At 36.9% G+C, this 576,716-nt stretch overlaps 7 protein-coding genes, 4 long non-coding RNA genes and 1 other non-coding gene across 23 annotated transcripts; 6 read left to right on the top strand and 6 right to left on the bottom strand.

The window, feature by feature from the left end:
- Window positions 1–5,389: 5,389 nt before the first annotated feature.
- Window positions 5,390–280,420, bottom strand: LOC134805523 (uncharacterized). The gene is made up of 2 exons (XR_010146310.1): window positions 280,279–280,420; window positions 5,390–5,490 (listed from the first exon to the last, which is right to left on the bottom strand). It is a non-coding gene; the product is annotated as an uncharacterized LOC134805523 (long non-coding RNA).
- Window positions 25,604–28,298, bottom strand: LOC134805514 (uncharacterized). The gene is made up of 3 exons (XR_010146305.1): window positions 28,024–28,298; window positions 27,009–27,098; window positions 25,604–25,885 (listed from the first exon to the last, which is right to left on the bottom strand). It is a non-coding gene; the product is annotated as an uncharacterized LOC134805514 (long non-coding RNA).
- LOC134799564 (uncharacterized) lies at window positions 28,509–30,213 on the top strand. Its single transcript, XR_010145426.1, has 3 exons — window positions 28,509–28,745; window positions 29,140–29,226; window positions 30,051–30,213. It is a non-coding gene; the product is annotated as an uncharacterized LOC134799564 (long non-coding RNA).
- LOC134799572 (uncharacterized) lies at window positions 32,322–34,242 on the top strand. The gene is made up of 3 exons (XR_010145428.1): window positions 32,322–32,434; window positions 33,291–33,380; window positions 33,829–34,242. It is a non-coding gene; the product is annotated as an uncharacterized LOC134799572 (long non-coding RNA).
- LOC134804884 (roundabout homolog 2-like) lies at window positions 51,704–63,560 on the bottom strand. 2 transcript variants are annotated; one of them, XM_063778203.1, is made up of 17 exons: window positions 63,134–63,560; window positions 61,557–61,749; window positions 60,972–61,075; window positions 60,495–60,648; window positions 58,704–58,908; window positions 58,160–58,346; window positions 57,755–57,879; window positions 57,503–57,637; window positions 57,187–57,384; window positions 56,788–57,085; window positions 56,569–56,684; window positions 54,090–54,301; window positions 53,659–53,819; window positions 53,439–53,570; window positions 53,187–53,338; window positions 52,659–53,104; window positions 51,704–52,538 (listed from the first exon to the last, which is right to left on the bottom strand). In XM_063778203.1, the coding sequence occupies exons 1-17, from the start codon at window positions 63,228–63,230 to the stop codon at window positions 52,457–52,459; spliced, it is 2,997 nt and encodes a 998-aa protein (XP_063634273.1). In that variant the 5' UTR covers window positions 63,231–63,560; the 3' UTR covers window positions 51,704–52,456. The 2 variants fall into 2 exon arrangements, with proteins under 2 accessions (XP_063634273.1, XP_063634265.1); XM_063778195.1 differs by having other exon boundaries at window positions 51,705–52,538; window positions 53,439–53,582; window positions 63,134–63,558.
- On the bottom strand, window positions 130,829–210,784 carry LOC134805234 (protein held out wings). 9 transcript variants are annotated; one of them, XR_010146260.1, is made up of 8 exons: window positions 210,469–210,782; window positions 156,581–156,714; window positions 140,659–140,787; window positions 139,829–139,969; window positions 139,452–139,572; window positions 138,282–138,629; window positions 135,648–137,499; window positions 130,829–133,478 (listed from the first exon to the last, which is right to left on the bottom strand). XR_010146260.1 is itself a non-coding variant. In XM_063778574.1 (8 exons), the coding sequence occupies exons 1-7, from the start codon at window positions 210,593–210,595 to the stop codon at window positions 135,689–135,691; spliced, it is 1,050 nt and encodes a 349-aa protein (XP_063634644.1). In that variant the 5' UTR covers window positions 210,596–210,784; the 3' UTR covers window positions 130,829–133,478; window positions 135,648–135,688. The 9 variants fall into 9 exon arrangements, 8 of the variants coding, with proteins under 8 accessions (XP_063634644.1, XP_063634634.1, XP_063634627.1 ...); XM_063778574.1 differs by having other exon boundaries at window positions 135,648–135,765; window positions 138,282–138,617; window positions 139,467–139,572; window positions 210,469–210,784; XM_063778564.1 differs by having other exon boundaries at window positions 135,648–135,765; window positions 139,467–139,572; window positions 210,469–210,784.
- Window positions 222,855–245,423, top strand: LOC134804789 (uncharacterized). Of its 2 annotated transcripts, none has more exons than XM_063778033.1 (32): window positions 222,855–222,941; window positions 223,342–224,401; window positions 225,187–225,427; window positions 226,100–226,217; window positions 227,682–227,936; window positions 228,306–228,889; window positions 228,984–229,138; window positions 229,217–229,402; window positions 229,804–229,927; window positions 230,090–230,243; window positions 230,321–230,544; window positions 230,775–230,982; window positions 232,680–232,876; window positions 233,579–233,743; window positions 234,009–234,215; window positions 234,768–234,972; window positions 235,162–235,351; window positions 235,729–235,906; window positions 236,396–236,617; window positions 236,854–237,021; window positions 237,468–237,566; window positions 238,064–238,135; window positions 238,852–238,955; window positions 239,189–239,238; window positions 239,879–240,077; window positions 240,405–240,620; window positions 241,240–241,381; window positions 241,560–241,704; window positions 242,252–242,430; window positions 242,611–242,832; window positions 245,034–245,117; window positions 245,190–245,423. In XM_063778033.1, the coding sequence occupies exons 1-32, from the start codon at window positions 222,929–222,931 to the stop codon at window positions 245,349–245,351; spliced, it is 6,528 nt and encodes a 2,175-aa protein (XP_063634103.1). In that variant the 5' UTR covers window positions 222,855–222,928; the 3' UTR covers window positions 245,352–245,423. The 2 variants fall into 2 exon arrangements, with proteins under 2 accessions (XP_063634103.1, XP_063634112.1); XM_063778042.1 differs by having other exon boundaries at window positions 234,009–234,146.
- LOC134805306 (non-structural maintenance of chromosomes element 1 homolog) lies at window positions 245,559–251,145 on the bottom strand. Of its 2 annotated transcripts, none has more exons than XM_063778634.1 (5): window positions 251,012–251,145; window positions 250,036–250,334; window positions 249,165–249,329; window positions 247,894–248,033; window positions 245,559–245,846 (listed from the first exon to the last, which is right to left on the bottom strand). In XM_063778634.1, the coding sequence occupies exons 1-5, from the start codon at window positions 251,109–251,111 to the stop codon at window positions 245,621–245,623; spliced, it is 930 nt and encodes a 309-aa protein (XP_063634704.1). In that variant the 5' UTR covers window positions 251,112–251,145; the 3' UTR covers window positions 245,559–245,620. The 2 variants fall into 2 exon arrangements, with proteins under 2 accessions (XP_063634704.1, XP_063634697.1); XM_063778627.1 differs by having other exon boundaries at window positions 245,559–245,852; window positions 251,012–251,144.
- Window positions 280,421–329,334: 48,914 nt separating the features above from the next.
- On the top strand, window positions 329,335–403,458 carry LOC134805195 (lachesin-like). The gene is made up of 9 exons (XM_063778508.1): window positions 329,335–330,098; window positions 373,252–373,336; window positions 376,338–376,459; window positions 377,466–377,651; window positions 378,215–378,404; window positions 400,495–400,626; window positions 401,489–401,608; window positions 402,351–402,530; window positions 403,207–403,458. Exons 1-9 carry the CDS (start codon window positions 330,060–330,062, stop codon window positions 403,389–403,391), a joined length of 1,239 nt encoding a protein of 412 aa, XP_063634578.1. The 5' UTR covers window positions 329,335–330,059; the 3' UTR covers window positions 403,392–403,458.
- An 896-nt stretch (window positions 403,459–404,354) lies between these two features.
- On the top strand, window positions 404,355–404,426 carry Trnat-agu (transfer RNA threonine (anticodon AGU)). Its single transcript has one exon. It is a non-coding gene; the product is annotated as a tRNA-Thr (tRNA).
- A 43,292-nt stretch (window positions 404,427–447,718) lies between these two features.
- On the bottom strand, window positions 447,719–532,209 carry LOC134805132 (lachesin-like). Its single transcript, XM_063778434.1, has 9 exons — window positions 531,967–532,209; window positions 502,996–503,301; window positions 485,564–485,691; window positions 477,857–478,042; window positions 462,581–462,770; window positions 458,515–458,646; window positions 455,727–455,855; window positions 454,002–454,172; window positions 447,719–448,239 (listed from the first exon to the last, which is right to left on the bottom strand). The coding sequence occupies exons 2-9, from the start codon at window positions 503,117–503,119 to the stop codon at window positions 447,893–447,895; spliced, it is 1,407 nt and encodes a 468-aa protein (XP_063634504.1). The 5' UTR covers window positions 503,120–503,301; window positions 531,967–532,209; the 3' UTR covers window positions 447,719–447,892.
- Window positions 507,836–509,637, top strand: LOC134800450 (uncharacterized). Its single transcript, XM_063772914.1, has 2 exons — window positions 507,836–507,862; window positions 508,438–509,637. The coding sequence occupies exons 1-2, from the start codon at window positions 507,836–507,838 to the stop codon at window positions 509,635–509,637; spliced, it is 1,227 nt and encodes a 408-aa protein (XP_063628984.1).
- Window positions 532,210–576,716: the final 44,507 nt, after the last annotated feature.

A 576,716-nucleotide genomic window follows, 5' to 3' on the forward strand; every position in this document is an offset into this window, starting at 1 on the left:
TCTTTGTACCCCACCCTCTCCCCCACCCCAGGCTAGAAATGCTTAGAATTACTCAAATATCAGATGTGATGAAGCTCATAGCTTAATAAAAAAATTTTGGGTCATGTATGGCAGCGTTACATAACTGATTCCAGTATATGTGCAGTGTGCATCTCTCTGTCATTCGTACTGCCCGTTTGCCCTAAATCTTATTATATTAGGTAATTACTTTCTTATCTACTTATTGTTACGTAGGTACTTGGATAAGTTACGTGTTGTTGAGCTGCTTAAATATAATTATAATGCACACATGTAACCCTGGTGAATTTCATTACGGAAATTCCAATAAAAAAAGCGAGCACGTTAAAAAAGATAACGATTTCTGTCATTACACTTCGAATGTTATTGCATTGAGCAGGTAAGTAATTTATTTGTCATCATTGCTCATAAAAAATAAGATTTACGATTTGCGAAGCTTATTAAGGATGTAATCCCTTTCGGCTTTAACGCGATAAAAAATCAAGACGACGTGAATATTTACTACATGAAATGCAATATCATTTCAATGCGATACTTATCTCCTCATAAGTTTAGTAACGTTAAGCCCAAATTTAAACATAATGAAGCAATGCGTGTCGCATCAAAACCGTATTAAAGTCTTAATTAATGTATTACCGCGTATAGGTATGTAGGCCCTTTTTAGGCGGGAACGGTTATAATTGAGTGTACTTATTTTGCAATGTCCGTGTCGCAGAAAGGCAATCGATTAATTGCATCGAGTAGGTACGACAGTATAAATCAGTAGCATGGCTCACTGCCGGAATTTCACTTCAAAATCATTATTATGTATTTTTTTATCATTATTTATTTACATACAATATATATACAGTGGTACTACTAAACGAAATTAATAACTAGCTTAAATCTAAAATAGGCCCTTGAGGCATTGTACCAAGGATGCTGGCGGCATTTCCATGTATTGTAATTAAAAAAATATCCAAAACCGAATACAGAACCTCCTTCTTCTTGCAATTGAAGTAGGATAAAAATTAATTAGGTACCTATCGTCTATATGTATATTTTGAAATCCACTCGGTGTACAGTTCTCTTCCAGGTGCATGAACGACGGGCGGTCTAGAGGGAGCCAGCGTGTAGCCATATCGGCATTTACAAAAGTTCATCTTATTAATTACCTACTCAAATCAATTATAAATCACTTTACCTTTAGGCGTATGAAGAATTACGGGTGCATATACATTTAGATCGTCTTTAGCCAATAAGAACTTATTAAGCGTTATAAGTGTTATAACTATAAAAGAAGATCCCAAGATAGCGTGGTGTGGCAAGGTTTACTTCCATTTTATTTTTCATTAAATTTTATTACCACAAATAAAATAAATTTTGAAAGTACTTGCATAATTTTACTAGATTGCCAACAATGTTTCGCGTGAAGCCCTTAAAATGTATCCAGCTTACCTCTGGCAGGAATTTGCACTAGCTTTCTTTGAAACACCTTTCGGGGGTGCTTCATAAATCAGCATAACGAGCCAGCCTTCCGTAAGGTGCGCCCTCGTAACATTAAGCTGCTGTAATATTTCCTCACTTGGGATGAAATTTTCTGTCTCCATGTTTATGTTGAAAGTTTTGTGTGCCAGATGTCGTCTGGAGCGGAATATTTTGTCTGAAAGAACAGAGTTATTATAGCATTACCTTCTTAGGTATGTTTTAAACGAAACATTTAAGATTCCTTTTTTCTTGTGTACCTACCTAAAAATGACAGTTGAAATTGAACGGCAAGTTCAATGTCCGCTTCCATTTATTTCTCTTGTGTAGAGAAATTAGCAATTCATACCAATTTTACTAATGCACCATACAAGCAACTGTCACAAATTTCTAAAAATAATATTATATATAATGAATACTAGAGCTGTACAAGATATTTCTTCGATCATTAGCAGTACTCTACGATGTGAATGTGTACTCCATAACCTTCACTATGGAACCAACTCATAAATCTAATTAGCATCAAATTATCAATTTATCAAAATATTCAAACCTGAGTATACCTACATTATAAAATGGTCCTCTTAGTAAAAATCTTTTTTTTTTCGTAAATGAAAAATCATTGCCCCGTAGATCATGACTTTGGATTTCGAGTTTAGTCCCAATGTTGTTCAATATTCACTTGACAGAGTATTTTTAAATATTTAATGGCTGAGTGTTTAAAAAACTCCCCGTATAATTTGGGCAATTCTCCATGCAGTATCTAGAAAACTACAGTATACAGTCAGACGTCCTTCCTACAGGCTATTGTTATCTTGTATTCAATTGTTTCGCGAAATGTGACAACATTTCTGTAAGACGGAAAACTCTGTTACATTTGGCGTCTTAAACAGCCTGGAACTGATTCACGATTCAAATGAGCTTTTTCTTTAGTGACGGCCAAGTTTGAACACTAAGTTTTTAAAAGGCAACTTGGCCACTTTAGGCGGTCTTTGTTGTCGGCTCATTTAAAATCAATCGCTGCCATTCCGCCCGAGGGTGGCCGAGGCGAGATTTCGGAGAGAATTCTTAATTAAGCTGGCCGGAGATCCTCTTTAGTTAATGGAGACCCGTCTGAAAGACTTAGAAGGAAAGTAAACGAGAGGCGACATCAAAAATACCATCCATTAGGTTTCGTAATATTGCAATTCTTAATGAGTAAGTTAAGTAACAGTCCTGCATTATCTGGAATGCTCTAAGAATAAGCGAAAGAAAAAGCCTTTAATATACGTGGGTCTTTATGAGGCGAGTCATTAAAAGTAACTGCGGCTGTTACCTGGACCCCGGTTAGTATTAGTTAGTAAATATTTGGGTCCCGGATTGCAATACATACATAACTGGAGAATATAAATTAAAGTAGCTTGCCTAAACACTTCAATTACGAAATCGTGGAAAGGACACGTTAGAAGATATACAATTACTTTTTAACAGTAGACATTCAAATATTTCTCGGCCATCATGTTAATCGTGTAGCGGTAAACCGAGTTTCATTAGTCACTATGTTATACAGGTGTGCCGGATGACACGTGCTGCCTTCACAATCAAAGTCCGATCCCTTCCGCCCTCCTCACAAACTTCTTTCACTGGAAAGCAATTTAAACAGCTATTAAACATTCAATTATATTGATTAAGTATGGTTGATAAATTGAGCATTGGAATCACCGCCGTCTGTTTAAAAGGAAATAGATTCGTCTGTAGGCTGATCATTAATCTCGAAGTCTTCAATGGGCAAGTCAGACTAATAACTAGAAGCAAGAAGACTAATTCTGTCAGTGAAGCTAAATTTAAACAGTGAATTATATTCATGAATGAACTAGTTGCAAGTAACCGAAGCAGATATTAGTAATATGTCGGAATAATTGAGAAACAATCTGTTTCCGTTCACGAGGTAAAGGATTCTCTTTATGGTTGTGCCCAATACAAATGTGCGGTTGACACTGTTAAATGGGCCCGGTACCCCTGACTAATGCCGCTCGTTGTCTAACTTGTCTTAAACTATTGCAAACAGAACGTTCATATGCCACAGATTAGTCAATGGTTACCTAGGAAAAACGGAATTTTCAATATGTTTGGCAAACAATTTATTTAAAATTAGACACATTTTAAGACGAAGAAGGAAAGTGGGTATTGAAAATTGTAGGTACAACTTTTTGATACCGATCAGCTCATTTTACAAATGAACAAATGATCCTCGAAGTTTGGAATTTTTAATTAAAGATAATTACTTTTACGCGAAAATACGAACGTACAAAATAACTGGATATAGTTAATATGTTCGTATGAAGTTAATGCGGCGTAAATATCAATTACGCTGCGTATATTGGGAAATTTGGTAACCAGTCGGTGATTGTCCGCGCACTCTGCTCCCCTTGTCGGTTGCATTTTGGCGAATATTGCTAATTTACTTTTATTATACACTAAACATAAATATAGGGGCCAGTCCTTTTGAATAGATGTCGTAAATCTTTGTTGTTATTGTTGTTCTATCAAGAGCTGTATTTTCATCAATTACCTAATTAAATAATCTAAAAGCCAATATGAAAATTGCCCTCTGTCTCTCTGCAAAGTTCAAAAAATAAAAAGATTGTTCACAAAAAAGTTATTTTGATATTAAAAATATATTTCAAGAACACAATTTTTTTACGCACAATAATTAGAGTCAAACGTATGGTTTGATCGATAAATGCCGCAGATAATTATACAGTTAATGACAATGATTTCAATATTAGTCACATCATTATGTAATGGCATTATAGTTTATCATGAAAATGCATTGTCATTAGCATAGGCCGCAGTGTTATTAAAATGATTATGTTGTTTTGTTTCGATTTCAATTAGGGTTGGTATTTTGCTTTGTTTAAAATAGTTATTTTGTTCCCGCTGATTGTTTATCGCTTTATACGAGCCCAAATGTTTTATTGATCACATTGTCATACTATTCAGCAATTTAATATACCTGGAGCGCCGTTCAAACTTATCGAAGAAGTTAGTTTACAGCCTACAGTGCATATCGCTTGCACCAAGCGAGATGAACGAGCGACTGATGTCAAAGTGAGGTCAAATTGACATCAATATGTAAATTCGATTTGGGCTTATTTTCTTAATATCCAATAGGGTCAATTCATAACTGTCAAAATTGACTTCTTAATTTACACCGACTATAAACTAATAAAATTACCCAGTCCTGTCGAAAGTACATTAGAACTCCAAATAAAATTAAAAAATGCGAGAATAACAAGAAAAAGTTACAAAAAACTTTTAAATGTTTACTTATTCGAAAAAATAAACTGGTGGGAGTGTGACCTCGCTAAGTTTATTGTTAGGTACTTGATAAATTATTTGGCAAGATTAAGGTGAATTAAATACGAGTATCTATTTATAGGTATACAAAAGTATCCAAATAGGTTAATCATACCTGCGCCCGCCGTAATCAAATTTTCCTAGTTTCCTAATTTCTTCTTAAAGGTACATATTATGAACATCAAATTATAACCCACCTTTTACCACAAAGCTGAATATCCACACGGCAAAGGCACGGAGCATTCTATTCATATCCCATTATACGGGAAACTCGCCCCTTATGCGGTGCGTCTACTGACATGCATTGTGCTCCTGATTAATGGTTTACAAAAGCCAATCTTTTACTTGAGGAAAATTGTAAGGCTTCGTGGCTTTAAGTAGATGAATGTTTTAAAAATTTATTCAGGTGTTTTCACGTTTATTGTGTAAAAAATGTCGAGAGCATGATCTTTGAAAACTTCGGTGCTTTGTTGAAAGCATAATGAGACTGTAATTTGAATAAGAAGAAGAAGAAATACATTTATTTAACATCTGGGTATAGAATAACACACAATACAAATTACACAAACTACTTACAAGGAAGGGTACCCAACTGTCCGACTCCGATTTGATTTATTTTGATATATGTTATAGAGTAGTCTAAAATAACGGACACGTATTTTTTTTTAGCTGCCCAAACTCAACCTGTTAGGAGAAAATGGCCTTCAAAGTACTGAAAATTGACCAAACCTTCTAATTTCTGAGAAGAGGCATGTTCAAAAAAAAATATAATAAATAAATATAATAAATATATTTTTATATAAAAAATGAGTTTGTGGTGAAATGACAAAACACGTCCGCATTCTTTATTCATGTTCTCAAACATATAACGAAACCAGTAATTAATTATCAATTTTTTTGAACATGTCTCTTCTCAGAAATTAGGTTTGGTCAATTTTCAGTACTTTGAAGGCCATTTTCTCCTAACAGGTTGAGTTTGGGCAGCTAAAAAAAATACGTGTCCGTTATTTTAGACTACTCTATAACATATATCAAAAAAATCAAATCGGAGTCGGACAGTTGGGTGCCCTTCCTTGTTAGATGCTAAACAGGATCCCCACTCAGCATAATGCCACGGCAAGCCATGACGCTGATTTTCAGTGGGTACCTGACTTAAAAACTAGTCTACACCTATACTAAAACTAAATGAGTGACAACAGGCACTTCAGACACAGATTACAATATACAGTCATACAATAAAAGAGGGAAACTAAAACAAAGAACTTTAATTTGAATTTGGTTACTTGCTTTGTGAAAAAAAATCTTAGCCTTAAAACATGTATCTACATGTGTTTCATTTAATATATCTGTTACCCTAAAACCCGGTTTTATTGAAACCATGTTTTCCGTTCAACTATTTTTACTAGTTTTCCGAAACACCTTGGTGAAAACTAGGTAACCATAATGAATAATGATATTAATGATATACGCAATGCATACTAAAACGGCCGTCTCCGAATCTAGTTGTCAGCATCAAAGCTAAGATAATGGAGGCAAAACAACGGTCTAATGCGCCATATTGGGTTTCAGAGCAAACAGTGTCGACGCCAACGCCGCCTAGTGTCACATTACCACACATGCTGCTGCCAAAAGGTCATGAATAGAACTGATTTGTTTGTACAGCTATCGGGATATTAAAACAGGAGGAAGTTGTGTTCTGTACTTTATAATTACCTAATTAAATGTACACTAGTAGATCAGAATAAAAACATCGGTGCCAAGCGAGACAATGACATTGAAATTTATTGATTTATAAGATAAAAATTATAGTACACTACATTTCAGGTTATCGCCGTAGTTACCATTGTTTGATGTTCGTTTTTCACAGTGACCAAACGTCAGTAATGGACGAAAAAAGTTTCTTCGTATGACAAGTCAATCAAAACACACAGCCGTATTCGAACAATGAGATGCGTCAAATACTAGATATCGAAACGATATGGATTGGATATAATCAAGTGTCAAAATTGACGTTTCTTCAAACAAAAACGTCACTTTTGATACTTGTTTGACACTGACATATCCAATCCATATCGTTTCAATATCTAGTATTTGACGTATCTCATTGTTCGGATACGGCTGCCAATCATATATCCCTCAAGTTGTTTCCAGGCACAAAAGGAAAACTGTAATCAAATTCCAGTTAGTGCTACAAATCATCTCATTTCTTTCACGGTAATCATGTACTTTTTCTCTGTCGTTTCTTTGGCGCTTTTCGGCTTTTTCTTGGAATCCAACAAAAACTGGCACAACTTGGCGACCGGAAGGGCTATCTTTGCGCTTCTCTGAAAGCCTCAGAGGCGTCGTGCTGATGCCGGATTGTAATAGATCATTTCTTAGACGCGACATAATATTAGTTTCAATGTTTTTGTGCATTTGACAGATAAGTATACAGAAATATTTAAACCTAGACTAATATCGACTGCTAATAAAAAGTCCCTACATCAGTGTAGGGACCTTAACGTTTACCTAAGAAAGTAAATGAAATATTTTTTTCCCAGGTCTCAATTCCAGGTTTCCAATATTTGCATAAGCTATCATGAAATTGAAGTCGGTTAAAATTATACTTTGTAACAAAATTAAAAGTCTTGATATGATCATCTTGGTAATGTTTACGTTTTTTAAGGATTAAATATTTGTCATAAGTTTGACTGTTTTAACTTTGGTTTGTACGCATCATGACAATAACATATTGATCGTGATATCGTGAATCAATAAAATGATTACCTACATAATTTTTCCTAAAAGTGCTTTACGCACTATACTATATAAAAAGTAAACAGAATAAACATGGAAGAAACGTAACATTAAATAGTTCCTTTATTAAAAGATCCTGAATACACATTTAGAGAAAGTAACAATCTGGTAATAATAGGGATTGCGACAGTAAATACCTACTCTGATTCTCGACAAAAACTCGCGGAACGCGGACTAACTGCAAAGATAACTCTGCAGTTTTGCACAAAAGGCGTGCATCTGCATAATCGATGGCTTATTGGCGTTCCCCTTTACTTCTAAATTGCAAATTTTCCACACGATTTCGCTCCACAGAATAAATTTTCAAGTCGCGAATACGAGTAAAACGCCGGAGCCCCTGTTATTTACATTTTCTTTTGGTACATTTTAGTTTAGGGTGTCGGGCTCATGTAGGAAAGTTTTCAAGAAAAGACCTATTAGGTGTACCTACGTACGTATTTTTTAAAGATCAAAGTTAGGTACTTGATATTCTCGAAGCTTAATTATATTATATTATAAATTGTTCCAATATAATAATGAAAATAATGCTTAGGGGAGAGTGGGGTTAAACGTGCCGATTTTCATAAAATACAAATTTAATCTATGAAAACAGTATGAATAAGGTATGTTGCTTGCGCTATATTAAATAATGATTATTTGCGCTTCTGAATAGTGATATTGTTTTGTGCATCGTTAAACTGTTTTTTTACCAGAATTTTTTTCATGAGATAGGTCGGAACGGAACAACTAAGCCCGCTATGGGGCTGGTTGTTCCGTTGCTTAAAATTCTAACTTATTCGTCAAATATTTTAATCTCGGTTCACACACGCTAAAATAGTACTTTGCAGTTCGTCGAAATGTGATTATTTTTTTGTGTTAGTATCAACAATGGGATTTTCCGTGGGGTTAGTTGTGCCCTCGTTTTTGATTTATTTTCCATAACTACTATTCTACTGTAATGGAAGGAACGAAAACTGCTCCTCCGATCGCATAGTGGTCTGACTTTTCGCGACAAACATCATACGACTCGCTTCATGGTTTACTTGCGTTCCTATTCCCATCGGAACAACTTACCCCCGGCACGTTGAACCCCGCTCTCCCCTACCTAATTAAAGTGTGAAAAGGACCTCTACGTGTTGGCTTCGGCTCCGCCTGTTAAATCTCTAACAGCCTATTTAGTCTCCCACTGCTGGGCAAAGGCCACCCATCTCTGTACACACGCTCATAACACATACAATTTTAAAATTCATGTTTTCATTCCATTAACTGGAACGCTTTCCTTTGCCACATGAAATAACGCAACGGCTTTAAAAAACATTTTCATATACATATAATGACTTAATTCACCTCACGAATGCTTATTAGTTCTATTATGTTTCCAGTGAGCGATAAATAAAAGTAATTGCCTAATTATTTAGGGCCGGGGTAAGACTTGCTAATACCCGCCTGCTTTGCAAAGCCTTGTTGAATTTATCGTTCCTTGTTCCTATGAGCGCAGAACCTAGCAGTCATGACTTAAGAGTTACCTTGGGACTGTAAAGTTTTATTTCTCAAATAATTCACTTTGGCATCTTAAGTAATTGAAAATGTTATACTTATGTATGTATTAATATCTAAGGAAAATTTAAATTTTCTCACAATTCGTTTTTATTTAGTACAAAACCTTATTCCCTGTGTTTTGCAAAAGGCTTGTTTGGTTTAGGCTTTGGTACCTTTCAATTTGAATGTTTTTGGTACTTTAGTTTAAATAAAAAAAATGTAAATAAAAATGTAAATAAATAAGTATCTAAATAAATTGTCAGTGAAGATAAAGTGAATGAATTTGTGTGTGGTTTTAGCAGCCTACGGTTTAAAAAATAAGTGCAGTTTAGAGTTATAAAAATACGTCATAAAGACAAGTTTACAGCAGCAACCAAAACAGAAATAAAACATAGCAATAAATATTTACATAGCACACGCGTCAGTTTCCACTCAACTTTAGTGCCCTGGTTTAACGACTAACAACATATTTTTATATTCATTCATCATTTATTATTTGATTGAGTTTGAACAACGGAAAACATAAAATTGTGGAATACGTAGATTGTACGAGTACTACCAAAATGTATGTGGCTCCAACTTAGAATTGTGGCAATAATGATGAATAAATCTCACAATTTTTAAGTGATTTTCTGTAGTCTGTAAAATTAAAGTGCAATGAAACCTTCAAGCTATCTTAAAAACCTGACAAAGTAAGCATAGTGAAGCGGGTAGGTAGGTAAAGTTCGCGCACGAAGTCCGGGGAAGGAAAATGAATCCCGCTTGCCCCTCGCGCCCCCCAGTCAGGTGCCCGTGCGCAGCGCACAATCGCACATCCTCCCACTTCCTCAGCCTATGAAAGTATGAATCCTTGGGCTTCGTGTGCGAAATATAAATGACAATTCTTTATTTTTTAACTAACCTGTATCAAAAAACAGTTGACTATAAAATGTATAAACCAATATATTAGAATGGATATGCGTGGATAATCTAGAATTTTAATGTGTTAGACGGTATTTGGAACTGGAATTAATGTTTAAATCAGTAGATAATTTACTTATTCATTTCATTTATACGTATATACCACTCAATATTGGTCCTGGTATGCAATGTAATTTTGCCTCATAAATGAAACAAAATAATTCTTCTCCAATAGATAGCGTTCCAAACGTTCCCATAAAACCCGCGGCGGTAATTGCGGTCTATTAATAATAATTATCTCGCGAGCTAAAAGCCCTATCAAAACACATAGCAGCATGTAGCGGTACATAAAGGCATAACAGTAAGCTATTACTATTAATATTTCCACTAAAGCGCTCATCCCCAATACCGCAATTACGCCTAACGTGTCCGAAGTGAAGATGTCATTTCACTCGTCCCGTCCAAATTCAGAGTCATTCGATTTGCATATAAAGCGGCCAGAGGCGTCAATGGGACGAGAGGGCTCGACGGCGCAATACCGGCCCTGGAACCTGATGACCATTGTCGAATTTTTGAGTTGGGAATTCAGTAATGTGAAAAGCAAAGGGTGAGCGACTGCGTTGAGAACGACATATTGCTTGACGTTAGCTTTACTGAAATATTTTTGCCGTGATCGCATTATATCTGTTTTAAGTGTTTGTAGGAAACAAAATAAATGTAGGTAAATATGTACATCATTAACAAAGTACGCTAAAACTATATAATTAGAATAATTTGGTGTGGCCTAACAGCCTGGTTATTTAACAGACGGTATAATATAGATTTTCGGTAAAAAATACTTTGGTGTCAGTAAAAAATGTTTTGTAAGCACAATGCTTACAAAACATGTCAATGTAAAACCTCTAAAGTTTTTTTTACCGAATATTTCATACTGACAATATTTCATAAGTTACCTACGTAGGTATAAAAAGAGCAAATGAGAATTCTTTTTTTTTTACCAAACCGTCGACTTTATTAATAATTTAGTATTTGATGGCATTAATCTAAAACCGACTACCTTTTATTAGAGAAAATAACTAACATTAGTTACCAGCGGCGACTTCCTGGAAATAATGGAGGATTGTTCCAATCCGCGATAAGGCACTGGCAGTAAATTAAAAGTTAATTGTAACAAAGGCTCCTGTTTGCCTAACCGCATGATAAGGACGGTCTTAAAATAAAGCCTGATTTACAATGAGTAATAAAACTGAACTTTAAAAATGAACGTAATAATTATGTGTCACTTTAGGTCATATAATACATTTAGGAATTAATAAAATGTATAAGTAGCAGGATGGCCTAAAAATAAGGTAACAATAGTACATTACTACAGAGGCCGGGACGAAAGGGGTTGCCGGCCGAAGACATATAGACGGCCGAGCGAAGCGAGGCCGGATAGGTCTGAGCGCGGGCAACCCCATTTCCCGCCGAGGTATGTATAGATTGTATAGTGCTTTTCTCAAACATGCAATGAAATAAAGAAAATAAAAAATCCACGAAACCCAAGTTTTATTTATACAAAAAACTAAAAGTAAACTACACCCAAAATATAACCAACACGTACCTATATCATTATCACGCGTATGTTTTACACGAGTCGTGTATTTTTACTACCCGTATATTTTCATGTATCTTGGATTTTTTCGCTTTGTATCCGTCTGACTGTCGTTTTCGTCACATAAGTTTACATAGTCTTTCATGTTGATATCATGTTTCACGTACATCGTTGCTTTATGCATGGAGTAAATAAGTATAATTTCCACAGTGTTGACGAATTTGTAGTTACATTCATTTAAAATATGCCACAAAACTGTTTCTAATAAACTGTAAGCCATTTTTCTTAGTTTCTCAAATAATAAAATTGCCATAAGCAACCATATACATACTTCGTCTTTGACTTGGCGGCAGAGGCAGCAAGTTATTAAAATCAATTCTGCTTACGCTGCCAATTCCAACACCTACGATTACAATTAATATTAATTTCATTATTTCGTCGGAACTCATATTAAAGTCAAAAAATCAACAACGCACCATAAATCCAATAAAACAGAATGAATATTTTTCAACTTTACCTCCATAACAATTTAAAAAATATAACTACGCGTGTTTGAGTAGACCTTTTTACCGCTAACGTTTAGATGAAATAATTTAAATGTTTTTATTTGTGTAGTGAAATTTATAATTTAAAATTATAAAATTATAGAATGTATTATTTATTAAGTTCATGTTGATTTTATACAAATAAAACTGCAAATTATAGCAAACATTATTTAGTTTTTTTTTATAGGCGTAGTGGCAGAGTGTCATTACGAACCATAAAGCAAATACTGCCTCTAGTTTTTTTTAATGGATGAATGCCACGATGCTGTGTCACAAATATCTGTGAAATGAAAATTAAAAAAAGAGGACTTTGCCGGCCTAGGCCTGCAAGATGTGTATGAAATTCCATTAACGACCTTTTGTCCTAGCCGCACCTGAAACGTCATACTTCACAGCCTAGTATAAGGAACATAACATCAATATTTCATTGCATGTTTGAGAAAATAATTTTACTGCTGCATATTGTTGATAATTTTATTTACCGATTGTCGTCGCCCATGGACACCCGCACACCAAAGGGGTTTCCTCGCATATTTGGAGAAAAGCATTAAATACCTATGCCTCGGCATATATAAGTAGTGCTTCTTTGTCGGACTCAGCTTCACATAGAATTGCCATTTCCCGACCTCTGAAATAATGTATAATCTTCGTTTCTTAAGTACGTAATAGAATCATAATTTCTTTAAACCTATTCAAACAATTTATGGCCTTCACCCCTGCTTCCAAGCATTCAATACACATTGTTTAGTACCAAGTCAAACAGTTATTCAACATTGAATTCCAAGTTGCAAAGTAAACAGACGTTACTATCATTTTAACAGTCAGTTTGAAACCAGACATGAAACGCGGCGATGCGACAGCAATGGCGGAACGTCAACTTTTCCGCGCTTCGCGTAAATTCAAAGTGTCGTAAAATATGAAAAATATCCAGACGTTCGCGAATGCAGTAATAAAACTCACAGAAGAACAATTTGTAGGTACTAGAAAGGCTGCACGGCACACAATGAACTGACATGTTTGCACTTGAGAATCATACCAGGTGACGCAAGAATTGTTTTATAAATGCCAGATCGTAATCCTTGGTCTACTCGAAAGTATATGGTTTCCAGATCATGACCGGCGTTAATTCAAGAAAAAGTCATGGTTCATTGGTCAGAAGTTAAGGTATTGTAAATTGATATTAAGGAATACGATTGAATTACATAGTAGCAAGTATTAGAAGTAGGTTTTAAAGTTTCGCTTTACAAAAGTAATTAAGGATTAACCCGATTGATTTTAGCCATATAATTAAAAAGTTTAGCTATAAAATAAACAAAATTACACAATGGGATAGTATAAACGATTTGTTTTAAAAGTCTTAAATCACTTTCTACGTTACCTACATTAAAAAAAAGCATTTTTTATAAAAAAAAATAAGTTGCAATTAATGTAATCAACGAAAGGTACATTACCACAATACAAACATTGAAAATTATTAAAAATGGTTCCTTAAAACGGGAGGTAACGTTGTTGTAATTTTAATTATACAGTTCTATCTTCGTTGGCGGGTAGTGTTGATGGATGGCTGGTTTAAACAAAGAAACCGCCATTATTCACTCTGACCCACTTAATGATTCTATTGGTGTAAGTAGATAGGTTTACTAATAGTAATAAGTAGGTACCTACTAATTAACCTACATTATACATTAATAATTTTAATGATATTTGTTTAGGTATATGTACATATACGTTATTTTTATGAAAGTTTATGGGAACGTCTAATCTAGCTAAATAAATTTCAATGAGTACCTACGCGTTTGTCAATTACTATTTTAGCAAGCCAATTCATATTGTGTAAAGTTCATATCTGAATATAGATTGTTATATTAAGTAACCTATATTTATATATATTTTTCTTTTTTTGTGTGTATGTACTATGTATGTAGGTACGAATAAAGCGGGTCTATTTCATTTTCATTTCAAAATTGAAATAAGTAGATTAGGTTATTTATTACAACACAACGTACAATATACACCAGCTTCTAAATATGACGAAGAAATTCCTTTCAAATTACAAACAAGGATATCTAATATTGTACATTTAAAAACAAATTCAAAATATACCTAAATTGAAGTTAGGTATTTCCATGGCACGACACATCAGCCTTGTTCAGACGCCATTGTCTTAGTTACCCTAGAATTCAAGTTTCATAGGTCTTGGTAGGTAAGTTTATTCTTAGCTCATTCTGTGCAATTTCCTATGCAAATTTAATTGTGCCCGGGGTTCACGTAAATCTCTGCTCTCTCTGGCTGCAAAGTTAATTACGCGCCCGGGCTACTCTGTGCGATTAACGAGCCAGCTGCTTTTATTGTGTCTACATCGACAAAGAAAAACATGGAAATATTAGATACCCGAGGAAATGGAACAAAGATCCGCTTTGTTTGTTGGGTGCTTCAGCCGTCTAAGGACTACGGGCGGAGCGGGAGTATTCAAAACGGCTCTTCGGTCGTCCTTGGGCTCTTGAGGATGTTTTACTGAAAAAACAGCTTTTTATTGCCTGTATTCATTTTGTTTATTTTCCGAGATATTTTTAAAGATGAATTTTATAATAGACGATGGAGACAAGTAACGTAGTGAATTCTGAACTTATCTTGAAACAATGCTATACTTATAGAATAGTCTATTAAGGTTTTTTATTAACTATATACTTGGAGTTTTCGGTGTGCATGCATCAAAATTCGCTATGGAGTAAATTCCGCAAAGGTTTCAGACCTAGACCAGAGATCGCTTTAATTTCTCATGTCTTATTACTTTATCAAATTAACAAATTAGATGATTTTAGACCATCATGCAGCACGACTGTAGTTAAAATAAACAGTTAAGTAAGTACTTTAATTTACACCTCCCATTCACGACAATTCATACTTGCTGTTTGTTTCTCTGGCAGCTCCCCGGGGGAAGAAAACTGTGAACATAAATATTGTTATTTTATTACCGGTAATGTTTTAGGCCGGTGTTTCAATAAAAGTAATTAATTCTACTTTATCCAACGTAATGAACTAATTACAAGGAGGTCGAAATTAATTAGATACACGTTATCCTATGACAAATTAAGGTTTAAAATCATATTAGTAAACATAACTAAATAGCTAGGAGAAAAATGTAAGGTTGACTTTGAATTTTAGGTAGGTATATTGTAGTAAGTATTTGAATTAAGTATTTACGTGATGCCATCATTAGTAATCTGATTGATAGGTAAATATGTTACACCTGCCTATTTTTATAAATAAAAGATAATTGGGGACAGTATCACGCCTAGATCTACCTAAAGAAACACGGTTTCTACTCGTAGAGAGGTATTACTTCATTAGGTATTTTCGGGTTATTATTTGACTGAATTTTGTTCCGTGTTAAGAATTGTATAGGAAATGGGTCATATACTCTGTGATTGTCGACTGAGATTGCCAATGACTTCTTGATTAATGATCCTTACAATCGAGCCCCAAGATAAGTTATTGATGATCGAACAACAAAATGTAGCGCTCTGATCCACTTTGTGTCTATTATAAACTGAATCAAACATTTGTGGGTCAATAAGGTGATGTTCTAATACATTTGTGTATATAATCGATAAATCTGGTACCTACATGGTTCCTAAACGTAAGTATGAGACAAATAAATAAAGTAACTAAGTAATACTGAAAGGGTTATTATCCCTTAATGATCATGTGTGATAATTAGTGATCGTTATCAGCGTGCAGTTTTCGTAGCAGACGGTATGGTTGGCAGAAAAAAACAAATACATTTGAATATTCACTTTAGTTCTTAACTATAAAATAAATACTTATCTTAGGATTACACCTCTAGATATAACTCTTTACGGTACAAAACCTTTTCCGCCCTAATATATTTTTAAAACAAGGTACGTCAAATGACATTAAATGTCATAAAAATACAACTATAGTTGCGTGCAATATTTTAGAGACTTAAATTAACCTTCCTGTGACTTCTGTTAACGTAGAAAGTTCATTTAGCTATTTAAATTGGATTTTTTCCAATCGACATGAACTACTGACAGCCAAATCTGTTAAGCAAATTTTAGTCGTTTATTCAGCATAATTTGGATAAGTGATTATAAATATGTATATAAATCTCATAATTTGTGAAATATATAATGTTTAAAATACTTGCGTATTTGTTACCATATTTTGCTACCAATACAGCACGTTGATAACGATCACTAATGATAATGATGGCATAAAATTAACAAGTACAGGATCGCGATACGAAAACCCTTATTTTCTCATTTTGAAATTGATATAATACAGTTTGATATATTTAAAACATACATACATAGCTTACTAGAAACTTTTACATTCAGAACTAGTGCATTAACTTTTGATAATGACTCAATGGAGAATAGGTAGGTACATGTAAAATTCTGTAGTACATAGTTTAGTAGTTTACTCGTATTAAATGATTTAGTTTGCAAATAATAAAATGTTCCTCAAGAGCCTATCCTGTTTCTACGACCAATATCCATTTACGTAGTTAGTGATGTAATAGGCTTGCTTAGCCTATAGGACATTAATAAGCTCAATCATAATGCTAAATAAGTCTCATAATAATAAAAGTAAGTATGTAACCCGCAATGCGTCTTTACATATTTGGCGTAATTCCAACGTCACCAATGACATCGTCAACTTGTGAACTTCCAAACTTTTGTCATAACAGAGTTCAGTTCTGGCTATTTACGAGATGGTTGAACCTGAACATGGAAATGTAACGTTTATAGTATTGCATCAAGAGTGAATTTTGCATGTCATCGCTTTATTACTTGTCCTACTCCATTTGATTATATTGAAGATTGAGATTAGGTATTTACACGAAAAGGAAACATAATATTTATTTTGCTCGAGTAATTACGTTTAAACTATAAGTATACGTTCATACGTACAAAAATAATTACTTCCTTATGAAATAAGAGGTCAAAAATAAGCGATTTCAATGCAAGGGAAGTTTTGACTGTGTTCTCATAACAAAACTGATCGTGCAAAGTGCAAAAGAACATTTAGAAAATCTATCTGCGAGCTCTGAAATAGAAGTAGGTAATTTACATATATTCGCTCATATTCTGCATAGGTAGGTATAATAAATAATAATAAAAATGTATAATAGTGAACTACATTTTGACATAATGATACCGTTCTATTGACAAATATGACTGACTGGTACTTTATATATGAGACCCATAGACATAAGTTGCATGCCAGTCAGATAAAATAATATATGTATTGTAATCTATCGGACTCTGGATTGCGACTCGCAATATATTATACACATATTCATTATAACATACGTAATAGCTTCGCACTATATCTTTATAGCCACAAGTTCTCGGCACAATTACGCCTCACTTCCAACCATCAGAAGCACCAAGTCTATCACAAAGAAACAAGTTTATTCTATCATCCAGATTGTTCTCGCCTCGAATGCCAAAATTCGCTACATTGTAGATGCCAAAGGGATGTTTTGCTCCGTCTAACTTTATGAAATATTTGTTTGTTTTAGCACGCTTTTGTACACCATATCTGCTATGAGCTTGAATTATAGCCACTTCGTTGCTTTTTGTTGTCAGTGTTAACAATAAGATGCCAAGAAAAATATTATTATGCTTAAGTATTCCAGCAACATTTGTCCTAAAAGAAAGCAGCAATTTTTCTCAGTAATTTACTGTAAGAAACCGCAAATGCCAGAAAATGTTTATTTATCTGGGAATATAATATTAAAATCAGTTTGTCAATGTATTTATCTTTAAACAGTGCCAATAAAAATGTTAAAACTAATTGACAGATGCTTTTAATCCGCTGAATTTTCTAACTTGATATGAAAAAAAAAACAATAATTAGAACAAGCTGACTAATTATAATTAAACTATAACTAATTAAACTTTATTATAACAATTACTTTCAACAAGGTAGAAAATTAATAGTACTTATAAAAAAACATCTGTCAATCACAAAATAAAGGAACACGTAATTACTATTATCTTACAAATAAATTCACGTTTGATAAGTTTTATAATGTAAAAAGTATGATTAATTAAGCTCCTTTATTATCTTATAGCAGTACCTCTTCTGTATAGCAAGCAGGTTTTATGCAAGTAATATGATCGGTTTCAGTGTAATCTTAGTCCATGTCATTACACAGAACAGTAGTTTCCACTTAAATTTATGGGCATATTTTATCGAGTGAAACGTGGCCGCCTTATTGGTGCATTAATGAAGACGTTTTGTTCCTTCTTTACTCGATTCGGACTGCATCTTTAATTATAGAACTCTTAATAAGGCCCACTACACACGGCTCCGTTTCATCACAGCGATGATGGCGCGTCTAATTGGTACAGTAAATTTAAATAACACTGACAGTTCACGTTCGTAGCTAGTCCTAATTATTAAGAGAGAGTGAATCGTAAAAATAATTCAACTCGGCTCATTTGTACAGAACGTATTTTATTTTATTTTATTACTTTAATGGCGAGTAGGCTGATTACATTGATTGTATTTATAAACTACGTTTTTTATAGTGGTTTTATTAAGTCCTGGATCTTGTTGTACTACATGAGTGAATTGCAAAAAAATTGTACATCATTAAAATAAATAAGTTAGTAAAGCACCTGTAATTAGTCTAAAGTTAATTGATTCCATTGTGTTACCACAGTTAAGCCATTTCTATTTAAGTTAGATGCATGAAAGTGTGCTGGCGTATGACATAGACTTACCTATATGTGTACGAATTAAGTACAATAAATACAATACAATTATTGTATTGTACTTTACTATTTTATACGAAAATTTACTATTTAAATCTATCTTATATTTCGTAACAAAATGAATCAATTAAGTTAAGACTAATCACAGCTTCTTAACTGCGCTTAATTACGTACAATTTTTTTGCAATTCACTCACATGTTGTTTAAGTTTGTTGTTTATATTTTACTAACTGCATTACATTTTTAACAGTAGTCAATATTTTATTTTGTAACATATTTGTATAAATGTACTTACCTATATCCCGGCTGGTTTGTAGATCTAGAAGCAAGCTACGCTGATGATTTTTTTAAGTTCGGTAGGAAGATATCTGCCAATGTGAGGTATACAGGTAGAAACCCTCATTAGTTAAGCTTCAAGGTTTTTGCATCTACTAAATAAAACATTAAACGGGAATTCAAGAAAGAAGAATAAAAATATTGTTCAAAGCATAAAGAAGGCTAAATACCTATACGTACATTGTATAAGTGCTTACTCTAAATGAATGTTCTAACGAATTTTCCTAATACGAGTAAGTACATAACCCAATTAACCCAAATTAGTAGGTATATAAAAATCATTATCATCGCAGGTTTTATTATTATTTTAATTTAAACTGATTTCTTATACTGAATATAAAGTATTTGCTTAACTGTTGTAATTTACAAACAATAAACATAACACAGTGTTATGAAAATGGGTACCATATTTTTAAGCAAAGCAAGGAAAGACCGTAACCGTTAATGGCTAATTTCCCTTGGGAGCTTAATTTTCCTGGCTATCCTAAAGAAACTGAATAGGTACATTTTTTCAATTTATCATTTCATTTTATTAATTTTTCATCATTATTAATATCATTTTTGATTTGAAGTAGTGGTGAAGGTTCTTTAGATATGCAGTGTGTTACATATAATTAGTTTTATTTAAAACGATTCTCTCTTTTTTCAAATTAAACTGTTTAATCAAAAGTTACGTAGTGTATCCAAAACGAATAATAATATAATATAATACATATATACTTTATCAGTGTGCAAAGTAAATATGTAACAAAAATTGTTACAACACCTATTGCTAAGTAAGCAATAATTTTTCCCGCAGACATGAAATTATATCTTCTTTTATTTTGGCGCTAAACAAGCTAACTAGAAACGCAAAAGCTTTAAGAGATCGATATCGTGAAAAGCTTACATTAATTTTCCAGTCCCGTGGTCAGTGCAAGGGAAACATCGAATATTTCCTAAAAGGAAAACAAGAGTTGTAAAGTCGCTGCTCCTAAATTTATAAGGGATTTAGGTACGAAAAGAAAACGAGAAGAAAACAATAATGTGTTGTTTTGAAATATGACCGGCGGAAAACCGCCTTCCCTTTGCCATAATGGCACGATTTTTCACTGCAAGGAAAACCACTGAAACGCTTAGGGCTCTTAGGGTTCCTTGACAATGTAAGAATTATAAATACCTACTGTAATCATCTAAAACAATTTGTTCCAGGTTTAGGACTTTGAGGATACAATCATAACTTTTTCAAAATACATAATTTTAATAAATTTTGCCATTTAGGGTTTTTAGACTAGCAACCAAGTATGAAAGTTAGTAGTAGGTTAAAACATTTATGAAACAAAACACCATCCAATAAATTATTACGATAATTATATTGATATTTTTAATCACACAACCAAAGTTTAAACTATAGGTAACATTGTCGTAAGTGCAAATACTTGCGGGTTATGTAACTATTTATGACACGAAGTAAGATAATTTTCAATGTTATCCAATGAACAAGTTTGCATCGAGATCGTCGCTACAGCAGAGCCTTCGCTTTAAATCGTGATTCTAACTTTTCCACCTTTTCTAGGAAATTGCAGTTGTTATTAGACACTTAAGGTATACTTACATTCTAAATCGTGCCTTAACGACTGTCGTTTTAGTGCCACTTATACATAAATTGCAATCATTTATCTATTTTCTTCTTAAAATGTTCCGATTAATGTTCCGCTAGGTAATTTTATTTCAATGCAACAAAGATAATATTGTCTATAAGCCACAATCTAAATAGGGTTAAACTATACACAAATAAAACATAATAATTACCAATACGAACATTAAATCTTGCTCAGAGACAAAGTAGCTGACATTTTACGACTTTGGCGTACTCGTACGTATAAAACACTGAATAATTAATAGAAGCAAAGAGTATTTTAATACTATCTTCGAACATAACATTTAATATCGTTTCCTATTAAAGTTAAGTTATCGTTCAAGTGCTTTAAAACTGACATATTTACGAACCTAAAAGGAATAATTCAGTACAATGTTACCATACAGGGAGATAACAAATAAATGACTAATAAGGATGACATAATTATGTTATTAATAGGCGATGACACTTGACTTCGTGCGGCCACCGGATGAATACAATGAAAGTATTCTTCACTTACGTACAAAGCTTTGTGTTTATTTGACTTTGTTTGACATGATTCATAGCAAGATCTATATGGAGTAAATATTTAATTAAATAACAAATTTTTACATGAGATAAGATTGGATAAAGGGAAAATGAATCCAACTTTATTAATTTAAGTAAACTCGAGCAATTAAAAAATGCTCTTTACATCTACGAATTCTATGGAGATATGGATTCTATCTACAGAATGATACTGTGTGCACAAGTTCTACGTTCTACAAGTTTTTTGTTATGTACCTACGTAAGTTATTAAATGCCTATCTACTGAGCAATTTAAATACTCCGCCGTCGGGATATTTATTTTGTTTATTTTTTCTTGTTTTAGGTTTAAGGTTTTAAGGTCTCGAAAATGGCTCAAAAAATCTGGGATAGTATTACATCAGGATTCTAACTAAATGATCCAGGAGAAATCGAGCAAACTCTTTAAAATTAAAAGCGTAAGTAAATTTTATTTATCAAGTTATTCAAGTATAAGTTAAAAGTTGTGTTGTAGCTAACGGTGGTAACCTCTACAAATTGGCTACCATTGCTAATGTGTACGGATACGTCCGGTCTGTATTCCCTAATCCCGAACTCCCGGGTCGATCCACTCATTATTTTGCATTAATGTTCCAAGCTTCCGCCTAGTAATTCCTGCTGATAAGGAAACTTTAGTTATATCCAGTAATTAGAAAAATTGGTCCGGATTGGTAGTAATTAGTTCTCAGTTGTTCATCACAGACAAGTGGCCGTCCCTACAACGTAGTATCAGGATTTTTTTAAACTCTACCTATGTTATTTAATATCAGATTCTTTTTTTTATCTCTATGTAACTTAGTAATACATAATATGTATGTTCAATTATAAAGATAAGTGTGTAATACAATAAGTGTACCTACTAATTTTATGATACTGACTGATACTGACAACATATGAACCTAATTAACAGTATAAGTGCCTTGGCTGGAGCTGTAAACTTATACATAGTGTTTGAATAAAGAATAAAGAATAAAGAATCACGATAAAAGCCGTAGGTATTCCACTTTTTAAATGATATATTTTATCACTATTAACTCGCTATTGGGAAAAGTAATAATGTTACAAGCTGTGGAATTCCGGTTCGGGCTAAAATTAGTAATGAAATGAATAAGGGTACACTGAAAAATCTATAAATAACTTATACAAGTACCCAGCCTTAAGAATTTGTCACACAGCCTCAAGTATTTCATGACCATAGAGACCAATTCGAACTTACTTTTCGATATCAAAATGATTTAATTTTGTTATCATTCGCCCGTGCGACTCGTTCACACCAATACATGAACAAGCAAGTACAAGTGATTTTCACAAGCGAATGATAACAAAATTACTTCATTTTGATATCCGAATGTGAGTTCGAATTGCCGCCTGCCTTGGAGTGATATTACGTTCATATTTTATTAACACTGTAAAGAAATGGATTGTGAATACTACTAAAAGAACCTACTGCTACTTCAAAATGTTTAAATGATTTTCTGAAAGGCAAAAACTACATCGTAAAATAACAATTTCTTCCAGAAAACCGGATAACCAACAGACTGAAATGCTTCAGTCCGTGAGTTGATGAGATACGTCAATAAAAATCTTTGTAGCAATCCATAAAAGCAAACCGCTCAAAGTCCATAAGCCACAGACAACGAGGGCCCCTTCTATTCACTAAAATGGACTTGAGACCTCGTCGATTCCTTTAAAACTCAGTCTTGGGGAAATCGCTTTTTCATCCCCGGTAATGGCCGTCCTTTCCGGAACGTTTTAATTAACTCCGACTAGAGTGCTTTTTTAGTTTCGGTTTGAATTATTGCTAAAACTCTGTCCATGAGTTTGACGACAATTTGGACAATTTACTGTCTGTCCCTAGATAAATTCGGAAAATTAATAATGTATTAACCTATGATACCTAACTTGCACTGTTACACAACATTAATTACTACTTTATTATCTTATTAATCATTTGGGTTTAATTTAATTTTAGAAAAAGTTAATGGAATGTAAAAAGAATACTATGTTTTTGATTTAATCAATACTATTTCACCTACTAGGTACATGCTGTGATAGATACCCAATAAATAAATTGAATTTTGGATGAAGATTTACACTAAATTAAACTATTATTGCTATTAAAATATTGTTTCTGCTCTCTACAACTACACTATTTCAATTAGAGAGGTAATAAGTAAGACTCGTTTCAATAATAGAGGTCATAAGAAGAGCTAAAATAACTGTTTATTTTAGCACAGTAGCAATTATAGAGGTCTTAGTTATGATGTGGTCAATTACAGAGGCAAAATTACGAAAAGCACTAAAATCTAAATTGCAATTATAGAGGTTCCCAAATTTCAATTATAGAGGCCTTTTGGTCTGAAGGGACCGGGACCTTTCGTTGCAATTATTGAGGTTTCCCATTTTTGGCTGTAGTAGTGTTACTCAAAATAGTTCAAATGTATTACTAGCTTTATAAGCCTAATTTGCATAAAACCAGCCTTGATATTACATAATTATTTTTTAATATGGGTAGCGTTGCATATTTGAATGTTGACAGACGTTAATATATTTTTCCTCAATCCTCGGTTGACCACAAATGCTGTAAAGGATTCGAAACGTCGCGATGTATTTTAAATTCATTATATTTAATATACCTACCTGTTATTATTAGTTAAAATACATACTTTTATTTGATGAACTTATTTGGTCCGTAAAACCCCACCTTGCTGAAACCCTAATAAGGAAGCCTCAATTTTGACTCCCTTCATAAAGTGCGCAGGTATAAAATAATCTTAAGGTGGAAAGCTTAAGGTGTTATTTATACCTTGTTTTACTCGTTGTTTATCGTTCAACCGGGCTTGCCGCCACTGGCGACATATTTGAGACGGTTACACTAGGAGTGTAACCCTTGAGTGATATTTATCATGCGATCTAACTCAAGTGAGCTACGCACAAATAGTACTTTACTAGGTAATTTATGTTTTTATTATAGAGCTCAACTTTTCATTTCGTACACGATGCGTACCTAAACATAAAGATTGTTAAGTAGGATTTTGAGAATGTCTCCGGATTCGGTACTATATCTGCATACAGGTATTGATAAATTAGGTTACAAACAATAAATACTTATGGTCCTAATACTCCTAATTATCAGTTTCTTCTTTTTCTTCCCTTCATCCTTACGTGGTTTGCCGATACTGGCAATTATACTTGTTTAAAGTCCCATTTATCTTATATATACTACTTACCAGATCGATGGTTTGCGGCTTTTCTCTCTTTTTGAAGTTTACCGTTCGCCATAAATACTTTGGTATAGGTACCACCTTCATTATGTCTATAAACAGAATATTTATAACCGTTATCCGTAATACATCAAATCATTATTGTCTCTGAATATGACGTATGTCGTCACAAATGACGGAAAGCTATGACAAAATATGTGCATAAGTTCCAAAAACCTCATTCTACCCGTCAAGAGTGGCACGGCGAGGTCACCTCAAACAGCAATTACTTACCTCATTCATATTTATAAACACTATTTTAAGCTTTAGTGGTTCCTATTAGCATAATTCCCTTGTGTTCATGCGCATGCGTCATTTATCCCTTCATCTCGACGTCTCAGCGGGCAACGAAAGTGTTATTATGAAGCCTTTAACCTTTTAAACTGGTTTGAATTTTAATAAGTTAATATGTCGATGCATCATCGACTAATAGCGAGTGCTTCAATAGTAATACTTGCAGGTTTTTCGCTTAAAGTCTCAGCGGGGTGCCGATGGGCTTAAAGTACAGTCCAGGTAATGTAGCGTAGGTAGGTCGATGTAGTAATTTTAGTATTGTTGAAAAGAGTATTTCAGTTTATAATTTATATATTAGTGTGACTACTTAGAGACACAAATCAAAATATTTGATAAAAAATAATTAGATTTTGTTCTCAAAGTTGTGAAGGGTATCAAGTTTCAGAAAGGCAACAGCAGGTACATAAAAATAACTGACTACCTTTTACCTTTACCTGGATGTTGCGGTTGCGACTGTTCTTACGAGTCGGTCATATCAGAATTAATTAATATGTTAAGGTGCGGGTTATGATTTGTCTCAAAATGTATAATACAGGATGTCCCTAACACCGACGCCAAGGCTTATTGAATAACTGATGGGCTACAAGATTAAGCAAATTCACCCTTAATGAAACTCTGATTTATTTTAGATATCGACACTTTTATAAGAATATAGCATCCTGACGTAAACGACTAATAATTATAATCATAATCAGGAGTGTCAGGGTATTCGTAAGCAGGTGGCTTCTTGGGTGCGGTCGAAGGATCTATTTCTCTTCTACTACATTCATTCAACTGTTGTTCCATTCTCGCAAATTCTCGTGTGAATGATAACCTTATTGATTGCAGGTCTTGTTTTACTCTTCCAAGTACATACTTAGAAGTCTCTAGGTCTCGCTTCATTTCTGAAAAGTAGTTTTCTCATAATATACTTAGTAAAAAAAAAAATTTAAAATTACGAAAAACATTCTTAGGTATGGTAGCTTAAAATCAAAGCTTTGGTTGCTTTTAAAAGTCACCTTATTTCGTAACATCAAAGACATGTAACTTCGTATAAGACGAATAAAGTCTAAGGAAAAAACGTGCCTCGGAATTCAAGCAAAAGTCATTCTCGAATAGATGGCGCACACACCTTTAGCCTATCCTCGGCTAGATGGCGTGACGACACCGTTTCATATTTAACAATTTTAACACATAGATATCAGTGAATGAACAGGGATCAAAATGATATAAAAATAATAAAATCATTTATCCATATATATAAATTTTTTGATAACTTTATACGTTTTCATTTTGAGTTTTAGTCGTGTGTCGATAGATGGCAGTAAATTTACAGTGACTACAAAATTTACAATGACAGGACCCCTCTATACTATCTATTCTTTTTGGTAACATGTACTTAATACATTTTAGTACCTCGTTCTTTCTACCTCTTCATCTTCATATATTTAGCATCATGTCAATTTATATTTATGTGTAAGCTAGTGCTTGGTTCAGGAAATCTTCAGAGACCAATATAAGAATGTCAGAAAATTCAATTTGTCGCCCAAAATACATTTATTATAGTGCCCTGGTGCCAAAATATCCAGATGTCACGTTACAGGCATTAAACAGTACTTTAAATATTATAAATAAGCCTGAGGTCAAATGCAATTTCTTCAAACAATATGGATGTATTAAAAAACATAGAATAAATATATAGGTATTTAATAATACAAATAGATAACCTATCATAACTTCTGGAATAGGTAACTCATGGAAACAAATTCGTTTGTTATTTCTTAGGTTTTTTACAAATAATTACATAATTACATGAAGTAACTATTAGTCAAACCCGTTCGTTATGGCGGCCGGTGCAAAAGTGCCCAAAATGCTCACGGCGTTACCCCGCTGGATGGCTATGGACAGCCTCTGCACCAAAAACGATTCGGAGCGGGGATCCTCTCCCTTTTGCCTAAGTCGACGGCCTATGTCACGCACAAATTTTTCATAGGTACTTATAAATATAGATTATTTATTCTTACTTACCACGTTTTGCACGACTACGCTTTTGAAATGAGTTACGATCACCTTGGTTATCCGTACGTAGGATTGCAACAGGATAGACAATTAAGAATTCTGTAAAAAACATGATACTAAAAGAGTCTGACTTAAGGATGACTCACGTAAGACCGGGCCGTGTCCGGGCCGGAACTTACTCATACTCACATATTTTATTGCATTTCATGTGTACAGAGGATCTTAGGGCTAAGTACAGTTTCAACATTAACCCTGCGAGGGTATAGCAACGTAAGTCTAATTAAAACTAAACTAAAACATCTAGTTCTCATTTAAAAACTCTTGGATACAGTAATATGCTTTGCTAATTAAATGTCGCTTTAATTGCACTTTAAATCTATTTATGTTTGTTTCTACCTGTATTGACTTTGGAATTTTATTATAAATATTGACTGACATGGCAAATGGACCAGAGTGGATCATTTTCATGTTGGAGTTAGGGCAGGCTAATCTAGTATTGTTCCGGCGTATCGTTTTCTATGGAGCATCACGTGATCACCTGCCATCTGTCATAAAAAAGTAAGCGCCGGAAGCTCCGGCCCGGACACGGCCCGGTCTAACGTGAGTCATCCTTTACACGATAACTTAAAAACTTACATCAATTTACTTCTTCATTTGACAACTCAATTTTTTTAACTAAGATAGTGTACCTAATCTATTTACTTTATTCTTAATTCAATTAAATTGTGTTATATTTGTTTGTTACGTTGTATTGAATTTTGATATTAACGACATCATCAACCAGATAGTGGTAGGTAAAGAACAAAAACCAAAGTTCCAAAATTGAACTTCCCACCATATTAAAAAACCATTGACACGCAAGGCATCCAATAACCATTAGGACCTTGGCGACATATAGCTAAGTACAACAATCTATGTATGTATATGAAGTGGAAATTCTAAACAAAAATGTTTATTTTTATATTTTTTAACGTACTTATATATACTTATTCAAATATTGTATTTTACTGAATAACGTAATTACCTGAATCCCACCAGGAGTACGTACAATTGATGATTGTAACGGCTAATAAAATTGTTAATGTATGGACCTTCATGTTCAGCTTATTCACGAGAAATAAAGGAAAACAAGTTAATTAACCACTAATCAATTACTGTCCGAGTAAATGATGCAATTAATTCATTAAAAAATACATGCCTATATTTCATTTTTTTCATAAAGCATTTAATGAGATTAATAATGGTTGAATGTAGATTTGATGTACCTATTTGTTTTACAGAGATGTAGATAATAGTTCTCTATGGAATTAAGCCCTTGCTACACGGTCGCCGACAAGCCCCCAGACCGCGTGGCCTTGGTCCGTCCCGGACCGTGTAGACGGTTGTTTCCAACAAAATTTGACCAAAACTGACCAAGGACAGACCAAGGTCAGACGGTTAGAAGGCTTGTCGGCGACCGTGTAGCAGGGGCTGCTAAGTGCAATTGGTATACAAATGAAATGCAATAACTATTTAGATGTACAGGCGTGCAGCGGCACTTCTTCACTTTTTCTAACAACGCGCAGGGTGAGCAGGAAATCAGCCGTAGCCATATCAAAATTTCAATTATGAGGTGCTTAATCAACGTTCTTGCTCAATATTTTCATACACTTTACATTTACAATAAAGTCACCATGAGGATATGTACATTAACTATTTTGTCAATTTTCACAGTCAGCAATTGTGTCAATACATTGTGGAATCGCGGTAATTAGTACATTCAATACATCTTTTTACAGTAAAAGAAGGTCAGAGACTGTATTAACGACAGAAAAATAAGTCTGGGAATTATTTTATTAATTATTGAGGTAAAATAAAATGCCACGATTAACTCTTTTCTTTTATCGAATTGACTAGTCAGTTTTTCAAGAGGGTTTAAATATTCTATACATTTCCTATGTCATCTGCCAGTTATTTTCAGTTTCAGTTTTCTTTAAACCTCTTGCAGGCGTATTCGAATTTTTGTTATTCAATCTGTTTCCGATATCATACTGATCTGTCAGTGTCAAAAGTAGCATTTCTTCAGCCTTTTAAACATACCCATTTTAAAATAACATATTTTTGCATGGTTTTTAGTTTTTACCATTTTTTAATTTGACAGATCCAAAGATACTTAGAACAAATACATGCGTGGGAACAGAGGGTATTCATACAAAACTGCGTTTTCAAAAGCTTTGCGTTAAAGATGGTAAGTTAAATATCAGTAGCGCAAGAGCAACTTCAATTGATTTTTCAGTTTATGCAGAGTTATCTTCATCCGAATAGCAAATGTATTTTTTGTTTTTACAGTTGTTAACTTTTTTTTGGCTAGTATATAGGTACCATTTCCGCACCTAAAATATGCTTCCAAAGGGCTGTGAAAACTGACTAGATATCTAATAAAATTAATATTACTTTCAACTTGCTACCACATTCAGAATGAAGGAGTAGTCTAGAGTTCGTTTTAACCTCTAGCCGCCCAGAGACCTATAAAAAGGTCTCCTGTTCCATTCTAATTTGAACTTTGTGCTGACAAAATAAATATTTAATTTTGCTTGGCAAGGTTTGACGTATGGGTGGTTAGAGGTTAAATGTCAATAAGTATTTTTAGAATAATTTATGTTCCTACATAGTTTGGAAGCATGTATGAAAACCTACCTATCTAAATCTAACAAAGTTGCCACGTGCAATCATACCACAGTAAGGATGGCGACTTTCAATTTTTTCTGAATGAATGTGAACCTTCTGTCATAGTGACTGTGGTCTCATAAAACAGTTGAATTAGTCAGGTTATATTGGGATTTAAAACGTCACACTTATAGATGTTTTTGCCATATTATAAGTCCTTGCTAGTTAATATGTTCACTCTGTATAAACAACAAACGAAGCCATGAAAACCACTTGGCATTAATAATATTAATATGCAATGTTTTATTTGTACAATTAAGTTAAACAGAAATATAAACCCAATTTTATGTATAATTGTTATTTGGCATTACTTAAGAAACTAATTATGAAATCATATTTTTTCAGATATGGCAAAAGATCTGACGAAGGCTGTGGTTACTCTCCATAAACTAAAAATTGATATAAATTATTTAAAAGATTACATACCCGCGATACGAAGTTTTAGAAAGATGTTAAACAGGTGTATTACTAGAATACCTATAACAACGACTACCACGACTACAACCACAACAACCACTACAACACGACCTACAACTACTATAACTACCACAACACGACCAACAACAACAACTACTACTACACGTCCCACAACACGAAAAACAACAACTACCACAACGCGTCCCACAACACGAAAAACAACAACAACTACTACTACGACACGACCGACAACTAGTACAACGACACGTCCTACAACTCAAAAAACAACAACGACTACCACGACACGACCGACAACAACAACACGAAAAACTACAACTACTACTACGACACGACCGACAACTACTACAACGACGCGTCCCACAACTCGAAAAACAACAATTACTACTACAACCCGACCAACAACTACTACGACAGCAAGTCTTACAACTCGAAAAACAACAACTACGACTACAACACGACCAACAACGAAAACAACAACCACAACACGACCAACCACCACGAAATGGCCGACAACAACAACCACAAAACAAGATTCAACTACCACGCCTACCACATTATCAACGGAACAACCAATAACAACCACTAACCGAACTCGTAAAACAAAATCAACGACACTTGATCCTATATGGGGTGAATATTATTAGAGATAATGAAAATTCTCAATTCTCGCCTTCGGACAAAATAAATGTAAATATGATACCTACACTTGGAATACCTACTTGTTAGTGCTTTATATACCTAGGTATAAATGTTGACTAAAATTGATCCTGTTTTTGTGAGGATAAAACTTATGTATCACTTCAAAACGATACAAATAATGCCTTCTGAGCGAAACGAATGCGCGAATGATAACGGAAATCATTTAGACATGATTCATCATTTAGAAAATTAATATTATTACTGTGAAAATTTGCATAATGTAACCGTAAATTTTATTTTCATTGAAATGTAGGTATGGAATCTAATAGTATTTTGCATTCTGTTCCGATTTATTTATTTATTTTGTAGTTAAGAAAAATTAAATATCTATAAGTATTGAAGCTGCGTAGTTTTTTATTTCAATTATTTTTATTTTTTCCACTTCATTTTGATAGATTGATAATTTGTATGGATTAAACTTTACTTTACCGTATTGAACTTATAATAAAATAACATTATTAAATAAATAAATTGAGTTTTTTTTACATCACTCACATTCCGTAAGTTTAGATTAAATTAATATAGGACATCCGTTAAGTCCGCTTAAAGCTGTACAGTGTACGTACAATGAAGAAGCGACTTTCAAACTTTAAAAAATGATCTTGTTTTGATATCACCCTCAGCGTGTCTCGCTCGCACCACTTTATACTTGCGAGAGCTGAAATTAAATGAATGTAGAAATACTCAAATGCTGTAGTTTTCTTACGTTGCAATATTTAATCTAGATTACTACGAGTACGTACATAAGTCGTGTCTTACTCTCATGTGAGAATTGTTTCGTTGAATATTTAGTAGCAACAATATAAAGAAAGTCAGGAACATAAAAATACGGCACGGCAACTTATTTTAAGCGGGAATATTTAAATCACAACTAGTTACTTGGTCATAAATCGCAAATCCGTCATTTTGACATTTTCGTTTCTTAGGAAGAGACAAAACTAAATAGAGATTTGTAAGAGGTTGCTAAGTTTTATGAAGAATCAATTCTCTATGCCTATATAAATTATATTAACCCCTAAGTCTTACCAAAGGCATAATAGCCAAAAATCACTCAATCGCGTTCAGTCTCACATTATCACTTCTATACTCACGTGATTGTGAAAAAATCTTCGACACGTGCGCGCATTGAATTTGTGATGTCAACATTTGTGAAAACCATGGCTGACATAATTATCTAGCATAGAGAAACAAATTAATAAAAATATGGAACTTTACACCCTTTTAATTAGTTTCATGTGATGTGAGTGTAATTAAGAAACAAAGATTTAAAATCAATGCAACACCTAACGACTGCGCGAATCTCTCCCACAAATGTGCGAACACACGAATCGAGCAAGCGAGCTCACGAAACAAATACAATGTCGGTATCATTTCCACGTGTCTGAATTAACATTCACGAGTAAGGCCCGAGGTGTTATTTGCAAATCAGCCGTATACCTGCCAAAAATCAATTATGTGGTGCTTAATTAATATTCTGGTAAGTGAGGTTTTTTTCTACATTGCCTATGGTAAACCCAGCATGAGAGCCCATGCATTAGTTTTTTTTGCCATTATTATAATTGTAAATAATGTTAACGCTGGGTGGGATGCTGGTAAGGCTAAGAGCTTAGATACTATGTTAAAAATATTCAAATGTAATCTACGGATTTTTCTATCAAATTTGTATTTTTTATTAATAAGTAAATTACTTAACCTAGATTTGTTCATTCTGTAAATACTTTATACTACATCTTAACTATGTAAGTAAGAAAATTTAAATTTTGTAAATAAACTGTTTCTTTAATTTATGTTTTTGCAAACGAGAATGAATTGCTACTTATTGGTTATTTTCTTTAACGTATTCAATTCAGTTAATAAGAATTAGCTTCAAACGCGCCGCTCATTACTTAGTCTTGTATTACCCTGACAAGATTTTATTTGCACTTCGCCTAGTTGGGGATTTCCAGTTATTTATTTAACTGCCAAGGAGATTCTTTGACAACACGTACGTTGAAAGTCATCGAATTTCACATTATGTATAATACGTGAAATCTATGAAACAACTATTTTCTCTATGTTTTCGGGGATGGCTTCATAATAAAAGTGGATTAATATGACATTCTCATTCACATCTCAAGAGTATCGAGGTACAACAATATTAATTACCCTACATAGCCGCGAACATAAACAAAAACTACCATTGCTCTTTTTTTTGGGTATTTTATAGAGCTATGAGCCTATTTGAGTTAATGACAAGTTACGACATTGCTAGCACTTTAATAAATGTATGACTAGACATATTATACTTAGTGGTTATGTTCAGATGGGTGGAATAACTTCCGACTTGCAAAAACATGGATGGTATAAAAACAAATACCTATCTTGTCGCGTATGCCCCGTGATCGCTACATTCTGGAAATTCTCCAAGCCTCATCTTGTAAAGTTAACCACTAGTTTTCTATGTGATAGAATCATCGATCCGCGTTAAAAGGAATCGGCGTTTGGGTTACGTTGGTGTCCCAACAAAACACCGGCTGTCACTTCGTTCTGTCAAGGATGGTAATTACTTTTCAGTATTCTGTACACAACTGACGATTCAAAAACTTTTTAAAACTAATGGGTATCTTATGGGCTTTTTAATTTCCGGGAAATTGATTTAAATATTCCGAGTTTTCTCCTATCTAATCACAGAAATATTAAAAACTCGTAAGTATATTTTTTTATCACATTGAGGATAAGCCCTAAAAGTAAATTTACTTACCCCTGAGGCCTACCGCGAACATCGAAAATGGATGTGTGTGTACTGGTTTAAATGTTAATGGACTAAAAAATACCTTACCATTCAGATTATTAAAAAAATAAAATATATCCATTAAGAACATGTGTGCTATTAAATATATAAAATCAATCAGCGTAGGGTTTTTATTAGAAACGACAAAGGAAAAAGTAAATTCTGAGAAAAACCTTTGCAACGAAACACTAATACCATGGCATTATGTACTTTCAGAAATACGACAAAATATGGAATATATGCACTCGTCTATTCTGCAATTTAAAAGTGATGTCAATAAATTGAAGTCTTACATACCCGAAATACAAACGTTTGAACGGCTTTTGGCCGATTGCGAAGCTATGGAGAAACTTTGGTACTTACCAACAACCCCAACACCGTCAATTGTAAATGGACCGACGTATCCTACAGAACCTCCAGGATACAAAGTTAAGCACATCAGGCACCACCATAAAAACCACAGCAGTCACCACCGACACAACAGTCACCACCGACATGATCATAAAGAACATTCCAAGTATCAATACAGTCGGTCCTCTGAAGATCAGACCAGATAAAAATTAATAATTTACCGTTCAATCTCGCAGAATAATCAATTGAACCATGGCAATCCAAAAAAACTTGTGGTTTTATTTATTTATTACTATCTTCTCCATATACATACCTTTAGCCTTACCACGACTGCCTTAGCGGTGTCAAACTGACATATTCGATAACGTCTGCATAACTTACTTTCTATACATCTCGCTCCCACTAATATGCGAGTACGAGCGAGATTTATAGAAAGTAAGTTACGTACACGCTAGAGTATATATTGTGTCAGTGTCAAACTGGTGGTAGCCACACGTAACTTCAAACAGTGTCCACGCACCATTACCCGCCAAAGTATTTGTAAAATAGGAAGGTAATCAAGTATTCGTATATAAATGTTTATTTGGACCTCGTTGGGATTTCATTTTACGCCACATGTCCATCGTATCCGTGTTTTAATAACTTTTCAAGCTTCAAGGAGTCATCAAGTAAGCAAGCTTTCCCAAATTGTTTGGACAGTTGTGTATATGTCCTAAATAACCTCATAGTTATTAAAGAAAACAAATAACTGTTTTATTACAATTAGATAAAAAGAAAGACACAAAGAAAATACATTTATTAAATTTATTTAGTTAAGTACTAGTAATTACTAGTAAATGATCAAATCTTACACACAATTTCCCATGGATATGGGAATCATGACCCATTAATCTGTTTTTATAACAAAAAAATTGTTACTTAATTTCAGAACTTTAAGTACCTATTTTAGCAGCGCCTTTTAGGTCATTCCGGACCGTCGGAGACAAAAAAGAAAGTGTAATAACAGTTTATTTTTAGTTTTTTTTACATACAATATATATACAGTGGTACTATTAAACGAAATTAATAACTAGCTTAAATCTAAAATAGGCCCTTTTTAGTTTTTAATTAATAATACCCGATAATCCATTTTACTTGCCTTTAGAAATAAAAGTTCAATTTGTTTATAAGTTCTAGTTTTCGTGTGTCCCGAAACTAATCAATAGGTGCATATAAAAAAAAAACAAATTCATAAGACTCGTTATTATAATATGTACCTATATTTAGAGATTTGCCAAGCTTTTAATATAAAAAAACAATTACTTACCAATTCTCTCAACTGCCGCTTATGACGACATCTCTAAACAATTTTAAGTGCATAAAGCGATGTCAAAAGTAATGTTTATTTTCGATATAATAATATATATTATGCAGTGTTTGCTTTATGTATGATAGAGACCACCCGCTAGCTGCGCATTCGAAAGATCTTTGTGCTAACAGTTGGCTTGCCTCAAACAAACATAACAAAACAAACAGACTGGCAATTGAGGAAAGCGGTCGCATTTGATTTTTTATTTCTTTGCTCTCGGGAGGTGGTTTACAATTTAACACAAAAAGAGAAAGCTTTTCCAATATTCTACGTTATTTTGCGCTTTTTATGCTTCTTTGTAACAAATATTTCTTTTTAATTCAAGCTCACTTTCTCTTACCATAAATGAGCAAATATTAATTTATGCAATCGTTACTTTTTTGTATGTCTTTCCCATCACGGAAAAATGGTGTTCCGAACCTTTGGGAGGCGTGCGCGGAGCCGAAGCTAACACGTAGAGTCCCTTATGACACCTTAATGAAATGTAAGGGGTACACCGATCGTTACTTATTAAATACTTTCAGTGTTGTTATGACATATCATCATCGTGATCCGGTAACATGGTCAAAATACGTCAACTACCCAGGCTTCTTCCAAACATCACAGGGCCTACTGCAAATTTCGTTATCTGTCTCTCTGTCATCCTTGTATATTTGAGCGATAGAGAGGCAAATAACGAAATTTCGATTTCCGTTTTTCGGGGTAGGCTCTCTGAATCTTCACAACGAATGGTCGTCAGCTGTTATCCAACGACTCTGCGATCTGGACCGGATCGACGGCGCATCACGGAGACGTCAGCGCATAATAAAAAGTATTTGTATTTTGATCGGATCGAGGCATAAACATAACACTTAAATCTAACTGTCGCTTCAGAATTCACATAAAGCGTCACTAACGACGTTATCTTTGTGAAGGGGTCGAGCTGCTCCGACTACGGGGGAACTTAACCGAAAAAATAGTTTCCGACTGCATCTTGTACATACTATGTACGCTGGTGAAGTGTGCCAAAGATGAAGATAATTGGATTCCTGTTTGATTTTATTTTAGTCTTTATATTAAGAACTGTAGATTATACAGTACAAAATTTGCTACATCTACATTCTACAACAATGAAGCAAGAGTTGACAATTTCCCACGACATAACAAACGTAGGTCAAAATATGTCAAACCTACGTTGCTTAGGTACAAATGCCCTCTACAAATATTACAAAAATGTCTAAAAGTAGATCTCAATAGCTTAAGATGATGTTGCCATTTTTATGGTCGGCGGCGCACCAACAACTGTTTAAAATATAAACAGTCAAAATTAATGCAAATCCAAGCAAACCCTATGCATAAAATTAGTAAATATTTTGCCTTTCGATAAAAACAAAGAAAACGAAATTGCTAATCGGTCCGTTCAGCGGGATAGGATAGAGGCCGCAACACGTCGTTAAACTTAACGTTAGAGCTCCAATCTTGTTCTGTGTTCGGCTACAGAACTCTGATTGCAGTGCACTACAAGTCTAGATTCTGCTTTGATCACGCGTGAAGTAAATAGTCATATAATATATGGTTTTACTGATCTAAGAGGCATTTTAACATTGAATTAAATTTCACGATATACAATAAATCAATCACCTACCGTCGGTGATTACAGCGGTACTTATATGAGTATAATTTTAGTCTATAGTTCTTGTCTTGTCTAACTCCGACTCGTGGAAACTCCTAGTACGTACGTTCGCGATTTGAGATCCCCTCGACGATAACACGCCGCACGGCAAGGGATGTCACCGACGCCGTCGGCCTATTTGTAATTTACTTAAAAATATCAACCAGATAAGTGCAGTTTTAGCACTTTGTGCCGAGACGTTAATTATCATAAGTATTCTTTATGTATTTTCATGTTAAGTTACTTCAGGGCTATATCTATAGGAGTGAAACTTGAAGTCCATATAAATATTTTGCAACACTCACGTAGCAACTACAGGATTCATAATGGTAACAATTACTTTTGAATAATTTAAATTGGGTTAGCTATAGGGTCAGCGCCGCACATCTATGTATGTAGTAGCAAGCACTTATATGTCATAAAGCGGTTTTTATTTTTATATCCCACACACACAAAATATAAAAATGTAGGTACCTACCCACCTAATGTCCACGTCATTAAATTGATAAGAAAACAGGATCCCCACTCCCATATGTGTTGTAAAAATGTAGGTAATCATTTTTAATTTTATTGTTGGATATGGTGCAAATACCTATTTGCTGTCAATAGGTATGTCTCGGTAGCTCAATTGGTAGAGCGGCGGACTGGTATCCAGGCCGCGTAGCCAACATGCCAATCGCTAACGCTCCGTAGCGATCGAAACTGTTACTGTCGCACTAATATGGAAGAATGATAGAGAGACTCAAAGCGTTTCGCTGTCGAAGCGATAGCGATTGTAACCTTGGCTAGGCCGGCAGGAGTCGCGAGTTCGAGTCTCGCCCGATATAGTGAGTTTTTCCACTTTTCCTGTATTTCTAAACATTGTAACCAATTAACGCCAAATATCAACTTTTAAGTAGATAAATTGTGTAGGTAATACTTATAGATCTCTGAGCGAACCCGCAGATAAATCGATAGACCAAAACGGTGAAACCGTAAGTGTAATACATTATTGACTACGGAAAACTAAAAAAATACAGAGATTTCTACTATTACCCCTAAGGAATACCTTCTCGTTAAGTCACCTGTATTAAATTGCATTGTTGCATGAATTAATATGATAGTCGCCTTGCTGCATAACACCATTCATTAGGGTTTTATCTCGCAGGAAGGCGTCGCGATGATATATTGCCCGCTCGAAATTGGTACTTCATTTCAATTTATGTAGGATACCTAGAAAGTCATAAATAATTTGGAAATACGATATTCGGTATCCGCTAGTTGAAATCTAGATTTAGCAATAGCAGAGACTACAGTAAATAAAGAAGACTGACAGCCCACATACCTACATTGCAGCGAGAATATTTAATAGTAGAATACAGCAAATAATGTTTATACATTTTAATTATTTGCGTATGAAAACTGCCACCCTACTGCTAATTATAATTTTTGAACGTTAAATTGGACATGACTGTCAGCAGTTACAGGCACCACAGTAGATTTAAAACATAAAAGCGTTTTGAGCCCATAGGTGACGCTATGAAATAAAAATATGCTTTTAAAATGATTTTATGTACTTTTATGCTTAGGGCAGCGACTAAGAAGGATTGTATGTTTAAGTCATAAAAACATTATGTGACAGATTTTGTACGTTTTTACGATTAAGCTAAAATGGAAAGGCACGTGAGGAACGCGGTGTTGTATGGAAGTTGTTCGTATTGAATATTTACTAGTCTCTGACAATTGCTACATCAACATTATTTTAGTAGTGGCTCTGTGAGCTGTAAATCTTGCAAATTCCCATGACTGAAAAATTTAATTAAAAAAACATAATTACCGTGCCGTCTCACAAAATTTCACGAGAATCGGATGAGAAATGTCACCTGTAGAGAAAAGCATCTGGACATACGAAAGCATTATAATATCCTGCGAAAAGGGTATAAAAATCCGTTCACTTTGTGATTCTGCTTCCTGAATTCTTAGTCCAATCAATTTTCAGCTATGTCGTCTTTCTTAAAGGACAGTTGACTTATTAACCATGGATCGCCTTATTAAAAATATAAGATCACAATAAAAATGGAACAAAGTAAATCTATGCAACGTTCTCCTAATCCAGATTAATTGACCGAAGCGAAGCGAAGGTCTACGTTTTGACTCGGGCATTTTGCTTTCGTATGTCCGGATGTTCTCCTCTACAGGTCGCAATTCTTAACCGATTCTCGTGAAATTTTGTGACCGAATTTTATGACTAAATAAAATTTTTTTGTCAATCCGGTTTTTGGAAATTTTTTAAAATGGCAGAGTCGTGATACCTGGCGCCTAAACAAATAGTCGTATCGATATCATAAGAGTTTTTTCTTTTTGATATATGTTTATAGATTAAATGGCCAAAAATTCAGAAAATTTGTATCGCTGGTTTCGGCGGTATTTAGATATTTAGTTTTTACTTGAGAATGAGTAGCTAAATTTCGTCAGCTTTAGTAAGAACTATCATGGCGCATTTTGCAAACGTTCGCTTTTTTGTTTGCATAGGGAGGTCCCTGGTTCCATCCCCAGTAATTGTATGCTGCTACATAACTTTTTGTATTTTTTTATACTTAAATTTCGTATCAATTGTTGTTTTTTATTTTTTTTTTAATTTTGAAAAAATGAAAAAATCGTATTTTTTATTTATCAAGCGCGGGCTAAGCGCATTCGTTTATTTTTTGCAAGAGATGATGGCTTTTTGCGCTTTAAAGAAAATTTGATTCTTGAATATACGGCGCCATACCTTTGGCCTATGCTCGTCTAGATGGCGACACCATTTAATATTTAACAATTTTTACTCATATCAGTAAAAGAACATGGGTCAAAATCATATGGCGTTCTAAAAATAAAAAAAATCATTTATCCATACATATATACATTTATTGATATTTTTTTTCATTTTCATTTTAATCCTGTATCGAAAGATGGCAGTAAATTTACTGTGACTACAAAATTTAGTATGACAATAACTCTCTACTACATATAGGGACCGTGCGCGTTGGAGGGTCTGCCATCTTGTGGCCTGAATCGGAAACATGTACATTGCCAAAACAAGTTCTACCATCTACCGTTCTTGTAGGTACGTTTCCTTATGCATAGTAGGTTCTGTCATCTTGTGGGCTACATCGGAAGCATAAACGTCACATTTACGCCTCACGCCAAAAATCTGACGGCTCCTATGCTACCCCCTATAGTTCATGCACGTCCCCTATACACTTTATTCTCTTTAGATTAGATATTTAAATTCTTACTCGAGAATAAGTAACCAAATTTCGTCAGCTCATCTAAATGCTATCATAGCGCAGTTGGAAAGACGCTTACAAGCAAGGATATGGGATAGGTACACGGTTCGATCCCCAGTAAATGCAATTTTTTTTATTTATTTTTTGCACTTAAACATCGTATTTCTGATTGATCAAGCGAGCGCGAAGCGCGAGGTAAGCGTATTCGTTTGAGTTTTTGTATGAACATTTTTTTAGCGGTTTTAGTTCAAGGGCATGGCTGTTACAGGAGTCAATTTCCACTTACGTTCTAGCATGGGCGGTCACCATCCATAAATCGCAGGGGTTAACATTGCCTAGGGTAGTGGTCGACCTTGGGCTCAGGGAACTAGCTGTAGGTTGCTCGTACGTTGCGCTTTCCCGGGCTCAAAGTCTAACTAACAATAAAGTTAGTTAGACTTTGAGCCTTTTAATTTGGATCGCCTCGCTAAAATGGCCCATAATTTCCGCAAATCATTTTTTCTTCGAGGCAATTACTCCGTTCTCATTTTTTCCCAGTGGAATTTCTTCGCTTTATTTAATTTTTCGTGTAATATTTTTCATAAACTAAACTATCCTTTTCTCAATTTATTCCCTTTTCTTTTTAATCCTAGTAGTTAAAATAACCAGTAGGTTTTTTTTTCACTAACTAAATATTCTCTATCTCCATATTTTGTCTTTTTTTTAATGCTAGTGGTAAAAATAACCAGGTTTTTTTCAAATAGGTAGGTTAGGGTTATTTTTTTTGATGACCCTAAAAACGAAACTGCTCCCAGAGATAGGTAGGTTAGGGTTATTTTTTTTTGATGACCCTAAAAACGAAACTGCTCCCAGAGATAGGTAGGTTAGGGTTATTTTTTTGATGACCCTAAAAACGAAACTGCTCCCAGAGATAGGTAGGTTAGGGTTATTTTTTTTTGATGACCCTAAAAACGAAACTGCTCCCAGAGATAGGTAGGTTAGGGTTAATTTTTTTGATGACCCTAAAAACGAATCTGCTCCCAGAGATAGGTAGGTTAGAGTTATTGGCTGACAGCGTTTGGTTTTTTACTTGTAGTTTTTTAGATTATGCTTTAATTTTAGTGTTTTTGATATTTGTTGTATGTGAAATACCTACAAGTAACAAATATAATTACTACACTATTAACATACAGTAACAAGAAAATATTATCCTAGATATTTAAAAGAACGAAAACTATAAGAAAAAGATTAATTTAAAAATATTAAAAATAGGCGATTGCGGAAGAAAACCATTAGGAAAATATGGGAACGGAGTAATTGCTACCGAGAATGAATGATTTCGGGAAATTATGGGCAACGCAAAATATGAGAACGGAGTAATTGCCTCGAAGAAAAAATGATTTTCGGAAATTATGGGCCACACTCGCGCACGAAGCTTCTTAGTTGCAGTTTACAGGTTAATTCAAAGGTAATGTTGGTTTCCTAACATAAGTAGAGTTAGACCAAGAAAAGTCTGCAGAGATTTTGACACTGGCACAAATAACATTGGCACTGCGTGTGCTGTCAAAATCTCTGCAGACTTTTCTTGGTCTAACTCTATCCACTTTTCTATACAATTAGTATGGCGACGTGTATACTTAAGGGGCATCGACCGTACACTGACATCGGGATGATATTTTTATCATATTATTTAGTAGTCATCGTGCGTCTCGCTTGCGCCAATACATGTACGGACAAGAACGAGTGAAATGCACGATAACTAAATGACATCAGTTAGATGTCTTTCTGATATCAGTGTAAGTTTGAATTGGCCTGTTAGCCAAAAATTGTTTCGTATGTCCATAATATGTTCTACTCTACAGGTCGCATATCTAAACCAATTCCCGAATTTTGTAAGCAATTGATAGTTAAGTTTTTATGGTCAAATTAGATTCTCTAAATTCTTCAAAACAACGGAACCATACATTTATTCAGTTTTAAACTCTGCTCGCGAGGTCTACAGCTCACAGAGCCACTAGTGTAAATTAAGGGGCTATTAGAACTAGAACCTCCATCCATCAATGCCCAAGGGATCTGTTAACGGGTTTTCCGAACTCCAATGTTTCCAAAATAAGTAAAACTTTTGGGTCTCACTCATATTACTGCTGGGATTAATTTTGAAAGCACTTGTTACTAAAACTGACATATTTCAAGCTATATAAATACTAATCTTGCTGGCAGTTAATAATTTACATTTCTAGTTTGTTTGACAGATAAATTAGTTCAAATATGAGATACCATATCTAGAATTGCGGCTTGGTTGATGATAAAATCAGATCTTAATAGATATGGCAGGTGTATTTGCTATCTAGAGTAATAAAATTTGCAATGAATATAGATTTAGTACAACCACGAAAAAGCTGCGGTAGGTAATAAGAGTTTTTCATTTAATGTTTAACCTTAAATGCTTATCACATACTACCTAAATCTCTCTTTTTATTCTTTGAATATCAAATTACAAGTGGCGGGAGCTCAATAGAACTTGATTCCCACCAGGTTGCCAATGCCTATTTTCTGACAGTAAATTCTATAATATTGTCAAGAAGAAAGGGACAGCAAGTACCTAAGTAATATGACTGCAGTCGCCATTCCTTTCAGGGTCACTTAAGGTACGGTCGAGTTCACAAACTTTTTACCAAGCCAACGTTCCAAAAACATATTACACGACTTTATTGTCGGTGTCTTAGAGGTAACATAGATTGGAACATTAGCTTGTAAAGATTTATTAGTGAATTTAAATGGTTGTTTTCTTAAACGCAACCATCCCAATCATGAACGGTTTATGAACTAATTTGGAGCCTGTATGACATTTCACTGATAATGTACCAGTTGACGGTCCTGTTTTTTACTTTATTTTTCTGGTTTGTGTTTAATGTCAGACACTGCAATTGATTTCAATATTTCTAATTGTCAATTCAAGAGTCAATCCTTTAAGGATGACTCACGTTAGACCGGGCCGTGTCCGGGCCGGAGCTTCCGGTGCTTACTTTTTTATGACATGACAGGCGACCACATGATGCTTTTAATAGAAAACGATGCGCTGGAAGCTCGGGTCAGGACACGGCCTGGTCTAACGTGAGTCATCCTTAACAACGCAGTGTTTTGTCGCCTGAATTCATGGTTAATTCGACAAAATACATTCTGGCTTCAATATAAGTATCAATTACAAATTAAGGCCAACTAAAGACTTACCTCGGTAAAAAGAAGTTTGAACTATAAAGTTTTTACCTGAGTTCTGCTGAAAATAGTGTGTCAGTCAAATTCAAAATAATATTCTAAAGATGGCCAGCGTTTTCTTCACTAAAACTTCAAACTTAAGGAACTCGTGGACTGGTATGTATGCTAAAATTTAGCCTATGCCTACTTGTTTAAAAACTATTTTATTAGGTACTTCAGTACAGTTAGTCGACGTTAAAGATATGTTTAATTTTTTCGTCTTATTATATAGCTCATCTATCTCTCAAATCGTGCCTAAGTATGTACAGGTGTACACCTGTCCTGTAACTTAACAAGGAGAAACTTTATTATTCTAGTAATAAATTCGAGACAATACAAAATTAAGGATAACAAAATGTCCGGGGAATATTACGTGATTATAGTCGTATTAGTCATGGTTTATTTGGTCTTATAAATCACCAAAAAACAGGCGTATATCGCGTGACCGCCCCGTCACGTTACCTACCAACGCCGATGCGATGTCATAATTCTGTGTCAATTTCGTTCACCCGTGACTAATGCCTACAAACTTAAAATAATTGTTTTAATATTATTGTTTAGATCTTTTTAATATGGGTATGTATATATTTTTGAAAGGAGAAAAATCGTGTTAAATATATTTACTGTATTGTTTCTTAGTTGTTTCTTCTTCTTGTAGAATTCATGAACAAGTTTAGTAACAAGTATAATGTAATAATATGTACAGTTGATTCTTAAAATAAAGGTTTTAAAGACTATAAAAACACAAGTTTATACTAGCAAGATTAATCGCTCCTCACTGGATCTCCTTTTTTCCCCAACATATTCGATCGCGTGAACCTTTTTCATAAAAATAACATCTTCCAGACACGATAAAATACTAGAAATCCGTCGATAGCCAACAATCCTTTGGGGAGCGCACCTGAAGTGCAGAACTGGAAATTGGAAACCGTAACTCAACAAGTATTAGGGGAAGGAAAACTCCGTAGCCGCCATCTGTAGGCCTTATCTAGAGCTATAAATACACGGAGCCCGGAACGAAGGAGCAGGAATTATGGCCGAAGGTACGTACGGTATAATGGATAATTCATGCACCCTCCTCGCCTCTAATTTTAAAGTATATTTCTTTGGTGTGTCATTATTTTAACCAATGTTACAAAATGTTTGTGGATAAAAATGATGCTTTCATATCTATCTAATTTTGAAATTCAGAGCTGGTTTAGTTCAGTAAGGCTTCAAGTTCGATTGATTCGTTTTTTAGAAGTAGGTGAAGGTAGTTAGACTAAATTCGAGAAATTACCTATTGAATATTGTTTGTTTGAAAAATACTCAATTACATATTTCTCTTATATATGTTACTGTAAAAGCCCGAAGTACGGCAAAACCTAGGTTGTACCGGTAAATCCTAGTTTTTACCGATGCCGATCGGTAAAAGCCCGAAATGTTAAATCTTACTAGTTTACTTCGGACTTTTACCAACACCGATATGGTAAATCCTAGGTCTTACCACGGCGATCGGTAAAGTTTGAATCATGCACTGATTCCTGAGATTATTAGATGATAATTTTTAAGAAAAAAAACCGACTTCTATGGGGCCCGATGAAAGATTATGGTAGATGGTGCACTATGTAGAAAAGGAGGTAAAACCACCCACTTTTCTAGTAGCATTTCGTTTCTGTAAGGCTCGCAGTTCTAACCTAACCTAACCCACTTTTGTTCGGTTCTGTGAGGATCGCAGTTCAAACCTAACCTAACCCATTAACGGCGCATGCGGTGCGGTGTACGGGGGTTTGAGCGGGAGGGGTTGAGAATCAGTGCATGATTCAAACTTTACCGGTCGCCGTGGTAAGACCTAGGATTTACCATATCGGTGTTGGTAAAAGCCCGAAGTAAACTAGTAAGATTTAACATTTCGGGCTTTTACCGATCGGCATCGGTAAATCCTAGGTTTTGCCATACTTCGGGCTTTTACAGTAACATATATATATCGTCTTTCCAAATATTAAATTACCTAATATAAAGTGACATGTACTTCCACCATACACTCAACGAAAGAAAGTTGCAACTTCTGTCATGCATAACTAATTGACCGAAGCGAAGCGAAGGTCTACGTTTTGACTCGGGCATTTTGCTTTCGTATGTCCGGATGTTCTCCTCTACAGGTCGCAATTCTTAACCGATTCTCGTGAAATTTTGTGACCGAATTTTATGACTAAATAAAATTTTTTTGTCAATCCGGTTTTTGGAAATTTTTAAAAATGGCAGAGTCGTGATACCTGGCGCCTAAACAAATAGTCGTATCGATATCATAAGAGTTTTTTCTTTTTGATATATGTTTATAGATTAAATGGCCAAAAATTCAGAAAATTTGTATCGCTGGTTTCGGCGGTATTTAGATATTTAGTTTTTACTTGAGAATGAGTAGCTAAATTTCGTCAGCTTTAGTAAGAACTATCATGGCGCATTTTGCAAACGTTCGCTTTTTTGTTTGCATAGGGAGGTCCCTGGTTCCATCCCCAGTAATTGTATGCTGCTACATAACTTTTGTATTTTTTTATACTTAAATTTCGTATCAATTGTTGTTTTTTATTTTTTTTTTTATTTTGAAAAAATGAAAAAATCGTATTTTTTATTTATCAAGCGCGGGCTAAGCGCATTCGTTTATTTTTTGCAAGAGATGATGGCTTTTTGCGCTTTAAAGAAAATTTGATTCTTGAATATACGGCGCCATACCTTTGGCCTATGCTCGTCTAGATGGCGACACCATTTAATATTTAACAATTTTTACTCATATCAGTAAAAGAACATGGGTCAAAATCATATGGCGTTCTAAAAATAAAAAAAAATCATTTATCCATACATATATACATTTATTGATATTTTTTTTCATTTTCATTTTAATCCTGTATCGAAAGATGGCAGTAAATTTACTGTGACTACAAAATTTAGTATGACAATAACTCTCTACTACATATAGGGACGGTGCGCGTTGGAGGGTCTGCCATCTTGTGGCCTGAATCGGAAACATGTACATTGCCAAAACAAGTTCTACCATCTACCGTTCTTGTAGGTACGTTTCCTTATGCATAGTAGGTTCTGTCATCTTGTGGGCTACATCGGAAGCATAAACGTCACATTTACGCCTCACGCCAAAAATCTGACGGCTCCTATGCTACCCCCTATAGTTCATGCACGTCCCCTATACACTTTATTCTCTTTAGATTAGATATTTAAATTCTTACTCGAGAATAAGTAACCAAATTTCGTCAGCTCATCTAAATGCTATCATAGCGCAGTTGGAAAGACGCTTACAAGCAAGGATATGGGATAGGTACACGGTTCGATCCCCAGTAAATGCAATTTTTTTTATTTATTTTTTGCACTTAAACATCGTATTTCTGATTGATCAAGCGAGCGCGAAGCGCGAGGTAAGCGTATTCGTTTGAGTTTTTGTATGAACATTTTTTTAGCGGTTTTAGTTCAAGGGCATGGCTGTTACAGGAGTCAATTTCCACTTACGTTCTAGCATGGGCGGTCACCATCCATAAATCGCAGGGGTTAACATTGCCTAGGGTAGTGGTCGACCTTGGGCTCAGGGAACTAGCTGTAGGTTGCTCGTACGTTGCGCTTTCCCGGGCTCAAAGTCTAACTAACAATAAAGTTAGTTAGACTTTGAGCCTTTTAATTTGGATCGCCTCGCTAAAATGGCCCATAATTTCCGCAAATCATTTTTTCTTCGAGGCAATTACTCCGTTCTCATTTTTTCCCAGTGGAATTTCTTCGCTTTATTTAATTTTTCGTGTAATATTTTTCATAAACTAAACTATCCTTTTCTCAATTTATTCCCTTTTCTTTTTAATCCTAGTAGTTAAAATAACCAGTAGGTTTTTTTTTCACTAACTAAATATTCTCTATCTCCATATTTTGTCTTTTTTTTAATGCTAGTGGTAAAAATAACCAGGTTTTTTTCAAATAGGTAGGTTAGGGTTATTTTTTTTGATGACCCTAAAAACGAAACTGCTCCCAGAGATAGGTAGGTTAGGGTTATTTTTTTTTGATGACCCTAAAAACGAAACTGCTCCCAGAGATAGGTAGGTTAGGGTTATTTTTTTGATGACCCTAAAAACGAAACTGCTCCCAGAGATAGGTAGGTTAGGGTTATTTTTTTTTGATGACCCTAAAAACGAAACTGCTCCCAGAGATAGGTAGGTTAGGGTTAATTTTTTTGATGACCCTAAAAACGAATCTGCTCCCAGAGATAGGTAGGTTAGAGTTATTGGCTGACAGCGTTTGGTTTTTTACTTGTAGTTTTTTAGATTATGCTTTAATTTTAGTGTTTTTGATATTTGTTGTATGTGAAATACCTACAAGTAACAAATATAATTACTACACTATTAACATACAGTAACAAGAAAATATTATCCTAGATATTTAAAAGAACGAAAACTATAAGAAAAAGATTAATTTAAAAATATTAAAAATAGGCGATTGCGGAAGAAAACCATTAGGAAAATATGGGAACGGAGTAATTGCTACCGAGAATGAATGATTTCGGGAAATTATGGGCAACGCAAAATATGAGAACGGAGTAATTGCCTCGAAGAAAAAATGATTTTCGGAAATTATGGGCCACACTCGCGCACGAAGCTTCTTAGTTGCAGTTTACAGGTTAATTCAAAGGTAATGTTGGTTTCCTAACATAAGTAGAGTTAGACCAAGAAAAGTCTGCAGAGATTTTGACACTGGCACAAATAACATTGGCACTGCGTGTGCTGTCAAAATCTCTGCAGACTTTTCTTGGTCTAACTCTATCCACTTTTCTATACAATTAGTATGGCGACGTGTATACTTAAGGGGCATCGACCGTACACTGACATCGGGATGATATTTTTATCATATTATTTAGTAGTCATCGTGCGTCTCGCTTGCGCCAATACATGTACGGACAAGAACGAGTGAAATGCACGATAACTAAATGACATCAGTTAGATGTCTTTCTGATATCAGTGTAAGTTTGAATTGGCCTGTTAGCCAAAAATTGTTTCGTATGTCCATAATATGTTCTACTCTACAGGTCGCATATCTAAACCAATTCCCGAATTTTGTAAGCAATTGATAGTTAAGTTTTTATGGTCAAATTAGATTCTCTAAATTCTTCAAAACAACGGAACCATACATTTATTCAGTTTTAAACTCTGCTCGCGAGGTCTACAGCTCACAGAGCCACTAGTTTAATATATAAGTAAGTGATAAAATAATAACCTGAACGGAAGAACATGGAATGTGTACTGATATATTATAATATAATGATATAATAGATTTATGTGGAAAGATTGATTCAACGTGGTCGTAGCCATCACCTCCTAGCGAGTGAAACCTCTCACTAACAGCACACCAGTTACTCTCCAATCGTCCGCTACTGGACACTTCTCAACAATTTCTTAGTTTTTGCACCTGATTGCGACTTATTTTCCGACAAACATCATAAATTTTATAAAGATTTTTTACATGTTTGTGAATCAACATAGTAATCATCACTATAGCTTAATTATTGTCATATTCATCATACAATTTTATTACTATAGCTTTACTATAACATTTTTAATTTTACAGCGCATTGGCACCCCTAGCTGTAATTCTGTAAAATTATTCCTGAATAAATATAAAATTGTATATACTTACGGCATATAATTTTAGTTAACAAAGTTACAAATAGAGTGTGTTTGTATTCAAATAAAAACAAGCAACAATAAAATGTATACTTCCTATTTAATATGTTTGTACAACTACAGTATATCATTAATCATACACACCATAGTATGTAATAATTACCGTTATTTCGACTAGGCAACAATATGAATTATTCAGGTCGAGGTTATTTAACTCCTGAAGGTGATATGAATTATAACGTCCTAATACCTGACCTAAATTTAACATCGGCAAACTAAATGATCCAAACGCAAACACTTAAGCTTGCTTAAGATGAGATATTTTTTATTTATTACCTGAGCCTAAGGACTTTCATCTAGGTTCCTTCTACGCCACATATGTATACCTATATACAATGTCATTTTGTAGCCGTATCCATAAATCTACATTTTACCGCACATATTAGCATTTGGTCTCTTTTCGAATTTAACAGGCCTTAATGAGACAGTAGACAGTAGGTAATTAAAGTATAGTCTTTTGATATACATTGACCGCCTTATATATTTTAAATTTTGTAATTTTTATGAGAAAAAGTGTCCCAAGATTTTAATTTTCATTCTGTTACCACTTTTCATAGACGGAGTAACGAAAAAGGCGTGGAAATTTTAGGACACTTTTTTTTCTCCTATTAGAATCGAAAGAGCTCGTGATTCTAAGTAGAAACACCATAAAAATTACCAAATATCTAAAATGAAAGTATAGTGTACTCAACTTTAAATAAAATGCCTCTCTAAAATTTTTATATTAAGTAGGTATGTTACTTGGCAAAACCTTCTGGACTTTGTGTTAAAGCCGGCTTGCCGTTTTAATAGTTCAACTAACATTTAGACCACGTACAGTCCAAACTCTACGTTCAAGTTTACAGTAATATAATTATACCTGCAACAACTAAGTTTGCAGACAACCACACCGCAACACCATTCTAATAAATGGATTACCTACCTAATTTTTCACTTCTACCCCCCAGAGACTGCGGCAAATAAAACAAAAACAATGCTACGTTCATTTGTTTCTTGTCACTGCACGCACGAGGATCGCAAAAGCGAGTTCGAGTTTACATTTTAGAAGTAGTAATTACCTAACCTATACGAATAATAACAGTTGGTACTGCGTTTAACAAATATGAATTCATTATATTTTCATAAAAGAGGTGTTAAAAAAAATTTGCTTGATTTCATGTTTTTGTTTTGGTGTCAGGGCGCGCTCATTATTTCTTCCGTGCAGAGCACATCGTCAGATATCTGTCAAGTTAGTCGGAAAATATATAAAACTAAAAAAAGACCGCAAAGTTGTAGGCACCTAAAGGTTAACCTGTTAATGCTTAATGCTTTTATATGTTACAATGGTGGTTGGTTGTTGGTTGTCTGGTGTGAACGTATATGACGACATTTGAATTAATCTCATCTTGACCAGACAAAAACACACACAAGAAACAAAAACATAGCGACATTCATTTGTTCCTTGTCACCACACACAAGAACTTTCACAATAATGACGTTTCTTACATCTCTCGCAATTTTTCTCCGCTGTCTCCGGCACTTGACTCCGACAGAGGGCTCTTTCAAAACCGCCCTAGGGGAGTGTTGATTAATAAAGGAAATAAAAAAAAACTCTGAAAACGCGGTATGATTGAAAGGAGTCACGTTCTACGTAGGGCTCCGAAATGAATTCTGATTTTCGGCGATATGGAACATGCATTAGCCGCGTTGTTGACTTTCTGAGTGCATGTTCTAGTGTTGATATGATGTCAAATGTCGTTTTCTTTTGATCCAACGTCACTTTATTCAAATGTAAAGTGAAGTGCTGTCTTTGATTTATTTTGCACGGTACAAATTGTCAATAACTTCGAGGTAGGTAATATGTATAATTTCTGTAAACTTATATTGCTTTTAGAGGTTATATTGTACATAACACACATATATTTTATGCGCATTGCACACTATATATTGAAACATACTAGAATTACTTGCTTAATATGGATTAGTACTCTTAACAATTCTAATCGTCTAACCTCTTGGCCTTAATTCTTACTGATAAGAGGCGTCATCCAACACCTGGTGTGAAATGCAATCAAGTTTAATTATTACGGGTATTAATAACAAGGGTGCACTTGGGGTTGAACGCGTCGCCATGGTAACACCCCTTCGAACGCAGCCTGCGAATGTAGCCTGCATTAATATGTGTTTAGTTATTTACGAGAAAAGCTGATTAGGGGTGTAATTGTTACGAGGCTTTCGGATGAACAGCCAACGATTCTGTGAATACTGTTGGATCAATGGAACTGTCATATAAATTTTATATGGAAGATTTTGGTGAAATTAATTTGTATCAAACTATATTTACGTGAAGATCCAAGAAAAGAGACCGTAGTCTACTGCAACTTGGACGATTTTGCATAACCATGCAAATATATTATTTCCCGTGCGACTAACATACAGTTAAGATGCAGGTCACCTTTTTTAATTCAACTTTAAGGATGACAATTAAGGATGAAAATACCTATACGTATCAAAATTTAAAGAGCATTTCGTTTTTGAAAAGGAAAATTGAATGTATTTTGTAGAAAATGGTTAAATAAAACTAAATTTATAATGTACTGTTTTAATAATACGAGCTGATTAACGACGTAACTAATTTGGTACAAGATCAAATGAATACGCATATAAAATTGCAAAGATAATAGTTAGCTTCTATCTTTATTACAAAATGTTTTGAAATTGCCGTCTAAAATGAATGATCCTCTAAATTTGCAATTTGTTCGCGTTGGTAATAATATTTCACTACACACAATATATAAGATAATGTTAAAATTGTATAAGAATATCAAACATTTTAAAATATGTACAAAACAAAAAAAGTCCAAAATTATACTATATCACAGTCACTAGAGAGATGAAAAACTATACCTACGTTACGTCACATGGCAGTCTATTTTGAAAACACGTTCACATATTTAAATTTAAGCTACACTCCTTAAACCAGTCAATTAATACAATAACAGAAATAACTCTCTATAGTTCTCCTGACAATTTTGGAGTTTTGTGTGAATCTTTAAGTTACTAATTTAAATATTTCAAGCTTATTTATTTTCAAATGTGCAATAATCAGTTAGGTACAACTCCTGTTTTTTTAATCGGTTGCTAAATTTGTTGCTATTGCAGACGTGGTTTCTTCAATCAAATCATACATTTCGCTCCTTGCTTTCAACCCATATATGCAGATATTTCATACAAATTATTATGTACATTTCTCTATAAATTAGTATTGCTTGAGTTACGTTTCTAGTGATATTTTGTTAACAGTATAATAAATACTTAACCAAAATTAGCTTCGATACGTATGTCCTGAACAACCTGATGCCCCTGAGTGATTGGTAAACGCGTGCATTTCTCGATAAGGAGACTCTCTGTAAACAAGGATTTTTTATACGATCAGAACATTTAATTTTGATACCCACAAGTTAAAATTAAAATTTAATGCTTATCAATACTATTTGTTAAATGATCATGTATAGGTAATAAATTACCTTTCATATGGCGGTGGAGGAAGGATATCACAAAGATTCATCCTACAATTTTGATCGTTTCTAACTTCTGTAGTGTATCTCGGACCTTCGCCATTGCTATGAAAACTGTTCTCTTTACCCAGCCAATGCCATTGAGGATAATCATATTCTACTTCTGCCATAGCCCATTCTTTATTTTCATCATGATGACTGGAGGATCTAGAATGATGTGTCTTACATGACGGGCAGTCATCTATGGACATATCTTGCATTTCATCAACATCGTTTCCACATTTAGTCATCTCGCTGTAGTCCTTTGTCAAAGTCGAACTGCTACTTCGACAACATGTGGAGCACTCTTCGTTGGAAAATTGATTGCTGTCTGCAAATGACCTGACCATACTGTTATCATAGGATCCCGGACTTACTGCACATTTCATACATGAATCTTCTGCGTCGGTGTGAACCTATGTAACAAGTTAAATGTTTATTTTAAATACAATTTTAAAATTTATTCAGGTCTTAATCCATTGCCATTAATGTACTTACAGGGTAGTTTAGTTCTGTATAAATAGCACTCGATGCGTACGGTTCTGGTGGGACTCTTCTTTGTTCTTCGTGAGGCATCATGCTAATATTATTTTGCTGTTGTGGGAGAGTATATTCAGCTTCCATTGTCATAGTACCCGTCGATCTGCCACCTAAAATATGATTTAAATATAATGAGCCTGCCATCCACGGAGCATGTACGTATGAGTAGATAGAACTTTGAGAATCAGTAAAATGTGTAACGGTTCTTACCATGAAGTAAGCTTTGATGACAGTTTAATATCTCTATTCTTGGTTCATTTGAGCCTTCAAATAGTGGTCTTTCTCGAAGCCATACAGCTTCTTTACCTAACAGACACTGTTGAGCGTTAGTAATGGCGCTTCCTGGAAGTAGAGCTAATTTTAGGCATTTAATGAAATTCCGCCTCTAACATAACTTTACACGTAATGTTTGTTGTTATTATTTACTCACCAGTAGAGTTTTGACTTTTCCTTTGCTTCGTATGACGACTCCTAATATATACAACAATCCCGGCAGTAGCCAGGATTAGCACTAATAAAGTTAAACAGAGCGCCAGCAGCCAAGTTTCTTGGAACATCGACAATATTGCTTTGTCTCTCGCCGGTTCCGTTCTGAAACAATAGACAAGTAGGTAACAAGTCGTTACCAACGATTTAAGTGATGAATCAAAAATGTGTTTAACATTTTATGTTTTCTTCGTAGTTACTTAGCTCATACTAATGAGTGACGGTATGTCAAAGTAATGTTACGGTAGTAAGTTGTACTGAAATGACCTTGATTGTACCTATTTGCTTGCATTAGTATCAAATATAACATTAACTACTCGTAGGCCAAAATTGATGTACCTATCGAATTTGCACTGGTGGGGAGTAAGTACTTACTGGACATATTGTCTTTGTGTATGCGTTGGTAACATATGTAGATGCGCGGGAGCGCTGAAAGGCCCGTGGCCGCGGCGCGTGACCGCAGCGGCGCGTGCGCTGTACCGGCCGCCCGCGCGCAGGGAGCTGGCGGCAGCCGCGCGCGTGCGCGCGCCTAGTGACATCTGACCCACCACGCGACCTCCGGCACTACCTCCAACGCGCACCTCAATCTAAAAAAAGTGAACATTATAAAATACATAATTAACACCCTTCACTAGTTAGGGGAGGTGCGTCTATAATGATCCCTCTAGGTAAAATGATTCCCCATTGTATCGGAGTAACTACTGGTGCCATCTATCTAAATATGCAATAAACGTCTGCCCTATAACCCCGCCAGTTGCCTCTAAAAGGGTCATGGAGGTACGAGCACGCAGAGAGATTTTATTAGGAAATAATTAAAAAATATATATGTCTACCCTATGGTAAGCCTATTTTCCGAATTCCATTACTTTTAGCATGTTACGTTTTATTCAAATTGTCTTTCACTGTCGGATCTTAATGATGTTTAGCTATACTTTAACGATGTTTATACTGACGCAAGTTATGTTTTTATCGATGTTTTCGAATTTGGTGTTTGAGGTAAAATGATCCCTTTTCGTAGGCGTAAAATGATCCCTGGAATCATTTTACCCCATTAGTAATTTACTATGTTCATTTCCTGTATAGGCCAAAGCTACCTATATAACATTATCATGTCGCGAATTTATGAACGCAAAGCCACTTTCTTCCAAAAAATTGACCTCCTGAAGATCCTGATATCACAAAGGCAACATCTGTGAACATTTTAACCCTACCCTACGGATCGTTTTACCCATACATAGGTGTAAAATAATCCTTTACTAGACTTTTAGAAAACATAACATAAATAATATACTACATGTAAAATATGAGAAATGAGTATGCAGTTACTTAGATAAGTAAATGGACTATTCATAAATATCTAAATCTTGTGTATATCTTTTCAACTTTGAACACGGTAAAGTTTCTTCCTTAAAGCTGGGATCAGACGGTTCACTCGGATGAATGTTAACTCGAGTGAATGTTTCATTTTCCTTTCATTTCAAGTTCACACGGATGCTGGAAAGATTATTCATTTTTTCTTTTCTTTCACTAAGCCTTCGAATGAAGTAGTACGTCTTGGTATAAGTTTAATTTGTGATCATTTAATAGTGATTTTTTTAACAAACAAGAAGCAAAGAAAATGTCGTCGATGGTGGCTGCGACCTTGGATCGCAAAAAGAAATTTATTTGGAGCCACGAATACATTGCTGAGAGAACTAGCCGATGAAAATGAGGAATCGTATTGCAATCATTTGTGGATGACTAAAAATAATTTTGAAGAACTTCTACTATTAGTAGGTCCGTTAATAGCGAAAGAAAACAAAGAAACAATTACCGAATGAGAGACAGTATACCTAGCCGAATAAAATTTGCTACTGGCGATTGTTTTGGAACTCAGGAATATTTATACAAAGTACCTAGAAATACCATATCCTACTTTGTTCGTTCCACTTAAACACCATTTTATTGCTTTTACGTTATCTTTGTCTAGCTAGATAGTAGTACAGTGGAATCCGTTTATTATGACTCCGCATATACTGACCCACCGCTTACTATGACGTAAATACTGTGCGCTGTTTGGTTTTCATATAAAATTGTTTGTGACAAATTCGGATAAGATGACTTCGCTTATAGTGACAAACCACTTACTATGACCTATAAATCCTATTTTCATGAAATTATGTCCGATTATACTGACACATTTGCTGGTTTTCGTGGCCGTCCCCACGTCTTTCCCTGCGAGGACGTTTGGTGCGCGCATGGCGTTTAAATTATTTTAGTTTATATTCTCCGTGACAAGTTAATAATTGATAAAAGGTTAATAAAACTCATCTCTCGCAAAGGAATTTGAGATTAATATGGAAAAATTAACAAAAATAAGAAGTTAATCAACTATGCTTTATATGACATCCGCTTAGTATGACGTATTTGTCACTTCCCTTCGATGTCATTATAAGCGGATTCTACTGTAGTATACCCACAGGATTCGAGAAAAATATGCAAAATCCGAATGAACGTTCATTTCTGTGTTCACACTGTTCATTTTTTGTTCATTCGGAGTGCGAGTGAAAGATGCCGAATGAAAATATCCAACATTGTTGGATTCTTTCACTAATGAATTCATTTTTCATTTTTGATTCATTTTGTGTTCAGACGTGTCACTTTGAGTGAAAGATGAATAATGAAACTAGAAAATGAACAAAAAATGAACCGTCTGATTCCACCTTAAGGGGATAATTATACACGCATCTCCCCTACATATGTATAAGTCTATCGACACATAGTTAAGATATACCTTCATATTTATGTACAGTTACATAAAAACTTTTAAGAACGTACAGACTTTACAAGACAAGGAATGTAAGAAACTACTTACTAGGTATCCCGACAGTTCACCATTCCAAGTATGCGGTGGAGGTGGATCCCAGCGAATCCAAGCAGACGTAGCATTAATCACTCCCGCAGTAACGCTCTGCGGCGGCGCTGACGGCACTGGAAACACGCGGAACTTTACCACTTAGCGGAGAAAACTTAATGACATTACGACCACCATATTCACAACTTGAAAACAAGAACTATGAATGAACTGTCTTACCGTCTTCATCGGTGAAGCCACTTTTTAAATTCGAAGGTTTGCCCAGCAACAGTTTGTAAAATGGCATTATGAACACGTCATAGTGAGAGTAAGGCATTAATCCAGTTAAAACATGGCTAGATGATCCGCTGTTATGGACTGTTGTCATTGAAAAATTTCCGAACCTTGATTGTATAACATTTTTTATAGATGTATTTGACGATGGATTTTGAAATTCCATCAAATGTTGTTGATTTAAAGAAGTTCCGTTGAACCAGATTTTAACTCCTTCTAAATATTCGTTGTAATCAGTCATAACCTAAAACATAGAACAGATTGTTACATCTATAAATAAAATGATTCTTCAAACTTCAAGAATAGGTAGGTAATCAATATTTAAGTATGTGACGTAGAACTCACTTCCCAAACAATTTTCAATGTATTTGCGGATATTCCTTCAACTCGTCTCAAAGTAAGAACATCTTGTTGTAAGTACCGACGTGCTTGAACTAACTCGTACTGCGTCATCGGTGGGACGTTTTGAGGTTTACTCAATTCTGTGTACGGAGTCGACGAATCTAGCTCAGTGTTAAATGAGTTTGCTTCTCTTCTTAATACCTAGTAACGTAAATGGATATAATTATGTAATTCTGACCTCAAGGTTTACCAAAAATATGAAAATGCATACTTACTTAAGTATAAAAACACACACACTTAAGTACGAGATAGCACACACCTGCAAAGTGGCAGTATGTAAGGAACTCCCTGCCTCACTGACGGCTACGCAAGTTAGTCTACCGGCATGTCGAATCAACACTTTATCTAAATACAACGTGCCAGAACCATGACTAGCTTTTGGGAACACCAATTCCTGCAAACACGTGATCACAACGTCTTATAGTATTCAAAGTAATTTAAACAAAACACAAGATTTAGGGTACAACCAATGAACCAATTATGCCTCAATTATTTTATTATTTACTTTTACCTGAGATCCTTCCATTGTCCAAAAAATTAAGGGCTTTGGGGTACCTTCAGCCTCACATGAGAAAGAAACCTCTTCTCCTTCCCACGCAGTTTGATCGGAAGGTACTCGAGTGAAATGAGGTAGGGCTAAAACAACATGGTTATTAGACTTTTTCCTGTGATTAATGTGGTTATTAAATAAATTTATTGCTACACAAAATTACTTCAACTGTCTATGTCTAAATATGTCAAGTTGAACATTTATCATGTCCTATTAGCCATATTGGACCGCAGCTATTAATTTTCACACAGTTGAGTGTAATGTGCTCTCAAGTTATTAAATTTATTTGTGATTACGAATAGCAGTGTGGTTGAATTGAACCAAAGTCCTGAGATTGGAAAAGTAATTATTAAAAATAATCCTTACAATGTACAGTAAGTATGGCACTAGCGCTGCTGGACCCAGCTTGGCTCTCCGCTCGGCATGTATAGGTGCCTCCGTCTGAGGACACGACCCTGTCTATCCTCAACGATCCTCGGCGTACTATAGCATATGGCGATAATGATCCGCTGTCTCGCGACCAAGTCACTGACACGTCGGATTCTGGTGATGCCTACAAAAAAGTCATATGAAAACAAATCGTCAGGTGACAAACAAAAGTCACTAATTACTAAAAAAAAATTAAACAAAAATCGACCTTCTTATAGTACTAATATGGTTCACTATGGCTATGAACTTGTGGTGGTACTTAGTAACTTTTGCTTGTCACCCGACGAAATAATAATGATAAACAAAAGAAGATGTGTTCAGTTCTGCATCTTGACAGTAGCTTTTATACCAGCTTATCAATTCAGTAACCAAACACCGATAACAATAGATCGACTCATAAAAGAAGCAATGCAGGATGCGATACCTGAATATGCTATTACGATTCAAAACAGTGACAATGTATTACACCTATGTGACTTACTTGACAATGGAATTCAATGTTCTGGCCTATCAGCGCCGTTATGTTATTGGGTTTCACTAGAAAATGCGGCCTGCGTAATACGAGTAACGTCGCGGGCCGCGACTGGCGTTCGCCCGCCACGTTCGACGCGACACACCGGTACACGCCACTATCTGATGGAAGACTTTCCAGGATCTTAAGATTACTCCCGTCTAGTAATGATATCCTGAAAATACAAAAATACTGAAAATACTTTAAAATAAGTACCTACAGATGATTCAGAAATATTGCTGTCCTTACAATAATTGTACATTGATATTATGATGTGTGCAAAAAAATTAAATAAAATAACCAGTATTGCCTTAAATATACAGTGAAACCTGGATAAGTGGGAACTCAAGGGACGAGCAAATTTGTCTCACTTAAAGAGATATTCCACTTACACAGGGTCTCAGTTAGCCAGGTATGAATAAATTTCTGTCTCATTTATAGAGTGTTCCATTAATAGAGGTGAAAAAAGAGGTTATTTCAGTTATAGAGGTGGTAAATAAGGTATTTTGTCAACATTGTGTATGAATTGTAATCATCAACAATAAATAAAGGTAAAATATTTTTTTTAATTGGAATTAACTTTGAATGCTTCTACTTCTACAAAGGATGGATTTTGTTAAATTAAATTTAAAACGGACTTCATTGCGTTTTAGAACTTTCATAAATGAAAATTAATTTTAGGTTTTTCGTTTGGATAGTTTTAACTACTTACCTACTCAAACTAACTAAATAAAACTTGAAGAATGCGGAATTTTCGGTTAGACTAAAGTCCAAGCTCTTCAATAAAGTCCAAGTTAGAGAGGTTATAGATTGACGTTATCTCAGATATAGAGGTCAGTTCCTATAACATTAAAAAAAAAAACAATGAATCAAATGTAATCTTTCAAATATAGTCTCAGTAAAAGAGGTAAAATACACTCTCTGTCTCAGTAATAGAGGTAAAGTTGACTATACAATCGAAACAACTAATCTCAGTTATAGAGGTCTGTTTTATCTCACTAACAGAGGTAATTCAGCGCCAAAGTGCCGGGACCGCACCATGAGTCCCAGCTATATAATAGAGGTTTCCCACTTATCCAGGTCCCACTTAACTAAGTTTCACTGTAATAATACCTAGGTATATGTCCTTCCATGCCTATTTTTATAGCACGTTTTTGTTAAAAATTACGGAATATTACTTTCCTTAACATCAAAAGGCGGAATTATTGGCAATCTTCAATTGTTTGTTTGAAATGTTGTTCTCGGAACGGCAACAACCATTCTTGGCTAATCCGTGATTTATAAATGTCGTATAAAACAGGTGATTTACGTTTGTTTACTAGCGCTTTTTATGGATTAATGCAATTTACGGAAAAGGTTTCACAAGCGGGGATTTTCTATGTAAAATGAAAGGCTTTCATTTGAATTTTGAAGCGACTCCAAATTTGGATTTACTTAAAGCTTCGTTTGTTTATTTTTTGCCTACTTGAATAAAGTAATAGTGTAATTAAATACCTATGTAATAAAATAGTTCCCTGCAAAACTGAATTTACAGTTATGCAGGGATGCATACAAAAATGTAATTACCAATCAATAATACCGTAACGTTTTGAGATTGTAATTTTCAACCGAACCTAATCAAAACGCTTCTATACCTACGATAACCTTTTTAAATACTTTTATCATAATAAAAAGTTAATTATACTTTCAGCAACAAGTAATTCGTGACTCAACAGTACCTATGTTTGTGTATAGGATAGGCATTGTGTTTTCTTTAACTACCTGCCATTAACATCTACATCGACCACGTGGCCATCTTTGGTCCAGTGCACAGACGGCTCAGGCGCTCCCCTGGGCGCCAGGCACTCCAGCAGCGCCGGCTCGCCTCCCGCCACTTTCACGTCTCGGGGTTCTGTTCTGAAGTCATCGCGGAGGACTGCAAAAAATTACTAGATAATTACGAACTAAAATGAGTGGGGTGTGGAATTTTCATTTCGAAAAAAGTCAGTAATGTAATATTAGGGTCCGTAAGAATCAAAAATGGACATCTCGGGAACAGAAGAAACGTTCTATGCGATTTTTTTTATGCTGCTGTGTATGATTTAGCGCACTTAGGACCACTTGCACAATCCCACTAACCCGGGGTTAGACGGTTAAACCGTTAACCCAGTGTCAAATTGTATGGGTAACCATGGTACGAGTACTCCAGGTTTACCCCGGGTTAGTGATTGGTGCAAGTAGCTTTACAAAATTACGTACCAGCTATTGTAAGTGTAGCGTTCTTGCTGACCGCCTCCCCGGCGGAGTTCCGTGCCACACACCAGTACACGCCCTCGTCGTTTTCCTTCTTGCCCCGCATAACCCTAAACGCAAACAAACACGTCACTGCTGTGGGGTGTTTCATTACTGACTAGTTCTTAGCTTGTACTTATTGATTTACATTGGACTTAAAACTTGTTTGAAGTGGTTAATAACGCGAATATGAAGGCTTACTTCTAATAATACGAAACGCTGACTAATATTATGTCAAGTAAAAGGGGGATTGTTTCTGAAATAACGGATTAAGATTGTTATGAGTTCGTATTTATTTATTTATATTTACTTCAACTGTCCGTTTACTTTAAAAATACGTAGAAAACGGTTATTCAATATTTTCTAAAATAACGACCAACGTGAAACAATTTAAAAACAGGAGCTCATAAAAAAATACTTCATGACCAAACTGGAAATACGGCTTCTAAAATACTTTAAACAATAGCTGAACATAATACTTACCAAACCATAAACCAATAACGTAATTCTTATTATATTAAAAAAAATGTTTGCCTAATAACTATAACTAACCTAAGAAACAGTAGTCCATCTTCAAGCAATACTCTGTGAGGGTGGTCCGTGGGCGCGAGCGGTACCCCATCCTTGTACCACTGGATGGTCGGTTTAGGCTTGCCCTCGGCCACGCACCGCAGCGTCGCGGGCTCGCTGCGGCCCACGATCGTGTCCGACGGGTGCTCCTTGATCCGCGGGGCTCGGCTTTGGGCTACGGAAAACGAGGGTTAGTCCCTATGCTCTTGAGCAATTAGTTAATAGGATTGTAAGTTGGAAATAATTGCTATGGGTTTGATAATAGTCTTGAGATAATAAAGTTTGTTTCAAAACATACGCAATGTAAATAGGTATTCCCCACTTGTATTACCTACAGAAGTAGGTACAATTATGCATGTTTAACGAATAATTTATTGTAACATTTGAAGTCATAATATACTTAATATATCATCATATAATACTGCATGTGTTTTCCGTAAATAGTTCTTTTTTATCTTCTTACCCCGATTTTTAATCAATATTTTTGGGATAACATGATGAGGGATTTTGAACATAATGGATAAGTTTCATTTCTGATGTTTTTTTTTTTATTTATTTATTTAATCCAAACAAAAAATACAGTGTAATTATTGCACTTATCTGCCAAACTGCAGAACAGTTTGTTGGCAGAAAAACTAAATCTACCCTCCACCATATTCGTAATCGTATACTAGTGTTATAAATATTAATACAGCAGTCTTTTTTTTTTTTTGGTATTATGTCTTGGACTACTTGGTCTTTTTCCCCTGGACTCTTAATATACTTAGGTCTTGATTAGGTCACCAAAGAACCTACCTACTTCTTTACCTACTCACGTGCCTAGTTGATATTTGATTTTATGAAAAACATAATTATTATACTGATAGCGCTTTTTTTATACAAAACAGTAAATGTTATTTCGACGGGTCGACGGGACTCGAGGGAAAAACGAGACAAACAAATACAGCAAAATTTTACACTTAATAAAACACCTTATTATTATGAATATCGTTATCAAAAAAAATATTTACCTGTCTAACACAGGTACTCATCAAGGTTCAGACTGCATCGGCAAAACATGTTGATACCTATTGAATTTTTATCCGAACGTGGAGACGCCTATTCGAATTGAAGTATAAAATCTCAATTTGTTAAATTTCATATCACGGATTGCGCGTAATGATAATGCACGATAATGCGAATGTAATTCACAAAGATCAAAATTAATAACGGTTCATTCCATCTTATAAGTATAAAAAGATATAATTATATACTTTCATTAACATATTTTATATCATACACATGATACAGACTTGATTTGATACAGTAGCAACTCATTAATTAGCCAAAATATCATCACCGGAGGTCGAATTAGAAAACAGGTTTACGTCATATCATTAAGAAATCACAAACATTTTTCTGAGAATTTTATACCTATTTGACTAAACTTTAATTAACTAGTCTGCATATCAGATCGGCGTTTTGTATATAATTATTTTACTTAATACAAACAAAACAAGCTATCTAAACACAAACAGTATTTCACTTTAAGGTACCTATACTAGCAATTTTTAACTTACCATTTGTAACACAAGGAAATACGAGTAAAAGATACAAAAGCACGATCCCGGACTGGTTGCATGTTCGTTTATCTGCCTTAATTGCACCCGCGACCATACTGATTACCGTCACCTCGCACTTCGTATTGACACTTAAACATAGTTATTTACGGTTTCATAGTCCATTGTCACTATAAAAGCACTCGTAAGAACTTTATTTCTTTAAAAAGTCTCAAATCATTTCATAGTTTCGTGATGTCGCGATGTGTTTAGGCCGAGAAGCGACACAACCTCCCCGCGCGCTGTGCCGGAGGTTACTGCCCCCCACTCTTGTTGTCATTTCGCGCCGACTCCGTAGCTAACCCGTGAGCTTTTCCGCGATTGTTAAGCTACGATTTCCCGAAAAAGCTTCGGCGACGCGAGTTTGCGTTCGAAGTAGACCGACGACAGCGTAATTACTTTAATTTAGCGATCAATGTGTCACTCAACTTCAGACTTTGAATTAAAACTTGTCTGGTGGCTTAATTACTGTTTTTTGTTAGCATTGTAATTTATACGTGGTATTAACTACATACTCGTAATTAATGCCTTAACTTAAACGATAAGAATTTTTGTGTTAATTTGTCGTACTAATTCAATATTTTGTTAGTGTCAATAAACAATTGATACAGAGAAAAAACTTTGCTGAGAAAGTTACACTTTATGGAATATATGGTTTATGTATCTTAAGGGTAATTTATATGTAGCTCAAGACCATGGAGAATTTCCATACTAATCACTTATTCAACAACCGTTCAGCAAACGGAGTAAGCCTACGCACCCATTTAACCATCTCAACCCAACCGCAAGCTCCAGATTAATATCGTAGAACAATTCCGTCCACGTGTCTGGTGGTACGTGTCAATTGACAGCGTATAGACATGCAAGTCACGTGCGTAGTTACCTAACAAGCACTGAAATATTTACACAGACTAGATGAAGCTGGGGGTGCGCCGTGACACAAAGGAGACGTGCAACGTAGGTACAGTGCTCTATTTTCACGTTCAACGAAATTGTTGCTTGGAAAATGGGTGACACAATTTTTTGATGAGGACTTTGGCTGGGGACGGATTAACACAGATCTCACACATGGGGATTTCATTGCGTTTTTAACAATAAAAATAAATAAAGTTTTAAATAAATAGTTTCATGGGGCTTCATGGTGACAATGTTATAAATTTAGAATAATCTTTACCGGGCGGTTGCGTGGCGTACCTACTCATAAGGTCCCAGGTATCCATATTGCCCCAGGTTACCCCGTATGTTTTTTCTTTTTTGGATCGAAAACATCAATGGCTTAAAAAGCAGTTTAGTAAGCAGTTTTAGTATTTTACTGGTGGCCTAGCGGTAAGAGCGTGCGACTTTCAATCCGGACCTCGCGAGTTCAAACCCCGGCTCATACCAATGAGTTTTTCGGAACTTATGTACGAAATATCATTTGATATTAACCAGTTGCTTTTCGGTGAAGGAAAACATCGTCAGAAAACCAGACTAATCACAATAAGGCCTAGTTTCCCTGGGTTGGAAGGTCAGATGGCAGTCACTTTTGTAAAAACTAGTGCCTACGTCAAATCATGGGATTAATTGTCAAGCGGACACCAGGGCCCAGGCTCCCATGAGCCGTGGCAAAATGCCGGGATAACGCGAGGATGAAGAAGACTGGTGGTTATATGTTAGTGTTATTATAATTTTATTCAAAATAAAATGGATTATTTACGCACTGGACTAACTTGGCAGTAGGATACTATTCACAATTCACATGCGCGTTGCGTGACTGCTTTCCCATACGATGAGAGGGGTCGACGTCGTAGGCGTTTTACTTATAAATCAATAAAAGTTGAGCTTTCAAAGCAGAGCTAAAGATTTTAATGCATAGGTAACAAATAGCTGAATGTGCCAATTTAAAAATTGACATTATTTAGATATCGTTTTGATGTCAGGTTTGAGTTTGAATTGGCCTCTAAATTTCATATAGGCACTAGCCTTTTTTTGCTTGCTGTAAGTTCTTAGTATTATTCTGAAAAAAATCGCCTGTTATCGTTACCTAATCGTTATTAATTTATTTTCTGTAGTCTTTTTTTTTTATGCAATATTGGTTCACCTAATTACTATTTTAATTACGTTTTATTGTGAAATAAAACGAGTTTTCCTTTTCTCTGACAACAAAAACCAAGTAGTCGCTGTTTGCTTACACGGACAGTAGGTAAATATTGGACTACCTAATAAGACATATAGGTATGTATTTTTTTGCCCAAATCTTCTCGTTGCGCGAATATTTAACAATCCAAATTGAATTGGCAAACAGGGATTATTTCGCGGTCACGTCGTGAAACGGCCATGTCATCTGTCAAAATCAATGTCAAGCGGGCCTAAACTTTAATCCTACGTCCATCAAAACTGAAATTCATCATTCATATCTACCTCACTCAACCCCACGTAATCTAGCGATATCCCCCGGGTGCTCGTAATCAACCTATCAGTCCGGACAAAGGAAGTTTCCTTCATTAACTCCATTCTACTAAAGTATTCATTGGCCCAGATTATTTCGGGATTGCTAGCATTAACTTGACATCTTAGTTTGTGTATTTTTGGCGGGTATTCTAGGTTCCGAAGAATGGTAAAGCTATGAATGTTAATTTTTTACAGTTTTTCATTATAATTCCACTTTTCAATGAACTAACGTGGATTCGTAAAACTGAAATTATGATTATACCTACTGATGTATTTTATTTTATTTACTATTTTGAGAACTTTTCTTAATAAGCAATCTATTTTCAATTAAATAAGCAATAAATAGCATAATAACAAATTCTGCATTTTAAACCTTCCTCAAGAATCACTAGGTATATTGATTGAGTGAAAACCGCATGAAAATCCGTTAAGAAGTTTTTGAGTTTATCGCGAGCATACAGACAGACTCGGCGGCGGCGGGGGGACTTTGATTTATAAGGTCTAGTGATTAAAATCAAAGCAAGAATAAAATTGGCAAAAGGACTTCTACAATTTTTAATAACTCTTATTTTACTTTATAAAGCCAGGATTTATTTAGTCGGTTTGGTCTTGAATGCAGCGCACGTAAGATGCTCGGACCGTGGTGTCAGGTGAAGCGAACTACGATACACATCATGGACGCGTGCCCAGACAGTCGGTAGTCGGTACCTTTGCAATGCGAGATTATGTATTGGCAGTCGTTTAAATTACAGAAATAGCAGCCATTCGAGGTTTACTTTTTATCGTTTCACGCGCTGGAATCACATCTAACAATTTATATAATACTTACCAGAAACGGAAAAATTATATCAACACTGATGTTAAAAATGTTTCCTTGATATAATAGCATTCTAAGGTGTTTTATGCAAAATGTTATTCATATATTATGATAACCCGTATATAGGTTGAATGGCTGTAAAGTGTAAAGTAACGTAATTATAATTATTGTATTACCCGTCCCATCCGTCCTATTATGATGGACGGGTAACTACAAAGCCCTACACTGAGAAAGGCCTGACATTCTCTTGGCCGGTTTTTTTAAGTGGTCACAATTTACTTGCATTTTAAAATACAAAGCACGTAAATCAAATAAAATCTCGAAATTTAATCAAAGACCTCGCTGATCCTTAAAGTTTATAGACTCCGATCAAACATTTTCTACACCGTGAAACTTTTTAAGCCGCCATAAAAAGCCAACGAGATGAACGATCGGCGCTAGCAGAATAAATTCTCATTTGTATGAAACAAGTCAGTATCGGGCCAGCGCCTGAGGGGCCACTAATTCAATCAATTGGCCGACCATAAATAAAATGGCGGACATTTCGCGATACGAGACACGAGTCCGCACGTAATTGAGAGGCAAGAAACAGACGGCTGCGAGCGACAAATCAATTAGACACGAAACTGATAAAAAGGATGCATTAATAATGTAAAAGAAGTCGAAAAAGAAGCTTCGCTTTCGACGCCAGATAAAAGCACGCACGGTAATGGTCATTACTGAGATATACGCGTTATTTCAAGATTATCACTCCTTTATCTTTAGACGATGTTTCTTACTTTATCTGCCGTAACAAGAGTATAATTCTAGACGCTGGATTATTTTCTTCTGCATAGCGCTCTGTTTAATAATTATCTGTATCGCTTTATTTAGCTTGGCAAGTCTGCATGTGGAGCTCATTAAACAACGCTGATACTGACATCTTTAACTAATTGGGGGTCCGTTATCAAAGTCCTACTTATGCCCTTTCATTATAAACGACTCCAGCTTTTTCTACTTGAGAAAACACAAACAAAGTCCCTCGACAAACAAACAGGAAATTAGACACCGATATCCGAGGGAGCTTAGGCACTAATCCCTATTTTTGTTAAGGGTGTCTGCCAACAAATGGAAGTGACAGTGCTTACTATCGAAATTAATCGTGAAAAATCTCTTGATGCGAAGAGGCCGGGGCTAAATGGAGCACCCGCTAAACCCCGCCACGTGCGCTGTCTGTTACCAGTTGACACTATTGGGATAAAGCCAAAGGGAGATTTAGTTAAACACGACAAATTTTCATGATAAATAGTTGAGGAAGTGGCATGTGTGAACGGCACATTTATCTTTTGAAGTTATATTTCCGCAGTAATAAGGAAATTCTTTGAGCAATTACGTGATAATTGAACATAAATTGCGGCTAGTTTAAATTTGTAAGGAAGTTTCTCGTTATAAGTGACTGAGTCTAATTAGCAATTTTTCTCGCTCCTTTTAATTTTTGCTAGATCTAATTTGCATTCATGTTACCTGGTTGTTTTAAAAATGAGGTGTTAGTTTGGATCACGCACGTACGTGACTAGTTATGCGTAAATATATGTACCTATCAAACTTAGGTATTTAATATTATGTATTAAATTGCGAGACTTCTGCTAGAACAATTACTTAAACATTACAATAATATTTTTGATCACCGCAAATGTATCATGGAAAAAGAAATAAAATCGGATATAGGTACACTTACAGAACATAAATAAAAAATATATTTAACAACTACTATCAAATACCTAAATAGTATAACAGTTTTGTCAAAACGCTCTTCGTTTACTACCTACTCATCATGTCATAAATATAGTTCTTATCATGGATGTCGATAAATGTGCCAGAAGTCAACAAAGCAAAGTCAATCTCGTTCCCCATCGATCGTGCGCTTGCTAAGATTTGGCTGCCTGTTATCGGACGTGGCAGTGTGCACAATGAGTAACAAATTACTGCACAAATCGCGGTGCTTATCTTTACGGAGCTTCGGAATCGTGTGCATTGTTCCTTTGTCATTTACTTAAAGTTACTGGGGTGCATTCATATATTTAATAGACACCTAGATGTTTAAATCCAAGTGTTCAACTTCTTTAGATACCTGAGAAATTTGGAAAAGACTAAATATGTACGTATAGTATGTACGTATATACCTAAGTCTTATTTAGAAACTGAAATTCGGTGCTCAATTATTAAAACAAAATCTTACAGTTACTTTTTATCTCAATCGCTGGTTGAAACCGCTCGGTTTGAAATATTGTAACAAAGATTCTAAAGAAGTTATACCCTCTTCGATTCCTGATGAGATAAGGGCCGAGGACGCCCCAGCATTTTGTCCTGTGCGTTATCTTGACAAACACTTTTTTGCAAATGTTGTTGCAGCCCCGTTCAAAATTGTCGTTTACCTTTTTCGCAGTTGTGTGAATGGCAGTTAAAATTGGTGCGGTTGCTTTGAAATACCTTTGTAGGTACACATATTTTTGTAGAGTAAAGACGCCGTATACCTACTAATTCGGTCAATCGATTAAACTAATTGTGCGTAAACTTATTTTTTTAATTAAGTCTTAATATTTTTTACCAAATTATACTTAGGTACCTGCATTGCTCAAAGCGTTAGACAAGTAAAGCGCGTGTAACAAATATCAAACTTATATTAACAAAAACAGCAAAGTACCCAGGTGAGAACATATCATCAATCCCTCTATTGTAGGACGCAAACTTTTATGAGGTTCGTCAAATAAATGAGCGCATTAGGCCGGGGCTTCCGAATATGTTCACCGTCGAGTGTGCTCGTTACCACGACGAGGGTCCTTTATCAAACCAGCTATGATACTTCAACGGCTTTTACACATCGCCTAGCAAAGTTTGATGGAACCGTCGTTATTTATTTAATTGTGCATGTAAATTTAACGGAGTTTATATAAAAGAATTTAGATAAGGCTATTTCCAAGAAATTGCCAGGTCTAGCATAATTTATTGCGATGACTGTTGTCACAGTACCCAAGCTGTGACAAATAATAAGAGCGCGTCTTGGTGTACTCCCGTTTGTAATAAATCGGAGCAGGATCATGAGGACAATTTATCAACTTCAAACAAAGCTGTATTTTTTAACATGCTGCATTCATTAATTTACACAAGAAACAAAATTAGGAATAAACAAAATACTGCTTACTCAAACAGTCCTCTCCTAATCCCTAAGTCCAATAAAGGGGTAGGGCAGGATTGTTTGGAACATTCTTCCGGAACACTCGGAATGGATTCAGACTAACGGACCCTTCGAACCCCGCATAAAATAGAAAACGGCTGGCTATTTCCGAAGGTATCCCATTGTCTGCCTCGGTGCATGCAACCCTTCCGAGTAATACAGAAATTTCATTCGACAAAGGTATCTAATTCCGCCTCGCGTTTAGTCTTTAGATTGTCTGTTTATTGTTGGTTTGGAAAGCTTTGTTTTGTGAAAATTGATTAGGGAACAATGATTAATCATCATTTCGAGATAATAATTACTTATAGGTATACATATAACAACAAACACTTAATAATTTGTAGGTAAATACTTAAATCCTGTTCTAAGAGACAAATCATCATTGGCACAGGGCCTAACATAAATAAAAGAGATACCAACAGTACCTGCTCACAAGAAATATTTCTTTCATTACTGCATTAAAAAAACAATGTTCTTAAATTCTCTTTTATCATTCAATATGTTGATTTGAAACATCTAACATGCTATGCATAACATTTCCTACTGATTCAAGCACACGACAAAACAAGTGCTATTGATAATTTACCTATTTCAACCTCATAAGTTTGAGCTATATTAATTTTAATTCATATTACTATTCCTGTAATACAAGTAATTCTGATAGGGCAGAAAATGTAATCCAACATAAACTAATTCACACGCTCGAAATCCTGTGTCACAATCACAATTTATGCCAATGCTCTAATGAAAATTGATTGCACGTCCAATAAATTCCAACCCGACAATCAGTTACATGTAGAATTGAACTACTGATATTCCAAATAATAACTAAACTAACAAATAAAATTTAATACAAATATGTATTAAATTTATACAAATCGTCATTTTGATTCACATTTATTTACTTTAAACTATTTTATGGCTTCGGAATTGCAGTTTTTATTTCTCCTCATATTGACTGAACCCGCAGGAAAATTGCGTATACTTAAGTGATAATTTAAGCAGTAATTCAATGTGTTTCAATTCTTTTGCTGCTAATTGTATGTGAGGTACGTGTCATTGTAGGTACTCGTAAACATTAAAACGGTCGAAAAGGCACTTCACAGGTTACAGTCATAATCTGTCTACTGCCGGTTTCATTTTTAGGGAATCCGGGTAAATACTATAATATTATTTACATGTGTATACACCAGCATGCATTTGTATCACCAGCAGGACCGACCGTAATCCCTAGTCTACTTTTGCTATTCAACATACAACTTTCCCTTACCATGATCGATGTTAGCCGAGTGAGTAACGCATTGGTTGATTTCGAAATTGCATACCGTTTAGAATTCGTTGCTTAAAGTTAATCAAATTCTACTATATAATAAGTGTTTTGACCTGTTTGGCATTCCTTGGTTTTTGTTACTTTTTTTTAGTTTTAATGAATGAATGAGGATATTAACAGTTACGGATAAAAAGTAATTTGTTTTTGAATCACTTAAATGCTAGTTAAAAATATTGCTATGTCCAAACATTCAATAAAACTTGTAACTGTTCCCTTGAATAAAAGGATCTCTTATTAAAAATGTATTCGCAGTACTAATACCCTTTTAGCAAACTTGTTTTAAACAACACAGCTTTGTAAGATTTTTTATTATATTTCAGAGGATCCTGATATACTACAACCTGTACTCGAAAGCCGAGGCATACCAACCTGCTGCTCAAGAGCGAACACGCCAAAGGCTTATATACTTCCCTACTGTGATATTAAAATTTATAAGCAAACATTATATGTGACAGTTTTTTATAACGTATCATACTTCCCAATTTAAGTCTTGTAATAGTATCATTTTATTTATTCATGACAAACTATAATTCATACAAACGTATATTATACGTAATACCCATTCACTTTCTTCTGTTTTAGATTCATACGAAAATACCCTTGCCTCTCAAAAATCAATATTCAGGACGGCAGTCATATAAATCCAAAAGCACCTAAACCACTTTACCACGCACATGTAACTTAAACATCTACTACTCGCACGTCTTTCTAATATTTCATAGAAAGGGCAAATTGTATCACCGCCGCCGTCGCGTTGAGACTGGAACCAGAATTGAAGGTGACAACATGCTTTTAGCGCACTCCTGGTGCAATGGGATCACAGGGTATTGGCTTGGTCCAAGATTCGTATAATATTTTTAATTTAGTCTCGATTCTCGGATGATTGCAGCTGATTCTTGAATAATTGAATGTGAATAAATGTGTTAAGTTGTTAAAATGAAGGGTACATGTATTCATAAAATCATGTTGGCAGTTGACAGTCATAAAAATGTTCAAGTAAGTTTCCCCTGAATAGGGTAGCAGGTAGGCGCCGATCTGTCGGCAGCCATCATTCCGCTGGCAACTGCACGAGGTCGTGCTCGTGTTCTAACCTATTGGCTCTTAATCCCATTTAATAATTTGGTCAATCGTACGTTATTTTGATTTCAGGTGTGTTAAACCAGTGATTATTAAGCCCTATTTAGATGGATCAAAAACTTGCATGCAATATTCGTTACATTGCGGTATTTAGGTAATCGACTGAATTCATTACCTACTCAGTAGTTAGCAATGTATCGAATATTGCATACAAGTTCTTGAACCATCTAAATAGGACTTTATAAATGTCGAACTTGGTTGTAATTCCTTGTTACCTGACATATTTACGCCACGATGTGTGATAATCAGGCTTCCAAACCTCCAGATGCTCCTGTAAATGGTGAATGTTCGCCAAGCCTCCTCCTCCTGATGTTTCAAATATATGTCGGAGAATGGCAAATTGTTCCATCTATCGTCTTCAAGAGGCGTTTTATCACGCAACATTTGACAAATACAGCAAACTAGGGTGTTATGTGACGCAGTTCCGCCAAGGCGTCATAGAGTGCGCTGTCAAAAAAATTGAAGTCCAGAACAATTGAAGTCATGCTGTCAATCAATCTTCAGATGAGAACGAACGGGAGAAGATGACGTCTGTGGCCTTCTGTGGCGGTTCCTGGGTCTAATCCACTGGTTTGCTTAAGATAAGAAACGTATCGCGTGCTGTGATTTGTAATGAGTCTTGTGCAGTAAAGATTGTGAGTTGAACATCGTATTTCATTGAAGGTCCTCGTCATCCACGATTGAAGGTTCTGATGTGCTGCCGATAGTATGATACGCCCACAATTCCCGACATCAGAAGTGGGATACACACGGAATTCGCTACTGGATTCCCTTTGGAAGCTTAAATTTGCCAAATGAAGGTAGACTGAAGGTCCCAAAATCTACCCTGATTTTGAAAATACCTGGCATTCCTTAAATCAAGAGTTTTAAAGGCCTTAGAAATGAAGAAATCTCATGCTGTTGCTGGTGGAAAATAAAGAAGTATCGTGATGGAAAATATTTGAAGTGAAATGACAGTTGACATATTTGATATTTTATAAATTGTGATCCAGTTTTTGCCTTACGTTTTATGTTATGTTCTGTGAAATTTTCGTGAAAATGTTATTGTTAATGTTGTAAATCTAAGTAAATAAGTTAACAATCATTTGCATCGTGAAGGATGAAAATAGTTGCTGCGAGATCTCCCGTCTCGCACGGGGTGGAGCTGTGGTTGCAAAAACGTGGGTGCCTCTTAGTTTGTTTACAGAAACTGAGATGAGCTGCATATTTACTGGTTGCCAGACTGTCAAGTGGAAGTTGGAAATCACGTGAGTTGTTTCCATTCTTTTATGATTTGTAACTGTATTGGTTGATAAGTGTTAAAATGGTGTGATTCTAGTTTTAGAACCTAAAAGGTGACTTTAACCCCACCGAAGCCGAAGGAATCCTTTTGTAGTATTTTTTGCTATCAAATTTTCATATTGCATGAATAATAATAGCTAAGTAAGCAGTTTGGGAAGGATATTGATCATAATATATTGTGTTATTAAAACACTATTTAAAAGAATACATTTTGGGAATAGATTTCTCTACGTACCTAGATATACTTACCTCTTTCCGCTTTTGGTTTTATGACATTGATGTAAGAAACAAAACGTGAAGTCCACGCCTCTTTCAAAATAACAGTAATGATACCATTGAGAATAGTTTATTTATAAGGTTCATCACATGAGTTGGTGGTCGCAACCGGAACCTGAGTTGTCCAGAGGGCGTTTGAGGGCTGGGTGCTAGAGGGCACAGTCCTATTCGTAACTGCAACTGCGGGGGTTCGGACCAGGCGATGAGGTTGGCTGTGTGTTGGAACCAAGATGTTGTAAAGTCTTGACTTGTTGTTGGTACTGTTATTGAGAAGGTGGTGCTGAACTTGTTCATTCACAACAATGACCTTTTCGTATTATTGAAAGAGTTGAGTTGAGTTGCCTGTCAGTATTCAAAAGTTATGGAAGAATTTAACTGACTTTGGTCAGGTAGGCCGAGCAATGAGCTTAGATACCTCAGATTGTTGTATTCTGTCCGCAGATGTATGCAGTGATGCATACAATGTCAGGATGCCGTGGTGGTGCAGATGATCTGCGCTCTACACTCTCTACAGTCTCTTTTGGAAGAAGAAGAAATTTGATCTTCGCTCTAGTCTACCAGTGAAAATCACAAAGGAGGATAGTGTATGGAGGGACCCGTATATACAATGTCAGGGTTGGCCGTGTCGGAGAATGGCAAATTGTGCCATCTATCGTCTTCAAGAGGCGTTTTATCACGCAACATTTGACAAATACAGCAAACTAGGGTGTTATGTGACGCAGTTCCGCCAAGGCGTCATAGAGTGCGCTGTCAAAACAATTGAAGTCCAGAACAATTGAAGTCATGCTGTCAATGAATCTTCAGATGAGAACGAACGGGAGAAGATGACGTCTATGGCCTTCTGTGGCGGTTCCTGGGTCTAATCCACTGGTTTGCTTAAGATAAGAAACGTATCGCGTGCTGTGATTTGTAATGAGTCTTGTAGTACTATTTATTATACTGTGCTTGTGCAGTAAAGATTGTGAGTTGAACATCGTATTTCATTGAAGGTCCTCGTCATCCACGATTGAAGGTTCTGATGTGCTGCCGATAGTATGATACGCCCACAATTCCCGACATATATATATATATATATATTATATATATATATATATATATATATATATATACCTAATATTCAGAGTGTTATTGTTATCTCTGACCATACTCTGAGGGGTGAATATGTAGTTCAGACTGAACTACGTTTACTATCGCCCTAACGCCTAACGCCTTGTATTACCGACCTATCTCAATTGCAATAAGGTAGCAAACATAATGAAACACCCGAATATGAACACACTTTTCTGAACAAATATTATATTTTGTAAAAAACGTTACATATCGCTTAAAAGAGTAATAATACCTTTCCTAAGAGCCGGGTGGCTCTGACAGGTTCAAAACAAGAGGGGAAAAGTTGTACTGATGCGTTAACTTAGAAAACAGTTGTGTTATTCTACTTGTGCGTATTTTATATGAATAAAAATATAAAGAGGAACCTGCACTTTAAGAAAGAAAAAATAATAGGCCTAAATCTGGTGAAAGCGATTTGATATGAATTAACCATAGTTGCTAGCTATGCTCCTTCGATTGTTTTATTTTTCGATTGTTTAATTATTATAAGAGTTAGGAACTCTCAAAATTTTGTTTGTAATACATATGTATGTGTTTCGCTCCTAACTTTAGTTATAATCGAAAAGAGTCAAACGAAGAGACACAGCTATGATTAATATACATACAATAAATTGTGTACAAATATTTTCCATAATGTCAATATCCAGGGAGGAAAATGGGGACTAGGTTTGTATGGAGAAGCGCTCGTCCACTATCCTCTTAATATCAAGCTTAAAATAAGGTATATACTTAAACTCGTTTAGCTTCCTAATTTTTATACTGGCAGTCTGTTTGTCAGTAGGTACTATAAGTCGAAGATTGGTCGACATGTTTCGCTTCGTAAAGAGAAATTCAACTGGAGCGCGCTTTGGCGGATCGACGCAGACCAAACATGCATGTCGAACAATCTTCGACTTAAAAATACGTGAGTAGGTATAACTTATTATTTAATATTGTCTGTGTCTCACGGAAGTTTTGTCATTAAAATTCAGGCAGTGTCGAACATTGGAGCATTTACAGGTAAGTTTTCTGGTAGAAACGACGAACAAAGTCTGGGTTGCACTGCACCACCCAAACTTTGTTAGAACACTTTAGAACGAATTATGCGATGGATTACACAATCCCGATTCTTCCTATTCGTGATTCTCATACAATATGGATTCCACACAACTACAGTTTACTACATTTGTGATTTCACCCTGCCGCTATTTTAACGCAATCGGGATTTTTCCTATTCGTAATTGTACACAATACTCGTATGGGTTCAACACAATTGCATTTTAGTATATTCGTAATTTCTCTCCGTTGTTATATTTGCATAATAATTAGCGTTTAATTCTTGGGATTATTTGTCAAGCGGACCCCAGGCTCCCATGAGCCGTGGCAAAATGCCGGTACAACGCGAGTAAGAAGAAGAAGAAGAATAAGAATAATTACTATAATTAGCGTTTCATCCTATTCAATACCCACATTCCCCATTGTTATTGACAAAACCGTCTGCATCCTAAATACATAAAAAAAACATTGAACACCAAATTCCATCGAACTTAATTCAGTCGTACGTTCACATCCACGGCGAGCCGGGCAATTAGCCGCCTACCCGGATATCCGTCTATCGATTTGCACGCAGCAATTATCCCCGCGTTACCCGGCCGGTCGTAGAGCAAGGATCAATTACCGCTACCGCCCTATATTATGCGGGAATGAATGAACAAAGAGATGCACTGTGACGTTACTGGATGTAAATTAGGCAATTGTTCCGAAATAATGATTGTATTAGCAAATTATACGGATATTCTGAATTTAGAGTACGCACAGAAACATACTCGTATATTTGGAGCAGGCTGCATCAATCTAATATACAGCCCGGTTAATAGTGGCTACTGCCATTGGCAGAAGAAAACTGTCAAGAACATAATTATGTAGTAATGACTATGAAAAATTGGAACCTAAGATAATAATATGGTGATAGTCTTTGGAAAGGCAAAACCACTGTGTTGATATTAACCTTTCAACACCCCGTCAGGTACATAACAAATGTTTTTGTTTACTCATATCAACTTGCACGAAGGAAATGATTGTTTTCCCGTCTTTTCGACAACACCCGTACATTTATTTGCCAGAAACGCTACATAAAGCACGTTAACGCAATCTATGACCCATAGTTTTGATAGTAATGGCTCTGTTTATACGGGCTCCCAGCGCCTCTCCACTCGCTATCGTATCTCTAAGAGATATACCTACTTATTTTCGCCTCTCTCATATCCTCCGCTCCATCGGAATTTCCCTCAGTAGCGAACTGGCGTAATCCCATTTCGTTGAGATTAAAAAGGGTCTCTCCTGACAAACTGATTCAATTATGTGATGTAATTTTTTGAAAAGTCGCTTGCTCTCTATTCATTTTTATCCGGCTTGGTATGATTTAAATAGAATTGCATTTGCTATTCACTTACGAGGTTTTGATAAAATTATATGGTTCAGGAAAGAATAGAAAATCGATTTGATTCCTCCGTGTTTTGGATGTGCAACGTAATACAACATTGTTAATTATTCTAACTGGAACTAAATTGAATATAAACCGCTTTACACTTGTACAGAAATAGAAAGTAACTACTTTCCCGCTCTGAAATCTATTGAATATGAATACATACTTTTTTCTAAAATATAATTTTCTTCTAAATCACGACAATATCAATATTAATTTAAAACCCAAGAAATATATAAAAAAAATTTGAAAGTTGAAACTACCTATCTTCATACAGAAATCCATCATACCCAGCGAACTTGAATTCCTTGTGACATCACGACTCCTTTCGCTTTGTCGGAAAATCAAATAATGTCTCTGATTCTATGAAAGATTGATAGAGCTAACATGGAAGATATTTGCGTTCGGAGGCACTGGTAATACAATTTAAAGTTTTGGAGCCCACATGAGCCTCCGTCTCGTCGTCATGGCAACGCCCTCTCTCAATGCGGATTTCTCGCTAAATTTCGGCAAACGCACGACGTGTATGGATAAAGGAAACGGTTTTCCGAGGAGGTGAATATCATTAGCTGATCGAATGATAGCGTTTGCTTACCATTTGTCGGTGCCATTAGCGAAGACGAAGATCCATGAGAATATATGAATGTGCGACTATGCGGAAAATGCGTCTACCAGATTTACTCGCAGATTGTACCTATATGCCAATTTACGAATCGAGTGCTAAACTACACTTCAAAGTAAAGCGTTTTTTTACATAAGTACTTACATGAAACATACCTATTTGACAAAAAATCGATGAGAACTAGAAAGTAGGTATTTAATTATACTTCCTAATATGAGTACATAATACTAAGTTACTTACTACACAATCGTAAATGATAGTAGATAAATTAAACATACACTGTTCAGACATTCATGGGGCTTCCTGAGAACAGTATACACAAAGGTCATAAAAGTAGGATCTGGTTAATACGTGTAGCGACTCTATAAAACTTTTTATAGTGTGTAAAAAAGAGGCAATGCACCCAGATTACAAAGGATGTCAAAGAAGGTATATTGCACCAACTAAAAATGAACTGCATTAAAACTTAACAATTATATTGTTGTAAAATTTGTTAGCCTCTAAAACCTATTTTCTCTTTCTCCCAATAATTTAACTATCGTGGAGAGTAAAAACAAATAAACATCGAAATCACTATATGGCCTATAAGTTATATAGCTGGTTTGTTACTGCACACCGTTGTATGGGGACCTTGCACTTTGAGACTATGCGCTGAAACTTGGCACAATTGATTCGTAGCTGGTCTTGAGCAGATACAGACCGGGAGCCGTCGAGAGCCACCTCTCATTTAGTGGGGGGGGGAGGGGGAAAGTTCGACGCTGCCGCGCTTCACTTGGAGCAACATTTCTCCAGATCTCCAAAGATCAATATTAAAAACGATATTAAAGAGAGAAAATAAATTCTAAGGTCCCCTTTTTAAATATTGATCCTAGCGAAAAAGTTTGAATAACCTTTTTTGTAGAAAATTTTATGCTAATTATTCATGTGTTAAAATATATTTTGCTATTGGCCATCCTTTACGAGTTATTTACGAATGACTAAAAAAGGGGACCTTAGTATTTATTTTCTCCCTTCAATATTTTTTTTTTATATTGATCTTAGCGAAAAAAAGTAGCACTTATTTTATAAGAAATCTGAAACAGATTATTTACGTAAAAGATATTTTTTTGCTGTGGGCTACCGTTTACGAGTTATTTATGAAAAACAAGAAAAATAAACGATTGTAGAACAAATTATAAGTAACTTTCCCACGTTCATAATATTTTGTATTGAGATCACTCTGACCCACGCTTAATATTATTTTTTATCTCCCATTTATCAACAGTTTTGTATATTAAACTATATATTTTCTTAAACGTAATAAGTGTAGCTTTACGACTGTATTTTATGTTTTCAGATTCCTGCTACACTTTAAAAAAAAAATTGGTAATTATGAAAAAATCAAAAATACGTTTTTTAGTCTTTTCTACTTTATGCTTTTTTTTTGTTAGAAAGTGCATTGTTTTTGTTCTAAAACTAGATCCCTCATCCTTAATTTATCCGAAAATGATATATCACATGCCCTAATAGGTACAGTTTTAGAGAAATGTTGCTCCAAGTGAAGCGCGGCGGCGTCGAACTTCCTCCCCTCCCCCCCCACTAAATGAGACGTGGCCCTCGAGGTCTTCCAGTCTTTATCTGCTCATGACCAGCTAAGAATCAACTGTGCCAAGTTTCAGCGCATAGTCACAAAGTGCAAGGTGTCGTGCACTAACAAACTAGCAAATAGGGTGGTTCACGTTTGTATGGGAAAAATTCAAACTCTAGTTAGAAGAAGCGGCACCCCCTCATTTTGTTACACTTGTTACGTTGACAAAATACGCCAAGTTTTGTAATCTTATCTCAACTACAAGGGGGTGCTACAACACTTTGAAATTTTTCAAAGTTGTATGAAATCCAAAAAAAAAAGTATTTATTATTCAGAATTTTATTTAAGTATCTGGTTTCACACTATTTGCACATGTGATTTATAAGTTTTTGAGTAGAAAAACATTTTTATTTCTATTTTTTATAATGTTTCAAAAGTAAGATTTTTATTTTTTTTAAGATTTTTATGTAAGTAGTGGTTTTCACATTATTTGAAAGTGTGATCTAAAAGTTATTAAGTAAAAAAATATTTTTATTTCTAGTTTTTATGATTTTTTTAGGTGAAATTCAAAAAATCTTACTTTTGAAAAATTATAAAAAATAGAAATAAAAATGTTTTTCTACTTAAAAACTTATAAATCACATGTGCAAATAGTGTGAAACCAGATACTCAAATAAAATTCTGAATAATAAAAACTTTTTTTTTTTGGATTTCATACAACTTTGAAAAATTTCAAAGTGTTGTAGCACCCCCTTGTAGTTGAGATAAAATTACGAAACTTGGTGTATTTTATCAGCATAATAAGTGTAACAAAATAAGGGGGTGCCCCGTAGGAAAATAAAAAAAAATGTTTTTTGAACCACCCTACTAGCTAATATTTGGAAATGGAAAATATTGATAGCAATCGGCAGGCATCAATATCAGTAGGTACATGCTGGTTTATATAAGACTAATTGTTATCCTACTTAAGATGGTCTCGTCTATGCCAACTTTTGTATTGTTTTAGTTAAAATAACTCTAATATTTAAAAATATCAGCATCCCAATCAAGTTACACGCCTACTCAATTTAAAAAAGCAATGGTGGGAGAGGAGAATATATCACTCGACGTGGCAATGAAAAAGGAATCCGTCCCAGGCAAACGTCGCTACGTTTATTCACCCCCTTTATTTACAGTGGGGATTTTCTGATTTTACTTCGGATTTGCCAATAGTAGTCGGATTGCGGGCTTCTAGTTCCTCTATCTTTCCTTATACGACAAAATAGTTTGCTTCATAGTATTTCCTTGTACTTATATAAGTATGGGTATGATTTTTTTTGGTATTCATGAAAAACTGTTTTCTAATTTCAAACAAATTGATAGATGATTGATATTCAATGCAGGAACTTACTGTATATATAACATACCTATACACTTAAAATATAAGTTATGTATAAGTTCCAATGAGATGTGACAGCATTGTTTATGCTGTTAATTTGGTCCATTGTTTTTCAATTAAGTAGCATTCCTTTAGTCATAATTGCGTTAAATAAAGAACAAAGTCCACTCCATACCAAACGACCAATAACATTAGCCGTCATAATAATGTTTAGCGATTATTTTACAGCATTTTTAACCACCACGTTATTAGTTACGACATTGTTTTTTTGGTTACGTAGCATAATTGCTAAAATAAAATTTCCTAAGTACGAAATTCCTAAAGACAGAACATCGAAAATCAAAAAAAAAATCCTAAAGATGAATGTCCTAATACACTTTAACCCTTAATCAAACGGAACACTTTTTATGAGATTTTTGAAAACTAAGAATGGTTTTTAGGTAATTTGGATGCGTAGACTACGAAAAAACATATTCAAAAAATTTAAGTGGGGGGGGAAGGGGGGTTTTGCGGTGGGGAATAATTTCCCGTTATCCGTTACGGAATAGAAAAATTGTGAATGAAGTGGGAAATAGTTTCCCAATGTCCGATACGGTTACGAACTTTTTACTAGTTAGTAGCTCCCCCCGGCTTTGCTTGGAATTCAAGTATGAATTTTTAACGTTATCTTCAAAAATCTAAGAAAAAGAAAACAAAAAGAAGGCACAGATTTTTTATGTAACAGACAAACGGGCATATATTTTTATTTATGGAAATAAATTAAAATTTAGGTGGAGAACAAACACTGGGAAATAATTTCCCACTTGATAAAACCTACCAATTTTTTTGTAAATTGTAAATTCAGGAACAAACAATGGGAAATAATTTCCCACTTATTAAAACCTTAAAATCTTGGTTGAATCATATCGTTATCACAATTATTTTGAAACAAAACACAGGGATAATAAGTCTAGTTTATGACAGTATTCAGTGTATGTACTTACCAGATTTTTTTTCGCACTTAACCTCAAAACACTAAGAAAATTGTCATTATTGCAAAAAAAAAAATTTCTTCGGACAGGTGCGTGGATATTGTGAGTGTTGCGTGTCGGACTATTGACAATAATTAACATTATGTGTAGTGGGTGGTTTGAAAATGTGATGTCTACCCCAAACTTCTCCATACACTTTTCGTCGGGTAGTTGCACAAATCTCTGTTTTGACCATGGTATAATAATATTAGACCATGGTTTTGACATTTTGCTGGGACATCAGTCAACCGCGACCACGACCAGTGAAACCTGTGTCGAAACGTCGGTAAATCAAGGTAATTGAATAAAATTCGCGTGAGACCCGTCTATAAATGTGAGTTAATATGTGTTCAAAACGCGAAAATTTAAAATATTGAATATATTGAAAATCTATATTTCCGATAACATTTCCTTCTTACCCTGAGTTGACGGAGCCCCGTCTCCTATTTCTGGGCGGTTTGCCCTTCGGGCATCTAAAGCTACCTAATGAACCTAACCTACCTACCTATTGATTTAGTTTAGTGTGACATCCGTGACAACAGTACACTTTGGGGGAAAAAGCGTAGGTAGGTAGGTAGGTAGGTTTGGTTTGTTTGGTAGCTTCAGATGCCCGAAGGGCAAACCACCCAGAAATAGGAGCTAGAGGAGCGGGGCTCCGTCTAGTTAAGTTATAAAGGAAATGTTTGTAGAAAAGAAAGTTTCGTAGGTACGTTAAACTCTTTAAGCTAAGGTCAGCTAAACGTAGGACAAATGTCGTTAGAAATTTCGCAATTTATACATTTTAAACGTAGGTCAACTGAACGTACTTTAGACATTTAAAAATAGATTGATTAACCGTAGAACATGCATCTTTAGGAATTTTGTATATTAGACATTTTGATTTTTGATGTTCGGTCTTTAGGAATTTCGTACTTAAGATATTTGATTTTAGAAATTATGCTACATAACAGTTTTTTTTTGTTTTGCTTTCTATTCCAAGTTAATACATAGTCCAGCCAACATTTACTATTTACATAGTTTTATTATGCTGTTTGTGTTTCCTATTGTTTAGATAACGTTATGCTGACGTAGTTTTCGCTATATTGTGTTTGGCAGTATGGCGAATGACAACTAAGCCTTCGGTTTTGAATATTTTAAACAAGGCACCAGTATTGGAATTTTCACGAGTATTGGATTAGCATTTCACACACAGGTTTTAACATACATTATAATTTTGCGTTTCGACCTTGTCAGAAGAAACTGACGAAAGTATATTTTACCACTTTACATTTTTTTTTAATTAGGTTCATTTTATATAATTATACCACTGCATATTATATCTATCCATCCACAGAAATCCACAAACGTAATACATATAATAATAAAACTATGTAAGTATTGTATAAAATTGCCTCAGCATACGAAAATCAACATACCTACTCGTAACGTGTATATATTGTAGGTATACTACTTATAAGTTTTAAATTGTATACACAATTTTTCTCGATATTGTTTTATTCAACATGTTTTACATTTTAGAGTCAGTCAATAGTGGAGTATATTGGCGTGCTATCCCATAAGATTCAGTTGTACAGGAGCTAGCCGGATAAATCCCTGCTTAGGAGATGTTCTTGGTTCCAGCAGACAGGTAGCTTTAGATATTCTTTGTAGTTTGCCCCTTACATTCACTTTATCGATTCTTACTTCGAACAATATATGGGAAGCTTGTCTCTTTCAGCTGCCTTACTTTAGATATGCTGGCACTGGAACTGGATGCAGTCAAATGTTAAATTCATGTTACTTAGAGAATGAGGTTGAGGGTAGCTTGGCCCAGTGACATAAAGACGTGTACATGGCTACTGCTCTTGATATTATTGTTTAAATATATAAAAACCTGTGTATCATCCTTAAAAGTGTTGGAAAATAAGTACACAACCACCGCATATTTGAAGACCACTTCAAGAACACTTTGGTGAGCTGTTTTTGTAGAGAAAATCAATGATTTGAAATGTAAATGACAACCGGTGGATTACAAACTGCACGCACACAGGGATACTTTCGAGATAACAGCCGAAAATTGCCAAATATTCTTAAAATTAAGGAGGTAATCAGCTGTTCGGCACAGCAACTTCAACTGTCTTGTTTGTTATGACTTTTGTCAGCTGTCAGTTCTATATATCGTTGAAGTTTGCGTTCCGTTTCACGGCAAGTTTCAACCGTTCGTTCGGGCAAAATAATAAAATAGACACACGGTTGGAGGCGGCGTGGAGGCGGCCGTTGCGTTTTTCATCTCGCTCTGTCATCGCTGCTCGCGGTCTTGGACGAGGGGTCCGAGCCTATAATTGCGTTGCAAGTTGGTGTTACAACGAGTGTTTGCGAGTGCGCCTGACTCTGCAGTCCAAGCGAAGTGTTTAGAGACTTTTAGATATTTTTTTTTTTTTAGAATACTATATTGTAGTGCGACTACAAGGTACGCTGGTACCCTTGGTATGTTTTATTATAACTTATAACTACCTATATATAGGTGTTTGAACAATTAAGCTTTAATTTACAGTCTTATTTTTGGTTTATTTGTGTTCCCTTTTATTTTTCGAAAAAAAATAAATAACGGAGCGCTCGTATTGTTTAATCGTGTATAATCAATTTAGTCCTTTGTATTTTTTTTTTAATTTTATTTATTTATTCTGAATTTGGTTTTTTACGAATGAATTGTAATTATTGAATTCTTAATTTTAATTGATCAGTGTGAATTTCGTGTTTTAATTGTATTGTAACAATTTTATCATTATTATTTATTTACAATTTTAATAATTATTGTTCAATGTACCGTGATATGATTTTATGACTGTTTAATTAGGCTTTTTTTGTAATTATATTGAGTATTTTTCTTTGTATCAAAGGAAGTTTGTCATAACTGTTAACGGGATGAGTTCCCCTTCCCGTACGTTGACGTGCCCCCATTGCCCGGTGCCGTCTCGCAGGTTTGCGCCGCACGGCCTTAAAGTTCACATTGGAATGAAACACAAGGACGTGGCTCTAGTACACCCGCAGCCAGCATCCGACCAGGTTTCTCCCAGCCTCGACCAGCCCGGCCGCACCGCTTCGCCGCCACGAAGCGTGCCACCACCCGGAGTCGCCCTCGAGAGCCTCGGGGCTCTTAAGAAATCGGTACGGGTGCTTAAACACATTCCAAGGGGGGCGAGGAACCTGGCAGCAGAAAAATTATGCACCGTTATAAGTAAGTGTATTGAGACCAACGATACCGCTGATTGGTATGCTTTACTTACATTCGCGTATTCGGCTCTAAAAGCACCAGAAGTGCAGGCCTGCGGCAACCTGACCACTAAGGTGAAATCCAACATAGTCGCGGCCGATTGTTGGTCTAGTACAGTTGAGCTAGGCAGTGTCGGAGAGCCCGCCCCTAGGTCGCCCTCTGTCTTAAAGACGATAGAGTCCAAAGTTTATGAGGGCGATTTGAGAGGGGCCGTTCGCGTGCTGATGTCAGATGACTCAATAGCACCTCCGAGCCCTGAGACGCTTGCTTCCTTGCAAACGAAGCACCCGCCCCCGTCCCGCACGTTAACTTTCCCTCGGGAGCCGGATCGGTCTTTTCAAGCCACGACAGTAAGCGTTGAAGACGTGGTCCGGGCACTAGGGACGTTCCATAGCGGGTCAGCCGCGGGCTTAGATGGAATTCGTCCAGCTCATCTAAAGGAGTTGACCTCGAGTTCTGCGGGTGACAGCGGGCAGCGGCTGCTCGGGTCTCTGGTCAAATTGTGCAATTTTTTACTTAGTGGGCAGTTAAACCGTGAAGTTTGTCCATATTTGTACGGAGCGTCCCTGTGCGCTTTGACAAAAAAAGAGGGGGGTATACGGCCTATTGCCGTGGGTAGCACGTTTCGCCGTTTGGTGGCCAAGCTGGGGTGCTATGAGGTGAAGGAGCGCATGGCAAAGTTTCTTCAGCCACATCAGTTGGGGTTTGGCACACAAAGGGGGTGTGAAGCCGCAATTCATGCGACACGCACTTTTGTCATGGATCCCGAGAATGCAAACTGCGTCGTTTTGAAATTAGACCTTAAGAACGCTTTCAATACTGTGGAGAGAGATGTTTTGTTGGGCGCAGTGGAAAAATATATTCCTACCTTGTACCCTTTCTTGCACCAGGTGTATCATTCTCCATCTAACCTGGTTTATGATGATTCCCTAATTCTTTCGCAGGTGGGTGCACAGCAGGGAGATCCACTTGGGCCGCTTGCCTTCAGTCTTGCTATCCATGAGGCGGTGTCGTCTCTGAAAGCTCCTCTTAATACTTGGTATTTGGATGACGGCACTTTAGGGGGGGAGCCTGAAGTTGTAGAGCAGGACCTAGCTTTTCTTATCCCCCGCCTTAGGGATATGGGTCTGGAGGTAAATGCGGGGAAGTGTGAGGTTTACTGCTGTGGACCAACCTCTTCTTCTTCTTTCTCTTCCTTGAGGTCTTTGCTTCCTGGTCTTAAAGAGCTTTCAGACGAAACGTTTACCCTTCTGGGTTCCCCTATATTCCCGGAAGCCATTTCTAACGCCATAGAGACCAGGAAGCGTCTTCTTTTACTCGCCCAAGAACGCCTTAAATATATTAATGCCCATGTCGCCCTGACTCTGCTGCGTATGTGTTTCGCGGTTCCCAAAATTACATACCTGTTGAGAACCGCTCCAACATGGTTGTGTCCGGGTGATGTGTCTTCATTTGACGGTGCGCTGAGGGTTACGGCAGAGACTATCTTAAATGTGTCTTTTTCAGACGAACAATGGACTCAAGCGTCTTTGCCGATACGTCATGGTGGCCTCGGTTTGCGGTGTGCGGGGGATGTGGGCTTGCCGGCCTTCCTAGCGTCGGCAAATGGAGTTGGTGACCTTGTCTTTAAAATTTTACATTGTCAGGGAGAGAGGGTTACCATTCCGTTTGTCGAGGATGCGCTGACAAGGTGGACGGCTCGTTACCCAACGGCGTCGCTGCCCGAGGCTCCGCAAGTACAGCGACTTTGGGACGATGTAGGAGCTGGGGATGCACTTGCACGGCTTATGGGGATGGCCACGGGGGTGAATTTGGCTAGGTTGAAGTCGGTGTCAAGAGTAGAAGCGGGAGCGTGGTTGCAAGCTTTGCCGGCTCCTCATCTGGGAAGACTCCTGGACAACGACTCATTGCGGGTGGCAGTAGCTCTCCGCCTGGGCTGCGATGTTTGTGTGCCTCATAAATGCATCTGCGGCTCAATGGTGGAGGCGAATGGCCATCACGCTTTGAGTTGTTGTCGTTGTTCAGGAAGGTTTCCGCGTCACCACGCTCTCAATGACATCGTGAGGAGGGCTTTAATATCCGCCAACATCCCCTGTGTCCTGGAGCCTCCGGGCCTCTGCCGCACCGATGGTAAAAGGCCAGACGGCTTGACTTTGGTGCCGTGGCAGAGGGGTAAATGCCTGCTATGGGACGCTACGTGCGTTAGCACTTTCGCGGCCTCACACCTCGGCCGAACTGTGCGGGCGGCTGGTGCCGCCGCGGATTTTGCCGCGGCCAAGAAGCTGGAGAAATATGCGAACCTGGCCGGAAATTATTATTTTGTGCCCCTTGCGTTTGAGACAACCGGGTGCTGGGGGTCGGAGGCTACTGCCTTTATTAGGGAAGTGGGACGTCGAATGAGGGAGAAGGGATCTGACGCCCGCGCGGGTTCGTACCTGGTGCAAAGGTTGTCCATCGCCATTCAACGCGGTAACGCGGCTAGTGTGATGGGTACCTTTGCGCCAGGGACAACTCGGGGGGGACTTTTTGACTAAAGCTAGTCTTAAGTTTTAGTTTTAGTTTTTTATATATATATATATATATATATATATTGTTGTATTGACGATTATTGAATAAAATTCTTTATTCCTTAGAGAATAGTCGGCAAATAGTTTCGTTTTGATAGGTGCTTCATATTTAAGTGCGTTAAATAATGTCTAATGAATTCGGGAAGTTATTCATTGAGGCTAAATTGTAAAATAATAGGGGACCTGCCGGTGCTTAGTAATAACAGCCATGCAAATGTCATTAAATCTTTTTTTAAATACACAGTAAGTTTTGTAATAAATACAGCCTACAGAGTATAGTTTTTATTGCTGTAACAAATGAGAATAAATGCGAGTTCTATTTAACTATAACAAACGATATTTTTTTCACTCACGTTACTGACTTATTAATATCACTATTATTTTTTTATTATTTATATCACTATGCCCCTGTTATTCAAAGTGTTGAATAAAAAAAATAAAAACCTTCAGTTGTCATGCCACACTATCAGCCACCTACAATTAAGTACCTATCTACATCAAGACACTTTACAACTTTGCCACTTATAGAGGCTTTGAACTTTTAAAATATTTCCAAATCGGACTGTTTAGTGAAGTTACGGAAATTTTCCTGTCAGTGCCTGAGTGAAAGGAGATTAATCATCCTGTCAGACGAAAAAGAAACGATAAAAACTTTTTGGAGGTATCCTCCTTCAGCTTTCATCGAGGATGTACAAATAATAGGCAAAGTTTTAAATTAGATTTCCAGTGAAAGCATAATCAATCAATATCTACTTACATACAGAAATAAAAAATATATTTGTACTAATCGTATTGACAAGTAGGTAACTAAGAAGAAGGTAATATATATCATAAAAACCGGCCAAGAGCATATCAGGCCATGTTCAGCGTAGGGTTCCTTGAACGGGGGCCAATAGTAAAATATCATTTTTTAGATTACAAGAAGGTACACATTTTTTTTCTTTTCTGTAATTTTTTCCGAAAATATTTACTTTGTCAAAAAATGGTAATGTAGACCCCTATTCGTTTCGAAAAACCTATCCAATGACAGTTGACACCATAGGTTTGCAGCGAAAGAAAAAAAATCATCTCCACTTTACGTGTAGGGGAGGTACCGACAAAAATTATTTTTCTAGTTATTATTTTACGACTTTGTGATTGATTTATATATGTCCATGCCAAATTGCAACTTTCTAGAACTAACGGTCACGGAGCAAAGCTCGGACGGACAGACAGATGGACATGGCGAAACTATAAGGGTTCCTATAGACGATCTAGGTACTCTTTCGTTTTTCGTCCTTTAACTTATTATCAGTACAGAATTCCAACAAAAAATCAATCAATTCTATTATTCCTACCCAGAACAGACAGATCACAGAAGTATTTACATAGAAGTATTAAACATTACGCAAAAGTATGTACCCACCAGCATGTTTATTTCTGTTTCCGCCGATTCGAATGGCAGCATTATCACAAGGAAAGGTTATCGGTTATTCATTAGTCATTCGTCGTCGGCCGACCGAGCGAGCAGCGCATCACCCGAGCCTGTTTTTGTGCAACTACTAGTATGTGAAATGCGCTCGAAATGCGTCTAGCGTTTGTGACATTGCTAGGTTTGTTTGGTGTGTGCGTGACATACGACATGATAGTCGGGGATACTGTGCACCGCAAGATGGTCTTCCACCAAAGGGTGAAGGAGTTTGCGATACCGTTCAAGAAGAGGATTCGGACTTTATCCTATACGGATCCCGAGAAAAGGACAATCAAAGTACGTATATGCATTGGAGAGTTATATCTCAATAACTTGTAATTTTCAATGTGCGTACCAAGTAATAATATTCAATAAAAATAATTAATTAATTTTATAAATTTAATATAAAACTTGAATTGCAATTACACTTTTTCAAGTAAGTAGTAGTAGTAGATATACTAGAAATAATATGAAAAGTAGTTAGTAAAAATAAAGGAATATATTGGCAAGTAATTTACTTTTACATTAATATTAGTGACGGACAACTAATGAATAATCGTAGGCAATGATTCAGGTCACGTTAAAATAATTCAGCACGCAAAACCACATATATCCTACCATAAGTATGTACAGTCAGCTGCAGAGATAGTTGACCCTCCTGCAAACAATTTTCTATGCAGGGGGGTTTCTATGCAGTTATCTCTGCAGCTGACTGTACAAGTTACGAAATTTTCAGCATAAAACGGTAATATTAGCAGAAAATTAAACAAATATAACAGACTTTTAGCATTCGACATAATATAAGTATAAATACAAAATAACATAATCTTATAATCTAAGATTATTTTTAATGAAAATTAAATATTTATAACAGTTAATTTATAAAAGAAAATAATAAGTTCAGAAGTACGTACGAGTATATTATTATGTTGTTGAGACCATCTCCGTTCTTAACCGTTGTTGATATTTTTACTGGAAATAATATGTTACAATATTCACTAAAGATGCAACGGATAGTTGTTTGTCCGGATACCGGATTATATATCGGATATTACATACATTTCGGTTATTCTGGTGCGCATAGGCTACTATCCGGTATACGGCCGGATGTTAAAGTAATGGCCGGATAGGCCGGATACCGGATAGTAACCGAATATCCGGTGCATCTCTAATATTCACGTTGTACGTTATACCCACTAAGTGGATAAACTCGTAGCGAATTAATTTAAATCCATCAGCAATGAGAATAAAATTTTCTACTCTTATGTTGTTTACTCTAAAACGATAAAAGTACCGTAATTGACGACTGTTAACGGCTTGCTAATGGTTAATTATATATCAGTTTCCCGTAAAAGGTTAAGAAATGTTAACATTCCTTAACCTTTTACGGGAAACTGACAAAATAAAAACTTGCAACAGTTGTATTTACAACAGCAGCTATTAAAAAAGGACTTTGTATCAAACATAGGTACGTACAAGATATTATACTACAGCTTAATTAATAGCTGCGACTCTTTCCTGTCTCCGGGCTTACTTTCTTTTAAGTCCGAAAAAAGGACCACTTAATCACAAAGTGTATGATAGGAAAGTTTTACTCCCCAAGTATGTTGTTGAGGAAGTCGTAATTTTATTTTAATAAACGTTTATTCATTTGAATTGCAGGGTATTGCAGCTATAGACAACGATTTCTCACATGCCAGCGCCAATATTACGGAAGGCGGAGTAGGCAACAATTTCGTCACAGTGAGAATGAAGAGTCAGAGGCACCATCCACTCAACTTCGAAGTTGAAATATATGTGTAGGAAGTAGGTAACTTTTGTATGGAAATGCTAAATTACATCCGATGGATTTGACAAACAAATAGGTCTGCTGTTGGTGAAGGATTCTTCTGTTTAGTTATTAAGTATGTTATCGGCTGAGCTGGAACATTAAATAAAATAAAGGTAAAATGCTTCAGTAAAAAAATATGTCTACCTATTCTAGTCTTTAAATTGTAACCTAGGTGTCGAAAACCTTTGATTTCCAAAGAAGGCACAATAGCTAATAAGCTGCCAAGTTATTGCAATGACAATGAATTGTTATAAAACCTTGACGTACCTACTACTAACGCTCGGTCGTATGAGTTGAGGCCATCGAATAAAAACTAAGTATTGCATGATATGAATTGTTCTTGTAAATAATTCACAATATTATTTAATGTACCTATATTATGAATGTTTTAAATAAAATAACGCTGTAATTCGATTGTCCGTGATTGACTAATCCATTGTCATAATTGTAAATAAAAGTGTTCAATTACGTTTTAAGCTAAATATATGTGATACTTAAGTGTAATTTATAAAACTTTCTTTAAACACCAAGTTAACCTATTATACTTACAATAATTTTGATGTATTCAATTAGCTTGTAATTATTTAATCAATACGTATTTTATGGCAATTAACTCCTTGTCCTGACCGAAGGTCAGTATTCTGTATAATACATTACAGATTTTTCTTTAGACACAAAATAACATAAACAGTTACGAAACTTATGAATAACGTTAATTAAATAATTATTAATTTACTTGAACTAATATCAACATTAAACCTTTTGACTTTAGTTAGGCTATTAGATACCTCTATAATTAAATGCCTTCATTTGATTATATTTAGAGGTTATGGAAGCAAAATTGATGAAAAGTCCATATCCAATTCCATAAGTTCAAATTATTGAGGACTTTTGGTGTCAAAGCACCGGCACCGGCCATAATTATTGAGATTTCCCATGTGTGCAGGTCTCAATTAACAAGGTTTTACTGTACTATAAAGTCTATAGACATGTAAATTCATACCTTCTATTCTGTTATCACATTAAGTATACATGTAAACGCGAAACTCAAACTGTGAATGACGTAAGTTAATCCAAGTATGATTTTAAACATTATAGTCTGTATTTTAAGGTATTTAAATAAAAGTAAACAAAATCTACCCTCAAATGGCTCCTTAAGCTACTTGAGGGTAGATGAAAACATTACATGATCAAATAACGTAGGTTAAAGTCAAGTCGTTCAGTGACAGATCCAGACGGTTTTGTATTTGTTGGTTAACCAATAAATGTTATAACTACCCGAAAATTTACAAATTATTAGTTTACTTTTATTTAAATACCTAAAGGTACAGAGTATAGGTGCAGGGTGCAGTACGGATCTATTATTACATATTTATGATATGAATCTCTTATTGTTAAGGATATGTTAAGTCTTTCAATATTACAATAAAGCATTGTACTCGTAAGTAAATAAACATTTATGATATATGATTTTTTTTTATATTGACATATTTAAACGTAAATACAACCAGGCTCACTTAAACATACAATAAAAAATATGCAGACCTTTGTAAAAATGTAAAATAACGGTCCTTGTACCTAGCTTAAATTCAATGTAGGTACACTACCAACTTGAATTCATATGTATGATTATTAAACATATATTTCGTTCTCCCGGGTTTTAACAGTCAGTTGTTTTAATCATTATAATATTAGTTTTTTTTACATATGTAATTATTTATTGAAACTAGGTATCACTTAAACAAGCATTCAGGCCAGATTTCACTATTAACAAGGTGTCAAAATAGCGTGGTAAAAAAGAACACATTTATTGGGAGTTTAATAAGTATTTGTTAGTTTGTTTTCGATTCTTAACCCAAATTAAATTGTAGTCCAATTTGACTGTAAAAAAAATATTCAGAAAAATAATTAGTTCCACTTTATCCCGTCCAATACCATAAGTTTGATATTATAACAGAATTTGATATTAATAAATAAACAGAATTACTTAAGATCTGCTTACGGAAATACTCATTTCCATGTACGACTGTTCCTGAGAGTCTATTTCACGGCCGTCAATCCCATACAGCGTCGGAGCTCGGAGGCTTGAACGTGAAGGCACAAACTTATGAATAGTTCGTGGATGTAGGGTAGGTAACTACTTACAGATGCCATTCAATATATCGTCAACTATATCAGTTATATCATCCCTAACCTCGGTAAGAAGGAATGTTAATATTATGAAATGAATCAAAGATAATAAAATGAATGTCAAATCAATTTAGCAAAGGAGACTAACGATTTTAGGTCCACCAAAAATCATTACAGAATACAGAATACAGATCTTTATTGGTAAAAGCAGATTTTACAGGTCACATTTTATACATATTTACAAAAAATATATGTTAGTAGGTACACACATATAATATGTTCTTTAATTAAATTAATTATTACATAACATTTTTTTAAACAAAAACATTAATTTACTTATTACGTTTAACATTAATACAATTTTAATTATGGTGCAGTAGTCAACGACCTCATCGAATATTTATAAATTCGTCAATGCTGTAGAATGCTTTTTCTATAAGCAGCAGTTTAAGTTTAGTTTTAAATACAAAATATTAAGTACATAAAATACGTACTTTATTACACACTATCTGTCACAGTCACTGCAAAGGAAAACGAGTATAACCTTCCATTACTTCCAATAGAACAAAAAACTTTAATCCCAACTCACGGCAAGGATCGCGTGTTCCATAAATCAATATAACAAAAACCTTTGTTAGATTAAAGAAGAGCAGAAAATATTTGGACATGGGGCACGGAAACAGCTTACGGGCTGGTTTTTGTGGACAGGCCAGCAATAAATCAGGGAAAGCGCCCAGACCCTGTATACTTATCGTTTACTAAGCACAAACGATTCTTCGACCGCGGACAGCCAGTATAAAATGACCTTTCAATCTGTAGCCACTATGAGTAATCGAAGTACATATGCAAATGTGTTTATTCACCTCACACATGCTCTCGCTCGCTGTGGAAATAAAACTGTCCAGGGGTCGATGATATCTACCGGGACTGGATGCGATAACCCTTTTTTACTTTGACAGGCATTGCTAAGAAGTAATTTGGATTTGGGCTTGAAACGAATTACTTTCCCCTACACTCAGATAATTGTGGTCCAATCTTTCAACTGTTCCAAATTCACGTATTTGTAGGTACCTAATAAATAAGGACGTAAATACGTAAGTAATTTTAAAAAGTTCCGAATATTGGCCATGGCCATGTGTGAAGTTGGTGGTGGAGGAAATATAAGCGACGCCAACGCAGGACGTGGTGAAAATCATGGTCTAATAAAACATGGTCTTCTATTCCCAGAGTGACACGGGCCTACGTCACAATAACATTGCCACTTTATTTCAACATAACATGTTACATGGGTACATTATACCTATGGTTAATAAGTTAAAATATTTCTTTATAATATTATAATTTTCATTTATATGTATTTTATCTTAAATTTTACAATAACACGTCATTTTTAATTATTCGTTAGCAATATCTTCCGATTCACGAAAGAAATTTCAGACGTTCGGGTAATTCTGTTTACATTACTGGCAACACAGGATAGCGCTGTTACATTTGACAATTCGGATCTAGATAACTTCATGCCCTGACCGTCATCCTTGTCGAACGCGTGTTAATTGTTATTTCCTTCTCGCTCAGTGTCAGCAGTCGCAGTGTTTTCCAAACTTTTCACGTCGTAAGCTTGGTAATTAATGTGTAACTGTGAATTAGTTTTTCAAACGTTTGTCTTGTATAGATAAATAAAGTTTAATTTAATACATTAGATTTGTTTTATTTTACTATGTTTCTACACGAATAACTTAAAATTAATGCCGTTAAAATAATTTTCACCGTTGGTTAAAATTCTCCCACATTTTAAAGTTTGAGAACCTGTAAACAGCATGATGACGTAGGCCCGTGTCAGTTAGGTCATACGCGAATCTCGGAATAGAGTACCAGGCGGAGTATATTATTATACCATGGTGAAAATATGAACTGTCGTGGAACGACATCTTAATACTATTTGGCAGCTGTCAAATCTCAATATTTTTTTATTATAATCGGTTTTGCGACTGTGATTCACTTTGATTTCCATTTTAACTAATTAAAAAAAAAATTGCAATAACTACTCAAAAACCATACCAAAATTTCGCCACACATTTACGTATGTTCCACTGCGTAGGAACAGCAAACTGCACGGGTGTCAGCTACAGCTACACACATTGTTCTAATTCACTGACTTGAAAGCACGCAGGCTTCTGATCTCTCTATACATTCTACAAAAAGATAAAAAATACATGACCTGCATTTTCTCAGTCAACAAAAAATAGCAAAGAGTAACACTTTCACAAGGCCTGCTATATTTATAACCAAAGCGAAACACATTCTCTATTCATAAATTTCCTGTGAAAGTACATCTACGCTTCCATCATAGAGGCGGAAGTTGCAGGCCCGAGGGATAAACAAAAAGGGTAGGGTTTTTGCGGGCCCTCCGTTATTAATGTAATAACTGACACTTTGTTTTATGAGAGTTCCTACTTTGCTAGTTGGTTCGTGCTGGGCAGCGATAACGTGCTGAAGCCAAAAATATGTTATTTGGAATTTAAATCAAGAATCGACAAGTTTAAATATTTTTTGGTTACTTATACATAAGTTATAGATTTGGTTATACATAAAATATAGGCTCACTTTGTTAAAACTTAAAGAATTTACACTACGAGTAGGTACGTTTCTCGTCACGGTAACTATAGTTGGTCAAGTAGATCTTGTCAGTAGAAAAAGGCGGCAAATTTGAAAAATGTAGGCGCGAAGGGATATCGTCTCATAGAAAATTTGAATTTCGCGCCTTTTTCTACTGACAAGATTTTCTTGACCATCTATATATAAGTATATACATAGGCCTTAGGATGACTCACGCTCACAGACCAACCCCTATAGACCGAGCTTATAGGACGACTCGCGGTCACCGCCCGTATGGTGTATAGGTCAAATCATGGTATAATAATATACTCCGCCTGGTACTCCATTCCGAGATTCGCGTATGACCTAACTGACACGCGCCTACGTCATCATGCTGTTTACAGGTTCTCAAACTTTGAAATGTGGGAGAATTTTAACCAACGGTGAAAATTATTTTAACGGCATTAATTTTAAGTTATTCATGTAGAAACATAGTAAAATAAAACAAATCTAATGTATTAAATTAAACTTTATTTATCTATACAAGACAAACGTTTGAAAAACTAATTCACAGTTACACATTAATTACCAAGCTTACGACGTGAAAAGTTTGGAAAACACTGCGACTGCTGACACTGAGCGAGAAGGAAATAACAATTAACACGCGTTCGACAAGGATGACGGTCAGGGCATGAAGTTATCAAGATCCGAATTGTCAAATGTGCACAGCGCTATCCTGTGTTGCCAGTAGTATAAACAGAATTACCCGAAAGTCTGAAATTTCTTTCGTGAATCGGAAGATATTGCTAACGAGTAATTAAAAATGACGTGTTATTGTAAAATGTAAGCTAAAATACATATAAATGAAAATTATAAAATTATAAAGAAATATTTTAACTTATTAACCATAGGTATAATGTACCCATGTAACATGTTATGTTGAAATAAAGTGGCAATGTTATTGTGACGTAGGCCCGTGTCACTCTGGGAATGGAAGACCATGTTTTATTAGACCATGGGTCAAATATAAGATTGTTCGCGCGCCGCTCCGATCAGTTGCGCCCAAGGTTACGACCTGTTAGCAGTGTGCACGAGTCTAAGAAAATAAATCGTAAAGTATTGAATTCATTGGGAAATCATGGGATATTGCAGCGTAAAATGGTGTGGCAAGTCATCTAAGACATCTACTTACGAAACAGATGGAATAACATCCCACAGGAAAGTCAAATTCATTATTTCATTGAATAATGTTTCTTGTCCGCGGGGTTCATTTTATACTGGTCGTAAGCAGAGGCGAAGTATGTCCGTCCCTTTTCGTCAACTTGAAAATGCAATGCGCTATCCCTTTCCCTTTCGACTAGTGATGTGACGATGATGGTTTTTCAGTTGCGGAAACTTCGTGCTTCGTCATACCGTATTGTACCATTTTAGACATAATATATAGGTAATATGTGGTGTAAGTTTTTTAGAATCCTCTAGGCCAGCGGAGCAGTTAGGCCGCATGTCACGAGATGGACCTGATGATGAACTTCAAAGAAGTGCGAGGGAACTCGGTGTTGGTTTGTGATAGACATATGTTGTATGGGTTTTTTAGAATCCTCTAGGTGAGCAGTTAGGTCTCATGTCACGAGATGGACCTGATGATGAACTCCAAAGAAGTGCGAGGGATCTCGGTGTTGGTTTGTGATAGACATTGTTGTATGGGTTTTTTAGAATCCTCTAGGTGAGCAGTTAGGTCTCATGTCACGAGATGGACCTGATGATGAACTTCAAAGAAGTGCGAGGGAACTCGGTGTTGGTATGTGATAGACATATGTTGTATGGGTTTTTTAGAATCCTCTAGGTGAGCAATTAGGTCTCATGTCACGAGATGGACCTGATGATGAACTTCAAAGAAGTGCGAGGGAACTCGGTGTTGGTATGTGATAGACATATGTTGTATGGGTTTTTTAGAATCCTCTAGGTGAGCAATTAGGTCTCATGTCACGAGATGGACCTGATGATGAACTTCAAAGAAGTGCGAGAGAACTCGGAGTTGATTTGTAATGTCACGAGATGGACCTGATGATGAACTTCAAAGAAGTGCGAGGGAACTCGGTGTTGGTATGTGATAGACATATGTTGTATGGGTTTTTTAGAATCCTCTAGGTGAGCAATTAGGTCTCATGTCACGAGATGGACCTGATGATGAACTTCAAAGAAGTGCGAGAGAACTCGGAGTTGATTTGTAATAGGCATATGTTATTGGTCCATTTGAATATGTTTTCAATACAACCTTCTATGACCTTAATAAAACGGACAAAAGAAAATAATTGTATGAGATTTTGGCGACACTTTTTTCTCGTATCGAAAGAGATTGCGATTCTGAGTGGAAATAATATAAAAATTCTAAACTTTAAACAGAAATGCCCTAATATGTTAAGTAAACATTTCAGTTACATTGTTAAATTACTTAATGAAATATTAAATTAATCAATATAATTATTAAGTAAGTTTACTCTAAGTATACCAAATTGGTAACAATTTTACTACAATAAATTTCGGTACCACTGGTAGCAGTACCCACTACCTGTAATGAACATGTCCCATCCCTACGCTTACACGTGTCAGCGCGCCGTGTTTGGAACGACCAATCGCAATGCCGTGAGCACCCCTCCCGCACCTCACAGTTTGGTGATTTGCGTCGGGAACAAAATGGCCAATACATATTAGGTTTCTAGAGGCGGTGTTCTGTGCTCACGCTAGACCAGGCCGTGCTCGGGCCAAGGCGTCCGACATGTCATTTTCAATGACAGCTGATCGGTGATCACGTGGTACTTTCCATAGAAAACGAAGCGCTGGAAGCCCCGGCCCGGCCCGGTCTAGCGTGAGTCAACCTTTATACATACTTAATTAGTACAAAAAAAGTATTTTAATAATTTAACTAAATGTGTAGCTTAAAAAAACAATGATATGATGACATGACATAATAATAATATTATATCGTACAAGAAACGAATAAAGGACTCACACTATAATTCTTAAGGAAAATTACTACAGTCGTTCTTTCTAAGTAATATATTTTAGTGGTACAGAAAAACCTTACCTAGCTAAAGGAAAATCTTGCACGTCCGAGGCGGGACTTTGCTCCAATCGCAGCTCAAACTATCGTTGGGCTCTGTACCCAGTCCGTTCGATATCGCGTACGTTTCCAACGTTCAGGAATTCCCAATAATGCACTAACACTGACTCAACTCTAAAGACAAAATAAAGTAAAGACTGTATTGCATAGGCAATAAGCGCCAAATTCGAATGTTATTTTCTATTCCATTCCGCAAAGTTAACATTGTATAGACACTTTTACGCTACTTAAAGGTAAATTTGAAAGAGTTTTCAGCTTCCAAGGAACGGGCCATCAGATAGTATCTCGAGTCGATGCTCAGTTTAAACTGAGTATTTTTGTAATAGAAACGGGAATCGACAAAAAAATTTAGATTCCAGAATGAAATGTAATTCTCGTTCTCTAAAATAGGTCAAGTTTTAAATCAGTCTGAAGTTTTTTCAAACAATTTTGCTAAGCAGTTACTAGTGTGATACAGTTCTTCCTCAAATGTGAGTATACAACCTTCAAATGTCCTACATTTCCTAAATGTCAATTTTCCGCTATCTGAAACAGGGTTGCCCACATTTCTAATAAATGGACCAATAGGTAAATCCTCCTTAATCCTAATGAATATATATACCCCTATTATCCTTGTTTGTAATTATTGGGGGGACACAAAAGTTGTTAGACTTTTTAGGATTGACGTAGTGGATTCGAAATAGACATTGTGACGTCTAGGTTCTGTTGTATTACAAGGTGATAAATAAAACTCAGTTGGTCAGTCAGGTGTGCTCCGCGACCCGCCTGTACGCCATGACAGTTGACAACAGAATGTCGACTTGCAGGTAGTTCGCATTGCACTTTTATTGTATAAACGTCACATCTCTTCCTTTTTATAATGATTTATTTATTTTATTTTATGCGTTAGCCATGCAACAATAGTTCAGTCATCTCACATCTGTTTATCTTATAACTGCTAGGTTAATTTAGATTCTAATTCCGACATACTACCACCGGTTCGGAAAACAGCGTTAACCTCAGACCCGAGAAGAACCGGCGGAAGAAACTCGGCGAGGTGTGGATATATTCATTTCTCAACAGTTCAACAATAAACATTTTTTAACAATATAACCTTGGAATATTTACACTATTCCTAGTATCTCTCTCAGTTGCTTAGCGGTCAGCTGGAAGAGATCCTTTAAAGGGATGAGTTCGCCTTTGTACACATTTATTCTATTCTCTTATTGTTATGTACTTGTTTAGCGTAATAAAGTGTTTTAATACAATTATGGTTTTACTTTTACAATGTCAGTCTCTCTCCTTCTCCTTTTTTCAGTTTTGAATTTCGAGTCTGCTTTCTTTTTTTCAAATTGATAATAGCTCGAGGTTTAAATATCTTACCAGTTTAACCTTAATTGATACATATTTTCTTTGGATGCTTACACTTTTCTAGGTATTTTCATTAGCGTTCAAGCTATATACACGTTTCACACAATTAATACCTATTTCGTGAATTTCCAATAAAATTGTAACATACAGGTCGCTTTCCAATAACATCTCGTACATGTACATTATTTATTGGCAACAACTGATTTCCTCAGTTTTACTTGGCTGTTTGATAGGTAATATAGTATAATATATAGATATAATGCAATTTATAATATACGTAAATGGTCCAATGTTAAGTAAGGTAAAAAGTCATCCCAGATATCACAACCTATTTAGTTTTACTTGTGTACTGGTATGTTATTTACGCAAACCATGATCTATACAAATAGATTTCTATTACTCGGGTAAAATGATGTAGGTACCTACATATTTGACCGTTATTATTATAAATTGCATTGGACACATTATTTAATTACCGTTTTTTAATTATACTACTTGCTGAATACAGTATTGACCTCAATTATATTCAAGTATGGTATATCGACTGTACTGTTGTTAATCTAGCAACTTAATGTTACTTATACAATGAATGATATTATTTATGTTATGAAAACAACTTTAATCCCTGCTTACAATTGGAAGTTGATTTTAGCCTTGACTATAGTCTACAATAGCCCTTGACTACAATATACACAGCCTTAATTTTACAGTTACAGTCACATTAATAATTTTTTTTATAGATATTTTGCTTCCCTTAGGTTCAATTACTTACAGATTTATTATAGAGCAAAACTAGCACCTGTGTATGTTCATTTTGATGGTGGCATATATTGTTTAACTCTAATTATGTATATTTTACAAGGAACCAATGGAATTTCATTACCATGAACACGGTTTCACCGACTACATTGTTCGAAGATTTACTTTATTATTATTCCGTTGCTTTAATAAAACCCTACGCCATTTTGGGTTTTAGTTCATACTTGGTACTTAGTACCTGTACGATAATTAAACAACGACTTAAGTAAATAACTCTTTGATAATATATATGTACTCTTGCAAATATAGAGGCTCGATCTGCAACCTCAATTTACAAGGTTTGTTTGATTTTGTTAGTTTCAACCTCAACTAGGCAAACTGCAATTTGGTGCAATCAAGATCACGTCTGGTCCTTACGTTTTTATACGTACACAGTATAAATTTCCCACTAACGTGCCTTTTTATTACACTTAATTAAAACTCATCTCTATCTGGGTAACTGTCCGATATTGACGCCATCGCTTGGCCGTCCATTTTACGGATTTGGTTACTATGTTCGTATGTGTATGTTTTCACTATTAGGAACAAGTCATATATAAAGTAGCGCAGTGGGAGTGCAAGGTTTCACGCATCGTCACTGATTGGTACTTTGTATTTTTTTCAGCATTTACTTTAGATACCTACACAATGTGTGGCATTGTGACGGACCCAGCGTCTATTTATTTACCTTAAATTGACCTTTGACCTGATTGTAAATTTATAGAATTACTATTGTGTTCTTTTGGCACTAAAATTAGTTGATTGGCTTTAGGTAATTTATTTATTTTTGGACTTTAATTTAGTCGGCCCGTCGACTTTTATCGGTACTCATTTAGTCCTAGTGCAGCTTTGCATTTTGAATTGGCCTTTGTAGGCACATTTATCACATGCCGGCACATTTTATCTTTTAGGGGGAAGGCGGCGCCATTATCGCAATCCTGTCTACCTGTTTGTTATGTTTGCCCAAAAACTCTTTCAGTTGCCTCCTAACATTTTATCAAATTTGTTCCCATAATCACTTGTTTATTGTAACTGAAACCCCTAGATTCAATATTTTCCTTTAGATCGGCGGAGGCTCAATTTTCCGCATTGAAATCACATTTAGAATCATTAGGAATAGATTAGATTAGAAATTTCCAAAGTACAATTCTTGTTGCATCAGTCGAAACACGAATCGTTCATACAAACTCTGTTTTTGCGAAAAGTATTCTTATAATTTGTCGACAGCAACTTTAAAAATGTCCATTACGCTAGCTTCTGAAACGTGCGTACTTGGAAGAGTGCTCGCAGATAGCAGGCACACGACACTCAGACACATTCTAAAGCAGACAATTAAGACGTCATTGTAATACTAACCGTAAGTAAGCACGGAACATGTGCGTTAGGTAAGTACCTTCTAACTACCGAGTTTCTGTACTTAAGGAGTTATCGAAGTAACCTAACGTGTAACAAACAGAACAGGTAGACACAGTCATATACATAGGATTGGACCCCAAGACATACATTAAAGTTCAACGAGTCTTTGTGACAATAACCTGAGTTTCACTCCTTAACGTTAATTATAGTCACATATTACTAACAATTTAAATTTTATGGAATTTTTCCTGAGCTATATTTATTTTTAATTCTGAAGAACTTATCATTTGCACTACATGGGCCGATATCCCATGCAGCACTCGCGGAGTTTTCACTCCAATGGTATTTCCTTATTCGGACTTAGGTTCCACTCACGGAGTCTGCACTCCAATTGTAGGTATTTATTTATACGGAACTCGTATCTTGCATAAACTATACATTAATACCATTGTCTTTTCAGCCTATGAAACTCGACTTCTCTAGTTTTCATATTTATAGGCAAGGTTGTGTCAATGTCTAGTTAATTATTTTAAATGCACCATAGTCGGCATCAGCAACCCCGCCCCACCACCATAACCGCGGTACTTGCATTTGAAAACTCGTTTAAATAATTAAATAAAGAACTTATTTAAGGAGGACAAGGTAAGCATTTCATGAGTTTCCAAATGTAATCGATCACCGCGCAATCATTGCTGGCGCGGCAGAATTATTAAGCATAGCCATACCTTCCCAAGGCCCACGGTCCTACCAGCTGTAGTAGGTACTTTCTAAGTTCGGTGGAAGAATTTTTTACATTTATTCGGAAAATGGTTTTTTTTTTATTATAATTATTTTCAACAAAATCTGTTTACTGCACACATGTACGACTAGATTCTTCAGACTCGCAAGACTCTTAGACCCTTTAGACTTCTTTAACAATCTGTAGACTCTAACTTAGATTCTGTAGTCTCCTTAGACTCTTTAGACTATTTAGACTATTAAGACTATTTAGACTCTTTACTTTTTAGACTATTTAGACTCTTTACTCTTTAATCTCTTGAGACTCTTTAGACTCTTTAGACTTTTTAGACTATTTAGACTCTTTAAACGCTTTAGTCTCTTTAGGCTCTTTAGACTCTTTCGACTCTTTAGACTCTTTAGACTCTTTAGACTCTTTAGACTCTTTAGACTCTTTAGACTCTTTAGACTCTTTAGACTCTTTAGACTCTTTAGACTCTTTAGACTCTTTAGACTCTTTAGACTCTTTAGACTCTTTACTCTTTAGACTTTTCAGACTCTTTAGGTTTAAACTCTTAAGACTTTAGGTTCTTTAATTTAACTTTTTTTTTATTTTTTATTTCCTTATACATATATTATGTGATGTGAAAAGCAGTATGGGTCACATGGTAGCAAAATTATTTTCACTTTGGGCGTTAACACTTGAATCCCTCACTACGCTCAGTATTCCATTTTAATACCTCGCTTCGTTCAGGATTCAATGTTCGCCGTCGCCGTAACCATGACATTTTGCTCCTTAGCGACACAACCTAATGTTTAATTGAAGCAGAGTTGCATCTGTTTTGCTTCGTTCCATTTTAAACAAAACAAAATCAACCCTGAATCCTACACTATAGATTCAAATTTCAATAGCAAATTTCAGACTTTTTCCTTGTATGGCTGGGCCCCAGGAGGGTGAGTGCAATATTAACACAACAACATTTACAACCATAAAAATATTCCATTTTTGGAGAATACTCGTATTAAGCTTAAGCTTTACGACAAATTTCACCGACAGTATCAGTTTGTTTACTTATTTTTCCTTTTGCATTATAGAAACAAGACCCAGATAATATTATGCTGATTTGGTTAAATAATTTAAATGCATATCTAACTAGCACACGTAAGCTAAGTAGCACCATGTTGTATAGCAGATGATCTGTTGATTTTTATTGAGTCTGACGCTAAATAAAGCGTACACTTATTATTTATTTAGGTAGATAACTTCTGGTTAAAAGTGTTAACCCTATTATGTGAACTATTATTAAGCATTTGTCGTTAATTTGATACATTTGTGAGCTAATAATAAACTACAGCGCACCCAGATATTGTTTCAACAACCGTTAACGCAGACAGCACCACGTTGGTATACTTAGTTACCTGTAGTAAATTACCGGTGAACAGACATATTCAGCACTACACAGCAATATGCGAGACAGTTTATTTATTATACGTATAACTTAATTATAGTTTTACACGCTTCCTTAAATACACAGTCGCTATAAAAGTTTTATTTCTATTTTATAATAACTTATTTTACTGTATTTGGCTTAATTTCTGTTCACCGACCCGTTTTTTGGAAAGGTAAAAGCATTAAATAGTATTTAAACTGAATAAGACGTTGAAATGTGCCCTATAGTAATAATATTAGCGTAAAAATAGTTCTTTTCTCGATCAAAATATAGTTTCAATACCAGAAGTGTACCTTATAAAGATGTTTATGTGCTCAGAATTATAAATTAAGTCCACAATGGGTCCATCATACCTGTGCTATTTGGGTCATTCGTCTCCCTCCCTTATATTGAAAAAATAATTTCAAACTGATAACTTTTTGTCGGTTATTTAGCAACTACATCGATTTTTTTTGTTTTTTCTTACGTTCTTTATCCTCGTCGCCATTGTGACGTCTAGGTTCTGTTGTATTACAAGGTGATAAATAAAACTCAGTTGGTCAGTCAGGTGTGCTCCGCGACCCGCCTGTACGCCATGACAGTTGACAACAGAATGTCGACTTGCAGGTAGTTCGCATTGCACTTTTATTGTATAAACGTCACAGACATATATGTTAATAAATTGTTAAGTGTGCTTGAATCGAAAGTTGAATAGGTTAGTTAGATATTATGTCAATATTATTATTATTCTTGAAGTATCGGTTTAATTCACACGGTTGAACACAGTAAATATGACAGATAAATTCATGGACTTGATACGACGTAGGCATAGTAACTTAATGACAAAAAGCACTAGTTAACGTCTGACTTTTATACGGAACGGAACACAAACAACTAGTATCAAATCACAACATTTTGAATGAAGATACCTACTTTAGCAGGGGTACAGCGGTTGATTGTATTGAAAGGGGAGTCATTAACCCATTTCTTTATCCATTTTAGCCGATTCATAGCTTTGTCAGCTTGCTATCGGGAGTCAATGAACTTTGATGTGGGTAGGCATACACAAAAGAATGCCGTAACAGTAACAACAAAGGCTTTGATGTTAATTGAACGACATGTATGCGATACCATATATATAGACGAAAAAGGGTATGTAACTTGCTTTAGGGGTTAATACTTATGATAAGAAGAAACATTAAATTAAAATTGGGTTTAAAAGTTATAGGATCAAGATCGTTATACATTTGTCTCTATGGAATATTGATTTAAGGTGCTGATTCCCGAATATCACCCATAATTCCGTCATATTATGAGAGACCATTTTTACATAAATACTTCTAAATGTTCTCAATGTTGAGCTATTTTGCTCATAATCTATCAATTGAATAAAATGTGAGGTTACTTAATATAAAGGGTAGGGTAATGACCCCTATACCACCAGTGCAATCAAAGACCAAAAGTAACTAATTTTCGATATAGTCAATCCTTAAATAAATTCATACAATTCTGTCTATTACTGTTTTCGCAGTAATAGGAAACAGTATCCAGCCACCAGACCTTTCCAAAAGCCCACGCGTCCCATATTAAGATTCGATTTCCCTATACATTTTAATTTAGCGGACGTCGTATATCTAAGGGATTTTGTTGAGAAGCTAATTGCGTAAGACTTGGTACCGCTGCGGGTTTGGCCCATCCATCAATCAGGATCTGTCGGGGAGCGCAGAGGCTAATTTCCCCGTTTGTTTCGCTATTAAGGCTTGCTACGTTGACGGGTATCATACATTGTATGGCTCTTTGTGTTGAGCGTACCGGCTTTGGAACAAAGCTTAGAGGTGATTTGTAGCTCTATGTCTTTGATTTAGAAGCTATTTTGCATATAATGAAATTGCACGACGTTTTATCTTTTTGAAAGTTGTGTGAGGGTGGATGAGCAATGACAGTTTTATTTGGATAAAGTTAGTCAGATGGATGGCTTACGGTGTCTGATCCATAAAAAAGCAATAATAATTATGATGTAGCACGTTATCTACCACGATTGACATAAAAATACATTGTATTTCATTGCGTTTTCTGACAAAACTCATCGAAGCTTAGTTTATAGTTTTGGGATCTCAAACACTCATTGACCTAAACTTGTTACTTAGGTACTTAAAGGAGCTTAAGCCGACAATAGGAAATCGAAAGGCATTTTTACCTAACATCAAAGTTAAGTAAAATGTAGTTGGCAAACATTAAAATAAACAATGAAACCGGAACCACAGGCTTTAATAAGTAAAAGGCCTCAAAGAGCTGAATACGGGATTTGAGGTCGTAAAGTAGTCCCACCGGGATCAAGGCATGGGAATATAAAATGTAGAATCACTTCCTTATAGCATTTGATAAAGAAGTCCAGAAGGTCTGCTCGGAAAGACTAAACTTGAACCACAGATAAGAGAGCAAGCTAGCATACTCGTAATTTTATGTTCGCAAAAGAAGAAAATGTTGTAAGGGTCAAAATGAATGGGTCGGTGCCAATAGCTATTCTTTCATTTAAATAGTTACAGATAGTGATATTACAGTAAATATATGTATGTATGTATGTATGTATGTTACTGCTTTTTTGAATGGTGATTTGGAAGAGGAAATTTATATGGAACAGCCTGAAGGTTTCTCTGCCGATTCGAAGAATAAAGTCTGTTTATTGAAGAAGTCGCTTTATGGCTTAAAGCAAGCTCCACGTCAGTGGAATAAGAAAGTGTGCGAAGCTATGGCCACTTTATCGCTTACACAAGCATCAACGGAACACTGCATGTACTACACGAGACATAACAACGATTTTTTAGTTGTAGCAGTATTCGTCGACGACTTTTTCATCCTGTCAAACAGCGAAAAATTGAAAACCAACTTTAAAAACGACCTCAAGAAATTGTTTACGGTCAAGGATCTGGGACCTGTCAAAGACTGCCTCGGAATGAGGGTTTCCCAGAACAAAGGTCGTATAACCCTTGATCAGTCACACTATATTGACAAACTTTTAGAAAAATATAATATGACGGATGCCATCACCGTCACTACACCGATGGAACCTGGCCTAAAGCTAACCCTTCCCACGCAGGAAGAAGAAATTGATGTTCCCTACAGAGAACTTATCGGCTCGCTAATGTATATAGCAATTGGAACTCGGCCCGATATTGCGCATACAGTCTCGTACCTATCCCAATTTAACACACATTACGGGGGAATACACTGGAAAGCCGCAAAAAGAGTTCTCAGATACCTAAAAGGTACAAAGGACACGAGGTTAGCTTACACGCGTAATGGCCATAACAACGTCGTGGGATATTCGGATGCCGACTTTGGAAACAGCATCATTGATCGTAGGTCCTATACTGGATATGTCTTTCTGGTGAGTGGAGGGCCAATCTCTTGGGAAGCTCGCAAGCAACGTACAGTCGCCCTTTCAACAACAGAGGCTGAGTACATGGCGTCAGCTGAAGCCTGCAAGGAGGCCATTTACCTAAAAACGCTCATACAGCCCATACAACCATTTCCAGTCGCCGTTACGACGCGGTGTTGACACATCTTGTGTCGACACCGTCTGTTTCGGTCACAATTCCAGTCGCAGAGTCGTCGCCGTGTCGACACAGTTACCAGAAATGGGGAAGGGTCGACACATGACACAAAGTGACATAAAGTGTGGTCGCCGTGTGCACACATTGTTTCGGGTTTGCGACTACTTTATGCCAAAATCATTCGTTCATTCGTTCATTTTGTTCCTGTCAAATGGAAACTGTCAGATGGAAAAATACTTAAATAAAAATAAGTGACATTAATACGCCATCTCTAAAACGGATTACAAGACGTAATTATATATTGTTTGCATTTATATTACAATAGGACTTAAATTATTATGGGGAATTAAACTGCTCGAGTGATTTGATAAACTGAGTGTAATATAATCAACGCGCCACCACATTGTTTTAGTTTAGCCGGAAATGAAATTGTTTACTTCTCAGTGCCTGTGTTCATAACTATATTATTTGAAGCATTTTTAGTACTTCGATGAGTATACTATACTTAAATAACAGAAATAACGCTTTACATACTACGAAACTTGTTAATTATGATGTATAAATATGGTTTAAGGCTGAGAAATATTGCAGTCACAAAGTAGTTGCAATGTTTCGACTTTGTGTCGACTCTGTGTTGACACATGACACGCGCTGTCAAAAGTAATAACAAAGTTACTGGTATGTTACTGGATTTGCAAAATGGCTCCTTGTGTTGATTTGTTTTCAGATATTCTCAAAGTGTAAAAATGCCGTGGTCAGAGATGGGCATTAATCGATTAACTGTTTATTCGACTAATTAATGGAATAAAAAAAGTTAATTCTCAAATTTTAATCGCGATTAGTTTAGTCGACCTAACATAGATTGAAATTGAATTAATCTGAATATTAATCGAATAAAATATCGATTAAATCTCGATTGAAAGTTGACAGGGGGCTATTTTTGTACGTAAAAATAATAGAAATGTCTTGCATGCAGATGGTAGCAAAACACTTTGTCATAAAAGTCGAGATGGGTGTCGTTTTATAGGTTTTAGGGGGCGCAGATTTCGAAAATGATAACATTTTCAATTTAAAAATGGCGGCAATGCACTATGTCATAAAAGTCGTCATGGATATCGTTTTATAGGTTTTAGGGGGCGCAGATTTCGAAAATTATGACTATTTTGGATTCCAAGATGGCGGCCATGCACTATGTCATAAAAGTCGTCATGGATGTCGTTTTATAGGTTTTAGGGGGCGCAGATTTCGAAAATGATAACATTTTCAATTTCAAAATGGCGGCAATGCACTATGTCATAAAAGTCGTCATGGATATCGTTTTATAGGTTTTAGGGGGCGCAGATTTCGAAAATGATGACTATTTTGGATTCCACTTTTATGACAAAATACGTTGCCGCCATCTTGGATTATAAAATGATCATCGTTTTCGAATTCTGCACTCCCTAAAACCTATAAATCGACATCCGTGACGACGCAAGTTATCTTTATTTTCAGATCTAACAAATTGCTACAGAATACAAAGGACAAAAAAGAAGCGAGGAGGTAATGAAACAAGCAAAAATACAGATGATTCCTCGACGCAATTGGGTGATTCTTAAATTGTGTCCAGATTTTTTTTGTCATAAAAGTTTTTATTTTTCACATATTACTCTCACAAGTTCCGTGACATTTCGACCTTGTAATTTTTTAAGTAAATGTTTTTGTTTATCTATGAGGATCTCACTAGAATAGTATAATCAAGGTATGTTTATATTTGATGAATGAAATAGTAACGCAAAAAAAAATATATTTGTGTCTTATATTCCTGCCGAAGACTTTTATTTTACCTTTTCCTTCTACACAAGTTTGGCCAAGTAATAAGAATTTAGGGCTCTCAATTTTATTTTGACTTCTACAACAGTAAAGCTACGAGGCCATGTTTGGTATCGTTTTCGTATAAATTCGCAGTACCAAATTTAGTTAAGGAAGTAAAAACATATAAACTTATTAAAATACTTTCTTTTAAACTCCTCTTCACGCTTAAACTGCTGAACAGTTTTAATTTAAATTTGGTACACATATATTTTGAGTCCCGAGACAGGATATAATAAGTTATCTCAAAAATCATCCTTTAAAGGTGTGAAATGAGGTGTAGGGGGGAATTCAGAATTGACTTCTTGAAGTTAATACTGTTTAAGTTTAGGTTTGAAGTCATGTTTTTTCATCATTTTTAACTAAATCAATGATGTAGACCATCCCAAATATCATATAAATCGGTTCAGCGGTTATTGATTTCCCGTACAAATTTCCACGCCACTTTTCAAGATGATTTTGGTTATAAGATCTATCCTATGTCCTGTTCCGGGACGCAAACTATTTCTGTACCAAATTTCAACGAAATCGGTTCAGCGGTTAAGCGTCAAGAAGAGTTTAAAAAAAACCGGCCAAGTGCGAGTCGGACTCGCGTATTAAGGGTTCCGTACATTAAGTCCGACTCGCGCTTGACTGCACATTTCTAATAGGTTTTCCTGTCATCTATAGGTAAAGAACTATTTTGTGTATTCAGACGGACATACATACAGACGCACGAGTGATCCTATAAGGGTTCCGTTTTTTCCTTTTGAGGTACGGAACCCTAAAAAGATTTATTTTTATTTTGTGGAATGGTGTCAATGTGATATCTTAAATGGATTCAGCACCCCAGATTTATACGAAAACGATACCAAACACGGCCTAGCACCTTCACTGATATAGATATATCAAGATAAAATTGAGAGCCCTAAATAAACTTTCAAGAGCGGATATCTCAAAAACTATTCAACATATCGAAAAAATTGACTGAATAAACTTGTAACAAATTAAATTAACTTTCATTTTGTATAAGTAGCCATGTCGCTGAGATGCATAGTTTCCGAGATATAATCGAAAAACGGGAAAATGGGACCTTCAAAGCCCCCTCTCTCCCCCCCCCCCCGCTCAAGGGCTACGGCCGGGGACTTTTGATATGTTCACCTCCTAACTTGTCAAACCGAGTTACGGAGTCAAAAATTGTGTTCCGAGCATTTCCCTCTACAACTTTTGGAGCATTCGTTGCCTGACCTAAGTAGCTTATTGAATTTCTTTAAAAACTTTTATGTAAAAGGTTGACGGGTGTTGGGTGTTTATATGGTTTCGGTCGATTATTATCGTTTGCATTGCCCATGATGACTTACTAGAATTACGAGCACACGAGACACTAATAATAGTTTGACAAACCTTGGTTTTCAAGAGGTATTTTATATTGACATTTGCTGTCACAAATTTGCTGTCAGATTTAGTCGCAAACCGCACGCAAAGTGCACACAAATGTGTCGACACCTTGTTACGGAAAAGTGTAGACACGGCGACGACACTTTGTTTCGAAACAATTCTAGACACATTGTGTGGACTCTGTTACGACACATCTGACATTTAGTTACCACTTTGTGATTCTGCGACTGGAATGGTTATATGGGAGGAGGTATTCAATTTCGCTCATCCCATGACCATTCATTCAGACAATCAGAGTTCCATTAAACTTGCACATAATAGCACTTATCACGCCCGCACCAAGCACATCGACATCAAACATCACTTCATCCGTGACGCACTATCACACCATAATCTGCACCTAAGGTTCATTCCTACTAATGATATGGTCGCCGACATTTTAACCAAACCTTTGGCTAAAATAAAACATTTTAAGTGTACAAATGCTTTAGGTTTAGGTTAGGTTTAGGTGTACACAGTAGGTATTAGTGTGTGTATAGTCGGTTCAGGCGGAGTATGTCACTTTCTTAGGACGTCACATTCTGAGGACGTCACATTCTGAGTTCGTCACTTTCTGAGTACGTCACTTTCTGAGAACGCCACTTTCTGAGGACGTCACTTTCTGAGTTCGTCACTTTCTTAGGACGTCACATTCTGAGAACGCCACTTTCTGAGTACGTCACTTTCTGAGTACGTCACTTTCTGAGAACGCCACTTTCTGAGTACGTCGCTTTCTGAGGACGCCACTTTCTGAGGACGTCACTTTCTGAGTACGTCGCGTTTTTTAGCATAGGTACGATTTAACAGTATAATATACCTGCACGAAAAATGTATACTGCCAGCAACCAGATTAGCTGTTCGACATGCGGTCGCTTTTATATCCTACATACCAATACCAATCTCTGTTTGCCTTACGCCTGACTGGTAGAGAATTCCATTTGGCAAAACGTCCTATGTTTCGTGCAATAAAGTGAAAAATAGAGAAATAAATATTAAAAAAACAATCTAATTATGTTTAAAACATTATTTAATTCAGAATACTTAGAAACTACAAGCAGCAAAACATTTAGCCACAGATTGGAGTTAGGCCGGCAACAGCTTCGATTGAATACACATAAATGTTTCGCACAGTAGGAACCATGATTTTATCATGATTAGCTGGTGAAGGTATCATGGCAAGCTCGCTGACACCAGTAGAAGGTCATTCCCACATATTTACATTTAAACGGACTGCCGCTCCTTTCGTGACAACATATTCTTCAACATACCGCGTCTTCTGTCATGTCTCCATAAACTCACGTCTTTTTTTCTGATGATAGTGTAAATTTTGGATATCTGCGTATAAAAATCAGCTCTTGCAGTTTTGGTTCAGACAATATTTCTTCTCGTGTAACCTGTGGAGAATAGGCGTCAAAGGAACATATTTAGAATATATGTTCAGCCATCAATCACTTCTGCGTATGAAGTGATCCATACTCTCATAGTTCTCATGTTCTGCATATATTTAATGTAATTTATTTGTTTGTTTTCTTCCTATATAGGTTACACGATGAATTTTTAGATTAATATAACATTGTACTTTTAGCCTGACAATAAAAATCTATCATGTCGCCGATTTGACATCGCTGATTTTTTTTCTATTTAAAATCCGAAACTACAAAAAGGTTATAAAGTTTGTCAAAGGACTGTCTCATTTCAAACATAGACAGAGATAAACATACTATCTTTGTCTTACACTAGTACTAGCACCCAAAAGAAAAGGATGAGTGTAGTTTTTATTGTTCTTATTTAATGAAAAAAATTGTTTGACCACTTACAGGCCGTTAACTCTCAGAATGAACTTCGTTTTTCGGGTAAAATCGGACGTATTCGCGTAATAGAAAATGACAGCGTCGTACTGATTTAGTTGCAACTTGCAATCCAACACTCAAAACTATACAGGGTGGTCTATACCACAACGTCCAAATTTTTTTTTAGATTCCTCAATTCAATTATAGAATATGTATGTTAGCCGGTTTGTCGTAGTTTTCGAGTTATGAATTTTTGAACTTTTAACTTTTGTTAAGAAATTCCGGCCCGAACCAATTAATTTATTTAAAAAAACTATTGAACTTTTTTGAATGTTTCTTTTTATAACATAATCCTTTACAAACGACGCAGTTGCTAAAAAAATCAGCATCCTCACTTGGCTGCGAGTTGGAAAAAAAGACAAAAGTCAAAGTTTTACGTACAAGCAGGTCAAGTTTAGATTTTACCTAATTAAAAAAAAACAAGCGAGTTCAACGACTTTTGGTTATTTTAGAAACTGCTAGTCCCTAAGTTTTTTTTAAAGGTAAAAAAAAGTGACAATAGTCATAATTTGACAGAGTCACCGGTCAAAGGAATCGAGGTGGAAAGTTCCCAAATTAGTAATCTGATAGCCCACGTAGTGAAGAATCTAAAAAAAACAACGGGATGCACTCCGGGAGTGCCGGCAGAAGTGAAAACTCAACCGTCACGTGTCCGTCTTACGTCTTACGAATCTTACGGTCACGTGACCTGTCGCGAGTTTAAAAGTTTTTCCCCATCACAAAAAGTGCACAGCGCCGCTAAAGAAGTTTTCACTTAAAAATTTTGGACATCGAGGTTTGTACCACCCTGTATAGATTAGTTAATACCACCATAACTAGTAGGTAAATATTTAGATTCATATTAAAATATGTGACTTTTAAGTACCTACTGTATAATTATTTACAAATTAAATTTAAAATTTTTGTTTTAATTTATTTTTTTATGTTAAAGTAAATTTTAATTAAAACTAGAGATTAAATAAAAAAAACACAAACTATAAAAAATATACTTACCTACAAAAAAATATGCCTGTTATTATTACCACTCTGTATAATTTCAGCGAGAAGTAGTAAATGACGGTGTGACGTTCTGCTTTCAAATTCTGATTCTATTTTATTTAGATTATGACAAAAAGTCAAATAGCAATATAGTCATTAACCAAATATTAAGCATAACGTCATTAAATTAGGGCTTGTTTTACATTGAGACAATAGGTATCCCTAACTTCTTGCGAGTGAGTAAGAAAGCAGAACAACAGTATCACCTTCGCGTGCTACCGCCGATACCCGATGTATCTTTCTAAAATCCGAAGGTCATTCTGAGAGTTAACGGACTGTAGATAATATGTTGCGCTAGCTTCGACCCGCGACTTCATCTGCTTGGAAATATGATGATGATGATGATATCGTACCTATGCTAAAAACGTGACGTACTCAGAAAGTGACGTCCTCAGAAAGTGGCGATCTCAGAAAGTGACGTCCTCAGAAAGTGACGTACTCAGAAAGTGGCGTTCTCAGAAAGTGACGTACTCAGAAAGTGACGAACTCAGAAAGTGACGTACTCAGAAAGTGACAAACTCAGAAAGTGACGTACTCAGAAAGTGACGAACTCAGAAAGTGACGTCCTCAGAAAGTGGCGTTCTCATAAAGTGACGTACTCAGAAAGTGACGAACTCAGAATGTGACGTCCTCAGAATGTGACGTCCTAAGAAAGTGACATACTCCGCCTGAACCGTATAGTCAGTGATAGTTAGATTGTATATACAGGGTGATTTTTTTGTGCTATATTTTATTATGTGTACAGTTTACTTTGTTCAGTATGAATATATACAGGGTGTTCATATTACGGGGGGGTGTTAAACCTTTTTATTACCTATTTGTAATAAGAACACTCATGGTTTTTGATATTTGTATTTTTTTATATTCATATGTTTTTTAAGTGTCATTCTAACGTATCTTCTCAGTGTGTAACGTATTACTCTGTACGCTCTTTATTAAATTATTTCAATATATTCCACGGATTTTACTCCTATTTTAATATGTATGTATGGTAGGTATGTATAATCTATTACCGAAAATATTGTTTTACCAGAAATGTCCCTGTTGCCTGCAACAACTCTGTCAGCAATTCTCAATATTTTCTAGTAAATATAAGCATTTTTCTCTTACGGGTATACTTACCTATACTTACAACTTCGCTGCAGACAAGCAAGCAAGCAGTTGACCTGCTGTAAAGCCTGTTCCCATTGAAGCACTACACAGTGACGGAGACATCGTAAAAGGAAGCTTAGGATTGATTAGAATTTCAGATACGCAACCAACTTACATTTGTAGAAATGAAAAATTTTCTTCAATGTACCTACATATTCTTCAGGGCCTTCTTCTATTCGTCACTATTGATTATTTTGGATTCTGAATGAAATAACACACACACACAAAAACGAATAAGATTTTTATCGATTTCCTCAATTAAAACATGTGTGCAAAGGAAAAACACTCATTTGAATTCATATTTACGACGTTACCTCTTCGGTTTCAAGAGTCGACCGAGTTCCACATAGGACAGTGTAGGAAATGTTTTTCAAGGACTTATTTACCGATATTTTAACGTGTTGTCGGGCATAGTAAAAACATTTTTTATTTCAATAAGCCAGTCTATAATTCGAAATTGATTAATTTTATTATAATCCCACAGCTGATCCAGATCAACACTTCCTAAAATTATTCAACTCCTTCCTCATCTTGTAAAACAATCACGAAACAATCTTTAGAACTGTCGAGGGCTGGCTAGGGGAAAGTTTCCTAGCAACGCAATATGTCCGCCACATACAAACGACTGCAAATGATACCGAGAATTATTTCGCCGCTGAACTGAAAAGTATCCCCGAGGCGAGACCGTTTTAGTACGTAATGTAGTAAGTATCTTGGGTAAATACAAATGCAAAAGAAGCGTCAGGAATAAAACGTGTCACATGAGAGTTTGTAAGCAGATAAAATGTTTTAAGTTTTTGTATGACATGTTTTGTCGCGACACATAAATAAACTGCTAATTTCTGTGCGAAATGTATCTTGACATTATTATGTTATGTAGATTTTAAACATAGGTACTTAAAAAGTTTTAAAGTTTTACTTCGCCTACGATAAATCACAATGTATTGAACAATTGAAGGCTTGCCAACGAGCTATTGAGCGCAGAATTTTAGGTGTAAAGAGGACTGATCGTATCCGGAACACCACGCTGCGCGCAAAAACCCATATTCCTGACGTCGGCGAGAAGACTGCTAAGCTCAAATGGGACTGGGCCGGTCACGTCTGCCGCATGCATCGACAGATGGGCTAGTGTAGCTACCAAGTGGATGCCAGAAGGAGAGCGCGGACGCGGCAGGCCCAGACGGAGATGGCGGGACGACCTAGACACCTTTCTCAGTAACTGGCCAGAGCAGGCGCTATGTCGGGAGTCGTGGAAGACAAGGGGAGAGGCCTTTGCCCAGCAGTGGAACACCTTAATAGGCTAGTATAAAAAATAATGAACAAATCTCTGACATAAAACAACAACAAGATTTAAAGAAAATAAAAATGCGTAAAATTGTGCGGAGATAACTCGCACATTATACGGTTCTGTTGTTACTCATCATATGATATTTATTTTGCATGCCGAGTAAAAGTTAAGCATCCGTATCCAACGACTACCTATGCCATTTCTTCAAACCATTTTTCACAAATATCGTCATCATTGTAACAAGCAAAGGCTTTCCGGAAGCATTTTCGCATTCTTTCCTCTCGCTGCCTACAAATGTGTCACACATTAAGAATGAGTTAGGTTTATGAACATCATTTTGTCGACAACCATTAGAGGGCTCGTAGGGGCTCTTCAAAGGAATTTTCTTAATAGTCTATTTATAAAATCAAAAAACGACTTGGCTGTCTGTCGCCGACCGCGAACTAAAACAATTTTAATTATATTTGACACTTCGTAATTACATAGAGGAAAGGAATACTATTCTGAGAGCCATTCGAGGTGAGAACATTAGAAGCTATTAAATATATTTTAATGTTTGTAGACGTCGGCCGTAATCCAGGAAAAATAATAAAGGCGAACGTGAGCGCGGAGCCGACGAGGGCCACAAATGTCAGAATGTTTTAATTTACGTTTACGATTCGGAATAGGTGTGTGCGATGTCTTTGTTGAATTTTGATTAGAACGCAAATAAAGTTAAATTAAAGGTATCATGTTCCGTTTTCATGTAAATAGGTAACATGACTTAGTCTATGTTATCTATGGGGTCAAACCGGTGGGTCTTACTGAGGTCTTACTTGTGTTCCTCTATGATCCTATATCAAGTCTTCGTTTGATCCGTACTGAACGCTACATAGTGTATAATAGTAAACTATTAAATTCGTGCATAATAGCAAATTCTTGACAACATTATTGAGTGAAATATTTTTATTATAGACTGCAACTTCACTTCGAGACCTTCCTACCTAAAATTGCCTTCTACTTCCTTAGCATCTTGTTTTATAGGTAATAATGATTCAAGCAATAAATTAAATTATAATGGTCAAAGGTAATCTGAACTTGTTATGAGTTCCCCATCAGTTTTATACTAACTAGTTATCACATAAAAAAAGTAGTTTCGTCATATAAAAGCAATTTTACCAAACGGGACTTAATTGCAATAAAATATATTTTAATTTACATTCATATTGCGGCAGTGTCGTACCGCCAACGGTCGCGAGCAGTTCATAATTATTTCAATGAGTTAAAGTCGTGAGTTCAAATCGACCAATATTCTTACCATGCCAGTGTTATGTTCTATGTAACAGGACTGTATCAAAATAGCGAAACATAATTTCTACTCACATACCTACTTACATAGTAAAGACTACAAAGGCGCCTTTTAAAAATTAAATCAGTAACAAGACATATTAAATAGGTAAATACCTAAGTATAGGAATTTCCAGTTTTTTTTTCTCTATTAAGACTATATCATGAAAAACTGCTAATTTGCTTCAAAAAGCATGAAAATAATTAAACTTTGCTTGTACTAAATCACAACTACGGTCTCCGGGGAAATTTTTCATTTAAATTGGAGCGGAAAAACTCGACTAGGTGTATTAATCAACCAGACAAGGCAAAAAGTATAATGAGAGGACTTTCTTACTCTTGTTTCGTTTCGGGGACGAACATTTTCCTAATAAGCCTACTTGGGTAAGTAGTATAAGTAGGTACAATCAGCATCAAAAGTTGCGAATCAGACTACACGTAACAATACCTAACATTCTCTGATAGCTTAACAAAAATACATATGACTAATAATGTAGAACATAAGGACTGTAAGAGATACTTTTGAACATGAACTGTAAAGATTTATCTCTAATTGGAAAAGTATTCCAGGGTACCTATATACTTTTGGTGCGTTGTCTCATCCGCTGTTGATGCCGACTTCATCTAAGAGCATATGAAATGTGATATTTACCCACCTAGGTTAACGACTTAACCTAGGTGGGTAAATATCACATTTCATATGCTCTTAGATGAAACGAGCTGTGCTCTGATGAATATAATATTTAAACGCTAGTTATCGTGATATTGCAAGTGACATATATAATTACTGAAATTATAAAAAGTATTTAGCTTTGTTTTTCAATCATTTATTTTTCATTAGTACCTAATTACCTATTGTTTACATTTTTAACTCGAGGGATAAATCATTACATGTGACGTTCCACGGAAAAAGGTACCTTATGAGGGTTTCTAGTTTCGGAGATATGAAATGTTTTGTAAAGAGGTGAAAAAATGCTCAATTTTTTTTTATTGTGTGATCTGAAACCTTAATGCGTAACGTTTGTTTACCTGTTTTTATTTTTGTTATAAGTTAGTTATAAGCCTAGTAATGTCGTCTCAGAGTTTAGTAGAAAAGGTACCTTATGGAAAAAAGATTGAAAATTCCCAAAAAAACTAGTCAATACGGGAAAAGAAGTTTGGTAGAGAACTGTATTAGCATTCTGCAAAACTAATTTGATAATTTCAGTTCTGGTTGGGGCGCCTCGCAAATATTATAACCGTACATCGACCGACATTACAAATCCAAGTAGCCTGCTATTATACCAAAGTTACTCTCGTCAAGTCTTTCTTAACTAGAATAATCTTCATTTGGTTTGGTCGCATGCAGTAAATCAGCCATTGGTTTGCTGAAAAATGCCAATACCCGACGCATTACCTTATGGAATATCTGAGGTCATTGAACCTCAATGCCGCTTATCTTCAATAGCAACCGAAATATATTATTGATAAGAAATAGACGATTTATACCATCTTAACCCCAAAATATTATTAGTTTATCCTAACTGTTCCATCATCATCATGCCTCATCATGTAACTTAATCACAAGGTACCTTTTCATTACATACAAATTATTGGTCTTTTTTAAGATTATTATGACGAAGAACTAATTAAATTTGGGGCAGTTTAATGTAAATTAATATTTTCTATTCATAAAAGATAAACTGTAATATGATTGATATTTTGTAGTGATGTATTATTAGATTTATTTCCATAAGGTACCTTTTCGTAAATGTATGGAGCAAATACTGTTATTGTTATGTAAGTTTAAAGTGGCATAAGGGGTTAAATATAGTATTTAGTTGGGGTTTTAGGATTTATTTAATTTGAATGACAGAATTTCTTTCATATGTGCTCAGAAAAATTGATTGTGTGTCACATTAAAAGTAAAAATATTCAATTTTGTGATTTTATATGAAAAAGTCAGAAAATACATTTTCACCTCTAAATCGGTATTGTTTTTTGCTTAAACTGTCTGTCAGTGTCGTTTTCTAATAGATAAAATTTAAATCTTGAGAGCTCATTGCAATCAATCGTGAAAATGAAATAAAACTTTATTTTCAAGAGATTGGCTAGTATACACATAAATCAGTCGATATCAAAAGTTTCTATTTGCATTACAGAACAAGTCGCAATATTTTTTTAATCTCACATATATAAGGTATTATTATTTGTAGTCAACTATGTAACTTACTTCAGGAACATAGTTTTTTAGGCGGCTAAACTTAAAACTTCTCTATCGTAAAGTTGCTAATTTCACAACATTATTTTCAAAAAATCATATCTCTGTAACTACGCAACCTAGAAGGTTGATCTTTTGTGTTATCGATAGCTTATTTATTGTAGATTACTGGGGTATGCATAACTCCATACCCGCCATAAGGTACCTTTGACCGTGGGACGTCACACATTATTGTTTAATGTTTATTCAATCGAAAAAAAAAACTATACGTAAATACAATATTGCGAGACTAGTATCTAGTATCACCTATCGATTGTATCCCTTTATTCAGTGGTAACAGTAAACGCGTAAGAAAGCGGGTAGGTGTCGCACTCCTCGCGTAGGGGAAGTAGTTTTATGACCCCGCCCTGGGCCCCTGACTGTTAGTCTGGACTGATTCCTTGATGACACAGTATTCGTCGGAATACCACATGCTGTTTCAGTTTCAACCTTTTGACGTGATAACGTCTTATAAATTGATGAACACCGGTAGCATGCACGAAAAAGTGTCACGGGACGGATATCCATAGGTAACATTACGTAATGTAATGGTAATGTTTTCTTATGACGTTATCACGCAAAATTATCGTCTGTAAACCGACTTTACAGACAACCATATTTTTTTAACAAGAATACATCGAATGCGTGCTCAACCAATAGAGAAAAATACTTACTTTTTAAGCTATGACAGTTTTATAAATCCCGCTGTCAAATATTTAGTATCTTCTTCAGAGTTTCAGAGTGTAATTGTTTAATTATTTATATTAAAACGGGTCACTTACGTTTTTAACTTTAACCTTTTGAACGCCAAACGGCGCATCCATTTGCCGTGCCACTGACGCCAGGGGGGTAAAATTTAGTTTTGTGAATAAATAACGCCAACCTAAAAGTGGGGTGTTTTTCAGTAGATTTTCATCAAAAAACGATCGACGTCAAATGCCGTCTTTGGCGTCGTTGTCACGATTTTGCGTTGACGTCAATTGCCGTCTGTGGCGTTCCAAAGGTTAATGTGATGGTAGTTTTGTTTTTAAAACAGAAAACGCTGGAAAACGCGAACAGTGGCGAACGTTCAGCGTCGCGTTCTGCGGAGCGCGTTGAGTTCCCAACACAGAAAACGTTGGTCTGTGGTTCCCAAGGGAATCGACCAGCGTGCACCGCGAGACCGCTCACATAGTCGCTCCGCTATGTGTTCTGTGGCTTCGCTCAAGCGTCCGCTCGGATTGCACTCCAGGATGCCTAGCCAAGATGACAATCGTTTGCGCCGTAGCGAACGAAACGGTAATCTCTCTTCCGATCACCCTTACATTTTAGTGCGACAGAGAGAAATTTGCGTATCTTTCGCTATGGAGCGAACGATTAGTACCTACCTATCTTGGCCTGGCACCCATGAGCCAGTGCTATGTGAGCCTGCTAAAAAATATGTTTTTCACGGCACTCTTCGGAAATGTGGCAAAAGATTGTCTAAAACCAAGCTGGAAAGTAGGCAATAGCTGTAGCACCTGAACCACCACTACTACAATGTTTCATTGTTATCATCATCTGTCATTGGTGATGGTTCGCTACAGCAATGAGTATCATTTAAAACATAAAAATCAATAAAAGGTCTTTTTTGGCGCAACTTTTTTCTTCAAAAATAAAATTAGGTTATTTATAGGACCAATTTCTTGTTTAAAAAAAAGAAATGTCAAAACTATTCATTCATTCAGTCAGTTCACGCTTAAGGCGTTTTTTACTTTTGTAGCTGTTTGTGGTTTTTTAGCAAAAACGCTTCTAAGTTTAAAGTCGGTTTGAAGCAAACAACAGAAAAAGGCCTCTTAAAAGTGATAAAAAAAGTAAAAAAGGCGGGATCTGAAAATACTTACTGAATTGGATAGTGTAAATTGTGTTTGACTAAAAAATACAAGAAACACGCATCTCCGCTCGCTATAAAAATGAGTTCTTCTAGTCAAGAAAATGATATTCTTACGCTGACGCCTACCGAAATTCAAGAGACAGCACAGGCAGTGGCTAGTTATTTGCTACCAGAGAAATCACGGGCTAGTACTTATAGTTATGCAAATGTTTTCTTATTTCCTCGCAGTAGTCGTGAAAAGCACTATGTAATGCCTCGGCCGGAAACGCTAAAGATGGACTCGTATTATTTGAGGGACAAACTCACTCATCCATCTTTTAGCGGTTTTCCATCCTCTCCTACAATGTACTATACCTATGCTATTCTCACTCCCCTATTAAGTCGATTCGCAATTTAATTGACTGTGAACAGGCATAACTTGATTTCGTACATGAGATGCCGAATGAATATGCTATACCTACCTACTCATAATTCGCTAAGCACGTACTATTTTTTTTATAATCCTTACTCTTATCGTATTTTATCTTCGTTTCGAGCAGTATCTGCAAACTACGGGTTGTCTACACGCATAAGAATGCACGGCCGTCTTGAGACGTCGCCCCCAAGGTTGGCTGCAATTTTACGAGCGGCCGCCCTAGCCTGCCCCTGCTGTGCAGCCCTAGCATTCTCGTACAATGCTACAAACACATGAAAATTGCTTTTCGTGTAAATCTCTTACGTACTTTTGGCTTTGTGCAGATAAAGTTATATTACGCATTCTTTACGCAAATGTGTAGTGGTATAATATATACCTACCTATCTAGTGAATTAACCTTTTTCCTTCAGGTCAAGGTAATGTGAAAAACCTTAGGCACAGTCGAAATCATATATGTACCACCGGCCAAGGTGGTCACAAATATCTGAACACGCCTCTATTGTCAAGGCGTTAGAGCTGTGTGTTTAAATTGTCAGCACCTTGGCCGCTTGGCGACGGCACCTGAGTTCACCTGACATAAAAATCGTTCCCCCATCAAATTTTTAAAAATTGATGGAAGAAAATTTATGAAACCGTATAAGTAAATAAAGTTTACTGTGGGTGGGGGTCACAAAAAAATCACGCAGATCACGTTGTGGAAGGGGGGTATAAGGAAACCTCACGTGTATTTTTCTACACTGAACGAAACTAAGAAAAAATGCCTACCACATGAGTAGATACATTTTCTCGGTTTCGTTAAACATAAATCTTCACTCCGTACTTCAAAATAGCGAGTCTATTTTACGTAATACCGTAATACCGCTCGGATAAAAAAAATCAAAAAAATACACGTTGTTGTATTTGTACTTTTGTGGATGGGTAATTAATTAATACGCCATCATGAAAAACACAAGAACTTTTATTTCGCAAGAAACATTAAACTAAACTGAAAACACTTCAAATATTGACAACTGTCACAAAAGGCCATAGACTAAACCTATTCATAAACAAATAGTATTTATTGTTACTACACTCTCCCCCACATAGTAAATAAATGTTTAAGTAAATATAACTATTCTAAAAGCTGACTATATTTTAGTAGCTGATTAGTATGCCGTTTCCAACTTTGCCCCTCAACTTCGATCTCATAAGTCACACCGGGTACAATAAAAATTGTAATAACACCAAGCAACCACTTCTTTTTATTTTTGCGGTAGTCCCTTGCCATAACCTTCTCCCCGGACAGAAATAGTTCACTATCATCACTATATTTCATTATTTCATCAGTAAGCGAACAAGGTATAATGACTCGATAACCCCACAATACACAGTCCTGGTCCGTGGTAATTTCGTTTTTTCTAGAAAAATAACAATCATATTCTCGTCTTAAATTATTCCTATCAGGCCATACATCTCTACAGAATTGAATGATGTTACACAATATGATATAGTAAAGATAAAGTTTAAATACAGAGAGCCATTTTTTTCCCATAATTTTTGGTAATCCATCCTTTACAATATAAAATATTTGTTTTTCTACATTAACAGTTTCATACGACAAACTTAAGTCTTCCAAAGCACCCAATGGCGTTGAGGTTGATTGGTCAAATTTTGTAGAAATTACATTCGGTTGCTTTATTTCTAAATTTGGGAAATATTGCTCCTTATTAGAACATGTAATGGTATTTACATCTGGTCTGGTATCAACCTCAAACTTCAATAAATTGCCACTTACTTGGATACTTAACTTTGCCGATGGAATCCTCTCTTGTTCTCTAATACAAAACATATCATAGAGCTCCGGTTCCGGAGTGTCATTTTTCTGCTCACACTTTTCCTCATTAACAGTTGAATTGTAAGTTGTCACCTGATCAGCCCTATTTAAGGTTTTCATCCTCCAATTACCTTTATTTCGGTTACACATTTTGAAAATGTGACCCTTCATACCACATTCACTACAGAATTTCCCTCGCAAAGTGCATTCAGCTCTCATGTGCCCCTGTTTTCCGCAACAAAAACAAATTCTAGCACTTTGTCTTGCCTGTGGTTTAAATTTAGTCTCCTCATGTTGCGGACCATAGCCTCCGTCCCTTTCTACCATGAACATTTGTTGTTGGGTCTCTTTTTCTTCACTCTTGTAGGTTAAATTATATGCGGTCTCCACAGTTTTTCCAATTTCCAATAATTTTTCCAATGGTAGGTCTGCCTGTTTAAGCAATTCAAACTTCACTGCTTCATACAAAGTGCCATTTAGAAGCCGTTCTTTGAGCTCTTCATTGAGATTTTTAAAATTACAATTTTTGGACAATTTCTTTAGTTCAAGTATGAATTTGTCTAAATTTTCGTCTTTTTTCTGGTTTCTCTTTCTGAATTCAGCTTGTTCCAGTGCATCATTTCTAACAGGATGGTAATGTTTCTCTAATTTTTCACAAATTTGCTCATATGTGAGAGCCACTGGTGAGTCTGGAGTGCATATAATTGTAAGAAGTTCGTAGACACTCGCCCCGAGCTTTGTGATAAGTAGTGGTACTTTCTTACTGGCATCAATGTCATTTAAAATGAAGAAACACTCTAGTTGTTGTTTGTATGCATTCCAGTTGCCTCCGGTAAAAACTTCCAGGTTCGAAATTAAGTACATCTTATAATTTGCGTGCTTTTCTGCAGCGCAATCTCGATATTCCTCTTGTTCTTCAATATCCCGAAGGAATCGTCGAATCTCCTCAACCGAATTATTATTAATTATTATTTATACTGAATATCTTCGTCATTCACTGAACCTATTCGCTATCGCAATTATTATTAGTTCCTCTTGATTTTAAAGTTCGCCTATTACCGTTTGGCGTTTGTTTTTTTTCATAAACTCAAAACTAAACACTCGAAATTCAACACATTCACTTTTCACTATTAGGTATTTATGTTATCACACGTTGTTCGTAGTCGTCTCGTCGCCAGATTGTTGTATTTGTACTTTTGTGGATGGGTAATTAATTAATACGCCATCATGAAAAACACAAGAACTTTTATTTCGCAAGAAACATTAAACTAAACTGAAAAACACTTCAAATATTGACAACTGTCACAAAAGGCCATAGACTAAACCTATTCATAAACAAATAGTATTTATTGTTACTACACACGTGAGGTCATGTAAGGGGAGGTAGCCAAAAATCTCTCCAAATATCACCAAGGGGGAGGGGGGGTCAAAAAGTAAGTCAAAAACACCTCGCGTGATTCGTGCATAACCCCCTACAGAGGATACACTATTACAGTGGAAACTGGATAAGTGGAACCTGGGTTAGTGGAAAACCTCTTTAAGTGGACCCAAGTTCTCGGTTCCAGTCCCTTGGCAACGAATTACCTCTATAAGTGGAATTTTGGGACCTCTATAAGCGGAATCCATATTTTCGAAAATTTCTTATTTTTTACCTCTGTAACTGGAAGCAGCCGTCTCCGAAACCTCTATGAGTGGAATAGCTCGGCGTTATAAAATTTGTATTTTTAATAAACCGTCACAAGGAGGGTAGTTTGTTTCGTTAACATTATGGTTCGTGTTTTAACTACGTATTTTGTATGAGATCACACATCGTTCAGTTTTTTTGCATTAAAGTACAATCGATACATTGATTTATTTAACCATACTGGTTTCTCTTGCATAAATAAATATTAGGAGTGATTTTGTTTTTGTAATTTTGAAAATTGTATACGAGTAGGTACTGTGGATTATTTACAGTATTATAAACTGAAATAAATGTCATATACTAAGAAAAAGTGACCAAGGCCTCCAGTGCCCCAGGCTGGAATCGAACCAGCGTCCTCTGCTATCGCGGCAGGTGCCTGAACCACTCGGCCACCTCATTCATCATCATTCATCATTCATCATCGGTCATTTTCTGAAAAATAATTTAATTTGTTCAAATACTTCATAGTATTTACAGTATTGCTTTTTTTAAAGTCAGGATTACATACCTATTTTTGTTAATACATACATATCTACATACATATTTAATAAAAGATGATTATTTCAGTCTTGATCATACCATACGTGACCTCTATAAGCGACATTACTAGCATCCACAACCTCTGTTAGCGAGAGCCTCTGTAAGTGAGAAAATGTTTTATTTGAACCTGGTTTAGTGGAAAACTGGATAAATGGAAAACCTGGATAAGCGGAACTAAACAGCCGGTCCCTTGCGATTCCACTTATCCAGTTTCCACTGTATTAATAAATATTAACTGGACTCATAATCTTAACACTGTCCCGGTTGAATCTTAAAGGAGCATTTTTTGCGTATATATAGGTAAAACAAATCTATTTAAGTTATAGTTAAACAAAACTATCAGTCATATTATGATAGTACTTATTATGAACAAAGATGTTATATTTGCCAAAACACGAGTACGGTATCGATTGACAGTGAATATAAAGAAACCTTCCAAAATAGATTACTAAGTATAGGAATTTAAAAATAATATTTAGTCCCGTCTACAATAATTACCTACTATTCACGCGGCGTTATACGGGAGATGTCGGTCTTCTCATTTGACTTGCCTCTAAGTACCATCACATAGATTTACCGTGGCTTTCCAATTTGGCTATATAAAAAAACTAGCGACCCGCCCCGGCTTCGCACGGGCTAACAAATTATACACCTAAACCTTCCTCAACCACTCTATTGATAGGTGAAAACCGCATGAAAATCCGTTCAATATTTATCGAGTTTATCGCGAACATACAAACACATAAACAGACAGACGCGGCGGGGGACTTTGTTTTATAAGGTGTAGTAGTAGTGAACAAAATGATCAGCCGTTGTACATTTAAGCGTAGGTTTGAATACGCGATCAATCCCTTCCCAATCACACTAATACTCGACTTACCCCTAAATCCTACATGGCCATAATTATCTATGAACAATCTCTACAACGTCCCCATTTATCATTATGTAGAAACAGTTTTATCGCTCATGTGACGATGATTTATTACCGCCAACTTAAACGGTAAAACAAAAAGGGGCCCAATTATGCATCATTTATAAGAGCCCATGCATATTAATCAATGTAATAACGCATGTCCTAATAACAGGCCACGGCACCGACGCCTATGCAACTGGCGTCTGCATACACTGCCTAGACTTGTTCGGAGAGTGGTTGAGTCAGGATGACATTCAATTAAGTGAAGCCTACGTACTGTAGTAGAATCTCTAGTTAAATTGGTTACAACAATTGACAGAATTGGTTACAACAATTGACAGAGATGCAGCTATAACTAAAAGAAATACTAAATATTTACCTTATTGTAACAGATGCCTTCCTAAATATCGATCGCTTGCAATACCTACGTTTTATAAGTGCAATCTTGCATCTTACAAGGAAAGGTACCCAACTGTCCGTCTCCGATTTAATTAATTTTGATATATATTATGTTAGAGAGTAATCTAAAATAATAGACATGTATTGTATTTTTTTAGCAGCCCGATCTCAATCTTTTGGGAGAAATTGTCCCCCAAAGTACTAAAAAGTGATTAACCCTGCTATCGAAAAGTGACTAGACACTACTAAACTTTTAAAATGTTTCTATTTTTCGATTGGAAATTGCTTTGTACGAGTATGATTTGAGTAGCCATTTATTACATAGGTATACCTAATGGACCGGCCAGTCTCACAAATTTCTGGACAAAGCGTCTATTAAGTATCAAGATGTTAAACTGCATATTCAGATATTTTTAGCACCTTGGCCGCTCCCATATATCTCATTGTGACTGTACTTGTTGGCAGCATCGCCAAACCTGTAGGTAATGCAAAATGGTCTTGTGGGCTGGTAATATTTGTCACAGAGCAAAAGCAATGCAACACACAAATGCGGCTGTTTATTCCCACGCGCCTCGCTGTGCTACGTTGCGAATTTAAAATTCCATTTCGGAGCTTTGCGAAAAGTTCAAATTGCCGGACAGTAGCTACCCATGGCATGAGAGTATTGAAAACAACTACAATTGTGAACATCGAAATAGACCGACTATTTCGATGAAATAAAATTTCATAGGTAATTTCATATTGATAGGATTGGGTGTAGCATTTAAAAAGGTGTAAATACTGCAGGTAATACTTAAGTAGGTACTTTTGCCGTATACTCGTACCTACCTATTATTCTCATCCTTAAGAGCCCATCAATGTGCACACTAGCGCCACTGCTAAATAATCGTGATTATTTAAATTTAACGACAGGTATTTAAAAAAGGGGGCTGCTACGTACTGTATTATGTATTTAAGTACCTTTTGAATACATCAAACTAGTTTTTATGTTGCTGGATTCGTCGAACTAGGATCTCAAAACAAAAACGGCCGTTTTAACTTTGGACGCATAGATTGACGAATCCGGCAACATTAAAACTGTAGTTTGATGTATTCAAAAGGTACTGAAATACACCATACAGTACGTAGCGGCCTCCTTTTTTAAATACCTGTCGTAAATTTTACATAATCACGATTAATTAGCAGTGGCGCTAGTGTGCACGTTGAGGGCTCTTAAGGTTATTTAAGGTCCTTGCTGTTTGTTTTCCGGCTTCATTGTCTGTATCAGCATGACAGGCTCCCGAAGAGAGTGTAGCAACGTACCGAAACCACGCTAGGGGGATGATGATGATGAATGAATGGAATCACACAGAGAGATACAGCTTTAGTATGGAGATAAAAAATCCAAATTTAAAATGGTGAAAAATTGTATACCTACATGGGATGTTTCCTCTTCTTAAAATAAATTATTTCACAGAGAACGAAATAAAGCACCAGATAATTACCTTATTAGAAAAAACATTTATTTTTAAACACATTTTCTATTTAATAAATCGGGTAGAAATATAAAAAGTAGGTGAGTTGACCGTGACGTCACTATACTTCTTTTTTATATAAATTCCACATTAGCAAATCGTTTTGACAGTTCTAAAAAAGAAGCTGATTTGAGTTTTGACTAGTAGGAAAGTAGCCTATTATTGGCCTAAGAATAAAAAAAACTAATGGAAAGAGAAACAAACAGCTCACTGAATGCTTCAATTTGAATTTAACGCCATCTAGTGAAAATGGTGGTTACAATCTCCTCCTTAGGCGCTGTGTGTGTTGTTATTCAATTTCAACTAATCTCTAGGAGCGTGTCTGGCGCTTTAATTAAGTAGTTTACAACGCGTTTGTTAGATGGCGCTGTTTATTTAATTAATTTGAAGCTGTAAATATATTTAAACGTTAATTAACTATCGAAGATAATATAATTTTATTACCTCCGGAAATGAGTATGAAATAATGAGAACAACAAAACTAGACAAGTTTGCTATCCTTATTACTGGATCCAGGCGTCTGTCAGCTGTTCATTGGTGGAGCTCAAAAAATGCATTTTACAAGACAACTTGAAGGGTACTTAATTACGTATTTGATTCGAAATTCGAATATAATATTGCTAGGTGTTTCTGTTAACCTTTTGGACGCCAATGACCGATATATCCGCACCATAGGTCCAACGCCAAAGACCCATTAATCCGTCACAGACCACAGAGCAACACAGACCTACGTGCATATGCATAAAGTTAAATTTTAGTTTTGACATTTCGGCGACGTGGCGTCCGAGTGAAAGCTTTTGTGTTTGACACTGCGTCGAAAAGGTTAATATTAAACAAGGGCCAGGGGCCGATTTTTTAATATCGACCGCTCGATTTCGTGTATTTCGTTCAATAATATCTCAAGTACCTGGCATTAAAATTCTACTATTGAAAACGAGTGGTCAATACCACTAGATTCCCAATTTCTATCGCTCGTATTTCAAAAATTAGCATTTCGTTGTTTTCCACCGATTTTCGAGTGACGAAATCGAGCGCTCGAAATTCAAAAATCGGCCCCCAGGTGACATGTTACCACTAACTTTCTATTACATCACCACACGAGTTGTTGCCTCCTACATAACTTGATAATTGCAACAGTTAGCAATAGTAGATGTTTCTGGTCTTGCCGCAATTTTTGTCACCTTCGAAGTAGGTACCTATGCATTTATTGCCAATGTTCTCCACATTTGCAACTCGACAAACTTTAGGTAGACGAGAACGGCTAGGCCTACTAAACCATATGGTACCTACTTAATGTTTTGTATGTCTATAGTATTTAAACTCAATAGGTAGGCTGATCTCATCTCAGTACAATTGCGAGATTTGGCGTATTTATGTTAAATACATTATATGGACATGACACTTGTCACCCTACCCATCGAGGTTGAAAAATACTATACTGCAAGTGCGTTAGAGATGTCTGTCTTTGAACTATGATGTTTTCCGTAGCCCCCAGGCGACGTGAAAGTCATCACTGCATGCGGTGAAAAATCAAGTCCTAAATCTATAGGGAAAGGAATCATATAAAAATTCAAGATGCATTATCCAAATATTTACTAATGCCAAATCAATATTACACACATCAAAACAGACATATGCACAATCTCACTTAACTAGAAGTAATAAAAGTATTCTTTATTTTGTTTTTAGAAAACAATTACATAAGTGTATAATAAGTATAAGATATTTATTATTTTTCGTTATAATATTTTATTGAAAAATAATTATTATATAAATATGTACAAAGTTCATCTAAGGCACTTGATTTGTGAATTGCCGTTAATGTGGGTAAAATAAGTACAAATTTAAACAAAAAAATAATAACATGTAGAAGCCCTTCGCCGACGTCTGATAATGGCACTAGACATGTTTCAAGAAACAAATTATATTGTTATCGCAATGAAACACAATAAATAACCTATAACTAACTATAAGCAGAACGATTATTTATACTTTGTACGATATTACCTACTTGATCAACAACGTTAGCTACTTTTCCTATTCCATGTTCCATCGGTTTATGGCATTGATTTATATAATTTCACGGTAAATGCGTCATTTGTATAAACTGTGGTATTTTGTACACATTATAAGGCACTCAGATACAATAAACTCTATCAAAAAGGTTAAGAACAAGAAAATGTAGTATGCTTAATTTGATTGTTTTAAAAATATAAGTTTGTATTTTTTTATTCTGTTTTTTTTTTTAATCTTAGGAAAGGAAATACCTATTTTATAATATACGTACGACTATTATTAAGAACAAGTGTTAACACAATTGTATGATCTCGAAACGCATTTACGGATCCGCTCTAAACTATTCACGAGACCAACGAATTAAGTACTTAAAATAATGTATTCATGGACGGAGTGTTAACAACTTCAAAAGGTAGGTATATTAATTGAGGTGAAGTGTTTTTTTATATCATAGTTTAGCAATTACAATTTATTGAAACCAAATTAGCCGTTTGAGATACTTTAACCATCAAGAAAGAATTTTGTCAGTGACGAATCCATTATTCGTAGTAATCTCAGTATCAGATCTCTATGAATTATTTTTAAAATAATATCTACTCAACATATTAATAATTGAGATTTTAATAATAAAATATTAAGAAGAAATAACATTTCTATTGCACTATTTTTTGAAAAATATTGCTACAGCAACTGCTAAGTTTTTTATAAGGTAAGAATAAACGTATTAACTGTATGATAAAATTGAGATTAATCCTTCAACGGGTAAATAAGAGATTCTTACCGGAGATGATTAGAAAAGCACTTACGATAATGTCGATAAGTTTATACATGCTTTCCAACACTAGTATGACGCTCAACTATATTTAAATAAATTCTAGATCCAAAACTGCAGATTAACGATAAACATAGCAAAGTTAACAATAATTTAATCTCCTCTAACTTAACTAAGTTATAGAATAACATTTTTATATATAACCCCAAAGAACATTATACATTTAACTAAGGCACTTGGGAGGCGCATATATAACGGGTTATCTTTAAATATTTAAGCACTACTCTTATAGAAAATACAATCCTATGCATATCTCTAAAGATAAATGTCATACCGTCGATTCATATACTTATTGACCAATAGGTTAATTATAACAAGGAAGACTTTTTTATATAGCTTTCACAATAAGAAAATATTTGTCAAAATCGCTACAAGTATAATATTAGTCTTTGGTTTTAAAGATAGATATAGTGTGGTTGCCAAAAATGTGATGTCAATAAGTATGTGAAAATCACCTTTATTAGACTATAAATCGAATATCAGTCCAAAATTTTAAATAATTATAATATTTATAATGCAAAGCAATAAAACGTATTAAAAGAAACGCTAGCGAGAGCATCATTTACCTTTAGAGTTTTGACGTAAAATATGAGTTCGTCCCGCCATGTAGTCACACCAAAAGTATTAGATATTTGATGCATTTTAAGCGGATGGTACTTACATTAGCTTTTGCATTAGCCAATTGAAACACATGTGTACACCAGATACATATCTGGTTTGATTGTGCCATCCCAACTGGACTGCAGAAAATGGCAATCTCAATTTATTTATTTCACTCCATTGGTAGATCCGTTGTTATTCCAAAGAATAATAATAATACTATTGCACCTAAGTAATTAGGTTCACTCAAATTACTTAATTGCAAGATACAAGTACCTTGATGTGATTCTAAGTCATAGTTTTGTTTCAATAGTAAAATATACGGTGCTAAATTAGTTTCAAAATACAAAATACGCGACAGTCTTCGAAAAGTAAGTGTATAGTAAAATGCATAGAAATAAGTCATTTAGTGACAATACCTGAGGCGTCTTCGGTCAACAAATTTAGCACCGCTAGTACTGGGCAGCCTAAAACAAATCGTGCTTAAACAACAATACATTCAAGCGACAACAAAAATACAATTAGGTAAGTTACAGAAACAGTAAATATAGTCGACGGCGTGTGCCATTTTAAAAATGTTAATAAAGTTCATCATGTTATAAACATAACAGGCAGATAAATGTTAATAGTTAGACTATTATAATACATAGTATATGTTAACGTGAAAGGCCCAACAACTATAGCTACATGGTGGTCGATGTTCCGATGATAATGTTACGCGGCGAGGGCGGCAGCACCGGCCGCGGCTCCGGTTAGTCCCTCTGCGCCGTTAGCACTCTCCTAGCCGGGTTAACGAGAAGAGAGAAAAACAGAATGTTAGTATCGATCGAAATGTCATGGTCCGACTACAAGAGTAGCCCCAATACCGAGTCCAACGGACGCTGACGTTGCACTGCGCAAACCGAATGGGGCGATGTTAGGTGAACTCGATAAATCATCTTTATAATTCCAATTTCCATGGTAGGTATTACAAGCTTGAAGGGATCGCCTCGACATGCAGATATGCAACAAAAGCGGTAAACCGTTAACTCGGATTGATAATGACTTGTGTAGGTACGGATTTTTTTTTAATAAAATTGTAGGTAATCTGATAAAAATGTCAAGGGGAGTCTATCAGGCATTCGCGCCGCGACATTCAGTTCCGATTATTGCCCAGTTAATAAAATTATATTACATCGGATAGGTACTATTAGTTTACGCAGTTAATGGTTGAAATGTTAAATTAATTTAGTATGATAATGATACGAGTAAATTCTACAATATAGGATTAAAATGCCCAATAGTTCCCAACAGAGTAATGTTTGAAACCGAACTATGAAATTAATTCAATCGCTGCATCAAACATTACTCTAACAAACAAGCATAAGTAATAAATTTTATCACTTAGGTATTATATAACCATAGCACCCAACTGCAAGTATGTAGTTATTTAAAACATCACTGTAACATCTCAATATATCGTATGTATGTAGCATTCACATAATGTTAATAATTTGCGATAACATATCAATCTCGTTACATATTTGCATGTTAGTTACTCATATAATATAAATACATAGTTACAAATAATCTGCAAGTAGTGGCGGTAGCAGTTATGAAAGTGCACTTTATTATTATTTCACAAACGGGAACTTGGCCTTGTGGAGTTGCATGTTAGTCGTGTGAGGCTACAACTGACCAAAATGATTGCACGTCATCAACTTTATTGACTTATCATCAAAAAACACGTTAAGACAATTTTACCGCGGACCTATATAAACTAATATAAAGAAAACGCTTATTTAAAATTTCAGACAATTTATTGCATGTATACGTTCTGAAAATGCATTTATTTACAATCAACAACTGGAACAAATATTTTACAAAGAAACACTACACTTCAATACAGAAAAATATGCTGATCTAAAATTCAATTTATGATAAAAGAAGCTTGTATACGTATTAACGGCATTTGTTTGCCTCATAGATCCACAAGGACACAAGTGCAATAATAACCACTTTCAAATAAGAAAGTAAATAAAATATATCCTAAAATACCTAGGCAAAATAGAAACAACTAGTTTAAAAATTTCATATAAAAATCTTAAATTGACTAAGAAAGTTGTGATGATTAAGAATCTGTCAAGTCAAAGGAGGGGCATTTTGCTAATACTGGACTGATGGCACGATTCTGAATATACCCTCTCCTTTGACTAATACTGGGCGAGATTGAGGAAAGAAGGATTTCACAACCCGGAGTAGCACCTCGTGACTTATATTTAGCAATCTACTCAGATTTCAAAAAGGCTACTAAAATATTATTCATTCAAATGAATACAAAATAAATTAAATCCTCCTTTCCTTCATTTATCTATATGAAATGTATAGACACGTGACTGTTTAGAAGCACATGTTGTGGTAGTCTGTTGCAACAACAGCATTCATAAACAACAACAAGAGTATAATAAATTTGGTAATACTGCTGTTTACAACATACATTAAAATAAAAGAAAATACATTATTATAATGCCTTGTGCATACTGATAATAATGTCGTACAACACAACATGTAACAGATCTAAAAATCTATAAAAAGAAATATAAAAATCACAGTTTCAAAATTATGCAGGGACTCTTCAACCCGGTGTGAAGCCGGTAAGATGGATAAAAGACCTAAACGAACTTAAACGTAATAAGAACGTACCTAATAAGTACACAACAAATATTATAAGAGACACAGAGAGACAACAAAGCAAATACACTCACGCATTCATTACTGAGAATATGATTGCTTGTCAAAGTTTTACTGAAAGAAAGAAAAAAAGATATTCCATCTAGAGCTACCTAAATAGTTGTAATAAAATTCACTATGGGCATGTAGGCAACAGCAATAGGTAAAGTCTACTATCAAAACAATTTTTAACAAGCAAGCATACTCGTCGTACACGGCATGCGTGAGTGCGCTTCTCACCTTGTGAACAAAATGGCGGCGTGAGAGCGTTTTGGCGGGAATTAAGGCGCCGGTAAGGCTGTGCGTTGGTAAGGGTGCTCCCTCACTTGCGCGAGCCGACCCGCCCGCCGCACGACACCTAGCGGCATATGGATATAAATCATCTGTGTCACCATACATCAGAGCTTGAAAACGTGATAATTTATTATGAAAACTATGTAAGTAGTAGGTACATTCATCTGTATAGGCACTTAAACAAAATCGCCAAGATCCATTTTTTATCACAAAAATAACATGAAGATATTTAAGGCAATTTTTGGCGATAATTAGATAATAGTCGATTTAAATTCAGTGGTTCAAGCTCTGCGTATTTTAAATGCTGAAAAGAAAATCTCATTATTCTATATTCAAATATTCCTATGCTAAACTTTTCTGATAGCTATCTATCACTGCCAAATACTCGTCATTGTCAACTACATAATACTATTTTTATCGAAGCTTTTGTTTGGCAGTAACCCTAATTTATTTATAATATTATGCCTAAGCCTATATATACCTATTATTTTAGTGCTTTGGAAGTAAAATAATAAAATCACGGGTAAAAGTATCCCGGTCAAGGTACAGGTAATGGCTGGCTTCGCAATTTCATTTTAAATAAAATAAATTGACTCTACAATCAACTGTATTACATATAAACCTACACAAAATACGGGTATAATATTTTCATAAAGCTCACTCTTTTCTATCCTATCTAAATCTTTAAAAGATAATAATACTTAACCTATGGTATGTTTATAAATATAAGTATGGCTAATAAATTAATAATTTACGACATCATTTATAACATTTAGAATCGCCTAGAATGTTGTTCATTTTTGATCGAAATGTTTATGTTCGTAGTATTAAATTGTAAGTGTGTTATAAAGTTAAAATTAAAATATTGTTTTGTAAATAAAATCAAGTAACATATTTTGGTCCCTTTTGCTTGTAATTAGCTGATGCTTATTTGTAACTTATTCTGAGTTCCAGAGATAAGAAGTGACGTGGTGAGAATGGCTCGAGCTGAGTGTAGACACGACAAAACAGCATGCATGACCGTGGCACTAGAGTGTGGCTTAAACGTGACAGCAAAACACGTATTAGTAGAAGTCTAAACACTCAAAGAAAATTGGATACGTATTAACATTACAGTACGTTAATATAATTAGTGGTGTTACAAGCAAGGGTTATCACAAGATGATACAATGACGGGTTTTATTATGACTATCATTATTAAAAAAAATAACGAAACAAACAAATAAATATAAAAAAACTCTACTTCTTTGTTAAGATACATCGGTAACTAATAAGATTTGTATTGGCAGTTCAACTTATCAGTAAAATTAGGTATTGTCTATTTTTAAAACAGTTACGTCATCTGCCATCCACCTATCCTAACAAGACGAGTATGTAAAAAACGTAAATATTAAATAATAAATAATTGAAATATATTAATGTGTAAATAGGTATTTTAAAAAACCTTTATAATGTATATAAATAAATATATCTCTGCTTTTTCAAATAGGTACGAAAAATACCTTTTGGTACAGTAAATAGCCGTCGAAGAAACAAAGCTTTCAAAACTTGACATAGTTATAACATCATCGTAGGTACAAAATGAGTGTGTTGTAGTGTTTTACTTAACAGATAGCTTAACCTAGATTGATCATGGCTTTTAAATGACTGTAAGAGTGCGTCCTGGGGGCAAGTGGTGTTTACAAAGGACGTCAATAATGATGCGGAGGTCGATACGTCGCGTGGCGGTCGTATCTTATGGCGGACTGATGATGCGTTTGCGGCCAATGTCAAAAGCCAGCAAGTAGGTATCTCGACGCTGTAAACCCCATTAAAATATATCACACACAGTTCACTGTAAGCTCAATACTGTGTTACGTATCGTATTAGTCGATTAGTGTTGTGTATTCACGAGCCCTCAATTTATTTGTTAATAAACGTCGCCAGTTCGCTGCCTTGGTGGGTTACCTAGTTACTTAATTTTTTAACCGCGGTGATTCATACCTAAGTTATTAGTTTGTTTAAGAAAGTTAGAAATTTGAAAAAGTAAGGTACCAAATAAAGTAAAATATGATATTACTAATATCATGCACGTAAATGAGTCATTCGAAAAGCAAGACTTATTTAACTTATTTGTATAGGGTGCCCACATGTTAGTATGTATAGGTATATTTATACTATTTAAGTACCTATTTATTACTAAGGCACTAAAACGCGTCCGTTGATTCACAATGATTTTATCAAACCAATTGGTTTACCTACATAAATACTAACACGATAGCACCTCTACGTTTTTATGGCATGCGGTTATTTCAAACACGATGATAGAATTCTTTATAATCGGCTTTAACGTCTTTTTGCATTAATTCTTCTAAATTGTTCTAACATCTAGCTATATACGTTATGAAAGTAATACGAGTACTAATATGACTGTTGTCTGTATCGAATTTACTGGATGATACGAACCCAGTACCGTGTGTTCCGCGTCTAGTTAGTAAGACAGCGTCATTCGATGACATTTAAATCGATTTGCTTACCTATTTAAATGTCATTAAACAAGACTAGTGTTCAAGTAAAGAGATCAACGGGCGAACAACCCACCCGTATGGTCAGTAGTGGCGTACTCCGCAGCGAGTAACGGGTTGGCGGCGGCGGCGGTGAGGGCCGCGTAGTTAGCGTAGTCGGCGTAGGGGGACGCGTAGATGAGCTGATGCGCCGGTTCACCCGGAGATAGCAGGCCGGCCGCGGCACCTGCGCCGGTGCCGTTGAGCAGGCCAGCCTGGCCGCCGTGGCCCGCGGACATCCTCGGGGACAGAATCAGGGGGGCCCCGAGCGGAGCCTGCGTGCGTAGGGCGACACCGCCCACGCCACCGCCTGGCGCCAACAGTCGTTGCGTCTCGGCCGCGGCGGCGGCAACGCGACGCCATTCCTCGTCCGCTGTGGAGTCACCTTCATTGTATCAATGCTAAGATACGTCGCTTTACGTATGTTAGTAACTTTACACCGGTTAGTCAAATTAACCAAATGGTTAGGATACAATTACAGTAACCTTCCTTGTTACATTCGTTTAATACCTATTCCTACGGCTTGTTGATAAAAATATAGAAAATTAGACTTGGAAAGCAGCCAAATTATGTGTAAACAAGACGTACTCGTAAGGTAATATATTGATGAAAAACTTCAAACTATCTTGACATTGATCTTAAAATTGAAACAGCCCAGTTAATGGAACAATCAAAACATGCTACAAATCACTTAAGTTGTCTTGCCCAGATAGTTAACGATTCATAAATTAAGACAATTTATGGTCATGTGTTAAACCATTAATAAAAACAAAGCCATTGAAGGGTGATAAAAATCGTGAAATAATATTACAGCCATGACAAACAGAAAATCCCCAAACACATAAACAGTGAATTCAATGGTCATCTGATCGTGAAAAGAATGCAGTTATAATACTTAATAACCCATTTAGTCAATCACATTAAAGCAAACTTGAGAAACAGTGTGATTCTATATCAAACACTTCAGCAGGTCTCGCACCAACATAAAAGACACAATACAAATAAAATTCTAGGTACTTGAAAATTACATGAACAGAGTTTGAAACCCGTTTTTTTGTTAGTATTTTTGACGGATTCCGTTAAGAAGCTGCAATAAAAGAAAATCGCCAGTTTACTTAATTTTATGATGCAATCATGGATAGACATAAATGCCGCTTGATAACAGAATCCCGGATTAGTTAGTGACAAAACATAAATGCGACCATACTTATGAGGCACTGACCGTTGACAGGCACGACGGCTTTCGCGCTGGAGTCGCGGTAGGTGCCGTTGATGATGGCCAATTCCATTAACTGACGTTTCTTCAATTCGTCTTCGCCGTCCGCTTGCTGTAAATAAAGATGTTCATTTTCAATTTATGTAGTGCTGCTGCAATTCTACATACTTATTTTACGTTCTTAATCAACCTAGCTACACAAATCAGTAATAATAGATACCCGTATATTTATTTACCTCTCAGAATTCATCTTACAACTGAATTCCGAATCTGAAAACGAAGATCCAAGAGTTTCATCTGATTACGGTGCACCTAACCGATTCGTATTTTAAATTACAGAGTAAAAGTAGTTCAATAAAGGTACTTACGGGAATAAGTAGACGCTTAACCTCCTCGACGGCCCTGGCGAGCTTCAGCTTGGCCCTGTTCTCGGTGTCCTCCACCGTCAGCAGCACGTGCAGATCGTCTGCCAGGTGCTCCCAGTTGGGCTTACCCCTGTTCGCGTCCTCCTGAAATTTTTACCAAATGCAATGAAGAACACAAAACTCCACAAATCACAAAACCACCACCACACTCCATAGGCTCGATATCGGCCTAACAAAAACGACCATGAAGATTTAAATTTAGAATCTAAAAAGCTAAGTCAGTAGATCCGATATAGTTTCGCTAGTATTCGAGAGGTTAAAATCGTCAGTCAGCAGTCTCCTGGTGTTAAAGATGTAATTTGCTCAAATAGAGCTATATAATCAAACTACACAACGGGATTCCCGGGTCCCGTTGTGTAGTTTGATAATGTTTAATAATCGTGAAAGTTTAAATTAGAGCTATATAGTTTCTTACCAGATTTTATGAAGGGAAGGGAAGGGATACATCTCTTCATAAATCTGGTAAAATATACAAACTATATTCTTAAAAAAGATAAACCAGTAGTAATAGAAATTCAGTTTTTCAAAAACCTTGCAATATAAATAAATAGATGAAATGATCACCAGCGTCGTTACTTTGTTTGCACTGAAACTATTACAAGAGTTTGACATGTTAGCTGTGTTTCTCTCAATTTCATGTTATACTCGTTATATTTAAGTAAATTGTAACCTGATCCTCCATTAGGGCTGCATGAAAAACAAAAGTAATTTGTGTAGGCGTAGGTATATAAGTAGAGTAGATATTATGCTATAAGACTGAATGATTAGCTTACAGTAATGCTCACCTTCTTCTTGTCTCTCATGGATCCCTTGCCTCTGACCATGATTTTGCAGCCTGTCTCCTGTTCTAGCTGCTTGGCTGTCATACCTCTGGGCCCCAGAATCCTTCCCACGAAGTTGAACTGTAACAAAATAAAAAGACGATTCATGAATACTTGTTTCAGTTCTTGGACATTTTTATATACATCCAGAGAGGTATTTCTTTATTGAAGTCATGCGCCAATCGCGAGATAAAGAGTTAATAATGTCAGACAGCAAAAATGTAGGTAAAGTCATAGTAGATATTTGAAAAGCTGTTATGAAATAAAATATACGTAAATTGTATTTCAACACCATTTTATTCGATCAATTATTAGTCATAGATAATTTTACATCTTAGCTCTGAGACACCCCAGTACAAGTACTGCTATTAGCCGTAGGACTAATTACGCGCTTCGCTACGCACACATCGTTTCCTGTGTGCCTACGCCGCAGACGTACGTTCACATGTACACTAATTTAACCTCAATTCCTTAGCTTCAAAGCGTCGGCCAGTAAGGTATATGAACTGTGAACCAGTATCACTCTGCAGTACGTTTGCACTAAGAAAATGGACCAACCCGCTTGGCACCTCGCCAGAACACACATCGGTATTTCACAATTTTTCTTAAAGATTCAACTACGTTAATTACTAAATGCTAGTTAAATTAAATGTGAAGCGTAAAATTGAATACTTGTCAAACTAACTAATTACCTGTGACAGCATAAAAATTGCTAACGGATGCTTTGAAAACTTGCACATATTTTGAAACATTGAATCCCGAAAAAGGTCGGCAGTCTTTTGTGATCATAGATCTGATTACCCGTGAAGTATATCTAGACGTTATTAGGTTGATTAGCTATTGTATCAATGCAACTGATGAAATATGAGACACGGAAACAGTCTTGGGACATTCAGTACCCATCGCGGTCGGGCAACCGTGACGTTCGATGACGGGCCACCAATCGTAAATCAATGGGAAAACAAACGAACCGAAGTTTGGCATATTGATTTGCATCTAATGAATCTGATCAAACCACAGTTTATCATAAATTAACATCTACATGCTATATAGATCTTGGCTTTGACGGATTAGAAATCGCATCACATACAAACATTACAAACTGTAACTTGCATTATATATTTTAGCGACTTGCTGTCAACCGTCGACATTGCTTTTATAATTAGTGCTGCACTAAAGTCCTGATTCCAAATTAAGCAGTAGCTACAAATTGCGAACTTGAGTATCTATATAATACACTATGGTTTACGTTAGAGTTGGAAAGAGTTAATTAGTAGGTATCATGTTTTTAAGGACCTTTGCATACCATAAAAGATAGGTAGAAAGAAAAATACACAAATTACAAGTTAAGTTACAAGTAATGTAGAACTCGCACACATAAATAGCAATTTATTTTGTAAAACTCCAGTTTATATTATCGCGGTTTCCAGCGCATAAAATCCTAGCTGTAATCGTAATAGTTATATTAAAGCGGAGGGCTTGACTGCTTAGCGGTACACCGCAAAACGGCCTGCGGGAGAAGACTTCCTCTTTGCATGTCAACTATTATTATACCCCCTTGTAAATAATGATGAACACTAAAAGCTCTATTTAATAGCATACTAACAGCACGCCACAGCGTATCTGTAGGTATGAGTATTTAGAGCTATATTTTATCCTGACATATCAAAATAATGGTCTAATATTTTTTTATTTAAAGTATTTTTGTATCTTTTCATATAGTAGCTCACTGACTACACAGACACCGCAATCGCATTATGAAGCGTTTACAAAGAGCACAAGGTCACTACAGATTTGTACAATTTTACTTGTAAAATGCTACGAATCCAGCAGCAAAATAGAGTTGTATTCTACCTACACTATTTTATACTATAATAACCCAAGAACATCCCTGAAGCTTAATATTTATAAATATTTTTTAAAGTGGTCCTGATGTGGTCGCAACTGAAATAAGCAGTCGCTCTGCGTTACTAAATCTGTATGGATTGACTTATTTGCTCCGTCTAGTAGTTGAGGTGGTCTGTTAGTCTAGCTCTGTCCATGTCATTAAGTTAAATAGGTACCCATCAGCGTACAATGCATTTCACAATCCTGTGCGAACCGTCGCCACTCGCCGGACATGTCACGCCGTTTTGAAACTCGCGCGCCAGTTGGCTTCGCGCCCGCGCTCGCATATCCCGTCATTTCAGGAAAAGCATCTTACTAACATCTCCGGCTGCTTGCGCAGCATTTTTTAAACTCGTGTTTTAGAAGTCCAGACTTTATAGTGACATAATGTAAACGTGCCAAAAGTCTTATTTTCATAGGAATTTAAGGTTAATGTGCAGAGTTAGCTTGATCTGACTCTGTATCTTCATCTTAATTATATTATAACATCGATTCGATCGTATAGCTCAAGACATTTTAGTTACTTAATCTACTCAACAAATTACTTGGTAAGAGTATTTTGTCATAACATTCAATAACGTTTATAAATAAAACGGAAACCTCACGGCATTTAAACTAAATTTGTGTCTCGATTGGTATTCCGGTAAAAATTTCAGACGTTTAATAATGTCCCACATTTAACTGTTACCCTCTACGTCTGAGGCAATATTTTATCTGGAATTAGAGGAAACTGTGGTCGTGACGTAATTTCGGAAGCCCGAAAACGAGCGAGCGACGACAGCTCTACGGCGTCGATTAGTCGCAGTCGCTAACCCAAGAAAAATAACGGGTCCATCTCTTTTCTTCGAAAGCGAATACAATATTTGACTGTTTTTTTCAACAATCCGTAAACTTCAAATTTATGCAAACTATAATTGTGTCTTCACAACTGACGAAGTTTAGTTTTTCCCTTCACTTCATAAGTTCATGTGTACAGCGCCACTTGCACCATCCCACTAACGCCGGGATTAACCGGGTAGACCCTTAACCCAGTGTCAAATTATACTGGTAACCATGGTAACTCCAGGTTTAACCGGTTAAGCCCGGGTTACTGGAATGGAGCAAGTGGCCCTAAAGATTCTTAATTCTGAACTTACATAGATTTTATTTTGAAAAAGTATTCAAACGTTATGGAAATGTAGATTCGCGTAATCATAGCTAGGTATGCCTTGTGTAAACAGTTTGTAAAAACAGTGCCTTTATAAACGTCAAGCTTGTCGTAAGTATCAAATAGTTTATTTTCATGAATTTCATGATGTATAAAGGTATAAAATAATAACCACGGGCAGTTTAAAATTATAAATTTATATTTAGGTAGGTATTTGCATCTTTGAACTGTTGCAGCTTAATATAGAGAAAGTAATTATGGGATGCATGCTCGTATCTATCTCGAGGCCTAAGGCATCTGGTATAATTTATCGCATGAAAACAACGTCCACTACGTAGGTACTACAAAATTTAATTTAATTCCGAACTTAATTGGGTTCAGTTAAGTAAATTAATATTTCAGCATGAAAATATTAGGTCAAATCATTTATTTACTCAGCAGTTACGCCATGTTCCCCGATGAAATCCCAACGATTCTCAATGTAAATCTGACGATGAACAGGTATCTTTAAATAATTATAATAGAAAATCTTTCTGAATGTATTTCGGTATTCTGTTCTGTAATGTGTTAAGTAACATACCAACTTCTGGACACAAGTCATTACAACGAATATAATGAAATAAACAATATAATAAGCTATTTTTACTCGACAAATGTATTGTTGTATCAATTTGATACCGTCACTAAATCTGGGTTAACGATACAAAACGAGTTGCGAAGATTGTCATTGGCATGAATATAGAAATTGCATTGCGCGGGCAAAATGCAGCCGTAACGCCTATCAAAAAGCCAAAGCCTTTCTCCCACGAACTACTTAATGATGACTTTTTGGTATCCTCGTGTTATACGGGTTCATCCAGTTATTGAATTCAATAACTTTTTTTAAGAACTAGCCAGTAAAATCAGAGATCGGCAAACATTTGTTTGATTGAAACGAAGATTAAAAATGGAAACGTTACCTACTCATATCAACTTTGCTACGAATTAAATCATGAGCTTACCAATTAGATTGAAATCGATTCATATGATTTTTAGTGACAATCAATCATGATTTGAAAAAGTGATTATATTATTCAAGCGGATGAGTTATTTAAAATTACGATTTAGTTGATTAAATCATATTTAGAATAAGGTTCGTTTTACCGTAGTTAATTCAGATAAAATTCATTAATATGTAGTATAAACCTTGTAAGTACACTTGAAAAAGATTAACTAATCAGAGATGTAGTTGATTTGCGATTATTTAGTTTCAATCCGTACTGTTGATAACGATTTATTTTCGAATAAATATGTTGATTGAATTTCATTTTGATTTCATCATGCATATTTTTGGTCAAATCACCATCTGCCACTCTGAATAAAATCATGCAGCCGATATGTTTGCTAATAGCTATTAAGGTGCGACACTGTATGATATAAACTACATATATAACAAAAGCACAGATCATTACTGGCTAACAATACAAATGCTGCAAATTTTATTGTCACTGTCAGCCACGGCGCGTGGCGAGAAGCCATCTAGTAAGCTGTGCCCGTTATCATTACGACCACCACTACCAATCAAGGTCCGAACAGGCAGTCCCCAACAACGGCAAAGGCAGTCGGATCTATTCGTTGGATGTTCTGTTACAAACGAATAGAACATCCTACCTTTAGGTTTTAAAGCACAAAATTGTGCTTACGCTAGACAGCAATCGCGACATTTCATATGTTCGACCATAGAGCAAGTATTACACTAATGTGGCTATTTTAACTGTTGCATTGTATGAATAAATAAAAATTATGTGGCATAGACCATGCGCATTGATGATACCGTACCGAGGTAAGTACATCCAATTTTGCACACTCGCTGACGTTTCATGCATTTGGGGTGCATGAATCTACAAGCAAACTTGGTACCGAGTTATTTTGATTTGATAGATACTTAATTACGCGTTGGCGTGTAATGCTTTTGTACTTATTTACGTAATCGAGTATGAAATTAGTATGAAACCTTCAATGCCTGCAAGAGCTATTTGAGCTCTCAACAATGCGTTCTTTAGGTAAGTACTACTTGCTAAGCGTTTCAGTCGTTGAGATTTAATTCGCACCTTATATGCACGATCTTCTTGCACTTCCACAAAAGACCACAAATCAGTAGGACTAATCCTAGTAATACTACTTGCTTATTACACGTCTTGGCTATTACTTAATAAATACAAAGTGAACTATTGACCGAGGCTGGCAATCACAAGTCATTAATACCAGATAGTTGCCAATCCCACATTGTGACTGATGGGTTAATACCTACATAATTGTCGTACAGCGATTGGTCACGACGAGATATCGTTGCTGCCTCCGGCGGTATGACGGTTTCAGAATGCACGACGAAGCTTCCTTGATCAAGGGTTTCGATTGCCGACTAGGTTTGTACTCTTAATATACTTATACACCCTGTGAGTAATGAGTGGGTAATTATTACCTACTGGCTTTTATCATTTTATGATCTTTACGACAAAAATGGCACCCGTATATATTTACGAAACGAATTTATGGTTGAAATTATTACATTTTTAGTTTTATTTGGGATATTTAGAATTATTTTTGTCGAATGACTACCAAAGGACACGAACAATATGGTATTTTTCGTAAGAAGCGGTAAAATGTCAGTTTTTGTTATCATACCTATATGATCAAATCCTGTACCGTAGAGTTTCGTATCTTTGCCTGCGCTACCTATTTTCGCCTAGTTTGACATAAGTTGCCATTAACAAAATGTTTCTAATCTAAGCCTTACATAAAACTGCTAAATACAAAGTATTTTTTACGGGTGTCAACATTCTTCGAACAATCTGCGGCTAACTTCACACAGTTGACCTTTATTGAGGTTTTTTCGTGACACCGACGACACGTTTTTTTGAACCAGTGTTTTAACTTCAGTTTTAAACGGTGATTTGGACCCGGTAAAGATAAACTCTTTACATGATTATATCCTATAACTATCTCTTTTTCATATGAAACTATTATTTAATGGCTAGCTTACGTTTAGATGTCACAATTGGATAAAACATTGGTGAGGGTACTTTGCGTCCATCTTGTTGCCAAATTTCGCCTACCCCTAGGGTTGACAAATTTATTGTACCACATTCATTGGTGGATGACATTACTTGTTTCCAAATTTAAATATTATCTTATGTTTGGTTATTTTAGTTTACGCTATATGCAAATGTTTATTTCTACTCTTACTGATGTTGAGTAGGTACCAAATAGGTATTTTTATGTCTCACTTTGTTTAAATAAGGTTGATTTGCTGTCAATTACGATAATAACAACAATTTTGCAACAATTATACAGTTTTGTTAATAATAATATTTTTTTAACTTATAAAATAAATAAATATTAGGGGACATCTTACACAGATCAAACCTAGCCCCAAACTAAGCAAAGCTTGTACTATGGGTACTAGGCGACGATAAACATACTTGTATAGATAAATACATACTTATATACATAGAAAACAACCATGACTCAGGAACAAATATTAGTGTTCATCACACAAATAAATGCCCTTACTGGGATTCGAACCCAGGACCATCGGCTTAGCAGACAGGGTCACTATCCACTAGACCAGACCGGTCGTCAAACCATTATAAACCATTACTCCCCTTTATTTGGCATGTTGGTTAATTTTTGACAGCCCTAGCTTCATTATAGAAAATGTATGAAAACAACTTCAGACTGTTACCAAACTTCGCCTACTACCCCGTTTTTTAAAAATATGCCTAGTCTGGTGTAATTAAGGTTCATAGTATATTAGCACATTCCAAGGAGATACGACTTAACATGTGTAAGTCACAGAAAAGTAAGTATTAGCGGCAAGGCATGCCATAGGCGAAGATTGGGAAAAATACCCAAACATCGCCTATTGCCTTTGGGGCCATTTATTATCAACTTAACCAATGAAATTCTAAGTTTTAGTGGTGTATACTGATAGTCGGGAGTACTAAAAAACATTTTTTCGTCTTAACGGATTAAAATGCTTTCAAATTTGAGAGATTTTTGGGTAAAGTGTCAAAATCCAGGTGAAGATACGAAACTCTACGGTATATCACACCTAAATAATGTCACAGAACCATGTCGGTAACCGTTCCCGGTGCATATTTATATGCCTGCGGCTCGTTTTAAACCGTTTTCTCCCCGCTAGTAAAACCCATAACGGCGGAGAGACAAAAGACAATTTATATCATAAACAAACAACCAATAAGATCAAATCGGGCTCACCATAATAGGCGCCAAGTTAACAATGTAAACGGTAACTTGCAGTTTATTATGCATTATTTTATAGCAGTAAATCATTTTTACTAATGACTTAACAAGCTGCGCCTGAGAATTAGTCACGATCGATCTCATGTTATTTTGACTTACTAATAAACTATAATATTTATAATAATTTCATACATCAAAGACGGTTTAGAATAGTAGGTAGGTAGGTACCTACGTAGTTAACGTATGTAAAAAATCAATACCGAGGGTTTGGTATACACAGCTTGGAATTTAAGTAGTGGTTAGGTATTTGGAACTACTAGTATAAGTACCTACCTACCCCAAGCTTTGACTCCGAATATTTAATTATGTATAATCGGCATCATCGTGATTGTTGGAACAATAGTTAACTTATTTGTATTTGTAGGTCCAGAGCGCAGTATGGGTTTGCGTGTACTGATTTTATATATCGAGGAAGCAAAATGCGGATTGTGATTTTGTAGTACGTTTGTTTAAGCTGCTGAGTAGACAGGTTAACTATATATCTATAAGTAGGTACATATATTTTTCAACCTAGCTTTAAAATGACCCTGCATGGCCAACAGATCAACGCGACTGTAATAAATAATTTAACTGTTAATTAGTTATTAGTCATTATAGGTGTGTCATCACGAAGCGTTTTAAATATTCAATTAATTAGTAATAATAATAATAAATACATTCTTTATTTCAGGCCAATTTGCCCATAAATTGTTAGTTATGTACAGACTTACATTACTAGTGTTAGTAGATCTTAACCTAGGTCTCACATATTTTAAATAATAGCCTCATTTGGGGTCCTGGTACACGGGACGATGAGCAGACGCCCAGTGACTAAGAAACGGACAGTCCCATCTCTCCGCTATATCTACCAGCAAGCTATTGGTGCTACCCCGCAGGCGATACATTTGAGAGGCGATCCTTTTCCTCATTATGGCATGAAAATCGTCCATTCGTGCTTGCGCAAACATGCCTGACGCACTGCAAAAGCGTGGTAGCCCCAACAGCATCCTGAAGCAGTTATTGAACTGGACACGCAGAGCACTGTAAGCGCGCTTCGTATAATTGATCCACAGGCTGCACGTGTAGAATGATTGGCAATACGACATGAACAATGTTTTCTTGACCTCCACTGTACAACGCGCAAACCTGCGAATCAACATATTAGCTCTTACTGCCAGTGCCCTGCGTTCCCTTTCAACATCCGCATCGTCCTTTAGAGTCTCGGTAATTACATGTCCCAGGTATTTAAAACTGGACACTCTGTTCAAGGCAACACCGCCGAGTGTCACCGGCTCAACTATAGGTAGGGTCTTATTACCAGCTCGAAAGATGAGTATCTCGCTTTTTTTAATATTATAGATGAGCCCGTGAGACTCCGCATACGTGTCACACACCTTTAACAATTTATTCATAGCACTGATCGACGGGCTCAACAGCACCATGTCGTCGGCGTAACTTATGTTGTTTACCATTTTGCCACCGATCGAGCAGCCGGCCATAATAGGAAATACATCGGTAGACTAATATACAAATATTGCAAATTAATTAACAACTGTACAGGTCCAGACCGCGCGAGGCTTTTGGCGGTCGGAGCCCGGGAAGCCGGTTACTGGCTACATGCCCATCCTTCGCCCAATACTGGTACTTTCTTGGATCCGGCCTCCCTTAGACTGGCGACTGGTTTGCGACTCATCATGTGTGTAGGTTTCGGTGTGTACGCCACACATATGCTCTTGTGGCACGGACGTGGACCGACTGGGACACCACGGATTATCTTGTCAAAAAAGTGCAGGCCGTTTTTCGAGACATGCGTCGCTTAATGACATAGTCCGTCGGTCTCTTGCCACCATCAATGTGCCTGCTCTTCTTGAGCCGACTGGCATTATCAGAGATGATGGCAAGAGGCCCGATGGAGTGTCCTTAGTTCCTTGGAGCTTGGGACGGATTTTGGTGTGGGATGCTACCTGCGTAGACACACTGGCACCGTCCCACCTCCAACGGACTACTAAAAGCGGGCGGAGCGGCGGAAAGCGCCGAAATTCTAAAACGTAACAAATATAAGAGCCTCGGTAGAGAGTACTATTTTGTACCATTTGGAGTTGAAACTCTAGGTCCATGGGGTCCCAGCGCGCATAAGTTGTTCGCAGAAATCGCGAAGCGTCTGGTTGACGTAACTGGTGACCGAAGAGCTGGCGGCTACCTCGCACAACGTATCAGCATTGCGATACAGCGAGGAAATGCCGCCAGCATCCTTGGTACAATGCCTCAAGGGCCTATTTTAGATTTAAGCTAGTTATTAATTTCGTTTAGTAGTACCACTGTATATATATTGTATGTAAATAAATGATTTTTACCATTTAATAAATACATAATACATCAAATGCCAGTTATATGTAGCTACAATATGGAAATAAAATAGTAGATGGATGATACAAAATATGATACATCCAAAATATGATCTCCATTTGAATGGATGGATCATATTTTGTATCATAAATTGATTAGTAATGATTTTCTCACTTCGAAATAGGTATAATTATACGAGTTGTTTGTCTTTGTAGCATGTGGTCGGGCTGCTAATACCCTATGGTACTTAAGACAAAATTACTTCACCCAAAAATTTTGTGACTATTGTCAACAAGTAGGTACCTAAATGCCGCACCCGAGAAACGAGTAAAAGACGCAAGATACAAAAGTGGAAACAGGGAGCCAACGAGAGCAGCGGTGCCCGTGACCCGTGACCACGCTGCGGAGCATGACCAATCCGATCGACCTCATTGCCGCCGGGCCAATTGCACTTATCACCGTTGATGTAGGTGATACATTATACTGAATAGTATCCTTGTTTCTAGACCGAGTTTTGTCACTGTTGAGTGAGTACAAAAGTTGGTACCTATGTTAAATAAAGATTAGGTAAAAGGTTTAAATACTTAAAGCAACAGACAGATATTTCTACTGATTTTCAACAACAGTTCTCAAATTGTTTTTTTTTTAATAACTGTTTGTCACCTCAGGGCTCATGGCTAAAACCACGAAGATCTTTGATCGTTTGATATATTTAATTATATACCTATCTATGTACATATTTTTTTCCTCTGTATTTCTTTTGCATATTCTAACGCTAGAGGAGCGAATAGCCAAAATGTCGAAGAGGTACGCAGTTACAGGACCTCTCTATTTCAAATAAATTTGGAAAATTCTTATTTAAATTTTAAAGTAGGTATACCTACTGCCAGATTGGTGCCATTTGTTGCCAGTACATTTCTGCCAACCCAATGACTGCCAACTGCCAACTACATAGACGACGTTTAATACTTGTAGGTACTCGTAAATAACAACCAACACTTTTATAAACTTCCTGAGTCTAGATGCAGGAAGATCTAAACGCAATGTAGATTTCTGTGGCAGCCGTAAACGTAAGTGCGAGTTTCCTTAGTGCACCGTGCAATGAGCAGTAGTAGAATACATACGTTAGTTTTAGGTAGCTGAAAGTGTTTAATGTTTGAAACACATTTGCGAGCTTTTACCGATGTTTGCACTCGCGAATGATAAACCGCATACCGTCTGCTGATATGTTTTATGAAAACAAGAATATCATATAAACATTCTAGGTATTCGATATCGAAAATCACTACAGGAATTATTAATTTATACTTGACATGCATCGTTTTTGAATAAATATTTAGCATTTAAAGAAAATGTAGAAAACAAACATAGGTCCCTGTTATCCAGATTGCCGATCTCAACAATCGTTTTAAACGATTCGTTTATTTTATTTGCAACATACAAATATGGCAAAGTATACTGACAATAATTATCTTTCTTTCCCGTCGTAATATTAAACTCATAAACATGCATTTAAACAAAATAATGACCAATAATTAGACAAAGCGGTTATTCGTTTATTGCTTCTTGCGATGACGGACAATTTTCATTATTCTTCGGCATTGCTTACAAGGAATCAGCTAGCACCGTAGGTTCGCGCATGCTGGCAGGTTTCTCATGATGGCCAGCAAAAAGTCGAAGTAACGGGCCCACCGATATGGTCGGATTTAATAAAGCGCCTTTCCCTATAAGGGGAGACGCAGTTTCCGCGCGGGGACACGCGCTACCTACATCGATATCGACAATCATATTAAGTGTGTGTGTATGTGTGTATTGTAGGCGTCGAGCATGATGACGTGAACAAGCGCGTACAGCAATAAATTCGAAATTTTATGAGAATGTTGCTTAATAGCCGATTACTAAAAGGTATTTAAGATGCCTATATCACAAAAATATTACGATACTGCAAGATGATATCTCCATTAGAATATCTGCTGAAGATGTGCCTTATTTTTTATGTGGGAGATTTGTACATTCTGCAATCCTGATGCTGATACAATGTGAATTTTCACCCAAATACTTGGTTAATATCAAATGATAATAAACACAGAAGCTAAAAGAAAACTTGGGTTTACTTCGGTAAATTGAAATTTAAAAGGGTCATTACATTAATTTTATACCTAAGATGCCTATATCACAAAGCGCCACTTGCACCATCCCACTAACCCGAACCGGTTAGACCGTTTACATAATGTCAAATTGTACTGGTAACCATGGTAACTTCAGGCTTAACCGGTTAACCCCGGGTTAGTGGAATGCTGCAAGTGGCCCTAAAAGTTAGGGCCACTTGTAATAACTTATTTAAATATATTTCATAAATAAATTTCAAACCATTACTTGAAGACATTTGAATTGTTTAAAAACGATGTAGATTTGAAATTGCATCGATATTAACATTATTGCAGTTTACTTTGCCTTGACTAGTTACCAGTGAAGCAAGTCCTGGAAACCAGGTCCCGTCAAGGCGATACAACTATGATTGAGCGTAGCTGCGTTCCGTCGTGTGTGCCCTGCATTACATTCACTACGTCGGCGTCGGCAGTAGACGAAATCGTAGGTTCCGCATTAAACCTTTTTAAGAGTTACTGGCAGTGTCTTAAACATTGAGATAAGAGCTCCCGCGATGTGATTTTAGTTAGTCTAAATGTAGTGCACGAATCATTAACATGAAACTGATGTTACGGTTTGGAATTTGTTTCCGAAAACTGAACACAAACGTGTGCGCGGCCGAGTATAAAAGCGTTAACTACCTATAAAGAGGAACGTTAAAGTCACAAAACTAAAAACATTTTCGAGATATTACTCATTGGAAGCAAGGTTTCAAAACTATTGTTTCTACGATATTTGTATGTGTTCAACATACGAAACAAATTTTCTTCGGTCTATTTCCGTGGACGAAAATGTTTACAGTTCAGTTTTTGCGACTAGGATAAGGTGAATCATGTTTTGGGGCAATTTTACAAAATGTCGATCAGGCTAAAAACAAGTAGTTTATTTTGAGAGCTTTATATTAAGCTGTTTAGTTTAGAGGACATAAAATGTTAAACGAATGTCATCGCTTATTTTGTAAATAAGCACTGAGAGGCCTGCCAACTAGACTCGCGACATCCACATCGTTAAGACCGATTCCATCATGATTTCAGTACGTGACCGATGTCTCGTACGGCCCTTTTGATCGACAATCAATATCATTCAACGTTCAATTTATCTTAAGATTTACGTTCACATTGTTAAATTCCTGACAATTATCTAGATGATCTACGAGATTATGGAATCAATAGTGACAGGTATAATACACATAGCGGATTTAGTTTAATTTTACAAAGAACCGCTGTGTTAATAGTTTACTCCATCGTATACACGTTTGAATTCATTGCATAAATTACTTACTATACTTATAAACCAGTACATATATACAGAGTGACTACAAAATAACTGCATTCCCGTTGCCAGGGAGGTTTTGGAATTATACTGAGCAACTTTTACTATGGGACCAACCCCAAATTCGCGAAAAAAAATTTTACGGTTTCATACATTTTTGCTAGTCTATTTTCTTTAATTTTAATTAATTAAAAATTAAAAGGCGAATTGCTATTACAAGATCTGCCATGGAGAAGTTGAAGAGGATATGGCAGGACAGAAATATCACCAAAGCCACCAAAGTCCAATTAATGCGGTCTCTCGTATTCCCTATATTACTGTATGGTGCTGAGACATGGACAGTGAAGGAGCCAGAGAGACAAAGAATCGACGCACTCGAAATGTGGTGTTGGAGACGAATGCTGCGAGTATCTTGGACACAACACCGTACAAACGTCTCCATACTTGAAGAACTTAAGGTGAAAGAGAGGCTCTCAGCTACGGTCAGAGCGCGTATCCTCAGATACTTCGGACATGTGACGCGACGTGGAGAGCAGGCCATGGAGAGACTTGTTGTCCAGGGACGGGTCAATGGCTGTAGGTCAAGAGGACGTTCCCCAATGCGTTGGACGGATCAGATAAAAGCCCTTACCAACACCCCACTTAACACATGTGCCAGAGAAGCATCTGCCAGGGAGAACTGGCGTAGAATCGTTCGTCGTTCAACGTGACCACGACTGCTCTGTCAAGAGTAATTCGACGGAGAAGAAGTCTAGTTTCGTCATTTATTATTTTATTATTTATTATTTATATTTATATTTTTTTTTTCGTCATTTCGGGGATGGTCCCTTAATAAAATTGCCCGCCCTGGCAACGGAATGCAGTTATTTTTTAGCCACCGTGTATATATTATTTTGGTAGAATTTGACTTTACTAGAACTAGAATTTCCAAAATATAATTAAGCTAAGAACAATTTAAATTAATGAGGAACAGCTTAATATCCATAGGTACATAGTCTTCTCTTAGACCTTTGTAGTTAGTCGAAGCTTGTGGACCTAAGTGATTGCTCCAAAGTGAGTAAAGACTCGAAACTTAAATATGGCACAAAATATACTATTTATAACGTTTGTTCACTTAATTTCTATAAATCATCGACATTGTTAGTACCAATACTAAGAACCGCCAAAGGATGTAATTGTCCCTGGTTCTCACCGCCATTAGCCATTCTCAGCCATGGTAACAAGAAACCATTACGTCGATCACGATTACCTCATGTGTGTGTATTTCTAGAAAATAGGTACTTCTCCTGTAATTTGAATTTTTGTGAAATCTTTACTGATGCATGCAATACTGTGCAATGTCCTTACTTTATTATGATTCGTATGTCTTTTCCGTATCTCGGGCAAAGGTCCGCGACCCAGTCCCGGACCTTGGGAGGTGTGCGTGTGGGCCGAAGCCAACAGCGCAGAGTCCCTTTTAAGACAAATTAATCTAAAAGCAAGATTATTGACATGATTTGTATATTATAGTGAAAGGATACGGAATTTTCCTTTCGAAAGTATTCAAGTTAATAATTAAAAAAGTATCGTGATACAAAAAACATAAAATATATACACATATTGTATTTACCATGCAACGTAGTTAAAATTTACATATTGGACATATTTTTACATATGTGCCTCTGGCACTACAACATCATCGTTATAGTTAATCCCTAGAATAAGAAGTAATTTAATTCAATAGTAACATGAACATGTGTCATCCGGTTCAACGAACTCTGAACACCGAATAAAGGTTTGTAGAAACGTGCTTTGCAAATGAGCCTGGAACGGTATGATGCGAATGAATGGACAACACACAATCATGGATGTCGGCCGAGTAGTCTGTGTGGCAGGGGACAACATATTTACTCTTGATAAAGATAGTATTGGACGTGTTTCACCAAACAAAAAACCGTTAAAGATTAAAATATGCTCTTGAATAAGCTTTCACAAGAACTTACGCATTAGAAACGGGAATCTATAACATATTCGCTTCGAAGCAATAGCGGGGCAGCCCTGACATCAGTCACCAAATGTAGCAAGTTGACTACCTTGTGTCGACATGCAGGTATGACTATCGCACTTAATTCTAGTAAGCCGTCGAAAGTCAAAACAATCTTTGCTATATACAAAATTAAAAATGTTGAGACAAATTTTACCGATAACCGTTTTTGGAATGCCTGCCCTAAAGCAGTCTTAATAGGTTTCATACTCGGAGCCACTCTTGTTAACAACAGGAATGAATAACAATATCTCATTTAATCTGTCCGAGACAAATTTATAGTACTAGAGGAATTTGTTAGCAACAATATTAAGACCGAACCGTATCCAGTTCTGTTTGATTTACGTTTAACTAGTACTAAAGTTATTAATTTGTTTCGACTAAAACATGGCTTTCATCATGCACAAACAGTTACTATAATCGCGGCTACAAGCTTTAGTCTAGTACTAACTGAAAATGAGTGAATATTTATGTAACATTAAGGGATTTTTATTTTCTAAAAAACAACTGAGATCTTTAAGTTACATCGGTATCACTTAAGTGTTGATCAGTGTAAAAGTAAATGCTTAGCTATATATGGCATAAAACTAGCGGCACGTTTAACCTACCGCACCTCCATTAACTTTCCACAGATACAGTTTTAATTGGACTTTCTCGAAAAACCAAGTGATATTATTTATTGTTATTGATATTTAGTATATGAAAAGTCTTTGATTTTATTTGAACGAATATTATACAAACTATTAGGTAATAAGTACTACACTTACATCTGGGTGTTCTTTGACCGGCACATATACTTTTTCTGTGAGTGTTGTGACCATTCCTTCTGCTTCTGGTAGAATAAGTGGTTCCTTCTTAACGCCATTTATTTGGAATAGACTCGCTCGTACTTTTGCTATTTCTGAAACAAAAATAATACAAAACACTGATTTAAACTTTCACGAATATTAAACATTATCAAACTGCACAACGGGACTTAATCGCGTATTTAAGTTTTAAGATTTACCTCCGACGTTTCGAGGACGGCGTTGTCCCCGTGGTCTCGGAGAAACTCGCGCGGCTAGAAGATGTTGATGTCAACTTGAGCCAGTCTTCTCCGAGACCACGGGGACAACGCCGTCCTCGAAACGTCGGAGGTAAATCTTAAAACTTAAATACGCGATTAAGTCCCGTTGTGCAGTTTGATAATAAAAATAATACAGCTATAGTATCGCGAATACTCCCGCTGTGCCTTCCTAAATTTCGTATAATAGATAAATGCCATTTAGGTCTGATAATTTTAGAACGTTTAGAACTAACGTTTGCTGTTTGCTGGTCTCGTGATGTTTATGTGGCGCGGAGAATTTAGTTTTACGAGACCTTATTACAAATCTAGGAATGCTAATACAACGTTTCCAATTATTATATTTATAGCAAATAGCTACGTAAAATAATCCATTTAAACTACAGTGAAACCTGGGTAATTGAAATCTCAAGGGACGAGCAGTTTTGTGTCAATTAACCATGCAACTATGTAATTAAAAACCCCATTTAAACTACATATTACTTAAAAGCCCAACTGTAGTTGCCTAATTACGACTATCTATGCGTTTGCGTATGAAAGTTTAAACGCTTTTTAAAGCTGGGTTTACCCAGGAATGGATATAGGCTAGGACCGTTCATTAGGTACATGCATAGTTAACTTTCAAGGTACCTACCTAAAGTATGACGACATTGTTATCATCATAAGGACCGCCCCTTTAACTTGATCAAGCCTTTGATCAGTCATCATGACATCATGTAATCAATGGACCAATGGGTGAACCTCATAATTATATTACACACTGCGATTCGCTGCTACAAATAACCTACGGTAATGCAATTGCTATAAAACATCATATCTAATCTATTGTTGAGAATTGAGATCCGCCTATTAACTAACCTAGCAGAATCTCCCTAAAGCCTTAGGTAGGTACATTCCTATTTTCAGAAAAAAAAAAGTATTTTCCCAAAATTTACACGATGAGAATTTAGAAAGAAATTGATAATTAAAGTAAGGTACGTACTTAAGTTAATATCTTAACTTTAAGTAGTGACCTCAATCATATATCTTATCTTTAAAAAATCTGTGTAAAGAGCTTCCTTAGTTTGTAACCGTAAAGTATTCAACGTTATCGCCCTTACCCGATAAGAATATCATGAGTCATCAGATGATTTCCGGCGTCCGAATAAAGAACGCCATATGCTTTTGCGATGTGCATAAAAAGTGTGTCAAATCTTGACACTCGCACAATGAGTGCGAGTAAATTGCATGTTGCTTTGCTTGTAGTTTTATTTTGGTACAGCAGAATTCGTGCTTATAACGGTATGATCTGAATGTAAGCGTTATAGCGAAATACTTAAAAGAGATTGCTATGGATCGGTTTTCGATCGTCGTTTATAAATACAAAATGAACTGATTTTTCTACTACAATGTTGAATCATTATTATACCTACAATCAATAATTTATTTGACATTATAAGTAAATACCTTCAGATTTCAAACAAAAATAGCGTATTTAAAAAGTAGTATATGTATTCAAGAAATTAAATATACATCGGTCTAGTAATACCTCTAATATCGAAAATGGTTTTGCTAATTTGTTAACTGTCTCATTGGTTATTTTTATTTTCTGATTTCCTCATGTATACAAGCAGGCATATAAAGATTCAAGATAAAAGACTGTATGGTAACCTTCTTCGTAAGTGCACATTGTAGCGTATATTTCCAGCCGTTACGACTGAAAACAAAACTCAGCTTTTGATAATTACGTGAAACCGGTTAGCATGCCACCTATGTTACTTTGTACATCCGATTCTCAGATAAGAGGCGTATGTCCAGCGCAGCGCGCGACAATGCGCCGCTTTCACACCATATAAGGGTCACGCCGGGTAGACAAGCCTTAACCCGTACGGCGACGTGTGATCGCCAACGGATTATATATTTAATTGCCACCCTCTCACGCATATAAATACATGCTTTTAGTTTCAAAGGGTTTATGACTTTTTCCAATACGTATCTTACGTAATGTGGCTTTAATGCAAAGTACTAGCAGAAGTGTGGTGTTCAATATATACGAGTATAACTCTGCTTGACTATTTTAATAATAATTAATACATCTTCTCTAACATTAAGTTGCCCAAATTAGCTCTGAGCTATGTATGTTTGACGGCCCGCCATCGCCACTAATATATCAAATGACGCAAGTAAGTACATTACTGCGCGATATTTAAAAAATTAATCATAAAACTCATCAAACTCGTTTAGGCACTTATCAAGTTCGATACAATAGATCAAACAATTATCGACAACAAAATCAATTTGACTCTGGCTGAATCACCTGATGGTCTACATAGCGAGGTCAGAGCATGTTAACAAAACTTTTCAAACTTGTCACAGAGTTGACGGGTGTCGAAACACTTGTAATGGACGTTCGAACAATACAGCTTTGTGTAGTAAATGAGGCTTCCAAACAAAAACAAAGGCTGAATTTAATAGGCTGGGTTTTGACGCAGGTGATATTGAGGGCTGTCCGTCTGTCACTTCTCGTATACATTTTTGGTTTGATTAATGTAGTCTCACTTGACGGGACCAGTTCAAGTCAGAAAGGTTGTCACCTCTGAGACTAGGAAACTTGCGCAAGCATTTGAAGTGCTGATGCTTGATGGGATAATGATTTATTTACTTTAGCCAACCACGCAGTTATTGCAGTGTTTATTATAAACAACGTATAAGGAGTACGAGTGGGGTTGGCCTGTTGCTGTATTGAAATTGCCACAGTAAATATGTGGTTTTACTGCAAATACAGTCGATTCTCAGTAGTGCGTTAAATAAAAGTATATATTATTATATCTACATGTAGGTAATTATCAATTAATGGATAATTTAACCGCTTCAACCTAATATCCTTTGAAATCAAATACCGTCTAACTGTTCTAAGAGGCACTTGTTACCAACCATGTCAGCCAATGTTGTTACTGCCTCAGATTACTACAACCGCAGCCTCGTCCATTGGTATTGGTAATTTGAAGCTATTAAAACACTATTATTAATACGAGTAGAAAATACTACTACTTACTAGGAGAACTTTATAATACAGAATACATCATCACTATCACTATCACTACACCTTATAAAACGTTCCCCGCCGCGTCTGTCTGTGTGTTTGTATGTTTGTTCGCGATAAACTCAAAAACTACTGAACGGAATTTCATGCGGTTTTCACCTATCAATAGAGTGATTCCTGAGGAAGGTTTAGGTGTATAATTCGTCAACCCGTGCGAAGGGCGGGTCGCTAGTTAATATTTATAAAGCTCGCTCCGTTAAAGGTACAAGACCTTTAATTGAAAGAAAGTTTTGCTTAGATTTTATCATACCATCTATATTTAAATAACATTAACAAAGTACAATTCCTCCCCGGAGTGCGCGTATGCTTTCTGGTTACAGATAATGCAATCTCCATTGTCACCATCCACAATGGCAGCCTGCGAGTCGCCTCTTTGCATCCGTAATCCCGACTCCCTCGTTCTATTATGTACGCTAATAAATGTAGCCAGTCGCTTTTAAGGCATATGATACCATCGGCACGCGGAATTGAAACCTTTGACTTACGTGATTGGATTTTTACGTCCAACTTAACGCCTACGCTTGCTTCATGATCCCCATTAAAATACTTTTATGGTCCACTGGCAAACTTCAGTGCAGTGAAATAACAGATTCATCCTTGCCCCTCCAACAAACCCACGCTTTAACTTGATATTTGTTATTCTAAACCGTTCACATAATTATATACCTACTCTAAAAAGGGATAGAAAAAATCATTGTTAGTTACAAAATGGATTTACTGACGCCGAAAGTAACTACCAGATGATTTGGAAAACTGCTCTCATTAATCAATCTGTAAATCATGTTAATTATTTTACTGCATTTCTAGTTCCAATGACTTCACCGACACGTTGTTGATTGCATATACAAGTAGCATAGACTCGGTGTCAAAATCACTTTCATTCTTAGTGCTACTCTATGGAAACTGCTATTTTTTCCACGACAACCATAACTAATGTTTGCGGATGTAAGTGTTCGGTGCATCGTAATAACAAAGTGAAGTTGTCGGTCGTAGTGTCTAGACGGAGAAATTACAGTGGGACGTTTTAATTAGCGTCGACAGCAAGTGGTGCATGCTTTACGTAGTTAGGGCCACGGTCTTATCAAGATGATGTTTTCAATTATTCGTGGAAATTAGTCCGCAAAAGCACTGCAGCGCTGCGTATGATTTATATAAATCACATACACTCATTTACAGAAATATCCGATATTGACGACTACCTTCCTTGCATCTTCGTCGACTATTCAATCTTTCAACATTATCATCACCATCAGACGGGCTTGATATTAAGTGGATTTATCTAAAAAAAACGTTCTCAGAGATTGTAATGTCACCAGATGACCAGACTCATGTACCTATGCCAAAAAATATGAGATCAAACGAACAGTACAAAAAGAAGGCTAAAATTAATTATGAGCATTGAATGGAGTCATATGTAATTGGAATGGAGGTTTCTCTCGATTAATGAAATACAGAAAAATATAGTTACGTAAAGTCGTATTTGTGTAATAGTTCAAAGATTCTAGTTAAATGTGATAATGGCAAAATTGGGATAGTGTGAGCGCAGTTTTCTCACGCGAAGCAGCCATGCGCGTACGCCGCTACGGTTAGTTTGCGCCTTCCTCGGCTGCCCCGGCGAAACACAGATCGCGCACGCTATCACGGCCATTAATTACTAATTTTAACAGAAATTACATCAGTTATACAATCAATGGAATGTGTTATTTCGCTTAGATACCAACTTCCAGTGTTATCTACCTTTCTATCCATTCGGTTCGGTTGTCCACAACGAAAACTAACATTAGCAGTACACCTCTGCCATAAGTATGGACAAGGAGGGAACAGTGACTCGGAAAAAATAGTCCGGTACAGTGGCTACTCAACATAATTCCAATATTAGAGAGGCTACTTGCTTCCCAGCTAATACAACAGAAACATTCAGTAATCGAACAAATTCAAATGGACAAGCAATGGTTATTCTAACACGTAAGGGCAAATTGTATAGCGATATTTGGGCCACTGAGCCACTGTTCTCGCCTTAACCCTACGTACCAAACTAAGTAGCAAACAAATAGGCAGGTACCTAAGAATAATTAAATTAAAGAATAAAGGTTAACAAATTACCGGATCACTTCAGGCATAAATCAAAACACATTGTTAGATTAATGTTGGATGAATAACAATAAAGTACAAATTGTATGCATCACACTTGAAATGATGAATGAAGGCTAGATAATCAAGCCGACATACGTCAGGGTGCCGGAACGGTAGTGAAAGATACTTGCCATCGATATGGTCGCCGTTGTACTTGTTTCATGGCGTTTTGTTTTTAAGAAAAACGTGTACAATTCGCGCACTAAAGCAATATGAGTACAACCTCAAGATTTTAAAGCTATCAACTTACCTTGAGGATTACTAGAATTAAGGCGAATACAGATACATGATTCTATGAACTGTGAGTTATTATTAATTTATTAAATAAACTCATTTCTCCATAATTTAAGTACTTACCTCGAGATGCCAACTTTAATAGAAGAGACTTCCTGTCCCGCAACGGATGAGCTGAGTATGTGTACGTACTACATGAATTTTATACACAGATCAGTTTCAGTTGTCAGTATCCAACTTCAAAGACATGACGTTACAATTTTGACTTATGAATAGTACAACAGCAAAAGCTACCCGAAGCGGTCGATGCAACAGTGACACGAGATTGATTGAAGTACTAAGACGTTCGCGTGGGCTTATTGTTAGTCTCCTGCATTCATAGAACGGTGACGAAATTTGCATTAACGATGACTCAAATATGAATGAATAAGTATATTATTATCCTCGTATAAGTCCCGACATAAGTAATGCAAATAGACGCAGGCATGTCAATGTATTTGCGGCTGATATGGGTTATGGCTGAAGTTTCTCAAAAGGAAACCAGTTTCAAAATGTCAGAGCAGGTTGGCCTATCCGTTGTGATTGAAATGCTTTTATCGTGATATCTTAATATATGCAAAGTCAAAGGGCGGGCTGATTATGTGTACAAAATACTGATGATACGGTATACTGATAAATTGTATGATATTTGAGAAAATTACTGTGTTAGCTTTGTGCGCTTCATCGATGAATAATTTCGACTAACGATATACGATATAGATAAGACCGACTAAGAAGCGACTGATTTTATCGTAGGTAATTCAAACGCAAGTGTCATATTCAAGTTTAGCGTTAATATTTATGAACGACAGTTCTCTGCCAACGAGTAGTGTGAAAGAAAACATGGGAAGTTGTTTATTCGTTGCAGTAGTTTGGTTAAGAAATTGTCCGGTTTCGTTTCGCAGAGGCGAACGCACTTAAACAGTTTACCTGTCTGTGTATTGATATAAGGCAAATAAGTACACGGAAGTAAAAAGTAAACGATAAATTAGAATCTTCAATTGGAGTTAGCAGTATGTTGCTGTCCTTAATGCTACATTAGAAATACATAACAAAGATTGAAAAATATGTTTCGATAGATTGCACATCTTTAATTTTTAGGGTTCCGTACCCAAAGGGTAAAACGGGACCCTATTACTAAGACTTCGCTGTCCGTCCGTCCGTCTGTCTGTCCGTCCGTCCGTCCGTCTGTCACCAGGCTGTATCTCACGAACCGTGATAGCTAGACAGTTGAAATTTTCACAGATGATGTATTTCTGTTGCCGCTATAACAACAAATACTAAAAACAGAATAAAATAAAGATTTAAGTGGGGCTCCCATACAATTACAAACGTGATTTTTGACCGAAGTTAAGCAACGTCGGGCGGGGTCAGTACTTGGATGGGTGACCGTTTTTTTTTTGCCGTTTTTTGCATTATGGTACGGAACCCTTTGTGCGCGAACCCGACTCGCACTTGCCCGGTTTTTTTTTTTTTTTAACATGACTTACACTGTTTGGCCGCGCCTGGGGCCAGTTACAGTTTGTGGTGTGAGTGGGATCAGTGTTGCGGCCTGAAGGGCCGCGACACTGCCAAGTATGAAAGGAGCGAGAAAGAGACAGAAGGAGTAAAAAGATGATGGAAGAGAATAGAGGATCGAGTTGCACATCTTTAAGAGCCCGTTTTGCACTCTATATAGCCCGCGCACACATCAGAGAGCTGTCTAGAATTCTGCGTTCCTTCTAACTATAACGCACATAGGAGGAGGCTGTGAACCGCCGTTAATACAAAAATAAAAAAACAGGACAATTGCGGGACGGACCGCGGGTTCCGTAAAAATAAAACTTTCTTTTTTTTTAGATTTTTCCCGGTACTTGTAGGTAGTGGAAGGTGTAAGACCATATTACTTGTCATTTTTCATAGTTCTAGGTTAGCGGGAAGTACCCTCTAAATTTTGATTCCCTTTGTCGAAATATAAGTTTTCTGCGGCAAAAACTGCCGTATCTTTTTTTAAAGGTAACTTAGAAGATTGTTTTTTTTTTTTACGTAGACCTGAATATATGGTTTTAATTTCAACTCGAAATCTCTACGTGTTCCCGAGATAAAGGCTCTTGACAGACAGACAGACGGACGGACGGACGGACAACAAAGTGATCATATAAAGGTTCCGTTTTTTCGTTTTGAGGTACGGAACCATAAAAATATCGAACTAGTCAGAAAAAGGCCTGTATGATTTTGTCATAATGACTACAAAGTCATTATACCTAATGACATCAATGACAAAATCATACAGGTCTTTTTACAAGAATTGGGGCAAGAAAGCTGAAGCTTGGCTGGAAATACAACAGTAAAAACAAAATAATTTAAATACATTTATATTAGACCATCCATCATTTTTTATTAATCTTAGCTCGTTGGACTGAAATAACGGATAGGAATGGGACGCCAGATTTTGCACGCCACTCTGTTTGCGTTAGAACGCTTTCGTATATCAAGCGGTCAGCGGTCAGCAGAACGCGACGCTCCAGACCGCTCTCTGTGTCAGCGAGCTCTAACTCCTTGTTACCCCTTTATACGAGTAATAAGACATTACCTTTAGAATGCATACAGACATTGTCAATAACTTTCTAGCGACGGTCATAAGACTTAGAACGTCTTTTCTTTATTGTCAGTTTCAAAAGAGAAAACACCGTTGAAGTGCAATTTCAAGTTAGCTAGTCAAGAGACAGTACGCGAACATGGGTAGCGTCATGGTATAAATGGGTAGCGTAATGATTTCAAGCTGAGAGCATAGCTAGGAACAGGAACACCTATAAGTGATCATTTTATTAAATACTGTATAAACAATTAAATATTATTTGTATTCATAGAAATTGTGCTTTTAGATTTACAACCTATTTGTAAGAATTTACGCGTCGACACGAATAAATAGGACGTTGGTCGAGCAGCTAAATGTGTCGAATTTAAAGCTGAACCAATGAACGCAGTTCCGCGCCTGCGCTTTAGAATGCAGGCCACGTTGTGTTATTATTTATTCTCCGAACACTGTCTGTAGTTGACGGTTCTTTTATTATAGCTATAAAAGCTCAGGCGCAAACTAACGATTTTGCGGATATATCGCTCAATATTTATTTTTCACGGTTTACTCGCTGGCCCAAACGCAAACAGGACGGGTTTACGGTTTGGAAACTAGATTTCTCTTTTAATGTGTTGTTTTAGAGTAAACGTCCGTAACGCAAGAAGCCAGTTACTTCTTAAAGTTCTTATAGACACAATCAAGGGTTTTATTATACAGGTAGGTAATACATAATAACAACGGGTTCTGTAAATATGGTGCCTGTGGATACTGTAAATTGGTGATTTGGATACTGTTAAAACGCCGTGATGTTTAACATCAACATCCTAATCCTAACCATCGACAGCCTAATCATTCACTGACCGACGTTTTGAAGATTATCAAATCGGCTTATTGAAATTCAGCGATTCAATGATGTCTCATGAACACTAATATGTTATACGACACCATTTTCATGCATTAAAAGAATTTTATTACAGAAAAAGTAACCAATAATAGGTATACCTACATACATATGCGATTTTTGACATGAGGACATGACTCGTAAAGTCGTTTGAAGATAAACAAAACTAGATAAAAGTCAATCCCGTGGAAAAAAAATTGGGGACAGCGGAAGCTGTATACTTAACCACGATGTTTTAGTTTGCAAGTTTTATGCGTCATATAGCACGTCCAATAGATAATAGAAAGTTTATTACCTCCGGTGCGTTCGACGTTAATAGGATCATGACAGTAGCGACCGTATAAAATAGTTAATGAACAGACCGATGGCAATAAACAGAATTAACAACATAAAGCTTCAAAAAAGATTTAAATGAAAAAAATTTAGGCCATGGAATAAGTAAAACCGACTAACAATACCTCTGTTGTCAATAGGGCGGTTCCAATATGCAATGAGGTCTAGTGGGCGTATCTAATATAGCATTCAACAGGTAGTTTCATATCGATGACAAATATTGACAACTTGACTTGAACTAGCAAAAAGCGTCAATCTTGTGTTTGTTGCTGACCCGAAATACCATAAATTATTTTGAAATGTGAAATGTGACAGTAAAATAGTGGAAAAATTGCGGCTGCGCTTATTTACGATTTTTGGCACATCTGATAATAATATATTCATAAAGAAAAGAAGATCAATACACAGTTATTTTTAGATGCATCGCAAATATCGCAATATACGTCTTAGCTGGGGTCTTGAAATATCAACTTTATGTGAATCACCCGTCACATAAGATGTCACCATACAAGTTTGCTTCGTGTCAGATGAAACAGAGTCGTTAACTTGGATGTTTCATCGTGACACAATTGATCTATTTTAACACAATTCTGTTAGATATAGTTTAAATAACTAGAATTTGCTAATCAAGGTTATACTGCATAGTGCATATACATTAAAATAGATTAGCAGGTACCTATCTAACTTCAGGAAGTAGGTAATTCTTTGTTTCATGTTGCTTTTGTATTTAAATATCTGCAGATGTTATTCAAACGCATGTCCAAATATTTGACAATAGAGACACGTGCCAATCCCGACAGCATTTGGCACCTTCGGACAATCCAATACCTGTCAATCGGCTCATTCATAACATGGGTCTATAAGGACCGCCCATTAGAACCACTAGATTTTGCCTTGCGTCACAACAAGCTGTTTTAATGTATGCAAAACCATTTATGTTTATATACCACCTAGACAGTAAATACAGGGATAATTGTGACATTAATGCTTGCATTGTCAGTCGTACTAATGGCTGAGCCAACTAGTTTATTGTTGCGTTTCATAGGAAAGACTAAACATCAACATTGAAGACATGATTTTCAACCAGCCAACATTTTTGTACGAAATCGCAAAATACCTATAGTATTTGTATATGAGTATGATGTACGATGACGTTGTTACTCTAATTTATAAGTGTACTATTTACAGTGAAACCGCGCTCCAGGTACATTTTAGTAATAGGTGACACACTCGCAATACATAATAGGTGGGTCGTTCTCTCATTTCGTGCAAATCGGTGATGTTCTCTCGATTTGTAAATTTTCTTTTAAATGGTAAATTTTTGGGTTTTCATGCATTGTGGATTCATTTATTGACACTTTTATGCTAAAGGCACCTTCGTAATCTTATTCCTTTTCATTTAATAAGACTGGTGGTAATGAACTGCGCGCTGGTAATGAAATGGGCATGGATGGTAATTTTATCAGTGGAGGGTAATGAAACAAACTTATGAAATCGCAATAAAAAAACTTTAGTTAACGAAAATTAACACCATTAATATAATGAACAACATTAAAATCACGTGTCTTAAGCGCTGTGCAGACGATCAAGCCGACTTAACAAATACTCCGGCTTGACAATCGCGACTTATGATTTACCACCTAGCTTGTAGCGATTGCCAAGCACAATTTACGTGATTGAAGACGTATTTTGTATTGTTTATTTATTTAATGATCACACAGCACTACATCAGTCTTGTCACCAACACACTGAGAAACTACATACTTTAATTTAAAATTAACATCCAAATACACTCGACAGCCAATCCATCCACCGTAGCTCCATAAACTCGCAAAATCTCAAGCACTCATGAGTCAACAGGAGATGCACCAGGAGAAGCCTAAGGGTTATATTTCTAATGTCCGGTACAAAAAGTCTTACAAGCCTCTCTACTAGTTCAAGGCAGCCAGAGTCTCCACGAAAAGCCCAACAAGCTAAAAGTAGTAGGCTTAAGTTGTGCCTCACCTCCAAAGAAATGAAGCCCAGGGTTCCTAAAATAAATATTTTTTGGTAATACACCCTAAGGAAATTCCTCTGGACCTTTTCCAATAGTAGAATGTACGTTGACTCGTAAGGGATCTGCTGACCTAATGCTGACGCCTCCGACTTGCTTCTGACCAGAACATTGTAAAAAACTTTTATGGGGCAAGGGTCACGGAATTCTCTGACGTTGCGAGTGACAAAGCCTAATCTACTGAAGCTACAGTACCAAGTGCTTTGATATGGTCGTGAAATGTTAGCCGCGTATCGAATATGACCGCAAGATCCTTTACTGAGACGACTCTTGTTATTACAAGAGTCTATTGATCTAAGAGTCTATTGGCTCAGGTCCAAGAAAAAATTGAGCATGTGTAGGAAATAGGGCTTGATTAAAACTACACACTTGACACTTAGCCGCATTGAAAGTCAGTTTGTTATCCCGACTCCATTGGAACAGAGATGAAACATCCTCCTGCAGCAACTTACAATCCTCCTCCTTCTCAACTCAATATACCAATTTAAGATCGTTGGCGTAGAGTAGACAACGAGCGTTATGGATAACCGAGGGCAGGTCATTGACCATTATTCCAAATAGGAAAGGCCCCAAGATTGAACCTTGGCTGTCACCAGAACGAGTATGGTACGGATCTGGTACGAAGTGGCCACGCTGGTCGTTGCGTACTGCGGTTGATCACGCAGATAACTGGCAAAAATGTTAAGCAAATGTGGATTGAACCCAATAGCGTCTAGTTTGTGTAGGAATACATCGTTACCCACACGATTGAAGGCTTTTCGGAAATCATAATACAGGACGTCTATCAGGATACCCATATCCAGATGCTCTGAGATGGTGTCAACCAAGGTCAGGTTAGTTTTCACAGACCGTTTCGCTCTGAAACCATGCTGAGTGTTGCACAGGAATAATGGTTATACTTGTTTCGACAACGTGCCATGGAGTATGGACTCAAACAGCTTTGCTGAAACTGAAAGAAAAGAATACCTTGACTTTGGGATCGGTCTTATCCGTGAAATCTTCCAATGGTGAGGATATGTACTTGTGGAGAGTAGGTTACCAGGGAGTAGGAGGAGACCAGATTAAGCATGGAGTGTATTGGACCATTCAAATGCTCTAAACACCCCTTTAAGATATATGCAGGTACCTAAGTAGTCTGGACCAACAGCATAGAAGCCCGAAAAACTTACTTTGGTGTTAAGACCCCTTATGCAGGTACCTAAGTAGTCTGGACCAACAGCATAGAAGCACGAAAAACTTACTTTGGTGTTAAGACCCCTTACATTTTGGTAAATTAGATCCAGTGAAGGTTTCAAATCAGGATTCCGAACTAAGTATTACTGGTTGGTTTTTGTCTGACTCCCATTGACGTTGGATTTACGAAATGACCACGATTATCGGGCTACATAGTTGGAAATAAACAGGATTCATAAATTGTCGAGGGTACTCCTATTTTGAAAGTCTTGGAGTCCCCTTTGAGCTTAAGTTCATCGACAGTGCACCATGAATAACAGCAGATATGCCCGTATGTCCTCCGATCCTCAAGCTATATTCCACAGATGGATGAACTTGCGATGGTCCACCGCCCTGAGAGGGATTTTACACCGCTTTTTACTGCTGGTATCAGTTTTCTGTGATTTATCACGCACGGATTGGGAATTGTCGCTTTTGACGGCGGAGGCACTATTATTGCTTATCGGCCTGTGTTTATATTTATGTAGTTTCTGCCCTTTATTCCAAACATGTGCCCCGTTCTCTACCTTATCGTCGACAGGTATCAGATGATTCCAACTCACTTAGTCTCTTAGTAACGTGTCAAATTTCTCAGCACAGTCCTTGAGTGCGGTCTGGTATTATATGTAGAGCGCCAGATTATGTTAATCTACTGCGCTCTAGTTAAATCCAAAAAATCACCAGTTGGGCTCCCGTATATATTATTACAGTTTACAGTTTTAAATGCTTATACCAACATTCTATTTATAATAACTTAACCCTCTTTCCATTAAATGCACCGCCTCAAATACATTATCATTACCTTCTAAATTCGTTCATTACCTTCCCTGGCAAAATTGGAAGGAAAAGAAATGAATGAAACAGATATGAATGAAGTTTTGGAAGTTTTCGTCGCCTAGGTCGGTTGATATCAGACCTTGATTTCGCAGAATAAGCCACACGAAAGGCAACCCTAAAACACATCAATTAGGTATAATTTTAATAATGTACAATTGGTACTTACTGTATATATCACTAGATGGCGATGACGATTTATCTGAACCACACTCCTTCCCGACACGAGAGAACGTAGGTATTTTCGTCAAAAGCAACATACGGACGACCGCTGTGGTAGCACGCGGCCAACTGACTGACGAACAATGTGTTGTATCCGCGGGAATTGCTATATACCCTTGCTATATAGCAAAATATAGCTAATCCATTTCTCGCGTCGGTAATGAAGAAATTGCTTGGACCATCACTTATAAAGCTGTATAGTTTTATTGTAAATTTCTTAGCGTATAATATTATAGGATATAAAACATAACTAAATTACTTGTTTACTGAACCAACAACAAGTTTTCTATTTTTAGTATCTTAAGGTTCAAATGGAGGTCAAAGTTTAACTTCACGCGTTACATGCAGAGAGGAATGAAAATAGTGGGGGTTAATTGTAAATATAAAGAAAATAACCACCTTTTTAGAATTGTTCATGGCGGGCCAATATACTTTAGGTCCTATGTTACAACCTTGCATTAACAGATATTCGAAAACACCATCACATTTTTGGTAAATTGCAAATAATACCGATTTGCACGAAATGCGAGAATGACCCAGGTACTAATTTGATTCCGGAAAGGTATTTTTAACGATTTGCGTTGGTACCCACTAGCTTCCCTTTACATTAGAAGCCATTCAAAAATGGCAATATGTATCAAATAAATAGAAATAGTATAGGTAGGTCTATTTTCTATTAGGCACACCTTATATTGTTGACACAGTGATGATTCTAATGCATCCAACGTCCCTAACCCGATACGATGTGGAATGCCGTTGCAATAATAAACGTGTAACATTTACATGCCATTCCTGACCACGGCGAGGCGTCGCGAAAGATGTACGAGCTCCTTTGTGAGGCCGCCTGAGCCGATCTGCTGAACTCATTTAAAAGGTCGTACATACACTCATAGTAAAGTAATTTACGTCCATCTAAACTAGTAAATCATCCAATGCAGGCGATGCAGCCAACCATGAATGCGGCTGATATAAAACAGATAAGAATTACGCGGAGCAAATTGGCTTCAAAATAATGAACATTACCGAAAAACGCCAAATGCTGACGTACCTATGATTTATGCATGCATGTACGACCCGGAACTTAATTCTTATTCTAATCTTGGAGATGGATGGATTAGGAATTCTCATTTGGTAAAATATTAGAACGTATGTAGTTAAATGTGGCAGCCTTGTTGTTAAATACGATGTGTTAAATATTAAGGAAAGCTACATTAAAGCTATATTATGAAGAAAGTCACACATTTACCAATTAAGGTGCAAGTTATGAGAACATGATTTTAAATTGAATCTCCTGAGTAACACCGCTTAGTAGAATTTCTCACCCATTGTGAATAGGACGGAGCTATGAATGTCTGAATGGCTTACCTGAAACAATAAAACCAAGATTAATAAATAAAACCCTTAACATACAAACTATTGGATTTTGATTAGGAAATTCTATCGTTTCAACTTGCAAATAAATGAATGCAGACTACAATCGTATGAAATCAGTGATAGTTGGCAGCAGTCACAACGAGTGTCCAATAAATTGGATGATAAATTCCACGTCCCGTTGCGATTGTCTGTACCGCCAGAAACCCAAGTCGTTAATTAGTTCGTGGCGAAGAAATGTACGTCGGTACAAAGGTACGCGGTGATTATGATTTGATCGATGTTTAGGATCAAACTCACAAGACAGTCTCATAGGCTATGTAAATCTAATAGGATATTTTCTGCGCTCGCAAACTTATTTTACGGTCTATTTTTAAAATTATTATCAAAATAATCCGTAACATAGAATTTGTAAATATAATTAAAAGGAAAATGGCAAAAAGATCTGTGCCACCAAATTTAGAACTTTTCATGATGGAACAAACTTTCACGGAATTCTTAATGTGTTTTGCACAAAATAAATGTATCTTGTCCTCAGTAATTCCCTGTCTCATATGTAACGAGTAGGTAGTGTATTTTGTTTCTTTAGCGCAAGTGACGCAATCACACTTTGAGGAAATATTTAGCATTTGTGTGGTGGCTACTGGGTGCGCCTCGGATTTCACTGGACCGGACCGTCAATTATTTTGTAACAATGACTATTGAATCAGTCGTTTTAAACATGAAATGTAATGTAATCAATTCATTAACCATAAAAGAGACCAAAATGCCAAACAAAAGGAACACGGGTGATATTGAAGTGTTTGTTTATTAACAATATCTGAATGAGAGCCATGTGGACGAGTTGAACTTGTTTTATGTTTCAAAGCAGGCAGGGATTTGGAGAACAATTATCAGTTTAGTATTAGTTTCTTCTGAAAGATGTGTCCCTATATCTTAGTAGAGCGTGCTAATGCGTCTGAATCTTTGGCACGGCGTCGAGTACACACGCACATACATAGGAACCGTCGAATAATAAAGCGAAGCTAAAGATACGTTCCGGTTAATCGCTCTGTTTGTGACGAACATTCCGCTTCGGACAGCGATGAGTTGAACATTTCGACACCTGGATCTGACGTGTGAACAGTTTAGAACCTATTCATATTTAGAAAGAAAGTAACAATATGAATGTTGTCACGAAAGGTTTATGAAATATATTTCCAGCATAGGTATGATAAATATTATGTACCTACTTGTCACTTGCCAGAAAACACAACAAATGTACAGTTTAACATACTTTTGGTTTATGTTTGTTTAAGTATTGAAAACTGAATGGAACATTTTAGAGAACTGGATAGTGGATACCTATGTATTTTTAATATTTTATTACAAAATGCATTATTTTATTAGCCGTTTTTACGTGATTTTAAAACAAGATCTTTAATCCCAATGAACAAACTTTCACATTTATCACAATTTTCAGTTAAGATGTTCGCGTTTTGTACCTGCACAATTTTTTAAAATAATATTAACCAACCAGGCAACCGCGATTAAAGTAATAAAAATTAATGGCGGTAGACCCGTTAATATCATTAAATATTTGTATGGTTTGAAATTACATATTATACAAAAATTTCATATTATGGGATCGGGTCGGATCACTTTTGCTCATGAGCCGCGGCTTTACTAAGGTCTTTATCAAAAGTCCATTAGACACTGCGGTTGGATTCGTTTGCACTACTCTTATTTCAATAACCACCTGTACATTTAATCTTCGGTTGTCGATCTTCAGTAATCACAATCAGAATGACATACCTACTCGTAAAAATCATTTCATCCGTTTTTTAGAAAGTACCTACCTATAGCTTACATTGGATATAGATATAGGAAATTGTGCTGAATAAGAACGGAAGGTTGTACTTTGCGTAGCGGCCACCGGGAGTCCTCTGTAAAAGAAGTGTTACGTGAGTTCTTACAACTCACTAAGAACAACTTGCTCTTTATTGTCTTAAACGGGACATGCGCATAATGTGATGTTAGTTAAACTTTCCTGAATAGATCTTTAAGAAGAATATTTAACAAACAGCAGTGTGTCATGCCAATGGCAAAGACAAAATTACAGAACTTAATGTTCATAACGTGCCAGTTTTATTACAGCATTGTCTGGGACCCATCCCAACTCGTTTACTTAATTACAAATGGGCTCCGGTAAATGTCAATAATTATGCGTTTTGAAACATAACCACTGGGTGCAGTACAACAGAAACTGTTGCTGGAAGTTTTCTAGGTATCTACTGACATACACAATCAGCATAGAGAAGTACAAGCCTGTAAAATATTTATAAATTAATAAAAATAGGCGGTCTTAAAGAGATTCGCCCGTTTTTACTTATTTATGTACTCTGTAACAAAATTAGTTTTTGGTGTAATAGAGAATATTTATTCTTAAATACTTCTTTTCCGTAAACGAGAAGATTGTCTGCCCGATTCGAACTTTAAGATACGTCAATTAATAGATCTAGAAACGATATGGATTAGATGTGTAAGTGTCAAAAATGACGTTTTTGTTTGAAGAAACGTCACATTTGACACTGGCATATCTATCCGGGTGTTTGGGAGACGTACGCGCAATATTATTATTATAACATATTCATGTTTTTTTGTATTTTTTAACAGTTCACTGCGCGTTGCGTTATATTATTTAGACCACCCACAGATGGTCTGCCTCTAATTGATCATGCCTATTGTGAACGAATTTAACAGTTCAGAGGTCTACCGATTACCTGCCAATCAAGTTCTTTTTGTAGAATCAAGTTCTTATTAAAGAAAAATACGTATATAATAAAGTATCAATCGAAACCTTCATCACAAACCTAAACAATAAGGTACAAGATTGAAGGATGACTCACGTTAGACCGGGCCGTGTCCGGACCGGAGCTTCTGGCGTGTCGTTTTCTATTTTTCTATGGAAAGCACCACGTGATCACCTGTCATCTCATAGATAAGTAAGCCCCAGAAGCTCTGGCCCGGACACGGCCCGGTCTACCGTGAGTCATCCTTAACAATACCTAGGTACTCACTCATCTAAAAGTAAGATTTCCTTTTCATCCACTTATGCATCCCAAATGCCTAATATAAGTCTCAGCACATACCTATATTTCTTTTTATGAAAGTATAAGTAAATATTAGGTATTTAACATATTTTCTGAGTACCAGCCAAAGAATTGCAGCTGAAATGAACATTTTTTTTAAATGCATCACACTTTAAAAATATTTCTACAACTATACAGCTATTTCTTAAGCTTTTAAACCAAGCCCTTGCAACACACAAAAAATAGAGATATTAAAGCAACTAAAAAAAAATATCGTATACCTACACGGTAGTGTTAGCCATAATTTATATGTAAGTATTTAATGATCCGGCATCAATCAAACTACGCTGACTAATGTTACCTTACGGTAGTATGTTTGCACTTTCATTATGTTAACAGGTTTGTTTGCGTTGTCTAGCTGCTACTTAGATAGGGTACAGGAATATATTCAATAATAACAGCAGAATTTTTCACGTCTACATGTAGTTATCTAAATCAAAATAGTGAAACTTTTCATTATTTTTGCTTTCATATTCGTTAAGAATACTCAGATACATTTAAAAAGATGAATTATACCAATCAAAAATACATTGCTATAAGTATTTTAAGTAGCCACGCGTAAAATATCCAAGCGGCCACTGAAGAAACGATAAATTAAAATAGCTCTGTAGGCTTCGGGTACTTGAATTCGTTCACATGGGTATCCATTACCAGTATCTACCGCGCGGTAGCCAGATGAAACAATTCGATGCCGCAGTTATGAGAAAATTACAGGTTGAGATCGCCATCAAGTTAATGCCATGTATTTACAAAGGATAAGGCTAAGCGGTGCAAACAAATGTTTATAAAATTAGGGTTTATTGCTTCGTTGCGTACCTTTATTTATTTTGGAGTATTAGGAATCATTGAGAGATTCGTGTAGAAACGAGTTAGGCATTTAAATATGATGGGGTCTAGTTAAGTAATAAAGTCATTCGGCGGGTGGTCGGGTAAACAGATGTTAACAACTATAATGCAGGGACCTAATGGGACGTAGGTAAGACTGAGGGAGGTATTTACAAAATATACTCGCAATTTATTTAAACAGAATCGTAATCACACAATCTAATTTTATTGCACTCAGGCATCCCACGTAGCAAAGTACAGGCTGTAATTACAAAATCGAAGCATAACATGTTATGACACTTCCTTCACACAAGAATAAGTGGCTGGTACCACCTACATGATCTGAGTATCGAAGGTGAATTGGCCGCCCACGTGAAGAGCAAAAACAGTCATCATCGTCTTCTAACAAAGGTAGCTGATTCGTCGGCGGCGTTACTCAGAACGCCCATAATGACGAATATGGACATTAGTTTAGAATACTGTGTAGGAAGAACCAAACTGCCGCGGCCCTTATAAGGTGGTTCAAAAGCTTTATCATTTGATCAACTTACATTTGGTTTTTATTGAGTCACATACTGCGTCTGTAGTGAAATATACCTATTGATTTAAATAGGTATCAATTTTCAATTATCTTGTAGCTTTAGTAGTATTTAACTTAAACTATAATTTGTTTGATAAAACATTATTTCAGCGTGGGTTTATGTGGTGGTATTGTCTTACGAAGCCATGATTGGTATAAGTAACTTTATATGAACATTCATCCGGGATCTGTCATAAAGAAAATCGAATTATGTTAACAATTAACGAAATACGCTTGCAGACATCTACAGTAAAAGATGACAGAGCTCTATTAGGAGTCAAACATCTTAGTTAACCAGAGAATAAATATTCATAAACAATGATGTCATTGTCTTTCAATACATTTTAACGCGCATGTACATACTACATTAGTATTTTTGTCTGTAGTCAGCAAAAGCATAATCGCAGAGCGCGCCAATACTCGTGCAAATGGCTACATCAAGAGAGTATTTCATATCACACAATGAAATTATAAACCCTATGACAAATTGTTATAGCACTTGTGGCACTCTACGAACTACATGAACCGTAATGCATGAAGCCCTTTCTAAATCATTATTCAGACACTAGAGGCTGGCTGTAAAACGAGTTGCGACTATTATTTTGTTATATTGCATACAATACGGATTAACGTTATAAAGTTATGTTTATGAAAATATGCACAAAGTCCACGATTACGAGTTATTGTTGCTGTAATTGCTAGATGCTCTATTAAAATAGCAACTAAGTACGCAGTATATCTAAGACCAATGAATAAATCAAATCAAATGGCTTAGTGATAATTTAATTTTTAATTGTTTTAACAAATTATTATTTCCCTGTTTTATATTATTAGGTATTTATATTATTGTTACTGACATACAGTTTGTTACTTGAATGACACATGCTACATGAAATATGAACAGCCTGGTTTATTTTAAGTCTTTGTAACCAATAAGCTTATGTTGGAAACAAAATAGCTCGCCCATGAAGTCAGAGCTGGTATCATGATGAAGATAAAACGATCAGTAGTTGTGTACTCGAGGCCGAGCATTGTCACCAGTGTTGATATTCACGAGTCACGAACGCAGCGACCACAGCTGATGTTTTAATTTCAATACCAATTCATATATGTAGTATATTAATTCTTATTTGTAAACATTTGTATTAAACACCTCCTATGAAATTAAGTCACAATGAAAATAATCTACACGAGTCACGCGTATAATCAGTCACGAAAAAAATTACAGATCTTTATCATCAGTTCGCGTTAACGATTTGCATATTATTATAAGTTTTACAGTTTGACCTCAAGATTGATTGTACATGTAGAAGAATGCCATTGAAAATAGATAGGCACTTTAACATTGATCAATAAAAATTTGAAACCTACATATATTAAATAATATTGTGACGCTCTGATAAAATCACAGTAAGTTGAATTATATTCACGTCAAGATCAATAATAACACAGGAATTATGGCTGTTTAACAATTATAAATTTAGGTAAACAATAAATAATAGTCAGTCGCTCAATAATTGAGCACAAAGGGCGGTTGATCTCTTGAAGCTGTACTCAACACCTACTGCGCTTGCTTGAAACATGATCTCTATAACTACTCCACCCGACGGCCGACACACTGTACAATAAACAATTCTCCTAAAATAGGTTTTATTGCAATTGAATTCAATGTCAGTAAAACAATCCCTTTTCAGGAAAAATCGAAAATATATCCTAAAATCAATGGGAGTAAGTTATAAATATATCGTGAGATCACAAATCTGTAGCAGTAGGCGATATTCTTACTCGGTCAAACTTGCGGTTACTCCACAATAGTACCGAGATCAGTTATTTTGTTATTGCGGATTTGTGCCCTGATTGTAATATTGCAGCTTGACCACAACATAGTCACGTTGAAAAGTACTTCAAGCATTCATTCTTAGTTGAAATCCAATCATTACTGAAATTTCCAACGAATACTTGAGAGGAAATTGTGAGTTTAAGTCGGCCAAAATTTGTAAGTCTTCAGCAACGGAGCCGAGCCGTGCCACAACAAACAAAAGACAACATTAGTACAGCATGTGGAATGGGAGGAAACAAGACCAACGTTGTAACAACGGCAGGAGAACAAAAAAGGGAAAAAGCAACTTAACGGTCATCCCTTTGTCTTACAGAGTACAAGAAACGTCTAGCCATTGTGCAATCTGACGATTGTTTGCAAGAAGCCTACGATAATTTGCTACGACGACGCTGTAGGTACATACATGGCATACAAAATACTGGCCTGGAACAATAGACGTGTAAATAATACTTACATCTTTAATGTACTCGTAATTATCAAATAATTATTAAATTAGATAAACAGCTTAATAATTTGAATGTATTGCAATAAATGTAATTGGCGCACTTTAATTAGCAAATCATAATTCTTGGAAGATAGTTTCTTGCAGCTGTTGATTTTGCGTCAATAGATCAGATGTTATCCTAGAAATAATGTTGCAAGTGATGGACAGCACAACGTACAACATATCGGCATTTTTTTTTGTTTGTTTCTTTACAAGAAATAATTGTTATAGTTTGTCTCTTGGAAATATTACTTTAGTTTTGATTCCAGCAAATCATCCTCAATTTTGTCATGCAACTGTGAAGTACCTAGTAGGTATGTAAGTAGGTAATATAATAGAACTAAGGGATTGAATTTGGTATTGATACAAACTTGACTCTGAAAATATATCTTATGAATAAAAACAAAACATTGCAAATTATATATTACTAAGAGTATAATATATATGATAGCCTACAACGCCGTGAGTTTTGTAAGTGTTCAAAACAGTGTGAATTTTAAATCAGCTAATTGTATTTAAATGCCAATATTTAAAAATGAATCACATTTTTGCTAACTACGACGGGTACTATTATTCAAAATCAATGAGTAATAAGGACTAGGCAAAAAAGGACCTAACACTTTTTTCTATCATTTTAAGATTACCTCATTCTTATGGCGCTCCCCACATGACGTCACGCAGTTATCCGAGACAGTTGATAATGGGGATCCTTCGGCATACAAATGGGAACCTGCACCTCAGCAGGTAGAAACGGTACAATATTACACCTGTGCTTTATTGTGTAAGCGATATGGGGGAAAAGTTTTTATGTAAGGTGCAGGGGGACAATTTCGACTAATCTAAATATCTTCCATGTTTTACATTATTAACTAACTAACTAACATATAGAATCAACTAGGTGATTAGGTGTGTCGAAAACACATATGTAATTGCATACCTACCTAAGGTATGCAATACAATATAAATGATTACAGTGTAAACTCTTTATAACGTCACTCGATTTAACGACAAACTCCTTAAAACGTCGAAATTGCTTGACTTTGGTTGGTTTACCTTGTTTTCTATACAGTAATACACTCTATATAGCGTCACGCTCACTCTACTTAACGACAACAATACGGCATAATACATCATTAAGAAGTACTTTCTAAGTTGCCGAAATTGATAAAAACTGCAGCTGTGTACATTTTTTTGTTTGCTGTTTTGTTGTTTTATTATCTAGCACGTGTTTACTTCGACTGACGTACCGGAGATTCTCAGAAAAATTGTCTTTTATTTTTGTATGATCAACTTGCACATGTTTACCTCGGGCACTAGACTTTTGACAAGATGTTACACGTTATAGATTAATAGGCGTTGTTATTTGTATGAAATGAATGTTCTTCTTGTGCAAAATGTGTCCTAAGTATATTATAAACAGATACATTAGAATATTTAGAATAGTAAGATGACCTTTTTATTTCACTCCATTTAACAACCACTCTCTATAACGTCGAAAAATGCGCAGTCCCTTCAGTGTCGTTATATAGAGTTTACACTGTATATCGTAATGTACCTACGAGGTACATGATGAATCAACTGATTGATTGAATAACTTTCGAAGAATACAATAAAAACGTCATCGTAGTGGAGCACTCTTTTCTACGTATATAAAATTGTTTCCTACTTTTTTGTCAGTGACCATTTTTTTGGTAACATGTCTACTTCAGAACAGAACAAACTAGCAGTATGTCAATTCATTACGCGTTAGCTTCATAGAATAAACAAGACGTGACGCCACTTACAAAACGTATAAAATTTACACAAGAGTGTTTACACTATTACTAATCTTTTTAACGTCTAAAAGTGATGTCATACTACTTAACACACGATTTCCTAATTTTTAATCGAAGATTTGATATAGTGAAATACAGTAAACTAAATAGTTTTTAAAACGTGGTATGATTTGAAAGGCGATGCTAAGATTTTTATGAAATTCTGCTCGGAAGTACCTAGATTAGACCACGCCACAGCACGGTGATAATTAAACGTGACCGTTGAAACCGAAATACCTACTTACATACCTAGGTACAGTAGGTACCTACGTAAGGCTGTTCAAAATGTTTGATTCTTGATGGTTCTCCTAATTTCGATTGTTGTTCTAAGACTGAAACTACTTTTTTTGACGAGTTAAAGAGACGACGAAGCTTTACTTGAGATCGCAAAAAAACAGAACACACCGCAACCGCACCAATTTACTCTCTGCCAAATTGCGCCTATCACGGCGTAATAAAGCTTGAATTCGGCCACGACAATTGAATCGAATTGTTACAGTAAACGTTTCCAAACTGCAATCATAGTGTTACGTGGCAGTGGACGGCAACAACCTGATTGTACCGTTACAAGAGTCGCGCTGAACTGACCTAGTGCGAGGAGGATATCAGGGACGGCCGTGTTCCGTCTTTACGACCATGATACATCAGGTTTACAAATGCGTAAATTTAACTGTGAAAATTAAAAATCTTTTAAACCACGCAACCTCGGTATGGAATCACGATGATGTCATACGGCAAAATAGAGAACTTAATGGAACAGGACATCCTGATGATCGTTTTACAAGATCAACATTGCACAGATCTTCTGAGCAGTTGTGCTAGTGGTGTAACTAGGTGGTCAGCCGTGTCACGTTGTACTCGTTTAATGAACATTAATTTGATGCAAGTGGAACTGATTCAATTGCTATCACCAATCTACAGATGGCATTGACCAGCAGCGCACATTATATACCAGAACAACAAGATTTAGAGTCAATATTTAGTGACTAATGTAGGTACTTATGTGGACTTAGCTACCTATTTTTGTGATTATAACATAAAATGTTACAATATCCTGTTTGACCTAAATTCGCATCGCTTTAATGAAATGCCTAAAAAGGATTAATTTGCATTAACATATCATTAGTTTCCATTCCTTATGATTATTACATGACGTTAAACTGATAAATTAGTAAATATTAACAGTTTAATCTGTAGACAACGAGGTTATTTTATTAAGATTGATTACTATCGTATCGTTTATAATTCAATTAACATACACCTAGATTAAAATAAAACCATTAACTATTACTTGGTGACTAATAAATCCGATTCACCTACTGGATACCTAAAGCTTTGATTTTTTAAATCAGACAATTGTCTTTTTTGATGTCACAAATCAAATCACAACCCTCAGTGTAAAAAGGAGATCAAGAAAATACGTAAATTAGCAACACGCGGCATATCTACATTTTTAAGCTTTCTCGGTGTTCTATATATACTTTCAAAAATACGGAGCTAGCCGCAAGGGAGTTTCCGACAATCTCGACGGGTGGATAAGCGACGCGAGTATTTATAGTCGCCCGCGGGGTCGACGTGCCACGTCTCCCACGCCGCGCGCACGGGACGCGAGGGGATCTAGAAAACAGTTACACGAATGTTTTATGAATTAAGTTACAACGAAACTGCAAGCGCCTGCTGAGATAATTAGTGCAACTGACCCGCTTTAAAGCGGCACGAAACCAGTTATTTAAGTAGTAAGCATTTGAACGCAAATCTAAATTCTACACAATTACACTACCACATTTTATAAATGCAACTAAATAGAAGATAAAGATGATGTTTCCCGGATTTTCTCGAGTACTTAATCGGGGTTTCATCTTTATTTTATGCTACATAGTTATTATATTATATATATCTTAAAAATAAGTGATACTAAAGAGGTCATAAACGCTGCTACTAAAGCTAAAGCATAAACCTAAAAAAGTAAAGTAACTTACTAAACCTGAAATTAGTAAAATTACTAAAGCTGGGTTTTCTACGTTTCAGCAAAACTAGGTTGTAACACGATTTATTCTAACAAGTCATTCGATAAGTGACATTAGAACAAGTAAAATGAAAATGAATTGTATTTTCTTGTGAATTCAGATATACATTGCAAACAACACGTGCAGAGAATTCTCCGTATTAATCTCATTTTTTTTATAAATTAAAAGCAACTCGCAACATTTGTTTATAGAAGACATCAAAAAACTCGTTGATTATTTTAAATTGTGTGCAGCGCACATTTTTTTACAGTTTACTTAGTAATAATTGGCCTACTCAAGTATGGGCTAGTGTTTACCATGTTAGTGGTGCGAAACTGGCAAACCGTAAGCGAGTAAGTAGGCTTGTTAATGCAACAACGACAATTCGTGCGTTGCCTATTACGGACACTGGGCACTTTACGACCCCTACATTCAATGGACAAAAACGTAGATTACATCACACGCTATGAAACCTGGTCATGTTGTCTTATAAGAGCGAGCGCAGGCGCGGCGCGGAGTGCTTGAAGCTTGAGCAAATCAGTGTAACGTGACCTCGAGGTCCAACAACTACGTGTAATAGGAAATGGCTTTTATACTGGTCCATCAGAACTATCAATTCGACCGTGCTGAGTATAAATGTTGGAATGACACCCCCTGGTCTATAATTCCTTTCGCGAAATGACACATGCTATAGCATATTTTTAAAGCAAACTATGTGGTACAAAGCGTGATGATCTCCGGTTTCCTTACTCGTTACATATTCTAAGGCTTCAGTTATACTGGTAAATATGAGTAGAATGCTAGCCTACGCTCGGCAAACAATGGAAATAAAGTTCCTGTGCTGGTTAAAGCTGACTCATAGGAGCAATAACAGATGGTGTATGAAACTGCCAATATAACGAACTTAGCAGAAGATGGTGGTCAAAGGCAATATGGCGATTTTTTAAAAGTATTAAGCCGCACTGTTACACATTTGGTTTCATGTTAGTGCATTTAAGCGCAGGGCCAGAATCCAACACGTACTATTCAATCCAGGCCGCGTAGCCAACATGCCAATCGTTTACGCTCCGTAGCAATCGAAACGCAACTGACACTGTGCACTGTCGCACTAATATGGAAGAGTGATAGAGAGACGAGAGAAAGCGTTTCGTTGTCGCAGCGATAGCGATTGTCACCTTGGCTAGACTGGCAGTTCTAATACGTCTAATTCTCATGCGAAAATTTAATGACTTAATTTTAATTATTTAATAAATAAGATTAACGGGCAGGTATCAAGTAGCAAGACATCGAAAAGTTATTTCTTATTAATGTTTCTGAATCAGAAGCAAGCTGATTAGAAATAATTATTTCTACGAGTTAACGAGGGCGTGCCGAGTCCGGTGTCACCCGTGTCCGTTGCCCGCTCATTCATAACAACATTAGTCTCGGAAATAAAAATAGAGATTGTCTACGACTACGACTATCGTGAAAAATGAAGCAGGTGGGATGACAAATAGATCGGTCGTTCAACTATATAAAAAAATTCTTCGCCTTGCGGTGTCAACTGTTATAACATAACATCACATTTATTTCAACGAGTCTAAAGGACTTTTCATATGAATTAATTCAGACAAACAACAATTTCATCACGCTGAGCGTTTCCATATGTCATTCCAGTGAAGTCAGTAGGCCAGATCGCCGGCGATTTTCACGCGATGTAGTCAGAGAACGAAAACAAGTTGAACATACCTACTAATTACTATTTGGACAGAGTCCCAAGAGATAAACACCTAAACCTCGGCCAAAAATACACAAGATGGCGTCGGTTCATAATAAAACAATTTAATGGGCCAGCGCGCTTTCCGCGGTGACGAAATCTGCGCCGACTCGTTGCGTAACCTGAAATGCGATCTTTGGAAGAGAAAACCGTTTAAGGTCGAAATAATTACGAATGCTTGCAATCTGAATTAAACAGAGAACCTACAGTTCGCGCCCGGTCTAATAAATTAGAGTCTGCCGTTACTAAAAACCTGTGACTCATTGCGTTTTTCCATGTCGTCTGCGAGCTTTTTTCGTGTAGGTACAGGACGTTGTCTAAATATTCTCTGTTTTTGTTAGGTATATCTATGGTTAATTAGTAGAAGAGTGAGAATACATTTTAAGGATGACACATCACACTAGTCCGGGCCGTGCCCGGGCCAAGCACTTCGACATGTCATTTTCTATGACGGCAGATCGCTGATCACGTGGTGGCGTGACAGAAGACTAAGCGCTGGAAGTTCCAGCCCGGCCCCGGCCCGGTCTAACGTGAGTCATCCTTTAAGCGTGGTTATGAAATTAAAGATCGTTAAAAACTGTCGTGGTATTATAAAACACGCCTGACATTAATACACTGGGTGCTTTCTTTAGAGAACAGCTCATTTGTTGTGGTTTACAAATTTGCGTCTGGCTGCCAACATCTACCGACAACGTGGTTTCCAAACTTTTGTTTTTCCTCAAAGCAACTTAAATGTTGGACACAAATAACTACTTTATTAAAAAAACCGGAAGTTCTGAGGAGTGCTTACACAAATTTTATGCAATGGGTTCCATTGATCAGATGTACATCGAGCTGTAAAATTGCATGGACATATCAAGAATGAAATTCATTCATAAAGTGGCCATGTACTTTTGCAGCTGGGTGTACATACGACACGCTAAGTGTCAGAGCAGATAACGCAGGTTTAAAAGTCAAATGCCAAAATCAATATTCTCAGACCTAAAATCCTTTACAATAGCGCATTATTATTCCTATTGTCTATTCACTGGAACCTTTCCCTTTTCCCCTAGAATGGATCTGTGCGATTGTTTACGCGTAGCTGCGCGGGCGCGGCGCCGGAAGCAGGATCCCCGCGCCATTGGCCCGCGACAGCCCGAAACTTGGCCGGGCAGACCCTGGATTCCCATCGTTTACCCTGGCTTTCGACTAAAAAACCATTGTAACGGTGACCTCTAGATTCATGTTAACTATGCGTAACCAAAGATTGGCCGTAGGTAACCGCCAGAAGGGAATACCATCCCTGAGCTCACTCCATTCATGCTTATAGACCATTGCGTCACTCAGTCATAGTCATCTCCTAGATTAAAATAACCAGAATCATCATTCAGCCTATATACGTCCGTGTACGTGCTGGGCACAGGCCTCCTCTCACTCGCAAGAGGGCTTGGGCTATAGTCCCCACGCTGGCCCAAAGCGGATTGGGGACTTCACATACACCTTTGAATTTCTTCGCGGATGTATGCAGGTTTCCTCACGATTTTTTCCTTCACCGAAAAGCAAGTGGTAAATATCAAATGATATTTCGTACATAAGTTCCGAAAAACTTATTGGTACGAGCCAGGATTTGAACCCGCGACCTCTGGATTGAAAGTCGGACGTCATATCCACTCGGCCACCACCGCTGTCACCAGAATATCGTCATTAAATGTATTCGATGACGGATTATTTGAAGCTTTTGATTGAAGGCCTGCATTATTGTAAGAGGATGTAGGTACTAAGATACTTGAAAGAAACGTGAGTAAATATTAAAAAATTGGCTTGATTTTATTTTGGATTCTTACAAAGTTTCAACTTTCAATCGTTGTTTGTCACCACTTGCGCATTTCTGATGTCGTTAGAATATCCACGTACGTACCTAGTTATTATTCCGACCGAACTATATTAGCTTACGACAATTAAGATCGGGTGTTAGATAATCGGCCGCTAAATTATAACAGTGACATTTACGTCCTGAGCTTCTTTGTGTCGACTAAGGTGTACTAAAACTACACAAACTATTTTTAAGAAATTGTAAGACGGCTCTAACTTCTCATCGTGATCCATCGAGCGACAAGTACGGAACCATTAGGCGCGCCCATCCCGGTCGTCTTGTAATTTTTATTGCGCTGACAACCCCGCCTTGCATTGTTTTAGGACTTAATGAGCGTGCACTGCCCGTGCCTTCGTGCGTCGCGATGCCGCACGCCCAATAATAATAAAACACTGGCTGGATGGATACGGCAAAAAACTTGATTACATTGAACGTTTAAAATGATGTGCGAACCCCAAGTAAATGGAAAAAGGACGAGATTGTAATTGCACCGAGAATTTCTAAGTATTGAGTTGCAGTTCGTTATACGGTACTCGTTATTAGTTGAATATAAGATGTAAATAATTCATGGCGAAGGAGTCAAACTGGTTGTTACTAATTACTAAACAATTATGAATGACAATAATATTATATTTAGACATCACTGTTTAATTTAGGGCTACAACCTTCTTTCAAATGATTAATTCAGGACATTGCCAGCTCGATTTGGTAATTTACAACGATTTCAATCATTATGGTAGAGCGGAAACAAAACATTTAGATAAACGTCGATTTCATTGTATCTTATACGTTAAAAATCTAGACAGGAAATGACTGTAAGTAGTTGCTAAGCGGTTATGTTTAGCGCAAGATCTCTATTAAATATTGCATGTGTTCAGTCTCGATAGGTAACAAAATTCCAACTGTAATGAGTTTTTTTACAGAAAGATATAACAAGACAGTTCTAATATAATATATTAATATGTATTCTCAGTTCCAGAAAGAAAGATAGCGATAACGATTAGCGACAGACAGCTCTTAAAATGCCTTTGTCACACAGACATACAGACGGACATATTAAACCAAGTACAAACTGTTTTGTTTTTAGCATTATGACCTAAGAACCCTCAATACATTACCAAGTCACTGTATTTGTTTTTTTTTTTAATATCAGCTTGGAAGATTAACCACAGAACTGCTACAAACCTGCAACAAAAAAAAAGCGTATAAGAATTTTATTAATCAACAGCTACTGTAAATTCAGTTATCTGTTATCATATCATACATTCTTTTATGAGATTTATTTCGCCCTTCGAATGTTTTAAAATAGTCCCTTGCGTTGCCTATTCCCAAATATCACATCCGTGAGGCCACCGCTCCAGATGCTTTATAAATAACCAACGGCATGTCATTAAAAATATCCAATTAATTCGTATTAAGACCTATTTGCGGATCATTACCATTCGAAATTAGATCTTAACCAAACGCAGGAAGATTCATTTCCGAGGGAGGAAGAGTAAAACTGTAGACGACGGCCCCTGTGCCTTTCAGACAAATTAAGAAGACGTCTGTATAAGTCGTTGTTGGGTTCCGGCAAATGTTTAATTATTAAAAAAAATATAAAAAAGAACACGTTACGTAAACATTTCGACACCTACTAACTTAGAAGACAGTTTATTCCATGTTTTCTTGAAATAAATAATTTTAAATGCGTGTTTCGGATCCTTTAATCTTTAGAAATGAGAGTTACGACTCCCGTTTTAGACTGCGACAATGCTGCTATTGTTAGCCGCTTAACCCGATAGCTCGCTGTGATTAAACATAATGTCAAATACGAAAATATGAACAGCTATTGGACCGGTAGTTTATCGGAGGGGACACTATCGCGTACTTTATCGGGGTATAATAGTGTTACCGTTAAATATTAAATGAAATGCAGGAGAGGTCGATGACGGCTTATGCGGGCCTGACGCCAATTCTATATAAATTATTTTCACTTACAGTATGATACACATTATACCCTTGAACAATATTTGGCACTTGGCAGAGTATTTGGTAGGTAGCTGAACGTACAAAATCTACAATATTTTTTGAGTTATTTAGAAAGTTTGCAACAGTCCTCAAATATTCTGAGGCTCAAGGATGAAATGTTTGTTTAAATGTAATAATAAGTTTGAAAGTATCAAACTGAGCTCTACCTACTTATAATACTTGGCGTGGTAAAAAGGGGACATCTCTAAAGTGTTCAAATTAATGAAAATTGGCTCATATCCAGATAGATCTAGATATTCTGAATCACATGAAATTGCTCTATTTAAATTATGAATGTGTGCTTTCAACCTTTCGTCTTTTTCCAGTCACACATATTTTCAGTACGAAATGCATTGAAAAATCGGACAACTGGATTTGATAATCACAAGTATTTTAATTACTTGTGATGCTTGCATAAGTATGCACAAAAGTATTTCCCATCAATCGCGCCCATACGGCCTTTTAAAGGTGAGCTTTAGTTGTAAATCAACATTGTTATTATCTAAATACAAATGACATTGCCTGCTAAACACTATCTTCATTAATGTTGTATTATGTAAGAAGCATAACGATAAAACATCAAATGCATGTGAGGATCCCACTGACCTCAGTACAGCTATTTATATTACGGTCATCAGTAGTCATCACCAGGACAGGTTCGGAGTAGATAAACATAATTACATTATGTATTTTGTAGCTTGGAATTCAAAGAGCCTTAGTTGTCTCTTGGTTAGGTGTTCTGCGGTTCCGTCGTATAGTTTAATTAAACTGTAATAAAATTAAATATAACCACATACTAAAGTGCATAATTAAATATAGATCAAAGCGTTATTAAAACACCTAATGACTTTACCCATAGTGTGTTTGCTAACATCTTTAGCATCGTATTGATAATCAAGCAGTATACCCTAACCATAAATGAGGTCAAGAATATTTGATTCCAATCCTGTAAATGACGTAATACAGAATGTTTATACTTACAGCTATGCTATGTAGATATACAATACATCGTTTCCATGTTTTATGACATCAATGCTGTCAGTCAGAATTACTAGCAAATTAAAACTTTTGAGTGACATGGTGACCATATGGCTACAGAAGCGTCACGTCATAGTGGCTTAATAGACTAGTGACTCTCTAGAGTGAATTTTTATATATGCATTCATATACAGCGATAATGGCTAATACGTGTCACATAAAAATATATGAACATAAATAAGTACCTACTTCCTACTTTTCTATTAACCTTTTTGATAAAATTATTAACTATTGTCCACCAGAGTGTCAACTTGTTTCAAAATTTGTATCCTACGACCCATTCGTATGTAGGTACCTAATATGGTATATTAATAGGTACATAGGTCTAACCAGTAGGTAGATAATATTACTCTCCACAGAGAGTTGAAACTTAAGTAATACAATAACAAACGTGAAGCAGGAGGCAGCTAACGTCAAGTCGCAGCGAATGATGGGAAAAACGTATGTCTTTGTAGATATGAGCGCCGATAGGCATTTAGCCGGCGGCGGCGCGCCGGTCAAAATCGGTCGGCGGCGGCGGCGAATCGGCGGCGTGGCCTTGAAACACCTTTGATTATTGAAAAAAGAATTAAAACCAAAATTTTACCGAATTTACACGTTTTTGCTGTAAGAAAGTTATAAAATAAGTGCATTTTTCAATTGCAAGCAAAATTTATTGAATAAAGGTACGAAAAAAGTTTTATATAGTATAAACGGTATCGAGCGGCATCAGAGGCGGTCTTAATCTTGGCGAGGCCCTGGCCGGAAGATCTTTGCGAGGCCCTTATCTATTGTGCTAAGTAAAAAGTAGCGGATTGACTGTATCAGGGAAACATCTGGTCGACTGTCCAAAGAGCCGAAGTGAGGAAAATCAAGCTCCATTATTAACCAATATCGACCCAACAAACCGGTTTATGTCAAAAAGTGAGGGCCAAGGCCGAGCTCCACCTAACACCGAAGACCAGATTCCGACGCCTTCCCATCCGAGGCCAGAGGCTGAGCTGCAGGTAAGCATACAGCTTAGAATCGAACGCCAAGTGTGAGCTTGGCTGACGGCCGAATGCGCGGAGTGCCGATTACGGCGCGCTTCTGTGCGAGGCCGAAGGCCAAGCTGCTAGAGGGCAGAGCTTGGAATTGGTCCAGTGTAAGCAAGACCGAAGGCCGATAAAGACCGTGGCCACAGTGTTAAAGATCTCTGGGGCTCTCCTGTAGGTGCATTCGTGCGAGGCCAAAGGCCGTGCTGCAGTGGAGCTAAGATTGGAGAAGAACCAAGCATTTTAAAAGCGAGGCCAAAAGTTACGCTCCAAACAGGGCCGAAAACTTGGAGGTTCAGATAGCGGCTTACTTCTATGCGAGCGATGCGAGGCCAAAGATTGGTCTGCGAGAGAGCAAAGCTTGAAATTTGAACAATGGCCAAGCTTAAAATGAGACCTGATTCCGTTTCCGATGCCTTCCGTGCAAAGCCAACGGCCGGACCTTTGGGCGTGAAAACGCTTAATATCTGAAATTAACCCCCTTTTACACCTTTTTAAGACATTTAAACCATGCTTGCAATAATTGAATTCGCGGTGAATGACGGATGAGCTAGCCAGCTGGCAAAATTAGTAATTTCGTTGCTCTAACACTAGTAGCGCGGTTACCAAACAGAAAAGTTTGAATTTACCATCGATATTTTAGATTTATATGGACCTAAAATACCTTTTGAATGTCTATAAGCTATTCAGACTGGCGCCGTTAAAGATCTAAACTAGATAAAATATATATTATCTGATTCTGAAAGTAGTAGTATCTAACAAGGTCACGCCGATGCCACGCCGATAGCGCAGCGTCGGCGGCGGCGGCGCGTAAATTTTGTCGGCGGCGGCGGCGCGCCGGCGCGGCGCTCATATCTATGTCTTTGTCTAATAGACGGGTTAGAGTGAAACAAAAACATATGTGCCGAGTTCTTGGATGAGTCACTGCATCTGTATTCTACGTTTCAATTACCTAAAGTCTTTATTACTATCAGTGTTATTTTGACGGTCATAAAGCTACGTATAGATAATTTGATGACGTATCTACACGAAAAGTGTCTTTTTAATTTTATCTTGATTTCATAACATAACAATACTGATGCCAACAAAAAGTTATCACTTCTCTTACAATGAATACAAATGACAGGTAGAAAATTAGCATTATAATTTAATAATTTAATAAAATTAAGAAGCACACAACACAATTCAAGATGACATTAACATCGTTATAAGTGAAGTTAAACCGGACATGGACAGTTACACAATCGCATGAATGAATCGGTAAACGTTCAGCCTTTAACAAATTGCTTGACGCGAAATGAATGGGGACCCTTAAGCCGTGTACGCACCGCGGAGGACGGCAGGGGAATTATTCCAATGACTTACTAGACACAAGGTGCGGTGCTACCAGTTTAAGGGTAATTTACGCAACGCTGTCGCCTGTCCGAGCCTTGTCCGACTTGTAATAGTCCTTACGCGTCGGTAGTTGTTATTAATTGTTGGGCCAAATCTGACTATGCAGTAAGGAATCGGTCGGATATTACCAGACACTACCTGATTGGCGCGGATGCCAGGGTGCGCCTCACTCTCGCATTAATCAGGAACAAATACTTATTAAGTGCTTCACACACCTTACTTAATTCAGTAACTGACGAGAGGGACGCAGAAATGCATAAAGTGAGATGCAGGTATCTCTACCCTTAACGTCACTAAGCGTCTATGTCGTCAGTTACTAGTAAGTAAGGTGTGTGCAACCGCTTTACTGTATGGATTTTGTAGCCCGACTTGGCAGTGTTAGATTAGGGCCTTACAATGATTTCTCTGGGCGTGCGACTCTATGGGAATTACACGGTCAAGTCGGCGCCAGCGCATCCCACACGTGGTGGCGTAAGAGAGGCACTTTCGACATTGTTTATGCAGCTTGTTAGTGTAGCGTTGCCTATCGATTATGCTCGAAGAGCGAATCTGAGATATCCGTGTGAAAAACAGGATTTTGGACCTTAATGCTGTCATAACCACTATCTAAATGCCACTAATTAGCACCCGATGTTGCACATAGATTGTTAAAAATGTGGGCAGAAAGGGTCAATCACACTACGCAATAGAAAACTTGCTAAACACTTGTGCTGATTAGCAGTATTCACGGGAAGAAACGAAACTTTGTACTCAGTGCTTTTTTACGCTTATAAGAATTTTTGTGTTCAGAAGATAAATATTATATACCTATACACAGGAAATGTCTGAACAACAGAGAGCCCAGTCTAAAAAGTATACGCGACGATTCGTGACACTATGATAACCAATAACTCACGTATCGGTAAAGGCAAATTGTGGCATCTATAAGAAAGAAACTGTCACTGCAAGTCCCACGAGCCCACGACGGCGCCTAGCCGCTCGCCACCTACATGCATCGTAGAAAGTTGAAGAACTAGACCGACCATGTTTGGACGAATTACGAAATGACTCACGCGGACTGTTTTGATTTTCACTCAACAGAAGCAAATACGAACACGCGTAGGCGAATGTCGCCAAATTTAGAAGTTCCCAGCAATCTGAATGTTGATATAGTCGCTAAAGAAATTGTACAATTGCGATATTTGCGATCGACTATTATGCTAATTGAACATACTCGTAAATTTATTGTATTGAGTATTAAATTGAGGTACTTAACTGATTTGAAAGAAAATAAAACTAGTAGTTCGCCCCGAACTGAGAACTCGCGGTTTGCCAAAAATTATATAGAGCGATTGACTTTGTTGCACCTACGTACTCGTATAATTCGACATAAAATAGTAGAAAATAATTTTCAAGAACAAAAAACCGAGATCTATGGGGCCGGTGAAAGATTATTGTACATAGACGGTGCACTATGTAGAAAAGGAGGTAAAACCACCCACTTTTGTAGTAGGTAGCATTTCGTTTCTGTAAGGGTTGCAGTTTTAGCCTCACGAACCCACTTCTCTGATAGCAGTTCGGTTCTGTGAGGATTGCAGTTCGAACCTAACCAAAACCACTTTTCTAGTAGCATTTCGTTTCTGTAAGGCTCGCAGTTCTAACCTAACCTAACCCATTTTTTTTCGGTTCTGTGAGGATCGCAGTTCAAACCTTACCTAACCCACTTAACGGCGCGTGCGGTGCGGTGTACGGGGGTTTGAGCGGGAGAGGCTAGTAAGTTTGGCATCATTATACTTTATACCTACATTTTATGGTAGGTAATCATAGTGGTTTATTTAGCTTAGGTATCAGTGGTTTTCCGGGTCAAGGTCCGAGTCCGGGTCCCGGTCCAGGTCCAAATCCAGGTCCAAGTCCGGGTCCAGGTCCGGGTTCAGGTCCAGATAAGAGCCCGGATCCAGGTCAGGTCTGGCTCCAGGGCCAGCTCCGTCAAAATCGAAATTCGAAATCGCCAAACGTGTAGTCATTGAAGAGTTCTGTTCTGACCATCATCAGCAGTTCCACTTCATCAAATGCGACAGTTTTTAATGTAAATTCTTGATTTTCTGATGAAAATACACAAATCTCTATACGCATGCCTTTAAGATTTGAGGAGTTCCCTCGATTCCACATGGATACCATCATCAGACCTCGAGCTTGGCAAAAATGTGGCTTAAAAACTTAACTTGCTTAACAACCATAACCAAGAGGACAAATCGCCAAACGTGAACTATGCGTCGTTGAAGAGTTCCGTTCTGATCATCATCAGCAGTTCCACTTCATCAAATGCGACAGTTTTTAATGAAAATGCTTGATTTTCTGATGAAAATACAAAAATCTCTATACGCATGCCTAAGATTTGAGGAGTTCCCTCGATTCCTCGTGGATCCCATCATCAGAACTCGAGCTTGACTAAAATGTGGCTTAAAAAGTTAACTTGCTTAACAAACATAATGAAGAGGACAAATCGCCAAACGTGAACTATGCGTCGTTGAAGAGCTCCGTTCTGATCATCATCAGCAGTTCCACTTCATCAAATGCGACAGTTTTTGATGAAAATGCTTGATTCTCTGATGAAAATACAAAAATCTCTATACGCATGCCTTTAATATTTGAGGAGTTCCCTCGATTCCTCATCAGAACTGGGTTTTGACAAAAACGGGACACAATCAAGAAAATAATTTTCAGAATCGGTCCAGTAATGACGGAGATATGGAGTAACAAGCATAAACCAAAATCACAATCGAATCTCCTCCTTTTGAGATTTGGAAGTCGGTTAATAAATGAGGGCGCCACTTTCTACGTAGCTGTCACATTTTTGACGTAAAATGCTTACACATGGCAACAATTTATAGTCTGTCAAGCCATTTCCATCAGTAGAAAAAAAGCGGCTAAAAAATGTAGGCGCGAAGGGTTGTCGTCCCATAGAAAATTTGAATATCGCGCCTTTTTCTACTTACAAACTTGTTTGGCCGACTATAGTATGGAAAGTTTAGAGTTCCATTTTATTTTATTCCTACTATTTTATGTCCCACTATAGGCGGCAATGGATCAAAAATCGCGTGGATATATTACAAGGTCTGTGGAGCCCTTAACTGATACTGTATCTGTGGTAAGCCGAAATATTTCCTGTCAAATGTCAAATACTTATATTATATTTATTTTTTATCTTGCTAATTATTTCAAAATGGTAAATTTAAAAAGGATATTATAAAAGAGCAAGCCGAGCACTTTCATTTGATACCAAACTCGACCATACTTTCTTGCAAAAAGATGACCAGAATAGCAAGACCCCTCACAAATAGCTTTTTAGCCTTCTAAGCTCTTCCAGCTCAATAACCCCTTGATCGTTCCTGCTCATAAAGTAATGACTAAAATATAATGCCCTCAACTACACGTTTACCCAATTTCATTTAAATTAGAACAAAGTTCTTGAGTATCAAACTATCCTCTGATAGTTCAGCTTAAAAACATCGAAATGCTGGGACGTGCCCCTAGCCAGCCGCGTGTCCCAAGTCGAATGTAAGAACTTCGTTCGCTTCGCTCGCTCGTTCGAAGAACTTCGTTCGCTTCGCTCGCTCGTTCGATTAGTGGGTCATTCTCGCATTTCGTGCAAATCGGTATTATTTGCAATTTACCAAAAATGTGATGGTGTTTTCGAATATCTGTTAATGCAAGGTTGTAACATAGGACCTAAAGTATATTGGCCCGCCATGAACAATTCTAAAAAGGTGGTTATTTTCTTTATATTTACAATTAACCCCCACTATTTTCATTCCTCTCTGCATGTAACGCGTGAAGTTAAACTTTGACCTCCATTTGAACCGTAAGATACTAAAAATAGAAAACTTGTTGTTGGTTCAGTAAACAAGTAATTTAGTTATGTTTTATATCCTATAATATTATACGCTAAGAAATTAACAATAAAACTATACAGCCTTATAAGTGATGGTCCAAGCAATTTCTTCATTACCGACGCGAGAAATGGATTAGCTATTTTTTGCTATATAGCAAGGGTATATAGCACTTCCCGCGGATACAACACATTGTTCGTCAGTCAGTTGGCCGCGTGCTACCACAGCGATCGTCCGTATGTTGCTTTTGACGAAAATACCTACGTTCTCTCGTGTCGGGAAGGAGTGTGGTTCAGTTAAATCTTCATCGCCATCTAGTGATTTATACAGTAAGTACCAATTGTACATTATTAAAATTATACCTAATTGATGTATTTTAGGGTTGCCTTTCGTGTGGCTTATTCTGCGAAATCAAGGTCTGATATCAACCGACCTAGGCGACGAAAACTTCCAAAACTTCATTCATATCTGTTTCATTCATTTCTTTTCCTTCCAATTTTGCCAGGGAAGGTAATGAACGAATTTAGAAGGTAATGAAGTATTTGAGGCAGTATACACTTAATGGATAGAGGGTTAAGTTATTATAAATATAATGTTGGTATAAGCATTTAAAACTGTATGTATTAATATATAGAGGAGCCCACTGGTGATTTTTTGGATTTAACTAGAGCGCAGTAGATTAACATAATCTGCCGCTCTACATATAATACCAGACCGCACTCAAGGACTGTGCTGAGAAATTTGACACGTTAATAAGAGACTAAGTGAGTTGGAATCATCTGATACCTGTCGACGATAAGGTAGAGAACGGGGCAAATGTTTGGAATAAAGGGCAGAAACTACAGAAACATAAACACAGGCCGATAAGCAATAATAGTGCCTCCGCCGTCAAAAGCGACAATTCCCAATCCGTGCGTGATAAATCTCAGAAAAATGATACCAGCAGTAAAAAGCGGTGTAAAATCCCTCTCAGGGCGGTGGACCATCGCAAGTTCATCCATCTGTGGAATATAGCTTGAGGATCAGAGGACATAGGGGTATATCTGCTGTTATTCATGGTGCACTGTCGATGAACTTAAGCTCAAAGGGGACTCCAAGACTTTTAAAATAGGAGTACCCTCGACAATGTATGAATCCTGTTTATTTCCAACTATGTAGCCCGATAATCGTGATCATTTCGTAAATCCAACGTCAATGGGAGTCAGACAAAAACCAACCAGTAATACTTAGTTCGGAATCCTGATTTGAAACCTTCACTGGATCTAATTTACCAAAATGTAAGGGGTCTTAACTCCAAAGTAAGTTTTTCGGGCTTCTATGCTGTTGATCCAGACTCCTTAGGTATCTGCATAAGGGGTCTTAACACCAAAGTAAGTTTTTCGGGCTTCTATGCTGTTGGTCCAGACTACTTAGCTACCTGCATATATCTTAAAGGGGTGCTTAGAGCATTTGAATGGTCCAATACACTCCATGCTTAATCTGGTACCTACTCTCCACAAGTACATATCCTCACCATTGGAAGATTTCACGGGTAAGAGCGATCCCAAAGTCAAGGTATTCTTTTCTTTCAGCTTTAGCAAAGCTGTTTGAGTCCATAATCCATGGCACGTTGTCGAAACAAGTGAAACCATTATTCCTGTGCAACACTCAGCATGGTTTCAGAGCGAAACGGTCTGTGAAAACTAACCTGACCTTGGTTGACACCATCTCAGAGCATCTGGACATTGATATCCTGATAGACGTCCTGTATTATGATTTCCGAAAAGCCTTCAATCGTGTGGGTAACGATGTATTCCTACACAAACTAGACGCTATTGGGTTCAATCCACATTTGCTTAACATTTTTGCCAGTTATCTGCGTGATCAACCGCAGTATGCAACGACCAGCATGACCACTTCGTACCAGATCCGTACCATACTCGTTCTGGTGACAGCCAAGATTCAATCTTGGGGCCTTTCCTATTTGGAATAATGGTCAATGACCTGCCCTCGGTTATCCATAAAGCTCGTTGTCTACTCTACGCCGACGATCTTAAATTGGTATATTGAGTTGAGAAGGAGGAGGATTGTAAGTTGCTGCACGAGGATGTTTCATCTCTGTTCCAATGGAGTCGGGATAACAAACTGACTTTCAATGCGGCTAAGTGTCAAGTGTGTAGTTTTAATCAAGCCCTATTTCCTACACATGCTCAATTTTTTCTTGGACCTGAGCCAATAGACTCTTAGATCAATAGACTCTTGTAATAACAAGAGTCGTCTCAGTAAAGGATCTTGCGGTCATATTCGATACGCGGCTAACATTTCACGACCATATCAAAGCACTTGGTACTGTAGCTTCAGTAGATTAGGCTTTGTCACTCGCAACGTCAAAGAATTCCATGACCCTTGCCCCATAAAAGTTTTTTACAATGTTCTGGTCAGAAGCAAGTCGGAGGCGTCAGCATTAGCCTGGATCCCTTACGAGTCAACGTACATTCTACTATTGGAAAAGGTCCAAAAGATCCTCCTTCCTTAGGAGGTCCTTAGGATGTATTACCAAAAAATATTTATTTTAGGAACCCTGGGCTTCATTTCTTTGGAGGTGAGGCACAACTTAAGCCTACTACTTTTAGCTTGTTGGGCTTTTCGTGGAGACTCTGGCTGCCTTGAACTAGTAGAGAGGCTTGTAAGACTTTTTGTACCGGACATTAGAAATATAACCCTTAGGCTTCTCCTGGTGCATCTCCTGTTGACTCATGAGTGCTTGAGGTTTTGCGAGTTTATGTAGCTACGGTGGATGGATTGGCAGTCGAGTGTATTTGGATGTTAATTTTAAATTAAAGTATGTAGTTTCTCAGTGTGTTGGTGACAAGACTGATGTAGTGCTGTGTAATCATTAAATAAATAAACAGTACAAGAAATACGTCTTCAATCACGTAAATTGTGCTTGACAATCGCTACAAGCTAGGTGGTAAATCATAAGTCGCGATTGTCAAGCCGGAGTATTTGTTAAGTCGGCTTGATCGTCTGCACAGCGCTTAAGACACGTGATTTCAATGTTGTTCATTATATTAATGGTGTTAATTTTCGTTAACTGAAGTTTTTTTATTGCGATTTCATAAGTTTGTTTCATTACCCTCCACTGATAAAATTACCATCCATGCCCATTTCATTACCAGCGCGTAGTTCATTACCACCAGTCTTATTAAAAGAAAAGGAATAAGGTTACGAAGGTGCCTTTAGCATAAAAGTGTCAATAAATGAATCCACAATGCATGAAAACCCAAAAATTTACCATTTAAAAGAAAATTTACAAATCGAGAGAACATCACCGATTTGCACGACATGAGAGAACGACCCTAGTAACTATCCGACCGTATTTAGAACTGCTGTTAGATTGATTTACACACTCTTGCGAGTGGCAAGCTTTTATTTCACTTGTAATGTACCTAGGTAATATGTAGGTATGCTTGTGAGGGTCAAATCTTGCAAGTTAAATTATACCCACTTCCCGGTTTCCGATGAAGCTGAAAAATTGCATACGTGTGTATACGTCGGGTATGTTTAGTATAAGTACATACTTTTTTACTTTTGATGTAGGTACCTATTGTAAGTATACGTAGTAGGCATAATAATAACATTTTAATTTCGGTAATCAGTGATCAAAAATCAAATACGCACGTTCTATACTTACTTGTAAATTTGTGGAATAAGTACAGCCTTTAATGGAGCTTCATTCATGAGATATCGATATTTTCATACCTATACGACTTAAATAGGTACTATTTATAATCGGCCATCTATCTACATATAGGTAAGTATATTTACTCGCCCAAAATGTCATGTGTCTGGGTGAGAAATATAATGTATGCTAATCTGCTAACGTATCAGCAATTTCTAATACTTTCTCACAATAAATAAACTAGTTTTAACGTAGTAGGTATTACCATTTCTTCGCAAGTGGTAAAAACAATGTGACATTGCAAAAACTAGAATATTCTGATTTTGTCACACAAGTCTAGCATGTTTTTTGTCGTTTTGACAGACATTTTGTCGTAGCTTTTATTGACAGAGGAAAAAATACAGAAACGGAAAGATTACTATGATTGATTACGATTTACGATAAGTTTATTACCTTGTTTAAAGAGATTACTATCATTATTGGGGATTATCGCTACACTACATTAGATAAAGGCGCCACAGATTTTAAAACATCTTAATCCTGTTAAAGTATTAGATATCACGGTACGTGAATTATCGTTCTTGATAAGTTTGTGGTCTTAAGTTTCTTAAATGTCTGTTTGTCCGTCCGCCCGGGGCTTAGCTTAGTTGTCATAATACGTTCTACAATGCAGTAGTTTAGGAAAGATGTACCCACCTACATACTTAACGCGGACAATGTAATCAAATAAATTAATAATTTACGGATTCGTTTATGAGATACGATTTAAGTGTTAATTTTTTGTAGTCCTTCGTTACCACAGTCACTCTGACGACTAACTTGACAGAAATAAGAAGGTTCGACATTTAGCTATTCATACTTATTTCCGGCATATTTACTATTACTATACCTACTTAACAGAAAATATTTTAAAATTCGGAAATTATTGATTTAATCTATGTATTAAGTAGGTAGGTACTTATAAATATTTTAAAAGAGGTCAAATATAACATAACAGTGAAACTTGACTATAGAATTTACTACCTATGGGAAATATTCTCGAGCGAGAAATTCCCCATGCAGATGGGAGAACATTCTCGAGAACGGCACAACTCTAATCTTGACAAAGTACTATGTTTTCGACATAATTTTATTCAAGTATCGACTCAAGTGGGTGCTGCGTAAAATATCAACAGTCACAACCATAGTAGCAGTGACGACCCACACCGTCATCAATAAAATAACGAAAACCTTTTTTGTCTAAACAAGCGAGATTTATTCGCCCATTGTACTATGTGGGTCAACAGTTTTCCAGCGAGCTGTGTTTACTTTGACTGCTAACAAACGTCCATTGTGACCACTGGTGTATTAAACCAGTGCATGTTTGTACATTACCACGCATTAGTAATGTAAATTCATCAAGATCAATACTCACTGGAGACTAGAACGTCGTTTGTCAAAACATAGCGAAGCGGACAAATAGAATGTGTATCTAATTGTCTTCCTGTTTACAAAATAGAGACTTACTGAAGCGGAATATGCTTTCTAGTTAGTTTACCCAAAGTTTACCCTTTATGCCAAACTGCCCTGACGATGGGAATGGGTTGTAAGTAAGAGAGATCATACCTACTCATACATCAAAAAATTATTCCCTTAACGAAATGCAAGGCACCCAGCTGTATGAGCACCAACTGGAAAACTGGTAGCGGAAATCTGAAACGGTCTAATTTCCTAATTTTTGATGCTTTTAAGCGGTTACCATTACCATGACCGTTATTTCGTTGCCTTCTTGTAGGTATCCTTTCATTTCACAGGCTCGCTCGTCCATAGTGTCCGTTTCACATAGCACTCCCACGGAATACCTTATTTAGTCGAGATAACGCATAGACTTCCGCCGGATTTTGTTAAGGTTCATCACTTGGAAATTACTTATCAGGATGGTCGGCGTACAAAAATGTTACGACAATACATCTTCTGAATTTAAGCCTGTATGCAGTGATAAGTAAGTATAGGATGCGGTCGCAGCTTATGTTTATCTAAAGTTGTTGATCTTAACTGAGAACCCTGGGAGAAATAGATAGGATACGCAGGTCGCAGGTACACAAACACATGTACCTACACTATACACATTCCACATTATTGGTACCTATTCAGAGTTTTTATGAATATCAGATCCTTTAGGTTCCAAATTCAAAAACAAAGCAACTGCTTCTGGGTCTCAGGAGGTTGTAGCATTATTATAAAGACAAGATAAAAAGTCTGCCTCTTACGATCAGGTATATACCTACAGGTGGGTATATTTTTAATTATATTTAATTGAAACTGATAGCAAGCATCTTAAAGGGGCTAGTAGTTGTAGGCGTCGTCGAAAGGCCTACAATTAATCTAACCCGGTCCACCCATCAAGTCACCTTCGTCGACTGTAGGCTGCCAGCTCCCACGCTTTGAATCAACCTTTTTGTTTGCTTCCCCACAAAGACTGACGACTAGTTGGCTGATCTCAGCTGGTTTGCTTAGTTGCTGAATATTCACATATGCTAAGCAATGTTTGCCTGGGAGGTGATAAAATTCAATCATGTTGTTTCTTAAGGCAATTATGATAAATTTGTTGATAATTATGCATTTCAATTAAATTATCCCGTTTCAGCATAACTCTGTAATGGAAAATGCGGAATTCTTAAGTGCGCTTCACAAACGCTATTGTGAATGGAAAAGGCTTTACACGTAAAACAACATTTTATGGGACAAAGGCGAATTTCTTCACAAAGAGCAAATAACCATTTTTCAAACTATCCAATTCAATAAATCATGTTAGCGCGTAGGAGGCTAAACTGTAAAATATTACGGAACCGAAAAGCTAAAAGCGTTTTAGGTTTGTTTGTGAGTACGCGTAGGCCTCGAGTAACACCCACAGGACAGGTTCGCTCTGCATTCTGAAGCGATTGATTTTCATTTCAAATTACAGTGCTCACGCGCACGCTGCCTACGCGCCCTTCCCGAACGCATTCTTGTTGCGTTCAAGTACACTAAGCACGATGGTCACCCGCTTTCATTAACATTCCAAGTATTTGTCGCTTGATTGTGGGTTGGCGGAACAAAAGGTAATGTTCCTGCCGTTCTTAAATTATAGACGCCATTATTTAGCTGAAGACACACGGGAACGGAATGATTGCTGGTATTGTTCTAAGCTTGCTTTGTAAGCGTATCATTACATTTTCTTGTTTGTATGCACTCACAACATAATTTTTCTCTACCTTAGAAAAATATTTATCATTAGTAAAGTGATCACGTCGCTTGAACGAGGCGGAGATACGTGTAGCGGCATTGTCGTGGGAACTATGAAGAATAGGCCTCAGTGTGATCCAGATTTCTAGAGATGCAATACGTAGCCTTATCGAGGTCGCGCCGACGAGATAATGAGTCGCGTGTCAATATTAAGTTTCTAGGGCATTTCTCAGATCGAAACTTGTCTAGGGTAGAGAGTGTCTATGTAAACTGCTTAGCTTTCCCCATTTTCAATCATTCAACGCCTGTTGAACCTGATTAACTTGAAATGGGAAGTGAACGAGATATAATTTTATGAAAGTACTTCGTCAAAGTCTTTTGACACATGCAATGTATTATTATATATCTAAATCAGTCTAAAGGAAAAACTATGTTCGTCGAACTTTAAAGCACACGCAGTACAGTTCTATACGAGACGGCAGCAAAATGTTCATAAAAACAGAGATCAGAGCCATCAGAAGACGCCCTTATAAGGTGCGTACGGCGACAGCGGCGGCGCTGTTGACCCATAAATAATTTAGTCCATAATAACAAAGCTATAATTCGAAGACCGTCAGACGTTTTAGACATTTTAATTATAAGCAGCCCACAGCCTGTTACAACCTGTTGGAGAGGGACTGGTACAACCTTGGCTTCTACACCTCCGCGCTACCCACGACTACCCTCATTTGGTCATCAGCGTAGGCGCAATCGCCTAATCACAAGCTAAGCAACTACATAATGAATGACCCAACTCACTTTTGCTACAGGGTTGCGGAATCGTCAACATCAAAGTGCGTTGCGCCTACGCAAACGCAATAATTACAATATTATTTACTGGCCTTAGATTAATAATGATAAAATAATTTGTTTGCAATAAGTATCAATGAGCTGCACTCAAATCAATGAGTAGATCTACATCTCTTCTTATTACTTTTATTTATTTATATAAATATCTGGGAGACCGAGCTTTGCTCGGTAAACATTAAAACTCAAAAATGCGCGTTTTCCCAGTGATAAGACCTCTGTCCCTCTTTACGCCCCGCTTAGAAGATCAGTTTCAGGCACTAACTCTCCAATAACTATGCAGGTTATGTAAAATTGCTAATGGTTGCTGTGACAAAGCGGATATATGCACTATGATCCACTAAATAAATTTATAACATCTGTCCGAAAATATTTCCTAAAACATAAATAATTAGAAAATAAGTTTAAATTTAGATATTTCTTTAGTTGTTTACTTAATATATGTTTTGCATGCGGTGTTTACCTGTAAGTGGTTGTGACATCACGCCCTACATGTATTAGCTTGTACGTTTTAAATGTATCGATGTCAACACTCGTCGGTGAACCTTAATAAAATAAATAATTAAATGTGTCGCCCCCGAAAACCCCCATATAGCAAATTTCATCGAAATCGTTAGAGCCGTTTCCGAGATCCCCGAAATATATATATTTAAATAAATAAATATACAAGAATTGCTCGTTTAAAGATAAATACATGCCGTAAGCATTTGTAAAAACCATAAATATCGCTTATTAGTAGGTATTACGTACCACACGCATTTGCCAAGTAGACAAACCTGTCAGCCACTTACTAAGGCTATTAAACTCCATTTTATCTCTTCTCTTATCTCAGTTTAATCTGCAAATGGAGCATGTGAAACATGACTGATAAACCTTATCTGTAAATCTGGTAAGTATATTAAAACTACATTCTTTTCTCTCTTATCCGTAATCGTACAATTGCTAACTGATTATTCATTGATGGCCCTTATCTTGTAGTGGATAGATACATAAAATATTACCGGTACAGGCATTGTTGCGACTGACAAATTGGTATATTTACTTTCGTGAACACATTGTTATCTAGCGGTGTTCACATTGGATGTAGTCGGAATGTAAACAGCCCAATTGCTCAGTTCGATATGTAAACATGATCAAATGAAATTGCTTGTGATGATTATGTACTGTATTGTTAAATGTCAAGGAACAACAATGTGGCAAGTGACATGCTAAATTCCTTGTTGAACTTCGAATGACATTTCAAAAATATTTAATTAGTAACTTCAAGTTCTCTGCTTGGTTTCCAGTGTTTGACATGCCGCAAGTCATTATAATAATGGTGTTTTCTTTTCCAGTGTAGGTAGTTCCTCAATTCGGTGTAACACGATACCCACCACGCCTGTCGTCTGTCAGCTTGCCGTCGATATTTTCGTCAACTCTTTGCGACTGGACCGGCGACGCGTCAAACAAACCATAAAACGATCTGCGCTCCTATTTATATTTGGACAGCAGCAAATAATTTAAAAACAATTTTAAACCGCCTATTTCTCAATCTACTTCAAGTTAGTCAACATCAAATGTCTACGTACCTACTTACTGCAAAGTTATCAAAGCTTAATTTAATAAAAAATTCTAGCCTTTTCGAAACACTTTGATCTTTATGGTTAATGTTAAGCCAACATGTTTTTTTAAGAGTTGTGTAATCAGAATATGGCCCATCGTGGTATTTTTCCACCTGTTTATTTTTTGGGAAATTCGTCTTATACGCATCAATTCATTTTTTAGGGTTCCGTACCCAATAGGTAAAAACGGGACCCTATTAGATACCTACCAAGACTCCGCTGTCCGTCTGTCTGTCACCAGGCCTCATGAACTGTGATAGCTAGACAGTTGAAATTTTCACAGATAGTGTATTTCTGTTGCCGCTATAACAACAAATACTAAAAACAGAATAAAATATTTTTTTAAGTGGGGCTGCCATACAACAAACGTGATTCTTTTGCCGTTTTTTGCGTAATGGTACGGAACCCTTCGTGCGCGAGTCCGACTCGCACTTGGCAGGTTTTTTTCTAGTAAGTATGAACATACGTGGCAATATAATTGTTACTCGTAATTTAATTCAAATTCATCTAAATATCGCGTATGTGCTAATCTCCAAACAATACTCCTGTCTTCTACGAGTAGTAGGTATAAATAGTTCAAGAAATATGGTATTGTACTTGTTTGTCCCTATTGAAATTTCCAATGCCTCTGAGCGAGACCAATCAATTTAGCAGTTTAGCACATTTCGTACATAACTCATTTAAATGTGTCTCAATATTAGTTGGGCTACTTAAATATGCGGCCAAATGCTTCTCTTTCTACTTACATACCTATCGTTGTCTCGTACCTCTTGAGTACCTACTTACAGTACTTAGGCAGGTATCGAACTCCTATGTTGTAGGTTGTAGGTCGGTACCCTTATATTTAGGTCACTGTGATGTACCTCATAAGGAAAAATCGGAACCCTTATAGGATCAACTTTGTTGTCCATCGTCCGTCCGTCAGTCGGTCTATCAAGTCAAGACCCTTTATATGGGGAATTCGTGGAGGTATCGAGTTGAAATTAAAAAAAAAACATAAGTATGAAATTTGGCAAGTACTTAATGTCTAACACTACAAGTACCTACAGGGAAAAATCTGCAAACTATGAATTTGTAAAAAAAAAGTTGAATTTGTATGGAACCCTCGGTGGGCAAGTCCGACTCGCACTTGGCCGGTTTTTTTGTATGCCGATGGCTACTGATGTAATTACTAAGTATTAAGAATGCAACTGTACCCGGTATATAGAAAACTTTAGAAACACACATAACACATAATACCTGCATGGTAAATAGGTACCTACCCCGTTTTTTTTTCATAGTAATTGAAATACCCTATTTTAGGGTTACGTAACTCAAAAGGAAAAAACGGAACCCTTATCACTCGTGCGTCTGTCTGTCTGTCCGTCTGTCACAGCCTATTTTCTCCGAAACTACTAGACCAATTAAGTTGAAATTTGGTACACATATGTAAGTTTGTGACCCAAAGACGGACATGTAACGTAAACAAATGAATTTTAAACATGGGGGCCACTTTTGGGGGGTAAATGAGAAAATTAAAAAAGAAAGTTTTTCAAACTATATCGTGTTACATATCAAATGAAAGAGCTCAATGAGAGAATCTCAAATGTATTTTTTTTCATAATTTTAGAATAAACAGTTTAGAAGTAATTCAAGAAAATAGGCAAAAAATGACCCCCCCCCCCTTTATCTCCGAAACTACTGGGTCTAAAATTTTGAAAAAAATACATTAATAGGTCTTTACCTATAGATCACAGGAAAACCTAGTAGAAATATGTAGTCAAGCGTGAGTCCGACTAATTACTTAGTCTATGATCCGACCCCTACGGGTTTTTTTAAAGGCAATTCACTCGCGTTTCACATATAAAAAATACATTGTTAAAAATTGAGTAATGTACGGAACCCTTGGAACGCGAGTCCGACTCGCACTTGACCGGTTTTTTTAAAGTTTATTACGTTTCTCATGGATCCATGAAGTATTTATTTTGTGGTAACAAAACTTTTTTTTTCTTATTAGGTTCAGAAGCATCTTGATTCTGGTAAGTGATAATAATTGTAATTACCTACTAACAAGACATTTTCAACATGCTAGCCAGCTGGTGCCAAATGTTACATACTTTTACCTAGGTACTTATTTTAAAACACTCCATATTTGTATGAAACTCGGGCTTATGACAAGAACCAACCATACTCGCAGTTTAGTAATCTTTGTAATTTAGTAAAAAAGGTAACTGTAAATCATACACGTGACGACAAATATGACAGTCGGCAATGTCGCCCCAATAGACCTTGCTTTGCCACTGGACGTGACTTGGATTATAATGATTTTTAAGTCGTTGGTTGGTCGTATAGGTATACTTAGTTACATATTTGTATAGTTTTTTTTCATTGAAATTTGCTTCAGTTGGCAACGAGCAAATTAACAGGTAAAAATTCTAAGCTTAACAAGCTCCGCAGATTGGCCAGAGCAGAGGAAGACCGAAAGATATGTGGCGGGAGGTCCAGTACGTCTACCATCAGTTTTAACATTGACATAACGCTCACGTCTACGTAATTTACTTTCTGTACATCTCGCTTGCACTAATATGCGAGTACGAGCGAGATGCATAGAAAGTAAGTTACGTAGACGTGAGCGTATATGTCAATGTCAAAACTGATGGTAGACGTACTGGACGCATTTTGAATGGACTGCCGATGAGTAGCGAAACAGGGATTGTTTGTTACTAGTAAAGGAGTGTATAGAGAGTTACTGTCATGGTAAATTATGTAGCCACAGTACATTTACTGCCATCTTTCGACAGAAGATTAAAACTGTTAGAACGCCATTTGACTTTGATCCTTATTCTTTCACTAATATGTGTTAATTTGTTAAATATTGAAATTAACGCCATCTACTCGACTGTAGGCCAAAGGTTATGGCGCCATCGCTCGAAAAGATTGCAGCATACCTTTGGCCTACTGTCAAGTAAAATTTAACAAATTAACACATATGTATCAGTGAAAGAATAAGGATCAAATTCAAATGGCGTTCTAACAGTTTTAATCTTGTGTCGAAAGATGGCAGTAAATTTACTTTGAAAATCCGTCTCTATTTCAAATTATCTTTGTTACCATTGACATACATATCTAGGGACTGGCTTTACGGACAATAATAATGAGGCATGACAGGGGCCAGTACAGCGGTGTGACACCGGTACAACGCGATTGGTTGATGAGTTCGCATCACGCGCGCTATTGGTCGCAACTAGTTGCGTTAGACTGTACGATTGGCTGGAATTCGTGAGTCACACCGCTAAACTAGTACCATTTTTAGTGCCCGTAAGGCCAGTCCATACGTTAATGTTTGTTACTAGTTTATGTATACCTTGTGTCTCTACTCATCCCGGATACTATGAAAAACCAGCTGAAAACTGTTTCAGTTTGTTTGTCGGCCACAGAACAGAATTCATAATTATGATTCACTCTTCATTTAATCTTAAATTGGTTCATGATTCATGGCATAGCAAGCAATAACTGAAACTAATATCCAAGCTAATAAACTTTTAAGTTTGAGACATGCACATGTTGCCTTTTTGTATTTTTTATTTTCCTAATTCTTAGTTATAGTCTGTATCTTTAGGTACCTACTTAAATAAAAGTAAACAAAATCTACCCTCAAATGACTCCTTAGTCCTTAAGCCGGTTGAGGGTAGATGAAAACATCACATGATCAAATAATGTAGGTTAAAGTCAGGTCGTTCAGTGACAGATCCAGGCGCTTTTTTATTTGGTTGGTTATTACTTTTATTTAAATACCTAAAGATACAGAGTAATAGCTGCAGCAGTGGATGAAACTCCCCACTGTAGTAAAATAGGTAAATACTTAGGTATGTAGGTTAAGATTAGTTTGTAATTTCACTAACACTATTTTATAAGTTGAGTGTAAATGTAACTAACCACTATTGGATTTATATCCGACATAAAATTATTTTATTTATTTATTTAAGCAACAGTAAAAATAGAACAAGTGAGGAGTCTTTTCAAAAGGGCTTATATCTCTATGAAAACCATACAAAAATAAGTCCTTACGCTAACACGTTACAAGTTGGTGCACCTTTTAGGGTTCATAGTTCGTACCAAAAAGGTAAAGAAGGAGCCCTTATGGTGCGACTCTGTCCGTCTATCTGTCTGTCACATTGCTAAATATCTCGAGAACGACTTACGCTATCCATTTGAAATTTAGAATAGATAGTTAGGCTAACCCAAACGCATTTAGTGTTTTTTTTAGGAATTATTTTTAATCGTCCCTAAAAAAAGTCCTTTTTTTGCTGTTCAATTAGGTTTATATAAGGTAATTTAGGCTAATCGTTTAAATATGTCCCATTTTTCATTTACTGCGGAAAATGCCCAATATGAAGGGAAAGGGGGCAAAAATTAAATAAGTCTAGTTATTAGGTCAAGTGGAGTAGGTAAGTATCATTTGAGAGAGCTCGAGTTGTACCTACATTGCAAAACATTTCTTTTTTAATTTTGTTTTTACAATGAAAAAAAAATTAAGTTAAGCAGTTTCCGGGGCTAGCTCTTAGTCTTTGAACTTTTATATGAACACGCTCATTTAATCTAAGTGCCGTATCCGTTTTTGGGTAAAATAAATAAATAGTAGGTATTTGGTGCACGTTTCCCGGAAACTAGGTGTGCAACAGGATAAAAGTACCTATTGTAATTGTTGAGATAGGAGTAAGTAATTAATAAACTGGAAAATCAGGTTGATAAACAATTGAATGAGTTTTCCAATGGTGGTTAGTGTCGTTACAGCTGTTATACGCGGCGAGTGGTTAGACACGGTTGAGATAGGTAGTTTACCTACACCCTTATGTCCCGTCCCTTGTAAAAATTTTCCTCATAAAATGAGACTGTAATTATTTTAAATTAATTTCAAATTACAAATTAATAATCACCTTCTTATTATCTTAAATTAGCTATCTTACCTATATTAATCAAAACAATAACCTAAGGAATTTATATCTAGGTAAGTACACACAGTTGTCACAACAAGTTGCCATTTACTTGTTTAATTGAAATCTAAACAGTGACACGCCTGTAAGGCGGCGTAAGTAGCCGAGATAAGGGCTACTACCGCAGGCTGGTTGCAATAAAACAAGGCTACGGCGTGCGCCGGCGCCGCGGCCGGCCGTACACATCTCGTGGAGACCGACCGTACGGTACCTACGCGCGGCGACATTCCGCCAGTCCCGCGGAATGCGCGGCCCTACAACAGGTTACAGGGCGACCAATATCCTTCGCCCTGCTTGCCCATAATATTATATAACGTATGGCCTCACATCTGTGTATCCACTGCGATAATTAACAGAGATTTATTTACAACAGCTGTCCTGTCAAATGAAGAATGTTTCGCTAAACCCGTTTAATACTTAGATACTATTTCATGTCTCTTCTCCGCGACAATCTAACTGACCGCAAATCGCCGACGGGACGGATAAAATTCACAGATTTATAATGCTTTTCGTATTAAAGGATCGCATTACAAACATCACTGGACTATAACTCGGCGGGCGAAGACAAAAATAAACTTAATATCGTGTGCGTTGTATGTTACATTTGTCGGCTAGTTGTCGACGCATCCAATTTATGTTGACCTCGGTGACAAAATTCGACGATAATGTCGGCACTTTCGCTAGATCACCTCTTTTAGACAGTAGATTATCATCTCCACCTACCTTCATCCAGAAGTCGTTCCATGTGCATGAAAACATTCGGGAACGCGGCCAGTTGCTTCCTGTCTTTGAGCAACTGAGCTAAGTAGTCCGCTATACTTTGGGTCGAAGGATTGTTATTATCACACATTTTTGTTTCTATTTGAACAACTAATGTCACGTAAAATGTCTATTCAAACAAGTTGAAACAAGATATTGTACTTTTGTTACTAGGTTATTGTTATTTTATTGAGATAAGTATGTTAGAAAAGTTAAACTTCACTTCCACACACATCGACGTTTCGAACACCACTAAATGACGGAGTTGACCGAAGTGAAGTTGTGGGCGAGTATAGCGCCGCGCATGCGCTCTTGTCGAACGATTTTTTTATGCGCGTGCGGCGCCGTTCACAGCGTAGGCGTAGCAGTGATATATAGTGGTCTCGCTCATTCTCGCATTTCATGCTATAGACTGTTCTACTTTAGCGGCTGAAGATCAAGCAAGAGTCGCCATCTAGTCAACCTACTTTTAACTACAGAATTACAAATTATAGGTAATTCAATTCATAAGAAATTAAAGAAACATAAGTTTCATTGAGGTTTACGAGCTAGCAATTAGGTTAAGATAGTGGTTTGACAAGCCATTGGGGCGATACAGAAATGATTGGTTTAAACCTACCCATAGTAACCATTTTTTTTAATGACCAACTTAGTTCCTATTAAGAAAGGTTGGACCTGGATAAATACAATTGCTATACCTAAGTAGCTCCTAAGATATAAAAAAAATAGACTTTAAAAAGGATAAAATAAATGTTATCCCTTTCATAATAATATGCGCAACTGATATTACTATGTATGAAGTCGGTGCCGAGCATCAAAACTCTAGTGTTTAAATCCGAGCAAACAAAAGACTCCCAAGACTGAACCTCGAACCTCGAGCATGACGAGGCTTCCAAAGCAAGAGAGGCAAACAAACTTTGCTGTCGAGTGTATAACACAGTAATTGAGAGGTGAACAATTGTTGTTAATGTAGTTTTAGGGTTCCGGACCTCAGAAGGATAACTAACTTTTATGGGATCACTCGTGTCGTGTGCCTGTCTGCCAGCCATTTTACTCCGACCGAGAAACTACTAAACCGAGTTGAAATTTGGTACACATAACACAGTAGGTTGTCCCTTATTTAACGATTTTCAGAAATTAATAACCTACTTTAGGTCATTGCTGTAACTGCACCCCGTGACGACTTTGCCGACAATGTATGAAAATGACAAAATTTCGATGCAAACAAAAAACCAATAAAACATTATCAACTTACTGTTTAACCAAACTCCATAATATTTTTTATGGGAATTTCAGTTGCAAGTCGGCACAGGTTCATGTTAAAGGAATGACCTAAATATTTTTACGGTGTGTTTCGGTGTTACTTTTGTTTGGGGTAGTATCATTATATTTAGAGGGTTGAATTATTAATTTTTAAAATGGCAAAATAAGGGACACTACCCTGTCCCCGTATGTTGAATGCCTCCTCCTCGTACGTCCAATTACCCGAATGTCTAATATCTGATTCCCTGTACGTGCAATCTTTGTATGTCTAACGACCCAATTGACCGTTTCGTCTGTGATGAAACATCAGAACCTGGCTGGATGTCTAGTAGAGTAACTAATAGTCCGTGTGCCTACGAAATTCTCCACATATCGTTGGCCTACTATTCAGGTGACACTAAAAACCGTTTATTTACGAAATTGTAGAAAATTAAGAAATAAAATATTTTTACGAAAATATAACATGGCTTTTATCTTTATTTTCTGAATTTTTATAATAAGTAGTTGCATTTTTTCAAAGCATTTATATAGAATAAGAGAACAGGATACACAATCAGCCCAAAAAAGTGGGGCCCATCGGAAGCTGCCCGGGCAGCTTACCGTCGCATAATTTTGTGGCATGGCTCAAACTGATACGAAAATATTGCTGTGTATAGAATCACATATCAAGCAGACGCACTAATAATAGCTTGTATTATAATTTATAAAACAAAATATTTATGTGATGTAAATCCAAGTGGCAATTATGGGAGGAGCATTGAATAGTCGTCACATAACTACTTTCGATAAAATCTTGAAATACTGTAATAAGCTTTCCGCTGTTTGAGCCTGTGGGTTGAAATAAAGTCCACAATGGATTGAAAAATCACATAGCGAATTTTGTAGGCACTTCGACGAAATGTGGGGCAACTTATTATAGCAAAACAAATATATCGACTTCTTCAAACAATATTTTATTAGGGAAAGAACTACTAATTGAGTACGTAACATTTTTACACAACTTAAATACTCCTTAGTAAGTATCATAGTAAATATTATTACTACATTTCAGGTATTAGCTTAACATTTTTGGACAACTAAAATATCTACTAATTAGTATTATTGTAAATAAAAAATAAATATGCATACTTCTTCATTTCACAAAAATATTACATCTTACTATATACCTATATCAGCATGACTTTGACATAGTTCCATAGTGGATAATTTTTGTTGATCATTTTTTCTTAAATATAAGTCGTAAATATATAATCTTTTTCAAAAACGCTTTAGGCTCTATTTTATCTTTGTGAATGCTTCTCCACAGCTTTAAATACTTTTTGTCAACAGCTATGTCAATTCGGTTTCTATTTTTTTTGAGCTCGACAATAATTGTTCTCATTACTTTGTTATCAAAGTGAGTCGCTTCTCTTTTTAGACACTGTAAACAAATAAATGTTGGGGGTTTTAGACAACTTTAAATTGATTCTGTGGTGCCACCCTTCCAAGCTATTGGTTGTTCTGGTTTGAGGTTCATGTGCACAACTTAACATTTCGGGCGTAAATTTTCTTATCCAATGGTCCCTAACGTATTTTAGGAAACGTTTTCCTACGGTTGTTCGGGGAGCACTATCTTGGATTTCAGACCACCCTCTATTAATTTTGTTTGCAGGCAGTAGCGGCAACAAGGCGGTCATCCTCGTGGTATTTCGACCTACTTTGCTTTTATTAAATTTTAACTTTTTAGATCTTTTCCAAATAGCTTTACTCCAATGAAATTGGCAGCCTGATATATCTGCATTTGGAAAAATAGTTCGCACTGCGTTTATTTGGGCTCTTTCGTAGTCGCATTTAAATACAGTGATATCTAAGCCAAGTGTTTCTTTTAATAGCCGAAAGAAACGGCAGTACGTTTCCTGCTTTTTGTTGGGTAATAACCCATACAGTACTGGTAAAATACCTTTGGTCTCCGGGCTAGAATTATAATCCAGATGTAGCACATACATTTGAGCGAATGGCTTCGGTGCAGAATGAAAAGTTCCATCAGCTAGAAATGTACCCTTACAGCCTTTTATGATGTTTTTACATAACGGAGATGAAAATATTAAAATTTTATTTTCGGATCCGTCTTCACAGAAGTACTAAAAAATTGTCTAGTAAGCTGCCAGATAATGGTACGTCCTCCAATTTATTAAATGTTAGTTTATCAACGCCCAAAAATTTCTTCCTTGCACTGTAACATGAGTTTTTCCTTTCTGTAAATTCCGGTATATATGTCGTAGTCAGATCGTATAATCCGCCGTATTACATTACGGCTAGCCGTTATCAAAAACAGGGGCGTTTTGAAATGCGGCGGTTCGACGATTAGCCGGATTGTCATTGCGATACGTTCTTCAATAAGGCGGCCAACGTTTAGCCGCATCGTACTACTATTTTAGATTGTAGAGTGACCAGTTCTTTCGGTCGCCTACGTAACCGGAGTTTGACAATGTTTGCAATTTAATTTATTTTTACCATGGTCCCACCGCACTACATGTGTTTATTTTCCAAAACATTTCCTTCGCAACTTAAATAGACGGAGCCCCGCAAGCGGAGCTCCTATTTCTGGGCGGTTTGCCCTTCGGGCATCTGAAGCTACCTAACGAACCTAACCTACTTACCTACCTAAAGTGTTTTCCCCAAAGTGTAATGTTTTCACGGACGTCTCACTAAATCAATAGGTAGGTAGGTTAGGTTCGTTAGGTAGCTTCAGATGCCCGAAGGGCAAACCGCTCAGAAATAGGAGCCCCGCGAAGCGGGGCTCCGTCTAGTTAAGTTGCGAAAGAAATGTTTTTTGAAAAGAAACAGTCCGACGAACTCCAGATTTGATGGACACCCCAGCGTTTGTCAGGCAGCGCCACGGGTGTTAAAAATGGGAACTAAAAACTGTCAAAGCGGCGGCTAATGACTCGCTGTATTACATTACGGCTAGCCGTGTTGAAGAACGTATGGCGCCGAATACATTCCGGCGGATTCTCATTCAGCCGCATTCAATCCGGCTAATCGTTAAACCGCCGCATTTCAAAACGCCCCTGTTTTTGAAAACGGCTAGCCGTAATGTAATACGGCGGATTATACGATCCGACTGCGACATATACATTACCAATTTCTTGTTGTCTTCGGTCTTGAGAAACTCGTTAAAATTATTCTCGTAAATAGTTTGTATTGGGCCCAAATCTTCGCACACATCTTTTTTTATCTTGTCAACCACGATATCAATTTTGTTCTGAGCTACATCTGGATAGTATGTATGTTCTTTTTGCCTTATAATCATGTTATCTGACGCTAACGTGACTGTGGCACTACAGATTGATCGGTTAGTGCATCTCCATAGCGTAGTGTCACTTTTTTCATTTGTTATGCTTAAATTGTATCTAAATCCACGCCACAATAAAAGTTTCTTACCTTTACGGCTGGTTATGAAGTTAACGTCCATTTTAACTTTTAATAATCAGAAGGAAAACCATAATTTTTCCATCAGTGTAAGAGATTTTACTGGCACTGACAGCACTAAATTAAATGACATATTCTAATGCATGTTTATTATTTTCAATGAATGGCCAGTATCACTATTATCTAAAGAGTTAGAGTCTGGCTAGCCAAAATTTATTGACAGATATTTCGTTGTTGTATCACCAATTGTCTATGATGTAAAAAAAAAAGCTAAAAGTCAGTTGTCAATTTATGCCATTCATCCAAATTGTTTGCGGTTTATGGGGTTTATTTTAAATAATATTAATAATGTCTATACTGAGTGAGGTTCGCAAACTATTATTTAAGCTCGTAAATAATTACAACAATGTGCGAAGTCGACGTGTAGCGTTGTATAACGAAAAACTGCAATGTTTACAGCTCCTAAACAAATGTAAACAAATTAGAAGGTTGGTGCTCTATAAATATTTTGATACTTAGCATTTAGCATATTTGGCATAGTACTCACATATGTATTTTTTTTGGTAATGGATTAATATTACGGTATTATCGAGCTAGGTCTTATTTACACTACATTTCATTTTTCGCCTTGTTACAATGGTATATGGTGAGAAAGTGTTAACGACTGTACTTTACATAGTGGTAGAAATTATGTGAGCTGCCTTTGAGTGCACGTCAACGTATATTTAACTTACTTATATCCTTAGGTACCTTACGTGTGCACAGAAAATCATCAATATTTTCTAGTATCAAAACTATAATTCCTACTACACAAAGTGTGACCAGCCCAAGATTTTTTGAATTTCCCGCCAAACATTTGGGTAAAATTTCAGTAGCCAGACTCTATACCTACATATATTAATAGGTAAGAGTCGTACCCGACATGCAATTCTTATCGCTATTCTAATGATCAGTAAGATAAAAAGTAAGTTAAATGAGTGGTAAATGTACATTTCCATGAACGCATAAGACCGTGAAGTAAGTAAAATAAAGGTATCAACTAAAAAGGTATCCGTTGGTAATGGTACACAAATGAATAAAATTCAATACTAGGTATATTTTTGAAACGGTACCGTTAGAGCAGTTTCGCACTACGTCCGATCCGACTCCGTGAAACCCAGTACCCGTTGTTGTAGCCGTAGATCTATTTCCATGGTGATATGGACATTCAGGGAATTGGACATTCGATAAACGGACATTCGGGAATTAGACATTCGAAGAAAATGGACATTTAAGGAATTGGACCTTCCAGCAAATGGACATTCCGGGAATTGGACCTTCGAGCAAATGGACATTCCGGGAATTGGACCTTTGAGCAAATGGACATTCCGGGAATTGGACCTTCGAGCAAATGGACATTCGGGAAATTAGACATTCGAGGAAAATGGATATTTAAGGAATTGGACATTCGAGGCCAGAACCAAATTGGTTAACATCAGAGCTGACAGGTAAACAAATCAAAATGTCATTATAGTCTGGTTATTACGAGTTGGTTATTGTAGTGTTATGTTATACAAGCGAGGAAATACTTAAGTACAGTAACAAAAATGTGTTTGAAAAATATTTACTATGGGCATAGATATACATAACATACATTTTCATTTTTAGTTTTAATCTTGTGTCGATAGATGGCTATAAATTTACAGTGACTACAAAATTTACTATGACAATAACTCTCTATACACTCTATTCTCTTTGCTATGGGCTTTGGAGACGATCAATTTTGTTCATTGACAATTAATGTAGCAGACCCTATGTAAGGTAATTTTGACCTATGTGTGACGCGTAAGAAAATACATGAATTTTATACGGTAAAAACCGACAATAAAAAAAATGTAAACACCTAATATTTGGATTCTGATTGTGATTAGAGTGAATAAAAGAATGTAAGTCAAAATAACGAGTTGCAAATCCACATTGTTCAGACTATACTGAACTGTTGCCCTATAAATGAGAATAATAGCGCCCTCTTGACAATATATTCCTGGTCAGGCTTTACCTATATTATTTTCATTTTAAGATTGGTAGAAAGCACAATACAATCGACGAATTATTGTCAGCTACGAACGAACTTGTTGAAGGCTTGGCTGCATTAAGCTGATTTCTTTTATGTAAGTAATATAAAAAAAATCAAATTTTAGAGTATCTAGTTTTTGTCCAGAAACTCACTCAAACTAAAACCTTGTACTGGAAAATCACAGCGCAACTTTTTACCAAGCGCCTGAGATTACCTAGTGGTAGACCTAGCTATAGTATAGTTTTGAAATTACATAGGAAAATACATTAGACGAAAATATACTGCCCCAGTCTGAATCGGTTCTTATCAGTCCTCGCTAAGCTTTTCCCCGCATAAACTACCTCGTCAGGCAATCCCTACCATCCGGTAATCGGCAATTCAAGCCGGCTGTTTTTGCTTCCGAGCCGGCAAAGGTGCAACATCAACAACCTACGTTACGCCAACGCTCCACACGTATTTGGAGGTTGCCAGAGTTGTCACGATTAGAGAGTGAATAGAGCCTACATTTTTTCTCATTCGCTTAAAAGGAAGTAGTGGGCGAGCGTCGAATTGTTTTTAATATTATACCTAGTCCTATAAGGTTACGCAAAACATTATGGTTTTGATTGCGCAGTTAAACACCTGGTTTATTATAACTTCCTGTGCATATTCAAACAATTATGATAATATGCAAGAAATTTGTTCCTTGATTGTTTTGCTAGTAACTAATTATGAATCAAATATGGCAGTAAAATAATAATATTAACTTAATAAAATTAAGCATATAAACATCGGGGTTTTTGGTGCGGGAATGTTTTACTTAATAGCCAAAAAATAGATAAAAACCGGACAAGTGCGAGTCGGACTCGCCCACCGAGGGTTCCGTACTTTTTAGTATTTGTTGTTATAGCGGCAACAGAAATACATCATCTGTGAAAATTTCAACTGTCTAGCTATCACGGTTCGTGAGATACAGCCTGGTGACAGGCGGACGGACGGATGGACGGACGGACAGCGGAGTCTTAGTAATAGTGTCCCGTTTTGCCCTTTGGGTACCTAATAAAAGCATTTGTAGCTTCTTACCTATTTTTAATTCATAGTTTGGTAATTATTTTACAATAAATGCACGTTACGAAATCATTCCCGCACCAAAACCCCGATGTAGGTATGCTTATAATAAATAAGGAACGTTTATCTTACAGTTTTAAGATATCGGTTAGACTTCGTTTATTCCCAATAAAGAATTAGCTTAACAACGCAGCGGCCAAACTTCCTTTAAATAGAGCAGTGAGCAGTGCATTCGATCAATTAAAATCACCCAGCTGGTACGTTTTATCAATTTAGTTAAAAGGATAAATGGATAATTGACCCCTATCCGATGAACTGGTAGTTCTATCAAATTAAGCGGATTAAACATTTCCACGCTCTACATTTGGTCAATAATCGTAAGTTAATTGACACAGGGAATGTAACTACCTTTTTATAATAATCTTTTGACAAGGGTCGAATATTTGCCAAATGCCCATTTTTCTACTCTTATGACATTGTTCATAGCCCATGTCCTTAAGGACCTACAGAAGAATCACGTTAAAAGTTAGTTTCGTTGCGTTTTCTGGTAGAATGTAAATGTCCTGTGTCTTCACAAATAGCCTTCTGCGGTATAGTAACTAACAAGGAGAGATACTTAAATGAATTGAATGTACTGCGAAATGCTAAAGGTATTTAAAATCGTTTTATGACAACATTTTTCACCGATACGCGCGCTGGGTCTCCATAAAAGCCTCGCGATTATGCGGCCGCGCCGCCTATGGCAGCTTGCTTGGAGTCTAATTATCTAGGCGCGCTTTGGCACTCGGATCTACGAAGAAAATTAAAGTAGAAACTGGTTACTACGGTTTTACATAGTTACTTAATGTACAGTCAGCTTCGGGATTATACGATTATACTCGTATGTATCACAGTATTTTCATCATCATCATCATCATCTCAGCCATAAGACGTCCACTGCTGAACATAGGCCTCCCCCTTGGACCTCCATACGTGCCGGTTGGAAGCGACCCGCATCCAGCGTCTTCCGGCGACCTTAACAAGATCGTCTGTCCATCTTGTGGGTGGACGTCCTACGCTGCGCTTGCTAGTCCGTGGTCTCCACTCGAGCACTTTTCGACCCCATCGGCCATCTTCTCTGCGTGCAATGTGGCCTGCCCATTGCCACTTCAGCTTGCTAATCCGGTGGGCTATGTCGGTGACTTTAGTTCGTCTACGGATCTCCTCATTTCTGATTCGATCACGTAGAGAAACTCCGAGCATAGCCCTCTCCATTGCTCGTTGAGCGACTTTAAGTTTTGAGATGAGGCCGATAGTGAAAGACCACGTTTCGGAGCCGTAAGTCATCACTGGTAACACACATTGATTAAAGACTTTCGTCTTGAGGCACTGAGGTATGTCGGACGAAAAGACATTACGTAGTTTCCCGAACGCTGCCCAACCGAGTTGGATTCGGCGGTTGACCTCTTTCTCGAAGTTGGACCTACCTAATTGGACTACTTGTCCTAGGTAGATGTACGAGTCAACAACTTCGAGTACCGAGTTCCCAACAGAGACTGGGATGGGCACAACATTGGCATTTGACATAAGTTTCGTCTTGTCCATGTTCATTTTCAAGCCCACCCGTTGTGAAACTCGGTTGAGGTCATCGAGCATCATGCTGAGTTCCTCCATCGACTTTGCCATGACTACGATATCGTCGGCAAACCGAAGGTGAGTGATGTATTCGCCGTTGATGTTGATGCCAAGTCCTTCCCATTCCAGGAGCTTGAAGGCGTCTTCCATTACGGCAGTAAACAGTTTCGGAGAGATAACGTCTCCCTGCCTTACGCCTCTTCGCAATGGAATCGCCCTCGTGCTCTGCTCCTGTACTCGGACCGACATGGTGGCGTTACTATACAAACACTTCAACACTTCGATGTACCGATAGTCAATATGGCATCGCTGAAGAGACTCAAGCACCGCCCATGTTTCCACCGAATCGAAGGCTTTCTCATAGTCCACAAACGCTAAGCATAATGGCAAGTTATACTCTTCGGTCTTCTGTATAACTTGCCGCAGCGTATGGATGTGGTCTATGGTACTATAGCCTTTTCGGAAACCGGCTTGTTCGGGAGGCTGGAAGTCATCAAGTCTGTGTTCGAGACGGTTCGTGATGACCCTTGAAAACAGCTTATAGACATGGCTCAGAAGCGTGATGGGTCTGTAGTTCTTCAATAGGTTGTTATCACCTTTTTTGAAGAACAGCACCACCTCGCCTCTATTCCATGTTTCAGGCGTTATGCCCTCGGACAAGACGGAATTAAAGAGCTTCTGGAGGACTTTAAGTACCGGTGTTCCACCCGCTCTCAGAAGCTCTGAAGTGATTCCGTCTTTGCCCGGCGCCTTGTTGTTCTTAAGCTGCTTCAGGGCCATCCTAATCTCGTACAGACTGATGTCCGGGATATCTTCGGTATAATGTCGGGACAGCTTGGCTCTTGGATCTCCTACCAAGCTGTCAACGGGCTTTGCGATCGAAGTGTATAACTGTCCATAGAACCTCTCGATCTCACCTAAAACCTCCGCTTTGCTCGACGCTATGCTGCCATCTTCCCGTTTCAGCTTTGTCAGCTGGCTTTGCCCAATAGACTTGTCCTTTGCGAACACTTTGGAGCCTTGGTTTCGCTCAATAGTCTCTTTAATACGGTTAGTATTAAAGAGACGCAGATCATGTCGCAAGGACTTAGATATACGTCTATTGAGCTGCCTATATGACTCCGCGTCATCGGGAGACTGCAACTGTAGCGAGCGTCGTTCAGCCATGAGGTTTAAGGTTTGCTCGGTCAATTTCTGAGGTCTATCTTTACGGCGGGATCTAAAAAACTTAGACCCTACTGTGTGGACAGTTTCCACTAGCCCGTCGTTGATTTCGTCCACTGAAGCCAAGTTCTCTAGGCAAGCAAAGCGGTTAGAGAGCTCGAGTTGAAAGCTTTCGGGGTTTTGAACATAGGCTCGAGTAGGTCGGAGCGTAGACTTCATCAGGCTGGACCTTTCAAGTTTAATATAGATATTCAGTGTGCCTCTTACGATTCGGTGATCACTACCGGTCTTTACCCTGTTGATCACAGAGACATCACTGAATATCCGTTTCTTGTCGGTCATGATGAAGTCTATCTCGTTTCTCGTGGAACCGTCAGGACTCATCCAGGTCCATTTCCTGTGAGGCGGCTTCTGGAAGAAAGAGTTCATCATGAAGAGTTCCTCTCTCTCCAGAAAGTCGGCCAGCCTCTGACCCCTAGGGTTCCGTTGCCCATACCCAAATTGCCCCACTCTCAACTCATCCCCGCTTCTCTTGCCCAACTTTGCGTTGAAGTCCCCCATAACAACAGTAAAGTAGGTTTTAGAAGTATGTATGGCCCTACTTACGTCCTCATACATAGCTTCTACTTCATCATCGGAGTGCGACGAGGTCGGTGCGTATACCTGAATGACCTTCAGCGAATATCTTTTGGATATTCTGAGTATTAGGTATACCACCCTGCTCGACACACTGTCGATGGTTATTATGTTGTTTACGAGGGACTTGTGAACGAGAAACCCGACACTACCTTGGGACTGTTGGTCGCCCTCCCGGTGGTAGAGCAAGTTACCAGACTTCAGGGTTGTCGTGTCCTCCCCCTCTCTACGGACTTCGCATAACCCTACAATGTCCCAGTGTAACCTGCTCAGTTCCTCTTCCAGCTCGCAGATCTTTTCGTCAGTCCTCATAGTGCGTATGTTGTGTGTTACCAGGGCCAGTCGTCGTCGGGGCGGGTAGCCGGATCTTTGCCGGAGATTCTTAGCACCCCTGACCCCGCTAATGCCCTGACCGCTACCATAGCCAGAGCACCGGGGGTCGCCGGAACCTCGGGGCCGTGGTTCTATTGTGCTCATCATGATGGGGGGTGAATGCCATAATCGCCACGCTTGGCAGGCGGGTTGGCGATCGCAGTCGAGTACACCGAATTTGAGGGACGCTGCTGCCCGTCCACCGGTGGTCTTGGACGTAGTTTAAGGACATACCCGGGTCCGGACGTAGTTTAAGGACATACCCGGGTCCACAGTATTTTACCAGGCACTAAAGACAAGACACTTTTTAAGATCTAAAAGTTTTTAAAGCGCAGACGCAATAAGTAGTTAAATTGCTCCGTCAGTGGCGTCAGTAAATTACCTATGACAAGGTTGTGTTTCTAATTGAGCTTGCTCAATAATTGAAAGTAATGACAGTTTTCTCGATAGTACAGGCATATGTAATTTAATATGATCACACATCAAGTCCGCGGATTTTTAGTTTCATGTATGTAGGTTGGTGTGCCGTGTGCACATCTTGCGTCTTGGATCTACATGTCCGCCTTTCGGCCTACGGTTTATGCTGCGAGGAAAACATTGCGTCACCCTGCGCACCGCGCACCATCGCGATCGCTTTGAACCAAGTACGCGACAGTTCTGATTTCTAGATATCATGCGCAGATGACACAAAAATTGGAGAACATTAAATTAACCAATAGACCTACTAGATTAAAAGCACTACAGACCCACTAGATTTTACAAAGTTAGATATTCATACACTATTGGTATACGAGTATCGGTTATCATACGTGTCATCGACAAATTTACATTAACTATTGCAAGGACCTAATTAATCTAAGCATGAATGAAGTAGGTAAGTTAAAGTTTTATTTAAGTAAGAACTGAAATGTAAGTTTTAAACTCACTTTTTATAAAGATAATTCCTTTAATGCCACCCCCGTTTCGTTAATGTTTTACGCATTAATATGTGTTAGAATGGAAAACATATGCATCTTCAGTGTCTGTGGCAAAGAAATACAAAGTAGGGACACAATTTTGGATGCACTGATTACCTACTGCATGGGCAGGTGCTAGTTTTCGATATAAATTAGGTAGCAAGACTTAAACACATCGAACTTTAAGTTATACTTGACAAAAATTCAAAAAATAAAAATATTAATTATCTTTGATACTGTGTTTCATCCAAAAGGGTATCTATTAGGCTAGGTATGTAGTAAAAACTAATGTAAATAAGTATTTAAAATATATTTTAGACGAGAGTGATAATGAAAGTGACTCAAATAGCAATAGTCTGGATATATACAAATACAGAAAACGAAAAGACCGAAATGAACTCTTCAAAGAACCTGATGGAGATACCTACAATGCTCAAAGTGAAACCATGGAGGACGATATGGCAGAAAAGCCGAAGATCTATGCAATACTGCAAGAGAATCGAACAGAATTTACCAACTGCAACTTAAGATATTTCATGTTGATATACACCAATAACATCTGGAATTTTGTGATACTTTCCGTAGTGATCACCGCTTACATCTTAGAATCGTGGCTCTACACCTTCTGTTTGGCCAAAGATAGAACCAAAGGCATTATAACTCTTATAATTTGTTTAAATTTAATATTTACATTTGATGTAGTCGTAATATTTTGTTTAAAAGTCATAAAGAGATGGAGACGAACATTGAACCTAGTTGAGCCTGAAACTTGTCTAGTGATTTTAGATGTCATACTTGCTATGCCTTACGGAATATTATATTTTTTTGACTTACGCGTTTGTGAATTTGATTTATGTTTTCTTGCGCCTTTGGTAGCTGGAATACGTGTCTACAGGGTTATTATGTACTTTTATAACAAGTCTTCACAAGCTGGTCGCAATCAATGGACAACATTTTTATTTCAATACCTAATCCTTTTTTTGCTGGGCGTTCATACTTTAACATGCATATGGTTCCAGTTTGCTTATAGAGGGTTCGAACTAAAGAACCTGCGTTCTTCGTGGTCTGCTGGAGCCATACATTTGCCAACTGCGACCGTGACTGATTGGTACTGTGTCTGTGCGTACTGGTCTATCATGATGTTGACAACCAATTCATTCGGCGACCTGTATCCCATTACGACGGCCGAGAGAATAATTGCAATTGTCGCAATTGTGATAGGCTTTTTACTTACTACGATCGTTTTTGTGGGTTCCCTTACATCGCAATTTCTGACAATTACTACGAGACGTTCTAAATATGTTCGACAACTAAAGAAGATCCAAAATCACTTGAAATTGATACGTATGAATGATGACACCACAAGTCGAATAATAAGGTAAGGTTAACTACATAGATATACAATGTGGCTTTCCATACAAAAAGGTCCTTATGCTTCAAGTGCAATAAGGACCTTTTTATCTCAAATTCCAACAGAAATTCTGATAGAATGGTCTTTATTGCACATGAAGCATAAGGACCCTTTTCTTCTGATGGATGGAGTAGCGGATCTGCTATGCTGCAAATTATTTTCTAATTAGTGATTATAATCTCTTCAGTTTGGTTTCTTAAGTATCTTTGTCTGTATGATTGTTCTGCATACAGGAACTTCTATCTTTTTTAGCTAGATATTAGAAAAGTAGATAATTTTGACGCATAGTCTGACTTGTTACTTTTGATGCTGACTGTAGTACTGACTGTACTTACTTTTCCATTTGACCAACAAAATATACTTTCAGTAAAAGAAGAAAGAAGTTACGGAAAGTGAAGTTTCGCCCACGTGATTTTGTGAAATCGCTTATTTTTTTGGAAACTTTTTGCCCGTCATGCATAATTATAGCCTCGTGGCTAACTATCCCCAACTGTACGGCTGCCACGAGATTGACACTGACATATTCGCTAACGTCTGCGTAACTTACGTATTTTCTATACATCTCGCTCGCAATATTTAATATCGAGCGAGATGCATAGATAGTAAGTTACGCACATGCTAGCGAAGATGTTAGTGCCAGTACCAGGTCAGCGTCAAGCCGTACAGGTAGAGACAATAGGCGCCGGTCCAATTTTAATTTTAGTAGGTAATTAATCGAGCTCAGTCATATCATATCAAATTATTTATTTTAGATATTACGAAGACTTGTGGTACCAAAAATCTGGTGTTTTTAAACCAAAACTCATGGACCTATTACCCTACCCTTTGCGGATGGAAATCTGCTATGATTTGAACGCAGTGCCACTGTACAGTTCATTAATATTTAGAAAGTTACCAGAGCCATTTCTTAGAAGATTATCTTTGGCTATGTCTCACCAATTTTATCTGCCCGGGGATATAGTATACAACCAAAACCAAACAAAGACCCTCATGGTAAGTATTTCACTTCGTTTCAACATAAAAGTAACTTGGTCTAGAACTCTGGACAGGACAGCCACAGACTATGGTGTATGCTTTTCACCGATGACATCGTGCTTGTGGGTGAAGAAGGGCTAAAGGCAGAGCAGACTTGAGAAATGGCGGCAATAATTCGAAAATGTTGGCCTATAGATCAGTAGATCTAAAACAGAACACATGTTCTGTAATTTCGGCGGTCTCTCCAGTTTTGCTGCCATAGAACTCGATGGCGTTACATTGCCAGACTGCTCCGACGTCAAGTACCTCGGTTCGCTTGTACCTACAGTGTGAGGGCGATATTGACAGGTCATGGGAACCATTTGTGATGCCCGGATGTCCCTTCGACTGAAGGATAAAATTTATTAAACCGTCATAAGACCGGTCGTCGTGTGTGGATCAGTGTTGGACCCTAAAGGTGACGGATGAAAAGATATTGCAAGTGGCGGAGATGAGAATGTTGAGATGGATGTGTGGCGTGACGAGAATGGATAAAATAAGGAATTAAGGGAATTAGTTAATTTAATCAGGTAGGGATCACAAATAAAAGTACTACATACCTATTAATAACTACCTACCTATTGATTATTGATGATATTACGTCCTAATTAACTTATCAAAAGTATCTTATAATTATTAAAATTATTCTAGATTTGCATCACCAATGGAGTTTTAGAACTTTTGTCCGACGAAGATGATGAAAGCCCAATGATATCATTTACAAAAGGCACATGCTTGGGCGAAGTATCGTTGGTTTATAATATACCAGGTACCTACACAATAAATAAATATAAGTAAAATTAATGAATAATTTAAGGATAAAAATGACGTTGGCTATCACTAGGTAGGTACACTTGAAATGTGGGGCGTTCGGGTAGTAATGATACTAAGAAGTCTGCTGAATACTGAACATATTTATTAAGTAAAATCGGGCTTATATACTAGTGGTCTACGTGAGTGGCATTTAGGTGACCTTTACATAAATGTAATTAGAATTATTGTTCATTTTAATAAATATATTTCTATGTATGTGGCTGCTTCCTTGTCCATTTTGCTGTTCTTGTTGGCTGTCCTTCAGTATTTAATATTATTGTTACTGTGATTGTCAGGCCTATTCGGATTTCGAGATAATCATAAGATCTTGAGACGATTTAGAGATCAACTAGATCTACATTAGATATCGACTAGATGTGACTTGGATATCTAAGTCATAACTTGTCGAAATCGTTCAAGAGGACCTCCAGAATCGCGGAAACGTCAAATTTGACATATCTATCTTACAAATATCTTTAAATTATCCGTATCGTAACATGTTGAAGTCTAGTAGAAATCTAATTCATTTTCCGAATCGAGCCGAGTATTGCCGCACTGGCCTGAAGCTGTGCTCGGTTCCATAGTTGTTCAGGGTCGTAGCTACGCGACGCGGTCTAGTGCTGTGCTTAGTGGTGCTGGCTAGCTGGCTTGTTGGGTGACTGGCTAGCTGGCTTGTTGGGTGACTGGGTGGCTGGCTGGCTGGCTGGCTGGCTGGCGGTGGGCGGCATCAAAGCCGGGGCTGTCATGAGCAGCCCGAGTGGCAGGGTCGCCATGAAATGTGGGGCGTTCGGGTAGTAATGATACTAAGAAGTCTGCTGAATACTGAACATATTTATTAAGTAAAATCGGGCTTATATACTAGTGGTCTACGTGAGTGGCATTTAGGTGACCTTTACATAAATGTAATTAGAATTATTGTTCATTTTAATAAATATATTTTCTATTTCTCAAATGTCACCTTAAATATCACATGACGTGTTGACCCTAATACTCATCACGTCATGTGCCTACTCACAGTACACACCCTTATAAAACAAAGTCCCCCACCGCGTCTGTCTGTATGTTCGCAATAAACTCAAAAACTACAGAACGGATTTTTTTTTTAGAGTGATTCTTGAGAAAGGATTAGATGTTTATACACCTAATTAACAAATTATTTTGTTAAGGTTTACCCGTGCGAAGCTGGGGCGGGTTGCTAGTTTATTATATAGGTGTGGGTAGCATACCTAGGTACTAAACTAATCATAAGTACCTTATTAAGACATTTGTAAAATATCAGACTCATAACCTCAGCTTTAATAATTATAAGAGTATAGAACTAAAATGCAATTTATGACAAAGGAAGCCGATATTTTATACAGTTCATCAATTTTATTATAATATTTATAAATAACTACTTACTATTACAATCTATTTGCAGCTAAATGTACAGTCAAAGCCGCTACTTATGTGGAATGTCAAGTTCTTCACAAGAAAGACTTCATAAAACTGATGATTACTTACCCGGATTTGGAAGACAAAATTCGATTACAAATTGAAGATAGAATTAAGCGTTGCCAGCGCAGGAAGCAAACAAGAAACAATGAAAAACAATTGTCACTCAATGTTTACATTTCTAAAAATATCAAGAAAAGCAGCATCAAATGTCTGAAGGACAAATTGAGATCTATCCAAGGTAATACCTAGAGTTTGTGCGGAAAGAGAAGAGTCGTGGAATGTATTGGGCCCCATACATTCCACGACTCTTCTCTTTCCGTACAGACTTTCCCAAAAGTTGTCTGCGTTTATTGAGCATATAAAAAATTGCAAAGTTATGCAACAATAAATAATTATTTTTTGTCCAATATCTCACAAACTATTAGTATTTAAGAAATTTTTAACGAGAAGGAAATATCCACAAACAACTCTATCTCCATTCTTTGTAAGTTCAATTTAACGCTCAAACGCGGGTTTATTCTCAGAATCCTTTATGATATAGGAATCTGTAAAATATATTAGATAGGTTACAAACCCAGTCGTCATACCTACCTATATATTTTTCCAGGTAAAATGGTTAAACCCGACAACGTTGACGATAACTTAGATCTGAATTGTCTGGATCTTTACATTTTATCGGAGCACGTAAAAAAGAAGACCACGATGTTTACCTGTATGAGCGGTAAATTTCCGTGGATACTGGAAGCTGATTGTCATCTCGTTAGATTTTGGGAGCTCTATATACTTTCCTTGGTATCATACATCTGTATTGTATATCCATATTACATCGGTTTTATGAGAACTTTTCCTGGAGGGATCCTGTATTACTTCGAAATTGTAATAAGCATATCTCTGCTATTTAACATCGTCATAACATGCGCTACTGCAGTTAAAACTAAAAAGAAATATATAAGGAAAATTCGCGGTATAGTCTCATACCGATTAAATACGCTGGGCTTTTACCTAGATTTGCTAGCAAACATACCATTGGAATATATTCTTTGGATACACACATATACAATGCACCGAAGCGACCACAGAAACCATTTGTATTATATGAGTAAAGGAATAAAGTTATGCCTTGTATGGAGAATTTCTAGTTTTTTTGAAAACTTGGAAAAAAAGTTGTTATTAAATACTATTGTTGTTAAAGTAAGTAATTACAATTATTGCGTGACAGTTTTTGGGTTGATAGTAAAGTTTTTAATAACAATAAAATTGATATATTGATTTTGGCTAATTGCAGGTTGTGAAATATTGTGTGTACATTTGTTTGCTATGTTACTGGTGTGGTGTTATTTTATTTATGGAGTCGTGTTTTGTGCCAAGATGTTCAGAAGGTTCATGGTACAGCACCGTATTAAATTGGGAGGATTTGGTACCAGAAGTTACTATAAGCAGGTGTGACTCGTGATACAATTATTCAACATTTGAGCTGTTTGAAGTGGCTTAATTAACACGGTTTTTCACATATTTTAGGAAAGAGTTTCCGTTAGTGACATCGGTTTATTTTGCGACCACCATGATACTTGCGGTTGGCTACGGAGACTTGGCTCCCGGAGACATGTACGACATGAGCTTCGTGGCATTTTTCAGTCTTTATGGTGTATTGTTAATCGGATACTGTGTGGCTGAATTTTCAGCCGTCGTTACACATTCGTCCAGGTAAAAATACGCGTATTGAGAACATAATTACCTCGACTATTACCTACCTACCTACTTATTACCCGGGTGTGTTTAGGCCAGCGCCTTTTCCACTGTGTCTCTATCATTTGAAATCGTTAGTAAAAGTGATAGAGATGGAAATAGATGATCATCTATTTGAAAACGGTAGCGATACAGTCAGCGGAGATAGACGCACTTAATTTTTTTACAAAGGTTACATTCACTTCAAGTGCAGGTTTTTGTCTGTCTTGTCCCAGCAAGGTAGGCTCTACTATCCATATATACTTATTAGGATTACAAATTCATTCGAGTAGTCTCATGCAGATAAATGTAACGTATTAGGATAATGTAATCTAGATGATTCCTTGCACCTTTCTTAAGCCATGTACCCTTTTCAACAGGACTAAAACTGCATTTTTAGAAGTAATACTAACGATCGACAAGTTTATGGAAGAAAATAAAATGCATCGATCTATCAAAGAAAGAATAATGGCATTCTATGAACTGCAATGGCACTACAATTTGGTAAACTTTTCTTTCATAAATATCTATAGATTTAGCTGCAATATGTTTAAGATCAAAATTTCATACATTCACTCAGCATTTAGGCCACAACTATGAAAAAGTTAAGGGTTCCAAATATGCGGTATAACTATTGGTTCTTAATCAGTCTTTATTTTAACTTAGGGAGTGGAACTAACGAGCGACAATTGGTTAGAAAGGACTGTAGTCCCCTCGGAGTTACGCAAGAAAGTATTGCATCAAGCGCGATTCAAAACGCTTACTTCCATCAAATTCTTTCAAGTCAAGAATAAGGAATTTATCCATACTCTGACTGAATGTAAGTTCTTGTGCGAGACAACCACGTCACTAGAACCGTTTGTACTACCACCTACTTTATTTTTGTTAATTTTTCAGCGGCAAGAGATATCATTCTTCCTCCTGGAGAGATAGTTTACTACGGTGGTACTGTTTCAAGGGAGCTTTACGTTATAGAAAGTGGGTACTGCTTACTAACTTCAAAAGAACTCAGGGAAACAAAGAAAGAACGGGTTATCGGACCTGGTAATCATCTGGGCCTCTTAGTATTGCTCTACGGGGTGCCTGCTGTGAGCTCGGTGGTAACTTTGACACATTGTAAGGTATGCATGTACGTGGTGAATTATTAATATTATTATACAACCTAACCTGTTAAAATCACGTCATGTCAGAAAATATCAGTCACCGAATATTAAGTAAACGTTTAAACAAACTTTTCCTATTTTGTTATCAAGATTTGATACCTACTTGTCTTGAAGATACTTGGCAGCTATACTGTGTATAGTGTGTTTGTGGTTTTGTACTATAGAACGTCATAAGCTGTGTGTTTCAGTTAATAAGCATTGGACATTCAGCGTATACTTCAGCCCTAAGCCTTTTTCCTGCTATGAGAGAACATGATGACCTGCTGACACCGAATGAACTGCAGTATATAGAAGAATTAGCTGCATCTCAATCTACTGATGACTACTTAAAACATCATATACATAATACAGATAAAAAAATCAAGATAACCAGCATGTTTCAGAAATTTTTTGACGGTGTGTATTTTTGTACTACCTATAGTAGAACGTTATAAGCTGTTTTAATATTTAAAAAGTTTTTGGCAAAAGTTTCATTTTTGGTACAAGCTTTTATCGCTTACTTACTGTACTTTTCTTACGACAGACAACTAATACCCATCGAGGCAATTCTAAAAACCCCTAACACAATTAAGTTGCGTTGTTTCATCACAGAGTTCCTATGGCTATACCTCCTGTCTCCATCATCAGATCAGCTCGATGATACCATAATATTGCATTGTCATCCGATTTATACATGCATGCAAAATTTCAGCTCAATCGGAAACCGGGAAGTGGATCAAATTTAACTTGCAAGATTTGATTACAGACCGACAGACAGACAACGGGACAGGTGAAAGTAAATAAAAGCTTGTAAAAATACAATATGCTTCATTCATTTACAAGCTTCCTGCACGGCTATATACCACGAGTTGGCATTTGACATTTACGCAGTCAATCTCTCTCGCACTGATGTATAGGTGCGATAGAGAGGGAATGCGATCGACTTCACGCAGTCACTACTAACGTAAATATCAAATGCCAACTCGTGGTACAGCAACTTATCAACCGACCGTCTGGTCACCCAGGTACCAGATTTGGTAAAGCCACTGGCAATATTTATATAACATTATGTCAATTTTCATAGCCAACATTTATCCGGACTTTTTGAACCTCGTATGATTTTGCGAGTAATAATAGAACTAACCGGAAAGTCACCCAAGTTATTCAACAGCACCCTTGAACAGGTGTTCAGGAAGCTGGCGGCAGGATGGGAACACAAAGGAATTGACGTCGGCGGAAAGCAGTTAACCAATCTGCGTTTCGCCGATGACATTGTCCTGTTCTCATCTACAGCTACGGAGCTCCGCGTCATGCTGCAGGACCTAAGCAGGGCAAGCCTTGAGGTTGGATTATCAATGAACATGTCAAAGACCAAGCTCATGACCAATAGTGCACCAATAAGAGTAGAAGTGGACGGGAGAGAAGTAGGATATGTCCATGAGTATATATACCTGGGCCAAATTGTCTCCTTCCAGGCACGGCAAGACGAAGAAGTCGCAAGACGGACCGAGAATGCCTGGAGGAGCTTTTGGTCCATGAAGGAGCACTTGAAAGGGAAACCTACCTATATCACTCAAAAGAAAACTCATGGACATGTGCATTCTCCCCATCCTTACCTATGGAGCACAGACTTGGTCTTTGACAAAGGCTCAGTAATCCAAACTCAAGGTTTGTCAGCGAGCCATGGAACGTAGTATTCTGAGCGTGAAATTAACCGATCGCATTAAAAATACAATACTACGTTCCAAAACTGGAATAACTGATGTAGCTGAAACTGCCGCCAAGCTCAAATGGGATTGGGCAGGACATGTCAGCCGTATGCCAGAAGACCTGTGGGCCAAAACAGCCACCCGTTGGGTCCCACAAATTGTAAGGCGTCACGGTAGACCTCGTCGGAGATGGCGGGACGAGCTTGACGCTTTTGACAGAGACTGGTGGGAGACTTCTAAGGATAGGGATACGTGGAAGAATAAGAGGGAGGCCTTTGCCTAACAGTGGGACAATATGGGCTCATAATAAATAATAATAAAATAACCGGAAAGAATTTATTTACCCTCTTAGGTAGGTACCTATATATAATCACTCGGGTATATATTTTATTTATTATATTTCAGACTCGTTTATAAATGTTTACAACCATTATACGAATAAGAAGCAGAGTTACTTTAAGTCATACAAACAATTTAACATTCTGGAATACGTTGCTCCATATTTACTGATTCCTGTTGTTATAAAACCGGACGGCATTTTCCTCAAAACTTGGGCCTTGCTACGTGTGGCAGCAGCATTTCTTTTATGTTTAATGATACCTGTAAGTTACTTATTTACTGCATATATGTTACGGACACAGATTCCGAGGAAAGCATTTGGAGATACATACGTATATATATGTTGCTGGTAGATTGCCTATCTTCATGTTAGTAATATCGACGTGAGTAGAAATGTAAAAATGTCCTCCTAGTAAAGGGAATTAGTACCTATCTACGGTGATGTTTAGCCCGTGGAGCGCCCTAGTATCACTCGTGTGATACTAACTCAATTTGGGTCGTAGCGACTTAGTATCAACCAGACGTGTGTTACTAAAGATCAATACGGGTCAAATTGCTCTGTATCAATTTGTGTATGATGAGCGTTCGACGGGTCAACAGAAGAAACAAGTAGGGTAATTCGCCAGTAACTGGCCGGTTTTAGTAACAGGCCGCCCTAACACTAAAAATGAATTCTATTCATCTGCGTGTGTTTATGAGCTCACAACTCATTCACATATAAACAGAATTCATTTTAGTATGTTTCAATACTTTCAATAACTGGCTACCTTATACTAAAATGAATTATATTTATAGGTGAATAGAATTCATTTTTAGTTTAGGGTGGCCAGTTACTAAAAGTGGCCAGTTACTGGCGAATTACCCTATTGTGCATACCTATTCCTATTATTTAAAGAAAAAAAAATATTTTTATTAACTTAATTTCATATTGTGTTATTTACTTACTTAAATTGAATATTTTTCAGATAACGGTTTCAATGGCACCAATGTTCAGAATGTTTAACATTACAATATTAGTGTTGGAAGTTTTTTGCTACATCGACCTGTACTTGATGTTCCATGTCGCTTACTACGGCACTAAAAACCAACTGATTATTCATCCGTATTTGACTGCTAAAAACTATTTAAAGGTTGCTTTTATATTTCATTTATATATGTTAAGTTTCATTTATAAAAAGTTATTCAAGGTTTTCGTTTAAGCGCCACACGCTTGCGCATTATTTTGGTGTAAAGCTCATAAAATAAACGCTTACCTTTTTGAGCCTATTAGCAGGCACACATGCACATTTTACTATTTTGGTTTTAGTATTGTTTAACATAGGAATTAATCAGAAAATATTTAACTAAGAAATTTATTCAGAATTGAAGAAGGAATAACACGTCGTATCATTTCAGAGGGCATTTATTATAGATTTTCTGACGTGCTGGCCGTGGTATGCAATTTGGGAAGGATTTATGCCTAAACACAATGAAGGTCATACCGCCGATGAACATAACAGAAGCCCTCACATGTATCACTGTATGCTAAGAATGGTCAACGTATTGCAAATTTATAGATTGTACGCTGTTTTCTGGACTGAATCAATAGGAGCTTTGAAACGGGTAATATTTACCTCGATATACTTGAGTTGGTTGAGGTTTTTTTTTGTTTTAATTATCATTACATTCATTACATTAACTTTACTATCCAAGCAATAAAATCTTCGTCGTCTTTGAGACTGGATTCTTGTTTAGGTATACATACCTAACTATAGCATGTGTTTAATATTTATAATTTTAATAGATATCTATTGTTCAAGAAGCGTTAATGCAAAAATAAAAGGACTTGAATCCATGGGGCACTCCCTACCAGCTGTATTTCTTCAAGGCTCATCCGACATCCGATATCGGATCAGACAATGTGAAAACGCTCGTTTTAGTTTAAGGTTTTGACGGAGACTGGGGGATACGATTCGAGTAAAACGCAAAATCTCATTGTCTTTGGGCTCGTTACAATAATCTCATAGAGTAGTAGATGACTGTTTAAAAATGAGTACCTTATATTATTATAGTACGTGCAGAAAGAGAAGAGGCGTAGAATGTATTGGATCCCATACATTTCACGACTCTTCTCTTTCCGCGCAGACTATAATAGCTGATATTTTTATCTTTCAGGCTTACGTCATGAGTGTAGTACAATTTATTCTATTAATGTTGTTCTTTTTAAACTTTTACACCTCATTACTAATAATGATGTCCTGTCGTTTTGTCATAGCTTCGAATGCTCATGACTTTACAGTTTTATTAAAAAATCTGACGCTGAAAGGGCCACTGTTAGATACCGTATTCTACCCGGGAGGAAACATGATATGTAAAAAAGGTTAGTCTAGTTTAATTGTTTCTGAAAAGTTAAACTAACTGCCAATAAATACTACCTAGCAATACTAAATACTTAAAACTTCTAAATACCTACTTAAAAGAGTTCTAAGATGCATTGAATGCATTTTCAATAAAAATAAAATAACAAGTCGGCAACAAAATAAGGTAATAATGTTAAAAATATTTACAGGCTCTTGGATAGATAACGCGAGGGATATTGTAATCTCAGATCACATATCGCCCAAAACAGCGATTTTACTGGGCTATTACTGGACTGCTTCGACTTTCAGTGGGGCCGGTTTCGGAGACATCACGCCCCAGGACACTACCAACATGATCATGTCCATATGCATATCAATACATGGTGTTTTGTTCTTTGGGTATGTCACTGTGTAGAATCAACAAAACAATTAGGTGTATAAGTACCCCTGTTTGTATGTATGGCTGCATCCCAAATATCGTTATTGACTATACCACTAACAAAACCTCTTTCAACTGCTCAATTTTTTAGTGGAAAATGTCACTTTAAGCCTCTAAGCGCCACTTGCACCAGGTTTAACCGCTTAACCCCGGGTTATTTAGTGGGATTGTGCTAGTGGCGCTAAGAGTTAGGTTTGCCTACGGTCGAATGTTGTGTTGTGTGTTACCCATAATATGTCTCAGTGTTGTACGATAAATTGCTTGCATATAAAAAAAATCTAATATTTTTAAGTGACCTGAGACTTCTATGAAGGTACGTTTTTTTAATTTATTTTAGATACGTTTACGCAAGGATTGCGTCTCTAAAAGCTATGGCAGACCAGATGGTAACAAAATTTCAAGAAAACTTAAAACAATTAGATTTTTTCTTAACGAGAGAAAAAGTACCGACGGTATTAAAACAAAATGTGATGGAGCACTGGAAATATCAATGGAAACGAACTGGCGGTTGGTCCGTAAGTAATCGAGGAAACTCTCCAAATATTATAGGTACTTACATCTACCTATAGATATCTGTATTTTTTATGGTTACTGGTGCATTTGCTCTCGGAAACCGACATTTGACAAAGCGGAACTGCTGACGAAGACCATGAAATGATGGTCTTACGATGACAGTTCTTATCCGTTGTTTTTTTGTTAAAATATAAATTTGAAGATATATTTCCCAACACAAAAAATACTTAATACACCACGGTATCGTGATTATCTTTGTGTCCCGGGGTAAAATAAAATCAGTGCATCATATAACAGCAACACCGAATAACCTCATATATTATTTTGTAATCTCCCTAAACTAATAATTTAATAAAAACTTGATACGACTAATGACATTCCAAATTAGTAGGCACATTCCATTTTTAAGAGCAAGATGTTACTATTTAGCATAAACAAACGGAGATGACTGTTAATTAGTTACAACACCGCATATATTTTATTGGAAACAGCACCAGACCATCCTGGGAAAACTGCATGCCAACCTGAACGAAGACGCTGTATTATACATGTATGAAAGGACACTGCAAGAGATACCTCTCTTTGAAGGTGTTGAATATTCATTTTTTAGAGCGTTTGCGAAGAAATTGAGTGAGCTGTATTTTCAGAAGAGATATATGGTTATACGGGCCAACGAAGTGATTAGCCACATGTACATAATTTATAGAGGAAAGGTAAAAAAAATGTTGCTACTTGATGATGCAATAACTCAATTTCAAAATATGTTAAAATTAGGAAGACTTCGTCCAGTTCGAATAACATCATTGAATAGAAGGAAAAATATTTTATTTAAATTTAACGTATAATTTTTGAAATGGTAAGATTTATTGAAATGGTATGTATTTGACCAAATAGGATCGCTAGCTTCTTATTTGAATTATACGTAGTATTTTTTATTACGTCGATTTAGGTGGACATTATATCAGAATACAATGAAGTGGAGGCCTGTATGGGACCTGGTGGGATCTTCGGCAATATACGAGGGGCCTCTATGTATCTAACTATGTCCAATGTCGTCGCCTCAAGAAATATTGATTTGCTACGCATTGATGGCGTTGAATTCTACGCCCTTTTAAAGGTGAGTTTTTAAATTACATATTACTTCGGATTCCGATAGCATCGTACTTTTGGCAACAACTAGATATCACACAAAGCAACTATCACGGAAAGCAGCTCTACGGGAGGAGGAATGGCGACGTGTCGTTAAACGAGTCGCTCAAAAGTTTACATAATGGCCACGACCACTCTGTCAAGAGTGTAACGAAGAAGAAGAAGATATCACACTGTATCTCATAACGAATATTAATCACAGGCGCTGTTTTACAAACTTTTATTTAACTTGCAATGTTTGTTTGTAATATGTTTGTTCGGATCAAATCTGGTAAGCTAAATTAGTCCCACTTCCCATTCATTATTCGATTGAGCTGAAATTTCAGGTTTGTCACTTAGGCTTCACAGTTTTAAATTTTAATAACCCTTATTACGTACTTGTTGAACAAAATACTATTGTATTATTTGTTCCAGAGTTACCCATCAGTGTTGCAAAAAGTAAAGAATTCAGTTGACAACGCGCCTAAAGATTACGTTCTGCCTTCAATGGTGACAGTGAAATCCAGCCTACATGTGAGCTTTTGAACTACCTTACATGCTTCTATATAAAAAAATGTGTAATTACACTTATGAAAGAATTGGGTACAAGATAGATGGTCACATAGTGGGAATGCGAATATTCTAATTTAGTAAAAAGGACAAGAAAATACATAAGATTGCTGATTCCGCGGTTGAAAGGTGCAATTGGACCAATCAACAGGTTTATGCTATTGTACCTACCTACTGTCCGTTGAGTCAGGGCCTCAGGGGATAACGAAACGATACCACAGATCGTTAGAAATATGATGTACCTACTTAACACGTACCTATCTGTCATAGATAATTAGAACATAGCCTATAAATAAATGATCTTCTAATTACCACAAAAATGTCTGTTTCATGCAATTAAGTAAATTATATATTACATTCCGGTTTCAAAGTGTATAGGTACTTACATGGCAACCAGGTGCACAAAAAGTTGATCCACCTTTTAAGTGTTTTTTTTATTGAAAATTGTGGTTTTAACCCAGGTTCACAGGCCGAGTACAATGCCAGATAGTTCTGACGAAGAGGACCATGACGAGCTTGACGTGTATATGGAAGTAAGATTAGAACCAGTCATGATTTGAAACCATTTGTAGACTCTAACATTTCACCTATAGTATTCCATAAGGACCTTAAATTCTTAATATATTCAAACATAACCACGCGAATGGCTCATTCATCCATTATGTATTCTACATCTATCGTTTTGTTTTTCGAGTAAATTGCATTCAGATTCTAGTGATTTGGTTTGTTTACATTATTTTAAGGGCCTAGTGGAGTAGACTAAAGCCGCTTGAGTTGTCTAACATAATTTTATTTATTGAGCTATATTTAATCAAATCGATTGTTTAGCAAGTTTTTAACAGTAATTATTGACATATTGACAATACCCTACCCTTTCACTATAATAGCTAACTATAGCCGATAGTGTAAGTATGCTCAATGATATCTATTTTGGCAAACAAAAAATCCACAATTAGATTAGTTTGATCATTCCTCAAATCCTAGCCTTGATGACAGATGTAGTGAATAATCCTTTACCGGTATTTTCACGGAAACGCACGATCGTGTTAGCATTAATAAATATGCTGTTTCAGCCAGTCTCAGTACAAAAAGTAGGTACTAAGGTTGACTGAAGTAGCATGACAAATACGAACGTTTCCGAGAAAATACTACGGTAAAGGATTGTTCACTATACCAGTAGTATACCTACATCTGTACATTGTACTTACCTCAAAAATACACCTATAGTTGTATTTGCTTTGCTTTTTAGAGCCCGCAGAGAAGCATAGCCGAATCGCATGGATCACGATCTATAACTTCGGCGGGGAATGTGGAATATGTTTCAGCTATCTTTTTACTGTTTAAACCCCACAGGTAATATTATATTCTAGATATAAGCATGAAGCATTGGCTTTCTATGGTAAATCTTAAATGTAACAAAATAGCATATTTCCCACAACAGTGTAATATAACCCTATAGATATCTTCTTCTTGTACCTAGCGTTATCCCGGCCTTTGCCAGGGTCCGCTTCCCTACTTGCTTAATAACCCTATATAGATAATAGATATATCTACCTGATTGTAAGATAGGTAGGTATTATTTACAGATGGTTTCGAAGTAGCGTGATACCGGACTGCAAATGGATACAATTCATGGGTATGTCAGTCTTTTACTCAGTAGGCATCGTAACTAACGGTCCGTCAAAATTATTTAGGCACGTTTACTAGTATTTTAACTTGTAAAAGTCGTATCAAGTTTCCTGTGTAAGTATACATAAATAGTCAGGGTAATTTTCGCCTATGGCTATATTTTTTTATATGTATTTATAAAATATATTAAAAAAATGTTTGTTTTTAGGGTTCCGTACCCAAAGGGTAAAACGGGACCCTATTACTAAGACTCCGCTGTCCGTCCGTCCGTCCGTCTGTCCGTCCGTCCGTCCGTCTGTCACCAGGCTGTATCTCACGAACCGTGATAGCTAGACAGTTGAAATTTTCACAGATGATGTATTTCTGTTGCCGCTATAACAACAAATACTAAAAACAGAATAAAATAAAGTGTTAAGTGGGGCTCCCATACAACAAACGTGATTTTTGACCGAAGTTAAGCAACGTCGGGCGGGGTCAGTACTTGGATGGGTGACCGTTTTTTTTTTGCCGTTTTTTGCATTATGGTACGGAACCCTTCGTGCGCGAGTCCGACTCGCACTTGCCCGGTTTTTTATATTTTGCAACTATGCTTCATGAATGCTAGTTCAGTTCTGTATAATTCTAATGCTGTATCTTTACGGTTTCAGAGTATCTCATCAGTTTCTTGTCTTACATAGATTTCATGACTCTAGTTTATCAATTGGCATTCCAATCAGTGCCATATTTTTACTATATATGTATTATGACAGACATAATTTTTGTGTACAAACTGTTCTTGGATATACATACCGGGTACATGAACCGGTATGGAGAATATGTATTAAACCCAAAGAGAGTAAGACAACTGTAAGTGCCTTTTTATCTACCACGAGCAACTCTTGATTGACTTTGATTTTCATTAATAGCCCGCAGCGTATATTAAAAGGCTTTTAGACTTGCTAGCCATTTTAGATAAGCTGGACTATATTATACTACTAGAAAAATCCTACTTAATAGAAAAATCACCGACTGCTGCACTGTACATATTTCCTTCATTTCAAAATATATGATTGACATCCCTATCCCTAGGCTTCAGAGTTTGTTGTGCGTCTAGTCTACATAATCTTTAGGCGAACTCTGCATACTAAAACCAAGTAGACTAGGTATTATTTTTATTTTTACGGTTTATTTCAGGTTCTTCTCCAGAAGATTTCAAAGAAGACGCGATTTTTTGGCTAACTTGCCAATATCATACATTGTTTTTGCGATAAATTATCTGAATTGCGGAATAAAAATGGTTTTCTTCTCCTATCTGCGAACGCCTCAACTCTCGAGGATTTCATATTTATTTACTAACAGAACCCACAGGAAAGTAAACATAGGGTCGGCGAATCTCTTTCTTAAGCTAGCGTAAGTACTTTATTACCCCGAAACCGAGTAGTTCATTTCATTACAAAAGATAAAGTTAATTATACCTACGCAGTGTTCCAAACAAACAAAACGATTAAAAAACCTATTTTTTTCTCCTTCAAAGCGATTAAAGCCTAGGAATGTCACTCACGTCGTACCTAAAAACCAATCGATTGACTCATCAGTTAACAAATCGACTACGAGTTTTGCCGCTATTATGGAACACACGACTTAAACAAACCCACATACTTATGTACATACTTATCCCCCTTTTTCATAAAACTTAACAAGCCTCAATTAGTATTTATATTTTATCCCTTTTTTACAGTAAAATAGGTACCTGAAAAACACAGATAAAGACAACCGATTAATAGAGTTAGATTAAGATAAGTCTGCAACGATTTTGGTAGCACACGCAGTGCAAGTGTTATTTATACGTCATCATTTCACAGAAGTTTGACGTTTAAAATAACACTTGCACTGCGTGTGCTATCATAATCGTTGCAGACTTATATTGATCTAACTCTAGCTAATTGAAGCTTGTAGCGTACATGAGAGGGATATAGGGCCAAAGGATCGATTGAGACTACAAAAACTTCATTAAATATTTTTTTCTCAGGTCGATTGGTATTTGGGCATCGATTCTGTCGCATATAAACGCATGTTTGTTCTTCAAACTGTCTTGCCTGACTCCTCTACAATGTACATCGTCTAACTGGATGGCTAAGCCAGAACTCAATTTACGACCAAAATACTACCAGGTACAATTCCTTTAGTTTGGTTTCATGGAAAGATATACTTTAGATAACACATGCGAGGATTCATGCCAAAAGTACTTGGTTTCGTTAACACACCCAACGCATTTTATTAGGTACCTACTTTATATTACAGACAATTTTTTAAACAATGAACTAAATGCGTTGTTATCTACATTTTCAGAAGGACTATTTTTCGTTATACATAGCATCACTATGGTATATGATAAATTTGCTTACTATCGCCGGAACTGGTGACGTGTCTTCTCGAAACGCGTTTGAAATGGTTGAAACAATCATTATCATTGTTATTATTAAGTTCTGTACAGGTATGAGCAAATTACCCCTCACTACTCCATTTGGATTTAATTCTAAGAATTCTTGTTTTACTTAAATCTAAGAAATACCTGCAATATTAACTTCATAGTTATTTTCGTAGCGTAATCTATCCTTTAACACATTATCCTAGCAACATTCAACACCAATTCTCTAATAGGGTAATTCGCCAGTAACAGGCCACTTTTAGTAACTGGGCGCCCTAAACTAAAAATTAAATTATATTCACCTATAAATATAATTAATTTTAGTATAAGGTGGTCAGTTATTGAAAGCTGGCCAATTATTGAAACCTTACACTAAAATTAATTCTGTTTATACGTGACTAGAATTCATTGTTAGTTTAGGGCGGCCCCTAATGGGCGGCGAATTACCCTACTTGGAATTCCTGAGCAAAAACGCGGACGGTCACACAAACGGACATGACAAAACTATAACGAATTCTTTTGAAAAGGGAACCCTCAAAATAATGTCATGGTAATTCCAACATTTGTAATATACAGATAACAAACGATGTAGTTATATTGTTTAAAATTGCAGGTCTTCTGATATCAGAAATGTCAGCCATGATATCAGCTCATTCGTCATCTCGAATCGACTACGATTACGGCATAAACGAGCTTCGAGACGGTTTGCGTGACATGGACCTGAGTGAGCACCAGATGAACAAAATGTGGGACTATGTTAGAGAGCTTTGGAATAGGCAGCAGGGCAGGCAGGTTTGTTGAGTCTTATTGATATGAGATAAATTTGTCTTGTATGTTATTTGTGTGGTCGTGTAACAAAACAACCACGCAACAATACGATTCGTTCAAGTAGTCATTAGCAATGATGAATGATGTAAAACACTAAACTTAGTACGGAAAGTGCGGGTTATGCAGTTTTTTTAATTATTTCAGATGCCCGAACTAGTTTACGAGCTACCTTTTCGCCTTCGCTGCCAGGTCATGCAAGCGGTATATGGCTCACACATCAGAGAGTCGGTTATATTTAGTAGAACCGATGCTGATTTTAGGAGGATGCTAGCTATGTGGATAAACCACTGCGTGTTCTTCCCCGGAAACTATATCGTGCAGTGCGGTGATTCCGACCAATGCATTTACTTCATACATCGAGGAGAGGTTAACTTTTACCTTACCCCCTTAAACCCCTTATTCATAAAATTTAGCAAACCTCTGTAAAATTTTGTCTGTTTCTAAAAAACCCAAATGTCAAAATGATATACTCGTAAGTACTAACTTGAAATGATGGAGACATATTGTATGTTAAGTAGAAGTTCAACAAGTAGGGAAAAACGCCATCAGATATAAAGAAACTTCTCGTATTTAAGCATACTATAAGTACCATCGTAAAATCAATTAACTGATGATTTATCATCATCATCCTGTCCTAGCCGGTTTCGGCCTCGGCGACTGGGTATTTACTGGCTAGTGAGAGCGACGATCGTGAGCTCTCAGGTGGCTGACGTAGCCTATTTTTGCGGTGAATGTACGTCCACACTCACCGCAGGTCAGCACCCCTCCGACAAAATTGTAATTTATGACCGCAGGTGGTCGGGCCTTTAACTCGTCACGCTTCGCGTCGAGTTCCACTCGCCTCTGCTCTTCAAAGGCTTGCACTTTTGTACTCACTGTATGCCTCCACTTCGGCCGATCTTGTGCCGAAGTCTCCCAGTGCGATGATTCAATGTCACATCTCCGCATGTGACGCTTCAGCACATCTTTGTAGCGCAAAAGTTGGCCGCCCTGTTTCCGCTTGCCACTTTGCAACTCAGAGTAGAAGATGCGCTTAGCAACTCTGTCATTAGACATACGGGAGACGTGACCACACCATCGCAGCTGTCGCCGCATTAGATAGGCTTCAATGCCGCTGACATTAGCACGGCGTAGCACTTCGGTGTTCCTGACACGATCTGACCAAGAGATGTTCATAATGTCACGCAGGCATTTAAGGTGAAACCTATCCAATGTCCGAATGTGTTTTCGGTAGAGACACCACGTTTCGGAGGCATACAGGAGATTGGGCAGAACTATTGCCATATACACAGAGACCTTTGTCTGGAGCTTAATGTCATGTGAACGGAACACCTTGACGCGCAGTTTGCCGAAAGCAGCGGCAGCCGCTCCGATTCTACTGTTAATTTCGTCGTCAAGGTGGCACTTGGATGTTATTGTGCTCCCCAGATATCTGAATCTGTCTACTTGCTTAAGAGAGTCGTCGCCGAGCCTGACATCAACGGGCGCTAGTGTCTCCAACCCCATGATTTCGGTTTTTTTTTTTGACACTGATTTTAAGGCCGAAGCGCTGACAGGACTCATTGAGGCTCGTCATAAGCGTCTGTAGACTATCCGTGGAATCCGCCACAAAGCAAAGGTCGTCTGCGTACATTATCTCCGTAATATTCGCTAGAGATACTTTCGTGCGCGCCTTTAGTCGTGCTAGATTAAACACACTGCCATCAGTGCGAAAACGAATACGGATGCCATCTGCTAACGTTTGTAAGGCATCTCTGACGACCACAGCAAAGTAAAGAGCGAAAAGAATTGGTGCCAAAACGCAGCCTTGCTTGACGCCACACGTGACACCAAAGTATTCAGAATTTTCGCCCTTTACGCTGACACAGCATTGCATGTCGTCGTGCAGAAGTCTAATGAGCCTGAAAAACTTAGCCGTGCACCCCTGTTTCGCTAGCACCACCCACAAGGCTTCACGAGGCACGCTGTCAAAAGCTTTCTCAAGGTCAACAAAGCAAAGAAATAGTGGTTGACCTTGTTCTCTACTCTTCTCTTGTAGTTGACGGATAGAGAAGATGGCTTCGCAGGTGCCTCGGTCAGGTCGGAAGCCAAATTGTTCTTCTGACAAAGGTAAAAGGCGATTCAGCAATATGCGAGCAAAGACTTTACCCGGAGAAGTTAGGAGAGAGATGCCCCTGTAGGAGTTGCAGTCTGATCGGTCGCCTTTGTTTTTATATAAGGAACTGATGCGGGATATCCGAAATTCACTAGGAACTCGTTCCTGCTCCCACATCTGCTTAAATAATGTCCAGAGAGTCTCATGCAACTCCTGCCCCCCATATTTGAGCAGTTCTCCAGGTAAGTTGTCAATGCCCACAGCCTTTCTATTTTTTTGTTGCTTTATTGCAGTGACAACCTCTTTCAGGGTCAATGGCTCATCAAGTTTTGAAACGATAGGGAGCGGCGCTAATGAATTTATGTATATCTAAGACCTATCCGTGCTACACGTGTTGTATTAGTGCTGCATTATATTGTAATATTAAATATTCCTACATACTTGAGGTCTCATTAGTAAATATTTATTTTAGGTGGAGGTTTTGACTGTGCATCCGAATTTGACCGAGTCTATTTACGATATTTTAGGACCTGAAGATTGCTTTGGTTTGGCCCAAGTAAGTATTTTTTCTGGGAAGCCCCATTAATGGAGTTTTGTGAATACATTCTTATCTTTTTTCCTTTATCAGGGCCTTTTTGTTGGCGTGTCACACCACTTCTCATTCCGCGCAAGAACCGTGGTCGATATTGTATACCTCAAGTTGGAACAATGGAAATATTTGTTGGACTTCTATCCGAAATCTGCCAAAATGGTTCAAAAGAAAGTTCAAAATGTATATTTAGCAATATGAATATGAGCTAAGAATATGTAGGAAATTATTCTATTACTAATTTAGAAATATAGATATATGTAAATTGAAAAATGTTTTATTAATTATCTTTATGAAATCATTACTGGAACATAATGTATGTTTGTACTTTAAAGTAACTAAATCTTTGATATTGTAAGCGAACATCAATAATCAATAACACTTTAAAACAAATCAGCTTCAAACAAACAAAACAACTTCAAAGGAAAAGTCCCCAATATTTAGAATGAAATAAGCAAATATACCAGACTCTAGTTCCTCTTCCTCTTTCGCGTGACTCTTCGTGGTTCTTCGGGAATAGGTTCTTGCGACAGTTCATCCAGCACGTCTTGAGATATCTCGGGCAACAAGCCTTGAGAAAGCTCAGGGAACAAGCTTTGTGTCTGCTCTTGGGTCAAGTCTTGTGAGGGTTCGGCGATGGTGTCGTAAGCGGCGGACTGCTGGCTGGATTGGTCCAACACTTGAGTCTGGGTAAGCCTGGAACTGTTTAAATAAAATTTTCACACTTCGCGCAAGTAAATTCGTAGTAGTAGTAGTAGTAATCACTTTATTGTACACAACACAGGTTTACATAATATTTACAGAAATAAAGGTACAAAGGCGAACTTATCCCTGTAAGGGATCTCTTCCAGCTAACCTTCGAGTAGATGAGGGGAGAATTCAAATTAGATAGACAAACTTACGGAATGCACAGTAACATTTTAAAAGTAAACTAACCAAAACGTCCAAAAGTAAATAAAATACATAAATAATAATAATTCGTATAATGTATCCGTATAATTTGTACATTATTGGGCAGGCTGGGAAACAGCTAGTCATGGCTGATAAGTTGATAACTTCGCTTCATCCGCCGATGCTTTTCTTCAAACATACGAGAAAGTAAAGTATAATAATATAAAATAATCTAAGTATCAAACATCAGTCGAACCTTCACCACAGGGCTTGACGGGCGGACACACGTAAAAAATTGTTTCAGGGTCACGACATGACTGTATACTCATTAAAATGGAAGTTCCCTAGCACAATCACAAGAAAATACTTTGGCGTAACATGGCAACGTGGTACCTACTTACAAGAAAAAGTTGTTATTACTGAAATTGAAAAGCACCTGTACATGGCCCAAAAGTACACCAGCATTTTGAACGTTCCGTCATCGCACAGCTAAACGAACTGAGATTCGGTCAATTTGATGCCAATTTGTCGCCGCGGGGTGAGGTAATTCAATTAGGGTTAGGGTCGGGGTGGAGAGTGGACATCCTGGCGTGACGTCTATAAAATTTAAAGAGATAAGAGTAACAGAATAAGGCGCGTTGTTGATTAATTTGCGCAATCGGGTAATTAATGTGTGATCTACTAACAACACCATCTATATTCATTAATCTAAAACCTAGATGACTTGCGCGGTCCACAGGTGATAAGATATGCGATCAATTAAATAGTTCCCAGTGCACCCGATAGAAGGCGCTGTAATAAACAAGCAATAATAAGGACTAGGTTTTAGGTACATACTTCACTTACCCAAAATAGAGCATATTATGCTGATTTGTGTACTTTATGTTCTGCATCAACTATCAACGAGCCAATATTTGGAAAAAGTGTAAGTAAGTACAGTTAGCATTACGAGTAAGTATCTGCGACCCTCGATATTTGATTAGAAATATATCTTGGCAGTTTGCGTTCAAAGATATTTGCAGCAGTTTAATTTTATAGTTCTTTGTATACAGACATTATGTATTTGTTACAAAAAGTGTAACAAAAAGTATTTGTTAAGTTACAGGGAATAGATACTTTAACCGCAGGGTCTGATACGCGACGCTGACTGTACCACAGAACAACTGATATTACTCGCGCAGTTGACGCTTATATATGCTGGCACCGCAAAGCGATATGCTAGTAAGAATGTCTAAACCTTGAAACATACATAAAAACCTGTACCCGCGACACAAACAGCCGCAGTGTGCCCATGCTAGTCGCTCCTACTCAATGACTCACAAAGGCCCGAAAGTCTTTCAGTGTTATCAGTCCAAAAATATATAACAAAATTCCAAATGTATATAAGGTTTACTCGGGTAATTCCGAATGTCGAAAACTGTCGGATAATTCCGAAAGAGACTTTTATTATGATGGAATTAAGGGTGATTTTCATCTGAATTTCGGAATTATCCGACATTCGGTAATACCCGAATACACCTTATGTAACAAATGTACCTACGTGACAAGTAAAATATTTTTGTACCAATAAAGAAACCTAACTGAACTGTTTTTACTAGCCTATAATAGTGTACCACTGCTAGGCAAAGTCCTGCCCTCTTTTCCGTCATTTGGGCCTAGGACTAGCCTATCAAATGTCTCCCGTTATTCTTTACAAAATGTATCAAGGTCGTCCCGCCATCTCCGTTTTGGTCTTCCTCTACCCCACAATCCATCCTGTGGGATCCAGCCTTTGGTTAGTTTGACCCAGTGTTCCGGATGCGTAAACAAAGTACGTGTATGATGGTAATGGTAACATACGAAAAAAACGAACCTATCTGCATTCAGCCTGTCCAATTGAGATTGGTCAAAGTCTGCTTTGCAGCATGGCCACTTCTTCACTTGTTGTAAATACCGATTAAGGCATTTCGTGTGCACCGCTCTTCCACATGCGGGTACTGGGCAATTGTAACCCTGAAATAATTAAAGTTAAGTCAAAATCAATAAAATTCCGGGCGCTAGCTATACTATATGTGATGCGCAGCTTCAACCTCGAATGCTACGCCATAATATTTACATCAATAGCATTGAGATATTAGATATGGATCAACTTTTATTGCTGATATTCTGTATATGCAGGAGAAAAGAGTAGCATAGTTTATTAGAAGAAATGTTATACTACGTTCTAATAATATGGTATAAAGTGACCCAGGCGACCATAGGTATCCATGGCAACCAAAGACATATGTAACTCCGTATAAGATGAATAAAGTCTAAGAAAAAAACGTGCCTCGGAAATCAAGAAAAAGTCATTCTCGGATAGATGGCGCACACACCTTTGGCCTATGGTCGGCTAGATGGCGTTGCGACACCGTTTCATATTTAACAATTTTAACACATAGGTATCAGTGAATGAACATGGGTCAAAATGATATAAAAATAATAAAATCATTTATCCATATATATAAATTTTTCGATAGTTTTATACGTTTTCATTTTGAGTTTTAGTCGTGTGTCGATAGATGGCAGTAAATTTACTGTGACTACAAAATTTACTATGACAGGACCCCTCTATACTATCTATTCTCTTTGATGGCAACAAATGACAAAAAAAAAATGATTCACCCTTCTACAGGTTTAGCATGTTTTTAGCTTTTATTACCTATTGCTCTTTACCTTATCTACGTCATAAAGCTTTATTATGAATCAAGAAATAACTGTTAATATTTTGCTTTAGCGTCAGAGGCATATACATCCGTCATCATTTGCAATCAAAATAAAGCATGGTAAATTTAGGGTTATAAGAAATTTCACTTAGGATGTAGGTAAGTATGATTACCTACATATCATTAATAGGACAATGAGTGAATATAGTACACAGTTTTCAGTTTCGGTGCTGTAAATAGGTATTTTTTCTGAGATTGTGGTAATAACAGTACACACCAAAAATAAATACTTTAGTAACATACATACTTAGACTATGCACAATGCCTTGGTGCACAAAATAACGACCTCATGTGGTCGCGACCATTAGTCATGAGGAATCGAGGAAGAAGAGACCTAAGTACTTATCAAAATTCTTATATCGTGCCCTCAAATACCTACCCTGAAGACAATTTTCTTGCACAGAAAGCATTCATCAATGGCGTCTGGCATATTTTCCCGAAGATAGCTCTCAAACTCGTGGATAGCCCTAATGCCCAGAAGATAGTTGTTATTATTCTGATCTTTGTCCAAATAGCGCATGCGGCACCAAGTATCGAGTAGTTTCTGGAAAGTAGTTAAATAATCAATTAATTCATGTATTAAATCATGTGTCGTTGACAAGAGTTGCCAAATTAAGTTGTATTTATGAATGGTGTTTTAGTACAACAGGCTCAACTGGGATACTTACAACTTTTAAAAAGTAAAGAGTCAGATGGAGAGCCTATTCTTTTTTTGGAAGTTGGTTAATAATACGATCAACATGAGTGTTGAAACCACGTTTTGTCACCTAGTCTAGTTCAACCTATTTGGTAGTGATTGCCTACAAAACTGTTGGACTTGGGTTTGAATCCCCATAAATCATGTATTTGTGTGATAAGCATAGATAAGTATAATTTCTGTATGCCCACAAGCCTTACTAAATTAGTGTAAGTATTCTGCCTGTTAGGCTATCCTAAAATTGTATATTATTTAATATTGTAACATCCCAATAAGTCCTAGTTCCCTCTTGAGCCATGGCAAAAAGCCGAGATGATGATTTAATATTGCTACATTAACACATTCAGGGCCAAGAACCTGACTGTCGGGTATACTGTTAGTAGCAACTACGCGCTCCATACGGCGAAACCGTAGCTACGCGCTACGAGCGTTACCCGTAGCACTTAGTGGCAATGAATGTGTTAATTCAATAATATAAGAAAGTTTTGGAAACGAGGAAGACAAATAAGAGCCTCCCGACTGCCCAATGGTCCTCTATCTCCCCCACACTTACCTGTCCATCTGTTTTAGTAAAGGAAGATTTTAATCCATTCACCATATTCATGGCATGAATCCCAGTGATCTGTCTTGTTTCTGTGCTCATTATCTCCTCAATCAAGAGCCTGTAGTACTCGAGTTCTGTAGCGGAAAAAATATTCTGTGCTTTGGACGCTGCATCATGACCAAGTGACATGAATATAACTACTTGCTCATTTGTAAGTTCATCGTCAGCTATTTTAATTTGCTGTTGTAGTGCTCTTATCTCATCATTTATTTCTTTTACCAGGTCTTCTATTGTTGCTTCATTATTGTCTGAAAATAAAAGTTGTAAATGTTGAACAAATTTTGTCACAGTATAATCTTAATTTATAGTTAGGGGCTCCCACATTCACACAATCAAGGGCCCTATAAAGGGTTAATTTGATTGTAAATGTTGTCAGAAGAGGGCTTTTCCCGCTGATATGGGAATATTATTCCAGCATACCAAAAGCTGACACAAAAGCTAGTAAGGCTTATCTTTCATACAATACAATTAAACTCATTTGTAGTACAATTTAGTTTCTTAAACACTGTTTACAACTAGTCAGGTTGTTGGGGTTTCCGACAAAAGCCTCCTCTAAAACTTTAATACATTTGACAAAGTGTCAATTTGTCAATAGGTGTCGGCTAGCTAGCCTGGGTATACAGAGCGGGAGCAAGGTAAATTCTGTAGCACGCGTCCGCGCCAGTTAGCGTTACTCATATTATTTTTATTTTAACCCTCTATCCGCTTCGTGCAGCCGAGCCAGCTAGCCTGAAGACTTCTTATGTTTTTAAGAAGACTAGCTGCCCACGAATTAAACCATGCTAAGGCAATTTTGATAAGTCTGACAGAAATGATATAACAGAATGGAAGGCCTCTTCATGGGCACCTGAGCGGCTAGATATAGCAGCAGTCTCTCATGTCGTAACTTTCAAATTGTATATAAAACGATATGAAAGATACAGACCATCAAATTTGTTTACTACTTGCTGAGTTTCATCAAATGTTAGCACTCCCCGGCTAGCTATGGTTCTTAGTAAGAATCTATGCACCCTGCCGTAGGCCATATTGATCTTCACGACGCTTAAAGAAATTATACACAGATTATTAATATTACTTATAAATTTTCCGGAACAATAGATACATTAATCAAATTTAATCTTTACCAATTTGTTTTGCTTTGTAATGCAATGCATGAAAAACAAAATATATGTTTTTGATTTAGCGTCTAACTCAAAAGATCTAACTCGGCGGGCAATTTGACACTGACGTCACTAACGGTGGCACTTTGACATTGACACTTAAATCCAAAGAGTATATTTTTTTCTTCTAAAAGGGCTTACAGATCATTACAGATGCATCAACTTGCTTACAATATAGCTTGGCAAAAAGAGTAGAAAAAGTGGCAACATTGTAGTGTCGTCCCTTTCAAACAAATTTATATAAGAAAACGGGACGACACTACAGTGCTGCCACTTTTTAATTTCTACTCTTTTTTGCCAAGCTATACAAATGCATCAATTTGAAACGATGAATCTGGGCAACTACGATATAATTATACGTAAGTATGTAGAGTTAGACCAGTGCCCTGTTTATCAAAAGCTTGTAATACAAGGTGGAAATCCCTTTCTAACAAACGCTATCAAAAAGGGACTTCCACTTGTATTATGCCGGCTACACACGTCACTACAAATCGTAACGATTAAACTGTGCAGTCCGATTTGCGCAGTTTTATTTACCGTGCGACAAATCGTTGTCGATTATCGTTCATCGGCCGATGTGTCGGAAGCCGGTGTTGCTCGAAGTTCATCGGTGACAGTTGCAAATTATATTAAATAAATCGTTGTCGATGCGTTTGCACAGTTTTATCGTTGCGTGTGGATGGCGATCGGTCATTTCGGCAGTACCAAAGAGTATAATAATATATGTATAGTAAAAGAGAGCCAACTCGCGAGTAAATGTCAAAAAACGTCGACACTAACGCTCCTAGCGGATTTTTGTCACAAACCTTTACGTATGTGTGCGTGGCACACATGCATAGTAGTAATAAAGACTATGGCGCCTTTTTCCTTGACCGTAAACAGTGAACTACAATGAGGGTTCCATTCTTTCACCTTCTTACAAAGCAATCACGTGAAAAATGAATACACCTCATTGTAGTGCACTGTACACGGTCAAGGAAAAAGGCGCCAATATATTATGTACTATAATACATATTCATTCAGTGACGATTTACTACCTAGACCAGTATTTTATAAATGTTCATACCAAAGAATATTTTAGTCGCAAAAGTAAAAACACGATGTGTAAAAATATCATTTATTTTTCATTACTTACATGCGTAACAAACCAAAAAAATATTTTCTAAGGGTTCCACTTATTATAATAAATTAGTTCGAAATAATACAAATCCACTATTAAAACTTGAACTTAAATTTGACTAGCTAGCACGAGCCACGAAGCATTGATGCGTTTTGGTGTCATGTTGTTTTAATTCGCACAGCCTAAAAGGCAATAACGTTTCTTTCTCCCAGGCGCACTCATTTTCATCAATTTATAGTGATTATACTATAAATTATTAATTAAAATTACAAAAAATTAGAATCTTCTGTTTGACTTTTATAGTTTGACGGTTACTATGTTTTTTGTTTTAACGTTTCCTTTCACGTAAGGCACTTGGCGAAACTATTTAGTTAAATGTTCTTAATAAAAACGATTATATTATTTTAATATAAATACAATTATATTAAGACGATTAAAAAATGTGAGGTACCTAAATTACTGAAAATATTAAACGTTTCATACTTGAAACGGAATTTGTGATAAAAATGCAAAGACAAATTTTTTTTCTTCTTAACAATTATGGCCTGGATGCGTGTTTTTTAAGACATCACAGACAAAGCGGTGACACCATCTAGTTGATTTACATGGAAGCATCAGGTGAGGAAATGTTGCTGTAAACATAATGCTGACTGCGCTAGTTTCCATATATAAGGTACCCCTCTTTGAAGTTTCGCCCCCCTGGGCAGTACTTCACGTAGCTTGCTTGTGTGCGCACGTTCGTTCTTCAAGTAAATAATGAAAAATGTAATGAAAAATATAAAAATGAATCCATATTTCTCTTGGTCACGGCATCACGCGTGAACGGCTGGACCAATTTCGCTTATTCCTTTTGTCTTAAAAGTAGTAACAGACTATCGCACCGGTCCGCGACCTTGGTGCGGTGCGGAGCATTTATCGATAGTGTGTAAGCTTCCATCGCACATAATTATTATTAACCCTACAATGCATGACTTTTTTGTTTTGAGAAATAAAATTATATATGATAAATATATGTATTTACTTTTAGGGAAAAATAATAAAAAAAAAAATTTAGTGTGTTCCATATGTGGAACTTCATGCATTAAGGTATAGAGTATATACATACAGAAATATATGGCACATTTTCCTTTTTATATGTTCCGTTTCTTTTTATAATGCTATCAACAGTTTTTATGGTTGTGGATTGCTTTTAAGTGACTTTTATGGATTTAGCGACCTCGTATGATGTTTTTGATGAGATTTTTGTATTTTTACATTTTTACTTAGTCCTGATGAGGCCAACTTGGAGCTCTAGTGGTGATGTATAACCAGCATCAGCATTACCAATGAATATGCAAAACTTATGGTGTTGTAGGTGGATTTTACAGAATCAGAGTGTAGGACGTGTAGGTGATCATTGAACACATTGGTGACCTATTATTGAACTTGATGCCAACTCCGAAATTCTGATTGGTGAAACTTATTATAAACTAGAACACAACTCCATGTGTTCTAGTTTATAATAAGTCCTATGTAACTGGCGTCAGGTCAACTAACTCAGGACATACCGATCGATTATTTTATGAATCGCTAAATTCTTCACAGGCCTGATTTATGGTTGGCCGCAATATTTCAAACTGAAATTTACTATCGTCACCCGAAGATCCCATCATCCAGATCCCGATCGTCTTTACTTGCAAAGGATTGATAAATAATGCTCATTATCCGCATCCCGTAAGGATTACTTTAGCATCATCTAAAAACTATACATAATTATTAATCTAATCAGCTGTTATCAGCTCTAAAAAAAGGTTAACGATTTTGAGCCTTATGCCTTGGGCAGAAGTTCTCAAATGTGTACATATTTTAACGTGAGTGTGCCGTAAAACCATAAATAACCGTTCCTACAGATTACGCCATATTAAAACTTATGCCAACGTCTTAAAGACTCTGACATGTGCAAGCATTCCTCACTTGTTTTGTATAAGCAATATGAACCTCAATGCATGGTGTACCATATCGGGAACGTTTGAAAAATAGTGCTCGACGTTATCTAAACATTGCAAAACTATAAAATTAAACTTACCATTGAATAATACATACTTTAACAGTCACAATATATATTTTTTCTTGTTGTTTAACTTTAAAACGATTTTGTTGTCGCACTTCGAAACTTGTCAAAACTGATTTTGGCACCAACTGCCGAAATTTGATCGATCACGCGACACCTTGGATATTTAATGCTACCTAGCGGCAACACGTCGAACTATTGTAGTAGCCTTGAATGTAAAGTAACCTTCAAAGTATAACAGATGTCGCTGCCTACCTTATTCTTGACACAATTCACACATATTTCGGTTGTGCCATATTTATATGGAACTGTATCCATTGTAGGGTTAATAGCGGTGCGGTGGGCATGCACGTCGCAGTAACCGGCTTTAACCGCGAACATCAAAGTTGGTAAATTTCGAGCAACTATCTCTGTCACTCTAAATACGCCTTAATTGGAGTAAAAGAGAAAGATACCCGAAAGTCGCAAACTTCGGTGTTCGCTGTAGGCCCTCAGCTCAGCAGCTGTCCTGAAACAGGAGGGAGAGAAGTTTTCTCCAAAAAACGTTAGATAGCTGTACCTACTCTATTTTGTTTGAACGATTTGTAGAAGGTATGTTACTTTCTCCTTATCGTATGCATTTTATAGGTACTTATATTTATACTTACGAGTAAATTATATAAAATTAAAACTAAACATTATTTAGGCTACAGAACAGCGTGGCTCTGTTGAGTAAGTCCTGAACTTTGATATACACGTAAACATATTTCATTATCCGGAAACAGGCCAATAAAAAGAGTAAACGTTAAACGGTGGATAACTACCTATTCCAGCCGCGAGCATCGCTGTTCTATTAAAGTCCTAATTGCTTTTCGCTCCCCTAATTACTTGCGTCCTGCGCCGAGCTCTCTTATCAATTATGTCTCTGTACCACTGACCACGGTGTGTTTCCAGCGGAAACTAGAACAGAGTACAAATTCGAGTAGTGTGAAAGGAATAAAATGACATCATCCGACTCCAACTCTAAGGCCCCATTCGCACGACAGCTTAAAAAGCGTTGCGTTAAAACCCGACGTTGGCGCTTTTTTACCGTTTCCAATATTTGTGTTCATATGAACGCTTAAAAATCACTTGTGAGTCGTACTGCCACGTACGCATCTCAGAAAAGCCATACTTTTTTGCTATTACTACTAATATAGCTTGAATATTTCAGGAATTTGTAAGCATAAGTTGACATTTTTAAGGTGAAACTAATAATAATCTTGACGATTGACACCAAAAATTGACACTTGACAGCCAACTGACAGCAGCGCCGGCGCTTTTTCAACGCTTGTGAGAACAGATACACGGATTTCCGTATGGTCTATTCAGTTTGACGCCAACGCTCAACGCCGAAAATCGATCAGTGCTCGATAAAAAAGCGCCGCGCTTAAAAACCGCCTTCGTGTGAATACATACATGGTTATCCATTTGTGTCATTCAGACGCTTTTTTAACGCGCGTTGATAAAGCTGCCGTGCGAATGGGGGCTAAGTAAATCTCTAGTACCTAGTATAGTATTTTAATATTATTAAAATATCTCAAAAATTAAGATACTTAGGCCCATTACTATGATTCCATTCCACTGTCATGTTCTACGTATAGTTTGGTATAGTATAAGCAAAACCGCGCCATCTATAGTATAGTGTGTACATATATAATACCGTACGACGCCACCACAGACAAAGTACTGAAAGCAATAACATTTGAAGTGACCCGCGCCACAGTAGCGCCTCTAGCGGTGAATCTCACTCGCGATCGGTACCGTGTGTAGATCCCTTAAAAAAGAGCAACAGCGCGTACGCCGACCAATGAGCGAGCGGCGGGCAGTTGCTTCTTGGAGTTTTTCGGTTTGGCAATGGCAGAATATCAAATCAAAGCACAGAATAGATAATAGTACTCCCGTACAGAAAGGAAACTTCCTACAAAACCGAAGTTTGACAGCGGTTCAGGGTCGAATCATGCTGTCCCTTTCTAATATAATATGGCACTATCCCTTTCGGCTATTTAGGGTTGTCAAAATTCAAGCCATTATCTGTGGTCGTGCACGCAGAGGGACATAAAGTTGTGTCAACCCTAATAATTGCTCGGAGCAATGCTGAGCCGAGCGGAGCCGAGTTTGGCCGAAGTCAGGAGTTTCGCACCCCTGATCAAAGTAAGTTTAGCCGGCCAAAGAAATGTAACATAAAAAAATCTGATTATAAGTAGTGATTATAATTATTGTAGGTACTTACTTACAGTGTTCCAGAGATTTGTTACGTTGTGAACCTGAGGTGTGAAGATTATACTTGCTTTTGACTAAAGTACATAATTATATTTTTTCTACTCGTCGACTGTAATTCTTGAATTAAGATTTCTTATACCAAACTGCAATTGGGTATTTTTAATGTATGGGCTCCCAACTCAACTATAATATTCATTTCGATACACTTTAGTCAACTATAATGAAATTGACCAATAACAGCTCGCCGCGATCAAGAGGACGAAACAAAACCATAGCTCAGAATAATTATTTATTTTAGGTTGTATAGGAAAACAATTGCTTCATAAGTCAGAAACGCGCATGTGACACCCTTAATATAGCAACATCCATAGACTACGAAAACCACTTAGCGTTGCTTGTTAGTCTCCATAGGCTACGGTGGCCGATATCGAGAAAACAACTGTCTAAAAATTAAATTTAGCGCGGAGCAAGTACCAGGGCCTCATGGGTTACGAGAAGGTGTTGTTGACCAGCCCGCCGGGGCGCGTACCAGAATGAAGGTATCGCGGCTGCTCGCGTAGCTTTTGGTTTGGTTTGTTTGTATGATTCTACTAGTTTAAAGTAAGTATTATTTTTGTTGACGCGTAGAAAAAGTATTGTATACAATAGTGATATAATCAAGCTTTTCAATCTCGTACCTTACTTAGACAACTCAGCAAGCTTCGTTGTCTAAACACGGTACTCGACTGAAAAGCCCTCTATTATATCACGATTGTATAAAATACTATTGTGTTCTATCTATTTTGAGTTCGTCAAACAAAATGGAGCAAACAACATTGAAGATTAAACAACGTGGTGTTATCATGCAGATTTGTTCTATTACTAGGTATCAGAATTTTGCAAACCAAGTAAAACACAGAGAACTTTAATTACACCCCAAGCAAACTACAACTTGGCACCCATATACCTACTTAGATCTCAATTCTTTTTCCGGCGAAGTCAACAATGACGAATATTCTTAATATTGAACTTGGCTCTCATTTCACATTTATGTTTTTGATGGGATAGGTATCATTACTCTTTGTACGGAAATTATTAGAGTTAGACCAAGAAAAGTGTGCAGCGATTTTGATAGCCCACGCAGTGCAAGTGTTATTAAATTTATACGTCATAATTTCATATTAGTCTGACGTTTAAAATGACACTTGCACTGCGTGGGCTATCAAAATCACTGAAGACTTTTCTCGGTCTGACTCTAGTATTCACTATTCACCATAGTTGATTTCGAAACTATAATTTATTTTTGCTATTACAAAATCGTTAGGCGCTTAGTATGTAGGTAAACACAAACTGTTTTTTGGAAAAATTTGCAATTCGTAATAAATACAATGTTTCTTTATCTCAGTTTCGTAACCACACAATTAACAAGCTGGATCGAAATTGCAACTTGCTAGGTCATCTGGAAGTGGGTTAGGTTTTTAATGATAGGATTGATAGGTCAGTACGTCAGTGAGAGAAATCCCGATTTTTAGATGTTTGTATCTTAACAACCGGTTGAGCTAAATTCATGTAACCGCCCTGGAAACTAATTTCTAAGGGGGTCAATTATCTGTTATCTCTTCTGTTCGTACCTAATCCAATGGGGTCTTAATCTTGGTCGTCCACGACCGTCCACGTCGATTTTATCCTTAGGCACGACACAGCAGAGCGCGGCCGCGGGCCAGGCGTAAATGTTGTCACAGATCGCATCCCGGGCGATATATCTCGTATTAAAGTGGTTAAGGGCGCTGTGTAATGTAGTGACTCCTCTATACCATTGGCCATGATGGGCAATTGCAGGTGATACCGAACGTGTGGAGTGCTTAATGGCCACGGTGGCCCATGATCGGCGATGATGGAGCGTTATCGCATTTCTGTCGGTTTACGGGCAAACATCAAATGATTGTGCACGTGCTGCCCACACGATGGAATCGTCGAATTCTCTAATGGACCATTATGCCGATGGTGTAGAGGAGCTTTAATGAAGGGTTGGACGACAGCTGCCGTGCCGTTGGGTTGAGAAAAACCAGCCACCCAAAAACTTAAAAAAAAATTGACCTCCCGTTTGAAACTTTGTTGTCTTTGTCAGAAGATAGTAAAGATGTAACGTTTGTAACGAGCTTTATGCAGTCACTCTTATGTATTATGTATATATATGTATATAGTACTATTATGTATTATGACGATCATCACTTTTCTAAAGAGTAAAGTTATCGCCTCGAAATGTGATGACAGGACCTGAACATAAACATGAGCATAAATTCATTAGTTTTCATTAACCACATGCCTTTATTTGAAGGCATAACTCGCACCGAAAATTATCTAAACTACGAGCGCTTTCAAACTTTTAATGGAGCCACTTCTGCCCCGCATTCAAACACAGGTGTATGTATAGAAGTACGATTTATATAAACATTATTGAAAGGCTTTTTACCATGAGAGAGTCATTTATAAAAGAGACAATATACAAACATTCTTCTAAATAAAGCTTTGAATGAGCCTGTACCTAATGTAACACGTCGATGCATACTTAGGTATAGGTATATTTAATAAGATTTTATTAGAATAGCTTGTACATACCTCGTTTGTACGCCAATTCGAACGAACGTACATGATTATATCTAAATGATGTAATTTAATTACCATTCGCACGTGCATTTCACACGTATTTGTCCGTACATGTGTTGACGTGATTGACTCACGGGCGAGTGTTAACGAAATTATATCATTTTGATGTCAAATTATAAGTTTAAATTGGCATCCTTATCTTAGAAATGTACTTGTACAAGGAAAGGTACGCAACTGTCCGGCTCAGGTTTGATTTATTTTGATATATATATGTTAGACTTGTTAGAGAGTCGCCTATTGAGAGATATATTGTCCTCCAAAGTACTGGAAAGTGACTAAACCCTCTAACTTCTGTACAAAGTTTTGTTCAAGCAAATTGCTAGTCAATATAGATTCTTATAAATTGACATTAATGTAATTTGTACTGTAATCATATGTTGTGAAATAAATAAATCTAATCTAATCTATTATATACAGGTTTGATTATAATTATAATATTTATATTATAATGTTTAAGAACATTAAAAAATAATGAGCACGTGTATTGTTATATCGCCTTATATTTTATTATTTTAACTTATATTTTCCTTAGCGGGAAGTACCTACTTTACAGACAATTTTGAGACTTGCCTTCTTTAACCACTTCTGCTGCTCACTTTACTTTACAGTAGGTACAAATTGAAGAGTGTATAATTCCTGAAAATCCGGGAGACGGTAATGCAATCGCATCCTGACTTTATTGTTTTTCAAAAAGTAACAATAGGTTTTTTTTGGCTAGCTCTCAAAATGCCTAACGAAGCCTTAACAGGTAGGTAGGTATACAGAATACAATTCGTGCAATATTTGCATCATTCAAAAACATGAAGTGCATTGCATACACGATCGCAGAACGGAAATAGCGAGTGCATGGTTTAATTGAACTACAAAAAGTAAAACAGTAAAGGCCATGGCGAGCTAAGCTGTGAAAGGTTGAAAGTGTGCCAAATAGCTGGTCGTTAAAGTTTACCGATTTGGATGATTACACCGACTCCTTCAAAAAGTTTCGTAGTTGTTTGCTTGCCTCTTACATAGGCTATAAAATTCATACTGAAAGAGTTGATTTATGTAGGGCTACACAACAAAGACAATAAAGACATCCGTACATTATGAATTTGTGTTATTTTTTACCTGCTTGATACAGAAGGACTGTAATATACAGAAAAGTGTCCGGCCAAGTACGAAAAAAATTATAAATTTATAATAAATAATTAACGTTCTCCCCTCCCGATTTCAACATTTTCAACATGTTACTTGCAGCCTGTGAAATAATTGACACATTGATATAAAATGTGAAGTAATTGACACCTCATTTATCAAAATCCACTCAGTAGGTTTAACGCTATATACAGCACAAACACACCCAGCTTTCCGTAGTCGAGTAAAAACTGCCTAAAACAGATCGTGTAAATAGCAGCCATACTGGTTAAGTAATTTTTGTGCAAAGTAAACTCCCCTTTTTGTGTAAGAACAAAAACGCGATGTAATTTCATGGCTGTTTGTTGTCCCGTCTTAATAATTAAAGCCCATGAGTTATGAACCCACGAATTTTCTAAACCTAACTCAACCAACCAAGTTACTTATGCCAAGTTTAACCACTTAGAAAGGAATCGAAAGCTCTCGAGACAGTTAAGGTTGATTAGGATTAGATCATTCTGGCACTTTTGGATATAGGTAGGTACTTTTAAGAGAAATTTTAATGTCCTTATAACAAAATCTAGAGTATACCGAAGGCAGAGTCATTTTACTGGCTATACCCAAAAGTATCAGTCAATATCAATCTATATTTAAAGTTCAGAGACAGCAAAAGAGCAGAGCGAGATGCGAGATGAGATATGTATATGTATACATAGAGTCAGTACAAGAAAAGTCTGCAGCGATTTTGATGGCCCACGCGGTGCAAGTATTATTTATACGTCATAATTTCATAGAAATTTGACGTTTAAAATAACACTTGCACTGAGTGGGCTATCAAAATCGCTGCAGACTTTTCATGGTCTAACTTTATACATTAAATGAATATGAAATCACGAATATAAACCATTTATTATTAAGACCACTTGAGGCAATTAGAATACAATTTTAGCCATACTTAACGGAATGAGTGAGGAGATAATTAACGTCCAGGCACATCTGCAACATTATCCATCACAGCACACTAAGTAGCTACATTGTCTCGCATGTAAAGAGCACTAGGGTTACCAGGCATCAGGACTGACTACAGATATATGGAAATCTTAGGAGGCTTTGATTAAGCGGAAAATTGTTTTATTTTTACAGCGACAGTCTTTGACAATTTTAGACACTGATTAAAGTGGACATATCAGCAAGATGTTTAAATGTTACGGAATTTACGGAAATGTATAAGTGTAAAGAGCTTGTTACACCTTCATGAATTCAGTAATTGTCAGCTAGTCACAATGCATTAGAGTCTAGTCTGATGATTCGTTTCGTTGGAGATACTTTATCTCTCTCAATTCTATATACCAATTGCTGTCGTTAGTTATTACATTCAGGAAGGCGTAAACTTACTGATACATAAGAACACCTCCAGCCCCAGTCCCGTTTGGCTAATGATGTCAGTCATTTTGTTCAAGAACCAGGTATTTTGTGAGGACTGTCAGATCAGGACACAGAATGGTGTCTGGTCTGGTAACCCTAGCAGCAGCACTATTTACTGCGAATGCATCTGGTTTCTCGTGAGACATCATTATCTGTTTAAGTGGCCATTATTTTCTAACAAGCAGCGGGATATAATAGAGCACTTTGTGAGATTTCTGTCATTGTTCGATATTTTGCATTCGATGCTGAGCGCTAACAATTCGGGGTAAAGGCAGTTTGCGAAGTTTTAATAGACCAATTTAAAGGTGTATTGAAAACAGGCTGTGGAAGCGACAGAGTGAACTGCGGTCTCACCTCACTCGATTAAGGAAAGCAATTCGAAAGCGGTTCCGCTTTGTATTTTGATGTTATGTTAGTTAATTCGTAATGTAAAGTAAACTTATGGTTGCAGTGGGCTTGCAGGGGTGGAACATTTGTTTTAGCTAATAGATGTTTCGGTCCTGTTTAGCCAATAGGGTTTCATGTTTTTGCAACTTCGAGTACCTTTAAGTATACAATGCAATGCAGTCGGCAGCAATCCTGCACAGCAATACTGCAGACTGCATTGCTGAAAGAAACGTCTAAAAAAACATTTGCCATATTTATATGAAATTATACATTTGCTGCAGCAATATAACAATACTGCCGATTGCATTGCTACCAGAAATGTCAAAATGAAAGTCGATGTCCTGGATAATTGAAATTTCCTGCCGCACAGCAACGCTGCACCAGAAATTCTGGTACAGTCGTAATCCGAATGTCATCTTTTTCTTTTTCACTTTAGTATCTATCCCGGTTGCATCCACAGCTGATGCTTCGGAACCTAGGTACGCAACACCTCTAAACGTATAGAAATGTAACGGTTAGTGCGATTTTATATTTATAACTAGCGACCCACCCCGGCTTCGCACGGGTTAAACAAAACCTTAACAAATTATACACCTAAACCCTCCTCAAGAATCACTCTATCGTTAGGTGAAAACCGCATTAAAATCCGTTCAGTAGTTTGAGAGTTTATCGCAAACATACATACACACAAACAGACAAACGCGGCGGGGAATTTTGTTTTATAAGGTCTAGTGATTATCTTAACCCTGTACTTTTTTACCAGTGAGTATAATTATTATATTACATCTATTCAACGACAAAATACGCAGATATGTATTTAACAACAACCGCATTATACTGAACTAACTTCCTGTCCTGTTTGTAACATTTTGGTATTTGCACATATAAACGCAAATGTTATGTCAAAATTTAATATAATAATAGCACGGAGGCCGTTTCGACCAAGCAAACTGAATGCAGTCCATTAAAAGTTTAGCCAACATTCAAAACTTGCTGAACAGTTTAAAACTACTATTTCGTATGCAAATCTATCTTTATTACTTATAAGTTCTGCCCAGGGGTATTGCATTAGGTAGAAACTTAACTGCCGTGTTTCTCAAAGTTACTTGAAGTACCAATGTATAGCTTACATTAGAAAATAGGTTTTTACGCCACTTTGCATTTAATAACCGGTCATTATAATACATATACTTAATAACCAGTCATAATCTATAGTTGTAGAGGAGCCAACAATCCTTATAAATTTGGAGTTACTTTCTGAGCGTCGTAGAGAGCTATTAGAATCGTAAGATCAGATGATAGGAAGAATAAAAGTTTATATAAAGTTTTATTTTCCAATGATTAGGGAAACGTCCACAATTTTTAAAAATTTCAGGTGATTGGAAGGCAGTGAAAAAATCGTTAATTAGAGTGTAGATTGGGTCATTTTGGTCCAGTTAATGCTATTAATAGTTTTGCTATTATTTAGAGCCAGTTGCACCAACCAACAGTTAACAGACTGATCAACGTCACGCAGCAGATATCTATGAAACTTCCCATACAATAAAATTTAGCGAACGCTTTAACGGTGACAGACGGTTTGGTGCAACCGACCCTTAATCTGACAATTATTTGTAGGTACACATTTCCTTAATCTGACGGTTACTTACAATTTTGAAGCCCGATTTTCACATTGTAACACATTGTTGTGTAGTAGGCATACCTAAACTTCGAGTACCTTTACCATTACATATAATGTAGTACCTACCTATACCTATATGTAAAAATAGGTATAGGTAGGTAGGTACATACTGCTGTTTATTACATATACTATCGTCTAGTATCCACAACACAAGTCTTTTTGAGCTTACTGTGGGACTAGATATATCGATTTGTGTAAGATTGTCCTATGATGTTTAATTACTTATATTTTATTTTTGCAAATTAGTGAAGTTGATGTTCTCTGAAATTAATACCGAATTAGCTAAAATAAACTAGACTGCTACGCTAGGTTTTTCATTTCATTTCGAGACTAATTATTTAAAAACACCCTGATCCTGATAACGGGAAAAGAAAATATAGGTATTTGCCTCATAAAAATACATCAGGTCCTAGAATTGACTCAATCGGCGAACTCAATTTGGATCACTTCCACCGCTCTTATCACCCCAAGGCCGTGGTAGGCTCAGCAACGTTGACTACGAGTTATTTATCAAGTGACTCCGGTTTCCATACGATTTAATTTTCTCTCAAACGTTTGCGTACTGGCTTTGGAGTCAAGTACAGAATAATTTCACGGCTACTTTGCTCCTCGCGCAGCGACACAACAGTTGAATTTTCCATAAAATATTTGTTAGCTTTAGCTGCAGGTACCTACAGAGAACCATATTTCTATTTTGGGACTGTATTTTGTATTCTGGAATTTCAGAATAGAGGGACTTATTCACACCTGAAATATAATTTGGTTAAATAGGTACATAATCGTCCAAATCAAAATGTGTAACAAATTAACATCTTTCTGTGTTCGTATAATTAATGTACAATAAGACCTACCTAATGTACAATACCTATATAATTTTTTTAAATTTATAAACCGGAAAAAAAGATGAATAAAGTTTCATAGTAATATTTTTCAAGAGTTGGGTATTTGTAAATATATTAAATTTGTAGGTTTTTTGTACATTCGCCATCAGATATATCGGAGCGGCCAAGGCGCTCACAAATATCTGAACACGCCTCTATTTATTGTCAAGGCGTTTTAGAGCACTTGTTCATATATTGTTAACACCTTGGCCGCTACAATATATCTGATGACGACTCTACATGATATTTACCGTCGCTAAAACATGTCTATTCTATTTCGTAAGAATTAAAAAAAACTTTGACTTGATACTATGGCGACAAATATAAAAAGCTAATATTAGCTATTAACGAATAAGAAAGTCACAAGATTAAATTTAGAATAATTTTGTCAGTTTATTTTACTCTAACATGTGTAATTATTATTTTACAATCAATGCAGGATAGGTATATCGATAATATTAATTACGAAAAATCGATTAATTGCAATTAATCGGCTGGTTTTCTTTTATATTTCTTTCCTACATCTACTTTACTACCTACTTACTGTTTACACAAACTGTTACACAAACTGTTTCTGCGAAACCAATATTTAAAAGCCTAGGTATTTTGACGTTACCTTCGCTTTTAATATTACAAATAGCTGTGACCACACGAGAGAAGTGGAGTCCACCCCGATTAGTAACGAGTTTCATCGAAGGTACGAAACCCGAAGCGCGCGCGCCGGAAAACTACCCCTCGTACCATCCAGACTTGCGAAATCAAAAAAACTCGCGCTCGTCATGGGTCGCAAGGTTTATAATCACCTCCCAAGCGAAATAATTGCTGCTCCTAGTGCGTCAGTATTTAGAACAAAATTGAAAAACTGGCTTGTCGAGCAGGCCTTCTATAATCATAACGAGCTATTTTGCTTTAATGTAGGATAAGATTATACATATCCTGTTGTACTGTATTTTTTGTGTTAAATTGTAAATTATGAATATTATATACATTATGTACATATGTACTTAAGTGTTAAATTTATTGTGACATGTAATATGATATTACCAATAAATATGATTATGATTATAATTATGATTACTGACATTGACCTGTCCTTTAAGTGAACGACTCCGCCATAGAAATAGAAATGGATTTACGGTCCCTATTTATAAACAACTCCATTGCCGTAAGTTGTGGAGCTAAATGGTTCGAATTCAGCAAACAATGGATCGGATTTACCGGTAGCTTAGAAAAAAATCTTAACAAAAACACAAAGTGGAGAAAACTAAGCGAGGATGAGAAAAACTCAAATAAAATAAAGGCAACTGTAAGTCAATATCCCCGAAGCATGCCCAAGGATAAAACCACTAAGTTTTCTACTTTAACAAACCGGTGTGTGTTCGTTTCATTACTGCGAAAATTACTTTAAAGCTAAGGAAGTGCAAAATTTTGACTGTAGCTTTTGCAAGAAATTTACGTTGACAATGTAGTGCCTAGATGCAATGCGAATATAGGTACCTATGTAGGTTTTATCGCAGGTACCTTTGAATACAATAAATCTGTACCTATAAAAAATACCTATTTATAAACAACGAACTTAAAGGATTTAATTTGCCATTTTTTGATCAGTGAGAATGAGAATGGGAGAAGTTCGGGAAGTTTTTATTCTTGATCGAGTTTAGGGACTGGGTCAAACAGATCACTGTGTTATGTCTTTCCTGTAGACATACACAAGAGTTAAGGGCTATAAAGGTTAATTTTCTTATTTAACCCTTATCCACGTGAAAAGGTCCTCCTTTTATTTAGAGAACTATGATAAAATCATTGCTTACACGCCCACAAGCTGTTAACTATAGCCCACAGGAGAGAAAAATGTGCTGTTCGCGATAACACACTAGTTTTCTCTCCTGTGGGCAATAGTTAACAGCTTGTGGGCATGTAAGCAATGATTTTATCATAGTTCTCTAAATAAAAGGAGGACCTTTTCACGTGGATAAGGGTTAAATAAGAAAATTAACCTTTATAGCCCTTAACTCTTGTGTATGTCTACAGGAAAGACATAACACAGTGATCTGTTTGACCCGACTACAATCAGGCTATTAGTTTCAAAAATAAGGCATTTTTCCGTTGTTGTTTTTATTGACAAAGATTTAATTAACAGCAGAGAGTAGTAGTTTATTTTACAAAAAAGAAAAACAAAACAGAAAAAAATCACTCAGTATTACTACAAAGGCGAACTTCTAGTTATCCTTTAAGCAATTCATTTATTTTCACGAAACTATGAAAAGCATTTCCATATCGATGGCTTTCCAAATTACAAAAATTAATAATTAATTTAATTTTAATTTACAAAAGCGTATAAACTGTTTTATACGCTATACCTATCTGCTTACCTATTGTTACTTATGAAATTGTAATTGCATGCATATGTATATTTTTCCTCTTCCGTCGACCACAAACGCTGTAAAGGGTTCAAAATGTCGGTGTGTTTCCTTAATAATTTTACGCGATACAATCCATTTACATACATTAGTTTTATTTAATAGAAAAAAACTTAAATCTATCTTGTTTCTTCTGGCCTTACGTAAGCGTGGTTAAAATTCTTCGGGTTTCTCCCTACAAGTCTGTATAAAGAAGAGACGCTTTCTAGATAGATTTTTGTACCAATGTACAAAAATAATTACACATACTATGTATAAATTCATAGATAAAATTACCCGCCTGTTGCTACCTATCTCTATTGCACGCGCATAATTACATTACATATATTGCTGTCCCGCCCATGATGATGGTTGATGTCACTGTGCGAGTCTGACACCAATATAATTATGTGCGAGCAATTATAATAGGGATAGCAACAAGCGGGTCATTGTACGAATATGTATCTGAAAAGCGTCTCTTTTTTAATTATTAACTTAACTAAAAACAGAATAAAATAAAGATTTAAGTGGGGCTCCCATACAATAAACGTGATTTTTGACCGAAGTTAAGCAACGTCGGGCGGGGTCAGTACTTGGATGGGTGACCGTTTTTATAGATAATGGTACGGAACCCTTCGTATGCGAGTCCGACTCGCACTTGCCCGGTTTTTTTCTTATTAACAACTCTATTTCCTATGCAATGGCAACCCGTGATAAATTTATTTTCGACCAGTTTGAATGTGACTGGCGTTTGAAGTTTACGTGTTTCTGGCTTTGAAGTTTTGTATGGAAAAATTAGATCCCAGATAAGAACAGTGTGCGTTTGGAGCAACATATGAAGTGCTTATTTAATGTTTACCTGTACAAAGTTTAGTTATTTGGTTAGATTAAGAGTTAAACCTTCTATAAATGTACACTTTGTTGGCGTATTATGCGATAAAGTCTTTATTTTTTATAGTTCCATTACTGGCTTATCAAATGTTCTGAAACCAGTAAATGAACGGTGTGTTCATTTACTGGTGTCGACTAGATTTAATTTTTTTTCTAAATTTATATGTAAACGAAATGCTATTGAGCTTGTTTTTTTGTGATCCTGCATAGAAAACGATTCTGATTCATTCAGCCAGTATTGGAACAAACCAAATTTCTATAGTCCAGTCACATTCAAACTGGTCGAAAATAAATTTATCACGGGTTGCCATTGCATAGGAAATAGAGTTGTTAATAAGAAAAAAAAATACGACAAGTGGTAAAAATGCTATATTTCTTATTTTAGACAAAAAACGTGACTTTGTTCATTCACTGGGGGGTGTTCATTCACTAGAGGGTTTACCTAGCTGTATTTATTTTAGGCGATATGGTGAAATTTTAAAATAAAAACACTATATGATTACTTATATATTATTTACTATATTTATACCTAATTATGAAATATTTATATATTCAGCTATTGTATCTGTGGACGAAAATCAACAGATGGCAAACTTTGGCAGCTGAACCGTTAGGGAAATCAATGGCAGTAAAAACTGCCTTTTAGCTAACGAGTAATCGATAGGTGCAAAACGGGCTTGGTTCCTAACAGGAAGTTAATATTGCAGTCATGGTTAATATGCATTGTTCTGACAAAACGAAGCCTTTTGACATAGGTTCGAAGTGGATATTCAGTCATAGGGATGCTCAATACTGAAGACAGGCATAATTAATGATTAAACGAACTTACCTGTACGTGAAGTTCAATCATAATTACTCGAAGGGTTTCGTTCGAAGATATTAGCATATATTACACATGTAGTTTCACAACAGACTCGCCATTTCGCACTATATTTTGGAGAAACAAAACGCAAATAAAAAAAAAAAATAATTTAGGGTAGAAGGAATTATCGCTTTGATATTCCACCCGCGCCAAGGCGCCATCATTCTGTTTGGAGAGATGCTGAGCTGTTTCCTACATTTATTTCACGACCTGGGGCTAGGCTAGTCCTAGGGAAGGGAGGGTTGCTAATATCTTCGAACGAAACCCTTCGAGTAATTATGATTGAACTTCACGTACAGGTAAGTTCGTTTAATCATTAATTACTTTCGGGTTTCGTTCTCGATATTAGCATATATTACACATGTAGATGTTTAGAGATAGTGTAGGTCGTGAAATATTTTAATAGATAAGTAGATACTTATAGTTAAACTATGGTTACAATGATTTGTATAGCGTATATTTCTCACACAAAATAACAATCAAGTATTTACAATATTATTATTTATTGTAACGTTATAATCGGTTCCTAAGTATGTACTAATGTTAATTACACCATGTTAATTTATACATAGATAACATTAATCATGAAGTATTTAATATATTTCTTGCGAAATCGTTATTACTAGACTGCTCAGATATCATTTTGTTATAATATTTGGCAAAAACTGAAGATGTTGCACTCCAACCAGCAGTTTTCCTAATGACATCTAGACTTACCCCTAATTTAAAGGCCTTGGAAGTAGACGCATGTCTAGTGCTGTGTGCAGTGAACAAAGTGGTGTCAATACCGGTGCTTGATAATGTGTTTTTAATCCACCTACTTAAAGTCTGGGACGTAACCTTATGATGAGGTTTTCTGAATGAAATAAATAACGAATCAATATCACTTCGTATATTATTAGTTTTATCCAAATACGTTCTAAGGGTGCTTGCGGGACAAATCTGAGGCCTGGGCGAGAAAAATGGTAATGAAAGCACGGGTTGATGTGATCCAGGCCGTGATGTTTTAATTAGATCAGGAATTTGAATTATAATATCTGAACCTAAGATGTTTATATTTTTAATGCTTATAGTAGATAAAGTCTGCACCCGGTGAGCGGTAACTAAAGCTAGTAATGTTATTAATTTTTTGGTCAGTTTTTCAAGATTAAGTTCTTCATTCGGAAACCAATCAGCTAAATCATTTAACACTTTGTCAACGTCCCAAGTCAAATTATATTTGGGTAACGCCGGCCGTAAACGAAATACACCTTTAACATATCGCTTGATTAAATCATTGTTAGTAATATCTTGATTAAATAACAAGGACAATGCCGATCTACAGCTATTTATAGTACCATACCTAGCGCCTCTTTCATAGACATACGTTAAAAAACTTAAAACATCAAGCTCTGATGCCTTATAAACATGAATGCCCTTCTCTTTGCAGTATGAGAACCATTTTTTAAAACAAGTATCATACTGCTTGATTGTATTGTCTGACAGAGACGCTATAATTATGGGAATAGACGGTTCTTGGACTCCTCTTAGTAGTAGCGACGTCCGGATAGTTTCCCGACAACCAGCGTAATCCGGCGATGTATTGCACGATCGCTACAATGAGAAATAATTAATTCATCGTAAGGTCGTAAAATCAAAGGTTTCGAAATAAGTAATCTTTTGAAAAGGGGGAACCATGGCTGTGTATGCCAATTTGGTACAACTACTATACCAGTCGCATGATCATCAATAATTTTTCGCAATGTTTTTAAAATCATCGATATTGGTGGAAATGCGTAAAAGAAAAAATCGCCCCAAGATATTGTAAATGCATTTATTGCAAATGCGTCCGGATCTCTTTGCCATGACACATACTTGTTACATTTGTAATTAATTCGGCTCGCGAATAAATCAATATCAGGTTCCCCGAAATAATTTTTAATTCTATTATAAGCATCCTCTGATAATTCCCATTCAATATCGGGGTGCGATTTTCTCGATTCGGCATCAGCTATGCAGTTATCGGCGGAACGAATGTAATCAGCATGAACAATAATATTTCGTGATTCACACCATTTCCACAATTGTTGAGTAACATTGGTTAAATGTGGAAATTGGATCCCACCCATTCTATTTATATACGATATTGCTGTCGTATTATCTATGCGCAACAATACTTGGCAATTTTGAACGTTTTTAGCAAAAACTTTAAGCCCTAGAAAGGCTGCTAGGATCTCTAGGTAATTAATATGTAAGGAGCCCTCATATTTATCCCACGGACCACTAGCAGTATCATCGCCACAAGCTGCTCCCCACCCCGTTGTTGAGGCATCTGTGTAAATCTCCAAAGAATAGTCATCGCTTTTTATTTTACTAACAGATCTGTGTATCGCCTTTAACCACCAATCAAATATAGGGGATAGACTAGCAGGAATAATCATATATTTATCATAATTTTCGTCGTCTTTGAGATTAAGATATTTACATCGTTCGAAATCTTTCGTGTACAACCAACCGTAATCTATAGCTTGACACGCAGATGTAAGTAAACCCAAGAATCGAGCAAATTCTCTAATTTTACACCTTGTTTGTTTTTTAAACTTGATTATTTCTTTCTCTATTTTTTGTTTTTTCTCTTCAGGTAATCTAACTTCAAATTTATTTGAATCTATAATATTACCTAAAAATTTGCAAGAGTGACTAGGAATGAAAATACTCTTTTCTCTGTTTATTATAAATCCCAGTGATTCTAATAATGCTTTCGTATCATTCATGTTTTGAATGCATTCAGTGTACGAGTCACCCACTATGAAAATGTCGTCTAAATAAAAAGCAGATAGGTATCCCTTGAACCTTAATAATTTAGCAACCGGTTTTAGAATTTTAGTAAATACAAACGGAGCTGTACATAGCCCGAACGGTAAGACGTTAAACTCATATAAATTACCATCCCATTGAAAACGTAAATATTTTTTAGAATTATCATGAATTTTAATTAAGAAATATGCGTCTTTAAGATCAATCGTACACATAAAACTGTTTTTTGATATCAGTTTTAAAGCTGTCCGTAAATCCTCTAATTTGAAGTGCTGTGTCTTAATAAATTTGTTAAGCTGTTTTAAATTAAGTATTAGACGCTGTTGCCCATTTGGTTTAGGTATAAGGAAAATACTGGAAATGTATTGTTCTTTACAAGGAACACATAATGACACAGCTCCAATAGATATAAGATTTGAAATAGAATCTTCGAATGCTTTATATTCAGATTGTGAATATTTTGGTTCTTTGGTGATGACTGTCTGAACAACTGGCGATATAAAAGATATTTCATAACCTTTTATCCAATCAAGTATCACTGGGTTATTTGTGATCATAGTCCACTCGTGGTAAAAATGAGAAAGTCGCCCAGCCGGCTTACCGTGCATTACCAGATCTAACGTCTGTGACGTGGATATTGATGACGCGACGATGTCCTCGAGTCCCTGTGGTGCCTCGTCGTCGTCTGCCTCGTCGTCGTCTGCCTCGAAGTCGGAGCTGGATTCGTCGACCGCCAGTTCCGAGTCCCCCCCGACGGAGGCGGCCTGCGATGTGTAGGGGGGCCTCGTGCGTTTAAAGGCTTGTTTGTTGATTTAGGCGCGCCAGCTTTAGTATTTGTAGGAGCAGTAGACCTCATATCTGCCCCAGTTTTACTAATAGCCTTTGCTGACTTCAAGGTTTCCACCAAATTGCTGCCGAAAAGTAGATCTTCAATCTTTGTTTTTTCTAGTTGATCTTTCAGTTCTTTTTTCATTGTTGACAGAACAAAGAATCTGCGTAACATCGAATCACTGTGTTGTATGTCACTTAATATTCGCGCTGTATCCATTAATAACCTGAGGACCTCCTGGTTTTTGTTGTCAGACGTCATAAGAAGCGTGATAGCTTTACTGAGGGATGACAAAGCGCAGGAGTTTAAAATCTGTTTATTTTCTATCCCTTTATCCCGCTTGGCCTGACTTTCAATCAAAGATGCCCGTATCTCTGGATTGAGCGTAGGAGCCTTAATCAATTTACAATTTCCCGGGATCGGATATTTGTCTTTGATCTCTGCGCGGCTTTCTTTACTAAGACCTGAAGTGGCCAAGTGATTTATCCTGATTGCCAGATCACTTTGTATATCGCTACCGTATTCTTGTATGACAGTTGGGTCTTCGCCTAATATTGCCAACAAATCCGGGTCAAGAGTCGTCGTCTTTGGTATTTCAACTGGTGCTTGTGCCAGCTGCAGGGCCTCTACAGGCGCGGCAACACTTGCATCAGCAAAGTGTTTTATAGCGGCAGCGGTGAGCGCCGGCACTGAAGCAGGCGCAGGCGACGGCCCTGTGACGACGACAGCGGACGGCAACGTTGCAGCGGCGGCAGCAGCCGCGGCGGCGGTAGCAGCCGCAGCGGCGGTAGGTAAAGATTCGACGGCGGCAGGTGAAGGCGCGGCAGCGCCGGCAGGCGGTGATTCGACCGCGGCGGGCGAGGAGGGTTCGCAATCATCGACGTCGCTCGGGTCCGGTACCGGCCAATAATCGTTCCAATAGGAACACCCAGGTTCGGGTTCGATGACGTCATTGTCCACGTTGGCGACTGATTCGCATTCTAAATAAAAATATAAAATAATATATTTTTAAGGGGTAGTGAGACTCCTTTAATATGAGAAACACGCAAACCCACTAAAACGGCTAGTATTTTACATTTATGTCACGGTGGGAACACCCTAGGAAGCAGATCCCGATTGTGTACATATCTTTATTTTGGATTTGGAAAGCCCCATATGGACAGTCCGATTTTTCAGTGGTTTAATAATTTAAATACATTTTTCGTTACATACTGGCACAAATAATGTTAAAAACAAAAGCTAATTATATGGATTTGGAAAGCCCCATGTGGACAGTCCGTATATCCAGCGATTTAATCAATTGACGTTACACTTTTGTAACTAATTTTCTATGCCATTCATAACGACATTTCTATTAAATAACCAACATTGACAACGTCGAAAAACCGATTTTTATAATCTATGTATACAAGCAAATCAGTACCTAAGTATAGATAACTATTACTCACCCTGCGGGTCATGAAGCGAAACACCGTCACTACACGAAGACAAAGAACTATCACGGCGGCGGTAACGCCGACTTTTAATCCTGCGTTTTAATTTACGCAGCTGTTTCTCAAGATAACCGTAATCATTTATATCACTTTTACGTTTCGGCATGATTTAAAACCGATGATATACTTTAAACACTCAAAGGAAACACTAATTTTATTTTTTATACTAAGAGTAACGTACGAAACAGCGAAGCACTAAATTGTGAATGATGGCGCCTTGGCGCGGGTGGAATATCAAAGCGATAATTCCTTCTACCCTAAATTATTTTTTTTTTTTATTTGCGTTTTGTTTCTCCAAAATATAGTGCGAAATGGCGAGTCTGTTGTGAAACTACATGTGTAATATATGCTAATATCGAGAACGAAACCCGAAAGTAATAACAAGTTACTCCTAGTTACGAGTTACGAGGACCTAGAAAATCAGATTCGTATTGTTGTTGGTTATGTGTATATACGTTATCTTTTACCTAATCTAAACGTAAATAACTATTACTAGGATCTCTATCTAGGGTAATTTTTCTCCGGCTTAAAATATGTGTACCAAAGTTCAAATAAACCGCCCCAGTAGTTTTGGAGCAAATTCGGACCATGGACAGACGGACGGAAATACAAACGAGTGATCCCACAAGAGTTCCATTTTTTACTTTTGAGATACGGAACCCTGAAAATACAGCTAAACTGAGCGTTCCAGTGACTAAAACCTATGTAAAATTTTATGATAATCTTTGCTGACCTACATTTATTATTTCCCTTCCACATTTTCATTCTTATGCTAAAATATGACACAAAATATACTGTTTGAGAAAAATATGGTATTAAACTCTCATATTTCCCCATAAAAACTTTTATTACGAGAGTAATTAATTTTAAAGAATGCTAATTTTTCTTTTAATCGCTTCCTTAGCGCCACAACTTTTATCTACTTTGTTTGAATTACTTTCGCCTGAGCAGTTTGCGGCAACGGCAAGTTTCCGAAACATTTTTTACTGAGTTATAGCACTTTTATTTGAAAAACCAAAGTCATTCTTTAAAATATTTAATCGTTTCAATGAACTTTAGTAACGCTTACACTTTCTTTAGATACAAAGTCTATTGAAAACAATTTATGTAACTTGACCAATAAAAAACTAAAGATCTTAGGGTTGTTATCCACACAATACAGACCTAGGCATCATGGCAAAAAGTTCCCATAACGTTCAGGCCAAATATAGATAATTAACATATAACACATTTTATTCCATAGGTACTTTGATTAATCATAGATAGGATGTTGATCCGGCTACATGTTTTTTAATGTTTAAGTTAGGGTTAGGTTATTATATTATCTTCCGTGCGATTGTTATTCTGCTACATCCCAACCCAAGGTGGTCTGTAAAATAGGCTGTAAGACTTACTTTTTTGTGTTGTTTGAGGTTTGTCTACCTTTAATGTAGCTAAGCTAAGCCAAATGGTTATAAATTTGCTCATTTAAACTGCATATGGCTCCTGTACTACAACAATGAAAGCAATAGATTGGATAAAAAATCAATGATTTGAAACTCCATTCTCGTTTGTGTATCCCGCAGGGAGAAGATACTACGTCGGGATTGTTTCTCAGCCAGCAAATATTTTTCGCTGGAAACGGAATCTGTAATGTTATCGAACAGTCGACACTGAATGGTCAATGTAGATCAAATATAGGCGACTTGGTGAAGATTATTGAATTCGCATGCCAATTCTGTAATTCTAAAATGGTTTTCATATCACATTTTCGGAAAAGGGCTTTTTCTTCATTGCTAGGAGAGATCAAAGTGGCACTTTTCTGTCCTAGGACATTTTATTACCAGTATAAAATATTAACACAACGAAATATGAAAATATTGTTGTTAGGTAGGTACCTACAACAATATTTTCATATTTCATTGTGTTAATATTTTAAGAAATTGAAATTTACTATGTGCATAGGTATGCACATAATAAATTATAACAATAATAAATTTCAATTTCTTTATAACCGATTACGTGTATAGTGCATACCTGCTATTTCTCTTGCCCCGAGCTAAATAAACAATGTTTCTCTTGCTCCACATGACTTTCGATGGGTACATTTTATAACTATATTAATGTTTCGACAAACCAAACCATCGTTTTAACTTTGTTTGATGACTCTATTTTAGTGACGGGTACCTACATTATTTCGTGAACTAAATAAGTAATACAATTATGGATTACTGATATTATTTGCCAAAGAGAAGATTAACAATTATTATAATGAACCGTTTTGAAATTATTTGGTGAATCAATTTTGGTAACCAATCATATCAAGTAGGCCATAGAAAGTATGTTTGGCGGTCGATTGAATCGCACCCCTTTGATAAAAAGTATCCCTATAATATCATCTATCTAGGGAAAAAATCACACTAAATAATCTTTCAAATTTATCTGCAGTTTGTTCCGCAAGCTGAACTTATGTCAATGGTTTGCAAGTTATTACGCTCGACTGCCGTTAGTCAATCATCCCTCTCGCCAAGTTAGACAGGCCTTGTCACGCTGCGGCCGAGGCGTGAGCAGCAATACGTTATACACACAACGTTCACATCCAACTGGGCTATCCACACCGCCGAGTCGATATCGATATCGAGACGTTTTACTTATTTGTATCGTATTCAGGCAAAAGCCACCGGTTTTTCGGTTATAAAAAAATATTTACTGGTAATGTGGAAAATAACCCGAAAATATATTACCGACGGAACGGAGATTCTAAAAACTAACTTATTAGAATCTCCGTCGGAACAATATGGACATCGGAAAATCAATATCTCATTTGATGTTTGGACGGTGGACAAGGTTATCGAAACGACCAGATTGAAGAGGTGCTAAGAAGTCAGTCGATGAGGTTAACAGAATACCTACTCATACTTGTACGTAAATACTAAATAATAATCTAGGTAGTTGTCGAAGACCCATCAATATTAACCATCCTATATCTTGTATCATATTTAAGTATTGTACAATAAAGACTTTATACATATGTACATACATACATTATATCTATGATTTACCTATTATAATGTCTCGTTTGTGTAGGCAAAATGTCCGCATAACCCTTATAGTTTGCTCTGTTAATTGAAACTGAGCAAACCCACAAAAGCAATATATATGACGTATAATATAAATGGTTTAGAACGGAGCATGCCGCTTAAAGTCTGTGTATTTTGCAGTAATGGATCTGAAGGCTTGTGCGTCAACAGAAATATGATTGCACAAGTCGACGCATCGACGTTAGCTGATTAATGTTCAAGCATGAATTGGCTTCTAAAATTAGTCATGAACTCACATTTTAACTTGCCATAATAGATTGTACGAAGACAGCTTAAATAAATCCGATTGATCCGGGGAAAATCGATTCGAGCAATGCGGGAGGTACAGTACAATTCGGTAAATAAATGCGCCGAAATGGTTGCAACTGTTTCTTTTACGGGATGAAATCAGTCTTAGTTAACTTTCGGCGTTGGTTGTACATATACCATAGTTCTGTAGCATTGCGCCTGAGAGGTTAAATCTAATAATTTGTATAAACAAAAATCTCTCTCTCTCTCTTCTTGATCGGGACACTCTTGACAGAGCGGTCGTGGTCATCATTGGAAGTCTCCCTTTCTACAAACAAAAATATACCTCCAATATACCTCCATTAGATTCTGTAAAGTTCCCGAAAAAATCTATTTAAGCAATACATATAGTCCTAAAATATTTGCTTAGGTTTTAAGATGCAAAGTTCTCGATCTCAGCTTTGTATAGGCCATTCGATTGGCCTCTCCTACTCCGTTACCTAAACCAATAAACCGGTGTATAGAGAACTAACATAAATTAAAGTAAAATAATTTTTACAACATGAAAGTAAATACGTCAATATAGTCAAACAACGAGAAACAAACTGCCCGATTCGAACTTTAAGATACCTACGTCAAATATTACGTCTAGATTCGATGTGTATTAGATATGTCAGTGTCAAAAGTGAGGTATCTTCAAACAAAACCGTCACTTTTGACACTGATATATCTAATCCATATCGTATCTAGACGCAATATTTGACATACTTAAAGTTCCAATCGGGCCGAAAGAAGATTTACATCTTTTCTGAAAAGTTGCAAGGACTGGGTAGGTATTAAATCCAACGAACTAAGCAGATCATTGAAAGTAAGACAAATAAAAATGTTGTTCCATTACCTAATAATGATAATCACACCGACCATCTGGTAGTGACTAAAAATATTTAAGAGTAGGGGTGCGACAAACATTGGCGCTCTGCCATTCCGCTTAAAACCTGCGGAAAACGGCTTTTCCATTATTTAATTCAACAACCATTGTATTTGCGGCACTGCCAAAACATATCGAGCGTATTCAATAAAAGTTTGTTGAAGCTCTATTCATCCCAACTTACGAGCACAATTGTTAAGTTAGGTATTTAAGTGCTAAACTGCTAATTATTATTTTTTGTATTTAATTCTAGATTAGCCCAATTGCCCATGTCTTGCCCATCTGTTCCCCAGGAAGTAAAAATTTACAATAATTACTTATGATTCTAAATTTCATTCACGTCAAAAAAAAGGGGTTTCAAAAATCCACGTGATATTTCTGTACACATTTTATTTTGGCTATTTTTTCTGACAACGGAATATCACATACGAACTACAAAATAATTGTTTATTCTAATGGTCATAAAAACGTGCGATAATAATTGATTAATTCAATTTATTATGTAAGAGCCAAAGTCAAGGCGTATTGCGTTGGAGTTTCGTCTTGCGACTTTAATCAAATTCCTGTTAAACAAGCCAGCATCAATAATTCACGCCTACATTGCCGTTGAAATATAATTCACATAGTCTGAATATCGCGCTAACATTGTCATCTTAGGTTGCGGTCAGAAGGCTGAAGCTCCGGGATATGCGGCAAACTATGCTGAACCGTACCATACCTTGTGATACTCGTAGAGAATTGTCGACGCTTACGTTACGTCGCGGAAGCATCTCAATTCCTACCTACTCGAACAGACTTGAGTTAAAGTGAAAGATTATAATAATTACGATCACATGCTTTGGAAACTCACGTTAAAAGTTATAAACAAACATAGTACTTGTATTGTATTTTTATCACTCACTGTAAATTAATTAAACTGGCGTAATTTATTGGACCATTCGAAACCCTTACCTATCTATACCGGCCGTAAACGTGAAAGTTGCTTGATAATTACTATCAATAAGGCACAAACATTTGATCGATTTTACCGCAAATACGAACCGCCCAAATCCAAACAGACAAAATAGACTTTTGACAAATTGTCCTCCCTACACTCTCCATTGATTTCTCAAGAAAAAAATATTGCGCAGGAAATAATCAGTAACTTCGCAATGGGCGGAAATATCTAAGAGTCGAAATCGTTTATTCTCTGCCACTGTTTGTCGGGCCATTTAACACAAGATTTGATTAACGATTCCGGGAAATATTCGGACATGCTTGACACGAGCGTATTTGAGATACATTTAGACTGATCGGAGAAATTATTTTATTGAATGAAGCCGGCGATGCAAATTATTGGGCTTTATTATACGCACTACTAGGTAACTATTTATTGAAATTATGTTATTAAAGACTAGGAAAACTGCCACTTCTGTCTGTGATTTTTTTGTATACATAGGTACATATAAGTCTATCATAAGATACCTACATAAAAACGCATATTTTTTGAATTAACACAATATTTTATGTGTAGTATGTCTTTACAAGACAAACTTTATTATTGTGAGTAAAAAAAAAGATAAAAGACAAAAGGAATCATGTTTTCATTACTTTGCATTCCCTACGCTGAAAAATTTTTGGTTCATGATACCATTTAATAGTTTTAACAATAAATACGACAATGTCCACAAATACTTATAATAAGATCGTTAATTTGCTATTTTTTTCCTAACTCACAGTCTTACAAGGAAACCTACCAAACTGCCCGGCTCCGATTTGATTTATTTTTATATATGTTGTAGAGTAGTCAAAATAACAGACACGTATTTTTTTAGCTGCCTTTACTTTACTGAAAAGTGACCAAACCCTCTAAAAAGTTTTGTTTAAGGACATTTCTAGTTAATTACTGGTTTGATTATATGTTGGAAAGTATTTTATTTTTAATTTCAGCTCAAACTCATATTTTACAAAAAAAAAACCTTCAATGTCTTCATACTTCCTACTTCTAGGATTTGATCACTTTCTAGTACTTTGGAGGACAATTTCTCCCAATAGGTTTACTTTTGGGCAGCTAAAAAAATACGTTTCTGTTATTTTAGGCTATTCTTTAACATATATAAAAATAAATCAAATCGGAGCCGGACAGTTGGGTAGGTTTCCTTGTTAGGATTAATAAAATATTACACGTTTTAAGTATATTTTATTTCCTACTATTACGACAATGTTTGTAGTTATAAAGAACAAGAAAACTTTATTTTAATTGCGTACTGCTTTATCAACAATATGTAATTGATAAAAGTGCGAACTAATTAAAAACCGGGCAAGTGCGAGTCGGACTCGCGCACGAAGGGTTCCGTACCATAATGAAAAAAAAAACGGAAAAAAAATGCAAAAAAAAACGGTCACCCATCCAAGTACTGACCACGCCCGACGTTGCTTAACTTTGGTCAAAAATCACGTTTGTTGTATGGGAGCCCCATTTAAATCTTTATTTTATTCTGTTTTTAGTATTTGTTGTTATAGCGGCAACAGAAATACATCATCTGTGAAAATTTCAACTGTCTAGCTATCACGGTTCGTGAGATACAGCCTGGTGACAGACAGACGGACGGACGGACGGACAGCGAAGTCTTAGTAATAGGGTCCCGTTTTACCTTTTGGGTACGGAACCCTAAAAAGAAGAAAAAAAACGTACTTACCTTACTGTGCATGGCCAAACCTTATCATACATCCAAACTAGAACCTTGGTTATATTGTACGGACTGCAACATCATTACTGTCAAATTAGTGTCAAACGTGACGTTTCTTCAAACGAAAAAGTCAGTTTTGATGACACATCTAATATATATCGTTTCTAGATCTATTAATTGACGTATCTTAAAGTTCAAATCAGGCAGAAAGTCTATTTAACGCTCAAATTGAGATTATGGAAATAAATAAGTAGGTATGTAAATAGTTCATACTCGTACGCCTTGTGTACTTTGCATATCCTCAGCTTTACATTTTTTTTTTAATCTGAACCTGTTGTAACGCATAATGCTGAGCATTTTGATACTGCTACGCTCTGAAAGTGCATTAATTGGCGTTCGGCCATCGTGCGGTTCAAAAACGGCTGTAATTGCCGCTACCATAATTTAATTCTGCTAACGTAGTGTTTGAGCTGATGCCAGCGAGCTCAAATTCAATAAAAATCGAGCCAACACGGTCGGATCATAGCCATCAATTCCGGCCCGATCTGTATGTACCTAACGACTGTAGCGGTGTTTATGATAAATTCCTATACAAAAGCCTTCGATTAAATTAGGTTATGCCATACAGATTCAGTGTAGCTCCCAAACGGACTAAACGATTTGAGACCGTTTGTTTATAAAGGATTTTCGATACACGAGCGATGGGTCTTAGATAGGTGTTTAATTCACTAGACTAGATGACACTGCAACAATTTTGTCAGGGTTTTTTTATAGGTTTTTGATGTTATCGAACGAGCGAGCGAAGCGAAGCGAAGTTCTTACATTCGACTTGGATCACGCGGCTGGCTAGCGGCACGTCCCGGCATTTCGATGTTTTTAAGCTGAACTGTCAGAAGATAGTTTGATACTCAACAACTTAAGTAAATTTGTTCTAATTTTAATGAAATTGGGTAAACGTGTAGTTGAGGGCATTATATTTTAGTCATTAAATTATGAGCAGGCTCGATTAAGGGATTATTGAGGTAGAAGAGCTTAGAAGGCCAAAAAGCTGTTTGTGAGAGGCCTAGCTATTCTGGTCATTTTATTTGCAAAAAACGTGGTCGAATTTAGTATCAAATGAAAGTGCTCGGTTTTCACTTTTATAATATCGTTTTTAAATTTACCTTTTTGAAATAATTAGCAAGATAAAAATAAAATAATACAAACATAATATAGGTATTTGCCATTTGACAGGAAATATTTCGGCTTAGCACAGATACAGTTTATTTTAATCTCTATGATTTCTATGATGACTTAAATCCAGGGGAGGGACAGTCGTATAAAAAGCACTTTATTCGAAAAAATAGCGACATCTATATTACTTAACGCTTAACTTTTTTTTAATATGGCTTCACTTAATTCGTCAGAACGTCTTAAAAGTCTTGTATCTAAGGCATGGATCAAACAAAAAAACATCTGTTAGAACAAATTATTTATGGACATCGTTGCCATGGAGGCGATTGTCACAAAAAACAACTTTATTAAATATATTAAAAACGGGTCACTCACGGAAGTTTTGTTATGAAAACACCCCATTTATTGTCTGTACTGCGACATAGTTCAGATAAATAAAAATACTTTCAGTTTTACAATGTTAAAAGAAACAAAGTTTTCATACGCCATTACAGTTGCTGAGAACTTTATTACCAAAAAAGTTAGAAAAATTATGGCGGGTAGATTCACAACCTGCTGCGTGTAATTGTGTTTCGTGGTCAATTGTGTGTTATTCCAGCCGTGTATGATAGGTAATTTATTTACATCAATAGTCAAGTTAAAAGTATGTAATCTGTTTTCGTGTATTAATAAATATCCTGAAGCCTTTCTTCAAAGTCAAAGTTTTTTACGTTCCCAACATACTTATACGCTATTTATGCCTCCCCTCCTGATATTGACATTGATATTTCTGGTTAAGAATTACAGATGGCACTTCAAAATGGATGCAAAGTTCCACGAGAGGGCTCTCTTTGTCCTATATATTATACATACTACTCTTTGCTTAAATCTATCAGTCAAGGGCTCCACAGACCTTGCAATAAATCCAGGCGATTTTTGATCCATTGCAGCCTAAAGTGCGACATGAAATAGTAGAAATTGAATAAAATGGAACTCAAAAATGTCCATACTAAATTGTTGCCATGTGTAAGCATATTTACGTCAAAAATGTGACAGTTACGTAGAAAGTGGTGCTTTCATTTATTTTCTACTATTTTATGACGCACTATATGATATGATACCTAAGTAGGTGCAACAAAGTCAATCGCTCTATAATAATTTTTGGTTAACTGCGAGTTCTCAGTTCGGGGCGAACTACTAGTTATTTAAAAAACAATGCGAAACAGACTCCGTGACACGGTTCGTCAATGTTTTCATGGTGACTTTGCTTAAAGTATGCGGCTAAATTTTAAATTGATTACTATAGCTTGGAAGTGACATATTTACTACATGAATAGATATCGCTTCAATCGAACTACATTTAACATGACAATCACAGTGTAAAATCACTATCACAAGCGACGTAGATTTTTAACACTAAGAGTAAGTACATAGGTATGCAGATTTTTTTTGTAGCTGACGATTCCACGATTCCTTTCTATCTTCTCGCCTGATCCCCGCTCGGTGGCGAGCCCGACCGGAACAGGTAATTTATTTCACTTAAAATGCCTTCTAACAAATACCAATTTGGCGACTGAAGAGGAATTCCTAGTTCCCGTTTAAGTTGTGTTTTGCTGCACGATTAAAACGCATCGTTACAGTTCAGGCTTATAGCCGATTTATTGTTATAAGTGTCTCAGTGCGGGTGGAGTTTAGTGAGACGCTGAGATAATAGTGTAGGTAGTGCCCATGAAATTGTGGGGTGTCATTCTGAATCCCTAACAACGTTTGTCCTAAAGTCACTTGCCCTAACTGGTTTGTCCTAATGGGCATATGCCCTAACGATCAATCGTCATAATGATTATTTTCCATAATGTAAGGTTCTGAAAAATGGTTAGGTTTTAGAACTTGCTGCCACAAAACTGGGTTTGGTTAGGGTTAGAACTGCGACCCTCGCAAAAAAGAAAATATGCTTAATAACATTAGGATAAGTAATCAATAATTAGGGAAACCAAAATTAGGGTTTTTAGTGTTAGGACAACCTGATCATTCTGACAATCAATATTAGGGAATGCAAAGATAGGAGAAAAGACTTTAGTGATTCAGCTATAGATCCGAATTGTGAACCCTAATGTTGAGAGCCCATCAACGTGCACACTAGCACCACTGCTAAATAATCGTGATTATTTAAATTTAACGAAAGATATTTAAAAAAGGGAGCCGCTACGTACTGTATTTTGTATTTAAGTATCTTTTGAATACATCAAACTAGTTTATATATTGCTGGATTCGTCAATCTATGAACTCAAAACAAAAACGGCCGTTTTAACTTTGGACGCATAGATTGACGAATCAAGCACCATAAAAACTAGTTTGATGTATTCAAAAGATACTTAAATACAAAATACAGTACGTAGCGGCCCCCTTTTTTAAATATCTTTCGTTAAATTTAAATAATCACGATTATTTAGCAGTGGCGCTAGTGTGCACGTTGATGGGCTCTTAATAAAACAACTATGGAAAGATACACAAACTATAATCAAAGTCTTTACAGAGCAGTATTTTTGATATTTGCTCCTGTTAACTCCCAGACACTTGACCGTTGGTTTTTCGCTACACCCCACAGATTAAATCTTCGTAGCCTCCCTTTTTTCGTCTCCTCTATTTTTGCCAATTAAAGTTACATTCAAAATAAATTATTATCTTGTTGTTGTGTAAAATAATATTGATATTTAATTTTAGAATGCAGGATATAGGTAAGTAGCGTGCGTATTATGTCTAGTTGACCAAGATAATTCGATACCTTTGGGTTCAATTGGCGTAAAGGACAAAATGCTAGTTTTCAGGAGAAGCGAAATACTGCGAGTTTTTTTTTTAATTTTGATATATTTTTGTTGTTTATCGAGCTATATTTTTGATGTGTATTAGAAAAGTACTCAAAATGTTAGTCTCTTTAACCTAAATTAGCACTCATATCTATAAATTAAATAGGAAAGAAGTTAATATCCTTTAAAATTGGTCAAAAACAGTATCAATGTCCTTTGCGCCCATGAAATTTTTGATAATTTACTGAATCTTGTTTAGTAAGGGGTCGTAAGGGACGTTATCAGACTATTTTATTCCAAATTTGGGGTGTATTAGTTACCACCCACGGTACACATGTTAACTGTTTTCAGCATAGTTTACTGTTACGAAACTTAAAAATGTATCAAACGGTAGTTACATATGCTAGGTACCTGATTACAGTTCTTATTAACATTTTTCTGATAACATAGTAATAATAAAGAAAACACAATATGTTTTGTAAGTGTTTTTATATTTTACTTTTATACTCGCATTGTAAAATCCTAACCTAAGACCCTAATTGAATAAAGAAAAGAAAACACAATATTTTTAACCAATTATATAATAAAAAATAATTAAATGCTCAAAAAGTTGCTAACATTCGGGAATGAAGATAAAGTAAATGTCCCAGTGCTTAACACTAGCCGCCTTATATTATAACAATCATAACATAACAGCTTTTAATCATAACAAGGGAAGTATTAGATCCGCTAACTATGATTAGAATTAGCATATCAAGCATTTGAACGTTTACTTAGTGAATAAACGACCAAAGACTATAATTAAATACAGCAAGTTATAATAGGTAATAATACTGTTTCAATATTTCAAGATCTCTTATTTCATAATACGATACATCAAGATATTTAATCGAAAAACACTATTAATTCCTATTCAAGTTAATCAAGTAGTGATTTCTGTGTTATTTAGTCCCCGTTACCTATAGCTGCATTAATTTCTGATTTCAAACACTTAAAAATATATTTTGTTAGAACGATTATGAAATAATTAAGTAAATGAATTAATTAAAACCGATTCGCTTATTAAGTATTAATTACCACTTCGTTCATATACGTTTCAAACTTTCTAAAGTGCTTGAAACGAATTTTTTTTTCAACGAGTTATTGTAGCCGAGCTCAAGCAATGACACAAATAATTAAATTACGCACAAATAACCACTTCCACCGCTCAGAGACGGATAATGAACAGTCATAACATAACCCTGCGCTGATCAAGCTGCATGCCCAATGAGAATCGGGATAGTGAGGCGATGGGCAGTCGCTGATACACCTGTCTCGTTCTCCTAATCAACAAGAAATGCGAGTCGGAAAGGTACAGAGTGAATTATGCGTTGTCGCAGGACTATAAGAGATTCCACTGCGAGTAAAACAATGATAGTTGCGGAAAAAACACTGAGCTGAGGTTTCATTACATTACATTTAAGTAGTAAAGGACCCATAAAACGATTTATTTATCTGGCATTATAGACCTTTACGCCCATGAACAAAGATAACAGCGGAAAAAACTCTTAGCGTAAATGCTTTCTAATTTAAGGGCAAACATATATTACATTATAGTAATAAAGGTCCCAGAAAACGATTTATTTGATATTATTCACCGCTACGTCTATGTTATTTGTTTTAAATTTAGAGTTTAGAAACTAATTTGAGGTAGTAAAAGACACAAGTATTACAAAAGTCCTTTACAACCTTGTTCGCTTCTTATACTTATTAAAAAATATTTTTAGAGCGGGTCGTAAAGGGCAAGTACAATAATACCAATAGTAAAATATGTCCTTTACGACCATCTTGACCATACGATATGAAAAATCATTAAGACAAATGAAAGGCTTAAAGGACGACAAAAGGCATGTAAGTCATTTACAACAATATTTATATTTAGCGGTAACCTTTACGATAATATCTTTGAACATCTAATTTGTAACTGGTCATTTACGCCCCTTGAGCTAAGCTGTTTTTGCAAAATCATAGTAAAAAATTGGGTCGTAAAGGCCACTTTTTAAGAGATATCGAAATTTTAACTATACAGAGCGCTTGGAATTCTGAACAAAACTGTATATATAACTCATTTTAGCCAAAATGTCCTTTACGCCAATTGAACCCAAAGGCATCGTATTATAAAACTATAAGAACCCTTACGGTCAAATTAGTTAATGTTCATAGAGTACTTACACGAAATGTTGTTTATCAATTCGACAAATACTTAAAGGTAGGCACCGAGCGAGTGTATTTCGATAATTATTATTAAAAAAAATGCAATGTGGATAAAAATTATAATTGTAAAATGATTAAAACGTAAATCAAGCTGTTTCATTATGAAACAAGGCCTTACTTCTTTCAGCACTGGATCGATGCTGTTTATGTTTGAAATCAAAATATGTGGTTATTGATAGTTACGCTGTTAATAAGATTCAAATCACAATGGTGATCGTGAAATAAACTGTCACAAAAAGTAGATATTCCCTTAGCTGACCTGACCGCTGTTGTATTATGAGTTGAAAAAGACCTACGCTTTGCTAAGCCTAAAATATAGCCTGTTAACATCCAACAACAGGTAAACATGGCGTTTATGTTGTCGTAAACATACTCAATGATTCAGGCAATGTTTCTAGTTTGTTTTTGTCAACTTCGCATGAACACTGGTTCCATTTTGCAGAGTTCGTTTTGCTTGCATTAACACTATGCTCCAGGACTAATTTCACACTAGCTCTCAAAGAGGCTAGCTTAAATGAAAGCCGGGTGTACTGAAAACTGAGAGAAAATATTTTTAAAGTGCCGTCCATGTTTCTTCTTCCAGCAATCGTGAAATAGCATTTGGTTTTGGAGCGAGTTTAAACCTATTTTTCAAATAACCATTTTCGGTAGGGCCAGTTTACCGAGCCGTAATCGAGTTACATGACGCAAGTTTGTCATTTTCGGATAACGACTGTTGACATAGCGGCTTTTTTGAAAACTGGCAATGTAAGCGACGAATCGTTAAACTTTCATATGCAAAATACATCATCATCTCAGCCATAAGACGTCCACTGCTAAACATAGGCCTCCCCATTGGACCTCCATACGTACCGGTTGGAAGCGACCCGCATCCAGCGTCTTCCGGCGACCTTAACAAGGTCGTCTGTCCATCTTGTGGGTGGACGTCCTACGCTGCGCTTGCTAGTCCGTGTCTCCACTAGAGCACTTTTCGACCCCATCGGCCATCTTCTCTGCGTGCAATGTGGCTTGCCCATTGCCACTTCAGCTTGCTAATCCGGTGGGCTATGTCGGTGACTTTAGTTCGTCTACGGATCTCCTCATTTCTGATTCGATCACGTAGAGAAACTCTGAGCATAGCCCTCTGCATAGCTCGTTGAGCGACTTTGAGTTTTGAGATGAGGCCGATAGTGAAAGACCACGTTTCGGAGCCGTAAGTCATCACTGGCAACACACATTGATTAAAGACTTTCGTCTCGAGGCACTGAGGTATGTCGGACGAAAAGACATTACGTAGTTTCCCGAACGCTGCCCAACCGAGTTGGATTCGGCGGTTGACCTCTTTCTCGAAGTTGGACCTACCTAATTGGACTACTTGTCCTAGGTAGATGTACGAGTCAACAACTTCGAGTCGATCGAGTGCAAAATACATACATACATTCATATAAATGTTTGTAAATGTATTACATTTTGTTTAAAATATGTAAAAAGGCCAAAGGTACCATCTTTTCAAGCGATGGCGCCAAACCTTTGGCCTTACACTCGAGTAGATGGCGACACTTTTTGATATTTATCAACTTTAACACATATCAGCGAAAGAATAAGGATCAAAGTCAAATGGCGTTCTAAAAGTTTTAATCATGTGTCGAAAGATGGCAGTAAATATACTGTGACTACAAAATTTACTTTGACAATACGCCTCTATTTTTAAATTCTCTTTGAGTACCTATACTAAGCATAACATAACAGGTACCTACATTCTGAAAATTCATTATTATGTAAATCGATTTCAATTTTTTTTAAAAGGTGTTCATAATCTAATCATCTTTCAATCTCTTAGAAATTTCAAGTATTGTATACATAAATATAAAAAAATGAAAATGTATAAACCTTCATTTAAAAACATCGAAAACAGTAGGTAATGTGTGTATGACGAAGGGGTCGGTTGTACAATACCCTGTGTCACATTTAAAACGTTTACTAATATTTAATGTATGGGAATATTCATAGTTCTGTACTGCCAACTGACGTTGATCACGATCTGGCCCCAATTTCACCACGGTGACAGGTGCGACAATTGTAAAACATCACTGTTGCTGACGTCACAGGCATCCATGGGCTACGGTTACCGCTTACCATCGGGCGGGCCGTATTCCTGTTTGCCACCATCATTGTATTATAAAAAAAAACTTTATTATATCGGAAAAAAACAGATATTTCTCTTGCTAAGTTTATGACAATTGTCACAAGAAACACTACAATTGTCACGAAATTCCGACATATAACTCATTTCCTGTCTAGATTCACCGACAATTCTACAAATATGTCGACTAGAAAAAATAATTCTTGTTTCACAACATAATTGTAAACATAAAATTATGTTGTGAAAACATACAATTATATTGACGACCGGTCTGGTCTAGTGGATAGTGACCCTGTCTGCTAAGCCGATGGTCCTGGGTTCGAATCCCAGTAAGGACATTTATTTGTGTGATGAACACTAATATTTGTTCCTGAGTCATGGTTGTTTTCTATGTATATAAGTATGTATTTATCTATACAAGTATGTATATCGTCGCCTAGTACCCATAGTACAAGCTTTGCTTAGTTTGGGGCTAGGTTTGATCTGTGTAAGATGTCCCTTAAAAAAAAAAAAAAAAATTGTAGCAAAATGCCTGTCATGTTTGTAAGTATTTCTATAGAAAATATTTTATAAAATTGTAATATGTCACCTGTCGCTTGACAATTGTCGCTCAACATATGTCACTGACAATTGTAGCCGTGGTGAAATTGGGGCCAGTCAGTCGAGTGTGGTTTGTACAACTCGCCTTAATTCTCCGAATCAGTAATGACAAATCTGTGAAATCACTCACTGTATAACGCACATAGTTGGATGCAAATAGAGTTAATAAGGTAGAATTTAGGTAAATCCGGACAAGATTACCGATTATCCAGACTGCAGGGCGGAAATATAATAACCTATACCTAAGTATTACAATATAGATTACAATTATTACTGTGGCAATAAATTCAACACATAGAGGTCATTTATAATATGAATAGAAGTAAAACACAAAAAGACGCAACCAAAACAATACCTATTACAAAATACATATAAACACATTAACAAAAAATCTAACCCAGGGTGTAGCGGGCCAGGCCCCAAGCTGCCGGTGGTCAGGGCCGCAGAGAGAGGAACCACTGGACTATCCGCGCCGTGACTCATGACTAACGCCTCGCCTTCCACATCTGACTCTTGATCCGAGAGTCTCCAAAGATATTGGCCGAGACTCTTCGCTATGAGATGATTCGCTAAAACCACTATTGGCACAATAATGATCGTCAAATCAAATTCAATATTGAGGTAAGTAAACCGATTCATATTTCCAACAAACAAATTGTTCCAGTAAACTGCCATGTACTCAGTCTTGTAATTTAATTAAACGGATCCGTGTCCAGCGGTTTGTTTATTGCCCCTTCGTTGCCAGTTATTGTCTACAAAAGGAGGTTTTTAATTGAGGTATCTGGTGGCAAAGTAAATCAATTAGTACGCGATGGTGGTCGTCGCAAATTGATTTACTATGCCCGGCTTCTATCTCCTATGTATTTTGGTTTTACTAGTAACCCACTTTGTGGTCTGGAGCTCGGCGAGTTTGTATCGTAATTGTGTTCATACATATTTTGGCATAATATCTGTAAACTGGCACTTGTAAAGTTATAGCAAATATTACATGGGTAGGTATAGGCCCTAATGAATGAACTATGTACGTTCTATACTATTACTATAACTATGTTTTATTTAAAAAAAGTATTTTATTATCCCTTACCATAATAATTCAGAATTACATCACTACTTTATTAAATTGTTTTATTCAAAACGTTGCACTTACTGATGCGACGTCACAGCTGTCACAAGAGATGACTAATAGCTAATAGGTACCTACGCAATTAATACATTGCCGCTCGAGAAACTTTGAAATATTGACTACGCTCTCTTAATTAAGGTGCGGCTGATTCAGCATGCAGTTTTTGAAAAATCATAGGAGCTTTTTTAGGTCATAATAAAGGTTGCCAAAAAATATGAATAGCTATGTTGGGGCTCTGGTAATTTCACGATTCGAAACCTGATTAAGCAACTTTCTTTCGATAGAAACAATTCACGAACATAGGTCTAAAACGCATATAAAAGTTAAAATTATGAAATTGCTTCTAAAAATGCACAATTTCATCTTTGATCGAACTCATCGATTAGGTACTTTTTTTTGTTAAAACTAACTAAAAATAACGATTCAAAACAATGATATCCGCGATCCCGGGCACGCACATTCGTCTCGCTCATGCTCAGTGAGAGGGAAAGAAGTAAGTACCTGAACTTACGGCGCCTTAAGGTTTGAGTCGATAGCAAAGTTAACCCTCGTGCATTGAAATTTTCGCTAAGTACGCTCAAGATTCCACTTTTCAAACCATTCGCTATGGTCGTGATTCAATTATGGATTATTTCACTTGCTCGGGTACCATTGATAATATTGATTAGCACAAGGAGTTAAACAATAACTTTGCCCCCTTGTCAAACAAATAACCATGAAATATAACAGTTTTCTTTACAATATTAGTAAGTAGGTATAAAGGTAATAATATACATAAGTACCAACTAATTGATGCGATTAAAGTTTACTATTATTTTTATATGTGTCTTTGTAGTGAATCTTCGTAGCCAGAATTAATTTTATTTACAAACTTTTCGAACACCACGACTGACATCTCGAACAATCACAGGACAATTTCGTTTTCGGTCTCTCAGGTACTCTAACTCATATTCAATTTTCTTTGCAAAATACCTCAGAGGCGCGATTTCACGGAACACGAGCAAACATTATGCAAACTGAGTTTGAAAAAAGATTCCCCTGTAATTTACAAGATGCGCCGGTAACACGGTGTCGTGACGTAGTAACCCTTTGGCGGATAAACACGCCAAAACCGCATTCACTCAAAGTCCCCTCTGCGCCAGCATGTGACTTCACGCCCAAAATTATGTTTTATTTATTTATTGATTTTGTTTTATGGCTAGCCTTAGTTATTTATTTATTAAAGGAGTTACGTGTTATAAGGGACAGTATAGTAAAGTTAAGTAAGGACAAACGGGCAGCGTGATGTCAAGCGGCACGGCGAGCTATTCGTGGTATATTAAGCTTAAAAGTCGAATATAATACTGATCATTTAAGAAAAATCAACATAGTATCTTAGAGGGAGTTAAAACAGCAAAAAGCACTGCTATCACCGCCGTTGACGCCACTTCACGCGACGGGTTTGTTTAATAATATTAATAATAAGCCCGCAGGGCAGCTTGTGGCGAGCTGTTGGGGAGTAACGACCCCACGGACCCGAGTGCTCCCGAGAGTCGGTCAGGGTCTCCGTCGCCGGCGTGTCTTCGTCGGTCGGAGTGGACCCCAAGGGGACCCGCAGGACTCTCAGCTCTGGCTTGCCTTCATTGGCCGTCCAGAGAGGAGTCGCTAGAGCTATATGCTCCAGGGGTGGAAGTGTTAAAGGGCATAACGCCGCGAGTAACTTCGGAGAAAGCGCAGCACCACCTCTCGACACCCCTGAGCCGCTCACGCCGCTGTTGCGCCTGGCCGTCTTTACGATGGCGCATCAGGTGCCCATCTAACGAGTGGCGAGTCACCGCCTGCCTCGATAACACTGTATAACACAATGTTATAGCAGGTGTCCGGAACTCTTAGCAATAGCCCAGACTTATTTTCCACCCAAATTTAAACCATAGACCAGGACTCTTTCCATTTTTCTATAATAGCTCCCAATGCCTGCTGAAACCGGTTTACGGGTATCTATTTATGTACCCGTGAATGGGTTTTAGCAGGCGTTCTACATGACATCAAAGCTCTCCAAACGGCCTCTACGTGTTGGATCTATGTCCCCACGCACGCCTTATAAATGACCGGGCTTAAAAACCCGAGAGTTTGTAACGGAGATACAAATAATAATAATAATAATATGTTTATTGCTTTCATATTGGTTTTTACACGTTTACGTCGTGGCTTTCTGGCGTTTTACGTCGGCTTGGCGGTCAACGGGTTGAATCCAGATAAAAGAGATGAAAATTGACTTACGTAGCGTAAGAAATACTCTAAGCTATGTACATACAATATTATTCTTCATCGCACTTACTTATCAATATGAGTATACGTTATTTGGTTATGTACGTGAACAGCGGATGTTATATTTGTAGTCACATATTTTTTTGTATTTAATATTCATAAGTACCTATCTATTTCTATAAAATAATATTCACTATACAAATGCGAACGCATTTTCGACAATTTATGAAGGGTTATTTTATTTCACAACTATTAGGGAACAAATTTAATAAATTACTTTACTAAATATTATTTTGATCTATATTTTTAAGTAGTCACACTAATATATATAATCCCGTATTTTAAGGGTTCATATATAATATTGGCAACAAGTTTAGATGCATTCTAATGGCTTTAAAGAACTCATTATAGGTAAGTAACCTATAATAACCTCCCTCACCCATTGAGACCCACCCATCAATTTCGCAACACTGCGGTCCTTTAATAAATTAATCAGTGAATGCATTAACGCACGAGTGCGATAAATTGCACAATAATGATTTTCGTTGCGCGCAGCTTGGTGGAATTAATTTCAGTTTGTAGCAATAAATGAATTATGAATCTAAATCGTAATAGTACCATATAATCTTTACGTTGATGATATGTATTAGTTAGCATTTCAGCGGCAATGATAGAGCATAGAGCGAACGATCAAAACGCAGCAAAATTCGCTTTTACGAAAGGACTTTAAAACGACGACTATTGTTTATGAAGATTGCCGTTTAGATGTTGGCTAGACAGTTACCCCCTTATTCATAAAAATTACTGGCCTGATTTTGTTAAATTATGTTTTATCCCTTTCCTACAAATACATAAGTAAAAATTACGGATAAAGACAATCGATTCATAGCTAATTCAGGCCAGTAACACGTTTATGAATAACGCCATTAGAACATAAAATTATTGAGATAGTAAAAAGAAATAGAAAAAAATATAACATAGGCAGTTGGTTAGTCTGCGATTCTGAAAGATTGCGTGGCAATACCAATAAGACACCACAAGTAAATTTTACTTTGCTAGTTGCTTAAACCTACAGGCGGAATGAAAGCGATAACTTAAATAACAAATTTATTTAAATGGGTTACTTAGTACTCAACAAGAGCAAGACACCCAAGAAAGAAATAGATGGCGTCGCATGATTGGGAAAGCCGAGCCCGTGTAACGGGACAAAGGCGAGGCAGAAGAAGAAGAAGAAGAAGGGTTACTCAGTACTCACGTATTATTAAGTTATTTTCTTATGTCCTAACTAAGAAATTACCAAAGCTCAAATAATTTGTTATCTGTCCATATTCATTGGAAGGGCATTACTAGCACGTTTTTTGTCGGTGTTCGGCCAGTCGTTACGGCAATCCGCATATTAGGTCGTATCGTTAGTTTGATAATGGTTGTTTGATGTCTCTTGCAGATTTATTTCAACATTACTCTCCGTTTTTAGGGTTCCGTACCCAAAGGGTAAAAACGGGACTCTATTACTAAGACTCCACTGTCCGTCTGTCTGCCACCAGGCTGTATCTCATGAACCGTGATAGCTAGACAGTTGAAATTTTCACAGATGTATTTCTGTTGCCGCTATAGCAAAAAATACTAAAAAAGTACGGAACCCTCGGTGGGCGAGTCCGACTCGCACTTGTCCGGTTTTTTATTGTTCCGCGGGCAAATCGGAAATCTTATAGTTTCGTCATGTCGATTGAAGGTGTAGTGAAGGATATTTTTATTATTCCTTTGTGTGTTACTATAATGATAGACAGAGATAATATTTTATGGTACCTAGTTATTTTGGTATTATGTAGTGTGTGGTGACATTTTAAATCCCACGGTAATTCAATCATTAGATCGTCGATAAACCTATGCTCTGGGATTTTAATCCTATTTCGTTTCATTTGCTTGCTTTGTCTCTTTAGTCTTTTGTTGTTTTAGCTGATCCTTTGGATATTTTATTTGATCGTCAGACATTTTTATCACTTCCTTGAGCTCTAAAGTATGTATTAGTATATTAGATAATGATTTCTTGAGATAAGATGAATAACCGGATACTAAAGTATCGCCCTAATTCAGTCATAATTATATCGTGAAATTGAAGTGAAATTGATCTATTGGTAATATGTAATAGTAGTTTTCAACAAAGGAACTCATAGTGAGGAAAATAATTACCTTCGAAACGAGTGTAATAATGGATAGTTAATGGGCACCGTGGACAGTACCAGATGGACGGACAGACAATGCATGCTGGCAATTATGGGAAAGCGTACAATAGGTTGACGTCATTTTCTGTTTTTTCATAAGCCAAATTGTGCTTCGATCATAAATTACCTGAATGTTATGTAAATGAGACTATATTTTACGACTTGATTACCCACGACAGATACGTTGCGGGTGTAGTGTAAACCCAAAGGACCTTAAATCATCATAAGCGTTTGACCAATCATATATAATTTGATATTGGGATAGTTTTAAATATAAATGACTTAAAAAATGCACTGCGATTTTCTTCTAAATACTGCGTAACGTTTGTAACGGTTTACTTAACACATTCCCCGCTGAGATACGGTCGTAGCGATACGTCGTAGCCGATTAATATAGATTTCCCGGTATGTAGCGAAAAGGCTTCGTAGAGGCAAAACGACTACGTGTCGTGAGTAGCGCTGAATGGATTAACTAGTAAAAAAATCTGCAGTTATTTTTACTACGCACGTAGAATGTCGTCTTTAGAAAAGACAATTTGGCAATGACATGATGATGATTGATGATATAATATTGTAATTAATTAACTCACTCTTAACGTTATTTTTTAGAGGCCTAAAGTTCAAACATAATAATTCGTTGATTAAGCATTTTGTGTACATTTCGTTACAGTCAGTTACAGTTATTAATATTAGTTTCCGCAGTCTTTCAGTTATACTCTGCTTTAATTACCGCGCACAAAATGATCCGCATATTCGTTAGTACGAATGCTTACGACTCAAGCAATATGCGTAAAGAGTAAATAAGCGGGTGCGAGCCGCTGATAGCGATAGGGCGTCCAAACAAGGGCGTATTGCTTGGAGATAATCCTCGGAGTCTGTTCGGTGAAGCGTCCCACTCGACAGGGCCCCGATAACTGCCAATAAAAGAGACACGCTATTGATATTATGCTTACGATATGTTTAGATACGATTTTCATTATTTTTATAATTAAAAAACGGGTTTGATATGTCAATAAAGTCAATAATTTTATTAGGTACTCTTTTGTGTTAGTAAAGTATAATACATAGGGTACATATGTTATGTAGGTATAACGTGTACATAGTATATGGTTTGGGCAGTTGGAGGCAGATTGAACAAAGGGTGCAGCGGAGGAAATGTTAATGCTCGGATTTTAGAGATTATTATTTATATTATAACTTATTTGTTTTATAAAATGCATATGAATTTGTACAGTATTGAATGGTGAATTTATTTGTATTATATTATTTATATTGATCATTTAGCATGCAGCATGAAGAAACTGCGAAAAACAAAAAAAAACTTATTAGTACAGTGAGTTCATAAACAGGGTAGGTACGTATACATTTTTTACCTTAATGCAATATTTGCAATGGATTAAGGTGAAGAAACGTATACATATTTATGAACTCGACTGTACCTATAAAATAAATAAGATATGATAGATCAAAAACAATTGAATCCCACGTTATTCAATTTAAGTGTGAGTTGTGACTAATATTTAGTTAGTTACCATGCCATTGCCCTCTGTATTCGGCCTGCCGCCGACTGTACAGTCACTCGCAGTCCCTAAATAATCTAAAGTCAGGCATGTCGATATTGACGACACCAATGATCTGCTATAAATTACTTATTACTGTAATATAATTCTGTTACTTACTAGTTTAATTCCTTAATTCTTTAGCGCTAGATAACTGAGAAATTATTGGTAATCGTTTTTGTGTCAGCCTACGATACAAGCCTAGCCTAGGGTAGGGGTCACAGGTAATTTTTGAGTTCCATTTTTTTGTATTGTGCAGTGTCAGTAATCATGTTTATAAATATGTATAACAAGTTATATTCAGTTGTAACTGTGAAAAGCACTGTATAATTACTTAAAATTGTTAATTGAACTGAATTGAATAAAAAATTGTTATTTTTTAGGTGAAACATTTTTTTTTTACTTAATTGTTTCTAAAACTCTCAGTTATATGATAGGTTTCACAACTTGTTCACAATTGAAACATTTTATAAAAGCCCTTTATGTATTTTCAAATAGGCAAAACTATTTTCGCTTACGTTAAAAACACGAATATTTTCTAAAGCCAGTGATATTTTTTAAAATTTCATCAATTGTTAAAGGTATATTGAAATATACTATAACAGCATAAGTTGTAAAGAAATAATCACATTTTTTGACGAATTTCACCAAGTGCTTTATTTTAAATATATGATTTTTCTCCACTCGCCCAAAAACCTGTCGGAATAACCCCAACGCACCTTGAAAACGTGACCTCTTAGTGTTTCGAATATTAAATGTTAATACTAAGTAGCCATGATTTAATATACAGGCTGACCTTAGCCATTGGACAAACCCTGAAATCCCACGTAGGGTTACTTCTCAGAAATGCTCTAATGGTAATATTTTTTTAATTAGAACAAAAGATAAAAAAAAATATTTTGAAACAAAAGTTATTTCTAATAATCGACAACAAAAAGAAACATACTGTATTAATCATTGGCAGTGCTTTTGCTTGATACAATTTGTTTGAAAATGTGCGGCAATGATGACATTTGTCAAAATTCAGAATCTTATTAATGTCATAAATAAAAAAGATAATCAAAACGGTCGAAGAAAGTTTTATACTATTTATTACCTCAGGAGCTACTAACACATACAGGTTGCTCCAAAGTAAAAAAATCGTAATTTGTTAATTTCTTCGTAACCGCTACATCGATTGTTATGATACTTTGTATACTGGTTCTAAATACCCTAATGCATATGTACATTTCGGCTATTCCGATGGCTAGGGTCACCCTGTATAATATACATACATGTCCCTATCCCATGCATTGGAGTGGGAATGATAGTGATCAATTTGTTTTGCCAAGACGCAGGCAATCGAGAAATGTTGTTCAGTCACGGCACGACTTGACGTTTGACTGATGATCATTCGCGTAGCGTAGCTGCCTCTCCTACCACGCGATCTTACTACAATTTAATATGTGCAAAGTTCTTATAATGCATTTAATTGTAACTAAATTAAGTACTGCTCATACCTATGTACAAAATATAACTAAGTATAAAGATTGTCCGATATACAGTTTATTTGTTTAAAAAGCCAATATACTTACGAAAGCTCCTACTTATATATCCGGAAACACAAAAAATAACAAACATCTATAGTTATAAATGGTTATATTACCTTTATATTTTTCCACCAAGATGAATGATGCACTTTTGCATAAATGTTCAAACGATTTTTCATAGCACCTTTTCCATTCTGATCTTGGTACCTATACAAAATGTGCATATTTTTGTACGCAAGAACGGCTTTTTCGCGATTTATTCTTTTTTTTAAACCAAATGTTCATGTAATATCTTACAAATTCTCGTCATACTATTGCCATGAGATTCCCCTGTCTTGCGATATTATATACTATAACCATCTTGCATTATGAGTTCGCGCACAGCATCTATATTTTGTGGGATAACAGCCGATTTTGAGCGTTTTTTTTTAATTCGTCCTACCGTAATACGTCGTAATACGACGACCACAATTTAACTCACTAAAACGAAAAAGTCGATCCATGCACTATTTTTGAGTTTACCCACGCCGAAAATCGTAAAAAAATAATATGCACGAAAATTTTCACAAGTAAATCCGATGAAGGAATTTTTAAAATTATGCTACAATGTCCATAAATTACGTCATCGATTTTTGACGATTTTTGACCCCCTCCCCCTAAAATCATCCAAAAATCATGCTTCGAATGACCCAGTTTCCTCCTACGTCATGCTACCATCATCCGATGTCCAGACCCCCCCCCCCCCCCAAATTTGAAATGACGTAATTTATGAATAGCCCCCTAGCTACAATGTAAAACCAATTGATAGACATATGAAACAAACTGTATACTGCTTCCAAAGAATTCCATTTTTATATGTTCTACATAGGTATATTTTTAATATCCAGTAAGTGGCCCATTCCGGATACATAAGTAGCAGCCCTCGTAAACATCGTAACGGGGGTTATGTCATCGTTATCATCGTATCAGTCGTGAGCTGGTGGAAATTAGCCTCCTTCAAGGACTTGTACAACTACTGGTCGTGCGGTGCTCACTTCTGTTTTTTTCTTACGGCCTGATTCTCCCGTAGCAGAAAGAAGCCATGTACTCGTAGGATGAAAAACTTTTTACAAAAAAAAGAATGCGACTTCAAAAAGGACAACATAAAATATTAGGTATCCTTTTTAAGTTAGGTAGTTGTTTTATGCGTTACTAACTGATATGTTTGAAGTCAGTGCTAAGCCCTGACTCACAAACCTTAACCCTCAACCCCAACTCCTGAACACTAACCTAAACCCCCAATTCCTCAACCTACAATCCCTGACTCCTAGACCCCTGACCCATTAATTTCTAAACCTCCACCTCTCCTCCCTACCCCCCGACTCCTCAGTCCCCGACTTTTAAACCCACCGATCCCAACCCTTCAACCTTCAACGTCAAACCCCTCAAACACCACCCTCTGCCTTCACCACTCAACCCGGCCCCTCATCAGTCTCTTTACTCATTTCTATTACACATGTTCCTACATCATTAATCATAATACACCTACTTATCAACACCCAAATCCCACATCCCATCTGTGGTCTTCCAAATCAGACCAATTTCATCAAATTGGTGATTTTCGAGAGGAAATGCTTGAGTTGGACTATAACACACCCAATTCACCATACATGAGCTTATAACAATTAAGGAGTTCCCTCAACTCCTCATGGATCCCATCATTAGATCAGAACCAAATTAATATGGGACCACCTTAGAGGTAACTCCTCTCAAACACAAAAGTACTCAGATCGGACCACGGATCTTGGAATAATCGGTGAACATACGTAAAAAAAAGCCACAACCGAATACAGAAACTCCTCCTTCTTAGAATTGAAGTCGGTTGAAATCAACAGTATTGAACTTTCTGTTACATTCATATATATACTTACTATATACACTCTCTTTAATATTCACATTCTGTCTTATATAAGAAGATTAATATTATGCGAGTTCTAGAGAACGATAAGTAAGATAATCTTGAAAGTATTTACTATAATTTTCACGTGGCAATCTGTAAATCAATAATTCCTTTGTCTGCAGTCAAACAAAATTGAAACCGCATCTAGCTGAACATCTGGCGGTGCATTTGTATGAGTTTTCCGGTTTTTCCCTTTGCCAGATATACCGGGATCGCTCGTTCGATAGGTATTGCAGGCCGCAAAGCAATATTGGAGTCACTGGTGTGCGAATAATCTGTACTTAGTCTTGTTTTCATTCGATGTACGGAAATAGGAAAGATCATTTCATGTGTACCTACCGATTGCTTGTTGTTGTCTTAAACATAACACATTCAAACATAAAAATGTATTTGTATGTAAAATTAAACAGAAAAAAGAAGTGTAATGTAATGTGTAGTGCAATGCTTTTAATTCAATAAAAATGTTATTTTGTACCATCATGATTATTAAAATAGTAATGTATGTGATAAATACGCATACTTTTGCTTATAAGTAGTGTAGATAAAATAGTGACAAAAAATAAATAAAACTATCCTCATAACTCGAAAGTTATCCTGTTACACGGTTAAGTATCGATATAGGTACCTATTCCCAACCAACCGAAAGGCATTTTTATCATCGTGTGAGTGGTTATAACAAATAAAGCTGCAAATAGGTTTTATTTCGGTCCAGAGTCTGATAGTGTTGTTGAGCGCCCCTTAACTAGTTCAACAAGTTCCCGGCTCAAACCAATTTATCGTCCTAAAGACGGTTCGTTTCTACAAGCGGATCATTTTCTGCTCCATCATTTTAGAGCATCAAAGGGAGCTCTCAAATTAAGCTAGCCAAAATCGTAAGTGGTCGTTGCGAAGGCTAAATTAATTATAAGATATTTCACCAAATTAAATAAATAAATCACTAAGTGATGTATTTGCTTGATCATTTAAAACCAATGTCTTATTTGCTAAATATTTATGAAATAAATTAGTGGTATCATTAATTTATCAGGTTTTTCGTTTTCGACGGAAACGGCTAACGGTAGAAAAGGAAAAACAAATTTCACCGGGCACAAGAGTGATGGACAAATTTCCTGGTAAACGGCCTCTTCCGCGTAGGGACTATTTGTCTGAATTTGAATCGCATTTGTTACCAGCGAAATTTGTCTCCTCTAAGTCTCTCGAGTATCCTGGGCTCGTCGCGGTACAACGTTTGGGCTAATTGAATAAAGACCACGCATTTTCTTTATCTTGTAGAAATAAATTGTGTATCAATAAATAATCTTGTAAGTCAAGGAAAAAATTGCCTTTTATATTCTCCGTGGTTCAATCTCATGCAGGGATCGCTCCGAAGTGTTTACTTTCTAATTTTCCGCTTGTCTCCGCGAGTTCACAAGTCAGTCAGGAGCGACGGTTCAAAGATAGCTCAAACAGTTCGAGGTTGCAATACTTTGACAAAACTTGATTTCATATGTTACAAACTCTGTTCAATTGGTTCTTCGCTATATTATAAGTAGACATAAAATTTGTAAAGATATAGTTTGATTTAAGGTTGAAATTGTCTCTGAAAGCCATGCGTTTTTATGCAGTAATTTTTAAGGGATAACTGTAGGTTAACTGTTAGGCCTTAAGGTGCAGTAGGCTCAGAGAACGGAGTTTCTGAAAAGGCGTAGCGTAGTCGTTACTTTTTTAGATCATAATACGGTTGCCAAAAATTCAAGGGCTTTTAGGGACTTCAGCGATTTGAATTATGTGTGAGTTTTTGACTTTCGCTCGATAAAAAAAAATCACGATCATAGGCCTTAAATGCACTTTGAAAAAGTTATAATAAATTTTTCACAAAAACTAAAAATATTTAAATTATTTAAAAAAATGAGCAATTTATGCTTGAGAGAACTCAGCGCAATAATTTAAAAATCAAAAACATGATGTCCGCGGTCTTGAGCACGCACATCCATCTCGCTCAGGCTTACGTTCAGTGAGAGTGATAGATGAACAGGAACCTACTAGGCATTAATATGGATTTTTAAAAGTAAAAAAATTGTTGGCAATCGTATATAATATATATGTAGTCATTTAAGGGTGTGTAATGATCGATATAAAAATAATTAATATATTTTCTGTCGATATATCAACATTTAATAGAATTTCAGAAAATATAATCACTCATGTCATATAATAACATCATTCAGGCCTTTAACATCTTGACAGATGATTTATGCAGCGTCTGTAAGCGAGGAACAACGTCTCTCGTGGCTGTATAAGCCAATGCGGGACCGGCATTTGCGACCGCATTTATGGCAGCTGAAGCAGGGAGCCATGTCGGCACCATCAGGTGGATTGTGCCTCTTTGCGCGTTTTCAGGCAAGGTCTTGGAACCATGCGTTGTCGTGGATTTCGCGACCTTTCGCGATGGTACCCCTCCATCCATCCCGATCTGACGCGAGCTCCTCCCATGTGTCCCTGTCGATATCAAAAGCGACCATGTCGCGTTTCGCGCAGTCCTTAAAACGCAGCAAGGGACGTCCAATGCGGCGCTTTTTAAATGCTATCTGGCTCAACATAATCCACCTAGGCAAACGAGTGCTATCCATACGCTGCACATGCCCAAGCCACCGCAAGCGCCTCTGTTTCATATAATAAACATTTGGTATATTATTATAATATTAATCTTATTTTATATAATTATCTTTCGGTATAACACTCATTTCTTATAACGATCATGTGATATAATGCTCATTTATTATACAAGTTTTATTACATAAGTATTATTCGGTATAATACCTATAGGTATTTTATGACAACATATGTAAATGTTCAATATTGTTCAACCTAACCTAATCTAAACTTCTTTTCTTTCATTCTATGTAGGGGTCGCAATTCTAACCTAACCTAACCTAGTATTCTGATAGTAGTTTGTTTTGTGTAATGGACGCAATTCTAACCTAACCTAACCTACTTTTCTGGTAGCGGTTCGTTTTGTGTAGCGGGCCGCAGTTCTTAACCTACCTAGTTATCGTTATACGTAGAAGGAGTATCGTTTTTTGTAATGTGTAATAGTAAATGTGGGATTATATATCTGATACATTATATCAACAAAGGTTATAACAATCCTACTTTAGGTAAAATAACTTTATATCATAATTTCGGTATAGGAAATATGCATTATACTTCAAGAATGTTATGCTAAATGTTATTAGATCAATTAATCATTATTATATAAAATGATAATAGTATCATATGTAAATATATTCAGTGTTGTTATATCAATTAATAATTATACTAAATAAGCGTTATTGCAACTGATATTATAATAAAAATCTTTATAGCCATCGATACGCACCCGTCATTTAAACAGCATAGAAGTGAGTGAGGATAGGTACAAAATATTATACGATTGCCACTTTGTTACGTAAACGAGCTTAGAAAGCTCCATTTTGATATTAATTTCAATATCTAGTCGGTATTGTGTATAGTACCTACAGATAGAAATGAGTAGTAACCCAATAGGTTGACCGGACTTGAAGCCTCCGTTTTATTCCGTTTTTATATCAAACAATGTTGCACTTTGCACTAGCTATGCGCTTCACCTGAAATTGAAACCTGACGCTATTCATAAAAATAACATTTCTAGCACTATTGAATATTTAATACTCAAATACAGTGAAAACCGTTTTTTTTTCTCTAGAATTTTCTTTACAAGTGACGCGCATTCATTGCTCTTTAGTAAAAGATAAAAATAAACGAAACATTACAAGTACGTGGTTGTTTGCGTCTATCAACTTTTTCTTATAATTCCTTAGTACCTACGTCAAAATATTTTCCACTGACTTAAAAATACTATAGCAGACACACTCGAATTACCGTTTCTATACCTACCGTATTAAAATAAAATCAATGACTGCTGTAGCTGTAGGTTACACAGATATATTTGTGTGTGTAAATCCGGATTGCGAATATTACCTTTACACACACATTGACATATATACATACATGTCGTGCTAAAGCTCAAGTTTGAATGCTCCCATACTTGAACCCATAAAAAGTAAAGAAAAACAAACAATAGTTATTTGTTTTACAAGGGGGCAAAGTTGTTGTTTAACCGCTCGTGCTAATATTGATACCCGAGCAAGCGAAAGATTCCAAAATTGAACCACGAGCGTAGCGTAAGAATAATTTATACTGTAATTTATCATTATGAAATAAATAAACTAAACTAAACTAAACTAGCGAGTGGTTCAAAAAATGGAATCTTGAGCGTTGCGAGGGTTTCAAAGCACGAGGGATAAACAAAATTTGCCCCCTAGTGAAACACAAAATTTTTCACCACACCAACCCGAAGCAAATATTAAATGTAAAATATCAAACAAAATCAAACCAAATCAAATCCAAATGAATGTTATTATATATTTATCATCCAAAATCATCATTTAAAAGTAAATTCTACCAGCACAAAATTGCATTTGATTACTTTGCCTCACATGTGAATTATTTAAACAGTGTACACCATGGTCTTCTATTCCCAGAGTGACACGGGCCTACGTCACAATAACATTGCCACTTTATTTCAACATAACATGTTACATGGGTACATTATACCTATGGTTAATAAGTTAAAATATTTCTTTATAGTTTTATAATTTTCATTTATATGTATTTTATCTTAAATTTTACAATAACACGTCATTTTTAATTATTCGTTAGCAATATCTTCCGATTCACGAAAGAAATTTCAGACGTTCGGGTAATTCTGTTTACATTACTGGCCACACAGGATAGCGCTGTCACATTTGACAATGCGGGTCTAGATAACTTCATGGCCTGACCGTCATCCTTGTCGAGCGCGTGTTAATTGTTATTTCCTTCTCGCTCAGTGTCAAACTTTTCACGTCGTAAGCTTGGTAATTAATGTGTAACTGTGAATTCGTTTTTGAAACGTTTGTCTTGTACAGATAAATAAAGTTTAATTTAATACATTAGATTTGTTTTATTTTACTATGTTTCTACATGAATAACTTAAAATGAATGCCGTTAAAATAATTTTCACCGTTGGTTAAAATTCTCCCACATTTTAAAGTTTGAGAACCTGTAAACAGCATGATGACGTAGGCCCGTGTCAGTTAGGTCATACGCGAATCTCGGAATAGAGTACCAGGCGGAGTATATTATTATACCATGGTGTACACGAATTTACGATTAAGTTTACTGAAGATGAAAATTCAAAATAATCACCTCATCAAGATAAACACAAGGGAGCAGTAATCAAAGGCAACATCTGGGATTGCTTAAAGATGAAGTAGTGGGACTTTCTTAATAAGAAAGTGATTTCAAGAATTATTCTCATTCCGCCATAGGGAACTTTTAACTAGAAAACTTCGCCATATTCGTGGCAACAATGTTCGAGAAAGTTATTACCCTGGAAATAAAATACGTTTTTAATCAATCGCAGGTTTGAATTGTTCAGTTATAATTAGGGTTGCCAGATCGAAAGGCGCTATTATCGGGAAACAATATAAATTTTTCGGGATTTTGGGGCTTAAGTCGGGGAAAAAAAATACATTCAAATTAAAGTAATTGTATTAAAAACAACGATGTTTTACATTATTGGCACTACATCAGCTCGTTCGCTCGACGACAGTTCGGAACATGAAATTATTGTTTAATAACGTGAAGCTGTTTTTCGGGACAGTTTTCACTTTGTCGGGAATCGGGAACACATGCTAAAAATCGGGAGAATCCCGCCAAATCCCGACCATCTGGCAACCCTAGTTATAATATAACAATATTAGAGGGAGACTTTAAAGCAGCGGTCGGCAACCTTTTAGCAGCCAAGGGCCAAATAGTAGTTACCGAAGTTGACGCGGGCCGCACTTTGTTAATATGTGAGACTTTATCAGACATTGTCCTTTGTCAATATTACATACAAAATAGCCAGGGAGGCTCGCGGGCCGCAAGGGAGAGGTTTGCGGGCCGCATGCGGCCGCTTGTTGCCGACCGCTGCTTTAAAGTATCATAAATTCTATCATATATTTCTATTATTTATTTATACTCGTATATCAATATGACTAAAAAATCACAGCATCCGATAGGAAAATTTGTTCCAAACGTCGGTTCGTGCGCAATTATTGTGTCACCTATGCCAACAATAATTTGCATTGTCAAGCAATGGCTTACCTATTTCACCTTAAAAACATTGGCAGCTACTAAACATTCAGTGATCGTGTCGGTACAGTTTTCGTTAGGTGAGCGTTTCGTTTATTTTTTGCCATTTTTATATATTGTGACTTTTTTTGCCACTTTAGTGTTATTTCTCGCGGTTTATTCAGGATCGCGAGCCCTTTTCATCCTTATAGGAGAAAAAAGTGTCCTAAATTTCCATATATTTTTCAAACTTTCCTTTTTGTTACCGCCATACAAAGTATATGGAGAAATGGTAACACAATAGGAAAATAACTCTGGGACATTTCTTTATCCAATTAGGATCGAAAGAGCTCGTGATTCTGAGTAGAAATAACACAAAAGTGGCAAAAAAGGTCACAATATATAAAAATGGCAAAAAATAAAAGAAACTCTCAGGTACATTTCTTATTTGCAAGTGACTCTTTCGGACAAATTTTAAGGATGTCCAAAAACTCTACTTGTTTAAAGAATCACTTATCTTCATATGATTATCAGACTAAAAAAACCTTATCTTGAAATTGAAATTGACACGTCTCGAATATTTACGTCTTTTGAGGACGATATCGCCGACGAAAAACGGGGTTCTCGTTGCCACAAGATGTCGGATTGCAGCCACCAGGAAATGACTAGGAAATTGCCCCATTATGCTTGCAAATCGTGCGCTGCATTCGAATTACTTCTTTGCTTGTAATTTTGCCTGCCTCAAAAGGAGGCCTTGGTGTTAAAAATCTTTGGCCACGTAACTTGCATGATTCTTATGAAGCGTTTAAGACATGAAATTAATAAGTAGGTACCTATTTAAACATTCAGTGTGGATGAGATTAATCAAAAATATTTAGTAGGTAATTAGATGCAATGGTATGGTTATTTTAATGTTAATTTTAAAAATATTAATATATGTGCTCATTTCAAAAGCAAATCTTTAAATAAAAAAAATATCGAATACATAATTTTCAACTATGTATTAATTTATGGAAGTTGTAGTTTGTAGTTTATCTGTGGGACCTACTAATATTGAGATCCGAGCAAGCGACGCAACTATTTACGCTCCTGCGGGCTCAGCACGGTTCCATTTTTATCGACTATCACTATGCGCGTCCCTTTCGCACTTACTTAATTGTTAGAACGTGACAGGCATGGTGACAAGGGATAAAAACGCGACCGTGCTAAGCCGCCTGGTTTAAAAAGCGTTACAAAAGTTTCAAGGTACGAGAGGTGAACAAACTTTTCTGCTAAGTTAAACACAATATAATCCACCTTACCTCCGCGTGGAAAATACTAGCAGTAAAGCCGGAACCCCACTGCTGCGCACGTTCGAGCTACGGACGTACGGACACGTGTGGCCAGCCGGCCTAGCCAAGGTGACAATCGCTATCGCTTCGACAACGAAACGCTTTGTGTCTCTCTATCACTCTTCTATATGAGTGCGACAGCGACAGGTGCGTTTGGATCGCTACGGAGCGTAAGCGATTGGCATGTTGGCTACGCGGCCTGTTCCGAAGTGCCCTACCCCCCCTCCCCGCCTATGCACACGCCATGCGCTGTACACGCGACGCCTGCAAGACGTATCTATGGTTGGAGAGCGGGGAAGACGAGAATCGAGCGCCTTGTTTGTAGTTAACGTTTTGTTTGACGTTTGTGCGGCCTACTCGTATTTCGTGCATGGCGTGCGAGGGGAATGTGGACGCACGCAGCTGACCAATGAACCCACGTGTTTAGCATGTGCAACTGCATTGGTTGCTGTGGAAATGTTGACACACACAGCTAGACCAATGGGCCCACGTGGGTGATGTGTATAACGTGTGCGTGCGTAGCGTGTACAGCAGAGGGGTTCCGGCTTAAGACTTAACACGTTCACTGCGGCAAGCCAAATCCTTTACCTAAAATGAAGTACGTTACGAGGCCTAATCCGCCCCGTAGTGGTTTACACCTTGGTGCGTTACGGGTATAAAAGTGCCCCGTACACCCAAGTATCTTAAAACTGCTATAAAGTCCTGAAATATTTTATTATTTAATTTTTTTTCTGACAAACTTAAAGATTATGAAATTACCTACGTCATGTTCCCTTCGCACGTAGATACGATAAAAACGAAATTATAGAGAAATGAAAGGACGGGGTTATTTTCTCCCCGTATCGCACTAAAATTGAAAAACTACGGGGCTTAGCAAACCCCGTAACGCACATACCTTATTTATGTCGATAAATCAATAGTGATGGGAAATAAAACAAACGATATGTTAGCGCTTACTATAGTAATAACTAGATATCGTTTTTCAGATTGAAAGCTAAAGTTTTAATATTAAAAACGTCACTTTCGGACACAACATGTTTGGCACTGACTGGTGTCAAAATTGATTACTGAGCAGCAGTCAAAAATACGTAACATTCAGTGATATGATTATGTCGTGAAGTATAATTACTTGTTCTAAATTATATCAATTGTTAACTACATTACATTTGCAATAACACCATTCTAGCATGCTTCCCAAACGCATTATTTTTAATTTACCGATAAGAACTCTTGCAATGCTGACTGCACTAGTGACTTTGTGGTCATAACCCCGTACGGGCCAGCTAAAATCTATACGGGGTGCACTGGAACCCGTATCGCACTAGAAGGCAAAATTTGTTCCCTGGTCGGTACGGGGTTCCTGAGACCTCGTATATTCTGAATATACCACTTGGTTATACTTTTGACAAGAAACTCAAATGTATATTTGTTTTTATCGTAGTCATAAAAATATCCAAGATACAGCTTCCGCACCAGCGAGTAGACACGATTTTTAGCCTCCGCACTGAATGATGACATCGTACGGGGTTCAAAAGTCCCCGTAACGCAGTGAACGTGTTAAATCATTACCAAAATCATCATCATAAAAATGATAGCTTACAACGCATTCTGCCAGCTAACGTGGAGAATCAACTTCAAATTTGCATCATATTGCACTCTATATGTAGTTATACATATAAGTATATTACTCTATTTAGCACTCTAGAGCAGCGGTCGGTCGCCTTTTCAGCTATTTTCCTCTTTAGGATGCGACCTATACTTCTTCACCAATTACATGAAATTTTGTGAGCAGGTTCGATTTCGATGTTATTCAAAATAGCGAAGCCATGGAGATTCGCGAGGTCTACAGCAGCTAACAGTGCGACTACCTGCATAAAACCTCATTGGCATTGTTTTTGTTCTCTAGCTAGAGCGTTTTCACGATAATCATTCCGTCCAATAATGCGAGAGAATTATTTTGTAATTTATTTTCGTAATTAGTAGGTACTATTCGATGGTATTGTCAGAAAAACATTTGAGATTTTGGTCAGGTCTGATATGAAGCTAGGGCTGCCAACTTGGTTTCGAATTGCATTGGATTTAATTGAACCGATCACAATGATTGAGAGAGGGAGCCGTGAATGAATGACAGTGTAATAACTCCCGGTATTGGCCAATAATACACAGCAACTCGAGGACTGAAGCGAACAAAGAGAGGGACTAAACCGACAGCACCCGTTCAAGGGGGTTAAGTGTTCTCTAGCACTAATCGTCGACGAGTGCCACTTTAGAAGATTCCGAGGGTTCTTTCGACGGATCACTATTGCCTGAGAAACACGTTCTGATGGTAGATAATGAATTTCCCTTAATTGAATTAACGTATTTAACCCAAGAGGTCGAACAGTAAACGTTTACTTACTATTCCCCCGTTTTGTTTGAACAGAGCAGTTTTCTAGGTACAAATCGTTGTTAACTGCCGGTGTGCTGGCCGCACGCTATTCATTTCATGTATTCGTCAAAGCGTTCTTTATTATTATGAATATTCAACGATAAACGATGCCTCAAAATTTCTCTTACGGGTTTATTTGAAGCTTTTTTTGATGCTCCGCCAAAGCGAAAAAAATGTAGCTCGTTTCTTTGAAATGCGTGTGGTAAAATACGTGGCTTCTTTACTTAAGAAATTTACGTCCTTTTATGTCGTGCGGACATTTGTCGTGTGGAATTTTCTTTTAAGAAGTTTAATGTATAAATGCTTTGAGTTTATTTTGGCGTTGGAATAATAATTATACCTATTTAACATTTTCTTTGCATGTTATGTCCTTTGAAGTCTAAATACTAAGCAGGCAGATAATATTCATTAAATCACTTTTTTTAACCCAATTATATTTTCTATACAGAAAAACTTGATTTATATACAGTAAAATTTCACAGTTTTTATTTATACGCTTTTACTTGGCTTTACTCCGTATAATATTTGTGATGTATCAATGTTATGTTATGTGTATTCATTTGATTTTAATCTTTTAAGTTAAATTTCAACTGTTTTTCATCATTGAGATCAGTTTTGGTAAAAAATGTCAATTACATTTGTTTCTATGTTTCGAGGTTCAATAACAGTATATTGACGGTAACCTTTTCACATACATTACATTAGCAAACATACATACGTCCTAATCCCGACTTAATCCCCCGAATGACATCTGTAACGCCGCGCGCGCGCGTGGCATACGTAATTTTGCCACACTTCCTCCTGAAAATTTACTAAGACTAATGAAAGCAAGTCGAACGCCCCTGATCTGATTAGTGCCGTATGCGGCGCACGTTTCTGTTATGTTCATTTGATTAAATGAATGCTTGCCGCGTTGTGATAGTGTCTGTGATCTAGATTTACGGATCGCTTTCTTCGTAAAACCGTAATGAGTACAGTGTTTATTGCTTTTGTCGTATTCCATTACATTATTAAGTTGGAATTAGAAATTACCTAAAATAAAAAAGCATTGCATAGAATTGACAGTAATATCCTGTTTAATACTGAATTGTAAAGAAAAAGTAACGTAATTTGCTGACTGAAATGATTACATAAATGATACTGAGAGGGTTCATAAGTACCTATCTACTAGTAGGGTGGGCAGCATCTTTAAATATTATAGTACGGTACATTTATCACTATAAATTTTAAATTCTACATATTTTAAACTATTTCACAAGAGACCTCTGACATTCCTCGAGACGCTCCATATATTCCAACCAAGAATATCTCAACACACGAAGAAGAAGGAAAAATGGTTCGGTTTCATGATATTTTGGCGTCTTTCCTGTTAAAACGCCAGACGGTTATAAACGTATTCGTAAATCATGTGCACACAAAGGTACGCGATGCGTTATTGTCCACGTAGCTACATGCCACTACATATAGTGGCAGCATAAATTACCTAAATAAAAACAAAGGGACCACTGTATACTAGCGGAACCATGGTCTAATAAAACATGGTCTTCCATTCCCAGAGTGACACGGGCCTACGTCACAATAACATTGCCACTTTATTTCAACATAACATGTTACATGGGTACATTATACCTATGGTTAATAAGTTAAAATATTTCTTTATAATTTTATAATTTTCATTTATATGTATTTTAGCTTAAATTTTACAATAACACGTCATTTTTAATTACTCGTTAGCAATATCTTCCGATTCACGAAAGAAATTTCAGACTTTCGGGTAATTCTGTTTATACTACTGGCAACACAGGATAGCGCTGTGCACATTTGACAATTCGGATCTAGATAACTTCATGCCCTGACCGTCATCCTTGTCGAACGCGTGTTAATTGTTATTTCCTTCTCGCTCAGTGTCAGCAGTCGCAGTGTTTTCCAAACTTTTCTCGTCGTAAGCTTGGTAATTAATGTGTAACTGTGAATTAGTTTTTTAAACGTTTGTCTTGTATAGATAAATAAAGTTTAATTTAATACATTAGATTTGTTTTATTTTACTATGTTTCTACATGAATAACTTAAAATTAATGCCGTTAAAATAATTTTCACAGTTGGTTAAAATTCTCCCACATTTCAAAGTTTGAGAACCTGTAAACAGCATGATGACGTAGGCGCGTGTCAGTTAGGTCATACGCGAATCTCGGAATGGAGTACCAGGCGGAGTATATTATTATACCATGAGCGGAACCATTATCCATTCACCCATGGCAAATTTCAGCTCTCTAATTGGACTGCACTTCGCGCGTTCGTTTCTTATCTTATTACCCGGGTCGCCAGCCCAGTCCGAACGCGTGGTGTACGTTCACGTGCGTTTCATGCAAGCCGAGACGCATGCTCCAAACAGCCTTACGGCTAGGAAGAAAAGGCTACCCCAGCGTCGTAAATGCAGACGCTTGAGGAAGACGCGGGACGTCATGCAAGCCTTGTATAAAAACGAGAGCGCGTGCATATGCATTTGTTAGACCACAAACCTAAGCCTTCGTGATAATATAACTTCATAAAATATACATAATATTATAGGCGTATGTTACAATACCGAATGCATGAATTATTAAGTAGTAGCAATGGCGCGCTCCCGTAATTTGTTTTCACCTGTCACTCGTTATACTTTCACATAATCAAATGTGTAAACTGCTTTTTAGTAAGTAAATCGAAATTTTGTGATGGCTTCGTGGTATAAACGTTGTGGATTTGTGGTGTTATAATGTGTGAAAATATATAATAGAGTAACTAATATTATCCAACCACAGTGACATTTAACTCAATAAACTTGAGCATGGTAGAGAGCTGAGTTAACAATGTGCAATGTTTTTTTTTATTATTAAGCCCTTTATTCCTTAAATATATAATGCTAAATTAAATTTTATTTTATTTCTAATTTAAGGACCCCTTTTGGGTATAGGCCTCCTCCAATCTTTTCCAGTACATCCTATTTTTTGCTTCTTGGGTCCAATTCGGCCCAGATATTGAGACAATATCGTCTATCCACCTCGTCTGTGGTCTCCCACGGTGTCAATGTAGCATTGTATATTAAATAAATATGACGCATATAATAGTCGAGACATTCCAGTAAATAAATGTACTTTGTAATTTCCGTGCATCATATCACGTTTTACTGTCAATTACTGTCTCATCGATGTTACAGTTCAGCCGTTACGTTCGTTTAAACGATTTTATATGCGTCATAATTTATTTAAAGTGCAAACGGTTCGGAAACATGTGAACTTACAATACGCAGGCTGATTTTATGACAGTTTTCGTCTGAGTACTTAGCTATAGAGATATTGGTTCCTATACTTCCTATTATCAGTTAACTATAAATAAAGCGTAGCGTAGGGCTAGTGTAGCTATAAATACAAAAAAGGAGTTTGCCTAATATTTTCTATTAATTAGTCATTGTTTTATACAGGGTGGAAAGGCACGACGATCCTTCCCGGAAGTATTAGGTCGTTTAAGTGATACAGAGACTATTGGTAATGATCGTTAATTGAGTAAAAAATAAAAATTGCAAAAATACTACTTTTTAACTGTGGTGATAACCCTATAGCATGTGCACATGACGGCTAGATTAAGGATCTCCGTCGGGAAAGCTCGGGACTTTACACTTTTTTCCGATCGTTGACAGTATCGCAATGATGTATGAATGACGCATAAATGTCAAATAAATCAAATGCATGCAAAAATATTACAAACAATTTTATTACTTTCTTAGATAATTACTTTTTTCCAATATTTAATACTATCTTCTTTTCACATACGGTGTTCAAATGTACCTCCGTGTATTACAACGCCGCCGCAGCCCGTACCCGAGTATGTCGATGCACATGCGATATAGTGTATGCTCTTCGTCATTTATCCTCCGCAGAAAGCACCAATTAGCCTTTGTCTCATTTCGTCCGCAGTTTCACATTCCGTTTGGTTTGGTACACCATATCTTTTACACAGCCCCACAAATTTAAATAGCCACGAGCATCTAACATTTTTATTTGAAGAATATGACATTCAATAAGTATAGTTCAATGAAAATTTAATTTCAAACATCAGACGTCTTGTCTATTTCCTACCACGCAAGAAGGTTTGTTAGTTTGGTATTGAAGAAGTATTTATTCTTGATTTATTCTTAGTATTTCATTTTTGCAAGTTCATTTGGTGCAACTAACACAACCTACATGTAATTTTTTATTATTTTAAATAGTTTCCAATTATTCGAAAATAATTTTGTGAAACGTGTTAAGAAACTAAAACCTTTTTATCAGTCAAGGAAACCAGAGATATTTATTATGAAAGAGGTTGTTGTTGTTGTTATTATCATAACTACTTTATTTACAACTGAATAAATTCACATTCTATGTTCAAAGTGGCCTCCGTGCATAATAATGCAGGCTGCAGCCCGTGCGCGAGTATGTCGGTGTACCTTTGCTAATATTCGCTCTCGAACGTTTCTACGGCGCAGGCTGGCGAAAGCAATGGTTAACCTTTGCCTCATTTCTTCGGCGTTGTCACACTCCGTTTTGTACACTATATCCTTGATAGTCCCCCAAAGAAAAAAGTCTAGAGGCGTGAGATCCGGAGATCGTGGTGGCCAACGATGCGGTCCGAACCGGCCGATCCATCTATCTCCGAATTCGTCGTTCAGGGCTAGCCGCACTTCGTTAACAGAATGGGCCGGTGCACCATCTTGCTGGAACCATACTTCTCTACGCTCGGCCACTGGTAAATCGTCAAGGTAATTCTGCAACTCCGTATTCAACAGTTCCAAGTATCCAGCTCTGTTCAAAGTTGGAGGCAAAAAAACAGGTCCAATCAGTGTATCCCCGTGTATTGCAGCCCAGACGTTAACGGACCACCGATATTGGTGACCCGAATGTCGGTATTCGAACGGATTTTCTACTGCATACATATGTTCATTTCGCCTATTCCACATGCCGTTACGGGAAAACAAACTTTCATCGCTCCAAATAATGCGGCGGATGAACAGGCGATCTTCCTCCAGTTTATTTAAAAGCCAACGGCAGTATGCTGCTCGTACAGGGCAGTCCCTGGGCAGCAGAGCTTGAACTCGCTGAATGCTGTAAGGGTGAAGACGTGCACGTTTCAAGATTTTGAGTACTGCGGTATGAGTTAGGCGGAAATGTCGGGCTGCCTGCCTCGAACTAGCCCTTGGATTTTGCTCGAAATACCGCAGCACTCGCTCTTCAAGTCTTGGTGCAATGTGAACTACACCTCCTCCCCGTTGGTCGTTTTGGCCCGTTCGTGGTACTATGGGCTCATTATTTGCCACGCGATCAATGGCCCGTAAAATTGACATACGGCTAGTTGGGTGTGGTGGAGGATATCTTTGTCTGTAGCGTCGTAACGTCTCGGCGGCATTATAATTACACTCCCCGTATAACATAAGCAAATTTAGGTAATCGCGGGCTCCCAAGGGCATTTTGGAACTACGTTTTATCGCGTAATTTGCAATTTGTGGCACATTTAATTTCAAACATCAGACGGTCTGTCTATTTCCTACCACGCAAGAAGGTTTGTTAGTTAGGTATTTAAGAAGTATTTATTCTTGATTTATTCTTAGTATTTAATTTTTGCAAGTTCATTTGGTGCAACTAACACAACCTACTTGTTATTTTTAATTATTTTAGATAGTTTCCAATTATACGAAAATAATTTTGTGAAACGTGTTAAGAAACTAAAACCTTTTTATCAGTCAAGGAAACCAGAGATATTTATAAGACGATTGCGTACTTTTGAGTGGTTGTCAATGTCACCATTTGAACTGTCGTTGTAAACAATGTTGTGGTTAGTATTATTAATATTAAGGAATAACATAACTATTTCATTCAAGTATTGAACAAGTGGAACCACTAAGAAAGCGAAAATCCTGCAATGATTCTTACCGTGCTGTAAGCAGACCTAAAAATGGTTAGATGGCAACAAATTAGCATAATTTCCTGTCGAATACTGATTGTTTACAAGTAAGTTCATTGACCCTGTCACCTGTTAGGGTTAGAACAAAGTAGTTTTTTGCGTGGATGTTTAAAAGGTCATAATTTAGAAACGGTTGCCCATATTAACATAGTTTCTATGGAGAAAATATAGAGCTTAGGCTAAACTATCTCCCATTTCCGGAAAGGATCGTCGTGCCTTTCCACCCTGTATATCTGGATGTGAAACATTTGTCCTTTATTTCACAATTTTTTTTTCTGTAATTTAGCTGAACACGAATTTACGTCAAGTATTAGGTGACTAAATTTAGAAGCGAATTGAATATGACTGCACAGACTAAATATTTTGAATTATTTAACTACGCTTTAGATTTAGGCGATACCTATATGGCTGGATAAACAAGAAATGTCTATTGGGATAGATTACCACAGTTGGATTACTGACACAATACATAATATCAATCGATTTTCCCTATACATCCGAATGAAGCGTACCTACAGCTGAATTATTAGGTAGCCGTGGTGATGTTTATACCGGACAGAAAACATGGCGCGCTAATATGTAGTTTGGAGCGCCTGTTTCATTAATAACCATTACCCGATGTGCTGAAAATGAAATTTACTAGGAGCTCTGTGAGCTTTGGAACCACGCGGCTCCCCACGACTTGCCATTTAAAAAAAAAAACTCTATAATATGAATTCATATAAAATCCATATAATTATCGAACGTGCTTACTAAATTTGCCGATAGTAAAACGGATGAGACTCCGCGAGACTGTTGCTCAGTCCCTAACTACAAACTTAAAGCTAATTTTAACTTTAACTTAGTTCAATAATAAACTGACAAGTCAAATAGTTCGCTGCCAGGCCGATGTCGGTAATCTAAGAAAAAAAATATGATAATAAGATGATTAAGACGATGGATGAGAAAAAATCAAATTATAATAAAGTATTTTGATTACACCATACGCACGGGCATTACAATGACTAGAACATAAAACTATCGCACGTAGGTATAACTAGCTATAGCTACCGCACCTCTATAATAGAAAACTTAATCAAAGACAACTCGTTGTTAAACGTAATGAGATTCTGGGAAACCAAAATTACTCACGGCAACCAACTCTAACGAGTATGTAACACAGATATTAGTTAGAAACTAATTAAATTAAATGTGCCCCGACAAGCGTTTTACATGTCATGGTAACGTGTTTCTTAAGTACTTTGTCACACTTAATCCCTGAGAGAATAGAGAGGTCCCGCGTAAGTTGTTTAAGGCAGAAGATAAATCTCATTTCAAGTTGTAACAAAACAACCGTGTTTGTATACGAAAATAACCAAATATAATCACTGGCATTTGGAAATAGTATTTTCATAAATATACGGACTAGGACTATTTACTATCAATATGAAGGACAATATTTTTTAGTAGATATGTAATAGGTGGTATCAGTGAACAAGGGTACGATTGACTGATTTTTAGTATTAATTGCCATGCAGAGTACTTTTCCGGTGTTCCTGCTTTTTTTAAAGTTTTATACAAGTCAATAGATTTTTTTTGTATAAACGTAAACGTACGCCGTTATAAGTAATTATTACGGGTACGAGGTACAATGATATTGAACGAAATAAGGTACATATTATATACCTATAAGAAATTCTTATGAGCAAAGTTAAGCAAAAGATAGGTACATCAAATGTTGTGCTATTTAGACGTGCTTGAATTGTATCTACCTATTTAATCCACGTTCCGGCATCCCTTTTAAACTTCACTCATTATTCCAGCACGAGTTACACGAGTCTTCGTAAAGCATCGCTGCAAATTAGATTTTCTTTGAAGTAACTTTGTTCCTGTTTTGAATTCCGGAAAACTCCTTTGTAATATTCAGTATAAAACTATATAAATGCATGAATCAGTCTCATCTCGCTACTAAACAACACTATAAAGGTTACATTCGGATTGGAACTGCGCCAGTGTTTCTGCTGCAGCGTTGCTGTGCCTGCCTGCAAACAGGTCATTTTAACAATGCATTTCAGTACGTTCTAATCACGTCAGTAATGCGACAACAGTATCAAGGAAATGGACAGTCGCCATCCGGATAAAACCATACCTAAAGGTAAGGTACCAGATAAAAATTGACAGTTGCTGACTATCCAGCTACAACTGTAATCGTTGTAGCTAGATACATAAATAATGTTACTCTAGCTGTCACTGTCAACTGAAAGCGACTCTCAGCGTTCGCATTGCTTCCCTTATGTGACCGTGATATACGGCTAGAGTCAAACTGCACTAAACAATTAAGTAAGCTTCCGATCCCGAGACCAACGCAAATGCCTTGGGACTTAAGGACTTAGGAATTAATCAGAGGAAAAACAAAACCGCTTCAGTTTAGAAATTTCTTTGTTGCGGGAAGTTAATGTGCGTTTTAATGTGTATTGTGTATATTGAAAAAAGCATTTTAAACACTAAGTTACTCGTATGCTTAGAAATTTACGGTATTCAAATTCCGGTTATTAAGGAATAAACATAACTTTTTGCTTCTGAAACTTGAATATTTACGCTGTACGTAAGATAACTGTAATGTTTTAGCCTTTTTTCTTTGTTACCAGTGCAAAATAGAAAGACTGCATCGCGTCCTGCACGAAAAGCAAATGACGCGACACGATAAAAATCAACGCAAAAATAGCGTTTCCTATCTTAGTTGATCCAAGATTATTCACTCCGAGTGTCTTCCTGGTGGTTATCTGACAGTTGTTAGAACTGTCAAGCAGTATGAAGATATCCTCCCATGAAATGTCACCTCTTTTCCTTGCTGAGCATTATTCGTCGCTTGTATTTATTTACCGCCGCGCACTTTAGGTACACATAGCTTATAATAATATAGGTAATTCGCTCCCCAAGTAACAAAATTTGGTACCATAAAGGTCCTGAGAACGTTTTGGAGCGTGCTAATTAGTGTTCATGATTAGCATTATAATGGTGTTGTAAACGTTTACGAAACCCCAATTAGGCCCTAGTTTTATCACTGATTTATTCTATAAACATTACATAAAGGCTCTCACGGTGATAAATCAGCTCTATGGTTGAAATGTAAAAGTGACGAGAAACGCTTTTTAGTACTAAAATAGTGCTATCTGCAACGTTTATGTCGCAATTTGCAATTATAAAAGTAACCAAAACATGCTTATAGTGCTATTTTGCACCGTAAACGATTCCAGTGATCTTATTTATCACACTTGCGTCGTGGGTGTCTAAAATATTAAATATCGGTAAGTTCATTCTCGCCATTGTTTCTTAAAGTGACATTTGTATTTCAGGTAATAAAAAGGACGTACTAAAAATATTCGTGGACCGTTACTATGCCGGTATATTGTACATGCGAAAATAATTGTATCGATAAAATCATTATGATGATTTCAAATTTGACAATACGCTCTCATAATTTTCATGTTTTAATTAAATTTAAATTAATAACATAAGGACTTGTCCCAACTGTGGCTACTATAGTACACATAGGCTTCAGCCGTGCTGCTAACGTGCTATCATGGCAGAAAACAGCAGCCATATTTTAACAGGTTAGGATTAAGTTATTTAGCAACGTAGCAGGTAACTTTTATGGTACTATATAGCACTATAGAAAAACTTTCATGACTTTTACAGAACTAGCCTTATAGCGATGTTGAGAGAGCTTTTAAAAAGTTAAAACGTTACGTAATGGTCGTGTAAAGCCCTTTTATAGTGCTGGTTGATCCTCTAATAGTGTTTACGATACTGCTACAATACTAGTACTATAAAAGTTATTTTGACGCATTATTAGTGCAAAATAGGTACATAAAAGCGTCAGTAAAGTCGTCTATAGTATTAAATAGTACCATAATCGCTTATTGCATGTCTATTACAGTGCAGCACTTTAAATATTCTTTTGTACGGTGCTATAAGCGTTCTAAGAGCTAAATTATAGAACTAAAATGCTCTTTAATCTTATAGAACCAAAACGCTCTGTTAAAAACCTTTATAGTACAAGCAGTCACAATGGTTACCATTATAGGCCTACTATATCACTGTTTAGTGATAAAATGCCTTAGTTATAGAACCTTTTGTTACTTGGGTCATCTCTGTTGCAACATCGCGAACCGTAATAATCTCAGATTTTCGTTGCTAAAAAGAGTTATGTATATTACCCGTCGTGGTGTGTAGCTATTTATTACCGTTACCACTGCACCCTGATTTAGAGCCGTCTACACAAGATTTGTTGTTTGGGTAATTTAAAGCGATATAACCTTACTATTAATAGCTCTACGTTGGTAAGATACGTCCTTACCTTAACTTAATGGCATTAAGTTGTTGTCTTTAAGTTTAACTATAACGTTACAGGTTAGTAACCAGACTTTTTTTAATGATTGTTACCACAAGGTGCCTTTGGAAGTAGATAATTGATAACATTTCACTAAAGGCTCTAATAAAACTAAACAACGCATTGAGATGGTGCAAGACCAAAATAAATACGAGTAAGTACTTTAATACCAATGTGTCAAAAAATATATATATGTAGGACATTCTTACACATACTGACTAAGACTAAGCTCAAAAAGGCTTGTGTTGAGGGTAGGTACTCACGTGCCGTACTCAGACAACGGGTGTTCGGCTCAAATAATATAAATAGAAAACACCCATGACTCAAGAACAAATGCCTGTGCTCATCACACAAATAAATTCCCTTACCGGGATTCGAACCGAGGACCATCGGCTTCGTAGGCAGGGTCACTGCCTACTAGGCCAGACCGGGCGTTAATATAACACGAGTATGTACATATAGCCAATCCATACCGAAATCAACATCCGAACTCAAAACGCCTTACGCTGCAGTGCTGCGCTCCATAAGGTGTTGGTGTCCAAGCTTCTTAGTAGACGCACTAAGCTACGGATCTACAAGACCGTGATCCACCCGATTCTGATGTATGGGTGTGAGGCTTGGACACTAACACTCAAGGAGGAGAACAGCCTTTTAGTCACAGGACGTAAGGTGTTAAGGAAGATTCTGGGACCCGTCAAAAGAGACGATGGCAGTTGGAGGATCCGAAAGAATGCATCAGAAATAGAACATCTGATAGCCGAGCCGAATATAATAGGTGAGACCAAAGCGCATCGTCTCCGCTGGCTTGGCCACCTCGAAGGGATGGGTGAAGATCGGGCAGCCAAAAGGGCCTACTTGGGTCGACCAACTGGACGCTGTCCTGTTGGTCATCCTAAATACCGTTGGGCTTGGGCAGATAGAGTGGAGGCAGATCTCCGTGAGCTCGGCGTCGGCGAAAGCTGGCAGGATACCGCTCTGGACCGATCAAAGTGGCGTGCTCTTGTGTTGGAGGCCAAGACTCATTTTGGGTCACCGCGCCAACCAAGTAAGTAAGTAAGTAAGCCAATCCTACGAGTAAAGGTTAACTTTTATAGTTTCGTCGTATCCGTCTGTCTCTCGGTACCTACATCAAGCCATTTTACTCTAAAAGTATCAAAGTATGTATATTTAATTAAATTTGGAACATAATGTACCTACGTAGTTGCTGTTCTATAAATATCTGTTAAATGTTATTCAAGCATGTAGGCTCTACGTAATCGTCACCCAGTAGTCTCGAAGCTAGTTGCGGACCTGGCAGATTCGTAAAAATAAAAATAAAACATACTTTGAATAAATTCAGGTACTGCGCTGATTTACATAGTTAATGACGCACATAAGAGTTGAAAATTATAAAAAAAAATATTATTGGAAACCAATTAATTTGAGGCTTGGCCGGCGCTCGTGGTGCGGTGCCAACGTGCGTGAAATTCCCGACAAATGGCCCACGTCATTTAATTTTGCTGATCTCATGTTTGTGTTCTGCGCCATTTTTAAATTGAATTTTGGAGTTACGTTGACTTTTAAACATGCGTGGTGGTTAATTGTAAGTAATACATTTACAATAATAAATAAAAACATTTTATACACGGTGTTTTAGGGTTCCGTACCCAAAGGGTAAAAACGGGACCCTATTACTAAGAGTCCACTGTTCGTCTGTCCGTCTGTCTGTCACCAGGTTGTATCTCATGAACCGTGATATTCGTAGCAAGACAGTTAAAATGTTCATAGATGATATATTTCTGCTGCCGCTATAACAACAAATACTAAACAGTACGGAACCCTCGGTGGGCGAGACCGACTCGCGCTTGTCCGGTTTTATTTACACTCCGTAAACTTCGGGGTATGGCTAAGTACATTTACGATAACTGAATGGCATAGTTATTATTATTTTTTAATTATCTACACCGTAAATCGATTTCTAGAAGACTTCTAGACAACAAACAGACTCACTATTACTACATTATAACTAGTTAACAAGCGGTTAGATCTTCAACGACGCATAACCACATCCAGTTTCTCATTAAATTGAATATGAAATGTCAAAATACGCCCTCTATTATAAATTATTATCGCGCTCTCGTGACAATGTGTATCGGGAAATTAAATTTGTGGAGAGAACATCCAAGTTAGAATACAAAATTAAATACTTACTACCTACAGTAATCTCGCCCTTTAATATTTTCAGACAAGCAACTGGTATTTTTTTTACTTCTTCGGTGGCAAATAAACATTTTGGCCGCCTGATGGTAATCTGTAGCCTATAGACGCTAGCATCATACTACGCTTGTTGTTAACCTTTTATAAACCTGAACCCCCATACCTATGTACCAGTCTTGCAAGAAAACCTCGACAGGGACTTCATTGCACAAATGTACTTATAGCGTTTGACGGAGGAAATTCCTGTTTTGTTATACATTCTTAATTTTTCAAGTTTACTGATAAAATATGGTTAAAATTAGCTTTAGCTAATCATTTTTATCAATACTGATTTAAATACTTAATGTTTTTAATATTAATTAATAATATAGGAGAGGCAAGATGAGGACACCTGACACGACATGACAAGTTTTTCCTAAACATCCTGGAAGGCAGGATTGAAAAGTCTAGAAGTACTTACCTCAGCCAAATAAAAAATAATGCATCGTGTGAGGAAATTAAAAGACTGGCACAGGAAAGAAATTATTTGCGATTACGCCACCGGCAAGAGCAAAGCTCTTAAGTTATGATGATGATTAATTATGTATGTAATATAAAATGTCAATTACGCCTAAATTATATTATTGATTTTTGCTTAACTACTTACTATCCATTCCCGTAATGTTGCGGTCTCAATGTAGATTGGTAATTGTGGCTAAGTCAGGCCTCCGTCACACGCTCAAGGCCACGCGCTATATGCCTACCGCTCGGCGTATCGTCGACGATACAACCGACAGAGGGCCGCCGAACGCCCGCCTCAGCGCTCGCACCGCATTGCACCGCGCGTTTCCCGCGCTTATGCTTCGAAATGCCGAAACCACGTAATTATTGTGCAGTAGATGGGTGAAAAAGTAAAAAAAACAAAGGAAAAGGCCTATAATAAAAATTCATCTTTTTAAAGGTCCCACCTGAAACGTTTAATAATTATATTGAAGGGTTAGAAAAAGTATTTTTAAATAATTTTGACGACGTAATAATTAATCGGCCTGGTAGCACCGTATTACAACTTTTAAAAACCGTTGATTGTCCGTTGCTTTGCTCCTGGATATTTATTAAAATTATTTACGCGATTTAGGATACATATTTTCAACTATAAAATTTTAATAACAGAGAATTCCGAGAAGTGAAAAAATTATAAATCATTATATTAAAACTAAAACATATTTGATTCGCAATGACGCGTTGGCACGTGACTCGAACGGCGGGCAACACAGTCTCGACTCTTTGTGCGCGTACTTATGGTACATTTCTTCTTGTCCTGAGCAGCAGGTATTATTATTAAGGTTTTGTAGGCTATCATAGCGTAGGTATTTTTGCTTTTGTTTGGGAATGAAGTATCTGTTACGTAGTAACTATTTATTAATCTGTGGCTAAGTCTTCGTTTCGTGTAGTTTTTTTGCCAGAATACGGTAAGTATCGACTTCAGGGGCTATTTGACGGTGACTTGTAGTTTGATCATCAGCCCCTTATTCACTCTCCGCGTTTCGCAACCGAAAATGAGATTTGGCTTGCAATATCGTCCGCTCCGCCTTTGTACATAAACTTGGATACCAATTCTAGGATTCCGCATTTAATTATCTCCAGTGGATCAGTACTATCAGCAGTGACCGGGTCATGTCGCCTGTTTTGTGTTTCTAATCTAGGAAATAATAAAAAACATAAATGTCTTATTCTTATGAATGAAACTACATGCATGTAGTGGATGAAAAGTAGACAGACTTTGTTGTGTTAAGTGCACAAGGATCTTGTCCGTTCTAAGCCGTATTACGAATTAATACCTAAAGGTAAATTGGTTTGTTCAAACTTTTTTCAATTGAACCATGTTTTGTATGTTGTATATGTAAGCATGCACACACACTACAATAGTATTGTTATCTATGTCATAGGTACAATATACGTTTTAAACAACAAAAAAAGAGTCAATTTAATTACGATAACACGTATAGGTACCTACAATTAAATAAATACACGTAAAATTAATTAAATTAAATATCTAAATAAATCCGGTCCCTTCACAACATGCAGTGCAAAAGTTAGTAAAGTTATTCCAGATTCATGAACCAGGCGTCGCGTTACCTACCGGATGTCATCCTGTTAACGAGCACGAGCAAATAACTCCTCATATACTGAGGATGGAGGCAGACCATATTAGAAAGACCTCTTTACACTCAGGATAGTACAAACAGCAACACACTGTCCATCGGTGGACCTTATGCCTGTAGGTAATACGAACTGTCAGTTAACAGTGTGTGCGATGGTATTCAGTCGTGTTCCTATCATGAAGTGTGTTCGAATATGACTGTATCTAGTTAAAAGGTAGCCATTAATCTCTGGAATCTGCGAATGGATCTCTGTTTGGATAGACAAGATACAATTAGGAATATTAAGGAGGAAGCTTCTAGAATATGGAATTGTTCTAGAATATGTAAAATGTGAGAAATATAATTACCTTTATGCTACTCCCGTCATCGTCACTCTCACCGACGTCACGGCCTTAATATTATTTCCTTATTTTTAGTATTTAATAGAGGTCTTAATATTATTTCCTTGTATAGGTACCTACAATATCTATAAAATATCCAGAATGCAATTATAAATCCACACTATTATTATCTTAGCCTGATTCATGATCTAATTCAACAAGTAGGAATGCGAGTAACTGGAAAGAGTAAACGGGTCTCCGCTGTCATAGCATGCGGTTTGCGCGCATATTTGCCAGGAGCCCGTTGCCTGTTATTAATAAAGCTACTTAGATTAAAAACTACTTTCATGTTCGCTAAGCTAATGGGCAAAGCTATAATCAAGCTAATTTGATGCATTACCCAACTTGCAGGTTGTTAACAGTAACTTACTTTAAATTCCTCTGCAAAAAAAAAAGTTAAGCTCACCCAGGTCGCAGATTTTTTTTTGTTATTCAAATTAAATACTAATTTTAAATTAAGGACTTGAAATTTTAGCAGCAATAGTAATTAAGTGGGTGATATGTTAAAAATTGTATGCACCTTTGTTTTTAAAAGAGCAATTGCGCGCGTTATTCTAACTCTACCCGTGGAAACTTGTAATTGGCTTACTGCTTCTATGTTATTACCTGACTTGTTACTCTAGCTGTAAAATAAAATAATAACAGGTTATTAATTAGATCTGGAATTAGATTTATATCGACCGGGATATGAACCGTGATTACCTTTTGTATTGTTTTCGAGCCCCCGATATTTCGACACAGTTACGTTACATGCAATGTTCACGGGTAGCTGAAGATAGCGGATAGATATAAGTCTAGTGAAACTAACCGTGAATCATTCAAAACTGTTATTGATCTGGAATAGTTACGGATATGATCAAATGTGTCTCTTGACATGTTTCTGGTTGAATAAATGTCACCTTTGACACTGACAGATCATATCTATACCAAATTCGTAACGTTATTAGGTACAACCAGAATACGCCTCCATGTATTTTTGAACATTATCGAATAAACAAACATACAGAGATAACTCTAGCATTGACATTGAGTATTGATCGGTAATTACCTTATCATTTCCAGGAAAATGATAAGGTAGTTACCGATCATAACAAACTTTAAAAACTGCTTGTTTTCAATGGTGATTATTAATTTTAATTAAACCGTAGACTTCAGTCGTCTGCATCTCAAAATGTTAACGTCAGCGACGGAAGCTCGTGACGGTTTAAGTGCCTTTAAATTAAACTGAAGAGTAGGCAATTATTATGCATAACTGTACAGGGTCTTCAATCATTCTCTGAGCTAATAGTGCGTTCGTAATTGGCTTCAATTAGTTTCGCTTTGTTCTGTTTTAATATAATTTAATTAAATAAGCTGTTGTTCGAATTTAAGTGAAAGTCGATGTCCCGTTTTATATTGTAGCATTTTTAATAGAAATCGCAAAATGTTCTCGTCAAGTTAATACTTTAACAATTCACGCTGAATGGAAATAAAAATACGTACTAGCGTCGGGTCTCAAAGTATTCCGTTTAAATTTTAATATTTATAAAATCCCTCTGAAGCCCGAAGTTTTGTAACTTTTTTGTAAGAGTCCCTAACTTGGCGTTTTCTTAACTCTTTTTCGTAGAAAAGACTTTACAAGTTTCTTGCTGACGTAAATAAACCTTTCTGCCATAAACGATTTATAATATCTGCCGTTTAGTATGGAAAAACGTGCCCGAACTCTGCCGGGTTTCATTTAACCGTTCATATTGCATTTTTATTATTTAAAAATAAACTACGAGTATCCTCTAGAGATGCAACGGATAGTTCTTTGGCCGGATACCGGATACCGGATATTCGGCCTGACCATCGTCCGAATATCCGGTATCCGGCCGCCGAATATTCGGTCGGCTCAACTATACCTTCATTTCGGTTTTTCAGGTGCGCATTGTGCAGGTTTGATCTGTTTCCTAGTGAACGTTCGCGCGGACTCATTTCTAGGTTCGAAATGAGTGCGCGTGCAAGTCAGTTGAAAGTTGAGTTTTTGAATAATAAACGAGTACGATTATGATTATGACCGTGATTGTTTCTTAAATACAAATTGTTTACTCCGAAATCAAGCAATGTTACTATCCGGTATCCGGCCGGATAGTAGGTCACTATCCGGTATCCGACCGGATAGTAGGTCACTATCCGGTATCCGGCCCGATATTAAAATAATGGCCGGATAGGCCGGATACCGGATAGTAACCGAATATCCGGTGCATCTCTACTATCCTCCCACAGTATGAGTAAGCATCAACCCGCACAGGGTCAGCTTAGGTCTTTATATCAATTCAAATTATGCAGATTTTCAAAATTAAGCATTATCGTTTTTCATGCTTTACTGTTACCTATGCCAATTATACTTTTACGCTAAAATTGTCATAAAATGTATGCCAATTAGAGAACAACCTACTTACCTACTATAATCTCTGGGCACCGGTAATGTCCATGTCGACAGCATTAATCTGGAACTGACGACGAGGTATTTAATGATTGTATATGTAATACATACAACTAAACTGACAAAAAAATACCTATTTTAAAGTTTATTATTGTAGATGATGAAAAAAAAATCCATTTACTTTACTTTACTTTACCCAATAAACTGTAATAAATAAAAGGGCTTAAAGAAAACAGTAGGGGAGGAGGGGGCTCGTTGTAACAGTTTTTGGAAAAAGGCATGTATTGTCTAAAAGGTACTAGCTTTTACAAAAAAATCAGACGTATTGTAAAACTGTATCACAATAACAACCCAAACATTATAAAGAAAGAATAAAGAATGTTGTCAAGATCTAGAATTGTAAAACCTTGCCAGTGACAGTCGACTAACAAAATAATATTAAGATCTGAGTATGAAGTCGTTATCTGGGGTTGAACTTGCGAGTGTGACAAAGTGACATCTATAAAGGCGGTTCAAGCGGCAAAACACTTGATGTCGGTCGCGAGGAGCTACGAAAGTCATTAAACTGAAATTCCATTATCAAACATAACACATAACCCATACAACTTCAGGGAGCCGCCTTAGACAAGAAATACTGGGACCATTCTCTTAAATTAATTGTAGGATATAAAATCTACGCTAATGAAAAGGATTTAGTATTTGTGTTTGCATAAATGAAGCGTTATTTTCCTGAAATCTATATGGATTAATATGTAATATGCGTTTTATAATTAGAGGCGGTCCTGGCGGAAATCCATATTCATTAAAACATAAATGTTACTTTGCTGATCCGCGAAATAACATCGTGTTGCTAATCAGTCAATGCTAACCCGTTATTACTTACTTGCGTTTTATGTTTGCGTTGGAATTTCCAGTTAAGACTGTCACAATTTTAATTCGTAACTTCGCTATTGGCAGAAAAAAACAAAAGCCAGTGCAAAAAATGACATAAAATATCAGTTAACTACTGATATCCCCTACAAGAGGCGCTGTAGTACCGTCTCCGTGCCTGCCCCGCTTCCCACATCGGCGTGAGGGGTGTATTGTTCGTGAGTTTGGGTACTTCGAAACAAACTTCCACGCTCAAGTGTTTGCGCTCCCGGCTCTTTAGTAAATTGTTATTCATAGCTTTGTATAAACGACGCTCGCTCTGAAAGAGTGCTTCACTCATACTCTTTATCTCACTTTTAATATCATCTCTAGTTGTAAGGGAATTATTTTTCTCCCTCGGTTCTCTTTTAATAGGTATTCCCGCTCCTATAGGCTCACTTTATTCTTCAAAAAATGAGAAAGATGACGCGTTGAAAAACAATATTACTAGAAAAGACACAATATGTTTTTTTAATAAATCATATAACCAAACGATTAAAAGGACTGAACCTTAGTTTGTAATACATAATTATACAAGTAATAAAATTTAATCTCAAAATGCAGTCTTTATTCGAGTTGTGTATGAAAGAACAACTAAGCCTGAAGAATAATAAGGACAGCAATAGTTTTCGTAGTTTCAGTTACCGTAAGACTGATAACGGACATGCGCAATGTAGCGTAGCGTTGTCTCTGAATGAACTTAAGTTTTCGGTTTAACCAAAACAAAATAAACCTTATGTTCGTATGTAATAAATATTATTATAGGTCTCTTCAGGTACTACGGTGTGCAGCAGAGGCATTGCTTGCCATGAAGATGCGTCTGGTTTTCCAACACTCACACATCTATTATTTATTTACACACACAAGCACAAATAGAGAATTACATCGACTCCGAGTGCTGTACATGTGTGTTCGGCTTTCTATGTATATAAATTTTCGATAAAGCAAGATAGGGCAAAAGAGGAAAAGCGGTGTTAGTAAAAGCGAGCAAAATGCCGGCCGGGTGCTCGGTGACAGTTGTCAGTATATTGTGGAACACGGGGAGGGATGGTAGTCTCGGGGGAGGCCGGTTTTGGCGGTAAATTTTCCGACTTCTCGTGCTCGCTACTTCCACGTGGTCGGGCTTAAAAACAAATAAACTGTAACTTTCATTGATCAACAGACGTTTGCGCAATATAACTTTTCTATAAGCTATTAAGAATTTAGTGACAAAATGAAAGTATACAATTTCGAGACAACACTTTTTAACTAATGATTGTGTCGTGTGCCTGTCTTCGTTTTTATGGGAGAGTAAGTAGATATTTTTTATTAGTATTTGTTAAAGTAATATAAGTTAAGTGAACGGTCGCTTCTAAACTGCTATCGGGGGAATTGAGCCGGTGCTATTTTATCAGATTGAATTTGGGTAAAAGTCACTAAGTTGGAAACGCTTAGAATTTCCAGTCACTTGCCCATTTAAGATCCTCCCTGATCGTGCGTCTCGATAACCTGTTACTTCTTAAGAGAATTCATTCATCATCATCATTTCAGCCTATATACGTCCCACTGCTGAGCACAGGCCTCCTCTCATGCGCGAGAGGGCTTAGGCTATATAGTCCCCACGCTAGCCCACTGCGGATTGGGGACTTCACATACACCTTTGAATTTCTTCGCAGATGTATGCAGGTTTCCTCACGATGTTTTCCTTCACCGAAAAGCTAGTGGTAAATATCAAATGATATTTCGTACATAAGTTCCGAAAAACTCATTGGTACGAGCCAGGATTTGAACCCCCGACCTCCGGATTGAAAGTCAGACGTCATATCCACTCGGCCACCACTGCTTTTTCAAGAGAATTCATTAGTTTGAATGAATTAAACAAGTGAAATCAAGTTATTTGTGTTTATTACGGTTAACATTTTAACGGCGTCTTATTTAAATGCATTTAAATAGAAACACGAGGATTTCTAAATCAGACAGGTATTACAGGTATTACAGGTATTACAGTACAATTATAACGACAAACCAATTTATTGAAACCGTTTTTATTGAAAATGTTTTATTCTACGAGTACGCTTTAATATCAACAGAAAGATGTGTACAGGTGATTTAGATTTAAAAGAAAAGCCATCAAATTTTAATTTTTAACAAAACAAAAAGATAACTTAGTAACTCAAACACCGATAGCAACACCAATGTTTGTATAAAATGAATTTAAAAATGTCTGAGACATACAAATATTTAATATCTGAGTAGGTTCCATGTAACTGGAAAATAGTACTTAATGTTAATAAAGGTCTCGTTTTTAATGTTAATAGTTGGAAATAGAATTTACTCCTACATCGTTTACTTTACGCTCAAAGGCTCTTACGCTTACACATACATAAATAAGATACACGTTCACTGTAGGTCTGTAGAATTGGCAAATACTGTTTATTGCGCAAAACAAATATGTAATAAAATTATTAAAACTGCATCGACCGACCAGTGGCGCCCTCATTGGGGGAATTGTGTTTTCTTATAAACCATTAATGTATGTATACATTAGTAAGTCCACTTATTACAATTTTTGTCCTATTGTTGTCTCGGAGCAGTAGTGAGTGAGAGCAATTAGCCGCGGTCGGAAATACGTTAAAATCACCATGCCACATCGGTTTGCCACGGAATCGTCATTCATTTTACTATGAAAATTGACAATATCTTCGACGCGTTCGGGCCGCGCTGCAGTATTGTCGGAGCAGTGGTGCAGCTGCGGTCAGAAATGGAATGTTACCTTTAGTCATTTTGTACAACCTCCTGTATTATTTATTAACCATCTCATCATTATCAATGACAAGATCGATACAAACAGAAATGTCATAGTATCATTTAAAATGTCATACTGTCGCTTGATTTTAAAGATGATTCTGGCCGGAATGCCATAGTAAAATCGGCCCTCGCTGAATATGAAATATTCTTATGCACGTTTATTCATGTGTCTTTCCCATCACGGAACAATGGTGTTCCGGACCTTTGGGAGGCGTGCGCGGAGCCGAAGCCAACACGTAGAGGCCCTTTTGACACTTAAATGTAAGGGGTACACCGAGTGGACGCTGCCCTTGTGTAAGGACTATTGAGAGTTGATGGGATCTAAAATGAACTAGGTTATTGGGTGAAAGCGATGGACTAAGTACTGAGCTATGGGATAAAAAACCGGACGCCTGCCTAATAAAACGGTATGCAATTTTATTTCCGGCAGACGGTGACACGCCCTCACAAGATGGGCCCCCACAAAAAGCGACATCTAGGATGGCTCAAGGGCAACATCGGTGTGAGCGGCTCAGGGGTGTCGAGAGATGTGCGCCGCTTTCTACCCAGTGGCTGTTAACAGCCACTGTGCCAACTCGCGTCTTATGCATATTTCACTTCCACCCCTGGAGCTTATAGCTCTAACAACTCCACTCTGGCCGGCCGGCTAAGGCAAGCCAGAGACAGCGGATCCTGTAACACCCACCCTCCTTGCGGGTAACAGAACTCCCCAGGAGCACTCGGGTACGTGAGGTTGCTAATCCCCAACAGCTCGCCACAAGCTGCCCTACGTTGACTAATTGCACTGGTAAAACCAGCGGACGATGCATGGGGTCGTCACATCCCTACGCCTTCGTATTATTATTACCTAAATAATTATATACATATAATATGACTCAATATCAGGTCCTAAATGTTAAAAGAAAAAAAACAGTTTTTTTGTCCAAGCTACGTAACCGATTGACTTGTTCTTCGTATATTTTATTCGGATAATTTAAGATACATTCAATATGGTACGGAACCCTTCGTTCGCGAGTCCGACTCGCACTTGGCCGGTTTTTTTCATTTTGAGGTACGGAACCCTAAAAATGGAAGCTAGCTCAACGCCAGTCGGAAAAGTGGCTTGAGCTAGCTTTCATTTTTTGTCGTTAGGTTGGTGGCGTTGTTGCTTGTTGTGCTGTGTTCCAATTTTTGGGCAAGTAACGAAGCAGTCCTCTGGTCCCCGTTAGCAACGGCCAGGCGAGGCGCTGTGCTAGCTCCCTACATGGGAACAATGGAAACAATTGTTTTATTTTTGATTTTAGAACCTTCTGATTATAATTTCAAAAAAGTTGAATAATTTTACGGTTTAGACTCACTTGTTTCAATGTTAGTATGTCTCAAAACAGTTTAAAATCGGTTCAAAAAGTTTCGAATTTTTACACGAGGCTAAATCAAAACCAAATTTTTCTAGAAAAGGTCATAAGACTAACTAGTTTAAATTCCTTAATTATTAATGATTAATTAGAAAAGAATTTGACTTCAACTTCCACGGACTCGTTACTGAAACACGTGACTTGATTGTTATTGAATTGACAAAAGCGAGGGTCATATTCGCTAACTTTTTAGGACGTAGAATATTAGTTTCTTCAATTTATTACGAGTGCGAAGGGTGATGTGGGGTGACCAAGAATTTCGTAAAATTAGGTCAAATTTTCGTAAATTTTGTGAAGTTTTCCTTGTTTATGAAAAACTTTTTTGCTAAATCAAATACATATTGGATAGAGTTATAGCTGTGAATTTGAAAAAAAACCGTTGATATTTTACGGCTGAAATATAGCATAATTACGGACGCACCTGAAACAAATGGCCCTTTTAAAATGCATAAAAATAAAATAAAACCTCCGTAGTTGGTACCCGTGGAGAAGGATGTCCGCACGCAAATGTGACGTTTGCCATTAGAATGATGCACAGACACATATTTAAAGAGACCTCGCATGTTTTTTTTAATGTGATAATCAGCAAATGGGGAGATCTGCCGCTTTATGAGAAGCTTAAAATAGTTTTGTATTTAAAAATAAAATGCATGTTTTGATATATTTAAGTTATTATTGATAACGATAATGTACCTATTATTAATTTCAACTTCCTTTACGTTTCTAACTTCGACATTAACTTGTATCCCTAAATACTCACAATTATCTCTGCTAAAGTTTCAACTGTTTCAAGTGAACCGACATTTATGGAAGCAATTATCAAGTCCATTTCCTCTACTGAATTATTGTTTTAGTAGTTTTATTGTTTTGTAGATTTATTTTTGTACATATTTCACAATATATTTTGATCTTGTATATCATTAAAACAATAAATTCTTCAATAGGTATTTTGACTTTTTGTTGGTTGTATATCTAATGTCGTATTCATATTTATCTTCAACTCACAAGTATCCGATGTGAGTGCAAGTCGCACGCTCTTACCACTAGGCCACCAGCGCTTTTTAACACATTATGTGTGTAATTTTACTAATTTTATCTCGGCGTTTTGCTGGATTCAGGAACGAATATAAAAAAATGAAACTTCGCATATGTGAAGTTTCATTATTTTCTCATAATTTTTCTTATATTATATAATATAATAAAAATGAGCTACCTAAAACGGCTTAAACATAGCTCACTGAAGTAATATTATATGTACACTGCAGATTCCCATATATCGGACAACGTCAACACTGTGCCGCATACCCAGCGCATGTCATATAAATAACCTTTATCATTAATCTCAAAAACATGCGGCATTGCAAAGACCGAATAAAAACAGATTATAATAGGTACATTCCCTTGTTAACAAGTTGATAATACTTTATTGCCTCTTTAGTAAGAAACTATTAGCAATATTTTTATTTTATTTTATTTATTATGAAGTTTGAATTGGTCCCAAGGAGTCGAGAATTTTACGTGAGGCCGAGGAGATTTTTAATAAGGTCGCTAAATATAGAATACAAAACTTAAGGTTTTGACATTATATTTTCAAGGAAATACGGATTACGCCTTATTTCAATATTTAATTTTGCAGAGTTTTAGCTGAGTAATATAATATGTGTTTAAAATATTTTACTCTTTTTATATTCCAGCTGTAAATTTAACGTATGAATCTTTTCCTTCCACGGTTTTCATCAAATATGGCTTAAACGGCGGACGGATATTTCTTAATGAACGGAGAGTTTTGTTGAAATTAATGTTTATTTTGGTTTAAAAATATAACTATTTTTTTGGAAATGTGATGTAAACATCGTGTAAACACGAGCGACTGGAAAATTATAATGTTGGCCCATAAAACCCGTTCTATTTTACCGACTCAATATAACAATTTTGAACATAACTCTCTAACTACACAATGTTCTATTATTTGCCTTGAAAACGCAGTATACAGTAGTCAGTGGTACAATAGTCACCTTATTGTTTCGTGCATTTGTTTCCGACGTCAGTTTAAATTCCAAACATATTTTGGTGAATTACTGCATGTAGGTACCGAGTCTTTGTTGTACTTTCAACAATGAGGCCAACAAAGAAAACAACATCTAAAGGTATACGTTTACACTTATTGCACACAGTGTAATTAACGTAAGATATTACTTCAATCAATTCTATATATATGTATTATAGGTATATATGTATATATTTTTTGGGAATGGGAACCCATAACATTGTGCCAGAATATATAACTAGAATGCTTTGCTTTAACTAGGATTTCAGATACATCCTTTTTATAACAATGTTTTCAATTTATATTTTCAGTATATAGGTACTTTAAAAAGGATTTAAAATACAATAGCTGACGCTCACTAAGTTGGAGCTGGAACTTTTGGATTTGTTTGTTTTAGTATAATCCGACTCCATTTTGTTATTTTTCTACTATCGCTTGTTGCACTTGTTTTGGGAACAATATTAGAAACCTTTATTTTTTTTAAACATATAATTGGTAATATTATTGGTAGGGCCACAAACAAAATAATTTGTGTTTTGAAATAGATTAGAAATAGTTTATTTGGTAGGTATATCTTTTTCTAATACAAGACACCAAAATGGTTAACAGTCAGCATAATATGCTGACTGTTAACCATTTTATGCATATTATGCATATTATGCCGATGACTATCGTCCTTAGCTTTGGCGCTGATTTTCAGGGCAACCAATTTTAATTAGTTTCGCCTATTGTAAATGTTAATGATAGCTTAATACATCTATCATTTTGTTAAACTTCAATGTATCTAGGTACTACACTAGGTATGTGTTAATTATTAGTAGGTATTTATTAGAAACTTAGTAATCTGCATATGGAGCTTACCTCGCCCAACGGCCGTTCAGCGCGGTAATGCCGCCGCAAGCCTTCTGGGCACCCTACCGGAGGGCACAGACCTGGGGCCAGTTTTTTATTTGTAGGTTTTTTCTACTGTTTAGGTAGTTTTAGTTTAGTAGGTATGTTTAGTAATTAGTTTAATTTTTTTTTGTGTCTTTATTATTTAGCTTATATTTATAGTTATTTAAGTTTAGTTTTTAATTAGTTTTATGTTTAGATTATGCATTTGCAATTGATAATAAACATCTGCATATAAAAAATGTACTTAGCTTGTAATGTACTTGTATAAGAAAATAGTCTTCAAAGTTTAATTTTGTTAGTCAAAAGTAGTTAATAGTTATGCTAAAACCCAAATAGATTTTTTTTAATAAATATCTAATAATATAGGTAGGTACAAACTGGATCTCTATCTGAAACTGAATCTCAAGTACTTACTACGATTTTAAATACGTTTTTTTGTAAAAAAAAAACTTTTTTATGTGAAGTTTCAGCTCAATTTGCTATGGAAACTAGGTCTAATTTAGCTTGCTTGAGGGTATACGTTAACTATTTTCTTGCAGAGATAAATTTAATAAGTTAACTTTTAAAAGAGAAAGAAGATCTAACGATTTCTACTATTCAGGATAGATTCGCAATCAGCTGTTAGATAAAGTTCGACTCTATAGAGCACACAATCTAAAATTGTGGAACTGTTTGAAACTGAACCGTAGAACGGTTCACCGGTGCTTGTTAAGCTTTTTATTTGAACTTTACTAGTAATATAGTTCGTTTTTTTAGCATTAGAAAAAAGGTGAACAATCTTGATGTGTCTTTTAATTGAAAAACACGTTATAAAAATAAGTCACGGCAAATATGTAACAATTATGAATGTAATACGATCATTTATATTCTTCTGCTTTCATAAGTATTTAATAGTCACTGATTTTTAATAGGCGTTTTTCAATTAAAAACCATGTCAAAATCGCTTACCTTATTTCTAATGCTAAATAAGTTTTTGGCAAAAATTTCATTTTTGGTACAAGCTTTTATCGCTTACTGTACTTTTCTTACGACAGACAACTAATACTCATCGAGACAATTCTAAAAACCCCTAACACAATTAGGTTGCGCTGTTTCATCACAGAGTTCCTATGGCCACCTCCTGTCTCCATCATCAGATCAGCTCGATGGTACCATAATATTACATTGTCATCTGATTTATACATGCATGCAAAATTTCAGCTCAATCGGAAACCGGGAAGTGGATCAAATTCAACTTGCAAGATTTGATTACAGACCGTCAGACAACGGTCAGGTGAAACTAAATAAAAGCTTGTAAAAAACGAACTATAGTTTACCAACATAGTAGGTAGGTCTGTATATTTTGTTTTGCCAGAACTGAAACAGTCAATAAATTCAGCCCTCATTTACTGTACATCGGCGACGGGTTACATTGTATGACAACACCGACGCTGATATGTACATGAATGTTTTAGTAGGACGGTGTAATTACATCGTCATTATACTCATTATGTTTAAAATATTATGCAGGGCTGTTTTGATGTGTGCTTGTGCCTGAGGAAATTTTGTCGTCGTTCGACTTTACGATCTGTATTTGGGTGCGTAGCCAACGTGCAATCGTTAACGTTCCGTAGCGAACGAAATGCAACTGTTACTGTCGCACTAGTGTGGATAAAAAGTGATAGGGAGAGGTGACTACGATACGCTACGGAACGTTAACGATTGGCACTTTGGCTACGCGCCCAGTAACGACGCGACGATGCGTAATTTTAATTTGTAGTCTTTTATCAGCTTTCGATACGAGAATGATAGGCCAGAGAGCGTAACCAAGATGGCAATCGTTAATAGAGAACGCCACTCGAAACTTAAATAATGTATGGAAATAGTCGTGACTTCTCGTAGCATCTGTTATCCCGATACATTTTTTCTTTTCGATGTACGATTATCCACCCACCCTTAGGCTGCGTTTCCACCAAAGATATGCGAGGATGCGTAGCGAGGGTTGTGTTTAATTAAGAATCAAAAGAATCACTACACGCTGATGAGCTAGGAAAACAAATAAAGTGTGTGAGTAAAAAAATATTTTTTTCTTATTCAATGTATTTGTTGTAGGTAGAGTACTGTATCCGTAAATGTCATGTTTAACGTAAAATTTAATCACAGTTGTACATGTTGTGAAATTAAAATTTAATATTTTTTGTGTCGACCGCATCAATAATAATTAGTATGATAATTACAGGAAGTAATGAATTTTAAAAGAAGTTTCATTTCACTTCGTTGGATCTAATTTAACTGACTGCATTTTATTCAGAAACTCGTTGTCTGCCTCCATTTTATTAGTGCTTAAAGTTGAGCAGGATGGGATTGAGAGAGTTGCTAAACTCGCTTCATTTGTTTAAGGAATGTCTTCACGGTGTAGCACTCAGCATGATTTGATCGTTGACATGGTGTTCAAGTTACTTTATTATAGGGCCCGATTTGGTCGTAAACGTAAAACTTTAAAGGAGACGACTTTGCCGCCTTATCTTAGATATTTGTTCCTGAGTCATGGTTGTTTTCTATGTATTTAAGTATTTATATATTGTATATATCGTTGTCTGAGTACCCTCAACACAAGCCTTCTTGAGCTTACTGGGGGACTTGGTCAATCTGTGTAAGAATGTCCTATAATATTTATTTATTATTTATTTTTATTTATTTATCGGCATGGAAGTACAAAGGCATTTTTGTGCCTAAGGATCCATTTTGATCGATTAACTAGATTAGGATTCTACCGATTTGAATTATTTTTAACACGATGCTATTTATACGACTAAGTCACGATTTTATTGAATTGTGGTGAAATATGTAATTATTTAATTGTCGCCGGAACTTCTTGATGCAATTTCTTCTAACTTAGTTCTTATCTAAGCTTATCCCGCCTTTAAAAAAACGAACAAATCTTGCCCTTCCTTAGAGGATAAACTCCAGCAATGTCTAGTCAATAATTATGTCCAATTTAGATATAGACGTGAAATTCGCACGAGTCCCGACACGCCATGCCTGAACTCTGAAGTTGGTAACTTTGTTGCGACTCCGTCCCCACTTGCGACGTCCCGGAGGCATCAAGCTTAGTGTACTGGATTTATGGAGTTTCTCAACGCAATCCTATTAATATAATAGAACAAGATAGGACTGATGAGGTATAGAAAAAAAAACCTTAGGTATATTACTAACGTATTGATTCAGAAGCACTACCACCAGTTTTAACATTGACATATTCACTCACGTTTAAGTAACTTACTTTCTATGCATCTCGCTCGTACTCGCATATTAGTGCAAGCGAGATGTATAGAAAGTAATTTACGTAAACGCGAGTTAATCTGTCAATGTCAAAACTGGTGGTAGCCGTACTGACCTCTACCACATAATTGACCGAAGCGAAGCGAAGGTCTACGTTTTGACTCGGGCATTTTGCTTTCGTATGTCCGGATGTTCTCCTCTACAGGTCGCAATTCTTAACCGATTCTCGTGAAATTTTGTGACCGAATTTTATGACTAAATAATTTTTTTTTGTCAATCCGGTTTTTGGAAATTTTTAAAAATGGCGGAGTCGTGATACCTGGCGCCTAAACAAATAGTCGTATCGATATCATAAGAGTTTTTTTCTTTTTGAGACATGTTTACAGAGTTAATAGCAAAAAATGCAGAAAAAAATTATCGCTGGTTTAGGCGGTATTTAGATATTTAGTTTTGTATTTCCGGATGTTCTCCTCTATAGGTCGCAATTCTTAACCGATTCTCATGAAATTTTGTGACCAGATTTTATGACTAAATAATTTTTTTTTGTCAATCCGGTTTTTGGAATTTTTTAAAAATTGCGGAGTCATGATACCTGGCGCCTAAACAAATAGTCGTATCGATATCATAAGAGTTTTTTCTTTTTGAGACATTTTTACAGAGTTAATAGCAAAAAATGCAGAAAAAAATTATCGCTGGTTTAGGCGGTATTTAGATATTTAGTTTTGTATTTCCGGATGTTCTCCTCTACAGGTCGCAATTCTTAACCGATTCTCATGAAATTTTGTGACCAGATTCTATGACTAAATAAAATTTTTTTGTCTATCCGGTTTTTGGAAATTTTTAAAAATGGCGGAGTCGTGATACCTGTCGCCTAAACAAATAGTCGTATCGATATCATAAGAGTTTTTTCTTTTTGATATATGTTTATAGATTAAATGGCCAAAAATTCAGAAAATTTGTATCGCTGGTTTCGGCGGTATTTAGATATTTAGTTTTTACTTGAGAATGAGTAGCTAAATTTCGTCAGCTTTAGTAAGAACTATCATGGCGCATTTTGCAAACGTTATCTTTTTTGTTTGCATAGGGAGGTCCCTGGTTCCATCCCCAGTAATTGTATGCTGCTACATAACTTTTTGTATTTTTTTATACTTAAATTTCGTATCAATTGTTGTTTTATATTTTTTTTTTTATTTTGAAAAAATTAAAAACATCGTATTTTTTATTTATCAAGCGCGGGCTAAGCGCATTCGTTTATTTTTTGCAAGAGATGATGGCTTTTTGCGCTTTTAAAGAAAATTTGATTCTTGAATATACGGCGCCATACCTTTGGCCTATGCTCGTCTAGATGGCGACACCATTTTATATTTAACAATTTTTACTCATATCAGTAAAAGAACATGGGTCAAAATCATATGGCGTTCTAAAAATAAAAAAAATCATTTATACATTTATTGATTTTTTTTTTCATTTTCATTTTAATCCTGTATCGAAAGATGGCAGCAAATTTACTGTGACTACAAAATTTAGTATGACAATAACCCTCTTCTACATATAGGGACCGTGCGCGTTGGAGGGTCTGCCATCTTGTGGCCTGAATCGGAAACATGTACATTGCCAAAACAAGTTCTACCATCTACCGTTCTTGTAGGTACGTTTCCTTATGCATAGTAGGTTCTGTCATCTTGTGGGCTACATCGGAAGCATAAACGTCACATTTACGCCTCACGCCAAAAATCTGACGGCTCCTATGCTACCCCCTATAGTTCACGCACGCCCACTATAGGGACCGTGCGCGTTGGAGGGCCTGCCATCTTGTGGCCTGAATCGGAAACATATGTGCACATGTACATTGCCAAAGCAATTGCTACCATCTACCGTTCTCGTAAGTACGTTTCCTTGTGCATAGTAGGTTCTGCCATCTCGTGGGCTACATCGGAATCAGAAACTACACATCTACGCTTCGCGCCAAAGATCTGACGGCTCCTGTGCTGCCCCCTATAGTTCATGCACGTCCCCTATACACTTTATTCTCTTTAGATTAGATATTTAAATTCTTACTCGAGAATAAGTAACCAAATTTCGTCAGCTCATCTAAATGCTATCATAGCGCAGTTGGAAAGACGCTTACAAGCAAGGATATGGGATAGGTACCCGGTTCGATCCCCAGTAAATGCAATTTTTTTTATTTATTTTTTGCACTTAAACATCGTATTGCTGATTGATCAAGCGAGCGCGAAGCGCGAGGTAAGCGTATTCGTTTGAGTTTTTGTTTGAACATTTTGTTAGCGGTTTTAGTTCAAGGGCATGGCTGTTCCAGGAGTCAATTTCCACTTACGTTTATATAACCAGGTTTTTTTGAAATAGGTAGGTTAGGGTTATTTTTTTTGATGACCCTAAAAACGAAACTGCTCCCAGAGATAGGTAGGTTAGGGTTATTTTTTTTGATGACCCTAAAAACGAAACTGCTCCCAGAGATAGGTAGGTTAGGGTTTTTTTTTTGATGACCCTAAAAACGAATCTGCTCCCAGAGATAGGTAGGTTAGAGTTATTGGCTGACAGCGTTTGGTTTTTTACTTGCAGTTTTTTAGATTATGTTTTAATTTTAGTGTTTTTGATATTTGTTGTATGTGAAATACCTACAAGTAACAAATATAATTACTACACTATTAACATACAGTAACAAGAAAATATTATCCTAGATATTTAAAAGAACGAAAACTATAAGGAAAAGATTAATTTAAAAATATTAAAAATAGGCGATTGCGGAAGAAAACCATTGGGAAAATATGGGAACGGAGTAATTGCTACCGAGAATGAATGATTTCGGGAAATTATGGGCAACGCAAATTATGAGAACGGAGTAATTGCCTCGAAGAAAAAATGATTTTCAGAAATTATGGGCCACACTCGCGCACGAAGCTTCTTAGTTGCAGTTTACAGGTTAGGGGTCATCCATTAATTACATCACACGTTTAGGGGGTGGGAGGGGGTCAAGAAAATGTGACATGTTGTGACAAGGGGGAGGGGGGAGTCATAAACTTTGTGACGTGACTTTAACTTCATCAGTAACCGAAAATGTATTTAAATTATTTTATACGCTAATTATCATTTAAATAACAAGGTTTTGAAACGATACTCGTTTTTATTCGTTTAATTTTATTTCTCAGTTTTGGGTTATAAAATTACTAATATTTCTTTTGTCAAAAATATTTTGATAAAATATTAAATAAATATTTGCCGATTTCGTTGAAGAAATGTGACGTCACACCAGGGGGGAGGGGTTTGCCAAATGTGACCAAGTGTGACAAGGAGGGGGGGAGGGGTAAAAAAACCTAGAAATTCGTGTGACGTAATTAATGGATGACCCCTTAATTCAAAGGTAATGTTGGTTTCCTAACATAAGTAGAGTTAGAACAAGAAAAGTCTGCAGAGATTTTGACACTGGCACAAATAACATTGGAACTGCGTGTGCTGTCAAAATCTCTGCAGACTTTTCTTGGTCTAACTCTATCCACTTTTCTATACAATTAGTATGGCGACGTGTATACTTAAGGGGCATCGACCGTACACTGACATCGGGATGATATTTTTATCATGTTATTTAGTAGTCATCGTGCGTCTCGCTTGCGCCAATACATGTACGGACAAGAACGAGTGAAATGCACGATAAACTAAATGACATCAGTTAGATGTCTTTCTGATATCAGTGTAAGTTTGAATTGGCCTGTTAGCCTAAAATTGTTTCGTATGTCCATATGTTCTACTCTACAGGTCGCATATCTAAACCAATTCCCGAATTTTGTAAGCAATTGATAGTTAAGTTTTTATGGTCAAATTAGATTCTCTAAATTCTTCAAAACAACGGAACCATACATTTATTCAGTTTTAAACTCTGCTCGCGAGGTCTACAGCTCACAGAGCCACTAGTAAATAATTGTAATAGGTACAGAAGGTTCACTCTCTAACAAAACGCGTCTGTTGCGACAGATATGACCGTAAGGTGGCGCAAGCGCGAGCACGCGTCGGTCCCGTAGCGGTGCGCGCAACTACTACTGCCAGACACCAAAATTGGTGTAGTTGTACAAAATGTACTTGTAGCGATGCGACGAAATCGCGAAGTGAGCCACGCCTGCCTCCAATCTCCATATTAACTCAGCCTGAATTTGCTACAAAATACAAATAAACCATAAATACAAACGATAAAATATTTTTATTATTAGTTTTACTCCTGGGCCTGTACATATGTGCCGTATATGTAACAATGCCATATCTAGATATGGCATTGCTACATAGACTAGGAATCCTCTAGACGGAGTTTAGAGCAATTATTTCATGAAACCGATGCTGCGAAAAATACGGGGGTGCGGGGGACGAGGTGAGCGAGGTCCCGTGCCGTGATTGGTCCGTTCAAAGACACGGACGTTACACAAAGACACTTTCGACTCCAAAATGGAGTAAAACTACCGTATGCGTGGCAGAGGGGGTAGAGCTAAATACAATGCTCAGTCTGGAGGATGTCTTGTCTGTGCATTGCTATTACGAGTATAATTATTATGAATTTGATTTATAAAATTTTTGAATTGCCTCCTTAATGATGCATAGGTAATTGTGAGACAAATAAAATTCATCTCGTATGTATTAAGTACACAGTTACTAGATACAGCCTTTTTAGGACAGACAAGCGGACGGAGTAAGCTTAGATTGACACCCTTCGGGTGCGGACCTTAATAATGCAACCTTTTACGAGGAAAGTGCCACCAGTGCGTGATTACTTTTAGATTTCCTTAGATTTGAACAGTAGGTTCCTATGTGTATTTTGGTTGTTCTTATTAAAACATAAATAAACTTAATGGCAGGGAACAAATCAAATTGTAATATTTATATATTTTTTTTGTTGACATATTATACGGATATCTACATTATATATTTTAGTGATATTACCAATTTGTCAAGTTTTAATATATTATACATATTTAACTCTCTGCAACTGTGGTGACTTTTATATGTAGGAGAAAGATTCTACAGATGTGGAGTCTATCAGACCTCATTTTCAATAATTCATTAAAAATAAACTAATGGCAAAATGGTACCCATTGTTTAATATCTTAACGATTATTCCATTTATAAATTAATAAATTAAATTGTAAAATTGGTTTAAAATAAAATATATAAGGAATATACTTAAATGAGATCACGATTTCTTACAATTTTTACTTAGTCGAATCCGTATCCATACTTTAATTAAAAAAACAATACTTTAATGTAGGTACTTACATTAATAATAATTGTGTGTTTTTAGTTTAAAGATATATTTTATAATAATATGTATGCTAGTTTTAAGGTATTTACCTGCGGGCTAATAGTTGCCTGAAAATAAATATTTTCATTTAATTAATGTTGTGAAACGTCACTTTAACCCAAGTTAATAATTGGCGCCATTTTCTGCCGAGCCGAACTGAGCTATCATTGTTTGCACAGAAATATTGACTTATTTTAATTGGTTCTGGCCATGAATAATAATTATGTGCCGAACAATGTTACCCTCGCCAACTATTCAGAAAAATCAATTCGGTGTGTATATTTAACAATGTCGTAGCTAGCAAATTTTTACTCAAAAGATTTGTGCATGTTACCGTAAAACCCGCTTTTGGTGAAAACGTATTTTTCCTAGTTAAAATTAGTTTTCGGCATAGCGTCAGTGTAAACGCGTTTTCACTAGTCAAAACTAGTTTTCCCATAAAGCTTCGGTGAAAAATTGGTTTTAACTGGGAATCTTTAGTAAAAACTAGTTTTTCACTTGAAAAATCTGACAGGTAATGTCATACTGTCATACTTGACAACTATTATTTACTATATACCTAAAGCCAATCAAGAAAACGCAAACAAAACCTACCTTTAGGTATAAATAGGTTCATAATATATGAATTACAACATCACACTTCATCATTTTAAATATACATAATATATAGGGTAAACCGTATAGCTATTGCCCAGTTAAGGGTCGCAAACAGAATGACATTAAAAAAAACATAGAAATAACGTAGTAACTTCGTTTTTATTGCTATTTTCTTATTACCTAATAAACCCTTCTATAGATAATTAACAGTTTTAAGTTAAGTCTTACGTGACATAGAAAACAAAGCAACAAAATAAAAATATTGTAAAAAGTACAGTTATTGCCCAGAGCCCACAGTTATTGCCAGTACCACATCACAGTGATTGCCCAGTAACTTAAAATCATAAATCACAGTCTAACTTGACTTTCAACATAAAATTGAACATTATAAACATTTTATTGAAAAAAATATGGTTAGCTGAAATAAAATTAGTCAGAATCGTCACTGTTGCCAGAATCTTCCACTATGTAACAATTATGGCACATGAATAAATTTAATTCAGTCCTGTCGGGTATATGTTCCTTATGCTTCCGTGGAATGCATCGCACGTGAAAACTTGCCGAACAGGAACTGCAAGTCAATCTGCTCGTATTCTTTTTCATATTAGTACAACAAACTGCACAAATACTATTTTTACCGGGCTTTATAACTATTTATCTTAAAACGGTTATCCGTTTAAACTCTGGTAATTGCTTATTGGTTCTCTTTTTGCCCTTACTTTTAACACCCATTTCTTTTTTTATCTTTTTTAGTATAGGTTCAGATTGTTGCTCAAAATTTTGAACTTCTTGGTGGTCATTGTTTCCCGTGTTTGTTGTTTACCGTTTCAGATTTTTTTTTCCTTCTTTAGTATATTGAGTTTCACCCGGATCATTCATAATAAATTGTGCGTTATCTATGATTGGTTTTTTATTTAATTGTACAGTTTTTTTATTTGTAATTTCAGTCTTTTTATTCGTTTTTTCTTTTTTTTTCATATTTCTAACTAACTTCTTCTCTTCTTTTACTTTTATCAAATTTTCTTTTTCTACTTGTTTAGAATGTAGAGCAGCTTTATAATTTTGGGAGCTAATGGCATATGGTTGTCTTTCAGTTTTCCTTTTCCATTTTCTTACTGGCGTCTCTGGGTATGCTAAATATTCTCCTAAAGAACATTTTCTTTTTACAATTTTAGGACTTGGCAACAGACCAGACAACTGTACCATGACAGGTTTGGACGTTCCGGGTATAGGAGAAGTAAGGTCTAGTGAATCTAGTGATAAAGCATCTTCTGTTTCATTAAATGTGTCTGGTATTTGAATAACTAGCTCACTATCTTCTTCAACGCATCCTTGTTCATTTCTTTGTGGACTTGACAGCTCAAGAGTTGACTTCACCGTGACCACAGAAGGCGTAGACTCAAATTTTGACTTCTCGGGTACGGTGGAAGTAATATCAAGAGATAAAGCACCTTCTATTTCTTTAAAGTCTCGTGTCTTTAAAGCTAGCTCACTGAAGTCATTTATCTCTGCAACACACTCTTCTTCATTTCTTTGCGGTGATACATTAGGAAAATCTACTACTTGTACTGCTTTGTCGCCTTTTTGCGATGTAACAACTGAAGAGTCTATTCCTTCTTTAGTGGTACTCATAACTTCCACGTCGTGATATGCTTGCCATATTTGGAACAACTTATTCAAGTGTTCATTACTCTTTTGACAAGGCAAATTCTGACTACGGTTTTCAAAGTCGTTGGAAAGAGTTGTTCCGATGATCTCTTTGAATTTTGCGTAACTTAGCATTGCAGAGTCAGGTATCATTTTATTTTTTTGCGATGTGACATTCTCGTTCTTGTCTCCGAGGCATTTATTATAATCAATCGCGTCCGGGTTAAATGGATACAGGCCACAGGCTTTAAAACCGTTCACTAATATTTCAGGCCTTAAACTGGTTATGACAGTTTCATTAAGCACAGTAGCAAAATTCAATTTAGTCACGCCTTGATTATTATTCTCATTTTGCCATTTTCTGACAGTTTTTTTCCATCCCATCTTTAGAGGTCTAAAAGCAGCTACATCGGCGGGCTGAAGGATTCTTGTAGCATTCGGATACAATGCAATTAACTCAATTTGAAGGTGAGTGCAAAGTTGGCTCAAATGGAAATTTAAATGCGTTTTATGGCCGTCCACAAAGAGTATAACTGGAAGCTTGACATTATTGCTGACCAGATAGGGATGAAACACATTTGCTATAAATTCATAAAAAGTTTCCGTAGTCATCCATCCTGAGTCAGACTTTCCGATTCCCCATCCGTCCGGTACAGAATCGCTAATTTTTTTGATAGGCATTCTTTGATAAGGATAAATAACGAACGGACAACAGACTTGTCCTGCGGCAGAAAAGGTGAACAAAACTGTTATAGATTCTTTGGCTTGAGATTGTTCAATATTATATACATTTTTAGCACCTTTTTCCGCTAACACTTGGCCAGTTTTAACACAAATTTGGAAATTTGTTTCATCTGCATTAAAAATACGATTTGGATCATTTAAAATGGGAGTCAAGTCTTTTTCTTTAGCATAATCGCTGATTTCAGCAAACCACCCTCTTATATCTTTTTCCGAGACATAGGAACTTGCTTTTGATACTCCTTCTGATGTTCTTATTGTCAACCTCGGATGTCTTTTCAAAAATGCCTTCCACCAACCATCACCGGGTCTATTATTTGTAAATAAATTAGGACGAGGATTTTCCACTAGAAACTTTTGCACTGTATCTAAAATATCTTCTTTATTTCGAGGAAACCCTTTTCTGGCCGAGATTATTATCCATTCCTCTAGTTGACTTTCTTCGGAAACAGTTAATACCGGTGATGGCCCTAGACTAGTTTTATGCCCGGGATTTTCAATGTAATACCGAAGACTGGTCCTTGGAACACCGTAATTTTCAGCAATTTGTCTTGTAGACAACTTGTTGTCAGCATCTTGAACAGCTTTGATCGCATTCTGCAAATTTTCTTTTCTATATTGTACTTTTGGTGTTTTTGGCATACTGAAATTAAAACAATAATAACAATTTAGATATTGAATACTCGTACTCCATGGGCACTGCAAGAATGGAATTTTTTCATCACACTTGTTTTCTAAATGTGCTATTTATTGCACGCATGCGAAGCGGGAGAAAAGTTTCATTTTTCTCCAACGGCAGGAAAAGTACTTTTTTAATACAATTGATCAAAAAGTGTACTTTATATAAATGTTGTTCGACACACGTGCGGAAGTGTCATTTTCACTCGTCCCGAGTTTTGACCCTCGCCTAAAGGCTCGGGCTAAGAAACCTCGGGACTCGTGCGAAATGACACACTTCTCGCACTTGTATCGAAAACTACTATTTTAAAGTGCTAAATAACACACACGGACCACGAAGGTTTAGAGACAAAAAGACAAAAATTCGTTTAAAATGTAGATTTTAAAAGATTGATGTTTATTATTCCATTTGTGTAAGATTGTCCTATAATATTTATTTATTTATTTATTTTCATATTTTAATAAACATAATTTTAACAACCGTTTTGAAATATTTTGTACGATTATCGATCGTGGCTGTTTGCCATAGGGTCGGTGCCTTTCATACTAAACGTCAATTAAAAGAACAAAATGGCGGACGAATGTTTGAAATGCCACCGTATTTAACCGAATTTACGTTAAAAATTGTGTTTTTCCTTAGAAAGTGTGATGAAAAACATTGTGTATATCACGGGCGGTAAGGAAATTACAATTTCGAGTCAATAAAAGTCCTCCATCTGCGGTGTTGGACTTTTAACAGCTTCTCGAAGACCTATTGACCACACTTAATAAGCAATGTAATTATTATAAATACAAAACACGAAAAATAATCTACCGTGACGGCTATTGCCCGGGCAATAACTATAGTTATTGACCTATGGCAATTACTAAAACTACGGTGGGCAATAATTAAAAATGTTCAAACTTTGTTACAGCGATTGCCCACCGGTAAAATAACCGTTTAAATACTAAACTCAACTCCGACGTATATTTAAAACTACGAAATTACTATTAATTTAATCACAAAATATGTAATTACATGGGAATATCAAATAAAAAAATCTCAGAATAAACTTTGAAGCAAGTAAGTCCTTAAGAAAATCATTTAAAAATTTACCTGTTTGAGTAACACGTTCACATGTATCGACAAAATCCGCCATTACTGTTGTTTTTTTTTAAGTGTTGCCAGTTTTTATTTTTAAAACTCTTCTATATTATAAACAGCGTCATCTAGCAAATTCTACTATTACAAAAATGGTACAAAACAAACAACAGAGAATGTCGTTTTAAAAAGCGGGCAATCACTGGCGGTGGGCAATAACTCCCTGGTTTACCCTATGTAGTAGGTAAGTTTTAAAACTGAGAAACTTAAAATTATATCATTAGTTCAAATCAAAGTACCTAACTACCGCTGTTAAATCGAGTGATAGAAAAAAAGTGAACGGAGTTCGCTGCGGCATGGTAATTAAATTAAATTTCTGTTAGTTCTAGTCAGAGCTCTGCCAAAGTGAATTTGGTTTATTTGCTACTGCTACCAATGAGTTGGACGGCTAAAGTAGATTGGACGTAGCTAGGTATAACTAACTTGTACTCTACACTCTATTGGTATTTGATGCAACATATTTAAGAGTTTTGGTTGAAGACGACCATGCGATTTTTAAGAGAGATTTGTGATATAATAGTTACATTGATGTGCAATACTGTCCTCTTTTACTTATACCTAAGACAAAAAACCTATTCATATAAAAATACATAAAATAAAAACTGGAACGAATTTCTGAAACTCATTTTCGCTGGTGTCAAAAAATAATTTATACAATCTGTTTTAAACGTGTGTTATGTGTGTAATATAAAAAAAGGCGGTGAAAGGCTACATCTACAACGTGGCGCATATAAAAATGTAGGGCGATGAATAGCTGTATAACTTTTTTGCACCAACAATGCAGTGGTTTCCGCGCAGCCTAAACTCGGCCGGTGAAGCGTCGCGCAATCAAGGCGCGTATAACGTTGCAATCAGAAGCACCCACATTGTTGCACCTCCAACGCACAATGTAGCACCTACGACTGGCTCCCATTTCTCTTGTTCGCTACAGCGGCTGCACGCTGCCGTGTCTTTTCACTGCAATTGTGTTGCGCGTCATTGTCTAGTTTCATTTATTCTCCCCTATGCAAGCTCACACGACAGCTTTCTCTTTTCCAACTTTATTTGTAAACAAGTTTGCTTTCATTGTGATGATTGAATTAGGTTATGGCTCTTTGGGTAGGTACGGTACATTCAAAGTATGGTTTAGCGAAACCAATCCACGCTGGACGTAACAAATCTGGGTGCACGGCAGTGCTCCGCCAAGTCAAGCAAACCGGAACATACATACATGCAAGTTAAATAAAAGCTTGTAAAAACAAAACAATCCGCTTTTATATTTGTAGTGTATGCGACCTCCGGCCGCAGAGCTGTTTGGAATGGTTACGTCGTTTTGAACGATATGTCATGTCAGTCAATAAATGGTGAATATCCTGAATGCATCTCGTCTACATTATATCCCTGCTATATCCTATATACCACAGTAGCGACGAGGAAATAGCGAAGATAAAGTACCTACAAGTACGTACGCGTGAGATTTAGGCCATATAATGTCGGTCGGCAAAGTGAAGGAATTCGATGTAAGGAACGGTCAATGGGCATCATTTGTGGACAGGTTAGAGATGTATTTTCTTGCCAACGTTATTCCGGTAGACAGGAAACTCCCCACCCTGGTTGCTACGATGGGAGACGAAGCGTACGAGCTGCTCGTAAACTTAGCCAGCCCGAAGAAACCGTCTGATCTTACTTACGCACAGGTAGTGGAGCTTATGCGACAACATCTCCAGCCGAAGCCGTCCGCATTAGCAGAGAGGTACCGATTCCGCCAGAGACGTCAGAATACCAATGAAAATGTCACTTCCTATGTGGCGGAATTGAAAAAGTTGTCACGATATTGCGAATTCGGTACAAACCTAAGCGATAATTTACGGGATCAGTTTATATGCGGGATACGGAACGAGGTCATCAGGCAGCGTCTTTTTGCGGAGGATGACACTATTTCGTTTGCAGAGGCGGTGAAATTAGCATCTTCACTAGAGGCGGCAGAGAAAGACCCAGCAGCAGTGGACACGACAGCAGCGGCGAGCGCGGTAAACGCGCTGGAGGCAGCCGCGGGACGCGGACATAGGGCGCGCGCGGGCGGGCAGGCTCGCGGCGCCGGCGCGGCGGCGGAGAAGGTGCGGGCGGACAACTGCGCGGCTTGTGGAGCGCGCAACCACGGCTACGGCACCTGTCGCTTTCGAGACTTCGTGTGCAGCAAGTGTCAGCGCACCGGTCATCTACGACGAGTGTGCCCGGGATACGGCGCGTCTGGCGCGGAGAGTTACAACTCGGGTTCTCAACGTAGGCGAGACCAAAAGAAAAAGGGGTTCAATTTCGGCGACTTCGATAGTGGAACCAGCACGGAGGAGGACGACGTCGAGGAGCGTTTGAACCACCTCGGTTTAGATAAATATCCACCGGTACGTTTACCAATATCTATTGACAATAAGATTATTGAGATGGAAATCGACACGGGCACAGCTATTGCGTGCATTAACAGAGACACTTATAACAAAAAGTTCTCGCATCTCCCAATACAAGGGGATAGTATTTCTTTTCGATTTTACAACAATTCTAAAATAAAGCCCATAGGGTTCGTTAGGCCCACAGTACGGTATTTGGATCGAGAGAAGAAGCTAGAACTTTTTATCTTCGAAGAGGGTAATACATCCTTAGTAGGGAGGCAGTGGTTAACTGAATTAAAGATAGGGTTGCCAGATTTTAGCGGAGACCAACACATTCACAATTGTCAAATTAAAATTGATAAGGAAATTTGTAATATACTCGACAGGTACAGTGAAGTGTTTAGCGGCGGGCTGGGGCGGTACTTGGGCGGCAGGGCGACTCTGCGCGTACGCGAAGGCGCAACGCCGGTGTTCCGGCGTGCGCGGCCCATGCCCTACGCGCTGCGGGAGAGGGTCGACGCGGAGCTCGACGCCATGCTGCGGGAGAACATTATCGAGCCCGTCGATTGCTCCGAGTGGGCGTCGCCGCTGGTGCCGGTCAACAAGGCTGACGGTACGCTGAGAATCTGTGCGGATTATAAGGCAACATTAAATCCGGTACTGTTGGTAGACCGCTACCCCCTCCCTAGGATAGAGGATGTGCTTGTCGGGTTAAACGGTGCTCAGTATTTTTCCAAAATAGATCTTTCTCAGGCGTATAATCAGATCGAATTAGACGAAACGAAAATGTTCACTGTGATTAATACCCACAGGGGTCTGTTTAGATACAACCGACTAGTTTTTGGTTTGTCATCCAGCGTAGGTATTTTCCAGCGTATCATGACAAATTTATTTTGCAACATTCCTAATGTGCAGGTCTTTCTGGATGACGTAATTATAGGAGGGAAAAGCAAGTCGGAGCACTTACTTGCACTTAACGCGGTTTTTAAACGTCTAGTGGAGAATGGTTTAAAACTAAAGAAAAGTAAATGTGTCTTTTTAGCTGATGAAGTCTCGTATTTAGGTTATATCGTTTCTAAAAATGGAATTAAGGCGGATAAAACTAAAATAGAGGCTATTTTGAAAATTCAACGACCGGGAAACGTAAACGAGTTACGGTCCTTTTTGGGAATGGTCAATTTCTTTGCAAAGTTCGTAAGGAATTTTAGTTACCTGCTAGTTCCGTTAAATAATTTGCTACGCAAGGGGGTCGAGTGGATTTGGGATGCCGATTGTGAGCGTTCATTTTCAGAAGTCAAAACGGCTCTGACTAGCACAGATGTCCTAGCTCACTACGACCCTAAAAAGGTTCTGATTGTGACCTGTGATGCTAGCGCTCGCGGCGTGGGCGGCGTGCTAGCGCAGCCTGGGCCGGTCGGGGAGCGCCCCGTGGCATTTGCGTCACGCTCGCTCACATCTGCTGAAAAAAATTACTCGCAAATCCATCGGGAAGCTTTATCGATTATCTACTGCATGAAAAAATTTCATCAGTACCTATATGGCAGGAAATTTGTCTTACGCACTGACCACAAGCCGCTTGTTTCCATTTTTGGGCCCAACGCCGGGATCCCGACAATGACAGCAAGCAGGATGCAGCGCTGGGCAGTAATTTTGTCAGCCTATGACTATGAGATTGAGTACATCAAAACGAACGAAAACTGTGCTGACGGGCTGTCAAGGTTACCTCCCGGTGCTGACGCTCAAGCTAGCGCGGCTGAAGTAGTTCCAGAACAAACGTATCTACATTTTGTGCAAGATGCGCTCTTATTAGAGTACAGTCAGCTAAAGCGGCTTACAGCAGAAGACAACTTGTTGCAGAGGTTGCTGTCTTTTATCCGCGATGGTTGGCCAGAGACGTGTGAGGTCCTCGCAATGAGGCCATACTTTAACCGGCAATCTGAATTATATGAGGAGTTAGGTTGTGTAATGTGGGGCCATAGATTGGTCGTGCCGGAAGCCTGTCGTAAACAAATTTTAGATCTTATTCACGAGCCACACATGGGTGTAGTAAAGTCGAAAGCTCTAGCGCGGAGTTACGTATGGTGGCCTGGAATTGATGAAGCTTTAGAACGTACGTGCCTCGCTTGCACAGTGTGCGCTGTGCACGCGGACGACCCTCCCCGCGCTACACCACGCCCCTGGGGGTGCCCTGCGCAAGCTTGGTCTAGGCTTCATTTAGATTTCATGGGCCCTATAGCCGGGAAAACGTATTTAGTAGCCGTAGATGCGACGTCCAAGTGGCTAGAGATCTTTCCGGTCCCCAGTACGGCAGCCAAGTTCACTGTTAATAAACTTAGCGAGCTTTTCAGTAGGTTTGGGAACCCTAGACAAGTCGTAACTGATAACGGCCCTCTGTTTACAAGCACCGAGTTTGATAGTTTTATCAAAAACGAGCGTGTTGAGCACATATTTACACCACCTTACCATCCTGCGTCTAATGGGGCCGCGGAAAATGCAGTAAAGACCTTAAAGAGGGTAATTAAAAAGGCTTTAACGGAATCCAAGGATGTTGACATGGCCTTACATACCTTCCTAAAACACTATAGGAATACTAACCATGCTAGTACTGGTGAAACTCCTGCCGCGGTTTTGCAGAAAAGACACCTTCGTACGAAGTTGGATGCTCTTAAGCCCGACTTAAACTTGGGAGTCCTAAACAATTCGCCTAATAGTGAGAGGTCAGGAGGTAGGACCTTTTCGGTAGGTCAAGATATTTGGTTCCGCCAATACCTTAAAGGGGAGAAGTGGCTACCGGGTAAGGTAAGTAGCTCTACTGGACCAAGCGACTATACGGTATGCGATATTACAACCGGCAAGCACATTCATAGGCACGTCGACCAGCTGAGGAGGCGTGTAGGGACTCAACCCGTAACCCGCCCAGATACCGAGTGTCTCGCGTCGACGAGTAGGTCGCTAGCTATGCCCTTGCCTGACAGTACTCGCACGGGGTCGGATCAGTCCGAAATTCCCTTTACGTCTACGCCGACTGATGAAACGGTCCCGCTTAGCCCGGCACCAGCCGCGTATACCACACCGACGGCAATCACACCATCGCCAGCTGTGCCGTCGCCGTCAACTTCATCCGGTGTCGTCACATCGGCCAACGAGCCACAGACCTATTCCGTGTCTGACACCCCCGTACCGCCCGAACCTCGCCCAGTTCGTAAATGTCGACTTGATAAGGTTGTTCGTTATAAGGAGTAGTTAGTTTAGTTGTGGTTATCCATTTTGTTGTAATATCTGTTAGCTTGGCTTTATGGATATGTCCATGTTATGTGTATGATCTATGTTGGAGGAACTGTAGTGTATGCGACCTCCGGCCGCAGAGCTGTTTGGAATGGTTACGTCGTTTTGAACGATATGTCATGTCAGTCAATAAATGGTGAATATCCTGAATGCATCTCGTCTACATTATATCCCTGCTATATCCTATATACCACAATATTCATAGTGTTTCGAGAACAAACACTGCGAACAATGAAACAGGCATCGCTGAAATATGCCACACCGAGTTTTAGCGACTACATAATCTACCTATAAGTAGGTACAAAAATATAGAGAATAACTTAAAAAGTATTATGACATTAGGGATAACTTATTTGAAATATAGATGTTAATGGTGTTATTTTACCGTCGTAGGTAGTATGTAAGTGCCAAAGGTCATTTATCACTCGATATAATGTGACAATATCTGGATTCCACGATTTGATTTTTAACGGTCACATTGGTCACAGGATTGAGAAAATTATTCTGAAATGGAAACGAATGTTACGTAAGGAAGTGCCTAATATAAAAACCAGCAAATTTGTATTTTAGAAAATCATGTATTTTTTCTTTATATCTCTTATTTCATGAATTGTTTTTCTAGGGGTGTTTCTTATGATATTAATATATCTTATACGCGTGGCTTCGTCCGCGTGAAATGATGATGATGATTGATAAAAACTACCCTTTGTCCTTCCCGGGCCTCAGAAACTCTTAGTTGAATTTATTTTAATAATGAAAAATACAAACGTAATATTACATGTGTTATTTTGTGTTCATATTTAACTTTGCTTATAGGTTATTATATAGGCATTCGTGGACAAATTTAGAGGAACGCAAAAAAAAGTTTCATTATTACAAAGGATTACAGTAATATAAAAAATTAAGGATTACAGTACCTAAAGTAATTTCACAATTAGTAATTAAACTTTTTTTTGCGTTCCTCGAAATTTGTCCATGGGTGTATAATATTGTTTTGCATTTAACTATCTATCGAAATCAACGGGATCTTAGATTTTCGTCATATATTTATCATTTTAGGTGTTTGCTGCTGTCTTAGAATTCAACTTAGTCTCAATTTGTTATTTCGGGTCCTTACTATACCTACACAAAATACTATAATTTTTTAAACAAGAACAAGCTTTGGTTTTCAAACATGTTAGTAAAACACGAAACCTTAGGGAATCTCCGACTTGTATGAATGTCCCGTTAATACAAAGTTGTGGTCATCTATGTGCGCAAGCTCATCAATCACGCTGATATTGCGTGACACGTCAACTTGTGATGACGGGAACCGTCACTACTGTTTATATGCTTATCAGGATTACATGCATTTTAATGGATCAAATGTGAAAAAGAGTGTAAAGACCCGAATTTAAATTATTGAAACTGAATGTAGCGATGGGATAGCTTTTGGTCTAGTAAGAATCGACACATCGGTTTAGCGGTTTAAGGGCGAAAAGGTAACAGATACTTAGTTACTTTCGCATTTATAATATTATATATTATGAAAAACGTAGTATAAAAAAGTCTTTCAATATATTTTTTTTAGTAAAAGGACGTAAGTGCTGCGATCCCCTTGTATGTTTATTGTGTCAGAGGGGCAACTACGGAACCCTACACTGAGCATGGCCTGACACGATCTTGGCCGGTTTTAATGGGAGACATTAATTTTCTTGAGTTGTCTGTCACGTAAGTTAATGCAAAATTGTAGGTTTTATATTGGACACTTATGCCTAATGGCAAATGTTATGAAAAATCTCCAACCAAAACCTTACTAGGCTAAAATTGGCACGATAGAAAAAAAAACACGGAACATGTCTGATTTTCATTTGATTTCAATTGCATATCGTCACCCTGCAGTTTATCGATATCACAGCATTATAATACCTATTAGTATAAAATAGCTAGTGACATAGCCGAGGGACTTGACGAGCAAATTTTAGAGTAAAACCCGCGCGATGTTCAATAAAATTTTCTTCCGTTGCAATTTTCGCACGGCGTGCCATATCTTTACACCCCCTTCGACTTCAGTTTTTCCAAATTTAAATCAAGCTATTTGTAATTTTTGTTCGTGCAAAACGCTTGGAATAACGATTCTCAACGTTCCTCTCATCGGCAAACAATCGTTGACCCTATCCTGCCACCGGGTCACTATTTAGGTACCAACTCGACTACGAATAGAATATCAAGCAATGCCCAAGGAGAACCTATTTAAAAGTCATGGCTTAGAATTTCATTACTTATTTATGAATATGTACAAAATTAGTCGCCATTCCGCGGGCCGAAATAGAGCTCTAAAAGCAAAATTTTTATTAGAATCCACGGCTCTGCTTATATTTAAGTAAGTACTTGATCTTGCTTAATTCGCTTAGCTGGATTTTAACTAAAAAATTTTTTGAGTAACGCTTTGTTTTGCAGAAATGGTATGTTGCCTTTAGAAAAGGTAGGATAATAATTTAGGAAAGGCAGGATAACAATTTAAGAAAAGCAGGATATAATTATAATGCATTTAGTTTGACGACCGGTGTGGCCTAGTGGGTAGTGACCCTGCCTATGAAGCCGATGGTCCTGGGTTCGAATCCTGGTAAGGGCATTTATTTGTATGATGATATTTAAGATACATATATTTGTTCCTGAGTCATGGTTGTTTTCTGTCTATTTAAGTATTTATATATTATATATATCGTTGTCTGAGAACCCACAACACAAGCTTTCTTGAGCTTAGGTACCGTGGGGCTTATTCAATTTGTGTAAAAATGTCCTATAGTATTTAATTATTTAAAAAAATACATATAACTTAAGTTGATGGGAAAGCGTTAAAGTAATAGTGTGAAGTTGCAAGTGTCATAAACAAGTCCAGTAACCAGTTGAAAGCCATTCAAGTTACACAGGTCGACGATAAAGCCTCTAATAAGTCTCCACTGATCCGTAAATAGATAAGTTTTTTCCTCGGCCGTTGGTAAATACGGTTTATTTGAATTTCACTAGCCCGTCCGTCAACGGTTCGCCCACAATTTCTTCTGACGAGAAGCAAATATTGGCTAGCTGTTCACTTTCCCGTCCTTTTATGTTCGCGTTTCGTGGTTTGTCACACAGGTAAAAAATGTAGGCATGCTTATTGCCTCTGCAAGCTCAGATAAAACTTCTAATGTCAATATTTCTAATTTAGCATCTTGGGTATTATGGAAAAAATCAAGAAATATAAATACAAAAGGTAGTTAAATTAATTACTTTTAGTACTACTTGTGCAAAAATTGTCTTTTTATTTGGAAACCAATATTCAAACTTTTCGGTTGATTCGAATTGAATTATTTTATTTATCCGTCGAGTACTCTTAAGTACTGCAATAATGAATTCGGGATTAAGAATATACATTGACCACTACGTTATTTAATTTAATTAACGCTGTGACTGTGTAAATGTTTGCGTAACCCAATTAATTATATCCGAAATATAGGTTACGAAATACGTAACATAAACGACGATGATTAATCCCCGTTCGTATCTGTTATCTGATTTTATTTACAAAATACTCGTATTCGATAAACCAGGCACATAACGAATCTAGGTCAAAGTTCGCCAGCTCAGTTTTAAAACTAAAATAAATAGGTATTCTTTAGAAAGAGCATTTTAGAATTCGATTAAAACATTACTTTATTTCTATACTTTTTTTCTTTTTTTTTAACTTTATTATAATCATTTATTTACATACAATATATATACAATGGTACTACTAAACGAAATTAATAACTAGCTTAAATCTAAAATAGGCCCCTGGGGCATTGTACCAAGGATGCTGGCGGCATTTCCTCGCTGTATCGCAATGCTGATACGTTGTGCGAGGTAGCCGCCAGCTCTTCGGTCACCAGTTACGTCTACCATTCGCGATTTCTGCGAACAACTTATGCGCGCTAGGACCCCATGGACCTAGAGTTTCGACTCCAAATGGTACAAAATTGTACTATAATTTATATATGAAATAAAGCGACTAAAATATTCTACCTTTAGAAATTTAGGTACACACGTAACTTAGCCAAAATGTAACTTAGCCAACCAGCCTTAGTCGCCAATTATGTTCCTACATGTGCACTCAACGTAGTTTTCGCGACTCTACTCTGTACGGCCGGCTAAGGCAAGCCAGCGAACGAGGGTCCTGTCCTATCCACGTGTTGGGCGACAAGACTTCTCCAGGACCGGAAAGGTACGTGGAGTTGCTATTTCTCCACAACTTGCCATAAGCTGCTCTGCCTTGACTGATTGCACTGGTTAAAACCGCGAGCCTCCCGCGCGCGCGCCCTCCCCCCGCCTCCTCCAAATCACGTCATCGTGTTTACGCGGATGTCGTCGCCGGTCCGAAAGTCGCATCGAAAAGGTTAGTGTACCTGTAAAGGGTACTGAAGATCGAGCGGCTCCCAAGGAGAAGCTCCCTGTTGCCAGTGTGGATGAGGAGGATTTCACACTGGTATCAAGAAAGAAGAAGGCGCGCACGGCGCCTCGTCAGACTCAGTGTGGTACCGCCGAACCGGCTAATTCTGGCTTGTGGATTGCTACACCGAGTAAGGCGCAGTACGTATCGCGCCTGCATTATACCACCACGGCTGCTGAAGTGGTGGAGTATGTACACAAGAAGACCGGCAACACGCTGAGGGTGTTCCAGCTTCGATCGGGCCACTACGTGCACTTCAACTCTTTTGTGGTGCGCGTGCCGCGACCGCTGCAGGGGACCATCGTGTGCGCCGACTTCTGGCCGAAAAGTGTCGTGTTTCGGAGGTTCCGGGGCAAACAGATAAGATGTAATAATGTTTTGAAAAGATGTGTCCCGCCGAGTTTGTTGCCGGTCCCATATTGGGATACCCTCCTCCAATTGAGGGGGGATTTAAATCTTCTCGGGGCAGAGGTGTACGGTTGGAGCCGGTAAAGGTTTATTTGACGTTCATAAGCGCATTGTAATATGCCTACTTGAATAAACTATTTTTTATCTTATTTATCTTTTTATCTTTTAACTGCCGAATCCGACACAAGAGCAGCCGATGCAACGGAGCCACGCCGGTTTGTCGACTAAATAGTGTTTAGTTTTAAGTTTATAAAATACATATGTATGTTAGTCTGTAAGGTATTTGTAATATGGGCCTTGTTGTCTGAATTAAATTTCTAAATAAAATAAATAAAACCAGTGGGCGATGGGGTCGTTAATACCTGCAAACCAATATTTTTACTATTATTACTTAACATTTCTTAGCCGTTTACAAATTACTCCTATAACGGAAAGAAGGGAATATTAGTACTAAGGAATATAAGAAATTTAAATTGGATACTTACAGCAACATATTGAAAAATAAGAACCGTTAATGGTGGTTTATAGATATAATACCTATGGAATTTTCCCCGCTGTGACCTGAATAAGTACGGTAATGTGAGATTATGGAATATATTAACTATTTTAAATAAATCAACGTTTTGTTAAAATATCTATGTATTTTTTAACAGTAAGGTGTAACATAATACCTAATTTACCCATTCTGATTTAAAATCCATTGCTCAAGATTGAATTGGCTTCATCATCTTTGTCCCCTTCTTCAACACCAGGTCAGTACCTACCTATACTTACGCACTGACTGCATTTTATCTACGAGCCGTGAACCGATACCCCCCTAAAAGACGCAGTCAGTACATTCAGCATTGTCATCCAATAATCTACCGTCCTTTTTGAAGCAAATTATACGCCACTAGTCTAGTGCCGTCGTCGAAGTACCAAAAATTAACTTATATGTATGTCAGGGGTGATGACTGATGATGATGGTGTGGATGGCCAGACTGTCTTTGGGTTAAGTGTATTTAATAAAGTATGTTTAAATTTACATTACATAGGTAAGGTAAATAGGTACAAACGTCTAACCGCAACCTTCAGGCTACGGATACAATAAATACACACTTATTTTAATATATATGTAGGTGCATAAAACTTATTTGTCGAGTAAAAAAATAACTATTTATTGTAGTAAAAACTCTATCTGAAAACCCAAGCATCTTCAGTCAGTGCAAATGTGAGGCAGCGTACGAGTGGCCTTAGCGCAGCGCTCTACGATAGACGGCGAACAGGGTATTGTTCCAATCGCTTACCGAGCAGGTAAATCGAAAGATTTGCTCTCCTACGGCGCATAACTTACAGGCCACAGTTATAGTTGTTCGATTTGTGGCTAGCCCCGACCGGTTAATCCTTTGTCCTATTGTTATGTAAAACCACGTGTGCTACTTACCTGCATAAAAAATGGTTCAGTCACTTCAACCGGTTATTGAATTACAACTCCTATGGAAATTGCAATAAGATTCAAAATTAACAAATGGAAAAATAATTTGCAATAATAAACAATCATCATCATCATCATCATCATCTCAGCCATAAGACGTCCACTGCTGAACATAGGCCTCCCCCTTGGACCTCCATACGTGCCGGTTGGAAGCGACCCGCATCCAGCGTCTTCCGGCGACCTTAACAAGATCGTCTGTCCATCTTGTGGGTGGACGTCCTACGCTGCGCTTGCTAGTCCGTGGTCTCCACTCGAGCACTTTTCGACCCCATCGGCCATCTTCTCTGCGTGCAATGTGGCCTGCCCATTGCCACTTCAGCTTGCTAATCCGGTGGGCTATGTCGGTGACTTTAGTTCGTCTACGGATCTCCTCATTTCTGATTCGATCACGTACCATTCAATAAACAATAGACAAAGGATTAGCCGGTCGGGGCCATCTACAAATCTAACAACTATATATTGGGTTTTCTGTTATTCTGTTAAAGGGTAGGTACAGTTTGCCTGGGCTCGGTAAGCAACCAGAATACACGGCCAGCTTCTCGGAAACGATACGGTTATGCAGAACGACGGCCCGCCCCGAACGAGCAAAGATAGAATCCGGAGGAAATTCAAATAAACGCTACCAAGCTTACCAAGAGACGAAACGTGAAAGGATTTAGATTTGTTCTGTGCTGAACAAAAATTGTTTAATATTCCAACGGAAATAGGAATGCAAATGCGGCTGATTTATTAATGGGCGGCGATAGTTTCTATTGCAAGTTAGAATAATGTTGTGGTTGGATAATATTTTATATGCCGCGCTGACAACTTTATGGCAGTTTGTGATTCGCGCTGAGTTGTTAACGTGCGCTTGTGATTTAAGGGTTGAATTGTTAATGTTTAGTATTTATTAAAAGACAAATGAAATTGCTGCTTGGACTTTTTATACGAGTAGGAAGGTAATGTAAGGTACTCTACATACTATCCGTTAATATATTTTTTTTAAATACGGATGTACCTACCTACTTAGCCTTATTTTTTTTTTTTTTGAGTTTAAATGAGGTCTTTTATTTCTCAGGATTTGAGAACGGCCTAATCTCACTAAACTAAAAACATTATGTGCCACAACAGAGCAAAACGGTACGACGTAGATACTATATTTTCATTGCTTCAAAATTTTGTTTTAAGAGGAGGCCTGTGCCCAGCAGTGCGAAGACACAAGCTCTCCAGTGGCGGATGCTGGAAGCTGGATGGGTTTGTCAATTTCAGTTAGTATATGTCATCTATTTCAGTTTATAATTTATGTAGTGTGACTGCTTAAAAAGCCCTTCGCTGGACATAAACCTTCCCAAAGAGACACAAGGTCCAGTAGTGCGTTCTCCTCGTTTAGAGGTTCTTTGCCATATCGACCTTACCGTCGCTTAACTTTGTGGGTTATAACCCACCGGCCCGGCCACTGCTATAAGCTTAGAGGATATAACCAAACGGAGTAGCCATTAACAGGCGTTTCCCTCTGTCAAAAATAGGCGGCCAATTGTCATACACATTCTATGGACTGACGTTTATCTGACATGTCTATTTTTACGTTACGTATACATTTGACGTGCCCCTCCCCCGCAAAAATCGGCAGACTGTTTTGTACCGAAAATTACAAACAAGGCGTCTCCGTTTGGTTAAACGTATATCCTCCAAAGCTATAAGTCACAGCGGTACGATACCGATCTGTCAGTGTCAAAAGTGAAGCAAAAACCTTCACTTATGACAAAAAATGTCAAATGAAAAAATGTCACTTTTGACACTGACAGACCGGTATCGTACCTCTGTGACTTCTTATAAGCATTGTTCGTAAGCGACTACGACGTTCAAGAATCATATTGCCCTTGAGGCTACGGTTCTACGAGCAATGTGCCCCGCCTACTGCCACTCTGGCTATGCCGGCGACTTTTGTATCATGTGGATCTCCTCATTTGTAATTCGAATCAGCAAACATACACAAGATGGGTAGTACTCAAATCTTATGCTTAGTAGAAGTAACCTTTATCTACTTGCGAACCTGAATGCACCAATTTTCGCTTTCATTAATTTAGCAATAAAATGTAAACTAACTAGAATAGGTATTTGATACTGAAATTGATAGTTGTTAGATGAACTTTACATCCAGAATTTTTAATGACGAGGGTCGTGAACTATCTGGGTCATACTCAGAATTTGAAAACAAAAAATGTCACTCCTGTGGACATTGTTTTCAATCATTGCTTAATAATTCAAACACGGGCAACACCCGCGCCCCAAAGACCGACAATTATTTGTCTGTTCCGGTACATAATATTTAATGCTTAGTTAGGATACATACGAGTATCAAACAATATATTACGCCTAAATGTAGGTACCTACCTAATAAATTTAAACAATTAAATATTTTAGCTGTAATTTAATGTATTGTACAAGTACGCCGCCTATAGGTAGGTATACTCATTTAATACCTCCCAAATTAAGTTTACCTATCGTCATTCGAGTCTAAACAGATGGAAAGTAGGTATTTTATCCTTGTAAGCATGCTTACTTTTTTGCAAAAGTTTCAACATTATTTGATATAACCTACTTCTAAACTTTTTGATACTTCTTAAAGAAATACTTAGTAACTGAACATAAAAGTTTCTTCTCTCTCCTTCGGTAGGTATATTCTTGAGAATATTATCCTATTGTAATATAAATTTATATAATATATTTTGTCAAATTATTTCATCAATTAATTGAATTCAGAAATGTGGTCAAATTTTGCTTACTTTTTGTTTCCCCCTTCTTATTGGTGATATTGACACTACTATCTAAATATTATTTCTACTGGATTATTTATTATTTTATAGTAACTGTATTTATTGATAGTAATAATCAATATTAATTAAGCGAGTGCAGATAGCAACAAACGATTGGCAGCTATATTATGTTACCGCAATCACATTATATTAACAGTTGGGTTTCGCCTGCGGTCGTCGCCGCCGCAGCGTAATCAAGTCCTGTATTAAAACATTTAAGCGATCATTGTTCAAAATGTTATAAGTAATTATAATTATTATATTACGAATTAGATACTTACTTTAATTATACCCAAAATAATTATTATGTGGTCGTGTTGTTAATAAGTTACAGTTATTTTAATTTAGTGTAAGTTATGTTACGTATTTTTTATTTAATTTTATATTGTATATTTTGACATGTGTTTTTGACATTAAAGATATTGAAATTGAATTTTCACAGTCATCAGCAGGAGTATTTCATCTCTCAGTAAAATATTTCGCTGTCACGCTCGTACAGTGCCATTGTGCCATTGACCGCCGGCATCATGGCCGGGCAATGTACCAAATAATTCGTGCTTATTGTCCTTACTTTACCTCCGCATATGGCCGCGGTAAACTCATGACTCATGACTCCAAGTAGTTTAAATAACATGTAGGTACTTATACCAAACTGCAATTTGGCATAGACTGTACATACGAGTAACTTAAAACATGGCGACAAAATTGTAAAATAAAGGCCACACAAAAATTATGGTACCTCCTCTTATATTTTACACCCTGAAAAAATCAAGATACGTTCGTTTGTGCCACGAAAAACGTATATTTCGACACTCTCAAGGGAATCAAAATGTATAAGAGTACTTTCCGGTGACCTAGAACTATGAAATTTTGCGTGTATATTTTTATTTATATCGTCTTAAGGCCAGTCCACACCAGCGGCGTGTGCGTAGACGTGCACGTGCGCGTGCGCTAAAATGTTGGAGCCGCACACGCACACGTCACGCAAGAGATGTGTCGTCTCTCATAAGGAACTGCATATTACAACGCGCACGTTCACGTCTACGCACACGCACCCAGTGTGCACAGGCTTTTATACTACAAGTACAGGGAAAATCTCAAAACTATAAATTTGTAACTTTTGAAACATTGGAGTTAAAAATATGACACATAAACGTAAAGTTATTTTTTTTAATGTTAAATTTGACTGCTCTATAAAATGCTGATGCAAGAAACATTCATTCAGACAGTTTTTTTACTCATATAACCCATTTTCAGCTTTAATGAATCAATGTCTACCAGCTTTGATTAATGAAACATTGATTACCACAGAAAAGACAGTATTTTTATAGCAGATACTACTTATTTAGGGATCGACTTACTATCGGCATAGAGAAAAAAATACATAGAGTGCTCACTCCATACATCAGTTTTAGTACCAAAACGACTATTATTTTTGTAGTCGATATCTAGCATCAAGTAGCGGAATTATCAGTACTGCTACTATTTTGATTTGAGTATCGTGATTTGTGAAATATCCGCATGGTGACTCCTATTGGCCTTCGCGCCTGTCTAAAAGAAATAGTGTTTACCAGCGAAATTTGTTTATGATTTATAGTCAGCTGCCTACGACACGTGGAAGATTGTCATGAATAATGGTGGGTGGTGACAAGCTGTCAGCGGGGCAGGCGCCGTGGGCAGCGCGGCCCGCTGGGAATCCGTGCGGACTTTATTTTACACTCCTACAACATGTTTCGTACGTTGTAAATTATTAAAAGTTTATGCACCTTCAAACAGTTACTTTTGTATTCGGGGTCAGAATTCTAATAATAATAGGTCGGTAGAGTGTGAATGTACGTGCTTGTAATTAGCACGAATATTATCAATGACGAAATATTATATATGAAAATATTATGATACATTATAATCTACGATTGATCTACGATCTACGATATATGTAACTTAAGTAAAACAACGGTCATGAAGATTAGGTTTCCGTAGCCTTAGGTCGTATTTGTTATTACAGCAAAATACATTCAAAACTGATACTGATGTTATTTTCATATAAATATGCACCTAATTTAAATTAAATAATAAATAAATAAATAAATATTATAGGACATTCTTACACAGATTGACCAAGTCCCCCAGTAAGCTCAAGAAGGCTTGTGTTGAGGGTACTCAGACAACGATATATATAATATATAAATACTTAAATACATAGAAAACAACCATGACTCAGGAACAAATATCTGTGTCATCACACAAATAAATGCCCTTACTGGGATTCGAACCCAGGACCATCGGCTTCACAGGCAGGGTCACTACCCACTAGGCCAGACCGGTCGTCAAAGTAGCTATTCAATGCTACAACGAAACATAAAATATAAGAATTTTATATTTATATTAAGACATATTTATTCTTATTTAAATTAGGGTGTCTATATTTACGCACACACCTACCCTATCAAGTTCGCAGCGCGACGAGATTGTGGACTCTGCTAATAAATCTAATAATTCCAAGAATATGTTTGTGGTATGATAACATTGATAACTACCGAATTCATAAAAATGATAAGTTTAGGAACAACAGTATGAATTATAAGCTAATAATTAGTAAAACGTTATTTACATACTTACCTATTTTATTTACTCTTTTATTATAACGTTACATAGGAAATTTGTTAAATTAATTGTTAACAAATTGAAGTCTATAAAGCAAGTATACGTATACAGGCGATTTGTTCGGCAATTTATGGAGCTTGAATTTGAGTCCAGCCGGATTTATTAGGGCAGATCAACTTCACAGAAATTTATTAGGCGAGCGCTTTGAACGACTAGTGAAAGAAACCAGTAGGGCTACCGCGAAAACCGAAATTCGCAAATTGCGGGGATCTTTCTCTTTTACTCCAATGAAGGCGTAATTAGAGTGACAGAGAAAAATGCCCGGAATTTGCGAACTTCGATTTTCGCGGTTATAGCACTGTACCGTCAAACGGGGTGAATGGGGACAGCTTTGAATTTTGAGTGAGATTTTAAAGGAATAATTATTTTCTATGATCGCCACAAAAAACGTTTTTATGATGTTTGAGAATCGATTTATCATAGAATATTTTCTTGTTTCTTAATCATATCGTCTGAATTTCCTGTTTTTGAAAAAAAAAAATGGTGACTCCTATTCATACCGTCATTCCGCGATAACGATAACTACTGTTGTAAACAAGTATGAGTTAGTAAGTGTGGCGCGCGAGTGAGCGAGAGAGAGGTATCGTTCCCGCGCCCCGCGCCACGTTTTATGCGAACCGAGAAATTAAAATAAATAAATAAAAAAATCTACAAACACTTAATAATTATTTCACAGTTGTAACTATTAAAACAAAGATAACTTATACTTACCATTATACTCATACATTTCTAATGTTTCTATTACCAAAAGCAATCTACTTATTTTTAATAGCAGGATACTTAATTTTCGATAGGTCAAATGTCATTTTTAGGATTCCGTACCCAAAGGGTAAAACGGGACCCTATTACTAAGACTCCGCTGTCCGTCCGTCCGTCCGTCTGTCACCAGGCTGTATCTCACGGACCGTGATAGCTAGACAGTTGAAATTTTCACAGATCTATTTCTGTTGCCGCTATAACAACAAAACTAAAAAGTACGGAGCCCTCGGTGGGCGAGTCCGACTCGCACTTGTCCGGTTTTTTGTCCCTATTCACCCCGCCATCCCTGTTCACCCTGCTTGACGGCGTCAGAGTCTGGTATTCGTTCAAATTTAAAGATAATTACTTATTAAAGTTCCCCAAGTCAATTGGGCTCGTGGATCTATGTCTTATTATAATATGCTATTACTGATAGGCTTTATTACTGCTAGGCCGTAGTTTTGCTTAATTAATTAATTTTACTTGTTTATGATGTTTTTCACTAAACAAAACAGGATTAATTTTACATTTCTGAACTGTTGAAAATAACTACATGAATAGTTCTGCTCATTATGATATTATAAATTTGCTGGAGAAAGCTTTAAACTAATTACTTACTTAATCCCTGAAATATAAGATTGTTTTGTATCTTAATTATTTATTAGTGCATACGAACTTAATATAATATACATACATGTATCTTAATAAAATTGGCTAATCATATTTTTCATTGCTTATTACATACCTAATTTTGATTTATTTTCAGTAGTACTATATCGTTACCCTGTCTACCATTTATTTATTTATTTTCATTTTTTTATATAGCCCCTTAGACTGGGTGAGAGAATTTAGTTAATATTGGTTCATCATCATCATCATCATCATCTCAGCCATAAGACGTCCACTGCTGAACATAGGCCTCCCCCTTGGACCTCCATTCGTACCGGTTGGAAGCGACCCGCATCCAACGACTTCCGGCGGCCTTAACAAGCTCGTCTGTCCATCTTGTGGGTGGACGTCCTACGCTGCGCTTGCTAGTCCGTGGTCTCCACTCGAGCACTTTTCGACCCCATCGGCCATCTTCTCCGCGTGCAATATGGCTGCCAATTGCCACTTCAGCTTGCTAATCCGGTGGGCTATGTCGGTGACTTTAGTCTGATGTAATATTGGTTGCTGGCTTCTATTTCTATAAGAAGTCTCTCAACTCAGTGTGCCTCTTGGCAAAGGCCTCCTCCAATAGCTTCCATTGTTTCCGGTTTAGGGCAACTCTTCTCCATTTTGGTCCCGCAGTGAGCTTCAGCTCATCATCCCTGCGCATTTTTTGTCGTCCTTGACTTCTTTTGCTATCTCTTGGATACCAATTCGTTATGATTTGGCTCCACTTTTCTTGTCGTGATCTCAACATGTGGCCAGTCCATCTCCATTTTTGGAGGTCTATTCTTTCTAGGATGTCGGTTAGTTTGGTTCTGGCTCTTAGTTGGACATTTCTGATTCTGTCTTGCCTTCTTGTTCCTGTCATGCTTCGTTCCATACTTCTCTGGCATTTTTCTAATTTGTCTCTATGGTATTTTGTGAGAGACCATGTTTAGGAGATGCATGGAAGGATACACGTATTGTAGACTTTCCTTTTGGTTGACATATTGTGGTCTTTAGATTTAACCATTTTACGGTCTTCCATTTATCTGTCTACCATATCATAGCATAAAATTAATATAATTTAAGTATAAAATAGCTAATAATATAGCCGAGGGATCTGACGAGATTTTTTTTTAAACAGAAGTATTTAAGTATATTTATAGAATAATATAGTAGAAGAGCCGGCCGCAAAATTTCTAACCGACTTGATACCACGATGAAATGCACAATGGTTTCCCATAAAAGTGATGCTACGTCCGAATTCGATAGTCTTCCACGGCGGAACTTGCCGAAAGTACGAAAAAGAAGGCCACTTCCAGTGCGAAAAAAGGGGGCTGATTTAACCCATCTGATACCGAAATAATAGTTATGGCAGCACTTAGAAATTTACATGTAGACACTGAAAAGCGAAGCCTGCCAGTATTTTTTTGCCGGAAGTGCTTGGCAGACGCTCTCAAAGGTGACCATCGGGACCACTAAATTAACCCATCTGATACCACTATGAAACCAATTCCAGTCGGTAGGTATGAACTCTCATGTCAGGAATATATAAGTCTACCAAGGCTTTTCCTGCCGAAACACCTTGGCAGACGAGATTATGTAAGCAAGATCACCATCGCTTACCCTACACTAACCCATCTGATACCCCCATGAAACCAATTCCAGTCGGTAGGTATGAACCCCCATTTTAGGAATATATAAGTCTGCCAAGGGTTTTCCCGCCGAAACACCTTGGCAGACGAGATTATAAGCAAGATGACCATCGGTTACCGTACACTAACCCATCTGATACCACCATGAAACCAATTCCAGTCGGTAGGTATGAACCCTCATTTCAGAAATATATAAGTCTGCCAAGGCTTTTCCTGCCAAAACACCTTGGCAGACGAGATTATGTTAGCAAGGTGTACATCAGTTACCCTACATTAACCCATCTGATACCACCATGAAACCAATTCCAGTCGGTAGGTATGAACCTCCATTTCAGGAATATATAAGTCTGCCAAAGCTTTTCCTGCCGAAACACCTTGGCAGACGAGATTATCAGCAAGATGCCCATCGGTTACGCGGGTACCATCCCCGAATGTACAATGTGTATCCGGAGATGGTCTCCGTCATTACGGAATTCTGAAAAGATAATACTTTTTGGCCAATAATGGGTAACTCTCTAAATTCTGTTATCTATCTATCTAAATAAGCAAACTATCAAATTACACGCAAGTGATATACGATAATGACGTATCGTGGATTGGGGATAGGATAATTTACATTGATCCGGTGTTGGTTGGGCGCCATCAATACGGCCAGGGCAGCAATTAGTTCCCCAGTAGCCCTCACGGGATATTTATCCCGGACCCATGTTTACTGATTGTTCAAATCAAATAAAACTAGTATCCTCGATTTGTGGCAGCTATAATCGGCTTAAAGATAATGCCAAGCTATTAATCCTGAACATACATCATTGTACCTATTAATTATACGAGGACAATCAATAATACCTTTACATATTATTTACTCATTTACGTAACAGTGCTTTATGAAAAGCTTGGCGCACAATCGTGAAATTCAACAACGTTCGAAAATTCATAATATTTCAAATGCTTCACAAAATCTATTATTGCTAACCGGTTTATTTCCTTGCAACATAAATTATACAATTTATGATGTTTTATGATTTGAATTTAAATAAATGTGCTATAAATTCCCGTTAATGTAACAAGACAAGTTATCTGATGAAAATCTAGAGAGCCGTCGGGTTTCGAGAAAATTCGACTCCATTGCCAATCTAATCACTTTAGTAACGTTCAATTAGCATAATACCGGGTAAAAAGAGACTTCAGAGTTCAGACTGGTGGAAAAATATTTGAAAATACGCTAGATGTTCACCGGCTGAATGAACACTTACAAGTGCTGAATGCACTTTTAGATATCTATATTGATTTAAATTAACACGATTTTCACTCATACTCAGAAACCATCGAAATTTCAATCAGAATGAGGGACAGGGAATTTCGCCTTCGTTGAATCCAATGATTAGCAAATGTAAGGGTGAAAAAACATCCCATCACATACCATCGGATGTCGTGAGTGTTGTGTGTAGGCAAAGTGACAACCCTAGCGTACAGGTGAATAATCAAGATCAAGGGCGGGTAGTTCCCAAAACCCGCGCAGCAAGAAGATATTGATACAATTCCTCGCCAGTCTGCCTGTGACCACGAACGTAACGTCACGTTTGTAACGTCACGCCATAAATAAACGTAAGTTTTACGCGATTAAGTCCCGTGTTAGTTATAAAAGCAAGAAGCAAGCATTGCATATTAGCTAGAATAAGACCGATAAAACTATTCGGCATGTTTTAATTATTATTATTTACAATTTCACCTTTAAATTAATGCTTGGAATTCCATAATGGAGAAGCCTATGCCTGTAATATCCACTAAAATTGCCATACTAACGGCGCGATTCGGGAAATGAATTAGAGATTCACTAGATATGAAATAGTAAAGATATGTGACGTTCCACGGCAAAAGGTACCTTATGGCGGCTGGCGCTTACGTCGCATAGCGCATAATATTGGAGCGGTGTTAATAATAATCGAAATATACATATGTACTGCAACATGTAGATGGTATGCAGTGTATATTAGAGTATTCATTTAATTGTTTCTTAAATAAATCTTTAATCATGTTTTTTTATTATAAACATTTCTCGGTTTTCGTTCATTAACAGAAAAACAAAATAAAATTAACTTTTATATTTGAAGAAATTATTGGGATTATAATACCTCTAGTTATCGGGACTATAAATATGTAGGTACCTATCTCTCTTCTATTCTCGTCTATTACGATTAAACATGCGTTTCTTTCCTGGTCTACTCTTTATTCGATCTTTGAACTGAAATGCTTAAGAGAAACTTTGAAATAAGGTTTCCATCTACACGTAATGCTGGCGACCTGCGAGCGCAGCGGTTAAAGTTCTGACGCCGCGTCAGCGGGCAGTAATTGAATCTCGCGGGTCTGACACCCGGCCCGAGAGCCGATTGCTTATGAGCACTTCAAGCCGAGCCATCATTTCCCTGGGATACTTTATTGGAAACTAACAAACTATATTTAAAATATACTATTTAAACAAGCTTATATTTAAAATTCTGAAGTGTCCATTCAACACGGCAAATAAACATGTGTGCAACTTAATATTTTCTTACAAGAAGTTCTGACAATACGTTTTCAGAATTCGGGATGTTTTTATGCTTAGGTAATAATTATATAATAATTAATTGAATAACTATGAATAATTCGTGCCCCTACAATTTATCAAGTTTGTACACATAATAAATATTATACGTATAATTTACTTGAACTACTTGGGTATTTTTTTGGGTTGTTTGGTTTAAATTAAGTAACTATGTAGTACGAAAGCAAATCAAGAACTCATGACATAATTTTACTGTTTTTATGTGAAATGGGCTAATAAAAATACTCGTAGTTATGTTAAGTATTGTTCTTAAGAAAATGTGTATAATATACATTTCAGGCAGTATTTCAATGTATTGTTACTTAACTACATTTATGTAGTTACATACATACTTATTTATTTAATAAGTACCCATGTAATGTATATTACTTGGTTTGCCTAACTAACTGCAGTCTCCATATAGGAATTTATTTTTCTGAAAACGAATACAAATTTAAACAATTCGCCCCTATAGAGTTGAAAGTACGAACAGCGCGATCAAGCCTCATTTCCTCCGAGGAAACTCCTTTGTCGATCTGTGTCTTGTTATTTTGAGGAAAGCAGATAATATTATGGGTGACGGTTAAGAGTTTTGGGGAAATTTATAACGAGCCTTCGTTTCTTTTTCTTTGAGGCCTGGATATTTTATTACTGTCTTTGTAAAAACTTTTCCGGGAAAGTAGCCTGTGGTATTAATTTCTAAAATGTTCATTTTGTTTTATAGATTTGTGCCACTTTAGTAAATACGTTTTACAAAAATACAAAATGTTTTTTTTTTATATCTTGCTTAGGTAGGTATATGATTAAATAATTGAGTGTCTTAAATAAGACTAAATAGACTTGATCCTATCTTATCAATTTATTTGTATTGTTTTACTCGGTACTAAGTTTATGTCATTGGTTTGTTTCAGATAGATCACAGAACTGAACTCATGTTTTCGCCATCTACGAAAGCAGCCTGGTGGCTGGCAACATTTCTTAGTGTGTTAGTCACAGGTAAGAGTAACCTTTATTAACATCAACATTTTCCCCTTAAGCGTATACCTGCCTACTTGTAAAGCTATTTTCCTTGTGGGCAAATACCAAAATATCAAAGGGCATGATATTTTGGTATTTGTATTTGAATTATGTAATGCTAGTTACGAAATAAAAATAAACCTACTTATACTTACTTATCTTGACGACCGGTCTGGCCTAGTGGGTAGTGACCCTGCCTATGAAGCCGATGGTCCCGGGTTCGAATCCTGGTAAGGGCATTTATTTGTATGATGATACAGATATTTGTTCCTGGGTCATGGTTGTTTCTATGTATTTAAGTATTTATATATTATATATATCGTTGTCTGAGTACCCACAACACAGGCTTTCTTAAGCTTACCGTGGGACTTAGTCAATTTGTGTAAGAATGTCCCTATAATATTTATTTATTTATTTATTTATTATTTATCTAATAATTTTAATTTTTAACAAGCAGAAACGTCTGCGAACGTAGCTATTAAGCTTAAAATAAATTTAAAAGTGGAAAAATTACTGTCTCGGGTGTCTTGAGTGGGTGTCTTACTTACCTACTTCTAAAATCGGCGCAACCTAACGCGCTTATCACATATGCGAATTCGCACATCGCTCCGATGTAAGTATTAACGTGATAGCGATATGCGCGTATATAGCGTAGGTATATGTCCCGCTCGTACACCGGAGCGGCGTGAGAATCCGCATCCAATGTGAAGACCGACAAAGATCACATATTTGATAGTTATGAGTTTACCCTTACAATATACCTATACATACATATATGACGGTAAGGCTATCAGTTAAACGGTAGGTCTTAAATACAAGGGTCAATTAATAACTGTCAAATATGTGTTCTTATCAAATTTGCACAATAATAGTAAACTGAACTGAACAGATGACTAAATACTGCAAGACAATTTAAGTATTGCAATTCCAAATCTGACGTAAGTATATTCAGGTAACATAGGTTATTAATTTCGAAATATGATCTAAGCGGAAAAATTTCGGTCATTATGACTTGATCTACATTTCCACGAGTCAATACTTAGGCTTAGCGGAGCTTAATTGAGTAAGTATCAATATTCATCAGGAAGTAAGTATTCAGTTCCGGGCTTTGGTTTAAAATTAATTGACTGTTATGTTGAGTTCGCGAGGCACGGTGTTCTGTACCGGGCAGTGTCACCCTCGAGTTAGATTTGATCCACAGACCACTTCAATTACTAGACGGAGCACAGAAGTCAATCGAGGTCACCACACATATGCTCTCCCGTACAAATTTAGTATGACGAGCGCCCGCATATTTCAGTTGCGCTCACAATTAGGACCACTATTCGAGTATATTTATAATTATTAAGCTTTAGGGGCGTTCTTGGATTATTATAGTATAAAATAGCGTAAAATACAACCTCTATTGTGCTGCTGGATTCGTAGCATTTTACAAGTAACATTGTACATATGCGTGGTGACCTCGTGCTTTTTGTAAACGCTTCGTAACGCGGTATCTGTGTAGTCTGTGGATCCTACCTATTGCAAAACTATAACTACGCTACAACAACGCCAAGCTTAATATTCACCGACTTCTTTGCTTACGTAGCTATATATATATATATATATATATATATATATATATATATATATATTGTTTGTGATGTGAAGCTTATTCGTAACTATGTTTATTATATATCGGGTGGAACAGAACGAAGGACTTTTACGTAAACTAGGAATTGTTCGGGCTACTTACTTTATTTTTCACTTATCAATCACGTTAGTATTTCTAACCGTTTTGAGATACAGTTTGTTAAACATTAGTGCGAAAATCTGTATGTTTCAACCTTAGCAAGTAGATCCTATTGAAGGACATGACATGTGTCAATTTAAAGTGTAAATAACTCTGTAGGGTTGTCACTGATATAAAAATATTTCATTTTAATAATTTTGTTTTACTTTTAAATCCAGCTTACGATTATAATAACTCGATTGTAGATCACTTAGATATCTTAGATAACACTATCCTGACAGCTCATTCTCTAGAAAATTTTCACCCTGTATACTCTTTATTCGTGTATTATATTTGTACATGACAGTTTATAAGGTGTACAATAAAAGGTATTGATTTGTATTCACTACACACCGTATAAAACAAAGTCCCCCGCCCCGTCCGTATGTATGTATTTCCGCGGTAAACTCAAAACCTACTGAAAGGATTTTCATGCGCTTTTCACCGATCAATAGAGTGATTCTTGAGGAAGGTTTAGGTGTGTAATTTGTTAAGGTTTTCTGTAACCCAGCGAAGCCGGGGCGGGTCGCTACATCTCTAGTTGTATCCAATAATAAATAATGTTGTGTTAGTGACTTTTGACTTTGACTTAGATGTTGTTATTTGCAACGCCTTTTAGTAGTATTTTTTTTCAAATGGCAATTGCATAGTTAGAGTTACAATTGAACGATTCGATTACTTATATTTATATAGCGAGCCGGTGTAATAGTACGGCTCTTTGTAGGCTTCCTACTGACAAAATAAAAGGTACTTATCTAAATATATACATTGTTTGAAGATCGATACGTTTTCCTTTTAAGTAATTGTATAAATAGCCTGAACAGAGGTTTAAGTGTTTTATCTCCTCCCACCATTTCGGGCCTTCATTCGAATACTCTTTAATTATATTTTTAATCATACAACAATTATTATAATTTTTTGACCTCTGCCTGAGTGCTACATCGCAGATGTCTAGGTAGTTATTAGAGATCCCCCAAAAGATCTTTAGCATTACGGCATGTAACCTACACATTATTAAAGATTTTCGGGGATCTTATAATTAATGAGATACACTTCTTCACTTGCGATAAAAGCGCCTGTTTTTAAACTATTAATATCTTTCATTTGTATGTGAGGTGTGCAGTAAAGAGTACTAAGCTTGTGTTGAATTTTTACAGATAAATAAATACTTAAGTAACTAGGTACCTAAAATCGTTTTCTTGTAAACAGGTGAAATACCTATCCAGGCGGAGGTGGAGCCGGAATTCCTGGCGCCGCTTGAGAACCACACGGTGACACAAGGTCGCGATGTGCACTTCACATGCGTCGTCAACCATCTTTCCAACTACCGGGTGAGAAAAAACAATAAAATTAATAGGTATATTTTTTTTACATTATTATTCCGACGCCGGAAGTCATGCCGCTATCACTTTTCAGATATCAACCATTTTTTATTAGAACTTGTGTATAATAGCAGTCCTAGCCGCTGCACCTAAAAGCCGCGTCCACGAAACCTTAAAGATTTTTGACAAATTACGGAATTTGATAGCTATGTGAGCCTAAGTAAAGCTCTTAAGAAACTTAAGTAAAAATATTAGCCTGAATGCAGTTCATGTAATAAATATGTACAGTCACCTGCAATAATATGTTACCCTTCGAAGGCCGCAAAAATATGTGACACGCTCTTATGGCTCTACAAATAAGATCGTGTCAGATATTTTTGCGGCCTTTTTTGTGTAACATATTATTGCAGGTGACTGTACTTACCTGCATTAGTACATAAGAATGTACTTACTCGTAAAATTAAATGCTAGAACTTTACCGTGGTAGAAATAAATTTACGCAAACAGTAGAATTGTTACTAATTTATTTCGCAACCGCAACAAAGCGAGATGTCACATGAAAAATGCGCTGAAGCGGCGCGGGTGAGACACCCTGCATTCCTCGGATGAAAGTCGGTACCATTTTACGTGTCGTTCTCCCAGTTTTACATTCGCTACAGTGTTTAAGTCACATTAAGTTTCGTCTCGGCGGTGAACAACACAAGCGATTTAAAACTTGGAGAAGCGCCGGCGAAATGGGACCGATTTATGACGTTAATCCTAGATATAAAACGGAATTTCATGCTCATATGCAGCTTTAGTGTCAAGCGTTTTGTATTGTACAGTGTACACACTCTGATTGCATTGTTCAAGTTTATAATTTATAGCGCTATTCTACAATTATTTTTGAAGCGTTTTGTTAACTTGCGTTTATTTACGTGTGTTTATCGTGTGTCTTGTATACCTTTCGCAACTGGGCACATTGGGCACAAGTTATCCAATCTATACCTGCGAGTTATCAAGAAGTATTTTTTAGGTCGCATGGATAAAGTCCGACTCAAAGGCGATCCTCGCGATCCATACTAACATGGTGGCGCTGAACCCGCGTCTGTCCGTCACCTACAACAACCACAACACATGGAAGCTGCACGTCAGCAACGTGCAGGCTAATGATTCGGGCACCTACATGTGCCAGGTCAACACGGACCCAATGAAGAGTCAGGTACCTTTGATACCCCATGTTCAGAATTTTTACGCGCTCAGGCGTTTCGAATTTTTTGGCCGTATACGACGTGAAGTTCTAGGAAGCTGACGCATAAATAATTACGATAAAAATATCTCCTTACGATAACCTATATTACATACTGGCCCTTAGTTCATTTTATTTATGCTTAGCTGCACACGTCACATACCTACTTACTTACTAAGGGTGCTTTATGTGAGAGATAAAAAAATAAGAATGAAAATAAAAGAAAACTATGGTGTGTTCCCAGTAACCAACGCGATCGGAAAGGCTATGTTAATTCTTTGAAATCAGTACATATGCTTGCAATTTAAACTGATTTTAAACTCTTGAGTGCAAAGTAATTTGGTGCAATTTTTGAGTTGTTCTCTCACGTTAGCTTTTAAGGTTAGAATGGAATTTACACTGCAAGATAATCGAAAAAAAAATATCTCAATAGACTGCAAATTTAAGTAGCATGAAGAGGAATAAATGTTCTTAAATGAAAACAGATGCAATTTACTTCATAACTATCTCGGTAATGCAGTGATTTATCTTCGTAGATGGGTCATCTAGCGGTAGTGATACCACCGGACATAGTGGACACGGTTAGCGAGGGCAGCTCGGCGCGTGAAGGCGGCAGCGTGCGGTTAGCATGCAGCGCGACGGGCGTGCCGGCACCCGCTGTCATGTGGCGTCGCGAACACAACAAGCCCATCGTATTCCGTCATGATGGGGGCCGGGAGAAGAAAGGTAAGATCTACTTGTCGTACACACGTCTCTAAACGACCCACTTTAGCGGCACGGTCAGCGAGGGCAGATTGACGCAGGACAGCAAAGTTCGGCTGCATGGAGTGCATGGCGTGCACTGCGACGGGTGGACTAGGGACCCAACATGTCACGCCACCAACACTACAAACCCATCACGTTCCTCTACGATAAATGTGAGAGTTTGATACAATTATGTAATATGTAAAGTGTCATTCTATGGAACTTGCTAATTATGTAAACAAAAGTCACGAGTAAATTCATCATTCCGAGACAATTTTAATATGGCGGTTTGTTTACACAGTAAGCAAGTTCCATAGAATGACACTTGACATCTTACCTATAAATGTCGTAGATATGTTTATTATACATGTTTATAGCGATTTCGTTATTTTCTTGGAATATATTAAAATAATACCTACTGCAATTACTTACTCGGACCAAGCTAACTCTGCACGACATTTGACCAAGTGTGGCTGTGGCATCGTTAATGTCAAATTTCTATAAAAATATATTAGGTAAGTACTTATTTATGATGTTTATAATGACGCTTCCTTAATTTGTTTTGATCAAGTCGGTGCAAAGGTTACTTTGCCGGACTTGAATTTACGCAAGTTTTGAGTGAATGGGTTAAAATAAACCCCGCAAAACTTAAAATAGATACCGACACAATTAATTATAGAATACTTAAAGCTACTTTTGATTACTCGCGTGGAACGATTGATCGGATGAAAATGTTTTCTTAGCCTGCTCGAAATGAATGACACCCACCTTTAGCATTCAGAAGTTAATTTCGTATGAGCCACTTAAATAAAGATTTATATTTTAATAGTAGGCAATAAAAATAGAATAAACTAAAGGTCAAATATATTTTACCTTAAAATACACCAAAGATAAAATAAAGAAATTGTTTTCTTTTAAAATGTCTTGTATTTCTACAGAAATTTTAGCAGCAGCGTAATATTTGTTCCATTTAACAATAGCACTAGCGATAGCAGTGAAGTTAACCGGTCGGAAAATACATATATTTTTAGTGAATCGTGCCCGTTTCCTGAAAAATCTTCTGAAGTGTCTACTGTAATTACTGTATCAGTGAAAAGTAATATTAGTGATGTACGTACATACATATTCGAATTTTTTGTAGAAAATTGTACGTAGATTACGTATGGCCACCGTTTACTAGTTATTTACGAAAAACGAAAAAAGGGAACTTCCCCCCATACCCGTTAGCTTCACCTCTATCCATCTCTACTTTTAGTATGTTGTTTAAGGTACCTTTACTTACAACTATACCAAAATTACCATATACACGTATTTTTCCTTCCTTGATGGCCTATCAAAGGTCTGAAAAATTAGAAATAAACACGTGACCACCACGAAGAAAGTTTGAATTTCAAAGTCATCAGTCAATATAATATTTCACTTGTACTTACGTGATGTGCATTACCGATGTATTTTATGCAAGTCGGCCCCGACTCCATTCTGTTAAATGGAGGTAATGGCTCGGAAAATATAGCGAACGCTTGTCCCTCTCCCTCTCTCGGTGTTTACGTCACTGGGCTCCCTTCGATACTTTAATGTCTTTCTAAGTAAATTTGAAAGTTGGACAGGGCTTAATAATGCGTAAGGCCTCTACAAACTCGGATCGTAAGTTGTGTTATTATATTATCTATGTATACGTATGTAATAGCTTCCGCGCGCGACTGCGTCTGAGTAGAAGTACATAGTTTACAACTTTGTATCCCATTTTCACCCCTTTGGATCACACAGTTAATATAATTATCCCTTATTACGGATTTTATGCATTTGAGAACAAACTACGTAAGGTTAACCGGGATAAATGCAACTATGGGGTTATTGCGTCTATTTGAGCATTAAGTCCGCCTTTTGTACGATTGTATATATTCTTTTGTGCAATAAAGGTTAAATAAAATAAATAAATAATGTAACATAGAGGGCGTTCCGACGCGTTTCGTATTTTTATACCAACAAACAAAATTTTTGGACAGTAACATAAGACAAATATAATTTAGCATGTACGTAAAAACGAATCCTGGACTTTAATTACATCCCAAGCGAACTACCTAGAACTTGGCACCCAATAGAAATCTCAATTCTTTTTTCGGCGAAGTCAACAACGACGCATATTCTTAATACTGAACATGGCTCTTATTTCACATTTATGTTTTGATGGGATTACGATTTCGTCAGCACGAATAAGGGGGAAGCAGTAATCCTGAAGTCACAAGTTCAAGTATTTTCCGGGGTGAAGAGGTTTTCGATTCATCAAGTATTTCTTGTTGTTATGTACCTATCCCGTCAGTCAATCACAGTTTGTTATAAGAACTTGTATGTTCTATTATGTACCAAGAAAAAGTGTGTTTTGTTTTGTGTATTTAAATACCTTCAAATCAAGTTCTATTAGTAACACAGGAGACCGTATCCATTGCAACGTGGGACAAGAAAAAGTTTTGTTTTACCTACTTCATTTTTAGGGTTCCGTACCTCAAAAGGAAAAAACGGAACCCTTATAAGATCACTCGTGCGTCTGTCTGTCCGTCCGTCTATCCGTCTGTCACAGCCTATTTGCTCCAAAACTACTGGACCAATTAAGTTGAAATTTGGTACACATATGCAAGTCTGTGACCCAAAGATGGACATGTAATGAAAATAAAAGAATTGTGAACATAAGGGGCACTTTTGGGGGGAAAATGAGAAATATAAAAAACAAAGTTTTATAAACCATATCGTTTAACATATTAAATGAAAGGACTTATTTTAAGGATCTCAAAGATATTATTTTTATAATTTCACATTAAATAGTTTAGAAGTTATTTAACAAAAAAGGCAAAAAATGACCATTCCCCCCTTAACTCCGATACTACGTAAAGGTTTTAAAATTTTGAAAAAAATACACAAAATAGTTCTTGACCTCTTAGAAATCTCTGCCCTGCTTATCGTATGTGCAGTACTTGCATGAAAAACATCGTTTAAATAAAGAACTTATTCAAAGAGAACAAGATAAACAATTGCATGACTTTTCAACTGCGATTACTGCATATGTTGATATCAGGGCAGATCTACAGTCAAGCGTGAGTCAGACTTAAGAAAAAAAAACGCGGTTGGGCTGTTTTAGGGACACAGCCGTAATGGTTTACGTGAAACGTGGTGTGGACAGCTATTGCGAAGGCCGAAAGCCGAGCTACATGTATGACCGAAGGCCTGAAGCAGCAGAGGCTTTTTGAAACGCGCGGCCGAAGGCCGAGTTGCGGGAGGTTAGTGCTCAAACACAGAACAAAATTACTAGGTACTTCAAGTGTCTCAAACTCGTCATCATTAACTTAAGAGATGTTCTCTTGTCGGTGGAGTATCTTCCAGCTTTCCCTATCTTGCGCCAGCTCTTTGACTTTTTGATACGACACGACCCCTACTTTTTCTTTCACTTGTTCTAAAAAGCTGCGTCTGGGTTTTCCTTTACCCCGCTTGCATCCTATCCGCCCCTCCAGGATAGTTTTAAAGAAGTGGTCGAATGGTATTAAGTGTCCAATCATCTGAAACTACAGGCCTAAATTTTGGAAAAAAACACGAAAAATAGTTCTTTACCTATGGATTCCTGGAAAACCTATAAGAAGTCTGCAGTCAAGCGTGAGTCGCACTTAAGAGTAAAAATTTGCGGGTAGGCTGTATCAGCGCCACGACCGCAATTGTTTACGTGAAAAGTGGTGTGGACAGCTAGTGCGAAGGTCGAAGACCAAGCTCTGCGTGGGGCCGAAGGCCTGAAGCATCCGAGAGAGGTGCGTTTCCACGCAAGGCCGAAGGATGAACTGTAGGAGGTTAGTGCTCAAACATAGAACAAATAATTGGTAAATGATAAGGCCTAACTGCAGTGTCAGACGTGTATCTGTTATCTTGAATAACAGAGATACGCTTAACCAACGCAAAAATAATATAGGCACTGCGCTTAACATAATACTTAAACAAAATTTTGATAATATTAGAACAAATTTACTAACTTTATTGCGTAACTATCTTCTGACAGCTCAGTTAAAAAACATGGCCGGCCGTGCCCCTAAACAGCCGTGTGTTGCAAGTTGAATGTAAGAACTTCGCTTTGCTCGCTCGTTCTAAAATGAGTGCAGTACGGAACCCTTGGGACGCAAATTCGACTCGCACTTGACCGGTTTTTTAAAACGTAGTAACACTAATACGCACACAAGAATGAAACCTTAGAAAAGCTCTGAAATTACAACACTACTAATAAACACCTTGAATGCTTGTTCCCTTTGAACTTTTACTTTTTCCACTTCTGTTTTATTTTGTACCTGTATAAGCTGTATAGTGTACCTATAAGTTGCATGTTTTCTTTCGAATGTTGAAATTTAAAAAATTTTAACGCTTCTACGTGCCATTTACTCTACTACTTAGGTCATTGACTACACACGATCAGCTTTATAGATTCGGGCTCATCTATGGACAGTCTTCATTGTAACCCTTACGCGTGGATCCCCCTCCCCAGAGCACCGAAAGCTGCTATTTTGTTTGAGTCTTTTTTCCAATTCAATCTACTTTGCATTGTTCCCGACACTCGTATGAGGCATTACACCTAGAAGACCACATCGCCCCCGCGGGTCCCTTGCACTTCTCTCTCCAATGGATTTTATTTACGCAAGAGAAAGCAAGGTTTAATACATATACCGCTGAAGACAATAAGGCGCTTCGCTACGAGATATAAAAGCTTTGAGTTAGTCTCGCGTTCCTTTTAGTAGGATTCCTTTGAAATGAATCGAATAATTTGCGGACTTTATTTTCACGGCCGGATTTTTATGTGTGAGTACTTTGTTGTAGAACTTTTGATATAATGAGGAACGTAGGTATCTTTCTAAATGTACGTTTTGTCTAAAAGGCTTTCAAATGAGACTGCAATAGCATACGCTAGGTGTATGCTAGGAATTTTATGAGGGGAATCTACTAGAGGAAACGTTAACATTTTCATACAAAAGCTTCTTCGGATATTTTCGCACAGAAGCGGCATTCAAGCCATAATTTGCCTTTGATTTAATATTGATTTAAGTGTATCTCGCTTGTATTTAATAGTGAAATCGAGATGCTTTGCGAGTTGCGAGTAATGTCAAGTACGAATCTGACTTACCCACCGAGGTTCCGCCGAAACTTTGAATTCCCACAGTATAATTCAATTGTAATCTACCACTAATATGTATATTATTGCCAATTTTCTACAACACAGCGTCACTCTATTTTTAACAACGAACGACTATCAGACAATGACCACCATGACAGACAAAAATTATCGGCCCCGCTCACATGAATCCAGGACAAATTTAATACTATCAGAGGGAAGGAAGCAATAAGGAAGTAGGAAGGAGGGCAGCAAGGATACATCGCCATCGAACGGCTAATCGGCCGTCACCACAATTTTTTTTTTATAACGTTGTAAATTGGTAGGTATCGTATTTTGCGAATATAATTAATAAAAAAAAGCGGACCGGATACCTATTTTATCATAAACTACAGAGTTATCAACGGGCTTCGGTTGGAACCCGATTTTAATCTGTGGCATAACCCTCCTTTCCTTGTTGCTTGTCGCTCCAGCTCAAATTTCCTCGAGCCCATTTTGTTAAAATAATGTGTAAAAATTGAGAAAGTTAAAACTATACAACAATACTTACAATCATTTTCATTTCGTAGCTTAAATCGTCTCGTTGGAACAACTTTTTCTCTGACTCTATTTAACATTGTTCCGTCACGTCGGCGGCGACTATAAAAGGACAATCGCCGCGTTATATGGAATTCTTATTAAGTTTTTTGTAAGCTTTCATAAAAGGAAACAAAGTAGATATATACAGTTTACTTGCAACTCAATTCCTTATCCACATTTACATATTGCTTTGATAAAACAATTGGAACAGAATAAAGCCTTGATGCCGGCGAGCGCCAGAACTGACTTTAAGTATTTTATAAATTATTAAAGAACATGAAAAGGAATATAAAACTAAAACTAACTACATTTAAAATTTTATAATGTTAACGTCTAATAAAAACTTGTTTTTTCTGAAATAAATTTTTGACTGAAAAATCCCAGGTAAACTAATTTTCACCCAGGCCTCACGGAAAACTAGTTTTAGTTTTTTAGAGGATCTATCTGGACGCGTGTTTTGCTAATAATCTATTTAATGCTTGTTTGTCTGTTTGAACAGTCCTATTTGCCAATTCATTGGATTCCGGATGTTATGGGGAAGTCTTAAAACATAGACGGTACACGTGTATTGTTTTTCAAAAATGGTATAAATTGTTAGGAGGAAAGGGGTGGCCCATTGTCACTGACTGTATAACCACAGGTATATACCAATTACTTATAACAAATGTTCTATACAAGCTTTTATTACTTGTGAAGCTGAAGTGTGGCATTTCAGATTATGTTATTTGATTAGGTGCACATCAAGTTCATTGGAAGTCGAATAAACTATTAGCAAATAAGGAGTTTTCATATAAAAGTTTACAAGAACTCTTTAAAAACATTTTCACATTTTTTCCAACTGACTGGTAGACTTATATTGGTATAGTTTTTTGATGATTGACATATCCTACAACTGCAAAAACTTTTTCAATATCTTCATTCGTAGTAGGCCAGGTCTTGGACACAGAAAATGTCCTAAAAACTTAATCTCACTACAAAATATCGGACCACATGAATACATATTATACACAATTTTATATTAATATCCCTGATCAAATTATTCTTGCGTCTGCTTAAAACTTATATCTCGTTATCCTGTCGATGCACTTACAACGATCTTGTTTAGACAATAGTACGTTAACCAAACAATCGACTAATTTTGCCGAGCAAACAGCCACATACTAAATGGAAATTTCGCGTAACACTAACTCCGAAGCTATTGGCTCTCTTAATGTGAATGCGGTGTTTCGCGTGGTATGTTTATGCGCTACGTATGTACGTATGTGCGTACCTATATAAACTGTACAAGTACCTGCTTTTGAAGTGTAAATGGGGATATAACCCTCTGCAACTGTGGTGACTTTTTTAGAGAGATTCTACTGATGTGGTGTCTATCAGACGTCATTTTCGATAATTTATTAAAAATAAACTAATGGCAAAATGGTAACCATTGTTTTATATAACAATCAATCCACTTATAATTCAATAAATTCAATTGTAAAATACGTTTAAAATAAAATACATAAGAAATATATAATAAATTATAACGAGATCACAGTTTCTTACAATTTGTACTTGGCTAACAAAAAAAAAAAAACTTAACAAACAACAACTTCAAGTAAATTTAAAAGTGGAAAAATTACTGTCTTGGGTGAGACTTGAACTCACCAGGGTTTATCCAGGGGTCGTGAGTTCAAGTCTCACCCAAGGCAGTAATTTTTCCACTTTTAAATTTATTCTAAGCTTAATAGCATCGTTCGCAGACGTTTCTGCATGTTAAAAATTAAAACTTCAAGTAACTTCATTAATTTTCCTTCTTTTGAACATTATATTTATACTTAAAAAAAAATGGAGAAAATCTAAAGACAGAATAAGGCACTAATCAGTCCTGAAGTTGGTACTTATTTTAAAGGATTTTCGCCGATCAACTATGTAAAATATAATTATTTATGTGGTGAGGTCTCTCAGACACTATAGAAACATTACTATTTTTGAGAGGTGACGTCTGATAGACACCATAATTACTATGAACAAGTACATATTGTTATGAGGTGAGGTCTGTCAGACCCAGGACTTGTTGCTGTGCTCACGTCTGTGGGACACCCGCAGCTCATATCTCCCGATGCATGCACCACATTGCCGCTCGGGCATCACTGTCCGATGCCGCGAGTCGTTTGAGGAAGGTAATGAGCGAGACAGAACTATATCGCGCCGTACGCCGACATAGCAACAAAAAAAAATTTGGCGGTGTCTGATAGACCGCACATCAGACGCAGAGGGATAAACTTATATTGATTATTTGGCATAGGTATAAAAGTACATCAGTAAATACCTATATTTAACCATTAGTAAATATTTGCAAAAAAATATGCAAAATATTTAGAGATCTTTACCACTGTTCCGCGTGTTTTAAAAAAAAAGATTGTGGGCTCATAGACTGGAATATATCAGATCCCTAAATGCCACTTAATTGTTAGGTATTGGACCTAAGATAGGAAAATAGAAGATTATACATTGTGTCTGATAGCAGGTACCTACAAAATTGGGACAAATTACAGAAAAGAGTCTCAACAGCATTTTTTGTTGTCGAAGTAAGTACTTATTTATCATTTACTTACTTCCTGAATTGTGTTACAGAGTAAAAACAGAAATTGTACATATAAATTATACAAAAAGTAAAAATCTGATGGCGCAACTACAGGCCTACAATGCCGGTAATATCATTTGATAACGCATTAAAGCGACTGAAATTCTAGCAGCCAATACACATACTGACGCGAACATTATAAAAAACCGTTCTATTAAAAACATATTCGATAAACATTTTTTTAATGTAGGCGCAGTAAAAAAATATAAAATAATTTCCTGGCGAGGCAAAATAATCCTTAATCCATAGTAATATCAGAAACCCGCGAAGAGCGGCTATCGGCTGGAGGATTAGGCACCAATTTTATAAGTTAGGTATCCGTGCGAATGTCACCGCAGTAACCATAACGTTTTAGTGGCCGTTTGCCCCTCGTCTGAACACTCCGTATTTTTAATAAAAAACGCAATATAGTTTTTCACGAGCTAGAATCCGGGAGAAGGTGAAAAGCCTTGGAATTTTCAATTTTGAAAATTAAATTGCTCTGAACAATTGTTGTCTACAGTTATTTTAAAAGTACTGTTAGGTTTGTTTCGCTCTTGTACATACTTACGTGAGTCGGGTAGGTAGTATTTAATCAATGTTACGTTTACTGACTGATAGTAGTGCGTACAACGTAATAATATTGCGCGTTATATTCTCTTTATTTATTTCTCATCTTAAGTTAGGTTATTTTATAATATGAATATAAAAGTAAAAATTAATATAAACACATTATAAAAAACCTAACCTAGGGTGCCGCCAGCAGCGGGGCAAGGCCCAAGCTACCGGTGGTCAGGGCTGCAGAGAGAGGAACCGGCGGACTATCCGCGCCGTGTCCAAGATCACCGCCTTCTGCATCTGACCCTTGATCCAACCACCTAGCGAGAGTCTCTCAAGGTGTTGGTCGAGACTCTTCGCTATTAGACCGTTTACTGAAACGACTATGCGCGTTATATTATTGTTATGATAGTCGTGTAGTAAGCAAGCGTTGAAAATACTCGTAATATTGGAGACGCGGTGCAGGTGTGAGGCATATCTAACACTTAATCTATTACGAGGCGCGTCACATCCCCCTGCTTGTAACTACTGCGGATGAGGAGTGTAAAACGGGACATAAACTGGCTCATATAACAATAAAAATAAATTAGAGAAAAGCTCGCAATGAAACTTTATCCATTACTTTGGAGCCGTAAAACACACAATTTCATGAGTTTGTAGGATTTAATTATTACAATACTTGCACAAATCGCCTCCCGTTTTCGTTGTTGTAAGAATGTCACAATATTTATGGCATCTTCAAGACAAACTTATTAAGCTAGATTTTTGATAATTAATTATGAGATAATTATTTTGTATTACAATTTGTGCTAAGTCCATTTGAAGGGTCCAGTTGTAATTTATGCATATAAATATATTTTACCAAGTAAATAATTAATCTCACTGTACGATACAGCATTTCCGTCGTTAGCAATAGGATATGGAATATAGCCCCAATATCCATCCACAAAAAATGGTACCTAAGTATACCTACATATACCTATCTCACAATGATTTCATTAAGTACATTATAAATATTATAATACAGTCCCGAAATAACAAACCACTGAGTTTTTTATGATATAGGAGGGAAATGAACAGATGAATGTGCTGGCATTACAAGATAGATAGACATTTTCAGTGCTAATATTACCTATTTGACTCGCAATATTTTGTATGAAAACAAAAAAAAAACATATTTCCATTTTGCATAAAAACGGATTGCACGGGTAATTTCAATTTATTAATTTATGAAATAATTATAATTATCAATTAAAATACTTAACTTCTTGTTGTATCATAAACAATCGGTAATAGTCAAGTCATATAATGTTTAACTTACTTACTTACTTACTTAGAAACAAAACTATGACCTGCCAGAAACTTAACGAAGGGGCTTCGCGGAGCTTCTATTCCCGCTCTGAGGGGCAAAAGCTAACTACCTCGCTGAAGCACTGTTCTGTTTACAAATCGTACATGTTAAGATCTACTTAAGACGAAAATACTTATATAAACACACTATAAACATGAAAAAAAATTGTTTGAATTGTTATACTATACAGGGTGTCCCTAGCCATTGGACAAAGCCGAAATGTACACATGCATTAGGGTATTTAGAACCAGTATACAAAGTATCATGACAATCGGTGTAGCGGTTACGGAGAAATTAAAAAAATTACGATTTTTTTTATTTGGAGCAACCTGTATGTGTTAGTAGCTCCTGAGGTAATAAATAGTATGAAACCTTCTTCGACCGTTTTGATTATCTTTTTTATTTATGACATTAATAAGATTCTGACTTTTGACAAATGTTATCATTGCCGCACATTTTCAAACAAATTGTCAAAAGCACTGCCAATGATTAATACAGTATGTTTCTTTTTGTTGTCGATTATTGGAAATAACTTTTGTTTGATAATTTATTTTTTTATCTTTTGTTCTAATGAAAAAAATATTACCGTTAGAGCATTTTTGAGAAGTAACCCTACGTGGGATTTCAGGGTTTGTCCAATGGCTAAGGTCACCCTGTATATGTTATATCAGTAAATATTAGTCAAAATAAACGTTATAGCAATTGTTCTTAAGTATGATAAATGAGTATTATGTAGTATCTAATTAATCGTTCTTTACGCATTTTATATAAAAGCTAGAAATTACATAATGTGTTTGTATGAACGGCACATGTTGTACGGCACTCAATAAGGAGTGCCACTCATATTATTTACTAAATAAGGTACTGGAAAGTAGGTACATGTGAAGAATTTTAACGTAATGCGCTATCCATTACTTGGCGAGTAGTTGCTGCGCAGCGACCGCCGCCGTTTCCAAATTACCCCAATAATGGTAATTGCAATTTGCACTGGAAATACCCGCCGTCTTCATTCAGACACGCTCTAATGTTGATATACTTTCATTGCTACAATTTTTTCTGGTGGACAAGTCAAAAGATATTTAACATATTTAATAAGAAACGAGTAGATTTTGGCGAGGAAGAGCTAAAGTTATGTAAGAGCTAAACATGAGATAGAGTCCACAGTACAAAATACGAGTAGAACCGGAAGATGACCTGGCGTTTAAGTATAAAAATATGTACCTAGTTCGAATCGTCTTGATGTCTATGAAGTGTGTAATAATCGAATGAGCGAGCGAAGCGAATTTCTTATATACAACTTGGAAGGCAGCTGGCTAGGGGCACATCCCCACAATGAGATTGTTTTTATTTTCGATAGTTTGTTCCGTGTTAACTTTAGTATATTTGTTTCAATATAAATGAAATTGTTGAAAAGTAGAGCCATTTTATTTAAAAAGGGTTTACACTTTTTTCAGATTTGAGAATATTTATGTTAATTCTACTCAGAATCACGAGCTCTTTCGATCCTGACAGGAGAAAAAAGTGACAAAAAGTTTTCAAAACGCGAGTTCAGTTCGAGGCGCACTAAATACTCGTACTAGCCATAAGAAAGAAAACAATACAACAGAAAAATACTACTTATAAATATAAGGAAAAGTCCCTTGTAATAATATTTAGGTAAGAATGTAGTCCAGAAGGCACGCATGTCTCGTCATATCGCATAATGAAAAGAGACTGGGCAAGTTATTGCAAATAATTGTGGATAAAATGAACTGACGTAGGCAGCTGAAACAGTAACTGCAACAAATAATATCACAGTTTATTGAAAGCTATTAAACTAGTTACTTTATTTGTTTGTGTATGTGTATTTTTATCATAAATAAAGTTGTACTGAGTGATGGATGTTTTCCATAATATATGTTCATATCGTTTTCCACATACATACACACAGTAAGTATGTATATTTCCGCTTTCTCCTATGTATAAGTATAATGTGCAGAATGTGAAATAGGGTATTTTCCTTTGCGTAATGATATGCGGATCTTCAAGAAGAGTTGTTCAGGGTTCTCAAGGGACAGGAACGCATAAGTGGCTCTTCTGAAGTTGCTTATGTCCATGAGCGACGAATACTGCTTCCCAGCAGGCGGCTCGTCTGCTCATTAGCTGGCTATCACATAAAAAATGTGTATACTATCTGTCTATAGGTCACTATACTATCCATCAATCTATATATGTATGTATAGCTACATGCTTCATATAAAGGTATTTAATTTATTTGTTTTGTTAGTATACTCGTATAATATGACTCTAACAAAATCAAAGCCATCTGACAAGGTTATAATATCTGGGTGCCTAGCTAAGGTAACAATCGCTTGCGCTGCGACAACGAAACACTTTGTGTCTCTCTATCACACTTCCTTAGATAGTGCGACAGTGACAGTTGCGTTTCGTTTGGCGTGTTGGCTACGCACCCTGCTGAGCTAAAAGTTGTCTAAGAACCGTCGGGAGTTATAGAGAAATTGTAGATAATCAATCGGATTTATATGGGGACCTTACACTTATATGGGGAGCATAAGACAGGGTGCCCTAAAAGTCTGGAGTAAAAGTGTTTTTTCTCCTTAAACCAACGTAATATACCTAATATACTTATTAAAAGTTAGTTTAATAACACTTTGCACAAAATTATATAATATGTTTTTGTACATTTGATGGCCCGAGTGCTGCTCTACTAAGCCTGACCGGGCCAGTAAGCTCCACCGAGTACAAATAGAGAGTAGTGGCTGCAGTAATAATGGCTAGCGAGTAACTACACTCTAGCAGAGCGTTAAATTTATATTAAAACGGCCACAAAGAGACAGAGTATACAGGCGTTTGCCGCTTGCTTAAAGCTTTTGATACTGCAGCTGCTCATCTTTTTTAATATTTGTTTATAGTAGTCGTATACAGGTCTAACTGTAGGTACCTACTTATTAATGCGCAGTAGGTAGGTTACTTACAAATTAATTTTGTAATTTTTTCGAATCAAGCTCTTTTAATCCTAATAGGAATGAAAATATTACTAACTTAATAATAACAGTTTTTAATAGATTGTGTATTTATGTAATTCTTTCTTCGTCATATGTGTCTAAAATAAATATTGTAAAGTTATATTGTAAGACATGGACACAAATTATTTAGTATTTATTTTGACTGCATTCTTTTTAAGTAAGTTCATCATAAAATAAAGAAAAAAAAATGGCATTTAAAAGACCATTGCAATTATATATTTATTGTGATAGGGTTATTTTGATCTTTGATTGAGCCATTAACTTGATTGCCGTACTTTAGAAATTCAGTACTAAAAGTTGAGCAAAGTGTTTTAATTAACGTCTTAACTCGGTGCCAGCGAGCGAAATACTATGAAGTTTACGAATTAACTAAAGTACCCCTTTCAAATGCTAAACGGCTGTTTTTTTAATAATATTTTTTGTCTTTTCAGTCCAATTTTAATACTTTTTAAGTTGACCTACATTCGACATCCGAGAGTTGCTTACAAAATTAAATTACACCTAATCAGTATAATGTTACCATGACACATATAATGCTCCCGTGCTATTCGTCCTTTGAGACACTGTAAATTAGTCAAATATTCTAAAATCCTGAACGCCTTCGCTGACTTAGCAACGTGAATATATTCTTGCGGTAACTAAATCTTGTCAAACTCAAATTGAATGAATCTCGTCGTCAACCGAGTGTGTATTACTCATATTATTCGCGAAGCATATATTCGATGTGACAGGAATGTAATAATGTGTAATGCGCGTCAATCAGGCGTTTAATATGTAAGCTGCGATTGTAACTCGCCTGTCACATGCGATAAATTACTACAAGATACCTCTCAAATTATTATAGATAAGCTAAAAGTTTTTACATATACATACAATTTATATGAATGAATTTATAAATATTATGAGCGTATGGCCTTTATTATTAGTTCATGTTAGTGTGTTTTGAGTTTGAGCACATAAAAATACTGCAGCCTATGCTTATACCAACTCAATGCTGTAAGAGACTGCTTCAACCGCGAACGTACTCATTTAATCTTATATAATTTTCATGATAATAGCATAAGGCTTTCAGTAAGCTTCACGGACGACGCCTTCACTCGCTTGCTATTATTGTGTTCATGTGTGGGCTCGGGTTGCAACTCCTACTTAGTTATTACCTATGGTAATTTCGGAAAAAGCGTTCAAACGCGATCGGGCGAATAAACGGATGCGCTTCCAAAGTGTTCATTAACATAATTTATTCACGCTGTCAGTACCGGCCCTAAATTTGTGGCAGGCAGTTTTTCAACGCGGAAAAATAATTGTGTAAAGCGGTCACGTCTTTTTTAGCGTCAGTGGAATCGTACGGTCTAGTTTAATCATGTCATAACCAGCGCTCCGCGACCAGCCTGATAACATCGCAGATACATTGCCTACGCTTGGATTTGCCGAAATAATTTATTTTATGCGTAAGGTTTCGGTTAGCGGTGGTATGTTTTATGCAAAGGATCCGAATGAATACGAAAATTAACCTTCTAAAGCGTTTCTTTCGCAACTTGCACAGAGGGCGTGGTTTTAAAACATAGGCATTGTAAGTACATATTTTCATAAAAGTATGACTGACACAACAATTTTTTCACCAAACCAGCCCGTAACTTTATTCGTGAAAAACTGAGAGGAAGTTGCATTTTATTCATAAGAGTGGCAAAGTAATTAGAAGCAAATTTTGAGTTCTGTCCTCATGTGCTGATTTTGAATGATAAATATTTAAAGCATTCATTTGGATTGATTTGTAATTTTTACAGTTGGGTAGTATTTTTCTCGCGTTGGAGGGTGAAAAAAAAATTGCTTTCTCGGTAACAACGTTTGTTTAACCTTCGGGCCTTGAAACTCTTTCACCGCTCAAGATTTCACTTTTAGAACTAATTTTGGATTCTTTTACAAAAATTTCAAAGCCTAACAAAAAGTTGAAAGAAATCGCAAAACTTAAAAACGAATCCATGGCTCAGAACAAAAAGAAAAACATACTCAATGAAAATAAATAATAACACCTGGCTTAACTTATTATTGAATCCTTATAAAAACTTTTACGAGAAATCGGTAAGGTTACCTGTATGTACAGAGAAATACATTTATTTCCATTTGCTAGACATAAGGTTGATAACAGAAAAGTAGCTATAAATTAAGAATACTCGTAAAATATTTCACAGATTTATAGATTTGAAGACTGTACTTATAAATAAATAATCCCACGCTGCATATTAGGTATATCATAAATCATAGAAGTTTATAAAATCTATTTCATCATTAAAAACCTAGACCAACAACAACAACCTTCACATGATACTTCCAACAAAAGATATATTTTAAATTCATGATTAAATCTCTATACGGGACATATTTAATAACTTTTAGGTTATTACAGGTATTACCTTCTTTCTCAGTTGCCAAGTGTCAAAAGTATCACACTCAGGTCCCAAATAAGGCACAATAGTAAGAAGAATCGTCATGTACATATACATATGTCTAAGATTATTATGACAGGTGACTAATTTAGCGGGACCGCATGTCGCCCCGTGATTCGCGCAATCTCATATTATATCTGCACGGTTACACTGCCGTATTCGAACTTCAAGATATTCACAAGAGACGGCACGTACTAGATCCATTCTAGATACGTTATAGTTTAGATATCAACTAGTTCTCTTTTGCAGCGCAATTCGGGCAACCAATGTCAATTTTACGTTTGATAGAGTAAGATATCTATTAGATGTGAATTGGATCTCTAAGTCATATCCTGTGGAAATCGTTCAAGAGTATCTCCAGAATCGCGCAAATGTCAAATTTGGCAGGTTAGATCTTAAACATATCGTTATCGTATCTTGGTGATGTCTAAAAGATATCTAATATATGTCTATTTCAAAATCCGAATCGGGCCCACAGTCAGAGATGGTTGTCTTGTTCGACGTTATCTCCACCAGGATTCCCTCCCTCGTCTGAGGTAATAATAAGGTTTGCAACCTTGTACATATCATAGCGGTTAAGCTTATTAAGTTTGCTTTTTATTACGAAAAATGAGCAATACATTATCTTATTAAATTAGTTTTCTTAATAATTAACCAACACGCCTTCCACAGCATTATATTTATAATCACTACTAAAGACTGAATTGAAAATCGATTCACGGATAAAAGATTTTTTATCAGGACATTAATTTTCCTTCTTCCGCAAACTGACAGTTTAAATTTTCAATATAAATTTTGGCTGTCCAGTCATCTCGACTCATTTAATGTAACAGGAAGACTCCTTGATTACGTTTTTGTTTGAACTTCAAATGAAAGTAGGTACAAGCGATCTTATTAAAGAATGAGGTAAGAAATAAATTGAAAGAGTGCCTTCCATCTGTCTGGTAGAATTTGGTTTTAGAGCTATGACCTATATCTTTAGTGCAATTATCATAAACATAAATTTGTTACAATTCTTACCGCCTGAATTTGTTTATAGATTTTTTGGAACCAGTGAGTTTCTTCAAGGGATTGAATCCGTGGAAAGAAAAAATACTTTAATCCGTAAAATTTTGATTTCATTGTGCATTGTTTTCATTTCAGTCACGTTCGGCTTTATAGTCGACAGGCCGGGCCGTTTTTCGGATTAAAATGTCAGTTACAGAAAAATATCAAGGCAAGCTAAGTGGTAAGGAAAAGAAGCGGTAATATGGAAATGTATACAAATAAAGACAAGAACATCTGTATTTCATTTAGAACTTCTTTTCTTGATTCTGCCGATGTTAAGCAGGTACAAATTGCATAGGTTGGGCCATAATCTTCTGCACTTTTTAAAAATTCATTAAAATAATACTATAAATGTTATTCTCTTTTTATTTTTTTCATCTAATAACAATTTAATGTTATTTATTTTTTTACAAATTACATCATCCAGATGACCTGCGTCTCGTCGCTGGCACTCCTGCAATCGACTGTGTGAAAAACTCGCTGACACTTGCGTCGGGGGATCGCGGGTACCTCACCATGAATGTTTTGTTTTAATTGGGGTATTTTCATTAGTTTATTAAGGTATGGTACACTCTACTCTTTAGATATCCCCATAGAAAATAATCGAAAGGTGTGAGGTCTGGCCTTTTTGGAGGGTAGAAGGATATTACCTAACGAGAAATCAATTTGTTGGAAAACATTATTATTACTGCCAGTAAACTCATGTTCGACATATGGCATGGTGCCCCATATTGTTGCATTTATGGCTTGTTGTTATATCCTTCAAATTCATGCGACTGTGGAACCAAAACTCTCACGTCACCTTCACGTATTACACTGAATTTGCAGTAACGTTATTTCCTTGATTATTTTATACTTAGGTCCAGACCTTACACCTTGCGATTTTTTCTGTGGGGATGTCTGAAGAGTCAAGTATACCTTAGTAAACTGATAACAATACCCAAATTAAAACAAAACATTGACGATGGGATAGCCATGTTCCCCCGCAGCATGTGTCAGAAAGTTTATATAGTCGAATTCAGGAGTGCCAACGACCAGACGGATATGATGTATTCGATCCATCTGCATTAAATATGCATCTGCAAAAAAAATTGCATCAAATTTTTGTCAGAAAGGATAAATGAAATTAAGAATATCTTGTATAGTTTTATTTCTATCAATGTTTCAAAAGTGGACCGTTAGACACAAATTTCAAATTACCTATATAACTAGTCCTATACGTTTAGTTTAGCATGTGAATGATTCAAAATATATAATATGTATAAAAATTTGAATATATTGTTTTCTAATTCAAGCCAAAGGTTCAAATAAAAATATTTCGTTAAAAGTTCAACAATAAACAGATTTCTATTTTCTATATTATAGTAGTGAATTTTGAATTATGTATAGGTATCCCCCTAAATTTAAAAAGCTTAAAATTTTATAGAAAAGCATTGGTAACCGAACATATTCGGAATGTTTTGTAAAAGTAGGCATTACACGACATCTTTGCTAACGACAAAGCTTTTTTTGTTTATGAGTAATAAAAAAAAAAGTTGTGGTAAACGTGTAGTAAATGTGCTAAAGGTTACCAGTAAAGCGGCAGAGGCAATTTGTCTTATTCTTACCTAACCTAACTAAATGGTGTTATCCATTTTATGTACTTACCTACTTTCTGAAAAAAAAATATGGTTGTCTGCAAAGTCGGTTTACGGACGATAATTTTGCGTGATAACGTCAGAAAACATTGATGAAAAATTGCCGTAATGTTACCATGGAGATGTGTCCACAACGTTACCATGGAGATCTGTCCACAACGTGACACTTTTTCGTGCATGCTACCGGTGTTCATCGATTTATAAGACGTTATCACATCACGTCAATAAAATCAAATACTAGGTATGTTTTTTTTATGCAGGGGCACCCTGCATTTCTGAATTCAGTAAAACAAAATCGCATCACTTTAGTCGTCTGTGCATTAATCACTTAAAAAGACTAATGAAGAATAATAAATTGTCAACGAAAATATTTATGGAGTTGAGGGAGACAACATGACCGGTGTCAGTCAAGCACACAATCACTGTATGCCATCTGTTGCTGGTGCGAGTTGAATCTGTTTTGACATCATTTATTTGTACTGTTTTCATTAGGTGCTCGCAGTGACGGGTAGTTATTGCGATGTTCAGTTTCACGCTCTGAACCGATCGTGACTAATACTAGCTGCCCGATTGCTGTCTCGTTAAACAAACCGGACCGGTAATCCTTTACGTTCGTTTTAGCTTAGCAACACATGCATTAAGTACCGGGAACCCGCTTGGTAGGTTCTCTGTTCGTAGTCGCTTTGCTGTACAAAGCGGGAAAGCGCTGGAATCGGCTACGAGCGTAGCGCTACGAAAATGTTGGCAGTGAATATATTAAGAGGGGGCGTAATGCCAGAAAATTATAAAGGAACATAAGATTAGGCACGCCGCGCGAAACTTGCGACGGAATATTTCACGATCGCGCTACTATCGACCAATGAAATTGAGCATTGATGTATCCCATAACTGCCAGGGTAACGCTACAGTCATGCTCAGGGCAAATACGATAAGGCATAATAATATTCCTTGTGTTAACATATTACACACGCATTAAAATTGTTAAATGTGGTTTGAATAGACCTGCTTCATTATTTCTCCCCTTCACTTGTCTTAGGTATTTTACAGCTCTTTTACCCGTTCATTTTTAAAATACGTTGTTCGACAAATTCACTTAATGCCGCGTTAAATGAACCGTGTTCGCATAATAAAAGATTTTATACTCGAAAGCGATTTCAGAATGGACGATATTTCCGTGGAACGGAAAATGCCGCACTCCACGTCGACGCTTCATCTCGACGCTGGCAGCGCCGGAATATTTTTTTCGCGCTCGAACGGCTACGAATTCTCTGAAAAAAGTTAAACCTAACCACCTATAAATTAACCGCAAAGTTCCTCGACTATCATGCTGTTTAACTCCTAAATAGCGCACCGGTGAATCAATTTACGGTAGCCTTCAACTTTTTATAATTTTAATTTCCCTCGTTTCCGTTTCGATAAAGTCAAAGTTTCGGACAAAGAAAAAAAATGCAAATACGAGTAGGTCGAATTTATTTTATAGAAAAATAACAAGCATCATCTGAAAACCTCAAAATAAATATAGGTTAAAACAAAATGGTTCTGATTGTATATTTATGGCCTTTTACATTGTGTCTTAAAATAAAGCATTTTAAGTGGATTCACCTGTTCCTCGAAATGTTCGTTACCCTTTTACCACATTAAGTATTCTGGTGTAATAGGTGCCACTTTTTCAGATACACGGAAAACGTTTTGAAACTTAGCAATGGGTAGATACGCAAGTACATTTTTTTACACAGTTTATTAACTCCCTTGTACATGACCAATTTAAATAACGATCGAACTAAGTAACTAGAAAAGTAATCAAATCTTGCTAGTCGATTTTAAAAGCCGTATCGATACATGAAAATTACCTATTATGCTAAATTACTTTTTGCTAGACGGCAATAATTTGGTATAATGGTACCAAGCTGATCTGTGGAACTCTTGACGAGGCGTAGCTAACCTTGAAGATTGGGCTCAAATGAGACATACGTACATACGACTAGGTACATAAAATTTTAAATGTTAAAACATAATGTTAATGTATATGTGAGGCAAGCAGTCAAAGCGAATGACCTAAATTATAAGAGTGAAAAACTGTTTATTGGTTATACTACTTTTTAAATGAATACCAGGGTGGTCGATGCTGATTTAACAATTTATGGTTTTGCGATCTGGGGGCCGATTTTTGAATTTCGACCGCTCGATTTCGTTCGAGTTTCCAGTATTTCGTTCAATAATATCTGCAGTACCCGGCATTTAAATTCTACTAATAGAATTGGAAACGAGTGGTCAATACCACTCGATTCCCAATTTCTATCGCTCGTATTTCAAAAATCAGCATTAGGTACGCTGTTTTCCACCGATTTTCGAGTGACGAAATCGAGCACTCGAAATTCAAAAATCGGCCCCCTGGACCTTGACGATCGCTCACAACCCAACTAACAAATTGGTCGTAACATCTGAACCTTTTACGACTGATTCATCGTAGATGAGTCGTAAATAAGCAAGTCTTACAACGTGACGTTGTATAAATGTCATTAATACAGCACTTTAGTTTAAATGCAAATTGTTCTTAAATCACAGTTGTACAAACGTTTGTATAACATAGTAATAAAGCTATTTAGTCATTGTCGTATAAAAGTTTTAACCATGACCTTTTCCCGGATTTACAACTTCAATATGACATCTTACAGCACTTTGGTCATAGAAAAGCTTTATGAGTTACTACTGTACAACTAGTCATAACATTAGCTTTTTACAGCTGTTAAATTGCTAAAATGCCATACAACAGTCATAAACATGACCGTCTTATAGCTACTGGGTGATGATCAGGGTAATGGCGGCCGTATCGTGTCGGCTTAGGAGTTATAAGTCGTAAGCTAGTGCTTTTAATCATAAATGAGTCATATAACAACTCAAAGATAAAAATTAATTTAATTTATTAAATTAAATATAATAAATAAACAATATTTAAAGGGGGCATTAAAAATTTCTTACAAAACCTAGTAACATTCGTCGAAAATATTGTGTTCGCATGCGTATCCGATTTGTTATACTCGTACTCGAGTTAGTTATCCTTAAGTAATTAAAATGGTAAAAAGTATAATACTATTAAATACTTATTACTGTTTTTCACAAATTGTTTGACCTGTTATGATACTTATGATTGAAACTGCTTCGCTGTTGCATTTCACCGACTCATATGTCGTACAAACGTCTGCGTTATGATCGCTCTACAAGCAATTGCACTTACAAAGCGAGAACTTACGATACTTTTCTGACTAAAAAGTCGTTTAATATATTTTTTATGACAGCTGTAGGACTAAATGTGCTTGCTTATGACGATTGAGTGCCCAATCTACGACTATTTAGCCATAAAAACTGCGCCAAAATCGCGTCATATAAACGTTTGTATGCCTTAAATTGCATACCAATAAGTTTTAAGAAAAACGTTTGTAAAACATATTTATGACTTATTATTGCTAGTTGGGAATGATTGGAGCGTAATGGAATCAGAGTCTAGTCATTATGCAAATGCATGTCGTTCGCACGAATTGATGCGAGTGAGGTGCCTTATAAAATAATAAAATAACAAATAAATTAGAATAGCCCTCCAGGTATAATATTAAAATTGTCTTCTATGAATCTTCAATTAGCGTAACTATCACAATTTTATAAGGACCATTAAGAATAATTTTTCATGTTGTAGTGGTGGATATCCACAAAGGGGAAAGCCTGGACATGTCGAACGTCCAACGGAGCGACATGGGAGCTTACTACTGCATAGCGAGCAACGGCGTGCCCCCGACCGTCAGCCGGCGGTACCACGTGCAAGTACATTGTAAGTCAATACTGTGGGATACTTACAGGCCAAATCGAAGGTACCTACACTGACATCATCAGAATGATATTTGAATCAAGTTATTTAGTTATCGTGCGTCGCGCCAATACATGTAAGGACAATTAAGAGCGAAATGCACGATTTCATTCTAATATCAATATACATTCGAATTGGCCTGTTAGGAAATAAATAAAATTTGTACTTAAATACATAGAAAATACCCATGACTCAGGTGCAAATATTTGTGCTCATCACACAAATAAATGCCCCTACCGGAATTCGAATCCAGACCATCGGCTTCATAGGCATCACTACCCACTAGGCCAGACCGGTCGTCAATTATACTTTATTGCACTGATTTATTTAATTACACATAGCTCGCGCTACCCACTACATACTATTATTAAGTTTTTCAACAGCAATATTATATTTTTAACTTAAACGTCGCCAGTCGTGTAGAAGAAAAATTTTGCTACTAAATTGGCTTCTATTGTGAAACTTTTTGCAGTTACGAGTGTTACTTTGTAATTTCTGGGAAATTAAATTTACTGGTTTATGAAACCAATATTTATAAGTTAAAGTGAAAACTTTTATTTTAATATTATAGGACTGAGTGCGATTAATTTAGCTTCCATCCACCCATTGTTTCGTTGGCCACCTAGGTATACAACCAATCATGTCATTGTAATCAGCTTAATTTATGCAATTGCACGAGGGAATACGTAGGTCAATGACAACTTGTCTAGATAAAGTACCTATTTTAATGTAATTTAACGCCATAGCAAGAGCAGCGTATCAAATATCAATATATTGTTACAAATACATAAAGAAATTATTTAAAAATGATTGTTTTGCCCCACAGTCATACCACAAGTTAAAGTTACCAATCAGCTGGTCGGCGCGCCGCTGGGCAGCGACGTGGCTTTACAATGCTATATTGAAGCATCCCCAAAAGCTATGAACTCATGGTATCGAGAAGATTGTAAGTATAACAAGCTTTTATTTAACTTGAAATGTATATAGGTATGTACTAACTATGTTTGTTTTCAATGAAGCTGAAAAGTTGCATACATATGTATGTAAATTTAATGACAATGCAATATAATGGTACCATTGAGCTGATCTGATGATGGAGACAGGAGGTGGCCATAGGGAGCTCTGTGATAAAACACACAACCTAAGTATCTTGGGGTTTGTTAAATATAATTGTCTCGATGAATACTTGTTGAAAGAAAAGTACAGTCAGCGATAAAAGCTGTGATCAAAAATGAGTTTATTGACAAAAAACTTATTACGTATTGCAATTGCAATGGACTTACAGATTGCAATTTATTACGTAAGTATGTTGACTTTTAAATATGCGATATAAATTTTTGTTAAAATTAAATTATCATTAAACATCATTTTCTCATGTGTTAAATCCAATTGTGCCTGTCGTAATGTAGTAGTGAAAAATAGGTCTTACTTAACTAAAACTGAAACTAATTAATTATTTTGTGTTAGAACTTTTAAGAACTTCGTACATGTTAATGAGACCTAAAAGCTTTATCTAGACTCTAGAGCAAACGCAGAGAAATATCCTTGGCAACATTTTAATTTAACCAGACGGTCTATCGACCACAAGTTTCAAAACTTATATTATTGAACATGTTCTACTAAATAAATAAAAAAATAAGAAATACCGTAGCCAAATGGACTCTAAGATGGCATTCTTTTTTTTTCAGCCTTAGTAAGCGACAAGCTACTTGAGAACCCAAAATTCCGTGTAACAGAAACTATAGTGAACGAATATTCTCTATGGATGAATTTAACTATAAAATCATTAGCACCAAGTGATTTTGGAACTTACGTGTGCGCGTCGGTGAACGCGCTGGGGAAGATGGAGAGCCAAGTCAGCTTACACAGTAAGTGCGACATTAAACCTTTTTAATCTTGTAATAAAAAAAAGTTTACTGGCTTTTTTCAAGCCAGACACGTCATCATTCTTTAGAAACTCTTTCGATTACTCTATATATTATGTTAATAAAAGCAAAAGGTAAACTTGCAAATTATGCTATTACTACTAGTATTTATTTACAAATACTAAAGTTATAAAACTGTTTTATAACTTTCTCGCTTTCCTATAGGAATAACGTTTCCTTATATAAGTTATAACGTTTTCTTATATAAGAAAAGTAATTGTTCCGCACTTACACCTACGTTTAAAAACCTAATAATTTATACACCGGTATATGGTATCGCGTGAGTGATTCTCGCAGCTAAGCTTATTTTAATGAAATTCGATATTTAGCTGTCATTTTTTAGAGACAACCTACACTCACGCGCCCGAAGCTGCGGGAATAGCTATTAGTCAATGAACAAGATCAATTCATTATTAATAAATTACTTAGTTAGGTAATATTTCGCAAACTCATTTTCACTTATTGGTGCGGAATCTAATAGTTGTGCTTGTTGACCTAAGTATTATTAAAAATCCATTCTGTAGACCCGACAGATGTAAAAATGCATTATAATCCCAAGTTTAATTTTCCGCTACATCGTATAATCGTAATTACACAATAAATTATTGGTTTTCTTTAGGATTAGAGCTGAACGGTTTCCCTGATGAGCCGCTAGTGTCGGGCGCGGCGTGGCAGCGCGCACGCAACCTGCCTGCGCGGGCGCACCCGGCTTCATCCCATGCGCAGTACTCCCTTGCGCAACGACTACCACCACAGCTCTATGCTCTTATGCTTACTGCTCTCAGATATGTTACTACATTTTAATTTTTTCACTGAATAATGATGACAAACATACATAGAATGGAAAAAACAATCGAAACTGAGCATTTCATCTAGCTGCAAATGATACCTAAGTACTTAAGATATAAGAAGTAATGTAATAATGCGTACCTACCACTGGTTCGTACCCGAATTGTAAAATACTTAACAACAGAATGAACAATTTAAATAGCCTAAGTACCTACAAGACTTTATTTTGTTAAATTTTAGATGTCCATCTAAAGCATTAAAAATACTGCTTTACGATGGAAACTCTGCTAATCATATTTCCGGTTTTTTGGAGTGAACGTAAATATATTTAGAACGATAAAAAATTCATAAAGCAAAGTTTGAAAGATGAATACTTTATCTCGAATGCTCCGTATTTGCATATTTAAAAAAAAATGTCTCACAATATGTCATCATTAAGGTCTACTAGTACATAAAACATTATTATAAGAAACGTAACATAATGATTTAACGAATGTTCAAGGATAAAAAAAGTGTCGGTTGATTTTACGTTATTATGTACATCAAAGCTTTACTTTCCCAATGCTGATAAAAACAGTCTCCCTTATCCATCGTAATCCAACGCGGCAATGCAGCGAACGTGATGGGCATTGTTGCGTCGGGAGCAGCCTGGGGCAACTTACAGTAGGTAGGTGTTTACTGTTTATACATGTTTAGTTAATATTTATATTTAAGTTTAGATATATTTAGGTTTAGTGATTAATTTAACTAACACACAGAACTTTGAAAATAATACACTCACAACATAACCTTTAAATGTAACTCATTTTGCATCCATAATTAATTCATAAAGGTTGCTGCTACGATATCCAAAAACTTCAAAAAAGTGCCGATTTTATCAGCAGTCAGCTTAGAAATAAATGAAAAGTAGTATTTCCACTATAAGTATCACTCATATGCGCCTTATAGAGCAAACATTATTCGCTGTCATCGAGTGGAGTTTCGGTAGCTTAGTTGGCAGGGCGATGGACTAGTGATCCAGAGTCGCGAGTTGGAGTCTCGCCCGAAACAGTGAATTTTCCAATTTTCATTTATTTCTAAGCTTTGTGCTATCGTTTGCAGACGTTTCTGCTTAGTACAATAGTAATTTTGTGCCAGTCGTTATGCTAATGTAAAATCCCCAAATGTGTTTGCCTCAGTTATAGCAATTCGATATCAAAAGCACTCGTGAAAACTTTTATTTTGACTACATTATTACAACAAATAAAGATATATATATATACGTTATCTCATGAACATACTATTTATATGCTTCGGAATAGGTGCGTGTAGCTTTTCTAACAATAAACTGGACTTCACTGTTTCTTTCTGTACTTCTTGTAGTAATTTCCTAGTACCAATATCTAACTAACATGGTTTATGGGTCCCTTATTTATTTTTAGGTCCATTTTTTGTATATATAATTTTATATTTATAGGTAAAAACTAAAGTTGAAAGAAGAATAAATCTTTTTAGGTACCTATATACGGGTGTTTCCTGTAACACGAGTAAATATTTGATTTTTTTGATGATTGGACTCATCATCCGATAGCACGTTTGTTCAAAAACTTTTCAAATGAAATATTTTAAATGTACGCTATCATCAGTGTAAAAGTCGCTGAACATTATATATTGGTCAGTTTGAGGAGTACAGACAGCCTACAGTTTAGTTTATTGCTCCTGTTACAGGCCACACCTGTTATATGTAATATGTATATCGGTAATCCTATTGGTGGAGGTTCGAAATTGTGCATCTCATTCTAATATAACACTCTTGAATCTCTCTTGTAAAATAAAATTACAACATTGAATATTTATATGAACATAATCATGTAGTAGTTATTCCAACTAAAAATGATAAAAGGTATTGTTAAATAATAATATGGAATGTGATCTAAGTCCTGAAGAGTTATTTTTTTTTCTCAATTTAAAGTGTTTTAAAGGTGCGTATCCCTACGTTTTTGCAAGAGTTGCCTCGACAGTGCATTTTAAGTACTTCCTATATACTTTACATTTTGCAACCAGCAGGCCGATTCTGATTTCACAATTAGTTAAAATTTCGATTTGTTTTTGGAATACAGTGTATGTATTTAATTATTTAATCTGCTTTGATACCCTCACGCGTATGTGATATACATAATTTATTGGGATTGAAATATGCATGCAGTATTGAAAACGAAGCGGGAGTCATTTTGATGACGTCATTCATGTTTCCCAGCCATTTTGAAGACCCAATACAACAATATCCTAAAGGGGCCCACTGATTAACAGTCCGCCGGACGGTATCGGCCTGTCAGTTAGAACAAAATTTTTACAGTTCCGAACAACTGACAGGCCGATACCGTCCGGCGGACTGTTAATCAGTGGGCCCCTTAAAAGTCGGTAGCGAGTTCCGGCTCTGAGCTATGTTCCCACTAGGGAGAGTACTAGGTAACAATAAGTGAGTACTACAATCATTTTTTTGTAAAATAAAATATAAAAGAATTATAATATTTTATACCTTAATAAAAGGTGCATAATATATAATTATAGCTTAGTATTAAATCACAACACAGTTTAAGTTTGAGGGATACACACCTAACTATACGAGTATAATATATTATGTAACGTAAGTTATTATAGCGAGTACTAAAATACTATCTACTTATAGATGAACTTTCACATGTTGTATTCTTATTGTTTCAAATATTTGTCTCAGATTCTAATCCTAAAGTTACGTTGACTTTGACAATAAATGTGTAATTTTTGAAGTATAAGTATTTGAAATAAATGTCCCTATTAAACCAACTGCTGTTTACTTATCTAAACGTATCTGAAACCCTTGACCAGCGTATGATTTATTCTTAAATAAATGCTTTCCTGAAAGTTTAAAAAGATCGAGAGGTCAGTTTGAAAGCGAAAAGGAACAATTATGAACTAACCATGTTTGGTAAGAGGAATTTGGATAAGTAGTTTATTTTGTTTTTACGTATAGGCTATTATAAATATATTATATTTGTCTATTTTACTCTTCTAAAATTTGGTTTGTTGGTAAAAACTAGCCAAGTCAAATCGTTTATAATTTCAGGATTTTCTACACAGCACAGAACTTGGTACCCATATAGATCGCAATTCTTTTGTCGGCGAGTCAACAACGACACCTATTCTTAATATTGAACTTGGCTCTCATTTCGCATTTATGTTTTTGTTGGGATTCAACACCTTGACACAGAATAAATAATAGTACTATCGTACAGAAAGGACACTTCCTATAAACCCGAAGTTTGACAGCGGTTCAGGGTGGAATCATGCTATCTCTTTCTAATATATGGCACTATCCCTTTCGGCTATTTAGGGTTGTCAAAATTCAAGTGATTATCTTATCAGTGGTCGCGCACGCAATAGGAAGTCAAGTGGTGCCAACCCTAATAATTGCTTGGAGCAATCCTGAGCCGAACGGAGCCGAGTACGACCGAAGTGAGGAGTGTCTCCCCACTGACCTTGACCTCATAAGAGTGTCGATTGAAACTCTATGCGAGATCATTTGTAACACCTTAATATATTCGGCAAAATGAAATAACTTTTATTATTCCTAATCTTTTTTTAATGACTATTAGTCTATCACAAAGGCAATTTTTAGTAAAAAGCGTGTGGGTGTACTAGTTACTTGGTCCCTATTTTTTTTATTTGTAAAGATGCGTTGAACTTGCCCCCTATTATAAATGCTCTAAGACATCCAGCCATTTAAAATAGGTTTTACTGCTTAAATACTTACATGATAGTACATTATTGTCGAGGCTCGGAAGTAGCTACTTGCAGGCTGAGGATTCGTTTTAAACGGACGACCTTGGGAGTCCGTTTAATTGAATCCGAAGCCAGCAAGTAGCCTTCCAGCCGAGTCATATATAGTGCTTTTCTCAAAAATGGTGCAAGAAATATAAATATCATAGAAATATTTTACAAAAGCAACTTTCTTACGTATATATTTTCACAGAAAAAAGTAGAAACAATTGAAAAAATTAGCTTTGACGCCTTTTTATTTTTTTAATAAAAAAATAGAAGTGTATTTTTCTGCCGAAAATACGCCAACCTATTTGAGACAGCTAAATAGTCGCGGTACTAATCATCTGTTTGGCTGTTTAATGGGCCTGTGCCTTCATTTGATATGGCCATTTCAACTTTTAAAAAGTTTGGAACTCGACAAATAATGGAATTTGTATGCAACATTGCAGTCCCAAAATCGAGACTGCAATGTTTTTAACTTTTTAATTTTTGACTGACCATAAACTACGCGCTTCGCAACCTATTTTTTAAACGGCAAAGTCGACTTTGCCGTCCATTTTTGAGAAAAATATCTTATTGTAGTGTACACAAATTTATTTATAATAGTTATTTGTTTTACAAGGGGGCAAAGTTGTTGTTTAACCGCTCGTGCTAATATTGATACCCGAGCAACCGAAAGATTCCAAAATTGAACCACGAGCGTAGCGAGTGGTTCGAAAAATGGAATATTGAGCGTTGCGAGGGTTTCAAAGCACGAGGGTTAAACAAAATTTGCCCCCGAGTGAAACACAAAATTTTTCACCACACCAACCCGAAGCAAATATTAAATGTAAAATATCAAACAAAATCAAACCAAATCAAATTCAAATGAATGTTATTAAATATTTATCATCCAAAATCATCATTTAAAAGTCAATTCTACCAGCAAAGCATAAGAAAACAACTCGAAATGTGCATTTGATTAGGTACTTTGCCTCACATGTGAATTACTGCACTTTGCTATCCGTTTTTGAAGTGCAAAGTAAGCCTTTCCGAGCTGGTGTGGTGAAAAAATAATTACTGTCCACTACTAGACGACCGTTTGGAGTTATCGTTTCTATGGTGAGTAGTAGTAATAGCGTTACGAGTATTATTCAGATGAGCAGCAAATAGGGCTACGTCAGATTCAGTTAAAGTGGTAAATTATTAAAGCGGTCATATACCAACGAACCAACGAACTTACCACATACATTACGCCGCGAGTAAAATAAGTAAAAATCGTTCACAAAGGGACATTGCAGGACAATGACGAATGGACGCCTCGGGGCGCTAATGCATTTTTCGTGTTGCAATTGAATTAATGCGCTTCCAGTTTTTGTACCGCGACCACGACCCTATTCCTGGCTATTCAATATCGACTCGAGTGTACGTTTTCAGCTCATGCATATACTAACATTATAGGTGGTTAGAGTGGGATAGTGATAGAATCGATTTTAGTTTCGTAGACGTCGTGCCACGATATTGCAAATCAGATTCACCCTACTCATCCGAGTAAAGCTAAAGAATGAAGCGCAACCAAGTTAAAAAGTTAATCATTTGGCTACTTCAAACTTTAGGTACTGGCGATTACAATAAGTATTTACAACTCGGCGTGAATGAAAGTGGCCGATAACAATTTACATATTTGCAACTGTTAGTGTCAGTTGTTTTTATATTTTAATAGCTCGGAAAGTAACTAGTAACTCTTTAACAATTGTAGTAAGTACCTATTTAGGGCTATTCATAAATTACGTCATTTCAAATTAGGGGGGGGGGGGGTCTGGACATCGGATGATGGTAGCATGACGTAGGAGGAAACGGGGTCATTCGAAGCATGATTTTTGGATGATTTGGGGGGGGGGGGGGGGGTCAAAAATCGATGACGTAATTTATGAACAGCCCCTTTCAATAATAACACACTTCATACTAGTTTAAACATTATAAAATATCAGGCCAATTCTAGTTTTAGTTATTCGCTATGATACTGACCTGTCAGTGTCAAAAGTGACATTCTTTGAAACGTCACTTTTGACACTGACAGATTAGTATCATATCGGTAACAGATCGAATAACTAAAACTCGAATTGGCCTATATGCCAGTTTCATTAAAGATAAAGATAGTTTATTATTCAAGGAGGCATATTACAATGCGCTTATGAACGTCAAATAAAGCTACACCGGCTCCAACCCTACACCGCCTCATTTTTGACCACTATAGACTCTTGATGCCCGACAATATGAACTACCCGTTTAGTAATCTTCGTTGAGAGCTTTGTTAAGTCACTACTGTAATGGATACATATACATTTAGCGTGTCCACGGCGATTAGCTATTCCTCTATGGTTGAACATTGCTAAATTCTATTACCGAGTAAACGTATGTTCATTACGATTAATTATCCAGTTTACTCTCTGTCACGACTTCAATACGTACGTATACTTACATAATACACAGGGGTCACCTTGTTGGATGAAACAAAAGCGTTGTTTGTCAATTTGAAAGTGCCTAATTATTTTAAACGAGGCCTCATCAATCTACCAAAATGTGAAAACTGAAATTAGAGTGCAACTGTCCAATGTTAGATTTTTATCGAGTTGAGAGTCATTGAGTATAAAGCTTCAATTCGGTCAGTTTAATTAAGTCCTCCGAATAAACGAAACGACAAAACGGCGAAACGACGTTAAAGAAAATTATTTATCATAGTATTCATTCCACAGTGTAATTAAATGTAGATGATTTCAGGTCCAATTAAACCGTACAAAAATCTTCAATTTCACCCGTCTTCCTATTATTTAGTCCTTTCCAAAAATAATAATGACGTCACATGCAATAGATAAATATTTACACCATTAGCGCCACTTGCACCATTCCACTAACCCGGGGATAACCGGTTAAGTCTGGAGTTACCATGCTTACCAGTCCAATTTGACACTGGGTTAACGGTTTAACCGGTTAACCCCGGAATAGGGGAATGGTGCAAGTGGGCCTTACCAATTTATGTGTAAACTGCTCGTTGTTATTGTGTGTCAATTCGATAAACATATAACACTAAACTGCGACCAAGAATAACTTGTATCTGACTTTCCTACAAAAGGTTTGATTTTTTTATGGAATCCTTAAGAAACGAGTGGCTTGGCCCGCACTGTATAAGTTGTATAACACTCAAACTAAAAGTTTCTATCAAGATAATTTATTCGGGACACTCTAAAGTGGCCTACGCGAAATTCGCCTTTATTTTTTCCTCGATTCGCCCAGAATCTTCCCTGAATTTAGGGACAAGCGATTTTTCAGAGCAACTTTGATTGTGCACCGCGGTCACGTAGTTTTTTAGCGTCAGTCGAGCAAAGATGCGCCTGAGTTTAATAATGTCATAGTCAGCTCCGTCGCCCTTTATGCGGACGAATGGGGATCACACTGGCCAACAACGTGACTTGGTGCCTACTTAACTTGTTTGCCAACGGTAGATACCAGTTCCATGAATATTTTATATAGCTTGAGACTGCTAGCCTGAAGTGCGAATAATGATTGTAATATTCCCACAGCTAACTGGCCTATACTGTACCTACGCGACATAATAAAGCCTTTTTCTCAAAAATGGACGGCAAAGTCGACTTTGCCGTTTAAAAAATAGGTTGCGAAGCGCGTAGTTTATGGTCAGTCAAAAATTAAAAAGTTAAAAACATTGCAGTCCCGATTTTAGGACTGCAATGTTGCATACAAATTCCATTATTTGTCGAGTTCCAAACTTTTTAAAAGTTGAAATGGCCATATCAAATGAAGGCACAGGCCCATTAAACAGCCAAACAGATGATTAGTACCGCGACTATTTAGCTGTCTCAAATAGGTTGGCGTATTTTCGGCAGAAAAATACACTTCTATTTTTTTATTAAAAAAATAAAAAGGCGGCAAAGCTAATTTTTTCAATTGTTTCTACTTTTTTCTGTGAAAATATATACGTAAGAAAGTTGCTTTTGTAAAATATTTGTATGATATTTATATTTCTTGCACCATTTTTGAGAAAAGCACTATATATGACTCGGCTGGAAGGCTACTTGCTGGCTTCGGATTCAATTAAACGGACTCCCAAGGTCGTCCGTTTAAAACGAATCCTCAGCCTGCAAGTAGCTACTTCCGAGCCTCGACAATAATGTACTATTTCTACTCGTCGACTGTAATTCCTGAATTAAGATTTCGTATACCAAACTGCATTTGGGTACTTTTAATGTAATGGGCTCCCAACTCAACTATAATATTCATTTCGATACAGTTTAGTCAACTATAATGAAATTGACCAATCACAGCTCGCCGCGGTCAAGAGGACGAAACCTAACCATAGCTCAAATTAATTACTTATTTTAGGTTGTATTGTAAGAACAATAGCTTCATAAGTCAGAAACGCGCATGTGACACCCTTAATATAGGAACATCCATACACTACGAAAACCGCTTAGCGTTACTTGTTAGTATCCATAGGCTACGGTGGCTAAAAGCGAAAAAAAAACTGTTTAAAAATTGAATCTAGCAAGGAGCAAGTACCAGGGCCTCATGAGTTACGAGAAGGTGTCGTTGACCAAACCGCCGGGGCGCGGAGGCCGGGGCGCGGAGGCCGGGGCGCGGAGGCCGGGGCGCGGAGGCCGGGGCGCGTACCAGTATGAAGGTATTGCGGCTGCTCACGTATCTTAGCTGTATACTTTTGGTTTGTTTACCTATATGATTCTACTAGTTTAAAGTATTATTTTTATTAACTCGTAGAAAAAGTATTGTATACAATAGTGATATAATCAAGCTTTTCAATCTCGTACCTTACTTAGGCAACTCAGCAAGCTTCGTTGCCTAAACACGGTACTCGACTGAAAAACTCTCTATTATATCACGATTGTATAAAATACTATTGAATTTAAATAAAAAAGTACGTCAAATTATAGGGTCAAAAAAGTTTTGACTAACTATCCAATATATCTGTAGTTCGCTGGAAAAAACAAAGGGGATCATTGAAATTGGCGGCATTTTGTTACATTTTTGTCCGCGCTAGCAATGCTGTCATGCGACAATAATTCTTTGAAAACGTTTCTGACAGTCCGGCCGCCAGCGATGCCGGTACTGTGCAATTGCGCGCTCCTGTGGGATTTACCATGTCATATCCATATGTCATAAGTCGCAAAATTTTGACAGAAGTCAATGGGTTCCAACATTGTTTTATTTAATGGTATAGTAGGTGCATATATCATCCGCTCTGCTAATTTTTTAGTTACTATAATTAGATCAATTCGCAAAACGTAATACACATTAGCAACATATTGGTGACGAATATTAACAAGCTAAATCCAAGGGCTTTTGTTGTGGTAAGTCAAATATACGAAGGCAAATGCAGCGCCATCTATCTTCGTTGAGTTTGCACGTTTATCATCAATATAACAAGATATAATTAATGATCTTACTGACCTTCTATATTTCAGACTGAACGCTTTTGTAAAATATATTTATGTGATGTTTCAATCGACTATTTCCTTTGCAATTTGCAGCCAACAATAAACACAAACATAAGTATATTATTATGGTAAGTTGAATCGTTCTTCCAGAATAATTGTGAATTGTGTCAAAATATTTTCAATACCTAATGTTAATATCCAAAGAGGAAAACTAGGACTACGTTTGTATGAAAAGGTAATTTCGCGCGGTCGTCCACTTTCGTTTTAAGACTCAGTGTCGAGGTGACACGTGCTTAGGAAAGACCCTCGATACTACACATTTAGCAAATCGTATTTCGATTACGTTACGTGACGGATAACGAAATAAGACATCCGCAAGCACAGCGGTTCTGCGTGCCAGCTAATGAAATGTATCGGACACATGTTTCGTTATGTCAGAATCAGGCGCACGGACTACCCGTAAGCTTGGCACAATAGATTATCTTCAGTACGGATGTAGGTAGGTAGTTAGAATGAAGTCTCTTCTCATAGGTTATATCTACATAATGTTAAGATTTCAATATCTACAAATTCAACAGTAATGGTCGAACAATAGGTCTGGGATATTCCATTACAAGGATGGGAGGACGGGCATCAAATTTCTGCAGTACAAATTCTTCTTGTATGTAGGTACATTCATTGTTGGTTAGGGCATCCGCTACTTAATTGTTGTACAAAGAAAGACGAAATCCACACAGATATCCTAGATTATTTTACTATACGTTACTAATAATTTAGTCTTAACATTTTGGTCCATTGTATTTCAGTATAAAATATAAAATTGTCTTTAACTAGTCCCTACCTACAGCCTGTCTCTATTAGTCAAAGGTTATTTAGAAGTATACAATTTAGAACTATAAATATGGTAGTTATGGAATAAACAAAAGTAATTTTCCCAATCGTGCGAAAATAAATACAGATATTTTAGGTTGCTTGTATCTGAAAAGATCTGGAGTCGGTGATCAATCTACCGCAGCGGCCAAACTGACGCGCCGATGGACACGAAAATATCGATAGCGCCGCACATCCGTCCTCGACGTGACTCGACGCTAAATTCTTGAAAAAATATTAGAGCTTTTTATGAAATCTGAACTACTAGGATTGAAAATCTGAATTAAATTTCTCTATCAGTTTTACACTCTGATGTAGCTTTAGGTATTATGTTAAAAAGAGCTACTTATTAAACGAAAAAAATAATGCAATTAGGCTGTAGGTACCTACGCCGTCAGTCATAGTCATAACACGATCGTTTTAATATATTTGTAGAAATATTCTTGGGAAGCAAACTATATTTAAAATTTTTGGGATATACCTACTCGTACTAATTAAAAATTAAATATTTGTGTCCCATTATTCTTTTCACGTGAACCGTTATAGGTTTGAAAGCGATCGCCGGCAAAAGACTCAATAAAAGGCAGCATGTCCCGTTCGTAAACAGAACTGCCAGTCATTAGAGAGAGCGGAGGAAAACATTCGGTCCAATTATCTCGGCGGTCGAGGGAAAAACGCCGGCTTTGGCCCGGACCGGACCTAATGACGATGTCAAGCCGACTCATCAATCTGCCCTAAACTGAACACCTCGGTACGAGGAATAGTGTTTCATAAAATTTATTTCCGAATAAATATAAGCTAAGCTAATTTAACTTCTAATATTAATATAATTGAGAATTGACTAGCATTTATTGAAATGAAATTAAATAATTATTTGACTCAGATCTTTAAAATACATTTACACCGTGTTTTTAAAATAAATGTCAGAATAGAAGGAAAATCATAGCTATAAACTCAAAATAAATTGTTCTTTTTACCGGCGCATTTTTAGGATTCCCTAGCCAAAATAATAAAAAAGCAACCCTTAAAATTTCGTTATGTCCGTTTGTCTGTCAGTCTGCATGTCATCATAGCCATTTTACATGGAAACTATAAGATATAATTTAACGTAATTTGGAACAAAGGTGTATTTTGTGAGCTACTAGGTAGTTAGGTTAGAAGTTAAAATTTATTTAAATATTTTTTTACATGTATGTACCTAACTAAAAGTAAAAAATATGTTTTTAAGTAAAATAAATGTGAAGTGCATAATTTTATAGTTCTTTAAAAATATTTATAGCTAGTTTGTTAGTGCACGACACCTTGCACTTTGTGACTATGCGCTGAAACTTGGCACAGTTGATTCTTAGCTGGTCATGAGCAGATACAGACCGGGAGACCTCGAGAGCCACGGCTCATTTAGTGGGGGGGAGGGGGGGAAGTTCGACGCCGCCGCGCTTCACTTGGAGCAACATTTCTCTAAAACTGTACCTATTAGGGCATGTGATATATCATTTTCGGTTAAATTAAGGATGAGGAATTTTTTTTTGGAACCAAAACAATGCACTTTCTAACAAAAAAAAAACATAAAGTAGAAAAGACAAAAAAACGTATCTTGGATTTTTTCATATTTACCAATTTCTTTTTAAGTGTAGTAGGAATCTGAAAACAAAAAATATAGTTGTAAAGCTACACTTATTACGTTTAAGAAAATATATAGTTTATTATACAAAACTGTTGAGAAATGGGAGATAAAAAATAATATTAAGCGTGGGCCAGAGTGATCTCAATACAAAATATTATGAATGTGGGAAAGTTACTTATAATTTGTTCTACAATCGTTTATTTTTTAGTTTTTCATAAATAACTCGTAAACGGTAGCCCACAGCAAAAAAATATCTTTTACGTAAATAATCTGTTTCAGATTTCTTATAAAATAAGTGCTCCTTTTTTTCGCTAAAGTCAATATTAAAAAAAATATTGAAGGGAGAAAATAAATACTAAGGTCCTCTTTTTTAGTCATTCGTAAATAACTCGTAAAGGATGTCCAATAGCAAAAAATATTTTAACACAAGTGCTTTTTTTTTGTTAGAAGGTGCATTGTTTTTGTTCCAAAACTAGATTCCTCATCCTTAATTTATCCGAAAATGATATATTACATTCCCTAATAGGTATAGTTTTAGAGAAATGTTGCTCCAAGTGAAGCGCGGCAGCGTCGAACTTTGCCCCTCCCCCCTCACTAAATGAGAGGTGGCTCTCGACGGCTCCCGGTCTGTATCTGCTCAAGACCAGCTAAGAATCAACTGTGCCAAGTTTCAGCGCATAGTCTCAAAGTGCAAGGTCCCCATACAACGGTGTGCAGTAACAAAGCAGCTATTAAGGTTGTTAAGATATGTTGATTCACAGAATACTTTTGGAAATAATCGCTCCGAAACTCAAAATGATTGTCTTCCCCTCTCCTCCACTCGCTAACTTTTGAACCAGGTATGCAAAATATTTGGGAAAAAAACAAAAAATAAAGCTTAAAGTATAGAGGTACTTTTCGCGAAAATGATTTTGAATATGATTGGTTGAGCCATTAATGAGTTTCATCCTATTAAAACGACGTAGGTAAGTGCCGCTAAAGGGTAGTATTCCACTTTTCATAGTCATTGCGTCTCACTCTCTCATTAAGCAAAATGAGAAACGCAATGCACATTGGACAAAGATATTGGACAAATGGAATACCACCCTAAGATAGGTACGCTCTTTTGCTTGTTTGGCTTTTTGTATTGTATGTAGGTACGGAACTCTCATTATGGGTGGTCCGACACGCACTTGCCCGGTTTTAATCTTGATGGTTTGGATTCTTTAACGAAATCTGGTAAAATAAGTCAATCTTAAAAGAGCCTGGCCTATAAACATTGCACAAATAATCAAATTGGTTTTTTTTCGGGCAAATTCGAACTTCAATCTACACTCCGAAATATGAATTGAAACAAAAATACTTCGTTAGTCTATTCAACGTCGGAACAATTCTTTCATTCAATATACAATTGTTATTTGTTTTTAAATAGGTACCTACTGCCCTTGTTTACTATAATCATAAAAGTAACATTTGTACATTCAGTTGCAGAGATAGTTGATCCCCCCTGCAAACAAATTTCTATGCAGGGGGGTCAGAAATCGGTGTTCGATTCTAAAATATTATGATTGATTTCGAGACTATTTAGTGCTAAAATTCAAACCCCCTTATTCATAAAACTTTACGGGCCTGATTAAGTTAAATTATGTTTTATCCCTTTCTTACAAATACATAAGTCAAAGTGACAGATAAAGACAAATGATTATTAGCTAATCGAGGTTTGTAGCGCGTTTATGAACAAGGAGGAAAGATTATATTTATATAAGGTACCTACGCTTAGATCCGCACATACGATTGTATTTTATAAGTAGTCCATAATTATTATTCAACCTATGGTGTGTTTAAAATTGGCGCGCTGGTGGCCTAGCGGTAAGAGCGTGCGACTTTCAATCCGGAGGTCGCGGGTTCAAACCCCGGCTCGTACCAATGAGTTTTTCGGAACTTATGTACGAAATATTATTTGATATTTGTCAGTCGCTTTTCGGTGAAGGAAAACATCGTGAGGAAACCGGACTAATCCCAATAAGGCCTAGGTTCCCCTCTGGGTTGGAAGGTCAGATGGCAGTCGCTTTCGTAAAAACTAGTGCCTACGTCAAATCATGGGATTAGTTGTCAAGCGGACCCAGGGCTCTCATGAGCCGTGGCAAAATACCGGGATAACGCGAGGAAGAAGAAGGTGTGTTTAAAATTGACACTCACGATTTTTATTTAAATGAATTAACATTCATGATTTTTATTTAAATGAATACCTAAACTGTATTGTTGAAGTTCGAATTACCCGAATTTTGAATTTTGAAATTTTGAAAGACCACATAACTTTTTGTTTCTATCCCAAGCCTGCCATTATGCCATATCGTCCGTTTGTACGTGTACCACCTTACTAGGCAACTGAAGTACTCAGCAACTGCCCCAACTTTAGTAGCTGTATGGAAAAGTGAATATACTTGTCTTCGTTAGGGCACCGACTGGTAGGTACAGTCGACGTCGAAGATATGTTTACACTTTTGCACCTTACTCCTTTGTAAGTAATAAGGCGAAAATTGTAAACATATCTTTGACGTCGACTGTACCCACCAACATGGCGGTTGTATTAGTGATATCCAGAAGTGCTTTGCTGTAAAGAGGTTTTGTCGAAAAAACGAATATTCATAGAAATAGTATATACAGGGTTACTTTTTTACCGGTACAATAAATTTTACCACATCATTGGTATCGATAATAGATCACATTGCACAAATAAAAAATATTTTTTTTTTATTTCGCATCAATTAATTTATCCTTCACCAATTTAGTAACTTCTGGTTGCACTAATTACAAGATGTCAACGGTATGAGGTACAAGGGGCGGGGCGGGGCGAGCGGCCGGCGGCGCACGATTTGACAACTGTTGGAGACTAAGAACGCAACCTCATTAGATAGGTTTTATTTTTCTGTTCTTACTGACATGTGTTGTCACGTCACTTCTTGATTTCCTTCAAAAATACGTTTGTGTTATTTGTTCCCGTTTTATTTAACTCTCACTTATCTTACAAATAACCATCAACAACAAAGCATCCGGGAAACTGCGAATGCAAAGTGCAACCCTTTGACCGATAAGACAGTGCGTTTGACGAAATTAAACGTGAAAATTACTTGGAAAGAATCGAAGGAAACGTACAAAAACGGGCACGGCTTTGTTTACAAAACCACGGACAGCATTTTGAACATTTACTTAAGTATGTGAATTAGTACGAGAAATGGACTCCATTAATTAGGTATGTAGGGTAGATTTCAATCATTGTACATAGTTGATTCCAATTTTTTAAATACGCCTCAATGAAAAATGTTGCAGACTTACTTCGTAATTTTATCAGATTTCGAGACCTTTTGTCATACTTCACACAAAGCAACATCTTCATTTTGACGGTCCTAAGCCCGTGCAAGTATGAAGGAAGAATTGGGATCAAGTAGTATTTTTTTATGTCAATACGTGTGCCGCCGCCGCTCGCTAAATCGCGCGCGATGACGTAAACAAACAGTTGCCAGTTCGTGCGTTTGCTAATTGATGCGTAAGGCATCCACATTTTCTAGTACTTTAGCGGATAAGTTCGGGCATTGGTATTTTTGTTTTTTTGTTCCCAAATAGTAGTAACAAAGAATGCTGGTATTTTTTATTATTGGCAACAATTACGTATGTTGATTTATTGTACTGGTAAAAAAGTAACCCTGTATACGTTCATTATAAGTTCATCTTCCATTAAGGTGTCTTTAATAATCCCACAAACCCCGTAACGAGCAAGTATAACATCATTTTATTTCTAAATAAAATTAACTATACGTGGGTTTACATTAGGTACATTTAGTATCTCTCTTTCTCTCTCTCTCGCTTTCACACACACACACACACGCACAAATCTAAAACATGCATAAAAATAATTGAGTAAAGTAGTACGTGATGCAGTCTCGTTTCATATAAATAATAGCCGAAAATTATTTCAATCACTATTTAGATTGATTCATAAAAGCTGGCGCAATATCTCTAATGAACTGTCAATAATTTCATAGAAATTTCGCACCTGCCTGCTATAGGTAGTTAATTGTTTTTATTGGTTATGTTATCATTCTATATTCTATAGTACCTACACAACAAATTATTTGGACACATAACTTTAATAATACTCGTTTAAAAAAAAATGGTAGTGTCATCTAGGTTTGAGTCAACGTCACACAGTAAAAGAGAATTTTTAAAGAGGTGCATTATCTGCTAGCATTACTTCCCGTCAGGCTTAGTAGCGCACTCTGAAACTACGGAGCCAGGAAAATTATTTTTCATTAACGCTTGGTTGCGTTTCAAAGTAGTGCCAGCGAAATTAAAATCAATTACGTTCTTCATGCAATAAGAAAATAGAACCGTAGAATTCCTAGACGATGAAAATTGTTTCGAATTTATCGGAAACAGTTAACTTCTTCAGAAAGCGTTCTTATTTATCTTACTCGAGAAAATAAAAATAGTAGATGACTATTCGTATCATATGTAGGTATATTAATTTCATCGAATCCCGGTCGCACGAATACCTACCTATATTAATAAGCGCATTCGAACTGTCGTCAGTAGAAAGAATGACATTTATTAACAAAGTGGTTTTCGGAATATAACCAAAGCTTACTCGAAAGCTATCGATTAAACATTTTTCGGACTATTGGACTAAACTACCTCACCAAACGAGTACTTACCCTTCATTCCTTGGTTAACAATTTACCCTATTGTGATCCCGCGTGTTCCAACGAAGAAGCGACATTTATTATTATTATTTATTAATTAAATATTAAATTAAAAAAAAAAAAAAAAAAAAAAAAAAAACTTGACGCCGTCAACGTCAGACGCGTTTTTTACTAAATTTTCCTTTTATATGTGATCAAATATGTTTTTTACTGGCTTTTATTACATTTTTATTGAATTTTTTTGTGGAAAAGTTACCTACACATTAATGCGACACTTCGCAAAGGGATTCATGACCGCGAAAATGTAACTATGTACAAAGCTAGCCAACAAAGAATGATCGAATGACAGAAGGAAATGATCACACGGAGTAAAACGCGCTCACAAGCGTCTATCACAACTAACGCACGCCCACCACCCTCGCCCGTCTCGTCCGTCTCCTCACAAGCATCATCGGGCGATGAATTTGCCACTGCGCCCGATACCAGCGAGTCGAGCGACGAGTGCGGGCCGCCGCCGCCGCCGCCACGACCACCAGCGCGACGCGGGCGGCCACCGCTGCCGGCACGCTTGGGGCCTGCGGGACATCATGCTCCGCCCACGGTTCCCGCTGCCGGTGGTGTAGTGCGTCGCATGCGATGGTCTCAAACAATGAATGAGAACGTCATGCGCGCCTACTATGGGGCTACAGAGGGGGGAACCGACTTATGCGCGTACCGTGTCCGAATGCTTCCACTGTTTCAGGCCCTCGAACCAACCATCGACGTGACTGCGCAACGGCTATCGGATCAGGTGCGAGTCATCCAGCGGCTAAAGCGGTTGGATGACTCGACACTTGATCGGCTTCGCCTGGAGGCTCTCTCTACTCGCGCAGCTTCCACCTCGGTGCGAGACCCGCCCGCCACATCGCCGGATCCGGTGCCGGCACCCGACCAGGCACCGGAGGCGCCGCGGGTAGATCTCTGTGCCGACGAGGAGGAGTTCGCGCAGAGTGTGAGTAGTACAGCCAATGAGCAACTGAGGAGGACTTTGGATGAGGCGATTACGCAGTATCGCTCCACACCCAATACTAGGCCACGATTACCACGTTTGCCTATGAATAGACACAATCTAGCGCTAATGGGAGCCCTAAACGCTTTACTAGAGCCATATTTGCGGACTAGTAAAGATTTAGATGATACGCACGCGATCATGTATTGCGGAGCCATCGCGGCGTGCCGTGTTGCACGAGTCAAGTTTCCGGACTCTGAACGTGCACCTAGGACCGCCGGGGGTGCCCCCGCATGGCAAATACGGATCGAGCGACGTATCAGCTCTTTTAGGACTCTTATCGCAAAGCTGATCTGCTTCAGGGGGGGCAACAATCGCCCCCGAGTAATGCGCTTTGTAAACCAGGCATTCGCGGGGACGGATATCAGGCCCCGCGACTACATGGCCAACGTTACGGAGCGCATCGACTTTCTGAAGCAGAAAGTCTATGCATGGGCAAACCGTATTCGCCGCTACAGAGAACGTGTGGACCGATTCCAGCAGAATCGTCTTTTCCAGAGTGACCAAAGGAAGATGTACCGAAGGTGGGAGGAAACCAACCTTCGTGCGTCCGACTCACGGCCACCGGATGCTACTGTCATGAATGACTTCTGGCGTAGCATCTGGTCGGTGCCTGTCGGACACACTGAGGGGAGTTGGATGAGTGTTGTCGAGCGTGAGTGCGAGTCCATCGAACCTATGGGGGCAGTCACCATCAGCCCCGATGACGTAAGTTGTGCCATCCGAACGGCCCAGAACTGGAAAAGTCCTGGGCCGGATGGATTGCACAACTTCTGGCTAAAATGGTTCCGATGCTCGCACTCCTGCTTGGCAGCACAATTTCAACAAGCCCTCGAGCTTGGTTCTCCCCCACCTTCCTTAACAACTGGTGTCACCTTCCTGCTCTATAAGTCCGGTAGTACCACGGAAGCGAAGAACTACAGACCCATCACATGCTTGCCTACACTCTACAAGCTCCTTACATCCATTTTGAGAGCAAAAATCAACGCGCACATTGTCGCAAACAATATTTTGGCCTCTGCTCAAAATGGATGTAGGGTTGGGTCCCGTGGTACTAAAGAGCTCCTCCTCATAGACATGACCATCTGCCAACAAATCCGGCGGAACAGGGGGGCCCTCTCAGCAGCCTGGATTGACTACAAGAAGGCCTATGATTCGGTGCCTCACTCATGGCTGGAGAGGGTCTTAGAGCTGTATAAAGTTGATACAGCTTTAAGAGCCTTTCTAAGCGCGTGTATGAGGCAATGGACCACAGTCCTTCGTCAACCAGGAGGCGGGGATGGGAGCCCTGGCCCGCAGGATTTTATAAGGATTGAGCGAGGAATATTTCAGGGTGATAGTCTGAGTCCTCTGTGGTTCTGCCTAGCTCTGAATCCTCTCAGTACCTTGCTGAAGGATTTAGAACTAGGTTGCCGGCTTCGGAGAGGGGGTGAAGTCATTTCTCACCTTCTGTACATGGATGATCTCAAATTATTTGCACCAAATAGCCAAGACTTGGTGGAGCTACTGAAAACTACCGAAGTCTTCAGTAATGCCATCAACATGGAGTTTGGTGTCGATAAATGTGCGGTTATGCATGTACAGCGGGGGAAAGTTGTAAATTCAACAAATTTACAACTTTCTGAGACAATGTCTTTCAGATCCATCTCTGAATCAGAAACCTATAAATACCTTGGCATGTCACAGTCGTTGGGTATTGAGGAAGAAGGTATTAGACGGTCGGTGAAGGAGCGCTTTTTCAGTCGGCTCACAAAAGTACTCAACAGTCTTTTGTCAGGAGGCAACAAAGTGCGCGCCTTCAACGCCTGGGTAATGCCTCTACTCACATACTCCTTTGGCATACTAAGGTGGACTCAGACCGAGCTGGATGCCCTGGATCGGAGGGTCCGACAGCTGCTCACCACTCACCGTATGTTGCACCCACGCTCGTCTGTTATGAGATTGTACATCCCACGGAAATGTGGAGGTCGCGGCTTTCTAAACGCCAAAAATCTCCACAACCGTGAGTTGTACAATCTCAGGAATTATTTCCTCAACAACGAGTGTGGGATGCATCGTGATGTGGTGGCAGCTGACAAGGGCCTCACGCCGCTCTCCTTGGCGAACGAGAACTGGCGCAAACCTGTAGTACTAAGCACCGAGGACCGCAAGGCGGTATGGAAGGATAAGCAGCTACACGGGCGGTTCTACAAGGCCCTCACGGGACCCGATGTGGACCTGCTCGCGTCGGTGAACTGGTTACGATTTGGGGACCTCTTCGGAGAAACGGAGGGTTTTGCCTGTGCAATTGCGGACGAAGTGATGATGACGAACAACTATCGGAAATATATCCTGAAGGACGGTACGGTCGACATTTGTCGGGCATGCCGCCGTCCCGGAGAGTCACTCAGGCATATTATCTCCGGTTGTTCTCATCTTGCTAACGGCGAGTACTTGCACAGACATAACCTCGTAGCCAGAATTATTCACCAGCAGCTTGCCCTCCTATACGGCCTTGTGGACCGCGAAGTGCCGTACTACAAGTACTCACCTGCGCCAGTTCTCGAAAATGGTCGTGCCACGCTCTATTGGGATCGATCTATCATCACTGACAGGACTATTGTAGCCAATAAGCCTGACATCGTGCTGATAGATCGATCGCAGCGCCGGACCGTGCTCGTCGACGTCACCATCCCCCATGATGAGAATCTCGTGAAGGCCGAGAAGGACAAGTCCAGCAAGTACCTAGACTTAGCCCACGAGATAACCGCTATGTGGGATGTTGACTCGACGATCATTGTTCCTATAGTCGTGTCAGCGAACGGTCTCATAGCGAAGAGTCTCGACCAACACCTAGAGAGACTCTCGCTGGGTGGTTGGATCAAGGGTCAGATGCAGAAGGCGGTAATTTTGGACACGGCGCGTATAGTACGTCGATTCCTCACTCTGCGGCCCTGACCACCGGCAGCTTGGACCCTGCCCCGCTGCCGGCGGCACCCTAGGTTAGGTTTTTTATAATGTGTTTATATATTTTTGTTATGTTTTGTAAGTGTTTTTATATTTTACTTTTATACTCACATTGTAAAACCCTAACCTAAGACCCTAATTGAATAAAGAGAATAATAAATATAAAAAAAAGCGCTGGTGGCCTAGCGGTAAGAGCGTGCGACTTTCAATCCGGAGGTCGCGGGTTCAAACCCCGGCTCGTACCAATGAGTTTTTCGGAACTTATGTACGAAACATCATTTGATATTTGCCAGTCGCTTTTCGGTGAAGGAAAACATCGTGAGGAAACCGGACTAATCCCAATAAGGCCTAGTTTCCCCTTTGGGTTGGAAGGTCAGATGGCAGTCGCTTTCGTAAAAACCTAGTGCCTAATACGTCAAATCATGGGATAACTTGTCAAGCAGACCCCAGGCTCTCATGAGCCGTGGCAAAATGCCGGGATAACGCGAGGAAGAAGATTAATTAAATATTAAACTTTAATCTCAAAACTACGCCTAACTACTTTGCCAACCGTCCGAGATAGGACATTATTACATAAATTGATCAAGTCTGACAGTAAGCTCAATAAGGCTTGTGTTGTGGGTACCCACTTACATGGAATATTAGATAATTTTCAAGTACATACGTAATGAATAAAGTAAACTTATACACTAGGAAACCCTTTTCAACCGCAATTCAATAAGTACCATTGACGACTTTTTTTGATGCTTTCAGCAACTGGATTATGATATTGTTAAAGAACCTGTCCTCGTCAAGCCACTGACGCTAAGAAATACGTGACTGTTTTATACTATCGCACCCGCGTCGTGAAAAATCGGATTGAATTGGATTCGATGGTTTCTTGATATAAAGATTCTAATAGGCATTCACAGCGAATATTATATATATTATGTAGCTACAAGGAGTACATGCGAGAAGTTTTAAGACCGCGGTTGTGTTATGCGGTAAACGCAATGCGTTTGCGCACTCCCATTTTACATCATGGATAATCTCAAAACACTACATTGTTTTACGGGGTAAACGCAGCGGTAAGCACACTGTCATTTTTACTGTATTCCGTCGACGCGTGCATTCTACGCTGCGCTTATCACATAAAACAACCGCGCGCTGTAACATACTGGCCAATACTAACGTACACTGTCATCAGAATGACATTTAATCTAACTGACGTCAGTGTACGTTCAAATTGGTATGTACATACCTATAGTTATTTATAGATAACAGTTTCTACTTACAGGCATAGTTATGTATTATTGACTACGGAGCTTCATAAACAAATGCCAAGCAATAGATGAACCAAACACGATAGCTGTGTGAAACGAAATGGGCTCTGGCACCTATGGTGCCATTACAAAACATACAAACGGCCTCGTGTCAAGTTGTCAACGCTTTTCTATTATCACTTTCATAGATTTAATGCCACTTATTTTGTTTTACTTCGACGGCCGGACTGGAAATGACGTCTCTGTGATTCATTTGAAAATGGTTATAAGTCTAGGTACGATTTAAATAATTAATTGGATAGACATTTTTTCATTTAGTATCTACTTATACTGTTTTATATTTATTTGAAATCGTTTAGGTTTTTAGGAAAGTAAATATAATATCGAGGAAATAATTCAATCTAGAAACACACTTTCTAAGGGCATTATATTTGTGTGATAAGCACAAATACTTATTAAATTTGTTGAGTCGTGGGTGTTTTCTATATATTTAAGTAGGTATTTATGTGTTATATATGTCGTTGTATGAGTATGTATGTGTATATATATTTTTACCTTAATTTAAAACTTAAGAATTGGTGGAACAAACGACAGCGCATGAGTTATACCAAATCAAACACCTCACACAGCACAGCAAGTTTCACTAAGAGTCAAACACATTTGCTATCTCATAAAACACCAGACTGACAGTAAATTGTGCAGGATGAGACTCCAGTGCTTTAATCTCAACTTCTTCATATATTTTTCTTCACACTTTACTAGAGTTAACTGTAATGTATATCGCGTTAAAGTCCGCCTGCTCGACCGTAAATAATTTTTAACATTTTAATATTGAACTAGACGGGCCCGCAGCTCCGCTCGCGTAAATGAAATATTGAGTTTATCTCATGTTTAGTTATTAATAATAACTTATTATATACACCGACATTATTATGTATTCCACCCTGCCAGGGTTTATAACTGTGATAGGGATATCTTATTTGTAGCCGTTATTAGGATAACCTAATTCCCTTTCTGGATATTAACATTACTTACTATACGGTGACGCAACGACCCAAAGTGAGTCCTGGCCTCCGACACCAGATCACGCCATGTTTCTCGAGAGTTGCCGAGAAATGGCCGATCATCGTAAAATGAAGATTGTTATGAACATTTCTTTTGCTTATTGTAAATTAAATACGCCGCGAAAGCGATAGTTTTTATGCTCTAGTTCTATTCTCATATTTAGATAATAGATTTAAACAGTTTTTTCTTATCATAAGTGCGTCGTATTCGAGAAACGTGTCAAAAACTTTCTTAGAAATTTGTAAGGCCATATCGCTTCTTCCCTCGTTTTTTATCCCGTTCTGGTTTTTCAGTTTTATGTACTTCCAAAACGTGGGTCCCATTCTATGCCGTTTGTCTATTATATATTTTAACCTATTGTATATTTGAGTTTATGTATAACAAATGTCGTGTGTTCATATAGCTAGATTTGTAGTTAACGGATAAGGATATTCATGTAATAAATAGCTAAATTAAGGATGGAATTGCAGAAAGTGCAGAAGTGCTAGTGCTACTTAATTTAATTTAAAGAACAACCAGCCAATATTTTATATGGCGCCAGAATCATTTTTGAAGTGAAAACTTCTTTAGCGGCGCTGTGCACTTTTTGTGATGGGGAAAAATGTTAAACTCAGGACAGGTGTCACGTGACCGTAAGACGTAAGACGGACCTGATCGAAAAACTGTTACAATGAGTTTTTCTTTATTAATTTAAATGCCATCTAGTGAGTTTCCCTCTAACTGGCACTAATATAACTCGAGTACTAACAGTGATGTGCTTAGGGGTTTCAAGTAATGCGATGAAATAAAGCTAGATGGCGTTAACCTCAATTATCCATAGTGCTGCAGACATTTTGCACTAGATGGCGCTGTTATTAATACAACACACGCTGTTATTATTTCAATTTCATTAAGTAACCCGTTGTTTTCTTTTTTATTCCCTATGTATTTAAACAAAATAGGCTCAAAATAAGCAATACAATATATTGAGTTATCTTGTATACCTTCCCCACGCTATTATCACATTTTGTTACATTTGGGCACATCTGAATGTGCAGCACTAAAACTGTAATAGCGTTGATTTATTGCCTACTTAAGCGCGTGGAAAAGCGTAGTATTTTGTGACTAAAGGCTCTTAAGAGATGAGATCTTTACAAAACACAACGCAACAATATAAAAGTCGGCAATTAAGTATTTTTAAGTTAATTTTATGTATAAGTCATTAGTTTTATCATTTAGTTTATTAACCACACTTGCAGATGCACATGGCCAAGATACAGGCTCAGCCTAGTTTGGTCTCTGACGGATATATTTATATTATTGTATATAACCTGTATTTGTAAATAAACTTTTTTGTATTTTGAATTTAGTTTAATGGGTGAATTGCAAAAAAAAATTACATACCTACCTAAATTACGAATACCTAAGAGTGAATGGCCCGTAATTAGTCTGAATTAAGTTATTGATTCTAATGTGTTACTACAATTAAGCCGTTTCTATTTAAGTAATATGCATGAAAGTGTGTTTAAACTTATACTATATACATATATGTGTATGAATTAAGTACAGCCATCACATATATCGGAGCGGCCGAGGTACTCAAAAACATGTGAATACGCACTCTAACTCGTTGACAATAGAGGCGTGTTCAGATATTTTTGAGAACCTTGGTTGCTCCGATATATCTGATGGCAACTGTACAATAAATAAAATCCAATACAATAGACATACATAATTAATTTTCGAAACACAACGGAATTATTTACCTTAAGATGAATTAAAGATCTGTAACTATAGGTACTTTAAATACATAATTTTTATTTGCAATTCGCCCTAATATCTTTAAGTAGTCGGTATGTATAACTTTTTTTATTTCTTACATGCTATCAATAAACGCATCAATATAAAGCCGACATTCGACAACAATCTTTTTATTTTTAAGCGCACAATTCAGAAATTTCAGAATGTTCTGATTTAGTGTTCCGCACAATCAAAGCATTTTATTCACAACTACACCGTATTTTTATTACGAATTACGTAAAAAGTTCGCCTGCCGCGTGGAATAGTTTGACTGTGCTTGTTCACGGAGCGCAAAATAATAACCTCTCTGTCGACGCATTGAGCAGTAAGCGTTTAAAATATTGGAATTTTATTTAAATAAAAAACTATTGGCACGGTCGAAAACGACCGTTGAATCCGACCCGTTGCTTGTGATATGTCGTTTGTATGGCTGTAGATGTACTTGGAAGGCTTTTATTTCGCATTTATTAAATTCTTTTCGTCAAGGCTGGTGATAGCGATCGTCTTATTCAATTACACGCCAACGAAGGCATGAGAATGGTTGACAATGAGCCGTAAATGTCGCTATAGAAATGTGATGCTTATTTTCCTGTGCGTTTGAAATTTTTAGATGATTTTCGGTAAAATTGATTTAAATTACATGAGATAATATTAACTCTAGTATTTCCCAGGCTGGCGTTTAAACATAGAATCGATGATGAATAGAATCATTGACAATAAAAACGCGTCACTCACCTATTTTAAATCGAAAAACGCTTGACATGTTTCTGTGTTTTTACACGACTGCCCAAAAAAAAGAGTGTATTGTTTTTATGTGTTTGATATGTTTGTGTCTCACGAAAGTTTTGTCATTAAAATTCATAGGTTTCTTCATAAAGGCACACAATAGTTAGGTAGTATCATTACGAGTTATTTTATTAAACCTAAAGCGTATAGATAAACAGTATAGCGCCAATCATCAATCATGGACATGAATATAGTATTTATTGGACAGCGCGGACCTCAGGCTGCATAATACTGGAGGCCCATATATCAAGTTATCTTCCATCACAATGTAATCTATCCGAGGACCCAGATCCGATAAGAGGAATTAAACAAAACGATTGTGTTGCTTTACATTATAGAAAGTTAAGTCGAACTTGAAAAATGTTGGAAACTGTATTGGTGGTGGTTGGGGTCATAAATATAGCAATTCCAGTATTTTAAGCAAGAATTTACGGGTAAGTGCGTTTTGCAATTAGAATTATGGATTAGGTACATTTCGTCTGTCAACCCGTCGAGGGTCGCTTGAAAAAAGCGATTTGTTGTGTGCGCGTAGAATACTCAATCTGCGCTTTTTATATATGTAATACCTAAAATATTAATGCAAAATATGGAATACAATTTATACCATAGGTAAGTACTTTAACTAAACATTTTGTAGAATACTTTAGTTCACACGGGAATGTCTTTGCGGACAAAGTGTGAATGCAATAAGTCAAATTAAAACATTTAAAAATCTAACAAAAAATATCATTTTAGCTCAAACGTTACCTATTTAAAAAATATATAGTATACAGGGTGGCCAAAAAATAAGCGCATTCCCATTAAATTTGGCTGTTTCATACATTTTGGCTGGTCCATTTTCTATGGAAGGGTAGGTAATTTTTTTTCGCGATTTCGGGGTTGTTCCCATAGTAAAAGTTGCTCAGTATGATCCCAAAACCTTCCTGGCAACGGGAATGTACTTATTTTTTGGTCAACCTGTATAACTTTCTATTTCAAAAGGCATTTTTGACAATTTTAAAGACTCTTTTCTACGATAAGTAAAGGTAAGACAGCAAAAAAAATCAATTTTACTCCAACCACATTCAAAAACGCATACGCAAACGCACTGTTAGTATAGGCAAAGAGAATAGACAGTATAGAGGGGTCCTGTCATAGTAAATTTTGTAGTCACAGTAAATTTACTGCCATCTATCGTCACACGACTAAAACTCAAAATAAAAACGTATAAAATTATCAAAAAGATGTGTATATATATGGATAAATGATTTTATTATTTTTATATAATTTTGACCCATGTTCATTCACTGATATCTATGTGTTAAAATTGTTAAATATGAAACGCCATCGCCATCTAGCCGACCATAGGCCAAAGGTGTGTGCGCCATCTATCCGAGAATGACTTTTTCTTGATTTCCGAGGCACGTTTTTTCCTTAGACTTTATTCATCTTATACGAAGTTACATATGTCTTTGGTATAGGTACACTACATAGCATTATTATTACTTTTAGTGTAGTTAAAACGAGGTGAACTGTTAACTAGTTATATGTACTTGTTTGCATTTCTATACACTTCTATTTGAGCTTGTTTTAGATATAGGTACATACTAACTTTTAATTTAAGATAAAAGATAAGAGCGCACCGCCAACAAACTGTTGTGCAGTTTGGCGAAATTTTTGTTACTGTTTATGTATGTGTTTTTATATAACAATAAATTAAAAAAAAAAGATTATGTTACTAAAACGACTTCTTGCTTTCAGATTAAACAAAAATAAAAACAATTACTTAGAGTCGTTTGAAGGATATATACGAGTATATATTTAGGTAAGTACATACTAAAGATCGATTTGAGTAGCAGCATCTGGAAGACCTACCTAGATGCTAAGCGTCTTGTCCGCAAGACGCGACCTAAGCCCTCCTACAGTACACCCGCAACTCGACTGGACAACTCTATTGCGCATCTTGGGACCGCATCTTCAAGACAAAGTTTGGTTTTGCGAGCCACATTAGGGCATTTCATTATCCGGATAATAAATTTTGATGGAGTCACCATTGCCGAATAATGCAAAGAAAGATTGCAGAATGATTTAGGTGAGTACACATATCCTCTTTAAAGAGCCGTAAAAATTTAAGGGCGCGAACGTCTACTCGTATTTGGAACTTTCGTTTATCTATGTACTTACCCTGTAATGATATGATAATTCGATTGCCTATAGTGTATTATTGCGGTCGGTTTCGGGCTTGAACCCACAGGGAATATAAATTTTGAAAGGTAAATACGTAAAAGGTATTCCCATGAATCTTTTTATGACGCTATTGTATAGAAAAATAATATCGTAAAGTTTAAGAAACTCGTCTCCAATATTGGAGAGGGTGGAATATGTAAGTTACACCGGGACAGCCAAAGCAATCATGACCGCCGTAATTTATGTTGAATTTATTAGGTACTTTCTTATAATCGTTTCCAGTAGAAATTTCATATGTATGGCGGGAAACTGTGTCTCCAGATGTAGGGAGACAATTTTTAAGTTTAACTAAGCTGTAAGTAATCCTTCGACCCTTTGGCTTAACTGACAACACGGCGGGGTAATGAAGATCCATCCCTCGTGAGCCACCCATCACTTTTTGGAACGAAGCGTTTTTGCTAAAGAGGGATTAGTGTACCCTCCTCGGGCTCGATTTTCCTAAGATGCTTTATCATTGGGGTTTCGGACTAACATGAGGTTAACTTGTAATCTTAGCTTTATTTGGACGTTGTAGCAACTTAATACCCTCAATCTCGAAAATGAAGTGGTTTTTATTAAAGCCCTTCCTCATTTCATTAAGAATCAGTTGTATTGGTTTGTATGTTCATCGAGAATTGTATAGGTAATATAGAGTCTGTGCGGAAAGAGAAGAGTCGTGGAATGTATGGGAACCAATTTTCGCACAGACTCTAGTACCTACCTAATTGTGACTTTTATTTAATTTGCATTGTTCGTATTTAATATAACTATGTGGTTTGGGTTCACCACTTCTTGTGTTAGACAGATGACATTATAATATATATAGGTGACTACGTCGAGCTGAACTGATTATGACGACCGAAGGTGATAATGGATAAAAGCTTGCCATTCAGCAATAAAAGCGTGTATTAAAAAGTAAAAAAATAGCATTACCTAATAAATAAAAAAATGGCATAACCTATACGAATATACTACACATAGGTATACATATTATACTATAACAACATATATACTCGTAGGTATATTATAAGTCGGTGGCCCAAATAGGAACATAACGTAAAAATAATTTTTAAAAAACTTTACTAACTACAAATCAAATACTTAAACGGGCTCATGTTGAAAATTCTGAATAGTGGATCGTCGATTTTGATAAGCGTTTTACATGAAATTAGTCGTTATAATTTCTAACTTATTCTACCACATGTTAGCTTCGTTTTTTTGCATTTTGCTTTTCAGGGCAAGCATGCCCTAAAAACCAGCACCGTGGCTAAGGACCTTCGTCATCGGGAAATGCTAAGTGGCATCCATTTGGTCTTATGTACCTATTAGAATAAGATGTATTATAAATAAATAAATAAATAAAATAAATATTATAGGACAATTTTACACAGATCGACCTATATCTCACAGTAATAGAAAACATCCATAACTCAGGAACAAATATTTGTGATGAACACACAAATAAATGCCCTTACCAGGATTCGAACCCGGGGACCTCCTGCTTCATAGGTAGGGTCACTACCGACTAAGCTAGGAGGCCGTTAAACCGCCGTTATTATATATATTTTTTATTTCACACCAAATGAACTAAGTATTTATATTTCTATAAGTATTTTATTTACCACGTTTTACCCTGTAAGGTAAAGTACAGAAAGACTGGTAAGGTCTTGCTAAATAGGGCACTTCTTATGTAAAAAAATATGGAATACGTTGAAAAACGTTGAGTCAATTTGCGAGCATTTGTCTGGTCGCCTTTATTTGCCGGTCGAGCGGTCACGAGAGCCCCTGGCCAGCCACGGTAAATCAGCTTACATTTTTTCAAAGGTTTTCTGAGTTTGGCGGCCTCGCATCAGTGGAACACTTACTCCGTAAAAAACCTTTTCATTTGTACGCTAACTTGTTACCTAATGCTGGATAAGTAGATAAGAGACTTAGCTTAGTTGCTCGGCAGATGGTTGATAGCAGACTAATTCCGAAAGTAAACATCTCTGTTTAAAATAGTTAACTTTCCTATCAAACAAGTAATAACAAGAACATCTTTTGTTTTATAGAAATTATCAGAGAACTTAAATAGATAAATATTTATTACCTATAGATGTCGCCAGTACTTGACCAAAAAGTTCTTGTTTTTGTCTGATGCGGTGATCTCCCTGACTCTAAAATGTATGAGGGTGGTCGAATTGTAAATGTGATGACGCTACGTGAGATAGAGTGTATTCCGACGTGACTCCGTTCTAGTACAAGGGCCCGGGCCAGAACTTCTTCGGCGACATTCTCAATATAATACGTATAAAATCGGTGCACTTTTTCTAAATACGAATCTAATAACCCATTCCAGGCACGTCTGGCCGGAGTCTATCGTAGTTTTCAATCCGAACTCGAAACTAGAAGATTTGTCACGTACATTTCTACTCTTATAAAGGAACAGTAGGTATCATTTACGTTTCATTGAAATTCGTATTCTGGAATAAATGTTATCGTTTGATTATGTGATTATAGTTACAAATAAAATATATAGGTATAATATGTCGCGCATATGTTATATTAAATATTGTTCTTGATTCAATTCCGGGAAAAGTTTTTGCCGTTTTTGGATATGTTTCATAACTAAATAAAATAACATACTTACCCAATATTTCAATTTTCTGACCGAGCCGTTGTAAAGGAAGATTAAATGACCAAAGTAAATGTAATACATGATCAACGAGGCAGTCGATCACAATCCATCAAATCGAGACACTGCTCACAGCTGCAGCCTAGGTTCAGCGCAATCCTACGAAAATCCTGCCCTTTAAGTGACTGGATTTTACATTATCCCATGACAATGGAGAAAAACCTGACGAAAAAATAAGAAGTTCACAGCACCCCGCTCCAGACAAAGGTTCTTTTTCTGTAAGCTACTCAAGGTGACACTTTACCCGGATTAAAGTTATCGTAGTCTGCCAAACTGAATACAAATGTGGGCGCCCCAGCAGCGAATTCTTTTGACGGCCGACGGGCGGCTCGTTGTGTTGATTGGCCTGCTTTTGGTAACTCCCGCATAGTTTTTCAGTGAAAACTTATTAAATTTAATACTGTTTGTTTACTTTTAATGCTTGAACGAAGTGTTCATTTAGATGTTTTACAAGTTTGTCTTAGTAATTTTATAGAACTTGGTAGCCTGATAAGTATCTATAAAAAATAATATTTTTAACTTTTTACATAAGAAAATTCGTCACATGTATGTTTTGACAACTTATTCATAACCTACACATCCGCTTCCGCTATCTCGTGTGAAAGGGATTTCTCACAACATTATGTTATTGTGTTGACACCAACTTTGGATAACGTGCCGAGGCTGAGCTGAAAACTATTGTAGGTACATAATTATAAACTTTAGTTTTATAAAATACTAAACATATTGCCGGTTGTTCGGTGTATTGTAGATAACAAATACAGATATTATACATTGTATAAACACAACCACGTATCATTTAGTAGATAAGGGATCTCTTTTAGCTAACCACTTAGCAACTTACAGAAATGGAGATAGTTTATTTAGGATGTGCCTAAAAAACCCATAAAAAGTTGGCTAGAATATTTGACTGTCATTCCCTCAACACTTTTATCACATTCTGACATTTGCATTCTTAAGATATTAGTCACGACTTTCATTTAAGGCAAGAGAAGCTTAGCTTAAAGTTAATTATTAAAAGAGGAAGTCGTAAAATCCTTTCACTGTAGCAAAACGAAACGTATAAAAACGAATGCGGATGTCTCCCGTAGCGAGTGCTCCCTCAGGAATTACATTATTAACTTCATCCGCCGGCTTTTTAGACGTTTTTACCAGTTGCGTTTGGTTTCAGGGAGATCATTTTTTTATCCTTATTTTAAAGGTCACGTCACGCTAAAAGCGTCATGCCGTCACTGACAACAATGGTTAAACAGGTTAGACTCGTTATGTGTTATGCCAACAACTGAAGGAAACCGAGATTTAATATAACGAACTCACTGACTCGATATTTCTCCATCGTCTGTCAAATAGACGAGCACAATAAATGTTTATTGTCATCGAATTACTCAAGTAAGAAACGGTATAAAGAGAAAAGAATGGAGCGTGTGGAAGGGGCCACGACAAAGGCGATCCTTCTTCGGAATTCGGACCACCAGCCGTGACGGCGCTTACATTAAGGTTATCGTCATCCGCCAAACTGAATACAAAGACTCGCCCGGGAAGAGCCCTGTGATTCATGTGACCGACTTGCTCTATTATCATACCGTAATTCTGTATTGAGAGAATACGACACGGAAACTCGTCGACTTAACGACTTTCGACAATACACTGAACCGCTGAATAAAGGCCGCTCAGCCGCTAACTATTTCTGGGCTTGAACTTCAGACAGACAATATAAAATTTCTTGAAGTAGGTAGTTGCATAATATACATTAAATTTTGTTAAATAAATCACACTTGAAATCTTCAAATTAATTGAAAGGCAAATGATGTTCTAAAAACAAAAGGTTGGCTCACATAAATGTGTTTGCACGGGTGTTTTATTCACATTAATAATGAACAAGACATTGATTCATCTTCTTTCCGTAAATATAAGTAGATACTTCTCGGTGCGAGCATTCTTTTTGAGCCCCTCGGGAATTGCCGGGCGTGTAACAGGTAGATTGTTAGACTAATACATCCATTGATCAAGAGATGGGTTTAGAATCCACTAAATAGTACATATCAATAATTTCGTAAGTTTCAAATTAAAAAATAATAATCATTTCGCCGCCTCGTCAATGAAGTACCTAAGTAATAAAGTGCCATCAACGCTAAGCCACAAATTGCCCGTAAAGAACCCGTATAACATATCAAGTAGTGGCGTGTGGGGCACGAAATGCACTGACTTTATATCAAGTCAATGGCGACGAAAAGGTTTAAATAAAAGGCCAGCCCTACGGTCGGGTCGCCGGAAGCGTCCACCTCTGTCTATAGGTGGCATTCGAATGGCAACTACAACTGTATTAGAGTTAGACCAAGAAAAGTGTGCAGCGATTTTGATAGCCCACGCAGTGCAAGTGTTATTTATACGACATAATTTCATAGAAGTTTGACGTTTAAAACAACACTTGCACTGCGTGGGCTATCAAAATCTCTGCAGACTTTTCTTGGTCTAACTCTACTACTACGGCTATGATGTGGGTACTGTCTCTGTCGAATAGGTACGTTCTAATGTAGATTAAGTTAAATACACAAACTTATATTTACAAACGCTAACTAAAGAAAGGTATGATCTTAGCCAATGTATATTTTTTAAAGTAAATTACGAGTGACAATTTATTAACTATTATTCAAAAATTTAAACAATTAAGTATATTGAGTATTTGAGTAAATATTACATTTTATTATTATATTTGACAGTTTCAGACAATGTCGCAATAGTAATGCAGCTGCAATTGCCATCCGAACGTCACTTTATTAATTAATACTTACTTAATTACTATTTTGGCGCGATGAAACAAAATGAGTGATGACTCTAAGCCACTGCTTACCGTCCGTGGTGAGGGAGTATAGGATAATACAAATCCGAAGTCATGTTAGTGGGAATCGAGTTTTTTGAATGCAGAAAATAGCAAAATATTCTATTTCTAATTGATTATGTTTTTATAAACACAACCAGTACCAGATTCAGAAAAGCGGTAAATATAAGCTAGATTCTACTTTATACGTTGGCAGAGTGATAAATCGTCCAACCGCAGCACTAGCAGTTAATCACTTGCAGCTGATTCGATGTCAATTATCATCAAGTTCAGCCGCTGCGCTCCTGCTAACCGCGCCGCTAACTTTGCGCTGCATCCACTTTCAGCTTGAAATTCGACTCTGGTTTAGGTGCGATGGCAATAAATTGGATTTTTACCTATAGTCGAGGGTGGACGCCCTAAACGACGGCGTTGCATGAACAAGAGATTTCCTTTGGCAGGATTGGTCCTTAAGACCCAAGGATGGATTTAAGAAGTGGAGCCACCGAGATTTTTGATGTAAATTTTTAGGAGGGGGGGGGGGGGGCTCTCAACTTTATCTTGATATCTATACCATTTTAGTTACTAGGCCAAGTTTGGTATCGTTTTCGTATAAATCGGGGATGCCGAATTCATTTGTGATATCATTCCGGCACCATTCCGAAGTAAAAACACATAAAACATGAAAAAATTTTTTTTATTTTTATTCCTCTTCACGCTTAAACTGCTGAACCAATTTAGTTGAAATTTGGTATAGAGATGGTTTGAGTCCCAGGGAAGAACATAGGATACTTTTAATGTCAAAAATAATCCCTAAAGGGTGTTAAAAGGAAGGTGGAAATTTGTATGGGGATTCAATAACCGCTGAACCGATTTAGATAAAAATGTTGTATAGAGATAGTTTGAGTCCCGGGGAAGAACATAGGATAGTTTTATTCCAAAAAAATCCCTTAAAAATGAAAGGTAAGGTGTAGGATTGTATGGGAAATCAATAAACGCTGAACCGATTTGGATGAAATCTGTGTCTACATCTTTGATTTAGTTGAAAATGATACTAAACTTGACTTAGAACCTAAACTTAAAGAATTATTAACCTCAGACGTCGCAGACGCTTAAAAACCCCCCCACCCCCCACCTGCATCAAACATCTGGGTGGCTCCACTTCTTAAATCCATCCTTGGGTCCTAAGGACCAATCCTGCCAAAGAAAATCTCTTGTTCATGCAACGCCGTGGTTGACCTTTTTATGCTCTGAGCACACTCAACTACTAACTGCAAAAGAGAGACAGAAGAACGGAAACTATTTACTACTACTGTCGTGAATCTTTTGAGCTTCTGCCCTATTGGTGGATTGAAGAACGGTAGCGACTCAAACAGGTACGTAAAAACAAAATCTTAGTCATTATCGTCCGATTAAGAATTTGTTAAATTGCATTCTATTTAGTAAGTACTGGAATATTCCCAGTAGATAAATACGTCGGATAGATATATACGTACCTATATTTTATACCATGACGGTGGCAACAAGCGTACGGCTCGCCTGATGTTAAGTAGTAGAGCGCTTTCAAATTTACTCTAGTGGAGCTACACGCGCGATGCAAGCTAACAAGGATTTATCTAAACTAGAGAATCCTCCTTTTTTGAAGTCGGTTAAAAACAGAGTTTACACAAGAGTCCAGCGGGCTCAGCACGGTTCCATTTTTATCGCCTATCACTATGCGCGTCCCTTTCGCACTTACATACTTGTTAGAACGTGACAGGCATGGTGACAAGCGATAAAAACGCGACCGTGCTACGGGGGCAGGTAACGTGCGAGCGACGTACATACCTATTATTAGTAGATACAGATTTTAGGGTTCCGTACCCAAAGGGTAAAAACGGGGCCCTATTACTAAGACTCCGCTGTCCGTCTGTCTGCCTGTCTGTCTGTCCGTCTGTCTGTCGCCAGGCTGTATCTCATGAACCGAGATAGCTAGGCAGTGGAAATTTTCATAGATGATGTTTTTCTGTTGCCGCTATAACAACAAATAATAAAAACAGAATATAATAAATATTTAAGTGGGGCTCCCATACAATAAACGTGATTATTTTTGCCGTTATTTGCGTAATGGTGCGGAACCCTTCGTGCGCGAATCCGCCTCGTACTTGGCTTGTTTTTTATATCGAGAAGGCTGCATACAATAAGTAAAAACAATTTAAAATTAGGTACAAGATAAAAATGCCCAAATATAATCGTAAGCAGATAAGCACCTACAGGCAATTCGGCGCCGACAAAAAACGACTCTATTAATAATACCTTTTTATGTTTAAATACGTTAAGAAATCCAGACCGTGCCAAACAAAATTAAATTAATTTTCGACATTATATTTAAGGCATTGAGAATGTCTAAAGTTATAAACGTTTTCCTTAAATTTAATAAAAACATCCACGAGTAAGACTTCTGTTTATTCCACGTTCAAGAATTAATAACAATTTGTCACGTCGTATGATTGATTTGTTAACTTGAGCGAACTTTTTAGCACTGATCTGTGAAAGCACCCGCCTTAATGTAACGTATAAGAATATTATACCGTAAAGGTTATATTCGGATTGCGGCTTCCCTAGCGTTATTACTGCAGGCTTGCTGGTGCAGCGCTGTAAGAGCGGCAGGTAGATGATGTGACTGTTAATTTTCTTGATAAATTGCGTTGCTGTGTTAATCGCATTGCCGCCGTGATTAAACGTTGAATCGGTCACTCATTTTATCAAGAAGTTTGACTAGTACATTGGCCGACATTGCTGCGGTAACAATACGAATTTCGCGGATAATATGGCAGATCTAGCTAAACGTCCTGCAGTAGGTAGGTATATACAGGGTGAAATTTTAACCACCAGCCATACTAATAAGTCATACTGAGCAACTTTTATTATGGTACTAATGCCGAGATTGCGAAAAAAAATTGGGCTGTCCCATAAAAATCAGCGACATCACATGAACGTATGAAAAAGACACATTTTCGCGATTTTGGCATTGGTCCCATTATAAAAGTAAGTTTCTTTGATGTTTTTACTCTACATGTTAGTGCAATAAGAATATTTACTTCTTTAGTAGGTACCTAAGTTAAAACAGCTAGCAAAATACAGATGTAGTGCATAATTATTTACGATAGTATTTTCACAGGGAAACGTGAACGAGCACATGTTTTGCTATTTCAGTCAGTCTCGGTACAACAAGGTTGACTGAAGTTTCCGAGAAAATACTATGGAAAGCAATAATGCACTACACACAACTCTGTACCTGCGACACCAACCTGCACCTAATGTATGTAGGTATAAGAACCATGAATGTGAAACGAGAAGTAACAAATGCCTTGACGCATGATCGCAATCAAATTTTTAAGAGCTTCTTAAATGGGCGAACATAAAATTGGGAAGCGTGCTCATTTTATAATACTGCTCTTATAAATAACTCCTGGGATTGAGTGAGAGACTGACATATTTCACAGTTCTTGGAAGCAACTTCCGGAATATTGATCAGCAGAATCTCTCATACCGCAGCGCCAGCTGCGCACTGAAAATTACTTTCAGATAAATCTGTTCAACTTGTTTCAGATGTTATGTACTCGCACATAAAATACGTTCCGACGGAGATAATCAGTACCTACATATCATGGTCGCGTTTTTATCACTTGTCATGCAATGCGTCAATTTCGCACTTACATATATGAAAATGAAAATGAAAATGAAAAATGTTTATTGTGTTAAACAGTACAATTTGAATACTTGAGTCCTCCTTGTAAGTATATGTATACCTGTATCAGGAAAACCCGCTCTTTATTAATGTATGTACCATGGTCTAATAAAACATGGTCTTCTATTCCCAGAGTGACACGGGCCTACGTCACAATAACATTGCAACTTTATTTCAACATAACATGTTATACCTATGGTTAATAAGTTAAAATATTTCTTTATAATTTTATAATTTTCATTTATATGTATTTTATCTTAAATTTTACAATAACACGTCATTTTTAATTATTCGTTAGCAATATCTTCCGATTCACGTCAGAAATTTCAGACGTTCGGGTAATTCTGTTTACACTACTGACAACACAGGATAGCGCTGTCACATTTGACAATTCGGATCTAGATAACTTCATGCCCTGACCGTCATCCTTGTCGAACGCGTGTTAATTGTTATTTCCTTCTCGCTCAGTGTCAGCAGTCGCAGTGTTTTCCAAACTTTTCACGCCGTATGCTTGGTAATTAATGTGTAACTGTGAATTAGTTTTTCAAACGTTTGTCTTGTATAGATAAATAAAGTTTAATTTAATACATTAGATTTGTTTTATTTTACTATGTTTCTACATGAATAACTTAAAATTAATGCCGTTAAAATAATTTTCACCGTTGGTTAAAATTCTCCCACATTTTAAAGTTTGTGAACCTGTAAACAGCATGATGACGTAGGCCCGTGTCAGTTAGGTCATACGCGAATCTCGGAATAGAGTACCAGGCGGAGTATATTATTATACCATGTGTATGTACCTAATTTTAATTCAGCTTAGGTATGCTATATAGTTATTGTTGTTTAATATTAACTATACGATAGTGTGTGTGTGTGTGTGTGTGTGTGTGTGTGTGTGTGTGTGTGTGTGTGTGTGTGTGTGTGTGTGTGTGTGTGTGTGTGTGTGTGTGTGTGTGTGTGTGTGTGTGTGCGCGCGCGCGCGCGCGAGCGCGCGCGTTTCAGTTTATAAGTAATTCAGTTTCATTATAATTAAGGGATTCTAACCATCTTTTTACAGTAATTTTACATTTAGATAGCGGCAAGTGATAAATTGGTAGTTTATTGTTTATAGTATTATACAAGTGAGCAGATTGTGCCGTGTTTTGTCTTTTGGCAAACAAAGACCTTACATATGGTGTTGGGACAGCATTATACTTTCGTCGACGGAATGAAAGTTGTGGTTTGTATGTAAGTGTTTCATGTAGATATAAGATAGAATTTAGGATGTATAGTTTTCTAACAGTGAGTTTATTTGAGATTTTATACAGTTCATATGTTGGAAATCGGTACGGTTTGGAGTACATGACTTTAAGTAGACACCTTTGTCCTCGTTCTGCCTGTAGAATTTTCGTTTTGTTGGCTCCTCCCCAGACCGTGATGCAATACGTTATGATAGATTGAGCAAGTGCGGTATAAATTTGGCTTAGTAAGGGTTTTGAGGCGACGTATCTTATTTTTTTGAAAATCCAGACAAGTTTTCTAACCCTAGTATTAATGTGTTCAATATATTTATGCCACGAGAGTCCCTGATCCAGTATTAATCCAAGGTATTTGGTAGAGGTGACTTTGTTGATTTTTAAGCAGTTACATTGTTGATAATTACTAATTGGGTTACATGTGTGTTAGAACGTGACAGGCATGGTGACAAATGACAAAGAGCCGACCATAATTATTAGCCCTACAGTAACTGGTAAGAGATATCCTTTTAATTTCTTCTCAAGAGCCACGAATTTGCAGATTCCAATGACGATTTTTGAAGTCAGTCAAAATGTTCTTAATTAAAAATATCTTATTACTAACTTAAAATATCCTATTCCTTCCTGGAGGCAAATAATTAACTAGTATTTAAGTAAGCAGACGACTTAGCAGTAAGAAGATATTACATATATTTTTTTAATATTATCCTTAAATGAATCAACAATGAGACTAAATAAACATAACGTTTGCTATAAATCAATTAGTAACTGTTCATAAATGACTCTTCTAGTATTAAACATATTTCCGTGTCTGAAATTCTGAATTCCTTATATTTATTTTTTTAAATATCTTTTATTTAAAAAGGTGAAGATTACTTACAGAGTTTAAACTTATGTATCATAAGGAGAAAAACTATGTTGCATATCTATAGTTCAATTTGCTCGGATACTAAAACGCAGGATTAAGTATTATATTAATAAAGTGGTGTAAAAAGTTAATAAAGCTGGTACCTATGAATGATCACGCTGTTCCGAAGACAATATCTCAGTAGGTACGCGGAATAACTGTATTATCAAGTAGGCAGCGGCGCGTGGCCGCAGACATGAAATATTACACACTTACTGTACCTCGTAATATTGCGTTCTCGTGCAATATGAAAATTTATCGCTATGCGTGTCTAGGTCTAAGAAAAATGAGTTTAACATGATACTTATTAGATTTAGATCACTTATTTTGAAACAAATGTGTAAAATTATAAATTCATAACATTCAGGGTATATCCCTGACGGTAACCATTCCCTTCTGCCGCCACTCGACATGGGCATGGAGGGGATGGATGGGAATAGGTTACATGTTACATTCTCATGTATCCTCGGTCATCAAAATGTTGAAATTTGAAGAATTTAATTGAGCTTCATGTCTATTTAAACCGCTGTGAAACCGTATCAACACAAAAGGAAACTCAATAATGTGTTGCGAATACAGTAATAGGATGTGAGGGAAAATCAGATCGGGCGGGAACACCGGGCGGGAGATAATGCTCCCTCCGGGCGCGGCGGCGGCACGACCTCGGATTTGTCTTGCGTCCCGCGGTATTATGACGTACCGACGACTCTTAACCCTTTGCCTCGCCCTTTGTTTTGAACATTTTAAATGTAAGTTGCGGTATTTTTAGGGTCGCTTTGCTAATGACTGGAAAATTAGGTAGTTAGTCGGGTTAATGGAGTTCATCAAACTTCGCGAAACTTTAAATAGTAATAAACGTAGTTATGAGTTAATGTTCTAGGTACCTATCCTATTAAGCCACGATCTACCATAGGTAATAGCCGTCAAAACGTTCAACTTTCTTCTGGAGAGGTAAATATCGCTAATCATCAAACGTCTACTAAAAGCAATATTGGACCGTCAACCGTTAATCGGTATAGTGTAATCGAACCAGCGGGCTCAGCACGGTTCCATTTTTATCGACTATCACTATGCGCGTCCCTTTCGCGCTTACATACTTGTTAGAACGTGACAGGCATGGTGACAAGGGATAAAAACGCGACCGTGCTAAGCCGCCAGGAATAAATATTCTAGAATTTACCAATTTATCGAAATGGGCAACTTTACTCTTAAAGGGCCCACAGATTACCAGTTTGCGGATGATATCACCTTTTGCGATTAACTGACAGGATGATATCGTCCGGCGAACTGGTAATCTGTGGGCCCCTTATATAGGGCAAAAATGGACGATCAGAAGATACCCCGACAAGAATGCTTATTTCAACAGCTTCACGTAATGGTAGAAAATTAATACAATTATAGTTTTGTTTTCAAACGCGAAGGGTATGATGACACTACGAGTATTTTTTCATTCCATTAACGTTTCAGACCAATTCTTTTTTTATCAAAATTAACTGGAATACCAATAGGACAAAAGTACATATTATATCTTCGTAGCTTAAAATAATTTCTTGCTATAATAGACACAAATCACCAATATATATAATATTACCTATGTTATTTTAAAAACAAAAAGATAAATTTGAATATCGTTGAATTTCATTATGTATAAAACGGAACTCAATTGCAATAGAGTTTGATTCTACTTATCGACCGAATCGATTCCGCTCGTGTCAAATCGTTTTAGTTGCTTTCAATTGTGAAGGTAGGTGGGTAATATAAAATTAAAAATATAAATCATCAGCAATAAAATCGATTATATACCCCTTGCAAATTTAATCCAGAATCGTAAAAATAGTTTCTAATGTTCATCATAGTCACAATTTAAAATTTTCATTGCATATTGTAAGTTGCATTGTGATTGCTTTTTGACATGTATCACCCTACCCATCGAGTTTGAAAAATACTATAACTGATCCACATCGATATTATTATTTATTTCCTAATTTAACGTTTTCTGGGGGAATTAATGATTGCTTATTTATCGCCTGTCGTGTCATGTATCACACGATCACAGAGGATAAAAGCGCGACCATCATATTTATACATCATGCCGATTATGGGTATGTACTTATTTTACAAACTCTACTTACCATTTTATCAAAATGGGTTTTATTTATGAATGAAACAATGACATCGGTAATAACAATATCATTTTGTAAAAATCCAGAGTACCTACTTACCTATTTGTGTTTACGGTAAAAACGCCAGAGCCATTGCTACAAAATATCAGGAGCTATCTTAGAACTATGGTGCATGCTAATCCCCCTCCTTGTGTCGTATTCCCCAATATTGAGGGTCGTTACCTCCCATGTGATCACTTTCTCTCTTATGGTCATTCTCCATCTGTTTCTGTCTTTGGCGGTGTGGAGAGCCATGTGAGTCAAGAGCGGTGCGGATCTGGTCAGAACAGCGTATTGGACTGCGTCCACGTTCAGCCCTTTTCCCGTCCACTTTGCCGGCCACAAAAAGCTTTTCGAGGTTGCCACCGTCTTGCTGCAGTTGCAATAAAAACTACAATTTTGCGTTAGCCCCCTCATAAATAAACGTTAGTAGTAGAGTAGGTTCACCCGTTGCCGCCGTTTTTTGAGGGATTGCTTGTGAATTACTTGTTTCAGTTAGAGTTAGACTTAGATAAGTCTGCAACGATTTTGATAGCACACGCAGTGTAAGTGTTATTTAAAATACGTCATAATTTCATAGAAGTTTGACGTTTAAAATAACGCTTGCACTGCGTGTGCTATTAAAATCGTTGCAGACTTATCTTGGTATAACTCTATTCTTTTTACGACTTATCAATGAACACTCATCGATTAGGTATATTTTTATTTTAAAAGATCATAAAATGATATCAACATCTTAAAGTTAACACTGATAAATAGATTCGCATTCATAATGTCATTGATTTAACATGATATTTGTATATTAGTTACGAGTACAATAATGATTGTCAAAATGTATTGTCATTAGAATAAAATTAAACGGTAATTGTCATTACGACTATTTTACAAGCGAAACATATTTTATGTTTATTATTAGAGCTTATTGTATTACATAGAATGTACAGTCAATTATTAATGCCATAAAGCTGTTTAATTCATCAATTTCATCATACATTTGGCAAGATATGCATTTGATATCAAGTCAGATGAGATAATTTAATTCCTAAAGTAGATAATGTTTTTATCATGAGTAGCAATATTTCCTGTTAAATCTAATTTAACCTCATGAATAATATATGTAGGTCACCCGTGTTGAATTGCAAGAACCATAATATACCTACCTAACAATGTTTTTCGTTTTTATCGGATCTTAAAATAGATTTATTGTTTCCCACTCAATTTATCATGATTATTTATAGAGGAGGATACGAAACTTATTATACCAATGAAAAAAACAACCCGAAGTGCAGCATTTTCATACCTCTCGCGTCGATTAAAGGATTACCCACGTTAGACCGGGCCGTGTCCGGGCCGGAGCTTACGGCGCTTACTTTTCAATGACATGACAGGCGATCACGTGATGCTTTCCGTAGAAAACGATGCGCTGGGCCGGACACGGCCCAGTCTAACGTGAGTCATCCTTAATGGTCCTTATATGACAGTTTATTTTAAAATAGCTTAGCTGTCACGTAAATTGTTTGTAGACAGTTTTTGGAAGTTTTTCTTTTATTATTCGGAGAACAAACAGCTGTTAATTATAATACATGTATGTAAGTACCAGAGAGCCAATTATAAAGGTTCCCACCACTAGCAACAGGCTAACAAACAATTGGTGGTTAGCACTAAATTTTACAACGTGTTAGGTACCAACTAATATTCTATGTATACCTACTTTTTGTATAGGTACTTATTGAACTAGGAAGTTTAGCATATTAGTTTATTTAGAAATGTAAGATTAAAGTAATACAATAACAATATATACATTATTTCTTAATTTTTTGTTAATTAAGCCTAACCAAAAGAGACTTAAGAGAACTGTCATAGGGGCCAGCATTCGACGCGAGAGGTACCTATAGTATATTCTTAACACGTTCCCTGTCCGGGTGCCCCCAATTTGGGGTCATGTAGCTTTTTTCAGAAGTCCGTGTTTCCACTATGGGTTCACAACTTCAAAGTGAAACATAATTTAGACATGTAACTTACATATCATTTTGTATGGGGACAATGAACGTGTTAAAGTTAAGCCATCCTCGACACAGATATTTAACTATTTGTAAAAGTTATTGCAACAAGAATAGTTTACTTGTATCAGGGTCAGTTGGTTTCTGATGGAGAAGTCCCTATTAGTAATCAAAATCATTAAACGATTCATGACATACTAAAATGTCGAAAGATTATTTAATTTCATCATTCGATGTGTCCAAAATTATGCCTCTGTAGTTAGATAATTTTACACAAAGTCGTCTTATTTATTTTATTACGTGGTGAATGTATACCTACATACTTACGGCGTACTTTAGATTTGTGGTAAATATCGACGTTACGCTTATTTAGTTTTCCCTTATCAAAAATTCATGTACACCTTCTATTTCTACAATAAATTCATCCTCATTAGTTATTTCTACATATTATAAGAAGTCCAAAAGGAACTCCTCTTTCTACGATTATTAAACTTAGATGTATAAATTTGAATGAGCCGAATTTATATTTTAAATACACTATTCGGAAGACGTAAATTTATTATAATATTACTGTCAGATACTTTAGCTAACCTTTATTACTCCTTAAAGAGTAACACAAATCTTAGGAATCCTATTATCATGTAATCATAATAAAATATGTTTAACAATATAACTAATGTCATCTCTATTACAATAAAACTTTATTAAGATCTACATTTAATAACGGTGAGAACCAAATTATGAATAAACTTGTTTTTGTCCAATACTTTTATGTGTATACCTAATAATAAATATTGTACATATTCTACGTTATATTACAAAAAATACTCAAGTGTTTCGATATCGATTTGTTAGTCCATTCAGCCAAGATTGACTACATAATTATATATATATATATTGTATTTAGTAAACTACATTACATCTACATATACATGCATGTTACGTTCGTTTAAACGAATGAGTTGGTCTCTATACATCCTTATTCTACAGCTATTGTCTTTATAATCGTATTGTCATATTACGAAAATAGCGCTAATTATTATCATATTAACGGTTAACTTATATTATTACAACATGAGTAATGTAACATTCAGAACATGTAATCATTTCCAAATAAGAATTTAAAAACTTTAGATTTTATATTGTCGATTTACGAAATTATCACCTCCTTTTATTTTAAAACATTAGCTACTACTCATAATGTCAAACGTGTATAAAACCTAACGTTTGACTGATATGACGTCTTAAATGATACATACAATTGCGAACATTATCATCAAAAATCCAGTGTTAAGGAAATAGTATAAAGGTAGAACAAAAATTCAACCTCGCATTATTTATTGTCATCATTTACAATCAAGGCATTTAACATTAAGCCTGACCGATAACGTCTAAATAACGATGTTAATGGGCAAACATTCTAACAACCTCAAAATATGTAATACAAAATTCAACAGCCATATTTTATCACTATGCTGCTAAGGTAAAACTAATTATTTTTATACAAATAGTTTGATAAGTAGCGCAAGCGCGAGTGAGGGCTTCAAACGCGTGGTTTCGCTGTTGTACAGAACGTATGGAGGGCCGGAGGGACGAGCTTTCTTCCTCTCTGTCCTCTGCGCGTGTTCGTTGAGCGAGTTGTTGGGCGGGGCGTACGCGTTGGTGTTGTAGAGATTGATAGCGTTGCCGAGGTCCGCCTGGCGCATGTCGTCGACGATGACGTTCTGGTTCTTGTGGTGACGCTTGGGCTGCCGCGTCGTCGTGCTCGGGGATGTGGTCGGCGCTGGTGTTGTCGTTGTCGTCGTTGTTGTTGTCGTTGTTGTTGTAGTCGTACGCTGCGGCGTTTCTGTTGAAAATAGAAAGGTAATGTAAAAATATCGGTTCGTAAAATGCTCTGCTTAAAATGTAAAATGTGACGAAGAGGATCACCTCGGAACATGAGTTCCTACAAACAAAACTCCGAGAAAATTGAAAACGTCATTATTACGTAATAAAAACAGGCTAGTCGTCTTTGGAATTCACTCCCTCTAAATATTAGACAAGCTCCAAGTAAGTTTTCTTTTAAGCGGTTGTTGCGTAAGCATTTGCTAAAACAAGAGTTCGAATAATATCCATCATTATTATATTTATAGTATGTATTGTATAAATATGTAGTAGTTTATGTATATTTTATTTATTTATGTAGTTTATATGTATAGTTTGCTTTTTTTTATATTCACTGAATAGGTATATTTCTCTCTCTGCACCAATTGTAGATGTCTGTTTGGCCCTATGGTTGACTGGTAGAGAATGCCATTTGGCATTAAGTCCGCCATTTGTACATTTTTGTATATACTTTGTGCAATAAAGTTTAAATAAATAAATAAATAAATAAATAAATAAATAAATAAATATGTGTGTAGGTTCTTAATTTATGACACAAAAGGGTGACGAAATCTAAAATATATTTTCAAAACCTATCAAACGAGACCCAACATTACAGGTTTTAGCCGAGCGGCAACACGATTTCATCTCTAATCCCTACTTGGAGTGTAGGTAAAGGGTACCGTAATTTATTTTGTCAACATTTTATTTCAAATTTTGTATTAAAGGAAAAAATGGAAAAATTTACGCTTCCGGCAGGACTTGAACCCGCATCCTCCACAATCCGTGTGCTTCCGTAGCTCAATTGGTTAAGAGCAACACACGGATTGTGGAGGATGCGGGTTCAAGTCCTGCCGGAAGCGTAAATTTTTCCATTTTTTCCTTTAATACAAAATTTGGAATATCGCTCGCAGACGTATCTGCTTGATAAAAAATTGATTTAACATTTTATTTTACAAAATATTGCTAAATATACCTCCACCTTTAAAAATAAGGGTCAGTCAGCTAAGCTATAGTCGGACGAATAGATAGACTTATATTGCTGACATACCATTAAGGATGACTCACGCTAAGCCGGGCCGGGGCCGGGCCGGAGCTTCCGGCGCTTAGTTTTCACCACGTGATCACCGGTCAGCCGTCATAGAAAATGTCGTGCCGGACACCTCGGCACGGGCCCGGCCCGGTCTAGCGTGAGTCATTATTTATTGTTAAAATCTATATTTTTATTTATTTCGTTATTATTAACATAATGAAATCCGCAGGTAGGCTCTGTCAAATAGTGTAATTTAAATTGCGAAATCTAGGCGTAAACTACACTTCGTAGGCCCCTAAATGTTGTTTTTATTACGACCTACGAACCGAAGTACGAAAAGTACGGCCCGAAATCCGAATTTGAAAAAAAGAACATGGGAAAATTTCGGTCGATAGTTCGCCGATACTCGAGCACTACTGTCATTCGGCTCGATTCGGAAAATGAATTAGATTTCTACTAGACTTCAACAAGTTACGATACGGATAATTTAAAGATATTTGTAAGATCGATATGTCAAATTTGACGTTTCCGCGATTCTGGAGGTCCTCTTGAACGATTTCGACAAGTTATGACTTCGATATCCAAGTCACATCTAGTCGATATCTAATGTAGATCTAGTTGATCTCTAAATCGTCTCAAGATCTTGTGATTATCTCGAAATCCGAATAGGCCTGATTGTCACTCCGATGTTAGTCCAATGATTGAGTTTCAGAATTTGATTTATTCAGCTCATACTGAATATACACTGAAAGAAATGTTTGCATAACAGTGACAAAGTATTTTGTTATTACTTACACAAAAATAAGAACTTGCGTACTATGTGTGACACCAGTCAACTTGTCGATTTGTAACAACTAATTTTATTTATTTTTTAAACATCAAACATCAACATTTAACATCAAACATCAACATTTATTCAGCAAATAGGCCACAAGGGCACTTTTACACGTCATCATTGAATTTACATACAAGCAAAAATAATAACATCAACAATTTTATAAAATAAAACTAACAATTCAATCTAACGTATTACAATTACTAAGAGATGTATATGGTCTCTTAATGTCGAATTACATAAAAAATACAGATACAAAACACAAAAAAAAATCTATAATATTTAGAGGTGTAAATGTCTCTAGGTGTCAGAACTATAAGATTATATAGTTTATCAAGTTATCCTTAGAGATGTATAGGGTCTCCAAGAGTCAATATCCTGTATAATTAATACATTCATTAAGAGAAAAGAAACATACGAGAGCAGAATGAGGCGTCTCACTGTAATTAATTAATAAAAATAAAGTTACCAAGTATAATAGCTTGTGTTAGCTTAAACAGACCAGTCTCCACAAACAGCACCCGTTCACGAGTATGACGCGTATCTCAGCCATCGCCTCCCTCAACCTTCATTCGGGAAAGTGGCGACCCGATTAACGACGCCACCGTAAGCAAAGACTTTTAAGCGAGCATGACATGTTCAAGCTTCCGGCCTATAATAATATTAAAATAGTAATAACATGTAACAGTAAGACACGGCATTTTGTGCTCGTATGTTACATAAAAAGTAGGGATGTACCGACTAGTCGCCGACTAGTCGGGAAAGCCGACTATCCGGCCACATTTCTAGTCGGCGATTAGTCGGCGACTAGTCGGCAAAACTGGCCGATTAGTCGGCACTTTATTAGTGAAAGAAAAACAGAAAAAGAGAAATGAACAGTCAATATTTACCATATGTTTTATGTCTATTTTACTAAAATACCTATTCAGGGTGCATACGAAAACTTTTGTTCATATAATTGACCGTTTGATCTTTATCGTATGTTGGTGGGCTGGTGTTTTCCTCTACAGGTCGATCTCAACTGATTCTCATGTAATTTCATATGCAAGTTCGATAGTTAAATAATTTTATTATTATTCAGTTTTTGTTTTTTTTTAATGGTGGAGCCATGAGAAACTATTAATGTTATTGCAAAATTCAGAGACTTAGACAGGGCACGTTGCTCGTAAAGACGCTGACCACAGGGGATAGCTTCTTAACTGGCGACTACGTACGGGAAATAGAGCCTCGGAAATACCTATTACAAGCTGACGGTCTGCTCAGGATCGCAAAATAAAAGAAAGACGGAAATTGAATGAGGATTCTTGTGATAGGTCCGTTATAGACCTTTGAGTTGTGATAGACCTGTAGAGAACACCTTTTAGCCAAGCTAATATAATGAATAGCGTAACCTAAGGAGCAAAACTATTGTTTTTCACCTGAACTTATACGAAACTAATGATTTGGCCGACTAGCCGACTAGTCGGCCGACTAACCGGCCATTCGAGCGCCGATTAGTCGGCTAGTCGGCTAGTCGGCCAAATCAATAGTCGGTACATCACTAATAAAAAGACAGTATAGCTTCACATAATTACTAGCCTAAGTTGACTTAGAGATGTAAAGGTCTCTAAGTGTCAGAAACATTAAAAATATAGGTATGTACAATCAAAAATAAAAATAAAATAAATAAATAAATACTTAGAGATGTATAAGGTCTCCAAGTGTCCAAAACTAAAATTAAATTAAACAATTTAATCAAGCGAGAACATTATTGTCTCATGTGTCAATTCTACTGGACACTAGCATATTTAATTCACAATGTAAAAAAAAAACAATATTTATTTAGCTCTTATTATACTAATGAAATCAAGCTACCTGCTTAAAGGCATCTCTATCGTTTATAAAATCATTTACAGTGTAGTACGCCTTACTTAACAAGGAGCGCTTAATGTGCGACTTAAATTTGTGAAGTGGTAAATTCACTACATCAGTGGGGACTTTGTTATAAAAACGTGTACAGTTCCCGACGAAAGACGTACTAACCTTACGGAGGCGGTGGGCGGGCACAGCAAGCTTATGTTTGTTTCTAGTGTTATAGTTATGGATATCACTGTTAACCTTGAATTCGTGGATGTTTTTCCGAACATACATAATATTCTCTAGTATGTATTGAGATGCAACGGTAAGAATGTTAACTTCTTTGAATTTCTCTCTTAGGGATACTCGAGCGCCCAGTCCATAGATGGAACGTACAGCTCGTTTTTGCAGCACAAATATTGTCTGAATATCTGCCGCTTTACCCCACAACAGAATTCCATAAGACATAACACTATGGAATTAACTAAAGTATACCAGCCTGGCCGTCTCTACGTTTGTTAGCTGTTTGATTCTCCTCACTGCATAGGCTGCTGAACTAAGTTTTCCGGCTAGAGTGCCTATATGTGCATGCCATTGCAGTTTGGAGTCTAGAGTGACTTATTTTTACTTTTATTAAGTCATATCAGTTATTTTTAGTTACTGTATGAGTTTGCCTGATTATTTTATTTACCAGGGTAAACTTGGGTTTAAGTAACCTTTTAACATTACCCGTAACGTAACTTCGGTACAATTTAAAATTAATATTTTGTTAGGGTTCCGTACCTCAAAAAGAAAAAACCGGAACGCTTATGGGATCATTTTGTTGTCTGTACGTCTGTCCGTCCGCCCGTCCGTCCGTCCGTCAGTCTGGCTGTCAAGACCCTTTATCTCAGGAACGCTTGGAGGTATCGAATTGAATTTAAAACCATATATGTACTCAAATCTAATACAGTCCCTTGGACATGTGAATAAATCAAACTTCTAACTTACAGTAAAAAAAAAAGATACGGCCGTTTATGCCGCTAAAAACGTATTATTGTTTCGACACTCTCAAGGAAATCAAAATTTATAGGGTACTTCCAGTTGACCTAGAACTAAGAAATTTGGCAAGTAATATCGTCTTACACTACATCTGAAAACTATAAATTTATAAATAATAAAATAAAAAAAGTTAAATTTGTACGGAACCCTCGGTGGATGAGTTCGACTCGCACTTGGCCGGTTTTTATTATTAAGTATTTGAAAGTATGGTCCCATTTTTGTCCAAATATTGTTCTTATTACGAGATTCATGACGAATTGAGGAAACACCGCAAACCTTTCATTACAGATATATCGATTTTGAAAATTCATATGGGGATATATGTCCGTGGTTAAAATCTGTCGAGTCATTAGCCCATCCTGTATTATACTGGATTATTTCGCAGGCACCCGCTAGTTAACATTAAAATTCTGCTCCTGTTTATAATAAATGTTCTCGTATCACTAGAGTACGCTCGTAGCGGTTCACCGTCGCCCGTAGCGTATTGTCTTCGTAGAGTTTTAACGTCAATTCTAACAATTTGTAAAGGTTTTCTGCAGGGACCAGAACCGGCTACCAACAAAGGGGTTTTGGTAGGGTATTTGATAGAATATTTTCACAGATCCTCTGAGAGAGATTACGGACGGATGTCCGGAAACCATATTAACTTACCTACTCGAAAGGGTTACCAAATCAAAAAAAGTTAATTTTGAGTAAGCGCTCACGATACCAAAAACACACCCTAGCAAGTGTTTTTAAAACTCGATGAAGTTGTTTTAAACTCTGTGGCCATTGCGCCATATTATAAGTGTTTCCATATTGATAGGTTAACACAATGATAAGGGTAACCATATCATCTGGGTAACCCTATCGAAAAGATTAATAAAATGAAGGGGTTCCTGTCCATGGCTTTTATCTTGTTTTGATAAGACCTTAAGTCAGCGAGCGAGATGCCTGATGAGACGACTCTTATTGCATTACGGGAGCACCAAAGTGTGTGTGCGTCTGTCTCGTGGCTTACCTTTGAGAGTGATGACGCCCTCAGCACGCCCGAACGCGTTAGCAGCGGCGCACGAGTATTCGCCGAAGTCGCCCTTTTTGAGCCGCGTGACAGTCAGGTTCATCCGCAGCGCGTACTCGCTTATGATCTCCTCCGATATTATATACTTCGAACTGTTCATTAGCTTGCCACCTTAAAACAAAAGATAGTCGATTTAAAATATTTTTAGATAGAAATTAAAAAGTGTAGCTAACAAACAAGCATAGGTAGGAGCAAACATTTTCATTTATTTATTTATTTAATCTTTATCTATAAAAATATGTCAGTGCAAAAGGCGGACTTAATGCCAAATGCATTCTCTATCAGTCAACCTTGATATATATTTTTTTTTAATGGAAGTACGTAATATAAAAAGCGAGAAATCTCAAGAGTATTTTAACTTTATGCCGTAACAAGAAGCATTAAAACGTATAAACTTTGCTAACATCCCAGCAGCAAACATTCGAAAGATACTTGTTTGAATAAAGTTTTGTGCTTCAATGTAGAGAAGCAACCAGTTTTCCTACATGTTTACTGAAGTATTCTATGTTGGCAAATATATTGTTCAAACTGAATTTATATTGTAGTGCCCAAGTATTCTATTAAAATAAAGTTTTTTAAGTAATGTAGATTAAGACCAAATAAAAAATACCTTAATAAGTATTATTTGTATGTCTTTACCCATCACGGAACAATGGTGTTCCGGACATTTAGGAGGCGTACGCGAAGCCAACACGTAGAGGTTCTTTTGACATTATAATGAGATATATCCGAGCGAATGTTGCCCTTGTCCGTGCCATGTGACACACGAAGAGGCAGCACCCGTCAGGGTGCTCTGTAGTGTAAGGATTATTCAGAGCTGATGGAATCTAAAATGAACTAGGCTATTGGGTGAAAGCGATGGACTACGTACTGGGCTATGGAATATAAAACCGGACGTCTACCTAAATAAACGGTATGCAATTTTATTTCCGGCAGACGGTGACTCGCCCCCACTAGTTGGGCCCCCACAAAATCCGACATCTAGGATGGCTCACGGGCAACACCGGTGTGAGGGCTGAGAGTAGAGTAGAGAGGTGTCACTGGACTTTAAACATATAACCAACTCGCCACTTACGTCGTACAGTCAACGGTAAAAATATGGGTGTACAAATCATTTCAAAAATATGTCCCATAACTCTTATGTCAGTGAATTAAGAACTATGGGACATATTTTTGAGTAAGTTGTCTACACCCATATTTTTACCGTGTACCACAGCAGAACGCAGCTCTCGCGACTCCACTCTGGACGGCCGGCTAAGGCAAGCCAGAGGCAGAGAATTCTGTGCCACGCGCCTTTCGGGTGACAGATCTATACGTATTATTACTATTGTTATATAGGACTCATGTCCTATTGCTAATAACAGAGAGTTTGCATGAGATAGGTTTTTAAAATGTCATAGGATCCTGACTATTCCTGACTCGATGACGACACGAAGAAAAGTATTTATTTAACTGTTCAAATTATTTACTAAGCTTTTTAAAAACACGCACTAACTACACCGAATTAATAGGCACTATCGATACTTACAATCAGTTGTCGTCTCTTCGAGTGTGTTTCATCAGGATGAGTGAGAATGAGATGCGCTAATTGACCGGGTTCCTAATATACAGCCAGTACGAGTTATGATTATCTACTAAATAAGAACTTGTTAAATAAGTTCTTACCGATTGGTGAGTTGTCCCGCTGCCAAGTGTTGAGCGACTTGGGCGAGGCCTCGACGAGGCACTGCAGCGTCACTTGTTTGTCGGCAGCCCGCATCACAACTGGGTGTTCCACTTCTACGCTCGGCTTAACTATCATAAATAAGAAAGGAAATAATAAAAATAAACTCCGCAGTTATAAAAGTAAAAGGTTCTTCATTGTTAAAGTCATGAAATAGAAGGCGGACAAGTTTAATACTATTAAAGTGTATCTGAAATAGATAAGAAGGTACGAGTATATACTTAAAAGGTTTCTTCATTGTTAAAGTCATAAAATAGAAGCAGCACAAGTTTAATACTATTATAGTGAACCTGAAATATGAAGGTACTTGAATATAATGGTTAGATATTATCTGCACTGCGTCATTCGTATATAAACTATATGCTGCATCAAGGATGACTCACGTTATACCGGGCCGTGTCCGGGCCGGAGCTGCCGGCGCTTACTTTTCTATGACATGACAGGCGATCACGTGACGCTTTCCATAGAAAAAGATGCGCCGGAAGCTCCGGCCCGGACACGAACCGGTCTAAAGTGAGTCATCTTTTAAGCTGGGTCCATATTTGTATCACTTTGACGATCACAATCTTGAGTATCGTATTGACCACGCGTATTCTAAAGGGGCCCACTGATTAACAGTCCGCCGGACGGTATCGGCCTGTCAGTTAGAACAAAATTTTGACAGTTCCGAACAACTGACAGGCCGATACCGTGCGGCGGACTGTTAATCAGTGGGCCCCTTAAGATTCCGTATTAAGTATTGACACTTACTTTGGGTATAGCATCACTAGCACTGTCGCGTAAAAACTGCGTTCATACTAGCCGTAACTCATATAGTCCGCGTTAAACATATCGATAGTCGATAATGCTTCAAAATATTACCATATCGTAAATTTTTCCGCTCCCATACAATCGAAGTTACTCTATAGATCATTTTCTACAAAATTTCTACTCACTTTATGTAACTTTTTACAAATTTTAGGAACAAAAAGCATTTGCCAGACATACGGCTCGATTCGGAAAATGAATTAGATTTCTACTAGACTTCAACAAGTTACGATACGGATAATTTAAAGATATTTGTAAGATAGATATGTCAAATTTGACGTTTCCGCGATTCTGGAGGTCCTCTTGAACGATTTCGACAAGTTATGACTTAGATATCCAAGTCACATCTAGTCGATATCAAATGTAGATCTAGTTGATCTCTAAATCGTCTCAAGATCTTGTGATTATCTCGACATCCGAATAGGCCTGATAGATATTATGTTACTTAAATGTTCATGTAAAGTATCATGCTTCATATTAGCAGCCGTATTCGAGCAATGAGATACGTCAAATACTAGATATTGAAACGATATGGATCGGATATGTCAGTGTCAAACAAGTGTCAAAAGTGACGTTTTTGTTTGAAGAAAAAAATAATGTTTATCTCATTGTTCGAATACGGCTGTAACATGTAGTTTTAAAATGAGAGCGTAACTTCAATTGCATAGCGACGTACTAGTGATATAACTTTTTCAGTAAACACAATACATAAAAGTTGATAAAAGTTAACCTTTATACGTTATAACCATTATATACTGGTCTATGCAATTTAAACCCTAAAGAAAATGTTGTATGGAGGGTAGGTATAGTCCAGTTCACAAACATCTTTACAAGCCAACGTTCCAAAAATATTTTTTTCACGCCACTGTTCGGAAATGTGGCAATAGATGGTCTAAAACCAAGCTGGAAAGTAGGCAATAGCTGTAGCACCTGAACCACCACTACTACAATGTTTCATTGTTATCATCATCTGTCATTTGGTGACTGTTCGCTACAGCAATGAGCATAATTTAAAACATAAAAATCAATAAAAGGTCTTTTTTGGCGCAACTATTTCCTTCAAAAATAAAATTAGGTTATTTATAGGACCAATTTCTTGTTTAAAAAAAAAAGAAATGTCAATTTCTTTTTAACAATTATCCATTCAGTTCACGCTTAAGGCGTTTTTTACTTTTGTAGCTGTTTGTGTTTTTTTTAGCAAAAACGCTTCTAAGTTTAGAGTCGGTTTGAAGCAAATAACAGAAAAACGCCTCTTAAAAGTGATAAAAAAAGTAAAAAAGGCGGGATCTGAAAATACTTACTGAATTGGATAGTGTAAATTGTGTTTGACTAAAAAATACAAGAAACACGTATCTACGCTCGCTATAAAAATGAGTTCTTCTAGTGAAGAAAATGATATTCTTACGCTGACGCCTACCGAAATTCAAGAGACAGCACAACAAGTGGCTAGTAATTTGCTACCAGAGAAATCGCGGGCTAGTACTTATAGTTATGCAAATGTTTTCTTATTTCCTCGCAGTAGTCGTGAAAAGCAGTATGTAATGCCTCGGCCGGAAACGCTAAAGATGGACTCGTATTATTTGAGGGACTCCACTGACGTGTCGGCCCTCAAACGCACTCGTCCATCTTTTAGCGGTTTTCCGTCCTCTCCTACAATGTACTATACACGACCAAATTGTCAGTATCTTACAGGCGTGTAAAAACATTTTGAAACGTTGTTGGCTTGTAAAGATTTTTGTGAACTCGACTGTGCGTACACACACTAACTTATTGGCTGCGTAACCTTGCTTACGAGCAAAGCCAAGTACCTACACAAATTGGTTGGGTAACCATGTGGGTGAGTATTAAGTACATACGTAACCTAACGTTTGACGTTAACCTCATAAAGTCATGAACTCATGACATTCTGAAATGTTTACTTACAATGCACAGAGACCTCGTAGCGGCGACTCTTCGTAGGCGGGACGGAGTTGGCTGCGATGCAGAGGTACGTGCCTATATCGCTGCGCTGCAGTCCCTTCAGTGCCAGCGTCGACCCCTTGAAGACGTCCATTACTGCACACAACACATTTTTACTTAGACACTTTGATTACTGTTTAGTAAGTCGGCAGCATACAAGTGCACAGCCGCTTGATGGTGAGCACTGGCACAACTGGCAAATGGCACTAATAGGCTAAGGATGCTGCTTAGCTAGGGAAGAACTCACTTCTTAGAGAATCCCAAACTACAGTAAGGTCAGGATGAAAAATCCTCGACAGGGAGTTCATTCACGTAGTCAGACCATTTCACGAGAGTAATACCTATTAATACCACACAGTTATTGTGCGCGAGTATTTAGACTGCAGGGTGTAAGATTGAACGCCCTGCACACACAACTCTATATTATGAATCATCATGGGCTATATAGCCTATATCTATATATTCAATACACATTCTCAGCGTCGATAAAGATACTACAAGTAGGTATAAGTACTCTGGAAACATCTTAATCTTTATTGCCGTGCTTAGAGTTAATCGGTATATACGCCATAGCCAACAATACGCTTACCAGTTCGCCATTTAATATCAGCTGTCAAATTAAGTTAAATGGAAATAATTTATAACTTTATTACTTAAGGCTTACGACCCCCGCCCCTAAATCTTGAGCGTAAACATAAAATACTGCGACTACGTAACGCGTACAGTATCAAAAGCGGGCATTGTATGAAATTGTGTTTTATTAAGGGGTTATAAAGTCGGGCTGCGACATGTCGTTGGCAACTTGTTACTCCAGTCGGCTGCGATTTGCCAAATTACGGGTTATACTGCGCAAACTAATTGTTTTCCGATTTATCGTAGCGGAATTTTCTGCTTTTAAACACATTTGAAGTTGGCCGGCGCGAGCAGACGACAAAGGCAACCTTTTCAACAAGCCAGCGACCTAATGAACTGCGCCTGTGAGTGGCGGATGATTGAATGAATCGGTAGAAAGTGATAATAAGTACCAAATGGTACAAGAGAAATCATTCGTCTTTATACTTTGGTATTATTTTAACCAAGATATATTTTAAAGAAGAGACCTAGATTTTCATATAGTTTATTGTAAAGGTCTAAATGAGTCATTTTTTTATTTTAAGCTGTGCAGTTTAGACTTCGAAATATAACTATAAAATTCAAATTCAATAAAATAAATTTTGCTACTTATTTGTAGAACACTAAATCTTCCAAAACATACCTAAGTGTATAAGGGCCTGCATAATAAGACTCATCAATAGATATCTACATCGCAACCAGCTTATCGCAACTAAAATAAACTAACGCGCCCTCCCTGAAACTGTCTTAAGATTTGAGTAACGGGTTTAATAATCTACTTGTTACGTTTTATAACTCGCCCGTGCTTTAATTAAGTCGACTTCAGGCTTCAGCGCGTGGTCTCGCCAGAAGCGAAGACACGTAATAAACCAATCATACTAGCTACAACTACACGGCACTAATTACCAACATGTGTGTAGAAAATATTTTTGACTCATACATACGTGCAGTGGTACATAAAATTAAATAAAATAGAACTACAGGCAAAAAATAGTGACAAAACTGGTTGACATGTCACAACAATGGCGTTTTTATCAGATTTTAATATTTGTTTGTGATGTTATTTTACCAAGAAAATGAATAGCATCAGACTGTGATCTTATTTAAAGATGCTTATGAATGATCTGCCGAAATGACGGAAAAGTATCTCATCAAGACATCGATGTACAATTTATTGATGAAATACGTAGTATTTTGGTCTAATACGAGTATATCTATTGTAAAGTTTTGAGATTATATGAATATATTCGTTGTATAACGTCAACGCCAAACGTCGATCAACAAACATAAAGAACGTACTTATGCAGAGACATATCAAGATAGATGTATGGATGTTTTCATCATGACATGTGTTGCCTGTTGAAGCTCAGTGACGCCATCAATACATTCCTACAAATTAATGTAGTACACACACTGTACACACTTCACGCTAATGATTAGTATTTTTTAGGGAAATCATGATTATTCAAGTATACCATATCCTAATACACATTTGAAAACACAGATTATTCCAGATTTGTAGTTAAACAAAAATGAAAAAAGAATAACATATATTATGTAAGTATTCACTTAATCCATTATTAAATGACAAAATACTTAATAAAAGCCCTACAAGAAACAATTGAAATAAAGCACACACTTAGCAAAAGCTTCCGTAATACAGCTTTAGTATAAAAGAAATGAGACTCCCAAAGAAAAGAAAGAAAAACAATAAGAGCTTCTGTTTAACCAAATCGGCAATATTTACTTAGCAGAGCGTGTATAACATGTCCAATTAATACAAGGTACAGCCTCCACCACTCTGTTAACTATTACAACCGCCCTCTGTTTACCGAGCCCTCGCTGTCTTTTGTTTACGCTTAATGGCTTAAATAAAACGGGTCAAATTCACGATACTACGCCTACAAAAGGTTTTAAATACCCCTCTAAGGGTTCTCAACTTCGTACCTAGCGCTTCTAATTTTAGAGTATAAATTACACTGGAAGATTATATGCGATTAAAAGGACAACGGCGTGTGTATGTGTTGAAATGAGTCCTATAATTGCTTAAAACTCTGTCTTTTCACCTACAGCGTCGGATGGATCGTAAGGGTGTATCATTATAACTATAAGAGATAACAACCTTTTGTCAAGCCAACTCTAACTAATCCGTTCATTTAATTTCCTGGCGGGGACCCGAATTGCAACATTATTTTGTTTAAGTAGTAATTGAGTTCTTTGAACAAGGTTTTTTCACGGAAATTAATTTTATCACGACGTCGACCTCGAGTGCCACTTTTGAAATGCGTTAAAAGGCCGGACATCTCTTAGAAATGTTTAAGGATACAAAAAATATTAATACGTTAAATGAAGTTCGACCTTGTTCATGTCTGTTTACGTAGTCACGCATAACGTGTAAGTACACATTTATATGAAATTGTTTCCAATAGCTAAGCTAAGAGCGATATCTTAATAAATCCCATAAAACTCCAATGTTTTAACCATGGCGGCACCTGCGCCCGCTCGAAGCGGGCTTTGAATGCAAAATAAGTCTTGTTTCTTTTTTACCACTTAGTTGGATCTCGCCGATGCGAATAAAATTCAAAGGAAAATTGACGTTTTATGTCTTTCTTTCTTTTTATATGCTTTTAAGGCGGACGTCGATTATTGTTATTGTCATTAATTTGAAGCAGGTGTTCTGTCTACTGTAAGCGTATAGTGCATTAATCACTCCATAACCTGAGCGTTATTTTATTACATATTATGTCAGGTAATTACTGAAACTGAGAGAAAAGAAAGTTTAATTTACCGTTATTGAATAAATGATTTATAAACTTTATACAACCAGCATTCGTGTTTTTATTCGTGTCACAGACACATTGTCTGCAATCTGTGCGTTCTAGCCAAAATCTATTTTTTGAATTCAAGTTGAAGACTAGAACAATTTCGCTTCTTTCAGATAGCAAAATTACATTTTCATGTGGCGCCACGGTATGTTGCTTATTCCAGCACATTTTACAGAAATACGTGAACGACCGCCGCGTCGAGAGCTTTTCACTTCTTCAATCGATATGTTATCGAGATCCCGTTAAATTATACCTATATATGTACATAGGTACATGTTTAGCTTTCAGCATTACGCTATGCTTGCGTAAGTGATACAGCAACCATTAATGAACTTAGGTTTTTTTATACCACGACGATAGCCAGGCGGCCACCGCAGCGCCCAACTTACAACTTCAGTGGAATTATATACGTGTTGCAAACAAAGATTGCAATATTTTACTTCTGCGTAATTTTTATAGAATATTTATATTGTTTAATACACTAGCAGCTGAAAGCTGAAGGCGCGCGCGCGCGCGCGCGCGTGTGTGTGTGTATGTGTGTGTGTGTGTTTGTGAATTGTAGCTTTATTAGTTCTAACGGTGTTAAAACTTACCTTTGATCTGCTTCCCATTGTCGTCCCTAAACACGATGTTGCGCCCTCCCGTCCGCTTCCACGATATGGTCGGCTCCGGCACCCCTGTGGCCGTGCAGCGCAGCTCCACCGCGCCGCCCTCCAGCGCGCTCGCCTCGGAACCGCCGTCGTCTGTGATGTCCGGGGGAATCACCACAGACAAGTGACCCATCTAAAACAACCAATTTAAAAAGACGTTTGTACTTTAAATAATGCTGCCCAGTGACGTTATACTTAGTATTTTTTGAACTCGATGGGTAGGGTGACAAGAATCATCTCCATATAACTTATTACCTAAAGACGCCAAATCTCGCAAAATTGTATTGAAATGACACCTGTCAGTGTACCTAAATAATAAAAAAACTAAGTATAACGTCACTTGTTTTATATTTCCTTCTGCTCTTCTTAATACTAAACCATTATGTTCCCCATTTTTTGTTTCGATTTCTTCAATTCATACAATACACTTATTATATAATTTAATTAGATACATACATACAATACACTTATTATATAATATAATTAGATATTTCGTTGCATAATTTAGTCATTAAATTTTAGCTCTCCACCTACAAACAAAATTATCATGTTGTCACTTTTTCTTACGTTATAATTGTTATAAATAAGTTTGTGTACCTAATTAATAATTAACACTAATAAACCTACTTGCAAAAACTTCAACGCCTGTAACTTAGTAGATATAACCGGCCACCACCAGCAGCATTTTTATGAAAACGTAAATCAGACGAGTTACAAAGTCGTGATCTCCCGCTACCTTCATAATACCCAATATAACGTTGATAATGTAACGTAATACCGAGAGTCGGGCTCACCTGACTGACCCGAGCCCCGACCCTGTTTACGGGACTGTATAGCCGCACGTTGTTTTCAGCTCCTTCCCACATTATTAAGGGTGGTAGGGTAACGCTTTACTACGGTTGTTTTATTTTATTTTATTCAGCCTCGCATTATAGAAAAATCATGGTTTCGTTATTTTACTTATGGTATTACAAACATTTTAGATCCCAGTGCATAAGTTTGTATAGTCAGCATCAATATTGTTTTTGTCTACGTAAAATACGATTTTGATTACAGCGGCGGTAGCACGGTTGCATTTTTATCGCCTGTCACTATGCCTGTCACGTTCTAACAATTGAGTAAGTGCGACAGTGACAGGCGATAAAAATGCAACCATGCTGTCATCGCAGGACTTGTAGGTGATAGTTTTGTGCTTTTTATTTATAAAAAATGAGCCTATTAAACAGTCACAATATTATCTTCGATTACCACGATAGTTACTCATAAAAGTCATGAAATAAAGTTATTTGTAACGGATTATATCGCTTATAGTGAATTTACATCGCGATGTTGCGTTTGTGGTCAACGGGAGACTGAAAAAAAATTCACCTCTACCAAAATTAAATTAAAATGTGGAAAGTTATATATTTATTATGTGACTGTGTGTGTGTATAAGTATCATATCGGTAAAATATCAAGTCCAGTGTTAAATCGAACCAAATTTAATCAAAATATTAAAACAAAACACACCAAAGCAAGCCCCGAGTATTTTAAATACCCATTATTAATAAATATCTTTGTAGAAATGCAGCGCGCAAACTAAGGCGCTGGCCAAAGTTCACCAAAGCAAATTGTTACAAATTGTAACCATAACTTGGCTTCCACTCAATTAGATACCGGCTGCAAAATACCATAAAGGCATGTAACCAAGCGTATTAGAAGTCGAACGCGACTCGAATACAATATTAATTGAGAACATTAACGAGATAGTTGCGCAGCAATGCGGACAAAGGAAAACATCGTTACAGCACGCCCGCGGGAAACAACTAACTTAACATTTAATGTGCGCCCGGGTTAACCGAACGAGAATCGTCTCTGAAACCTGTTTTCTCTATAATAATGATATTGTCTAGGGCATATACGTAAAAAACAGAACAAAGCGTGTCTCGTACAGAGAACATTTCGTTTATTAACGTACATACCCATAATAACTTATTTCAGCGAGCAATAACAACATTTCCAGGAGAAGGTAATCTTTCTTTTATATTAATAATGGATTTAGATACTTAATCTTAAAGCCTTCAGCTATATATGCATGTACCTACTCTGTAAACGAAAATGGTAGGTAGGTATTTTTGCCAATAGGTACGTGGCAGGAATCCTATAGTTTATAAGACGGTTGTCCCTCCGGCTAATAATGTACGGGCAGGGGTCCGTGAATGTTGCATGAAGACATATTGTTCACATTCCAGGGTGCGCGGCGGAGTGACTTTGACAAAATTCCAGGGGCGCGCGGAGCGACAGGCCGGCCCAAGTATTTGTCAGGCGCAGGTAAACTCGCCACTTGATTTTTACAATGATTATTATACCGTACCGGCGTAAACTTAAACACAGCGCCAAACAAATGTGTTTAATAGGTACGTATTGTTGTCTTATTATGGCATATTAACCATTAATCGCATAATCAATAACCGTATTAAATTGCGTGTTAATCCCTTCATACATTGCAGTCCAATTGGGTGGAGCGATGTAACTGTTTTTTTTTATTCGTATCTGTATCGTGAATCAATCAATACTTATATTTACTTTCAGACGTTCCAGTTTTCTAACATTTCAAACTCAATGCGGTACCTGAAGGTGCCGAGAATGTTGAAATTTTGCATGAAAACCTGATGACAATACCGAAATGAACAAAAAAAAATTATTTTTACTCCAACTTAATATGCATAAATGAACTAAATGATGCGGATCAATCAAACCGTCGTTTACCACAAATAATGTCCGTATTAGTTCAAATATTATATTGTCTAAGAACCCCTTGCCCAATTTTGTGTGGTATATTTATTGGCATCAGTTATATTAACATCTAAAACGAGGAAGGTCCGAAAAATTCGATAAGTACGCATCATCAGAACTACTTTGATAAAAGTCCAGCCGAGCGCATGTATAAATAAATAGGATACATTCTGCCCGATTCGAACTTTAAGATACGTCAAATATTACGACAAGATACGATATAGATTAGATATGTCAGTGTCAAAACTGGCGTTTTTGTTTGAAGAAACGTCACTTTTGACACTGACACATCTATTCCATATCGTATCTTGTCGTAATATTTGACGTATCTTAAAGTTAGAATCGGGCCGATATTTTCTGCCCGGCACATGATATGATATCGAGAATATTGCTTCCGCATTATGTATTTTCAAGTATTAGTCAGCCTTTTCCACAGATTTAATAGAACAATAAATGGTTTCTTATAAGATAAGATAATTAATGTATGCTATATTTAGTATTTACTGTGGAATGGAGTATCGAGACAAACCTCATTGGTTTAACGATATCTAGACCCTATGTTGAGTTGAGTTCCTATTAGGTGGCAGAAGAATCAAAAAATGTTTGTCAAACAAAAATACATATTTTTTTTTACATATTTGACAAGACATACCTAACCTACTTCCTTATTTATACATTTCCTTAGTGTGTAAATTCTTATGCAGGCTGCTCGATGTCACATGCATTTTGCAAATTCCTTTTGCACACTGCGAACCGCAAGTAAACGAGATTTACATCCAAACAGCGGAGCATGCTAGCGTCATAACATAACAGATATTATAGCAAAGTAAGTATTTACATATAGGGACCCTGCACGTTGGAGGGTCTGCCATCTTGTGGCCTGAATCGGAAAGCAAAGCAAGTGCTACCATCTACTGTTCACATACATTTTCTGGTGCATAGTAGGTTCTGTCAGCTTGTGGGCTATGGGTGGGAAGAATATAGCATAGTTTGGACCTGGGGAGCCGACCCTACCCTTTTTGGGGGGTAGGCTCGGTACGATCTCGTGACTACCGGGCCAAATCAGCTTTGTTTGACTTTAGGAACAAGCGGCATCGCCTGAGACAAAAGTGCATACTCACTGCACTCACTTAGCGTACGACATCAAGTTCGAAAAAGATATTGAATTCTACAAGGATTTTCAAATAGACATCTATTAGACATCTTTTAGACATCACCAAGATACGATAACGATATGTTTAAGATCTAACCTGTCAAATTTGACATTTGCGCGATTCTGGAGATACTGTTGAACGATTTCCACAGGATATGACTTAGAGATCCAATTCACATCTAATAGATATCTTACTCTATCTAACGAAAAAGTGACATTGGTTGCCCGAATTGCGCTGCAAAAGATAACTAGTTGATATCTAAACTATAACGTATCTAGAATGGATCTAGTACGTGTCGTCTCTTGTGAATATCTTGAAGTTCGAATACGGCAGTTGATCTCGAAAACTATTACTTAAATCTATTTACAGAGACAATTCTAGTCTCGTATTGTAACAAATGTAGTCTACCTACTTTAAAAACGTCCTGAGAAAGTACCTACTCTCAAAAACTAATCCGAAATTTTCGCGGTATTTTTCGATTTTTGACTATGTTGCGTTCGGCGCTCGAGGTCACAAACTTGGATTTTTCATTGAGCCAACATCAAACAAGTCTGCACAAAAATCATAACTACCGGATTTGACGCAAATGAACCACGTTACAAAAGTCGACAAAGTTACTGGATTAAATTGTTATTTTTGACACTTTTTTGCACAACAAATCCGATTCCTAATAAAAGTGTACAGACCCCAGTGTTTAAGCACATGATATCAACATTACAGTGATTGACCCAACGACATTGTCAGAAAAATGTATCTAACTGACAGATCCAAATATTATCAATCTTTATATGAGATGTCCAACCGATTTTTCTTAAGTTAATATTCCATTCACGGCTCCGGTGTCAGGTTTGATTAAAGTAAGTAATCACGGGGCGTTTGCAAGTCACGTTTCTTTTCCTCGTCACGCTGCGCGCCTTGGTCGGCCGTATGCCGCGTAGGCATCAACAGGTAAGCGAGGCATTTGTTATCCTACAAAAATATTTCACTTGAGTTAGGTCAACACGAAAGACGCAGGGAACTTAACAAGATGGAAAGCAACTCGTACGTGCAAAAACGCTTGCCTATTTATCTGTTTATTTCCAGCTTCCAGCTTTGTGTGTACCATTCTGTGCTAACGAAAAAAATATTCTAGATTAGAAAACTTGTATTTGTTGCCTTAAAACTGTTAATGTAATAATGCTGATTTGATAAACATCAATACGATGCAGAGATCAACCACTAATTATCAAAAATACACGTAGATTATGAAATTTTTACCGTGCTCAGTACCTACACTTACCTAAGTGTTATTGCAAAAAAAATCTTACTAGACATACTTATGTTCAATTGTTCATAGGCAACACTGAAAGTTCTTAGAAAAGGCCACTCAGAGATCACGTAACATAAAGAGGCATTTAGTTTAAGAAAGTATAACTCATTAGTACATTACGATACAAGTGCGAAAAGTAGGAAGGAAGTGTTTTAAATCGACACGAGTTGCGAATTACCTTTTCGCACGTATATTGTACAACGTTTTACAGTACATATAGCCCTTTAAATTTTCGACATATGCACGTATAGTGCTAGTTACCGCACTAGTGCGATAATTGGCACATTACGTAACTATGTCGTAAATTGAAAGGGTCATAGAACACTGCGCCGCGCCGGGCCCCGTCGCGCTGCAGTTCTTATGAAGTTGATTTCAATTTCACTGGCAGTCATTTAATCTACAAATAAGAGTGCTGGAGTAGAAAAAAGGTATAAAGAAGCAAGCACCACGGGTTTCAAAAAGTTAGTAATCTCCCGAAGGAAAATACACAGAGCAGCTGATACTTCGCTTAAAAACCGTGTCACTTATCGAAATCGAATCTGTAAAATCTAGAAAAATAAAATTTAGAACTAAAACACTCTATTATAATGAAAGACAAACGCTTTGCGCGATGTATCTTGACGCCAGCGCCATCTAGCGTGCATTTTGGGGAGATGTTCTTTATTGGAAGTGGTGTTAAAGTTATAATTTTACAAATGATATGCCTCTTTTTGTTATATGATCTCTAAGCGCCACTTGCACCATCCGCATCCCACTAACCCGGGGTTAACCAGTTAAACCATTAACCTAGTGTCAAATTGTACTTGTAACCATGGTAACTCCATGTTTAACCCGTTAACCCCGGGTTAATGAATGGTGCAAGTGGCCCTAAGTGGCCGTTTCTATAACTTTCAGTGTTAACTATGAATTATCACATCAAATTTAAGGTTTGTATGTATGCAAGTCATGTCTGTCGTAGGTAAAACGCTACTGCTTGCCAGCGTAAGGTGACAGTCCATTTCCAACGACAGCTGCACTACTGTTCATTTTACTATGGAATTTGACAATAACACCGACGCGTTCAGTACCAGTAGTGCAGCTGCGGTCAGAAATGGAATGGTAAGTACCATTAGTCGATGTGTAAACGATGTTATGACGCCGCATTACTCACCAAAGCGCTGGGGCCGTTTTTCCTGGTAATAACGATTCGTTTCCGAAACGCGGTGCGTCTAATTACTTATTTTCAGGCTTGCAGTGCTCGTCCCCGACCGACGGAAAGATAAATGATTAAAACATAACTTTTTATATTTACAAATACTAATTAACCTCATTCACATGTAGGTATATATTTAAATTATACGCATTTCTTGAATATACAGGATATATATTCAAATTATACGCAATTCTGTAGCAACTACGCCAAGTGGACGGAAACAGGCACTGGACGGTAAACTGACGCAATGACCCTATATAACTTACGAGCGTGAATTATTAAGAGAACTTTTCAAAGAAATTAATATTTTACCTGTAGCTTCCATATTTATATGATAGTATTAATTATGTTGTTAAGAATCTATACTCCTTCACTAAGAATTCTGATGTCCATAACTATAACACTACAAATAATAAGTTTTTGGCAAAAAAATCATTTTTGGTACAAGCTTTTATCGCTGACTGTACTTTTCTTACGACAGACAACTAATACTCATCGAGACAATTCTAAAAACCCCTAACACAATTAGGTTGCGTTGTTTCATCACGGAGTTCCTATGGCCACCTCCTGTCTCCATCATCAGATCAGTTCGACAGTACCATATTATTGTATTGTCATCAGAGCTACATACAGCTGCCAATTTTCATGACGCTACGATCCTTGGAAGATGGTTAAATTAGTTACCTTAGATTCCATTACATGTTAGTTACATACAGGTCGACCTAATAAAAGCTTGTTAAAAATAAGTTTGCTATCAGAAAGTTTCGTGTCCATAAGGTACAAAAGTCATTCGTTGGGCAATGCATTCATTTTTATAACAAGTTACCTGAGAATGCTTTAAGATTACCCTTTCCAGCTCTTAAGAATTACTTTAAAAAGCCATCGATGTTGAAGGCTTATTACAGAGTCGAGGACTACTTGACAGACAAACATGCATGGTCCAAACCAGAAACTGTAATAATGTGTAGAGTTATAGGTGAGACATCTCAGATAAGAAAACAATATTTTATGTAGGTATCTCGTAACAATCAGTCAGATTTATATAATATGTATTCTGATTTCTTTTATTTATTTTATTTTATTTTCCTTTTGTAAGAATTTAATATGTTTTGTGAAAGAGCTACGTATTTGTATGATTTCATGTACATATTTTTTTAAATCAAATTTATATAAAACTGTACCTACTGTGTATACCTACTTATTTACTCGTAATGCATGATAATTATAAGATGTAATGTTTTGAAAAGATGTGTCCCGCCGAGTTTGTTGCCGGTCCCATATTGGGATACCCTCCTCCAATTGAGGGGGGATTTAAATCTTCTCGAGGCAGAGGCGTAGGGTTGGAGCCGGTGTAGTTTTATTTGACGTTCATAAGCGCATTGTAATATGCCTACTTGAAAAACTATATTTTATCTTTATCTTATCTTTACCTATAAAATGTATTATGAATGACCAACAAAATCTATAAGAAAGGTAAAATATTAGTAAATAATTCTTGAAAGTGCAACTAAGTTACTAAGTGTAAATGTCAAAAAATATAATAAATATACATATCTAGATTATCAACAAATAATATAAAAAAAAACCTTGGAAATAGTAACTCAATAATATACTTACACAATACAAGCTTAAGCATAATCCTTTGAGTATAATAAATCCCGTTGGTACGGAGCTAAACCTTGCCACAATATAGAAGCGGCTCTGGGTTTTAGGCGGCCGCTTTAAAGCCATGGTTTGGCTTTATGTTATTAAAGTAAAGGCCAGATATTTATGTTAGAGGTACGGTGGGCGCAGCGGGGTAACATTTTACAGCTCCGAGCTGGATTCCTTCGAGCAGTCTGACAAATTCCTCGAGCGCCCGAGTAAAGTGTTTGTTACGGCGTTAGTTGCAACATCAGGAGGCAACTATGTGTCGAAGAATGTGTTTACGGTGCCAAGAATGGAGCTCCTTAGCGAAGGGGATTCATATCGTAGGGGCTGCCTGTGAGCTACTTAGCGGAGAAAGGATGAAGCCATTCATTACACAATTGGCAAATTAATAATTATTTAACACATTCAGGCCAAGAATCCGACTGTCGGGTACGCTGTTCGTAGCGACTACGCGCTACATACGGCAAAACCGTGGCTACGCGCTACGAGCGTTTTAATTTCTAAAATTGGACAGGTGAATGATCATAGTTACAATGTGTAATAAAAAATATTTATAATTTGTGTAACGACAACATGGATGTCGTATTCAAATCAGGAATAAGTAAGAAAATACATTTTTCGTCATAAAACTTAAACACTAGACTATAGATAGTAGTCTGCCAGTTCTTAAACACCTACATCCAAAATCATAATACATCCAATAATGTAAGTTAAGTTCCATATACCTATCATCTGTAGTCTTCATCATACAACCATCACTCCATCACATTGGTGGTTTTCAAGAGAAAATATTTGAGTTGCTTAAGAAAACACCTAAATCATCTATCTACATACATATGACTTTAAAAATTAAGGAGTTCACTCAATTCCTCGTGGATCACATTATTAGATCAAAACCAAATTGATATGGACCTTGGATATAAATAGTTTCAAACAAAAAAAGAATTACTCATATCGGACCACGAGGCTCGGAACAATCAGTGAACATACATAAAGAAGCCACAAGCGAATACAGAACCTATTCTTGCAATTGAAGCCGGTTAAAAACAGAGGAAACAGAGCATATTAAGTGTGCATCACAAAATGGATCCAACTCAGCCTAATGCTAGCTGTAAAATAAGCGCGGGTCTTCTGTACGACTTTGTTTTGCAACTTGCAAACCTAATTTGCCCGTATTCAAATACAATACAATACAATAGCTTCTTTCAAGAAAAAAATCTACCCTTATGTGGATATTATTAAAGAATAATACAGCGCAAAACGTTAATAATTCAATACTTTACCGAAGAATTCTCAAAGTACTTTGTTGTATTACAGTTTTGTTTTCTAGGAGGTCGTTCAAAGAATGTTAGCGATTTAAAATTTGCCGTTGTTTACAAGTCCGGGAGAAATCGTGGAGCTGAAAAATATAGATAATAAGTGGAACATTTACGAGTATCTATCATGAACGGCTAGCGGCTTCGAGTTCTGCGATGTAAACATTTCGCAAACGGGACTTTAATCCTGGTCATAAAAGTAATCCGCCCATAAAGCTACGCGACGATGGACGACATAAGGGTAGGGATTTACTCTCGAAAAGATCCTGAAGTAATTAAGATAAAATATCAAGAGGTTTTGATTGTAACCGCCGGGAGCAATTCGGCTGCTCGCTCGTTTTTCATTCGGTGCTCATATAGAGTTAATCCCCGAGCATGCAATAAAGCTCTTAAATTATTTGTGTTCCCGGCAAAATTACCCATATTGAAAATACCCTCTGGTGCCAACAGATCCGTTCCTACTTATGAATAAAGCGTTAAATTTTGTGAGCCTTTTCGAACCTATAAATAATTCTTGTTAAGCCTAATGGACTTAAGAACTGTTGGCTGTATCTTGATTAGCAATTACTCTACCGAAATTGTTTCGTTAGAGTATTTGGTATAGGATTTTATCGAACTATCGAGGGAAGCGAAGCGAAGTTCTTACTTTCAACATCGAAGCTAGGGGCACCTCTCGGCATTGCCAAGATTTTTGAAGTTTGTTCCGCGATAAATTTGGTACATTTGTTTCAATTTCAATTAAATTAGGTAAAAGCGTAGATTAGTCTAAATATTATATTTTTTAGTTCTAACACGATCAAGAGGTTATCGATCTAGAAGGCCAAAACGCGGTTTGATGAGGGCTCTTACTATACTGGTCAACTTGTTTGCAGGAAAGTATGTTGAAGAGTAGGTACATGGGTAAGGTATATGGACCGTTGTCTGGTATTGACCAGACCATTGTGTGATGTGTAGGTACAAAAGAAACGTGGCGTATTAGATCGCAAGGTGATGGTATATCAAACATTAGTAGAGTGACTTGAGGGTTGACCCTTCCATAGTAATTGGCCACTCTGAAGAAGGCAGATAGTCTTATTCATTCGAGTTCAATACTTCTATTGCATTGTTAAGAGTGCCCAATTACTATGGAGGGGCCAATAAGTTAAATTTCTGATCTGATCATGACAAAAATTTATACCTGAGGACCCGAAAGGCCGCTTAATACAGAGATCTACAACGTACAAACAGCAACACTCTTAACTGTTCATCAGTGTACCTTATTACAATAGCCATAAGGTCCACCGATGGACAGTTAATAGTGTGGGCGATGGTACAAGATTGCCTATCAAACATCAAAAGTGCGACCAAAATGTCAAGTTTAGTATGAAATAAAATGAGATTAGGTACGTAAATTATTTTCTGCCATATTGTGATTACTTACGTATACCCATTTTTTTATAGCCTATATTGTGTCCCACTGCTGGGCAAAGGCCTCTCCTGTCTTTCGCCACTCGTCACGGCTTTGTGCATGCTCATTATTTTTTAATAGCCAAATAATAATATAAGGGTTAATAGTTAGGTCATATAAGCGCTCTTCGCATAAAGAACCCTAATAAACATAGCGAGTGGCGTTTTTAATTAAAATGCAGTTTTAACAATTTGTAAGTTTTAGTGCCGAATCAATCGCGATGATTAAAATGGTGCCTAAAAAGTTACGAGGTACCTAATGTTTTTGGTTTGTGCATAATTTCAACATGTCGGCGCGTCAACTGGGACGGGACGGGAAAAGGGTTAGAATGAAAAAATAAGCTCGTCCATCACCGCCTCTGTCAACAGGGCTCGCCATCAATGCCGCAAAAACAATTAGTAGGTCAATATTTATTTAATCGCCTCAACCGGTCGCCATGAAAGATTACCCCGACATCTGAACAGATAATACTCGCATAGCTGGTAAGATACTCTTAACTAAAATAAAATTTCTGAGAAATTAGTTAATTTTTTTATTGGGATTTTAACATAGAGATTGGGATTACAACATACAACATATTATTTATATACAAAACATGCTGCGACGAGTAATATTTACCTGGAGCCCTAATCTTATTCATGCACTGACATTTAAAGATAGGTACCTATTCATGTAAATAATTACTGCACATCAATATTTGGTTCTTGAACAGTTGTAAAATCTGAGAATAAACCGTACCCATTCGAATATTACTTAGGTATAAAACTTTTCTACGAATCCTCTCTCCGAATTAAACCTTGCATTGGAAAATGGGAAATTATTAATATTTAATCATACCTACATACACTATGTGTCTACCTACCTTAATCATCATTATTTTGTAAAAGATTACCCATTGAATAGCGGCTTACATTCTTTTTAAATTCGGTATTCCGTATAGCGGTAAGAGCGTGCGACTTTCAATCCGGAGGTCGCGGGTTCAAACCCCGGCTCGTACCAATGAGTTTTTCGGAACTTATGTACGAAATATCATTTGATATTTACCAGTCGCTTTTCGGTGAAGGAAAACATCGTGAGGAAACCGGACTAATCCCAATAAGACCTAGTTTACCCTCTGGGTTGGAAGGTCAGATGGCAGTCGCTTTCGTAAAAACTAGTGCCTACGCCAATTCTCGGGATTAGTTGTCAAGCGGACCCCAGGCTCCCATGAGGCGTGGCAAAATGCCAGGATAACGCGAGGAAAATGATGACTGTAGAAAGTTATCTGGTAGATCCCTCAAATTTGTCTTCTTACTTCAGAAGTGTAACACCCGGTATGCAAATAGAAAAAGGCTTTTCCTCCCCGCTGTAATATCGAACCTAAGTCAACACACAGACGCGACAAGGCAAGGTGAGCAATTCGCTAGTTATATCCTACACTTAATATGGGGATTCATATTTATGTTTCTATTTATAATGAAACAAATTAATTACCGCGCGTTTGAATTGCAAGCAGGGTTTTAAGAAGCCATTTTCGTCCTGAATTACATGTGAAGTATGAAATATATCGCTTGAGCTTATGTATATAATGGCTTCAGAGGGATTTAAATCTCTAGTAATTAGTAGGATTCTAAGAATATTATGTTTAAGAGCGTTTAATTTAACACATAACAATGTGACGCTTGAAATTCTACCATAACAATAGCAAATTTCCACAGACATAGCGGAGAGTATTCGAGCACGTTACAGTTGTCACCGAGGGCATTTGGAAAGTTGTCTCTGTCGCATGAAGATGTCGCGGTGGCATTCCAGCCGCCCCTCTTTGGCAAGCGCGTGCATAGCTCGACTTGACGAAATTCCGGGCCGACCCGTGAGCAGCACAACTATTATATACGGCCTTCAAAGCAATATCCTAGAGCCGCTTGAAATATTTATTTTTGACCTTTTGGATCATCAACTGATTGGATTGGATTAGTTACTTACATAATATGCCTACATTATATTTTTATCTCCCTTGTACTCGAAAATGTTCACCTTATTGTAGCAAAAAAATTAAATATAATTATGTTTTTTAAACGTACAAAATTTTCAACTTAAGTTATTAATTTGATACGATGTTTTCATCTCTGTTCTACCTCTATATAGCACAACCCACGATTTATGACTTACGACCACCACACCTTAAAAGGGACCTTATTGTCGATGTCGATTTGATACTATATAAACTAACTTATTTATTAAACAAAACTAAATTTAAACTAAAAACTAAATTACTAGGTAAATAAAACGAAAATGTAATTGGTCCACTTTGGCAAGGTGTCGAAGATGCTAGCAGCATTTCCCCACGGTATTGTGATACTGATACGTTGCGCGAGGAAGCTGCCAGCTCTTCGGTTAGGTACCAGTGATATCGACCAGTCATTAAAAGCTGGAGAGCGTTAGGACCCCACTAAAAAGCCAAGGGTCTCAAACTCAAATAGCATAAAAATACACTCAGCGCCGATACTTTTAGAGTTCAAGTTCTTCGGCCGATTTAGCCGCCGCACATGCTTGATTTCTGGTTTCAGTGAGGTGGGAAGGGACCAGTGACTGTAGCGTCCCACACTAAGCATCCTTCCAAAACTCCACGGAACCACGGACATCGTCCGGTCTCTTGCCGTCGTATCTTCGCATTCACATCGTCCGACAAAAACTAATATCATCCACGAATTGCCATTTTCTGGCCTATGCAATAATGTACTAATAGTCCGGGAGCCCAAGAGGGGATTTTTGTAGTTACTCGAGCGCGTCAGATTAATATATTAGTGATATCTTGCTACCCCGTGGAGTTTACCTTAACCACTTAGCCTTCTATGTTGAGCAGTTAGTTGGTGGGGGGTTTAACAAATCGTTAATCAAATTGTGGGTTTGGTAATTTTAGTCCAAATTATGCTTTAATTGTGATATTACAAAATCTGACAATTATATGTAAATACGCATTTCCTTAATCTGACGGTTACAATGTGAAAATCGGTCGTCGAACTTGTGATCGTCAGATTAAGGAAATGCGTACAAATAAATGTGTAAAGCAAGTAAAGCAAGTAAATTTTATTTTAAAGATACTCTAAGTAAGCGAAAATGTCTGCACTTTATTTGGAGGCCTCATATGTGGTGTTCTGTAAACTTCTAAATATATTCTCTAGTAAAGCAAACGTCCTCTGTGTACGAGGTTTACCAAGTTAACGTCTGCGGTGAGCTGCCGCCAGTTAGGTACCGCTGACCGTCTAAAAAATATGCATATGTATATATCTTGAAGGATCTTTGGTATAATTTTCAGTACAGGGTTCCTGCTCCGTCCTCGCATTCGAACGCTTTGATATGTCGTCTCGTGCCTCTGACTCTTTTGGAGACGGCTCTTATTGAAGAAATTTGGACTTTAACTTGCTGAGCAAAGAAACTATTGAAAAAAATCAAGAAGAGTGAAGTAAAAAACAAACACCAAACGAAGCTCCTAGCCGGCGACTAGCAACGTGACGTCGTTTTGGCGCAGTTCAAAATGCAAGCCGGCGACCAGATCGATTGCATAAATTTTAATATTAGCCGTGGCATGGATCGCCAGCATCCTGCTCGCGTACTGGATTGGAAACTGATTATAATTACCATTCATCTGATAAGCTATTCGACGCTCTAATCATCAAATGGAACTGTTGCATTAATTACCTTCCGGTATTGTTATCGAGCGAGCGAGCGTAGCGAAGCTAAGTTCTTACATTAACTCGAGGTTAGGGGCCCGGTATTTCGAAGTTTTTAAATTTTGGATAGTTTGTTCAGCGATAACTTTAGTACATTATAAATGGAATTAAGTAACTAAAAGCGTAGATAAGGCTATTATTTTTTACATCTAACACGAGCAGCATCGGTCAAGGGGTAATGGAGCTACAAGGCCCTAAAGCGATTTGATGAGGGGTCCTGCTATGCTGTGCTGGTTCAATTCTTTGCAAGAATGTATGCGTGGCCTTAGTATAGGTACCTAGGTACCGTTGTCTGGTCAATGGTAGTGAAGACACTGGAAACTAGGCGTATTAGGTAACATATATGTACAAAATAGTAGATATGAGTATTACTGCTGCAACATCAATTTTGATATTTACTTACAGCAGTAATGAAGTCGCCAGTATTCTGGCCCTGCTATACAGCTGACAGTCCATTTCTGTCAGAAATGTCAAAATTCAGCGTCTCAGGTGAGACTCCAACTCGCGACTCCAGGATACCAGCCCGCCGCTCTACCAACTGAGCCGAATCGAGACATGGGTAGCCATTGACCGCAAACATTTCCACCATATCCTTTATATGGTTTATAGAGGTTTATTGCTAAGTGGAATTTGGTCTAGACATGAAAATATTAAATTGTCACATACCTGACTCATCATAGGGTCCGTATTAACTTGACACATGTAGGTGCCAGAGTCCTCCGGATCCACGTTGCTGATGTACAGTTTCCACGTGTTGTGGCCGTTATGGGTGACGGACAACCGTGGGTTCAGCGTCACCATGTGTGTGTGTATCGCTAAGATCGTCTTTGTGTCTGACTTGATCCACGCCACCTAAAAATGTTTGATATAAAGTACAAAAGATACTTAAAATAAATAAAACTAAAGAAACCTACAATGTCTCATGTTACATCGTAATGAACCCTGTACCGTACCACGATTCTTATAATTATAATTTTGAAAGGGTTCGTGGTCCATAAGTATTGAAATTTAGAAATAAAGACGTACAATAAATGAATGGAATCTCATACTCTGGTAAAACATGTAGGTACCTAGTATGAATATAAAAAATGGAAAATTGTAACACTTAGGTTTTACTTTAACGGTAAAGTCTTGGGCCACGCACGCAGTACCAAAAGTTGTCCTTTAAAGATTTGTAATTTAATTTTATCCTGAGAACCGCCTGACACGTTTTGAATTCAGAAAGTTACCTACTTTCGTTTGGGATAAAACGTATACGTGTACAGCACGCTTTCAAAACAGAAATGCTAGGAAACTTTCAGTCCAGTTTGTTTTGAAGTTTTTGAACATATTTTCCTACATCAGTTCAGTATATTTTTACATGGAAAAAAGACAATGTTAACATTAAAACCTAATTTAAGTTTGTTATCTTTTTAGGTACCTACCTACAGTACCTACTTTTAGTTCTCACTCACTCTCATTTCTACAAATTATTGTTCAAATGGATAAAACAACAGACTTTTAATACACTTTAAAAAATATTACATCAATAACTAATTAATGTTTTTTGACCATGCTATATTAGCCAGTTGAGCAATTGGCCCCAAGTAAAATCCTGATTCCAAGTTTGTTAAAAGTAAACTGCTGTCAACCACGTTCATGGTAACTGAGGATATTTACTTTAATAAACATATAATTTTATAAAAATATTTTCTATGATGTAAATATCCAGGGAGGAAAATGAGGTATGGACTATGTTTGTATGGAGTTTGTCTTTCCTCTTAATACATTTTGTCCAGACGAAATAGCAAATTTCAAGATCGTTTCGCCTACGAGTATTTTTTTTATTTAGAACACAAACAGTAATAATAAACATATTTACTACATATCATCATATTAAATATATGTATTATGTTGTACACAATGTACAGAAACTGAGAGGTGATACAAACAGACCTGGAGGTTCATTAAACACAATATTAATAAAATAAAAAATTAATTAATTAAAAATTAAAAAACACGACTGCGAAAAAGCGAACTGAAAAGACAAAAATAATTTTTAGTTGTGTTAGTTACTCAACTTAATGAATGTAAAAAATTATTAGAATATGAGTGTTTAGTGAAGGTTATAAACAACAAACGCAAAAGTTTTATGCCCATTTAGGATCGTGACTGTGCCTGTGTATTTTATTTCAATTGCAGTCGGGGACCTTTTAAATGGGAAAATGTCAATACATCAAGGTCCCCGACTGCAATTGAAATAAAATACACAGGCACAGTCACGATCCTAAATGAGCATAAAACTTTTGCGTTTGTTGTTTATAACCTTCACTAAACACTCATATTCTAATAATTTTTTACATTCATTAAGTTGAGTAACTAACACAACTAAAAATTATTTTTGTCTTTTCAGTTCGCTTTTTCGCAGTCGTGTTTTTTAATTTTTAATTAATTAATTTTATTTTATACTTTTTAGAATTTTTATATTTTATACTTTTTAAAATGTTTACATTCATTAAGTTGAGTAACTAACACAACTAAAAAATATTTTTATCTTTTCAGTTCGCTTTTTCGCAGTCGTGTTTTTTAAATTTTAATTTATTTAATTAATTTTGGGGTCATGATTTCTTTACTAACCATTTGAAGTCACTTTATATTACTTTTGCGAAGGCGTCCTCAGTACAGAAAGGCACGCAGAGCGCCGCATATATCGGGCTACGCCCGACTCCTTTGGAACGCGTACAGTGCGTCACGAACGTCGGGCTACGCCCGACGCTTTCAGTAAGAGGGCACTGAAGGCGTCTTGGTAAGCGTACAGCGTGTCACGTACGTGGCCTACGCCCGACACTTAGTATGAGAGAGTCGAAGGCGCCTGGCTTTGGACCGAGTGCAGCGCGCCACGTACGTCGGGCTACATCCGACTCTTTTACTATTAGGGCGCCGAAGGCGCCCGGATTTAGAACGCGTACAACGCGCCTCGTACACGCCCGACGCTTTGAGTAAGAGGGCGCCGAAGGCGCCCGGCTTTGGTAAGCGTACAGCGTGTCACGTACGTCGGGCTATGCCCGACATTTAGTATGAGAGAGTCGAAGGTGCCTGGCTTTGGACCGAGTGCAGCGCGTCACGTACGTCGGGCTACATCCGACTCTTTTACTATAAGGGCGCCGAAGGCGCCCGGCTTTAGAACGCGTATAACGTGCCTCGTACACGCCCGACGCTTTGAGTAAGAGGGCGCCGAAGGCGCCCGGCTTTGGTAAGTGTACACCGTGTCACGTAAGTCGGGCAAGCCCGACACTTTTAGTATGAGAATGTTGAAGGCGACTGGCTTTGGACCGCGTGCAGCGCGCCACGTACGTCGGGCTACGCCCGACGCTTTGAGTATGAGGCCGGCTTTGGTAATCATACAGCGTGTCACGCTACGCCCGATACTTTTAATATGAGAGAGTCGAAGGCACCTGGCCTACGCCCGACACTTTTAGTATGAGAAAGTAGAAATCGCCTGGCTTTGGACCGCGCACAGCGCGCCACGTACGTCGGGCTACGCCCGACTCTTTTAGTATGAGGGCGCCGAAGGCGCCCGGCTTTGGAACGCGTACAACGCGCCACGTACGTCGGGCTACGGCCGACGCTTTGAGTATGAGGGCACCGAAGGCGCCCGGCTTTGGTAAGCGTATAGCGTGTCACGTACGTGTGGCTACGCCTGACCCTTTTAGTGTGGGGGCGCCTTTGGCGCCTGGCTTTGGACCAAGTGCATATACTTGGACAAGTTGCAGGAAGCGCACATCTTTCTTAAGCTCTGAGCCGTAGGCCCTACGTGGAGCTCACCCTTCGGCTTTAAAAAAATGTCATCATCATAAATGTTAAAATTAAATCAAACCTCCTTCTTTCTTTCCCCTGTCCTTATCCCACGTTATGTGGGATCGGCACAACATGTTTTTCTCTTCCATTCTCCTCTGTCTTTCGTCTCCTCAGCACTCACTCCTTTCTTTCTCATATCCTCTTACACACAATCCATCTATCGTTTTTTGGGTCTACCATACGCTCTCCGTCCATCAACATTCATCCCTAACATTATTTTGCCTATATGGCATTCATCCCTCCTCATTACATGCCCATACCACGCTAACCTAGTACTCCTCATTTTCTCCGTTACTGGAGCTACTTTCAAACTTCCTCTTATATAGGTACTCATGAAATTTTGATATTGAACAACATTTGAAAATTAAATCAAACCATACGGTTATAATGATACTTTCAAGATTTGTTCTGCCAAAGTCGGTGCAGAGTTAGCTTAGACGGACTCTGCATCGTATCGATTAATAAATAGAAGTTATATTTTAAACTTTTCGATTCCATAAGCGCAATTACGAACATGTTTTAAAAACTGTGAGTAGTATGTACCTAATATACATAATATAATTATATTTTTTTACGATCAGCGGTCAAACCCTTTCCTTTTATTTTAATAAGTACCTATCCCATTCAATAATAATATTTGGTTTTATGAGATTAGCTTCTCTTAACATATTTTGTCAATTCTTACTTTCTCAAAATGAAACTTAAACCCACATGTTGCATATACAGTGTGTTTTTTTTAAGTGGGACAGTATGGGGAAATCCTAAAGTATAAGAGATACAGGGAAACTGTCTTAGGAAACATTAGGTACTTTTTTGTGAAAAAAAAATTGGTATAGTCAAAATTTTGGTCAAGTGTGAGTTGTCCCTAAAAATGATTAATTTTGATGAAATTTTTTTTTGACGCACATCTACTCAGTTTTATGAGGGGATCATTTTATTGTATGGGAAGAAAAAAATCGGGACAGCAGAAGTTAGGTAAATTTAATAAAATAATTTTACATTAAAGTAAATGTTCAAAGTGGCCTCCCTCTTGTCGAATGCAGGCACGAGCGCGTTTCAGAACACCTCTGGTAGCTTTAGACAAGGCGTTGTGATGTATGTTGTTCAAATGATAATGCACTGCGTCTTTTAACTCTTGTACCGAGTTGTAAGTATCTGCATAAATTCGACCTTTAAGGTACCCCCAAATGAAAAAATCCAACGGTGTTAAATCGGGTGAACGTGGTGGCCATTTAATAGGGCCATTTGTGCCCATCCAGCGATCAAGAAAATGTTCATTTAAAAACTGTTTCGTAGCAATACTATTGTGGGCAGGGGCGCCGTCTTGTTGGTAGATGATATTATTCAAATTATTTAATGGAATTGCCATATCTACTAAATCCACAGCCATGTTTAATATTTCCTGATATTTTTGACTATTCAATGTTCCATGGTAAATTTTAATGGCAAAGATTTTATTATCTAATATTGCACACCAACAATTAAAGGAAAAGCGGACCTGGTTATGGGTTGCCGTAGTTCGGAAGGGGTTTGTACGTGCCCAAAAATGATTATTTTTTCTATTGTACATGCCATTGTTTGAAAAATTGCATTCATCTGTCCAAATAATCCGGCTTGGAAAAGACGGGTTTCTAATCGAGCATGCTACAAACCACTGGCAAAATGCTAATCTCCGGTCAGTGTCTCCTGGAAGCAATGCTTGTACAAGATGACCTTCTATGTAACACTTGTACTTGTAAGCCTTCAATACCTTTCGTACTGTAGATTTATGCACACCGATAGTGTTAGCAGCTTCCCTCAATGAGGCTTTTGGGTAGGCTTCAAAATATCCTAAGATTGCGATAGTTGTAAATTCATTTATTACTGTGGCTCGTCTCTTCCGTTTTAATTTAAAACAGCCTCCCTTTCTTAAATTTTTCACCAGTTTGTCAAAAATTTTGCGGTCCGGTTGATCGCGGTCCGGATAACGTTCCCGATACCACTGTAACGCATTCACAGAGCTACGATAATTTACAAAATACGCTTCAATTAAATCTACTTTATGCGAGTTTGGTAATTCCATGACGAAAACTTAACATAATGTTAACTTTAAACAATGAAATATCAAGTAAAATACTGTTTGTTTCAAGAAGTTCCAAATTTAAAATTTGTTTTTTTTTTAAATTAGATTTGTAAGGTAAGGCTCGCGTAAGAATATCTTAAAGTATTTTAATCCTTTTTAAACCAAATAAAGTGTTCCAAATTCAAATGTAAAACTGGAATAGGCAATATTTTTTAAATAAAAACCTTGCAGTGGGCAGTGGTTTTCAATTTACACGGGTTGTAAAAATGAAAACGATTTTCTTAAATTTGACTAACTTCTGCTGTCCCGATTTTTTTCTTCCCATACAATAAAATGATCCCCTCATGAAACTGAGTAGATGTGCGTCAAAAAAAAATTTCATCAAAATTAATCATTTTTAGGGACAACTCACACTTGACCAAAATTTTGACTATACCATTTTTTTTTTCACAAAAAAGTACCTAATGTTTCCTAAGACAGTTTCCCTGTATCTCTTATACTTTGGGATTTCCCCATACTGTCCCACTTAAAAAAAACACACTGTATATTATCAATCGGCTTTCAAAGCCCTTCATTTTGATACCCTACTCAATAGGTTTGCACGATATTTTTTTCTAAAGGTTGCGTAATATGACGTATTAAGTCCGCCATATTGTTTTTATAATGACGTCACATAGCCTATGTTACCCGGGATGACGTAAGGATTCTAATGATGTATCATACGTCTAAATCGGTTAAGGCATTCAGAAGTTAAGGTGGAATAAAGAAACTCACATACATACAAACATGAATGCTGAAAACAATACACTCTTTTTGTTTGGGCAGTCGTGTAAAAAGTAGGTAAGAACAACGTAGTAAGTAATTTAAGAATACACAACTAAGCATACAATCTCAAGGAACAATGAAAACGGGCCACACTGTGTAGTAATTGTAACAATAACTGTAAGTAACAAACAGACAGACATTAGGCACTAAAAGAGTTTACGTTTCACAAGCATTTTTAGACTAGACAAGGAATTATTAAAAGGATCAATATCGAACAAATGTTTATTATAGAAACTGGGGACTCGTCTGAAAAAGGTATGTCTAGCATAGTTCTTACGAGAAAAGCTCACATGGAATAAAGATCTAGGTCGTAAGGGGAGACGGGGACAACCAAACGTCACTAATTTTAGGAGATCAGGACAGTTGATGTTACCTTTAAGAATTTTAAACAGAAACATAATATCTAAGTCATTTCTACCATTAAGGAGAGAAGGGACAAAAAAGTGCTTAGCCGCTAATGCTGAATTTTCAAAATATGTACCAGTTCTGTAAGCTAATGATTTCAAGAAAATGTTTTGTATCCTCTCCAAACGGTCAATGTGGACTTTGTACTGAGGTGACCAAACTATGCTACCAAATTCAAGGATAATTCTAACTAGAGAATAAAATAATAACTTATAGGTATTTGGCCGTTTGAAAGGCTGCCCAATACGAAGGATCATCCCTATCTTTTTATAAGCACGTTTACACTAATTATCTATATGCAAAATATAGTTTAATTGAGAGTCCATGGTAACACCCAAGTCCCTGATGGATTATACCCGTGCTATGAATTTACCAGATAAAGTGTACTTGAAAGTTATCGGATTTAGTTTTCGGCTAAAACTAATAATGAAACATTTTTCAGTGTTTAGGAACAAGTGATTATCTGTACAATATTGAACAAAATTATCTAAGTCTTAAGAGTAATAATATACATTTGGGGCACTATCAATGAAAAGGGACCTTATTGTCGATGGCGCTTACGCCGCACAGCGTTGGCGGCATTGTACTTACTCGTATATCGGAGCATCGTTAATAACGGCGTAAGCGCCATCGACAATAAGGTCCAATTTGATTCAAAATGATCTAATAGTACATTATTGTCGAGGCTCGGAAGTAGCTACTTGCAGGCTGAGGATTCGTTTTAAACGGACGACCTTGGGAGTCCGTTTAATTGAATCCGAAGCCAGCAAGTAGCCTTCCAGCCGAGTCATATATAGTGCTTTTCTCAAAAATGGTGCGAGAAATATAAATATCATAGAAATATTTTACAAAAGCAACTTTCTTACGTATATATTTTCACAGAAAAAAGTAGAAATAATTGAAAAAATAAGGTTTGCCGCCTTTTTATTTTTTTAATAAAAAAATAGAAGTGTATTTTTCTGCCGAAAATACGTCAACCTATTTGAGACAGCTAAATAGTCGCGGTACTAATCATCTGTTTGGCTGTTTAATGGGCCTGTGCCTTCATTTGATATGGCCATTTCAACTTTTAAAAAGTTTGGAACTCGACAAATAATGGAATTTGTATGCAACATTGCAGTCCCAAAATCGAGACTGCAATGTTTTTAACTTTTTAATTTTTGACTGACCATAAACTACGCGCTTCGCAACCTATTTTTTAAACGGCAAAGTCGACTTTGCCGTCCATTTTTGAGAAAACTTACTTTATACTTGCCCAGCCTGTTAACAGTACATGTGAAGTACACCTCCCTGCCCTGTGCTACCGTTAAATTTTCCAAGGGTGACAGGAACTCCGGCTCCTTTTCATTATACCCCGATACTTGCAGCTGGCCTGTGAAAAATTAATTTCATTCCATTATTATTGAAAAGTTTAGTGAAAGCTTTAGCTTAAACTTTTGTGTTAGGTACGAGTTTTTAGCTAAATGTAAGTTTTTAGTAAAAGTAAGTATTAAGTAATAGTAGAAATTTTCTATAGGTCCACCACTTACATATCTTAGGCGGTTGGTAAAACAAATGGGCGGTGATTTTATAGTAAAAGCTAGCTGAGTCTTGGGTTTAAAACTAGTTAATACGAGTATAACACATTTAGCTTCATGCAGTCAAGCCTTCAACCAGTTTGTAGCTAGCCTCAGTTAAATGATAGACATATACATACAGTACTTGTCTCGGGAGTATGTCTGGCAATTCTGTTATAAATTTAACTGTTTATTTTTTCTCTAAGAAAAATAAATAACTGCAAATCGGGACACAGTAGGTACTTTTCAGGGTTCCGTACCCGAAGGGGAAAAACGGTACCCTATTACTAAGACTCCGCTGTCCGTCCGTTTGTCTGTCACCAGGCTGTATCTCATGAACCGTGATAGCTAGGCATAGGCAGTTAAAATTTTCACAGATGATGTAGTTCTGTTGCCGCTATAACAACAAATACTAAAAACAGAATATAATAAATATTTAAGTGGGGCTCTCATACAACATACGTGATTTTTTCGCCGTTTTTTGCGTAAACGGAACCCTTCGTGCGCGAGTCTGACTCGCACTTGGCCGGTTTTTTGTTTACTTATATGTTCCTCGATTTTTTGAACACGGTAGAACCCATTTTGCATAGGTACCATTATTTTTCTGTTTGAAAACTTTATAACTTCATAATTTGTTTCCACTCCATTGTTATCAAGTCAGGATAATATGATGGTGGGATTTTTGCTTTCAGAAAGCATCAGTATAATGTGACCTTAAATTGTTTTGTGAAATCGGTTTTTATTTGTTAACATTATTATCAATCAATATATATATATATATTTATTTCAGACCAAAATTACAGTCCATATTTGTTAGTTATGTACAATACTATTTAGTTATATCTATGTTAGTTTATCCTAGTCCTATCCTAATAAAAACTTAAAAATTACTATTTACAGTCCTGGTACTTAGGAGCATGCAGCGACACCCAATTATTACACTGCATAGGGACTCAAATGCTTAGTTTTGATTAAATACATTTCCTATTTGTTTATACATTGATTACACATACTAATTTGTAATTCGAATTTAAATTGTTGCATAAACCTACACTAATTTAAAAAGCCACATCGGTAGTCATATCCGATTGCCATTTGGCTCATTTGCAATACGAAAACAGTAAAATCAGCTATATTTTCAGTGTAAAGCAAATACAAACAAGAATCGCAGGTCAGATTGGCCTCTCGGATTGGTTTAAATTGGGTCAGTCTAGCACAAACAGAGTGAGGATATTGCTGACGATACAGGAATGGATATCAATCGATCTAACATCGTTGGATAGGGCACTGGAACCAGAATGTAAATGCGCCACTGTAAAATGTGGCGAACTATTTAAATACCTACCTGTGTCAACTGCTTCCACTACTTAAAAACATTTGGCTGCCATATTATTATTTTTGGCTTCTTTCTGTACTAACTTTAGATTAAGTTAAGTGCGATTTCAAAATCTAAAGTGCCTTTCTAAACATATTTGAAAAAACGAATATGACAGGTTCAAAGACATTAAGAATTAGGGGAGGGGAGCCCAAAGTGAGCACCTTAAGAGGAACTGCGAAAAAAGTATGCTGAAAATATCAGTAACACTTAACTTTGAATGCTATTTAAAGCTGAATTTATCGTAGTTTAATTATACATACTTCAATATTCTGCAAAGTTTAGGAAAACTAATAAAAATAACGAATTACGAAAAGTTTACTTTTGCTCGCTTTGCCCGAGGCGGGGCCTAAAGCGAGCACAAAGGGGGCAAAATGAGCACACTTCATTCATGCAATAACCATACAATATTTTTTTGGAGATAAGGACAGAAACTACGTCGATCACATCAATAAGACTCTAATGATTTGATATAGACTTTAATCAGAGTCAAAACGTAAGAAATTTAACAATAAATGGTACTTCTTACCAAACATACCTACAACATAGGTAAGTACTTTAAATTGTCACAGCCTTGACAAAAATTCTTATTCTTCTTAAAAACATATACTTTTCATCAAACAAACATTTATTTTATCTTATATATCTTGACATGTGTCACAGTAAAATGATTCAATACCAATATAAGTTGTGCAGTTTTCAAGTGCCTACAACTTGCATTATGTGGGCACATGCTCACTTTGCCCTGCCCGCTTTGCCTTTTCAACCAAACCCACATTGTACTCAAACCTAACGTTCAAATATTTCGCGTACATATGAATATATTACCTAAACAAAAAGCTAAATAACTGTCAATCCATACTACAATTAACGTTTTTCAACAACGTCCTCACAAATCCACAAAACACTCGATACATACCTTGTATTTTTCATATCTGAACTTATCAAATCGTAATTTTGGTCACTATGACACACACGGTCACTAACAGTGGCGGTGGGCAATTGTGGGAGACAGAGCGTGGCGGGGCGGATATCTCCACGCAGTCACACCGCTATTGCTGTTATATTTTCAAGGTGAGCACCAGTGCTCGCTTTGAGCAGTATGCTCGCTTTGGGCCCCCCTCCCATCATCTCGGTTAAATTTGAATCCGTTCACCACTACACACACATTCGTATCGCTACGCCTCTTTTTATGAGTGAGCAGTGAATGAGTTTAACTTAACTCATAAAGGATGACTCACACTAGATCGGTCCGGGTTCGGGCCGATGCGTCCGATACTTCGTTATCTATACAAAGCCTCGGTGATCACGTGATGATTTCTATAGAAAGCTTAGTGTCGAAGGCCGCGGCCCGGACACGGACCGTTGTAGCGTGAGTTTTACTTGAGTAATAAGTTAGTACATTTACTGCTAAGCTACGCTTGCAGCGGTACGAGTACGTGTAGACATAAATATAATGTTTCATGATCAGCGTGGAATTGGTTTATCGATAAAAAGATCGTAGATAGCCCCCAGTGAGGCTTATCGGAGCCTTACTAACTCGATTATTCTTTTGTTTTTTTTTTGTGTATGTAACAAACAATAAAAACAAACATCCGGGAGTTCAATGGCTTTACAAATGGGAATAGGCATTGAATGAATTAAAAACCTGAATTCCATCGTAATTACTACCTAAGGTCGCCTCCAGAATCTCGCGAACTAAATTGACATGAGTTTCACAAATAAAATGATACCAGGAATAGCAAAGAAAAATAGTTACGGTATATGTCGATAAAATGATATCGATAAGTAAGATATTGCACTTACTACCCACGTGATAATTGTTTAGGGGTCACAAACGATTTCGATTAATATGAACCCACCAAAAACATAAATGTAAAAAAGGAGAGCCAAGTTCAATACAAAAATTATGCTTGGCTGTGGGCTTCGCCGCAAAAAGGATGGAGTAGACATGTGCGCCGCGCCGCCGCGCCGCCGCCGTCGACGATTTTTCCACGCCGCCGCCGCCGATAGATTTGACCGGCGTATAATCGGCGTGGGAAATTTTGATACCTAACATATCTTATTGCCTTTTGCGTAGTGAGTAGATAGTATCAGACATATAATTTGAAGATCCTTATGCTTTTTCGCTTATTATTTGCCAGTGAACCAAATTAGCATCATTTTTGTCGTTGCGGTGTTAGCTGTGATAACGATTTAGCGTTAATTTAAACAAGATCTAGTTTCTGGATCACAGGTTATTATTTGATATTTTATCGCACAGCTTTTTTTGTAGAACGCATTTTGTTTTAGTCTCTTGATTGTCAATTTAATCAGTGAACTAAAGTCAAGAAAATTGCAGGTATGCATATCCTAGGACATAAAAATGCTATTTTCTTCTTAGAATCTCCAGCCAGCATTCACTACGATTATAATTGCATATTTTATGATATCTCGTGTGATGCTGGTGACACGCATAAGGGTCATCATATGATAGATATGGTTTGATTTATTTATCATATAATATACAATTTCATTTAATTTTAAAACAATCAACACGCAATCAATTCTTAGTCATTTTATCGTGATTATCGGCTTCTTTACTTAACAATATATATTTCAATCAAAATTATAAAAGTCAGGTTAAGCAATTACACTTATAGGAACTTAAATCACCAAGGGTCATCACTAAGCTACCAGTAAAGAAAACAAAGTAGACCTTAATATTCCATAAAACTCTTTTATGAAATACAATGTATTATCTCATAAAAAGTTTTTCAAGCGATTTTACGTTAGATGGCTCGTCTATCAAATCTTTGGGTAGTCGCTCGCAGTATGTAGGTCTGAAGACACGCGGGTTTCACCTGCCAGTGCCATGCGACACAGGACACTTCAAAGACATTCTGTTGAGCGAATCAACCTGGCGTTTACTTTCGAAAACGATGACATCTTTATTCTAAGGTTAGTAAGAAATGGTTGCCAAATGCCAAGTGACGTGATGGGATATAATTTTCGACAATAATTTAGAAAACACTCATATTATGTTTTGGATAGCCTAGTAAATACTCAGAAAGCTTTAATGTAATTGTAGAGTTTCTACAGCCACATTCTCATGCAATATCAAAAATTATGCCACGCCGATTTCACGCCGATCACGCCGCCGCCGCCGATCAAAAAATCATCGGACGCCGCCGCCGATGATTTTGCCATCGGCGCACATCTCTAGGATGGAGATGTAAATGAGTGCCAAGTTCAAAATCCAAATATGTATTTATAGGAACAAAATAACGTTATGATACTTATAACAATTGCTGTTATTTAAAAAAATGTGAGATCTTAAAGTAGGTTAGATTTGACTTGGCCAGTTTTTATCAGAATTAAAATTTATTTATTATATTTATATGAGCCTAGAGTTTCCCACTGCTGGGCAAAGGCCTCCCTCCCCCCTTTCCACGTATCCCGGTTTTGACCCGTCTCCCACCAGTTCCTGTCAAAGGAGTCGAGGTCATCTCGCCAACACCTTCGAGGTTTGCCGCGACCCCGGGTTTGATGTGGGACCCAATTGGTTGCTGTTTTAGCCCACAAGTCATCCGGCATACGGCAAACGTGTCCCGCCCAGTCCCACTTCAGCTTGGCGGCTGTTTCAGCCACATCAGCTATTTGGGTTTTGGAGCGTAGTATAGTGTTTCTGATGCGATCGGTCAACTTCACGCCGAGAATACTACGCTCCATGGCGCGTTGACAAACCTTGAGGGTGGATTTCTGAACTTTTGTCAAGGACCAAGTCTGTGCTCCATAGGTCAGGATGGGAAGAATGCACATGTCCATGAGCTTTCGTTTTAGAGAAATAGGGAAATCTCCCTTCATTTGCTCTTTCATAGACCAATAGCTTTTCCAGGCACTTCCGGTTATATATATATATATGTTGAATAACTTTATAAAATGACTGATGTATGTAATGAAAACTGGCCAAGTCAAATCTAACGTACTTTAAGATCTCACATTTTTTTAAATAACAGCAATTGTTATAAGTATCATAACGTTATTTTGTTCCTATAAATACATATTTGGATTTTGCATAGAACTTGGCACTCATTTACATCTCCATTCTTTTTGCGGCGAAGCCCACAGCCATGCATAATTTTTGTATTGAGCTTGGCTCTCCTTTTTTACATACCTATATGTTTTTGGTGGGATATCATTACTTTTTGTAAAGAAAACTAGGCAGGTATTGAGATTTAATGTTTTTTCTTGCGTGTTGGCCGGTTGTTTAGCGCGTATTACAAGTTTTTTGTATGGGGACACCACTTATTTTTTGACTTAAGTTTATTTTTATATTTCTGTTATATAGCAAATATAATAATAAATATATTGGGATAGTTTCATGCTAGTAACGGTTACAACGCTGCAATAAAAAAAAAATTGTATGCCCCCCCCCCCTATTTTTTAACATTTTTTTTTTTAGATTTTTTCCTACGCTTACATACAATAACCGAGCTGGATTCCAAATTTCATCCTTCTAGGTCATCTGGAAGTAGGTTAGGTTTAGGTACTATATGTCAGTCACAATAAATAAATTTTTTTTTGTATGGGGACCCCCCCTATTTTTTAACTTTTTTTTATTTTTTGATTTTTTCCTACGCTTACATACAATCACCGAGCTGGATTCCAAATTTCATCCTTCTAGGTCATCTGGAATTAGGTTAGGTTTAGGTACTATATGTCAGTCAGTCAGTGGTAAAATTTACGACTTTATGACCTTCATATCTTTATAACCGTTTGAGCTAACTTCATGAAATTTGGGCTTTTAGATGTCCTTATGGATATAATTAAATACACGTAGTTTTATGTGTTTACGTTAAAGAGGTTTTGAGTTATAGAAGGGTCAAAAGTGGCACCAAGTGGTTCGTGTAATATTACACTCGGCGCTGGCTAGCCAGTTCCTTTGCTTGAACTTGGCTTGACACGCTGCCGCGTATCTAGACGTGACGAGAAAAGTGTTTGATTCGATTGTAAGATTGTGACGTTACCGTTCAAATCAGGAGGTGCGGATGCCAAATTGACAAATTTCAATTAGTATGCACGTTTGGGGGCAAGTTGTTTATTTCAAGAGCTCGGATGTCGTCATAAATCTAAAATTGGTGATTTAATTTTGTATATGTGGCCGGTAGATTCAGGGCAGTGGTCTTTACAATCGAAGCAATAGGGATCACCGAGACGATTTAATTTTTGCGTCCACACCACACAAATTAAATGAGAAATTAATCACATTGTACGAAATATTTCCCCGTCTGGGCTGGCCTTATCTGTATTTTGAGCCAAAATCACTGTTTCTATGTTATCACCTAGCTTGTTACTCTAGCTGTAAGTTTTCCTAACAAATAAAACAAAATAAATAAAATAAAATATTTATTTAATTACAATATGTTTATCCCAATATCCTTGTCTCTATTACTATAAAATTGCACAATTTCGAAATACCAAATAACAGTTGTAAAATAACTTAACAAAATTACTTAAAGATTCATTTTAACTGACCGCAAAACAGTAGCGCCCCTAGCGGTGAATTCTCGCGATATTCTCTAATTCAAACTTTTTTGAAAATATCGATATGAACAGCACTGGCCAAACTGTGGTATCATTTGTGCACATTGACCTGTCAATTTAGTTCGCGAGATTCTGGAGGCAACTTTAGCGCATGTACGAGACATGATGATTTTAATCAGCATGTATAAAAAGTAGCAAGTAAGTAGGTAGCTAAGCAATCCAGGTGTATTGTACGCAGATCATTTGGAACACCTCACTGGTTTAGCCGGTATGCTGGGCACTGTACAATCAGCCGTAAAAGTGCATGGCGAATTTATTCATAATTTCTCCATGCAATTTCGTAGCTACTGTAGCTACTGCCTTGCGAGGTTTTTGTTATTTACATAAGTAATTTTCATAATTGATTATAATTACCATTTACTTTTAACGCTGCTCCACAAAACAAGCAAATCTTAAATAAGTTACCGTTACTATTCAGTATTTAATTATACTCCGTGGCTTGCACGCCACGGTACGCTTTTCCAATAAGCTTTCGACATAGCAGGACGCAGGCTTTAGCGTCTGCCGATGCTGGCTAAACCCTGTGATATACCATGCCCGATTCGGTTTCGGCGTTTGGCATTCCAACGATTAGGAACATACTGGAATCGAGAAAGGTTGGTTAAAAAGGGTCACACTAAATGTCCCATACTGCGACATCAAAACGATTAATGGCACCGTGAGGGAATCAGGGGATTTTAGAACACGTAATATTTTCGTTCAATTTAGCTAATGCTTAGGTCAGTTGGAAATTAACGTTTCGCTTAAAGTCGAGAGCCACGTGGCAGTCAAATAAAATAGATTTTCGTGTTGACTTTCTATTAGGTAAATACCTACCTATTTGTAAACAATATTTTAGGTATCTAAGGAATGCAAGTTTATTGACATTATATATATACATACATTATGTTAATGTTAATGTATAAATTATATATATACATTATCTAAGAAAATTTCAGTGCGCCACGAAAATAATCAGTATTTTATACCTAATTTATTTGATAATATAAATTTTAAAGGTTTTAGTTTTTAAGTTTTGTATGTACCTGCGACATACAAAACTTAAAAACTTAAACCCGTTCTGAGCCATGCCGGGTCCAAAGGTCCCCATCACACTGGCAGCGTTACCCCGCTGTATGGCGATGGAGACCTGTTGGACAAGCCATGACTCAGAACGGGGGGTCATTCCCCTTTTCCCTTAGGCGCTTGCCGAGCTCTCTAAATAGCTCGCGTGCCTCCCGTCCCCAGGGCCCGGCTGTCTCGACGGCAACGGGCACGAAGTCGTAGTTGGCTCCCAAGGCAAAGTATTTTTGGTGCTTGTTTTTGGCGGCAGTCTCTGCCGCTGAGCCTGCCGACTTGGCGGTGTGTCCTACATGGGACGCAGCAAATGTACTCACACAAGTTGCGTCCCATATAAGACACCGCCCTCTCTGCCAGGGAACCAACGTCAGCCCGTCGGGTCGTTTGCCGTCTGTTCGAGACAGCCCTGGTGGTTCAAGGAGGCACGGAACACCCACCGACAGCATGGCTCGACGTACGATTTCATTTAAAGAATGGTGCCTGGGGAAACGACCGGCGCATCTCTGGCAGCTGAGCCCATGGTGGCCGTTCTCTTCCACCATCACTCCGCAGATGCAGCGGTGCGGGTTGCACACCTTGCACCCCAACCTTAAGGCCACTGCGATCCTAAGGGAATCATTGTCCAGCAGTGTGCCTAATTGAGGGGATGGCAAGGCGTGCAGCCACGCACCCGACTCAGGCTTGGAGGCGGCCTTGAGACGCGCCAGATCAGTTCCCGAGGCACCAGCCTGTAAATTTGCGTGGCGTAGCCTACAGAGGATGTCATCCCAGCCCCTCTGAACGGCCGGGCTATCCGGATGTTCGTTGGATGGACATAATGTGGCCCATTTTGCTAAGGCATCGGATGCGAAAGGTATGCAGATATTTGTGCTCTCTATTGCAAGTATGCGACCAACTAGATCAGCTGAACCGTGTATCGAAGCCAAAAACGCCACTAAGCCGATATCCTGGACTCGACGGATACCGAGGCCGCCATAGCGAACAGGTAAGGACGCCTGACGCCACTGATCTACGCTCAAACTTACGTTCAGTACTGTTTCTAGGCTGAGTTTTAATGTGTCGTCAAGGGTTTGTAGGTCCTGTTCGAAAAGCCAAGTCGGAGATGTTCGTAGGGTGTACACGGTACGAGGTAGTGCGAAACAGTTCCGCAGAAGAATGAGGGAGACGTGTCCAGACAGATTAACCAGATGCTCCCGTACTCCCGAGAGTGCCTGCCTTTTGCTTTGTAGTACAGAGCTGACACCCTCGGAGAATATGGGAGCACCTAGGAGTTGGAAGGAGGATTTAACAATCTGCCTCATTCCCGGCAGAACCGTTTCGAGATCTGTGAGTGTTTCAAAAGTTATATCGCCGCAAGTAAAGAATTCGCACTTTGAAGGGTTAATTTCTAGTCCTATTGTTTTTAATGCTGGTATTAAGGTCTTTAAATTTTCTATGACAACATCGGGGCTACCTCCAATGACACCATCATCAAGATACCATACGTTTAATGGTGCTTTAACTGCAGAAATCATTTTATGTATGGCCAGACAGAATAAAAGGGGCCCTAGGGGGTCACCCTGTTGAGCGCCGACTTGAGACTGGATGACTTCACCCGAGTAAAAGAGATTACTCGGGGAAGCATAGCACTGATAGATAAAGGGGTAAAGGCGTGGAATTTTGCCAAGGACTTCATTGAGGATGACGTCTCTTTCTACACTATTGAAAGCATTTCTAATGTCTAACTTGATGATGATGTCATTCGTTGTATGGTGTTCCGTTGCGAAGTGACGAGTGGCATGTATTGCCGCTTCACAGCCCAGAATTGTGCCAAAACCCAACTGTCTGGGCTGCAAGTAGCCAGACATTGTTTCTCTTACTGCTCGGCAACAGAGTTTAGCCGTGAGGCGCCGGAAAATACTGCCTACTGCAATCGGTCTGATGCCACCGTCTTTTTTAGGTAAGGCGCAAAGAGAGGCCCCATAAAGAAACGGTCTCACCTCCATGTTTAGCATACCTCTCAGTAGGAAATTGCATAATTTGGCGAGGGCCTCTAGCAGACGGGGGCCGTTGTTCCCGGCGGCCGGCGAGATTAGTTCTTTAAGGTGCTGTGGTCGCAAACCATCGAGACAAGAGGCCGACCCATTATAAAAAGACAAGATTGCCGTGGTTACGTCTGAAGGCGTTACAGATAGAAAGGGGCTTGCAATGTTAGGCTCAGGCGGCAATGTTACTAGCCTAGATGGTGGCGGATGTTTCTGTTTTAAAGCAAGTAGGGTATTCTCATTAGAGGGAAATAGGGTATCTAAGTAGGTGTCAGCTATAGCGGTATTTATCCCACTGATAATTATGTAAATAAGTATCTAAAGTTAGTTATAATTTTCGTATATTTCACGGCACGTTTTGACGAATTCATGTAAAATACAACCTACATATTTTTAATTTGTGTAACACGAAATATGTGGGCCACATTTTTCAAACCAACTGTATAATAATGGGTAGGCAGGTGTATAAATTTAATTACATTTTGCTTTTCGCGTCGCATCAATATCAAATTGAGCTGCGGTCGACAGAGTGTCATTATCCTGCCCGCATTTATTAATTCCCATTTGGGGGTACCTAGCCGCTCGGCCGGCTTGATTTCATTGAAAAATTGCCCAAACAGCCACTAAAGGTTTGAATCAGTCAAACGTAAAACCGTAGCGATGAGATATTACCACAACAATATTTCCATTTAATACTCATATCGGCCTCTTTGTGCTCGATAAATACTTATAGTACGTTGCTTCTGGAAAAAAATATATGGAAAACTTGGCATAATTAATAGAAGACTTTTTTCAATTGGGATATGTACGTTATGGACCGAAGTTATTTTTCATCAACCCTCCCCAACCCTCCCCCCTCTGCGTCACCCCCCCCACACCCCCGCAAAGGGCCCGAAACGCGGTTTTTCTAAATTTTTAAGAAAACCGTTCAAGATATAGAAAAAGTGAGTAGGAACGAAGTGATCCTTAGTAAATTTGCTATTTATCTCTTATACACACTATAGTGCTATCACTTATAGTTTTTGTGAAATCTGTCACCATGTATGCAATTTTTTTTGAATTTACGTTTTTTTCTTTTGTAAGATAACTTTTCTCAAAATATACTTACGATATCGCCAAATTTTGTTTAATTTAAATAATTAGTTAATATGTTCTTTAAAATGGTGTATTATTTATTATTAAACTCCTTCATTTGACGATGCTATGCCATTTTGAACATACATCGTTTTCAAACATTTTAAGCTCACCGAAGATCGTTACTATTAACCACTTGACTGTGAAACAGATCGCACGGTCGCGTTTTTATAGCTTGCCTCACATAGAAGGTAGCCTATAGAAGTGATGTGCGCGTGCCTCCGTGAGGGACAAAATATACGCAATGCTATATTAAAAACACGTTTTAACATTCCTGACAATATACCAAAAACAATAATCTACGTATTTCGGTCGGGTTATTGAAATGAAATGAAATGAATTTTTTTATTTGTTGCCCACCATAACCCATACTAAATTTATGGTGGGGAACAAACAAAAAGTGAGACTGTGACAAGGACAAGCAATAGTACCGCTTTCTTGCTACTCCTACTGAAAGTTCTATAAGTGTATCTCGTTCGGTCATTTGGCCCCTCCTCCGTTTCCTTTCTATTATTGTACCTCTATGTTGCCACACCATGCCTGTCACGCTCTAACAAGTATGTAAGTGCGAAAGGGACGCGCATAGTGATAGGCGATAAAAATGGAACCGTGCTGCGCCCGCTGACCGAATTTTATACAACACAAACGAGGGTGAACCCACGATTTTTGACCACCACACACATGAAAAGTTCATCATCTTCTTCGCGTTGTTCCCGGCATTTTGCCACAGCTCATGGGAGCCTGGGGTCCACTGGCAACTAATCCCATGATTTGACGTAGACACTAGTTTTTAAGAAAGCGACTGCCATCTGACCTTCCAACCCAGAGGGGAAACTAGGCCTTACTGGGATTAGTCCGGTTTCCTCACGATGATTTCCTTCACCGAAAAGCGACAACTAACGCGAGGAAGAAGATGTGTGTGGTGATCAAAAATCGTGGGTTCACCCTCGGTTGTGCTGTAGGTACCTATAAATTTCGGTCAGGATCCGTTTCATATACAGACAAGTGGTTAATAACGATATTAGCTGACATTAAAAATATTTGAAGGCGATGTATTTTATTAATGACATAGGATCGTCAAATGAATTAGTTTAATAATAAATAACACATGCATACATAATCACGCCTATTTCCCGGAGGAGTAGGCAGATACCACGGTTTTCCACTTGCTACGATCCTGACATACCTCTTTCGCTTCCTTCGGTTTTATTAAATTCCTCATACACGCTCGCCGGTTTAGGGTGCTCTTGACCTGGCCTTTCTTCAGGATTTCCCCGATCTGATCAGAGAAAATCCGCCGAGGTCGACCCCTTCCAACTCCCACTTCCACTTCTCCCTTATACACTCTCTATTTAGCCTTCTTTCACTCATTCTTTCCACATGTCCAAATCATCTCAAAATACCTTTCTCAATTTTAGTCACTACATCAACATTTAGTCCACACTTTTCCCTTATCACACTGTTCCTAATTCTATCTTGCAATCTCACACCACACACATACTTCTCGGCGCTCTCATTTCCACTGCATTCACTTGGCTCTGATGCCTCTTCTGCCATACCCAACTTTCGCTACCATACATAAGTGTAGGCACCAACACCCCTCTATGAACAGCCAACCGTGCTTTTTGCGACACCTTCTGGCTGCTCATAAAAGCGTTAAGTGCCCCATTCATACGTTTTCCAGCATTCACTCTCCTTTCAATGTCTTTATCATGCTTACCGTCCCTAGTGAACAAGGTTCCCTGATACACAAACTCTTTCAATAAATAATACCCATTTTAAATAACATATTAACTATTTCCTTAAATAAAAAAACCGGTCAAGTGCGAGTCGAACTCGCATTCCAAGGGTTCCGTACATAAGTCCGACTCACGCTTGACTGCACATTTCTAATAGGTTTTCCTATTATCTATAGGTAAAGTACTATTTTGTGTATTTTTTCAAAATTGTAGGCCCAGTAATTTCAGAGATAAAGAGGGGGAATGGTCGGACAGACAGACAGACGCACGAGTGATCTTATAAGGGTTCCGGTTTTTCCTTTTGAGGTACGGAACCCTAAAAGCGTGAAAGATATCGTAAGTGTTATTTGAGAAAAGTCATTAGAAGAAAAAAAACACTGAAAATGCTAAAAATAGCATCTTCCGTGACGTATTGCGCAAAAACTATAAGTGATAGCAATATAGTGTGTATAAGAGATAAATAGAAAATTTAATAAGGATCACTTCGTTCCTACACCCTTTTTCTGTATCTTGAACGGATTTCTTAAAAATTGAGAAAAACTAGGTTTTGGACCCTTTGCGGGGGTGTGGGGGGGTGACGCAGAGGGGGGAGGAGAGGGGAGGGTTGATGAAAAATAACCTCGGTCGACAACGTACATATCCCAATTAAAAAAAGTCTTCTATTAATTATGCCGTAATTTTAGCTAATTTCACTGAACTATTATTAAACACGCGTCTGTCGAAACAATGCCATTATTTTACGTCGGCCTAAATCGCAAACCTTGTAACTCCATTTCAAGGAAATTAGTAATTGCTACCTTGGACAACTTACTTATAGTCGCAAACCCCGTAACTCCCCCGGAGGAGTTACGAGGTTTGCGATTTAGGCCGACATGTGTCTCTTTTTTCAAATTTTTACGGCTTATATTTTATTACTTTTTAGTTAAGATTCGTACAGAGCGATAAAAAACTATCAAATAAATAAAGTCAAAAACGTTTAACTACTGATTAGCTACTTAAACAACACTTACCTAATATTAGAACAATACCTGATTGAAACTATGATGCAGTCAAGAAATCTTAAACTTAGGGTAGTTTAAGATTTATTTTCTGGTATCTCTACATTTAAATAGGTATCCGATATGACTAACATTCGAGAGTGTATATCCTGATAAAGTTTAATAAAATTTATAACAACAGTAACTTTAGTAACTTTACTGCAAATACGATCCTTTCATCCAAGATCTTGATACCTGTCACCTGAAGTGACAGAATTTAATTAGTGCGCTATTTAGCCTACTAGTGGAGTTTCAATCATGGAATGTGGATGATTCCAATATAAATTGGAATAACGGTTTATTATTATTAGGTAAGATTAACTAAAGTAAGGAACATACTTATATAAATACCAAAGATATTGAAATAACTCCGTATAAGATAAATAGTGTTAGCAAAAAACTGTGTCGAAAGATGACAGTAAATTTACTGTCACTAAAACATTTACTTCAATTGACAATACGCCTCGATACTAAATTCTCTTTGATAAATACTTATAATGTATTCTTCTTTTTCATACACAGGTCACCAAAAATTTAATACTTACTGTTAAGAAGTAAATTTGTGTTGCAAAGTTGCAGTTACATTAGGGACATTCTATCACTTAGTACCAGACTACTTTTCAAGTTGACCCTGGTAATCTATTCATGTATTTTTAATATTTTGCAATCGGAAAAGTAGAAGTAGAATAGGTATTAACAGATTAAATAAGGAGTTATCGTTATCCGCTCTTAAATATTTACCTACTCTTGCATACATAAACGACATCCATTGATGTTTATAATTACATACTGATAGAATCGTATTAAATTCATCGCATGATCAAATGCGATCCCTCCAATTAATCCTTTGATTAGCTCAATGTAATCCAATGCGGATTCCACAAACGCGCATTGCTCTGAATTTACTGCAGTTACGAATAGATTGGTTGACTCAAAATCTAGCTTTGTATTTAATTATCTTTCTTAATATATTTATTAATATAGCAATAATCAAATAGTTCGAGGTTCATATTAAAAGCTGTGTCTTTTTAAATATAAAACTCCCGTGAGACTCAAACATATTAAATTTGGATAGAAATATGTCGAGCTATTCGACTTAATAACACGTGAGTGACCCGTTTAAAATAATTTTAGTATAAAAGCTGTGGCGCTTAAAGGTGGGGGGAGGACCGGGATGGAATACCTCACTTGATGGTAAGCGGCTTGCAACTCCTGGGGTGTCAATGGTGGTGTACATATAGCAATAGGGGTAGGTACAGTATACAATTTTAGTCTTGGGCTACTCTACATTTCAGCTACATTCACGCAAAAAACTTGAAAGATCAGTATATTTAACAACAAAGAGAATAGAGTGTATAGAGTTACTGTTACGGTAAATTATGTAGTCACAGTACATTTACTGCCATCTTTCGATAAAAGATTAAAACTGCTGAAACGCCATTTGACTATGATCCTAATTCTTTCAATGAAATGTGTTATTTATTTAATATTTAAATTAACGCCATCTACTCGACACTAGGCTAAAGGTTATGGCGCCATCGTTCGAAAAGATTGCACCATACCTTTGGAATACCAACATACCATTACTGTGGCTACATTTACATTGACAATCCGCCTCTATTTCAAATTCTCTTTGCTTAACAAGAAAACTTGAACAACGGGTGTACTGTAAGTAAAACTTTAAATCCCGTGTATGAAAAGCTTAAAGCTTAGACAAGAAAAAACTCTGTTAATGAAATTAAAAAGAAAAGGCTTTTGTATTTTTAGTTTAACTTATATCAGACGTGCTCCACGTCAGAGCTGATGCGCGTCGGAATCTGGAGCAGCGGCTTACATAGAAATGGAAGGCTGTAAGTGAACTTAGTCTATGATTGTTGTAATGCCCTTTGTTTCATACGAGTGCACTGCAGACGTAAGCTTCTTCTCATCGTTAAAGTGCAACAATTTTCTCGGTTCACAACACGTGTGCGGTCCGATCCCCTGGAACTAGTTACCTAGGTACATAATATATCAATATTGCAGACTTATATTTAAATACTAACTACTGATATAATTAGTTGGGGTTCAAGCAGATTTAAGGCACACCTCCGCAGAGTAAAATGAAATATTTTGGCTAAAGAAACTATGACAGGCTGCATAGATTTCTACCTACGACAAATTCTGATCTACACTAATGGAATTTGTGTTAGTTTACTTAGAAGCAGAAGAGCGAATTAAACCCCTCAAAGAACGGAAACGGCCGCGCACAGGATATTATGCTTTCCTTCGGATGCGCAATTAGCGCCGAGACATATTTAGTTAGTTTGAGGCACGCTCGTCACAAACTGGTCATTAGTATTTCCCATTTTGCGGACCTCAGAATTATTTGTAATAATTATTCTGAAATTCATACCTACAGTTTAAAGCATGTATACGCGATTCTTTGTTTTTTTTAGGGTTTCGTACCTCAAAAGGAACAAACGGAACCCTTATAGGATCACTTTGTTGTCTGTCCGTCCGTCTCTAAAAAACAAAAAAGCATGCATATTTGCATGCTGCAAACAACATAATTATATTTCGACACTCTCAAAGGAATCAACATTTATAGGGTACTTCCCGTTGACCTAGAACTATGAAATTTGGCAAGTAATATCGCCCTACACTCCATGCACAGGGAAAATTTTTGAATTTGCATTTGTAAAAAAAAAAGAATAATAAAAAAAGTTAAATTTATGTGCGGATCCCTCGGTGGGCGAGTCCGACCCGCACTTGGCCGGTTTTATTTTTATTTTATTTTAGATAAAGCGTGTAGATTGCATGACATGTAACAATAGTTATTTAAATGTTTAACTAAGATGGTTATTTTCTTATTCTTATCAAACATATTCCTATTATCTTGATATTTGGTTGAGTAACCTCGGATTACTCAATAAAATATCAAGATAATACTATCGATTACTCAGATTGGTATTTGTTACTGTAGTTAAGTAGACCAAACGTTAGGCCACGGCCTTAGGCACCTAGTCACAGATAGACCTAGATAATATGAGCGATGGTATAATTGTCTAATTAAGTCAAATTTCACATTTGTTGTTCAACAAGAAATATACATTTGATTACAGTGAAAAGTCAACTCATAAACTGTATATTTCTTAGTATACAGAGATCCGGATTAAAATATACTCACCTGCGACGATGGTCAACAAAGCGAAAGTGGAAACCAGCGGCAGGCCCCCGGTTTCCATGGCGACGGATCTCGCTCGAGCGGAGCACCCCGCCATCATGTCAATAATCCTCACAGAACATTTCATATAAAAACCTACTTCAACTATTCTTCACATCTCGTTATTATTGTCAGAACAATCTTTATCTTTAAGATTAATAAATATTATATGATCTCTAACGTATCTCAAATATGAACATGATATATTGTTAACAGTTTACATTGTTTATCACTTGCTGTCATTTGTCCTGCTTCTCTTCTTTATGTATTCTGAAACAAAAAAAATAACTTGTTAAAAACATATAATTTGTAGGTAACAAGCTAGGTACCTAGGTATTGTAAATGAATAAAACAATATCATTTTCTATTGAGCAAGAAATCCCTGCTAATATTATAAATGCTAAAGTAACTCTGTCTGTCTGTCGGTTACCTCTTCACGCTTAAACCGCTAAACCGTTTTAGATGAAAAATATTTTATGTCCTTCCCCGGGCCGCAAACTTGATCCATATAAAATTTCATCTGAATCGGTTCAGCGGTTTATGCGCGAAGTGGTAATAGATAGATAGTGCTACTTACGCATTTATAGTATGTAGGTACCTAATAGTTTCTGCCCGCGATTTCGTCTTCACAGAATTAGTGATATGGTATGGGTAGCTTTATTGCTGTTCGTATTATAACAATATCAAATTAAGTTGAGACTTTTAAGCTCCGAGAAGGCTTCCTATTCCCAGAGCAAGTAATTCATAGTTATTCGAAATGGTTTCCAAACACCATAATTTCATAATCCGACGGGTACGTGAACTGCGTTGTAGCAAATCCCACGGGAAGTGACGAAGCTCGTCATCTAAATGATACTACAATACAGGTGTGGCCGTCACGTTTGTGGGTAGGCCATACATATATATACATATGCAAACACATTGTATGTAGTTTTTTATTGCAGCAGTTTCCGCGGCGCAGCGTGGGCAAACTGAGATAAAACACGAATGATTGCTGCTCTGTCACGATATAGCTCCAAGAGTTTTGCCGCATTTTGTTAACTCTTTTTGGTATTTTGCCTAGGCAACGAACCTGTTTCACTTTAGCAAAACAAAAACTAGGTATATACTCATTAGAGTGTAATATTTAATGCAGATAAAATATAATATAGCCTCGTGCCGCCTACCATACAAAATTATAGCTAAGGAAGTTTGAATCTAGTTTTATTTGCAATTGGGTTGAAATTCGTTTGTTCGAAAATTTTACGAGACAAATGAAAATATACATATATGTTACTACCTGTGGGTTCCTATATTTGGCTTCCTGTATCCACTATAATCTCTATGTTATTGTCATAGCTGTTGGATCTCCAAATAAATAAAATAAAATAAAATAAAAATAAAATATACTTTATTTGTTTTAATGAAGGTTGACATTCCATCAAAACTGAGTGTACATCATGATGTACATTGGGCGGCATGGGGCCCAATACATTCTACGACTCTATTCTCTCTCCGCACAGACTCTTACAACATTTCATTCAAACGAATTATTTTACATAAAGGTGAGCCCCTTTTCTCATTACTCATATAAAAACAAGTCGGATGTAAAGGATTTTAAGTTTATAACTTATTGGCATTGCTTGCGTCGAGTAAAGAGATAAATAATCGACTCAACTTATGCGAGTAAGCACCGTGAAGGCGACGTCTATTGAATACGTTGTAAAGCTCCGACGGGAAAAGGTAAAGGAGACGTTAAGTGAGGATAAGTATCGTTCGTGGGCAAGGATGTAATAGTTGCGCGGTAGGACTGTTCGATTCCATTGAAACATGCTGGCGTGCCTGCGACGGCGTCTTTGGCGTACGAACGACCGCCGCGACAATAAACAATACAAACAACTCTGGCCTGCGTTTGACACCAGCCCGTTCGGAGTGGATTTGAGCGCTCTACAGGGAGTTCGGCAGCATTTAGGGAACGTAATAGCCTTCCGCCGTGACCTGTTTTAGTTGCGACAAATAGAGATTTACGGGATTGCCACCGGGGGATTTTCAAACGGGAGACTATTCGACGTAATAAAATTGAATGGTGTTTACTTTGTGGCCAATGTGTTTTCCAATAACTAGTCTAGCGTTTTTTTTTTAATTATTTTATTTCAACGAACATTACGATTGTAAGGTAAGTAACAAGACAAATCGACTGAAATATGGAACAAAATCACAAAGGCCTAAATATGTAGGTACCTAGGTACTTACGCAGCCGTGCACCAGGAACAACAGAAACTGAACCCAAAGAAGTAAGATGCGGTTAATTGGCTGTAAAATTACAAAAAAAATCCTTAAAAAATCCAAAAAGCGTAACACAATTTACAATTTTGTTTTTATTTATTCCGCAAAAAGATACCCTGAGGATGATGAGAAGGATGTGATCTTCCATAGTCAATTAATCAGTTAAAGAAAATTTACGATTTCCTCGAAACCATTAATTTTCCCTAACTACCTCGGTACATGAAGGACAAATCATAGTACCATCACTGGCCTTTGTTTAATCCATAGGTAGGTAGGTACCTACTAACACGACAAACCTATAAAAAGGTCTTACGGCCCGATTCGAACTTTAAGATACGTCAGTTAATAGATCTAGAAACGATATGGATTAGATATGTCAGTGTCAATGTGACGTTTCTTCAAACAAAAACGTTATTTTTGACACTGAAACATCTAATCCATATCGTTTCTAGATCTATTAATTGACGTATTCTAAAGTTCGAATCGAGCAGTCATTTAGACAAATCAAACTGTACATGTATACTTGTCTTGGCAAGTTTTTATATTTGAGCGGCTAGAGGTTAAATATGTCGCGATTTTACCCGTAAAAAGAGCATTTACAGAAGGTAACCAAACATAAACAGTGTGCAAAAGATGCGTTCAAATCGTATTTTCGCATAAGAATGAAATTGTGAGTAAGTATACCGAGCAAATTGAGCAACCGCTTAACGACTGACGTCTATAACCCTCGATACCACCGGCACCGGATCAACGTTCCGTTGCTTAATTTTACACCCGTTCACAAAGACGTCATTCCGTTATCTCGCGGGTGGCACTCTGCCGATATGAGTTCCATCCAGCCCTCTCATTGTCATATTTACATTGTCTGTGTTCATTCCCTAATTCCATTTAGTGCGAAGCTAAAGTGGTCACATTCAATAAATGTAGTTCATTGCTGATAAAATATACATCCAGTTATGATTTGTATTTGAGCTTTGAAGGGACAGCCTTTAGTATGGCTTAAAAAACTGTCCTGGGAACCGATTTCGTCACTCGAAAATCGGTGGAAAACCGCGAAATACAAATTTTTGAAATACGAGCGATAGAAATTGGGAATCGAGTGGTATTGACCACTCGTTTTCAATCCTATTAGTAGAATTTAAATGCCGGGTACTGGAGATACTATTGAACGAAATACACGAAATCGAGCGGTCGAAATTCCAAAATCGGCCCCCAGGGTTGTTTCGCGCTATGCTTAGGATACAGTAGGGTTAGCCGTACGCTTTTATTAACAGTAAATACGTTTATTATACGAGAATGTAGACGTTGAAATTTTTAGCCGGTTTTTATTTGAGCTAGGTAGGTAAAAATACCTACTTATTTACGCTTCACTTCATCTTAAGTTAAATAATACATAAGTACCTAATGTAATTGTACAACTTAAGTACGAAGGCGCACTACCTACTTTGACCGGCTGACTGAGCGGCTAACGCGGTCTTATTTATGTTTGGTAGTCTCAAGTTTCTGTATGGATAAGTCGGGAAAGTCGCTCGTCGAAACAGGTAACTTTCCCGGGGACACCGAAAGAAATGAACCGGGATTAAATTGCGCCTGCTGCGCTCGATTTATTCCACAAGTATCACTTAGCTTTTCGAATATTTATGACTATTTATTTATTCTTATTTGTAATGTTTTCAATTCTAATGGCGTGCGATTGCGTAGGTATGCTTACTTGTAGCTTACAAATTCATATTGTCTATGGCAATTGTTGTATTGCTTATTGGGATTCGCACGATCTTGAGCTAAACCAATGCCCGGCAAATTGAAAATAAAGTTGTAGGTTTGTTACTCGAGTTCGTTTATGTTTCGAGTAGGTACCTATTATCGGCGCGATTCGGGAAATGAATTAGAGATTCACTAGATATATTGACATAGGCTAGGCAAGGCTATGCGACGTAAGCGCCAGCCGCCATAAGGTACCTTTTGCCGTGAAACGTCACATATCTTTACTATGTCATATGTAGTGAATCTCTAATTCATCTCCCGAATCGCGGCGCCAGCCGCCATAAGGTACCTCTTGCCATAGAACGTCACATATTTTTTACTATATCGTATCTAGTTAATCTCTAATTATTTTCCCGAATCGAGCCGTATTTAGCTTTAGCGCGCGTTTGGGTGTCTTTATCTTGTATTATACTTCGAGCCTCGTCCTCGAGATTAGTAACTGAAGATATATATACATGTAGTTACGCCGGTAGGTGTCACCACTCTGCACTTAGTGTGGAGTTATTTTTTAAATTTTTATTTTTTAATAAGTGGGTATGCCTAGAATCCACCTCCTGACCGCCAGCGCTCCGTCCCTTCATACGCTTTCTAGTGCTCGACCACTCAAGTCACTTCTTAAATTAAATAAGTTTCTTGTTCGTGGAGTCTCGCAAAATGCCGAAACGTAAACGTGTTAAGAAATACGAAGACGACATTGATCATCTACTGCATAAAGTTCGAAAATTAAAACGTAAAATACGACATAGTGAAAGTGATTCGTCACACAGTGGTTCCAATGAGGAATTTATACCACAAGAAACAGGTAAGTCTTTTTAATTTTCGCTTGTGCAAATTTTAAAACGACCAAGGTTATTAAACCTAGGTATATGTGCACTCAGATTTATCCATTGGTGATAAATCAAAGTACAAATTGCATCGGTTGGCGTTCAGTTCATTGGGGACTGATACCTAACTAAATGTCTGATCTATTAAAAAATTAAGATATTGACTGTATAAAACCACAATACGAGTTCATACTTGTACATACATGAATGCACTCCGATTAGCCGTTGGGGCTAAGTCGACGCATGGTATGACGGTTGGCGTACAATTCATTGGGAATTGTTACCTAACTTTAAGAAGGGATAACATGCGTTATCTGGTTCAGTTCAGATGATTAGAATATTAATAAGTAATAATATTTTTGAGTTTTATGAGTAAAAAATAAAGTCATAGATTTTGTAGGTACTTACTTACTTAATTATAGTACTTGGGTAATAGTTTATATATTTATAATATACCAGTACAGTTTGCCTTAATTGTAGTCGTGAAGAGGTTCATAATTTGTTTTTAAAAAGTTTTAAATCAAGTATATGAATATGAAAGCAAACTAAGTAGGTATTGCTTTTGTTCTCAGCATCACCGGTTTTACGACCAGATGATTGGTTTCCGGAATACCCGGATTATGAACTGAACTACGGTCCATACAGTCAGAATGACCAATATAATGGCGCTGAGTATCAGGGAGACCCTATTGAGGCCAATAATAGTCCTATAGAGGAACCTCAGAATTCTGTTGGAAATTTGATAAAGCCTACTGAGGCTCAGCAAAGCGCTATACAGACCAACACACAGGCCGTGACAAATACAAGCGACAACGCCGTACCCGGCACGAGCTCCAACGCCATAGCCGGCACCAGCTCCAGCGCCATAGCCGGCGCAAGCGCCATAGCCATACCAGGCACAAGCACGTCCACTGTTGAGCATGCCGATGATAATAAGGTCGCTGACATAATCGATTTGGACGATGATGTATTACAAATTCTGGGAGATGACCCCTCGTCGGCCACAATATATGGCAAAGAGGTACGTGCAGAAATAGCTACCCGTTTTACACATGTAGCCATAGAAGGTATAACTAAAGAAATCCGTAAAGACCTCCTTAGTAAATACCTAATACCTGCTAATTGCGTGAAAATAGGCGCGCCAAAGTTAAACCCTGAGATCAAAGCTGCCATCTCAGAAAATTTTGCTAAACGAGACAAAGGCATCGAGTCCAAGCAAAAGGAAATGGCTTGCGCAATATCTTGCCTTAGCGAAATAATTACATCGCAATTAAATTCGAAAGAGAAAAATAACGACCTGTTACAAAAACTTATAGACCTCGGTCGTATTTTGTGCGATTTACAATACGCAGACAGCGTAACCAGACGCAATTTTATACTTTTCTCATTGAAAAAAGATCTCAAAGACCATCTGGTGAATACCAAGATAGACACTTGCCTATTTGGCGAAAACTTGACGGAAACGCTTAAATCAGCGAAAGCCATGATTAAATCCGGCGGAGAGATAAAAGCTCCTGTTCCTAAGCAACCCGTAGCGCAATACAGGAGGGTGAAATCCAGTGTGTCGCAGCCTTTAAACCGCCGAGGCCCAGCGCCGCGCAGGCCGCCGCCGGGCCCGCCGCCGTCGGTTCCGACTCCGAGGGGTCGCGCGCCTGCTCCCCGCGCGCTACCGCCCCAGCTCCCCCCGGCGCCGCCCGCGCGCTACTACAGGCCGTCGTACGCGCACCAGCCCCCGCCGCGTCACTACTACTAGAAACAGTTAAGTACGCCGGCCGTTTATCACTATTTTATAAACAGTGGGCGCTTATTACTAATGACCGCACCATACTTTCATGGATAGCGGGCTATAAAATCAATTTCTCAAGTACTGTTGTTCAACATTCTTTGCCCTCACTGCCAGAATATTCTGATGTAGAGAAGTCACATTTTGTAGATGCCATTAATAATCTCTTGCAAATAGGTGCTATATCCGAGTGTAATCCTTGTGACGGCCAATTTGTGTCCAGTATTTTTCTTGTGCCGAAGCCGAACGGAAAAATGCGTTTTATACTCAATCTAAAACAGTTAAATACATTTATTAAAACTAACCATTTCAAGCTCGAGGATTTGCGAACAGCTGTTAAGCTTTTAACTCCGGATTGCTTTATGGCTACGCTCGACTTGAAAGATGCGTATTTTTTAATAAAAATTCACGAGGAATCAAGAAAATACCTACGTTTTATCTATGAAAATTAAATGTACGAGTTCAACGTTTTACCGTTCGGCCTCAACACTGCGCCTTATATTTTTACAAAAATCACAAAACCTATTGTAAAACTACTACGTTCCGCAGGCCTCCTCTCTACCCTGTATCTCGATGATTGGTTACTTTTTAGTCAAAGTTACGAACAATGTCTAGAAAACATAAAATTAACAGCACAATTATTGACTTCATTAGGCTTTATTATCAATCAAGAGAAAAGTATGCTTACGCCTATGACGTCGTGCAAATTCCTAGGAATGATTATCGACTCGCGTCGTTTGCGACTTAGCTTACCTTCTGAAAAACGAGCGCGCATAAAATCTGAGTTAGAACTGTTTTTAAAAATTAAACGTTGCAAGATTAGACAGCTAGCAAAACTCACCGGCCTACTAGTCTCCGCATGCCCGGCTATCGAGTACGGATGGTTGTACACGAAGGAACTGGAACGGTGCAAGTTCCTTAACCTACAAGGCCACGATAATTATAATCGTACAATGAGTATACCCGAGTCAATCCTACCTGACATACATTGGTGGTTAATGAATATCGACAATTCCCATAGTTGCATTCGCACAGATAATTACCGAATTCAAATATTTTCTGACGCCTCAACTACGGGGTGGGGGGCAGCCTGTGGGGGTGATACGGCAAGCGGCCAATGGTCTAGTACTGAACGAGAAAATCATATCAACTATTTAGAGCTGCTTGCCGCATTTATTGCTTTAAAAATTTACGCACGTGATTTGTACAATTGCCAGATACTCCTTCGACTAGATAATACTACCGCGATAGCGTACATTAACCGAATGGGTGGTATACAATACCCTCACCTTACCCAGGTTACGAGGGAGTTCTGGCAATGGTGCGAACAAAGAAAGTTGTTTGTGTTTGCATCCTATATAAGATCCCGCGATAATATCATAGCCGATTACGAATCAAGGAGATCACATCCGGATATAGAATGGGAATTAGCCGATTGGGCTTTTAATCGGATAGTGTACAATTTCGGTTTACCGTTCATTGATTTATTCGCAAGTCGTATAAATAAGAAATGCGCAAAATACATTTCCTGGCACAAAGACCCTGATGCCTATGCGGTAGACTCGTTTACCGTAGCCTGGACAGACATGTTCTTTTACGCTTTCCCACCTTTTTCGGTTGTACTGAAAGCTCTTCGGAAGATTATTTCAGATAAAGCTACGGGTATCATGGTCGTACCTTTGTGGCCAACACAACCATGGTACCCTGTCTTTCAAAGTCTCCTTGCTAGCGAAGTCATAACATTTCAGCCATGTAGCAATGCTTTAATTTCTCATTCCAGTTCCCAACGAATACACAACTCGATTACCCTGGCTGCAGGGATATTGTGCGGGTCGCGCTATCGAGAAGAAGCCTACCACCATCCTCATTAGACATTATGATAGCTTCCCTATCACCAAACACGATAAAACAATATGATGTTTGTCTTAAAAAGTGGTGGCAGTTTTGTAATAATAATTCAGTCGACCTATATGACGCGTCTATTCCGACAGTAGTCTATTTTTTGACCAATCTGTTTAATGAAGGTAGTCAATATGGTACATTAAACTCCTGTAGATCGGCCTTATCTCTAGTCTTAGGTCCGACATTATCAAATGATGACAGGCTTCAGAGATTCTTTAAAGGCGTTTTTCGTCTACGACCTCCGACGCCCAAGTACAATGCAACTTGGGATACAAATCTTGTATTAAATCATTTGAGCGATTGGTTTCCTAACGATAAACTAAACCTTGAAAGGCTTTCAAACAAAACGGTTACATTGCTGGCTCTCACTACTGCTCACAGAGTCCAAACAATCTCAAAAATTAATGTTAAAAACATTGAAATAACTTCTGAATGTATATCTATTCAAATTCCAGATATTTTAAAAACATCAAGACTTGGTTGTAAACAACCTATTATATATCTACCCTTTTTCCGCGAAAACCCTTCCATATGTCCAGCGGAAGCGCTTTCTTGCTACATGAATAAAACAAAGTCCTTACGAAAATCTGACAGCCTGTTCATCGCTACTAAAAAGCCACACAAGCCAGTAGGCTCGCAAACGCTCAGCCGATGGATCAAGCGCACGCTGAGCGAGTGCGGGGTCGACACGGCGGCGTTCAGCGGGCACAGCACGCGGCACGCCGCCGTGTCGCACGCGCAAGCGCGAGGCGTCAGCGTCGACGCCATTCGAAACACCGCAGGGTGGAGCGGACAGTCCAATACTTTTGCAAAGTTTAACCAAAGGCCCATTTTAAAGGCGCTTTCTGTATTAAATAAATAAATTATGAAAAAGATATCAAATCAAACTTATCCCGTATCGGTTGATTGTATAAAACTGCTAAGCTATTAGGAATATGTTTAGCAAAAAAGGATACTTGATTTTTCAAGGTTAATTACCTCTTTTAATTACCGAAAAATTGTAGTAGCTAATAGTTATAGGATGAAAATTTTGTATAATTTAATAAACAACTTTTATATAGTCCTACAATATCTTATGTAGGCGTTTAATGTGATAATTGTACCAATTAGTATAATGACTAATTGCGACTTCAGTTTACACTTATGTGATTTATTTCTCGTTTATGTAATAAATGATTGCAATATAATGGTACTAAAAGTGTTTAAGATTAACATCCTGCCTATAGTACCTGATCCTATAGTTATAGTAACATATCTACAAATCTGTAGAATTTTTGGGTATCACATAAATACAATGACATTTTATAGTATAAATTGTCTAATAATTATAATTATAAATATGTATATGTCATTGATTGATGATTTTTCGAAAAATATTACTCTCAAAGTCTACATGTATATATATCTTCAGTTACTAATCTCGAGGACGAGGCGCGAAGTATAATTAATGATTAAACGAACTTACCTGAAGTGAAGTTCTATCATAATTATACGAAGCGCCTCGTCCGAAGAGATTAGTAACATAGCTCCCTCCCACCCATCGCTTTGCTCATCCCCTTACTATCTTATATAAAATACATCAATCAATGTATGTACTACTATATATGAAAAATATTTCTCTCAACTTAATGAAGGGACGGAGCGCTGGCGGTCAGGAGGTGGATTCTAGGCATACCCACTTATTAAAAAATAAAAATTTAAAAAATAACTCCAAACTAAGTGCAGAGTGGTGACACCTACCGGCGTAACTACATGTATATATATCTTCAGTTACTAATCTCTTCGGACGAGGCGCTTCGTATAATTATGATAGAACTTCACTTCAGGTAAGTTCGTTTAATCATTAATTATAATTATATGCATGATGCATTTTAAGGTAACATTCCATTTCTGACCGCAGCCGTACTACTGCTCCGACACAACTGCAGCGGCCTAAAGGCGTCGGACTGATTGTCAATTTCCATAGTAAAATGAATGACGATACCGACTGCACGTAGCATGGTGATTTTTGCGTATTTGGTGTACCTAATATTATTGCAACTGTGGCTGCAGATCGCACATTAAATCTGTTAAAATGTAGACAATAAGTGGGTATTTATTGTTATAAATCATGCTTGTATGATTGTATACCGTAAAACGGGGTGAGTAGGTTTCGCGGGGAGAGGTGGGTTATGAATGGGGAGAGAAGGTTTGAGAGGGGGGTGAGAAGGGATTTTAAGGCTACTGCTACAAAAATAATGTATTCAAATTTAAAATGGAGCTATAGTAATACGCACAATAAAAAAAATCAATCCAACAATCTTCCAAAATCACCTTTGTATGAAAACCCCTCTCACCCCAAATACGAGGCACTACGGGGTGAGGTGGGTTTTCCTCTTTATCGTGAAAGTTATGAAATGGAACTATCCAAAATAAAATAAAACTAAAATACAAACGTCCGGAACACTTATTATATACACCATTCAGTTTTCATATGTAAAAATAAAATGTAATCGAGGTTTGAATTTCAGTTTTGACCCTACTCACCCCATTTTACGGCACTAAAATAAATACTTTTTACTAGGGATATATATATGTTACTGACTAGTCGGGAAAGCCGACTATCCGGCCTCATTTGTAGTCGCCATTAGTCTTAGTTGTTGTATTTAATTCCTATTATGTACATTAAAAAAAACCCTTCTGTGTAGACTTCTTTTTAAATGGAATAGGAATGAAATAGATTTACCCCACCTGACCCTATAGTTAAAAACCCATTTATGATAAGTTTTAAGCGGGATTTGGAAAAACTTATTTGTAATAAGATTTAAGCTTTTAAGCGAGTTTTAAACTTATTAATAATACGTTTTACCTTACCTTCCACACAGCTTGTTATGTACGGAAACTGATGTATAGAGTGAGCACTCTATTGAACTTACTTATTTCTGCTCCAGTGTACCTCTCTAATATATTTTTGTACCTATGTTTCTCAATATATGCGCTGAAGTCTCTCAAAACTGAACGAAATTACTAAGCAAAAAATGGCAATAAAATCTACAGACCGTGTTCAACCTTAGCACTCTCCGGTTTCTTAATTCGCAATTAAAAAGTTAAATTGTCCGGTTAATTGGGGCCATTGTGGTGGACGACGTTTACTCATTATTCACAATTGCCCTCTGAAATTTAGGTATAAAATTTGCTAAGAACCAGTTTGTAAATCACAATAAGTAATTAGCTTATCTGTCTGCGTCACGCGAACCCCTGGCCCTGGGGGGAGAGCGGGGAGAAGTCACATCTTACGTTAAGCTCCCGGTGTTAATCTACCCCCTGCTTAATAAACGAACAACTTGGATTAAATAAATTACACTAGCCGAAATCGCGGTTAACTTCCTTTCTGAGATTTGAGTTCATAATATGGTGCCCTTAAATCTTTTTGAGGCTAGGTAAACTGTGTGGAGCTTTATTATAACAATAAAGTTTTCAGTTCCTATGTTGTTTTAAGAAGCCAAATTTGCATTTTCAAAAGACAAAATCTCGTAACCCGTGCCGTGCTGGATCAGAGCAGTTTTTGTGTTTATTCTAAAAATGTATGGAAACGAGGAAGTTTAAGACTTTTTATGCTTTAAGTAAAACCTGTATAACTGCAAATTCAAATACATTTATTTCATTACTTTTTTACAGCTATTCTTAGGTAGGTTCAAATTGAAATATTTTTTAAATAAATAAATTTATAAAATGGGTAAATCCAGTATTGCAATCCATAAATTGAAGAAGTTAGGATTTCTTTTCAAAATTACATTCATTGAGGCTAAGAACTTTGCTCGTTACCGGCGAATCCTTTACGAATTTAATTACAAAATCCCTTTGTCGCCTTTTGAAAAGAAAGATTGGTCTGTCACTACCAAAGAAAAATTAAAAAAGGTGAACAAGCGCTTTACGAAAAGTAGGAGAGCACTTTTATAAATAATGTGAAGGGAAAAGTCGTGACAGCTAATCGTTTTTTTATTCATACTTTGTTGTTTTAAAAATGTGTAATGTAGAACAAAACAGTGTATTCGAGCGTGTTGTAGCAGTAGAGGAAACCGGGGTTTCAATTAACAGAGGTTCGTTGACACGCAATTTTATCAATAAATTAGACCTAAACTACGCATTGCTATCCTCGCCTAAATCCGTTCCCGCGACAATGTAAACATACAAGATTAGAACTCATATTACTGAAATGTGTTTTGGTGCTTATTTAAGGCTTATTTAAAACCCTTCATTTGATTGATCTTTTCGATGGGATAACGCTATCAAATGGACTAATATCATTATTAATGTGGTTAGAAAGCCTTTACTGATGAATAGTGTTACCCTTTCCCCGTCTCTTTTTCATGTAATATCTCCTTGAAGCTAAGAGATTTTCAAATGTAACATGTCGGTTATGAAATCTGTATAAATAATTTGTTACAAGAGGATATTGAACCGCATCTTTAATTTATAGCTTTGTAAAAATCTATAAATTAATATAAATATAAACTTAATACCTATACACATATAAAAACAATGATAAATAATGTACATAATATTATGTTTGTATAAACTATAATGTTAATGTAATTAACCAACCGATCGTAACCGACGGTTAACCACTAGTTACTAGTCTTGTTTAACCAACCCTGTTATAATGCTACTTAGTAGAAACGCATGCATGTCTCGTTGGTTATATCTACCCGCTTTGTTTTTAACAAGTAATACAATAGTTTTAGATAGTTGTATACTTAGTTATCTTAGTTGTTTAGAATTGGCTTTGTAAATTTTTGTATAATTATTAATTACCCTCTCCTTACTTTTATGTTAGTGTAAACATGTATTTCTCAGGAAGTGATTATTCTTGTAATCTTTTGAGAAATAAACATCTTAAACCTTAAACCTTATCTTAGGCCCTTAAATAAAAGTGATTAAGGTATAATAATTTTCTCAAAAATAATTTCTAATAGGTACTGTAATTCATATGATTGTAATTCATATGAATGATAATAATGTAATAATGAAATTTATATAAGATAACGTATTACAATGACTTATGCGTAAAATAATAATACGTCTCACATATCATCAAGTCTTGAGCTGGCCATAGACACTAGAGTATGCTGGCGCAGTTCTGCCTGTACAGTTCAACTGCACAGGTAATAAAAACTTTTTACAAAAAAAAGCAAACCGACTTCAAAAAGGATGAAATAAAATATTATCCTTTTTGAAGTCTATGCGTTACCAACTGATATGTTTGAAGTCGGTGCCAAGCCAAATTTTGAAGCATACCATGATTTTGGTGCGATTCGATAAGGATGTGCCTATTGAACACACGATCAAACCTTCTTGGCGCAGTCTGTACCATGTTTGTCAGCACATTAGTGGAAATCCAAATAATGCATTTTTATTCCGTCGTATTTTTTACAGAGCATTTCTTACTAATGCTCGAACAGTCTATAGCACGCAAGTGTGAGATTGGGACTGAGTAAATTCCCGTCCCTTATCCAGAGGACTACATTTCAAAATATAAAACAATTCAATAAATTTACCGTCTTGCCAAATTTCACCTACAGCGGTTCAGTTGTTTAGCCATGAAAAGGCGACAAAGAGGCAGACAGAATTACTTACACATTTATAATAGTTATTAGTACAGTTCTGATGGGATTTATAGCCATAAAGCTGATTATTTTTGACTGGTATTGTTACTACTTGGCTTGGCACCGACTTCAAACATGTCAGTTGGTAACGCATAGACTTCAAAAAGGATAATATTTTATTTCATCCTTTTTGAAGTCGGTTTGCTTTTTTTTGTAAAAAGTTTTTATTTTTCCATATTCAGTTTTAACGCATTGTTAATAGCGCGACGCATGAATGAAAAACAAGATCATGTTTAACACTAAATTCGTGTACCTATTACTTTAATAAATATGTAATCAGGAATTTTCTCGAGTCCGTCTGGGAAATTATAATTCCTGTCACTACTACACTAAATCCATCCTCCGCCCCGCCACTGACCCAATCCCTCAACGCCCCGATCACTCAACCTCACAGCGCATCAACCCCTGATCCAGGAACCCCTCGACCCTGAACGAGCAACCCTTCAACCGCCATTCCCCGACCCCTTAATCCCTGACCCCTTAACTCCTAACCCTAACCCCCGATCAGTAGCCTTACCAGCTTACCACGAGTTTGACATTGATATATTCGCTAGCGTGTGTGTAACTTACTTTCTTGCATCTCGCTCGTACTGGCATATTAGTACGAGCGAGATGCATAAAAAGTAAGTTACGAAGACGTTATATGTCAATGTCAAACTCGTGGTAAGGCTACTGATTGGGGGTAGTGTCATACTCATGGTAAGGCTACAGTCGCACTACATCAAATTGGTGGTTTTCGGAAGCAAATGCTCGATTTACTTTAGAAAACACCGAAATCACTTTACACGTGCCTTTAAGAATTGAGGAGTTTCCTCAATTCCTCATGGATTCCATCATCAGACCAGGACCAAAAATAATACGGAAACACCTTGGAGGTAACTTCTTCCAAACAAAAAAACAATTACTCAAATCGGATCACAGGTGCCGGAGTAATCGCTGAACATACTTACATTTAAAGAAATCATCATCATTATCATCAAAATAATCATCATCATCAGGTCTACTTCATCAAATTGGTGGTTTTCGGGAGAAAATGCTCGAGTTGCTTAAGAAAACGCCCAAAACACCATGCATGTGCCTTTAAAAATTGAGGAGTTCCCTCAATTCCTCATGGATCCCATCATCAGAACAGAACCAAATTAAAATGAGATCAACTCGGAGGTAGCTCCTTTCAAACAAAAAAAGAATTACTCAAATAAGACTACGGATGTCGGAGTAATCGGTGAACGTACATAGAAAAAAAAAACATAGCCACAACCGAATACAGAACCTCCTCCTTCTATGAAATTGAAGTCGGTTAAAAATCATCATCATTATCATCATAACAATCATCATCATCAGGTTTACTTCATCAAATTGGTGGTTTTCGGCAGAAACTGCTCGAGTTGCTTAAGAAAACACCCAAATCACCATGCATGTGCCTTTAAAAATTGAGGAGTTCCCTCAATTCCTCATGGATCCCATCATCAGAACAGAACCAAATTAATATGGGACCAACTTGGAGGTAGCTCCTTTCAAACAAAAAAAGAATTACTCAAATCGGACTACGAATGTCGGAGTAATCGGTGAACGTACATAGAAAAAAAATAGCCACAACCGAATACAGAACCTCCTCCTTCTATGAAATTGAAGTCGGTTAAAAAGGAGCGTATGTGGCTTTCAACTGTGCAGTTTCCTACGAACTGGGGGCTGTTGAACTGTACAGGCAAAACGGCGCAGGCATACCCTAGTGTGGCCAGCTTTGGTCAGGGTTGTGGCACATAGGCGCAATCACCGCCGGGGTTTATATTTACTTAAATAAAAATGCAAAAAGAACCTTTTAAATAGTAAAGCCCGTATTTAGCAAAACATAACATTTTATATTCTCCTTTATTCAATTAATAACTAGCTATTGTGAACGAGTGACCCAAATAGAATGTTGGTCTACGACCCAAGGGAACGCGAGAATATATACGGTTGGACGATGAAGAATTTAGATATGTATGATATACAATTATTACATGTATTGTGTAGTTGTAGCTATGTACCTACAAATAATTATGCTTTTTTTATCTCGTGAATACCCCTGTTTCTTGTAACTGGACAAGTAAATTATTTGTTATCAATAATTTTCAGCTTGAAATACTTTGTCAACACACCACCTCGTAAAGGCTCTCTTTTTTGCATTTTGTCCACAAGACGGGCACAATAATTTGATGCTAAAAAAATCCTCATATTTCAAAATCGTCACCCAAATATCGCTTCTACCATCGTAGAAGCGATTTTTGGGTGACGATTTTGAATGATAAATATTTAATAGCTTTCATTTGGATTTGATTTGTAATGTTGTTGTAATTAGTATTTTCCTCACGTTGGTGTGCCGAAAAAAATTGTGTTCCACTCGATAGCAAAGTATGTCTAACCCTCATGCCTAGAACCCTCGCAACGCTCAAGATTTTTTTTTTTTACTTGGTTTTTGTAAACTCTGCCCCTTGTAAAACAAATAAGTATTAAACCAGGAAGAAATATGACACGGAGATTTTTACCATAATGCCAAAGAGGAAAACAAAATTAAATACGTATAAAATATGTACGTAAAAAAAAAATATTATACTATTTTTAATCGGTACTATAACATCATCTCATTTAATCCTGTAATTAAATTTCACTTCAACACAAAATAGTTACCGTAGATATTTCAATATTGTTAATGAGTACTCGAAACTATTTTAGAATTATAATGGGTTAATTTGAGTGGGGTCACGGCGGAATGTTAGGAATTCGGCAAAGGGATTGAAATCCCGAACTGTAAGCAGTCTGTAACCGAGACAGATTCCTCTATCCGCGAAAAGTTTTAGTAAGTACTTACATAAACTTATAAGATTAACAGAGCTGTGTTCCAAATTACTGGATACTCTTTACTTGGTTTTGCGGCTTGATGAAATTTCTCCCATAACACCAGGAGCAGAAGGCGAAAGCAGCTTACTGGCGTCACCTACTACCTATGTACTTACTTAACGGCCTCACTAAAGATTTCCTGGTACTCGAATTATTTACAGGAGACATTTCTGAAAATATTACATCTTAATGTCACGTTTCATGAACTTGCTGAACTGACGTACAGGAATCGTTAAGTCGACATTGAAAAAGATCTTTTCATATTTAAAAGTTTCATCTGTAGTAACAAGTAGGTATATTTAATATGCCTGTACATAATAATAATGAACATAAATCAATATTATAGGACATCTTTACACAAATTGTCTAAGCCCCACGGTAAGCTCAAGAAAGCTTGTGTTGTGAGTACTCAGACTACGATTTAGGTATAAATACTTAAATTCATAGAAAACAACCATGACTCAGGAACAAATATCTGTACTTACTTAATTTTAAATAGTGAATAGAATCAGGCGTTACATTGCGGAAATCCATATTAATTAAAACCAAAATATTACTTTGCTAATCCGCGAAAAGATAACGTGCTAGTCAATCAGTGCTAACCCGTTATACTTACTTGCGTATTTTTACATGCAATTAATATTCCCACCCTCCCACCGCAGAAATAAATACGCAAATAAATATAACAAACCACCACCAAAAGAATAATCCTCGACACGTGTTTCGCCTCTCTACGAGGCATTCTCAGGAGTTGTTGACGGTCTGACGCCCGGCATCGGAATGACCTGTCTAGAATGGTCGGCCATATTTATACCTTGACCACTCCCCCTACCAAGTGTGAGTGAGATGGAAAAATTCGTAATAACGGCGATGACGCAACATTCAATTGTTCGTTAAGAATCATGCCCCTATTGTTGTCTAATTATTTCCAGTTGTTCCAGAACACCCAAACGCAATCCCTTTTCGCAAACATGTAAAATATCAAAAGAATGATTCTCAGATAAAGTGTGACCTGTATCTAATAAGTGCTTTGCAAAATTGGACTTCTCTGGATGGTTATGTCTATATGACGCAACATGCTCTTTATACCTAGTAGTGAAATTACGGCCCGTTTGCCCCACATACACTTTATTGCAATCGTCACAGGTAAGCTTATAAACTCCAGACTTTTTCCCATTCTCGATCTTATCTTTGCCATTGCAAAGCTTTGAGTGCAAAGTGTTATTTGTCTTAAAGACCACAGGAATGTCGTTGATGATGTGGATGTTGTGTGTCTCTTTCTTATGAACACTATCAGATTGAATTAAATAATATTTATCACTTAGCAGTTTCAAATGGTTACGATAAGTCTGTTGTGGATGGTATCATCAGAAAAAAGCGGAATAGTATAGTCAACACTATGTTGTATGCGGCACGATCCTCTGAACCGATTAAGAAATATAAGGCGAGCATAACTTATGTTGGCAAGTTGTCTGATGCAATTTACAAAATTTTAAAGTCTAACGACATTCCTGTGGCCTTTAAGACAAATAACACTTTGCACTCAAAGCTTTGCAATGGCAAAGATAAGATCGAGAATGGGAAAAAGTCTGGAGTTTATAAGCTTACCTGTGACGATTGCAATAAAGTGTATGTGGGGCAAACGGCCGTAATTTCACTACTAGGTATAAAGAGCATGTTGCGTCATATAGACATAACCATCCAGAGAAGTCCAATTTTGCAAAGCACTTATTAGATACAGGTCACACTTTATCTGAGAATCATTCTTTTGATATTTTACATGTTTGCGAAAAGGGATTGCGTTTGGGTGTTCTGGAACAACTGGAAATAATTAGGTACAACAATAGGGGCATGATTCTTAACGAACAATTGAATGTTGCGTCATCGCCGTTATTACGAATATTTCCATCTCACTCACACTTGCACGGTAGGGGGAGTGGTCAAAGTATAAATATGGCCGACCATTCTAGACAGGTCATTCCGTTGCCGGGCGTCAGACTGTCAACAACTCCTGAGGATGCCTCGTAGAGAGGCGAAACACCTGTCGAGGATTATTCTTTTGGTGGTGGTTTGTTATATTTATTTGCGTATTTATTTTTGCGATGGGAGGGTGGGAATATTAATTGCATGTAAAAATACGCAAGTAAGTATAACGGGTTAACACTGATTGACTAGCACGTTATCTTTTCGCGGATTAGCAAAGTAATATTTTGGTTTTAATTACTTAATTTTATTAATTGAGAAAAACTGTAAATAATATTTCACGATACAATAGGCCACCATCGACAACAGCCAAAGCATACCTACCAATTTATTAACACTTACTTGACAAAGTTAAGTACCTATGCCTACTAGTTAAGAAAGTATCATTTTAATAATTTTAAACCAAAATTATTATCGCCAGCATTGATGAAAGATGAAAGCTCCACCTCTGCTCTATATATTAATAAATATATAATAATATTTAAACGGTTATTCCAGATACTCTGTGTGCTGAAGTTAAATAGATTAACCGAGCTGATAAGTGTCGCGGACGAGTGCCGCAGGCGGAGGTATCGAAGCCGGCGCGGAGGCAACAGAGGCCGCAGTGCCATCTCGATCCCCGGCACTGTTATTGGGACATGTATTGAAAATCTTTATGTTATTATTACGCGACGAGGAATTTTGCGGCGCTAATACCCGTCGCGTTGTACATTTATTGAACTTTTTATTGGAAAATACCGCCCTCTACATGCGGTGTCGCTCGTGAAGGAATTTGACTTATTCGTATTATGTCTCGTCTATTTTTTTTGTTCTGCATGAAAAAACTCATTAAAATACCTCGTTCTCGATGTTTATCTTCGGGATTGAATTAAAGAATTCTATTGGAATCCTGACAGTCCGCTTCAGCAACGTTGATTATTCTTGACTGTCTCAGTTATAAAATCTTCTTTAATTACCAGACAGTTAGATATATTAGTATTATAGTTAAGTTTTTTTATGATCTTTCGGACAATATTAAAAGAAAAGTGGTCGCCCGCACGAAACCGTGTATTTAAAATTTATTTTAAATATTTATCATTAAAAAACCGGGCAAGTGCGAGTCGGACTCGCACACGAAGGGTTCCGTACCATTATCTATAAAAACGGTCACCCATCCAAGTACTGACCCCGCCCGACGTTGCTTAAATTCGGTCAAAAATCACGTTTGTTGTATGGGAGCCCCACTTAAATCTTTATTTTATTCTGTTTTTAGTATTTGTTGTTATAGCGGCAACAGAAATACATCATCTGTGAAAATTTCAGCTGTCTAGCTATCACAAATCACGCGATACAGCCTGGTAACAGACGGACGGACGGACAGCGGAGTCTTAGTAATAGGGTCCCGTTTTACCCTTTGGGTACGGAACCCTAAAAACCATCAATTAAAAGTTCATTCTACCGGTTATGAGGAAGCAACTCAAAAGCACTCTAGAGCCTCTAAAGGACTGCTTGACACACTGTTTTCAAAGAATAAAGAAAGCCTTTCGGACACGTAATTTCGAGAAGTACTTTTTATCTGAAAGTATTTGTATTTCAAGAAAGTATTTTGACGGAACCTGGAGACTCCGCAAGAACTAGAAGATTGAAGATCTGGTGTCCGAGCCGAACAACATTGGAGAAACGAAAGCCGCCAGACTCCGATGACTCGGGCACGTAGTCCGGATGGGGGAAGATCACGCAGTCTGGCCGGCGTACTCTGGAGTACTAAGTGGCCGAAGGGCGTCTGGACGCCCCAGGTACCGCTGGAGAGAAGAAGTGCAGAAAGACCTTAGCGAACTTGGCGCCGTCGACTGGACAGAAACGGCTTTGGACAGAGTAGCATGGCGGTCTTTGGAGTCGGAGGCCAAGATCCACTTCGGGTTGTTGCGCCAAAGCAGTAAGTAATCATAATCATAATCATAAATCTTTATTTGCAATAGATATAGTATTTTACAGATCTTAGGCTAATATATACAGGTCCATATATCTAGACTTAAATAAGTCATGCAAATCTTACTTTTTTACTCGCTAAAATAACCTAGATGTTAAGTACTTACATTATTAAAATATTCTGTGGTACTATAAAAACATTTGTTAACCAGCCAAGTAAATAATTTGTACCTTAATTTTTTGAGGGGTAGTTCTCTTAAATGCTCTGGTAAATGATTAAATATTTTAATGCACATGGCGTAACAATTTCTACCCCTCATTGCAGTGTGCATTTTTGGGAGCACTAGTCTATCCGGATATCGTGTGTTGATGTGTGTTACCTCTCTTTTCTTTGTGAACATTTCATTGTGTAGCTTAACAAATATACATACTTCATAAATATACATTGAGTGTACTGTTAGTAAGTTTAAGCTAACAAAATATTCCTTGCAGGATGTTGGTATGGCAATTGCTCTTACACATTGTTTTTGCGCTAGAAAAGTACGATGAATGTGTACAGAATTTCCCCATATCAATATCCCATATCGCAAGTTGGACGCTACAAAACCATGGTATGCTCTTAAGGCGGTTTTTTTATTCGCTACTCTTGTTAGTCGCCATAGGACATATGCAAACCGATTAATTTTAGAGCAAACCTTGTCAACATGCTGTTTCCAACTACAATCTAGGACGAAGCCAAGAAAAGTAGTACTATCGCATTCTTTTAAATTGTGCCCATTATAAGAAACAGTGAGATTCATCTTCCTCCCCCTTTGGTTGATAAATTGAATATATTTGGTTTTTTCCAGGTTCACTTGCAGATTATTAGCTTTAAGCCATTGTATTATGTCGATAATGGTATTATTAATTGAGTCATTGTAGATGTGACTATTATTATTTATTTATTTATTTATTTATTTAAGCTTTATTGCACAAAATACAAATAAAATGTACAAATGGCGGACTTAATGCCTAAAGGCATTCTCTACCAGTCAACCATAGGGCTAAACAGAGATGTAATAAAAATGGTGCAAGAAGAAGAGTAAGAGAATTCAATTAGGAACTATTGCAAACAACTGAAAAACATAATAAACTACATATACAATACACAGATAAAAATAATAAAATATATACAATGAATATACTACTACATAATTCTCACATACATACTAATATATTACGATGGATACTACCTACTCATACTCTTGTTTCAGCAGATGTTTATGCAGCATCCTCTTAAAAGCAAATTTGCTCGGGGCTTGTCTTATGTTGAGAGGGAGTGAATTCCAGAGACGACTCGCCTGGACAGCGAAGGAATTAGTCATGAAACCAGTATGGTGAGCAGGAACTGAAAGTTTGAGAATACGAGAGGTTCGCAGCTCACAGCCTGGGCGAGGGGTGTCAAACACGAACTTATTCTTAAGATATTTAGGAGCAAAAGGCTCAAACATAATAGAAAATAGAGTACAAAGTATTCTGAGGCATCTACGGCGACGGATAGAGAGCCAATTGAGTTGGCGGCGGTAGAAGGAAATACGATCATATTTACGCAGGCCAAAGATGAATCGTATGCCATTGTTGAGGAGACGTTCTAGTTTGTTAAGGGACTCTTGAGTGGCGTTCGTTGTACACACATCACCATAATCAATAATTGGCAAAATCAACGCCTGTACCAACATCTTTTTCGTGCTAACTGGTAGGAAATTCTTAAACTTATAGAGAGATCTTAATGTTCCTGAAACCTTTCTGCTCACATCCGCCATATGGCCGCTCCAGGAAAAGGTAGAATCAAAAATTAACCCTAAATTTTTAACCTTTGCGCTCACAGGAATAATAGCCTCATCAAACAGGATCGGTGCGATAGAAACTGAATTAAGCTTAGAGATTTGCCGCTGGCTTCCCAAAACTATGGCTTGGCACTTGGCTGGGTTGACACTAATCCCAAAACTGTCAGACCATTCCGCGATGCGATCCAGATCATTGTTAAGCAACGAGATGGCCGTGTTTATCTCGTTCACGTTAGCTTGAGCGTACAGCTGCAGGTCGTCGGCGTACAGATGATAGGAGCAACGAATATTGGTGGTAATTAGGTTGATAAACACAGAAAATAAAAAGGGAGAAAGAATACCTCCCTGAGGGACTCCAGTGTCTAGCGCACACCAATCAGACAGTGAGCGGCCAGCACGAACTGCCTGGACACGATCTGACAAATAGGAGGAAAACCATTTTGTTGCCTCTGAAGACACACGCAAGTGAGTCAAAGTAGCGAGTAGTAGGTCATGGTCAACCACATTGAAGGCGTTAGAGAAATCTATAAGCACCAGCACCGTAACGTTACCAGCTTCCATCCCAAGTCGAATATCCTCGGCAACTTTAAGAAGTGCTGTGGTGGTACTGTGACCGGCTCGGAAACCAGACTGAAGTGGTGACAAGAGATTATACTGGTGAATAAACTTCGAAATTTGTTTATGGGCCGCTGCCTCGAGAATTTTAGATAGAAACGGAAGGATAGAGATCGGCCGAAAATGAGTGAGAGAACTGGGGTTATTAATTTTAGGTAGAGGAATGACAAAGGCCTTACGCCAACAAGAAGGAAAAACCCCAGTGCACAAAGATGTATTAATAATATGCGAAAGTACCGGCAGAATATAATCAAGAATGTGGATGACCATAACTCGACTCACGCTATCATGACCCACAGCCTTAGACTTAATGGACAAAATAATTTTGCGGATTTCTTCAAGAGATACAGGACTAAAGACAAAAGAATCGATATCGGGAGCAGAGAAAGAAGCAATAAGGGATAAAGTTTTAAATTTTACTATTGAGTTGAGGGATGTGGTTTTAGCAAAGTGAGTATTTAATTGGTCTAAAGTGAAAGAAGTAGAATCCACGTCACCTTTAGTTTTACCGATACCAAGTGACCTTAGGAATTTCCATGTGTCAGCTAAAGAGGAAGATAAAATATTTTCATGGATGTAACGGCGCTTCGCAGCTCTCACCATCTGGTTACAGCGGTTTCTCGCAGCTTTAAAATGAACCCAGCTCGCATCACACCGATCTCGCTTGTAAGCCCGAAACGCTTTATCACGCCTAGACATGGCCATCCGAACATCCCTAGTGATCCACGGAGCAGGTGGCCGCTTCAGCTTTACTGCACGAACTGGTGCATGAACATCGAATAGATTTAGGAGAGTGGTATTGAAGTTGCCTACTTTTTCATCTACCGTCGGTGCATCATAAGTGGCAGCCCAGTCGGCACAAGCGGCTATTATCAGGGATGACTACCGATATATCATCTGCAAATAGTGTGCAATTATAGTTAGTAATTAACGGCAAATCATTCACATAAAGTAAGAAAAGAAGAGGCCCTAAGATAGTCCCCTGTGGTACTCCTACTCTTTTAAATTTCGTTTCAGATTTAAATTTCTCTTCTATGTTTTCGCAATTTACACTTGAAATTTCAACCATTTGACGTCTATTGGTGAGATAGCTTTCAATCCATTTCTGAACTACACCTCTTAAACCATATACTTCACATTTCTTTAGAAGGAGGTTATGAGAAACATGGTCGAATGCTTGGCTCATATCGAAAAAAATGGACATAGTATTATTTCCTTCATCTACATTATTAATTATATTATTTATGACGTTAAAAGCAGTTAGGGTGGTGGATTTTCCTTTTTGAAAGCCATGCTGTTGGATACTTAACACTTAGTATTTATTTATAAAATTCATTAATCTTTTGTGCATAGCTTTTTCTAAGACTTTGGCTAAGATTGGAATAAGTGCAATAGGTCTGTAATTATCCACCTTTACTTTGTCTCCTTTCTTGTAGATAGGCTTGACAATTGATAATTTTAGTTTGTCTGGAAAAGTGCCTTGTTGGAACGTCAGATTTATTAGGTAAGACAACACAGGGGCTATTAAATCACCTGTCGACTTAAGTACATCAGTTGGGATATCGTCATATCCAACAGATCGAGTATTATTCAGATATTTTATTAATTCTGACACCTCCTTTGAGCTTGTAGGTGAGAGGAACATATTTGCGTTATTACTATTCAGAAGATAGTTATATTGTAACAAGTGAGAGCCAAGAGTACCGTTATTTGTGTTATTTATAAAGAAATTGTTAAATGCGTTGGCTATATTTACGGGTCCCTCGATCTCAGTGTCATTAACAACAATCCTATTAATTACATTTTTCCTATTATTTGGTTTCCCCATATCCTTATTTATGATGTTCCAACTGGTTTTGGTGACATTTTTTGAGCCATAAATAGATGTTTTATTGTCTATTCGTCTTGATGCAGTTATGCATTTTTTAAGCAGGTTGTTGTATCTATTATAGTTTAATTGATCTTGAGGTTTTTTACTTTTGTAATACAAGTATCTTAATTTACGTTTGCTATTAAATGCATTTCTTATACCTTTCGTTATCCATTTCATACTGTTACCAGAATATCTGACTTTGGTTATGGCAATCAGGAAGCATAAATTGAAAAGCAAGGTATACATGTCATAAAACTTATTAAATGCAGTATCGACATTTACTTCTGTATAAACCTCCCTCCAAGACAGGCTTTCTAGGCATTGATAAAACTTTTTTAAATTGTCACGATTGAAGTCTCGTCTTTTTATATATCGTCTATTTGTACAGTAAGTAAGTAAGCACACACACGCACACGCGCACACGCACACACGCGCACACGCGCACACGCGCGCGCACACACACACACACACACACACACACACACACACACACACACACACACACACACACACACACACACACACACACACACACACACACACACACACACACACACACACACACACACACACACACACACTGACATTATTTCTTTAAAAAATCGGATTAAGTACATATAATATTTATCCTTAGGATATTAATAGGTATAGGATATCAATAATTGATGTTGTAATTGAAGCTTAATGCCTGGTTTTCGTAAACATTTATTGTTAAAAGAATCTTAATTGAAAAAAATTAAGTTTTGTAAAACAATTGTATCAGAATACAGCTCATCCATTACGCAACGAAGACGATTTCAAGATTAATAAAACAGTTTTAATAAGCGTCCAAGAGCATTGTTCCGAGTAGGTACTTTGGCAAAGGGTAGAATATGAAAGGCGTCTCCTATTTAACGTTCTAAGGCTCACTTGCACCATCCCACTAACCCGGGGTTAAGCGGTTAAACCGTTAACCCAGTGTCAAATTGTACTGGTAACCATGGTAACTTCAGTTCCTCGTTGACTGTATCATCCATATAATTTGTAATCGCGGGTTCTCATTGTCTGCATCCTAATGCTTTTAAATCTTACTTTATTACCGCTTATAGCTTCGCTATCAACAGTTTGCAGAACGCGGGCGGCGGCGGCAAAGGAAATTGTGCTTCGTTGTATCAAACTGCTTCCGACGAACGCACGATACTGGCAATATTTGCATCTGCGCTTCGCCGCAACACCGCTTACATCTGAACGTACTCGTACTTAATGCATACCATAAAGCTTAGCTACGTACATAGGTATAGCTTTGCTACGGGTAAATGGAAATGTACTGTATAGGTAAGCGGTACATCGCCGTAGACGACGTTGCGAATAATTTGTCACGCCTTTACTTAAACTGTATTATAGATAGGTAAATCTTTGATTTGTACTAAAATACTAAAATCAAGTAGTTAATTCGACATGCAAACTAGCTACAAAGTTATAAGGTAAAAAAAAATAGAATAACCAATCAATAAGGTAAACCGTATATTAACTACTGGCCACCTTCCTACGAAATCATTGGTGTAGAGTTCTATTTTATCAATATTTTATAGTTAAATAAATGTATTTTCATTCTTAAATGAGTGTTTGGAGTAGGTGAATAGGTGAATGAGTGTTTGGGTAAATGGGTAAATGGGTGTTTGGGTGATTGGGTGTTTAGCGATGAGTGTTAGGGTAAATTGATGTTTGGGTGTATGGGTGGTAGGGTGTCTGGGTGATGGGTGCATTGACCGTTTGGGTAAATGGATGTTTAGGTGAATGGGTAAAGGGTCAATTGTGGGAATACGTGTATGGGTGTACAGTTGTATGCAATATATTATCTACCTACGAGTAATAGCAGTCAATAGCATTTATATCAATTTTATTGGATATTATTTTATTATTCTGCATTAGTTTGTTCATGATATATTTTTAAAAGTTTCCAAATGTTATCTTACTATCTTTGTAATAAGCGTCGCTTAATTTGCGAGACACGAAATAACTGAAAACTGCTATTTGTGGATAGGGTTGCCAGACGGTCGGGATTTGGCGGGATTCTCCCGATTTTTAGCATGTGTTCCCGATTCCCGACAAAGTGAAAACTGTCCCGAAAAACAGCTTCACATTATAAAACAATAATTGTAAGTTCCGAACTGTCACTTTTTGCCGCCACATTTTTTTTGTTTGTTCATGTTCTCAAAGAATTTATACTATTTTTATATAAAAACCTCTATGGGCTGATGGGCAGAGCAGCTGACGTAGTGCCAATAAAGTAAAATATCGTTGTTTTTAATACAATTACTTTAATTTGAATGCTTTTTTTTTCCCGACTTAAGTCCCAAAATCCCGAAAAATTGATATTATTTCCCGATAATAGCGCCTTTCGATCTGGCAACCCTATTTGTGGATAAATCGAAGCGGTGAGCTCCAACAAGATTTGATAGTTGTACATGGGTTTTTAGTTATAATGATCTGAACATCGAGGTACACATAAAAATAATATAAGAAGTTGCGTTACAGGTTCAATTTTTCTTTATAATCGCTCACTGTCGTTAAATTAAAGATTGCATACTAAAATGCTCGGAAAAATATTACTCTTTCAATACGATTTAAATAATGAGTTGCTGATAGGTGTTTAGGAGTTTATTTACAGAAAAATGTGTTCAATTGAATAGTGTCACCCGTAACTAACACCGTAATTTATTATCTGCTAGATACATTTAATTTAAAAAGACATACGTTAAACGTCAGTAAATAGAGAGCTAACTTTTAATCTAAAACGAGAGTAGCAGGTACGTGTATGAAAGATACATTTGGCACCAAAAAAGCGCTTCATTTGTTTTCTGCGGCGAGAACAATTTTATCCATCGACAGCTATTCATCGCGGCTGTTACATTGACAGATCCATTGTTATCTTGAACAAAGGGACACCAGGACGAAATTGAAATCAGTGTACACTCAAACCCCTCAAAATTTTACTTAGCAGTGAATTTAAGAGATTCGTGAATACACGATCGTATTTACGCAGTGATTAATAAGATCACACTATTAGATCTTAATAGAAATCTAATACTTACATGATTTGAACCCGTAAAGGGTTTCGGGATGGTCAGTAAATGCATCGTGGGATTCCGTAATGACGGATATAGGATGGCCGCGTATCGGCTATTGCGGCGGCCAGACATTTCCCATGTGGATTTATAAACGCTATAAACTTACAAAGGTTTCCACGCCGTACCTAAATATAATTTTCGTTTTCACATATGTCGTCTTAGAAAAAACAACAAACAACAAATGTAATACAAAAACCTACCTACCTATTTTATCTCTTAACGAAAACATTACCAACTCAACATTCATTAAAAAAATCATGACTGCAATTTTCTTCAAGACTTTTTGTTATTAATCTTATAAAATGAAACTCAAACTTGACTGTCTTTAAAACATTAAAAGTAGTAAACTACAGTATAAATAGGTACCTGCTAAGTTTACGTATTTATATATTACGTATTAAATAACTTTTGGAAGAAATTTATAGTGAATCAAGCAATAAAATGCAATTTTATGAAAGTTTCAAAGCGAAAACGAACTTTTGTATGCGTTAACAAAACTATTAGCCAAACAATTGTATATTAACAACAAACTCCAAAGGAAAGTTATGTTTGCATCTTACCTGGGAAACATCGGTCACCGGCCACTGCAGCCGCCCCTGGTTATTATTTAATGCACACGGCAGCGCGGGAGGGAGATGGCGAGAAGCGCTGCTAGGTAACTTTTTAAAGAGAGCGCACGAAATTACGAGCGCAGCGCGAGCCGCGGGTAGCGGCGATTCATTAAGAACGAACGTGGAGGCTGCGCCCGCCCCCCCGCACCCTGACCCGCCCGCGCTTGCGCACTCCGCCGCTCCAATCGCTGCCCTGTTGCATCTGACGCGACACGATGTCAAAACGTAAACGCTATGAATACGTTTTATCATCGCTGAATCTGCCGACAATCGTACAGATTATGAAATTTGAAGCGTACCTCCTTACTTAGTACATCTGCAGAGTGTACACCAACACGTGCGTGCATGTGCGGCCACTTTCTGCGTTTGTAGAACTCGGATAATAATATGTATATCTATCAATGGATATTTAATAATCTAAATGATAATAAAACCTTATTAAACATAGTATAAACTTTAACCCCCTTATTCATAAACGTTTATTAAAGTTGACAAGCCGATAATAATCGTTTGTCCCTTTCCATCATACCGATAGGCGATACGTCGGAAAGGGACAAACGATTATTATCGGCTTGTCAACTTTAGTAAAAGTTTATGAATAAGGGGGTTAGTTAGTAACCACTAACTAAAGGTTTACACATTATACAATATATATAATCCTTTGGAGATTATAAAACCAGCGTTGTAGTCTAAAAGTCTAACCTGCTTAAATAAATTGGAATAAGCCGCTGAACCTCCATCAGAGCTTAATCTGAATCCCTTAAATACGATGGTCTGCCTGATATTTATGGTAGGGCTATAAGCACAAGTTAAGCCGGAGACCACTCGCTTTGAATAACAATAATTAGGTTTATTTTTAGGATATCAAACAATGTAAATATTAAGACGGGTCTTAGAATTTTTCTCTCGTTCAGTAAAGTTTTTTTCTGAATGATAAAGCTCATATTTTGTCCGAAAATAATCAGATGAATGAACGTTATGGAAAATCGCGGTCACAATTGAAAGACGGTAGTCGTTTAAAAAAACCTTGTTCATGTGTCAAAAATTGGAATTAGGTTGCCGACCGAACCCCAGATTCCTTTCGGGATTGGGGACAACGTCTTTGAAGACCTATTTTTTACATTACTGTATAAAAACTTGTCAAGTGGGAATCTGACTCGCATAACGATGGTTCCGTACAAATTTGGACTGTTTTTTTATGAAATTTACTTTTAGCTAGATCCTACAGGGATTTAAGGTGGTTTTTTTTACATGTTCGTGCTACCAGCTGACGGTCTCTCCACCGCGATACAACCTGACTAACGATTTTTTAAATACCTACAATAATGACAAAGTTTCAATCGGGACTATCGGGAGGCGATGACAATTTTTTAGGGTTCCGTACCCGTTCCGTTAAAACGGGACCCTATTACTAAGACTCCGCTGTCCGTCCGTCCGTCCGTCCGGCCGTCTGTCACCAGGCTATATCTCGTGATCTGTGATAGCTAGACAGCTGAAATTTTCACAGATGATGTATTTCTGTTGCCGCTATAATAACAAATACTAAAAACAGAATAAAATAAAGATTTAAGTGGGGCTCCCATACAACAAACGTGATTTTTGACCGAAGTTAAGCAACGTCGGGCGGGGTCAGTACCTGGATGGGTGACCGTTTTTATAGAGGTACGGAACTCTTCGTGTGCGAGTCCGACTCGCACTTGGCCGGTTTTTTTTGTGTTTGGGTGGCTACAGTTCGTCAACCTACCAACGGAGCGGTCGCTGACGTCCACGAGGGTTCGGCACACATCGCCCAAAACCACTTTACGAGCTTTCTCCCGGGATATTACTGGTCCAGGAAATTTTGATGGCTTTAGCGAATCTATTATCTATTAACGCACTTATCGTTGTAAGGAGGTCAAAACTTACCTTCGTATTTATAAAGGCTTTTACTATTTAAAATAAAATCAGTTTTAAATTAGCACAAAACAATATTCACCTCGACGTTTAGTCAAAGTTTTCCATAACAACAATAAAATACAGAACCAGAGTCAAATTCCATAGCGCCCTCGCGCAAGAGTAATCCGCGACCCGAAATCTGACGGCTTTTCTAAATCCACCCCCTTTTAAACGTCAAATCCCGATATTCTTGAAAAGTGAGAATATCACACGAGGATAACTATATAAATCACGGATGTTGTACGTATTCAACGGGACTGGCTTTTCTCTTTGAGGATAAACACATTGCTTCCTTTCTAGTTATTGAATGCGAGCAACTGTGTCGGTTCAACAGAGTATACCATAGTTTCCGCCTTATTCATGAAACAAGGGTCAATAATTGGTTAATTTATGTTTTATCTCTTTCTTACGAATACATCAGTCAAAATGACAGATGAAGTCAGACGATTATTAGGTAGGTAATTGAGATGGAAGCTTGTTGTACGTTAATAATGCCATAATCCTTTCGGGTTTTGTAAGGGAAGGTTTATGATTTGTGCCATGGATTGTAAGTGTATACATATGTTACTGTAAAAGGCCGAAGTACGGTAAACCCTAGGATTTACCGATAAAACCTAGGTTTTGGGCATTTCTATGTAAAGTTGTACCATGACTCACGTGACGAGTTGAAAATATAATTTGGATTATTTGGTACTTTTTTTATGTAATTCTATGAGTAAATATATTCTAGTTTGTGAAACACAAAAGAGAATCGTCATATTTTTAGCATAAACCAGTTAAAATTAATATTTAATAGGATGAGGGAGGTTTTTTGCGGTCCGTTTGGTTACAAATGGTTTTTGATATAGTCAATAAAAGACATACTTGAAGCAAATGTTTTATGTTTAAAGCATAATAATGTTAATAAATAACCTAAAAACAATTATCATTGACCAATTTAGAACAAACATTTTTCATAAAAGGGCATTTTAGGTGGTTTGGTTACGAGGTGGCCCCAAATCGTGCCTTATTTTTAGGTTTATTAAATAGTTATTGGCATTACTGCCATGTGACGAATAACAATCATTAGAATTAATAAAACATGTGATTATTGTCAAAAAAAAAATATTTTAACTTATAAACTTTGAATAAACAATAAAAATACTTTTGAAATCAAGGGGACATTTCCAAATGGACACCCATGTAACTTAATGGACAAAGTAAAGAGTAATCACAATAATCAAAAATTTACACAAATACTCAGCGAATAAAAAAAACCGGCCAAGTGCGAGTCGGACTCGCGTTTCTAGGGTTCCGTACATAAGTCCGACTCACGCTTGACTGCACATTTGTAATAGGTTTTCCTGTCATCTATAAGTAAAGAACTATTTTGTGATTTTTTTTCAAAATTTTAGACCCAGTAGTTTCGGAGATAAAAGGGGGGGGGATGGTAATTTTTTTGGCTATTTTCTTAAATAACGTCGAACCTATGTATTTTAAAATTATAAAAAAAAACATGCCCATCTTTGGGTCACTCATTTACATATGTGTACCGCATTTCAACTTAATTGGTCCAGTAGTTTCCGAGAAAATAGCCTGTGACAGACGGACAGACAGACAGACGCACGAGTGATCCTATAAGGGTTCCGTTTTTTCCTTTTGAGGTACGGAACCCTAAAAAGGAGGCCTAAATATGTAATAAAATCAGTAGATAGAGTTTTAAACATAAGGAACTCAATTTTACTTAATAAAATATGACTTATTAATTGCACATCTAAGGTAAAAGTACGCTTCACCGAACGCTTAAGTCCTGGACGTACGTTTCTTTTTTTAATTAGTGCTGGTATTTTCATACGAATATGTACAATACTAAAATAGAAACGTAGATAAATTTGTCCTCATATAAACATACCTATAAATTACTGAAATGATTGGACGTATGTTAAAAACATTTATAAAGTCATTTTTTCGGTTTCCTTGATTTGTACCATTTACCGAACTAAGAAACGTGATTTGCACATTATACCGAATAGGGAGCCCGCATTACCGAACTAGGAAATAATTATATGAAAATATGGTGTTGAGTGGTGCTCAAACTTTAGTAGTTCACTATTAAATTTTAACTTAAAACTTTGTTTTTTAGCTTTAGAAAGATGGTAAGCGTGACGTGTCTTTTTTATTGAAAAAATCTTTTTAAATATTTTTTTAATTAAGCCTGTCGTAAAGCTACTTGGAAGCACTGTCATGTCATGCGACTCGTCAGTTATAATACAAAATTTTGTTTATTATTAGGTTTACACTAATCCATACTTGTAGGTAGGTATTAAATTTATGATACATAAAATATTATTGCTTTATTATTGTTATTATCTTATTGAGTTTTTTTGTCCATATTCCGAGACTATTATCAGGCGTCCAATAAGTAAGTCAAAAGTTTGAGAAGCGCTGGCATTTAAATAACGGTCACAAGAAATAATCGTATAAATATCGACCTAGCCGTTATCGTAATAAGGATGATATTATAATGAACGTCGAACAGAAACATGGCCAACGCAAACATGAATTCGGTAGCAGATACCATGGGTACCATTATCCGAACGGCCGTTCGGTGAACGAAACATGTAAAATATGTGGAACCTATTTCGCGAACAGATTTTGAAATAGTATTTAAATCGTAATAAATATGGTATAACTACAAATCTATCATTAAATTTAATACTTGAATCCATTACAAAACCGTACATGTATAAAGTTATTGCTAATACTGACGTAAAATATCTAAAGTTATTGTTTGATAATAGTGTTACCAAAAACCTTATTTTGATGCCAAAAAGTCATAAAACATGAACATTTCAAACACAGTTTTATAATAATCTATATAGGTTATTGTTGTTCGGCAATTGCTCATAAAATTACAAATACATTAATTTATTTGTGAAATTAGGAGTTAATCTAAATAGTTCGTAATCAACCAAAAGAAAAATAATTTCAAAAACATACGCTTTGCCTGATTCTGGACGCTGTTCGATAATACCTTCCAATCAAATTGTTGCTGTACTCATCACCGAACTCACATCAAGCTTAAACTCTGATAATATGACTGCACTAAATTCATTAAATTTACTAAAATACACAAACGAATTAAGTAATCACACTTTTGAAACACAGAAATAAATTTAAAAGGTTTTATGACCTTAAGAAATATACGCAACTTCTTACCGATTTCTTTAAGGTTGCCCATACAAAGTGCCAATCGGCAGCGACGGTGCGTTACGATCAGTTGCCACGTCCAAACTGCGGCACATAATGATCGACTCTGAGGCATAGTAGAAGGGATAAGTATTTAACTTGTGGAAAAAAAATACGCAACTAAATATCAGCTGTAAGTAATCGACTTATAGCCTACAATAGAAGAAATTCGGTGATACGGACGGATACGGAGCGTTCGGTGGAGCGTACATTTACCTTATTAAATAAGTATAGACAAAGTCACGGTAAAAACTATACATACTCAATGTGCGTGCGACTTTACCGTGTCCGTTCGGTTACATTTTTCTAGTCCGCCTATATGTTACGCTTCAAATTGTAACCAAACGGACGTAACGATTTGTCTGATCCAGAATTAAATCTATTCAAAATAATACAAAACTAACCGCAATGTTCAACTTATTGACTTGACAAATAACTGTATGAAGTATAGTTTTATTTAATATAAACAGTGTTTTAGTTACTTAAGGTTTAAGCTGCATAAACAGACAAAACACACAAACAAAACGGACAAAACATTGAGTAAACTTACAGGTCACACGCCAGCACGCCTTGGAGGTTGCGAATTGACTGGTTTAAATCAAATTTGACGTTTAAACAAGCTTTATCTATGGTCACAGGGTTTCCAGGATGTAAAAAAACCTAAAATGTTGGTAAAAAGTATTTCGGTAAGTAGCGAAAACTGCGTAACCAACCCGGACTATGTCCGGTCACGATTTCGCGGGGACAACGTTTTATTCGACGTTATCGAAATTAAACCCTATTATTGATGTTTTTAAAGCTCTTTTTCATCAATAACACATTTTTCAACATTTAAACTATGCCAGGAATGCATTACTTGGTGTAGCCTTCATAGAAAAAATATGTGTAAAAGTCCATCAATAATTCAAGTCGGTGAAGGGGGGTACTACAGGGTGATTTTATCATATCTAAAAACCTGATTTTAAGTAAGAAAAAAGTGATTTATATGCTTTATCAGGCTAGTAGGCAGTCCCACTCCGGTCCCCTAAAGGACAGATTTCGGCCGTCACTCCTGGTTACTTTACTTCGGAAGAGGTTGCGCGTACGACGCACGTATTAATTACTTTTGCATTAAACTTAATAAATGATGTGTCTATATAATATATTTCAATAAAAAATATCATTTGCCCAGTTAAAAAATTCGTCTTAAGAGTAAATCGCAAAAAATGTGGGGGCATGCGAAAAACTCGATGGTACAACTTTAAATAGAAAGGCCCTTTTACCGATGCCGATCGGTAAAAGCCCGAAATGTTAAATCTTACTAGTTTACTTCCGGCTTTTACCAACACCGATATGGTAAATTCTAGGTCTTACCACGGCGACCGGTAAAGTTTGAATCATGCACTGATTCTTGAGATTATTAGATGAAAATCTTGTAGGTACCAGTGTAGGGATCGTTATATGTAGCTCATTTAGAGTGATGCTTCATATTGTTTCGACTATTTTACTTATATATGTAAGTAATGCCATAACTTGTTCACATAGAAATGTACAGATTGATGATTGTTAAATCTAAAAAATATAAAACCTATGCTTACCTTGTAGGTGTTAAACATTTTATCACTTTTATAGATAGCTTTTTACCTAGACTTGTGAATTACATTTCATTGTGGCTAAGTAGAACAAACGACTGCAAATATAAAACTATCTAACTAAATTGTTTACCATGTTTTGTTGTAACAATTTAAAGCAAATATGAATTAAAAAAGTATATACCTATGTATAGGTAATTGTAGATAGTTTACTTGCCTACCGTAGAGAAATAAACTAATATAATCCATACTAATATTATAAATGCGAAAGTGTGTCTGTCTGTCTGTCTGTCTGTTACCTCTTCACGCTTAAACCGCTGAACCGATTTGGATGAAATTTGGTATAGAGGTAGTTTGAGTCCCGGGGAAGGACATGGGGTAGTTTTTATCCCAGAAATCCCTCTTTATTGTCAATAACCGCTGAATCGATTTGGTTGGGTATACATTCGAAAGTATTCTGGAATGTTCCACAATGATCTAGAATTCTAGAATGTTTTCAAATATTCGACAACCTTCCAGAATGTTCTGAAATGCTGTGGAATGCTCTCGAATACTCTCGAATGGTCTGGACTGTTCTAGAAATGTCTAGCCACCGAGACCCGAGACGTCTTCGAATGTTCCAGAATATTCCACAACATTCGAAAGTGTTCTGGAATATTCCACAATGATCTAGAATGTTCTCGAATATTCGACAACGTCACAGAATGTTCTGAAATGCTCTCGAATACTCTCGAATGTTCTGGACTGTCCTAGAAATGTCTAGCCTCCGAGCCCGAGACTTAATGCCTAAAGGCATTCTCTACCAGTCAACCATAGGGCTAAACAGAGATGTAATAAAAATGGTGCAAGAAGAAAAGTAAGTAATTTTCACGATCTATTCTGAACTTTCGTCTATTAAGTTAAGATTCAACTTCTTCAACTTCAACTTCTCTTCTTCAACTTCAACTTCTCCTACTTCTTCAACTTCATCTCCTCCAACCTTTTAAACTTCAACTTCTCCTTCTCTAACTTCAACTTCTCCTACTTTTTCAACTTCAACTTCTCCAACCTTTTCAACTTCTGCAACTTCAACTTCATCTTCAACTTCTTCAACTTCAACTTCTCCTACTTCTTCAACTTCAACTTCTCCAACTTCTTCAACTTCAACTTCTCCTACTTTTTCAACTTCTCCTACTTCTTCAACTTCAACTTCTCCAACCTTTTCAACTTCAACTTCTCCAACCTTTTCAACTTCAACTTCTCCTTCTTCAACTTCTCCTACTTCTTCAACTTCAACACCTCCAACCCTTTCAACTTCATCAACTTCTACTTCTCCAACTTCAACTTCTCCAACCTCTTCAACTTCTACTTTTTCAACTTCTCCTACTTCTTCAACTTTAACTTCTCCAACCTTTTCAACTTCAACTTCTCCTTCTTCAACTTCTCCTACTTCTTCAACTTCAACTTCTTTAACCTTTTCAACTTCTTCAACTTCTACTTCTCCAACTTCAACTTCTCCAACCTTTTCAACTTCTACTTCTTCAACTTCTCCTACTTCTTCAACTTCTCTAACTTCAACTTCAACTTTTTCAACTTCAACTTCTCCAACCTTTTCAACTTCTTCAACTTCTACATCTCCAACTTCAACTTCTCCAACCTTTTCAACTTCTACTTCTTCAACTTTAACTTCTCCAACCTTTTCAACTACTTCAACTTCAACTTCTCCAACTTCTTCAACTTCAACTTCTCCAACCTTTTCAACTTCTACTTCTCTAACTTCAACTTCTCCAACCTTTTCAAATCCTTCAACTTCAACTTCTCCAACTTCTACTTCTCTAACTTCAACTTATACTACTACTCTAACTTCAACTTCTCCTACTTCTGTAACTTAAACTTCTACCGTTTCAACTTCAACTTCTCCAACTTTGTCAACTTCTGCAACTTCAACTTCTCTTACTTCTTCAACTTCTCCAACTTCTTCATGTTCTTCAACTTCAACTTCTCCAACCTTTTCATCTTCAACTTCTCCAACCTTTTCAACTTCAACCTCTCTAACTTCAACTTCTCCTTTCTCAACTTCTTTATCCAAACGTGTAGTACGTTTGGCGATTTCGAATTTCGATTTTGACGGAGCTGGCCCAGACCTGACTCGGATCCAGGCTCTTATCTGGACCTGAACCCGGACCTGGACCCAGACTTGGCCCTGGACTTGGACCTGGACTTGGACCTAGACTTGGACCTGGACCAAGACCTAGACCTGGTCCTCGACCTGGACCTGGTCCTGGACCCGGAACTGGACCCGAACCCGGACTCAGACCCGGACTCGGACCTTGACCCGGAAAACCACTGATACCTAAGCTAAATAAACCACTATATAATGATGCCAAACTTACTAGCCCCTCCCGCTCAAACCCCCTTACACCGCACCGCACGCTTAAGTGGGTTAGGTTAGGTTTGAACTGCGATCCTCACAGAACCGAAAAAAGTGGGTTAGGTTAGGTTAGAACTGTGAGCCTTACAGAAACCAAATGCTACTAGAAAAGTTGTTTTGGTTAGGTTCGAACTGCAATCCTCACAGAACCGAACTGCTATCAGAGAAGTGGGTTCGTGAGGCTAAAACTGCGACCCTTACAGAAACGACATGCTACCTACTAGAAAAGTGGGTGGTTTTACCTCCTTTTCTACATAGTGCACCATCTATGCACAATAATCTTTCACCGGTCCCCATAGAAGTCGTTTTTTTGTTGAAAATTATTTTCTACTATTTTATGTCGAACTATACGAGTAAGTAGGTGCAACAAAGTCAATGGCTCTATATATTTTTTGTCAAACCGCGAGTTCTCAGTTCGGGGCGAACTACTAGTTATTATATACTTACCTAATAAGTTAGACCATACCTCGCTCGAGTACTTATTATTTAGTAAGCAAGGCAGCCACGCATGGAGTGCGTATTTTCCTGTGCTACAAACTACATAAATTTAATCTTAAAGACACTACGAAAACTTATAAATAAAAAATTTGCCCTAAATCGTGGTCTGTAGGTAGGGTGCCCAGAAGGCTGGCCGCATTGCCCCGCTGGATAGCAATGCTGATCCTTTGGGCAAAATATTGGCCAGCCCTCTGGTCACCGGAGGCCTCTATGAGGCGCTTTGACAGCTCCTCATAAAGGCGACGCGCGCTAGGTCCCCACGGCCCCAGGGTTTCAAATCTTAAAGTGAATAAACCGAACTAAAGACATTAAAAGGGGTCGGCCATAAGCACATTTGTGTAAAATCAAAGGTACACTCCTAAATAAGTATCGGGTCGAAACACATTTACATAATCCTTTCACTCCCAATGTAACAACACGATTTACGTATATGTAGGTATCTAAATAGAAATACATACCTACTTATAGTTATTATGTTAGGATGAAAATTGCCCGTACTTTATAGTGAGTTGGCGAATCAGCTCCTTAAACTCACTTTTAAATAAATTGTAAAACGTTAGCGACCCGTTTACTCAAGGAAGATATTCTTGTACAAATCACGCCCTTTCCGATACAATTTAGGAATACGGGCCCGGAACTCGTAACCGTAAATTCGCTCCTAAGCGTCTCAATGCCTTAGACTGAGGCTCTGTATTAGGCTAACGCATATTTAGAGCTACGCGAACTTTATCCGACTCAAATACAACGGAACTTACTTATAAAACTTTTATACATAGCCTCCAGTCTGCATTGTTTTTTATGCGTCGTTGTTTGCAAAGATGTTTATTATCTATCTAATGAAATAAGTGGAACAATGACACGTACAAGCGTCTTCGACACGGCTTATACATATAGTTAGTTCGGCCCGGGTTTCTGTCTCAGTCCTGGCCACCGGCAACTCGGGCACTGCCCTGGTACTGGCGGCACCCTAGGTTAGGTTTTTTTATAAGCTTAACTTAAGAAATAAACGATTAATTGTTCCTCTTTATTGTGAATTTGTCAAATTACAGATAAGAGCCTAAGTATTTTAAAGGAAGAAAATATCAAGTTTGTAGTTACAGACTTTTCCCTAACCAAAAATTTTCTTAATATCCTAAGATCCCATATCCCATTTACTAAGAAGGACCTGACATTCTCACTTTCGTGCCCGCCTAAAGTCGATTGCAGATTACAGATAACCTGTTCTGGCTGAAACAAAAGGAATAAAAATCCCAATATATTTTTAAAAATCTACGGTACTTTGATATTTAATGAGAATAATCCTGTTCCAATGTTCAAACAAGGAGAAATTATTCAATAAAGAGTTGTTGAGCAAATTTGCGCTTGAGTAACAGTGTATCATCAAATCAAATTCGTGAAGGTTATTTCCGAGATTAGATTAGGTAGGTACGTGAACTGGGAGTGTAGTGAAACTGCTCCGGATAACAGGGGGGTGTAAAAAGGACATTGAAAAGGGACCAATAAAATATGCAGATTTGACTGCGGCCGTATTTTTCTCGGTGTAATCTGCATTATTCAGGCTTTGTCACGAACTTCGACAGTTTAACAGCGTTTATCTCTCGCCTTGCAAATTGAGCTACGACTTTAAGACAAACGGGAGTCACTTTCATTAGCATAATGGACCTCGGCTGATTCTTTGTTGGTGAGCCGAGGATGGATTCCAGCTGACATTACGCTAGAAATAGACTTTCCGGGCTTACCGTATTGGTCTCATTCGTAACTTCCAAGCTTTCGATTGTTACTCCTTGTACTTACGTACCACTAATTTGAATTAAACATTTGAAACGACGACGCAAGCTTATACATATGTCGTAGTCAGATCGTATAATCCGCCGTGTTACATTACGGCTAGCCGTTTTCAAAAACAGGGGCGTTTTGAAATGCGGCGGTTCGACGATTAGCCGGATTGTCATTGCGATACGTTCTTCAATAAGGCGGCCTACGTTTAGCCGCATCGTACTACTATTTTAGATTGTAGAATGACCAGTTCTTTCGGTCGTCTACGTAACCGGAGTTTGACAATGTTTGCAATTTAATTTATTTTTACCATGATCCCACCGCACTACATGTGTTTATTTTCCAAAACATTTCCTTCACAACTTAAATTGACGGAGCCCCGCAAGCGGTGCTCCTATTTCTGGGCGGTTTGCCCTTCGGGCATCTAAAGCTACAACCTACTTACCTACCTACGATTTTTTCCCCAAAGTGTAATGTTTTCACGGACGTCTCACTAAATCAATAGGTAGGTAGGTTAGGTCCGTTAGGTAGGTTCAGATGCCCGAAGGGCAAACCGCTCAGAAATAGGATCTCTTAGGCTCCGTCTAGTTAAGTTGCGAAGGAAATGTTTTTTGAAAAGAAACAGTCCGACGAACTCCAGATTTGATGGACACCCCAGCGTTTGTCAAGCAGCGCCACGAGTGTTAAAAATGGGAACTAAAAACTGTCAAAGCGGCGGCTAATGACTCGCTGTATTACATTACAGCTAGCTGTGTTGAAGAATGTATGGCGCCGAATACATTCCGGCGGATTCTCATTCAGCCGCATTCAATCCGGCTAATCGTTAAACCGCCGCATTTCAAAACGCCCCTGTTTTTGAAAACGGCTAGCCGTAATGTAATACGGCGGATTATACGATCCTGCTGGTATAGGATTCGAACAAAATGTGTAACTACCGAAACTGCCAATCTAAGATTCGAAAGTATTTCGTACGTAACCTCCACTACAGAAGCACCTTTAAAATAATAATATACTTAATAATTTCCATGAAACATAAAATGTAATTCTTTATAGGTAGGTCCCTTAATTTTTATTTGTACTTACCTATAGTCTGTATCTTTAGGTATTTAAAAAAGAGTTAACAAAATCTACCCTCAAATGGCTTCTTAAGCCAGTTGGGGGTAGATGAAAACATTACATGAACAAATAATGTAGGTTAAAGTCCGGCCCCAATTTCACCACGGTGACAGGTGCGACAATTGTAAAACATCACTGTTGCTGACGTCACAGGCATCCATGGGCTACGGTTACCGCTTACCATCGGGCGGGCCGTATTCCTGTTTGCCACCATCATTGTATTATTAAAAAAAACTTTATTATATCGGAAAAAAACAGATATTTCTCTTGCTAAGTTTATGACAATTGTCACAAGAAACACTACAATTGTCACGAAATTCCGACATATAACTCATTACCTGTCAAGAATTACCTACAATTCTTCTAAATCTTGACAATTGTCAGAAACTTCGCAAGAGAAATATCTGTTTTTTTCCGATATAATAAAGTTTTTTTAAATAATACAATGATGGTGGCAAATAAGAATACGGCCCGCCCGATGGTAAGTGGTAATCGTAGCCTATGGATGCCTGTGACGTCAGCAACAGTGATTTTACAATTGTCGCACCTGTCACCGATGTGAAATTGGGGCCAGGTCGTTTAGTGACAGATCCAGGTGGTTTTGTATTTGCTTGGTTAATCAATAAATGTTATAACTACCCGAAAATGTACAAATTATTAGTTTATTTTTATTTAAGTACTTAAAGATATAGAGTATACGTGGATAACGATGAAATATATGACACCTAATAAATAATTATGTTATAGCGTAAATTAACAACAACGGGGCAATTTCCATTATACATTCGTGCAGTAAATAGTAAATCGCAATCCGTCTATAGCCTGTTATAACGCAAGGAGCGGATCCACTAGACCAAAACTAATCGCTGATAGAGTGGTACGCGCTTGCCAACGATTGAACTATTGATTCGCTTCTTACTAGGCGTTTTACCTACATAGTATAAATAGTAGTAGTTAAATACCGATGGGGGCTTTGGTATCGTGATTGTGAAAGGAAAGCCTTCTTAATATGGGTTAATTCTTTTTATCCACTTGGAAACGCAGAATTTAATAAGGGAACATAATTATCCTATATAGCTATGTAGTTCACTGTGTATCACAGTGATAATCTCAAACAATTATAAGTACCAAATTGTTTTTTCTCTACACTGAAGACGTTTTACATCTCCAAAATTAATGTGTTATTGTGAGACTAATCATCTCTGTTATATTGTAGAAGTTATTTATTTTAAGAGTATTATACTTAATGTTATGTTTACCCAGGTACCTATTGGCTGTAATGTTGTGTTTACAAATGTTGGTAGGTACTTATGTATTTTACATGTCACTGTAAACGTCGTAAGTATTGACTTGTGAAATTACCCTTCAGGCGTTTTTGCAACTTTTTTTTTAATTTAGACATTTTTTTTTAACTAAGTAATTTTTGAATATTTATGTGACTTATGTGTAGTAACTAGAACTTAGGTAGTTAAAATTCGTAAAATTATATTAATAAGGTATACGTGATACTTTACGTGCTTCCCATAAAAGTGACATAGAAAAATTATAGTAGGTACCTACATATAATATGACTCAATGATGAGCGAGTCGCTAGGTTGTCAAAATACCCGCCTGGTGTTGAGTAATCGCTGATGGAGCACGCCTGCTGTCTCGAGCCGATTTATGCCGTCTGCGAGTGGCTTTCCGCTGCACATGGGTTGGTTAAGTGTTTGTATCTATTATGTAAGGACATTTTCATAATATGTACCTATGGATTGTCAACACTGAACAAACGGAATGTAAAGTTTTACCCTCTTGAAAGCCCACACTGCATTTTAGTTTCTTTTTTATGAGGATTTAGTTTACAATTGGTACCTACTTTATTTGTACTTACTTTCCATTACTTACTATAAAAAAATGGTACACATAGAGATACAGTATGTATAATTACTAGGGTAGACTGGGGCCAATTGAGACAATTTATGTTTGGTGGCCTGTAACTATTTCATTTTTACACTTAGAAAGATGTACGCCTATATTACTAAACCTTATTAATCTAGTTCTTAGATAAAGTTTGTTTAAAACCCCTACCGTTCATGGTTATTTATTTGACCCCATAGGTATTAAATAAAATCCGTTAATGATTAGATGAGAAATATTAGATATTTTATTTAATACGGACACTTTTACGGCAGATCTAATAAATTATATTTTTTCCATTATATTTCAATAATGTCAGCACTGGTCAGCACCTAAATTGCACCCAAAGACAGACGTCAAACTTCATGATGAAGTTGCAATTTCGACCTGGTTACAAATAAACAATACCAACATGCATGCGCGTTGTCAATAGCAACGGCCATTATTGAAATAATTACCTACTTTACAGCTTTTAAAGCGCATGAGCGATGTCAATAACAATGTTAAAGTTGATCAGTTACCCCTGGTTACCTACATCATCAACGTATTCACTATGGACGGTAAAGATAAGGAAAACAATCTCCATGTATCAAAAAGTGTCCGTCAAAAAACCTTAAATAGGTGGTTCTACAATACCTAGAACATTTGATAAAAAAATATGGCTACAAATATAATGACCACCAAAAAATACTTTGGTACCCTAAATAAAAAAATCATGCTTACCAAAAAAAATTACTGAACACCAAATAAATAACGCCTAAAAATACAAAAGTACCACCATTTTAATTACGACTACACTTCAAATTGTATTCAAATACCAAATATATTGAATGATCACCAAAAATCATTAATGGTCACCAAATCTTGAAGACCAAATTAATGCGATATTTTCACCTAAATAAACCACTATGATTACCAAAAAATGTATACATATTACCAAAAAATTAAACTGATGCCAAAATTACTAGCCCCTCCCGCTCAACCCCCCGTACCTCGCACCGCATACCTACCTTACCTAATCTACTTTTCTAGTAGCATTTCGTTATGCTACTAGAAAAGTAAGTCAAACTGCTATCAGTTAAGTGGGTTAGGTTAGCACTGCGACCCTTACAGAAACGAAATGGTACTAGAAAAGTAGGTTAGGTTAGGTTTGAACTGCGACCTTTACAGAAACGAAATGCTACTATAAAAGTGGGTTAGGATAGGTTAGAACTGCGATCCTCACAGAACCGAAATGCTACTAAAAAGTGGGCTAGGTTAAGTTTCAACTGCTACCCATACAGATACGAAATGCTACTAGAAAAGTGGGTTAGGTTAGGTTTGAACCGCGACCCATACAAAAACGAAATGCTACTAGAAAAGTGGGTTAGGTTTGCTATCCTATTAAAGCAAATGACTCCAAAATAATCATTCTTCTAGAAACGAAATGCTACTAGAAAAGTGGGTTAGGTTAGGTTTGAACTGCGCCCCATACAGAACCAAACTGCTATCAGAAAAGTGGGTTAGGTTAGGTTTGAACTGCGACCCTTACAGAAACCAAATGCTACTAGAAAAATGGGTTAGGTTAGGTTTGAACTGCAACCCTTACAGAAAAGAAATGCTACTAGAAAAGTGGGTTAGGTTAGGTTTGAACTGCGACCCTTACAGAAAAGAAATGCTACTACAAAAGTGGGATAGGTTAGGTTTGAACTGCGCCCCATACAGAACCAAACTGCTATCAGAAAAGTGGGTTAGGTTAGGTTTGAACTGCGACCCTTACAGAAACCAAATGCTACTAGAAAAATGGGTTAGGTTAGGTTTGAACTGCGACCCTTGCAGAAAAGAAATGCAACTAGAAAAGTGGGTTAGGTTAGGTTGGAACTGCGACCCTTACAGAAAAGAAATGCTACTAGAAAAGTGAGTTAGGTTAGGTAGAAACGAAATGCTACTAGAAAAGTGGGTTAGGTTAGGTTAGCACTGCGACCCTTACAGAAACGAAATGGTACTAGAAAAGTAGGTTAGGTTAGGTTTGAACTGCGACCTTTACAGAAACGAAATGCTACTATAAAAGTGGGTTAGGATAGGTTAGAACTGCGATCCTCACAGAACCGAAATGCTACTAAAAAGTGGGCTAGGTTAAGTTTCAACTGCTACCCATACAGATACGAAATGCTACTAGAAAAGTGGGTTAGGTTAGGTTTGAACCGCGACCCATACAGAAACGAAATGCTACTAGAAAAGTGGGTTAGGTTTGCTATCCTATTAAAGCAAATGACTCCAAAATAATCATTCTTCTAGAAACGAAATGCTACTAGAAAAGTGGGTTAGGTTAGGTTTGAACTGCGCCCCATACAGAACCAAACTGCTATCAGAAAAGTGGGTTAGGTTAGGTTTGAACTGCGACCCTTACAGAAACCAAATGCTACTAGAAAAATGGGTTAGGTTAGGTTTGAACTGCGACCCTTGCAGAAAAGAAATGCAACTAGAAAAGTGGGTTAGGTTAGGTTGGAACTGCGACCCTTACAGAAAATAAATGCTACTACAAAAGTGAGTTAGGTTAGGTAGAAACGAAATGCTACTAGAAAAGTGGGTTAGGTTAGGTTTGAACTGCGACCCTTACAGAAAATAAATGCTACTAGAAAAGTGGGTTAGGTTAGGTTTGAACTGCGAACCTTGCAGAAAAGAAATGCTACTAGAAAAGTGGGTTAGGTTAGGTTTGAACTGCGACCCTTACAGAAACCAAATGCTACTAGAAAAATGGGTTAGGTTAGGTTTGAACTGCGACCCTTACAGAAAAGAAATGCTACTAGAAAAATGGGTTAGGTTAGGTTTGAACTGCGACCCTTACAGAAAAGAAATGCTACTAGAAAAGTGGGTTAGGTTAGGTAGAAACGAAATGCTACTAGAAAAGTGGGTTAGGTTAGGTTTGAACTGCGACCCTTACAGAAAAGAAATGCTACTAGAAAATTGGGTTAGGTTAGGTTTGAACTGCGAACCTTGCAGAAAAGAAATGCTACTAGAAAAGTGGGTTAGGTTAGGTTTGAACTGCGACCCTTGCAGAAAAGAAATGCTACTAGAAAAGTGGATTAGGTTAGGTTAGGTTTGAACTGCAACCATTACAGAAACGAAATGCTACTAGAAAGGTGGGTTAGGTTAGGTTAGAACTGCGACTGTTACAGAATTAAAAATCCTACTAGAAAAAGGTGACGAAGTGGATTAATTAATTTAATAGGATAAAGATAATAATTATATTAAATATTTGCACAATTTTAATTAAAATGTGGTTACAATTTTGGTGGTCATTTACTATTTTTGGGTTTACAATGATTATTTTGGAGTCATTTGCTTTAATATGATATCAAGATTTAAAAATTTGGTTATAATTTTACATTAAAATGGAGTTCTAATTTTGGTGGTCATTTACTATTTTTGGGTTTACAATGATTATTTTGGTGTGATTTTCTTTAATAGGATAGCAAGATGTAAAAATTTGGTTATCATTTCACATTAAAATGGGGTTTGAAATTTGGTAATCATTTACTATTTTTGGGTTAATAATGATTAGTTTGGTGTCATTTCCTTTAAAAGGATAGTAAAATGTAATAAAATTGGTAATCATTTCACATTAAAATGGTGTTATAATTTTGGTGATCATTCATTATTTTAGGGTGGTAAAATAGATTTTTTTGGTATTAAATTTTACTAAATCTGGTGATCAGTTAAATAGCAGCCAAAAAATATTCAAATAACTGACATCGCACTTCACTCCGTCAATAACGCCTACGTCCTTAGCTACTCTAGCGCTACACCGGAGAGATTTGGACCAGAAACTTAAAGGTATGGAGTTTCCCCCTAAAAATATTTTTAATGTTTACTTTTAAAGTAAATAGCGGCTCACAAAATACACCTTTGTTCCAAATTTCACCAAAATATAGATTATAGTTTTGGGTATTATGGCTGTGATATGCGGACAAACAGACGGACATGACGAAATTAAAAATATGGCAATTTTATTACTTATTGCGTAAAATGAAACTATTACATCGTAAAATCAATTGTCCGTGTGCAAGTAGGCAACAATAATGTAGGTAGGTACTAGGTAGGTAGGTTGTAGGTACTTAGCCCGCTAAATTTGGTTTACGAAAACATTTTTTCCTTAATGGAGACACTTAATTTCGTTAAACTTTTCAAAAACAACATGGCACGCTACCCATGGCTTTAAAGGCATGTTCGTGCATCTGCTTCATCAATCTCGACATTGTTGTTGCAAAACATTACACAATAGATATATTATTATGATGACAATACATATGCACTCAACTCTTCAGAATATACTAGTTAGGAAACACATTGAATGGCATTAAATCTAATTAATATTCCGTTTAATAGATTCAGAATTCATATTCAATTATGCGACAAATGCTATTACATAGTTTGCCCTTCCTCGTACATAAGCTGTAGGTACGCATTGTGTTGGTTTGTGTAGATACTTAATGCTTGTATAGTTTGACCTAGATCATAAAAACTGTGCTTGATTGGTGGCCCAATCTTGAGTAGTAGTGAAGCGTAACAGTAAAATATAGTACCTATTCTGTCAAGTATTCTGTCACGTAAGGGATCACGGCTTCATTACATTGTCCGGACCAATATTTGTATTCAAACTACCCAGATCAAATATTTCCTCTTGTTTTTCAGATATGAACGTAAGCATTAAAAAAAATGCTCACTAAGTATTAAGGAATAAGGGGGGGTTTACTGATTTCAAATTTATAGTTACTTACTTATAGTTAACTCTCAATAACGATTTACTAGTCACGTCGTCACGTCTTCAATTTAATATTCGTAAATATATCTCGGAGAACGTGGGCGTAGCAAATGAGAGACATCACAATGATAACATGTGCGATCATACGGAGAACATTTCGTTACATTTACCAACGATTTTCCGTGAAGGAAAACATCGTAAGGAAACCGGGCTAATCCCAATAAGGCTTAGTATCCCGTCTGAGAGATGGTCAGATGGCCGTCGCTTTCATTAAAACTAGTGCTGGCGCCAATTCTCGATATTAAATAGGTTACAAAAGAGGACCCTGGGCTCTAGGCCTAAATGAGTTTTAGTATTTAAGAGCCAACAGAAGTGGTCATTTCTCCATACAAACGTACTCCTCGTTTTCCTCCGTGGTTTTTGAAGCTAGAGCAATGATTTTTTCAACACAGATTAATATTTTCAATATCTGTGTCGGACCGTTTTGCTTTTTTTGATATTTTTGTTTTTTAAGGCGCTAGAGCCCCTCAAAAATGGCCAAAATGGCCTAATTGACTATGCCGCAATGAGAGGCGTGGCATTCAAAACTGATATCAATTAGCCAAAAAAGCAAAACGGTCCGACACAGATAATTTCATAATCATTTAGATTTCCAAATTTGGTTACGATTGGTTAAGTTTTGGAGGAGGAAACAGAGGAGTACGAAACCTCGATTTTTGAGATTTTTACGCAGGATTTTTCGCCTTGTCCTTATTGCACTACTTTTAGGTGCCGCTTCCGTTAGCGAGACGGGTATATTTACCTAAAATATTTAAAACTCAGCTCCTGTTTCGTCTTAAGATAATTATTGTTGTAAGTATGTAAATATATTAGTCTGTAGGCTATGTATCAATGGGCCTTAATAGTTGCCTGAAAATAAACATAGGATGTATCACGGACAACTAAGTGAGGGTGACCGTAATAGTAATAGCTAGTAATGTTAAATTGCTAAAAACCTCGCCGTAAACGTATCGGAGGCATAGAAATTACATAAAATATTCCCTCTTGGACAAGAACATAAAGGCTGACCATTATTATGCTCTTACATTTCCTTATTAAATGCTCTATAAAAGAAAGATTTAGCGAAGAGGCTAAAACGTTGAATCTCAGATTTGTAGCAAAAAATGTGACAAGTCATCAAATCTACATATTTTATTAGCTTCTCCCTCGCCGACCAACTTCGACCCTCTGTCGTCGTGCCCGTTTTTTCTAGGGATGCTCAGAAATATTACTGTTGCCATGTCGATATTGCATTTCACAAGTTTGAGCTCGTTGTTTCCGATAGTCGTGGTTTTATTGAAACATGAATGAATGTTGTTAACTTAATCTCGTTTTCATTATATGGTTGAAAATGTTTCAAGATATGCATTTTTTCATAATGTTTTCTTTTGGATGCAAAATGCACTGCCTACAATTTTCTCTGCTTGCCCTAAGGTTGACTGGTAGAGAATTCCTCATGACATTAAGTTCGCCTTTTGTGTATTTAGTTTTTCTTTTGTGCAATAAAGTAAAAATAAATACACAAATAAAACTAATGATATAAAATAAGGTTTCCCTAACTGTTCAGTGTTGTGTATCCTAGTACAAGTAGGTATGTATCCAGTAAGTCAGTATCATAAAAATAAATCAGAATAGCTAAATACACAAAACAAACATACCTATATAGAAACATAAAATGTAGCAGCCCGTAACAACAGTGCCTTGGGCTTGTGGAACACGCAAGCTTCTCCAGGGCTTTACAAGCAAGACTACGAGTACGTATCCTGTAAGGACTTGTTGAGTTCCACAAACTACATTCACCAAATTTTCTCACAATTCCACATATATTAACTTCATTTATATATTACTCAAACCTAAATGTCTGTTTCGTATCGCTCAAATTGCCCAGACTTAAAGTTACATCTATCGATTGATTCCTTAATATAATATCGACACTGTGTGACAGTCGGACAGCCCGGTCCAATATTGCAGGACTATCAAGTAGGTATCAACGCCGGCCGGCGCGACTGCGGCGACACTTCATAAAGAACACTTTTCTACTCAAGCCCTTTATTTATGGCGCCCTTTCACATCTAACGCTTCGTTTTATTGTCTGATTATAAGAATAAGAATCGTTGTGATATTGAATTCAGTGTAAGTACTTCTGTGGGCTTTTTATTGTCATGGTACGGCTGTAGTTATTTTAATGAGTATATATTTTTTAATATATAACTGTATGTTACTAATAATTACATAAGTATTTTTAATCAATTTGAGTAGAACTAGAACTAACTATAAGTTTTTTCTAGTATGTGTGTATATTAAGGAGGTACTGCATGTGTGGCATCCAGTCTAACTACGTTAATAACTAACTGTATCGGATCACAAGTTCTTTATCGTAAACTTACAAATATAAATGATAACTCTTTTACTACGCGGTTTTTTCCGTAGCGCTACGCCGTAGTCCGCAAAAATGTATGCAGAGATTGCTCTATGTAGCGCTTCCAATTCAATTTACTCTATACTTTTGCAATTTACTCAGAACCTTGAATACGCCAAATTTTGGCACGTAAAAACACAAATAATAAATAGAAATTATCTATAAGTCTATTGGAGCGAAATATATATGGAACTTAGTTGCAAAAATTATGGTTTATCATACTAATACACTTGAATTTTTGTTAAGCCTCGGGGTTTGATATACCACCAAATTGTTTTGTAATTTTGTTTTGTTTTATAACTGTAAATAAGCTGTAGTTTCTTAAAAATAGGTTAAAGTCGCTTTCACAAATGTTTCTTGTACCTAAAAATTTATTTGGTCAATGTCCCTTTTTTTTTTTTGACGGAGTGGGAATGCGTTTATGCACGGTGTGTGGGACTCGCCGCTCCTTTCCCCTCTCCTGGCAAGAGAGGGGGAGAATTTGGCCCTACCCACTAAACCCACTCCGGCGTTTCACCCTCTCTGCCGTTCGTGAGGGCGCACTGGGATCGACTGGGATGACATTCCACCACGGCGCCCTCCGGCAGCCCCGGCTTATCGCCAGGGCCCCCCTCACAATGGGGGAGGATCAGAAACGCTTGATCCCCCCCTCCTCCGACGATGGTCAATGTCCCTCCTAAGTGGCTTGCTGAAGGCACTTGCGGAGGGCACTAAGCATTATTTTTACCTTGTGTATAGTCTTCTGAATGAATTAATAACTCGTACGTACAATCACAAGTTTTTATTCTATATTATTGCTTAAAAGTTTGCATTTGTTAGGATCCATCGCACGTACCTACCGTTTTGTTATTCTACATTTTTCAAACAAAGTCCATTTAGCATCACTATTAGAAACAGGTAAGCCCTTTGCAAGTTCTTAATCTAACTTGACTTCACTTTTTGTGCACGAAATTGCGATATTTGTACCTTTTTAGGGTTTCCATCCAAAAAAGTTAGAGCTAAGCATCAACAGGTTAAAATGCTAAGTAAAACTTTAGTAAAAATACGTTTTACAAAAAAGAAAAGGTTACTTAAATCTCGGGATATGGAGTACTCGATTTAAGAGAGAAGTGTTTTCTGAAACAGAATCGCAAACGGCACATTTGCGAATTAGAAACCCAGAATCCTTCTCCGTTACAAGTGCAGGGTTTTTTAACATATTGTATTATTCAAATCCAGCGTGGCGGGTTCTTTTTGCGGAGTGGCGGTGGCGGTACATCGCTCCGCACTCCGGGACGTGACCGACGAGCCCGGGTACCCGGCACCGACCCTCGCCCCTCCTCGTATGCTGGAAGAGACTTCATTTACAATAAATACGCCGTACCCAGTTTCAGATAACAGTTAATAATACTGAAGATTAGGAGAATTACCCTTAACAAACCGCATTTTTCAAAAGTATGCCTTTCTTTGATGAAAGGCGAAAAACTAAGGACTTATTTTTTTGCTAGCTGGATTGCTGTTAAATTCGCATATCTTGTTAGTTGTAAAACTTATAATAAATTGTAGGTGGACGAGAAAATAACAAAACAATTAATGAATATGGAAAGTCCCGAAAACTTCCACATACTTTAGCTCCAGGGCTGAATGTTTTATTCCAGCGGGAGTAGCCAGTGAAATGCTCCGAATGGCTCGGGGCCGAATTACTTGCAAAAATTGTATGGTCGACTCTTTTGTGACATAAAAATAATGGGTCATTTATACAATATCACTTAGAACCAGTTTAACCGTGAGCTCGAGATTTGTAAGAATTGGATAGCTTAATCTACCTACACGGTTATACGTAGGTACGTTATCGGGGAGTGCAATAATTTGTCTGAAATCTATAAGCAATTTAGATACACTAACACCTCTGAAGTAACTTATGATTTTTTTCTAGAAAACCAGCACTGGCTACTAAGCTAATGTTGCCCCTATCCTCTGGTAGGCTCTAGCACTGATCAATGCATTCAACTTAAGAATGTCAACATTATGTATTGAACAGCCAACATTTCAAACTGACATACGAAAGGGTACCTCCCTTATTGCACAATGTGCTGTTGGTGGAGACTTTGTTCTTATGGCCCTGATAAAAGATATTAGGTTAGGCAAACAAGTTGGTGTGTAACGTCGGGCGCGCTAACAGGCGCAGCGCGCCGTCGATGCCCACGAGGCACCCCACCCTGCAACTCTTTAAAAATTGGCAGTTATCATTACCACATTGCCTAGTATCTCTCGTTTCTCAGTGTTGCCACCTTGCAGTATTCATGCTGCAACAGCAATGCTCCTTAAGTGATTTGTAAAGTTTAGGACTTGTACAGGAAACTTATATATTTTTGAAAAATAAAATGTATTGTATTCTGATCTGATCACTTGTGCGAAATGTATCAATTTTAAACAAAATGCGAAGATGCGTATGTACCTAAGTACTATGCAATGGTTTTAACTGGGAATCGCTAGCCTTTGAGTTAGGCAATTCAGTTAGGATTATTGGAAGTTTCCCAGAGATAAATAGGTTCATTTCTGCAAAAGTCTACTCACATACAGATCAAATATATATACAATATCAATGGTATTAGGGAGTATTAAAAGGAACACAGTGCCCAATAAAGGGCACCTGTGGTCTCATAAAAAACTCGGGAATATAGCGAGAAAGCACCCGCCCGATCTCATCTCGAAATAAAATTCTGTGCATATATATCCATCCAATATTTCACTTATACATTTTACGATTGGATAAAAACGATGATTCACCGGAGAGTGTTATTTCATCGAGTACCTACTTACTATTTACCTACTCATGGATCAGATCGTCTGATAATACGTTGTTATTGTAATGTAGATAATATATAAGCAGGGAGTTGTTTTAAGTGACAAAACATGATTACATCGAATGACAGTAGATACTCGCGAAATTATTTCAATGAAATTTGATAATTTTGCTTATATTGAATGCGTTGGCATGAACAGACAATTATAGGTACCGCGATATCTGATCTATGAGTGGCACTGTAATTGGCTTCATTATATTTATGAGCACAACGAATATACAGCCCGTTTAGAATCTATTTAATAAGTCACATTTATACCGGGTTTGTCCTGTAACACGAAAAAAAAATTAAACTGTAGGCTATACTCCTCAAACTGACCAACATTTGTTCAGGTCAGCGGACCAGCATTTACTATCCGAGGGGCAATGCGGCCAGTATGGAACAAATTTTTAATTTAAGTGTTTTATAATATTTTTACTCTCTTGTGTTTCAAAAGAAATAAAAAAATTGCCATAATAAATCATACTTTTCATTCGTTAAATTCAAAAGATCCATTTCATGTTAGTATTATGTAATTACTTGTACATAGTAAGTACAAACTAAAATGACGTGTCATGTGATGAGATGTGTGTTTAGTGAGTAAGCATAATAATATTAATAATCTATTTCTGACCTTGCTTGTTTGGTACATGTGGTTTAAAGTTCGCCGGCCGGAGTTCACAAGTTCTACCCCATCTCCGAAACTAAGATGAACCCCTAGGCGATACCAAGTTTCGGCACGTCTATTGCGACTAGAATGGATGTTTGATGAATACGGAATGTGATCTTGGTAACATGTAACCAGCTTGTTGCGAAGTTTCCGTTGGACTTACTTAGTGTGACAGATCGCTCTACTCGGCGAATATTTTATTTTTGCTCGATTGGTTGTAGCGTGCTCAAAAAAGAAAACTTCCACATCTCCAGAACGAATTTAAGGTTCCAATTAAATTGTACATCCGGTAGATTTGACTTACTGTCTTCAAATGAATAATCAAAGATGGTTTAATGGGAATATATCTGGATTTATTGAGAAAAACTTGTAGATATCGAAAATATCAAAAATACCTATGCTGTCTTATTTGTCATCCTTCAAAATGCTAGACACCATCCGCTTTAAGTTTGATTTTTCAATATGTAGATTTTACATCAACGATATGTCCCGGGCAAAAGCTAGTTATTCACATGGGGAAAAATAATACCGAATGGTCGCGTAATCGTTAGAATCAAAGGAAAACAAAAGAACTCCTATAAAAACTACAGGACCAAATGGAATCGTTATTAAATACACAACTAGTTTATTCCCCGCTGAACTGAAAATAGTTGCAGGACTGCGTCCACTGCCTAGCGCAAACGAGCACCAACGAAATATTTAATTAGTTTTACACGCAAACTTTCCATGTTCACATGTTATGTCAACTGAAAGATATAAATGTCAGCATGCTCTCGTTGGCTGTTAAACACACTGTTTTACTTTTGTAATATATTAAACAACACGAAACAAATAAGCTTGTTCTGCAAATTTTGATTTGATCTCCTATTGGTTCTACTTATTTTTGTATTATTTTTTTGCTGGTACCCCCTTAAACTCTTTAGGACTACATAGCTACAAAACCCAATAAAATACATTAAATCACAATGGTTTCCATTAAATCTACTCGCTCTCGCTATCGATACTCGTATTTGCACAGACACGCAGCCGATTGAGGATAAACAGTAGGCAAGGGAAAATGTTCTAGATACGAACCAACACTGTTAGCTGCTATTCCGACGACACAAATCGAGCTCATCGGTTAGCCCGACTCTGCCGAATGTTACGTGAACAACGTTATTTGGGTATTTTTGTATTAAGCCGATTGATAAGTCACCTATTGTCATTTATAGGTACGTGTATTTTTATAATCGAAGTAAAATTGTCACGATCACAACATTCGCATAGCTGGGGCTATTGAGATAGGTAGGGGAGACCGAGGTGAGTTGTGACAGAGGAGAGTTGTGACATTGTCGATTTTTTGGAATCTATTAACTAAAAACTAGGTCGCAATAGCGCGCGGTTGTTAGTTCAAGTTGCGAGCTAACAAACGCACACTGTTGCGAGCTCACTAACAGTTATTACATTCCAATAAATCGACAATGTCACAACTCTCCTCTGTCACAACTCACCTCTGTCTCTCCTATCATATCAATAGTTTTCCAAACAAATTCGTCGAATACTCGCGTAAACTGCGGTGTATGATCTCGAGATAAAGTCGCCTAATTAGTATTTTAGCTGCTCAGTTACTAAAGTAGATATTTTCTAATGAATAAGTTCATTAATATACCTATTTTTAAATAAAATATATATGAAAACTAATACTGTTTTAGAATACATATTGAAATGATCCTTTATTCACTTATTCGGCCATCCGAATCTGTTATTAGCCGTACATAATAAATTTGTGTGGAATGCCGTTACTCATTAGTTAGGTACACTTGTTCAGCTAGTATAGGATTAAAACTAGCTTAACCTCTAATTTTCAATTTCAAACTTGAATGCAATTCGTATGTGGAAAATTAAATTACTTAGAACCCAAGCAACTTAATTAAATCATGTTTGGTATTCATTTGTCTCAAATATGTGCCCATTTGAATCTGTGGTAAATGTATGCCAAGAAATTGAAACAAACATTGCATTCCCTCCAAATCTGAACGCGCCGCAACTAACATCCTATTGAAGTTGGAATCAAAAATTCATATTTTATTTACAACTTTATTTGAAATGTAATAGTAGGTATGGACAAAAATGTTTGCGATAGAGGAACTCGTGAGCAGTACGGAATTTGCACTGAATATGCAAAAAACGGATTAGTTTACTGTTCAGTCTAAACTCGTTAACTGTTCAGACAGATAGTTCAGACTTAGTTTTTAGGTAGGTACAAATAGATTTATACTTTCTTACTTACCTAGATCTAACTCTGAAACTGAATCTGAACTAGTAGACTCAGTTTTCTAACGTACGTCTTACCTTCTTTACTAAAACCCAATCATAATATATGGAATATAATCGAGATTTTTTTTAGCATTCATACGAGCATTTTGCGGGTACAAGCTGGACATATATACCTAGCTGCATAGGGATAGAAGGAAGTCCTTGTCCTTCACAAATTGTTAATATTTTTTAAGTATAATAATTTACTTAATAGTTTAAAAATGTACTTAACAAATAACAATTTATAAAACAAATTGACATAATTAAAATACATACCTACCTACTTAAATTATGAAAATGCTTTACACAAAATAGACTTATTTAATGTAATTAACTTTGGACTTGAATAAAAGGCTTTTTTATTTTTATTTTATTAATTTATTTTGTTATTTTGTCCGTATTTCAAAAAGTGTAAATTCCTCATGCATTTTTTATCATAAGAGTATCATATAATCATACATTACCTTCACAGTTGGATGCGACTGAAACGATTTGACACGATGGCGGAATCGATTCGGTCGGTAAGTAGAGTCAAACTCTATCGCAATTGGATTCCGTTTTATATAATGAAACTCAATGAGATTACAATTTATCTTTTTATAACATAGGTAATACCTGATTTTTTGGTGTTTTGTGTCTATTACCTATTATAAAATATTCTAGACTAAGTAATATGTATTTCTTATCCTCTTGGGATTCATGTTAGGTATTTGTTTATAGAGGATTAGTCTTAAATGTCAATGGCATGGAATTTAAAAAAAAGTATACAATACCGACCGTGTTTGAAAAATACTATAACTAAAGGAAGCATTTTTTTAATCTAAGTATGTTTTTAAAAGATTTTTTTGTTTCTAAAAGGCCCCTCGGGTGATAAAGCTTACAGCTACCAACATGGCCTAAATGAAGCTTGTTTAAACATGTTTTTGTTTTGAGCATAAATTGTAATGTAATTACAACACAAAGGCTTCGGTGAGAAAACTTTTTGACAGCACATGCGATCTAAAGTTGATATAAACAGGGCCGGAGAGATGCGTCGCTGCAACGCAGAACTTTCCAGATATATCGGCGACACTCGCAAACAAAGCGCACTGCCACAATACCTGCCGCCGTGAAGGCTCGCATGCAACCACCAACATACATTTACACCCAACAAAACCACTAATACCTGTTCTAAAGATCCGTTTTCGAATAACAAGCAATCTTCAAATTTTGAACGTTAAGTTTTGCAAACGCAAAGTTACCATTGTCAAGTTTTGCTATATGCAAGCACCGTTCGCGCCGCACCATGAGATAACCACACATCATAAAAGAGCGCCCTCCTGAACTTTGCTTTAATTTCTGTTTCCCGCATTTGGGAATTCCGGTGTTTGTGTTTAAACGATAACGGAAACATTACAATGCTTAATGTTGAAATAGTAATATTAAGTCGGTCCTAGTGTAACCATGATAAAGGTTTCTTGCGAAATAGAATGCAGCAATCAGTTAATAGGCTTACCTACTCGGAACAGGGCAGGTAACCTACCCTAGAAGTCACCATTCAAAGCATGTATAAGCTTCTATAGTGCCCCCAGGCTACAGTGTACCTACGATTACCATCAGGAAAAACTGCTTATTAAATTTAATAATGCTTGTTTGCTGTAGCCGCAGTGTAAAAACAATTTGCTCATTTCCTTTCGACTTTAAATTTGCAAAAACTCATAACGTCGCTTAGACATCCGCCCTCTTTAATGTCATTTGATTTTCTTGCAAACTCAATGTACTAAAAGGAATCAAATTCCCTTTTTTACTAAGTAGGTCGTAGCCTATTTTCACAGTTATAAGGAACCTTGGTCTGTGTTATAATAATTCCTAACGCATTAGTTAGAGACCATTGTCTAACTTCAGCCCATTGCCTCGCCGATGTCGGACGCGAGAGTGAACGTTCGACAGTTACAACGGAATTCAATAGCCGCGTAAGTAATAAAAGTGGTGGCCTATTGACAGCTCAGTCTGTCGAAGTTGAGACTTCATTTCGGTTGGTAAATTTGTTGAGCGTCGGTCCGGAATTGCGAGCTTATTGCGTCCACCGCTTGTTTGTCTGGCCGGTCAAAGCTTTGTAAATTGCAAGGTGCAAAACAGCATTATTTACTACGCGGATTACGCCTTTTCGCTGCGCTGAAGATATTTTTTAAGTTCGTTTGATTCACATAACTAACTAATCACCGGTTTCTACGGAGTGTCTGATTTGCAGACCTAGCACTAACAGTAAAAATGATATTAATATTTTTTTATAATGTGTTTATATTTTCGATACCTTTGGGTTCAATTGGCGTAAAGGACATTTTGACGAAAATTAGTTGTATACCATATATACATTATATGGTATATAATTAATTTTCTCCAAAATGTCCTTTACGCCAATTGAACCCAAAGGTATCGTTTTGTTTTATTTTGTGTGTGTTTTTTGTGTGTTTTGACTCGGGCAATCTGCTTTCGTATGTCCGGATGTTCTCCTCTACAGGTCGCAATTCTCAACCGATTTTCGATTTTTTCGATCCGGTTTTTGGAAATTTTTTGAAGGTATTAAATCTTAAATAATATCGTTGATCAGTTTAAAACGTAAAACCAATCCTTACTATAAAGCCCTATCATTGTATATATTCTCACTACGAATATGGGTAGGTACAACTATTTGGTAGTGATAAAGATACATACCTAACTAAAAACTTACATAGGTAAAAAACTATTTTAACATTCTGAAATTATAAGTGTAGTAGGTACCTACTATTTAATACTTGAAGATTAACCGAGCAACTATTTCAATGGTTAAATTCTCTTTACGGTACTCTGAAATGTAAGCACTCAAGTAGTGTTATATGAATAGTAAGTATAAGATGTACATGCACTAGCATCAAATTGCAAATGTATTTCAATGTAATGTGTACGTGAAATTTTGGTGTGCGGGACTGAGCCCGCGGCGCTAAGTAATATTTGTTCAAGTGCAGAGCTCCGATAAACTTGCCGCCAAGTCGGGGCCTCTATTCTGTCATCTCCTTGGATATCTGTTCATAGTATTTGTTCGTTCATGTACCTATTCTTGTTTGCAAAGCAGTAACGTAGCGTCAATTATGTCCTTTAGGATATGCATTGTCTTACGGAGTGAGTTACGTACATAAATATTATTTACGTGTAAGTACAAAGAAACTATCTGTAGCCGTAACATGACAGTGTCAACACTGACATATACGCCAACGTTTACGTAATTAACTTTCTATACATTGCTCGCACTGCTCGTACTAATATGTCAGTACGAGCAAGTTACGTTCAGGATAGCGTTTATGTCAGTGTCAAACTGGTGGTAGCCACACTGGTGGGCAGATGTTAAATAAGTTTATTACAGATTAAGCTAAAGATTTGTGTACTATGAAATCCTAATTTGATTAATTTGTAAACGTTAGTTCATCAGATTTTATTTAAACCTTCAATTTTATAAATAAAATTATAAAACTTGTAAAACATAAACAGGCCTAGTATTTCCAGATGTTTGCTCAGGGAAATACTTACCTTGGAATACGGATTGCGTGAATTCTTCGGAAACTATATGTAGGTACTCCATGAATGCTATATTCAAGCTATATAACGTATTTTAAAAGCAACGTTTGCAGCGAATTGGAGGATTAGCTAAAATGCAATTATGGGAAAAAAATATTAACTTAATCCGCGAACTATTGATCGAGTTGGACACCTGGTAAACTTCTGTCGGGTTGATGATGAGGTGGTTGATGAGGTTGGTGATGATGTCAGGTTTGATTGGTTGGTTTTGGATAAGGTCTTTCCGTGACCACACGTGACACGTGAGCTGGTGCAACTCAGCTGAAACGTCGGAATTAAAGGTAAAAGCAATGAAAAAAAAATATATCGCGGTAGACCCGTTTGTGTAATTAAATATAGGTTAATGATTATTTATTTATTTTTAAAATTTAGATTTGTAAACTAATGTACGTTGTCACACGTATAAAATTTACCTCTACACATGTAGTTCATGCAATGAATGATAGTTTTTGCTGATGCTTTTTTGAGAATTCTTACTTCAAATCTAAAATCCCTCTATACCTAAACCACAAACTGTACCAAACCAAAACTGAAGATCATATCAAATGGAGAGCCGATCGGTTTCCGAAACCGTACTCTAGCAAAACCCTGTACGGGCTTAATATGAAGAATTCTTAAGTTCCCGATCGGGCTGGGGCACAAGTTAAATGTAGTGTAAACAGCGCTAGTTATCGCGACACAGTACGCCAGTAAATCTTCCAGTGCTCCGCTCGCGCTGTTTCTCATGTCAACTACCGTCACTGCACTATGCCCTGGCACGGACGACCCGATTTCTTCAGCTTTAATTCGCTTAGCTTGCCAGTGCAGTAACTAATCGTACTGCAATTTAGCCTTTTCACCAAACGTTTGCGTTGCTAGATTTTAGTTTACTTTAGCTCAAATTTACAGAGCGTATTTACGTTTGGCCTTACTTTGCGAGCTAAATAGGTCATGTCATCAACTTTTACTATGTGACCGACCCCGCAGCCTTAAGAATCCCCAGCAAGTTCGGTTATCCATACAAATGTAGTTACGCTCTCATTTCAAAACGACTAGCTGGATTGTTCTGAAACTTCGTACTTACAATAGGATAAGGTACCTATATGTAGTCCTGTAATTAGTAAGTGTGGCTTCAGATACCAGAGTAAAAAAAATTCAGTTAATTTAAATTATTCATACACAATGTGTTTTGGCTCTATTTCGTTTCTTTAGTAAACTGTAGCTAATTGAATTTAAAACTAATTACAGATGTAGATATACCTCATGTCATTGTATGTGCAAAGGTTCATTACAATTTAACACGTAGTTTTAAAATGAGTATGAAACTCCGTTTGTATGGGAAGGTGAAATTTGGCCGAGACTCTTAAGAGATTAAAAGATTTTATTTCCCAAACAGAGTACTAAAATTTCTACACAGTTAATTAACTTACACACAGTTTGAAAAGTGGACCTTGGTACCCAAGTGCAAACTTGCCAAAACTTCCAAACCTAGGGCTCATTAAATACGAATCACGATACTTTTTGCTCACCAAGTTTTGCCCTAATGCGAAGAGGATTATATTTTGTAAGTACATTTGATACGTTAACGATACGATTTTAATAATAGCAACGATCTTCGATATAGGTTGGCCATCAGTTGGGTGGTACTTACTAAAGATCTGATCTTTATTTAATATTGGTGCATCTCATTCACACTGTTTATTATTCGCGTGTGTGCGCAAATAGAAACTGCAGTTTTTTTCTTACACAAATTTAGTATCATTCCAAAGAACCGGAAGAATAATGGTTTTTATGCCTTTCTGTTACATACATCGAGCAGCTTTCTTTCAGGTTTATTCACTTAAATTTCACATTTCACATCTCAATAAAAATTACCCATACAGAACGAACGCGCATAATACAGAAGGTAATTTCAAACTTATATTTTGATATCTAAATGATGTAACTTTGTCATCATTCACTCGAAAAATCACGAGCGAAATCCACGCGATAATGATATCATTTTATAACATCAAAATGTAAGTTCGAATTGGCCTACAGGATTATCTTTGCATTATACAAACGTAGAATGCTACGGGCTACGACGTAGCGTAGTACCTACAGCGCTATGCGTGCAACGTTAAGGTGGCCACTGACGAGCCTTCCAACAGTCCAAATAGCGTGGCTGCAATCCAAAATCGGTCCGTGAATGTAAAAAACGTACAATGTTTAATATTAGGATGCCGTCCATTTGGATGAATCCATTGTAACGGCATCCATTTGGAAGGCTCGTCAGTGGACTGCTTTATCCGTTCCATGAAATCTTGAAAGTTTTAAAAACGTATAATATGACACCAATTTACATATTTACAACTGTGTTACAGAATCTTCGAAAATATGATTGTGCCTACTGGAAAACATACAATACCTACTATATGTATAGTATAGTAGGTTAGGTACAGACAAATTTTACTATATTAACTATCTTCCATTACTTAATTTGTAGGTACTAATGGTACAATCAGATTATTGCATGAGTGCTGCGTAATCGATACTAATGATTGTTCTTCGCTCATAAATGCTTTAATATTAGCGGGTAACAGCTGTAGTGGTTTTAACTTCTCGTCGGATACCGTGCGATAGAGCCTGGCCTGTTACTGCAATCGCTTACCAAGTGCAGGTGAGTTGGACGAGCAGTCTAACCAATAGGCACACATGCGCTCTCTGATCATGCATCTGAAGGTCACCATTACACTGGCACCCTTAAGCATTATACATACACCCTTGCGCGCGGGAAGCAATGGGCACACGCGGCTCGACTTTAGTCGAGAAAAGTTAATCTATGAACAAATATCGAAGCTATCTCTACTATAGAACTAAAAGCCAATATAAGTTTGTAGTTTTAATGCAGCTTCATTATTTAGTTAAGTTATGCTTGTAGATAAATATTTTGTACTCGTACCCATCATAATTCATAAGGCATATTGTGTTTAATATTAATGGTAGCAAATATTTATAAACGTAAAACGAATACTCTTTGGTTAATCAAGGTGCTAAACACGTAGGTAAACAATATTGCAAAAGGCGATAAATTGTAAATTTCTTTTTCATTATTCCAATTTATTTTTAATCAAAACATACAGTCCATGGCGAATTGACTCCACTTTTAAAAGTAGTTTGAAAACGTATACAATGCATTAAAAGCTCAACAGCGTAACATTTCCAATTGTGGACGTGCAGCGTGGAAAAGGCTCGAGATTGGTACATAATATTGCAATCTCCGTCTGCAAACACTCGGTATGCGTTAGGAAGCAATACTTGCCGGCGCCCGCGGTGCGCGGTTAAACCGGCTGCGCGGCTGTCTCATATTGGTATTGGTCGCGCGAGCCCGGGAGAGTCGACTACAGTGCTGTTAAGAGTTACATGAACTAGTGGCTCTGTGAGCTGTAGACCTCGCGAGCAGAGCTTGAAATAACATGGTGCTAAGAGCTTTAAATACACCGTGTTTTTTTTGATTTCCGTTAATTTCAAGGGTGCATTCCTGAGCTTAAATCAAGTAACTTTCTCAAAGACACCGATGTTCTAATTAAGTCCATTTCGGAGATAATCCATAATTTATTTTTTTACTATAAGGCCTCTACAAGCGTGTACACTTGCCTTAGGGCCGGCTTACATATTGATTAGTGTTTAGAATGAGTTCATACATTTGCTACTAAACTTAAGTACAATCTCGGTCGATTGATGTACGAAATGACATTGATATGTCACAGATTTCAATTGTTTGGTTGAGTTAAATGTAATGCCCGTGTTACAACAACGCTATATGCTACATTTAATTACTTTTTAAACAAAAAAAAAAACGAAAAAGAAAACAAAAAAAAATTTTTTTTTTGAAAATTAACTATGCCATTTAGTTCTTATAAACGTACTTAACTATACCCCGAAGTTAACGGAATTCAATAAAAACACGGTGTATAGTAAATTAACACATTCAACACCAAGAACCCGACTGTCGGGTACACTGTTCGTAGCGACTACGCGCTACATACGACGAAACCGTGGCTACGCGCTACGAGCGTAACCCGTAGCACTTAGTGGTATTGAATGTGTTAAAGAAAAACAATACGAAATTTATGTGTAAAAAAATACAAAAAGTTATAATATCCCAGCATACAATTACTGGGGATCGAACCCAGACCCTCTGTGCAAACAGAAAAAGCGAACGTTTACAAACTGAGCCAAATAGTTCTTAGATGGGTTGACGAAATTTAGCTACTCCTTCTCAAATTAAAATTAGTTAAAATTAAATATCTAAATACCGCCTAAACCAGCGATAATTTTTTTCTGCATTTTTTGCTATTAACTCTGTAAACATGTTTCAAAAAGAAAAAAGTCTTATGATATCGATACGACTATTTGTTTAGGCGCCAGGTATCACGACTCCGCCATTTTTAAAAATTTCCAAAAACCGGATTGACAAAAAAATTGTATTTAGTCATAAAATTCGGTCACAAAATTTCACGAGAATCGGTTAAGAATTGCGACCTGTAGAGGAGAACATCCGGACATACGAAAGCAAAATGCCCGAGTCAAAACGTAGACCTTCGCTTCGCTTCGGTCAATGATAGGTAACGTTTACGAAAGCATATTAAATGAGATCACAAATTTATTTTATAAATTTAACAAGGTGAAAATACCTAATTCACATTTTTTTACATAACATTTGTTTTCAAAGGGCACGCATGATAACAAGGCAGTGGTTATAATGTTGATCTTATTTTGAAGTGCAATGGAAGTCGTGCGTGAGATGCGCACCAATCACCAAGTCCACCGATTGTCAAAGTCGCGTCAAAACCATAGCCAATTGTTAAATCAAAATCGGCCTCTATTTACCGTGACAACCCGCCGTTGCTGCTGCCACGTCGTAGCTGAATCGTATCGTAACCTCGTATTGAGATTCGTAATGACTTTGCGCATACTTAATTGGAGCTATTGCTAATTCTTATTAAATATTTCGATTTTCCAGCGCTCGGTAGCCGATTGGAATGACACCCCGGGCTGCGAACACCAATCCCCTCTTTCGTATTTAACCACGTGATACCGCCTATAGTTTCCGCGTGCGTGGATATCTATCGGAGAAATAGTTTAATTATTTTTCGTTAGTCTTTAAAGACCTTACAATGAAACGATTATTGACTGATTTATGATTGAAAAATAAATTAACCCTCTCCAAGCTGAGGATACATACTCGTATACATATTACTATTTCCCACATACGGCACTTCAAACATGTATTCTACGAGTATATTCAATGAGTAAGACTGACATCCGACTGACAGTTTTGAAGTGTCAGCCTGGTAAAGGGTTAATCAATTTTATTTTAATTTTTTTTTTGGGTTTATAAAATAAAAATAAAATCTTGTAATTTGGTATATACCTTACCTCTTTTCTTCTCTTACTCGCAATAAAAATACACTTTATCATTAAATACCCTAGAACCTAAATGGTCGCGTACTGTGCGATTTAAGAGGAATTTCCTCCCGCGGAGTTACAGGCGTCCATAGGCTACGGTGACTGCTTACGATCAGGCGGGCCGTATGCTTGTTTGCCACCGATGTGGTATGAAAAAAAATTATATGAAGAAAAGCAACTAAAAACCCTAAAATTTGTCAACATAAAACATATCATCACATCAACATAAAAGTACTTAGGTATAGTACTCTGAAAGCATGTGGAAAGTTCGATCATACTAAATTCGAGCGTATAAAAATTATATCCCTCAAAAAATATACTTTTATTTTCCAGGATACATCAAAATTTATTGTGCGCCGTCAATCCGATCCATCTTCCCGTTAACACCCGTGGCTAAATTCGTACGAGTCTGGCGCTCTATTAAACTTAGTGCAGAGATGCAGCTGTGCGTAGCTTCACAGGGGTTGTGCTATAATACCTCCTCATTTGCCCATTAATTACCCGCCACTTACCCGCCACGCCGGCCTGTTGTGTCGCAGCATACCGGTAAATTCGGATTAATTTCCAATACATATTTTAATGAATGCACATTTATTAAACGCTTATTTCAAAATAACAATGATTTTAAACAACCCTCATTATCAGCTGCTGATGATGATAAGAACAGAACTCTTACACGGCGCATAGTTCACGTTTGGCGATTTGTCCTCTTCGTTATGTTTGTTAAACAAGTAAGGTACCTATTTAAGGCACATTTTTGTAAGGCTCGAGTTTTGATGACGGGATCCATGAGGAATCGAGGGAACTCATCAAATCTTAAAGGTATAGTGATTTATGAATTTTCATCTCAAAAATAAGCATTTACATTAAAAACAGTGGCATTTGATGAAGTGGGACTGTTGATGATGATCAGAACGAAACTCTTCAACGGCGCATACTCCTCCTTTTGTAATCTTGAAGTTGGTTAAAAAGACTACTCACTACTAGCACAATTCGCGTAGGATTTTGGGTAAAAAAAATAAGTACCTACCTTATCACAGCGACAATCAATATGAAAGTCGCTAGGGACCTCATACTATTAGGTATTGTCACTGTGAGTAGGAAATGGTACTGAAATTAAATTACTTGACCGTCGTACATGTCTTTTATTTCTCTGCCAGCTACCCGCCATATAAAAGTTAAAGACATAATTCTGACAGATTCAATATTAAGAAGAAATGTAAATGTAGGTATTATAGGTAATTTGTCTTAATATTACACAAACATGTATTCCTCACTTATAATTAACTAGGCTATCCTATAGTGATAGGTATGAGTACAAACGGCTTTGCAGAGGCAATTGGATCACGTTCTCGACAGAAATCAATTTCCATACATCCTTATCGTAGGTCTAGATCTTGAAGCCCACTCGTAGTTAATTAGGTGCGAATATTCATTTCCCCTGTTCCCGTTCAATTGACCCGGGTACACAACTACACAGTATGCGACGGGGTCGGAACACCCCACCGCAAAGCGTCATTTCTCAAATAAATCGTTTATAATCAAGTGTTGACGTCATCAACAACTGTCTGCGGGCCGACGTGTAATTTCCCGCGCGTCAATTATCAGGGAGCCTCCTCCGAGGCTTGACTCTCGAGACGTTTGCTATCGCCACATTTCAACTTCTCTTAGTATAATAATTCAACTGTAACTGCCAGTTTCCAGTAAAACCGTTTATTGCCTAAATGGAAAACTACGACTAAATATGTACGCGTACGAACATAATTTTGCTATATAGGTAGATATCTCGAAATTTAGAAAGTAACTTAAAGCATAGGAACAAGTTGCAGTCTGTCTGTACCGGCCTAAACCGGGCGTATAAAAATTATGGAAAAAATCAAGATAATAGCTTACCTACGTAATTACTTTCTACTAAAATGATATTGAACATGATTGGTTAAAATAACATTTTTATGACTCATTTAAACCATCTAAATATCTATTCTTGGAAAATGCCTTTAAATATGCTTCCCACGGCAAACTTATAATTTAAGAACCTTCGTCTAACCCTAATAAACGACTTGACATATATAAACTTTATTCTATTTTGATATATTGTAGATATTTCTGGCTGAGCCTAAGCAGAAAAATAACGATATGCGTGACTGACGAAGAGTTAGGTCACGCAGGTTAGTTAGGTTAGGGCGTCATTTGGAATAACTAGGTACTTAATGAGCATTTTCATATTTAATATTCGACGTTCATTTCAAAAGGTATTGCCAATATTATTGGATGTATATGGTAAGCCTCTTTCATGCTTTTTGGCTATATGTATAACTTATATACTTATACAATGAGAACAGGCCTGTGCCCAGCCACTGGGACGAATTTAGGCTGGTGATGTTGATGATGGTAATGATAATATTATGTGTATTTTATTACAAACATATCTGTACCATATTATTTTAAAATGCCTAATGAATCATTTTGTGAGTACTAGAAGAGGTACTACTTAAATTTTAAGAGAATGCGTTAGACATATTTGACTAACGCATTCTCTGAATTTAACAAAATCTTAGGTTTGGTAGCAACTACAAAGTGGACGCGACTTCATCACCCGGGCTTTGAGTAGATCGAATAGAATTAGTACACTGGCATCCTTGGGCTCTCATTATCGGTTTACGACCCCTACTCCCGAGCGCCTCTCAGGAGACACTGACACCAACAAATCTGTAACCTCTTATCTTTCAATCCGCTCCCAAAGGAACTTAACCCGAATGATTTCCGAGTCATTAAGTTACTACCAAGCGCCCTAAGCAAGATAGACAACATCTGACTTAGATGCTTATCGCAGAAGCTGGCTTACAGATTAACCGATCCCGCAGCTACACCGAATTGGAGTTATCAGCTGCGTACACCGAGAAATCGTGCTATCTCTCCGCAGTACAGGCTTACCCTTACTCCAATCAAACTAAACAAATCCCACTAATCGTATTTCTATTCTCTATATACAGGGAGTTTCGTGAGCGTGGGATTATGCCGAATCCAGACAAGACCGGAGTTATGGTATCGTTACCTCGAATGACTCTTAATGAAGTTGCTTTTAAGATTACAACTAAATACATACCCAAGTAAGTTTCGGGCCGTCAAACATTAACATTGCCTTACAATGCTAGGTTTAGACTAAAAAGACATTGTGGCGATTTGAAACAATTAAAAATAGTTACGTTTGGGTATTCATGAATACCTACCATGAAAGGGCCAGTGTTTTAAAAATACATAGTACGAGGAAACTACTGGTCCTATTTTGTTAATAAAGGAAAAAAAAGATTAATCTTATTTAGGTGTATTACAGGAAAATTCAGATTACAGGAAAACCTATTTTAAAAAAATTAACGTTATTAAAACGACTATAAAAAACCAGCCAAGTGCGTGTCGGACCACGCATAATAGAGGGTTCCGTGCCTTCATACAATTCGAAAAGCAAAAGTGTGGCGTATCTTCGCAGAACTTACGTTGCTTTAATAAGAAGATAAGTTCTTGAAAAAAAACTCGTTAATTAAGTATTTAATACTTTCTACAACAAATATTATGAATTTTATTTTACATATTAATAAATTTTATTAAGCTCAAAAACCCGGTTCCAAAGTCGATTAAAATATCCAAAAGTATTCACTGAATCAAAAAATGCTCTTAGTACCTAACCTTCATGTTATTTTAAAGCCCTATCGAATGTGACATACGGAAGGAGGAACAGACAGACGGACCTGACGAAACTATGAGGGTTCTGTTTTTGCCATTTTGGCTACGGAAGGCTAAAACGCAAGTCCGACTCACACTTGTACCTAAGGGGAATTTACATAAACAACTTTTATTCTAACCCACGTCTCTATTGCTCGGCTGCGCCATTAGGTAAGCAATAAGAGAATCAGAGGGCCTACCGCGAACCACGTTCGACATGTTGCCTCTCTGTCGCACTTGTAAATTCCTGCTTAAGTGTGACAGCGAGGCAACACGTCGAATGAGGTTCGCGGTATGCCCTCAGTCCCGACGGCCAGACTATTTATCTTACGAGGTATGTTATCAGTGCACTGTTGCAGCTGGCTGCATTCTTCAGAGCGATTAATTGCGCAGCCACCCTCCATTTATAACGCCATCTTGATTGGGTAAGTACCGTCCTTTACGGAACATATGACCAAGTTTATAAGTTTTAATGAAAAATTCTATGACGATTTTTTTTTCAAGTGTATAAAATAATTAACAAGTTCAAACCCTTAGAGATATGTATGTACGATAAAATAGGTGTTGAAGAAAAAGTTCTTTAAGTGATTCAATTGGCAAATCATTAACCTACTTAAGCAAAATCAAACCTTTTATATAATATGTGTAATTTGTGAAAGGTAAACTAAATACCTACAAGTAATGCTAGCAAAATAATTCTAGCAAATTTCCTAAACAAACCTCAAAATTGTTACACTAAAGTGAAACGAAGGTAGTTAAGTTTTATTCAATTAGTAGATAGTTAATCTACTCGGAGTTTGTGAGAGGTTCCACACATTAATTATCTCGCGCCGGCATCTTGCAAAACGGACACGGGTTTAACAAATATCGGAAGCCCCCAAACAAGGCTTCCTTAACTTAGAGAGCACTTATTAGTCGGCCCCAACTTGGAACAAAAGAGATTATTTCACGGAACACACGATCTACTTTTGTTATAAGCTCTGAAGAACCTCTTTTTGTTGTTTCATTGGTAAATTAAACAATATCAAATTAACCATTTAAACAAATTAAGTTCAGAATACGATAAGACTTTTGTATATCCGTCAGTCTGTCCGTCCGAGGCTTTGCTCCGCGATAATTAGTGCTAGAAAGCTGCAATTTGGCATAGATAGGTATACCAACCATACCAACAAAGTAGTAAAACAAAAAGTAAAAAAAAAACTAGGATACCTACACGTAAAGAGGGCATGAATTCTTTTTTTTTTAAAGCGATCTTTAACCCTAGGGTGTATGTATACGAACCATTTTTATAAAAAGCATGTTTTTGGAAATAATCGCTCAGAAAGAAAAACAAATACTACACAACCTTACATACAACCTACATAATGTGCCTATGTCAGTGCCTTTTGACACTGACATGTCTAATCCCCCTTAACTTTTCTATTTACTTGTTTGCTAATACGGTGAAATAAACCAATTTATTGACCCAAAAAAAAACAACATAATATTATAATAACAGCATAGGTACCTTCAGATCCACAGCGCAGGCTTCGTCATCATACAGATAGCTCATCCACCTAAATCAATATATCTAATTCATATGGTATCTAGGAATCGAGCCATATAGTTATTGAAAATTAAGTTGGTTGTAGTTATTTTAAGGAGATGTAAAAGGTCCCCACGGACCACACACGGAGAGAAAACAATAACTGCCTATACTAGTAAGATTTGCAGATGTAGAGCGCTTCAAGTATCAAAATAAAATGTTTAACTTTGAAATAACTTTTAGTTTTAATTTTGTTATGTGAACGTAACAGAGTACTATCGTATAATTTTTATTGTCTAAACGTCACGAGAGTAGAACACTTGCAGTTACAGTTGCGAGTTCTTCGTCGTTCGTCTTGAAACTCGAACCGCGGATCTCAAACTTTCCTCTCGAGACATGAAACTTGACTCCGATGATAAGATTAAAATATTACATCGGCTTCAGAAACTCCAAGCGATGTTACTCCTTTGACTTACTAACTAGTATAGGAATTCGTCTTAAACCGTTTTAGAACAACCTGAGATATACCTATATAAAAATACCTCAATATTTTTTGAGGGTGATATACTGCCAGTATATTAAAGCATATTTTTTTATATTTAACGACAGCGGAGTAAACGAACGTACAGATCGCCTTATAGTAAACGGATACCGTAGCCTATTACAGCTGATAAATATGTAGGTATGGAATCACTAATACTCTTTAATGCACATCTCACTACACACATACAGAGGAGTATGGTGAATTTTATTTAGTGTAACTAATCAATGTTGAACCAAAACCCTGCTATGCTTGCTGCACATGCACATTGTTGCAATATAGTGTAAGTGTTGTTGAACGATTTAGAAGCTTTAACGTAACTTTAGTATATGTAGGATGCCATACATTGTAACAACTCTCGAAACAACAAGAGACAAAGTCTGAGACATGAAGACCCGAGGCGGATACTTGCTCTCAGCATTCAAATGTTTATCCTGACGTAGCTATTGGACTTGCAGCTTCATTATAGCGAATACACCACGAACGGCTCGTCAATTATTAAATAGGGTGAGTAACTAATTTGGCTGTAAAGTGCAGCGCCAGGCAAAGAAGCGTACTTACAGCAGGCGGGGGAGGCAGGGCGGAGGCCTGGGGCGTTCATCTAATGAGCATCCTGCCTCTCACAATGTACCGAGATGATATTCCGCGGTGCCCCGACGACTATTATTATATTCCGCCAAGCGACCCGCCCCGGGCGGCCCGCGCCGTGCAAGCCTTTTAAAATAAATGTGTGGGTCTATATTTGTAGCCTTTAAGCTAACCTCTAATTTCTAATACGGTGATGTTCATCGTAGACATTACAATACAATACAAAACAATTTTTTTTTATGTATTGCACAACCTTTAGGAACATTACGGACGTAAACGCTGGTTATAGCAATAAAATATGTACATATATAATATAAATACATAGTATACGAAGTGCAGAGCTAGACGCCGGGAAAAGTTATACAAGTGTCACGGAGGTTGCTAAATTTCAGACAGCCCAAATTTAAGTTTAACGATTTCAACCATGCACTGCTGGACATAGGCCTCTCCTATTGCACGCCATTGAGCTCGATTTGCAGCAACTCTGATCCAGCTCTTGCCAGCCGCCTTGCGAAGGTCATCGCTCCATCTAGTCTGAGGGCGTCCTACGCTACGTTTGCCGATGCGCGGTCTCCACTCGAGAACTCGTCTACCCCAACAGTTATCGGTTCTACGGCTAATATGACCGGCCCACTGCCACTTCAGCTTGCTAATCCGGTGGGCTATGTCGACGACTTTAGTTCTCTGACGGATGACTTCATTTCGAATACGATCCCTCAGAGAGACTCCGAGTATAGCCCTTTCCATAGCTCGCTGAGCGACTTTGAATTTATGGACCAGTCCTACCGTGAGTGTCCACGTTTCGGCTCCGTATGTCATCACGGGTAGGACGCACTGATTGAAGACTTTTATCTTCAGACTTTGTGGGATTGATGACGTGAAGACTCGACGCAGCTTCGCATATGCTGCCCAGCCCAGCTGTATCCTTCTATTCGACTCTTTCTCGAAGTTGTTCCTTCCTAACTGCGGTATTTGCCTGAGGTAGACGTATTCCTGAACAACCTCGAGAACAGCCCCTTCTACTGCAATAGGTCCCGCATATAGGGTCAAGGTATGCTGTAATAGTAGATTGCTAACCAAGGGATGAAATGATGCCTTTCACCCGAGTTAAACACTTTACTTTTCATTTCGAATACGAGGAAAGTAAAATGCATGTGTTTTTTTTTAAATAAACATGACTAAGTATAATTTTTATAGTATATTTTAAGGGTACTTCCAATTAACAAATTTAGGCAAAAGTTTCGTTATTTATGGAATGGGGAGTCAAATATCAGAATGGAAATTGTATAACAAATCCATTTATACCGAAATTTAAACTGCTTATCTTAAAAAAAAATTCACAGATTTCGTGCCTCACACGACTATCGAGCACATTGGAAATGAATCTACGGAATTCGAAAAAATATTGTCGCTGAGCGACGAGAAAGTCTGGATAAGGAAAAAGTTACAAAATAAAACTACAACGTTGAATGATAATTATTTTATTCTTAGACTAACACTAGTATCCTGGACATAACGCATGTGAACAAACAAATTGCAAAATTTCCACACGCGTATCCAAGTTTGAATAATTGTCGCCGTGGCGCATAAGTATAGGTACATATTTCATTTTTCGATTAATAAGCAGGTTATATTAATGTTCAAAGTACAAGAAAATTATTACACGGCAAATCCGTAGTCAACTCGAGAAGTGGTGATCGGCAGCGGCCCATTTGCTGCAAGATATGAAATTTTCTTGACAGCAGTTTGACGCGACGAGAGATGACCATAACAGCGTTTGTCTATGTTGCACCAAACCTGAGTTCCAATAGGTACTACCAGGGTTCAGCATCAGCTATCTTGGGTAATGCTCATCATGACGAATCGGGTGTCCAAAACA

This window comes from Cydia splendana, chromosome 2 (genome assembly GCF_910591565.1).
Source record: "Cydia splendana chromosome 2, ilCydSple1.2, whole genome shotgun sequence".
Lineage (NCBI taxonomy): Eukaryota > Metazoa > Arthropoda > Insecta > Lepidoptera > Tortricidae > Cydia > Cydia splendana.

Bases quoted from the DNA above. Each gene is read 5' to 3' on its own strand.
- LOC134804884 (XM_063778195.1), bottom strand. From the start codon at position 63,230: ATGGTCGCGGGTGCAATTAAGGCAGATAAACGAACATGCAACCAGTCC. The intron at 61,750-63,133 runs GTAAGTTAAAAA...CGTTTTCCGTAG, and splicing joins ATTTCCTTGTGTTACAAATG to CCCAAAGCCGAGCCCCGCGG. The intron at 57,086-57,186 runs GTGAGTTCTACG...TCTATGTTTTAG, and splicing joins CATTGAAAATTGTTTGGGAA to GTTATGACTGATTACAACGA.
- LOC134805234 (XM_063778544.1), bottom strand. From the start codon at position 210,595: ATGTGTGATAATAACAATCCTTCGACCCAAAGTATAGCGGACTACTTA. The intron at 139,970-140,658 runs GTAAGCTAATCA...TAAAAATTTCAG, and splicing joins AGAAGAAGGTGAGCATTACT to GAGGACGCGAACAGGGGTAA. The intron at 139,573-139,828 runs GTAAGTACCTTT...CTTTATTTACAG, and splicing joins TTAAGCGTCTACTTATTCCC to CAAGCGGACGGCGAAGACGA.
- LOC134804789 (XM_063778033.1), top strand. The intron at 230,983-232,679 runs GTGTGTATTTTT...ATTATATTTCAG, and splicing joins GTTTCAGAAATTTTTTGACG to ACTCGTTTATAAATGTTTAC. The intron at 245,118-245,189 runs GTAAGTATTTTT...TTCCTTTATCAG, and splicing joins ATTGCTTTGGTTTGGCCCAA to GGCCTTTTTGTTGGCGTGTC.
- LOC134805306 (XM_063778627.1), bottom strand. From the start codon at position 251,111: ATGGCCTACGGCAGGGTGCATAGATTCTTACTAAGAACCATAGCTAGC. The intron at 249,330-250,035 runs GTAAGTGTGGGG...ACTACTTTCCAG, and splicing joins TTACTAAAACAGATGGACAG to AAACTACTCGATACTTGGTG. The intron at 248,034-249,164 runs GTAGGTATTTGA...TAATTATTTCAG, and splicing joins GCAAGAAAATTGTCTTCAGG to GGTTACAATTGCCCAGTACC.
- LOC134805195 (XM_063778508.1), top strand. From the start codon at position 330,060: ATGATTGTGTCGTGTGCCTGTCTTCGTTTTTATGGGAGA. The intron at 377,652-378,214 runs GTACCTTTGATA...TTATCTTCGTAG, and splicing joins CGGACCCAATGAAGAGTCAG to ATGGGTCATCTAGCGGTAGT. The intron at 401,609-402,350 runs GTAAGTATAACA...TTTTTTTTTCAG, and splicing joins CTCATGGTATCGAGAAGATT to CCTTAGTAAGCGACAAGCTA.
- LOC134805132 (XM_063778434.1), bottom strand. From the start codon at position 503,119: ATGAAATGTTCTGTGAGGATTATTGACATGATGGCGGGGTGCTCCGCT. The intron at 478,043-485,563 runs GTAAGTTTTCTC...AAACATTTTTAG, and splicing joins ACAGGCTGGGCAAGTATAAA to GTGGCGTGGATCAAGTCAGA. The intron at 462,771-477,856 runs GTATGTGACAAT...TGGTTGTTTTAG, and splicing joins CGGACCCTATGATGAGTCAG to ATGGGTCACTTGTCTGTGGT.
- LOC134800450 (XM_063772914.1), top strand. From the start codon at position 507,836: ATGAGGAATTTATACCACAAGAAACAG. The intron at 507,863-508,437 runs GTAAGTCTTTTT...CAAACTAAGTAG, and splicing joins ATTTATACCACAAGAAACAG to GTATTGCTTTTGTTCTCAGC.